The sequence below is a fragment of the Ochotona curzoniae genome, unplaced genomic scaffold (assembly GCF_017591425.1).
Source record: "Ochotona curzoniae isolate NIBS_2020 unplaced genomic scaffold, NIBS_Ocur_1.0 contig_66, whole genome shotgun sequence".
Classification (NCBI taxonomy): domain Eukaryota; kingdom Metazoa; phylum Chordata; class Mammalia; order Lagomorpha; family Ochotonidae; genus Ochotona; species Ochotona curzoniae.
The window spans coordinates 69364-623627 of NW_024466512.1; the positions used below are offsets into that span (position 1 = coordinate 69364).

The window sequence follows — 554264 nt, forward strand, 5'->3', positions numbered from 1 at the left end:
GGCGTGATCACGAGGAGACAAGTGGCTCATATCTCTGTGGGCATGGGGAAAAGTCTCTCTGATGACTTCTCCACTCCCAACCAGGCTGCTTGGTGGTCCCATAATTTACTGACAATTGACAAAGGGGGTGTATGAGCCCCTGGAGGGTTCTTTCCCCCGTGGCTCCCCTGACAGATGACGCCGGCTATAAGATGTCTCCCTTACCCCGCCACCTGGGGCCCCTGGAGGTTACGCACCCTGCGTCTTCCTCAGCTCCTGCACCAGGAAGCCAGCTTCCTTCTGGATCCGGTCCTCATTGCGCTGTTTCCCCATTCCGTAGTCCCGGAGGGTGGTCAGGGAGAACCGCCTGGTGTCCTTCCAGGTGGGTCCATTGTTGAAGATAATCCCTAAGGAGGGGCCAGCTCTCAGGAGGGGCCAGACGTAAGGGGAGGGGTAATCCTCAGGTGGGAGGAGCAGAACATAAGGGGAGAGGCCAGCAGGAGCGGGGGCAGACATAAGGGGAAGGGCCATCCTCAGGAGGAAGGGGCAAAGAAAGGGGGCTGCTCAAGAGGAAGAATGAGCCCTAAGGAAGCTCACACACACCTAGGACTGGGAGGCACTGACCAGTCTGATCTCTCTCTCTTTCACACATACATACACACACACACACATACACACACCCAAGACTGTGGGGCACTGACCAATCTACACACACACATACACACCCCTGAGACTGTGGGGCACTGACCAGTCTGATCTCTCTTTCACACATACACACACACACACACACACACACACCTGGAACTGTGGGTACTGACCACAGTCTCCTCACACACGTTCTAAGGCTCTCATCTTGCCCATTCCATAGACAGGTCAGTCAGGGTCGCGTATGTCAGAGGAGCTTGCCTTTGGAGATCCCAAGCACAGGGACCATGCAGTGCTCTTCAGCTAACCTGGGTGCAGATAAGCGCCGTACTGCTGCTCCACTGAGACCAAGGGTTCGACCAGGGTCATGTGCACCCTGTCAGGTTGCCCAGTGCCCGGGATGCACACTCACCCATGTCCTTGTGCTCTGTGAAGGCCGGGATTTCGCCGCGCCCCGAGAACTCATTCTTGTGGTTCAGCAGCACCTCCTTCACCGCCTTGTAGCCATGCAGGACCACCACTCGCCTTGAGCCCAGGTACACAGTGAACACTGGCCCATAGCGCTCAGCCAGCTGTGAGGGCCAGCGTGAATGGGGTGAGCCAGTGCAAATCAAGGAGCCCACCCTGCCCTGGTCCACCTTGGGAGCACCCACCACCTCCCATGGAGGACCCTGAGGAGAAGCCATCTCCTCCCAGCCCAGAATGGGACCTCTGCTGGTATCCACAACCCAGCTGCCCACCTGGACACATCAGCGCAGTCCCAGAGGTCACATAGGCACTGCTGATACTGTCATCCCATGGTCTGGGCCCCCAGCTAAAGTCTCAGACCCCAGGGCTGCAACTGACCTGGAGTCGGGGTCCCACCACTGTATGCCATGTGGCTGCCACTGGATGCCATGGCCAGTCCTGAGCAGGGAATTCTCTGCCTTCCCTTACCAGCCCACTGAGGGCTGAGGCCTGCTCAGAGCCTGCTCACTGTGCTGACAGTCACATGGCAGTTGAGTTAGGGGTTATTCTGGCACAAGCAGGCTGGCCTAACTCTTGGCTTTTAAGGCTGTCCTCTGGCCCCACACAAGCTGACATCCTGTTGAGCACACTGGTCACGGACGTACTGTGCTGCTTGAATTATGTTGCCCATAGCAATGTATGAGCCACACCAGCCTGCCTGAGGGTGCTCCAATGACTAGGCCTGGGCAGAGACTCCAGGGCCTGCCCAGGCCAATGCCCATCCTGTATGCTTGGCACCCAAGCTGTACTGTCAGCTAATCTGTCTTAGCCCTGGAGGATGTGTCAATCCAGTAGTTCAAGACCAATTAGTACTAAGTTACAGCAGCTTACTGGACTGTGAATGTCCATCAGACCTTTGCTTCATGATCCCCAAAGTGAACCATGTTGCTTACCCTGCCGAGGGACTTGGGAATGTCCTTCAGATCCAACTGCAGGAGATTCCCAATGATGGGGAGTGGGAAAGGCCCTGGGGGCAGGTTCCAGCTGCTGTGGATCTGCTTCCAGACAGAGACAAGCAGGAGGACAACCACCCACCCCAACAGGGCGATGGTGACGCCAAGAACAGCCATGCTGCCTTGGGGCCTGCTGCCGGCTGGGCAGGCAACCTGTGCCAGGCGGAGTCTTTATAAAGCCCGGCTGAGAAGGAGGGTGCCCTACCAACCAATAGCACCGTCCCTCCCCTTGGCCCAAGGCCCTGGCTTATTAGCAGCTCGCCACTGTTTCAAAGGTCGAGTCCTGCCATGGTGGCTCCTTGGAGGGTGCACATCTAGTTACCCAAAGGGGATGAAGTGGAGCTCTTTCGACACCCCAGTGCCTGGGAGCGCTGCACTATCCCATAGGCCAGCACACAGGGTGGGGTATGTCCTCCCCCAACTCCAGCTGGACAAGTATGTATTTCTGGGAGATTGATGCTGGCACGCGGGTGGCGGACATCCTCACCTCTGATCCCAGCTGGGCAAGTGGGTATGCTGGGAGATTTATGCCGGCACGTGGGTGGAGTGCGTCCTCACCTCTGACCCCAGCAGGACAAGTGTGTATTGCTGGGAGATTTATGCCAGCCAAACAGGGTAGACAAGTGGGTATTTCTGGGAGATTTATGCCAGTGCACAGGGTGGGGAATGACTTGCCTTCTGACCCTGGCTGGACAAGTATGTATTTATGGTAGATTTATGTAAGGCAACACAGGCAGGGTTCCAGGACTGGCCTCTCAGTTTCAGGAAGCCCCAGCCACTCAGCCAGACAAACAAGCAGGCAGAGCCTCCAGGTTCTATTCCACTTGTTCAGGTACATGCAGGGGAAAAGCAAAAAAGAGTCAGTGATTTTGAGATAGTCATTCTGATATTAAAAGACTGAGTTTTTCTTTGTAGACAGTGAGAAGATACTTTGTAATAATTGTGTCATCTGAAAAGAGTTACGTTAGAGTTTTTAATGGATTTGTTCTACTTGGAAAATTACATTTGAAGGAATCTGTTTTTTATTTAATTTTTTAATCTTTTTTTTAAGTTTATCATACAATTCTGTATAGTCTGGGATTCCCCTCCCCCCATTTTCTGCTCCCCAACTGATATTTCCCATAATCTCACAACATTTTTTTAACCTTTTTAAAAATTCTTTATTTTATGACACAGTTTAATAGGCATTGGGATTTCCCCTCCCCTACTGCTGCACACTTCCCAGGACTGCAGAAACACTCAGGCCACAGTCATCCTGTCTTTCAATAGATGCCTTTCGAAAGGCAGAATCACAGACACAGATCTTCCATTGTTTTCACTCCCTGGGACTGGACCCAGGCCGAAGCCAGGAACCTCAAACTCCACCTGAGCCTCCTGTGTGAGCAGCAGCGACACCAGTGTTTAGACCATCGTCCACTGCTTTCCCAGATGCATTGGCAGGAGGCCGGACTAGAGATGGGAGAAGTGGGAGTTGAACCTGCCCTGTGATATGCCAGTGCTGTAGGCAACAGCGTACCCGCCACATCAACACCCCTGTGAGGGGACTTGGTGGCTTACTGTGTGCTGTCTCTCCTGACCCAGCAAGCACAGAGCCCACCCTCTGCTGGTATTGCTCACCTGCAGTCACTGCTTCTTGGGATGATGCTCTCATACCCATTCTCATGTATGGGTTGTACCCAGATATTCATGCAACTGTTTTTATTACTGGAATGAAGAGATTATTTTATTGTATTCTAACTGGTAATATGGGGAAGAGCTTAATTTTCCTTTTGTTATACAGTTGAAAGTGTGATGAAAAATGAAGGCAATTAAAATCACTTACACCCAACCAGATCATTTGTGGGTTAGGGTCACGCCCTGCTATTCTTTATGTAAGCAGAGGAGCCACCCTGCACCCTACACTCCCATCTTGTTTATGCTGAGTGACATTGGTAACAAGGATAAGTCACTATTCTGCACTCAAAGTGTGGCCATGCCCCTGCTGGCATGGCTGCCTCGCCCACCCTGCTCAGACTGTTGGGGGCTCACATGCAGGGCAGCTGTCTGGGCCCTGCACCTGTTTTTTTCTCAGGCCAAGTGGGACAAACACCCATCAAGACCCACATATTTCCCTGCTGGCTCCCCTCTTCCCAGTGCCAAATGGGGCAGAGTCGGTCTCATTAGCGAGATTCAGATATTGGTTGGCTTTGGTGCTGTGGAAGGAGGAGCGGGCCCTGGCTCCCATGCTGTACCTGTGCTGCTGACCTGAGCAGAGCGTGCATGTCCAGCCAGGGAGGACGCACTTCCCAGAGCTGCAGAAACAAGCCAGTTATTCAATCAGGGTTGTCTGGGTAACACTGATGAACCCAACCAGCATGAACTCCTCAGTACACAGGTGTGTGCCTGCACCAGCCCAGTACAGGAAGTTGTGTCTTTTGAAAATAGTGAAGTTTCTGTAAACTATTTCAGAACAGGGCTTCTTTTTTGCCCTGAACTTGTAGTTGACTTTCGAACAAAGTTTGATGAAAGGTTGACCAGTGGAATGTGGTGTGTCTGCATGGTGGGTGCCTACAAGAGCTTCCAGGGGAACCACAGTGGGACATATTATTTTCCAGTTAATAGCACTATGCAGAGGCAAAGTGCTGCTTTTTTTTTTTTTTTGGCCCCACCCCCCAAAGTGCTGCTTTTATTGAGATGATTCTTTGATTTTCTCTGGTCTACTAGAACGTCTCACATGGAGGTGCTCAGAGCTCCCACTGCAAGCTTCTTGCCCATGGGGTGATGTCCTAAAGCTGAGAGGCTCCACTAACAGAATGTTAACACTTCACAACTGCAAGGGAAATTGGCCCATACTTTTTGGTGTGAGAGTTGTGCACTCTGACAGAGCTTTGCAACAAGGGTCTCTGTGGATGCACTAATAACGAACTTGATCAGCCAACAGACCTTGGAAAGATGTTCTCAACCTGAAGCAAGGAGAGTTTTGCAGATTTGGCAGTGGGAAAGGCCCTAGATTATAAACTCAACTGGAGTTGGTTGTTCACAAACATCCGAGAAGAGTCACTGATAGAAGAGCCAACATCTCTAGGAAACACCTAAAAGGGCATCTTGGACCCTCTCTGTGGGTCATACTGCAACCATGAGGGTTCAGAGCTGTGACATACAAAGAAGTGGCACAGGCATACTGGGACCTGGCTAACAGCGCAGCTGCTCGGAAGGCTCCTGGACATTGTCTGCTGTTTGATTTGGTGAAACAGTTGAGAATTATGAAACCAGGGACTTTTCAGACAGCATGTAGTGTCGAGCACTACCAAGTTACAAACGACGGCCTTGGAAGAAGCCAGGAATGCTTTCCAATCTAAACAGAAGCAGAGGTCACGCCACACGGGCGTCCCAAGGACAGGGTCATCTGGCATGGGAACAAAGCTTTTAACATCAAAAGCATGTCCTCTGGCTTCCAGCTGTCAATGCCATCTGTGTGAGCCAGAACCCTGTGTCCCCACCAACAGTTTCAGTCCCCTGGGTTCCACGTGAGCTGTGCTGATGGCCTCCAGGAGAGCTGAGGATGGCCCCCTGGGGATGGCGGGGCACCCACCAGAGGATGCCAGAGCAGACAAGAAAGGGAAAAATGCAGCAACTGCTTCTCTTTGATACGCAGAAGAGATTGTGTGAATGGTGAGTGGGATGCTCCAATGAGCCCAAACAGCCCCTGGAGCAGCCTCATCTCTCCCCTGCCACGCCTGCACACAGCTCGAGATGTGGTCTGCTTTGCACTTTTTATGGTGTTTACCTCTCTGAGTTCTGGAATTTTAAAGTGATTTCATAACACCAACACCCACTGTTATGAGTACAAGATGTACCCACACTGTGTGATAACCGAAGCTCCCCGACTTCATGGTCTCGCAGGCAGACAGGCATCAACCTCACTTGTCCACTGCTCCGAGTGTTGCTGGGGACATTTTGCACTCGGCTCTGGCTGTCTGTGAGTCACTGGTGCTATGTTCTCTGCCGAATGACGGAACGCGTTCACTACTCGCCAGCAGTGACTGTTGAGAGCCTCTCCAACCTCAGTGGTCTCCCAACTCCTGCCCATCTCATGGGGTTAGGTGTTCAATTGTGGTCTCACTTTACATTTCCTGTTGATGAACTGAGGATCCCCCTCTCCTCCTGATCGCACTCACGTGCACTGTGTTTCTCTCGCCAATTCAGGTTTTCTGCTCCTCCCCCAGTCACTGTCGCCAGCAGAGCTCACAGGCCTGTACTCTCAGAATCACCATGCAGTTTCACAACCCGAGGATCAGGGTCGCCTGTCCTTGCTATTTTAGGGTTTTAAAAATAACCAAACACGCAATATTCCATTTAAGTTCAGCATTTGTAGGAGTTTGAGAAGGCCCAGCTGTACCGCCAGCAAGGGTAGCAGACGCTCAGGATGGCTGCCTACTCAAAATGTTCACATTTTGAATTCGTGTCTGGTGCCTGTGCACGGGAAGGCACAGAAGTTTTCCTCTGGATGTGGGGTTTCTGGGGGCCACGTGCCAGTTTCCAGCACCTCCTACTCAGGTCTTGGGCCCCTACAGGCCGCCCCCAGACCCCAGGGCTTCATGCTGTCAGTTGCCAGCCACATGCCTCTCAGGCAGAGCAGAGCGCAGCCCAGCCAGTGACTTCACCAGGCTTGTGGCTCTTTGTTCTTCCCAGTACTAAGACACAGATCAATTTCTTCAAAACTTCTCTTGGAATTTGTTTGGAATTAAAGTTCCTGTAAATTAAGTTTGTGTGTTATCTCATCCTGTCCAGGCATGAGCTCTTCTCTGTTGAAGTAATTTATTTTCAATGAAGTTTACAGTTTTCAGCATAAAAACTGTACACATTTGTGTTGGAATCATTCTTGGGTATTTTGAAGGTTTTATAAGATTTGTTCATTAATTTCTTTTAAAGTCACTTACAGAGAAAGGGAGGGAAGGATTGAGAAAAAGAATCTCCACTTCCGTTTCACTCCCCAGATGGCTGCCACAGCCAGGGCTGGGTCAGGTAAGGCCAGGGGCCAGGAGATCCACCCAGGTCTCCCATGTGAGTGCAGGGGCCCAAGGCCTTGGACCATCTTCTGCTGCTTTTCTGGGCCATCACTGGGAACTGGATGGGAAATGGAGCAGCCAGGACAACCCAGAGCCTTGTGCGAGGTTGGCATGACAGGTGCCAGCATCACCCACTGAGCCACAACAGAATCCCTTCCCGAACAACATTTTCTGACAGTTGCTGTCACTGAGAAAAAACCCAAACATTTTCTGTTGATCCAGAGACTATCTAAACTCTGATTTCTGTTCATTTCTTTTCTGTGTATTTGAGGTTTCTCTGTAGGCAATTTATTATTTGTGAATCATAAAAGTTTTGCCTTATCTTTCCTCATTCTTAGCCATATATATATATATATATATGTATATTTCACATATTTATTTGAAAGGCAGAGTTACACACAGAGAAAGAATCTTCCATCTGCTGGCTTACTCCCCAAGAGCTGCAACTGTTGGAGACTGGGCTAGACTGCCAGGAGCCAGGAGCTTGTGCCAGGTCAGCCCTGTGTGGACCCAAGCACCTGAGCTGCCCCCCACTATTAAGGAGTATTGTAGCCTAACGTCACGTATCCCAGAGCCTGCCCCTCCAGTGATTCTTCCACATCGTGTGAAATGGTGAGTGGGTGCTCCAATGAGCCCAGTGTGGAACAACCACACACTGCTCTTACTCATGTTTGGGGGGGGGGGGTACCAGCATTTCTCCTTCACAAACAATACCCTCAGCAGGGTTGTGCTCCAGACGGCCCTCCCACAGATCCACCTTTAACCTGTGATGTGGGGAGTGCCTGCCACAGGGTACTCTAACATACTACCCTATGGCAGCACTGGAAGACTTGTTCCCGGGAAGGGGCAGCCGGCCTTAGGGGCGGCTTTCTCTTGGGAGCTCTGGCTCCTGAATTCCCGTCCTTGATGTCACTGGCTCCGTGTCCTCCCACTGTCCTTCTCTGCTCCCAATGCCAGGAGTACTCAGACTCCACAGAAGGGTTTGATACCCGTTCTTTTCTAGCCTTTAGGGGACTGTGCAAGGTTGGATGATGAACCTGCTCAAAAGTCGGACAGGATTCCTTTTGAAACTGTGTTTGCCTGTGCGAGCAGGATGTCAGCCAGCACTGCAGCACAACAGGAAGGTCCCACGTGGCATCCAGCTTCCTTTTTTCCCTCTCTACTCTGGGCTATGTGTGGACAGAAGTGAGTGTGCGATTCTCCCTGACCCTGGCTCCTCGTGTCCACACACTGTGCAGGACCCGCATCTTCCTCTCAGCCCCACACATGTGCGCCTTGGTGTGGTGCCCAGACAAATGTGATCTTCCTGGGAACTCGTTCTCCCTGAGTTTTTAGAAATATGTTGACTCCAACAATCGTAAGCAACAAGAAACACAAACTACCCAACTCCACAGTCACTGGGTGGGGAAGCACAGATTAGGTGCACTACACTTATGTAACTGTCCAGTTAATACTTATGAAAGCAAGGCTGTTCAAATATTTTTCCTGCTTTTAAAAAATGTTGTTTACCTGTGTTACTGATGGGCAGAGGACTGTAAAATCACACACACTTCTCCAACAGGTTTATTAGCTTTTCTTTTGTATGTTTGCAGACTTTTTCATTGGGTGATTGAAGTCAGCACGCCTGGTGACACCCTCTTTTGCCTGAAGTTCCGACAGTTCCTCTGGCTTCCTGGATCCAAAGTACACACGGTAACGTATGACCCAGAAAGGTCACAGGCCCCAGGGGATGCTGGGTTAGAGAGAACTAATCTGGAACAAGACTGCTCACCTCACGGGATGCTGTTGCCCAACCAGCAGTGGTAGCTGTCTCTCAATCTCCCCCCGGCCCTGCCGTGACCCACGTCAACTCTCAAAGGTGAGGCAAGAAACACCTGGCCTGTGTCCTCAGCCTCTGCAGACACCAGTACTCCCCACGGTGCCTAGATCACCAGCCCAGGCCAGGAAGGCACTCTCGTTCTTCTCATGCTAAAAAGCATGGAAACGTGTTGGGAGAAACACAGACCCGAAAGGACTTTTAACAAGTGTTAACAGCAATGAATTGAGGACAATGGCTATGAGCAAGAGCTCTAATTGAAGAACAAACCTCTTCAAACAGAGAGATCACTCTGTATTAAATCAATCATTTCAGTAACGTTAGAGAGTGAAGGGAACAAAAACTTCGCCTATGAAGTAACACAGTAAACCGGCTAGAGAGAGTGTAAGAGGCAGTGCTGCCATCATTCAGTCACGGGGGGAGGGGTTAATGAGCAACTCTTTCTGTGAGAAGACACCTGCAGAACAGAGCAAGCCCACAGTCACTTCACTGTGTGAGGGATATGGTGCCTGAGGACAAGCCCATGGTCACACTTCCTGTGAGAGGGGATGGTGCCTGAGGACAGGCCCATGGTCATGCTTTCCGTGGAGTACACCTAGACATTCAGTATTGTCCTCAAAGATTTTCTTCCCAGATCCCCAAGTCCTGTGCAAAGTCACCTCTACTGCCTCTACCCAGCTGACCAGAGCCCACTTAACCCTAACCCTAACCTTAACCCTACCCCAACATTGCCTGTAGCATCATTGACCTGCTAAGGGCTATGGATGGTGCAGACCTAGCCAGGATCTGGACACGAGTCCAACTACCTCAACCTCAGCCTCCCTCAGTGAGGATTTACAATTTCTACCCAGAGCCAAATGGCCACTGCCCAGCTCCCCACCCTGCCCTGCTCTCCAGCCTGCCCGACTCTCCACCCTGCCCTGCTCTCCCACCCTGCCTGGCTTGCTTCACCTCCCTGCCTGGCTCCCCCACCCTGCCTGCCTCCCTCCCCCTTTCCCAGCACCCCACCCTGCCCAGCTCCCCCACTCTGCCCATCTTCCCACCCTGCCCGGATCCCTGCCTTGACTCTCGACTCTGCCCAGCTCCCTGACTCTGTCCGGCTCCCCGACTCTGTCCGGCACCCCAACTTTATTCTCTGTGGCATGCAGCTGCTCTCTCCTGCTTCCCAGACCTTAGTGATTGGCCTCCCAGCTCAGGTGGCCCATCACTGGTTCTGGGAGTTTCTATAGCACACCCAGGCCCACATCCAAGTCCTGGATTCGGCACTAGAGGTGTTGAGACTAGCTGCATCCAGTTAGGAGGGCTCTAGGGGCTGGATCCAGGCTCTCAGGAGGAGACCTAAATTGGTCTAGATCAGCTCTGACTGCTGTGATCTTCCGTAGACTGAGCCAGGAGGTTTTTTGTGATGTGCAAATAATTTGCACACTACACAAATCACTCTTAGCATGTGGAAGGAAGTCATTGCTTTACATTTCCACCAGGTCTGGGACATCTGAACTCAAGGCAGTCAAGGGCCTACGTGTTCTAATCCAGGAGAGTCATAGGGTTCTCAGCCCAGAGGCAGAACTGGCTGTGTCCACAGCCCCAGCCACAACTAGGCACCACCAAGGGAACATAAAAGCACCGGTGCCTGGCCCCTGCCAAGGTTCTCTGAGTGACGCCATGGGCGTACAGGCCCTGAAGCACCACTCCCCGACACAGCAGCCACAACCAGCTAACACAGGTATCCCTCCAGGCCATACCAGGGGGGCAGCAGCCAAAGAAGGACAGCGGCCAAGCCCACCAGCATTGGAGTACATTCCTTAACAGGAGCCGTCTAACTTTCTGACTCTTTGGAAAGTTGCTTTCGTGTGAGCAGGCAGAAGGTACCAGGTCTGTCGGCCCTACCCTTGGTCTCAGGGTGAAGGTGGCATCCCCCAGGGCCTCTTACTTTAACACCAAACCCAAAACTATTTTAACCCTAACTCTAAACTTAACTCATAACCCTAACCAAACCCCAACCCTTACCCAGACCTTAGCCCTAATCCTACCCCTGATCTCAGGGTGAAGGCGAATTCCCCCGGGTTAGGGTTATTGTTATGGTTGGGGTTAGGGTTTGGATTAAGCGTTAGGGTCAAGTTTAGGGTTAGGTTTACATTAAGGTTGGTGTTTATATGGGCTAGGGTTTGGGCTAGACTTGGCATTAGAGTTAGGGTTTACATGGGTTAGACTTACATTAAGATAAGGTTTCTATTGGTTGCGATCTCTGCAAACCTGCACTGAAGTGGCATTGTCTGCGTCTCCTTCCTGGTTGTCAGCTTCTGCATTTCAGGCATCTTAATGGGTATTACCTTTATTTCCAGGCGCCTAGTGACCCTGAGTCCCCACTGTTGTCATCTTTGAAGAACTGTACACTCAGATCTTATTCCCATTCTCAGCTGGGTTATATGTTTTCTCCTGGCTGAGTTTTCAGAGTTTTCTGCATTTTGAGCACTATTTCCTTATCGGATTTGTTGTTCTTGTAACTGGAGTGCAGGATTTAGGAAAGAGAGCACTTGAATGGGGGGCAGGCTAAGCGGTCTGAATGCAAACTCTCTTGAGCTTGCCTTCAGAGAATGTTCTAGGCAAGGGCATCTTGCAACATCCCACAGAGCCACTTGCAGCTGCAAAAAACAGTTTGAGCCCATTCTTCCCTAACAAGGCTAAGTTCTCATGATGATACTACAATCTGTCCAGGAGAAGAAATAGCTACCACATACATGTTCTTACTCTGGTAAAACATGTACGTTCATGCTCTGATAAAACACACATGTTCTTACTCTGATGAGACACACCTGTTAATGCTCTGATAAAATACGTTCATACTCCAATGAAACACTCAACGATCATGCTTTGATGAAGCACACATGTTCATGATCTGCTTAAAGCATGTACATACATGATTGGGTACGTCTGTGAAATCTGGTCACAAAATGGAGTCACTCTGCATAAATTGCTAACCTACTCTTCAAGCGTTGTACAAAATGCTTCGCCAGTTTCCTGCTTTTTGGGCCAAATCACAAGGAGTAACATGCCTGGCCAGCAACCCTCAGTTCTAGGAATCAATATGATTTATTCACCCATTGTTCCCATGGCAGCCTCTTGTGGCTGCCAAAGCCCACCCATTGTCTACCCATTGTTCCTATGGCGGCCTCCTGTGGCTGCCCAACTCACCTGGTTCCCATAGCTGTGTAACTCACTCTTTCTGTAAAAACCCATCTAACTCTCACCTCAGAGTCACTCTCTGAAGGAAAGCAGAGCTGACCCCAGCCAGCTGGTCTGTTTATCTTCCTCCTCAGTAAACTTTGCTGCTTTGCAGAGTTGTCTGGGCTACACTTCTTGGGGAGAGGCTCAGGTTGGATGCAACAAGTCAAGGTTTTTGGCTCCTGGTGTGTATTCCCTGTGTCTCTGAGAAAGCAGTGGTGGTTCCTTTTTTCTCTGGTCAGAATTTGAGTTCCTTCAGCTGAATGATTTTTATCTTTGAAAACAATTTGATTCATGACACAGATGTTTAAAAGCAGCTTCCATCAGAAATTATTAAAAGGCAGACAATGTTCCCTCCCTCTCCTGCTCCTACTTACCTTACAAACGGGAAGGAAGGAGCTGGCGTCATGCATGCAAGTTAAACTTCCACCTGCAGCAACAGCATTCCACATGGGTGCCAGTTCTAGCCCCACAGCTCAACCTCCAATGCAGATCTCTGTCAATTCACCCGAAAAAAGAAAGGAAATGAGCTTTATGTTTGGTCCTTGCACCCACGTGAGAGACCCAGAAGAATCGCCTGGTTTCAGCCTAGCCTTGCTAGGTACATTATAATCACTTGGGCAGTAAACAAGAGAATAAAAGAGTTTCTGCCATTCAAATAACATAAAACAAATTATGGGGAAAAACACAAAGGAAAACAAGACCTCTGAGTATACAACCGTTGTCAAAGTGTAGACAATGAATGGGCACTTGAGGTCACATTGTACACAGTGAGTATATACCTGGAGTTACAGTGTAGACAGTGAGTGTGCACCTGGAGTTACAGTGTAGACAGTGAGTGTGCACCTGGGTTACGGTGTAGACAATGAGTGTGCACCTGGGTTCACAGTGCAGACAGAGTATGCCCCTGGAGTTGCAGTGTAGACAGTAAGTGTGCACCTGGGGTTACAGTGTAGACAGTGAATGCAAGATCATGGAGGAGTTAGAGACCGCAGGTGACAGACAAACGCTAAGTAAGAAACCACACCTGAGTGAGATCAGCAGTGAATGAGAGAGCACAGGTTAGTAACAGACTACAGATGACTAAGGAACCATAGGTGAGTGAGGAACCACAGGTGAGTGAGGTACCTCTGGTGAACAAGGATCATGGGTAATGGAGTTTAATTCATGTTCCCACTGAGTCAGCCTGCAGAGGTCTCACACAAATGTCGCCCCAAAGCAAATCCTGACCGTGGTTATACCTCAGCCTTTTCCTTCCCCTGCCTGGCGTCCTGGAAGCATTTGCAGGCCCCAAGCCTTTGTCTTAGGAGCAGGCTGAGGCTGTGGTGGGCTGGTTGGTGAACCTACACCTGAGCAGTGACCTGCAGGAGCAGGGCTGAGGCCTCTGGGCTTCTCTGCTAGTCACCCAGCTCCCACTCTGCCCTCTCCTTAGTTGTAGCTGTGTCCTGGCCATGTGGCCAATACTCCCCTTGCCCATCATGCCTTGCCTGATCCTTTGAGGGTCTGACAGCTGCACAAAATGAGATCCTTAGCAGTGAACTCCCCACGGTCTCCCCTACATGGGCCTCGCCTGACTCCCATGGGTCTCACTTGGCACTAGGAAGCTGGTGTGTATACTGGCATTGGGCCAACCCTGGCTCCCTGCCCTATATAATTGCAACACAACAAGAACCTGTCCTCTGTGCACTTGCCTTTAGACAGGCTCCACCACCCCACCCCAGGGAGACATCTAAGTTGTCCCCAGTGACACTGACCTCACGACTTCACAGTGTGTTGAGCCATCTCAACAAAAGGCTGTGCCCCTGGAGTTGCACCCCATGGCCAGGCCCCTTCTTAACCCTGGGCCACCTCTGGGTGCCAGGCAGCATGCACATGGCCATAGAGCAGCCTGCCTGGTGCAGTGAGGAGCTGGGGATGATTAGAGCGTTCTCAAGTGCCTGTCACACACTGTGCATTGTGGACCCTCTACCCGCTGAGGGTTTTCCAAGTCTCCTTGTCAGCGTGAATCTCTTAGTCCCTGGAACAGCAGACAGTCCAGCACTTATCACAGCATGAACAAAACCCAAATAGCAGGTGTCAGAAGAGATTCAGGACCCTGGAGCAGAGGACAGAAGCTGGGTCACACCCCTGAGGTCTGGCAGCCCTGCCCCAGCCACAACTCCTTCTCCAGCTCCAACTTCTGCCCCAATCCAGTCCTGTCAGAGCCCAGCACGAGCCCCTATACCAGTCCCTGCCCTAACCACGTCCCAACCCCTGCCATAGCCTGGCCCCAACCCCTGCCCCAGCTCTGCCCCAGCCTAACCCTGCTTCAGCCCCAACCCTTGCCCTAGCCCCTATCACAGCCCTGCCACAGCCCTGCCCCAACCCCTGCCCCAACCTAACCCTCTCAGAGCCCTGCCCCAGCCTGGCCCCAACCCATGCCCCAGCCTAACCCTATCAGAGCCCTGCCACAGCCCAGCCCCAACCCCTGCCCCAGCTCTGCCCCAACCTATCCCTGCCCCTGCCCCAGCCCAGCCCCATCCCGGCCCCAGCCCTGCCCAGCCACCCAACCCCTCCTAGTTCCCTGTTACTGAACCCAGTGTCACCCCCACTCCCTGCTGAGGTGCACCGCATGAAGTGAAGGGGCACAGTGGAAACAGCAAACCCTACCCTGCCCCAGCCAGGACATGCCAGGCACCCAGGCAGTGACCGGCACCCGTTTATATCCAGGAAGGCATCTAGGCATCATTGGAGAGGAGCTTGGGGCTTCACACTGGGAGGGGCTCCAAGGTTACCTCAGCTTGGCCAGTCTACCTGCAGTGCTTTGACTTCAGATCTGTTAGGCAGGGCAGCCCTGGAGGGCCAAGCACTGACCAGGGGTACCTGCAGCCTTTTATGGGACCAAGCAGATGACATATCTGGGTCCAGGAGAGGCAAGGCAGATATCAGCCTGCCTCTATGGGCTCAGCAGGAGCAAATGACCAAGCAAAGGGAGCGCTGGGAGATGCCAGTACCTGCATGTATGCAGTCAGCATGTATGTGTGTATGTGGTCAACATGGGTGTATGTGTGGTCGGTGTGTATATGTGTAAATGTGGTCAGCCTCTGTATGTGGTCAGCCTCTGTGTGTGTTCAACCTGTGTGTGCATATGTAGTCAGCATGTATGTGTGTGCGTGAATGTGATCACCATGTGTCCTGGGCATGTGGCCAGACAAGGCCTTCCTGCCTTGTCTGCAATAGATGGGTTGCAGATCTGAGATGTTTCCTGGTCTTGGCAGTGGGCAGTGTGGTGTCAGGGCCTAGCAGGACACCATGTGCTGTGTTATGTGTTTATGGTCAGTGTGTGTGTGTATAAATGTGGTCTGTGTGTGTGTGTCTGCGGTCAACCTGTTTGTGTGTGTGTGTGGTTAGCCTGTGTGTGTTATTAGGTATGTATGTATGTGGTCAGCATGTGTGTGAGTGGTCAGCCTGTTTCTGTGTGTATGTGGTCACCATGTGTTATGTGTGTGTGTGAGTGGTCAGCATGTGTGTTTGTGGTCAGTGTGTGTGTGTATGGTTAGCCTGTTTCTGTGTGTACGTGGTCACCATGTGTTATGTGTGTGTGTGAGTGGTCAGCATGTGTGTTTGTGGTCAGTGTGTGTGTATGTGGTCAGCCTGTTTGTGTGTGTTTATGCGTGAATATTGTCACCATGCATTATATGTGTGTATGGTTAGTCTGTTTCTGTGTGTGTGCTCAGTGTGTGTGCATGCACATGGTCAGCGTGCTTCTGTCTTCTCTTACAGCAAAGTTGAAGAGCACAACATGGCACTCTTGACTGCAGGCCCTGCAGTGTGCCTGCTTCCCCAGGGCAGGTACCCCGGGCCCTTCAGTCAACACCTCCATTCTCCCACCCAGCTCTCCCTGTCTCTACAAGTAACCATCTCTGAACACCACATGACACTGAGCCGGCTTTGTCTCTCCAGCTAGCTTTATTTCATTTGAGTCCTCCAGTTTCCTGCCTACGATCTACTTCCTGCCTTGTCTGCGATGGATGGGTTGCAGATCTGAGATGTTTCCTGGTCTTGGCAGTGGGCAGTGTGGTGTCAGGGCCTAGCAGGACACCAGCAGGTTGCTGGAGAGACAAGAAGATCATCCTGACCACAGTGGGCACCTTGGTAACTTCTCTGTAGCCTCCTGGCTTCCCAGCATCCACGATGCTTTCACACGCATGCCCAGCAGGAAGCTGTCCAAGTGCTGACACAGCAGGATGATCCTTACTCAGCTGGTGAAGCCCAGCAGGAAGGTCCCTTGGTTCTGGACACCCAGGCCCGGGCACTCCTGATAGCAGGGACAAAGCCAAGATACTAAAGCACTCATTGTCCACTTAGCTAGAGCTGGAGGAGCAGCACCCTGAAACCACACAAAAATGACAAGGGCCCCAGCAGGACACCCCAAGGGAAGAGGGCCATGCTGGGAGCAGAAGTGGGGTCACTGGAGGTTTGGCCCCAGCGCCAGGAAGTGAACATGGGACTGGGGTTGAGCTCTGTACCACTGCTAGTCCAAGAACTCAGCACTGCATGCTTCCCCGAGCACTACTGTGCATGATGTCCTCAAGACCGACAACCCAGTGGCCTCTGGACACAGCCAGGAGACCCTCCTAAGGTCTCACAGGGAAACAGAGCCAGGAGGGCATCTCTGGGTCCCAGCACCCTGAGCACGTCCTCAGTACGGGGACCCACCAATCACACGATGTGCAGGTGTAAGTAAGTGCACACGTAGACATGCTGGCCTAGAGTAACAGAGGCAGACGAACACCTGCTGCCATAGACCTGGGGGAGGCAGCTGGAGGCCCAGCCAGTGTGGGGTCTGACGGACTCTGTGACAGGCAAGGGCTGGCTTAGCAGTCACTGACGGGAGGCCCAGCATGATCTGAGAGTTGAAGGGATCTTCCCTGGATGCCCAGCCCAGGGTAATGCTCCTCCCTGCGCCATGAGCTCTAGGCTATTGGGGCCACTCCACTCCATGCCCATTGTGTCTGGGAGCCTCATCTGGTTGTCTTCCCTGCCCCTCATCCTGTGCCTGGGGTCCAGCTCCCCCACAGGGCTCACCCTCACTGCCTAGGCAGGATCCATGGGAGACCCAGGGCAGTCTTCAGCAGGTGGTCATGCTAAGATAACTACAAAGGGTGGGTTAGAAGGTGCTGTCCCTGGACAAGCCTGAGGTGACAGACCCCAGGTGAGGGCACCCCCCCCCCGGCAAGGCAGCCCTGGATAGGCCTGAGGTAACAGACCCCAGGTGAGGGCACCCCCCAGGCAGCCCTAGACAGGCCTGTGGTGACAGACCCCAGGTGAGGGACTCCCCAGCAAGGCAGCCCTGGACAGGTCTGAGGTGACAGACCCCAGATGAGGGCACCCACCCACCCCCAGCAAAGCAGCCCCTGAATAAGCCTGACAGCTTGGATGGAAGAACAGAGCCAGAAAAGATGCAGAAAACCCAGGGATGGGCAGATCAGAGGTGAGCTTTTCCTAATGGGAACCAGGGGTGGGCAGGGAGGGTGCTGGGTACAACACAGCTGAGGTCCAGGCCTTGGTCCCTCAGGGCCACCGGCCAGCACACGATGAACTGTGGCAATAACACCAACAGAGGGTGCATGGGAGATGGGGCCTAGGGTACCCCAGCAGGGGTGTGGATAGCTGAAGAGGGGCCAGAGGGTCTGATGAGGTCAGGTGAGCTCCTGGGTTTTAGCCCAACTCCAGTGAGGCTACAACGCCCAGCCTCTAGGTCTACCCATCCTGGGGCAGCCCCAGTCAGCTACGGATCACCCTGAGTACCCCACCATTTCTGAAGAGACACACCAAAAACCCTGAAAATCCAGGTCTGGCTTCTGGTTGCTGAGCGAAGTGTGCAAGGACATGAGAGGCACAGGGTGGGCCTGACGAGCCAACAGTGCTACTGCAGCTCCTCTCAGCCACCCCAGGGAACAGCCGAGGACTCAGGGCCCCTGCCGGATGGGAGTTACTCTGTGACACAAGAGAAGGGGTCCTCTGGTCTTTAAATGTAGGCACTGGCCAAGGCACAGCCATGAGCATAGGAGCAGTAGAGCAGGAACAGGGCCACGGAGCCCAGGGCACACAGGTGCAGTCCCAGGTCCAGGACCACGGGGCTTAGCCCAGCCCCCCACCCCAGCTCTTCCTCCAGGCCCCCAGCTCCGACGTCCTCAAGGACTCCCTCCAAGGCCTGCAGCTCCGACATGCCAGCACCTGCAGAATTCACATGAGAATCTTCTAGAACAGCCAGACTGCTGGCCCCGGCAGCCCCCACCCATAGCTTCCCAGGGTGTGCAGGGACAGGGCTCAGCTCCTATGGGAACGGTGGAGCCCTCAGCACACACAGCACAAAGAACAGGACACCCAGAGCCCGGCCTCCCGCCAGGCAGGCCTGGGTGTAGGGACGAGCCTCAGGCTACCTAATCCAGCAGAGCAGGATTCAGGCCACAGTAGCCAGCACCAACAGGAGGGCAGTGACCAGAGGACCCACACAGCCAGGAGTGGCCACAGAGGCCTCCCTAGCCCCAGCCATGCCCACCTACCCCTGCAGGCTGCTCTGCGTACAAGAAGAGGACAACAGGAGGCAGCTGAGAGCTGGGCAAGCAGCCTCTGGCAGATCCCAGACAGGGGAGGGGCTGGAGAGACACAGTGGGGGGCGGGGTCTCTGTGGCCCTGGGGTGTCAGGCATTGTGAGTAGTGGACAAGGTTGGGCAGAAGGGGAAGCAGGTGGGCTCCAATGGTGATGTGACCCTGAGATGGGCTAATAGGGTTAGGGTCACCTCTTTTATAACGAATTTACAAAATGCTTGCTTCTGCCCAAAAGGTTCTTCCAGCAAAACTGAAGTGCCTTCCCACCCTTCTGAGTTTCCAGTTCTCCATGAGAATGGAAAGAAGTTACGAGTCACACCTTTGCAGTGGCGTTTTGTTTGCTCTGAGCAAGCTGGACAGGATTACAACTGTCGCCTACTGATGGGCTTCGTCCCTGCCCTCTTGCTAATTGTCAGCCAGTGCTTGGCTCACCAGGATTTCCTGGGTCTTTCCTCCACTAGAGCCCTGATGCTGCACAGCAAGTTTTCATCTTTAAGATTTTTGATAAATCTTGCTTTGCACACTGAAATTGTCCACATTTTTCTTTCCTGTAAGACAAGACTCAAGGTCGTTTTCCTTTTTTGTGTTGAATTCCCCTCAACTGTTTTGGCGCCATGACCAGACTGAATTCCAACGTGACTCGGATCCAGTTCAAATTCAACTCCAGCCTCAAAATCTTGTCGGATTGTGAGCAAGCAGACTACTCTTGCTTCTGCTTTTTGGAGACCCCCGTGTTCCTGCCAGCCAGTTAGACATGGTTAACCAGCTGCCAGTCTCAGGACAGGCTGGCAGTCCCCTGGGGCTCTCAGCTCCAGGAATGTGGGTCCTCTTTGCATTCAGGTCCCTTTTGCAGGGCAGGCCTATCACAGGACTTGGAAAGGTCTAGAATTTTGAAATTCAAGCCAGGACTACACCCTGGCATTTTTCCAAGGGCTCCTTACTGAACCCTGTATTCTGTTCTTTCCTCAGAGATTAATTTGTCAGCGAGACTGGGGCGAAGTCAAGAGCTCTGCTGAATCCTTAATCTGCCCGGACCCTGACCCTCCATCTCGTCTCTGCCTCTCACTCTTAACTGCTCCCTTTGCATTGTCAAAATCTTCTCTATTCCTGGCCTCACTGCCTGGCATTTGTTAAATGCATTTTTAGCTCTGAAATAACTCATCCTCAGACAGGCAGCCTCTCCCTCTAATTCCTCAGGAATCAAGATCCCCATATGTCCTAGACTCACAGAAACAGGGGAGACATTTTAATCCCCCACTGTGCTTCCTCATCTCTTCACCCACCTAGCCATGGCCGAAGCACTAGCCAGGACTAGCCTCCTATTCCCAAACTCTAGCTCAAAATGTCTTAGCTAAGCCTGTTGCCAGGGTGGGTCTTGGTTGGAATCAGGCTCATTGTCAACTCACAGGCTCCAGCTGTTTTCCTTCACGGGCAGAGAGATGATGATGAGGTTGATGAGCACATTTGCCCAGGCAGAGGCCCATGCTGCTGGGAAAGGGAACAGATCATTCCCTGAACATGCTTTTCTGATGACTCTATGTCCCATGTTACAAGCTTGGAAGGCTGAAAGACCATGGATGATATGTGCTAATCCCACCCTTATCTTCCTTCCCTCCCTGTGGGCAGGGAACCTACAGGGAGCAAGAATTTCAAGAGACAGCTCCAACTCCAGGATGGTTCTGTTCTCCTCCTGTCACTCCAGCTGAGAAACAGACTGTTGAAGCAGGCCTTCTGGGCTGCAACACTAGACACAAAGATTCTTCTGACCCCCAGAGCTTACAGAGAGATGCCTGACCTTTTCCTGCACATTTGAGGACGGAGAGAATGAGCCTGACTGAGCTTTCGATGCATAGCTCAACTGGACTCTCTTGGCTGCTGTGCCAGCCCAATCTCCATGCAGACCAGCCAACAGCATCTGTAATCCACCTTGGCCCTTCTCTGTCCTGTCTTGTTAGCCAAGGGTGCCCTTGGCTTCACCTGCAGACACTGTCAGGAGTATCTGTCAGGAGATGGGAGTTCATTCCGTGTCTCTCCCTCTTCATTAATGTACAGAACAGAAGGGAGTGCCTCTGCCTGCAGATAGCCAGCCTTGTTCCCCACCTAAGCTATAGAGAGCCCAGGATCCATGAACCCTCCCTGGCCTGGGAGGAATTTTCTCCCTTCTTTGCAGGTTATACTAGATTTTTCCTTTCACTCTGGACTACAGGAATACATGATTCTCTGCCTCTTTGTCTCATCATGTAGCTCAGTCACAAATAATAGATTCATATGCTACTGTAACTGACTTAGGTAATGAGAACATTTGTATGTCTTCAGAGGTTTTGTCCATTGTTCTGTTGATGTTGTTTCCTGAAAGACGTTGGATTTATCTGCCTGTTCTTTTTAAAAAATACACACACACATATATATGTTATTGGAAAATCAATATACAGAGAAGAGGAGAGACAGACAGCAAGATCTTCTAACTGCTGATTCACTCCCCAAGTGTCCACAACAGCCCTAGCTGAGCCACTCCGAAATCAGGAAGCAGGAGCCTCTTCCAGATGTCCCACGCAGGTGCAGAGATCCAAGATTTTGGGCCGTCCTCGACTGCTTTCCCAGGCCACAAGGAGGGAGCTGAATGGGAAACAGAACTACCAGGATATGAAATGATTCCCAATGAAATCGCAGCATGTGCAAAGCAAGGACTTTAGCCACTAGGTCACCATGCTGGGCCATATCTGCCTGTTCTTAATGATTGCCTCAACTCTGATCTGGTCTGGCCCACAGGGTTTGTTACAATGCTTAGTTAAATTCATTTTATTTTGAACGAATAATTTGAACCTCTGATGTTTCTTCAAGTTCCAAAGCTAGTCTCCTGACTTTGGGACTTGCAGTTGGACCCTTAGAACTCTCTAAGAACAAAGCTCAACATCAGCTGAGTTCATTTCAATCACGCCAAGGACATTGTAAGGTTGTAAAATTACACAAAATTTATGTTCTTCCAATGTACTGTGCTCTGCCTAGAGCTGTTTCATAGAACAGAGAAGAATTTTGTATATGCAAGTTCGTATGTTGTTCTACCAAAATGAGTCAGTGCAGATTGGTTCAGAAAGTTCTGTTAACCCAAGTATCTGTCACTTCACCTGCTTACATGGATCTTGGATACATTTTCAAAGTTGCTAACACATGTACCAATGCCTGTGCTTGCTGGTCAGGAGATGTTCTATTACTGTTCTAGGTTGTGGGATAATTTCATGTACTAACTCTTACTCAGTTCTTATTTTTATTTTGGAAACTGACCGGGGACATTGTTTTTGATCCTTTGAGATCATCTTTGTGTTCCCTTGTCTCATTAAGCTTTCATTGCTTAAAAACAGCTGAGTTTATTTAAATATGTACTTCTTTAATGGGCATCTGAGTGGTCACTTTATATGAGTGAGGAAGTCTTGTCTGTACTGTGTCACGATGTTTACTGATACTGTTAACCAGACATCTTAAGCCCTCTTGGCATCCTTGACAAGAATTTTAAAACTCAAAATTTTCAAATACTTTGATATTTTCCAGCTGGGTTCCTTCTGGAGACATCTAAGAATATATCTCTGATCTTAGAGACAGCAACTAATTGTGCTATTTGTATTACATTACAGCTACTGTCAAGATGAGAAGTTACACTAAATTCTGAGTTGTAATATTACAAAACGCTGCTGACACAAATGTACAAAAGTTATTAGTTACAATTGCTATCTCAATGAAAAAAGGTCCAGCGGGCTTAAAGGCACAAGTGTTTTAAAATCCTGTCAGTGGCTTCTAAAATACTGTGTGGAGTAACAGGTGTCTCTATACTGTGTGGAGTAACAGTTGCTTCCATACAGGTGCCTCTATACTGTGTGGAGTAACAGGTGCCTCTATACTGTGTGGAGTAACAGGTGCCTCTATACTGTGTGGAGTAACAGGTGTCTCCATACTGTGTGGAGTAAACAGGTGCCTCTATACTGTGTGGAGTAACAGGTGTCTCTATACTGTGTGGAGTAACAGGTGCCTCCATACAGGTGCCTCTATACTGTGTGGAGTAACAGGTGTCTCCATATTGTGTGGTGTAACAGGTGCCTCTATCCCGTGCGGAGTAACAGGTGTCTCTATGCTGCACAGAGTAACAGATGCCTCTTGGTTAATAAGTTTTATAATTCTAACCACCAATGCTTCATCTTCCAGATCCCAAGGACTTGCTGTGGTTTTTATTGTATTCAGCACTTTGGGATAGCTGAAGCTTAAGTTTAACAGCTAAAGATTAACAGTTAACTACAGGTTCCAACTGAGAAAGTACAGTTAATTCAGGTTACTAGGAGCAGAATACAATTCTAAATGACTGGTAATTTAGAAAAACACTCAACAATTTTTTCTAAGATTTATTTATTTTTATTGGAAAGTCAGATATACAGAGGGGAGAAGAGACAGAAAGGAAGATCTTCCATCTGCTGATTCACTACCCAAGCAGCCACAATGGATGGAGCTGAACCGATCCAAAGCAGGAGCCAGAGGCTTCCTCCAGGTCTCCCATGCAGGGGCAGGGTCCTAAGGTTTAGGCCGTCCTCAAGTGCTCTCCCAGGCCACAAGCAGGGAGCTGGATGGGAAGCAGGGCCCTTGGGATATGAACCGATGCCCATATGGATTCTCGGTGTGCAACGCAAGAACTTTAGCCACTAGGCTACCGTGCCAGGCCCAACATTTAAGGATTTTTAAGGAACGATTACTGAAACTGCTTTATTTTCTATCATTCAATGTATATTATGTGTTACGTGTGTTTATGTTTGTGTAACAAAAGTTATAAAAAGCCCTAATTTTCGGCTTTAAGGTGTATTCCATTAGATCCTAACTCTGGAATAACAGATGCTATTTTTTTGTTTGTTTTTATTAATTACATTGCATTATGTGACACAGTTTTATAGGCACTGGGATTCCCCCAACCCCTCCCCGTACCCTCCCCCCGTGGTGGATTCCTCCACCTTGTTGCTGTATTACATTTCAAATTCAGTTGAGATTCTTTCATTGCAAGCATCTACAAAGCATAGAGTCCAGCATCTTATTGTCCAGATAAGTTCAACGGTTTCTTGGGAAGACCATCTCTGGTCTGAAGGCAGAGCTGGCAGAATATCATCCCAATCAATTTAAAGCCACACCATAACATCAACAATAATTTACAACATTATGGAATTAGTTGACATGGTATTGAGTAACCAACATGTTAAAAGAGAGAAAAAAAATGAGTGCAAGTTCTGAACCACATCCTATGACTTCTACATTGACATTTCAATTTTAGTTTATACACAGAACCGGCTGCTATACACATTTAAATGGCTGTAGGGTACTATTCAGCTGTCTCATGACTATTTTCATTTTAGTATTTAGCAGTTTATAGTGTTGAAGCATAATTCTGCTGAACTTGGCAGATTTTAGGATGGTCTAAACTGGGCTATAACTCTAACAAGGCATATGTCAACAATTGAGGAGCAGAACAGTTTTAGGAGGAGTGTGCAGAGAAATCTTCAATACCCTAGTGAGGAGTAACTAATCTTTGTGTCCCAACCAGTGAGTTATAAGTGCATCCCCATTGCCCGTTTCCTGTCTGGTTCTACGCTTTCCTTGCTGTTCTCTGTCTATTTATTCTAGTTTTTTTATTGTTGTTTATTTGTTTGTTTGTTAGTTTGTTTTGAGGGATTTCTGAAGCGACCCTGATGGTCATTGCAAGAGAGGGTGGAGATCCAAAGTTGGAACTAAGTCAAGACCAGAGAAAGCTTCTCTCCCTAGTCCCAAAGGAAGTTTACTGTTCTGTTTCTGTGGACCGCTCAGTGCTCCTGGTTGTCGTTCCGATGACCTTGGATCCTGCAAGGCAGGATTTGGGCTTCTTCCATCCCATGTGGGAGATCAAAACGGGGTGGATGACCTCAGAGTTCTCGGCCTCCGAAGGCACACCAGTTCCCTGTTGTCTCTTTGGCAGTTGGGACATAGTCCTCGGAGCTCGTACTGATAGTCTTTGGTGAGGATCTAGGAATCTTCAGGGTTGGGATACAAGATGCTATTTTTTTAAAAGATTTATTTATTTTAATTGGAAAGACAGATGTAGAGAGAGGAGAGACAGAGAAAGATCTTCTGTCCACTAGTTCACTCCCCAAGTAGCCCAAGCCATGTTGATCTGAAGCAAGGAACCAGGAGCTTCCTTTGTGTCTCCCACATGGGTGCAAGGTCCCAAGGCTCTGGGCCACCCTCTGCCACTTTCCCAGGCCACAAGCAGAGAGCTGGATGGGAAATGGAACAGCCAGGATTCAAACCAGCACCCATAGGGATCCTGGTGTTTGTAAGGTGAGGATTTAGCCACTGAACCACCATTAAAGCCCCAGAACAGGTGATTTTAAAAGACAGGTTCCTGGCCCAATCTGTCCTGGACATTGTAGGATAAAGCTCTAGAGACTTGCAGTGGGACCTGAGGGCACCCTCTTAAAGGTGGTCTTTGTCACAGAGAACAGGAGAAGATCTGACAGTGAGCAGAGGCTAAGAGGGGGTGTGCACCCCTGGTGATGGCTCAGCCCAGTGAGACTGCTGGGACCTCCCAAGCAGTGGACACTTCACCATAAGTTTTCAAAAAGGACCCCAGGGCCATGTTGTGTCTGCCATGGGGATCATGGGAGACTTGACTGCCTTGAAAGCTAAGAACATGGGGTCAGCCAGTTCCCATGTATCTCCCATATGAAACTAAGGCAGCCCAAGGCCTTCTCATGGGTTCTGGTGACACATCAGATATGCACCCAGGAGCCCCAATGGTTCTCAAAGAGAAAAGGAAGTCTATAAATTTCCTTCTAGACACAGGAGAGCAATTTTCTTTTCAAAAATATTTTTAATTTCTTTTTAAAAATTTTTTATTTTATGATACAATATCATAGGTTCTGGGATTTCTCTTACCCCCTCCCCAAATTCCCTCTCTGCCACTGATTTCTCCTATATTATTATAATAGTATAGTCCTTCATAAATAGTCATAAGTCCATCATTCTGCTATTAAGTGTTTTCTGACATTGTGGTTATAGACAATGGCAGAGAGTCCAGCATCCTATGGTCAAGATATATTTAACAGCTTCATTGGGAGTCCATCTTCGATTTGAAAGTAGAGATGCATATTGCATTGTATCTTCACATCTGGATATGATGGTATCTATTACACAATTACTATAGTTTCCTTTAAATGAAGAGCCACTAAACGAAATCAAAAACAGAAAGAAATTTTAAAAATTTACAACACCATGAAGCTAAATAACACACTCTGAGTCATTACTTTCTGCTGGGCGATCTGAAAATGTTTGACTCAAGTTACCAAAGTGGCCAGGTGGATTACTTTAATGAGGAAGATGAGGAAAATGTGATTTTAACATTGGTTCCAGTTGATTCTGAATGTAAAGAACATCCGGAGGAATCAAATGTTTCTTCAACTGCAGATATTGAACCTGCAGATTTGAATTCTACAAACACCATGCAAAACAACCAAGTTCACCTTTCACAAACAAATTAACAAACCAGTGCATGTTCAAAACTTCAGTACAAAACACAGATTCTTCCCCTGCCAGCCATTTTGCCCCCAATTACTGATGTGTCTCGAAACACTTTGAGGAAATGGTGCCAGGCACTTCATTTGATGGCCAGAAGATAGAAGTGTATCTGAGGCTCCAGAGACATGCGCATCCCGACCAAAAGCACAATGTTCCTGGAACACCACGAGAAGCCAAATTGAAGGCATGTTCGAAGAAATGTAGAGCAAAGACCATTGGAACACAGCCCAAGGAAAGCTTTGCTATGAACAAGGGAGAGGAAGAGAGTAACGTAGTTGAAGTGCTGACTTCAGCTCGGGAGACCATGTTGGCATCTTGGGCCAGAATTGCTGCTAGAGCCAGTCAGCCCAAGGCTCTGAATTTCTGTGACATTCCTACTTCAGTTGTAGCCTTTTTGCAGGAAGCTTCTGGTTTCCGGTGGTGTGTGGTGCATGGCCGACTTCTCCCTGCAGATGTACCTGGCTGGGTTCTCCTGCAGTTCCGTGCAGGTCAGGTCTGGATGCCTGACACTCTTACTGTTACCAGCCTGCAATTTCCCAACTCCAGGAATAGAAGACAACATGATATGCCCTGACTGTACTAAGAGGAATAAGAAATTGATGAGAAGATTGATGACAGTGGAGAAGAAGATTAAATGCATTGTAAGAAAACAGAATATGCTTATGCTACCCCAAAATATGCCACCTTAAGTAGGTTCCAGCATGATTTTTACCTTAGGGTACTTGAGAAGAAGGAGGTACAAGGAAAGTTCCCTCACTTCCCGCCGTTAAAAAAAAAACAAAGCAAAACAAAAAACAAAACAAAAAACCCACTTTTTCAACAATAAGTGGTATTTAAGTTAATGAAAGTCCTACCTCAACCTGTACCAGGAAGGAGAAGTTGTGGAGTCCACTGCGTGCATCTCAGTAATTCTGACCATTCTCGATGTTTCCTGATGCTTCTTGTACAGGCTTATTAAAACTTTAGTCATGTTGAAAAAAAAATCCATACTACTGAATGACCAATGTGTTGCTGTAAAAATGAAAAAGAAAACAAAAATCTTTCTTGGAGAAAATGATGCACTATATGACTTATGCATCAGTGAAGAGTGATAAGAAAAAGAAAGTATTTTAAAGAAATGAAAATTAAAACAAAAATATCAAGACCCATGAGATGCAATAAAGGTAGTATTGAAATGGTTATCGTTTATATTTTGCATGAACTTTACCTTATATCAGAGAAAACATATGCTATTTGTCCTTTTGGAGTTGACTTATTTCACTGAGCATAATGGTCCATTTGGTAGAATTTCATTCTTTTTAATGGCTAAGTAGGATTCCATGGAGTAGATGTACCACAATTTCTTTATCTAATCCTCTTTTGACAAACATCTGGATTTTTTCCATGACTTTGCTATTGTAGATTGTCCTGCTGTAAATATAGGATTCCAGATCTCTTTCTCTTATGCAGATCTCACTTCCTTTGGATATATTCCCAGCAATGGAATAGCTGGGTCAAGTATGGATCAAATATGGCAGGTCAATTTTCAGTTCTCTTAGCATGTTCCACACTGATTTCCATAGTGGTTGTTCTAGCCTACACACCCACCAGCAATGAAGCAGAGTACCTTTCTCCCCACATCCACCCCATCAGGTATTGTCAGTGGAGTTCTAAATGTAAGCCATTCTCACTGGAGTTAGGTGGAACCACAATATGGTTTTCGTCTGTATTTCCCTGATGACTAGGGAGCCTGAGAATTTTTCATACATCTATTAGCCTTTTGAATATTTTCTTTTGAAAAATGTCCATTTCCAATAAGATGCTGGACTCTATGCTTTGTAGATACTTGCAAAGAAAGGATCTCAACTGAATTTAAACTGTAGTAATGCAACAAGAATCCACCATGGGTGGGGGCGGGTTTTGGGGAGGGAAGGGGGGAATCCCAGAGCCTATAAAACTGTGTCACATAATGAAATGTAATCAATAAAAATAAATTTTAAAAAAATGTTTAAAAAAATGTCCATTTCTTCGCAGGGTTGCTTGTTTTGCCATCATTGAGTTTCTGAAGTTCTTAGTCCCCCACTGATTGCATAGTGTGCGAGGATTTTTCTCCCATTCTGTTGATTGCTTCATTTTGTTGATCATTTCCTTTGCTGTACAGAGCCCTTTAGTTTGATGTAATCACATTTGTTTATTTTGGCTTTGACTACCTGTGCTTTTTGTGTCTTTTCTAAGAAGTCTTTCCCCATTCCTATATCAAGAAGAGTGCTTCCTGTGCTTTCCTTTAATAGTTTTATGGTTTCTAGATGCAGAATTAGGACCTTGATTCCCTTAGAGCTGATTTTTGTTCAAGGTGACAAGTGGGGGTATTTCCTCTTACCTCTGCAAACTGCTATCCAGTTGTCCCCACAGCATTTGTTGAAGAGACCAGGCTTTTTCCCTGGATTGTTTTCTTGTCAAAGATTAGTTGGCTATGGACACAGCGTGGTGGCCTAGCAGCTAAAGTCCTCACCTTGAACACGCCGGGATCCCACATGGGCGCTGGTTCTAGTCCCGGCAGCTCCATTTCCCATCCAGCTCCCTGCTTGTGGCCTGGGAAGGCAATCGAGTATGGCCCAGAGCCTTGGGACCCTGCACCAGCATGGGAGACCTGGAGGAGCTCCTGGCTCCTGTCTTCATTTCGGCTCAGCACCAGCCATTGCAGTCACTTGGGGAGGGAATCATCGGGCGGAAGATGTTCCTCTCTGTCTCTCCTCCTCTCTGCAAAAATCTGACTTTGCAATAAAAATAAATACATCTTAAAAAAAAAAAAAGGACCTTGCCCCTGAGAAGCAGATCCAGAAGAAGCTGTAGTCTCCTGGCATCGGATCAGCACAGCTCCAGCAGTTACAGCCACTTGGGGAGTGAATCAATGGACGAAAGGTCTTCCACTCTGTCTCTCCTGCTCTCTGTGTATCTGACTTTCAAATAAAAATAAATAAATTTTTTTTAAAAATCCAAAGTGTTTGAGATTCCTCCCTGCTATTTTAAAGGGGACTGTACTTACAATTTCTTTCTCAGCCATGGAGTTGTTTATACCATTGATTTGTGTTCATTAATTTTGTAACTGCTGCCCTGCCAAAGTGTCTCATAAGATTCAATAGTCTCTTGATTGAGTATTTTGCTTCTTCTATGTAGAGAATCATGTTATCTGCAGACAGGGATAAATTCATTTCCTCATTTCCTATTTGTCTTCCTTTAACTTGTTTTTCTTGCCTAATAGGTCTGGCAAGGAGTTCCAATACTATATTAAATAGCAGTGATGAAAGTGGACATCCTTGTCTAGTTCCAGATCTTAATGGAAGATTTATTTATTTTTATTGGAAAGGCATATTTACAGCTGCTCTCCCAGGCCATAAGCAGGGAGCTGGATGAGACATGGAGTAGCTGGAACATGAACAGGCACCCAAATGGGATCCTGGAACCAGGAGCTTTCTTTGTGTCTCCCACACGAGTGCAGGGTCCCAAGGCTCTGGACCATCCTCTACCACTTTCCCAGGCCACAAGCAGAGGGCTAGATGGGAAATGGAACAGCCAGGATTCAAACCAGCACCCATAGGGATCCTGGTGTTTGTAAGGTGAGGATTTAGCCATTGAGTCATCACACAATTTTTTGTTCTTGGCTCTAACTTTGGCCCCCTTTCCTTTCATACAGTGACCACAAGAGTGTCTCAGGGGCCCCAAATAGCTCAGGTAAGACCACTGCTCTTAGGGGGGACCCCAGAGTGGAGCAGGCGCACAGGAGGAGGCTTGTATCCCAACCTTAGAGACTCCCGGATTCGCACCAAGGACTAACAGTACGGGTACCAAGGACCACATCCCAATTGCCAAAGAGACAACAGGGAACTGGTGTGCCTTCGGAGGCCGAGAACTCTGAGGTCATCCACCCCGTTTTGATCTCCCACATGGGATGGAAGAAGCCCAAATCCTGCCTTGCAGGATCCAAGGTCATCGGAACGACAACCAGGAGCACTGAGCGGTCCACAGAAACAGAACAGTAAACTTCCTTTGGGACTAGGGAGAGAAGCTTTCTCTGGTCTTGACTTAGTTCCAACTTTGGATCTCCACCCTCTCTTGCAATGACCATCAGGGTCGCTTCAGAAATCCCTCAAAACAAACTAACAAACAAACAAATAAACAACAATAAAAAAACTAGAATAAATAGACAGAGAACAGCAAGGAAAGCGTAGAACCAGACAGGAAACGGGCAATGGGGATGCACTTATAACTCACTGGTTGGGACACAAAGATTAGTTACTCCTCACTAGGGTATTGAAGATTTCTCTGCACACTCCTCCTAAAACTGTTCTGCTCCTCAATTGTTGACATATGCCTTGTTAGAGTTATAGCCCAGTTTAGACCATCCTAAAATCTGCCAAGTTCAGCAGAATTATGCTTCAACACTATAAACTGCTAAATACTAAAATGAAAATAGTCATGAGACAGCTGAATAGTACCCTACAGCCATTTAAATGTGTATAGCAGCCGGTTCTGTGTATAAACTAATAATTGAAATGTCAATGAAATAGTCACAGGATGTGGTTCAGAACTTGCATTTTTTAACGTATTGGTTACTCAATACCATGTCAACTAATTCCATAATGTTGTAAATTATTGTTGATGTTATGGTGTGGCTTTAAATTGATTGGGATGATATTCTGCCAGCTCTGCTTTCAGACCAGAGATGGTCTCCCAAGAAACTGTTGAATTTACCTGGACAATAAGATGCTGGACTCTATGCTTTGTAGATGCTTGCAATGAAAGAATCTTGACTGAATTTGAAATGTAATACAGCAACAAGGTGGAGGAATCCACCACGGGGGGAGGGTACGGGGAGGGGTTGGGGGATCCCCAGAGCCTATGAAACTGTGTCACATAATGCAATGTAATTAATTTAAAAAATGTATATACTAAAACAAACAAACAAACAAACAAACAAACAAAAAACGACCACTGCGCTTGTCTGCCACCCTCTGATCCAGAAGTTTGGAACAACAGGGATAAGCTAGCCAGGCTGTAACTGCTCAGCTGGCATTGGCCAGGCTGCCTACAGGGTCTGTTTACCAATCCCCCACCACCTCCTTTTTTTCTAAACTTCACAAGGATGGGACACCCTCACTACTATGACTCAGAGTTCACATCTTTTTGTGAAAAATTACTGGGTTTCTCCACTCATCATTGGGCCATAGATGCTGTTAAAATTACAGACCTATGTGATTGCTTGTCATTGCCCTGAAGTATGGAAGGCCCCATTTTCTAAATTGCCAGAACTATTGGGTTATTATAAATCACAGCTAACCTGAATCTGTGGCCATCTTGCATGTGTAACAAAGCGCTAGAGACATATGCTTTGTTTCTAGGGTAAATGTTTCTGGAACTCGGGTTTGTGACACTTCGGCAAAGTATAATTGTGTAAAAATCCCTTACCTATTTCCCACTTGGATTCAAAAACTGCTTTAGCATCTTAGAAATCCAGTTTCATGTGTTCGTATTCTTGATTGAGTTCAATTGCTTCAAAAACTTGAGCCTTAACTTAAAAACTGGTTAGAATTAGTCCATGGATTAAATTAAGAGGCTCAGGTCTAACTTTAACAGAAGTTTAAACCTACAAACTCAAGTATTCAACCCTGGTTTCCAGCTGGACCCATGAACTCTAAACTGGGAGAAACTGCAACTGCCTTCTGCTTTGTTATCTAGAACTAAACATGAGAAGCCTTCAAGTTCCAGGGTCACTCCAGACAACTCTTCTGAAGAAACACGTATTCACATCAGCCTTTGGCAGTATCCCAACAATGCCTCCTTTGAGTGTGGAGCAGCCCAAGTGGTCTTTGCCCCAATAACCCCAAGAGCACATTTAGGGTCCATCCTTCCAGGGGGGATGTGACCCTGAGATGGGCTAATAGGGTTAGGGTCACCTCTTTTATAACGAATTTACAAAATGCTTGCTTCTGCCCAAAAGGTTCTTCCAGCAAAACTGAAGTGCCTTCCCACCCTTCTGAGTTTCCAGTTCTCCATGAGAATGGAAAGAAGTTACGAGTCACACCTTTGCAGTGGCGTTTTGTTTGCTCTGAGCAAGCTGGACAGGATTACAACTGTCGCCTACTGATGGGCTTCGTCCCTGCCCTCTTGCTAATTGTCAGCCAGTGCTTGGCTCACCAGGATTTCCTGGGTCTTTCCTCCACTAGAGCCCTGATGCTGCACAGCAAGTTTTCATCTTTAAGATTTTTGATAAATCTTGCTTTGCACACTGAAATTGTCCACATGAACATGTTTCATGCGAGAGACCAACTGAAGCTGCATTCTTCTTCTCACATGAAATTCTCCCACAGCAGTGGCTAGGGGTGGGGGGGGGGATATAGGTTGAAGAGTGGGTGGGAAGACACAGGCCCAGGCAGCACACGGGAGAGCCGAGGTAGAGGCGCCATTGCACAGGACTCAGGCAAGGCTTTCATCATGCCAAGTGCCCCCAGCACTTGCCCCTCAGTTCTTCCTTACCCAGAGCCACAGTGTCCTAGGGGCCACAGAACCAAAGTGCCCCTCCCTGGTGGACACAAGGAGGCAGCAGTACTGTCCGTGGTCCTGAACTCCTGCCTTGGCGTAAGGCTTCTAAGGGACACCAAGTAACAAAAGCATCATCCCTCTCTTTCCCAGGGCTCTGTGTGACCTTGAACCAGGGTCGCCGACATGATCCCTGATCGTGGGTCTCTGCAGGGAAAGGAATTCACAGAGCCAATTGTGGAGGGGCCTATTCTCCACCTGAAGGCGATGACTGCAGATTTTCGTCCAGCTCACAGTATGGCGGTGGCCACCATCACAGAGCCCCAAAGTCAGTGGCCCCACAAGACAACCCAAGTTGTCTGCCATGAGCCCCCCACATCAGGTGGCTCCCAGGAAACTAGAGAAGAAGCAACTTTGTGCCCCACCCCCAACAATCCTACCTGAGGTAAGTCACTGTCAGCCATGCCTGCCCTCTGGGTGCCTCACAGCCAAACACAGAGCAACACATACGCCCACTGCGTGAGAAGATTCTCCAAACATGAGACAGATGGACAGTAGATGAAGACAGACACTAATTGATAGATAGATCATAGATAATAGACTAAATATAGATGATAGATAATAGATGACAGGTAGATAATAGATGGATAATAGATCATAGATGATAGATGGATAGATAGATACAGGTGATCAACTACACATAGATTTAGGTAGGTGATAGATAACAGCACAGATGGTTGTCATCTATAGTTATTATAGATAACTAGATGTCAGATAGATAGACACAGATGATAGGTTGACTATACATAGATGTATAGATACATGATAGGTGAGAGATACCACACATGGCAGATAGAGACAGAATCCCTGACAGTGGGATGAACTTGGAGGACATAAGTGAAATTAGCCACACAGGAAAACAAGCACAGTGTGATGTGCCTTACAGACTCTTAACAATAAACAAATAACTAAAGTCGCTTGAGGAGGAGTGGGTGTGGTATTGGTCAGCACCTTGGAGGCCAGGCTAGGCATGGCAGCCCTTCACCCACACTATAGAATGGGTGAGCTGCCCTCTGTCCCTGGTGGGTTCCCTCCAACTGCCGAGAAAAAGGATCCCGTGGCTGCTCTCCCCTCTCCCCAGCCCCAGCCACCCGCTCATGTTGGCGCAGCTGATGGATGGAGCTTAGGGAGCTCGGGGCTCCAGGGCTGTGCTGAGGGCAGACCCTCACAGGGGCCAGAACTGGTCAGTAGAACAGAGCTCAGGGTCTGAGGGCCCAGGTAATTGCCTTTGGGACTCCTGAGGCACCAGGGTGTCCGTCTGCACCTGTCCTGCCCCTGAGGACCTGGGCAAGTCTCCATTGCCCAGCTCCGGCCAGCCAAACTGTCAGGCACCACAAGGGAGACAGTCCAGTCCCTGGGGCAGCTGCTGTTGCCTAAATCAGCTTCAGTCTCTGCAAGTGCTTTTCAGAGGGAACCGAGCAAGAACCAGCAGTCAGAGTGTGCAGCAATGCGTCCAGTCAAGACCCTGACCAGGCTAGGACTGGGGACCCCGCCGCCTGACCCCACATCCAGCTAAGCCAGCTCTGCCCGCAGGAGGGGAGAGGCATCTGCCACTGCCTCTGGCACCAAGGGTTCTGTGAGGAGGGGACCTCCAGGCCTGCTCCTCAGAGCAGCACCTCCAAGACTTGCCTGACAGCCATAGAGTCCTGCCCCACACCTTCCCCCACCTCCTGAGCTGTGGGCAGCAGCCCCTGACCTGGGAGGTGTGGCTTCAGACAGCCCCGAACCTAGTGCAGTCCTCACTTTCCCCACACCTTGCTGGGTGAATAGCCTGATTGGGAGCTGCCTTCCAGCCTTAACAAGGCCTAAAAGAAGCTGCTGGGTCCCCAGGCCCTTCCCAGGTTTGGAAGCAAAGTCAGAGCAGAGCTTAGAGCTGGACAAGGACTCAAATCCAAACCCATGGCCTGAAAACTTTGCAGGTGACATAGGTAACAGCTGAGGAGTGTCAGTCAGTGTGTCTGCATACACCTGTTTGTCTGTGCCCAACTATGCCTGTCTGTGTGCACCTGTGTCTGCATACATCTGTATGAACCTGTGCCCACCCGTGTGTCTCTACATGTACCTGTGTGCCTACATGCACTTGTATGACTTTGTACCCATCTGTGTGCCTGCATGTGCCTCTGTGAACCTGTGTGTACCTGTGTGTGTCTGCATGCACCTATGTGCCTACATGCACCTGTATGAACCTGTGCCCACCTATGCGTGCCTGTGTGCACCTGCATGAACCTGTATGTATCTGTGCAAACCTGTGCCTACCTCTATGTCTCTACATGTACCTGTGTGCACCTGTGTGTGTCTGTGTGAACCTGCGCCCACTTGTGTGTGTCTACATGCACCTGAGTGCCTACATGCACCTGTATGATTCTGTGCCCACCTGTGTGTGTGTCTGTATAAACCTGTGCCCACCTGTGCGTGCCTGCATGTGCCTGTGTGTATCTGTGTGTGTCTGTATGTCTACATGCACCTGTATGAACCTGTGCCCACCTGTGTGTGCCTGTGTGCACCTGTGTGAACCTGTGTATACCTGCCCCCACACCCACTGCACGGACCCCAGCATGCCTACATGCACCTGTGTATGCCTGTGTACACATGTGTGTCTGTGTGCACCTGTGTCCAGCTGTGTGTGTCTACATGCACCTGTGTATATCTTTGTGCATCTGTGTGTATGTGTACCCTTGTGAGCCTTTGTGTGTACCTGTGTGAATCTGTGCCTACTTGTGTCTGTGTGTGTCTATGTGAACCTGTGTGTCTACATGCACCTGTGTATGTCTCTGTGTGTCTCTGTGCGAACCTGTGTCCACCTGTGTGTGCCTATGTGCATCTGTGTGTGCCTGTGCCCACCTGGGAGTGCCTTGTGTTTACCTGTTTTTACATATGTAAATCTGTCTTGTGTTCCTATGCATACCTGTATGAATTGTGTGTCTCTGCTCAGCTGTGTGTGGAGCTGCTCATGTACCTGTGTACCTGTGTACTTACCTGTAGATGGATCTGGACTGTGTCTGCCTGTCTACTTATCTGTAGATGGGTCTGGACTGTGTGTGCCTGCTCTCACCCTTGCCTGCAGCTGCCTACCTGGGTCTCTTGGGCTGGTGTCACACGCAGAGCAGCTATGGGTGTCACACATGACCTGTTTCAAGCTATGCTTATCCAGCTTCTGAGGCAGTGTCCAGTCTGTGAGGCTGGAATCTTGGTGTGCGTTCTGGGCGGGGCATGCGTGTGCAGGGGCTGGACTGCACAAGGAGCCCGTCTACTTGGCAGTATGCTGTGTCATGTGCAGGTGCATCCAGGCACGGGGGTGGGGCTGTCTGTCAAAGAATCAGATGCCCTGAGGGACGAGGCAGTGACCCTGTACTGTGTTAGGCTGGAAAGCATGTGTGCTCCATGTTGTATGTTGCAGGTTACATGTTGCTTTTCTGAGTCCCAGCACCTGTGGCCCCTGTGGCCCCTGTGACAGCACAGCACAGATGCCTTGCTGGTCATTCCCATGGCCCCCGTGTGTCTGTAGGACAAGGGCTCTGGCCTGCTGTAAACCCAGCCTTGGCCTTGCTGCCTACTCTGCCCCCGGAGAAAACGTGGGCCCAGCCCCATAGTTGCCTCCGGGGCAGAACTGAGCAGGCCAGGGTTGCCACGAGGGGCGGGGGGCAGATGGGCTTAGCTCGAGGCAGAGTATGAGGACAGTGGCATCAGGAGTATGCAGGTCTGACCCCACAGCCAGAACCCAGGGTTAGCTATGGCTCCTCTCCCTTTCTCTCTACCAAGCACAGGATCAGGGCCAGCGGCTGTGTGTACCCCTGTCCCTAGGGCTCACCTGCTTGTCATATCTGCTCCCAGCAGGGGGCCAGGCCTGGAGACAGCTGGAGGGTCTGGCCAAGGGGAGGTGGGACATGAGCCCAGCCCTTGTGCTAGTGCCTGGAGCCTTGGAACTCAGAGCTCTGCCCAGCAGATGCCAAGCATCTCGCTGTGTGGCAGTGCCATAAAGGGCCTCAGACCACCCAGAGCTGAGAGTGAGTGGGAACTGAGGCTGCAGCCCCTTCCCTAGGACCCCACCTAGGGGCCTTTGGGTGGGCCAGAGAGCCACATGAGAGCCCAGTCTGTGCAGGCTCAGCTCTGAAACCTCAGGGCAGCCCAGATCCCTGGCATTGAGGGGGATGCCCAAGGGCCCATAGGCAGCTGCAGAGAGCTGGACACTGCTTCTGGGCAGCTCGACAACTGCCCCTGCTGAGAATGCACCAGAGGCAGGCAGGAAAGTGAGTCTGTAGTCAGCCAGGCCACCCTCCCTGTCCATGTCCCCACAGGTGTCGGGGTACACATTGAGGTTCTCAGTTGCAGGGAAGCAGACAGAACCCCAGTGGCATTCCTTTCAGCAAGGCCACCTGCTTCCCGTCACCTGGGTCACTTAAAGTCCTGTGACCCCATGACCCCTTGCTGACCCAGGTCTCCCTCCTTGCCAGCCAGCCAGATCACTCTCATTTCTCTGATGCCCTCACCCACCCACTCCTGGCCCGAGGTGACCTGAGCTGTGGCCTCTGCCAGGGTTGGGGTCAGACTGTGCCTGGGGTCCCACACTCTGGCCCTCAGCACCATTTGCAAGTCCCCAGGGCCAGGTCAAGCCCCTCATGACCATCAGAATTCATCTATTTCATCAGCAGGCTAACCTGTGGGGCCCAGGACTGAGATTGGGGTTAGGGTTGGAGTTAGGATTAGGATTACTTTTAGGATTGGCATGGGGGTTAGGGTTAGGGTTGGTTAGGGTAAGAATTAAGATTAGGATTACAGAAGCATTGGTATGAATGGTAGGGGTGTTAGGGTTAGGGTTAAGTGTGGGTTTAAGGTCATGTTCCTCTTCTTCAATCTCTTTGGAGCTAGGGGTTAGGGTTACATTCCTCTTATTTAGTCTTCTCTTGGGAGTAGAGTGAAGATCATGTGAAGTTCCTTCCTCCCACACCTAACTCCCCTCTCCTGCCCACCCTCAGGTGTGTGGATGCCATGCTGCCCTGGGGTAACCACTCAGAGGTGACTGAGTTCATCCTGGTTGGCTTCCCAGGCTCCCTGGGGCTCCGCGCATGCCTGCTGGCACTGTTCCTGCTGGCCTACACGTTGACTGTCACGGAGAATCTGGTCATTATCGCAGTGGTGCGTGCCAGCCCAGCACTGCACAAGCCCATGTACGTATTCCTCAGCCAGCTGTCCTTCCTGGAGGTGTGGTATGTCTCTGTCACCGTGCCCAAGATGCTGCTCAGCCTGGCCGCACCGCGCTTCTGTCGTATCTCCTTCACAGGTTGCATGGCACAGCTCTACTTCTTCCTGGCGCTGGCCTGCACTGAGTGCGCGCTGCTGGGCGTCATGGCCTACGACCGCTACGTGGCCATATGCAGCCCCCTGCGCTATGCCACTGTCATGAGCCCTGGCCTCTGCGGCCTCCTGGCCGCTGGCTCCTGGGTCTCAGGCTTCAGCATCTCCCTGGGAAAGGTGTTCTTCATCTCTCGCCTGGGCTTCTGCGGCCCCAACCGTGTCAACCACTTCTTCTGCGACGTCTCCCCATTGCTTAACCTCGCCTGCTCCGACATGACTGCCGCGGAGCTCGTCGACTTTCTCTTGGCGCTGCTCATCCTGCTAGGTCCGCTGCTGCTGACTGCATCCTCCTATGCTGCCATCGTAGCCACTGTGCTGCGCATCCGGTCCACTGCCGGTCGGCACAAGGCCTTCTCCACCTGTGCTGCGCACCTGGCAGTGGTGGTCATCTTCTACTCAGCCTCCCTCTTCATCTACGCCCGGCCACGAGCCATCTCCTCCTTGGATGGCAACAAGCTGGTGTCTGTGGTGTACACGGTGCTCACACCCCTGCTCAACCCCATCATCTACTGCCTGCGAAACCGGGAGGTCAAGCAGGCTCTGCGCAAGGTGGTGGGGAGGGTGACCCAGGTCCTGAGCACCTCCCCCTAGGTCTCCCCTATCCTCCCACCCTGTCCAGCAGCTGAAGGAGCCAGCAGTTGGCAGTGCCACCTATAGCCCCGTGCTGGCCCTTGAGCCCAGGCGAGTACAATCAGAAGTGCAGTCAGAAGTCTTGGGATGGGTGGGGAGTGTGAACCCAGCGCTGGGCTAGCTCACAGGACCCCTTGGAGCTGGCCATTCCCACATGATGGGGCTAAAGGGGCCCCAAGCTCTACGGGGTGCACAGATGCTCTGCCCCCACAGCTGGGCTGACTGGACCCTGAGAAATGTCTCCTCCAGCCTGGGCTGGAGTCTCCAGAGCAGGGGAAGAGCAGGCACAGGGAGCTCAGGCTCCCTAGTCACAGTAGACAGGCTCAGGCTGTGGAGCTGGCTCTGTGCTGGCCAATGGCCTACCCAGAGCACAGATGCCACAGTAGGGATCAGGAACGACAGACACGCCAGCTGCATGACGAATGGAGATCTTGGGTAACCTGAGGGTCTATAGTGCACCCTGTCCACAGGAGAGACGTGAACCGGAGTGGAGCAGAGAGCAAGCGCCAAATCCTCATGGTGTCCCACACAGGGCCAATTCCAGCAAGAATAGAGGGAGAGACAGAACTGAGGGGCTGCACACTGGACAGGACTTGGCCACTGAGGATCCCACTCTCATCAGCCACAGGCAGCCTCACCGTGCAGACAGGACTGTCTCTGAGACAAACCAATCACCATGGCCTCACTTATCTCCAGTCAAGCCTCGGCATCCGTCAGCCAAGGCTACTAGGCTCCAGACCCTGGCAGGGACAGAGGAAGCTGGGAAGAGCTTTGAACACAGCTACTACAACCTGAGGGCAGTGTCAGTGACCATGTCACACCACGGGGTCGGAAGGGGCGTCTGGTGCCCACCTAGCTCCTTCTGACACACACCCCAGAGAGGTACCAACGCAGGAGACTTGGCTCTGGGCTTCAGCCTGGTCCGACATCTGGAGAATGAGCCGATGGATTATCTTTCTATCTTTCTCTCCCTCTGTGCCTTTTGAGCAAATGATAATAAATGAACACAGAAAAGATTTTTGTGGTTTCAGCAGGGACCCTGAGTATGTACTTCACAGTAAATCAAGAAGTAAGGCCATCTGAGCACTTAACCCTGGTGGGAATGGACTGGTCACCGGGTCAGGCCCAGAGGTCTGGGCTTGCATGGAGTCTGGGATGCATGGACTGACCCACCCCAGGCAAGATGCCTCTGCAGACAATGTGGATGTTTAGCCAAAGTGGGTCCCCAGCCAATCCACCCAACCTGAGTCCAGAGTCCAGACCTCACCATGTGGGTGGGAGCCACAGGGCAGATCCAGGAACCTCCCCCATGCAGGTCACCCTTGCCTAGACCCCCTCCTATTGCTGGGTGAGGTCTGCAGCTTCCATCCCTTGGGGTGGCCCTGCTAGGGGACCCTTTTCTGTCCTCATAGGCTGCAGGAGCAATCCCAGATGGGCCAAGGGGCCTGGGTGGTGGTGGTCATCCAATCAGCGCCTTCCTCACTTGATCCTTTAGAAGTTGACAGTGGGGCCTGGCACCAAGGCCTAGCAGCTAAAGTCCTCACCTTGAACGTGCCAGAATCCAATATGGGCGCCAGTTCTAACCCCAGCAGCTCCACTTCCCATCCAGTTCCCTGCTCGTGGCCTGGGAAAGCAGTAGAGGATGGCCCAAAGCCTTGAGACCCTGCACCAGCATGGGAGACCTGGAGGAGATCCTGACTCCTGGCTTTTGATCAGTGCAGCACCAACCTTTGCAGTCACTTGGGGAGTGAATCATCGGGCGGAAGATGTTCCTCTCTGTCTCTCCTCCTCTCTGTAAAAATCTGACTTCACAATAAAAATAAATAAATCATTGTTTTTTTTTTTTAAAAAAAAAAGGAGTTGATGGTGAACTCTGATGCTCCCTGGCCTGGAAGGAGGCAGCAGAAAGCAGGCCACTTGATGTGCTCAGGAACCAGGAAGTGGGCCATCCTCCCTGAAGAGCAGAGCCAGGCAGGAGTTTCAGAATGTTTTGAGGAGGTGAGGATTCTTTAGGGTCTTGGAGATGGGGAGACCACTCAGCAGGTGCTAACAGGAGGTAATGCCAGAAATGGAGACGAAAGGGGTGGGAGTTCCAGAATGTTCCAAGGAAGTGGGACAGAGAGAGCTGAGAAGGGCAAATGAATCCCAGGAGGGAGCCACCAGCCCCACGCCAGGCCCTGCCCTAATGCTGAACCTGACCCAGATCTTGGCCCTAACCCTGCAGTCCATGTCTACTGGGCAAGGAGGAGCCAGGAGATACACACTGCCTTGTTAGATCCACGGTGAAGTGATAAACTTCTAGTAGGATCAGAAGAAATGAAATAAAATGTAAGCTGCAAGCACCGAGAATGAGAAAGGCAGAGTCACTGCAGATCTTAAAATGATAGATCATGGGAGCAACCTCATGCCGATGAATTAACACATGCTGGGAGATGCAGACCTCAAAAACTTAAGAAAACTTGACCTAAATAACCCGATGTCCACTTTTTAAAGATTTATATTACGAAACTCCTTTTTTAAAGGTTCATTGACTTGAAATTAAGAGTTGTACAGAAAGGAAGTGACAGAGAGAAATTCCCCATCACCCGTTCACTCCCCAAATGATCACAACAGCCGGGGCTCAGCTCCTTCCAGTCCCCACATGGGTGCAAGGACCCAAGCACTGGCACCTTGCATGGCTTTCACAGGCACATTAGCAAGGAGTTGGATGGGAACTGGGGCATCAGAGACTGCATTGCCCATATGGGACACCAGCACTGCAGACAGCAGCTTTATGCACTATGCCACAACACCACCCTCCTACATCTATTACATTTACAAATACTTTCTCATAAAATAGTACTTCAGAAGAAATGGCTTGGGCCCGGCACAGTAGCCTAGTAGCTAAAGTCCTCACTATCAATGTGCCAGGATCCCATATGGTCACCAGTTTGTATTCTGACTGCCCTACTTCCCTTCCAACTCCCTGCTTGTGTCCTGGGAAAGCAGTAGAGAATAGCCCAAAACCTTGGGACTCTGCACCCACATGGGAGACCTGGAAGAATCTCCTGGCTCCTGACTTCAGATCGGCTCACCTCCAGCCATTGCAGCCACTGGGGAGTGAATGAACAGATGGAGGATCTTTCTCTCTGTCTCTCCTCTCTGTAGATCTCACTTTCCAATAAAAACAAATAAATCTTAAAATTAAAAAAAGAAATATTTTTCTGGCAAATTATAAAAATATTTGATTAAAATTAATTTGTTACTCTTCAGCAAAATGAAGACTTGTGCTGTAAAGTCACCTTTACCTTGGTTAGAAGTTACAAGCTCATGTATGGCTGAGACTTTTCATGAATACAGATGCAAATTTTCTAAGGTTTTAAACCTTTACACAAAACGCCATACAGCACGACCCAAGTGTAGCATGTACCAGGACATAAGCTTTGCTGCCCATTTGGACGTCAGGGTTAGCTCACCCACAAACACAGCATCTTAGCTGAGAGCCCGGTGCCTCCCTGAGGAAGCACTCAGCCACAGAAAGCCCATGCCATCCCCTGACCCCTGTCTTAGGCCAGCGTGCGACTCCTGTCACCAACAGAATGCCCCAAGTGACACAGGAGCCCCAGAGGAGCCTGGTGAGGGCTGCGCAAAGGCAGGCCCAGCTGCAAACACCCTGGCCTTCTGTGCAGGTCATGCCATCTGAGCCACTTGCCTGGCTGCACAAACTCACAACAGCTACGTGAGGGAGCCAGGCCAGACCATTATGTGAGAAGTGGAAAATGGCCATCATTTATGCATGCAAGCACAGAGGCTGTCCTGCAGTCCCCTGAGCAAAGCACCCAGCAGTTCCTCCAGGGACAACCAGAGCTCTGCTCCCCCTCCAGGGTCCGGTGCCTGAGGTATGCCCTTTAAAGCACTCTTACATGGTACGAGTGATTCAATATGCATGTTTTAATTTTTTACATTTAAAAGGACTGTTTTTGTAATCCCATAGTAAGCCAAGGCTGAAGTGTAGGACTGATCTCTCCAGGGCCTTGGAGGCCAGGAGGCCCCCTTCCTGCAGGCTGCTGGCTCCACCTGTTGGAGACACAGCAGAAATGACCGAGGTTCCCTCCGCCCATGCCCCAGGGCCCACAGCCCTTGTGCCTGGACCTGGCACACAGGGCCACCACGCAGCCTGCAGCTTCTCTTCTGCAGGCCTTCAGAGAACGAGGGCAGCCCCGCAAGGGCCCTGGAGTCAGGTACTGAGGAACAATCCCCTAGGTACCTGCTGCCCACTTTGCTCTCACTACCCGTGGGAGCTGCTGGCAGGGAGGCCTTGTACAAGCACAAGTACAGATGAGGTGCAAAGGGGCCAGTGGCCTGAGGTTACCCCAGAGCTCTCCCGGTGCTAATACATGGAAGCCATTCCCATAATTGCTCATCTAAAAGGGTTTTCAGTCTCACACCCTGACTGGCCTGCATAGTGTAACAAATCACACGCTTACTGGCATTTGTCTCATTGTCCCTGAGGGTCGGGTCTTGGTGGGGCTGTGGAGTCCCTGGGTCAGAGCCTCCAGACTGTGAGCTCCTGTGAGGCTCACCTTGGGCAGGGGAGATCCGCTCCTGACCCCCTCAGGCTCTGCCAAAATTCACCTGCAGACATGAGCCTCCCTCTCACCCTGTCTGGTGTGCCCACACTTGGCAGCCCAGTTGCGGAGGGCACCCCCGCACTGACCACTCTGGGAGCAGGTATCATGGGGCACGCATACCTGGGCAGCCATGCATGTGAGAGATTATCTGATCTGTGATGGAACAAGCTGATTGGGGCCAGCAGAGAGAAGTGGCCCCAGGTGATGGCCAAGACTTAGTCCACCATAGAGGTGGTTCCTCAAGAAACTGCTGTCCTGGGCCCGGCGACATGGCCTAGCAGCTAAAGTCCTCCCTTGAACGTGCTGGGGTCCCATATGGGCACCGGTTCTAACCCCAGCAGCTCCACTTCCCATCCAGCTCCCTGCTTGTGGCCTGGGAAGCTGTCGAGGACGGTCCAAAGCCTTGGGACACTGCACCCATGTGGAAAACCTGGAGGAAGTTCCTGGCTCCTGGCTCCTGGCTCCTGGCTCCAGATCAGCACAGCACCGGCCATTGCGTTCACTTGGCGAGTGAATCACTGGACGGAAGATCTTCCTCGCTGTCTCTCCTCCTCTCTGTATAACTGACTTTGTAATAAAAATTAAAAATCTTAAAAATAAATAAATGGCTGTCCCATAGGCAGCCCCACAGTAGACACTGCCTGGCCACTCCTGCTGCCTCAATACTAACCTCAAAGTCTTAGCATTGGCTCATCTCATCATTGCTCTCAAATGGAGCAGGCAGGATCAACAAAGATTACTGCCAGTGACTCTGCTAATTTCTGCAAAGGAGACCTTCCAAGATGCCCTTGAAGCAATGCCTGAGGAGTCTCTGGTGTAAAGATGAGTGTGTGAGAGACAGGAGTCTCTGGTGTGAAGGTAAGTGTGAGTGTGTGAGAGATGGGAGTGTCTGGTGTAGAGGTGAGAGTGAGTGTGTGAAAGTGGCTGCCGCTATGCCGCCGCTTGGGAGGGTGAATTATTCCAGAGATAATTGCTCTGCTGAAATTAATTGACTCCTCCAAGACTGGCTCTGGCGGGGGGGGGGGCGAGGGGGTGTCTTTGAGGTCATTGTTAATTGGAACCCAGTGGAGCATCCGTGGTGGCCCTGGGCTGATCCCTGCCTAACGAGCTTCCAGAGGGTCCCTAGCAGCCACTGTATCTTCCTCAGCATCCTGCCTTCTTGTTAGCAGCACCCCAGAGAAGGCCACCCTAGGGAAGGCTGCCCCAGGTCTCCTGGCTCCCCAAACTTCCCCCTCCAAAAGTTAACATAGTTGATTGGGCACCAGGAGGTTTGGACTCATCCCCAGAGTCTCAGAGACCACAAAAGTATTCCTCACTGAGCCCCGGGCCCCCTGGGAGCTGCATGCCAAGCACCAGGACAGGCAAGGTAGGGCAAGGGACTGGGGTGTGCACCCCCAGGGCTGCTGTGAGTGCAGGGCAGGGCCCAGGAACAGCAAAGGAGAGAGGAAATAGGGATCCCACTCCTGAGCTCCTTGCAGGGCAGACCAGAGAGGCCGTGGGCTGAACAGCAGGGAGGCACAGGAAGTGGGCCCAGAGATAGCGGCAGGAACCTGTGTCCAACAGGAAGCAGGTGACCTGCAGCGGGGGTTACTGCAACAACTGCCCCGATCTGGGTGACATGTCTTGATGTCCACTGCAAACTGCTGCCTCCCACAGAGATGACCATGTTCAGGGGACACATGTGTCAGTTTGCACACCAGGGACAGATAAACCCGTAACACCCCACACACAGACGTAGCCACCCACAGAGATGCCTAGTATGAGTGGGCCACAGGCAGGACATGGCTTATCCGTGAAAGACAAACTGGGCAGAGCCGCAAGCGTGGCCAGCATAGTGGGAATGTGCTCCATGTGGAAGAGATCTCCCCACTGCCTGTGCAAACCAAATATGCAAGTAGGATGGATTCCTAGCCTGCACCCTTTCCCCAGCTAGGCAAAGTGCACCCTGGGAACCGAACATGTCCACCCCACAGTTAGTTAGACTAGCAGGGGTTGCAGCTCCCCTGGACAGTGACTGCCAGGTCACACCATGTTCCTTCGGCAGGCAGACTGGCAAGTGGAGGAATCAAGGCTACAAGGGAGCCATATCCAGCCTCAGATGAGCACCCCACCCCACCTGGATTGTCCTGGGGACAATCCTCTGTGTCCCTGCTGTCACAGCTGTGAGATAGCAGGAAGGGTCTGCAGGAGGTCCACAAGGCCTCCTTCAGCTTCCCACCCCAGCTGGGCAAATCGAAGCCCTGCCTACACAGACCCCTGCCCCCTGATCCTACAGCACCAGGTTGAGAGGAGCCTCATGTAGAGTTCAAACAGGGAACCCTCCAGGCTGTCCAGAGTAAACCCAGGGAGAGACAGGCCCACACCTGCTGGACAGGAAGTGCAGCCACCTGGAGATGCTTTCCACACAGACGCAAAGGCTGGGAACTGGGCAGAGGCCCTGTTCCCCCAGGGTCCCTGGAAGCTGCTACAATAGGGGAAAAGGCCTGCACCCAGGGAGAGGCCCAGGACCTCATCACCTGAAAGAGCACCTCCCTACTCAGGGGGTTCCCAGGAAAGACCACCGCATGTCAGCACTGCCCATTGCCCTCTGTCTCCTGGCTTGGATCCCAGCTCCACCTTGGACCCCACTACCCTCCCATGCCCACCCGGAAGCCTCAACGGTGCCCCCAGCACTTGGTTGGAGGAGGGATGCAGGCTCCAGGTTTAGCCTGATACAGCCCTCACTGTGGCAGCCACCTGGAGAGTGACCCTGTGAGTGGCTATCATCCACACTACCGCGAGGTTTCCTAGACAGAAAGGAGCTTCTGGAAGCCACAAGGGATGGCCTAGCACACAAGAAGGAGACTCAGAGCAGAGAATTCCACCTCTGCAGACCCCGTAGGGGAAGGAGGCAGAGGAATCAGGGCCTCTCAGGAATCCTGAGCCCCTTCCACAGGGGCCATGAGTCTCTGCAGAGTGCTGGAGCTTGGGCACAATGGGCCCTCGAGGTCCTACGTTTGGGGAGTAGACTTGGCTGGAAGCCACTGAGGAAAGAGCAGGTGCAGAGTTCCTGAGAGACCCTGAAGCTGCCCCAGAGCTTGGAGCCCATGGGTGCAAAGGGTTGTACCGAGGGGGAGGCAGAGCCTGGGACTGAGGAAGCAAAACCTCCTGGTGTGCCTGACAAGTCTTCAGACTGCCAGAACCCAGCTCTACCCAGGGCGACAGGTGGGGACCACTCCCCACCATCTATAACCCTGGGGGTTGTACCCTAGCAGAAGGCTCAACCTCCTCTCCCTTTCTTTCTGTCCTTCCTGGCCACAGAGAGCACCATGAAGGAACCCAGGAGTCTTATGTCATTGCCCTAAGATCACTAACAACACAGGTCTTTGCAGGCTCTGTGTGTGCTGGGTATGCACCTAGGGTATGCGTGTTGTCTGTGGGTGTGCACCTGGCTGTGCTTTATTGCACCAGGAAGATATGCACTTGGGTGTGTGTTGCTGTGAGTGTGTCTAGATGTATTCCTACATGTATGGGTGTGTGTCCATGTGTGCACCTGGCTGTGTTGTGTTGCACCAAGAGGATAGGCACCTGGACGTGTTAGTGTGAATGTGTCTGGATGCGCACCTAGTGTGTGAGCAAGCAGCTACTATGTGTTGGAGTGGACTCATGCTGGACTCAAGGGAAGTCATGCTGGGGTTCACAGCCCTGAGGCCTCTCAGATAGTCACTCTAAGCACTCATTAGCTGGAGAGGTGTTGCCTTCATGGCCAGTGGACAGCTCAGTCCTGAGCATTCTAGCAGTGCTATGAGTGAGTTTCCTGGCTACTCAGGCATCTGCCCTTAGGACTGCTGCTGGGACTGCAGACTGCTGGGCCCCTGGGTGGTCTGACTCGAGACCCGGCCAACCACGGCATGCGAGTCTCTGCTGTGAGATTCCTGGGCAGCAGGGCCATGAGCAACACCAGTGACACCACAGTGGCTGAGTTTGTGCTGCTGGGATTCCCAGAGCTGTGCCATCTACAAGGGCTGCTGCTCAGCTGCTTCCTCATCATTTACCTGGTGACTGTCCTACAGAACCTGGTGGTTGTGGGCACCGTGCATGCCAGCCGGCAACTGCACACGCCCATGTACTTCTTCTTGGCCAACCTCTCAGTGCTGGAGACTCTCTACACCTCAGTCACCATCCCCAAGCTGCTGGCTATCCTGGCTGAGGCCAGGACCATCTCCTTCTCAGGTTGCCTCACGCAGCTCTTCCTCTTCCTCTCCCTTGGCTCTGCGGAGTGCTTTCTCCTGGCTACCATGGCCTGTGACCGCTACTTGGCCATCTGCCATCCACTGCGTTACCAAGCCATCATGGACCTGCAGCTCTGCCTGGCCCTGGCCCTCACTGCCTGGCTTGGTGGCTTTCTGGCCTCCTTCCCATCCGTGGTGCTCATTGCCCGCCTCAGGTTCTGCGGTCCCAATGTCCTCAACCACTTCTGTGACATCTCGCCTCTGCTGCAGCTCGCCTGCTCTGACATCACCACCCTTGAAACACTGGACTTCGTGGCGGCCCTAGCAGTGCTCGCAAGCTCCCTGCTGGTAACCGCCTTCTCCTATGCCCGCATCCTGGCTGCTGTGCTGAGAGTGCCGGGAGGTACTGGTCGGCAAAAGGCGTTCTCCACTTGTGCCTCACACCTGGTGGTGGTGGCAATCTTCTACACCACCACCATCTTCATGTATGCCCGGCCTCGTGCTGTCAGCTCCTTCGACTTCAACAAGCTGGTGTCTGTAGTTTATTCTGCTGTGACACCCCTGCTTAACCCCCTCATCTACTGCCTACGGAACCGTGACATCAGGGAGGCCCTGGCCAAACTGCTCAGGGCCCCCAGCTCCTCCTGAGCACATAGCTGTGGGAGAAAGACCCCCAAGCCCTCCTGTCCATACACCTCATGCTGTCAACCACAGAGATGGTCAGCAAATTCTTCTAGAATCAGAACTACAAGAGTGCAAGTACCATGAGCAAGTGCCATGGAGACAGGATAATCAGAGACCAAGAGACCGAAATTGGACTTTCAGCAGTTCCCGGGTCAGCATCAAGCAGGGCAGAGCTCCTAGCTCCCAGACCTGCCCAGTTCAAGTCAGCACCAAGCAGGCGATAGCTGGTTCTAGCCCTGCCCAGCTCAGGCCAGCACCGAGCAAGTAACAGCTCCTGGCTCCAGACCTGCCCAGCTCAGGTGAGCACCGAGCAGGGGACAGCCCCTGGCTCCAGACCTGCCCAGCTAGGTCAGCACCAAGTAGGGGACAGCTCCTGGCTCCAGACCTGCCCAGCTCAGGTGAGCACCAAGAGGGGACAGCTCCTGGCTCCCAAACCTGCCCAGCTCAGGTCAGCACCGAGCAAGGGACAGCCCCTGGCTCCAGACCTGCCCAGCTAGGTCAGCACCAAGTAGGGGACAGCTCCTGGCTCCAGCTCTGCCCAGCTCAGGTCAGCACAGAGCAGGAGACTGCTCCTGGCTCCAGACTAGCCTCACCCAGGCAGCCAGACTGGAGCTCAGAGGAAGGCTACTGTTCATAGTAACTCCCTCTACACAAGACCAGATAGAGGCCCTGCAGGCCCAGGCAGCATCTGATACGAGTGCCACTCCTTCCAGAACCTGAAATATCCAAGGAACAGATGACATTTCTGTGCCTCATGCTGAGCTCAGGAATCCAAGCACTGCCCTTCTTGTTAACTCTTGTTGATCAGCATGAGTTTGGCTCTCCCATGATTTCTGAGTTTTTCCAAACTCAAAGCCCCCTAGTGTGACGGGTTTGGATATGTGTCCTTGACAGATGCAGTATGCGACAATGCTAAAGTGATGTGAAAGGCAAATGTCTTTTTACTACCTCACCTTATACATTTTGAGACTATGCTATTGAGGACATCAAGCTTAGGATAATCTTATTGTCTTGGTAAATTTAAACTCATGATTAACAAGTATTTTCTTGGGCCCAGCACAGTAGCCAAGCAAGCAGCTAAGTTCCTTGCTTTGCACAAGCCAAGATCCCATATGGATGACGGTTTTAGTCTCAGCGGCCCCATTTCCCATCAAGCTCCCTATTTGTGGCCTGGGAAAGCAGTTGAGGATAACCAAAACCTTTGGAACCCTGCACCCACATTGGAAACCTGGAAGAGGCTCCGGCCTCCTGGCTTCGGATCGGCACAGCTCAGGCCATTGTGGCCACCTGGGGAGTGAATCATTGAATTGAAGATCTTCCTCTCTGTATATCTGACTTTTCAATAAAAATAAATCTTGTTAAAGTGTTTTCTTGTCTCACATGGCATGTTCTTCCTTCACATCTGTGGTCCACTTTGAGGCCATGTCAGCTTCCTTCCAGCTTCTGTTCCCACTCGGTTCTTGTCATGCACCTTCTGATAGGAGGTTTGTGGTGCTGCAGCAGCAGCCCAGGACACTGTCCCTCTCTGTGCAGGGACCTGTCAGCCTAGAGTCTCGCCTTTTGTGGACGACTTGGAAGCTTTGGGTCTTCACAGTCAAGCTTAGGAAGTCTTGGCTGCTCCCCCTCAGCAGTGCCAGGACCCCTAGATACACACCAGCCTCTTCCTCCTCCCATCTCCCCTTTTTGGCACACTTCACACTCACTGTCCCCTGCTTCCCAGCCCCCAGCCCTCAGCGCCTTTTTCTGCCTTTTCTTTGTAATCATCTTGTTATTAACTCTCCATCGAGCCTCATGGCCAATCTGTGCCACATGTGGGTTCTCAAGCCCTCATGGCTCTAGCAATCTGCCAGAGTCACTCGCAGCCTCAGGGAGACTGGTCAGCTGGCTCTGGTCAGGGATGCAGATGGACCCAGGAGATGGCCCAACACCACACCCTCCACAAGGTGCACAGGGGCCTTGTTCTCCCTGGTTCTGTGGGTCATCAGTGACCAATTCCAGCTCCAGCCTCTGTCACCTGCTGGAGTGGGCTGAGCTAGAAGTCCCAACCCTACAATGCTGCTGTGGTCCTTGCTGGCACCAGCCATTTGCGAACCTGGCTGCCAGTCCTCTCATTTGCAGAGACGCAAAGGGCTTCATGGGTGCCCTATCAGCACCAAGTACCTGTTTCCCAGGGTCACAGCACCCCATTGTGGCTAAAGGAAGTCATTGACTCATTACCGATACTACCCAGCAAAAGTGCAGGTGGTTAGCTGCACCTGCAACTGCAGGTTTGCACCACCCGGTGCCTGCCTCCCATGTCAGATTCCCGGAGGTTCCACTTTCAGCTGGGCTCCTTAATGCAACTGGAAAGACAGCAAAGGATGGCCCAAGTGCTGGGGCCCCTGCACTCCTGTGAGAGACCCACATGCAGTTCTGGGCTCCTGGCTCCAAACTGACCCAGCCATGACTGTTACGGCCATTTAGGAAGTGAAACTCAGGATGGGAGATCTCTGCCTCCCCCTGACACATTGCCTTTCAAACAAATAAGTGGAAAGAAAAAAAAAAAGATGGAACTGGCACCACAGCATAATAGATTAAGCTGGCTGCAGTGCTGAACCCCACATGGGTGCTGATTCATGTCCCAGCTACTCCACTTCTGCCCTCTCTGCCATTGCAAGGAAAAATAGTGGAAGATTGTTGTGGGCTAAGGCGTTGATTAGCACTCGTTAAGCTGAGCACTACAGGAAATGGGCTTGTGGCTAAAAGCACCTGGTCTAATGGGACTCATTGGCATCCTATCGTTTGGTTAAAGGGCTTGGGGGAAAGAGTATATAAGGAGTAATACAGGGAGGTTTCAGGGAGACTTCCACCATCACTGGTCTCCTGTGGTGCCTCATCCCCAGACCCTCTCCATGTCCATGTTACTGGCTCTGTTGGCCGGAGCAGAAGATGGCCCAAAGCCTTGGGATCCTGTATCCACCAGGACCCTGGAGCAAGCTCCTGCCTTCTGGCTTTGGACCAAGCCAGTTCTGGCCATTGTGGCCATTTGGGGAGTAAAGTAGCAGATGGAAGATCTTTCCTTGTCTCTCTTCTCTGTAACTCTGCCTTTCAACTAAGAATAAATACAACTTTAAAAAAGGAAGAGGGAGAGAAGAGAAGAGAAGAGAAGAGAAGAGAAGAGAAGAGAAGAGAAGAGAAGAGAAGAGAAGAGAAGAGAAGAGAAGGTGCCTTTAAAGATTGTGTTCAGTTCTTTAATGGAATTCCACCGTGCCTGTGGCCTCCTGGGAAGAGGAGCCCACCCTGCCTCACCTCTGTATTTGTGCCCTGTGGTGACTCTGTGCTCTGCACTCAGGCCATGTGAAGCTGGAAGTCAGCTGGTGGCTGCCACAGGGCACATGTGCTGTGCTGTTCTCTGCTGCCTCCTGTTTGGGCAGAAATGACACCACTGGACTACAGGGGCAGAGCTTGGTAGGGCCTAGACATCCATCCTCCACCCCCAAGCTGCTAACTGTCCAAAACAGCCAGGTGGAAATGAAGGGAGATGCAGGGCAGCATGGTGGTACTGTGGGAGAGAAGGCCACATCTTGCAACACCGGCATCCCATGTGAGTACTGATTCCATCCCTGGCTGCTCCACTTCTAATTCGGGTCCCTGCTAATGTGCCTGAGAAGGCAGCAGAAGACGACCCAAGTGCTTGGTTTCTGCATCCACGCGGGCGACCCAGATGGAGCTCCAGGCTGGCCTGGCCCAGCCAAGCTGTTGCAGCCATTCAGAGAGTGAACCAGCAGATGGTAGATCTCTCCTCTCTCTCTCTTTCTCTCTCTCTCTCTCACTATTCATTTCAAGTAAATAAATATTTTTAAGAGGGGGCACACAAAGCATCTTGCTCTGTGGTTCTGGCAGATCGCTGCCAGCCTCTCCCAGCTGAGCATGAGGCCACTGGGACATGGCTTTCTGTCTCTAGTACGCTTCTATGGCAGTTTCTTTGTGTCTCCCCAGAAACAAGCAGTGGTTCTCCATCTTCCTCCTGGGAAAATCATGTTCTCCCTGCCCACTGCAGGTCTGGGGGACTTCACAGGGATGACATACCGAAGTGTGGGGGACACAGAGATCTGTTGAAGTGCCACGGCCATAAGCACTCTTGTCCACATCCACATCCACACAAAGGACAATCCCGACACCTTCCTCAGCCACCCGGATGTCCTGCAGCTCACCTGTCCTCTACACAGTCCAGGTGCCCAGGGAGTCTCCTCCTTGACTTCATGCATGCCCTCTCTCCTTGACTTCATGGCTTCACCCTTCTTTTTTCCGTTTATTTAGCAACGATCCCTCCATTAATTTCCAGGCACCGTTTTAGTTTCTCTTCTTATGATTTTGATTTGTTTACTGTTTTAGAAAGGTAGACACAAACTAAGACCTCCAACCCACTGGCTCACTTCCCTGTGTTGCAACAATCAGAACTGGGCTGGTGCAGAAGCCAGGAGCCAGAAGTCCACTGGGTCTCCCAGCAGGTGCAGGGGCCTGAGCGCAGGGCCTTCCTGCACTGCCTCCCAAGGTATGAACAAAGCCGGGCTTGAGTAGAGCCAGCTGGGCAATGAAGCCAGGTGTGAGCAGAGCTGGGTGGGCAGTAGAGCTGGGTGTGAGTGGACCTGGGTGGGCAGTGAGGACAGGTATGAGTGGATCCAGGTGGGAAGTGGGGCCAGGTGGCTAGTAAAGCTGGATGGGCAGTGGAGCCGGGTGGGCAGCAGAGCTGGGCAGGCAATGGAGCTGGGTGTGAGTGGAACCTGGTGGTCAGTGGAGTCAGGTTGTGCCCCCTGTAAGGTGGACCCCCTCCCCTTGCAGCCCCACTCCAGATTGAAGCTAACAATCTAAACCCTGCATGATGAAGGACCATAAAAACCAGCCAAAAAGCCCCAAATCGCAGACCCAGAGAGGGGGTTGTCCCAAACCCATGGGAGAGAAATGCCAGCCTCACAGAGGTGGCCTCAGTGCTACCTGCAGATGGAGATGGTGGGGGATGCAGGAGACTCGGGGCACTGGTGTGGGGCAATGGGAAGGTGGGGAAGGGTCACCAGGAGGAGGGAGGCCACTGGAGTGCCCGGGATTGGGGACAGGGTGGGGCTGGGAAGATGGCGAGGAAGGGGCGGGAAACGAGGGGCTGCGCCTCCTGCACGCTGGCCTCTCTCCTCCCTCTGCGTCTCCCGTGGCTGCGCGTTCATTCCGCCCGCCCCATCCTAGGGCGGAGGCCTAGCGCAAAGCCCCGGCCACCGGCTCAGCGCTCCGCTTACCGCCTGGCCCCTGGAGCCACCGCGGCGGGTAAGGCCCGGGTTGTGGGATCTGGGCGGGCGGCGGGGAGTGGGGGCACGTGCAATCCGCATGGAGAGACGCAGTGGCCGTGTGGATCGCCGCGTCCTGAGCCCGACCAAACCACGGAGAGAGGAGTGTGGGGCGGGAAGAAGAGACCACCCCAGGGGCTGGCCTACACTGCAAGGAACCCACGGTGTTCCCAGCCAGGGCCTCTGCGCACCAGTGTGGCCTGAACTCAGCTCTGGCCCCGCGCCCAACGCGCGCCGCCCTGGCGTCTGCCCACAGGCTCCGAACCAGAGAGCCGGGCACTCGGCCCCTTCTCCAGACAGAGCGCATTCCCCGGACACCGGTGCCGACTACGACTGCCGCCTCTAGAACTCTCGTGTGTGAAGCCCAGGTGCTGGGCCCCTGCCCCGACCCAGCACCCCCTCTCCAGGATTAAAGTCCCGGATTCTGGGGGGTTAAAATCCCCTCCCCCCCCCCCCAGGCCTCCCTCTGGCTGTCCTTACCCTACAAGAGTTCAGGCTCCATGTACCCTAATCTGAGCCCCCTCTCGGCTCCGCTCCATTCCACTGGAGCTGAAGTCCCTGCCTGCTCTCCCCGCAGGTTTCACTGCCCCAGGATGAACTGGACGGCTGCGACCTGCTGGGCCCTGCTACTGGCCGCGGCGTTCCTGTGTGACAGCGGCGCGGCCAAGGGCGGCCGGGGCGGGGCGCGGGGCAGCGCCCGGGGAGGGCTACGCGGGAGTGCGCGCGGGGCCTCGAGGGTGCGCGTGCGGCCAGCGCCGCGATACGGCTCCTCCCTGCGCGTGGCGGCGGCGGGGGCGGCGGCCGGGGCTGCGGCTGGAGCGGCCGCCGGTTTGGCCACGGGCCCTGGCTGGAGGCGCGTGGCGGGGCCCGGGGACCGCGGTCCCTATGATGAGAACACAGCACCCGATGGCAATGGAACCGGCGTCTACAGCTACTGGACCTGGACTTCTGGCACTGGGCCCTCCCACGACTCGCACCTCTGCCTGCTGCTTGGGGTAACCCTTGCCCTGAGGCTGCAGGGGCCCTAGGTTCAGATCCACCCCAGCCCAAGCATCCCGCAGGCCCTTGGGTCCACCAGAGGCCCAGAGCGCTGAGCACCTAATCCCTCCACTCCCCACAGCCTTAAGAGTCCAAAGGACTGGTTGCCCACCCTCTTGCCCAAAACCATCCCAAACCACCTCCTGCACCCACCCTGGGCCAATGGCCTCCCAGATCCAAGATGTTAGGGCCCAGCAAGTGACTAAGGATCTGTCCTGAGCCGATTCCCAGAAGCCCCTGTCCCCTGGACCACCCTGAGCAGAGAGGGTAGACTATGCGCCAGCCACTGGGCAAAGGCTACCTCCCACCAGGCCGGTGTTCCTGAGGCCTGGGGCCCAGCCGGAGCTCAGGAGGAAGTGAGACAGGGAGAGGGCTCCTAGGAGTGGACCCGTCAGAGGCTGCCCAATAACTGGAACTCAGGACTGGTCAGAGGGAACCCACACCCAGGTAAGCCAGTCTGCCCCCCTGTTCTGGTCTCCCCAGCCCAGCCTGCTCTCTGCCAGGCGTGGTTGGGCCCCAGGAGCACCTTCTCTAAGGCCACTTCCCCTGGGCAAACTCGCCTATGTTTGGGCAGCCACTGCCAACCCAAAGAGCCTCCCTGGGCACAGCTCAGGCCTGAGGCTCTGAAGTTTCCAGTGCAGCCCCTTCCTGAGGGCCAAGGACCAGCCACTGGACAAATGGATAGCCACGGTCACCAGCAGGCCCACGGAGGCACGTGCACCTGAGTGGCACAGGCTGAGCTCCCTCCACTGCCAGCAGATGCTGACCATTCAGGGATGCACTGAGCCAGGCCCAACACCCCGCACAGCTTCCCAGACTCTGACAAGGAGGGCCTTCACGTTCAGCTCCTGTCCCTCAGCAGGTCAAGCCACACCCCCAACCTGCATCTCCTCTGGTGCTGAGGCTCCTCCTGGACCAAGGTAAAGGATCCTTTGGAGTCAAATTCGATGGCAACATCTGCCCTGCAGCAACTCGACCACATCCTCGAGTACAGGACACAGAGCTACAGGACACAGCTCCCTGAGGCCCTCGACCAGCCCCCGGGCAGAAGGAGGAAACAGCCAGGTGGGGAGGGGGCTGTTTCTAAGACCCCCTTCTTCACTTAAACCTTCCCAGAAGATAGGCCCCAGCGAGTTCTGTCAGAAGGTTCCAGGTGTATTGGCAACACTGTTCATCAGAGCTGGGTCTGCACCAACCTGAATCTAACTCCTGGCATGAGAGGGCCCCTCGCTTCCCCCCACTGCCAATGACCTCAGAACAGGCTGGAGGTGGCCGCAGGGGACAGCCAAGAAGCAGGCAGCTGCTGGGCAGATGAGGCCAAAGCCCCAGCATCACCTCTTTGGTCGCCCTGAGCCCGTTCTGCCCCCTACCTGGCATGCAGGTGAGTGGGCTCCAGGGATCCCATACTGAAAGGCACAACCCTGTCCACTAGACCAGGGTCCCCATCCTACAAGCCACAAGGTGCTTGCAGGCCTGCAGCCTCTTGCTGCCCATGCTCCTCCCCTCTGCAGAATGCAGAGGGCAGCGGCCCTTGGGTCCACACATCAGAGGCTATCTGCTGTGTACACTTTAATGAACCTTACGTATGAAATAAATGCTATGCTGGCCAAAGAACTGACCGCTGCAGACCCCGTCCCCCCCATCACAACTGTGCAGGGAGCAGCAACCCAGGCATTCACCTTGCTCCCACCAGCCCGCCCCTCAGGAGCAGCACAAGTGGCGACAGTCAACAGGCAGGGCCTCCGGCAGTGTCACAGCTCTGCCTGAGTGGGGGCTTGGCCACACAGGACGTCACGGTCCAGCATCACGGGGCCAAGCAGGCCACTGCGGAAGGTCTGGAGGAAGTGGCGGGCTGCTGCAGGATAGTCAGGCTGGATGACATTCAAATTACCTGGCCACAGAGGAAGGGCAGTGAGCAGGACCCTGGAGGACAGCCTCAGCCCCCACCCAGGAGGGACACAGGAAGGCCAGGTGAGCATGCGACCTCAGCCCCCACCAAGGGCTGCTACTCTCAAGCCACCCACTCACCCCTAACCCTCCCTCCCCACCCAGCACCAGGGGTCCACACCTGTGCCTGTGAGCATCTTCACCTTCCGTGTCTTTCCCAGCTTCACCGCCACGTGCTTTAGCAGCTGCTCAATGTCACAGCAGGCGCTGCCCAGGCCATAATGTTGCACATACCTGCCAGGCCAAGGACCTCACCTGTCACGCCTGTCCCAGCACTCGAGAGGGATGGCCAGGCGAGGGGTGCTGAGGCAGATGCCCCAGCCGAAAGCCCATGCTATCCACACCCAGATGTGCAGCTGCAGGAACCAGCCGCAGGCCAAGACTGTTTCCTAGTAACCTAATTGTTTTTGAACAAAGCCCCCAAATGCCACAGCAATGAAGGGATGCAGGATCCAACCAAAGCTGGACAGGCCTGGGGCCAGCACTGCTAGCTCACCCCAGGAGCTGGTGCACGTTGAGGGTGTGAAGGAGAAAGTCGGCCATGGTCTCCTCCCCGACCAAGTGGTCCAGCAGGGTTCCTGGGGCATAGATGAACGTGAGACACGGCCCCCCTAAAGACTCTAACACTCCCAAGAAAGGCCATGCAGAGGTGGAACCCAGCGCTGTCTTTCTGCCCTCTCAAGTCCCATGCCTGTCTTACCATGCGGTCTCAACCCCTGCCCATCTGTCATTAGGACTCCAGCTGCTCTCACATCCAAGGCCACTGACTCTGAGCAGTGTCCACGTTGAGCAGGGCAGAAAGGGTCACTCTGGCTGGCTGGGTACCTGTGCCAGCATGGGCAGGTGGGGCTCTGCATGGGCCCCCAGACCCAGCTCACCACACAGAGCCAGCTTCAAACCCGTCTCCACACTCGCAATCCGAGGAGCCAGCACCCCAGGGGTATCCAGCAGAAACACCGGTGGCCGCTCACACACCTGTGCAGGGGAGGGAGGGAAGGGCTGGCCAGCAGCAGGGGTGGGCAGTCGGCAGCAGCAGGGGTGGGTGCCCAGGAGCCCACCTGAATTCTGGACGTCACAGCTCTGGTGATTCCTGGCTCACCACCCACCCTGGTGGCCTTCCCTGCAGGGCAGAAAGGGCTGTGGGCATGGCCAGATTCACCAACTCAGAAGCCCTAAGCGGGCATCAGCAAGTTCAGACCCAGGGCTTTGCCAGCAGCAACCCCACACACCAGACTACAACTTCCCAAGTGGACAGAAGCCCCAGAATCCCCCTGGGGCTGGAAGCACCAGCACTGAAAGGCAGGCCCACAGCCCCACCTCCCCCCAGCCCCTCAAACCTCTGTATGGGTCACAGCAGGCCTGGCAGCTGCCTGGGGCAGACCCAGCTCAGAACCCAGCACACTACCTTTCCTGAGGTGCTGCCTCCGAAGGGAGTTGATGAGGGAGGATTTGCCCACATTGGGAATTCCGACCACCATGACACAGTAGTCCAGATTCTGCAAAGTCCACAAAACTCAGTCACTGTCTCCAGCCACACCTACAGGGCCACAAGGCCTCTGCCTGCCCCCAGCCACACCCACAGAGCCACAAGGCCTTGGCCACACTCATAGGGCCACGTCCAGGGGGCCACAAAGCCTCAGTCACTCCGCACCAGGCCGTGGAGCTCGGCCCTTCCCAGTGAAGGAGCCAAGGGCAGAGGCTCATGCCTGCAGCACACATGGGAAGGGCCGAGCCTGAGATCGCACCTACATCCTCCCAGAGCCCCTGGCCCCACACCCACCTCTTCTCGGTGGTAGCGGCAGCTGTTCCTGATCAACTCCGAGACCATCGGGATGATCTGCAGGACAAACACATACGGAGCCATCCCCACTGACCACTTCTTGTCCCTTCAACACAAAGGTCCCATCCTGTCTCCCCCTCACCTCATCAGGTAACAGACACAGTCACCTTCACACACCATGTCTCTCGTGTGAAATACATCCTTGACCTGCATTCCTCAGGCGCACACAGGTGTCCCAATCACAGAGGCCAGCCAAGCCGTAACAGGCCAGGACACACATGTGCTGCTCCTGTTGCCCATAGGGGCCAGTAGGGCCGTGCCCAGGGTAGTCTGGCCCCTTGGCCATCTTCCACCACACATGCAGCCGTGAGCACCCACGGAGCAGTCTATTACCAAGCACCAAGGCTGTGAACGCTCCTATCTAGCAAGGACTCCACAGCCTGGTCCTCAGCTAGAGGAGAGGACCCCTGGAGACCTCACCACCCCCAGGATCCCCGGACACAGCTTCTCGTACAGCCTTGGCAACACTGCGCTCAGCAGCAGAGCCAAGGACTCACCTGCTGGACATTCTGGTCCTTCACACAATTGGTGAACACAACGTGCCTCAGGCCTTCTCCCTCCTCCAACAGCTGTGTAATTTTCTGAAACAGAGGGGAAGCTGCTGGATCACTGTGGATGAGGCAACAAGGCCACAACCGAGGACCTAGGTTGGAAGGGATGCTTGGCAGCAAGGGCTGGACCCACGGGAGGGCAGGAAGAATCGGAGGCCATCAGCACCCACGCGGGAAGCCAGGCTGCAGGATCTCCCTCATCTGACCACCTCTCAGCTAGCTCCACTCCAGCCATGGAATGACCCAGCACAACACAACACAGAAACCCATACAGAAATGGATAGTGGAGTATCTGTGCCCTGTGCTATTACTGGCATGAATGACCACTACAATTCAATCAGGGCTATAGTGTTGTCATCACTAGTACGTGGGAAGCCTAACATGCAGATCATTGTTGTAGCTGTGACATCACTAATATGGATGGCAGTGTTGTAGCTGTGACATCACTAACATGGATAGCAGTGTTGTAGTTATGTCACCGCTAACATGTATAGACAGACATTCAAGTATAAGACTGTATGGTCAATTATTGGCTGGGAAACAAGATTCTTTCATGCACAAAAGTTCATCACTAAGCTTGTTTCTTTCCCCATGAGGATCCAGACTAACACAGAGACCAGCTGTGGGTAGCAGAGCCTGGCCCAAGCCGCTGCTCCATCCACAGCTCAGAAGTCTCAGCCACATTAGTCCCTCCATGCAGCTATGGAGATCAGCATTTAGTGTGCAGCTGGCATCACTTCTAACACAACTGGGCCGGTGACCCGTGTGCACCAAGCCTAATGCCAGCTGCTCCACTTTCCACCCACCTCCAGGACCTGACCTGTGGCTGGCTGTGCTTGGGGCTCTGGGACCTCCACACAGCATGGGACTTAGTAACAAGGAGGGCTTCCACGCCAAGGACCCTGACACCTGCTCTGCCCCCCACAGCAGCTCCAGTGCAGCAGGTGATCCCAGGGCTGGGACCCGTTCAGTGGCTGGAGTCCCAGGCCCAGCTTCCTGTCACCAGCAGCAGGGCCGGGGCCACCCAGCAAGTGTGGACAATGGGACCACCATGGTCACCCATCTCTCACATTACACTCATGCAGATGAACTTAAGGGACATGAACTTGAGAAACTGGAGTCAGTTTCTCAGCAGAGTGGCCCTGTTAGGGGCCACCAGCGGCCACACCATGGACATAGTGCCTATTACATGGCCCCACCAAGGCCAATATCAGACTCTGGCTGGAAAGCCTGATTCCTGTCCATGGTATGAGTCCAAGCTGGATGCCCCACAGGGCAAAGGACCAGCGCAAAGCCTAAAAGACTTTACCTGCCGCTCCGTCAGATCTGCCAAGTCCATCTTGTTGAGGACCAGCAGGTGAGGCTTAAGCCCAAGCGTCTCCTGGAACACGGAATTGTGGCTTGCAAATGGGATGTGTCCAAGTTAAGACAAATGTCCTTCAAAGCATGAGCACCCTGTGCCTCTGTCTGCCAGTCAGAAGCCAAGTGTCAGCGCCCAGGCAGGCTCCAGTGTCAGCCCATCCCCAGTGCCAGTGTGGTGGCCATCACAGTCTCCCAAGCAAGACAAGGGTACAGAGAATGGCTTTGGATCTACCCAGACATAACCAGCCTCAGAGCCACCTGACCCAGGACACCTGCAGCCCCCACCCCCTCACCAGGCAGACAGGGGCTTGTCAGAAGGCCACGCCCAGGGGCCCCTTGTGTCACATCCCAGCGGTGCAGCTGACCACAGGAGAGGGTCGCTGTGCGGTCCCAGCACACCGTACCCGATACTGGCACGTGACAGCACACTTTATCAGGCAGGCACACACTGCCAAGAACACCTCTGCCCAGCACGCCTGGCGAACCCCACCGTCCACCGCTCCCAGGGTGCAGGGATCCCCCAAGGGATGCCTGGGTGACTGAGTTGCCCACTCCTGACCAATTTTCCTGCTGATACACCCCAGGGGGCAGCGGTCCTGGCCACCCACCCCAGGGATCTGGACTGGGCGCCTGGCTTCAGCCTGGCTCAGCAGACAAAATCCAACACACACACACTCAAACGTGTAGCTGGACCCCACACCAGGACTGCGCACAGGGCCCCAACGTGCTTCACCGCCAACAGCCCAGGCTGACCGCAGACCCCGAGAGGATATCCGAGCATCGCGGACCTCGACAATGCAGTCCACCTGCTTCAGGCTGCTCTGCATCTTCTTCAAGCCTGGAAGACACAAGGCCGGCCGAGAACTAGACAAGGCGGGAGCAGCTGAGAGAGGCCAGGCGGTGCCCACTCCCCGGCGGGGGCGGGGCCAGGCTGTGCCCACTCCCGGGCGGGGGCGGGGCCAGGCCATGCCCACTCCCCGGCGGGGGCGGGGCCAGGCCGTGCCCACTCCTGGCCGGGGGCGGGGCCTGGCCGTGCCCACTCCTGGCCGGGGGCGGGGCCAGGCCGTGCCCACTCCCCGGTTCGGGAAGCTGCAGCCGGCGACTCACGAGCAGGTCGGGCAGCCCATGGACACGGCGCCGCTCCGTCCTCCCGCAGGGTCGAAGGCTGGGGTGGAAGCACAGCGCAGCCGAAACCTCACCCTTGGCCATGTGGCCGGGGAACCAGCGCGCCACGTCCTGGCCGCGCGGGGCAGCGCCCTCCCGCCATGCGGCCCGGACGGCGGTCAGCGCGCACGAAGTCCACCTCATGACGCCGGTCCGGACGCGCCCCTACCGGAAGCTACGGGCTCTGCGGCGAAATGCGCGCATGCGCACGCCAGTTCTTCCGGCGTGGGCGGGGCCGCGACACTGCGCAGGCGCCGTCCGCCGACGTGCGCTCTGGGAAATGTGGCTAAACCCTTGACTTTGGGCTTTTTCAGACGTTTATAAAGATGGTGTAACGTCTGGCGCTCAGTGGACGCCCACAGCGCGCACGGAGGGCCCTGGGGACGGCGGCAAGGACGACGCGGAACACGACGGTCATTTCAGCTGCTTTATGTGCGGGCGGCGGGGCTAGAGCCGGGGCCAGGGGCGCGGCGCCTGCGGCTCCCACAGCCCCGCCAGGCGCTCGGCCTCGCGCCAGCCGGACAGCAGGGCTCCGTGCGTGGTCGAGTAGAACGTGCGGTGCGTGGCCTCTCCCGCAAACAGGAGCTGCAGCTGTGGAGGAAGGCAGGGTCACACAGCCGCCTCTCGGGGAGAGCAGCAGGCTGCCCACGGGGGACCCCCGAGGGGGTCGGCCCTGCATCTGCAGCTCTGACGTGCTCACACGTTTCCAAGTTAAGGGCGAATGAACCAATGTTCAAAAGGCGGCAGCTCCCAGGCCCCGGAACCCCGGCCCATCTCCTACCTGGGGCTTGGGGCCCTCCGCGGGCAGCGGCTGGGCCAGCAGGTCGATGTCCCGGCCAGTGCTGCCCACAGCCACGTAGCTGTAGGAGCCGCGGCTGTAGGGGGCACTGTGCCAGCGCGACCGCAGCACACTCCTGGGTGCGGGCAGCTGCGGGTTCCCTGCAGCGCAGAGAGACCAGGTCGGCCTGCAGCCACCCACAGTGGGGTGGAACAGGAAAGCCTGGACCCTGTGGGCCCTGTGGTTCCCACACTGACTTCGGCGTGGGAGGGTGCTCCAAGAACAAGTTCCTGGCACCCTAACCTGCTGCCTGTAGCCCGCCCTCCTCCCAGCACCCCCTGCCCCCAGCAGCAGGCCGCAGCTCCCACATCAGTAGCCAAGACTGAAGGTCAGGGGGCCTGGTGTGATGGACACTCCCTGCCCCGAGCCTGACTAGGCCTGGACCCCACGGGCAGAGCCAACACCCACACTGGTGCCCTGCCCTTCACACACCTGTCACCTTGCGGAGCACACTGGTCAGGGACAAGAGCACTTCATCATCTGACAGTGTCTCCATGAACTCCGACTCAAGCCCCGCAATGAACCCACACAGGACGTGGGCAGACCTGCATGGACAGAAGGCTGAGATCTGAGCGTCAGCCAGGCAGCACTCACATCCTAAAGACCCCAGTGTTGATCCAGTGCTCTCAGACCCAGCAGGGACCCCAGCACAGGCTCTAAACTGTCAGGACATACTGGTGCCACTGCCTGCCCTGGCATGTGCCACCCAGCCCCGGAAGCAGGAGCTCTGTCCGGTCCTCCCTGAGCAGAGTCCAGGTAGTGAGACAAGCTGCCTGCAGGGAGCAGCCTTTCACTGCATAGTGCTTCCACAGAATTTTAGGTTGCAAAGTTGCAAATGGCCCCCAAGCCTTGGATCACTGTCAAAATTATGGGTGTTGAAGGACCCCCCCAAAAGAAAAACCCAGACCGCCAAATGCTCAAAGGACCCCAAATCTCATGTTCTCTGCAGACTGAGAATTACGCAGGAAGCAAACTTCCTATTGAGATTGCTGGCTGCATTGCTAGCTAAATGTAATTGGAGGGGTGTGAGGCGTCTTCATCTTCCTTTTTTTAGTGATTGTGGCCTGAACATATGAATACAAAGTTCTGTTAGATTCCTTTTCTAGTTGGATCTGTTTGTTCAACGTTACTGGTTCCTGTAACTCATGTTCACTTATCCCGTTGCCCAAGACCTGTTGATTGTTCTCCAAATCCCTTGTGATCTATTGTTAGAGTAGCTCATGTGCTATTGTTAACTAGTAACTTTCATCTGCCTGTTTGCCCTGCAAAAATCATGGTACAAGTTGCCTAGTATAACTCAATAAAGTGTGCACTGGTTCATCCCCTGTGTCTCAAATTCTTCTCGGTGGGGTCGTCCAGGTCCCCACTAGAGGGACCCCCAAGATGTGAGCATTTTAGAAAACACAACCTGGCCCTGAACAGTATCAGCAGTGACCAACAGGAACACCAGTCCGTGACCATCATCTGTCTGAGACTGCACGGCGGGAAGCTAAGTGACCGTATCACAAGCGGGCAAATGGCTCAGTGTAGCAGCACACGCACAGACCCAGGTGGCCAAGGACCCCCCTTCCTTGGAGGCATCCAGAGGGTCCTGGGACCACAGATACCAAGAGCCACTGCCCAAGCCATGGCCAGCACCCCACAGTGACACCCAGGGCTTCCCACGTCCTAAGCAATACAGCACATCCTGCACTGCCAAACCTGGGACAGGCGGCCAGCCCTGCTGCCCCTCCCCACCACAGGCCACTCCCTCTCTCTGCAGTCACATCACCTGCCTCCTGCCCACCTGAGCCTACAAGTCATGAGCTGAGTGGGCATGGCAGGTGGGGACCCCTCCTTTCCCTCTCAGAATTCTGTCCCTCCTTCTTAGTGATGGACAGCCCGGGCAGGGCACCCCCACTGGGTCCCCAGAGGAGACCCCTGCCCACATGGATTCTATCTGTGCCTATAGCCAGCATCTCACAGGCTCCTGAGACCCCCACCCAGTCAAAACCATGCAGCCACCCCAGATGGCAGGACACAACGTACCCGCAGGGAGGCAGCACGATAAAACCAATGAGCTTCCTGACCCAGGTGTCGGGCTGAACGGGGCGGGCGTCTTGCAGGGGTGAGCTGTCCTCCCACACCAGCTGGATGTACTGACAGCCTGGCTCCCAGAATGGCTCCTCAAACTCCAGGAAGATCTTGTTGTTGGTCCCAAATCCCAGTTTCTGAATGGCCTCTACCTTCTCAGCAGGCAGTGGTGGCTCGAAGAAGCTGTCCATCTGCTCCTTTAGGAAACCTGGAATTCCAGCCGGGATCTGCTCAGCTGCCACCATGCCAGCAGCTCCAGCAAGGTCAGGGATATGGGCCAGCCACACCACAGGAAACCCAGAGTGAACAAGGTCACATGGGCCTGCCATGGCCTGGAAGATCCAGAGGTAATGGGCAGTGAGGCCTACCCAGGGGCACGGTGATGATGACATGGTGGGCAGGCAAGCGGTCCCCATCCTCGCACTCCACCAGGACAGGGAAGGTCTCGCCAGGAAACGCCGCTGCCTCAAAGGCCCCGTTCCAGTGCACAGTCTTCACAGGCTTGTTGAAGACCAGCGTGTCCTTGGGCAGGGAGGCCGCCAGGTGATCCGTGAGTCCTTGGTAGCCCCTAGGAGACGCCAGGCCCACCTTTCCCAGCCCCCGAAAGGTGAGACAGGGAGGCCCAAGGGCTGGGGTGCAGGGAGTAGGTTTGGGGGGCTTAGAGGAAAACACAGCTTCCCAGGTGAGAGTCAGGGTTAAAATCAGTGCCAGGGTTCAGGGCCCACACTAGCACCAGGACTCCTAAGAACGGGGAGCCCTCAGCCAGTGCAATGAGGAGGAAGTGGGCACAGTTCTGTTGCTTTTCCTGTCTCATTCGAATTAAAACAACTTTCCAAGTAGCCAAATGGGGGTGGTTTAGACCCTGTCCACCCCCTCCACTTCCAGCACCCATGGGGGGACCCAAACACCACACTGGGGAGAAGAGGGGAGTGCAGGGGCGGGGCACTTACCCCGAAAAGGTGCAGTCCAGGCCAGGCAGCACTGTGTACTCCCCAAAGGGCGCAAGGGCCACCAAGTCCATGCTGTGGGTGCCACTCACACAGCACTCCAGGTTGAAGAAGGTGTTCAGGATGGCCAGCTTCAGCTGCCGGCTGCCCTCATCCTCTGTCCAGCCGGCTGCCAACTGGCCAATCTCCTGCTTGAGGAACTCGCCAACGCTGGCCACGGGGGGCCTGGCTGAGTGCAGGAACTCCCGCGTCTGGTCCACGAGGCCATAAAAAAGGCTGGCCATCTCTGCTACCAGCTCCAAGCTCACGCTGGTCCCTGAGTCGGTGTAGCACACGGAGGGCAGTCCCACGTGGCCCCCTGTCTCCAGCAGCTGGTTCTCTTCCGACAGCTCCTTCTCCCCCAGGAGCCCATACTTGGCAGCCAGCTGGAAGACAGGGTTGCCCTGCGAGGGGCCATGGATCCAGTGTGCGCCCACTTCCACCACACCACCTGGGAGGGAACAAAAGATATCACCTGGAGAGCCCTCCTTCCTCAGGCTGCCAGAAGCAGTGCAGAGGACTGTTCTCTGGGTATCCCTGGTTTGTAAGGTGCCTGAAGATCCCAGGTTGAGGGGCTGGAGCCACTGTGTAGGACTAGGCAGGTGTACCCCACTCCCTGTGAGCAGCAGTTTCTGCGAATCACGAGGGCAAGACGGCGCATTCACTCCAGGAACAGGGAAATCTGGCCGGTGAGGCCTGGGCACAGGCTAGGGGTTCGGGCCGGGCCGTTTGGGTTCGGAATGGGTTGGGGGGAGGGAGGACTCAGGAAGACGGTTACCGAAGCTGCGCTCGGAGCGGATGCGGCCCCCGGCCCGGGCCGTAGCCTCCAGGACCCGAAGATGCGGGGTGGCGGGGTGGCGGCAGAGCCTCTGGGCCGCGCCCAGCCCCGCGATGCCAGCGCCCACCACCAGCACTCGCGGCCCGCGCGGGCCCTCCGTGCTGCCGCCCCTCGAGTCCATGTCGCCGCCGCTCCTAGGCCCGGGGTCCACGGAGGAGGCCGCAGGCGGGCCGAGGCTGGGCCGGGGCGGGGAGAGACGGAGCCGGAGGCGGCCGCGGCGCGCGGTGGACCGGCGCCGAGGGGCAGGGCCGGGGGAGGGCGCGCCACGAAGACTGACGCGGGTCGCGCTCGCTTGCCGCGCGCTGCACCTGCCGAGGGCTGGTCCCTAGGAGCGGCCCCCAGGGGGTCGTGGAAGCCGGGACCCAGTTGGCGCAGGTGGGCAGGGAGGCCTTCCGACCAGCAGTCCCCGCCCGAGCCCCACCTCCTGGGCTGTAGGAGGGGTCACTGCTGCAGAGACTGGGAAGAGACTGAGTTCGAGGAGGATCTTGCCCAGAATCCCGAGGGCCGGGCTCCGGACTGTAGCGGCATTCTCTGCACTGCGCCGCGGCCCATGGGACTGGGAAGCGCCCGGGCTAACGGGCTCCCCTGCATCCCCGCCCCGGGACACTGTGGCCCCGGGCCACCCACACGACTTCCGGGATGTTGGGGGCACCGCCCACTCCGCGCCCGAGCGCTCTCGCGGTGCCGCAGGGTCTCGCGACGCTGGCCAGTGGGCGGAGCGGGCCCTGAGTGGCGGTCGCGCCAGGCGGAGTGAGTCGTCCCCAGAGTGCCATGGCTGCAGCTCGTGTGCTCCTGCTCCCTGTCCGCCGCCTGCTGCACGTCCCAACCCGCAGCCCAACACTGCGCACCTATGCCTCGGGTGAGTGCATCAGGGGTGCGCGGGATCGGACACCCTAAGGCTGGGCCTGCTACTGTCACCTGACCATGGCCCACCCTCCCCCCACATGACCCCGACCTGCGCCCCACCTGCTCCTGAGCCTGTCCCACACCCCAGACTGATTGTGCCCCCTAAACCCACCCCAGTACCTGTAGGAGCCCCTCCCAGCTCTCTTGAGTTTTCTGGGCCGTGCGATAGTCCCTACCTGGTTCTTGGCTTGTACCTGTGCCAAGTGCCAAGGCCTCTGGCCAGCTGGAGGCTGCCTGGTTAGTTGGTTGTGCAACTCCGTGTGTCCACGTGGTTGTGGGGGAGTGCAGCTCCCGTGGCTTTCCTAGGGACACCAAGTGGAGCAGCAGGGAATGGGGCCGGGACCCACCCAGGACCACTCCATGACCCCTCTGCTTCTCCCCCCAGGTACTGGGTTTAACTTCATCCTTGTGGATAAGAGGGGTCGTGGCGGCAGCGTGGGGCTAATCCAGCTGAACCGCCCCAAGGCACTGAATGCCCTCTGCAATGACCTCATCAAGGAACTCAACCAGGCGCTGAAGACCTTCCAGGAGGACCCAGCCGTGGGCGCCATCGTGCTCACGGGTGGGGACAAGGCATTCGCAGGTGATCAGGGTGGGGGTGGCCCCAGGGAGGGTGCACACCCCTGGAGCTCAGTGAGGTGCCCACACAGCAGGCCCTGGTTCTACTGCGGACCAGGTCTACTGGCCTAGATGCCTTCTGAGCTCTTGTACCCACCCCAGCTGGGGCCGACATCAAGGAGATGCAGAACCACACCTTCCAGGACTGCTACTCCAGCAACTTCCTGAACCACTGGGATGAGCTCACTCAGGTCAAGAAGCCAATCATTGCAGCTGTCAACGGTTATGCTGTGAGTGGGAACTGTGCTGGGCGCTCACCTCAGAGGGGCCAAGAGTCGGGGGGGCTGGTGGGGAGGGGGCCCACCTGGCTCCCCTAGTGCCCTTTCTGGGTTGCGTCTTCCTCTGTTAGAGCTCGGGTGCCAGGGCTGAAGCCAGGTGTCTGCTTGCAGCTGGGTGGGGGCTGTGAGCTGGCCATGATGTGTGATATCATCTACGCTGGCGAGAAAGCGCAGTTTGGACAACCAGAGATCCTGCTGGGCACCATTCCAGGTGAGTGCCAGGTGCCCCAACCAGTGGCCCCAGATCTGGTCACTGCCTAAGGCCAGGGCAGGCGCCAGGGAGTTGAACATGGCCTGAGGCCGTGTGCTCAGTGGGGCACACAGAGCTGGGGCTCACCCCCAACAGCTCTCACACCCATGTGCTTGGTCCCAATAGGGAACAAGGTAACTGCCAGTTCCACAGCCTCTGCCCCACATGACTCTCATTCCGACCACTCCTGCCTCCCTGGGAATTTGCCAAGGAGTATCACCTTCTGTCCATGAGGGCCACCAGGCGGGCCGGGAGAGAGATGGTGCCCTCCGTGGCCTATGGGTTAGGCCATGCAGGTCTTGGGCTTGGGAGAGCTGGCTCTATCCTGGCTGATCCCAGAGCCAGTGGTAGCCAGCAGCCTCTCTCCACACAGGTGCAGGGGGCACCCAGAGGCTCACCCGTGCTGTGGGGAAGTCACTAGCCATGGAAATGGTCCTCACTGGTGACCGGATCTCAGCCCAGGAGGCCCATCAGGCAGGTACGGCCGGGAGTCTCTGGCTACCGTGAGTCTGACAACTTTGAAACATTGGGGAGCTGGCTTGGCGACAGAGGGAACCATAGCACAAGAGTGCCAGGACCCCAACCCCTACTCCAGGATGGTCGGGGGACCCTACAGCTATAACCCCAACTCTAGCACAGGTAGAGGGAATCCCAGGAATATGACCCCAGAGCAGGCAGAGGACCCCAGGACCCCAACACCTACTCCAGCACAAGCAAGGAAACCCCAGCATCCTAACCACATAGCATGCAGAGGGGTGCCCGTCAGTCACCAGGATGGCCCAGCCTGCCTGTCATAGTGCAGTGACCGACCGCAAGCTCAGTTGCCATGCTCGTGAGCCCATGTTGTGCTCCAGGTCTCGTGAGCAAGGTTTTCCCTGTTGACACACTGGTGGAGGAGGCCATCCGGTGCGCGGAGAAGATTGCCGGCAACTCCAAGATCATCACAGCCATAGCCAAAGAGTCGGTGAATGCAGGTGAGATGGTCACTCCTCAGGAAGCTCACTGCAGGGATGGTGGACTAGGCTGGGGCAGACCCATCTCCAGGTTTTCCAGCTCTCTCTGCTAGCAATGTGGCTATGACCTCGGTGTTCAGCATGGGGCAGTGGCTTGTCCATCCTGTTGGAGATGGCCCCAAGGGGCAGCTACAGGGAGGCCTCCCAGCCCCAGGCACTTTGCCACTGAGTTGCCCGAGGAGGCCTGGGCTGGGGGCCCAACCCAATGAGGCTATGACCCTGGCCCTCCTTTCCAGCCTTCGAGATGACGCTGACGGAGGGAAACAAGCTGGAGAAGAAGCTGTTCTACTCCACATTTGCCACTGTGAGTGCCCACCCCCTGCATCACATACACGGGTGTCTCCCCATCACCCACACAGGGGTGCTGGGTGTGGGTCAGGTGTCATCCCAGTTCCTCCCCACCGTGAGGGAGCCTGCTGCCCTTGGCTAGGTTACTCCACAGGCTGCTGGGGAGCCTTCCACTGGAGATGCTGGGACTGGAGGTCCGGTTACAGGCACATCACATGCTGCCTTGTAAGCCCCTCGGGCAAGGCTGCCTCTCCCCACGGGCGGCTCCTCGCATTGCCCACCTCACTCTTCCGCCAGTCACAGCTCCGGGGCTTAGGAAAGAGAAGTGAAGGATGGTTTGGGTTCCCAGAGAAGAAATGAGGTGTGTGTGTCACAAGCTCAGCTCAGCTGTGCTCTCTCTTCCCTGCAGGATGACCGTAAGGAAGGTATGGCTGCCTTTGTGGAGAAGAGAAAGGCCAGCTTCAGGGACAAGTGAGGCGGCCTGAGCCTGCAGCGCACGTGTGGCCCTGGGCTGCCTGTCCAGCGCCCAGCTGTCCAGTGCGTTTCTAGCACCTACTTGGACCACAACCTCTGTGCCCACACCAGCAGGCTCTTATAATGCTGCTGACTGCTCCCGGAGGTGCACTCGTTTGCTGCATTATCCTGGGGAGGGAGCAGAAGCTGGGTCACGGCCACCTTCGTCCACTGACCACGTGCACTGCCAATTAAACTGACTCCTGCTGATGCCGTCCCCTCCACCATCTGGAGTTGAGTCTTGGTCACTTGGCCACACAGCTGTGTGGTTAGTACCCACGTGCCGGCTCATGGCCCTGGAGACTTTGCAAGCACATACACATACACACATATGCTCGCACCCACCCCACACAGTCGCTATGCAGACACATCCACACATGAACATGCAACTTGCAGGAATCCCCCATGCACACCATCACATGGAGCCCCATGAGAGGGATGGGCAACTATTCAAAGGCCCCTGTGTGAGCAGGCATTTGTTCAGCCCAAACCCCGGGCTTGTGGCCTCCAGGGCCCAGGAAAGCTTGAAGCCACAAGTATGGCCCAGGTGTCTCATGCCAGCCTCAGGCCCCTCACAGCCAGGCGTCCCATGCCGGGCTCGGGCCCCTCATAGCCAAGCAGTGTTCCTGCCACACACTTGGCAGCTTACAGCTGCAAAGAGTTCTGCCATGTTGCACCTTCATGCTGGACGGACAGGCAGCAATCCTAGGTGTTTAGGCCCTCGGGGTTTGCAGAATAGACAACGGCACCAGGCACTGTGCGAAGGGGACTCAGTTGGGGGCATGAGCACAGGAAGGCTGGCATGTGAAAATGCTCGGAGCCTGTTGGACCTGGGGGCAAGGCAAGGGTGAGGTTGGCCACTGTTTGTGATGGATGCTCAACTGTGTGGCCTGTTCCACAGTAGGGACATGACAAGAGCCCCTACTGGGAAGGAGACAGGCCCCCCCCCCCCAAGCATGTCCACCTTCCCCCAGCGTCACTCTGGCTGTCCCAGGGAGCACTAGTTCCTGTTCCCTGGAACTGTGTCTTCAGGTCAGAGTCCGAATTACCACTCCTGGTGCTGTTCAGTGCAGTGAACCGGACGACCCGGCCAGGGCAGCAGCTCCTCTGCAGGGGACAGTCCCTCCCAGTCTGAAGGTCAGGGATGGCCGTTGGAGCAGAGGTCCATTCCCCCACAAGGTGACTGCTGAGTCACATCACCTGCAAAGCAGCACCTGGAATCTGGCCCAGTCCATCCCAGTGCACAGTCCCCAAGCAGCTGCTCACCTAGTTGCAAAAGTGACCACTGGGCCCCCAGCTGGCTGCCAAGAGCTGATGTCTCTCAGGCTCCATTCACACTGAGTTAGGGGCTCACATGGTCAACATTACCTCCTGTCAGCCTCAGTTGAGGGGCAGAGAACTCAAGGCCGCGTGCTGGGTCCAGAGACCAGGCACTTGGCTTGTGTCCCTCAGAGTGGCCTTCGGTCCTCCCTATCCTCACCCCTCCATGCCTTCCAGGAGCACCCGGGGCTCACGGGGGAGTTGCCCTGCACCCCGGCGTCTCCCGCCCTTCCCGATGCAAAGACTGGGCACTGGCCCCTACACCGGGGTCAGAGGTCAGGACTGCTCTCCGAGGAGGGGCACTCAAAGGGAGTGGCTTGCAGAGGGGTCCCGAGCGCTATACCGGCGAACCCCGGAACCTGGGGCGGGCAGGCCGGAAGTCAGCTTGCCGCTCCGGGGCCGGGGGTCGCCAGGCCACGCCTCTCACTACAAACCCCGCCCCTCCCAAGCAATGCCCCACTCATCCGGGCCTACCAGGCCACGCCTCTCCGTCACAGCAAGCCGCGCTCCTGCTCGTCATGCCCCTCCCTGTCATGCCGCGCTTCTCCTCTTCGCGCATGCCTCGCCCCTCCCGTCACGGCAGGCCCCGCCCCGCTCCCTGCTGCAGCCATGGTGGCCCTCAAGGGCGTCCCTGCGCTGCTGTCCCCGGAGCTGCTGTACGCCCTGGCGCGGATGGGACACGGGGACGAGATCGGTGAGCGCGGGGCGGAGCCCCAGGGTATCAAGGGTTGGGAGAGGGCCGAGGCCACCGCAGCCCCGTCTGGCAGAGGCTGTGTCCAGGAACCCCGACCCCTCCTCAGCCTGGAGTTGAGGGAGTCAAGTCTAAGCTTACCCTCCTCCAACAGTCTGCATCTGTATTTTCCCGGGCCCCTGGCGCCCCAAGCCAGCCCCCACCACACCTTCCTGTCCTCCCTGCCATGGACCTGCAATCTCCCACCTCCCAGAGCCCTGGGGTGAGGTTGGCCAACACTCCTGACCCCTGAGTAACCCAGGTCTGCACCCACTGACTGCTAGGAAGGTCCAGGAGGAGCACCATCTCAGAGGGGGCAGTGCTGACCCTAGGGTGACAAGGGATAGGTTCCCCTTTGCAAGGTGTGCTTTGCTGAGCCCAAGGTGACCAGTAGGGCAGGGTGGGCAGCACTGACGCTGTCCACTGTTCAGTCCTGGCAGACGTCAACTTCCCCACCTCGTCCATCTGCCAGCATGGGCCTGTGGAGATCCGCGCAGACGGTGAGAGGCCTGGAGGGTGTGGGGAGCTGACCCGCCTCCCACGGCCTAGGGATTGGGGTGGGCGGCAGTCCTCCACCTGGCCTGGACCCCGTCCACCAGAGGCGGGGCCCTAGCACAGGCTCCGTCCCTAGGCCTGCGTGCTCCGCAGCTCCTGGAGGCCGTGATGAAGCTGCTGCCACTGGACAGCTACGTCTCCAGCCCGGTAAGGCTCCTTGCCCATGCTTCTCCTCTGCCAGAGCCCTCCTGAGGCCCTGTGTCTTCAGAGGATCCTGCAGAGGGCCAGGGGTCTAGACCTGACCCCTACCCCCACCCTCCCAGGCTGCCGTCATGGAGCTGGTGCCCAGCGACAGGGAGAGAGGCCTGGAGACCCCAGTGTGGGCCGAGTACGAGGCCATCCTGTCCAGGGCCGGCTGCACGGTAAGAGAGGGCTGGGGTGCCCCTGTGTCTCCTGGCATTTCAGCCCACAGGGAGTGAAGAACCCGGGGCGGGGGGAACCCCAGGCCATTCCACCCAGCCCTCGAGAGACATGCACCAGGGACCACAGCCTGCCCCACCACGGCCATGTGCATCCTCAGGAGATGCACTGGACAGGATCCTGGCCCATCTGCTGGAGACTACCCTAGGACAGCCAAGAGCAGAGGGCTGCCTGACTAACCCTGCCCAGGTCCCCTCCCACTCTGGCTGGGTTGCATGTCACGGCCTGCACCCCTACCCAGACAGAGCACCTGCCCATTCCCCTGGGATGACAGGAGGGCTTGCCCAGCAGCAGACCATCAAACATAACAGGTGCCCCGTCCACTACAGACCCCATGCCGGGACGGCAAGAGGCCCTGTCCCTACTGCCTGCCCCAACCTTATGTCAGCAGTTATGTCCTCAGGGCCCAGTCCTGGAGGGAAAGCAATGAGAAGCCCAAGGGGCCAAGCCTTCAACTGGCTCTGCCCCTGATGAGCCATGACGGTTTCTGTGCTGTTGCCTTCTAGAAATCCCTGGCGAAGATTGAGAGATTTGAGTTTTATGAGCGAGCTAAAAAGGCTTTTGCCGTGGTGGCTACAGGGTGAGTTCCAGCTGGGTCCAGCTGATTCAGCCAAGCTCAGCCTGGGTCCCTTCCACAGCTGAGCAAGAAGGAAGGAGGGCCTTGGGTGGTCAGGGGCCCCAGGCGACTGGTCCCCAGGTCTGTGTCCTAGTGGAGCTGGGAATAGACGGGCCAGGCTACTGTGTGCTCAGCCTTCCCACCCCCCTTGCAGGGAGACAGCCCTCTACGGAAACCTCATCCTCACAAAGGGAGTGCTGGCCCTAGACTCCCTGTGCTAGGCCTCGCAGGATACCTGTACCTCGGTGACACCACTCCCCTCCGCACCCCTCACCGGCAGCAACCAAGGGCCTGGACAGGACGGAGGGAGCAGGGCCTCTGGACTCCCTGTACTAGGCTTCCCAAGACACCTGTACTTCGGCGACACCGACCCCCCCCCGCCACCGGCAGCAGCCAAGGGCCTGGCCAAGACGGAGGGGGCGGGGCCTCTGGGGAATCTTGCTGAACAGGATGGTCCACCCCATGTGTGACAACAATGGAAACACTTGAGCCATGGGGCCTTCCCCTCTGGGCTTGAGCAGCAGTTCCTTCTCATGCAGGTACCTTGGGGTGGGGTGGCCCCCCAGAGCGAGGCTACCACCAGCTTGAGTGACTCCCAGTGGGCAGCTCTTCAGGAAACAGGCCCCACAGGGGCAGGCAGGAGGGCAGGAGCAGGTGGGGCTCCTTGTCCGGGCTGCACCCTCAGCCATAGCAGGGCCTGGCCCACACACTGGAAAGGGCCCCACTCCTAAGGAGGACTGCCATTTGAGCACCTTGATGAAGTCAAATGGGCCCTGACTGCTATCTACTGGGAGCCCACCTGGCCTCAGGTGCCCTCAGCAGATGGCTGTGAGTTCAGGGAGACATATCCCAGGATCCTTTCTCTGTGTCCCCGGGTGTCCTGGCAGCTCATGGATACAGGGAGTGGGGTGACAGGCCACAGCTGAAATGACCAGTGCTCCCTCAGTGCCCGGTCCAGTGGCCCCGACGCCTTGGTATGGGTCACAAACACCCACTCTTGGGCCATAAGGTGCTGCACAAAATTCCTGTGGAGCACACTGCTGGAGATTGTGCCAGGACAGTCAAGAGCAGGGGCCAGCCTGCATAACCCTGCCCAGATCCCTACCCACTCCTTAGCTGGGAGCTGCATATCACAGCCCACACTCCTGCCCATTCCCCTAGGTGAAGGTGCAAGCTGCTTGTGGAGCTTACGGCATCTGTACCCAGAGTCAGGCCACCCGGGTTCCACCCCAGCTCTAGCTCCAGCCTCCTCCCTGGGGGGCAGCAGTGACAGCTCAGGTGACTAAGGGGATCTGGGGGCCTGTCATCTGTCAGCTGGGATGCTGTTTACCCACACCCAGGCTCTCACTCAGCCAGCACCATGCACCTGCTGCTTCCCTGGTGTGGCCTCCAACACATGGCATTCTGCCCTCAGTAGCATTGCTGTGGTTGGAGGCTTTGAACCGAGGCAGTAAAGCTGCCACGCATGGCTCATCCCAGCCCAGAGTTAGGGCTGTCATTTCCTGTAAGATGGGGACCCAAGTGGCACGAGCCTGGCCACTGGGGTCATGCTGCCAGCTTTCCCTGTTAGATGCCCCTGGGAGTCATCTCAAGCTTTCAAGGGCCATGAAAGTTACTTGCCCAGTGCCTGCAGTGCCAGTGTTTCCTGGGAAGGTCGGGAATTTGACCACAGGCCCCTCAGCAAAGCGTGTCCCCTCTCAGAGTGGACCACACTCCTGTCTCGGTCCCCCCATACATGATGCAGATGTATTGGCACTGTCCACGTTGGCCTCGCCACACTCCCCCTGCACCATCTTCTGGATAACAGTTTCTCACACAGGTGAAAGGGAGCCCGGCTTCTGGGCTTGGTCTTTGCTTATGTCCTCCGGCGTTAGCCTGGTGGGGTGCTGGTCCCAACGCTGAGCCAGCATCCCAGGTGGTCCTCCAGCATTAGCCTGGGGGGCGCTGGCCACAGCACTGAGACCAGCATTCCAGATGGTCAGTGGCAGCAAGCAGCTTACCATGGGCCCATGGGTCTGCCCCTTAGCTTCCTTTTTTCTTTTTAAAGGTTTATTTATTTATTCAAATGGAATACACATCCCCAGCTGTCTGGGCCAGGGACTCCATCTTGGTCACCTAGGTGACAGGGCCCAAGTACCTGGCTCATCTTCCGCTGTCTTCTCAGGTGCACTGAAAGGGAGCTAGATCATAAGCAGAGAAGCTGAAACTTAAACACACTCCAACCAGCTGCTGCACCTGCACACCGGCACCACCTTGGTTCTCCTCTGTGTGTGTGGCTGTGCCCATTCCTGCAGGCACCGGGGCCCTGGAAGCTCCCATGCCAGCCCAAGACTCTTTGGGCCAACTCAGTGTCTAGGTTTCCCCCACCAGCCTCCCAATCCAGCTGTTCTCAGGGGATGGCAGGGCAGGGCCTGAGGTCACCACTGGACCTTAGCCAGCTCACTTTTCTGCCAGTGGGAAAAAGTGGCACAGAAAGTCCCACCTGTTGAGGCTCCTGTCACTGGCTTCAGCCACGGCCCTCAACCCAATGCACATCCTGGTCGGGGGAGGGCAGTGGGCCATTCCGACCAGGGCCAGCTAACCCCTATATGGCCCTGAATACAGCCAGCACTCCCTCGCACAGAGCAGGAGACTCAATGCCATCGCAGGGCTTCGGCCTCTGCCGGTGTTTATTTTACAACTGAGGCAGGGGGAGGTCAGCAGCCTCCTGGGGAAACTGGGGGAGGGTGGCTCCAGAGCCTACACTCCATGGTAGATGTGGTCCCGGTCCTCCTCTGGCCCCTGCAGCACCTGGCGACGTGGCAAGATCTGGGATCGGGGTCCTGCCCTACCCTGGCCCTCAGGCTGGGGGTGGTACAGCTCGTCCAGGTCAGGCTCTGGTCCCCACCTGGGGTTCCGGAAACGGCTCAGGATGTCCTTGGCATCTGCCTGGGTGCTAGCACCTAAGGATAGGATGGGGAGGTGTGCCTCAGTTTCCCTCCTTCTGAGAGGCCTGTCTGTCCAACCCGACCCTGCATGGTCTGGCCCCTGCCAGAGGGACAGGACACACCCTGACCTGGCAGCTCTTCCTTGGCAGCGACGGGCTTCAGCCCTAGGATGGGCAACAGCAGCAGCAGCTGGCCATCCTTCTCTGGAGGGTCCACAGCTCGGGCTCCCCAGGCCCTGCCAACATAGCCAGGTCAGCTCCACATAAGGGTAGAGCTGGATGGTGGGCCCCAAAGGACTTCCTGTGGGGCTGAGGGTGGCACTGTGACCAGGCACCCAAGCAGAAGGTACTCGAGCAATGGGTACAGTTGTGGGGGGCACTTACTTCTCTGTGTCCTGCTCAGGGACTCCTTTTTTGCCCTTTGTCTTGACGAGGACCTGGAAGAGTGAGTGCCAGGTGTGGGCTGGCCTTGGTCCACAGGCCTGGGGCCCACCCCACCTCCATGTTGGGTGAGCTGACTCAGCATTGCCCACAGGTCAGGATCTAGCCTGGGACAGGAGGCAGTGAAGCAGGACCCAGGCCAGCGTACCCTGCCTGCTCCCAGGTGTACAGGCTGGCCCAGCCTGCCACTGTCAGCACAGCTTAGCCTCCAAGCTCAGGATTCGCACACCAGTCCCAGGTACCCCACACCCACGTGCCCCCACTTCTCTCCTGGGCCAGGCTGGGAGTCCAGAGGGAAGGGGGCCTAACATCCCCTATGGGGGTCACAGCCAGGGCATGGCTGGGACAGAAGGGGCCCACACATACCTGGGGTGCTGGGGCTGCACCTGCCTCACAGAGCAGCAGGAACACTAGGCAGGTAGCTGCAAGGAGCCTGAAGATAAGCAGGGGGGTAAGGCCAGGGATAGATCACTGCTGCCCCTCTGTTAGTGGCATTGAGGACCCCAAGAGCCCACAGGTTGGGAGGTAGGTGAGATGGCCCAGGCCTACAACCCCACCTATGGCCACTGCTCCCACTCAGGGCAGACCCCTGCAGCAGGGCAAGGTGTGTAATATGTGTAGTGTGTGTTCTAGGTATGCTGTGTTATGTGTATGTTGTGTGGTTAGTGTGTGGTATGTAGGCTGCGTAGTATGTGCAGTCTGTGGCGTGTAGTAAGGTTGGGGAGTATGTAGTGTATATGACCTGTAGTGTACTGTGTATGTGTTGTGTGTAGCATGTACTGTGGGGTGAGGCTGTGGCCCTGCCAGGCCCCCACAGACCTTTGTTCTTTTCCTGGCTGACTCAGGCACTGATAGGCCAGCGTGGCCCTGACCTGTGGAGTTAGGCCACCCGCCTCTCCCCAGGACCCCAGAGGGAATCGGTTCTGCAAACAGGAGACTCTGAAACTCCTGGACCCCATCCCCCAGTGTACAGATTTGGGGTCTGGCAGGAGCCCCAGCCTCTCCCTGAACCCCCCACAAGAGCTCCTGGCTGGTGTTCCCAGGGCAGCCACTGCTGCCCACAGCCTGGCAATGGGCTGCCCACAGCCTGGCAATGGCAGGCAGTGGCTGCTGGCTGATCCTGATGAGAGCCGGGAGGAAGTGTGCCTGCCATTGAGTCCTTCCCCGCTCCCCACCCAAGTTCCAGAACAAGTCCCCCCTCCCCACCCCAAGTCCTGAGCTGAGGCTCCAGAACCTGCCTGCCCAGGGGCTGCATGCTCCCAGGGCTGGAAGGGGACAGGGGAAGGGTGTCACCTCTTCATGGCAGGGTCTCTTCTCAAGGGTACTCTGGAAACCGCAGCCTCCTCTGGGACTTGGGGTGTCTGGCCCTGCTTCTCCACAAGCCACTCAGGGTTTTATTGTCCCCATATGGGCGTGCCTAGGCAGGGGGCAGGGACCCTGTCCTGCACTGCCCAGTTGCCTGCGTCAGCTGCCCAGCCCTTCTGCAGCTGGTGCTGAGCCAGTCAGCGCAGCTGCCCCGAGGGACCTAGCCCACTGTTCCCTACCTGGCTGCCATGACGTGCCAGGCCACCAGCTCCTCACTGCCACCTGTTCCACCCACTCCCACACCTGCTGCACTTCTCTCCCTCTTAGATATATAATGTGTAACTTTTTTACAAGAAGGCTAAGCTATCTCCATGTGCAGATGACATAGTCTTACATGAGAAATTCTAAGGACTCCAATTGGAAATTACTGGAAGTAATAAGTGGTTTTAGAAGAAAACTAGGTTAATATACAAAAACCACCATGTTTCTGTGGTGTTAGCAGAGCAGTTTAAGGTGAAATTAGGGGGCTCAGTGTGGTAGCCTGGTGGCTAAAGTCCTCACTTTGAACGCGCCAAGATCCCATATGGGCTCCAGTTCTAGTCCCAGCAGCCCCACTTTCCATCAGGCTCCCTGCTTGCCAGGCCCATTGCCATTGCCTTTTTAAAAACTTCTCCACTGGGCCTGGCAGGGTAGTCCAGTGGCTAAAGTCCTCGCCTTGCATGTGCCAGGATCCCAAATGGGCACCGGTTCTAATCCTGGCAATCCAGCTCCCTGCTTGTAGCCTGGGAAAACAGAGGAGGACAGCCCAAAGCCTTGGGACCCTGCACCTGTGTGGGAGACCTGGAAGAGGCTCCTGTCTCCTGTCTTTGGATCGATTGAGCTCGGTCATTGAGGCCACTTGGGGAGTGAATCAGAGGACAGAAGAACTTCCTCTTTGTCTCTCTTCCTCTCTGTATATCTAACTTTCCAACAAAATCTAAAAAAATTTTTTTAATCACTTCTTCACTTACTTCCATTGTATTTGAAAATCAGAAAGAGGCCATCTGTCGGCCAGATCACTCCCTGATGAAGCACCACTTTGGCCACGGGCACTCCATCCAGGTGCCCTTCGTGGGGTAGGAACCCCAGGCCATGAACCGCCACTGCCAGGAAGTACCTATGGTTCCTGACTGGACTTAACGCCTGTGCTTGCAAAGCAGGAGGCTGGCACAGTGGGCATGCTTTAGGGGGCCAATGCTTCACCCCACTGCCGATGGAGTATGGGTCTGGGGAAGCAGTGGGGCTACTGCCTGGAAACCCGAATCTCCCGGCTCTGTATCCTCTAGTCTCTGCTGATACTGATCCTGTAGGCAGCAGGAGATGGCTCTAGACTGAGCCCAGGCTGCCGGCATCAGCCTGGCCCAGCCCTGCAGTGCAGGCCTGCTCTGTGACCTCACACTGCAGCTGATAACCCCCCTTACCCAGTCATCTGGCAGAAACGAGGGTCATGTCCACTCCTGGCCACCCAGTGGAAACAAGGGCCACATCCTCTCTGGCGCTGTGGTGCAGCAGGAAAAAGCACTGCCTGTGACACTGGCATCCCACATGGCCACTGCTTGTGTCCCAGCTACTCCACTTCTAACCCAGCTCTCTGCTGCTGACCTGAGAAAGCAGTGGAGGGGACAGGGGGAGCCCTACACTGGCGCAACCCTGATTACTGCAGCCCTCTTGGGAGTGAACCAGAGGATGGAAGATCTCTCTTTCACATTAAAAAAAAAATCTTTATTTCCAAAGACGAATAGTACAGTGGACAAAAACAGCACAAACCACCAGCAAACATGGAGGTTCTGCACTCTCCTGTGAATGGAGAGTGAGGCAGAGGGTCCACAGCAAGAAGGGTTTTTACTGTAGATTCAAAGGGCAGTGATTCACAGCCTAGTCTGGCCCTGGAGTGTCTGGCTCACAGGCTGAACCCTGGGGACATAGTTCTGGGAGCACCCAAAACAGGTGGACAGTTAGGGAGCCACCCTGGGGGAAGGGACTGATCAGGGTCCTGACTTGGACTGTCCAAAGGGTAGAGAACAAAGACAATGGCAGAAGGGTTGAGAACATCCCCCCGCCCCTTGTGCCTGAGACCTCGGGCCTGGGCTGGGGTGATCAGTACCAGGGGTGCAAATGTGCAGGTTGAGAGAGGGCCAAGGGAGGGTGGTGCCAGTGTGCAGGTCAGGGGAGGGCCAGGGGTGCGAGAGCGCAGGTCGGAGGAGGGCTGGAGTTTTGGTACCCAGATCTGATCCCCTGCAGAAAAATGGGGAAGGACTTAGGGCCCCGCAGAAGCTGCCAAGGCCCCTCCTCCAGTCTGCGTCACCATGGCAACCACAGCCTCGGTCTCACGGCTCTAACCCTCTCCCCCTACCCGTCGCGAAGCCTCTGGAACCGCATCCTGAACACCCACAGCCGCATCTTCGTCCTGTCCTCCAGCGCGCCCTCCAGCAGCTGCCGCCTGTGAGCCATTTCCATGTTTCTGCTTGCGGGGAACGGGCCTGAGGGTGTGCGGGGCTGTGAGGAGTATGTGTGCAAGGGGGTGTGGTGTGCGTGCAGGGTGGAAGACAGCGTGTACCAGGTGTGTTGCCGGCGAGGGAGGAGTGCATGTGTAAGAATGTGTGCAAGGAGGCTGTGCTGAGTGCGTGTGCCAGGTACAGGGGTTGCGGGAGCGGTGCGAGTGCGGGAGTGACATACGGAGACACGCAGCCGCCCGCAACTGTTCTGGGGCCAGGTCGCGCCCTCCTCCCTCGGGCTCTCTGCCGCCGCGGAAGTGGGGTGTCCCCTGTCTCCCGGGACGTCCGAGACCCTGGGAGGCCTGCGGCCGCCTAGATGTCCAGGAGGTGCAGCCGGCGCAGAGCCGGAGGCCGAGGCCCGCCTGGTGCCCGAGGCCCCTCCTTGCGCGCGGACTCCGCCCCTGCAGATCTGAGCGAGCCAGTGGGCGCGCGCTTCCGCGGCAGCTGGTAGGGGGCCGCGCTAGCCCGGGAAGGGCGCGGCCAGCGCGATATAGGTGGCAGTGTCCTGGGGTGAGAAGGAGCGTTAGCCCAGATTCCCTGCCCGGACTCCTCCGCGGTCACCACAGCGGCTGCGCTCCGCGACCTCCTGTACCCGGACCTCGGACCGACACCCCAATCCAGCGTCCCTCGGCCGGGCGGTGACCACCACCCGCCTGCACTGTGAGGGTGGAAGGTCCCTCCTAGGGCGCGGTGACGCACGTTCCCGCACCCGGCACGCACTGCCCCGCGTGACGCAAGCTCTGGCCCCGCCGTCCCTCAACAGTCTGAGCCGGGGGATGCGCCTCAACCCTGCTCCCAGCGCAGGACTGGTCAGGGTGAGGGCAGACGGGGTGGAAGGCAGAGACTGCCTGCACTCGCCGAAACTCTGCTCCAGCCCCTGCATCCTCTCCAGCCTTGCCCTGCAGGTGGAGCCGCGGGCCTGGGAGTTGGGGTCGTGCGGAGGCTGCGGAGCCCCATCCATGTCTATGTCCCCTCCGTCTCCTTCCCAACTCCCGTCTTTGTACCCCGTCCCTGGTTTTGTGTCACCCTCAGGGCTGCTCACTTGCTGGTGCCCGGCTGCCTGCAGAAGTTCCTCTCCAACTGGACTCCAGGGTCCAGGCCTGAGGAGGGGATTATCTCATGCTCTTGTTTGGGCCAGAACGGCACTGGGATCTCCAAACCAGCAAGAGCCAGTGCCAGCATGCCCTGTGAGGACGCTAGCACCTCCCCGGGCCCTCCAGGTGCCAGGGGCCCTATCCCACCCTCCTTGGGCCCTTGACTGGACTTCCATCCCCTCTTTCTGAGGCTGTTTCTGACTGAAAGGTGAGGGTGGGAGAGGAAACCTGGCCACTGGTTCACTGCCCATCAGTCACAACAACCAGGCTGGGACAGGCCATATAGGGACCAGCCTCAGGACCGTCCATGTGGACAGTGGCTAGTACCAGGGGCATAGCGGGGGGCACGCAGTCAGGTGGGCTCAGGGTCCCCCACAGGCCACAGCAGCAGTCTCATGTCGATAGCAACAGGGTCATCCCAGGGCTCACTTCCTCTCCCTGCCCGACAGCAGAGGGAAGCCTGACCACCTCCATCTCTACACTAGGTATGGCAGTGGGAGCCAAGGGGACGGTGAGGACAAGAGGGCAGTGAGACCAGGGGAGGACAGTGAGGTTGGGGGGACAGTGAGGCTGAGGGGATGGTGAGGACAAGAGGACAGTGAGGTTGAGGGGACAGTGAGATCAAGGGGAGGACAGTGAGGTTGAGGGGATGGGTGAGGCTGATGGGACACCAAGAGTTGAGGGAGCCGAGTTGTTGACTGTAGTACCAACATTCCACGTGGACTCCACATTGAGTCCTGGTGGCTTCCTTTCCAATCCAGCTCCCTGGCAATACTTCTTGGGAGTCACAGGTGATGGCCAGAACACATGGGCTCCAGGTCCACATGGGAAACCCAGAGGCTCCAGGCTCCTGGCTACCTGGCCATGCTGGCAGTTACAGCTATCTGGGAAGTGCTCTGTGTGTGTATATACATTTAAACTCTGCCTTTAAAAAATAAACATTTTTTAAAATAGCCTGCAAATATTGAATCTTACCAAGTCCTTTCTTAGCTCCTATTGGAATTGGTCGAAGGTTTTGTTCTTCCTCTGCACATGGTTTAAAGACCTATGGGGGAGGGCCGCTCCTTGTCCCTCCTGGACCTGCACCCGGATCCCCACACAGGCATTGTGGGTAGATCGGACCTGCAGCTGCTTCTGCCCTAACACTGGTGGGTGACATCAAGGGGTCTCAGGGTTCTGAGCTGGCTTGTTTGCAGGACATGCGTGGTGGGTGGGATCCCATGAGTCATCGTGTTTATAGGACCTGTGAGGCAGGTGGGATCCTGTGTGTCCTGCCCAGGGCCTCCCAGGCTTCCCTTCATCTGGCCCAGCTCCAGAGTCAGCAAGGGTGTGCACTGCAGTTAGTGGGAGCTTCTGCACCCCCAGTCAGGGGCCAGGTAGAGCCCAGCTTCATTATGAATGACTCCCAGGCAGGTAGTTAACCTATGATCCCCATCATCCTTAGAGGGCCTAATCTGCACCCCTGCCCCCATGCACACTGCCGCCAGATGGGCAGGTGCAGTAGTTACCCTTCGCAGGTTCATGGGCTTCACCTCTCTGCACTGCTGCAGCTCTAAGGGACAGGACTGGGCTAGACAGGCCCACCGTGCCCTGAAGGCTTTTCTCTGCTGGAGGCACAGGAAGCCAGGACCAGCCTGGGTCCGGTTGTGAAGCCAGTTGGCCTGGTGTCCCCTGGTGCCTGCAGGCAGTGACCCTCTGTCTCTGGGCAGGACGAGAAGCACCATCCACCATGGTGAAGCTTGGCTGCAGCTTCTCCGGGAAGCCTGGCAAGGACCCTGTGACCCAGGATGGGGCTGCCTCAGACAGCGCTCCTCTCATCAGCCCTTTGGACGTAAGCCAGCTGCAGCCGCCCTTCTTGGACCAGGTGAGGGCACAGGCCACTGTGGCCAGCTCCAGCTCCCCTGGGTAGGAGCCATCCAGCCCCTGGACCCTGGAGTCACTCACTGGAGGGGAAGCTGCTGCAGGGACACCCCACATCCTGTGATGAGAACAGAACCCCCAGCATGGCAGCACCCCCCCACCCCAGGTGTGGCTACTGGGGTCTTACTGGCCACTAAGCCATCCTGGCACAACCAGCATCCACATTACTGTCCTAACCAACTGACCAGGCCATAAGCATCTCTTCTCAAAGGTGGTTATCAAGACGCACACTGAATACCAGCTGTCCCCGGACCAGGCCAAGACATTTCCAGACCTGGAGGGCCAGAAGCTGGCCTGCAGCCATCCGGATGATGGACGCAAGGTAACCATAGTGGCCAGTGAGTGTCCAGCCTTCAGGGGGTGCCAGGCAGTGGGCCACCCTCCCAACACTGGTTGACTGTGAGTGGCACCCCTGTAGGCTGGAAGGCAAGGACTATGGGGAGGGCATCCCTATGGGGGAGGGGCAGTGCCACACCTAGGGGCACTCCCAGGGGTCACTGCTGAGCTATGGGCCCTCAAGTCTCCCTAGCCTGCCAGAGCACAGGAAGGGCCCTGGGCTGATGCCCTGCCCCGATGCTGAGCCCGGCTCTGCTCAGCTGCCCACCGCGAGGATGATCGCCTTCGCCATGGCACTGCTGGGTTGCGTGCTCATCATGTACAAGGCCATCTGGTATGACCAGTTCACCTGTCCCGACGGCTTCCTGCTTCGGGTAGGTGGGCAGCTGTGGGGATCTGCAGGGGTTCTGTTGCCCCTAAGGTTGCATTTTAGGGGCTGAACAAGGGCTACCTTGGTGAGGGTGGGGTCCATTGTGCAATTGGGGATGCTACCTCCTGGGCATGGGGCTCACTCACCCCTGCCTTCTTTTGACTTCTGTGGCTCCCTAAGAACTCCAGAGCCTGTAGCTGCCTAGTCCACATGCCCTGGGCAGGGGTCTGTCCTCTCTGCTGACCCCAAGGCCCAGACTTCCCATATAGACAAAGGCAGGTCCATGGTGATGGTGTGTCTCTGTGTCCTGTCCCACACGGAGTCTTTCCTGCAGCACAAGATCTGCACGCCACTGACCCTGGAGATGTACTATGCAGAGATGGACCCTGCACGCCATCGCAGCGTCCTGGCAGCCATTGGCGCATACCCACTGAGCCGCAGGCATGGCACAGAGGTGCCGCTGCCCTGGGCTGAGAACCCGCGGGTTCCCAAGGAGCAGCGCAAGGCACCCACCACGGTGGTGGCAGTTGTAGCCACAAATCCCCCCAGGAAGATCTCGGCCAAGGGCGAAGAGGAGTTGTCGATGAAGGAGCCCCCTGGCAGTGTGCTGCCCTCGCAGTGATGCCTCAGTGATTGGCGCTGCCTGGCAGGTACTTGTGGCACACGCCCCTAATGCTACAGTCCAGTCCCTTGCCTATCTCTGGCAGAGACCTCCAGCCCCAATCTGGGTCCTCCATGAGGGCCACAGTTGACACCTCAGGAATGTGGCGGTGGGTGCAGAGGCCACAGTGGGAAGGGGCAGAGTGCAGGTGAGGGGCGGAGAGCACAGGTGTGGAGGGCAGGAAGCAATGGGCCATTGCAGCTTCACGGCCCCTCCCTCTCTTCACAGCACCATGCTCCTGTGCTCCACACATCACTCCACGCCTGTGTTGGTGCTCCCTGGTTCCCCTCTGCCCCCACGGTTCCCCTGCTGAAGCCTGGCCTCTGTGGGCCTCTGTCTCCATGGCTTTTCTGTGAATAAAGACTGTGTTCATCTGGCTGTTCCTCTCTGCTGAGCATCCTCTCTGAGGCAGCTCCCGGTGGGTGGGGGGGCTGGGCTACCTGGAAGCAGGGGATGGGGCCCCCAGCCCAGCTGCCATCACTTGGTGCTGGGCCTAGGACCTCCTCCTGGGTTAGGGCAGCTCCTATCCCATTCCTGCTGTCCATGGTATGACTGATGAACAGAGTGAGCTCTTGGGCCCAGACTATCCACCTGGGAGGATAGTGCCCACTGGGCCTTGGACCTGGGCTTTGCCAGGGGATGGGCTGGTGTCTCCTGCCCTACATGGCAGTGAAAACAGGGCTCAGTGTTAAGGCATGGGAGTCCCCTCCCAGGAGGGAAGCCATCCAGAGCATGGGCCTACTGTCCTTTCCTCCATGTGGGCCAATCCCTGGGGTCCTGGAAGATGGGACTCTAGGGGTATGAGGCTGGCCTGCTGAGGAAACAGGCAAATGGGAAGGCTAGCCATGCAAGGACTGGAGGCAGGGGTGCATGGCCACACAGCACACGAGTTTCAAGAAAAATGGCACTCCCTCCTCACCATGTTGTTGTAGATGCCAGAGGTTGCAGGGTCACACCAGTTGGTTCATCCATCTCTGTCTCGTCCAGGACCTAGCACTCCGCCCATCATCCACCTATGGCCTGTTAGGTCTAAGGGGTCTCCCCCTGCTCAGGATGACCACTCCCCAGGGTGCCATGGGTCTCCCAGTGAGAGGTGGCAGACACCCGGGCAAGAGGTGGGAAGGAGTAGGCTCAGCGGTGCCTACACTGAGGGTGGCCACCAGCAGGAAGGGCAGGTTCTGGACCTTGAGGATGCAGCACACACCTGCACCCGGCAGGAGGAGCGGGACAATGGCAAGTGCAGAGCTGGGCTAGGTACTCCTAGGGCAGCTCAGGTCACCAGGGTTGTCCTGCTGGCACCAGCTTGGGCCCTAACCAGCCCTGGGTGTCAGGGAGGAGGTCCTCTTGCAGCAAGTGCTGGACAAAGAGCCGCAGCTCCCAGGAAGCGTGACTATGCCTCGGGCCTCCCCCTCCCTTCATCCAACCTGGCCACCCCGACAACACAGAGGTGTCCCTCCCTCACAGAGGCCCATTTCCTGTCACATCAAGGAGTCCAGTCCAACTGTTGGCTCACGTGGCTGGTGGCCCATGGCCCCTCAGTCAGTGTTTGGCTTTGAAGGGGCACAGCCCTCTCGGCTCCACTCACCTCCTTGGTGAGACCAAGGAACAAGGCCCTCAAATCCAAAAGGTTCCTCAGCCTCCTCCAGGCCTCACCACATTCCAGCTGACCCAGTAACCTGGGACCCGGATGGTTAGCATGTGCTGGCCTCTCTGCCTGTGCATGCGGGTGCAGTGAGGGCACTGGGGGACTCGGGTGGGGCCTCCCCACCCACACTGGACTCCAGATCCCCGGACTGGGAGCCCAGGCTAGCTTGCACTCATGGTTAGGGGTATTCACGAAGCTGACCCCAGCCCTGCCTCACACCTCATTTATTCTCATGTATTTGAAAGGCAGAGGAGAGATCTTCCGTCCACTGGCTTACTCCCTAAGTGCCCACAAAGTCGGAGCTGAGCCAGGCATCCAGCGCAGCATCCCTGGATAAGCAGGGCCCGCCACCTCCCAGGGGCACTGGAAGGAAGCCGACTGGCACCAGCTGAACCCAGGGACGAGCCAGCACCCCAGGCACTCTGGGGTGAGCCAGCACCCCAGGCACAGCTGAACCCACTGTCCACATGCCCAGACTTCCCTGACTCTGACGTGTGCAGAGCCCTCCCTGCCTCTGGATCACTTCCATGATCGGGGCCAGGCTGAGGCCAGGAGCTCTGTCCAGGTCTCACATGGGTGCAAAGGGTCCCAGGCACCACGGCTGTTCTGCTGTTTCCAGGTGTGCAAAATTTACTTCACGTGTTTGGAACAGACATCTGGCTGCTGCTGCGGCGGCTCAGCCTGAGCAGGGCCCAGGAGCAGCCCCCACACCATGTGTCCCTTCCACGGAGCTGCTCTCATCTCTTGGTGCGGCTGAACCCTCGAGATGCACCTTGTCCGAAGCAGATGGTAGGGGGCACCCTGTGAATGAAGAGCTCCTGTCAGATCCTCCTGGGCCCTCCCCACCTGGGACAAGCAGTGCATGGCCACTTAGGGGAGGCTGCCTGCAGCTCCACCTCCTGGAACCCCTCCCTGCTGCTGGCACCCCAAGTTCCTCATCCTGCGTGGGTTTTACCCCAGAAAGAACCCTTCCTCAGCACAAGCCCAGTGAGTGCCCACAGATGCCCAGGCTGTGCCCACAGGGGACTATGACAAGTGGCCATGTTTCTTTGGTGGGAAGAAGACCCCCCCAGGTCCCTGAAGGACCCAGACTCTCCTGGGAGTCACTGGCAGTGCCCCCCTCTCAACAGGTGATCCAGAAAGACACAGCCCTAGGCTCAGAGCTGCACCACCCACGCCCACCCACACAGGGGTCACATACACACAGGGTCACACACACACTTGGGGTCATACCCCCTCAGGACTCACCCTGCAGGCACAGGGCACTGACCTGCGGCGGAAGACCCTTCTGTCACTGGAGGTGGTTGTGGGTGCTGTTGCGGGTGAGCCAACTTCCATGGGGTCCCCTTCAGGCTGCCTGTCACCCCCCAGGGCTCCTGCACTGGCCCCTGATGTGGCTGGGCTACGGAGAGCAGAGTGACCAGCAGTCCCACCACCGGGAATAAGCATTCTAGCAGAGCCTGCCTCCCCTCACAGGCACTTTGTGATCACTCTTCAGCAAGGTGCGTGCCCATGGCTGTGTCCTGCACCCGCACTTTGTCTGCTAGAATGGCTAGGTCTGCCATGCCACATGGGCAACACCTACTCACAGCACCACAAGTCCCATCTTAGGGAGGATGGCATCCCACATGGGCACCAGTTCAAATCCTGGCTGCTCCACTTCCTATTCAGCTCCCTGCTTGTGGCCAGGGAAAGCAGTGGAGGATGGCCCAAAGCCATGGGACCGTGCAGCAGGGTGGAAGACCTGGAAGAAGCTCCTGGCTCCTGGCTTTGGGGAGGCCCAGCCCCAACCATTATGGCCATCTAGAGAGTAAACTCTTTCAAACAAATAAACACATTTTAACCTAAAATTCAAAAAACCCTGAAGGCATGGACTGGTTCCAGACTAACCCTGGGTACCCCCTCCTCAAGGCAGCAGATGCCACCTTTTCCTTCCCACACCTGCCCCCAGGGTAGGAGCCAAGGACCCTAGAGACACAGGGAGGTGACAGCTCAGCGGCTCCCTGCTGCCTCCGCGCAGAGCCAGGCCAAGGGTCCTCAGCCACACCCAGACAGTCTCAGGTTTGCTAGGCTGTCTCCACCCTTTCAGCCCAGCCCACGTTGACCGACCCAGGCACTGCTGCCAGCCCAGCCCCTCACCTACCCTCGGCTTTTCTTTGCTTTGTCAAACCGGAAATCTGCAGGGTACAGATGACATCTCACCAAGTGATCCTTTCGGTCCTTGCTGGTCCTGAACTTCTCAGTACAGCCCTCCACCAGGCACTGGTACTGCAAGGGAGGCCATCGCTGCAGCCTGACCCCGGCGACCCTGGCACCCCATCAGCTCCCCTCACCGCCCCTGGCATCCACCACTGTCTGCCTTGTCCTGTCCTACCGCAGTCACCCACCATGTCCTGCCTCTCCGACAGGACCTGGAAGAGCGAATCATGCCACTCCTGCACGTGGGCGTCCAGCAGGTGTCCGGACGGGAAGGCTCGCTGGCAGAGGGCACACATGTGCCGGTGCCGTGTGTGGTAGTGATGTTCGTAGTACTCCAGTGTGTCAAACACCTGGCAGCAGCCCGCCACCTGACAGGTGAATTCAGGCACCCTGGAGGACAGGACAGTGGCCAGATGACACATGAGCCAGACCAGAGGCTACTCGCCACACGGAGGTCGGGCTGGGCCTCTCACCTGGGCCTGTCCGGCACTTCTGCCACCTGCATGAGCACGTCCTGGAGGTACAGGTGCCTCTGTACGTCCCCATCCTGCGGGCGAGACGAGGCGAGGAGTGGGCAAGGCTCCAGCAAACGGAGGTGGGGGCTCGAAGAACCAGTGTTCCCGTGTGCCCCTCCCAGCCCATGCTCCGCCGCTCCGCACCACCCGGCGCCCCGCTCCGCACCACCAGGAGCACCACCCCGCACACTCGGCGCCCCGCTCCGCGCGCACCTCGAAAAACTCGTGCTCCCGCGGGAGGCGCACCTGGCGCGCCGCAAAACCGAAGGGTTCGGCTGCCGCCGCGGGGTCCCGTTCCACCGGCAGCGGCTCGGCTGCCCCGGGCCCGCCGGCTAAGCGGGCCTGCAGCGCGGACGGCAGGCGCATCGCCACAGGCGCCCGCCGGCCACCGTCCGCCCCTACACGTCAGCGGACGTGACGGTGCGCGCTTCCGGCGGCGGAGAGTGCAGTTTGGCGCCCGGTTGTGCGGCCCGGCGGTGAGTCCCCGGGATGGGGCGGGCTGGCCTTGGGGTCCGGCGGGACGCTGGCCTTGGGGTCCGGCGGGGCGCTGGCCTTGGGGTCCGGCGGGACGCTGGCCGTGGGATCCGGCGGGTTGGCTTTGGGATCCAGCCGGATGCTGGCCTCGGGGTCCGCCAGGGACTCTGGCTCCCGCTGGAGCGGCCCTGGGGTGAGGATGCCGGGCAGCAATTGTCCGCGCGAGGCTCGTGGCCCCACGCCGCCCGGCGCGCTGAGATTGGGGTGGGAGTGTGGCGCGAAGCGTTGGATGCAAGATTTGTGTGTCCGGCTCCGGCGCGTCCCCTGAACAGCTGAGCTGTGCCCTGCTCCCCTCAGGCATTGGCAGATGCCCGCGGAGGGCGAGTCGAGGGTGGACAGGAGCTCGGGGCTCCTGCAGGGGAAACCACTGGGCGCTCTGGCTTCCGCCGGGGCTCCACGCTGCAGGGATGACCTCACGCTCCGCGGGAGCTGCCCAACCCTGGCCTGTCCCAAGGGTGGTCCGGTCAGGGTCAGCTCCAGTGTTGGGTGGCCACTGTTCACCCGATGAGGTAGCAGAGGTCTGTCCACAATGCACAGGCTCACTGGACTGGTCTGTGCTGAAGCGGGTAGCCCGATGACACTGCAACATGATCCTGCTGCTGCTTTTGTATTTGCAAGTGAGAGTGGCACAATTCCTGTGTCTGTCCCACACATCTGCCGTGGCCCTGCTGGCCTCGTGCATACTGGTGCCAGGCCCCAGGCAGGAGGATGGCAATGCTGCTCCCTGAGTGCTTTGGGGGAGCTGGGCCTGCCGCTCTGATGTTGTGAGCAGCAGCTGAACCTGCTGCCTATGACATGGCCCCTCATGGAGTGTGTGTGGGGGGTGGCAAGTCAGAGCCTAGGAGAACTTGGTGGAAGATGATGACTTGGAAAACTCAGACATAAGTGGTTTTGCCTGCAATTTCCAGTGGGATTCTGAGTCAAAGTCCCATATCAGGGCCCTTCGCCTGTGTTGAATGGTGTCGTGGGGTCTGGCAACTGTGCCCCCAGTGGGCATGCCAGGGTGTCATAGCAATGGGAGCAGGGTCAGCTGCTGCCTGGTTGTGTATTTCAGAGAAAAAGACAGGAGAAATCTTTGCCTGGCTGGCTCCACATATGCCTGTGACAGTGGCTAGGACTGGGCCAGACAGTGCCACGAGCTGCTCCTGGGTCTCCCACAAGTACAGTGGCCTGGGACTTGAACCATCCTCTGCTGCTTCCATGCTCTAAGCAGGAAGCTGGAAGGAAAGTGGAGCAGCTGCAACTTGAACTAGCGCCCGTATGGGATGCCAGCTCCACAGTTGGTTACTGGACCTGCTATATCATGATGCTGGTCCCGATCTGGTTGTGTCTTGACCCCTGAGGCGGCTAATGAACAGGGAGGCGAAGCTGAAATGGACACCCGTCTCCCCCACTGACAGATAGATGTAGGGGTGATGGGAACCTGCACCTTCCTGAGCCTCCTTGCATTTAGCTGGAGCTAGGACATAGCACGTGAAGGGGCAGCATCAACAAGAGCCTCACTCACAGGACAGGCGCAGAGCCTCTGGGGACAAGCTCTGGGAACATGCTCTCCACTAGCTGGGGGCAGCAGCTAAGCAGCTCCTTGGTGGCCCTGGTCCACGTGTAGGAGTGGGGCCACTGCTATGGCATGGTGGGTTGAGCCCCAGCTGTCCTGTGCCAAGCACAGGTTCAAGTCCACCCAGCTCCCATTGCAGTCCCCTGCTGAAACCCCTGAGAAGGGAAAGGTCCAGCAGTGCCAGCCACATGAGCCCTGATGTCACGTGTGGACATGGCTGTGGAGGCTTCTCTCACCCTGCACTGTTGGTGCTTGTAGACGCCCCGCAGTGACGCTGGGCGTGAGCACGGGAGCCATGAGTGAGTTTCGGATTCACCATGACGTCAACGAACTGCTTAGCTTGCTCCGTGTGCGTGGGGGCGACGGGGCGGAGGTCTACATGGACCTGCTACAGAAGAACAGGACTCCCTACGTGTCCACGACAGTGTCTGCTCACAGCGCCAAGGTGAGCACGCGGCCGGGCAGGGCTGGGCAAGGTACACAAGGGAACACTTGGAGTGATGGACGGATGGGCAGGGCATGTGAGGGGACGTTTAGGTGGTGATGGACAGCCAGGGCAGGCAGGACACACAGTTGGACATTGATACAGTGATGGGTGGGGCCCCGTGGGAGCTCTGGGGTCAGTGCTGAGGGTCGCTGATCAGGGAGTGAAGCCCCATGGGTCTCTGACCTTCCACAGGTGTGGCTATGTGGGTCTGTCTGTTTTCTTTCTGAGACAGAATGATTTGCATTAATTGTGTGTTTTGTTTCTGAGTCTGATTCTTGGAGCTTTTAGATTAACTGCTGCCATTATGTTTTTTACATTTGTGCTTTTCAGGTTAAAATCGCGGAGTTTTCTCGTACTCCAGAAGACTTTTTAAAGAAATATGATGAACTGAAATCCAAAAATGCAAGGAACCTGGATCCTCTGGTGTACTTGCTGTCAAAACTGACAGAGGACAGAGAGGTGGGCGCTCCTCTGACCCTGAAGGGGGGACCTGTTGGGAAGCACTGTCCAGGAGCCAAGGCTGAGCGGCTCGTGCCCCGCGTCAGGAGCTTGGGAGGTCATTGACCTACAGTCACCTCTGCCGGGGCGGGTGAGGGGGCAGGCTTGGGTGAAGACCAAGCAGGCAGCCAGGATGGTGAATTCCTGGTCCATAGCCATGACTGGACACATGGACCGCCAGGGGCTGTTGCAGGCTCTGCTTGACAGAGTCCAGGGCTGACGTCCCTTGGGGACACGGTTTGTGTGCTCTCAGACCCTGCAGTATCTACAGCAGAACGCAAAGGACAGGGGTGAGCTGGCTGCTAGCAGCACTACCAGCTTCAGCGTCCCAGCCTCGGCCTCCAAGATGTCCCTGCAGGAGCTGGAGGAGCTCAGGAAGCAGCTGGGCAGTGTAGCCACAGGCACCACCTTGCAGCAGGTACCACCCGGGTGGGCACTTGTGTGGTGGTCAGCAGTTGAGGCGGGGATGGCACTTTGACGTAGCAGCTTAGTTGCCGCTTGCGGTCCTGGCATCCCACGTGGTCCCGGCTTGGGGCTCCATTGCTTCACTTCTGCAAGTGCACCTGGGAGGGCAGTGGACAATGACCCAAGTGCCTGGCCCCGCCCTGGCCATTGCAGTTATTTAGAAGTGAAGAAGTGGATGGCACATAGGTTGATTTCTCTTCATCTCTATCCTTGTCTCTCCATGGTTCTTCTGCCTTTCAAATAAATCTTGAAAAATAAAATAATTAAAACCTAGACTTAGGCGTGCAGAGGTGCAGTGCTGAGCCCTGCCTGGGCTCCAGGTGACTGCCAACCTTCTGGGTAGCAACTGGCTGGCAGGACCCTGTTGGACACCCTGTCATATTCTCAGAAGTATGTGGGTCTACTTCCCAGCCTGGCTCATGGCGATCAGCGGCCCATGGATGGGCTAATGATCAGTACCTGCCAGCACTTAGGAGACCTAGATGGAGGTCCTGGCCCAGTTCCACCTGTCAAAGGTGTTTGATAACAGACAAGCCTATGAGAGTGGCTTCTGGGTCTGCTTCTCAGGAGCTTGACAGACATGGGAGGTGGGTCTGCTTCCCTGCTTCCTGGGGCCTTGGGGTCACCTGAGCCAGCCGGGTGCTGTGCTCCCCGTGTGACCCTGGTTTTCTAGGTCTCCCTCCTGGGTCTGAGTTTGTATCCACCCCGGTCTCAGGTTGGCCGTCTCGGGTGTCTTCTCATGTTCTTGCCTGTTGACTCTGAAGTCCTCTCAGCATGACAGGACACAGCCTGGGCTTCAGGGCTGACCCCTTGGTACTGGAGGATGTGGGGGGAGACCCAGGTCCAGCACTCAGCACATGGTTAACCTCCTTTCTTGCCAGGCTCATGGTACCCTCTCCACAGGATGCGGGAGCTGGCAGATCGCCTTCAGAAACAGGGCTTATGCTCTTCATAGTGCTGCTCCTGTTACTGGTGCCATGGCTTCTGTGGGTCCCCATACAATGCCAAGGCCCCCAGACAGTCTGGGACGGCAGACCTGTGCTGCAGGCGTCCCGTGCCAGAGCCTCCTGTGTGTGTCAGATGAGCAGTGTCGGCCTGGTGCCTCTGCCCTGAAGTGGCCTTTCTGTTTGTGTTTGGAAATGTCTTGTTAGTCCTTCGAGCTTACCAGAAAGATGCTTCGTGACAAGCAGAACAAGAGGAATCTGGGCCAGCCCCTCCCTGTCTTCCCGGCCTGGGTGTATGAGAGGCCAGCGCTGGCTGGGGACTTCCTCATTGGCTCTGGGCTGAGTACGGATGTGGCATTGCCCATAGGTAAGTCCGTGTTTGTGTCTGGCTCCTGGGGTCCTCACAACACATGCATGTATGTGATGACCACATAGTGGCCTGCCTGTGTGTGCTGGTCAGGTGGTGTCCTTCAGGGCTTGCAGCAGTTGAGCACTGGGGGTGCTTTCGGAGTCCTGGGCACCTGTCCCAGGCTGCTCCACCGGCTTCTCATCCCCGTGTGTTTCCTGGAGTGAACCTATGGGCTCCATGTTGATGCTCTGCAGTGCTGGCTCACGGCAGTTCTGCCCTACCTGTCACCGTCAGTGCTGAAATGCAGCGGGGCTCACAGAACTTGGCCCTGCAGCCTCTGGCACTGTCCTGAACACAGATGTGCATCCTCCCTGCCACTGTATCACTTTCTCACCCCCACAGGGCTGTGCTGGGACCCCTGAGCCCTGACAGCCCAGCACTGTGAGCTGCAGAGACCTTGCCCTTGCACTCTGTCCCTGTGCACCCTCAGCTCAGCCCAAGGTTCCCCTCTCTGTCGTCTAGGATGGCAGTGGTGCTGTCCTGTGTGCAGGACTGCACGGCTAAGGGGGACGATGGAGACATGAGCAGTGCCTAGACTGAGGCTGCCTCAAGAACCCCACACCCTGCAGGACCCTGGGGAGTCACCAAGGGGGCTTCACAACCAGAGGCCATTCTCTGTGAGCCAGCCAGCACCATAGCTGGTCCCAGCTGCCCTCACAGGGCTCTTCCTTCCCCTAGGGAAGTCCTACAGTGCCTCCCAAGCTCCCAGGCTGGGACTTTCTCTGAGTGTGTTTAAGGATTTTATTTATGTGAAAGGCAGGGCAAGAGAGAGAAGTTATCCATCCACGGGGCCATTTGCACCATGGCTAGGGCTAGGCCCATCCAAAGACTGCATTTCTCACGGGCGTGCCCCTCCCAAGGACCTGGGCTGTCTGTACCATGGATAGGGCTAGACCCATCCAAAGACAACGTCTCCCACATGGGTGCCCATCCCAAGGACTTTAAAAAAGTTCAGTTCTCAAAAGTTTGGGCTGGTGTCGCCTTGCGGAGAGGGCCTGTGAACACAGCTGACATCAGGGCTCTGCTGCTCGCCTCTTGCCCTCTACCTACCATAGCTATGCACTTGGGGTGTGAGGAATACGTGGCAGAATGTGAGGCATCTGCTTGCCTGAGGAGAAGCCCGAGTGTGGGTGAGGCCCTGGCCCTGTGTCGATGCCCTGTGGGATCCACAGGCTCAGCTGCAGCCAGTGGGAGCCCTGAACCCCACAGTATCTGTCCTCAGGTGCGCTGCCCCTGGCTGCCCAGGAGGCAGCTGTGGTGGAGGACTTGCTGTATGTGCTGGTGGGCGTGGATGGCCGGTATATCACTGCCCAGCCTCTGGCTGGGAGGCAGACTCGCACTTTCCTTGTGGACCCCAACCTTGACCTGTCCATCCGTGAGTTGGTGAACAGGATCCTTCCAGTGGCTGCCAGCTACTCCACCGTGACCAGGTAGGGTGCTGTCTTGGCCAGCCCCTCTGCTGTGTGCCAGGGACCCTTTGCCTGCTGCCCTGGGCGGGACACTGGGTGCTTCCCCATAGGTTCATCGAGGAGAAGTCTTCCTTCGAGTATGGCCAGGTGAACCATGCGCTGGCAGCCGCCATGCGCACCCTGGTCAAGGAGTACCTGATCCTGGTCACGCAGCTGGAGCAGTTGCACAGACAGGGCCTGCTGTCGCTGCAGAAGCTCTGGTTCTACATCCAGCCAGCCATGCGCACCGTGGACATCCTGGCCTCTCTCGGTACACCGTCCTAGGCCAGCATGCTTGAGGGAGGCCTAGGCTAGGGCCAGCGCTGGGCTCACTCTCTAGAGCTGCCACAGCTCTGGAAGGGCTCCGTGGGGAGGAGTACCTGTCAGCGGAATGGGTAGGGCCACGCTGGATGGAGAGTGGCTCACTGAGCTTCCTTCCTCCTGCAGCCACCTCAGTGGACAAAGGCGAGTGCCTCGGGGGCGCAACACTAAGCCTGCTCCACGACAGGACAGTCAACTACACAGGAGACAGCCAGGCCCAGGAGCTCTGCCTGTACCTGACCAAGGCGGCCAGTGTGCCCTACTTTGAGGTTCTGGAGAAGTGGATCTATCGGGGCATCATCCATGACCCATACAGGTTGGGCCCGTCCTGTGGAGGGTCACTGCTCGGTGGGCTTGTTGCTCTGGACAGCTCCCCACATGCACTGTGCCTTGCGCTTAGCCCAGGAATACGGTGCAGTTGGCTTTCAGTGGGTGGTTGAGGATCAGGGTCCTGGGCTTCCTCCTGTGAGACTGTGTCCCCTGGCCCACAGGCTTCCGTGTGCCTCAGGCACCACAGCACCCTCTTTAGGGTGACTGCTGATAAGTGGGACATATTTATGTTGAGCTCATTGTCCCAGTGGGAGTGCTCTTGGTGCCTCTGTTCACTGTGGGAGTAAAGGTGGGTCAGTTTCTGTGAGGCTCGATGCACCCCTACATCCCCAGTCAGATATCCGGTTGTGTGGGCCCATTGCAATGGTTCAATTAGCTAATCCTCCACCTGCAAGTGCCAGCATCCCATGTGGGCACCAGTTCGTGCCCTGGCTGCTCCAATTCTCATCTAGATCCCCACTGTGGCCTGGGGAAGCAGCAGAGGTCGGCCCAAAGCCTTGGGACTCTGCACCCCTGGGAGACCAGTTGAGGCTCCTGGTTTTAGGTTGGCTCAGTTTTGACCTTTGTGACCGTTTGGGAAGTGAACCAGTAGATGGAAGATCTTTCTCTGGCTCTCCTCTCCGTAAAATCTGCCTTTCCAATAAAAACAGATAAATCTTTGAACTGAGGTGGGTAGGTTTTTTTTCTTTTAAAGCACTTGTTTATGTGAAATTAACAATGGAGTTGGGAGAGGTTTCTCGTGTCCACTGGTTCACTCGCTAAACAGGCTGGCTGGGGCTGGTCCAGTGCTCCATCCGAGTCTCCCAGGCATGTTGACTGGGAGCTGGGCTGGGAGAGGAGGCTGAGGCAGTGTTCCCACATCAGCACCAGCTGTCACGCTCACACTGCCACATGCCTCGCAGTGAGTTCATGGTGGAGGAGCACGAGCTGCGCAAGGAGAAGATCCAGGAGGACTACAATGACCGCTACTGGGACCAGCGCTACACTGTTGTGCCCCAGCAGATCCCGTCCTTCTTGCAGAAGATGGCTGGCAAGATCCTCAGCACAGGTGCCACACCCTCCCTGGGGGCTCCACCTGCCCACCCAGGTCTGCTGTGGTGGCCTTACCCTCCCTTTCTGCTTTCAGGGAAGTACCTGAATGTGGTCCGAGAGTGTGGCCATGATGTCACGTGCCCTGTGGCCCAGGAGATCCTCTACACACTGAAGGAGCGGGCATATGTGGAGCAGATTGAGAAGGCCTTCAGCTATGCCAGCAGGGTACTCCTGGACTTCCTGATGCAGGAGCAGGAGCTGCTGGCCCACCTGAGGTACAGGGTCCTGGCCTACTTCCTGGCCCAAGTCTTGGTGGCCCCATCTCAGCCCCCAGCAAGCTGTGTGCTATCCTGGTGGCAGGTCCATCAAGCGCTACTTCCTGATGGACCAGGGGGACTTCTTCGTGCACTTCATGGACCTCACTGAGGAAGAGCTGAGGAAACCTGTGGAAGACATCACGCCCACACGGCTGGAGGCCCTACTGGAGCTGGCGCTGCGCATGAGCACGGCCAATACCGACCCCTTCAAGGATGACCTCAAGGTGGGCATGGACTGCCGCCGTGCTGCAGAGTTCCACATGCTGCTCAGGGGCAGGTCGGGTGGCTGGACACTTGGTGTCCTTTGGTATGTGCACTCTGCTGTGTGCGAGCCTCAGGTCCTGTCAGGTACCACCTGACAGGTGTGTGCTCCTGGCCTGCTCCTTACCATGACACATCCCAGCTGCTCATCTCCCTCTGTGCCCAAGTCAGCCTCATGATCTCCCTCGTGTGTTCCCGGTCCTGTCTGTTTCCAGACAGTGTGTGTTCATGTCTACGTTGCCCATGTCACTCACTGCTTTCCCATTTGCCCTTGCCTGTCCTGATGTCCTGACAGTGTCTCCTGTCTGCATGTCCCTGTCCTGGTGTCATATCTGCAGGCTTCCTGACCCTGCTCACCACATCATGTATCTGCAGGTAGTGTGTCTATTAGTCGTGGGCCTTCCATAGCCTCCCTGTGAGCCATTGGTGGCTGGGTTCTTCAGGTTCACGTTGTAAAGGTTTTGTGGTGTTTCATCAGTTATTATTTCTCTAGCCTGTAGTGTTTGGAGAAGAGATTTCACAATTATGTAGAATTCATTTTATAGAATTGATTGATTCATTTAAAAGGCAGAGTAAGAGAGGGAGAGGCATCTTCCACCTACTGCTTCACTTCCTAGATGTGAACAAGAGCCTGAACTGCATACACCAAAGCCCTGGAGGAGTGGGAGGGCTTGCAGTAGAACATGTGCCGGAACAACATCTGGTAGTGGGTCAGTGCAGCATTGTCCACTGTGGGGGGAGCAGCTGCCACACTCAACCTACCAACTGGTGTGACCAGTACAGACAGCTCACATGTCCCCTGGGTCACACACTGAGGTCACACAACCACTGTGCCAGAGTCTCGGACACTCTCCAACTCTCCAGTGTTGAGCATTCTTTTTTTTTTTTTTTTTTTTTATTGCAAAGGCGGATATATAGAGAGGAGAGACAGAGAGGAAGGTCTTCTGTCCGATGATTCACTCCGCAAGTGAGCGCAATGGCCGATGCTATGCCGGTCTGAAGCCAGGAGCCTCTTCCGGGTCTCCCATGAGGGTGCAGGGTCCCAAAGCTTTGGGCCGTCCTCGACTGCTTTCCCAGGCCACAGGCAGGGAGCTGGATGGGAAGTGGGGCTGCCAGGATTAGAACCGGCGCCCATATGGGATCCCAGGCATTCAAGGAGAGGACCTTAGCCACTGCGCCACCGTGCCAGGCCCCAGTGTTGAGCATTCTTTAAGATTGTCCAGTACCACTGCCTGCTCTAGGAGCCTGCGTTTCTGGCTCAACTCTATCTTGCTGGTCTTCTAGGGTGCTTTGTGCATTGGGTACTTTCGTTTTCCGTATTGTCGCTCTTTGGAGCCATCTGCAGAATGTCCCCTGTGTCTCTGGTGGTCTCCCCATGGCTAACATCTGTGTGGTCATTACTGAGTGCAGGATGCCATCATTGTCCTGCACCTGTGCTCACTGGCGCACAGGTGTCCGGCTGTGGGGGCTGAGGTTTTTTTCACTGCGTTGTGTTCACTCAGTGTCTGAGCTTTGCTTGGATTGCAAGCATGCCAGCACACGTGGGTCAGAGGGACATGCAGGTCAGAAGCATGCATGGGTCTGAGCCAAGCCAGGTCTAGCTCTCATGCTGCGACTACTATAGGTCTGGCCTCTGAAGGGTCGGTGCCACCTTTTGTTTCCCTCAGATCGACCTAATGCCTCATGACCTGGTCACCCAGCTGCTCCGGGTGCTGGCGATCGAGACCAGGCAAGAGAAGGCCATGGCCCACGTGGACCCCACTGAGCTCACCCTTAGTGGGCTCGAGGCTTTCTCCTTTGACTACATCGTCAAGTGGCCACTGTCGCTCATCATCAGCAGGTGAGGGCCAGCCACGGGACCTGAAGATGCTTGTATGGTGGCCAGGTTGCAGCACAGGCCCCGTCTGTCTCCCCAGGAAGGCACTGACTCGCTACCAGATGCTGTTCCGGCACATGTTCTACTGCAAGCACGTGGAGCGTCAGCTCTGCAACGTGTGGATCAGCAACAAGACCGCCAAGCAGCACGCGTTGACCTCAGCCCGCTGGTAAGCCCCCTGGCCGCCCCACTGGGGCTTCCATGTGGGGGCAGCCCCCACAAGGAGCATGCTGACCTGGTGTGGCAGCCTACAACTGCACTGTTCCCTGCCTTTGCGTACGCCCATGTGGCCATGTGCCACGGCACCAGGGAAATCTGGGGATCATGCACACTGGAGGTGTGCCCTACGTGTGGCCTACAAGTGTCCATGGCCAGCCTGGCGGGTGCCGTCCTGCAGGCGTCAGGCCTGCTGCTGTCAGGTGTGCCTAGACTGGAAGCACATCTGGGCATCCGTAGGCAGGAGCAGCTGCTGACCCCAGTGCGTGCCCAGGTTCGCCAGTGCCTTCACGCTGCGCCAGCGCATGCTCAACTTCGTGCAGAATATCCAGTACTACATGATGTTCGAGGTCATGGAGCCCACCTGGCACGTTCTGGAGAAGAACCTGAAATCTGTGAGTTGGCAGTGGGCCTAGCATGACCAGGGCTGGGGCGTCCATTGTCTCCCAGCCTAGTCCTGTGGTCTGCCAAGTACCAGGGAGAGGGAGAGGCACAGAGGTGGAGGAGGGCATGGGAAAAAGGCAGAGAGGACGTGGAATGGGGGGAGGGAGGCACTGAGAAGGGTGGCTAGAGCCCGGGGAACAGGCCCAGCCCTCCATCCACAGGCCTGCAACATTGATGACGTCCTGGGCCACCACACAAGCTTCCTGGACACGTGCCTGAAGGACTGCATGCTGACCAACCCCGAGCTACTGAAGGTCTTCTCCAAGCTCATGTCGGTGTGCGTCATGTTCACCAACTGTATGCAGGTGTGCCGGCTGTCCCCTTGCTGCCCTTCCTCTGCCCAGGAGGGCTTCCTGGGCCTACCTGGCCATCCCCAGTGTTGTCCTGGGCCTGGTCAGAGCACAGTGATGACTCCCTCAGCATTTTGGGGCCCTCATCACAGCAGTTGCCCAAAGACAGGGTCAAGTGGCAGGGGTAACTTGGGCTCTTGTAGGGGTGGGGTGCGGGTGCTGGAACCCCCCAGGCCCAGAGCCTGGCGGGACCCCAGAAGCCATGAGTTTGGGGAAGTTGTTTCCTACAGAGTCCATGGCTGTGCTGATGAGCACCATCCCCAAACCCCAGAAGTTCACACAGAGCCTGAAACTGGACAGCGAGCTGGGCCGGCTTACGCTGGAGCATGGCACCATGCTGGGGCCGCCCACAGAAGCCGAGCGGGCCGAGGAACGCAGCCGGAAGGAGTCTGCCAGGAGGGTACGTACCCTCAGCTATCCTCAATCCTGTCCCCGTGGCCATGCTGGGGTCAGCGTCATGGTTTTTATCTCCTCCTCCCTCTGACAGCAGGAAGGATGAGGGACAAGGTCACAGTATGGGTGAAGGTGTGGCCATGCTCATTAGCAGGGATCAGCAGGTGTAGATGGGCATGGTGGGCTCAGAGTCTGGCAGGAAAGACTTGCCCTGCGGTGCTACACGGCTCAGGTGGGGTTCCCGCGGTGGCTTGTCCCAGTGCCCTGGTCTCAGGGAGTTTGTGTCTCATGAGGTCATCTGGACAATCCGTTCAGAAGAAAGGCAGTGGGGTGCAGGGTGCAGGCCATTCTGTCATGTGGAAGTCACGTGTGCGACCCAGCTGTGCTCCCGGGCTGCAGTGGTTGGGTCCCTGCTGCTGCGTCAGACAAGAACAGCGTTTGCCCTTCCTGACTCCGTTCTCGCCCAGCCTCAGCTATTGGGACCATCTAGGGAGTAAACCAGCAGTGGCAGAAGCCCGTGTGTTTCAAATAAGGGGAAGTATCGTGGAAAGAAGAAGGAAACAAAGGCCAGGCCTGGGGCAGGCGCTGTGACCTAGCAGGAGAGGCTGTGGTGTTGGTATCCTATGCGTGCCAGTTCAGGTCCCTTCTGCTCCACTTCCCCTTCAACTGTCTGCCTGTGGTCTGGGAATACAGCAGAGAATGGCCCAAGTGCTTGGTCCCTGTGTAGCCCGGAGGGAGACCTGGAAGGGGCCTGCTCCTTGTGAGGAGTTGTGGGGACAGTGCTCACTGCGCCCACATTGAACCCCCAATGAGGCGGCTAGGGGTACTCAACACCAGTGGGCTGAGATCAGCACATGCTGCTTGGAAGCCTTGTTGCAGAGCTGGCATGGGCCTGTTCCAGCCCTGACCATGACAGTCAACCAGCGGGTGAAAGCTCTTTCTCCCTCATTCTGCCTTTCAAATACATAAGTCTTTAAAAGCAACAACAAAAACAGACTCTTCAGGGAGCTGTGGTGGCACAGGGTGTGTGCTTACCTGCTCTTCTGTGTGTCCCAGCACCTGACTGAGCACATGGACACACCTCAGCTGGCCTCTGGCTTCGAGGCTGCTATCAGCAGCTTTGACAAGAACTTCTCTGCTCACCTGCTGGACCTGCTGGCCCGACTGAGCATCTATAGCACTAGCGACTGTGAGCACGGCATGGCCAGTGTCATCTCCAGGTAGGTGGGGTAGAGACCAGACTGGGCAGGCTGCTGTCCCTGGAGGGCGATTGGAGCCCCCCCCCCCCCCCCCACCGTAACTGGGCTGGGAGCATGGATGCTGCTGAGCAGCTGGGAAGGGCCAGCTCTGTTACTTCCAAGAGCACAGTCCTGGCTGCTCCACTTCCACTCCTGCTCCCTGCCAGTGCACCTAGGAAGATAGCCGGTGACAGCCCACGTGCCAGAGCCCCTGCACCCTCATGGGAGACCCTCATGGTCTCTTGGCCTGGCCTAGCTGCTGGTCATTCGGAATGTCAACCAGAGGATGGATAGATTGCATTTTGTGTGTCTGCCTTTGGAACTAAGTGAGGGCCGCGTCACTGTGCAAATGGCCAACGGCACACCTTGTCAGAATGGTGACCAGTGTGGCCTCCTTAAGCAGTCTAAGGGCGGCCCTCTCCCTCTCACAGGCTGGACTTCAACGGCTTCTACGCGGAGCGCCTGGAGCGCCTGTCTGCAGAGAGGAGCCAGAGGGCAGCACCACCTGTGCCTGGCCCCCGAGGACCCTCAGCAGCAGTGCCCAGGGTGGCGGTCACTGCACAGTGAGCCTCAGCCCAGGAAGGAAGTCCACGGGCCAGCAGGTGCCATTGGCCTGCCCATGTGGATGTATTGCAACAGCCATCAGCACTGGGCTCTCTGTTTTCTCCAGCTGCCCTGCTCTGAATAAAGACTCACACTGCTGTGTCCACATAAAGACTCACACACCTGGCTCTGCAGGACTCTGATGCGGCCAGCTTCCCATCTACACCCAGATCTTCAACTGGGGTTCCTTGGCTGCTCAGTCACTCCAATACTCCTCTACTTCTCAGTTCCCTAATCCTGTGGTAGCCACACCACCAGCCATGGCAACACCCCTTCCTGTACCACTTGCAAAACCCAGCCCAACCCCCACCTGGTGGCCTCTTGGGTGGGGCTGGGCTGTCTGTGTAGTCCTGGGTCTGTAGACCTGGAGTAAACAGGTTTCTACATGGTGTTGTGCAGAGGGGTATGAGCAGAGGGGGACCTCAGCCAGGAGGTGCTGGAATGAGTGACCCCCCGCCAAGGAACCAGTAGAACAGCTCCTCCAGCCAGAGGCGTCCCCTCTCCAGCTGAAGTCTGCATGGTCCCTGCTGTGTGCCTTCAGACCACAGGGCCATCCTAGCCACCCCCCCGACATCACCCTTTGAAGTGCTTTCCAACCTGACCCCAGGAAGTTCTCCCTGTTTGCCTGTCTCCCCAGTGAGGTGTGACCTCAGGAGGCATGGGGAGTCTATCTGGCCATTCTGTGTCCACTTCTGCAGGTGTCACTGAACTGCCCTGGACCTGAAAAGTCCCATATGGCCATGGGGGGTGGGTTATGGGCCAGTGTGGACAGGTGGGGCAGGGGACTGTGGATAAAGGGGTGTGGATCTGCACCTGTAGGCAGCATTACTGTGGGTGCCGTGAGTTCTGGTCCCTCAATGGGGGGTGGGAGGTGGAAGCAAGGTGGAGGGCTCAGCTGGCCCTGTAGAACCCCCAAAGCAGGGCTGGGGACAGCCCCAAGGAGCAGCCTAGGCAGCCTCCTGCTGGCCCAGACCTTACTGCGGGAAGAGCAGGATACAGGATGTAGCTGAAAGCTTCCTTGAGTGCTGGATGTGAGTGGGCCCAGGAGACCAGACTGCTGGGAGCCATTGGGGAGATAGTCAAGGCTGCCAGGTTGGGCAAGTCAGGTGTGCACCACCCTGGCCCAGTTCCTGTGCCCTTCCATGAGAAGGGCCTATTGGCTGGGGAAGGCAGGGGCGGGGCCAGGGAGTCCAGGGGCTGGGCCTGAACCAAGGAGCCAGAGTGCTAGGAGGAGCCCTCAGACCTGATACTGGACCATGTGTGGCTGGGGGCCTTGGTTGCTCCCCTGGCTGTGCCTACAGGGTGAGTGGGTGTCGGGGGGAGGCGGGTCACCTGGCCTCCCACACCTCCTGCAACAGCGACAAAGCAGGCAGTGGCCAGCTGGGACTGGCTGACTACACAGGGTACAGCCAGCTGTTCTGGAGGGCTATGCATCCTGCTGGGCCCGGGTGGGGATTGGGGGAAGAAAAGGGAGCATGAGAGTGTCTGCCGTGTGGGGACCTGTGCCAGAGCCCCTGGCCCAGCTTGCCTTCTGAGAAGGGTGGAGATGAATAGCAGTTCTCACACTTGATGCACACAGCCCCCCGACTCTGGGAGGGGGAAGGGAGGGAGGGTCTCCTGACCGCCTGGACCCAGGCTGCAGCTGCAGGTCTGTTGTTGGATACGGGGTTTGCAGTGCTTGGTGAGGTGAGAACATGGGTGGGGGCAGGAGTGGCTCTGCCCAGTTCCTGCTTGGATGCAATCCTGTGGTCACACAGAGGAGAGGTACTGGGTGGGGGCATCAGTGCAGGGGCCACGTGCCTCTGACCACCTCTCCTTCAGCCACGGCCCTGGCTGCACCCCGGCTCCCCACACAGCCTTACCAGGTGGTGTGGCCCCAGCGCCTGCCAGGATCTCGTGCCCGCCGAGCCCTTCCTTCCAACTCAGTAAGTTTCCGTTGGCCCCCTGTGACTGCCTACCACCACGTCCCCACTGTGATATGGCATCTCGGCTCCTTCTTGGTAACGGTGGGCGTTGGGGTTCAGCAGGTATTGGAGGCTGTGAGCGGGAGGGCACTCCCACCCTGAGGTTCTTCAAGAGGGTGCCGACCCTGTACCTGCCAGCTCCCTCAGGGTGGGTGTCTGGGGAGGGACAGCCAGACACAGAGGCTGCTTTGGCATCACCCCACTTGGAGGTTTAGCAGGCCTCAGCTAGGACCCAAGCATCAGGCCAGCTCAGGGGTCCTCTGCGGCAGGCCGGGAGGAGCTCTGGCCAAGGGCCAAGGGTTGATGACTTCCCCCAGGCTGAGCTGTGACCCAGGCTGGGTGGCCTGGTTGAGTCTACTCACCACGCCCTGTTTCTGGCCCAGGGTCAGTACCCAGAGGATGTGAGCTACGTGCTGCAGGCCAGGGGCCTCAGCTTCACACTGCACCTTCGCAAGAATAGGTGAGCAGGGCTCCAGCCCACCTGCCCAACCCGTCCACTCTGGCCCAGGTGCTCAGTGGTACCTGCTCCTCCAGGGACTTACTGAGCCCAGGTTACACAGAGACCTACACAGGCGCTGATGGTGTGGAGGTGACAGAGCAGCTCCAGCAGGTACAGCCAGGCAGCCCCTTTGCCGTGGCGGCAGGGCACAGGGTGGGTTTGAGACTTGTGCCCTCCCTCCAGGACCACTGCCTCTACCAGGGCCATGTGGAGGGTCAGCCAGTCTCAGCTGCCAGCCTCAGTACCTGCAACGGCCTCAGGTGGGCCCTGTGGGGCCTGGGAGTTGAGGGGATTAAGTGGGGAGAAGGGCTGGAGGCTGGGCCTAGGGAAGCGTCTTCCTTGGACAGTCAGGGTACTCAGGCTGCCTGCCCTGACCCTAGTAGCCAGAAGCACTCTCCTGGCCTCCACACAGGGGTTTTTTCCGGGTTGGCTCTGCTGTGCACCTGATCGAGCCCTTGGATGGAGCTGAGGACGGGCGGCATGCCCTGTACCTAGCCGAGCACCTGCTGCCCACAACTGGAACTTGCGGGGTCAGCAACAGCAGCCTGGATAGCCTACAGGGGCCCCGGGTCTCAGCAGCCTTTAGACCCAGGGTGAGCAGCTCCCTGGGGGCCTCTCTCTGGACAGCCCTGCCTGAGGGGAAGGGGGTTGGGGGCAGGCTTCCAGCAAAGTGCTGGCCAAGGACTCACTGGCTTCTCCTTGCTGTGGCCCAGAACTGGCCGCTGGCCCGGGAGACCCGCTACGTGGAGCTCTACGTGGTCACAGATACTGCAGAGGTATGAGGCTCCTGACCAGGAAGGCCGGGACCTCCCGAATAGGCAGGTCTCTGTGGTCTTGTTCCCCAGCACACCAGCCATGGGTCTTTTGTCCTCAGTTCCGAAAGTGGGGGAGCAGAAAGGCCGTGCAGAAGCGGGTGCTGGAAGCAGTGAACCATGTGGACCAGGTGGGGCACCTATGAGCAGGGCTGATTTAGGGGCACAGTGTGAGGACCCTGTGCCATATCTGGTTATTCCCAGACATACCTCATGGCCCTGCCACCCTTCGGTACCCCCAGCTGTACCAGGCGCTGAACATGCGAGTAGTGCTGGTCGGCCTGGAGATGTGGGATCGCCTGGACGCCTTCCATGTCAGCCCCGAGGCCGAACGCACACTAGATGCCCTCCTGGGCTGGCGAGCGCACCACCTGCTGGGAAAGCAGCCTCACGACAATGTGCAGCTCATCACGTGAGTGGACAGGGACAGGAGGGGATGGGGCTGGGAGCATGGACAGGGCACCTTGTGGCTGTCCATTCCAGGGGCGTGGACTTCAGCGGGACCACCGTGGGGCTGGCCAAGGTGTCAGCCATGTGTTCCCGGAGCTCGGGGGCTGTGAATCAGGTAAGGGGAGGCCCCAGGTGGCCCGGGGCAGTGGGTATATCCTAGAACCCAGGTCCTTGTGCCAGGTACTCACAGCCCCTCCCCCTGCAGGATCACAGCCCAAACCCGCTGGGTGTGGCATCTACCATGGCTCATGAGCTGGGTCACAACCTGGGCATGGACCACGATGAGAATGTACAGGGCTGTCACTGCCCAGCACCCAGTGGGACCGGTGGCTGTATCATGGCCTCCAGCATCAGGTGCGTCCCTGAGTTTGTGGGCAGGGTGGACAAGGAGGGAGCTCAGATGCCAGCCCCTGAGGGGACTGTGCCCCTCCCTGCAGTTCCAGGTTTCCACGGATGTTCAGCGGCTGCAGCCGTACCCATCTGGAGACCTTCCTGGATGGGCCCCAGACGGACTGTCTGGCCAATGTTCCCGACCCCCGCCGGCTGGTGGGTGGCCCCACATGTGGGAACCACTTTGTGGAACCAGGGGAGCAGTGTGACTGTGGCCCCGCACAGGTATGCCCCAACCCCAGGGAGTGGGAGAAGCAAGGAACCAGGCCTCTTCTCTCAGGCCTGGGGGCAGCTGCTCAAGTCTCCTCCCAGGCCTGCAGGAACCCCTGCTGCAATGCCACCACCTGCCAATTGGCTGAAGGAGCCGTCTGTGCCCATGGTGCCTGCTGCCATGCCTGCCAGGTCAGTGAAGGACCCTGTGCTGGTCTCTACCGGCCAGTGGGTGAGTGGGTGGGTAGATGGACTAAGACTGTGAGTGGGGCCAGGACGCTGGGTTCCCCCCACCGCTGGGCAGGTGCGACCAGCTGGTGAGCTCTGCCGCCCAGCCAAAGATGCCTGTGACCTGGAAGAGCTTTGTGATGGCCAGGAGCACGAGTGTCCAGAGGATTCATTCCGGGAAAATGGCACGCCCTGTCCAGAGGGCTTCTGCTACAAGGGGACCTGCCCCTCATTAACCCAGCGCTGTCAGGAGCTATGGGGGCCAGGTAAGGAGGGCCCAGCTGCTGCCTGTGGGACCCAGAGCCAACATCTTGGTGTGGCCAGGGCTGACTTGCTCCTGGCCCTGCAGGTGCACGGGTGGCCATGAACACCTGCTTCACCTACAGCATCTCCCCCAGCTGCCAGGGTAGCATCCCAATCGGCTTGGGCAGGTGAGTGCAGCAGGATCCAAGGACCTGCCCATGGAGCTCCCAGCCCCTGCAGCCAGCTCTGGGGGCGGGGGAGTGGTTGGCAGGGTACTGCCCTAGCTCTAGGACCCACAGGTGCTGCCCTCATTGCAGGGCTGACAGGTGTGGCATCCTGTTCTGCGAGGGGGGTCTGGAGCCCCCACTGCGCAGGTACTGCACCATTACATCCAGTGTGGCCACCTGCCAGGCCCTGTTCACGGACAGCAACATGGCCTTTGAGGCTGTGCCCTCTGGCACCAAATGTGGCCCCAGCCAGGTGAGCAGTGTCTGGCCACTTGGGTGGCCAAGGCAGAGCTGGGGTGGTGTGCAGGGTTGGGGTTGGGAGTGGGACCTGGGCCTCCAGCTGTGCTGACCACCCTCTGCCCCACTGGCAGGTCTGCTGGGATGGACGCTGCCAGGGTCTCGATGTCTATAGATCCAGGAACTGTTCTGCCAAGTGCCATGGCCACGGGGTACGCTGGCCTGCCCAGGCTATCCTGCCCACAGGGTCTCCACAGAGCCTCTCCCCAAGGCCAGCCTGGGGATTCCAGGGGAGGCAGGAGGGGCAGGCCCCTGGGGGCCTTGAGCCTGAGTCTGAGCGCTCCCAGGTCTGCAACCACAAGAGGGAATGCCACTGTCTGGCAGGCTGGGCCCCACCCTACTGTGCAGAGCGGCTGGCTCCTGGGCCTGTAGGTAGGCACCCTTGGGCCTGGGGTGGGGATGAGGCCCCTCAAGGCCAGCCTAGCCCTGGCTACCCCCACCTGCTGTTTCCTCCACCCCACCACCAAGGGGCTGGGACTTCCACAGTCAGCCAAGTATCCAGCCTGGCTAGCCAAACCTGTGTCTTACAGCCCCCAGTAGGCTCCCGTTCGGCGGCCTGGTGGCTGTGGTGGTCCTGGCAGTTGTGCTGGTCGCCGTGGCAGCTGCTATCATCTACCGCAAGGCTCAGAGTTGTGGCCATGGGAGGTGGGGCCTGCCCTGCACATGCCTTGCCTCCCCACACAGGCAGCCCTGGGCCCTTGCGGGCATCAGGGTGTGGTTGGGGGACACTGATGGTCCTGTCCCTCCCCAGGAGCCCAGCATCCAAGGCCTCCATGGGGATGCCCAACCCACTCTTCCGCCTGGGGGGTGAGGCCTTGGCCCCTACCCCGCACCTTCCAGCCTCTCCCAACCTCCCCAGCCGACTGCCTAGCCCCTCATCTTCCACTGGAACCCCAGCAAAGACAACTATCTCCTATGAGGTGAAAGGGGCTCAGTGAGGACCATCCCCAGCCCCCCACCTTTGAGGCCACATTCACCAGGACGGGGACTTGGATGTCCCAGGACACGGGTGTCACACAGTTCAGGGTGTCTCAGGCTGGGGTGTCATGGGATGGGTTGTCACGGGACATGGGTGTCACTCAATGGGACCAGGGGATCCCCAGTGTGGGTGCGCTCTGGGAATCCTTCCTGCTGGGAGGTACAGAAGTGGAGTGGAGCTGGAGGCCACAAAGCCCTGGGGTCGGGGAGCCTGTCCCTGTCTGCCTCCAACCCCTGGGGTCATGGCTGCCCAGCTGACTCCTCTCCCGCCCTCAGCTCAGACCTGCTCCACCCGCCAAGCCCCTTGTGAAGCCCAGGCAGGTGAGCACATGGGAGTGGTGGGGTGGGGGGCAAGCAGTGCTGATCTCACTCTACTTCCTGTGGGCTGTGGCCATCCCTGACCTGCTAATACTTCACACCAGCACTCCCAGGGGAGGTATTGCACACTGTCCGTGTGTCAGGCAGTAGGGGGCTGGAGGGCTGCACTCAAGGGTCCTCAGCAGCAGCAGCAGGACTCGGCCCAGCCGCATGCTGGCCTTTTGGGGGGTCCCCTAGGGAATGTGGCTTGGCTTGTCCCACACACAGGTCAGGGACCTCATGGTATTGACCCACACAGGTCATCAAGCCAAGCTCTGCACCCCCAGTGCCCCCGGCCAAGCCCAGGCCTGGAGCTGCTGACCCAGCCGTGACCCAGGTGAGCTGGGGCGGGGCTGTGTCCCTGTGTCCTCCTGTGTCCTGCATGGGGCTGCCCTCTGCACAAGGGGTCAGATTATCCATCACAAAGCAACACAGAGCCACCCTGAGGTATTCGGGCGCACCCTCTGTCACTTGGTGAGTACGGGCCCAGCTGGGCAGTCATCCACACACGGCCCACCTGTGCACAGTCAACCTGCGCACACAGTCCACCTGGGTTAGGGCCCACAGCCTAGTCAGGCACAGAGTCAACCATACAAGGCCCACCTGGAAGCTTGAGGATGACCCGAGATTGCCCTCCCCTCAACCTCAGGGCATGCTGGCTGCCTTGATCAATTGTTCACCTTCAGTTACCATAGCCCTTACACATTTTCTGTCTTGCTCCAAGAGGACTGCTGGCCTGCCAGTTGCCCCAAAGCCGCCTGGGCAGAGGTGGTGAGGAAGAGCCCACAAGAGTCACACGCCATGTATCTCAACCCTCAGCTCAGCCGCCCACAGGACATCAGGGCTGAGGACCCAGCCCCCACCCAGCTGAGCCCCGGGCATCCCTCTGAAGGGTGGTATGCCACAGCTTGGGGAGGATGTCCATGGCTTGGGTCCAGTTCTGTCCAGCTCTCCTGAACCTCGGGTGAGGGCCCAGCAGGGCTGGGCACCTGCATACCTTGGCTTGAATTGCCCTTCTGGGCCAGTTTCCTGCTGATGGCCCAGAAGACAGCCTGACACCCAAGGGCCTGGGCCCCTGCATACACATGGAAAACCTGGATGGAGCCTGGTCCAGCTCTGGCAATTGCGGCCATCTGAGGAGTGAGCCAGCAGACAGAAGACTCTCTCTTGTCTCTGCTTTTACAGAAACAACTAAAGATGAGAATATGTTAAATCACAGGGCAGATTTAATTAAAATGCTCATTTTATCAACAAATTATTGCTTGGTGTTGGGGTGTTATGGTTCTGGGAGGGTTCTGGTCCCATTCCCCTTGTGGGAACACCAGCCCAATCCTGAGCCCAAGGACAGGCACCCTTGGGACCCAACACCAGCTGGTACACACCTGGGAAGTGGATGTAGAGGGGTGCTTTCTGCCCACTCTGTCAACCTCTGCCCCACCTCCTCCCTGCCCAGTTTCACCCATCTGATAGCACCCCTGCCTGCCCCTCCTCCCCACCTCTGCAAAAGGCCAGCTGGGCCCCCAGGGTTCCCCTCAATAGCTCAGCCCTGCTCAGTTCCATGGTGGCCTGGTGCTGGCTGTGACGTCCCCGTGGGCACCTGACCCTGAGCTGTTTGCTTCAGAAACAGGAAGTGGGGGCATTGTGGCTACAGAGGAGTGGCCATGAGAGGAGAGAGCTGTGGCCCTGAGGTCCCCACAGCTGCCTGTGACCTAGAGGCCAGCCCGGGCAGGGCCTGCCTCTGCCCTTGAGACACTGCTTGGGACCCCATGTATGGGATCCCGGCCCCTTAGAAGACTCAAGAACTTGTGACCCTGCCACCCTGTTGGATGAGCTGGGCAGAGCCTTGGGCCCCAGCAGCTGGGCTACTCCTGGGCACCAGCAGGGAGGAGGGCGCAGCTCGTCAGACTCCGCCCCTCCTCCCCTGGCCCTAGACCTTGGCTGAGTCTGTATCCAGTATAGCCAGGTCTGGGCTGGGGTCCCCGTGTGGCGGGGGCTGGGCTGGGCTGGGCTGGTTCCTCAGGTGTTGGTGTCTAGTCAGCCCTGCTGCTCTTAAGCTCTAGTTCCAGCAGGGGGCACTGCCCAGGCTGCCTAGGTGCTCCCAGTTTGAGCCAGGCACTAGACTCCAGGCTGTGGGGCCAGTCTGCTTTGTGCAACTCCCAGCTGGTTGGGGAGCAGGTGGGCTTTGGACCCAGGAGCATGTGGGTGGGGAAGAACCGCTGACCAGGGTTGTAAAGCCAGCTGTAGCATGGGCACCCGTAGCATGGGCACCCATAGCCTGTCTCCACCCCCAGACTGCACAATGGCATCTGGTGGGGAGCAGCAGGCGGGGGAGAGTGTCTGTAGGCCAGGTTGTACTTGGTCAGTACAACCCCCACATGGCCAGCCTGGTAACTGTGTCCTTTCTGGGATGCAGCTGGGCGAGCGCATGTGAAATGGCAGGACCCCAGAATGGGGTGGGAATCTCTACTTTTTAAAATAAAGTATTTTATTTAATTTTTTTTTAATTTTTAAGAAAAACACATTTTTAATTTGAAACAGAGGGGGTAGGTGGGAGACAGCAAGGCAGTGCCCGTGAAGGCTGCTGACATTGCAGGCGTTGGCTTTGTCCCCATGTCACAACCCTGGTCCCCCAGCTCCTTCTCTGCAGTGTGCAGGGCAAGACAGACTTTTGCCAGATTGTAGGGTAGGTGGGGGAAGAAACCAAGTGGTGACTGCAGGTCAGAGATCAGACTGGCAGGGTGGGTTAGTGTGCTAATCCTCCAGCTGCAGCATTGGCACCCTATATGGGCGCCAATCTGAGTCCAACTTTGGATTCAACTCCCTGCTATGGCCTGGGAAAGCAACGGAGGGTTAGGTTGATGGTTTAAGTGCTTGGGCCCCTGTAGCCATGTGGGAGCATGGGAAGAAGCTCCTGGGAATGGAGCCAGCAGGACTGGCCACCAAGGAGACAGGACTGTTGTCCTGGAGGTCAGGGCCTCACATTCTGGAACTGCCCAGGCTGTGCAGGGTCTGGAAGCTGTACTGTTGGGGACCTGGCCTGGACCCACTCAGGTACAGATGGTTGAAGGCTCACCCCACTACTTCATGGTAGGTTGACTCATCTGCCTGGGTGCACCCTGAGGGGCAGGGTTTCTGGGCTCCTGGGTGCAAACTGCTGTCCCCACTTCTCTGCCTTTCAAACACACAAGACAAGGAATTCTTTCAAAACTTGAAACTGTGGAAAGAAAATCAGAAGCTCAAAAGTAGCTTCCTAGAGATCACATGTGGGACAGGGCAGTCACACAGGATGGAGCACCCAGCAGCTGGGCCTCTGTGCCCACCCCTGGCTGAGGTACTTGGGGCTTTCCAGGAGGTGCAGGATCCTGGGCTGAGGTGGGGGGCTCATGTCAGCTCTGCAGGTAGCATCTTGCACAGGTGTGTGGTGTGCGTGAGCCTGGGTCCAGGCTCCCTGCAGGCCAGGTGGGACCCCCAGGTTGGCATTTCCCTGTGGAGGGGCTGGGAGTGGCGCCTGAATGGCCTTGGAACTCCCCATGGCTGCATTCCAATAGCAGAGGCTGAGGGGATTATCTCTGGGGGAGGCCCAGGGTGTCCTTGGGGCCTGACCCTGTGCGAGCAGGCGTCTCCCAGGACCCAGGGTAGTTACACCAAAGGCACTGCTGCCCCCAACACCTGCCAAGGCCTGGGACTGCCCTGGGCATCTTGGGCTGAACCCCTGTCCACCAGCCTGTGGGAACCCTTCCAAGTCCCAGGTACAGTAAAAGCTGGGGTGCAGACTAGAATGCAGGGCTTGGATGTAGAGTTGGGGAACAGGGTTTGGGTGCAGAACTGGAGTACAGGGCTAAATCAGGCACAATCCTTGGACCCCAGAAAGACCCAACCTCACAAGGCAGAAACATGGTCTGTGGGGGATGCAGGAGCTCATGTCACCCTCTGGGCTCTGTAGCCAGGCTGTGGGCTGAACCTGGTCGGGTTCCAGGGCAGCTGCAAGGAGGAAGGCTGGATGGAGGAGGTGGCCCCTGGGCCTGAAGGCCACTCCCTATCACACTGGCCTGCTATGCTATCAGGGCCCCTGCTCTCTGCCTGCTGAGTAGAGGTCCAGCCCAGGCTGCCGGCAATCCTGGCCGAGACCCCAGGGACGGCAGGAACGATGGGGTGAGGCTGGCACCTGCAGTGCCCTGCCCCTTACCTACACTTTGGCCAGGAGCTATGCTAGGGAGGTGGGGGCTGCTCCTCAGGGGTCTTGATGCTTTGGCTCCTGAGTGGAGAGGGGATCCCCCAGACCCTCATTCCCTCCCCTCACAGAACCTTTAAGACAAGGACTCGGGGAGACCCCAGGTTCTGAGGGCCACAGCCAGGCTGGGACCAGTGCCACCACTGCTCAGTCTACACCCTCAGCCCTTGCTCCAGCCCCCTGGCCTCAGCACTGAGATGCTGACCACGTCAGCCCCAAGGCAAATCTTAGCTTTGTGGTATGACAGGAAGCTGAGGGAAAGCTTGGGCATCCTCAGAGTGTAGCACCCCCACCCTGATTCTCACTGTCATTGCCCACCACCTGTGGTGCTGGCATCCCACATGGCATCAGTTCAAGCCCGAGTTGCTCCACTTCTGATCAGCTCCATCCCTGCTGATGGCCTGGGAGGGCAGCAGAGGATGGCCCAAGTGCTTGGGGCCCTGCATCCACACTCCTGCCTTTGGTCTGCTCCACCTCTGACTGTGTGGCCATCTGGAGAGGGAACCAGCAAATGAGGCCCTCTCCCTTCCTTGTCTCTCTTTCCTAGAGCCCAAGGTCAAGGCAACCCCCTCCCTCAGCCTGGGATGGACAGCTCAGGGGAAGGGCCAGTGCCCTGTCAGTCATCCTGGCCTCTCTAACTTCCATGTTTGGAAAAGTGGGGGCTCACTCCAAGCCCCCCAGGACCCTTCATCATAGATGGAGGAAAGGGAGATGCCTGTGTGCTGAACTCTTGAGGCCTCCCCTCTCCATCTCCAGGACAGGGACCAGGTCCCACCCCTACCTCACACTGGGGGAGCCCCTGCCCTCAGTCCCATGTCCCTGTAGCTGCTTGGGGAGCTGGGTGGGGGTGACTCACAGGGGCTGAGGAGACTGTAGCTCACATGACTTCCCTAGGCACCTCCCCACATTGGGGGACCTTGCCTTGTCCGCCCAGAAGAGGCAGGGACACGCAGACAAAGGGCCATGCATGTGTGGACACAGCCCAGCTGGCCTGGGGAAGCGGAAGGAGGAGGCAGTGTTTGTGGGTGGACAGTGCCTCCTAGCAGCTCAGCTCAGGGATGGAGGGGCACAGGGTACCTGCTGAGGAGCCCAGGGACACCCCCTCCTGCTCCTGCGCAGAGGTCAGGCCCTTGCCCACACAGACCCCAGCAGTCTCACAGTAGAGCCAGGGGAGGTTGCAGGGGCAGTGCGGGTAGGAGCCCTCTTACTGGATACTTACTGGGCTAAGATGTCTCTGGCTCCAGGGACCCCACAGAACAGAGCCCATTCTCAATGCCCACAGAACACAGTGAGACAAGGGGTGCATGATGGCCTGCTTGCCTGTGTCCATCTGGGAGGAAGGGGTGCCTGCTGGGCCAGAGCCTGGGCCCAGGAGGGCCTCCAGGGAGGGGTGGGCGGGCGTGAGGTCTGCAGCTGCAGAGCTGGGCTGCTGGGTCCTGATCTCCCCCGTGTGCTGGGGCTGGCCGTGACGCAGGCGGGAACTTGGTACAGATAAGCGAGGCGAGGACTGCCTGTTCCCAGGCCAGCAGCCCCTGCCTCCGCCCGCATGTGCGGCCTTGGCTCAGAGCAGGTCTTTGTGCCCCAATCTTGAGGTGTGGGGGTGGGACGGGGTCCTCAGCATGGAGCCACCCTCCGACTCCACGTGACAGTCACAGGCCAAGGTCCCGTTGGCCCATAAAAGGAGAGTGGGGCTGGCAGCGGCAGGACCCATGGTGCAGAGTGCGGCTCACCCGCCAGACTCAGGTAAGTGGGCCCTCCACCCCAGGACGGACCCCAACTTGGCCAGAACCCCAGAGGAGCTGCGAGGTGCCGTCTTCCTATGCACATACTTCTTTGAGCATCTGGTCCGAAGAGGTATAGTGCATGGGAAAGCGGGGCCTCGCTCCAGCAGCAGCCAGCACCGTCTGTGCCCACCGGTCTGGTCCAGGGGGCCTGCAGGGAAAGGGTCTGTTAAGGGTCGGGGTGTCTCTTCAGGAGGTGCCGGCTGGAGGCAGGGACTCCCGCCCGCCCACAGGACCTGTACATCGCCTGAAGATGGCAGTGGCAACTTGGACCTCTGTTCCACAATAAACACTTCAGACTCAGAGCCCTGCTGTGCGTGTCTTTGTTGTCAGGGGTGTGGGGGGATATGGTGGCATGAGGCTGTGGGGATCTCGTCCTGGGGTCCCTCCTCGCCCACCTGTTTGATTCTCAGCAGATGACACCAGAAGTGGGGACTTCCAGGTGGGAGGGGCTTGACCCCAAAATCCCTGCCCCCAAGTCCTGGTCTCCCCAGAAGGGCCGGGCCTGCATGCTGCATAGGCGCTGGTCTCTACAGCCTGGAGGCCCCACTGGACCTCCCATCAGCCCTGAGACCCCGTAACCGCCCCCAAGCTACCTGGGTGACCCAGGGCTCTCCAAGAGTGTGTATGTCTTGCCCAGGCTGCCAGCACCTTGTCCCATTGGAGGTGGACCAAGTCCAAGGGTTCCAATGGGTGGAGTTCCTGCTCCAGGCTGAGGGCATGTGCCCCAGGCCAGGGGAGAGCCTTGGGGAGCGGGTTCATGGGTGCAGGACACCCCCGAGGGGGCCCGGCTCTGTCCAGGGGTAGGGGCTGCCGAGAAAGCCCACCTGTTGGGTGCGCCCTTGGGGGTGGAGCCTGGGGCCTGCTCCAGTTCTGACCGGTTCCCTGGGGGAGGTGTCCGCAGCCCCTCCCCCAGCGACTTCCTGTTTTGGTCTCTGCTGCAGCTTCTCCCTCCCCCAGCGGCTGTTTGGACTAAGATCCAAGGACGTGTCTCCGCTGCCCTCCTGAGAAGCTCTGTGACCTGAGGGGACCAGGCACACGGGCTGCAGAGGCTACCCTGGGCACCTAGACAAAGGATGGCAACTGTGTGGCTGCGTTAGGTCCTGAGAGGCTGTGTTTTCTTTTGAGGGGTTGGGGACGGCTCAGGGTTGACCCAGAAGACACCCTCACAGTCATGAAGGCCATTTGATTCCCGATGGGTACCCAGCCACTTTCTAGGACTTGGGCATCACTTGGGGTGTGGGCTGCTGCAGGGGGAGGGGAGCAGCCCTGGCGGTCCAGCAAGCTGAACACCATTCTCCTCCTGGCCTTGCCCCCACGAGCTCACTTGGGGGGGCCATGTTATGACCCTAAGGCTAGAGCCTCCTCCCACAGATCTGGGGCTGGGCAGGAGCACCCCAAGGCACTGCAGCCACACACCAGCACCCAGATAGGGGTGGGGGCAGAGCAGGGGTGCAGTGCTTGGTGATTCTGAAGCCAGGATTTTCCTTGTGAGAAAACAGCTGAGACACACAACTGTGCCAGCCCGCCTCCTGGGCCGCCCGCCTTACCACCTCACTCTTGCCCTTAGCCCTGACCCCATCCTCAGCCCTGCCCCCTGACCCTGTCCTCAGAGGTGTCTGTTTTGCCCATGATTCTGGAGTTAGGTCACACAGGACCTGACATTCCATTCCCTGGCCCCAGGGTACTCCCAGGTGGCTAGTACACAGGGAGGGCACGCAGCAACCCCTAGCCGCCGAGCACGGAGGAATAGCCTGTACTGGTGCGTGCTCGGCTTGGGCCCCTGCTGGAGGCTGAGGTCAAGGTCTGGGCTGGACCTTGTCACTGGAGGAGACTAGGTACATAGGAGGGAGTCAGCACCTGCTGGATGCAAGAGACCACATGGCCACCCTCTCCCTTGTTGCTCGGTGGGAAGGGCAAGCAATGTCCTGGCAACCACGTGCCCAGCTTGATGGACAGGTTGGTCACAGAGGAGTCTGCCGGGGGATGTCTCCCCAGGTGGGGCCAGGAGACCTCCAGCCCCCTCCAGGTCAGAGGGGTGGGTCTGGAAAGGAAACGTTCCTCTGGGCCAGTGGGCTCCCCGTGGGCAGGGGGAAAGGGCCTGGCTGCTCCGGGGGAGGGGCAGCAGAAGCGGAGTGAGCTCCTTCACAGGCCCCCAGAGTCCTGCCAAGGGAAGGTCACACCTCACTGGGCAGGGCGGGGCTGGCACAGGATAGGGGATGACCAAAGTGGATTAGGGTGCTCAGCAAGGGCCGATCTGGATGACCTCTGGGGCAGCGTGGCCCAGCCCCACTTGCAGGAATATCTGCAAAATACCCAGTGTGTGAGAAGTCTCCTTCTTTTGTAAAGAGTTATTTTTATTGGAAAATCAGATATACAGAAAGTAAGATCTTCTGTCGGATGGTTCACTACCCAAGTGGTTGCAACAGCCAGAGCTGAGTTAATGCAAAATCAGGAGCCAGGAGCCTCTTCTGGCTTTCCTATGTGGGTGTGGGATTCCAAGGCTTTGGGCCGTCCTCGACTGCTTTCCCAGGCCACACATAGGGAGCTGGATTGGAGGCTGGGCCACCGGGACTAGAACTGGCGTCCATATGGGATCCTGGCATGTGTAAGGCAAGGACTTCAGCCACTGGGCTACAGCGCCAGGCTTGACAAGTCTTATTCAAGGCAGAATAGCCCAGAATAGCCCCCCCCCCCCCCCGCCCAGGTGGGGCACAGGTGCTGCAGGCCAGAGATCAGCGAGACCAGACAGCCAATCCCCAGACCTGCTGAGTGGCCGGAAGGGCCCCATCAGCACCAATCGAGGGCCCATTGTTATGCTAGGAGCCCCGTGGCCAGACGCGGTGGCCGGCCTGCCTGGAGCCTCCCCCGACCCCGGAAAGAACCCCCAGTGTGTCAGAGCAGCTTCAAGTTTCCCCCTCCAGCCCGGTCGTGGCAAAGGTAGGACTCCCAGGAGGCTGACCCCGCCTAATCCCCGGCCAGAGGGGCTGGGGCCGCGGACCGCTCCCCCGCCCGCCACCTTGGACTGGCTTTGGGGCCCCACCCCGCGGGTACGCGCGCCGAGCACCGGTCCAAGTGCAAACAGTCGGCTTTATTGAACATACCCAAGTCGGGGGTTTGGGAGCAGGGGGACAGCCGGGGAGGCGGCTCAGGGGCGAGGGTCATTCAGGACGCCCCTCTCGGCGGCAGCGCTTCCCAAAATGAAGCCCACCGCCAGGGACACGGTCTGGTCGAAGGAGCCACGCAGCTCCTCCACGTGCTGGTTGAGGGCCAGCAGCTGGTCGCGCAGCGGGCCCAGGATGGCCACGATGTCGCCCAGGTGCCCCAGGGTCTGCAGTAGCATGGCATTCAGCGACGGCGGCGTGGCCCGCGGGGGCGTGCGGGGCTGGGGGCTGGCGGGAGGCGCGTCTCGGTCCTCTTGGGCAGCGAGGTCCGGCGGCGGCGGCGACTCAGGACCTCGGGGAAGCGCGCGGTCGGTGGTGAAGGCCGGCGGGGAGTCGGGCGCGCGGGCGGCGTCTGCGGACGACCTCGGCGGGACCGGGCTGAACCTGAGCGTCCACGCGGGGCCCGCTTCTTGGTCGTGGGCGGACGGCTGCGGCGTGGCGCCTGCCAAGAGCGGGGGTAAGCGGGTCGTGGTGGAGGCCCCCCAGCTCGCCCGGGGTCCCCGTCCTTTTCCGACCCTCGCACCTCGCCTACCTGGCTCTTCCGGGGTCGGCACACTCGTGGGCGAGGGCGCGGCGGGGGCCGCGTGGCGGCTGTGCTGGGGGCGCCCGGGCCCTGAGGGCCGGCGGCGGACGCGCCTGCGTCCGTTGTCGCCCAGTAGCGCCATGAGCTCGCGAATCTGCGGGTCGAAGGGCCCGGACGGCTGGCCCTGCGCGTCGCGGAGCTTGTCCTTGAGGAACTTGTAGCGACGACGGCATTGCGCGGGCGTGCGCCTCACGTGCTGCCGGGCAAGTGCGGCTGACACGCGGCGGTAGGTGGGCAGCGCCTGGCGCCGGTCCAGGAGCAATGCACGCCACACGGCCGGCTGCAGCAGCGTCCCCAGCAGCAGCTCCGTCTCCCGCGCGCTCCAGGGCGTGCGCTTAGCCGAGCCGGGGGACACCGGCGACCCGGGCTCGGCCAGCGTGTCTGGCGAGGCGGGCCGACGGGGCGGGGTCTGCGGGACGTCCAGGGCCGGCCGCGGCTCGGGCTCGGGGCTGGCGGGCGACGGCGGCGCGGCGGGCGCCAGAGGCGGCGGCCGCCGGGGCCGGAGCAGCATCCCGGGGCCGACAGGGGCACGCGGCGAGCGGAGACAGGCGGGCGCCGGCCGGGCCGCCCACGCGCTCTGACGCCCCTGCGCACCGGCCGCCTCCGCCGGGGGTCTACGCGACCCTCCCCTCGCCCCTGCGCCCCGCCCCGCCCCGCCTCCGGGCCCGCCCAGCGCGCAGGGGCCCCGTCTTCTTCCCAGGCCCCCCACTGCCTACAGCGAAGCCCTGCGCAGGGCCCAGTCCGACTTGACTCTCCCTCGGGCCATCTCGTCCTTAAGCAAGTGTGGTGCACTTTGACCTTCCCCTGGGGTCCACACCCGCCAGACTTGGCTGTGTCACACCCCATCCAGCACACGTGGAAGGTGTGTTGAGCCCACCAGCCTGGTGTCTTCGGGCCAACTAGATGTGGTGACACACACCTACAGACACCTGTGCCCTGTGCAAGTGTGCTCCACACTGTACCCCCAGTCAGCTGTGCCCCCTGTGCCCTGTATAAGTGTGCTCCACACTGTACCCCCAGTCACCTGTGCCCCAGTTCATCTGAACTCCACATCTGCACGTACTGCAGTGGTGTGCTAGAAAGGGTTTATTAGGACCTGGACTGCATCGTGAGGGCCAAGGAAGCCGTGCTGAAGCAGAAAGCCTGGCCCTCTGGTGTGCAGGGAATGGGAAGAAGGCAGTTGCTTTTTATAGCTTCAGAACTGGCTAGTGCTGCCTGTGAGTCACTGACCGCAGAGCTGGGTGCTGGACAGCAGATGCCCTGTGCGGTGAGTGCACCCCAGGGTCCTATTCCCTCATGTTCCTGTGGGGCCTGGACACCTGTCCCTCCTGTTCCTATGGGGCCTAGACAGCTGCTGTCAGCGTTCAGTGCTTTGCCCCCGCTGTCTGCAGCATCACTGTCGCTGTCACTGAGGGGAAGCCTTACAGGACAGAGTGGACCTTGCTGTGGACAAGCCAGGGCAGGTACAAGCACAGGAAGGGGCTCACGGGGCTCCACCCGTGCCCTGTGCTGTCCTGGCCCTGGACTCCAGTGTCGTACAGACTAAGAACCTCCCGGAAGGTCTGACACCCCTGAGGCTGTGACGTGAGTCCTGGTGTGGAGACTGCGAGTGCAGGAATGGCGTGGGTGTGGGAGCCTGTGGGTGGTGGCTGCTTGCCCACGAGGGTGGCTGGAGAAATGGAGCTGGGGGCTTGCTGACTTCTCCTGGGGAGCTGAGCTGGGTTTGGAATTCTGCCAGAGACGCTCGGCCCTTCCTGGCTTTGCCCATGGGGAGAAGCCAGTCCTCGGCTACTGGAATGTGGCCTTCATGCGCCGCAACTTGTCCTGGATCTTCCGGGAGTGCTTCTCACTGGACACTTCGTGGAAGTTGGCCTGGCTGTCTGCGGCCAAGATGGCCACGTCGACTCCGCTGAACCGGGCAATCCTGAGCCTGAGGTGTGACTGCAACTTGGGGTCAGGGCTGAAGGTGTAGGGATTCTCCTGGAAGGCCTGCACCTGGCTCACCACCTTAGCTATGTTTCTTCATGGGAGAGAGAAGGCGTTAGTGCCGGACCCCCGTGCACCCCTGCCCCAGCTGGACACAGAAGCCTGTGGCAGGTGAGGTGCAGTGTAAGGCAACAGGCAGCGCCTGACTTTGCTGCCTGCAGTGGGAGTCGGCCATTTCCTCCCCTTTGCCAGCAGCGGCTTCTCATGGTTGTAATAGTGAATGCAAGTTCACGACAAAGAGCAGGTGGAGCTTCTGGGCCTTGTCTACCCAGCAAGATCACCCCCCAACCGGCCGGCCCTGGCCACTGGAGTGGGGCAGGAGGGGCGAGGACTCTGGGACTGCTGAGCCCCGCTCACCTGAGCTTACTCCACCTGTGGGCCCCGTTGGTCATGGTGAAGCCGCCTGTCTCCAGCTGCTGGACGTGCATGGCCAGGAGGCGGACAGAGGGTAGGGTGGGCTGAGCCCGGAAGCGCCGCCCTTCCATGAGACACAGGCTGTCACTCTTGAGAAAGACCTAAGGCCAAGGTGGGGCCCGGTCAGTGCCGAGGCCAGCCCAGGGCGCAGGCAGGGCCAAGATGGGGCCCAGTAAGTGCCAAGGCCAGCCCAGGGCACAGCCAGGGCCAGCAAACCCCATGACCCAATGGGCCCGCATTGGGCACAGCCAGGGCTGCCATGAGACAGGCCATACTGTCAGGGCCGAGATGCATAATGGAACCTGTACCTCCACGGCCTTCAGCTCCTCCATGACTTCAGCCATCTTTGCAGGGAGAATCCTCCAGGCCTGAAACAAGAGCCCAGATGAGACAGCTGTGGTCCCGCAGGTGCCCAGCCCTCAGCCCACCTGTACCAAGACACACAGGGGACTGCCTCACGGCTGGGTGCTCCAGCCCGTCCAGGATCTGCATGGCTGTGGCGAAGTTCCTCTGCTCGTAGCAAGCCTTGGCGACCAGCAGGAACCTGGACAGTAGGTTTACCTGCAGCTGCGAGGAGAGAAAGGCCTGATAGAGACAGCTGAGACCCTGCCAGGCAGCACCAAGGGGCGCCCACCCCGTGGGCACAGGCTGGGTGGGCGTAAGAAAATGAGAGCAGGAGGGAGAACTGGACCAGGCACATGGCGGAAGCCAAGTCAGGCTGTGCAGAGGGCAGGGCTGCTGCCAGTCTGGGCTGCAGTACCCGGGAAGCCAGGCCCCGGTCCACGGTGGTGTCTGTCACAGGCTGCAGCCAGACCTTCATGGGACCCTTCGGATCCTGCTGTTTCCTCTGTGCCTCTTCAGCTGGCAGCGGGGAATTTAATATGGACAGTACAAGCTGCTCCTTAGGTTAGGAGCTCGCTTCCAAAGTCTTCTGGAAGGCTCTGGAGGTTTTGGAGGGCTCCTGGGAGGTAGTACTTTTGCTGGAGGTCACTGTGGCAGAGTTCCCTCTTTGACCTTGGCCTCTGCTCCTGTGACCCCAGCACTGTCCAGGGGTCATGTTCCACACTGCCTCCCCACTGTGGTCGGGGCCTGGTGTGGGGTGGCCAACATCCCTAGCTGGCCACACACTGCTTTAAAGCATCGCAATCAGTCAGCTTCTTGTGAGCTAGCGGTCCTCGTGCTGGCTGCATTTACTCCTGAGTGGACTGGGCCATCCTGGGTCTCCCACCCCCTGTGTGAGGGGCAGTAAGCTGTGCCCCTGCACCTGGATGCTGCTTGCCCAGGCCTCTGCTCTAGCTGGGCAAGCGCCCACCTTGGCTGTGTGGCTGGTGGTGACCTCGGCAGCCACCCAGGTGCTGACATCGTCGGCATGGCGCAGGAGCTGGAGCAGGTACGGGTCCTGAATGTAGCTGGGCAGGAACAAGCTGCAGGCTTTGGCTGACAGAGACTCCGCGGAGCTGGCCCTGGAGGGACAGGCCGTGCCTAGGCAGGGCGCCGGGGCAAGTGCTGCACCCTGGAGTCCGGGAGGCTCTGTTATCTGGCCAGGGTTATCTGGCCGAGGGCTCCATGTGAACCTTACCCCATGGACCCCAGGGCGTGGGGGCATACTCACTTGGGGACGGCCGTATTTTTGTCCACAACGCCCAGGGCCCGAGAGTTGAGGAAGTGAACGGGGTGGCACTTTTGGAACAGCTCCTATCCAAGAACGAAGGAGACGCTTGGGCCCCACCCCTAGGGGATGCTGGGGGCAGCGGGGTCTTAGGGATGTTGCTTCTCCCAGTCCCGTCCCAGGCTCTGGGACTGATCCTGTGTCAGCTCCCACCTGCTGCAGTAGTGTGAGCTGAGTAGACAGCTGCCGGGTGCTGTACTCTGTCAGGAAGGAGGGTCCCTTCTCACTGGCTTTGGCGTAGGGGCCATAGAAGTCCTCGCAGAAGCAGGGCTTGGGCAGGGCAGCAGCAATGCTGTACGGGCGGTTCTTGTGCAGCGGCAGCACCAGCCCAGGGCCCCGGGCCAGCTTCCAGGGAAAGGCCTGCGGGGAGCCGGGCTGCGCTTGTCCCACCCCATCCACCCAGCTGGCCAGCCCTTAGTTGAGTGGCCTTGCTGCCCTGGCCATTTTGCATGACACTACCTAGACCCAGGGCAGAGGTGGCTCTATCTCCCAGGTCTCCAGGCTGTGGTCAGGAAGGGTCAGCGAATTGTGGGGTGTGCCTGCCCATAGTGTGGGGCAGGGAATGTGGAGTACATGTGAGCCTACATGCAGAGCATGTCATGGGTCACGTGCGTACACACATGTGTTATGTGCACAGTATGCACTGTGTCACACATCCACACAGTATGTCATGTATGCATGTGTGTGGACATGTGTGCATAGCTGTGTAATGTGTCATGGGTGTATATTGCAAACATGTGCTATGTGCATAGCTATGCAGTGTGTCATGTATGCACACACATGCTGTGTGCATAGCTGTGCAATGTGTCATGGGTGCACACACATGCTGTGAACATAGATGTACGGGTGTCATGTGTACACACGTGTGCCTACCTATGTAATGTCATGTGTGTGCACACGTGTGTGTTTTCAGTGTGCCTGAGGAGCATGTGTGTCATACATGTTTGTGTGTATGTGCATGACAGTGTCTGTTGGGGCTGTCCTATACATGTGCAAATGTGTCTTGTGTGTACATACTCCATGTCATGGAGGTTGGGCATAGGGAACCCTGTCCACCTGTCCTGGGAGGTACTTCCTGGGAGGGCCCCTACCTTCCGGGCGATGCCATCCTCCGAGAATCTCTTACAGAGGGCGTTGAAGGGTCCACTGTCCTCCTCAGCCTCCTTTGGGTCCTCCAGGTCAGTGCCTCGAGGAGTACCCTCAGCCCGTCGGCCTGTGCCCACCTCCAGGAGGTCCAGCAGCTGCTCAGCAGAGCCGTCCAGGGGCAGGATCTAGGTGGGAGCAGGGGGCTTGTGACAGCCCTGGTCATGGGCATGGCCTGGGTGGGGGCTGGGCGGCGCAGTCACCTTGGAGGAGAGGAAGTCCTGGAGTTGCTGGCGCAGCTCAGTGTTGCGGGTGAAGTCCACGGCGTAGCAGTCTTCCAGCCAGGCCTGCAGGATGCATAGGCTGCGCCTGTACACCTTGGTCAGTGTGGAGCTGGGGTCCTGCTGGGCCCTGGAGGCAGACAGGGTAGGGCTGAGCTGGGGTGAGTCTTCCTAGATGAAGGAGGTAGGGATGAGGAAAGTCTTGAGGGTATTGGGCCTGAGTATGAACATGTAGGGTGAGGGGGGGACGGTCATCAGAACTAGGACACTCCTATGTCCCAGTATCCTGCCGACCCAGCCAGCGAGGCCCCAGAAAACAGAATTGCTGGGCTGCATGCTTGTCTCACCCAGGCCTGCGTTGAAACTCCCTGTATCCCCATGTGTGTCACACTTGCCTGTCACACCTGCATCACACACCTGTCCCACTCACCTGCGTCCCTCCCCTGTCTACCCCACCTGTTATTACTTGTTACCCTCAGCTGCATCACACTTTGTTCTTTCCTGTGTCAGCCCTGCCAGGACATCCCACAATCTTTTACCCTGTCCCTCGGGGCCAGGCAAGCCAGGGTGCGGGTACCTGGATGAGGTGCTGCTGATGCGGTCCAGCAGGAAGTGCAAGAAGTCACGGGGTGTGCAGAAGTAACGGAAGGTGTAGAGGAACTGTTGCACGTAGCCCTCCAGGAAGGCATTGCTGGGGTGGGCGATAGCGCTGTGAGTGGGAGTGGCCACAGCCCTGCCCTGCCCTATCTGGCTCTTGGTTGGAGTTGGGGAGGTGTGAGGGTGGAGCCTGGGCTTGCCTTCTTGTGCCGCAGGTCCCTTTGTTAGGAGAGTCAGGGGAAGAGAACCATAGAGAAGTGGGGTGAAACGGAGTAGAGGGGTGGATCAGGATTTTGTGGGACTGCGTAAGGCCCCAGAGGCTTACTGGCCCTCCCTGTCCAAGACCCTGGGAGACACCAGTAGACAGGAGGGTCCTGAGGGGCAGGGTCTAGGCAGGGAGTTCTGGATGCAGGTTCAGGTGTACAATATGGCCAGTTAACCCCAGGCCTGCAGCTTCCCTCTACCTGCCCTGCTCCGTCCGGCCCCCTCAGCCCACAGGACCCTACACTGGTGGTGGCTCTCATCGGGGATCTCAGTCCCTTCTTGCCCCTGACTGCATCCCTCCTCTTTGCTCTCCAAAGGCTCCACCCGGGGGGTGGAGAGTACCTGGAATACAGGTAGGCCATGAGCCCAAGGGGTGTGCCGGCCTGCAGGACACGGGCTGCTTTCTGCCGGCCGCTGCCTGGCTGCTTGTTGACATTGTAGAAGATAAGGGAAGAGGACTCGTCTAGGGGGCTGAAGTCCAATGAGTCTCCTGAGGCAGCTGTGATGTTCACAATGGCAGGCAGGGCACAGGGCTCTAGGCCCCAGCGCTCCGCGTACAGGACCTGGGCAGGGCAGCAGTCGGGGAGGAGGGATGGCAGCAGTCAGTGTGAGGGAGGGCAGTAGACAGGGTGGGGGAGGGCTGTGGTCAGGGAGGGGGAAGCAGTGGTCAGTGTGAGGGAAGACTGCAGTCAGCATGAGAGAGGACTATGGTCAGTATGAGGAGGGCAGTGGTCAGCACATCCAGGACACACAGGCCCGGGGGGAGGGCAGTGGTCAGGGGGAGGGCAGCCCCAGCCCCACTTGCCTGCAGATACTTCTGGACCAGACCCAGGAGCTGCAAGCGGGCTCTCATCTCTTCTAGTTGCCCCTTTAATCTGACTAGCATGGTCTTCACTTCAGAGCCTGCATGGAAAGCTGGTTGGCACAGAGCTGGGGGGTACCAAGCTCAGGGTGCATGTAAGGGGGTGCCCCCCAGCTCAGTGTGCATGTAAGGGGGTGCAGTGCATGGGTGCACTGAACTCAGTGTGTGTGTAGGGGTGCCCCCCAGCTCAGTGTGCATGTAAGGAGGTGCCTGGGAGGCACCGAGCTCAGTGTGCATGTAGGGGATGCCTGGGGGCACCCAGCCCGCACCCCAGCTGCTACCTCGACTACGCTTCTCCTTCTGCAGTAGCTTCTGGTAGAACTTGAGTGTTTTGTTGTAGTTCCTTCTCTCCATCATGAGCTGCTGGCCGAGCTCCTGCAGAGGAAGCACAGGTGAACTTGGGGTGGCTGTGCCCCATGCAAGTCAGGGCAGCACTTGCTGACTCTCCATGTCCCTGAAGCTGGGAAATGCCAGCATGTAGGGACTCAGCCATGAGGACTCCTCACCAGGTCCACTCTGAAAGGAGTCCTGTCTGCCACACCCAGGCCAGCATCCACAGGCCGTGGTCTCTTTGTGTCTCCTGAGGCCTGGCCTCACCTGAGGACCAGTCCACCCGCCGGAGAGTTCTCTGCACATCCAGGCTAACGCTGGCCAATGGGGCTCCCTGGCCTGGGGGGTCACCTGCAGGCAGAGGCACCTTAGCTGAGCTCCAGCAGCAAGGCTCTGAGTCAGGCCCTGGGCGGCCAGGTAGTGCTCAGGTGTTTGGGGCAGACCCTGCTGGAGTCATGGACCATCCTAAAGTATGTCCAAGTTACATGAAGCTGGCCATAACATGTGGTCAAGACATACACATGAGCCCTGAAAGTCTGCTCTATGCGTGTGAGAGCAGACACAGGAAGGCACAGGTGTGAGAGCAGGCACAGGCGTGAGCTGACACAGATGTGGGTAAAGGCACAGGTGTGAGAGCAGACAGGTGTGGGTGAAGGCAAAGGTATGAGGGAAGGCTCAGTTCTGAGAAGGCCACTGCTTGGAGCCTGGTTGTGGTTGGAAGGCAGCATAAGGGATCCTGGGGTGGAGGCCGCTGCCTCCAATGCAGGTTGAGGCGCCCTGTCCTCCCTTGAGTGTCAGGATGGCCCCTCCCCCTCAGCCTGCCTGTGTTTATTCAAGTGCTCAGGCAAAGACGTGGAAGCTTCGATCTGAGCTGGGCTTTTCCTGAAATGGATGGTAGGCCACAGGATTGGTGGGCGCAGGAACCTGCCAGCCTCTGCACCAGTGTGGCCTGTGTGTGCTGTCACTCTTGGCCTGCAGGTCCCTGTCCAGTGTCCACTTGGATGTTTTATCCCACCCTCATGCAGAGGGTGCTCCAAGTACTGGAGTCCCCTCTCCTTGTTAATGTCCAGGACAGCTGTGGGGGGCCCTGTCGGCCCCTCTGCCGAGCCCAGCACAGCTGATCCTGGGCCAGCTCCCTACATGGGCATCTCTGAGGAGATGGGGCCTCCATCTGTCCATTTACTTTCTCCTGGAGTGGGTCAGGTACACTGTGGGAGGTCACGGGGTGGAGCACTGTTGGTTTAGAACATTCCATCCCCCAGGGAGACTGAAGCCTCCAGGCTCCTGTAGCCCCGTGCCCACAGGTGTCTCCATCCCCTGGGCTGGGAGCTAGGGCTCCATCAGCTGCATGTTCTGCGTTCCCTGCGGCAACGCCAGAGGCCCTACTTTCTCATCCCAAAGCTGCACAGGTCTCTGGTCGCAAGGGCTCCTTAACCCACCCTAGGAGCTGGCACCAGGGGCCTAAGCTCATCCAGAAGGGCAGAGCCGACCTTCCCTCGGGGCACAGCGCCTACTGCCACCCAGCATGGCCCACATACTCACTGGATTCTGGGCCTCCAGCTCTGCTGAACCACCGGTCTTCTGTCTCAGCAGGTCCTTCACATAGCTGTGCACATCTGTACCGAAGCAGTCGGCCTCGTAGAAGGCGCTGGACCAGCCGGGGCTGCAGCTGCGACACTCAGCTGGGCCTGGGGCTACTGCTGGGCTGCTGTCCTGGGGTCTGGCCAGTCTGGCCACCGTGTCCAATCCCGAGGCCCCGCTGGCTGGCTCAGGCTCTGGGCCCTGCTGCTTGTCTGTGTTGGCCTTGGGTGGGGATTCTCTGGTTCCTTTTGTTGCCTTCTGAGGCCGGAAGCCCACCTCCAAGTTGCCCCGGGATAGTGTGTCCGTATCCACGCTGGCCAGTGTGGGTGCTGGGCATGGGGCTCCGCTGACCCATCCCTCGCTCGGCTTCTCTGTGCCTTGGGAGAGGCAGGGGGCGTGGATGGTGGTGGCCACTCTTCATTACCATTGTGGGAGTGCCCCGGCCTTGCCTGCTCCCCTGGGATCCCATTTTTTCAGCATCAATGCAATCTTTCCTGGGTCACACCCAAGTCTGCAGGTATCCTGAGCTCTGTGGGCAGATGCAGCTCAGGCTTGGCCTCAGACCTCCCTTGACCTGGGGGCTGGCTTAGTGATAACTGAGGAAAACTGGCTTCTGAAGAATGGTGTGTCCAGGGCGACCCATACACTGTCCCCCAGCTGTGGGGTGAAGGCAGGGGGCTTCTGTCGGCTGCCCAGAGCCCTCTAGTGTAGCACGTTGTGGGTACTTCCCCTCATAGGGCAAAGCCAACTGGGCCCCTTGCATGGCTGCTGAGCTCACCTGACCCGTGCAGCGAGGGCCTTTCGATGGACAGTGAGCAGCCTCTGGCTGGGCACTGGGACTGTGAGCCTGGCGCCTCGGACATACTGTCAAGATTGGGGGTGGGGGCTCAGCAGTTCTCTCTGCCCTGCCCCTGCTCTGCTTTGCCTCCTGCCCAGCTCCACCCCTTTGCACAGCAGGGTAAGGGGTTGCGTGCTCCTAATGGGCTGGAGCCAGTGCTGCTGGGTCAGAGGTCACCCCACCCTTCGGTCCGCACCCCAGTGGAGGGCACTCACCCCGTGGGGGGAGATGCCCGCCCGTTCACCACCTGGAACAGACTCTTCAGCAGCCGCTCCTCCCAGGACAGGTCGCAGAACTTCTCAGACACAGCCCCACAGAAGGTGGCGAAGGTGAGGTCCCTCAGGGCGTAGATGTACTCGCCTGGTGTGGGGGCGCAAGTGAAGGGGCCTGTGCTCATACCCTGCCCATGCCCCCCACCCAGGGCCACCGGCCGCACCCATGATGAGCGCCTCCAGCCCGTTGTCCAGGTAGCCGTCGCAGGCAAACTCTTCCTGGATGAGGCGCGTGGCCTCCTGCAGGGAGGGGCAGGCTGTCCTGGGCAGGCAAGGGGCTTCCCCACCTGGTGGGCAGGACCTGACCACAGGGCCCCTGGGGCTGTCCATCGTGGCCTGGGCCCTTGCGGCTGGACGGATGGCCTCAGGCTCTGGGTCAGCAGGGGCTGTGTCCTGGGGTGGCTGGGAAGGGAGCTGTGAAGAGGGGGCTCCAGGTAGGCCCTGCCCCTTTGTTGTGGCAGGGGCTGGAGGATGGCACCCTCCCTGGGTGAGACTGGACAGCCCCAATGCCCCAGGGGAGTCTGTGGCTGCCCCCTGTGGCTGCAGGCTGGGCTCTGGTAGGTCTGAGGTCTTCAGGCTGGGGGTCTCTAAGAGGGCCTGGGTCTCTGGCCACGCTTCATCCGCCTGGGGCTTCTCGGCAAGCTGGTCCCTGTGGAGACAGGGAGCTGCTCCGGAGGGGCTCCTGAGCTCCGGGTCGCCCCTGGAGCCAACGCTGATACTCACCTGGCCTCACCTGGGTCCTGTGCTAGGACGACTGGCTGGAAGCTCGTGGCCTTGGAAGGGAGGGCCTCTGGCAGCCCGGACACCCCTGCACAGCAGCAGGGCTGAGCGGGCACTGCCTGCAGCCCTGCATTGCTGCTGACTGGCAGGAAGCCTGTGGGCAGCAGGGGGATTCCTACAGCCCACCGTCCCCATACCATGCACCTGGCAAACCTCTGCAGGCTGCTGGGGGGTAGGGCTCTGCTCAGGGACACAGGGCAGGGGAGGTGCAGAAAAGCCTGGGCCTAAGTGAGGCCGTGAGGGCTGGGCAGGTGAGCTGAGCCCGGGCCATGTGGGCAACACGTGTCGAATGTGTCCTCACAGCTGGGCCATTGGGGCAGGGGGCTGTTTGGGGGCCCCACCTGGGCTGGGCTGGGGAGAGGCAGCCACAGGAGCCACATGAGGTCTCTGCAGACTGACGGTCTCTTCCTGCTGAGGCACCTACACCGAGGTCGGAGGTCAGGAGGATGCCCTTGGTGCCCGGCACCTTTCACCTTTACATACTGGCTGGTGATGACCCCGTCTCCCCTCCCCAGGAGTAGGGCTCATGGGGAGGATCCTGGGGCACCCTTCAAGACCACCTGGTGGGCAAGGAGACACGGGAGGGTCCTGCCCCTGAACTCCCCTAAGTCCCTGAGTCATATGTGAGGGGCATGGGCTCCTCCCACAGGGCCCTGCTGGGCACTTCACCTTGCAGGTGGACGCCCTCAGGTGTGCTAAGATCTTCCTGCCGTCCATGCCTCGCTGAAGGAGGAAGCTGCCACACACCTGGGAGCAACAAGCCGCTGGGTGAGCTCTGTACCAGGCCATGCCTTCCCCACAGCCCCAAGTGGGCCGTGAGCAGGGCCTGGGCTTCAGTCCAGGGAGATCCTGCTCCCAGGTGCAGCTGCAGGGGGACCCAACCTTCAAGTGCTGGAGTGCTGGGAGACTCCGCCCCCAGGTGCAGGAAGACCCCATCTCCAGGTGCTGGGAGACCACGTCCCCAAGAGCTCCAGCCCGGGTGTCTTGAATGAAATCCTACACTGGGGCTGAGGTTGTGGCCTCCCTGCCTGCCTGAGTGGCAGGCTGGCGCTAGGTAGGGTTTGCCAGCCTGTGGGATACACAGACAACCACACTTGACTCATGCTTGCACCCCCACAGCAGAGGCCCCTGGTGAGGAGCCTGTGGGTTACCCCAGCAGGCCGTGCTTCCTGCCCCAGTGAGTGGGTGTCCACAAGAAGAAGCTGGCTGATACTGGCTGAAGCCTCTGTCTGCCTCGCTGACCACACTGCTCTGGAGTGGGCCATGAGTGAACTCTCGGTACACAGTGGCCTTCCAGGTGGGCACCCACAGATGAGCTGAGAATTTCCTGTCTGTCCTGGGCACAGCTGAGGGCAGCCTCTGCCCTCCTTGTCAGAGCCTTGGCTGCAGCTCTCAAGGGGACCAGTGCAGCGGAGTGGAGCGAGGCAGCCATGGATATGGTGGCCAGCACGATGGGCACCAGAGCATACTCCCCAGTTCTTGGCGAAGAGGGATAGGGATGCACTTCCTGTAGCCTTGGTCCCTGGGAATGCTGCTCCCCTCTGATTCCAGATGTCATCTCACCTGAGCTGGGGATACAGTGGGTGGAATGGGCCTGGTCTCAAGGTGATCCGAGAAGGCTGGAGGGTTGGGATGCAGAGGGGAGAGGTTGGGCAGCAGCCAGCGCCTGGCTCAGGACAGCCCCCACCAGTGCCCTGGCTGGCTGAGCACCCTAAGGGACACGGGGTCCCTGGGAGGCATGTGGCGGGGGCACTGCCATGAGGACTAGGCTGACTGCCGTAGATACCCATGTGCCCAGCACAGGCCCCAGCTGCTCCGGAAGTGCTGGTACCTTGATGACTTCAGCTGTAGATGGCCGCTCTTGGGCGCAGCGCTTGGCCATGTCCAGGAGGAGGGTCTTGAGTCTGCGTGGCAACGCCAGCTTGCGGTCTCGGGGAACACCAAACTTGGCGGCAGTCCACAGGATGGCAGCTACACAGTATACAGAGGCCTGGGAGGGTGGGAAGGGCGGCCAGTGTGACCCAGGCTGTCAAAGGGGCAACAAGGAGCAGGCCCCAAGAGTGGTCACCTCCCCTGGGGCTAGGGAGTGCCACCCAGACCTCAGCCCAGGACCAGACCTGGAGTTTACCCAGCAGTCGGCGCCTCCTTGGGGGAGTGGGGAATCCCATGTCAACACTGCTTAGCATGTCTGATGGCTCAGGGAGTCAGATGAACCCAGCCCCGCCTCACCTGTTCTGACCTGCAGCCGTGTGTCTAATACCACCTGACCCACGGGGGGCAGAGGCTGCTTCCTAATCAGCCCTGGTCAGTTCCCGGGGGTCAGCTGGTCCTGAGAGGATGCCACAGGACTTTGCCCTCAGGGTAAGAGTGAACCAAGGCCCAGCACTGGAGGCCACTCCCTCCCTGTTCCCCGCATAGCTAGGCTGTGCAGTACATGGCCAGGGGAGTGAGAGAGGTGTATGGAGCTGGGGAAGGCCCCACTACGCTGTTGTTTGCTAGCTGTGGCTTGCCAGCTGCCAGTCCTTGGCAGCCTCTGCCTGACAATATGGCTTCCTGTCTCAGGTCACCTGGACATCAAGTGACATCCATGTTCGCCTGAGTCAGCCTGGGGCTCCTGCAGTGAGCCACGTGGTCTGGTTGGACCTGATGTCCACCTCTGGATGGTACGTCATGCTCTCCACTCAGCCCTCCAGCTTGAGGCTTCCCCCGGGATCTCTGCCCAGCTGCCGCTGTTGGACGCATGTTGAGTGCCTGTGGGAATCCTTGGGAACGGCCACACTGTTGAGCCAGGCCATGAGAGTAGACGTCATTGCTGGTTTTTTTTTCTTGGAGATTTATCTATTTTTGTTTGAAAGACAGAGTTACCCACTCTTTCTCCTTCGGTCTCTCTCACCCTCTTTCTCCTTTCCAACTAATTTATAATTAATGCAAAAAAAAAAAGGCATTTGTGAGAACTCGACAGCTACATATTAACAAAATATGTATGTGAAAAGCAAAAAAACTTTCCAGAGTTGAGAAAAATTGTGCACCAAACGAAAAAGCAGCACATGTGAAGGTCCCTCTGGCCACGATGCCAGGGACACAATGAGGGCCTGGCGCAGCAACTCGGCAGGCTCATCTCTTTGCAAATGCCAGCATCCACATAGTTTCTAGTTTGTGTCTCAGCTGCTCCATTTCCCATCCAGCTCCCTGTTTATGGCCTGGGAAGGCAGCAGAGGATGGCCCACAGCTTTGGGACCCTGCACCCATATGGGAGATCTGGAAGAGGCTTCTCCTGGCTTTAGACGGGCTCAGCTCTGGCTGTTGCGGCCATTTGAGAAATGAATCAGCAGGTAGAAGATCTTTCTCTCTGTTTCTCCTTCTCTCTAAATATGCCATTCCAATAAAAACGAATAAATCTTTAAAAAATTACAAATTACTTTTCCGAAAGTAAAACAGTAGAGCTATTCCATTTCGTATTGGGTGAGCTGTTAGCCGTCTGCTTTTCTTTTGTGTATTTTGCCTTGAATGTCGTTCACATAGCTGAGAGGCACGAGTGCCCACGTGGGCTTGGTCAGTGTTGGTCTAAGACTTGGCCCATTTCAGCTGAGTGGGTAGCAGCTTGGGACACTGCAGCACGAGAGCAAGTGGGGCAGAGAGCTCTTCAGGCCCAGTGTCCACAGAAACTACTGCTGCGCTGGGCTCAAGCCAAGAGCCGGCGCTCCTCTTGGGTCTCCCGCTTGGGCGCAGGGACTCAAGGACTCAGGTCACAGGCTGCTGTGCCCCAGGTGCCCCAGCCAGGAGCTGGCTCTGCAGCAGGACTTCGACATGAGACGTGGGGTGATCTGGGGTGCCGACCCTGCCTCCCCGACAGCACCAGCTCCTCTACCTGTTGTTCTGCTATTACTAGTTTATCTCTGTCCTTATGACAAGCTGAAAAATAGACCAATTACATCCAGTGATAACCGGTCAGGTTGGCTCGACCCTCCTGCCCTAAGGAGGAACCAGGTCCTGGGGGACTGGGCCCCATGAAAAATGGAGCCAATTTCTGAGAAGCTAAACTGTAACTCTAACTAGAATTGCTCATCTTGGCTCTAACTGCTCATTGTAGCCTCTGTTTCCTTGCTTGCTTGCAGCACAAAGGCCACCAGAATGTGGTCTTTTTTCTTTAAAAGCTTTATGCCCTGACAGCCCGGGTGCTCTCCTCCTTTAGACCTGCTCTGAGGGGACAGTTGCCAGCTGGCTAATGAAGACTCCCCAAATTCTAAACTGCCTTTGGTGGCGTTTCATGCAGTGCACCCCATAATGTCCTTACCTGATTAGGTGGCATGTCCCTGGGCCCTGAATGGATGGCATGTACCCTGGGCAAATGAGTTGCACATACCCCTGGTGCCAGCTGGACAGCATGTCTCCTGGGTGATGACTGGGTGGCACGTCCTCTGGGTTCTCACTTGGCATCAACATCCCTCGGGTGCTGACTGGGCATCAGTGTCCCCCGGGTGCTGATGGGGCATCACGTCCCCCAGGTTCTCCTGGGATGGCATGTCCCCTGAGTTCTAACAAGTGGCTCATCGGGCCTCACTGGCTGATGCTGACATGGGGTTCCCATAATCCTGCCAACTTCTATTCCAACTCCTATCAACCATTCCAAGAGGGAGCTGGTCTCCACTGTAGTTCTGAGGTCATCATGTGGCAGTCTCATCCTCACTCTCCACTGTGACACTTTGTGCACCTGCTCCAGGGCTGTGGTCATCACGGAGTGTGGGACTCCCACTGGAGGGGTGTCTCCATCGGTTCTGGCAGCCCCCTCCCCCAGGTTCTACTGCTGTGACTAAAGGGAGCTTCATGGAGACTGTTCACGGCTTGCACATCCCCGAACCTTGCCGTTCTCTGCCTTTGAAAGCTTCTGCCAGCTTGCTTTGCTTTTTCTCTTTTTGGTTTCTCTGGTCTTGTTCTCAAGTCCTGTGAGTCACTTGAGCATTCTCCAGTGTTCATTTTGATTTGTCTGTTATTTTTGAGTTTCTCTTTGTATACTGTGTCATTTTTAGTACCTGTGGTGGGAACTCTCGGTGTGCAGGTGTGCACCCTCCCCAGCTTGTCGGGAGGGTAAGAGCATCCCCTCCCAGGACCACTGCCTCCCCCTCTCAGGACACAGACTCCATTGGCTGCATCACTCTCCCTCGGCCAGAGGAGGCAGTGCTCCTACTGACAGCTTCCAGAACTTTCTTTTGCCATCATCTCTTCACAGAATTATCTTTGGCTGTTCTTGGTGGACACCATGATCGTCTCAGCCATATGTCTCCTGCATAGATGCCGCTTCCAACTTGGCCACGTGTTCCCTACAGACACCACTCCCCTCCCGGCCACATGTCTCCTACATGGGCACTTCTCCCCTCCCAGCCACATGTCCCCTACGCGGGCACTGCTCCCCTCCCGGCCACATGTCCCCTACGCGGGCACTGCTCCCCTCCCGGCCACATGTCCCCTACGCGGGCACTGCTCCCCTCCGGGCCACATGTCCCCTACGCGGGCACTGCTCCCCTTCCGGCCACATGTCCCCTACGCGGGCACTGCTCCCCTCCCGGCCACATGTCCCCTACGCGGGCACTGCTCCCCTCCCAGCCACATGTCCCCTACGTGGGCACTGCTCCCCTCCCGGCCACATGTCCCCTACGCGGGCACTGCTCCCTTTTAAGACATGTGTCCCCTACATGGGCACTGCTCCCTTTTAAGATATGTGTCCCCTACATGGATGCTGCTTCTCTCTCAGGCTTGGATGTTGGCCAGCTGTGTGTGTCATCCTGGGTGAATTTCATGATCCACCTGGCTGACTCCCACAGCCTCTGGTACCCATATGTTCACAGGTTTTCCTGAGGCTAGGCAGCTCCCACGAGCTTTCTTCGCACACTCTCCCTCCCTGCCCTCCCTACTGGACTCCAGTGTTCTGGGCCTGCCTCTCCCACGGCCTGTCCAGCCATGCATCCCTGCCTTCTGCCTTGCACTGTCCTGGCACCTACTCTCTGTCTCCTTCGTCCTGGGTCTTTGGAAACGCTCAGCTCAGCATTCACATGATTTCTCTTCCCTTCCTTGTAGAAACGTGGTTTCTGTGACAGGAATTTCCATGTATGCATCAATGCCCAGAGTGCTGGTGGCACACACCACCTTGTGGCCTCCTGGAAGTGTGGCCACAAGGCAGCTTCCTGACCAGCTGCCAGGGAACCACACCACATTCTCGCCCTCACTCCTACCTCGCACTCCTACCCTGTACTCCTAGCTGCACTCCTTGTCTAAGTCCTCCTAGTTCCTGCCTGGAGCAGTGGCTGAATCTGGCTCTCCTGTAGTGCTCTGCTCCTCTGGAGGAAGGTGGCTGCAGACCCTGCGTTTGCTCCAGCACATCTGGGGTGGAGTCCTTGGCTCCTGCTCAGCCTACATGGTCGCAGGCAGTGGACCGTGAGCCCTGCAGGGTTGGCTGGGGCCCAGCCTCTGTCCTGGCAGAGCCTGGGCAGTGGCTATGGCCTTTTCTAGCTGTGTGTCTTGTCACTGTATCTTCCGCAGGGTGCCCTTCCGGGGGCTTACCGCCCCATCTTCTCAGCTGAGCTGAGTGTGAGGTGGGCCAGGAGGGCAGAGACACATGTCCTGGGGCAGGTCTGAATGGCATGCAAATCTAGGGTCGAGCCACATTCCTGAGTGTCCACCCCAGCCTGGCAGCTCCCATAGGCCCTTGCAACATAGAACAAGGCCGTGGGGGTCCAGGTACAAGGCTGTGGGTGGCCCAGGGCCTATCTGACAAAGCCAAGGGCGGCCTCTCACCTTCTCGGTCACCAGCTTCTCCTCAGCCACCTCAGGAGCCAGGAAGAAGGAATTGCAGGGGCCTGGAAGACAGAAGTGGGGGTGCCTTCCTCAGTACCTTTGCCAGGCCCGAGCTCACCCCCAGGGTCACCTTGCATACATACCATCGTCAGGGGGCGGCCCCAAGAGCACAGACCCATCCTTGGCCACGAGCACAGAGTCCAGACACAGGTAGGCTGCGGGGTGGGGCAGGGGAGGTGGCATCACACACTGCTCAGGCCCTTGGCCTCCTAGGATTGAATGTGTGTGGGTGCAGCCCTGGCCCTGTGAGTGGGCAGACTTGAGGCTGGGGGCTGCCCCTCCCCCGTCATGCAGACATCATGGAGCTGGACATGGACGGGGTGGGTGGGGGTTGTGCAGTCCCCAGAGGGGATTCTGGGGAGGCTGGGGGATATAGCCCCCTGTCCCTGGCAGGCCCCGAGTCCTAGCCAAGAGCAGCTTGCGCTCAGCGCGCGGGGCCTGAAGGACGTGTTTTTGTCCTGCCCTGGGAGCCGATCCGCAGGGCCCTGTGCACCTGCCTTGCCCCCTCATCCCACCAGCAGCACCGCCTTGCTGGATTCAGGGCGGAGGTCCTGGGCCCTAAGATCCTTCCTCACCCCATGCCAGCTGGATCACCTGGGGGCTCCGCGTGTGTCTGTAGGGCGTGCAGGCAGGTAAGGCACAGGGCCCACAGCTCGTACTCCCTGAAGGGCCGGCCCAGCTTAGATAGGAGGTCCTGCAGGGACAGGCACTGGGGGAGGAAAGAGACAGGGCCTTCCTGTGGGCTGGCCAGGTGACACCCACCTCTGTACTCCAGCACACGCCTGAGCAGGGGCTGGGCAGGGGAGGGTGAGGAAGTTCTAGGGGTGATGGTCACCTTCCACTTTGGGAATGACTGAGCCCTGCTCACCCAGCCCCCTCTGCAGGAAAGTCCCCATCAAGGCCCCAAAGGGCCAGCACTGGTGGCATCTCCAAGACCCCTCCCAAGGCCCCTTGTACACAGGTAGCAGGAGATCCTGTGCCCCATGCAGGGCTGGTTTGCGGGTCACAGCCATTTCTGGGGAAGGTGGCCCTAATGGTGAAGGCAGCAGATGGGCCTGCTGCACTGGCTCTTGGCCATCCACTTTGGGGTGGGCTGGAGGAGGCCCTGGACCCCTGAGGTGGCCAGTTGGGCATGCCCTCAGCTGGACAGAGGTTGTGGTGGAAGAGTGGCAGGGCAGGCAGGAGTGAAGGGGGAGGCAGTGTTCAGCTGGTCGGGGGGAATCACCCACCTGCTCCATGGACACTGCTCCAGGCATCCCCTGTTGCTCTCCAGCAGTCCCAGTGTTGTGGCCTGCTCCCTTCGTGTCCTCAGCACACCTGGACCTCAGCCCAACCTCCTGCAAAGTCTTCAAGGGGCTACTCCGCGGCAGGCGGGGGGCAGGGGGCTCAGGGCTCACAGGCAGGAGCCAGGGGGATGTGTGTGCACGTCTCAGGTGGCGCCTCTTGATGGGGTCCCCATCCAGCTCTTGCAGGTGGCTTCTGGGGTCCTGGGAGAGGCTGGCCAGCTCCTCCTGGCTGTGTCTCTCCCCATTCTGCACAGCCAGTGGCCCTGGCTGGGGGCATGGGGGCTGTGGCAGGCCCTCGGGAGCAGGCAGGGTGTCCAAATCAGCACCCAGGTCCCCGGGAGGCTGCCTGGGCCCCAGGGCTCTTGGCACAGGTGTTCCTCCCTTGGTGCTGTCACATATGTCTGTGTACAAAGCAGACCTGGTCACTGCTGAGATCTCCAGCCCAGGACGGTGCTCCCCTGGCACTCTGTCCCACCCCTGCTCAACCCAGTGATCTTTTGGGGCGCACAGGCAGGGAGGGGCTGAGAGCATGCACAGACGTAGCTTACCCTGTGAGGCCCCAAAGGACTCAATGGAGAGCTCGCGTCTCCCAACGGCCGACAAACTCCGGCACAGGTGGCCGGAGGACGCCGGCCGTGTCTTCTCCCGGCACAGCGTGATGACACTCTGCAGACACGTGTGGCTCAGGCAGGGTCCCACCTACCCACACATGCCCTGAGACAACCTTTCAGAGCTCACCTCCAGGCAGGGCCTGGCCGCTGGGTCCTCGGCCAGCATCCGGTTCAGCAGCACCTCCAGGTCTGCGCTTAGCTGGTGCTCCAGCCCCGGCTCCACCACGAACTCCAGGGCGGCCTTTAGCGTGGCCCCCAGAGAGAAGATATGTGCCTGCACAGTGCAGCCCTGAGTTGTGGAGGTCTTGCCAAGGCAGGCCAACCTCCCCCTCCTGCCCTGTGTGAGGCTCCAGCACCCAGGTCCATGAGGCAGGGGAAGGGCAGGAAGAAATCCCCACTCCTGCCTCCTGCATATCCGCTTTTGGTCTTGCTGTGGGGCCATGCCAGGTCACATGACTGGGGTACACTAAACACTGATGTGGGGTGTAGGCGGGACTGGCAGCTGCCCACAGGGATGCTTTAGTCCAACAGAACAAAAATGCCTTGCAGAGTAGGGGTCTTGGCTGTGTACCCCAGTGTGGGGGTGCCAGCGCAGACTCAGCAAGCTCACTCGGAGAGTTGAGTTTCCATCCTTCCCAGCTCTAGCACTTAGCGTCTTGGGTGCATGGGGTCACTGCTTCGGGTCAGAGCCCAGCACTGCCTGACAGAGAGCTGGTGCTCAGAGGTTGTGCTGCCTGCTGCCATGGCACAGCCGCAGGCTGGGCCTGAGGTCACACACCTGTCATGGAGGTGAGAGTCACTCCCTGAGGGAGACCCCCCTCAAGGTCACACATGTGGAGATCTGAAACTGCCCTCTGCCAACTCCTTGAGGAACTTGCTGCCAACAGCTGGGTGTCTTTAAGACAGGGCACATGATGAATCCACATCCCAGCCACACGAGACCATGGACTTGCCTCCCAGCCACATGAGACCACGGAATCTTCCAGTTACATATGAGACCATGGGACCTGCCTCCCAGCCACATAAGACCACGGGACATTTGACACATATGAGACCATGGGACCTGCCTCGTAGCCATGTGAGACTATGGGACATTCTAGCCACATATGAAACCATGTGACCTGCCTCCTAGCCACGTGAGACCATGGGACCTTCCAGCCATGTATGAGACCATGGGACTTCTCAGCCATATTCAAGACCCTCCCAGCCATGGCTTCTGCCCCCAGCTGCTCATCTACTTGCCCTGGGAGCCCCAGCCCCACTCACCTCAAAGGTGTTCCCTGTGACGTCGAACTCGGGGGGCACGAAGGCACCCTCAGGGTCATCTTGGGCAGAACAGAAAAAGTGGCATTGGGTCACGCACACGAGGCAGAGGAAGGACCCCAGCCCCCTGCCCCCTTTGGCACTCACCACTGAGTGGCTCCATGAAACACACATTCCCACTGGTGTTGAAGGCCAGGCTGTCAGGCGTGATGCAGAGCGTGTGGAAGAGGGCAGCATGGGCCACACTGCGCAGGGCCAGGCTGCACTCCAAGCACACAGCCCATGCCTCCTGCTCGCTCAGGCCACGGTCCCGCAGTGACAGGATGTCAGCCAATGACACGTTTTCCTGCGAGAGAGCAGGTTCAGCCATGGAGAGCTCCATGCTGTGGGTGGGGATTGGGATCAGACTAAGCCCCTTCCTGTGCTGGACATAGGGGAACACCAAGGGATGGAGACACAGCCATGGAGTACAGTGTCACCTCAAGACATACACATGGGACACCACAGATGTTGGCTCCGTGCAGTTGGCACAGAGGACTCAGTCACATGGGGTTCCTTGCACATGGCCAGGCTGCCCAGGCCTGCCCCAAGCTCATGTCTGAACCCATGAGGGCTCCCTGCTCTGCTGTGATGGCAATGGTTGCTACCAATGTCATGGGTGCACACGTTACACACACCACCACCATCACAGTCAAGACACACATAAAATTACATCACCCTGCATGTATGCACACACTGACATGTTAACAGTCCATGTTACACACATGTGCAATCACACTCAGATCTGCCCACACTCACTTGTATGCACATAATAGCCACCTACACAGACATAACGTCTGTGCCATGTGAGGCCTTGTGCTGGCAGGGACTTGGCTGTGGGGGTTGGGGAGAGCAGAGTCCCCTGGACTCACAGGCTGCTTGGGAGACCTGGGATGAACTGTGCCTAGAGCTGGCCCCTTGGTCCATGGCTAATACATGAAAGAGTCAGCCAGCATGCAAATGCACACACAGACACATGGACATGCATGTCCATGCACACAGCACACAATACATGCACACAGAGATGTGCGTGCATAAACAGATGCACTCAGACACACACGTGCTCACACAGACATGCACAGACACTCATACATGTGCATGCACACACACAGTGACAGGGCCAGCTCCAGTGTGTAGCTGAGCCTTGGGTCTGTCCCTGCCCTGCGACTTGGGCACATCCGTGTCCATTCCATTCCTTCATGGAGTCCTGGGTGTGCTTAGTTATGTCACTTTTCCAGGCCCTTCCATCAGCTTTTGTGTCAGCCCCTGTACTAGATGGTGCTTCTGGTCTGTGTTCTGTTGAGGAGAACCCAAAGCCCCCTCGGCCTGGTCAGGAAGGTGTGCGGGCACTGTACACAACGTGCATGAGCACCTACACACACATAAGGCAACACACACACACATGCACAATACGTACAGGGCACTACACACAACACACATGTACACCACACGGATGCATAGTAACACATGGATGCACAAACAACACACACAATGTGTACAGAGCACTACACAACACACATGTACATGCACACATGGATGACAACACACACGCACAATGTTAAGAGCACTACACAACACACACGCACAATGTTACAGAGCACTACACAACACACACGCACACGGATGACACACACGCACAATGTTACAGAGCACTACACAACACACATGCACACGGATGACACACACGCACAATGTTACAGAGCACTACACAACACACACGCACATGCACATGGATGACACACGCACAATGTTACAGAGCACTACACAACACACATGCACACGGATGACACACACGCACAATGTTACAGAGCACTACACAACACACACGCACATGCACACGGATGACACACGCACAATGTTAACAGAGCACTACACAACACACACGCACAATGTTACAGAGCACTACACAACACACACGCACAATGTTACAGAGCACTACACAACACACACGCACATGCACACGGATGACACACCCACAATGTTACAGAGCACTACACAACACACATGCACACGGATGACACACACGCACAATGTTACAGAGCACTACACAACACACGCACATGCACACACGGATGCACAGACAACACACACACATGCAGATGCTCGATGTGTCAGGGCAGTACTTGTGCACAGTGTGGCACTCGGGCACTTGCAGGCACATGCTCTGTGGGCAATAGTCTACAGACCCCATGGCTCATGTTTCAGGAGAACCGGAACTCAGGAACCGGGCCTGAGTCAGCACCATGGTCCTGCTGGCTGCTGCCCACGCCAGCCACCTGCTTGCCCAGCTGGCTGCAGGCGGAGGTGCCCAGAGCCAGGAGCCAGGAGCCCCTCTCAGTGCCTGGCAGGTGGGGTCTGCAGCCTCTGGCTGCTGTTTGAAGAGTTCAGCAGGGCCAGCAATGACCCATGGGTGGTCCTTCTCAGGCTAGCCCCTACTCAGGACAGCCATCTCAGCCCCTCACACCCCAGCAGCGGGACTCAGCTCACACAGGGCAGCAAGGGGAACAGTGGAGGAAGGGAGCAGCCTTGGTTGCAGGTCAGGTGCAGGACTGAGGGCATGGGTAGCATTCACTGGGCACCTCCCGCACGGGGTCCAGGGACCCCACAGTGGTCCTTGTGGGCAGGTGCTGTGTAGGTGTCCAGTGGCCAGTCCCTGAAGGGGTCCTGGAAGAGCACCGAGGGTTTGCATGGAGACGATGTGTGGGGGAAATGAGGTGATTTTGACCCCAGGGAAGCCCTTGGGGGCCCCCACAGCACCCATGAACCTCCCTCTGTTCCCTCCAGGGAAGCTCTTGGGGCGCCACGGCACCCAGGACTCCCCTCTGTCCTGCCCTCCCAGGGAAGTCCTTGGGGTCCCACAGCACCCAGGGCCCTCCCTCTGTCCCCCAGGGAAGCTCTTGGGGTCCCACGCACCCAGGACCCTCCCTCTGTCCCCCAGGGAAGCCCTTGGGGCCCCAACAGCACCCAGGACCTTCCCTCTGTCCCTCACCAGTGCCCAGCAAGGAACTGCCTGGGCTGTGGGGGACCTCAGGTGGGGGCCATGCTCCTTGCAGACCAGGTAGGGTGGTTCCCAGTCAGGATGGTCAGCTCTAGGTAGACCAGTTCCAGGGTCCCTGAGGGCAGGATGAGCTTCCCAGTCAGGCTCTGACCTGGGGGCCCTCTGCCTGCTGGACATTTGGAACTGTGGCTCCGCCCAGGCTCTAGGCCCCCTGCAGTGCCAAACTTGGCTCAGGCTGTGGAAGCTGCTAGGTGAGGGGTCATGGCCTTAACTTCCGGGCATCCCTGTCACCAAAGGGCCTCCTGACGGGCAGCTCCTGCCCAGACCTGGTGGATCTGCCTGAGCCCACCCCCTTGGGAGGGCCACCTCCTCCAGGGAGCCTGCTGGGTTCAGCCATGGGAGAGCTGCCCCCCATCTACTGTGTCCTGGGGGTCCTTGGCCCACACTAACCAGGTAGTACCAGCTGGACCCACACCCAGGGTGAAGCTGTCATAGCATGGTCTCAGCATCTTCTTTGTCACTGTCCCCTACGCCACTGCTACAGGCGTTGTCCCCAGAGGTGGGGCAGAGCTGCTGGGCAAGGGTCAGGTGACACTTTTGTCCTGACCAGGCCCAGGGGCAGCTGCTGCCCGCTCTGGACAGGGCAGGTCCTGCCCAGGTCCCTGTGGCCTTGATCACCTTGGGCCCCTCTTGGGCATCACTGGGCACTGGGTCCCGCACGATCCCATGCCAGTATCCAAGGCCCCCAGGTGTTGAGTGCTGCTCCTGGAGCAGGTGAGGGGGGTGGCCCCGTACAAGTGCAGCTGCCCCACCCTCCGGTGGGAAGCCCCACCATCCCTGCTGCGCACAGTGAGGGGTGTTGGGGAACGGGCCGTGGGTGTGCTGGACAGGTCTTCCGCTGGGTGAGAGTGTGTGGGTGGCAGCCAGGGCTGGGGTGGGGGCTGCCTCTGCGGGGATCTGGGGCGAATCTCCCAGGGGGTGCCCTTTCTTCTCCGTCTAAGCCAGGAGATGGACTCAGGCCAAGGTGTGCTGGCCTCCACATCAGTCAACAAATCCAGGCCACTGTGTGGGCGCGGTGGGCCTCCCGAGAGGAGCTGTTTTCCCAGCTGCCCCCTCCCCAGAGCAGTGCCTTAGCTGGCAGACAACACCTGGCTCTGAGGTACCTGGCTGCCCCGCCACCCTAGTCCAGGGTCTGCCCAGGCCCCCGCCCCAGGGGAAAGTGCAGGACGCAACCCCTGACGGGCCCTGGACCTCCGCCTGGCCACCCTGCCGGTAGTGGACACAGGATGGCTTCAGGGTTCTGCAGACAGTCCGCAGCCAGGGGCCACAGGCTTGACCCCGGGTCCTCGGCCTGCAGAGCGCCAAGGCGAGGAGCTGGGGCAGCCCAAGCCCAGCGCTAGAGGAGCGAGCGCTCTCGCGACGGCGGCCTGGCTCAGCACCAGAGGGCTTCCCGGTGCCAGGGAAGGGGCTGGGCTCCGGGGCTCCCCGCTCCCGCCCCCCAGCCCAGGCAGGAAGCAGCCCGCGGCCCCTCCCCCAGCTCATGACCCGGGCCCCTCGCGAAGCGGTGGCCAGTGACCTCTGCCGCCCACTTGTCCCCTAAAGGGCACCAGCGGGAGCCTCGCAACAGCCAAGTTCCCGCAGCGACGCCGGCCCCGCAGGACTGTCCCGCGCGCGCCTGGGGCCCGGCCCCCTGCGACGAAAGCGTGTAGGGTGCGGGGAGCCAAAACCCCTACCACCAGGCCGGCCCGGAGGAAGGGGGCCGGTAGCCGCGCACCCAGCCCGGCGCCTCGCCGGAGCGCCCTGTGAGCACCCCTCCGGGGCCCTGGGGGCTCACCTCGTCCTCGGGCAGAGTGGGCAGCGGTTCGAAATCGTAGAAGTCTAGGTCCTTGTCCTCCTCGCAAACGCCAGCGGCGGGGTCCATGGCCAGCATCCTGCAGACCGCAGCTCCGCCCGCGTTCGCCTCCGTGTCCGCGCCAGGCCTGGCTCCCGCCCCGGCTCCGCCGCACGCCCCGGCTCCGTGCGCCCCGACTCTGCGCGCCCGGCCACCATGGCAACGCCCCCCGCGGCCCGCCCCCTCCAGGCCGCCCCGCCCGCGCCTGCCGCAGTGTCGCCGAGCGAGGACGCCTGGGGCGGCGCCCACCCTGGCAAGGCTCGCGGGGGGTGGAGGCCGCGGAGGGCTAGAGGGGCTGGGAACCGCGCAGCCCCGGGCTGGGGCTAACCCTCGCCGGAATCTTGGCGCCAGGAGGTGCATATCCGAAACTCGGCCCCCGCCCCCATTTAGTGCTGTCCTGCTGCCAAGGTGAGCGTCGCCCCGGCTGGGGCCTTGTGTAGGGCAGCCCCACCCCCCAGCACAGCCGCTATCGGGAGTGTGGGGGGTGTGCCTCCTCCTCAGGATGGAGCCAAGTCTGGGCTCCCCCAGGAGAGGAGGGCGCCCATGTGGCTGACCCTGTGCTTCATCTTATGCCCAGGCACACGCTAGGCGCTTAATGAAAGCTTGCCAGAACGAGGCAGGGCTTGTTGCAGGTTCTGCTAAGGCTGAGGTTGCTCTGCTGTCCTGTGCCTGGCAGGGTGGGAGGGGCACTTGGGCCAGGGAGAAGCCCTGCTCCCCGCGCCCCCCACCCCAAGTCGCTGACCTGGGGACCACCGTCACCGGGGCGGCTAACCAGGGGGCGTCCGTACTCCAGCGACGGCTCACTCACGCTGGCATGACCTGTAAGCTTGGCTTTGCTAGGTTCAGACATGGTCACGCCACACGGAGTGCCCAGCCTGGGAGAGCCACATGGAGTGCCCAGCCTGGGGAGAGCCACATGGAGTGCCCAGCCTGGGGAGAGCCACATGGAATGCCCAGCCTGGCCCAGCTCCTATCATTGCCACCTTCTGGGAAGTGAACCAGTGGATGGAAGATCTCTCTCTTCCTAATTCTGCCTTTCAAATAAACAAAATAAATCTTGTATTTTCCTTTTTAAATTTTAATATTATTTACACGGTTGAGAGAGGGTGGAGGTTCAGCTACGGAGAGAGATGGGGACATGGGTTTTTTGTTTGTTTGTTTATTTTTTCCTCTCTCTCTTTTTTTTTTCTCCTGTGTCCTAAGGGAGGAGGGGGGAGGGACTGCTCTTTGTTGCCAAAATATCAATGCCAGTGGATGGGGATGGTCATTTGATGCGGGAAAGAGTGTTCCGAGAGTGTTAACTTGGGTAGTTTTGATACTTCTGGGTTGTTAGCTTCACTGCTTAAGGTTTTGAGAAAGGTCTTTCCAAGGTCTGCTGGTTGGCTAAGTCCACCTTAGTGCATCCACAGACCCAGGGACACGCTGCAAAGCTTGGAAGGGAGAATTGTCCAACCTGTTCTGCTTTCCATCATCTGACAAGCCAAGGTGTATTGGCCATCATGTCCCCCACGTGCATCTGGACATGCTGTCCACCACACAGGCATTGGCCATTGAGGATGCCCAGTCCTGACACACACTCCACGGTCAGAGCACGCACCTTAGGATTTTGCTTGTGGCCAGGATCTGAGTCTTCCGGTCCAGTCAGTTGGTCCCCCAAGAAGCCTCACCTGGGGTGACCCCAGATTGACTTCTGCATGTGTCAGCCAGAGCAAGATCAGACTGCCCCCTGCACCAGCCAATGCACATACTGGTGGATGCAAGTTGCCTGGTCAGTTCTGCCCCAGCCCCATCTCTATGCCAATGCTAGGTGCTGTGGCCCAGTGCAGCCTGGCCTCTACTCCAGCCTGTCTCCTGTGCATGTCAGTAAGTGCTACGCACTGGCCCAGCCAGGCATGCCTCCAGTCCTCGCTTTTGTGTGCACTGACCGGAGGTTGCCAATCTTACTTGTCTCAGCCAGCTCTCCCACATGGGTTCCTCGGCCTGACCCAGATATGCCCTCCAGTTCATCTTTTTTTTTTTTTTTTAAGATTTATTTATGTTTATTGGAAAGGCAGATTTACAGAGAGAAGAAACAGAGAGAAAGATCTTCCATCTGCTGTTTTTTTTTTGGGGGGGGGCGGGTATTGGAAAGGCAGATATACAGAGGAGGAGAGACAGAGAGAAAGATCTTGCATCCAATGATTCACTCCCCAAGCAGCCACAATGGCCAGTACTGTGCCGATCTGAAGCTAGGAGCCAAGAGCTTCTTCCGGGTCTCCCATCGCATGCAGGATCCCAAAGCTTTGGGCTACCCTTGACTGCTTTCCCAGGCCATAAGCAGGGAGCTGGACAGGAAGTGGAGCCGCTGGGATTAGAACCAGCATCCATATTGGATCCTGGTGCATTCAAGATGAGGACTTTAACTGCTATGCTATCGCACCGGGCCCCATCTGCTGGCTTACTCCCTAAATGACTGCAATGGCCAGAGCCGAGTTGATCCAAAGCCAGGATCCAGGTACCAGGAGAGTTTTCTCGGTCTCCTACAAGGGTGCAAGGTCCCAAGGACTTGGGTCATATTCTGCTGTTTTCTCAGGTCCCAAGCAGGCAGCTGGATGGGAAGCAGACCAGCCGAGATACAAACTGGTGCTTACATAGGATCCCAGCTCTATGAGCCGCAGTGCCCCCTCTGAAGCACCCCTTCTCAGCTCCCTCGCCCAGCTGCAAGTGCAGCGGCCCAGTCCACAGAAGACCCAAGAAGTCATCCCTCACTAGTTAAACATGCCCTCAGCCACTGCTCCCCCAACACGGCCACAGCCCCCTGTGCTGTATGCCTGGGGCCAGAGCGATGTATCCTGCCCAGTGTTCCCTGCCTACAGCTGTGTGGTGAGCTGTGTTTTCCACATAGCTTAAAAGATAGAATAGGCAACTCTGCTGGCACACTGGTATAGGTGACAGTTTGCATGAACCTGGCCCACAATGCCTGCCAGGCCCTGGCTGCTTTTCTCCCAGCAGTGGAATATTTGCCTAGGGACAAGGTAACCTGGGCCGTTGCCTATAGCAGAGGACAAATCAACAAGGCTGGTTATTATTCTCCACTTTGTTTTGCTAATGGCTGTCTACATAAGTCAGTGTTCACGACTAAACTCATTCTGAATTCATGGACTGAACTCCCCTGCGGTGTGTTACCACTGCCCAGCATGTGTGTCTCCCACATTTATCTCTCATTTGCTGCTCACTTCCTAAAGGCCACAATAATGCAGAGCCAGATAGGGATCAGAAGCCTGATTCCACTTGGCCTCCATTGCTTAGGGTCACAGCTGCTGGAGGGGTCACAACTGCTGGAGGGGAAGGGGCTGCCCTAACATTGGAGAGTCCACTGCAATCCCCATGGAGGACCCAGCTGCAGGAGCCTGTGGAGGAGCCATGGCTTCAGGGCGGGCTTTCTCAGCACTCCTGGACCCACAGGCAGACGAGCGCGGAGCCAGTGAGGCATCTCCCAGAGGAATCGGTGCTGACTGCCAGTGTCCAGGCACAAGTGCTCTCTCCGCCCCATGTGTGTCCTTGCGTGCAGCTGCTGCAGAGCTAGTGGGCACAGTAACTCCTGGCATGGTTTAGCCACCAGGACAGAGGCTGGTCAGAATGGGCACCTTGCATGCTTACACACACCCACAAACATGGCACGCAGAGGCAGCCCACACACATGTACACACACCCACAAACATGGCATGCAGAGGCACAGCCCACACACACATGTATACACCCACCCACAAACATGGCACGCAGAGGCACAGCCCACACACATGTACACACACTCACAAACATGGCACGCAGAGGCAGCCCACACACATGTACACACACTCCAGCACACCCAAGTGCACACTGATGTGCCCGGCTGTACGTGCACATCACACACACGGAAGAAAAAGACAAAAGCTGGCTTGCAGTGGCAGGTGAAGAGACTGGCTGACTGTGCCGCCTCCTGGTTCTGCGGGTTCTGGGCTGCGGGCTCCTAGATGTGGCCACAGCAAGTGTTCTGATGCTCCACAGTACGTCGTGTGCAGATGGACACGTCATGACATGGTCCTGTCTGGGCTGGCACAGCATGGGACATTAACCACATGGGCTGTGGGCAATCTGGCAGGTCAGGAAGGGCCATGTGGCCAGCACTTTGGCCCTGTCCCATTCTAACTCAGTGCCATGCTCCCAGTAGCTGCAGGGGTTAGTAGGTGAGAGGCACACACAACCAGCCTCACACAACAGAGTGCAAAATTCTGTATTTTTGTGGGGAGGGTTTGTGTCTACAGCGAGCACACAGTGTGGCCCCAGGGCCCAGCCTGCACTGGCCATGGAAGCTGCAGGTGGGCAGGCCACATGGGAACATGGACTGAGGCCTGGGGATGGCCACCTGCCCAGCTGACTGACCCAGGTGAGGCATGAGGCGCCTGGCGGGTGGAGCGAGTGAGTTACAACCTCATTGGCGGAGGCAGGGTTCTGAGTCCCTTGGCCGGGCAGAAGCCACCCACCCTGGAGGTGCCAGAAGCCTCACATGCTGTCCCCTGCCCCGAAGACAGAGCTCATGGGAAATGCCATCCAGGTGGACACAGACACAGCGTCTGCAGGGTGGACAGCTGGAACTCAGTTGGAAAACGCATGACAGTGTCACTAGGGTGCAGGCATGCACGCACACAACTGCACACATGTACTTGTGTGTGGACACATGGGTGTGTGGCACCCACTGGGTGTGCAGCTGTAGTCTGTAGTGCCTGTGTACGCACACCCTTGTGAACAGTGTGAGCCCCAATGTGCTGTGTGTACACCAAACCAGCTCAGTACAGCCAGAGAGGAAGCAAAGAGGCGCCGGGCTGGGCTCTGTCTGGGAGCTGGGCGCCCTGGGCAGACAGCAGTGCTAACGTGCAGCCTGCAAGTCCCATACCCTGGCAGCTGTCCCCAGTACCACTGTCCCCAGGGTGCTGCATATCTGGGCATTTCCAGGGTGACTGGACCCTTCCTTTCCAGGGCCTTCCAGAGCAAGGCCTGGCTCCCAAGTGCCTGTGTGGGCGAGGTTACCTGGTAACAGGTAGGCCGCTGCAGGCCCGGTGTTTGGGCGGCCCTGGGCGGGGAGCATTGCCTGTGAGCAGCGGGTGCCTCTGGCCCTGAGTGGGCAGGGTCCAGGGTCTGCAGGGCCGTGAGATGCTGCTTGCCAGGCTACACGGTCGTCTCATTCCTCCAGGGCCCCGTCCGGATGTTGCCTGTTCCGTCGGTGCCGTAGGGCAGTGGGGTGCGGGTGTCACCCTTGAGTGGCCCGTTCTGCCCTGGGCTTCCGAGGGGCAGGGACTGTGTCCGGTGCAACAGCTCCAGGGACCCAGGCCGCAGCGCGCACCCGTAGAGCCCAGGGCTGGTCTCGCCGTCTTCGGCCTGGCCGACCACCGCGAAGGGGTCGGCCTGGGCACAGCAAGGCAGCGCGTGCGGCACGCTGGGGCCGTCCAGGGAGCTGGGGGCGCTGTCCGAGTGGGAGCTGCGGGGGCTGCCGTCCAGGCTGGACCGGAGGTGGTAGGCGTACTCGTGCCCGCCGAAGTAGGGAGCCTCGGGGCCGGCTCGCAGGCAGCGGTGCAGGTGCGCGCCGTGCGCGAAGGTAGGCTCCTCACAGGGCTCCGCCTCAGCCAGCTGCTCGCAGTGCATGGCGGCGCAACAGGGCGTGGCCGGCGACAGGCAGCTGGCGCGGCCCTGCGCAGCCTGCAGGTTGGTCACCTTGCAGTGGCCGGTGAAGGCCCGCGGCTGGCCGGGTCGCGGGGAATCCTGTAGGCAGGCGGCGGGCCCAAGTGCGTCCCCGTTGGCGTCGAGCGTGGGACACTGGCCGAGTGGGCCGTGCGCCGGGCGGCAGGACCACCAGCATCGCCACACGTCCTCGCGCTTGGCGCAGTGGTGGATGAGCACGAAGAGACCGAGCGTCACACAGAAGGCGCCGTAGAGGCAGCTGAAGACCATGTCCAGGAAGGGGCCCTGGGACACGGCCAGCGCCCCAAAGGCCCACGTGGCATCGAAGAGCAGCAGCGTAAAGGCCGTGGCCCGCAGCTGGGCCTTGAACGAGTGCTCGTTCTGCAGCCGCGAGGGCGCCGGGGCCTCGCAGGCAGGCGGCGTGGCAGGCGCCCCGCGGCCCGGGCCTGCCTCGGGCATCGCCAGGCGTTGCCGCTCCTCCGTGCATCCGCGGAGCTCGTACCTGCGCTCCGGATGGCGCCGCAGCTGTACATAGGTGCCCAGGAAGTACACGCAGGTGACCAGGGTGATGCAGGCGGTAGGTCCGTAGAAGGCGCCCAGGCTGGGCTCCCAGGCCATCCAGCAGCTGTGGGGAGAGTTGGTCAGAGTGTGCCTGACCTCGGGTGAGGTTATTCCAAGTTGGTGAATTTTGCGGCAGGAACAGGGGTGGCCAGGCATGTGCACTGGGCAGGTGGGACGGGAGAGGGGTCAAGCACAGGGCTGGGCAGAGGCTCGGGGACTGGAGAGGTGGAGTGCCAGGCTGTGTCCACCTCAGCTGAAGTCCACGTGCTCAGCCCTTCCCTGTGTGTCTGGGGGCTGAGGAGTGAGACCAGAGGGGCTCTGCACACCCCGAGAGGGACCAGGAAGGCAGCAGGGCCCCTTCCCCCGCCCCCTCCCCTAGGGTGGGGACTCTTGTGGCCAGGGTCCAGGGCAGCGGCCTGCACAGTGGTGGTACTCACTAGGCCACATCCGCATCCTCCGTCCCGTAATTGCCGATGTTGGTGGCCGCCGTGACCCCGCAGATGATGAATGGGACCCCCCCACTGAGGAGGTAAAACCTGTAAGGACCAGTCAGGGGCTCACTCCCTGGGGACAGAGGCGGCCAGGAGCGGCTGGGTGCCCCAGGCCTGGCCCTGCAGTGGGGAGCTGGAGGGGGTGGGGAGGTCCAGGCAGGTACTGGCCTCTGTCATCCCCGTCGGAAGTGGTGGCCTTGGGAAAGACCAACAAGCAGGAATCCCATCCCCAGGTAGCCCAGCCTGTGGGACTGAGCATGGGGTCCCTCAGGATGGGCAGTGTGTGGCAGGACCAGCCCAGGGGTCTTGCTGCCCTGGCAGGTGAGAGGGGCCTGGTCTTCTGGAATTCCAGATAGGAAGGCCCCCTGGGAGCCCGTGGTTGCCATCTCTCTCCAGCACCTGACCTGCCCGTGAGGTCCTTCAGGTTGGGCCCACAGGTGGCATGGGGTCAGGACAGTGGTGTGGGAGGGGATGTGAGTAAGCACTGGCCAGTGAGCTGCCTGGACCCCAGCATCTCACCCATACCCAAAGCACCAGCTCTGGTCCTGGCTGTTCCACTTCCTGCCCAGCTCCCTGCAGATAGATGGGCACACAGTGAGCATGCCCAATGCCAGGCTCCTGCACCCAGGTGGGAGTCCTGGTGGAACTCCTGGCTTCAGCCCTGAGTACCACAGCCAACTGGTGGGTGAGCAGGCGGACAGAACACCTCTGCCTCTCCCCCACTCTCCCCACTGTTCTTTTAAATTAAAATAATGTTTTTTTTCAACTAAGAAATCTTCATATTCCCTGAAGAATTCCCGTACCTGCATCGGTGATAACCAGGGTGTTCAGAAAGTTCTAGGAAAATGGAGCATAAGACTAGTGTGTTTCAATGCAGGCCTTACCTCCAGCTGACATGCAGAGGGCCTTAGTCAACAGATAAATTCATGGAAGATTGTAGTACACAAAATCCGATTCAAAATGGATAGGGGTGTGGTGTGTGCTCTGTGTGGTGTGTGTTCTATGTGGTGTGTGCTCTGTGTGGTGTATGTTCTGTGTGCTCTGTGTGGTATGTGTGTTCTATGTGGTGTGTGCTCTGTGTGGTGTATGTTCTGTGTGCTCTGTGTGGTATGTGTGTTCTATGTGGTGTGTGCTCTGTGTGGTGTATGTTCTGTGTGCTCTGTGTGGTATGTGTGTTCTATGTGGTGTGTGCTCTGTGTGGTGTATGTTCTGTGTGCTCTGTGTGGTGTGTGTGTTCTATGTGGTGTGTGCTCTGTGTGGTGTGTGTGCTCTGTGTGGTGTGTGCTCTGTGTGGTGTGTGTGCTCTGTGTGGTGTGTGTTCTATGTGGTGTGTGTGTTCTGTGTGGTGTGTGTGTTCTATGTGGTGTGTGTGTTCTGTGTGGTGTGTGCTCTGTGTTCTATGTGTGCTCTGTGTGGTGTGTGTTCTGTGTGATGTGTGTTCTGTGCTCTGTGTGGTGTGTGTGCTCTGTCTGGTGTGTGTGCTCTGTGTGTTCTGTGTGCTCTGTGTGGTGTGTGTTCTGTGTGGTGTGTGTTCTGTGCTCTGTGTGGTGTGTGTGTTCTATGTGGTGTGTGTTCTGTGTGGTGTGTGCTCTGTGTGGTGTATGTTCTGTGTGCTCTGTGTGGTGTGTGTGTTCTATGTGGTGTGTGTGCTCTGTGTGGTGTGTGTGCTCTGTGTGGTGTGTGTTCTATGTGGTGTGTGTTCTGTGTGGTGTGTACTCTGTGTGGTGTGCTCTGTGGTGTGTGTGTTCTGTGTGGTGTGTGTGCTCTGTGTGGTGTGTGTTCTGTGTGGTGTGTTCTGTGTGGTGTGTGTGCTCTGTGTGGTGTGTGTTCTATGTGGTGTGTGCTCTGTGTGGTGTGTGTTCTCTGTGTGGTGTGTTCTGTGTGGTGTGTGTGCTCTGTGTGGTGTGTGTTCTGTGCTCTGTGTGGTGTGTGCTCTGTGTGGTGTGTGTGCTCTGTGTGGTGTGTGTGTTCTGTGTGGTGTGTGTGCTCTGTGTGGTGTGTGCTCTGTGTGGTGTGTGTGCTCTGTGTGGTGTGTGTTCTCTGTGTGGTGTGTGTTCTGTGTGGTGTGTGCTCTGTGTTGTGTACGTTCAGTGTGGTATCTGTGTTCTGTGTCCCATGTGTCATGTTTTCCGAGTGTTGTGTGTTTGTGTTTGATGACTTTAGTCCCATTGGGCAGATTGTATTGAAGCTGGAATGGCATGTGCCGCCATGGTCACTGCACAACTCAGGAGTTTGAAAGCAGGCAGGGCCTTGGGCCACATCATTTCTAAGGGCTGAAGGGCAGACAGGTGTGGAGGAGCCGGGCTGAGATGTAGGTCAGGGTGAAGGGTGGGAGGTGCTGGGAAAGCCCTGTCTGCTTGCCCCTCTGGCCCCTCGTGCTCATGGTGTCGAGCCAGAAGTTGCAGGACCTGGCCCCCCATCCCTCAGGCCCAGATGGCTTCTCCTGAACAGCCAGGGAGCAACTGGGTGCTGCTGGTGCCACGTTCTGTGCCTTGGGACATGGGAGAGGCCAGCCGGGAGCTCAGGGAGTCAGTGCTCTTCCCTGGAAGTCAAGCCCTTAAAGCACCAGAGGACAGGCATCCAGGGGTGTCCTGGGCATCAGGGTGTTCAGGGTGTCCGGGCTGTCTCGAGGTGTCCAAGTGTGTCTGGGGGGTGTGCAGGGGTGTCTGGGCATGCCTGAGCGGTCCAGGGGTGTCCGGGGTTGTCCAAGCGTGCCCAGGGGTGTTAGGTCTATGTCCAGCGATGTCTGATGGTGTCTGAATGTGCCTAGGTATGTTTAGGGGTGTCTGGAAGTGCCTGCGGATATCTGGGGGTGTCTTAGTGTGTTCACGTGTGTCCATGTGTGTCTGGGGGTTTGCAGGGGTGTCTGGAATGTTCAGGGGTGTCTGGGAGTGTCTGAGTGTGTTCAGGTGTGTTCAGGGGTGTCTGGGGGTGTCCAGGCAGACAGGCACAAGGCAACAAAATAACAACATCATGATCCCTCAGAGCACTCAGCCATCAGCTAGTGCCTGGTGGTCTCTCGAGTGCTGGTCAGTGAGGCCACCACATGGAGGGAGCAGCCCCTGGCCAGTGTGGCCATCCTTCTCAGTGACCTTGCTGGGAAGTCCACAGAGAGAAGCAGGAAGACTCCTGGGCTCCGCCTGTCTCTTCAGAGCCAGGAGGCACCTGATTGGTCACAGGAGAGGAGATGGTCTCAGAGAGATTTTCAGACCCAGGGGACCCTGCAGGAGACGCAAGCCCCAGGACCGGGGGCAGCAGAGACCCCCAGGCAGGTGGGCAGAGGAATCAGCTTTGTTCAGGGAGGCACTGCAGCTGCATGGGGCAGCCTTTGCATTCAGGGCCAGAGGGAGTCAGGCCAGAGTTGGGGGCCGCAGCCTCCATTTGCCAGCCACCCTGTGAGAGCTGCAGGCAGACTGTCTCCCACCAGCACCCGGCCCCAGGCCAGGGCAGTGCCAGGTTGGGGTGGCCCTACTGGGGACAGCAAATGGCAGTAGGTGTGAAGGGTCTGCTGTAATCAGCTGAGGCATTCCTGGTGGTCAAGTGCCAATTGCTCCTTGGAGCCCATGTTTCTCACATACACGAGTCAGGTCCAGTCCACGAGGTACCCCTCTCTCTGGCATCCCCTCCCCCAGGTGCCCTTGCATCCTGACCCTGGGTGTGGGCAGCTCACCACAAGGTGCGTCCAAGCACAACCACATTCCTACCTGGTTTAGGGTGAATCCCCTCAAGAGAGGCAGAGAGTTCCGTGGGGGCAGCACGAGGGGGAAAGCCACCTGCCCATCATCCACCATCCCCTTGGAAACAGCATAGCTTCCCCTTGGAAGCCCCAATACACCCAGAGAAGCCAGAGCCAGAACCCCACCCACCAGGAGCTCCTACACAATCAAACCCTGCCTGCCATGGTTCCTCCCATCAAGTCCCGCCCACCAGAGCTCCGCCCCACCCACCCAGAGCCCCACCCACCCAGAGCTCCTCCCACCGAGCCCCACCCACCCAGAGCTCCTCCCACCGAGCCCCGCCCCAGGATAGTGCTGGGCAGACAGGGTCCTCAGGGGTTGAGACCCTGTGCAGTTGGCGAAGACCCAAGGTGGGAAGGGACGTGGGTGAGAGCCTGATACCTGAGCAGGGGCTGCTTGGCATCCGGCCGCTCTGCACCAGAGCACGGTGGGGCTTTCCTGGTCACCTGCTTGTAGATATTCCTAGCGGTCACCAGGATCCACAGCGAGCTGGACAGTGTGGAGTAGTGCAGTGCTATGCCCACCTGGGAGGGGACAGTGGTCAGCCATGCCCCACCGTTGGGCTGCTCAGCCCCTTCTGCCCCCTCCAAGAGACCACAAATAAGGGCCTGGACGCACAGGGAGACCCTGGGCGGCCTGGCCCTGTTTCTCCGCTGAGGATGCCCTGGGGCCCACAGCCTCACCCAGGCGTCTGCCAGCAAGAGGAGGGCAGAGGCAGAGGCAGGGCGCCCCAACACCAATGGACACATGGACATGGACAGGAACTGGATCCCACCATACCCCCAGAGCTCCCTGCCAAGCGGGTTCTGACCCCCCGCTGCCTCTGAGCCCCAGCTGGGTCTCTTCTGGGGGGAGGTGAAAGGTTACCATGATGAGGGGCAGGAGGCCCCAGGCTGAGCAAATGCCAGGAGCACCAAGGGGTGCCCCATGTGCCCAGGTGGGACCTCAGCACGGGGTGGGAGTGGAGGAGGAAGACAAGGAGGAGAGGCAGACCGAGCACACCAGGGGTCTCCTGGACCCAGGCCTATGTGGGTGCAGGGTTACTGTGCAACACCGCTGGCCACCGCCTGTCTGGTGGTGATGTCACTCTGTTGCCATAACAACCGTCACCCTCCACAGCCATCAGCACTGGACGGCTCTGTCTGGCCCTGGGAGCCTGCCCTGACAGGCGGCGTGGACGTTTGTCCAAGCTGGGACCTCACTGGGAGCCTTGGACCCTCCCCCACTCTGACCAGGCCAGCCGGGCTGGTAGCACTCACCGCCTGGCACAGGACTGGGTACTTGGTGCGGTTGATGCCGCCGGCAAACACGGTGAAGGTCAGGGCTGCCTGGAGGCAGAAGTTGAGGAGTGCGTGCCGGCCCTTGCGGCTGATGCGGATGGCACTGGGGAGCGACCGCAGGTCAGGAGAGGCCCTCTCCTGCAGGGCTGCAGCTGGCCCAGCAGGGGGGCAGGAAGGGAGTGGGGGCTCAGTGCCCACACTCAGGCCAAGACACGGGCTGTGGCTGTGGCCATGGCCGGGACTGACGGCCGTGGATTCCCAACCATGCCTGCGGCTCAGGTGCTGCCCCATGCTTGACCCCCTCATGTCTCCCACCTGTTCCTAGGTGCTGCTAGCACCCTGGGGTCACCCCACCCAGCACAGAGGGGGCCGAGAGGCAAGCTCAGACCATGGTGCAGGGCTGGGACAAGTACCCAGCTGGAGGGGTGCCCAGGGAGGGGATTGGGAGCCCTGCTCACCTCTGGTGCACGACGTAGGTGAGCACGGAGGCACACAGGCACAGCAGCATGACTGCGGTGCAGGCGTACACCACAGGGTGCAGGAAGTCCCCTGGGTACTGGGGTAGGGAGAGCACGCTCTTCAAATCCTGCAGGGGGTGGAAACCCTGTGAATGGCACCCCCACCCCCACGGCAGACCCATCCCCCAGGGCAGCTCCAGTCCTGGTGACCTTCTGGGTCCTGGAAAGGCTGGAGGCTGAGGAGGATCTGGCCTGGGGGGCGCTTGGACCTGGCCTGGCCAGCCCAGGGGGCACTCAGAGCCAGCCCGGCCAGCCCAGGGGGCACTCAGAGCCAGCCCGGCCAGCCCAAGGGGCACTCAGAGCCAGCCTGGCCAGCCTGGCAGTGGGCGCTCAGACCTGGCCTTGCGAGCCTGGGGGGTGGTGTTGGGGAGGGGTGTTCAGAACTGACCCACTCAGCTTGGCCAACCGGAGTGTCTTTAGCCACCGCAAGCCCACTCAGACACCCCACACCCACAGGCTCTGCAGACCAGGCCCCCAACCCATTCAGGCACCCATGGGTTCTGCACCCATGGGCCCTGGGTTCTGCTACCCCAAGGCGCAGTACAGGGTCAAAGTTGGGTTCCTGGGTGGGCGTGTCTCCGAGCGAAGCCACCGTGGGGGAAGGCTGGGTCCTTCTCTTCTCCCACCGTAACTAATGGCCAAATATGTCTGGGAGGCAGTGGGCTGGCTCTGGTTTGGGGTCTTTGCCACCCTCTTTGGGGCTACCCTGGCCTCTAAGGGTGTTGGGGAGTGAGCTGGGGAATGGGAGTGTGTCTCTCAAGCAAAATGGGAGAAAGCCCCCAAACCATGAGGCTAAGAGGGTCTCAGGCCAGAAAGTCTGGAAGTGGCGCGGATTCCTGACTGTGCTATGGTCACACCCCTGCCGGCCTGGGCTGGTGCCCTGCTGCCCGCTGTGTCCACCCCTCAGGGGCAGAGGTGTAACGCTGCGCCTGGGATGGCCTTCGCTTTGGTGCAGTGATGCCAGAGATGGGAGCCTTGACACCCAGCAGCCAACACGCCCCCGGCGTCCCCTGGGAGTCCACGTTGGCCTAGCTGCTGCAGTGCTGAGAGCGTGTGCCTGACCTGTGGCGTGCCAGCTTCCCCTCTCTCATTGCTCTCGGTTCAGCTGAATTTGTCATTTTCAGGGTGTTCTACCAACCACCAGCCTGGCCGCTGAGAAACATGGGAAGAAAGAGAAGTCGGGCAGAAAGAGCGGCCTCGCCTCACTCAAGGCTGACCCCGGCTCCCAGGGGCGTGCGAGCGACACCTTGGCCAGGGCAAGGGGGCCTGTGGGGATTTCTGGGTCTTCCGCCTGGTGTCCCTGGTTTTGCCGTTTTTCCTCCTGGTTCTAGGGTAATGGAGAGGCTCTCACCAGTGTCTACCTTCCAGGGAGATGAGTGTCGGGTTGCCAACATTGTTGAAATGCCAAGGTGGAATGCGAAGCGTTTATGTGGTCAGAGCACAGGCGACCTTAGGGGCGCTGGCTGAGTCTGTGGTCTCCCTCACGGAGGGGGTGTGATCCGGAGAACCAGACTGACATGTCCAGGTGTCCCCTCTGGACCAGCGGTTCACAATGCAAGTTCTCGAGTGAAGGGAATGGGTGGGATGACCGACCAATCAGCTGTGTAGAAGCTTCCAGCAATATAGAGCATGAGTGAAGGGAGAGGCAGGAAGTCAAGGACATGAAGCAGCTATGTGGTGGCGTCGGTCAGTGGGTGGTCTCTGCACCTGGCGGGCGGCGAAGTGGATGCAGGGAGTGGCCGCTGGGCCACAGCAGGCGGTGAGATGGACACAAGGAGTGGATGTATGAAGAGGTCGCAGGCCCTGGGTCTGACACGAGCAGAAGCCCCGCTCGCTGCCTCCCCATTGGCAGTCCTAGAGATCCATGACACATTCAGCCAAAAGGAGAAACACAAGAGTGGCAGAGTCCACATGCAATAGCTGCCTGTCTACACCGCAGCATCCCACACTGCCCTGTCCACACCACAGGATCCTACACTGCCCTGTCCACACCGCAGGATCCTACACTGCCCTGTCCACACCACAGCATCCCACACTATACTGTCTACACAACAGGATCCCACACTGCCCTGTCCACACCGCAGGATCCCACACTGCCCTGTCCACACCACAGGATCCTACACTGCCCTGTCCACACCGCAGCATCCCACACTGCCCTGTCCACACCGCAGCATCCCACACTGCCCTGTCCACACCGCAGGATCCTACACTGCCCTGTCCACACCGCAGCATCCCACACTGCCCTGTCCACACCACAGGATCCCACACTATACTGTCTACACCACAGGATCCCACACTGCCCTGTCCACACCACAGGATCCCTTGCTGCCCTGTCCACACCACAGGATCCCACACTGCCCTGTCCACACCACAGGATCCCTTGCTGCCCTGTCCACACCACAGGATCCCACACTGCCCTGTCCACACCGCAGGATCCCACACTGCCCTGTCCACACCACAGGATCCCTTGCTGCCCTGTCCACACCACATGATCCCACACTATACTGTCTACACCACAGGATCCTACACTGCCCTGTCCACACCACAGGTTCCCACACTGCCCTGTCCACACCACAGGATCCCTTGCTGCCCTGTCCACACCACAGGATCCCACACTATACTGTCTACACAACAGGATCCCACACTGCCCTGTCCACACCGCAGCATCCCACACTGCCCTGTCCACACCACAGGATCCCACACTGCCCTGTCCACACCACAGGATCCTACACTGCCCTGTCCACACCACAGCATCCCACACTGCCCTGTCCACACCACAGGATTATACACTGCACTGTCTACACTGCAGGATCCCACACTGCCCCGTCCACACCGCAGGATCCCACACTGCCCCGTCCATACCACAGGATCCCACACTGCACTAGCCACACCACAGGATCCCACACTGCCCTGTCCACACCGCAGCATCCCACACTGCCCTGTCCACACCACAGGATTACACACTGCACTGTCTACACTGCAGGATCCCACACTGCCCTGTCCACACCACAGGATTACACACTGCACTGTCTACACTGCAGGATCCCACACTGCTCTGTCCACACCGCAGGATCCCACACTGCGCTGTCTACACCACAGGATCCCACACTGCACTGTCCACACCACAGGATCTCACTCTGCCCTGTCCACACCACAGTATTACACACTGCACTGTCTACACCACAGGATCCCACACTGCACTGTCCATACCGAGGATCCCACACTGCGTTGTCCACACTGTAAGATCCCACACTATGCTGTCTACACCACCCAAACTCACACTGCACTGTCCACCCTGTAAGATCCCACACTGCCCTGTCTACGCTGCTGGATTCCACACCACAGGATCTCACTCTGCACTGTCCACACCGCAGGATCCCACACTGCCCTGTGCACTGCAGGATCCACAGGGCCTTTTCCATCGCACACATTGTCCCATGATGTGAGGAACACATAACTAGATTATTGTGGGGAGCTGATTATCCCTTATCTGGAGGAATGAAACCCGAGTCTATAGGTGAGGAGACATGTAGAAATGGTCTACTGTGAGGAGAGAATGCCTGAAGGCTTAACGTGCAGACACCACACCTGCATGAAAAGCAGGCACCTAGGAGGTCAGTGCTGTGGTGTAGCTGGTAAAGTTGCTGTCTGTGGGGCCGGCACAGGGACACTCTAGGAACAGGGCTACCGTGAAGGGCAGGGCCACTGCGAGGGGCAGGGACACTCCAGGGACAGGAGCACTGTGAGGGGACATGAGAGCGAGTGCTCAAAGGCTCAGCATTCTACCTGCTTGCGCAGGTGCTGTCCTGAGAGGTGGCCCTCATGTCGGGGCCTGGGACTTGGGTGGGCAGCTGCAGGCAGGTGCCCACAGACAGGCAGCAGCTGAATGGGCCGGGTCAGGAGGGTCAAGGTGGCCACAGCCTTCTGTCCTTCCGTCCCTGGGTCCTAGGGTCTACATGTATGCAGGTGATGTATTTCTGCATGGACACTCCAGGGACAGGGATACTCCAGGAACCCCTGGAGTGCATCTTGAGACCCCTCCCCAGGCCAGCTAGTTCAGCTTTCAATCCAAGATTCTGAGAACATGAGCTGTGGCTTGCCCCCACCTGGCAATGCCCTGGGAAGGCGCTGCCCCCACCACCCAACCCCCATTGACACCGTGCATTTCGTGTTTGTCCCAGGTCTGAGGCTGAAAACACAAGAGAGGTTATTCAGGAAACAGGTGTCTGATTCTGGGAGCCAGGGGGCCCCAGGCCCAGCCACTGGGTGGTCAGCGTGTGCGTCCCCTTGTGGGGATTCTGGACAGAATGTGCTGGCTGGCCTTGGGCTGGGAGCCGCGAGAAGGGGTGACGAATCCAGCCAAACACATCTCGTGAGTTTGGATGTTTGGAATCAAACAATAAGTTGAGTCGGAGACCCCGACAGAGCCCTCCTTGTGAGGCGGGTACTCATCCCAGCCCGACCACGGACGCCCTACACTGTCCTCCAGGGCCATCAGCATTCTCTGCACGTGCCCAGTCCGTGGCCGCCTGTCAGCTGTGCCCGACCAGCACACACACTGCATTATTCACACAGCCGCCGGCTTCCCTGCAGCCACGGGCTGGCGCTCACAGGAGCCTTGGGGAGGCTGCTGTGGGTCCTGCTGTGGGGTCCTGCTGGAGCAGACGGCGCCCTGCGTGGAGTCTTCCTCTGTTCCCCCTCCCCAAGCTCCCCACTTTGTGATGGGAGGGGCTGCTAGGCCCGACATGGTGTCCACGTGGCAGTGTGATGTGAGCCCACGGGGAGCTTGTCACCTCTGCTGATGAAGCGATCCGACACTGCCAGCGGCCGCAGCTCATGCCAGCCAGTAGGAACCAGCCCTTGCGGCCCCGCCCCCAGCTGGGACACCAAGGCCTCTGCCCCAAGCAGCTGCCCCTAGCTGGCCTGGCCTAGTTCCTGGCCAGGTACTTACCATGGGCACTGGGAGTTACGGTGTGGGCACCGGTGGAGCTGGGGTCACTGCTCGGGGGTCACGTGGTGCCCTTCTCCCTGCCAGCCGCCATGGCCACCCAGAAGGTCAAAGTCCCACACAGCGACCCTGGGCTCCGGCTTCCCCAGGAGGTGCCCAGGGTGGCTGTGCCAGGGCCAGCACGGCTCCTGAGGCTCACTCATCTGCAAAGACAGCGCATGGTCAGTGCGTGGCACCGGGGTCTTGCCTGCCCTGCTCCTTGCTCCTGCCGCAGCCCAGCCCACCAGGGCCACAGGTAGCAGCCGCCCGCCGTCCTCCCACCCGGAGCTTGCCTCCCTCTCAGTCTCTCAGCTGCTAGCCTGTGCCAGCTGCCAGCTCAGGGCCCTGGGGGCCTGGGGATCTGAGGTACCACGGTGCCTTCCAGCAGACACTGCCCTTGGGGATGGCACGGCCCGGAGGACCCAGCGAGCTGGCCACCCCGAGGCAGCAGTGCCCACGGAGCCACACGTACGATCCGTGTTTCCCACTGAGACCCGAGTGCCTTGAGCCAACCTCTCCAGGTTCAGCAGGCCGGTGGGCGGAACCTTCCGCTGCGGCTGCGGTCGGGCCTCCGGGCTGGCGACTCCCCGCGCCGGGACCGCTGCGTCCCCGGCTGCTTGGCGCTGGCGACCGGGCTGAAAGTTACTCGGAGCCCGCTGTCTGGGCGGCAGGAATCGCCCAGCCCTGCGCTAGCGCTGCTGCAGCAGCGCGGCCCTGCCGAGTGGACACTGCGGCCAGCGGCGGCCCCTGGCACGTCCGGCTGCCTCCCACCCTCGGCTCGCGGCTCTCCCCGGGGCGAAGCGGCCCAACTTCTCACCTATTCCGGCAGAAGCGGCTGGAGAGGCGCGGGCGCGAGCGAGGGCAGCGATCAACAGATTGCAGGGCTGCGGCCGGCGCCCGCAGCGCCGCTCTCCGCGCGGGCTTGGCCGGCGGCTTCCGGCCCCGGAGCCGGGGCGCGCCCGCCTTCCGAGGCGACAGCCGGGGACGCAGCCGGGCCGGGAAGCAGGCGCCGTAACCATGGGGACTGGGGGCGGCGCGGACGGCGACTCCCCGCCGCAGCAATGGTTCTTCCCGGCCGCGCGGCCGGCCGCCCGCCCGTCACACCGCAGCGCCGATTTAAAGAGACACCCGGCCCGCGGCGGCCGCGCCCCGCGAACGCGCCCCCCGGCAGGCGCGCCGCCCGCCCGCCGCGCGCCCGAGGGAGAGCCCGGCTGCCGGGGGGCGCGGAGGGAAGCGGACCCTGGCGGGTGCGCATGGACCTGTGCCGGAGCCACTCGGAGCCGCGGCCCAGCGTGAGTCAGCAGGGCAGGCCCCGCCAGCGCGGGAGAGACCCCGACGCGCCCCCCGCGCCCCCGCCCCGAGAGCCGCTGGCGGGGCGGACTCTGGGTCTCCCCGAAGCTCCGCTCCCGTCGAGGCGCGGCTGATGGACGTCGCCCGTCGGGAGGGGCCGCTGGCCTCGCCTGGCCTCGCCTCAGCGTGCTGGTCCCGTTGGGTCCCCAGGTCGGGGCTTCACCCGCGAGCTGGTGAGGACGCAGAGGCAGGCAGAGCGGATGCGGCGCCACAGCCTGCGCCCCACCTCCTCCTCCCTGGGGTGGCTCTGATGGGCCTGGCAGGTGGTGCCGTTGCTGGGTGAGTCCCCGTGTATGCACAGGGAGAGTGCCTCGGCCCCGGCCCACTCAGAGCCGGTGGGAGGTGTCTGCTTCCGACCCTGGGCGCGGTTCTTGGTGTCCCCGTGGGGTCCTATGCTGGGCGCGAACAGAGCAGCACTCCCGCAGGATGGAAGACTGAGGCACCCAGTCAGGTGCCCTGCGGGGCTCCAGCCCTACTGTTTGTGCAGCTCTCAGGGAGCCCACGGAGGCCCGTGTGAACCCCAGCTGTTGGCCGCTGTGTGCACTCGGGATGGTGTGGCAGCGATGGCAGCTGAGGCTCAAGTCTGACATGGTGGCCTCTCTCCTTGGAGCGAAGAGGGTGTCGCCCCTGGTTGGTGAAGACTCAGGGTGCACTATGCCCCAAGATGCAGGGGTCTGGGCCTTTTCTCTGCATTTCATACACAAGGCTATGCGTCCTGTGTCACAGCTGCCTGTGTACCTGGGAGCACCAAGGGGAGAGTCCTTGCTGGACCCCAGCAGCCCAAGCTAAGACGCCCTGTGCCCTCCCTGTGCCCTCCCTGTGGCTGACCGGCTCCCAAGAGGAGAACATGAGGGGGATGACCAGTACCACGTCAGTACCATGGTCAGTGCCATCGTCAGGACCGTGGCCAGGCCCTCAGCTGGGCTCTTGGCCAAGACCATGGAGGCAATACAAACCACATGCTCATGGTGCCCTCCAAGGCCCCCAGTGCATGGGTCCTCGCCCATGGCTCTCCCAGGCCTCGCTGCTGGGTCGCCTCTCATGGCTCTTCTCCCTGCTGCCCTTCCGCATGTGCCATGGACACTACAAGTTCAAGTTCATGTACTTTCTGTGTGTCCTGAAGCTTTGTTCTTGGCTTGATTTGTTCTGATCATCTGGGACAGAGAACTCCCGCCGACGTGTGGGGGTGTGGCCTCCCCCAACCTGGAGGTTGAGGAGGAGGGTTCCTCAGAGAAAGCTTTCCCCCAAGAACCTGTCAGCCATGCTGCGTACTGGAGCTGCCCCCGAAGTAGCTAAGTTCCTAGGCAGGGGTGGGTGTAGACTCAATGGACCCCTTGCCATGTGGGTGGGTCACCCAGTGGTCAGGCTGAAAGACAAACGCCCCAGGCACGGCTGCCAGCTGGGCTCTATACTTAGAGAAGGGGGCACCTGGCTGCTGAACGCAATGCCTGGTAGCTGGATCTCTGGCGTGGGCACTCAAGGGCCGCAGACTCGCAGGCTGTTTGTGGGGGCCAGAACATTACTGGGATAACGCTGCTTCGTGTTGGGGTTGGACGTGCAGCTTGGAGACCTCAGTGTGGGGGAGGAAGCCTTGGCTCCTGGACGCTTTGAGGGGCCAAGCTGGCAGAGCAGGTGGCCGTCCATGGGGGTCACATGCTTGGCCCAGTAGGGCACAGCCCCATGTGCTCAGTCGCCCTGTGCCAGCGACGTTTTCACGAAGCCAAATGGAAAGTGGCTCTCTGGTTGCCATGACAACAACCAAGTCCCCAGCGGTGCTGGTGGGAACTGTGCAGGCCATTCCTGCAGAGATAAGGTCCACTTGGTCATGCCCACCTGGAGACAATTTTGAGAACTGAGGAGCAAACCCCACTAACTTCAGCATCCTTGTTGCTGCTGCTTCCTCTGAGAGAACTGTTTCCTCTCACCCCTCCCTTCATCCAATCCCTTACACCCCTCACGCTCACCCCTCCCTTCATAGCCCTGCCCTCAACCCATCTCCATTCTGCTTCCTCTCACTGCACCCCACCCCCTTCCCCTCTCATCCCTCCTTTCACATCCCAGCCTCTCTCACCCCTTCCCTACTCCATCCCTCTCATTGCTCCACCCACATCCCATCCCCCACACCCTTCCAACCACCCCAACCCCCACTCCTCCACCCACACTCTAACTCTCACACAGAAGCCCTTATGGGACCGAGTGCTCTTCTCAGGGCAGGGCTCCTCTTTGGGGAGTGGGGTGATTCTAGAAGGTCCCTCTCAGCTCTACCCACAGGGTTCCAATCGGGTCACCCCTGGGGACATTGCAGCCCTTGCTCCCCCACCCTTCTTCCTATGTCTGATTGGCCACCGTGCAGCAGGCTGATCGAAAGGGCCTGGTGGTCAGGGACCTGGTGCTGCTAGGCCCCGTGCATGGCCAGGATACCTACTGCCCGTGGCCTCTGGCCTGGCTCCTGTCAAGGCTTCTGGAAATGGAGCCAGAGCAATTTTACCAAATTAGATGTGGTTGAGAGTGATTTGTGCCGCCTGACAGTTTTGTTGATTATTTATTCGTGAATTCTGTTCCTGAGTCAGTGTTTTTTCTGGTATTAGAATCTTGGCAACCCAGTGCTGGCTTCCTGATTCTTTGTATCTTGTACGTTTCTTCCTCTTCTTTCAAATGTCTTTGGGCCTAAAAATAATCTCTTTATTTTTGAATTTCTAATATTTCCAGCCAGCTCTTCCAGGAGTTGAAGCAACCTAGAGAACTGACAGGCAGAGTGGGCTGTGGTCACGGGGCCGAGGCTGTGCACCACAGTGAGGAAAAGCAGCTCGTTGTGAGTGTGCGCTAGAGTGGTTGTGTAGGATAGCGTGAGTGTGCGACAGTGTGTGCACAGTGAATATGTGCAGATTGTGAGTGTGTGCAGTGTATAGCAGTGTGAGTGTGCACCACGAGTGTGTGCAGTGAATGCAGGTTGTGAGTGTGCAGTGTGCACAGTGTGTGTTTGCATAGTGTGTGCACAGGGTGTGGGTGTGTAAGAAAGTGTGCACATACATCACGAGCGTGTGTGCACAGTGAGCATGTGTGTACAACAGGGTGTCCATGTGCAGAGTGTGTGAACACAGTGTGTCATGTAGTTGTGCACGTGTGTGCACTGGGAATGTGTGCCCAAGGGCAGGTGTGCAGCACAGTGAGGAAAATCAACATGTGAGTGTGTGTAGGGTGTAGAAGCAGAGGTGGACGTGTGTTCGTGGTCTGGGTTTGAGTGTACCTGCGTGCATGCATTTGTGTGGGAGAGAGTGCACACATCTGGAAGGCACGTGCATGTGTGTATATGTCAATGTCAACATGTGTGTCTCCGTGTATCTCCGTGCACAGGTATTTGTGTGCATATGCCAAGCAGTCTAAAGCTGTGTCAATCACTCCTGGGAAGTCAAGAGGTGGCTTGTGTGCCTGATCTGGCAGCCCAGCTTTGCCATCAGCACTTAGGGCCACGAGCAGGAAACGGGTGCTCAGCATTCCTAGTAGGGACTGCTTTGAGACCTGCCCAGCTTCATCTCGATCACCTGGCAGCTGCTGCTTCTCCATTCGCAGAAAGAAGCAGCAACTCCTGACCTGCAATGGCCACTGCCTGCTACTTCAATCCAGAAAGCAGGTCGTGGGCCCGGCGCGGTGGCGCAAGTGGTTAAGGTCCTAGCCTTGCACGCCCGGGATCCCATATGGGCGCCAGTTCTATCTCGGCAGCCCCGCTTCCATTCCAGCGCCCTGCCTGTGGCCCGGGGAAAGCAGTAGAGGACGGCCCAAGGCTTTGGGACCCTGCACCCACATGGGAGACCCGGAAGAGGCTCCTGGCTTCGGATCGGCATAGCATCGGCCGTTGTGCTCACTTAGGGAGTGAATCATCGGACGGAAGATCTTCCTCTCTGTCTCTCCTCTCTGTATATCCGCCTTTCCAATAAAAAAATAATAAAAATAAATCTTAAAAAAAAAAAAGAAAGCAGGTTGTACAACTGAATTCATCCTGTTGTGGCAAGGGGAGGCAAGGACACCAGGGTATTCTCAATCAAGGGGAGATATCAGTTGTCAGTAGGGCCAACAGGCCTGGCAACTACTGGGTGGCTGCCCAGAAGAACACTGACCACAGGCACAGTGACCCCAGCAACACACTGACCTCAGGGGCACAGTGACCCCAGGAGCACACTGACCCCAGGAGCACACTGACCCTACGCACACACTGACCCCAGGAGCACAGTGACCCTATGCATACACTGACCCCAGGGGCACACTGACCGCGGGGGCACACTGACCCCAGGAGCACACTGACCCCAGGAGTACACTGACCCCAGGAGGACACTGACCCCAGGAGCACACTGACTGCAGGGGCACACTGACCCCAGGAGCACACTGGCCCCAGGGTACACTGACCCCAGGAGCACACTGGCCCCAGGGTACACTGACCCCAGGAGCACACTGACCCCAGGGGCACACTGACCCCAGGGGCACAGTGACCCCAGGAGGACACTCACCCCAGGGTACACTCACCCCAGGAGTACACTGACCCCAGGGGCACAGTGACCCCAGGGGCACCCTGATCCAGGAGCACACACTGACCCCAGGAGCACACACTGAGCCCGGGACTGTACTCATCTCTTTACTTGGTGGGAGTTATTCTCTGGGATAACCCCTCTGGGAGCACACTGACCCCTGGATTACTTTGAACCCTCACCATGGACTACTCTCTGGTGGCTTTTGAAGCCTCTGCCCCCAGCTGGTCCTTCTTCCTAATTCCCCTGGCTCCACTTTGCTGAGGGCCGCACTGCCAGCTCCCTGCTGTTGTCTTTACATCAAATGTCATCCAGAATGTTAGTCTGTGAGGTGCAAACTCTGTCTGGAAAGGTTCTCCCAGAATACCCGGAGCCCCACCTGCTGCAGGCCCCGCTGCCAGCCTCCGGGAACCGCCCCCGTTTGGGCGCTGCCTCAGGGTGGCAGTGGCTGAGCTGTGCCAAGTGTGCCTCAGTGGGGCAAGCTCCCAAAACACCAGGTTTACCCTACCAACAGAAGACATGCTTATCCCACTGAGCATGCATCCTTCCTGGGTGCTGACCCTGTGCCTCGTGCATTTCAGGGCCGGCAAGTGTCCTATGCCCTCCCAGCTCTCATGCAGGGCTTACAGCACCGGTGGAACTGGGCTTCCTTCTAGTTGGGCCAGGTTTCTCCAGAGATAGCTTGGTTCTGGCCATGACCTGGGTGGACTTGGAGCCCTGGTCTTCTCCGTGTGACCAGACGCTGTCCCCCATCTGCCTAGACATCTGAGAGTTCGGAGGGCCTGCCTCCCCTGCCCAGTGACCAGTGCAGTCCGCCGGTCCTGGAGCCTGGACCCATGGCCACAGTTCCACGTGGCTGCAGAGGTGAGAGCTGCGTGCAACTACTGCCTCACACTGGCCGGACCTCTGAGATGTGTGTACAGCCACGTGGACTGTGGGCTGGACTGGGAACTTTGCCCCATGCATTGGGGTAGGCTGTGTTTCCCACAGCCAAGGCAGCGGCGGACAGGTGTCTTCACAGGTGCACAGCTTCCCTTTAAGCAGGAGGCTTTGCTTTGCTCTAGGCTTTCAGAGGCTCATGGCTGAGGCAGGGTGGCCCTTGGTGGTGGGTAGCAGAAGGCGAGGGCCCTGGTCCCTGCGCCTGCTCAGCACTTCCCCCAGGCGCTGGAGACCCCTCCAAGCTCCCCATGATCCTCCAGGAGGAAGAGGAGCAAGGCTGCTCCTCCTGCTGTCCCAGGGAGGATCTCAGGCCTTCCTGTGCCAGGGAAGGCTGTGGCTGAGCCAGTGCCATCCCCAGGCCCCACACTTCTCCACCTGAGGTGCCCCTCAGAGCCCTCACTCCTGGGCAGGTCCTGGTTGTGGGGGTGCTGCTGGCCCTGTGGGGACCTGGGGCCTCTCCTGGAGAGCGACCCTGCCTCTCCAGCGACAGCAACGCCCCTCCCTGGGCCCCTCAGAGCTGGGGATGAGGGAGGCCCAGGCAGAGCAGGTAGGGGGAGGGGAAACCAGGTTGTGGTCTTCGGCCCTGGACAGGTGGGAGATGGGTGAGGTCGCCCTGCTGACACCGGGCTGAGAGGAGGAGACCACCAACTTGCCCTTGAATGACTAAAGCAGGCAACCCAAGTGGGCAATGCATGGTCCTGGCCGAGGGATCTGGCCATGTGGCCTGGGCACTCCGGTACCTGCTCCTGGGCAAAGCAGCGTTGGTCTGGTCTCTGCTCACGCTGGAAGCCCCAAGGCGGCAGCAGTGATGGGTGAAAGGCTGACCTAGCAGCACTGTGGGTACCAGCTGGGCAGCTTTATCAAGCGGGACCGGCAGGCGGAGAGAGGGCCGTCAATTAAATCAGCCACCTGCCTGGCCCTGCTGGCTGCTGCGGGATCTGGCCTCAAAGGCGCCCAGCGCGGGCTTGCACGCCATCCCGGCTTCAAACCTTCAAACGCGGATAGTGGAGAGCTCAGGCTCCTGCATGGGCCGGCTTGGGGACAGGCCCGGCTTTGAACACGCTTCGATGCTGCCTACAGAGGGCCGGGCATGTCCACGCAGCCCGTGGAGCTGCTGCCTTTTAAAGCTTATTTTTAACTGGAACATCCAGCCCAGGCCTGGGGCGGGGCTGGGGGCTGGCCTGTCCCCAGAGAGGCATCTGAGATCCAAATAAGAAAGATGTTTTTAGATCTGTCCCCAGAGCTGCCCTGGTGTGCACCCATGGCTTACCCGCACACCCACATAACAAGCAGATGCCTCAGGCCCAGGCTTCTGTTGGTGGAGTGGACACTGCTTGGCTGACCATGGTGCCCAAGGCCCTCAGGGGTTCATCCTGGCCTCTGGTCCCTGAAGCCAGGCAGGCCCGGGCCCCACCTTCCTGCAATGGTAGTCAGTCAGCCCACCGGCCCCCGCCCCTGTGTGCCAGATCCAGGGCAGGGTGTGCTGATGGTGGGAGAGGAGTGGCCAGGAAGAAGCCTGAGGTGCCCTGCTCAGGGCCAGCCCTGCGACAACCCCTGCCACAGCCAGCTACCAGCGATGGGAACCCAGCCTGCCGGCCCCCAATGAAGTCCATGTAATTTGGCCCAAGCCTGGTCAGCCCAGGGTGTTGTCCAGGCCAGCTGTACCCTCATCCCTGGAGGTGTCCCCAGGAGCTGCTCCTGGAGGGTGGGTTGTCCGACCCAGCCAGGTGGCAGCTGCGTGGTGACAAGAAGGGGGTGGGAGTCAGAGTATAGGAGCAGCCATGGATACCCCAAGCAACTTTGAGACTTCAGAGCCACCCGAACCCTCCTACAGAGACCTCCCACCCTGGAGTCTCCCACCCTGGAGTCCTCTCACCCTGGAGTCCTCTCACCCTGGAGTCCTCACACCCTGGAGTCCTCACATCACAGAGCCCTCCCACCCTGGAGCCCTCGCACCCTGGAGCCCTCACACCCTGGAGCCCTCACATCACAGAGCCCTCCCACCCTGAGTCTCCCACCCTGGAGCCCTCACATCACAGAGCCCTCCCACCCTGAGTCTCCCACCCTGGAGCCCTCGCACCCTGGAGCCCTCACACCCTGGAGCCCTCACATCACAGAGCCCTCCCACCCTGGAGTCTCCCACCCTGGAGCCCTCACATCACAGAGCCCTCTCACCCTGGAGTCTCCCACCCTGGAGCCCTCGCACCCTGGAGCCCTCACACCCTGGAGCCCTCACATCACAGAGCCCTCCCACCCTGAGTCTCCCACCCTGGAGCCCTCACATCACAGAGCCCTCCCATCCTGGAGTCTCCCACCCTGGAGTCTCCCACCCCAGGAAGGGAAGACAGAAGTGAACACAGCCCTGCAGAGGCATAAACCCCCAAATCCCAGCAACCTGACAGCTGCCATGTGGAAGCCACACATCAGTGCAGGCCAGCGACCAGGGGTGAAATGAGTGGAAATGGTCCCTGATGCGCTGGCTGGACTGCCCAGCAGCCCTGGTGCTGCTCATCACAACTCAAGGGACGAAGCCAGAGCTGGGCAACCTGCAGTGGACTCTTCAAAGGGCACATCTGGAGTCTGGGAGCCCCTGCCAGACCATGTGACTCCTGTGCTCTGAGCCGTGAGCTCTGCTTGGAGCCAGGGGGACATTTGCTGGCCCTGCTGGGCTCCGGCCTCACCTAGCAAACACCCAGCAACACACAGTGTCCACGTACACACCACAGGCCCATGCCACACAGCAACACACTCATGCTGCACACTACACACAGGAACACACTCATGTTACATACTGCAAGATGCTCATGCTGCATACTGCACACTCATGCGACATGCCACACACAGGAACACGCTCATGCTACATGCCACATGCTCATGCCACAGGCACAGCTATGACCACAGCCACATGCCCATGCTACAGGCACATGCTCACACTACACACTCATACCTGATCACACCTAACATACATGCCACAGGCACGTTCTGTCTGCTCACAACATGCATACATACCTAGGAGCACACCCAGCCTGGGGGGGTCAGGCTGACCTGGGTGGACACCCCAGCAAGTTCCTTAGCCCATCGTGGGGACACAGGGACAAAGGCCAACCTGTGGCCACTGAGAGCTTCACCAGGCCAACTTCCTGTGTTCCCCACAAAAGCTGTGAAGAGCTGAGGGGAGCTCCCTGTCACCCTGAGCCCCAGGGCAGGTGGGAGGAATGAGAGAGGGCAGGTTAAGGTCAGCAGGCAGGATGGGTCTGCACCACTCAGCCAGTGTCTGGTCCTGTCTTCATTCAGTCTCCTTAGAGGGCACAAGGTCACCCCATGTCAAAGCAGCAGGGACCCTGGTCCGTCCACTTCCATCAGACAGGAAGTCACAGGGTTAGTAAATAGCAGACCACAAGGCTGATGACTGAGTATTCATCCTCCATTCCCCAGTGGTGAGGAGCGGGGCTGGTCCCCCTCCCCTTCCTGTGTTTTCCACTTGGTCCTACAGAGGGGCTCCCCCTCAGGAGTGTGGCTGTTCCCGGGGTCACCTTGGTGACACCTCAAGGGGCCCTCGCCCCAGCCTCTGGTGTAACTCACAGATGCCAAAGACTGACGTCGCATGGCACACGTCAGGACCCTGTTGTACAGCGGGTGAAGCTGCAGCTGGCGGTGCTGTCATCCCAAATGGGAGCCTGTGTTCCGGTCCGGCAGCAGAGGACGGCCCACATGCCTGGACCCTGCACGTGGGGTGCAGCCGGGCCTAGCCCTGCGGTTGCAGCCACCTGGGGAGAGAATTGACAGATGGAAGATTTCTCTCTTATTCAGTCTCTAAATGCAAATGAAAATCAATTAAAATGTGTGAAGGCAAATACTTGCTTTGGTAACTTGAGACGCGGAGATGGAGGAAGTGGCTGTAAAACGCCCTGTGCGTGGCCTGTGCATGTTGGAATCAGGTGTGAGCTCTGTTCTGGGGAGAAGGCCGTAGTGACTGGGAGATGCACGGCGGTCCAGGCCCCCAGGCCCTGCACGTGTGGGAGCGAAAGCTCCCCTCTCGGCTTCTCCCGACAGAGAGGTCGGTGGGTGGTCCCCATCCTGACAAAGGCTCAATGTCCCAGTCAGATGGAACTTGCCCCACCCAAGAAGGAGTGCAGGATGTGCAGAGGGCACGGGCATTGGCCTGCTGTAGACATGGGGGTGCTGGGACGTGGGGTATCCAGGTGCCAGGTTCTTGGCTTTGCAGAGTGGGACACACTGCCCCCCTGTGGCTCCCTGGGCAATTGCAGGATTCCACCAGGGCCACCCCAGGAGGAGCAGTCAGGCTGCTCTCCTGAAAGTATTAGGATCCCGCTCACCTCTGGGCCTCACTGTGTGGGCCTGGTCCCCAGGGAAGAACCCTTTGTCCCCGCTGATGATGTCACAGCTGTCTTGCTTCCCTGGTCTGGGAGACGGCTGTGCACAGCTGCCCGTGATGCTGCTGGCTGGCATGGCACAGCAGGACCAGCATGAGTGGGTCTCTGTCTGGCTGCTGACCCAGAGCTCCAAGCCCCCTAGGATTTCCTCAGGGGCAGGAACCTTTTCTGCATGGTGCTGGTCCCAGGAGCCCCAGTTTGGAGCTCTCGGCTCTGCCCCAGCCCTGGGGGTGGGGGGAAAGTGGCCGAGAGGCAGCTGCCTGGTGAAGCCTCTGACTGTGGGTTTGGAGGGCGTGCAGGTGCCAACCACATCCCATCCCATGGGACAGACATACCTGCCCGTGGGTGCTCTGTGCTTCGACAGCCTGCTGCTCACGTCTGTGGGAGGGCAGAAGTCCTCACAATCACACCTATGCATGCCAGCCAGCGTCTCAAAAGCTCCCCAAGCCGTCACAGCAGGTCACTGGCCCTGGACCTGGAGCCCAGGGTCGGTGGTCCAGCAGGATCCGGACAGGTGGCCAGTCTAGAGGGGCTTGGGCTTCAGTCCTGCAGTGCCTGGGAAAACCCAGTGTTTCTGGGGCAAAACTGCACGGGGTACAGGATTGCTATCTCCCCATGTGCCTGGATGTTTGCCTGTTATATCACACAGCGTCCCATGACGCACACATGCCTTCCCGTGAATCTGTGTTCTGGCGTACACTGTCCTGTGACACATGCAGGTCATATTGTAGCCCAATTCTGAGTCTGGACACACATACATGTAATTTGTACTGAAATGCTCCCCTCTTGTCTGCTCTTGGCTGGGTGAGGCCGTTGACCTCGCACTCCATGCCCTGGTGCTTCTCACATTCAGGTGCCGTCCGCCCAGCATGCAGCCAAGGCAGGGCGCCCCCTCACTCCCTGACCAACAGGCTCATCAGTAGAGATACGAGGCTGCCACAGGCTTCATACCAGGCAGTCTGCTTCCTCCTCATGGCAGGGCATAGAGGACTGAGCTGTCCTGAAGACAGGACCAGGGCTCCCACCCTGGAGGGCATGGGAGGGCGTTGTTATGCTTCTCGGCACAAAGCAGCTGCTCAGGTGCCAGTCCTTGTAGCCATCTCTCCACCTTCAGGCAAGAGCAGTGCCTCCCCTTTAGCAACACTTCCTTCCCTGGGACCTCTGCTGGGAGGGAAGGCCTGGGTCCTGGGGCTGCCCCTCTGCCAAAGGTGCTTCCCGGCAAGTCTGTTCTAGGGGCTGGCCTGCTCCCCCAGTCCCTGCCAGTACATCTGGAATTCCTCCTCCACCGCCTGCCCTTCACTCCCTCTCCTTGGCTGGCACCCTGGCTGCCCGCCCCTCCCGGGTCCCGAGTGGGCCAGCAGCCGCAGCACTGCCTCACCTGCCCCAGCGGCGTCCTTGCTTGCCCTGGCCTGCCGGCTCCTCAGTAGCAACCCAGGACCCTCAGGACTCGGTCCTCGGAGGGCGGCCCCGGCAGCTGTGGCTCGGCCGCGCCCCAGCGCCCCGGCACTCCGCCGGACTTGGCTGAGCCAGTGTGGCCAAGCCGCCCACCGTAGCCGGCGTCTCTTGGTTGCTAGGCAACCGCCGCAGGTCCGCGGCCGCTACAAACTGACCTGGGCAACAGACAGAGCCGGCGCCATGGACCTGGCTATCACGAAGGAGCTGGCCCACGCGGACAGCCAGCAGGGTGAGACCCTAGGACTCATTCTCACTGTCCCTGGGGGCATCCTGGGCCCCGTGAGCCCCCGGGGAGGACGAGGCCTCCACCAAAGAGGCCCCAGCACCCACGGTCTCATGACCTCGGCCTCGGGGGAGGCTCCAGCCAGTTTGATCTCTGGAGGTCCACCAGCTTCTTCTGGAGGTCCACCGGCTCTCACCCTGCCTGTTCCACAGACACAGCCTCACTCAGAAGAGCCTATGAACTGATCAAGTCCGCCAACCGCGGCAAGTCCGAGTTTGACCCCTCAGAAAGCTTCAGCCCTGACTTGTTTGTTCTGTGTGCTGAGCAGGCCCTCAAGGTAGCTCCTTCAAGGGTCCTGGTGGGCTGGCAGGGGGCATGATGGCTGGGGTACAGGTGGGGGTCAGGGCCTGGCACAAGTTGGGGCAGGGGGCTGGCACAGTGAGGGATGAGAGGCTGGGGCACAGATGGGGAGCAGGGACTGGGGTACAGGTGGGGGCAGGGGCCTGGCACAGGTGAAGGATGAGAGGTTGGGGCACAGGTGGGGGCAGGGGCCTGGCAAGGCGGGGGGCGGGGTTTGGGGTGCAGGTGGGGAGCAGGGGCTGGGGTACAGGTGGGGGGCAGGGGCCTGGCACAGGTGGGGAGCAGGGGCCTGGCACAGGTGGGGCAGACAGACAGTGATGTTGGCTTTCTCCTGGTGGCGGTGGGGTCTCTGCAGATGGGGCAGCCGGAGATGAGTGAGGACTGTATTCAGATGTACTTCAGGGTGAAAGGGCCGGTCACCCAGTTCCTCGGCCGAGCGCACCTATGCAGGGCCCAGCTGTGCGCCCCCAAGTCCTCTGACAACCTGGTGAGCACGGCTTCTGCATCTTGGCAACCATCTCACACCCCCATCGCCTTGCAGTGCGGCCTTGGACTGCAGGGCAATGGGCAGGGCCGTAAGGGGCAGGGGTGCGGGGCTGTGCTCCTGTGCCGGGCGGCTGAGATGGCCCTGGGAGGTCTGCTGAGGTCATGGTGTTCCAGTGGAAGTTCCCTCTACACTGTTTTAGGAGGAGTTTGAGAACTGCGTGACTCAGTACATGAAGGCTATAAACTTCGCAAAAGGAGAGCCACGGTAGGCGTGATCCTGCCCGCTGGTTGGTTCCACAGGCCGCTCCGGGGCTCAGGCGCGATGTGGACAGCTGGGGTCTCTGCCCGTTTCCCAGCTGCTGCCCAGACTGTGTGCTGCAGTTCTCCTGGGGCTCGGAGCTCTGGGTACCCAGAGCGTGGTTTGGGGACTTGCAGGTGTGTTAGGAGGCTGTCTTCCTCACGCACCCCCCTTCTGACTGTCCCCAGGGCCGCCTCAGCTGAGTGTCTTGGGTTTGGGAGTTCCTGAGTGGGGAGGAGGGCCGCCTGAGCCAGGCCTGCTGCTCCAGGGAGGTGGTTCCAGCAACCCAGTTGAGGCTTCCTTCCCCAGTGTTGAGGCCGCAAGCTGTGGATGTGGCTGGCACTGGGGGCACAGTGTGTTCACACGGGCAGCGTTTGGGGATCTGGGTGTCCCCCAGATGGCCGGCCCTGGCGCCAATGACCCAGGCAGAGTGGCCCTGGCCACAGCAGTTCCCTCCTGGAAAAGCTGGAGGAAGTACAAGGCCAGGCCTGTGCGCTGGGTGCCGAGCGGATACCCTGGAGGAGCCGGCGTCTGCTGCCGGAGACGCCAACCTCTCCCCTCCTGGACACCGAAAGAGCAGAGTGTCTGTGCCCACAGCAAACGCACCTGGTGGGGCCTTGCCCCACTCCACAGGCCCCACGGGGCACATGGCATTTGTGCCCAGAATGTGTTGGATCCCTGTGAGGTCACTGACTGAGGTCAGCAGTTGCAGAAAGCTCCCTTGACCCCTCCCTTGTTGTCGCTGCCCTGGCCAGCCGTTGTGCCCGCTGCCCAGGTCAGTTGGTCAGGCCCCACTGAGCTGGAGCTGCTCGGGTGGCTGCTGCCACCTGCCGGAGCTGCTTGGAAATGCGGCTATCTTGGGTTGCAGGTACTACTTCCTGGTGTTCAACGCCTCTGTCCTCTACTGGCGAATGGTGAGGCCGTTCCTGAAGCCCGGCTTCCGCCACCACGTGATCCCCAGCCTCTTCCAGATTGTGCACGTGCTAAATCAGACTGACGAGGAAGATAAGGACTGGCGCGCGGAGCTCATGCTGTGAGTGGAGGGGCTGGTCCTTGGGGACCCCACCCTGGCCCCCATTGGCACTGGCTGGCCTTTAACAAGCTTGCTGTTTACTAACGTCTCCTGTGCGATTGGCATGCCGAGGGCTCCCTCCCCTGTGTCTGGGGTGGCCTGGCTCTCTCAGTTCCCGCTGGCCCTTCCTGGGAAAGCCCAGACCCAGGAGGCGCATAAGCCGCTGCCCGCAGGACATCATCCTGAAGTGATGGGGCCCACAGCTGCAAGGCCTGCTGGGAACCTGGCCACCATGTGCCAGGGCAGCCAGCAGTGTCCTGCTCAGCCCGGCCATCCGTGTCCAGGGAGCTCCTCGAGTGTTACCTGGAGGCTGGCAGGAAGGAGGAGGCAGCCAAGTTCTGCTGCTCGGCCGCACCGTTCATCAAAGCACACGTGCCCCAGCGGTACCGACATCTGTACTCCATGATGGTGAGCCTTGCACCGCGGAGACAGCCCGGCAGACAGCTGCTCCGGGGCAACCACGGGTTCAGAAGTCCAAGTGAAAGCGGGCTTGTAGGCCTGACAGGGAGGCGTGTGAACAAAGTGAAGGAATGCAGCTTACTTTCTCTAAACAGGCATGGCAAAGATCTTGCTCTGTTACTCCTAAAATGTTCTTGTAGTGGCTCTGAGTTTTCCATCAATTCAAGATTTGTAACTGTACAAGTAATGACAAACATGGCCACCAAAAGCATTCCTCACTTAACACCTTTTATTTGTAGTGGACCAGCTTCATTTAATGTAAAAGTTCACGAAAACCTGTGGGAGGAATGTGTGCAGAACGGCACGGACATGCAGCTGCCTGCCTTCCTGTTTGTACCCAGATGGCTTCGTGGCCTCGCGACAGCTGCGTTAGAGCGATGGACATATCATGCATCCCTGTGTCTGGCAGGTGCGGCACGAATTAATGGATGATCTACAGTTACAGGAAGAAAAGAAAAATTCCATCAGCCTGTCCATCTCTTACAACATTAGCATGCTGAAAGCGTAAGTGACTGGGGTTGGTGGGCAAGTCAGAAGACTCAGTCCCTCTGGAGGGAGGCCTGGCACAGCAAGTGAGTAGGAGAGACCTTGGCGGTGCCCTGAGGAGTGGGCCAGGCGAGATGGTCGGAGGAGACCCCGGGCTGCTGCACTGCCCTCCCAGCAGACGTGGTGGGGTGAGGCCAGAGAGCCCCAACCACACGGGGAAGCTTCACAGCCAGGAAAGGTGGGAGAGGCATCAGCTGTGTCCCGGCCGGGTGGGACACAGCACACAGGATTTCAGATATGTCTGTGAGATGGAGCAAAACCAGGGTGACTTGTGGGCAAGCTCCTGGTGGGAGGTTGGGAGCAGGGAGGGAGTGTCCCACAGAGCAGTGAGGGCTCCTTGTGCAAGTTTGGTGTGAAGGGGCCGTGAGGACTTGAGGTAATGGTAGGTACTAACTAGGATGGCAGTGACCATGGTGGACTCGAGGCTGAGGGGGTGAAGGGTGAGGGGACGAGGTCAGAGTCTGAGGTGAGGGGTCAGAGTGGGAAGTGAGAGGTGAGAGGTCAGAGTTGGAGGTGAGAGGTGAGGGGTCAGAGTGGGAGGTGAGAGGTTGGAGTAGGAGGTGAGGGGTCAGAGTGGGAGGTGAGGTGAGGGGTCAGAGTGGGAGGGGAAGGGTGAGGGGTCAGAGTGGGGGGAGAGAGGGGAGGGGTCAGGGTGAGAGGTGGGAGGTGAGAGGTCAGAGTGGGAGGTGAGGGATGAGGGGCCAGATTGATAGGTGAGGGGTCAGAGTGAGAGGTGAGAGGTGAGGGGTCAGAGTGTTGGAAGTGAAGGGAATTTCCTGTGAGAGTCATGTGACTTTAGATGCCCTGAGCAGCAGAGGGTCTGGCTTGGCCAGTGGAATGTGTAAACACCTGTGTGCTGTTTCTGGTGGGGCTGGAAGCTTCCGGTGAGTCAGGGAAGCGGTGCAGCAATGTCATGGGAGGTGGCGTTGTTATGACCCTTTCCGTGGGAAACATCAGTGTGGAGTCGTAGAATTTTTCTTGGAATAATCTTAGTGAACGTGACAGGATGTTTGGATTCATCCTAGAAAACTGAATAAAAATGAGTTACCAGAAGACGCGAGCAGAATCCTGAAGACGGCCCATAAGCATCTGGGTTTCTACAACCACCAACGCTTTCCTTCCATCAGAGATGAAAAGTGAGTGTGTGTCTCCATCTACATCCTCCTCTTTCACTGTGTGCCCACTGGGACGGGGGGCAAGTGGGCAGAGCGCCGCCTGCACCAGGGCCGCTCTGCTTCTCCCAGGCACTTATGTCCTGAGGTTTGCTCAGCCACTCAGGTCATGTGGGCCCAACAGCATCTCAGAACACCAGGAGCAGTACAGGGCGCTCCCCCCTCCACCGAGCCAAGCCTTTGTTGCACGTCCCAGGCCCTCGTTTCTGTCTGGTGCTAGCAGTGGTCTGCCGGGGGACTGGAGCAGGTGCCTGAGCTGCGGGCTCATCTTCCCGAGAACCTGATGTTCGGGTCCTCAGTGATTTCCTTAGGAACTCCATGCACTCTCCACAGTCTGTACTTGATTGATTGACTTACTTACTTATTCATTTTGAAAGGAAGATTAAGGAAGTGGGGTGGGTCTCTCATCCTGTCCTGCACTCCCCACAAAGGCCGCACTCCCAAGCATGACAGGCGTGCTCAGTGCTAGCAGTGTTCCTTTTCAAAGCTCATGTGGCCTCTGAGCTTCTTTTTTTTTTTACCTTGCATTGTTTTAATGTACATGTCTACATACAGATCGTCAGTGGACAAGAGTGGACTGGTGGGCGTGTGCATTGTTGGCATTGTGTCGGTGTTGTGTGCCTGCTCCAAGGATGGAGGGCCGGGCTTCGCAGTGGGAGCGCTGGGTCTGGGAGTGGGAACGCTGGGATCCGGGGCAGAAGACCCGAGTTCCAGAATGGGAATGCTTGGTTCTGCAGCGGGAGAGTTGGGCTCTGTGGTGGGAACCTCCTGCTGTGAGGCCTGCAGACACAGATGCTTTGTGCCCCAGCTGCTGGGTGGCCATGCCATTAGCCCGATGCCTCTCCCAAAGCGGCCTGACATAAACACCTGTGGGAGGATGGGGGGTTGCATGCGATGGGGGCTCAGCTCTGGGATTACCTGCACGCCTGCCTCCTGGTGGAGTGAGGGGAATCACTCCAGATGCCCCACTGCTTCATCTCATGCAGCTCGGACCTGCCAGTAACAAAATCTCCCTCATTGCTCTGGTTCTTGTGTCCATGTCTTCTGCTGCTGGCTGAGCTGGATGCTCGTCAGGCAGGTGCTGACATGTCCCCATCACTCACCCAAGTGGGGTGCTTTGTCTCTGCTGATCCAGGATGCTCCTGCTCTTTGAATTGGCTCGTCTCTCCTTGACCTTGAAGTGCGAGGAGATCTCTGCTGACTGCCTCTCAGACCTGAAGAAAATGGACAGCCAAGTAAGGGTCAGTGACTGCTGCTGACCAGAGGCATGGCAGGCACCCCGTGTGCGTGTCCGGGACGGGTGTACCACAGTGACGGAAGGGCCAGCAGGTGGGGGAGCTTGGGCACGGCGGGCACCCCGTGTGCTTGTCCGGGTGTACCACAGTGACGGAAGGGCCAGCAGGTGGGGGAGCTTGGGCACGGCGGGCACCCCGTGTGTGTGTCCGGGTGTACCACAGTGACGGAAGGGCCAGCAGGTGGGGGAGCTTGGGCACGGCGGGCACCCCGTGTGCGTGTCCGGGGCGGGTGTACCACAGTGACGGAAGGGCCAGCAGGTGGGGGAGCTTGGGCACGGCGGGCACCCCGTGTGCGTGTCCGGGTGTAATACTGTAAGGGTTAATTGTACAGGTGACTGTACTCCTGGAAGTCTGGAATCTCCAAAGAGACACCTGCATCTTGTTATGAGCAAAGCTCCTGTTTCCTAAAAGACCAGGAGGCAGGACATAGGAATAATCGTGGAGTTTTTGGATTTAGGGCAAGACAGCTGCCTCCGAGGCCTGCTGCTTCATTACTGTCTGCGTTGAAGTGATATGATTGGGACCCCCAAGCCTATATGTTGTAAATTCCTGTCACATGCTTTCTGTTTTGTGGTAGGAGTGGGCTGGTCTACACTGCATGCATCCTGAGTGTGCTGGGCAGTGGGCTGATCTACACTGCATGCATCCTGAGTGTGCTGGGCAGTGGGCTGGTCTACACTGCATGCATCCTCAGCCTGCGGTGGATTCTGAGCTCTGGGTTTCTACGCAGAATTTTCTACGCAGGGTTCTAAGTGAAACCTGTTTGCTGAACTTGGGGGAGGAAGTATCTGAAATTGGCTTCGTTATTGAAAAGCTCAAGGTTGTGTTCGGTAGGGAGTCGCCTTGCTGCTGTTACAGTGTGCACATCAGGCTAGCTGGTGTGGAACCGTCTGCGTTTGTTTACCCCCCTGCTGTTGGGAGTCACTTTACTGCTGTTGCAGTGTGCACAGACAGGCTGGCTGGTGTGGAACCGTCTGGGTTTATCTGTCACCCCTGTAGTCGTGTAGCTTGCTTGCTGGGTTTCTGAGTAGCACCCACCACATCTTGAAACGCTCTGTGACGCAAATGAATGCTTGCGCTCCTTCTGCCTGCAGGACCCTGGGAAGCTGATAGAAATCGAGTGTCTGGAGTGCGAACTGGAAGCTTTGAAGCTGGAAAGCAGATTCAAAGTCTACACCCGGGCGGCTGTTGAGGTGAGGCTTGGCAGCGTCGTGCGGGGTGCTGGAGTGGGTGCTAAGGATGTCCTCTGGACCTGTGCTGGACCCGCCCCTGCGCAGGACAGGTCATGCCGGGAGGGAGGTGGGAGAGCTCCCTCCCCCATCGCAGTGCTGCCTAGACCTGGCTCACATGGACCCCGGAGCGGCATCCCTCACAGCCGCTCATGGGCCAGGAGCTGTGGGCGCGCCAGGCCCTGCATGGTGGGAGACAGGCCCTGGGGAATGAGGCAGGCGAGGAGAGTGTGAGTGGGCATGATAAAGAAGACCCCTGTGCTGGGGGGCGCGGAGCCCCATGTGGGTGAGAACTCATCTGTCCTGGGCAGTGCCAGGTCAACTGGGGCAGGTCATTGGGCACTGTCACTGACTCAGGGATGCCATCTGACACATGGGATTGGAGTACCCAGGCCTCAATGCGGCCCATGGTCTCAGGTCAGCACCAGCTGGACCAGGCCATGCCTTGCACACCCTTCAGAACCATCTGCTGCCTGCTCCATAGGCCCAGCTGAACATCGTGAAGAGACTGGATGTGCTGCTGCAGCGTGCGGTCCGCCTGGGGGACGCACGTGTTGTCCACGTGGTGTGCGCCACCCTGTGGGATGCCTGCCTGCCCCTGCTGCAGCACAACTTGCGGCACCACCTGCGGAAGCCTCTGGGCAGCATTGCAGAGGTCCTGGAGAAGGTGGACAGGTGGCTGTGCCCGCAGGCGGGGCCCCGGGCAGGGTGGGAGCAAAGTGGGCAGGGCTCCAGGGAAGGCGGATGGAGCTGCTGGGCTGAGGCCTTGGCCCTTCCCGGGGTGCCCGTGGGCTGAGGCCTTGGCCCTCCCCGGGGTGCCCGTGGGCTGACACTGTCCTTGAGGGTGACTTTCTTGGCCTGCAAGGGGCCACCAGTGGGCCTGTTGCATGAACCCCTCCTGCTGTGGCAGTTGGTGGAGAACGTCTTTTCACTTGCTGGTGGTGTTTGCTTGGGGTCTCCTGGTGAGGGACCCTGTGCCCCACGCCTGGCTTGGCACTGCCAGCGGCCATGTGGGCTCACACTGCAGTTCCTGGAAGAACTGGCATTTCCCATGGGCGGTGGCTCACGGACCCTCTTTGTTCTCTCGTCACATGACCCTCAGCCGGGCGCGGTTCTTATGTCAGTGATTTTTCCTTTAGATGTTTCCACTTTTTCCAGGTTCTGTTCTCTGCTGGAAGGCCATGTCCTTTTCTCGCTGACACTGGAGGAGGTGCTTGGGCACCCTGACCTTGTAGTGTCTGTCCAGCACCCAGCCCATCCGTGTCAGCCGTCCCCTTGTGTTTCTAGTGATTTTTGTCAGGTGCATCCTGATGACATTCTGAATTGCATTTTGCTTTCTTTCAGAAAGGGGTTTGTTTTCACTCAGTTTGTGCCTCAGTTGTAGTTAGCGTTTTTGGAGCTGTGTGGGGTCATGTCTTGGGTGATGCTGGGCCCGCCCTCCTGGCATAAGGCTTTGCTGTTGGGCTCTCTCAGGGTAGGGCTGCTCTGGGGCTTAGACCCCTGTGACTCTGGTGTCCCAGATCTTGGCGAGCCACTGGCCAGGCTCCTCCCCTCTGGCTGAGCTGACCAGCAACACCCCTGGCATAGGGAGAGCCGGCTTGCCCCTGCCCCTCCCAGCCGAGCCTGGACTCAGCAGTGCTCATTGCTGGCTCTGCGATCCTGGGGGACTGGGGAACCCTCCACTCAGGCTTGCTATGGCCTGATATGGCCACCTCAGGGACACCACCTGTCCACAGCCTCATGACCCTACTGCGCTGCCAAGTGCACATGGAGCTGGCATACATCGAGGAGGATGAGGACCGGCTGGAGCCCGCCATGCAGCATCTGCAGAAGGCCATGGGCCTCGACAGCTTGGGCCTCTACCAGGACAGGCTCCAGATGGCTGCAAACCGGCTGCGCCTGTGTACCATGCTGTACCAGTGCCCAGAGCGTGCAGAGGACAAGGCCATCCTGGCCATCGAGCAGGTACCACATGGGGAGAAAGGAGGGGACTTCCCAGTACCCACCCTACCCTGGGCATGTCCCTGGAGCTCCAGGGCTCTCTGCTGGCTGCAGGCTCCAAGGAGCCACCACTCACTGGTGGCCCCTTGCAGGCCAAGAAAGTCACCCTCAAGGACAGTGTCAGGAAGCAGCGAGCCCTCCTGGTGAACGCGGGGTTGGCCTTGGCGCCCGACACCTTCCAGATTGTGCTGGACAGTGAGAATGAGGCTAAAGGTGAGCTCCAGCTTGGCTCAGCTCTGGGGCTGCTCAGGCATGCCCTACCTCTCCCCTCCCCACCCCTGTACTGCACATGTGGGGCCCCTGGCTTTCCGGGAAGCTTGAGGCACCACAGCGGGCACCTTGGCTGCCAACACGCCACTTCAAGCCTCCCAGGAGCCAGGGGAGGGATGACCTCTCCTTGCACTGCCATGTCCCTCAGCACCTGAGCAGACACAAGGTCAGGCATGGGGTGAGCTGAGGGGTTATCAGCCAGTACCACCCAGGGGATGACCAGCACTGCCCAGGGATGACCAGCACGGCCCAGGGATGACCAGCACGGCCCAGGGATGGCCAGCACTGCCCGGGGGATGACCAGCACGGCCCAGGGATGGCCAGCACTGCCCAGGGATGGCCAGCATTGCCTGGAGGATGGCCAGTACTGCCCGGGGCATGGCCAGCATGGCCCAGGGATGGCCAGCACTGCCCAGGAACGGTCAGTACTGCCCAGGGGACAGCCAGCACACTTGGGGGATAGCCAGAACAGCCTGGGACGGCCAGCATTATGCAGCAGCCCTCAGGGACTCATGGGCTTTGGCCTGGGCTGCTGTCGGTCTCACAGAGGCTTACCTGCTCACACTAAGCTAAGGTCGCATCCCTGTGGGGTTGATCCTGTTCTCAGTGTCCACTGGAAAGAACAGAGGCCGGTTCACCTACCTGTTCGCGAAGGCACGGCACCACATGATCAGTGTGGACAAGGCGGCGGGACACCTGCGGCGCCTGGGGCATGAAAATGACAAAGAGAGGTGAGTTACAGAGAGGCCCAGCCCAGTGCAGCCCAGTCGGGGGTTGTCCCAGTCGGGAGTCTGGGAGCTGGAGATCCCTGAGGCCCAGATCTCCATGCTGGGAGACACTTCCCTTCTTGGGTGGGAAGACATGCCGGACACCTGGAGTGGGAGGTGATGATGTGCACGTGGGTAAAGGGCAAAGGGCAGCCTCATGCTGGGCATATGGTGTGAGGGTCACCTCACCAGCCAAGTGACACATGCCCAGGCCCCTGGGTGTGGCCTCAGCTGCTATCCTGATGGCCAAGGGTTGGGGTGATGTCCATGAAGAGCTGTGGTTGCCCGGAGACCCCACTCAAGCAGGTCACTACCAGAAACACATGGCCCCGCCCTCTGGTTCCCCTAGGCAGCGTCCCAGCACAAGTGCTGTTTGTGGGTTCTGCCCCTCGGGGTTTGGGCTCCCAGGGTCTGGGCATCAGGGAGTGTGATCTTTGGGGTTGTCCACGTCCTACTCATGCGGGAGACTAGGGCTGTCCATGACACAGAGACCAGAACAGGCCCCTAAGAGTTTCCCAGCACCTGCCAGGTGGTGTTGGGGCATAGCCCCTGACCTGGTACAGTGCCTGCCTGGTACATCTGCCCGCCTGGGGCATGGCTGCCACCTGGGCCTGGGCGTGGCTGCCATGGGGGCTTCTCCCCATACCCTGGGCCTGGGGCATGGCTGCTACCTGGGCCTGGGCGTGGCTGCCTTAGGGTGCTCCCCAGCCTGTGCCTTCTGGCTGGCTGACTGACCCTTTCCCATGGGTCCTGTGAGCAGGATAGAGATCTGGATGGAGCTCTCCAAGGTTGCCCGAAAGCAGGGAGTGTGGGATGTCTGTCGGGCAGCGAGCCGCTTCTGTCTGCTCTATGACAACATCAAGGCGAGGAGACCACTGAGGGTGCGAAAAGGTGAGCACCATGCAGGGTCCAGGGTGAGTGCCACCTGTGGTCTTAGGTGAGTGGCACATGGGGTCCAGGGTGAGTGCCACATGGGGTCCAGGGTGAGTGCCACATGGGGTCCAGGGTGAGTGCCACGTGTGGTCTTAGGTGAGTGCCACATGGGGTCCAGGGTGAGTGCCATGTGGGGTCCAGGGTGAGTGCCACGTGGGGTCCAGGGTGAGTGCCACGTGTGGTCTTAGGTGAGTGCCACATGGGGTCCAGGGTGAGTGCCACATGGGGTCCAGGGTGAGTGCCACGTGTGGTCTTAGGTGAGTGCCACATGGGGTCCAGGGTGAGTGCCATGTGGGGTCCAGGATGAGTGCCACGTGGGGTCCAGGGTGAGTGCCACATGGGGTCCAGGGTGAGTGCCACGTGTGGTCTTAGGTGAGTGCCACATGGGGTCCAGGGTGAGTGCCACCTGGGATCCAGGGTGAGTGCCACCTGGGGTCCAGGGTGAGTGCCACTGGGGTCCAAGGTGAGTGCCACGCAGGTCACCCCCAGCCGTCATGGGTGCTCCTATATCTGGGGCCTCGGCAACCTGGATGAGCCTCCATGTGAGGCCTCTCTGATGCCGTGGAGTCAGCCAGCCACAGCTGAGGGATGCTGGGTTAGCGCGTCTGTGAGAACACACACTGTGCGCAGTGCAGTAATTGCAGTGCTGTTTCCAGGGTGGTTGAGTACTTGGTGAATTGTACGTTCTATGGGTCATTGCATTGTGGTCCTCCGGGGTGGTGGAGTGCCTGGGGAATTGCAGTGTGGTCCTCTAGGGTGGTCGAGTGCCTGGGGAATTGTATACCCTATGCCTATTTGTATCAGGGACTTGGATACTCGCCTGTTCTGCCCTATTTTCTGCTGACCTTGAGTGACTGCCCGCAACTCCGGTCATCACCGCCATTCTTGCTTCTGGGCAGCTGTGTGTCTGGCCATGAGCTGGCTGTCCCTGGTCTATGGAGGGTCAGCAGGGAGGCCAGAGCTGGTGTGGGAGCCTGCAGGCTCAGGGCAGACACTGTGGTGTGACCAGACTCACTGCCTCGGGGCAGGTGTGTGCTGGGCTGCCTGCCAGAGCAGGGTCCTAGAACTGAGCCAGAACCCCAAGCCCAGGAGGACTTAGACCCTGGACAGTCAGGAGGAGGCAGCAGATGGAAGAGGTGTTGGAGGGGTCAGGAGGGGGAGAGACAGAGTTCTCTTGGGCCCAGAAAGTTTGCCAGCCTCCCCACAGCACCTGCAGGCTTGAGCTGTAGATGCTGTCCCTGGGAGCTCCCCAGAGACCCCTGTTCCCACATGGTCTGGCCTGCCCAGAGCGCAAGTTGGCTATGAGCCAGGTGGGCTAGGCGCCCAGTGCTGTACTTCCTGCAAACAGTGGCTCTGCTCCCCCAGGAAAGAAGAAGAAAGGTGGGGAGGGGCCCACTCAGGACTCCAGGGCTGTACCAGAGGCTTCCCTACAGCAGCAGCTGCTGCCCGACCTGCTGAGGGGGTTTGCGGAGGTGGGATTCATCAACGCCGAGGTACGTGCCACATCCAGGCCAGTGCTGTCCACCAGGCCCCCTTGCCCATTTTCATACCACAGCAGACACACGTGACCATGGCACCCCACACTTCGCACCTTCGTGTGCCAGGGAAGCTTTCCTGGAGGACCAGAGTCCACGGCCATACTTGTGGGTGTGGGTTCATGGATTGTGAGCAGTGACTGCTGTTCCCAGTGTCACAGCCCTTGAAAGGGGCGGGTACTTGCTAAAAGGGCCAGGGCTGCGCCTCACTGTCCAGGCCCTGTCCACAGAGGCCCAGACTGTGGCTGGCTGGATCCAAACCCTGCCAGGGCTCCTGGGCTGACCCCCTGACCCAGGCCTGGGTGGCGGTCTTCAGGGCCATTCTTGAGTAAATTCATTTGGGCTTCCTGGGCTGAGTGATGCTCTAGATTACCGAGGCTGTGAGCACCAGACCTGTGCTGTGGGCTCAGGGCGTGGGGCTGATTGTGGAGCTGGCACAGTGAACCCAGGGCATGGCTGAGGGATTGGGCAGCTCAGACTGGTAGTGCACACTCTACCCTCTGCAGCACTCAAATTCACGGAAAGGGGCTACCCAGTGTCCCCCACATGCCCCTATACCCACAGCCTCTGTGCTGGGTTCCTTGCATCTACCCAGCCCCTGACACACTCTGCTGTGTCCCCAACCTGTCCCCATGCCCTCTGTGCTGTCCCCACTCTGTCTCCAGCTGTCCCCACCCTGTCCCCATGCCCTCTGTACTGTCCCCACCCTGTTCTCCATGCCCTCTGTGCTGTCCCCACCCTGTCCTCCATACCCTCTGTGCTGTGTCCCTACCCTGTCCTCCATACCCTCTGCTGTCCCCACCCTGTCCTCCATACCCTCTGTGCTGTCCCCACCCTGTCCTCCATGCCCTCTGCTGTGTCCCTACCCTGTCCTCCATACCCTCTGTGCTGTCCCTACCCTGTCCTCCATACCCTCTGCTGTCCCCACCCTGTCCTCCATACCCTCTGTGCTGTCCCTACCCTGTCCTCCATGCCCTCTGCTGTGTCCCTACCCTGTCCTCCATACCCTCTGTGTTGTCCCCACCCTGTCCTCCATACCCTCTGCTGTCCCCACCCTGTCCTCCATACCCTCTGTGCTGTCCCTACCCTGTCCTCCATGCCCTCTGCTATGTCCCCACCCTGTCCTCCATACCCTCTGTGCTGTCCCTACCCTGTCCTCCATGCCCTCTGTGCTGTCCCCACCCTGTCCTCCATACCCTCTGCTGTCCCCACCCTGTCCTCCATGCCCTCTGTGCTGTCCCTACCCTGTCCTCCATGCCCTCTGCTGTGTCCCCACCCTGTCCTCCATACCCTCTGTATTGTCCCCACCCTGTCCTCCATGCCCTCTGTGCTGTCCCCACCCTGTCCTCCATACCCTCTGCTGTCCCCACCCTGTCCTCCATACCCTCTGCTGTCCCTACCCTGCCCTCCATACCCTCTGCTGTCCCCACCCTGTCCTCCATACCCTCTGTGCTGTCCCTACCCTGTCCTCCATGCCCTCTGCTGTGTCCCTACACTGTCCCCCATGCCCTCTGCTGTGTCCCCCACTCTGTCCCCATGCTCTATGCTGTGTGCCCCATCTCACATATCCCCCCACTACCCTCTCTTGTTGCCCCCTGCTGCTCAGGCCACTGTCCACTTGCTGCGGTCAGAAGGTGTGGAGCTGAATGACCCACCTGTTCCTCCTGAGGATTTGAGCCAACACCCGGCTGGCTATGTGCCAGAGGCCCCAGAGACAAGCACAGAATGGATCACGTATAGGTCAGCTATGCTGGTGACTGTGGGTGTCACTGTGGGGCCACGGGCCCAGGGTCTTCTGGGTAGACTGCCTGGGGACCAGTGTGATGGGTGGAAGCCATGATGGCCCATCAGCCTCTGGCAGGCCCAGCGGGAGACCAGACAGGGTCTGCAAACCAGAGGTCCTGGACTGAATGGGCAAAACACCTGGCTCTTAGAGGGTGCATGTTCCCTGCCCTTCCAAGCCGGCTGTGAGGCTGGCTGACCTTGTCCATGCCCAGGGCAGTGCCTAAGCGAGGAAGACTGAGGTGCAGGCAGCACGGAGAGGAGGCAAGAAGGTGAAGGGGAAGTTACAGAGGTGGACAGGCCAGCCCAGGCCAAGCCTTGACAGTTGTGCTCAGCGTGGATGATCCCAGAATGAGGGAAGGCTAGCAAGGAGCAGCTGCAAGGGTCCAGGTGGGAGTGAGACCAAGGGGGCAAGCTTGGCCCGAATTGGGCAAGCTGTGCCAGACAGTGCCAGGTGGCAGTGGAGGTGGGGTGGGGGCAGAACGCAGGGCCCTCCAGGTCTCTCTGTGCACTCCCACCCTGCAGGCCCCAGCAGCTGCATCTGAAAGTTACCCCACCCTCTGTGAGGCTGCAGGGGACCAGCTTGGGGTCGCCTCAGATCTCCCTGGTGTGTGCTCTTCAGGACCTGGATAGAAAGCCTGTCGCAGTACGCCATGAGCAACTGGCTGCGCTCGGCAGAAATCGGCCAGGAGATAGGAGAAGCTTGGATTGTGCAGAATGCCATGGTCTACGTCCTGAACCACAACCGCCACCTCATCGAGGCAGGGCGACAGAAGGAGCTGGTGGAGGCCCTGTACCACCTGCTGAACATCGTCAGGGACACAGGCCACAACGGGTGGGTGTGCACCATCACTCCCATGCTGAAGCCAGAAATGTGGGTAATGAGGGGGTCGGGATTTCTGTAGTGGCAGAGGGCTGAGGTGGTATGGACAAGCAGGGGGGTGGGGTGCAGGGTGGTTTGGGGGGAGGGTGGGTGAGAGGGAAGGGAAGGGTCGGGGTGCATCAGCGGTGCTCACCCTGTGGCAGGCCCCTAGGACCTGGACCAATGGCTCCCTCCTCATGGCATGGCTGCCCAACTGGGAGCAGCCCTGGGGCCACTTTCAGCTGTTTTCCATGTTGTCACCCCATGATGTTTCCAGTGAGAAATGTGGAAGATTCAGTGCAAACCCTGGGGACTCGTGACTGGCTGTTGACAGCTGCCCCTCATGGCCACCGGCACAGCAGGCACGGTGTCACCTAGGCAGTGGGCATGGTGTCAGCTGGACAGTGGGCACAGTGTCACCTGGGCAGTGGGCACGTTGCGACCTGGGCAGTGGGCAGGGTGTCGCCTGGGCTGTGGGTCTGGTGTCACCTGGGCAGTGGGCACGTTGTGACCTGGGCAGTGGGTACAGTGTCACCTGGGCAGAGGGCATGGTGTCACCTGGACAGTGGGCACAGTGTCACCTGGGCAGTGGGCACGTTGTGACCTGGGCAGTGGGCAGGGTGTCACCTGGGCAGAGGGCAGGGTGTCACCTGGGCAGAGGGCATGGTGTCACCTGGGCCATGGGCACGTTGTGACCTGGGCAGTGGGTATAGTGTCACCTGGGCAGAGGGCATGGTGTCACCTGGGCAGTGGGCACGTTGTGACCTGGGCAGTGGGCACGTTGTGACCTGGGCAGAGGGCATGGTGTCACCTGGACAGAGGGCATGGTGTCACCTGGACAGAGGGCATGGTGTCACCTGGGCTGTGGGCATGGTCTCACCTGGGCTGTGGGCAGGGTGTCACCTGGGCTGTGGGCACAGTGTCACCTGGGCTGTGGGTACTACCCATCTTCCCACAGCCAAGACCAAGAGCAGTTCCTCTCATGGTGGGGAGATAGGGACAGCTTGCTCCGGCAGCTCACTGTGCATGGGTCGTCCCAGCTGAGCTGGCATTGTGTGTGGCACTCTTGTTGCAGGGATGTGCAGACCTTGGCTGTGCTGTGCAGTGCCTTGGCACGAGGCCTTATCATCAGTTGGATCCCAACCCAGACACCAGAGAAGTCCAAGAAGCTGGGGCGGCCCATCATGCAGCATACCACGCTGGACTCGGGAGCCACCAATGATATCAGGACAGCAGTGGAGGTGCAGCCGGGGGTGGGAGGAGAGACACCAGGGGCCTGAGCCTGGAATGTGGGGCCTGGGTAGTGTGAGGCTTGTCGGGGTGGAGCTGTGAGCCAGGGGTGAGGCCTGCTAAGGTGTGGAGGGTGTGAGCCGGGGTGTGAGGGTAGGGAGGGAGTAGGGGGGAGTAAGGGGGTGAGGGTAGGGAGGGTGTAGGGGGGAGTAGGGGGTGAGGGTAAGGAGGGGAAGGGGGGAGTAGGGGAGTGAGGGTAGGGAGAGTGTAGGGGATGAGCCGGGGGGTGAGGGTAGGGAGGGTGTAGGGGGGAGTAGGGGGTGAGGGTAGGGAGGGTGTAGGGGGGAGTAGGGGTGTGAGGGTAGGGAGGGAGTAGGGGGGAGTAAGGGGGTGAGGGTAGGGAGGGTGTAGGGGGGAGTAGGGGTGTGAGGGTAAGGAGGGGAAGGGGGGAGTAGGGGAGTGAGGGTAGGGAGGGTGTAGGGGGGAGTAGGGGTGTGAGGGTAGGGAGGGTGTAGGGGATGAGCCAGGGGGTGAGGGTAGGGAGGGTGTAGGGGGTGAGCCGGGGGGTGAGGGTAGGGAGGGTGTAGGGGGGAGTAGGGGGTGCAGGTAGGGAGGGTGTAGGGGGGAGTAGGGGTGTGAGGGTAGGGAGGGTGTAGGGGGGAGTAGGGGTGTGAGGGTAAGGAGGGGAAGGGGGGAGTAGGGGAGTGAGGGTAGGGAGGGTGTAGGGGGGAGTAGGGGAGTGAGGGTAGGGAGGGTGTAGGGGGGAGTAGGGGGGTGAGGGTAGGGAGGGTGTAGGGGGGAGTAGGGGGGTGAGGGTAGGGAGGGTGTAGGGGCGAGCCGGGGGGTGAGGGTAAGGAGGGGGAGGGGGGAGTAGGGGAGTGAGGGTAAGGAGGGGGAGGGGGGAGTAGGGGAGTGAGGGTAAGGAGGGTGTAGGGGGGAGTAGGGGGGTGAGGGTAGGGAGGGTGTAGGGGGGAGTAGGGGGGTGAGGGTAGGGAGGGTGTAGGGGCGAGCCGGGGGGTGAGGCCTGCCAGTGTCGGGGCGTGAGCTGGGGTGTGAGTCCTAAGGGTGACTCGGGTAGCAGTGTGACCATCCTCTTAGAAAAGCACCTGACCCAGCATGTGGTCAGATGAGGCTGGCGTGCCCCCACACTGAGTTCTGGGTGACTGGGCATGTAATGGTTAGGGAGAATTTCTGGTGCTGTCCAGAGCTCTGAGCACCCTCACCCTTTGTAACTGAGCAGTCAGCCAAAGCCTGAGAGTGAGTTGTTGGGACCATCAGAGCTCAGCAGGGCAGGTGGTATTAGTGGGCCCAGTGGGCTCAGCAGGGCCAGGCCCTGGGCTGGCAGAAGCGGGTGAGGCTGAACAAAAGGACGGTGCTACTGTGGACGCCCCAGCATCAGAGGCTTGGCCTTTAGGCTGTGTCCGTCACTTGCAGACCCACAGGTGCCGTTGGGGGAGCTGGGGGCACTGCACCGAGGTGCAGAGAAAGGGGTAGAGAGGCAAGGGCAGGGGGCTGGTCATGGAGTGAGCACCTCCTGGGGCCAGGCCATGGGGATGCTGAAGTGTGGAGTGAGAAGTGCATCCTGTCAGTCCTGTCTTGTCTATCTCAGGTCTGCGAGTTTGCCCTGAACCTCATGGATGGGAGTGGCTCTGAGGAGGTGGTGTGCATGAGCACACGGCAGCAGTTGGTGGCCACCTGGGTGAAGGCCAAGCAGCTACAGCAGCAGCAGATAGGGCCACGGCTGGGCCCTGAAGGGCAGGTGCGCCTGTGTCCTGTCCCTGGGGCCACTGGGCGCTAGCTACACACCGTGTGTCACAGCATCTTTAGGCCCACGTTCTGGGTAACTGGGTTGGTTGCCCTTGGGACACAGGGCAGGAGGCTGAGGCACAGAAGCCCTGCTGGACTGCTGTCTGGACCCTCTGTAGCTGGTCCTCCTAGGCAGGGTGCAGGGCCTTTGAGCTTGAAGACCGAGGACTGGGGAGGGGCGGACCCAGGCCCCTGACCTTGACTGCTGTGACGTGACCGGTCAGTGATCAGGAAGCCCCAGGAGCCTGGCTGAGGATGGGGACAGGGCCTGGGCCAGGTCGAGAGATTTTGCTGAAAGCCAAGGAAGGTGGGGCTCAGGGTGGGTCCTGGCAGAAACTGCCAGTCCAGCTGCCACCTGTGTCCATGGGCTCCTGAGGTCATGGCCTCTGGATGACCCAAGGTAACATGGTCGTGGTGCCACACAGCCTGACCATAGCACCCCCAGGGTCGGCCAGTTCTCGCTGCAGAGCCAGCATGCCATGAGGCCCCCTCAGGGCCCCCTTGCAGCCCCATGAGGCCCCCTCAGGGCCCCCTCGCAGCCCCAGGAACTGCAGCTACTCATCCTCTCCCACAGAGCATGCCCGAGGATGTCAACGCCGTGACCAGAGTGCTCGTGGCCTTAGAAATGTACTCATGCAATGGGCAGGGCCTCCTGGACTTCAGTGTGCCTCCCCTGGCCCAGGTAAGCACCCCAGACCTCACCGTCCCTCCCTGGCCCATGTAGGTGTCAGCTGCAAAGAGGCCCTGACCCCAAGACAAGGAGAGCAGGGTCAGAGTCCTCCCTGAGGTCTCCCCAGTGGATGCTGTCTGAGCTTGACCTCAGTTTCATGTCTGGAACCTCCATCCTAGATGCCCTGATGTGGCAGCTTTGCCCCAGGAGACAGCCTGAGGGGGTCTGGTCATCCCCTGCCATTGGTGCTGTATCCCGGGGGCCTCACAGTGCTGGGTCCTAAACGTGTGGGCCACCTGGGCACCTGACACGTCTTCCCTCCACCTCCTGGAAGGTGGTGAAGATGGCTTCCGAGTGCAACTGGTTGGACCCCCTGGTAGAGCTGCAGGCTCTGACCCGGCTAGCCCACTTCGCCTTTGCAGCCCATGACCACGAGGCCGCCATGGCCTGTGCCCACAGGGCCATGGAGATGGGCATCAAGTACCTGCGGATGCTTGGTCCGTAAGTAGCCCTGTGGCAGGTCCTTGTCATGCCCCTGCGGTGTAGACCTGTGGTGTCCTCACATGTCCTCATGTGTCCCTGTGGTGTAGATGCAGTGTCCTTGCAGCGTAGACCTGTGGTGTCCTTGTGGGGCAGATGTGTCATCATGGTATCCGCACCATGCAGACCATGGCCCAAGCTCCTCACGGTGTAGACTCGTCCTGAGCAGAAGTGGGGTGGGGAGGGCAAGGCCCAACTTCTGAGCACCTGCTGACCATCAGGGTCGAGGCCCGGCTTATGGCAGAGATGCTGAGCACCGCGGCAGGCATCCAGGGCAGGAGCATCATGGAGAACCTGAAGGGCAGGAAGCAAGTGCGGCTGGTGGCGGCCAAGGCCTTCATGGAGAGTGCCAGGTGCCTAGCAACTGGACAAAGGGGCTGAGGGCGGGTCAGAAGCCTAGGGCACTGAGCAGTGGGAATGGGGCATGCACCCCAGGGCGACTTTGCCTCCTCTGAGTGTCCAGAAGCTATGGGGCCGAGCAGGTGCTGCCCTGAGAGCTGTGGTCTGCACCCACCCAGCCCAGCATGTTTGCAGGTTTGGGAGCATTGCAGGCAACAGTGCCCTGGTGATGCTGGCCGCGCGGCAGTACTGGAATGCCTGGCTGCCTTTCCTGTCCTCAGCAGTCAGCAGGAAGAAGGCCAAGGGTGCCATCCAGCGGATCATCAACCTCATCAACAAGACGGAAGCCAAACCGCAGGTGCCTGGTTGAGGGACGGGACTGATGGGCCAGGTGCCAAGGACACCCAGACCCCGTGGAACTGTCCGGCTGAGCGCAAAGCTGGCCTGGACCTGCCCATACTCCTTGTCCTCCTAGAGGTCCCTTTCAGAGCCACACACTGTGTTGAACCCCTGACCCTGTGGCCTGAGGTTTGTGGCTCCTGGTGCAAATCAAGGTTGAGGGTAGCGCCTGTGCCTGGGGTCTCCCCTCCACCCGGGTACCCGCAGGGCCCCGTCCTGCTGCTGGGCTTCGGGGCTTTGAGGCTTCCTTTGTTGTGGGTTAGCCTAGTTAAAGGCTTGTCAGCTTTGTCAATGTTTTTGTAGAAGCAGCTTGCAGGCTGCGAAGTTTCTATTGTTTCTCCGTGCTGTCCTCTCCTGCTGCTCTGCTGTTGGCTTGCTCTTTTCCTAATTTCCCAAGATGTGCAGTTAGACTTTGCATTTGAGATCCGTGTTCCCCGTCAGCCTGGGCATCTGAGGCCGTGTGTGAGGCCATATGTGAGGATGTGTTCTCTCACGTGCTCCTCTTCCCCGCTGGTCTGGAGCCAACACTCAGCTTCACTGACAAGACCGAGGGCCATGGCTCTGTGGTGCAGTGTGTGCACTGGTGTGTGTTACGTAGGCATGAATTTGCGTGCGTGGTGAGTGCATGTGTTAAGTGCTGTGTCTGCATGGTGATGCATATATGCTTGTACGTGTGTATGTCTTGATGTGTAAATTTTGGTGTGTGTGTGGTGTTGCATGTTGTATAATAATGTCTTTGTGCTGTGTGGTATATTTGTATGTCTTTGTGCTGTTGTGTTTATTTGTGGGGGTGAATGTGTTTTTGTGTAATAAATGTGGGTTTTGTCTGTGTGCAGTTGGTATACTATGTGGTAATGTCTGTGGCATTGTGTGTGGTAGTAGGTGTGTGCGCATGCGGTGTGTGTCCTAGCCCGGCATTGGACTCCCTCCAGGATGAGGGGACCATGACCTGCTGGTGAGAGGCCTGGTGGGTGTGGGGGTGTGCCCACACACACTCGGTGCCTACACACACTCGGTAGGTGTGCCCCAGGGTGACCAGGGATTGCATTTCCCTAATCCAGGAGAAGGGCAAGACGCTGCTGCTGCACCAGTGGCCAACGGCGGACTTCCAGGTGGCGGGGACCCCAGAGGGCAGCTTCCTCCCAGGTGAGTGGCAGACTTAGACCCAGGGGAGCAGGGAGAGCAGGGGACAGGGCCCATCTGAACTTTGGGGCCTTTCAAGGGCAGCATCTCCTGTGAAGCCTCCCTGGTGTGGTCCTCACCACAGGATGCCCACTGCACGTTCCAGGATGGCATAAGCTGTGCTTGCATGTGGGAATTCTGTACCCAGGCCACATGTGTCTGGTCCATATCACTCTTCTGCCTCATGATGGCTGCTGCTGATTGGCTAAAGAGAATCGGTGGACTTTTCTATTCTGCTAAGAAGCACAGAAACGGAGTCTAGGGACATAACACATGCATACATGCGTGAACACAGTAAGAAATTACACACATGCTCAGGACATAGAGACATGCATGACCATGCTAAGGTCACACACTCAGCATACACACAGCATACATGACCACGCTAAGGCATTACACACACTCAGCACACATATACATGACCATGCTAAGGCATTACACACTCAGCAAGCACACATATATACATGACCACAGTAAGACATCACACACACTCAGGATGCACACAAACATGCATGACCACACACATCACACGGACACACCAGGAACATACCACACGTAGTGGACATGTTCAGACACCCAGAGCTGTGACTTGTCCCAGTGATGTGAGACTGAGAGTGAGCCTCAGCATGGTACGATGCTGCCCCACAAGGCTCTCCTGCTTGGAGCTGGTCACTCAGACTTGCCACGGCACTAGCCATGTGCCCCGAGGCCTGCCTCCCACGCCTGCACACGACTCTACCTCTGGAAGCCCTTGGTGCTGACAGGGCGCGCAGCACAGGCTGGTGGGAGACCAGGGCTGCTGCTTATGCACCAGAGAGCAAGCCGGGAGCAGCAAGCCATCCTCACGCTGCCCTTACCTGAGGCACTGATGTGGTGGGGGTCCTGGTGGGCCAGCATCTGGATGACAGCTGTGTGCTGGGACCCCTCTGAGTCCCGGCTCCTCCCTCCATCCCAGCCGCTGAGGATGACCTCTCGCTCCGTGTGGCCCTCTATGGCCTGCTCTTCCACTGCCATGCAGACCAGGATGACTGGGAGGGTGGCCTCAAGGTGCTGGACGAGGCTGTGCAGCTGCTGCCACGGACAGCCCACCGCCTGTGAGTGCCCAGCTGTGCCCACCCAGTGCTCTCTGTCTGCACGCCTCCAGGCTCCCTGCACTGCCCCAGCCAGCCAGCCCCTGCCCTGGGCGGGCCCTGCCTCCTTCTCCCTTCCCTAGGCTGGGCTCAGGGGCTGCCAGGTGGCCAAGGCTCTGTCTGAGCCTGGCACTGACTGCCCTGTCTCTCCTCCAGCCTGATTTTCAAGCACATGGTCATTGTCAAGGCCAAGCTCGGCCAGAACTTCATGATGGAAATGCAGAAATTCAAAGATGAAAGTGAAGACTACTTGGCACACATGTGGCACCGCTTGGCCCAGAACTCCAAGAGCATGCACAGCCAGCTCACCTGCTACCAGAATGCTGTCCAGGCGCTGCAGGTGGCCGGCTGGGCCAGGGAGGAAGGGGTGCTCTGTGGGGCCAAATAGGGGTCTTGGGAAGTCACCACAGTGGCCAACTGTGGTGATGCCATGGAGCTGGCGTAATGGATATTGGGCCCCAGTGCAGGAGGGAGATGGGATGGAGTGGTAGGCAGGCATTGGCTGGGCCAGGGTAGGTCCTCCTGTGTGGAAAGAGGCAAGGGGTGGCATAAGCCAGCACCTTCTCTGCTTGCTGGGATCCATGCTCAGTGCCCTCGCCATCACCCCACTTTCTTACCTGCTCAATTCTAGAAGCCTGAGAGTGAGTGGCAGAAGGTGGACTACATCGTGGAGTTCAGCGAGTGGCTTTACAGCAGACATTTCCCCGTGGAGGACGCTGTGCTCCACCTGCGCTGGGCCATTAACATGCTGCTGGCCATGAAGCCAACTGGGGATGTCCCCATGCGAGAGCCAGAGCCGGGGCTGGATGGTAAGCAGGGTCGGGCTGGACGGTGAGCAGAGGTGGGCTGCATGGTGAGCAGGGCCTGGCTGAATGGTGAGCAAGGCCAGGCTGGAGGGTGAACCAAGTTGCCCCAGCTGCCTCCTTCAAATCTTGGCCCTTGGTCCTAAGGCAACCCCTTCTATCTGTCCTTCCAGGAATCAGGCATCTCCTAGTCAGTGGCCAAGGGTTCCATGCTCAGGACTTCAGGGTCTGCTGCCTGTCAGGGCCCGTTCATGGCAGCCCTGGAGGCAGCCCAGTGTCCCAGGAACCTACAGGCTATAGCTGCTTTTAGGTTCCTGGGGGGACAGAGCCCCCTGGGGGCAGGGGTTCCTCTGGGGTAGGCCCATATCTGTGAACTGTAAGTCTAGTTGACTGGTGGGATCCCCGGGGTCTCAAAGAGGGGTTCAGGTCATGGTGGGGACTGTGTGCAGGAAGAGGAAGCTGGGCCCAGTGGAGGCTGCCAGGCAGACCTGAGGACTAGAGGGGGCAGGGCGTGAGCCCCAGGGGCCTTGATGGGGGAGTGGTTCCAACCCTGGGGGATCAGGGTGAGTCCCAGGGCGGTTGCCCAGACACGGTTGCATGCGGTCTCCTGGTGCCCTGGGCTGGGTTGGGAGTACACCCCATTCCCAGGACCCCAGCTCAGGGTCCTGCACTGAGGGGCAGGTCTGGGATGTGACATAAGCACCCCCTTTGCGTGCCAGGCCACCTGGAAGAGGACTTTCCTCAGGGCCATAATGGGAGGGCCTGGGGGTGGCTGGCGGGCCAGAGGCAGTGGGCAGGGCGTCACAGTCATAACCATGGCATGGGGCCCATTGGCAGGGCCATGCTCATCCACCCAGGTGGCCCCAGAAAACCCAGTGGTCGAGGACTTGGAGACGGCGTCCTTGGAAAAGCTGCGGCATGTGAGGCAGCTGGAGATGCTGGCCCGCACCCATATCCTGCTGGCCCTGATGGTGTCCCCCGGCTCTGCTGACCACAGGGATGCCTGCCTCATGGCCTATACCTTCCTCAGGCATGTCTGGCAGGTGAGCCCCAACTTCTGCTTCCCCAGCCAAGGTGTGGTCATTCTGATTGTTTGCTTTGGGAAATTGCTGTTGGTGCTGAGTGTCTACTGATGGGAAGGCAGCCAGCCAGAGACTATCCGTCTGCTAGTTCATTGCAGGGTCAGGAACTCCACCCTGGCCTCTCAGTGGATGGCAGGACCCCCACACTCGGGCTGTCATGGCCGCCGCCCCAGCCATGCTTCAACAGGGCACTGGAGCCCAGCACTCTGCTGTGGGTTGCTGGATCCCATGTGGTAGACACCCCCACAGTCATTTCACAAAAATCAGAATTTTCCAAATACTGTCAAAGATGACACAGATGAGACACAAACCCATATTTCATCCCCACTGAAGTGTTCACGCCGGCACTGCATCCCCAGAGGCAGGAAACTGGTGAGGACTCCTGCCTCCACCAGATGCCTGGTGGCTTCCAGTCCACCTCCCACCTCAGGAGGCAGCAGTCGACGGCTGGAGCTCCCATGTCCTGGTGTGGCCTCCAGGCTATGCATGTGTGTGGAGAGTGAGCTGGAACACAGGAGCTAAATAGATAAATAGATAAATAATTTAGAATTTAAAAAGTCGAACTAATGCAATCCCTCTGTGGATGGCTGCACTCACGCTGAAATCCTGGGAGCCACCAGGCCATACCTCCTCCTCCCTGAACCTCCAGGCCCACTGGACATTTCACACACACAGAGGCCACTGCACACACAGGACTCTGCACACACAGGACACTACACACAGATGACACTGCACACTGCACACAGGACACTGCAGACAGGACACTGTACACTGCACAGAAAACACTGCACACACACAGCACACTGCACAGATACAGGACACTGCACACACAGAGGACACTGTACACTGCACACACACAGGACACTGCAGACAGGACACTGTACACTGCACATACAGAGGATACTACACACACAGGACACTGCACACACACATAGGATACTGCAGACAGGACATTTACACTGCACATACAGAGGACACTGCACACATAGGACACTACACACACAGGACACTGCACACACACATAGGACACTGCAGACAGGACATTTACACTGCACATACAGAGGACACTGCACAGATACAGGACATTGCACACACAGAGGACACTACACACACAGGACACTGCACACTGCACACCGCACACAGGACACTGCAGACAGGACACCGCACACAGGACACTGCAGACAGGACACTGCACACACAGGACACTGCACACAGATGACACTGCACACTGCACACAGGACATTTATACTGCACACACACAACACACTGCACAGATACAGGACATTGCACACACACAGGACACTGCACACCGCACACAGGACACTGCAGACAGGACACCGCACACAGGACACTGCACACACAGGACACTACACACACAGGACACTGCACACTGCACACCGCACACAGGACTCTGTACACTGCACACACACAGGACACTGCACACTGCACACCGCACACAGGACTCTGTACACTGCACACACACAGGACACTGCACACACAGGACACTTCACACACAGGACACTGCAGACGGGACACTGTATACTGCACAGAGGACACTGCACACACACAGAGGACACCACACTGCACATACACACAGGGATTGTGGTTCTTACTGCTATTGCGTCAGTACTCGGGAGCACCTGCAGCCCAGGCAAGGTGGAGACCAGGTGCCTTTTTTCTTTCTTTTTGTAACAGCTGGGACTTGAACCAGCACATGTTGCTTTAGGTTTTTAAAGGTTTATTTTATTTTTATTGGAAAGTCAGATGTACAGAGAGGAGGAGAGACAGAGAGGAAGATCTTTCATCCACTGGTTCACTCCCCAAGTGGCTACAATGGCTGGAGCTGCACCAGTCTGAAGCCAGGAACCCAGAGCCTCTTCTGGCTATCCCATGTGGATGCAGAAGCCCAAGGTTCTGGGCCGTCCTCGACTGCTTTCCCAGGTCACAGGCAGGGAGCTGGATGGGAAGTGGGGCCGCCAGGATTAGAACCAGTTTCCATATGGGATTCCAGTGCATGCAAGACAAGGATTTAGCTACTAGGCTACCACATTGGACTGTGGCCAGGTGTTCTGGCCAGCAGAGCCAGTCACATGGACACGGAGAGGGTCTGGGGATGAAGCACCGACAGGAGACCAGTGATGGTGGAAGTCTCCCTGAAGTCTCCTTTTATTACTCCTTTTGTACTCTTTCCCCCCAAGCCCTTTAACCAAACAATAGGATGCCAGTGAGTCCCATTAGACCAGGTGCTTTTAGCTGCAAGCGCATTTCCTGTAGGTGCTCAGCTTAACGAGTGCTAATCAACGCCTTAGCCCACAACAACCAGGTGCCTTTAATGTGGCAAATTTGGGTTTCTTTTTCCCCAGGTTTCCCTGTCAACGGCAGGAAAACTCATCTCAGAAACCCGGGTGGTGGCCGTGACCAGCTCCCATGTGCTGCCGTCAAAGAAGGAGAAGGAAGAGGAGAAGGGCAGGAGTGGGAAGCAGGTGGGAGCCCGAGGGTCGTCTGTGTCAGCCAGCCTGGGTCCTGCAGCACCGGGGACGCTTGATGCTAGCACACAGGCTCACATCTGCTCTGGGGGTGGGTGAGCTCATGGCCTGCTGAGCATGAGCTGACCTTATGTGGTCCTGGGCCTAGAATCCCATGCAGTTGCATATGAGCCAATGTTTCACCCCGGGTGCTGACGTGGACTGAGGCTGGGCCACTGGGGAGGTGTTTTTATGTACACGCCGCACTCGCCTTGACAGCCCCAGGTCCCGGCTCCCAGCAGACAGCCGGAAGAGCTGCCTAGCAGCATTGAGGAGTGGGCCTCTTACTCATGTCCAGAGGAGCTGTTGGCGGTATTCAGACAGGACAAGAGCGACTTCACCATCAACTCCTTTACTATCCAGAAGCCAGTGAGTGGACAGGCTGGCCTTGTCCCCCTTGACCCCCTTGTCCCCCTTGACCCCCCTTGACCCCTTGACAGCTCCTGCAGGTTCTGAGCCCCAACCTGAAGGAGGTGGCATCAGCGGATGACTGATGAGGGTGGTGGGAGCAGCCGTGATGGGAGCTGGCTGCTTGCCTCTCCTGGGTGTGGTGACCCCTGGCTCCTACGCAGTCCCCTGCATACCAGGGACTGTCCTTGTCTTCCTTGGCACTCCCTGGGACCTTGTGCCTGGTCTGATGGCTGTGCCTGCTGCACCAGAGTCGCATGCCAGTGAAGGTGGCAGAATGCAGTTGGCATGCCCAGCAAAGTCACCAGCCCCTCTTTCTTCTCTCAGGGTTCCATACGTGCCCTCCCCCTGCTTGCTGTCCAGGCCCCTGTGGCCATCAGACACCTGCGTTCTCGTGAGCGTGGGGCTCAGTGCTCACTAACCTGGCCATTGGGCTTGGAGGGCCCTTGCCTGCAGTGCCAGTGGCCACATCGGAACTTCACTTCCTACCTTGCCTGCTGGCGTCTTGGGGGATGTGAGGATCTGCTCCACTGTAGTAAGCCAGAGAGAGGGGAGGGAGAGAGGAAGGGAGAGATACTCCTTCCCTGATTCACTTTCCACAATGGTACAAGAGCCAGCCTGGGCCAGAGCCAGGTGCCAGGAGCTCTGCTCAGCTCCCCGGTAGGTGTCAGGGATCAGGCGCTTGGACTGTCTGTGCCACAGTCCCAAGTATGTTAGCAGGTACTCGATGGGCAGCAGAACAGCTAGGATGTGATGCGGGGTGCCAGGGTCAGGATCTGAGGCAAGGTGCCTGTGTTGCAGGCAGCGTGTAACCCACTTCTCACCAGGTGGCCAGGGCAGTTTGCCAGCGAGGTAGAGGCTGGGCGCAGCTGCCTCTGGGGAGGGTTCTGGCTGCATTCGCCACATGGAAGCATCCCTTCTGTGACGTCTCTCACGGGCATTTGCATTTAGCATGAATTCCCAGATGTGCTGGGGTAAACTTGTTCTAGCATCTTCACAGCTGCAGGGATGCAAGGGTCACTTCTGCTTCTCTCCCTCCCTCCCTCCCTCTCTCTCCCTCTCTCCCTCCCTCCCTCCCTCTCTCTCTCTCCCTCCCATTCTCTCCCTCCTTCCCTCCCACTCTCCCTCCCTCCCATTCTCTCCCTCCTTCCCTCCCACTCTCTCCCTCTCTCCCTCTCTTTCCCTCTCTCTCCCTCCCTCCCATTCTCTCTCTCTCTTTCTCTCCCTCTCTCTCCTCACCTCACTCTCTCCCTCTCTACCTCCCACTCTTCCTCTCTCTTCCTCCTTCCCCCTCTCCCTCTCTCCTCTCTCTCTCTCCCTCCATCCCTCCTTTTCTCTATCCTTTCCTCTCTCCCTCTCTCTTTCTCCCTCTCTCCCTCTCTCTCTTTTCCTCTCTGCCTCCCTCCTTTCCCATCACTCCTTCCCTCCCTCCTCTACCTCCCTCTCAGCTTCATCAGTTTTCAGCTTTATTAATGTTATTGTATTCTAAGAACCCATGTTTTGCATGCCACCCAGAAGTCCTGCCCAGCCTGGATGCAGTGCCCCAGTTGCCCTTAGCTCCCAGGTGTGAAGGTGGGGCCTGGATGGCCTGACTCGCGTCTGCTGGGCACTTGGGTGCCCATCTGCCCTCTTGGCATGGCACCTGGGCTCACGTCTTGGGATCTTCACCATCTGCAGACCCAACTAGCAGTTGCTGCTGTGTCGTTCTCTGACTCTTAGAAGCCGAGTCTGAAGTGTCCATCAGCTGCCGTGATCCCTGCTGTCTACCCTAGCTCTGTGTGTTGGGCGCGGAAGTGGTTAGTGCTTTTTGCGAATGTGTGAGGCATGGGACTGGTCATGTGTGTTAGATGTGGGAGTGATCTCACCATGCGGACACAGCACCTGCTGTGTGTCCCTGTGACCACTGCTCACCATGGCACCTGCTGTGTGTCCACGTTGAATGCAGTGCTGACCACAATGCTGACATAGCACCTGCCACGTGTGTTCATGCAGACGTACAGTTTGTATTTCCTGGACCACCTGGTCAAGGCCCTTCGGGAGATGCATCTGCTTCAGCTCACCGTCCCTGTGCTGCAGCTGGCCGTGCTCATTGCCAATGCTGTGGTAGACAGCAAGAGTCTCGCAGACCTCTACCATCTGCGGTCAGTGCCCCTGACACCCCGGACAGGAGCCAGTGGACGGCAGTGTGGTGGGGGGTGTCGTCCATGAGTGTTAGCATGCACTCGTGCAGGATGAATTGAGCAGTCACAGGAGACCAAGTCAGTGCTTGGATCCTAAAGGCAAGCTGGAGGCAGCATGTCCTCAGCACCCTCCCCGACAGGACTGGAGAGGCGGTGGGGTTCACCAGGCACCTGCTGCATCCCAGCTTCCTCCTGCCTGGCGCTGGGAAGGACCAGGCAGTGCTCCACCCACAGAGCCCAGGAAGTTGTAACTGACAGAGAACCCCGGGGAACTGAATGGATTATTCTCCCTGAAGGGTGATCCGGCTCAGCTCCAGCTTTCCTGATTCTGTCTCCCCTGTCCTGGCTACGCCTTGATTCACCCTGTCTCCAACGCTATGGCCACATATCTGCTCTCTGTCCTTGCAGGCTTGCCCATGTCTGTTCTGCCCTGAGGCTGAAGGATGCAGCCGCCTTCCATGAGGAGATGGTGGGCCAGGCGTATATCGGTGATGCTGAGCAGGCCAGGTGTGTGGGAGCCATACAGCGGTCAGTCTAGATCAACAGACATTGCATCCAGGCCCTAATTCATGGTCCCAACCACCAAGAAGTCCCAGGCCCCTAGTTGGTCACCAAGGCTGGACAGCAGGGGATCCCTTAGCCCAGTGCCAGCGGGATACTGCCTTGGAGAGATCCAGAACTGGTGGGTACCAGCTGTTCAGCTAGCTGGCTGTAGGCCCCAGAGGCAGGCCACACCCCAGGTGTCCAGCTGTTCAGCTAGCTGGCTGTAGGCCCGAGGAACAGGTCCATACCCTAGGTGTCCAGTTACAGAAGAGGTTACAGGGACAAGCCCACATTCTCGGGCACAATGGGCTGTGGAGAGAAAGGCTGCAGGTAGAGCTCACAGGCAAAAGATAGGAACTGCTGCAAGGTCACAATGCACTTCTGCCACGTGCTGCACACATGTTGCTACATGATCGCATTGTAATGTGTGTGCTGTGTGTTGCATGCACATGTTACCGAATGATTGTTGTGACATGTATGTTCAGCACTGTGCATGTATTGCTGTATGCAGTGCTCATTTCTGCAGTGTGCACTGTCTGTGTCCTTCCTGCTCACTGCTGCGGTGTGCACTGTCTGTGTCCTTCCTGCTCACTCCTGCAGTGTGTACTGTTTAGCCCTTCATGTGTCTCTAGGTTTTGAGTAAGTGATGTGTTGTTCATGACAATTATGAAATGACTGAATTCCAGACAATGGCGAAGGTCACTCTGTCTCTATGGGATTTCATTCATTGACCTTTGGTGATTGAAAGCTTCAGTGCGTGTGGGTGCAGAGATACCCTCCCTCTGCTCTTTCATGCCCCAGACTGCACTCTCAGGACTCCTTCAGGCTGTGCCAGGAGCCTGGCACTCCACTCCCTCCTGGAGCAGGTACCCCAAAACTTGCCTCCCTGGTGCCCTACAACAGGTTGCTGGAGTTGGGATCACTACCAGTGGGGTCACCTTTGACAGGGAGAGGATGGTGTCTCAGGGAGCATCTTACCTGTCACCATGGGGCCCATGGGGTGGTGACTCCTGCTGGTGTCTTCAGCAGGATGTGTGGAGCTGTTGCCTATGTACCTGCCCCCCTCAGCAGCAGTCTTGGCTGCAGGTGGCAGCACCCTCAGTTTTAGGAACCAAAGCTTCTTTTCCCAGCTCCTAGCTGAGCACTGTGCACCAAAGAGGTCTCCAGGAATGAGTTTCGTAAGTGGAGTTGGGATGGCTGTGGTGCAATTCCTGCCCTCCTGCTCCCATTTGGTCCTGGGTTTCCTCTGAGGTCGTGTTCCATGGCTGGGCTATTGAGGCACATGGGGGCAGCTGCAGGAGTCCCTGACAGAAGGTATGGTGGGGCCAGATGAGGTGGTGGGGATGATGCTGGACCAAGGAGAGGGGTCACTGGGGGCAGTGTGCCAGCAGTGTGCCAGAGTGATCAAGCAGCTGATCACAGGCATCACCAGGGAAGGCTGGTGAACACACATGAGGACAGTGTGGGCAGTGCAGACATGAGAACAGGATGGACAGTGCACATACAGGGGACAGGGTGGACAGTGTATACACAGGGACGGGGTGGACACTGCACACACAGGGACAGCATGGACAGTGTACACAGGGGACAGGGTGGACAGAAATTGTGCCTAGCTCTGTGGCTCTTGGTGACCTTCCCTGACCCCCATGCTGATCTGTGCTTTAGCTGCAGGAAAGAAATTGCGCTAAAGAAAGAGAAGAACAAGGAGCCTGTTTTGGAGGAGAACATGCCCACCCTGCAAGAGCAGACAGCCCCCACCACCCCCACGGCCTCCACCACCGAGGCCAGGGTGCTTGTGGCTCAGGACAAGGTGACCCACGCTGTTTGTGAGGCGTAGATTGCTTCCCCTCAGCCTGGCTTTGGGAAGACACAGGGTGGAGCCCCTAGATGAACACCAAGACCACGGTGTACATGAGGTGGATTGGCAGCCCTGCTAGGGGTCAGGCTGGGGTACTGTGGAGACCTGGAGCAGGGAGCCAGAAGGGCATCTAGGTCCTAGCTCCCTCATCTCACATGGCTTACCTCTGTGTGTGCCTGTGAGGGGAATAACCGCCCCAATTGCTGTGCCCACCACCCAGGACACTGGGGTGGGGCAGCACCTGACAGACCCGACATGGGTAGCTGAGGACCACCTGTCCATACTGCCCAGGAGTCGCCTCTACCTAAAGGGAGGGGGACAGGGACAGTGGCAGGCAATGAGGCATTAGGGTTCTAGGGGACAGGCTGGGAGGCCACGGGATTCCTAGGAGGGCTGTGAGGCTGCATGTCTTATAGATCCTGAAGGTGCATGGCGAGCACAGGCGGGGCCTGGATGGGCTGTGCTTCCCCCAGCTGTGGATGATGAAGGCTGAAGTCCTGCTGGAGATGGCCCTGCTGCAGCCTGCACGGCTGCTCCTGTCCGAGGCTCACCTGGCTCTGCAGGTGCGGAGCCCCAGACCCTGGTGTCCCTGGCAACGCAAGCTGAGAGGCTTCTGTCAGGGAGCTGGGCCTTCTGGAAAGTGCTTTGATTCCTGGCAGCCCATTCCATGTGGCCTGGGTCCCCACTGCCACCCTGCCTGCTGTCCTGTCCCACTGCTCCCCCGGGCCCCGCACCTCTCACTTCTCTGATGGTGCATGTGGGGTGAGAATGCAGAGCCTGTTTAGCCCAGATGGCAAACTCACCAGGGGCTGCCAGGTCCATGGTCCATGTGACTGGTCAGGCTGTCCTTCCCCCTCCCAGTGTCCACTGGGGGCCTCAGAGGGTGTGAGATTAGCCTGGCCCCCAGGCATGGGAGGCCTGCTCTCTGCCAGCTCCTAGGCAGCTGTGAGTGCCAGTGTGTGCCGCCTTCCTGGCCTAGCCACCTGTGTCAACTCCGATACCAGGAGAACTGAGACACTACATCTGGAGACGTCTCTTGAGGGTGGCCTCACAGGCAAAGTTGCCAGAAGGTGGCTGGGCTCCACCACCAGTGTTCATGACAGACATGAAGCCAGCTGTGTCCCCTGTGGTTGACTTGCGCTCCTCGGTACGGAAAGGCTCTGCTGGCTGTGTCCAGGCACCAGCCCCACTGAAGCCACCTGACAGCCCTATGTCCACTCCCATGCACGTTCTATCCTTCCCAGTTCCCGCGTGTTCATGGTTCCCTGTCCCCTGTATGCACTGTCCACCCTGTCCCCTGTGTGCACTGTCCACCCTGTCCCCTGTGTGCACTGTCCACCTGTCCCCTGTGTATACACTGTCCACCCTGTCCCTGTGTGTGCAGTGTCCACCCTGTCCCCTGTGTGCAGTGTCCACCCTGTCCCCTGTGTGCAGTGTCCACCTTGTCCTGTGTGTGCACTGTCCACTCTACCCCCTGCATGCACATCCACTTCTCTCCATCCTCTAGGAGCTTGGCGACCCTTGTGCAGAAGCCACATGCCTGTTCCTCCTGGCACGCTTAGCCAGCATGGAGCAGAACCATGGGCAAGCCAGCAGGATGCTTGAGAGGGCTCAACAGCTGGGTGGTGATGAGGAGTTCTGGTACCAGTCCACCTTGGCCCTGGCAGACACTGTCCTGTCTTCGGCGGATGGCAGAAGAAAAACCCACATGAGAAACCCGTCGGGCATGGTGGGCACTGCTCTGCAGGGGCTGTGGGACTGCATCCTTTGGCCATTGTGTGCTATGGTGATGTTCTGATTGTGCCACCCTCAGGTTTGCCACCTGTTTGAAAAACTCATTGACACCATCAACACACTCAAGTCAGAGAGACCCAACCGGATGCCTCTCCTGGAGTTCATGACCATTGACCTGGAAGCCAGGTAGCTTAGCACTGGAGACGTCACAGTGTGCTCCTGCCACTGAGGGTGCTAGGTCGCATCCTCACCTGTGGCAGTCAAGAGAGCCACGGGCTGGCCACGCACCCACCCATGCAGCTCAGGGAGCCACGGGCTGGCCACGCACCCACCCCTGTGCAGCTCAGGGAGCCACGGGCTGGCCCCGCACCCACCCCCATGCAGCTCAGGGAGCCATGGGCTGGCCACACACCCATCCCATGCAGCTCAGGGAGCCATGGGCTGGCCATGCACCCACCCCTGTGCAGCTCAGGGAGCCACGGGCTGGCCACGCACCCACCCCTGTGCAGCTCAGGGAGCCACGGGCTGGCCCCGCACCCATCCCATGCAGCTCATGAAGCCACGGGCTGGCCACACCCATGCAGCTCAGGGATCACGGGCTGGCCACACACCTACCCTGTCAGCTCAGAGCCACATGATCAGACTGTACCCACTCTACATATAGAAGATTCCAGATGCTTCCTATGCTCCCTTCAGACTGCTTCTGAGAGAACTTCCATCCATGGGTCAGTCTTGTTGCTTGGGAAAGTGACTTTGGCCTTGGGAAGAGCTCAGAATGTTTGAGGGCTCTTGCCATGAGGGTCCACTAGAGGTACCTTCCATGCTCTGGCAACAGCAGTCACATTGCCAAGGTTTGGGCTCCTCTGTCCATGACCCAGTGGCTCTGTCTACGGCCTGGGTGGCTCTGTTCGTGGCCCAGGCAGCTCTGTCCACAGCTCAGCTCCCTTGTCCATGGCCTGGGCTCCTCTGTCCATGGTTCAGGTGGTTCTGTCCATGGCCTGGGCGGCTCTGTCCATGGCTCAGGAAGTTCTGTTCACAGCTTGGCTCCCCTGTCTACAGCCTGGACGGCTCTGTCCATGGCCCAGGTGGCTCTGTCCATGTCCTGGAAACACCCAGCCTGCATGTTGGCTCCACCTGCATCTATACCTCACACAGCTGCTCCTCCCCAGTGGGTGCTCAGGAGAGCACTTGTAGACCTGACTGTGGCAGCCAGGCTGGGCCAGGGTGTAGCTTTAGTCACTGCCTTCACTGCATGAGGTCATGGGGTGGGACTGGGGCGTGGAATGTCTGCTGCCTCCGCCCGGCATCCCTAGCAGGCCCTGAATGCCAGCCCTCTGGCAGGTGTGTAAGCCTCCAGATCCAGGATGTCCTGGAAGCAGTGGACAGGGAGCCTCCCGGGGTCTTGGTCCTGCTGAACGAGATGGAGCACCGCCTGCAGGACCTGGAGGAGCGCTTCCTCAGCTGCGGCTACAAGGAGAAGGGAGTGGAGATCAGGCTGGAGCGAGCACGCGTGAAGAGGTGTGACACACTGCAGGGCTACTCGGGGCCATGTGCACAGGGCTGAGGCGTCCTACTCCATCCTGGCACCTTTTCTAGAAACCCCTGTGAGAGTCACCAGGTCTGTCATGTCCAGTTAGACTCCAGGTGTTCCCAGTCCCCTGGGCCTCGTGAGCCATGCGGGGCAGTGATGTAGGTGACCTGTGCTTTGCCCCAAGGCTGTGTGCTGAGAGGGAGGAGGATGAGCAGCGGAAGACGGAGTACCACCTGGCCGCCTTCCACCTGGTGCAGAGGGCCGTGGCAGAGGAGGAGGAAATGTTCCACACTGTCCAGGGTCTACTGTCGCTGCAGGAGGTAAGTGTGCAGCCCTGAGCCTATGTACAGAGCTGTGCTCCCCTCACAGTACTCACACCTCACAGTGCTCCCCTCACAGTGCTCCCCTCACAGTGCTTACACCTCACAATGCTCACACCTCACAGTGCTCCCCTCACAGTGCTCCCCTCACAGTGTTCACACCTCACAGTGCTCACACCTCACAGTGCTCACACCTCACAGTGCTCCCCTCACAGTGCTCACACCTCACAGTGCTCCCCTCACAGTGCTCACACCTCACAGTGCTCCCCTCACAGTGCTCACACCTCACAGTGCTCACACCTCACAGTGCTCACACCTCACAGTGTTCACACCTCACAGTGCTCACACCTCACAGTGCTCCCCTCACAGTGCTCACACCTCACAGTGCTCACACCTCACAGTGCTCCCCTCACAGTGTTCACACCTCACAGTGCTCACACCTCACAGTGCTCACACCTCACAGTGCTCCCCTCACAGTGCTCCCCTCACAGTGTTCACACCTCACAGTGCTCCCCTTACAGCGCTCACACCTCACAGTGCTCCCCTCACAGTGCTCCCCTCACAGTGCTCACACCTCACAGTGCTCCCCTCACAGTGCTCACACCTCACAGTGCTCCCCTCACAGTGCTCCCCTCACAGTGCTCACACCTCACAGTGCTCCCCTCACAGTGCTCACACCTCACAGTGCTCACACCTCACAGTGCTCCCCTCACAGTGCTCACTCCTCACAGTGCTCCCCTCACAGTGCTCACACCTCACAGTGCTCACACCTCACAGTGCTCCCCTCACAGTGCTCCCCTCACAGTGCTCCCCTCACAGTGCTCACACCTCACAGTGCTCCCCTCACAGTGCTCCCCTCACAGTGCTCACACCTCACAGTGCTCACACCTCACAGTGCTCCCCTCTCACAGTGCTTACACCTCACAGTGCTCTCCTCACAATGCTCACACCTCACAGTGCTCCCCTCACAGTGCTCACACCTCACAGTGTTCACACCTCACAATGCTCCCCTCACAGTGCTCCCCTCACAGTGCTCCCCTCACAGTGCTCCCCTCACAGTGTTCACACCTCACAGTGCTCACACCTCACAGTGCTCACATCTGCCCCATCATATGTCACAGAACCATGTTTTGTTTCCAGTCCTGTTGTGGCCATGGAACGGCTCTGCTCACATTGCTCTCTCTATTGGTCGCCTGAAGTTGGACCCTGCTCTGGACAGGGACCTTGTTGCTGCTGGGCAGTGACCCTACCATCAGCAGGCACTACTGCAGGGGAGGCTCAGGGCAGGCCCAGCAGAAGAGCTATGCCAAGAAGATACCCAGGAGACCTCAGGATGGGACCCCATAAGGACCAGAGCTGTCTGTCAGTCGGAGGCCACTCCCTCAAAAGGACTGTGCGGCAGGGGTGGGGGCTGGGGGAGCTCAGTGGGCAGAGCCCTCATTGAGGGCCACTGCCTGGGGACCTAGGGAGTCCCAGTCCCCCTTCCACAGCAGGCTGTAGGAAGCCTTTGAAACATCAGGGACTGGGATAGCTCCAAATTTGACCAAAATAAGCATGAGAAGCTCAGAGAACTTGAGCATAGGCCCCATGGAGAGGGTGAGGCACGCTGGGCTCAGGCGCCAGAGTGAGGATTGGCAAGGCGAAGGTCGTGGCCAGATCCTGTGGCCTGTGCATGAGGTGACAGCGCATGGGAGCCTGGAGCGACCACAGACATGGCAGAAGAGAAAGAGCCACTGGGTCAGTTACAGAAGGAGGGAAGATGGCGCAGTTGCCATGAGGAGTGGAGAAATGGGACAGAAGGCTTGTGCTTCAGGGTGGGACTCACCGGAGCTCTGCCGTGTGAACCTGTCGGGGGCAGCGCAGGGTGCATGGTCTCTGTGGTAGGACCCCTCCTGGAGGGCATGTTAGGGTCCGAGCCAACAGTCACACACTCAGCTGATGCTGTATTCCTAGAAATTGTGTTGTGAGGAGGAAAAATGTGTTGGCAGAAGCTTGAATGCTTGGACCAGGGAGGGAGTGAGAGGGAGGCGCAGAGGCTCCCTGGGGCCTGCACAGCCTTCCGGGACAGCCAGGGGTAGTGGAGTCGAGGCAGAGCAGGCCAGACCCACAATGACGGGACCGTGTGGGCAGCCTGACCTGCTACCCTGGGGAGCTGGAGAGCCAGCCATCCTGGGTGTGGACATTACTGAACCTCTGGTCGGACGATCAGAGAGCTGGCCCTGGCAGGGGACCCTGACCTCCAGCCGGGCCCCATGGGGTCAAACCAATATACCCACCCAGGTGGGAGACCTGAGCTGGGCTTGTTGGTATCAACCACCACCTTCAGGCACACACAAAAGCTGTGGCTGGGCTGCCTGCCTGGCAGTGCTTGACCAGTGCCCAGCAGTGAATGTCTGGCCAGGGTTTGGACCACATTAGGCTGGGCCATGACACTACCAGCATGTGAGAAACTAGGTCTGGGAGCAGATTCTCTGAGGGATTGTGGGCTCACCCCTGCGGGGCTGTCACACCAACTGATTTGCTCACGAGCTGAGGTGGTGACAGGCTGAGCTAGGCATGACCATGGAACTCTCCAGCACTCACGAGAACTGGGTTGGGAACAGTCCAGGCTGGTCCAGGCTGCAGCACCTTCAGTCACATCCAAGAATCTGGGGTTGGGAGTGGGCTTAGTAAGGACATTTTGGGCACCACTCTGATACACTGCAGCTCCCATCAGTGAGCATGAGAGCCAGTATTGAGGGCAGGCCTGGCTGGAAGGCGGTGGCACCTGTAAACATGAGTGTAGGTTGGGTAGTGGGGTCAGTCAGACCGAACTAGGCTCCACTACCCATTGATGTGTGTGAGAGTCAAATGGGATGCAGGGTGGACTGGACCAGTTTGCTGGACATACCGGCATGCGTAGGAACTCGGACTAGCCAGGCCTGGTGGGGTTATTGGTCTTATTCCTGCTGGTGTGTATAATGGCTGAGTGTGTGGTGGGCAGGTTTAGGCTGGGCTGCAGCACCCACTGGTTTGTGTATGAGGTGGGGCTGAGGACAGAACTGTAATCACCAGTGAGTGTAGGAGGGTGTGGATGATGGACTGAGTTGGACCTCGGGACGAGGAGGCTGTGATAGTGGGCGAGCATGCCAGGCCGAGCCCGTACCTGTCAGTTGCAGAATGTCAACACACCACTGATGAGGAGGCTGGCAAGCCTCAAGCTCCGCCTGGTGGAGGTGTCACTGGACATGCTGCAGCTCACCTGGGAGAAGGCACTGGAAAGGCAGCTGGAGCAGGGCTCACTGGACAAGCTCCTGGCCGACTACCTGCACTGTGACGGCGACTATACCTGCATCGACCTGGTGAGGCAGCCCGGCCAGCCCTGGGGCCTTGGTGGCCATCAGTCTCTGAGGACCCTGTGGTAACCTGTCCAGCCACGCCAGAGAGCTCCCTCAGGAACGGTGAATTGTGTTGGGAAGAACAGGTTGAGCGTGTGATTGGTTTAGAAGCAAACAACCATCCATGTCACACCTTAGGGTTCACTAAGTGCGAGTGAAGTTAGCATAAATGAGCAGATGTGTCCCCACACTGAGCTGGCTTGTCAGTGGGCTCCAGGTGCAAGCTCACAGAGTGGGCGCTGCCCGTGGCTTGTCCACACTACAGTCCCACACGTGGGGCCACGGAACGGGCACTGCCCATGTCCTGTCCACACCCAGTCTTACACGAGGGGCCTAGGAGCAGGCACTGCCCGTGGGCTGTCCACACCCAGTCCCACACGTGGGGCCTAGGAGCAGGCACTGCCTGTGGGCTGTCCACACCCAGTCCCACACGTGGGGCCATGGGGCAGGCATGTGTGCAGCGCAGAGGCCCCTGCTCCCTCGCAGTTTTGGTAGGGAATGGATGCTATCACCGGGTGCGGTCATAACCTGTGTCCCGACAGCAATGGATCCTGCTGAAGCGGACCCTGGCACACACAGCACTGGTACAGCTAGAGAGTGCACTGCCGCTGTGCGTGGGCTGCGGGGACATCCGCTCACAGCTCCTGGGCCTGGCCGGGAGGGCCCTGCACCTGCTGGCTGTGCAGGCAGACCCCATGCATCCCACCTGCTACTGGGAGGAGGCCTTGCAGGTGGGTGTTCTGTTTTCCAGACTCTCCCGTTAGCAGGCCCTGCCCAGCCCCCAGCATAAGGCATGAAACAAGAGGGGGACCCCAAAGGCAGTGGGCCCACAGGGGCTCGCTGGGGCCACAGCTGCGAGTACCACCAGGGCTGTCGACATGGGGCTGGGAGCAGACCATGCAGGGACTCCTCGGGTGCCACATGCTGCCCATGTGGGACCCGCCCATGGCCCCTGGACTCTGTGTGTACTACACAGGTCAGTGCTAAACTGAGCAGCCCGCGCTCTCTGGCGCCAGAAGTGATGGGCGAAGTGACTGGAGACTCAAACAGGGACCTGCCAGCTTTCCGAACCGGTGCTGAGGAGCCCAGCCGGAGAGGCGAGACACTGAAGGTACGGCTCTCCCGCACAGCCCTGGGGCCCCCACCCAGCCCCGGTCTGACCACAGCCCACTGCCCACAGCGGAGGCTGGCGCTGGCCCAGCGGCTCCGGGCCCAAGCATCTGAGCTACTGCTGCAGTGTCTGCAGGCTGCCCTGGGCAGTGGCCTCCTGGATGTGGCAGCCACGGCCGGCCTGGAGATGGTGGAGTGTGTCGGCACACTGGACCCTGTGTCCGCCTGCCAGTTCCTGGCGCTGTCTCAGGTACGACCCACCTGGCAGACATGGCTCCACTAGGGGTCATCTTGCCCCAGTCCCTGCTGGTCTCATCCCACATCAGCCTGCTGGCGCATGCAGGCTCAGCAAGGGGAAGGCTGGGCAGGCAGCTGGCCGGCCAGGGGTGGGTCCAGCCACTCTCGCTTCCTGGGGTCGCTTCCAGAGCTGCTCCGCCTCAGAGACCATGCGGGACATCCTGCTGACAGCTGTGGCCAGCACCAGCAGCTCCCAGCTGGCAGCCCTGCTTCAACTGCACCACCAGCTGAGACAGGCTGACGGGGCCTCTGCCAACCTGCTGGCCAGTGTGGAGCAGAGGCTGGCAGCTGTCGCCAAGGTACACAGGGGCGCCATGGACTCCAGCCTTGCCCTGTCCTGCTGCTGGGGCTCCCCAGGCGCTTGGCCAGCAAAGCCATGAGGTTGCTGCGGGCAGTGGCTTCTGTCTCTTCCTTCTATGTGGGAATTCCTGTGGCCGCAGGTGCACCGGTCACACGGGGGAGCAGCACCGCACGTGGCCCGAGCCGCAGTGGGCAGAATGCAGCTGCAGCCAAACCTCACTCCCCAGGGCCTCCCTGGGGGATCGGACCTGGGATCCTTTCATCCACTTGGGCTTGGGCAGGGCTGCTCCTGAGGGGTCGAGGGGCTGTGCTTTGTAGGACCCTGGCAAACATCCTTGCCTCTCCTTCCCCTCTCCATGGCGGCCACATAAGTCCTTGTTGGCAACAAAAGGCACACAAACGGGCCCAGTAACCCTCTGTGCCCCAGCCCTGTGTCCAGGTCAGGCATGCACAGGGTGTGTGTGCATGTGAGCCGGGATTGTGCAATGTATGTGTGTGTATGTGGGTCAGAGCGTGTGCTGTGGAGACTCGGGACACCGTGCAGACAGCCAGGTTGGCACTGAGGTTTTGTGCGGTGCCCTGGATGCCCCTTGTGGCGACCCTACCGCCCCCCATAGGCCTGGCAGAACCTCTGTGTCACTGAGCAGCATTTCGGCCTCTTGAGCGAGATCCCATCCACCTTCCGGCTGCTGTTCTTGCATCTCTCCCGGGATAGGTGAGAGGCGGCAGGCAGCCAGCGGCAGCCAAGGGCGGCCTGGGACACCCTCACCTGCCCCACCATACACCTGGGGTTGTCCTCGCTCCTGTTGAAAGGGGCTGGGCCAGTCCCACGGGGACCTCCTGGCACCTGCCTCCCGGAAGGCGGCCAGGACCCGAGGAGCAGAGGTTGGACGCTGCCCTGTCAGCAACAGGCCCCTGGCAGCAACCGCAGAGCCTGCCCTCCACCAAGCAGCGCAGCCTGGGCGCCCTGGCGCCGGCGCAATCTGGCCCTCGCCCACAGGTCGCGTCTTTACGGGGCTGTCTACGAGAGGCCCAAGGCCCTTCCCGCTGCCAAGGGGAAAGCTGCACAAGTGGGCGGTGAGCGGCCAAGACCCTGTGGTGTGTGGGCTGTCCTCTGGTGGGGACACAGCTACTCTCTGCCTCTGGGGTGGGGGAGCCACGTGGGTGAGGCATCCCACCTCCCCAACGCAGCACAGCTCACTCCTAGGTAGTGCTCCGGCCCTTGCTGGTGCACCCCCAAAGCTGCGCCCCTCAGCCGCCCCCCAGCCACGCTCGGCCCTGTCCCCCCCACAGCCTTGCCCCCCTCAACCACACACCCCCAGCTGTGCTCAGCCCTGCACTCCTCAGGCCACTGCAAGGTGATGAGGGTGGCCGTGAGCCCCGCCACCCTCTCCGAGCTCCTGGCCAGAGCCCGGCACTTCCATGAACAGAGCCAGGCGCTCAGTGTAGATTCGGCCCTGAGAGCCCACCTGGTGAGCCCAGCAACGGACTGGCGGACTGGCGGAGGGCTTTGCGGGCCTGGGCTCAGCCCCTGCCTGCGGGGCCGGGGCTGCCTGATCCTGTTCACCGCAGGACCCCGTGCACACTGAAGACAGCCGGTGCACTGCGGCGCAGCTGGACACAGTGCTGAGGCCCATGGAGGAGTACCTGAGGCCCCTGCTGCCCCTGCTCAGCAGCCTCGAGCTCAGGTGCAGGGCTGTGGGAGCAGCAGTGGGCTGGGGCGGGACCGGGGTCTGTGTGCTGGGCGCTGCTCACCAGGCTGGCTCCTTCCAGGCTCCAGCCACCTGTGGCGGTGCCGGACTCAGGGAGGCTGAAAGGCAAGGACAGGGACAGGAAGATGTCGACGCTGCAGAGTGAGTGGCCGGGTAGGACTCCAAGCAGGGGGCAGCCCCTTGTGGTTGTCATAGCGTGGGCTGGCTCTGGGCAGGTGCCTGCGTGGGGGCTCTGGGCGCAGTGGGTGCAGTGCCCCCTCTGGCCCCAGCTCAGCCCGAGGCCGCGGAGCACCTGGTCCTGCTGGTGGACAGGCCGCTGCTGCAGCTGCCCCTGGAAGGCCTGCCAGCCCTGCGGGACGCAGCTGTGACCTCCGTGTCGCGGGACCTCTCACTGCACGTGCTGAGCAACCGCCTCCGCCTGGACGAGGCAGGTAAGAGCAGCCCTCCGTGCAGCGTCCCTGCATCTGGAAATCAGAGAGAGGAAGAGAGAATGTCCCATCCTCTGGATCACCCCAGATAGTCCCAATGGCTGTGGCTGGGCCAGGCTGAGGCTGGAAGGCAGGCGCTTCCTCTGAGTGTCCATGGGCACAGGGGCTGAGCACTTGGGCCAGCCTCTGTTGCTTTCCCAGGTGCAGGGCAGGGCCTGGGTGGGGATTGGCACTAGAACCCCAGTGTCTGCTTCTAAGTGGTGCAGGTTGGATGCTGTAGCACGTTCCTGAGGGCGTGAGTGTGCCCAGGCACTGCTGGGTGATGCCAACTCCACAGTTCACTCTGTAGAGGACAGTGAGAAGCAGGAGGAAGCTGGGGGGCCTAGCTGAGGGGGGCCTAGCTGGGGGGCCTAGCTGAGGACCTGTGATCAGGAGAGAACAGGCCCACCAACCACGAGGTGCCCCAAGGGCAGGCAGCCTTTGCCTTCCCCTAGCCCAGTTCTCGGGACAAGGGAAGGTGCTGGTCCACGAGGGGTTCCTTCTGGAGGCTTCTCTGGCCCCATGGACCCACCAGGAAGGGACCAGAGGGCCACTGGAGCAAGTCAGAGGAGCAGCTCAGGACAAAGGGAGAAACTTGGAGTCGAGAACTACAGGCGCAGGTGGTGGCCGTGCCAGGCCCCGGCCTTGGCAATCCAGGCCCTGAGACCTCCCATCTGCTGAAGGCAGAATTGGGAAGCCACCAGAAGCAGTAGCAGCAGTGGGGACAGGACACCAAGGCTGCTTTGAAGGCAGCGTGCTCTGAGCATGGCCGGCAGGTGGGCAGCCCTAGGGGCTGAGCCCTCAGGGTTCTGGCAGCTGCCCCTGCCAACTTTTCAGTGGAGATGTGTCGCATGAAACCATGTACCGCTGTGATAACAAGCTCTTTTCTTTGTCTCCAGTGGAAGCAGGCGTGAAGAGAGAAGGCAAGAGCAAAGATTTCAGAAAGAAAACCTCCTCTAAGAAGGGCACAAAGGTGGGTGTCCTGTGCTGCGGGCCCAGACTGGCTGGGCACGGACCTGCAGTGGCCCTGTCTGCTGTTACAGGCCAGTGTACACCGGGTCCTGCCCCCAGAATGCATCGCGGTCGACTCGGACACCTTCCAGTGTATCCTTTGTTGGGCCTGGGCATGGGGGCACCTCCAGCTTGAGTGCCCAGCTTTCCTTGACCAGGCCTCAGACGTGGTGGATCCCTACGAGGAAGCCCAGGGCGTAGGTGGGCATTCTGCACAAGGGGCTGGGGACTACGGGCAGGACGGGAGGAGGTGTGGGCAGCAGCCCCCTCCCACCCCCACACGCCTTTCTGCTCTTGGTTTCCCCAGAAGCCCTAAGCCCTGTATCCGTGACCCGGGAAATCCTGGAGAGGTTCCAAGACTCACTGACAGCCAAGTGGACAGGACACCTGGGCAGGAAGCAATTCCCCAGGTGCAGCCCCCAGGGGCTGTCCCCGCCCCTCGGCTGGCACAGCCCTAGGCAGCCTGGGGGCTGGTAGCAGCACAGGTCCAGCGGTGGCAGAGGCATGGCTGCTCCACACAGGGCCCTCCCAGGTGGGGGAGGTGGGGCTGCTGGCATGGCCTACTCGTCCAGTCCATCCCTGCTGCTGCCCCCTAGTGAGGCCCTGGCCATGGGTCCAGGGACCGGTCACTTCTGCCTGAAGCCTCAGCCACCAGTCTGAGCCGTGCCCTCTCCACAGCCAGGCTGAGTGGGAGCAGGTGCTGGGCAGCTGCGGAGGCTTCCTGTTCTATGGGATGGAGTGCTTCCTGTCACACCTGTCTGTAGAGAGGCTGGTGGCCATGAACCTGCAGGGTGAGGGCCTGCGTGCAGGGGAGAGGGCGCTCCCCCCCAGGGCTGGGGTGCAGGGGGGAGGGCGCTCCCCCCCAGGGCTGGGGTGCAGGGGGGAGGGTGGATCCCTGCTGCCTCAGGGCTGGGGTGCAGGGGAGAGGGTATCCCCCCCAGGGCTGGGGCACAGGGGAGAGGGCGCTCCCCCCCAGGGCTGGGGTGCAGGGGGGAGGGCGCCCCCTGCCGCCTCAGGGCTGGGCTGCAGGGGCAGGGGGCACACTGAGGCTAGGCAGAGCCCTGACAAGGCTCAGAGAGTAGCCTTGGCAGGGCTGCAGGCATGGGGGTGGGCAGAGCTAGCCCCCTGGATGGCAATGCTTCACCTCCTGGGGACAAGGGGGGCACTTTCCCTCTGCCCAGCCCACCACAGCCAGCGCACTCCTGCACCTGCTGCTGGCAGAGCCAAGCCTCCAGCTGTGGACAGGTGAGCATGCCCAGCACTAGGCACCTGCGTGTGCTGACCTGGCCCTTGTGCCTACAGGGTGCCAGGTAATGGTCTTGCTGGACCTGACCCAGTCCTCAGACAGCCTGCGGCGCCACACGGAGGCCTCGGAGAACAAGAGGTGCCTGTGACGGGCAGTGCCCTTCCCTACTGCGCTGGGCCTGGGAGAGGGTCCCTGCTGCGGGGGGGCCCATGGCGCCAGCTGCCACTTCCTGCCAAGGGAGAGGTGCCCACGGGCGCCCCGGCTGTGGGTGCTGAGCAGGGTGCCCCTGGGCTGGGCTTGGGAGAGGGTCCCTGCTGCTGGGGGCCCACGGCGCCAGCTGCCACTTCCTGCCAAGGGAGAGGTGCCCATGGGCACCCCGGCTGTGGGTGCTGAGCAGGCTGCCCCTGGGCTGGGTTGTGCCAGGCCCCGGCGCAGCCCACGAATCTGGGCTCTCCGCAGCGCGGCACAGCTGTCCCTGGAGGAGCCCGTGGAAACGGCCATCCTCCTGAGCCTGGTGGGCGTCAAGAGCATCCTGGCCAACCAGTGGCCGACCTCGCTGCAGGACAACGCGCTGCGGGCCAGGGCTCTGTGGGAAGGTGTGTGCCCGGCCCACCGCAACCACGGGCCTGCCCTTCTGGCCCCGCCCCGCCCACCCTCCTGGCCCCGCCCCCGCCAACTCCGGCCCCGCCCTGCCCGGTCCTGCAGTCGCTCCACCCCAACCATGGCCCCGCCCCACCCACCCCGCCCCTTGGTGCTGGCCCCGCCCCACCAGCCCTGGCTCCGTCCCTGGCCCCGCCCCTTGGTGCTGGCCCCGCCCACCAGCCCTGGCCCCGCCCCCTCTCCCAGGCCTGCTGGCCGGCAAGCCGCTGGGGAAGACGGTGCGTCTGCTGCAGGAGGCGGCCAGCAGCCCGAGGCCGAGCCCAGGTGAGCGGCAGGCGAGGGCCGCGGGCGTCTGCGGGGGTCTCGCCGACCCCGCGGGGGCGGGGCCACGTCACAGCTGCCGCCCTCCCCGCAGACGAAGCCCCCCGCACCTCCCGGGACAGGCTGATGTTCCTCTGGCCGCAGCAGCCCGGCGCTGTGCTGCTCCCCACCGCCCTCAACCTGGTCCTGTACGGGCTGCCGCACCAGGTCATCTGGTGACGGCCCCGCCCCGCCCTGGCCCCGCCCCGCCCTGGCCACGCCCCCAGCCCGGCTGCCGACCCCAGCCCAGCTGCCGACCCCAGCCCGGCTGCCGACCCCAGGCCTCTCTCCTGAGGAGCTGTGGGGGAGACGGGAGCTGTGACAGACCAACCCTCCCCCTGCCTCTCCCTCTACCCCTACTCCCCCCTCCCCTAGCCCTAATCCCTAGCCTCCCACAGCCCCCTGTGGCCCCCAGCTCCCTGCAGGATGGGGTGGGGGGCTGGACGAATAAAGCCGTGTCCACCCATGCTGCCTGCTGCTGGACCTGCCTCCTGCAGTCGGTGCTCGGGCGAGCAGGGCGTCCAGGCCAGCCCGGGCGTCCACCTTGCGCCCGCGTCCACCCTGCCCGCATCCACCCCGCGCCCTTGTCCACCCACGTCCACCCCGCCCACATTCACCCCGCCCGCGTCCATCCTGCGCCCGCATCCACCCGCCCGCCGAGGGGAGCCCCAGGTGGTCAGGTCCAGCTGGCGCGCGCCCAAGCCCCGCCTGAGACGTGGGCGCCGTGGACGCCTGCCCACGGATCACGGACTCACCCCGCCTGAGTTATGTCCTGGCGCACCGCGCTGGCCTTGTCCATTAGCCCCGCGCGGGCGGATTTACGTGGCGGGCAGCTCGGGGCCGCTGGGATTTATGGCCCCCCAGGATTTATGGGGAAGGCCCCCCGGGAGGAAGGACCCCGCAGCCCCCTGTGGTCAGGGATGGGGGTCGGCGCCAAACCCCCCGCACCAGCGCTCTTCAAAAATGCTGCTTCCCAGCGTCTCAAAGATGCCTGTTAAGAAAGGCTTTACACTTTTCTCGTCGAAAATTTAGAAAATGCCAGAGAACTCCGTATAAAAAGGGGGCAAGGCCACAGCGGGGGCGGGTCCCGGACTGGGCGGCTGTCCACCCGGTGGGGTCGTCCTCTCCGGGAGATGTTTGGATGCATGTTCCTGGCGAGGCACAAAGCCAGCAACGCCTGGGAGGGTCCTGGGTCCCTTGCTCAGCAGGAGCCCCCCAGGCTGCCCTCTGTCTGCAACGCAGTCAGTCAGAACCGGCCAGCAGCCTTGAACCTGAACAAGCTGGCAGACAAAGGCGAGGCCCCCAGGCGGGATTGGCAGGGTCAGGCAGAGGGATCCCTCTGCTGGAATGGAAAGGGAGGGCCTGCTCCCCAGTCCCACCCCCCCACGGGACCAGCTCCCCAGTCCCCCCCCCCACGGGACCAGCTCCCCAGTCCCCTCCCCCCCACCCCAGGGACCAGCTCCCCAGTCCCCTCCCCCCCAGGGACCAGCTCCCCAGTCCCCTCCCCCCCACCCCAGGGACCAGCTCCCCAGTCCCTCCCCCCCACCCCAGGGACCAGCTCCCCAGTCCCCCCCCCCCACGGGACCAGCTCCCCAGTCCCCTACCCCCCCAGGGACCAGCTCCCCAGTCCCCCCCCACACGGGACCAGCTCCCCAGTCCCCTCCCCCCCACCCCAGGGACCAGCTCCCCAGTCCCCTCCCCCCACGGGACCAGCTCCCCAGTCCCCTCCCCCCACGGGACCAGCTCCCCAGTCCCCTACCCCCCCCGCCATGGGACCAGCTCCCCAGTCCCCTCCCCCCCACCCCAGGGACCAGCTCCCCAGTCCCCTCCCCACGGGACCAGCTCCCCAGTCCCCTCCCCCCCCCAGGGACCAGCTCCCCAGTCCCCTCCCCCCCCAGGGACCAGCTCCCCAGTCCCCTCCCCCCCCAGGGACCAGCTCCCCAGTCCCCCCCCCCCCCAGGGACCAGCTCCCCAGTCCCCTCCCCCCCCAGGGACCAGCTCCCCAGTCCCCCCCCCCCGCCACGGGACCAGCTCCCCAGTCCCCTCCCCCCCAGGGACCAGCTCCCCAGTCCCCCCCCACCAGCTCCCCAGTCCCCTACCCCCCCAGGGACCAGCTCCCCAGTCCCCCCCCCCGCCACGGGACCAGCTCCCCAGTCCCCTCCCCCCCAGGGACCAGCTCCCCAGTCCCCCCCCCCTCCCCCCCCACCCCAGGGACCAGCTCCCCAGTCCCCTCCCCCCCACCCCAGGGACCAGCTCCCCAGTCCCCTCCCCCCCCAGGGACCAGCTCCCCAGTCCCCCCCCCCCACGGGACCAGCTCCCCAGTCCCCCCCCCCCGCCACGGGACCAGCTCCCCAGTCCCCTCCCCCCCAGGGACCAGCTCCCCAGTCCCCCCCACCAGCTCCCCAGTCCCCCACCCCAGGGACCAGCTCCCCAGTCCCCTCCCCCCCACCCCAGGGACCAGCTCCCCAGTCCCCTCCCCCCCCAGGGACCAGCTCCCCAGTCCCCCCCCCCACGGGACCAGCTCCCCAGTCCCCTCCCCCCAGGGACCAGCTCCCCAGTCCCCCCCCACCAGCTCCCCAGTCCCCTACCCCCCCAGGGACCAGCTCCCCAGTCCCCTCCCCCCCACCCCAGGGACCAGCTCCCCAGTCCCCTCCCCCTCCCTAGGCCTCTCCCTCTTCCAGGACCACCCGTCCAGGCCTCAACCTCCTCCTCCAAAGCCGAGCCGGGGTGAATTGGTGAGACTCTTGTGTACCAGTTTCTATGAAGCTGCCTCATCCAACACGATCTTTAATGGTTTAATTTCTGTGTTAAATCATTAAAATCCTATTTTCAATGGCTGTGAACGATTGTTCTAATGATCTGCCGGAGGAGCCCGTATTTCTCCACCTTGCAGGAATGATCAAAGACGTCGCTGCTGTCCTGGTGCGCACCGGGACGAGGACGTACGTTCAATTAACGCTTCCCCGCGCCACGCCTGCCCACGATGATGGAGAGAGAAGCAGCCGGGTTAATTGTCCCATTTCCAACGGAGGAATCAATTTACAGCGCGTCTTCGCCTTCGTGAAAAACGGCCGCCAGGACTCCTGGGGAGGACGGTCCGTGGCCACTCCCTGCAGCCCCCCAGGACCCCTGGCCCCCCCAGAACTCCACCCACCCCCGCACTCCCCCTCCTCCACACCCCCTGCGCGCTGCTGGCTGGCTGGGAGCCGGCCTGCTCAGGGTGACTCGGGGGACAGGCTCTGCCTGGTACTGGCCAACCCAGCCTGCTGCTGGGACATTGTCCTGGCGGCCGTGAGCCGGGGGCTCTCCGCGCTCCAGGAGTGCCAGAGCCGAGCCCAGCCAGCCCTGGGGGAGGTTGGAGGGGCTTGGGGGCCACCTAGCCCGAGCCCAGAAAGCACCCTCTTTGGTGGCGGCACCGTCCCCCTGGGAACTTCAGCCCAGACCCACAGAGGGAGCCAGCTGGGTGGCCCTGGCTACAGTGGTTCTCTGAGCGTGCCCTATTCCCACCCCTCAAATTAGGCCCCAAGGGGGGGAAGAGAGCAGGGGTGGCTCTGCCTAGGCTGTACACCCCCTCTTGGTGGCAGCACTGTAGGTAGGCCCACCCATTGGCCATACCGGACCCCAACACTTAGCCAGGCTGCCCTGGCGTCCACTGGCGGGCTCTCCTGGCAGCCAAGTCCCCGCCAGCGGCCCAGCTTCGTCCTTCCTTGCTGCTGGAATGGGTTCTGAGGGCCAGAGCTCGGCAGCCCCGTCTAGGGCGAGACAGAAACCCACGCGCCGACAGCCGGAAGCGCCCAGGGCTCTGTCCGCCCGGCGCCGCGAGAGGGCAGCAGCCGGCCTTCGGGCCTCCAGGGCGGATCCTGAGCCCAGGCCGGGTGGGGCCCCGCCTGGTTTGCTAAGAGGCCGCCCCGGGGAGCCCTGGTAGGACCGAGCGGGCTGGCGCCGGAGCCAGGGAGCGCACGGCCGCGTCGGGGACCTCCCCGGGCGCCGCGGGGCGGAGCGCTGGGCTCGTGACGGCCACTGAGCCGCCCGTCCACGCGCTGCCCGCGGCGCTCCCGGGGCTACCGGCGGCCGTGGCCCAGAAGCGAGGGGACACGTGCGGGGCCACACGGAGCTCCCCGCCGAACCGCGCGCCGCACACGGGCTGCGGGAGCCAGCGCACCCGCATGGGACCTGGATGAAGCAACAGGGGAAGCACCTGCGAGGCTGTGAGCGGGCCTCATCCCCCCACTCCATGAGGAACCCGCGTGTAAAACAGGCACGAGCCAGAGGCGTCCGCGTCCCGGGACGTTCCCGAAGCGAGGGGCAGGCCCGGGAAAGCGGGAACGGATGGTCCCCGGGACCCTGGGCCCACGCAGGTACCCTGGGAAGCTCCTGGCTCCTGCGAGGGAACGCGGAGGGCAGGCGCTACCCCCTGGCACTCGGCTTTTCAGACAAGGAATTCCGGGAACCCGCCTCGGCTCCGCCCCGCTCCCGGCCGAGGAATCCCCTTGCGAGGGCGGCGGCGCCAGGAGCAGCACTCCAAGCAGGACCGCCTACCCGCCGGGACACTCTCTCCTCCCCACGGCCAAGACCATGACGGTCTGTGCGGGGACAGCCGCCAGTCAGAAGCCTGGGAAGGCTGGCCAAGCCCAGAGCACAGGCCTCACGACCCAAGCCAGCGCCCCAAGGCCGAAGCAAGGATGGGAGCCCAGGGCGGGTCTGCGGCCTGGAGGAGGGAACCCAAAGCGCTAACTCCAGAGGTCCCCCTGCGCGGCCAGCACCCACCCTGGTTGCTGCTCCCTTAGACACCAAGCCGACCCACAGATGCCACATGGCAGGGCAATGGCCTGGTCATCCTGACCCTGCCCCTCTTTCCAGGACCCCAGCAGAGCTAAAAAGCAGCCAGATGAAGACCCCAGTCCAGGGTCAGTTGGTCCAGCTGACCATCGCATCATGGATGGCACTTCTCCTAGCCCCCCTTTGGGCAGGTTTGTGGACAGGAAGTGGCGAGTCCTAGGGGAACAAGGGTCTGTTGATGGGGCCAGCCAGGTGGGGGATGGCTGCCCCCCTTCCCACAGCTCCCCCAGGGCTCCAGGCCTTGCCCAACCGAGGGCCCCTGCTTGTCTTCACTCCTGCTCAGAGCTGGGAAAACAGCATCACAGCACCAGCGAGGCTGCGACCAGACCAAGCAGGGGGCTGCGGATGGACACTTCCTGGCAGGGGAGCCAAGGTGGCTGAGATCACAGGGAGCCCAGGCTCTGTGGACAGGAGGGCAGGTGATCCCTGGGGAGGTGAGCCCTGGGGGGGGGGGCTGAGGAGCCCTTCCCCAGTCCCCCTCAGAAGGCAGCCAGCAACCTTGGGGCTCCTTGACTGCAACCAGTCCTCGTGTGAGCAGACCACAGACCGGGCGGTGGAAGATGGGAAGGTGCTGTTGGGGATGTGGTTGTAGGCGGTGGGAGAGCGCACGAACCTCCCCCTCCCCCCAGCTCTGGGTGCGCCCTGAGCAGGCTGGGGCCTAGGAGGCTCAGAGGGGTCACTGGCATGGCCCGGGAGAGAGCATCTACATCCCCGGGGTCTGTCCCTTGGACGGTCCGCGAGGCCAGCGCCCTCCCCCACTCCCTGGGACCACCGCCCCCTCCCTGTAGGCGCTCATGGCCTGGGTTCCAGTGCTCACCGCTTGCCCCAGCACCTTCAAGGTGAGCTGGGGGCGCGCGGAGGCCAGACTCGCCCGACGCCCTGGCATGCTTCTGTCCACGGGCTCCTTTCGATGTCAGGGGTCGCTACTCTCCTCGTTTCCCGTGGCCTCGTCCCCGCAGCCGCGTTTGCTCCAAGGCTGGGAGGGGGCATTCGCGAACCTCTGCCCCCTTGGCCCAGGAGGGGCCTCTCTGGGAGCGCTGCGAGGGCAGGGGGGACCCGTGGCTAGCGTGCTGGGGGGTGGGGGGTGGGAGGGAGTCGGGGGCAGGCCCATCCGGCCGCAGCAGGGTGCGCCCGATAAGTCGGGACCCCCGGAGAACGTACTCGACGCCCGCGGCCGCCACAAGGCAGAACCAGCCCACCGGACTCCGCAGCTCCCGCATTCGCCCGGGGCCCTGACCCTCCCTCCTAGGGGCCGCGCCACAGCCCGACATGGGACTCCACGCGTCCCAGTAGCAGCCTAGGGAAACCAGAGCCGTGGACGGAGTCCAGAGACCCGTGAACCCTAAGCGCGGAGCCCGAGCTGCAGTCCAGCCGGCCTGTGCTGCCAGTCTGTCCCCGCCTGTCCCCCAGCCCGCTCCGGAGCCCGAGTCCTCCCCGAGTTCCTTCCCGGGTCTGGACGGATCCCCGTTCCCTTCCGGGCAGTCGGACGCCAGCTGAGCCTGGGGGCATCTCAGGTTGGATTCGAGGGGATCCGCTGCCCGGCTGAGGGCTGGCGGGGCAGCTGAGCCCAATCGGAAGCCTTGCTGCGGGCCGGAGAAGGAAGCTGGGTCCACGGAATCCCTGTGCGCGCCCGCGGGTTGCCCCGTCTTGAGCCCGGACCTCACGCGCCTGGTACGGTCTTCAGGACAGCCTCCTTCCTGCGCGGGAAGCCGTGGCGGGGGTGACCACTGCTCTCCCGCCCAGGAGCCTTTCCATGCGGAGCCCCGGCGAAGCGACGCTGCGCGGCTCACTGCACAAAACGAATACGGGCCCCAGGGGGGTGCGACCCTCGCGGCCGCTGGGCCCTCGCCTGGAGCGGTCAGCGCCGCCTCCGGGAGCCGCTGGGAAGCTCTGGCGGCCGGGGCCAGAGCGGGAGTCGTTGCGGGCGAACTCCGCTCAGCCCCAGAGCCGCACGGTGCGCATCGCCCGGTCCTGGGCCTCCAGGTGGGCAGTAGCGCAGACCGCACCCGAGCTGTTCCGTTGCTTGAAGCTACGCAGGAGGGCGAAGGCGCAGCTCCGCGAGTCCCCGCAACGACTCCACCCGAGGCCCGGCTCCGCATGCTGCCTTTGCTGGCCTGCGACTCGCCCGGCCGGTGGGAAGCCACCGGCGGGGAGGGAGGGTCCGTCCCTGCACGAAGGAACAGTGCGTGTGGCGAAGCCCCAACTCTGGCCGTTCGGCTCTCGGCCCCCTCCGCCACTCCTCGGCCGGGGCCCACCAGGCCAACGATCGTAGCCATCGTTCGCTCCCTCCTGCACGCAGCGGGAGCCTGCAAGGGTGGAGCAGCGGCGGGGCGGGACGGGGCGGGGCGCAGACGGCACCTGCCGACTCCCCGTGTCCTGGGAGCGAGGAGCGGGCCGGTGCATCCTCACATCTACATTCTTCCGGGAGGTAAAATATGTTCTCGTATTTTTTCCTGATTTCCCATTAAAACCTTTGCCTAACTAAACTCCCATCCAACGGGATTTATTTCGTCCCCGGGGAGATAAATCAGGGGGCAGATTTACAGCCCGGAAGGCACCTGCCGCGCTAATGGGCCCTTCATGGAGTGAGCGGCCGGCGGGGGCGCGCGGCCGGCGGGGCGCTGGCCAATGGCCGAGCCGCGGGCGCCCGCAGCCAATCAGCGCGCCCGCCGCGCCGGGGCCCCGCGGTTATCAGCGCGCCCGTCCCGCGCGGCGCCGCTCCGACCCGGCCCGGAGCCGCCCGCCCGCGCCCGCCGCCCGCCGCCGCCCCCAGCCTGCGCCGCGGCCGCCCGCAAGCCCGTCGGCCCTCCGCGCTCGGGGCCGTCGGCGCCCGCGCCCGCCTGGGCTGCGCGCAAACTTCCCGGGCCGGCGGGCGGCGGCGGCGGGGCCCGAATGGGCGCCCGGGCCGGCGGCGGCGGCGCCCATGGACGCTAACCGCCCGGGCGCGTTCGTGCTGAGCAGCGCTCCCCTGGCCGCGCTGCACAACATGGCCGAGATGAAGACGTCGTTGTTTCCGTACGCGCTGCAGGGGCCCGCCGGCTTCAAAGCACCCGCGCTGGGCGGCCTGGGCGCACAGCTGCCGCTCGGCACCCCGCACGGCATCAGCGACATCTTGGGCCGCCCCGTGGGCGCGGCGGGCGGCGGCCTCCTGGGAGGCCTGCCTCGCCTCAACGGGCTGGCTTCGTCGGCCAGCGTCTACTTCGGTCCCGCGGCCGCCGTGGCGCGCGGCTACCCCAAGCCGCTGGCCGAGCTGCCCGGGCGCCCGCCCATCTTCTGGCCCGGCGTGGTGCAGGGTTCGCCCTGGAGGGACCCGCGGCTGGCCGGCCCCGGTAAGTGGCCGCGCGGGGCTGCGGGCGGGGCGGGCGCGGCGCTGCCGGGCGCTCACCGGCCTCCTCCGCAGCCCCGGACAAGGACGGGAAGAAGAAGCACTCGCGGCCGACCTTCTCCGGGCAGCAGATCTTCGCGCTGGAGAAGACATTCGAGCAGACCAAATACCTGGCGGGCCCCGAGCGCGCGCGCCTCGCCTACTCCCTGGGCATGACCGAGAGCCAGGTGAAGGTGAGCACGGCCGGCGCGGCGAGGGGCGGCCGGCGGGGCTCGGGAGGCGCCACCTGACCGAGCCCGGCGCCCCCAGGTGTGGTTCCAGAACCGACGGACCAAGTGGCGCAAGCGGCACGCGGCGGAGATGGCCTCGGCCAAGAAGCAGCGGGACTCGGACGCCGAGAAGCTGCAAGCGGGCGGCTCGGACGCGGAGGACGACGACGAGTACAACCGGCCGCTGGACCCCGACTCGGACGCCGAGAAGATCACGCGGCTGCTCAGGAAGCACAAGGCCTCGAACTTGGCGTTGGTCAGCCCGTGCCCGGGGGACGCTGTGTGAGGGCGGAGTGCGTGCACCGCCCCTGCTTCCTCGAAGCGAGTCCGGGCGCCCCGCGCGCGGGCGGCATCTCTTTGTGGAATCAATAAATTATTGCACATGCCCCCGGCGGAGCCGTGCCTCCCGAGGCTGCCCCACGTGTTTCTTCCGAATCCGACCCGGGGCCGCGCGGGGAGGGGGTGCGCAGGACCGCAAGCACGCCGCCGGCGGGGAGACGGAGCGGGCCGCGCCGCTGCAGGTACGGCGCCCCTTGCCTTCCACTCGGCTCTCCCGGGAGGTGCCCAACCTCGGGGGTCCTGCGAGGCAGGGTGGCCACGCACCCCGCGGTGCCCCGTCTGTCCCAGGAGCGGGGGGGGGGGGGTAACAGGTGCCTGTTTTCTTCCGCCCCCGGCTCCCGCAGGGCGGCCTGGGCTCCCTGTATGCGGGCTTGGTGGGCAACGTCGGCAGAGGCGAGCCCGACCAGAGCCCGGGCCGAGCGCGCGGGGCGCTGACCTGGCCAGGCTTCCTTAGGTGAGAAGCCGCTGTGGTCCCCCCCACACTCCCCGGAGCCGTTCTTGAAAAACGCGCAGAGGAAACGAAAGGGCCCAGTGCTGCGGTGGGGTTTTCTGCTCGGGGAATTAGGCGCACCCCGCAGGAAGCCCGCTCGGCACCTCCAAGGGGGCGCGCAAGAGACAACACAGGCCCAGGCAGCAGGCTTCAACAGGGTCAATTTTATTGCTTAGGAGCCGAGGCCTTCGGGACGGCCCCGCGGACTGCGCGGCGTGGACAGAGCGGCCGGACACGCGAGTCGCCGGCAGCGGTAGTGAGCCCACGAGCAGACGCAGCGACGCCCCCGCGGAGGGCGCGGTAGTGTTCTGAAGTTAAACCAGCAGGGTGCACGCGTGTCCCCGCCCGGCGGCGTGCGCAGGTGCACAGCGTGCGGCCCAGGCTGTCGGTGCCTCCCGCGCGGTGGCAGGACTAGCTCGCCACCACGGACGACGCGGTGCAGAGCCCGCACTCACGCTGCCGACAGTCAGCCTAGGGTTGGGTAAGGTTTATAAATTATTTAAAAAGTTTATATCATATATTTATATATAAAACCGGAAGCAGCTGCGGTGAGTCAGGCGCCACGGAACGCGGGAGCGGAGCAGAGCGCGGCCGCCCCGCGCATCCCGGGAATGGAAACTGCAACCTAAGCCGCGGGCTCTTCTTGCCGCCGCCGCAGGGCTGTGACTTTTCCCCGCACGTTCCCACGCCGCGTCTCCGGGCGGACCAGGCGGTGAGGTATGTGAGGCTTCCGGGTCCGGAGCTGAAGCGCGTCGGGCGGGGCGGGCCGCTACGAGGTCGGGGTCTGCTCGCCTGCGCCCCGCCTCCCTGTCGGAGAGGGCCGGCTCGTGACAGGCGCCCGCGCACCAGGCAAAGCTGTGGAAAGGTGCGCTAGGGAAGGAGGCATATTTACCACCACGTCACTGCACCACACAACACCTGTGCACACGGGCGTGAGGTTTACCTGCCCCGGGCGCCATGCGGAAGGCCAGGAACACGGGCTGCAGGGGCAGAGAGAGGCGGTCAGCACGGCCGCCCGCGCGCACCCCGCACCCCTCCCCAGGGGGAGCCTTGCCCAGCCAGATGGTTTTTCATTTTATTCCCCTTAACCGTGGATTTCTCAGCTGGGACTGGCACTTTAGCCTTCCCGTCCACCGCCCGCGTTTTGGAATTTCAGAAAGGCAAGCTGGGCTGTTGTGGGGCCCTGGGGAGGAGGTGTGCTGCCCGGCGCCCGCCCCGCCCCACGCGGTGCCCGCCCCGCCCCACGCGGTGCCCGCCCCGCCCCACGCGGTGCCCGCCCCGCCCCACGCGGTGCCCGCCCCGCCCCACGCGGTGCCCGCCCCGGCCCGGTGCCCTAGTCACCTTGTGATCCCCCATGCAGACGTTGGGCCCGATGTGGTCGTAGGTGACCACCTTCTCCTCACTCTCCGACTGGGAAAAGCAAACAGAGAGGGGCCTTTGTGTGGGGGCTGCTCGGTGTGCAGCACAGGGTGTGTGTGTGTGGACAGCTCAGAGGGGGTGGCTGTGTGTGTGTGTGTACAGCTCAAGGGTGCGGTGTGTGTGTACAGCTCAGGGGGTGGTTGTGTGTGTACAGCCCAGGGGTACAGGGTGTGGTTGTGTGTGTACAGCTCAGGGGTGCGGTGTGTGTGTATGTGTGTATAGCTCAGGGGGTTGGCTGTGTGTGTACAGCTCAGGGGCTGGTTGTGCGTGTGTGTACAGCTCAGAGTGGTGTGTGTGCGTGCGCGCATGGGTGCAAAGGTGTCCCTGGTCCCCAGCGTGTGTGTACCAGGCCTCCTGTCAAACACACAGCACTACTGTGACTTGGGGCACTCTCGGGGCTCCTAGCATGAAGTGGCTCAGGCCCGAGTCCCACTCATGGCATCGCAACTGTGACAGGGGCTACTCTCCTAGGAATGTGGTGTTCACGACTGTGGCGTGCTGAGGTGTGCTGCAAGAGGGGCTGCACCTGACAACCCTCCCTCAGCTTCCTTTCCTTTGCTCTCGGTCTTCAAGCACCTGCACCTCACCCACCCAGGCCACCCAGCTCCGCCCAGCTCCCAGCAGGCACCTCACCCACCCAGGCCACCTAGCTCCACCCAGCTCCCAGCAGGCACCTCACCCACCCAGCTCCACTCAGCTCCCAGCAGGCACCTCACCCACCCAGCTCCACCCAGCTCCCAGCAGGCTCCTCACCCACCCAGCTCCACTCAGCTCCCAGCAGGCACCTCACCCACCCAGCTCCACCCAGCTCCACCCAGCTCCCAGCAGGAACCTCACCCACCCAGCACCACCAGCTCCTGGCTACCAGCTGCCCCCCCCCCCCCATGGCCTGGAAGCCAGGTAGTCGACATCTTCCATGGAAGCGAGTGCAGGACGGGGCAGGTTCCCTGTAGCCTAGAGGATCAAGTCCTGTGAGGCAGCCGCCTTGAGGCTGGCCCCGGCCCACCCGCTCCATGGGCTCCTGTGCTGCCTTGGGAGCCGACTGCAGGCAGCACTTGAGATAATTCTTCTCTCTGTCTGGGTCTGTGAGAAGCTTCCAGCCACGACATGGTGTCGATGCCCCTGGCTTCCCTGGATTGCGGCTTGCCGTCTGCTCAATTTCCATTCAGTGCTAAGCCCATGGCCCGACATTGTGCTGGGGATGTGGGCCAGCGAGGACTGCCCATGCCCAGCTACCTGCCTGGCAGGGGCTGCCCACAACAGGCCACTCTGTCTGGCAGGAGTTGCTGGATGTGGAGACAGAGACTGCAGACCCGCAGGGTTCTCTCGTGTCATCAAGGGCAACGTAGTAGAGGCCAGTGCCCAGCTGGGCTTGGCTGGAACTCTGTGACCCCGCTCCCCATTGTTTCAGGCCCAGAGCCAGTGCAGGGCTCGGGGAGTCCCCTGACCCTGGGCCATGGCTGGGCAAGGTGGGAGGACAGGCTTTGGTCACCACACTGGGCAGGGACAGTGGAGTCCAGGCTTACACAGCCCCAGCTGCCCCTGTGGACAGGCCCTGGCTGCAGCCTGCCCAGGATCCCCTGAATCCTCGCCTTTCTGCTTAAAATGTGGATCTGAAAAGCCCTGGAACCGTGTAGCCTACAGACGTTTCTTTCCTATCAGTGCCCTCATCCCAAAACGTGGCCCTGAGGGTTCCACTCTAAGTAAGCCACGGTAGGGCTGGGACACAGACGCACACCCTGCCAGGTGGCAGGTAGCTGCTCAAGCCTGTGGCTCCCTGCCCACTTCCATGGGAGACTGGGAGAAGCTCCCAGCACCTGGCTTCAGTCCAGCCTGCTGCTCTGGGTGTTTGGGGAGTAAACCCAAAGACATTGAGATCAAGATGAAGGAACCACATGGGCATTTCCAGTGTGCCTCACACAGTGCTCACACCTGCCAAGATGTGCTCATTGATTTGTTTGAAGGACAGAATGGCGACAAGAGCCAGGACTTGGCCAGGTGGGAGCCAGCAGCCTGGAGCTCCAACCTGCTCTCCCAGATGGCTGCAGGAACCCAAGGGCTTGGAGCATCTTCTGCCTCCCAGGTGTACAAGTGGAAACTTGACCCAAAGTAGAGCAGCCGGAACCAAAACAGGTAGTCCAGTAAGGGGTGCCAGTGTTGGGAAGCCATGGCTTAACCTGCTGCATCCAGAAGCAGCCCCCATGCTCTTGACAAAGAGCACACCTCACTGGGGACCTCGCAGTGTCACCACTTGACACCTGTAACTCAGCAAGACCCGGAAGCTGACTCAGCAGATGCTGGGGTCTTGGACTCCGAGCTGAGTCAGCATTGAGTCCAGCTGCTCTTGGATGGGGCCAGGGTCCCGCAGCCCAGGGCCCATGCTCTGCCCTCCTCCCCGGGGTCCCTGTGGCGCTCACTCACCCTCAGCACGAGGTCCTTGGCAGATGGGGACATGAGGATGCGGTCGCACCATGCGGGGCACCTGGTGTTCATGTACTGCTCGCCTTGGGTGCAGTCCTCACTGTATGGGTAGCTGGGGACAGAGAGGTGAAACGTGAGGGTGCTGGGCTGGCGACGCCTCCCCACCTCCATCCTGGAGGAAAGGGTATAGATGGAAGTTTCCAGAAGACTCACCCTCGAGTCCCAGAATACTGCCTGCAGTGGGGGGCAGAATCCCCATTAGTCTGTGCCACTGGGATCTACACAGGATTGGGGTGCCACTGCTGGCTGGTAGCAGCCACACCCCTCCCCTCTGATGCCCAGCCCCAGCTCACCTCCCTGTGGGTTCTGTACCTAGGACACATCCCTCTCCCACTGAAGGCGTCCTGCAGCTGGTCCCTAACCTGCTTGCCAAACCCCCACACAGTGAGACAGGGTAGAGCTGGTGGTCATCCCTGCTCCGGCGCTCACAGTGGTCAAACTGTCTAAAACTGTGTGTGAGCACACACGTGGTACTGAAAGAAGCTGGGAGTGGGGGGTGCTAGCCAGGCTCAGCGCCCCTGGCAGCTGCCCTCCCGAGCTGGGAGTGGGGTGTGTGGGTGCTGCCCCCTGCCCAAATTCCTGCCAGCCAGGCTTAGCACCCCTGGGAGCCACCCACCCCAGCTACACTCAGTCGGCTTCCTGGGGACTCACTTGATGCCAAGGAGGTGTCAGCCAGACTGGACGGCAGGGCCTCCCCTACATAGCCAGCAGGTGTCCTGGTCACCCCTCCCCCCAGTGTAAATGCGCTGCCGGATGCTGTCTGTCTGTCCTGATTAATGCATGAGCACGAGGACTTATCTGAGCGGACCTGGCGGGCGGGGCTCCCGCTGCGGCTCAGGGACAATGGTGTCCTTAAGGAAGTGGTGATAAAAGGAACAATCGCCCACCTGTGCTCTCCCCCGCCTGCCCCAGGATGTGGGCAGCGGTCCCTTTGCTTGTTTCGGAGGTGTGGGCAGGCGGGAGATGGCGCAGCTGTGTGCACAGCAGGCACAAAGGCCCCGTGTGGGTCCCCAGCAGACCAGGTTTTGTGGCCAAGCCCTGGAGCTGCGATCCTGGCCCTCACCTCGGCCTTTGGGGACGGAGTAAATTCCTCCTCAACCCTCGTCAAAGCTTAGTTCCCAGGACCTGTGTGAGTGGCCACGTCACCTGGGGAGGCCTCAAGTCTCAGGAAACAGGTATCAAACAGACTCACTGCTACTGGAACCCCACAAAGGGAAATAAACCTAAAAGCAAAGAAATCACCAACCCAGAGATGTGTGATCTCCTTAGAAGCCAATGGCAGCAACTGTGCTGTGCCAGCTCTGCCTCACCTGGGCTCTGGAGATGGTCTGTGCCCAGGCCACCCAGAAATTTGGCAGATCTGGCCTCTGGGCCCTCAGAAGCAGCAAGGAGCCAAGTGCCCTGGGGCTGCTCAGAATTCAGCTCCTCTGTCCCCACTCCACATCCTACCATGTGCTGGGAGCTGAGTTCCAACCCTGCTCCTGCCCAGGTGTGGGTGGCCAGCTCGCCCACTGCCCGTGTGACCCACACAAAGTCCCTCTGAGAGGGCCTGGGGCTCATGATGTGTTCAGACCTTACCCCGTTTCTCAAGGCCAAGGTCCCAATATGGTGTATGAAGACCCAGTGGGGGCTCCTAGCCCCTGCCTCTTCAGCTTGGAACTTGTCTCTGCGCCTGGGACTCTCTGCCCTGCTGGCCCTGGACCCAAAGTGTGTGTCTAGGGGCGAGTAGGGCACACTGCAGCCTGTATCTGCCTGACCTCAGTTACAGTCCAGGAAAGGAGCGTCTGGCCCAGAGCATGTATTGGGGTGTGACCTGTCACTCATGTCGGGATCTACCGCATATGTCCCACCCCAACGCCCCGGCCTCCATGTGGGCCATCAGGGTACCAAGTGGAGCATTCCCCGGGGGGCTGGCAGGAGGAAGGACCACATGGACTGGACCCAGGGGTGAGGGGCGACCTCCACAAGAGTGGACACAGGATGGTCAGTGGTCACCCAGCTCCCAGCCCTCCCAGCGCTTCGCCTTGATGTTGGAAGCTGCCAATAGTGGAGACAGCAGGACAGCTAATGGCCACAGAAAGGGTTGGGGTAGAGCTTGCACACACATATGGAGTGAACACACATGTGGGGTATGCGCTCCCACTCGCACAGACACACAGAGCAGAGGGGAGGGATGGAGACGACTCTGGGCAGCCACACTCTTACCTGGGAGGAAATGAGATGTCCAGCTCATGCAGCCTGTCCTTAAAGACGGACAACTCCTTGTCAAACTCCAGGAGCTGAAGAGAGAAGAGTTGCCTGAGGGCAGGCAGCTTCCTGGGGACTTGCCCTGCCCTTGGGTACTCCTGCACTGGCGGGGGGCATGGAGGAAGCTGTGTGGGCCCCAGTGTGCATGCAGGCAGAGGGGCCAGTGCAGGACAAGCCCCGTGTGGGTTTCATACCCAGAGGCCTGTGTGCTGTGGGTGCTCTCCTCCCAGCTGCCCCGGGAGCCTGAGGGCAGGAGAGCTCAGTGCTCCCCACCCAGCAGGAGCTCTGGCTTCACTGGAGGGAGGGGCTTACTTCTTGCTTCTGGAACCCTCTGGGGCAACTAAAACCCTTGAAGTGGAGACTTCAGACAGCACACCTAAGTGCACTGACACGTGCAGACACGCACACAGACCTGCAGAGCTCAGAAGTCAGACCCAACAGGCTCCGCGGGCTCGTGTTGCTGAGCCTGGCAAGGCAGAGCAGGTCTCACACTGGGCAGGCCACTGGCTCCTCTCAGCATGGACGGGTCTGTGTAGTCAAGGCGACCCGTGCTGCGGGACTCCTCTGCCTCCTCTAAGGACTGGCTGGACCTTGGGGGGACCACTGGGCACCAGATGGAGCCCATCCAGAAACACATCCAAAGCTTGTCGGTCAGAGCCCCAGGCCTCCCACTGTGCCCATGGCCACCTGAGAGCTTCTCAGGACACAGGAAGCCCCCCCATCCAGTGACCACCTGCACTGAGCTGCAGGCTCCAGGCTGTCACCCACCAGGGCCCAGTCCCAGCCCTTCTTCCCTGGAAGCACCCTGCTGGTCAGCTTTGCCGCTGTTGTGTCCGCCTGTCTGACCACATCTGTGACAGAGTATATGGGAGAGCACTCCCATCACAAAGCTTTCCCTTGACCTCGAGCTATCTGACATACAGAGGATGCGGTGGCTGCCTCGTGTTGACTCCTTCCATTCAGGGCCAGGAGACCAGCTAACTGGGCACTGCCCGCTGGCCCAGCCAAAAACCACTGGTATGATGGGAATTCTACCTCCAGAGCCCTGGCAATTGTTGAGGGGTCCCTTCCTCCTTCTCTCCCCTTGAGCCCTTTGCACTTTGCCAGGGCTTGTGCCTGCAGCCCTAATCTGATCTCTGCCGCCATTCAGGGAGACAACAGCTAGAGGACATGCAGCAGGTTGGAGCGGGCAGCAGCCGCAGGGGATGGCTCAGGCATCTAGTGGCCACCATGTACAAAGGATAGTGCAGACCATGGTGGCCACTTCTGGGAAGCCTAGCAAAGCCTGGCATGTGGCAGAGTCCGCTCTGGTGCCCAGACTCCAGATACCGAGCTCTTACCAAGTGGTCCTGTCCCAAGGAAACAGCACACCTGCCCACCTCTGTTGTGGCCTCAGCCTCTACACTGTGGGGCAATGGGCATGCCAGGCAGCACAGAAGCCAGGAGGTTGGGCACATAGGGCCTCCTCAAGTGAGGATCTAGTGTCATCACTCGGCTCACAGGTGTCTGCAAATCCTGGAGGGTATGGGAGCACTGCACAGCACCCACCCCGGTGCAGGCTTAGGTGATCCACTTGCCCGAGCGCCCAGCACGTTGTTCAAGGTGCAACCATGGGGGTTGTAGAAGGGCAGGACCACTTATATTAGATTCCACGTGCATCCTCACCGCACTCTCCTGGAACACACTCACACTCTCCTGGAACACACTCACACTCTCCTGGAGTACACTCTCACTCTCCTGGAGTATACTCATACTCTCCTGGAGTACACTCACAGCCAGTACTCTCCTGGAGTACACTCACACTCCCACTCTCCTGGAGCATACTCACACTCTCCTGGAGTATACTCATACTCTCCTGGAGTACACTCGCACTCAGCACTCTCCTGGAGTACACTCCCACTCTCCTGGAGTACACTCGCACTCAGCACTCTCCTGGAGTACACTCCCACTCTCCTGGAGCACACTCACACTCCCACTCTCCTGGAGTACACTCACAGCCAGTACTCTCCTGGAGCACACTCCCACTCTCCTGGAGTACACTCGCACTCAGCACTCTCCTGGCGTACACTCACACTCTCCTGGAGTACACCCATACTCCCACTCTCCTGGAGTACACTCACACCCAACACTCTCCTGCACACTCACACTCAGCACTCTCCTGGAGCACACTCACACTCAGCACTCTCCTGGAGTACACTCACACTCCCACTTAGCTGGAGTACACTCCCACTCTCCTGGAGTACACTCTCCTGGAGCACACTCAGCATTCTCCTGGAGCACACTCCCACTCTCCTGGAGTACACTCACAGCCAGCACTCTCCTGGAGTACACTCACACTCTCCTGGAGTACACCCACACTCCCACTCTCCTGGAGTACACCCATACTCCCACGCTCCTGGAGTACACTCGCACTCTTCTGGAGTACACTCACACTCAGCACTCTCCTGGAGCACACTCACACTCTCCTGGAGTACACTCACAGCCAGTACTCTCCTGGAGCACACTCACACTCAGCACTCTCCTGGAGTACACCCACACTCCCACTCTCCTGGAGTACACGCACACTCAGCACTCTCCTGGAGCACACTCACACTCCCACTCTCCTGGAGTACACTCACAGCCAGTACTCTCCTGGAGCACACTCCCACTCTCCTGGAGTACACTCGCACTCAGCACTCCCCTGGAGCACTCTCCTGGAGTACACTCACACTCCCACTCTCCTGGAGTACACTCACAGCCAGTACTCTCCTGGAGTACACTCCCACTCTCCTGGAGTACACTCGCACTCAGCACTCTCCTGGAGCACACTCCCACTCTCCTGGAGTACACTCGCACTCAGCACTCCCCTGGAGCACTCTCCTGGAGTACACTCACACTCCCACTCTCCTGGAGCACTCTCCTGGAGCACACTCCCATTCTCCTGCACACTCACACACAGATGCTCTGAACACTGACTTGACCATGAAGGTACAACCAGACTCATCTTGCTCTCCTGGACTTTATGTCCCCTTGGCTGGCAATGTTAGTGCAACAGAAACAGCCAAATGGAAAAAGCCTTGTCTGTGGTGGTGACTTGCCTTGCTTGGGCCTGTTGGGCCCCCAACCTATGTGAGTAGTTTGAGGCTGCCCAGGTGCTGGGCCTGCCTTTCTGGAGGACAGAATGGGGTAAGGCCTGGCAGCATTGCCAGATGTGAGATGAGACACTGCCTTAAGTTTCTCTGAATTTGTCATTTCTATCTCAGTGACCTGATAAGCAATCTCCCAAGTATCTGAACGTTCCTGCTGATTGCACGGGGCATGCGACAGTGAGGAAGCAGCCGCAGATCTGGCACAGCCATGGAGTGGCCTCCGTTACCGCAGAGATATTGGCTGGCAAATTGATGTGCTTGCAGCCACACGGCGCTCCGCACAGAAGACAGCTCTGTCCTACAGGCCGCTTACCATGTGAGGGCCCGCCCTGCCCCACGACCGCCGAGGGAAATTTAATCTCTGCAAATCCTCGCCAGGGCGCTTGGTCCTACAGCCCTGACAGCCGCACTTACAATTAATTATACAATGGCGATGGGGATATCGACTAAACAAAGCCATAAATCATAGAAAAAGTCAATGGGCACGGACACACTCAATCATGTCCTGGCCAATGATTACTACTCTTAAAATACAATAATTATTTTCAGGAGCCAGCTTGAATTAAATTCCTGTCAGTTGGGTACAAGAGCGGAGGCTGATGAAGGGCTGGGATCCTGGGTGAGGCGGACCAGCCGCATCCATCCTGCAGTGGTGGTGTGCATCGGCGGGCATGGGCACGTCTGCCTGTAGCCTGAAGAAATGATGGTGGACACACATCTGGCCATCGGCCAGGTCCTCGTGGTTGTGACTGCTCGGCATGCCAGTGCCCAGTGCCCCCACCTCTGTGGAATCTAAGATGCCTTCCAAGGCAACACTATTGGGGGTGCAGTCTCTCTTGGCGGGACACACACAAGGGCCCTGACCTCTACCTTACCCACTGCAGGCTATGCTTTTTCTGATATATAGATTTCTGCCAACTGCCAGTGTCCGGCATCCCAGAGCGGTATGTGGGGGAGGACTTCTCAGCTCCTCACAGAGGGTCTACTCCAGGAACCAATTCTCCCAGCTGCTTCCAGGTCATGTGTGCTAACAGCTCTGGGCCACACTGCTGGGCTCTGACCCTCCTTGCTCTTCCACAATACTCTTGATCCCATCAGTGCCTCATGCCAATCCCCAGGCCTCTCCTCTGGCGGATTCTCTGCTTTCTTCATGTCTTGCTTGAGGTCCCTGGTGACACCCCACCACACACACTCTGGCTCAGCATGGGCTAGTAGCCCCGCCCTCTAACCTTCTCAGGTGGTCCTACAGCCCCGGGTACTCTGGGCACTTCCCCTCATCTCCACCCTGCACAAGCAACAGGCTGCCACTATGTTGCACAGAGAATGAGCAGCACAGGCCCCAGCTCGAGCTGACAGGAGCTGGCTGTGCAGGACAGACTAGCTGCAGCAGGACAGGGTGTTTGGGTTCTCCTGCAGAGCAGGAAGACAGGAAGCAGGTTGGGACTTCCAAAGCCCGAGGGACACATGGTAGGGCAAGATAATGACCAGGCTGGCCTCCAGAAGGGCTGGGGAAGGGCAGCAGACCAGGCCTGACACCATAGGAGGAGGAGTGGACAGTTCCTGAAGCTGGGTCCCAGGGAGCAGGTAGCACGCAGGGACAGAGGCAGGAACCTGGAAAGAGGAGAGGATTCAGGGCTGGGATGTAGTGACATAGTTGGCCTGAGGGACACAGTGAGCAGAGCACTGTGCAGCACACCAGCCCTGGGACAGTTAAAAATTGGCCTTGACCCTGCCAGGGAACCTGCAGGTCTTGTTGCACGAGGCTCTCACAATTAGGAAGGAGAATAAAGGCCTAGACACAAAGCAGTGATGTGGCAAGGGGGCACAGGACATATCTGTGTGAGCACACAGGGTCAGAGTAGGGCTGGGTGAGCACACATAGGGTCAGGGTCAGGGTCAGGGCAGGGCCGTGTGAGCACACAGGGTCAGGGTCAGGGTGAGGGCAGGGCTGTGTGAGCACACAGGGTCAGGGTCAGGGTGAGGGCAGGGCTGTATGAGCACACACTGGGTCAGGGTCAGGGCAGGGCCGTGTGAGCACACAGGGTCAGGGTCAGGGCCAGGGCAGGGCCGTGTGAGCACATACTGGGTCAGAGTCAGGGCAGGGCCGTGTGAGCACACAGGGTCAGGGTCAGGGTCAGGGTGAGGGCTCTGAGCACACAGGGTCAGGGTCAGGGCAGGGCCGTGTGAGCACACACTGGGTCAAGGTCAGGGTGAGGGCAGGGCCATGTGAGTACACAGGGTCAGGGTCAGGGTCAGGGTCAGGGTGAGGGATCTGTGAGCACACACTGGGTCAGGGTCAGGGCAGGGTTGTATAAGCACACGCAGCGTCAGGGTCAGGGTCAGGGCAGGGCCGTGTGAGCACACACTGGGTCAGGGTCAGGGTGAGGGCTCTGTGAGCACACAGGGTCAGGGTCAGGGTGAGGGCAGGGCTGTATGAGCACACAGGGTCAGGGTCAGGGCAGGGCCATGTGAGCACACAGGGTCAGGGTCAGGGCCAGGGCAGGGCCGTGTGAGCACATACTGGGTCAGAGTCAGGGCAGGGCCGTGTGAGCACACAGGGTCAGGGTCAGGGCAGGGCCGTGTGAGCACACACTGGGTCAGGGTCAGGGCAGGGCTCTGTGAGCACACACTGGGTCAGGGTCAGGGTCAGGGTCAGGGTCAGGGCAGGGCCATGTGAGCACACAGGGTCAGGGTCAGGGCAGGGTTGTATAAGCACACGCAGCGTCAGGGTCAGGGTCAGGGTGAGGGCTCTGTGAGCACACACTGGATCAGGGTCAGGGTGAGGGCTCTGTGAGCACACAGGGTCAGGGTCAGGGTGAGGGCAGGGTGAGGGCTCTGAGCACACAGGGTCAGGGTCAGGGCAAGGCTGTATGAGCACACAGGGTCAGGGCAGGGCCGTGTGAGCACACAGGGTCAGGGTCAGGGCAGGGCCGTGTGAGCACACAGGGTCAGGGTCAGGGTGAGGGCAGGGCTGTGTGAGCACACAGGGTCAGGGTCAGGGTGAGGGCAGGGCTGTATGAGCACACACTGGGTCAGGGTCAGGGCAGGGCCGTGTGAGCACACAGGGTCAGGGTCAGGGCCAGGGCAGGGCCGTGTGAGCACATACTGGGTCAGAGTCAGGGCAGGGCCGTGTGAGCACACAGGGTCAGGGTCAGGGTCAGGGTGAGGGCTCTGAGCACACAGGGTCAGGGTCAGGGCAGGGCCGTGTGAGCACACACTGGGTCAGGGTCAGGGTGAGGGCAGGGCCATGTGAGTACACAGGGTCAGGGTCAGGGTCAGGGTCAGGTGAGGGATCTGTGAGCACACACTGGGTCAGGGTCAGGGCAGGGTTGTATAAGCACACGCAGCGTCAGGGTCAGGGTCAGGGCAGGGCCGTGTGAGCACACACTGGGTCAGGGTCAGGGTGAGGGCTCTGTGAGCACACAGGGTCAGGGTCAGGGTGAGGGCAGGGCTGTATGAGCACACAGGGTCAGGGTCAGGGCAGGGCCATGTGAGCACACAGGGTCAGGGTCAGGGCAGGGCCATGTGAGCACACAGGGTCAGGGTCAGGGCCAGGGCAGGGCCGTGTGAGCACACAGGGTCAGGGTCAGGGTCAGGGTGAGGGCTCTGAGCACACAGGGTCAGGGTCAGGGCAGGGCCGTGTGAGCACACACTGGGTCAAGGTCAGGGTGAGGGCAGGGCCATGTGAGTACACAGGGTCAGGGTCAGGGTCAGGGCAGGGCCATGGGAGCACACAGGGTCAGGGTCAGGGTCAGGGTGAGGGATCTGTGAGCACACGCTGGGTCAGGGTCAGGGCAGGGTTGTATAAGCACACGCAGCGTCAGGGTCAGGGTCAGGGTGAGGGCTCTGTGAGCACACACTGGATCAGGGTCAGGGTGAGGGCTCTGTGAGCACACAGGGTCAGGGTCAGGGTGAGGGCAGGGTGAGGGCTCTGAGCACACAGGGTCAGGGTCAGGGCAAGGCTGTATGAGCACACAGGGTCAGGGCAGGGCCGTGTGAGCACACAGGGTCAGGGTCAGGGCAGGGCCGTGTGAGCACACAGGGTCATTATTTGCAGTGCCTGTGCTCTTTCTCAGCACTTCCCCCACTTCTAACCCAGGCACAGCCTCCTGGGTCTGGCAGTAGCCCTGCTGCTGTGGCCGTCTGGCATGGCTGCCGCGTATCTGAGTGGCTCAGGATTGGCATTTGATCTCCGGAATCTCCGGCTGGTGTGAGTGTTCCTCCCTGTGCAAGACCAGGCACATGTCCATCTGCCCTGGTCACTATTACCAGGTGTGCTGCTCTGACTTCAAGTAGATGAAACAAGTGAGCGTTGACACACAAAGAAGTAGAAGTTGGTTCCTGCAGCAGGGCTTCTTTGGGAGAGCCTGGTGTTTGGCTGAATGATTTGAGCCATGTATTTCCCAGAGACAGTCTGATTTGTCCTGGTAGTCCTGTCTGCACAGCATGTACCCCACCATGTACACAATTCACTGACATGCACACACCACACACTCATACACACTCAGCTGTGCACACCACACTCACATACACTCAACTGTACACTGCACACTCACCTGTGGACACTGCACTCATGTCCACTCGCCTGCGCACATCACACTCATCCATGTACACAGTTCACTGACATGCTCACTGCACACTTGTGCATCACTCACTCATCTGCACACGCATGTACTCAGTAGTACCACAGGCTGAAAACACACACACATCTCACACTCCTACCAGCCACGTGCATGTGTGGCTCCTTATTCAGAATGAAGCCCCCAGCCCGTAAGTCCAACCAAGGGCTGGAAATTGAGGCCTTCTGTACATACACCACCTGCGAGGGTGTCAGAGTCTGCTAGCAGAGACAAGGGCAGGGACGCAGCAACCCCACCCCATGGGCCAGCCCAGGACACTCACTGCCGTGCCGTTGTTGTCCCGAAACACCTCCTGGTTGACATAGTCGAACAGCTTCTTCTCCAGCTGCAGCATGACCTGCAACAAGAGCCTTGTGTTGGGCAGTGCCCAGCTGCCTGGTCCTGACCTGCGCGGCTACCCATCTATGTCCTGCAGTACTCACCTTCCGGTCATTGTCCGACTCACGGAATATCAGCTTCACCACTTCATTGGTGTCGGCAGCCCGCACTGTCTGCATTGTGGCCTTGGTGCACAGTGTCTGCGGGTAGACACCAAGGAGAAGTTAAGGGTCCTGACCACAGGCCTGACCCCTGCCAGCTGATCAGCAAGCTCTGCAATGGAGGGCACAGCCACAAGGCATTGTAGGCTGCAACCCAGAGCCCCACCTGCCCCTGCCCAACATGGGCCTACAAGTGCTGGACACGGAATACACTGACCACTACAGCTGCAGAAGAGGGCCCTGCCTGTCCCCGGGCCTGTCTGGGTAGTCACGTTGGCAGTGCAGGATGAGAACGTAAACCCGTGGGGGCAGGTGCAGTGTTATAGATGTCCACAATATGGGCACCAAGCCCAGGCCCCCACGGGTGGGCAGGAAGGAAGGGCAGTAAGATGCAGGGCCCTGTCTAGGACATGGGGGTGCTATGTGCATCTACAGGAACAGGGAGCATTGGGTGGCAGAGGTGGGGCCACCTTGAGGTTGGTACTCAGGCATCCCAGGGCAGCCTATGGAGCACATAGCAGAGGGCAGGGCAGGCTGGCGGGCAGCCATGCCGCTCCATGAGCTGCTTCTAGCCCATTCAGAGTTGTTTAGAAACTTCTTGCCTCAAGCTCAGGGCCATACAGGTGAGGACTGGTGGGTCACTGGGTCTACTAGCTGGCAGAAGCAGATCCGAGGAGCCACAAGCCACCCAGGCACCCCAGAGACTATGCAGCTGAGGTGGTCACAAGGCAAGAGCCTGTGTATCCCAGCTACACGAGGCTGGAGTGGTGGGCGGTAAGGCTGATCTGATGCTAGACGCCAGTGCCGGGGGCTGGCTGAGCGCCATGTACAACTCACAAGGTTTTAGGGGAACTGGACTTTACACCTAGACTTAAAAAAAAAAATCAGGATTCACTTTTAAAAGAACATTTGAACAAAAGTGATTTTGAAGCTTTAAAGATCTCACCCCTGCAGGAGCCTCCAGAGCCCCTGGCCCAAGGGCAGCCTGGGCTAGAGCCTGCTGTGGTTGGCTGCAGGACAGCTGGTCGGCACTGTCCCAGGCCATTGGCATTCCATACACAGGCCGCCTAAGCAGGTCGTGCCCTCTGGAGTGGCTTCCGCCCTCTGTGTCACAGAAAGCAGGATTAGAACAGGCACCCAAACACCAGCCGAAGCGGTGGGGCCGAGGTCCTGCCCCATCCAGATGCTAATGTGCCTGAAGGGCTTAAGCTCCTTGCAGTGAATGGGAGAGGCCAGGGAGGCAGACGGCCATTGTCGCACCCAGGACGCCGCTCAGAAAATTCATGGTTGTGGCTCCCAAAGGCATCTGCTGGGACCTTACAAAACAAAACTGCAAACCTGACTGTCTGGAGGTAGGGCCCCCGTAGCCTGCGGAGCAAGGGGGGGGCTCCTGAAGCTCCTCCCACCCAGCGTGCCCACTCAAGCAGAAAAAGCCAGGGTTCCATCTGGGTCTGGCCAGCTCAGCTCCAGCAGAAGGGAGCTTTCTCTTCTGAGGGGGAAACAGCTCCAAAGGATGATTCTGAAAAGCCACCACGATCAACAAGGGTGGCCCTGGCACCTCCTCCCTGGTGCTCAGTGTGGGGAGCCACAGGATCCCTGGGTGGGACAGCGACCAAAGTCCCAAGCTAGCATCCATAGGGCCAAGTAGCAGCAGACAGTGTGGTACCTGACACACAATCACATGGTGTGGTACCTGACACATGCACACACGGTGTGGTACATGACACATGTACACATGGTGTGGTACCTGACACACGCACACACGGTGTGGTACCTGACACACGCACACACACAGTGTGGTACCTGACACATCACACACGGTGTGGTACCTGGCACATGCACACATGGTGTGGTACCTGACACACAATCACACGGCGTGGTACCTGACACATCACACACGGTGTGGTACCTGACACACAATCACACGGTGTGGAACCTGACACACAATCACACAGTGTGGTACCTGACACATGCACACACGGTGTGGTACCTGACACATGCACACACATGGTGTGGTACCTGACACACGCACACACATGGTGTGGTACCTGACACACGCACACACGGTGTGGTACCTGACACACGCACACATAGTGTGGTACATGACACATGCACACACGGTGTGGTACCTGACACACAATCACATGGTGTGGTACCTGACACATCACACACGGTGTGGTACCTGGCACATGCACACACAGTGTGGTACCTGACACATGCACACACGGTGTGGTACCTGACACACGCACACATGGTGTGGTACCTGACACATGCACACACGGTGTGGTACATGACACACAACCACAATCACAGATGACATGGTATGTTTCACACAGTGTGGCGCTGCGGTGTCCGGTACAAAGTCCAGAACCTGAATGCTTCAGTCAGGATGCAGACCCCTTGGGGAGCTCCTGACCTACCTGTGGCCTAGGTATACCTGTTGGAGCCAGCAGCCCCTGGGCCAGGGGCCAGCAGAGGGCATGCACGGGCCCAGGACAGGGCAAGGTGGACAAGGCTGCTCTGCACAGAGGGCTCAGACGATGGCTGCCGTGGAGCTGAGCCCTGTGAGGGCCGGAGGGTTCCTGTTCCAGGAAGCTGTGGGCAGCATCCCTCCACCTCCTTCCATCTTCTCAAGGACCAGGGACATCTACTGCTGCCACTGCGAGGGGCACTGGCCTGTGGCCTTCAGGGGGCTGACACTGCCACGCTGCACATGACCCAAGGGCCTGCTGTGCGGAGGGGCTGCTGTCCTCTACCCAGCTGCCCACTGTTCACTCAGAACAGGCCATTGAGACCCTGTCAGCTGGGGTTTCCACCAGCTGGACCTGTACCCAGGACACCCCAGGGTCCAGGTGGGGCCAGGTTGTGTAGGTGCCATGCTTCACCAGCAGGAGGCAAAGAACCCACCTTCCTGCCTTCAGATGCCTTGGGGGCAGTGTGATCTGGGCCACGCTGGGAAGCAGCTTCTCACAGACGTGCAGCAAGCCAAGGGAACAAGCTTAATGGTCCATTGGGTCTGCTTTGTAACTGAAGTTCTACATCAATCCACATGGAGTTGTGCAGCAGTCACGGGGTCCATGCAAAAGGGTAGTAGTGAGGGGACCAGTGCAGCAGGCTGACCCCAATGCTCCACCCTGGGTCCCCACTGGGTGGTTCCCTTACTCCCTGGGCCAATGATTTCCAGCAGGGGATCTTGCTCCTTCTCCCCAGGCAGCTCTGCGCAGGATTCTTCTGAGGAGTCTGGGCAGTCCAGCTGTCTGCTTTGGACATACCCTGCTGGCAGTGCCAGGCAGACCCTGGGGCCCTGACACCTACTACCTACTACTGCAGTTCAGATCAGCTGGCTCTGGTGGACACACGCAAGATGGGAGTCAGCCAGCGCATCTAGCTCCCGGCTTGTTGAGCCACACCAGGGGCTGGCACAGCAGCCTCAGCTGGGTCTGCAGCCACGCCTCTGGATGTGCCAGCCTCATCTGCACCCGGGACTGTGACTGGGGTCTTGTGCTCACAGCAGCTGGGGGCCAGGTGCCAGCCAGCTCCACAGCCTGTAGGATGTGAGGATGTGACCTGAGGACATGCAGTTCATGACCCTTTCCAATTCCCTCAAGGCGAGCAGAGTCAGTTCTGGGACCCCTCTCAGGTAACCAGGGACTGGCATCTGCCATGGCTGCCAACAGGGTGGTGACAGGCAGCAGGTGTGGTGCAGGCAGGCCATGTGGAGACGGGTGTGCCGGGTACCACTGTCACTCGGCATCACCACGGCCAGCTGAGTGCCCAGCTGCCAGTTGCCGCTGCGCCAGGCATGAAGCACGCCTTCCAATGAGGCAGCGGAGTGGAGCTGGAGCAGCAGCAGCAGCCACCAGGGCTTATCGTGTGTTTTAATTACAGTTCCAGCAGCCCGGCCTGACCCATGCTCTGCAAGCGGGCATGTAGCGCTCATTTGCACCGGCAGCATGGGGCAGTGCCCCCTTCACAGTGGCCAGGCTCAAGCACCTGGGGCTGAGGGATGGACAATCTCCATCTTGAATCTGTGGTGGTCCTGGCTCCTGTCACTGGGCACTCACTGTCATAGACATGGATCTTACAAACTTCTGATGGGTCTTGTCCACAAGCCGCCAGGCACTCCCCAAGAGGCTCAGCCTCCCTCCTGTTTGCCATAAGGGAGGGTTTGACTTTGTAGCAGGGCCTGTGGGAAAGAGCTCACTGGCCAGCCCGAGGTGGTCACTGCCGCCTCTGGGTAGGTGCTTTAGCCTGGACCCTTGGCTGGCCCAGCCAGTGCAGCTTTGCAGGACGACCTTCTCGACCCTGCCTCCCCATGCTACCACTTACAAACATGGCTGCATGCCAGGCACTCCCCTGTGTGCTGTGCTCTGGGGCAGTGCATACTGGGATCTAGAAACGCGTAAATGGCCGCCAGCTGCAAGCAGCGTCCTGGGCCAACAGGCGCAGATGGCACACCAGTGGGGGACTCTGACCCTGGAGGGGGGAGAAGCCTTCCTTGGTGGCATCATGTGGCCTCCTCTTAGTGGCTCTGCAGGCAGAAGCAGGGCCCACGGGGGACATGAGTGCAGTCCTCGTGACTTTCCCTCATATAGCCACTCTTTTCCCCATGGCCCCGGAGGGGCCTCCCTGACACGCGCCCCTCCTCTTGCCTGGCAAAACCCAGGTACAGCCCTCTCATGGAATCCACCCAGCTGGCTACATGCAGGGCCTGCTGGGTTGAGACTGAAAGGCCTGGGTGCTGGACCCCACCCTGGCACAGTGGAGCACAGAGGCAAAGCCTGGGGCTGACGGAAGGGGCCCACACGGCTGTCCTCGGTACAGGTCCAGCCATGCACCACGGGGATCCTCCTGGCGGGCACCCAGTCAGAGGGCCTGGGTTTATCCTGGCTGTTTGCTGCTGGCAGACATGCTGGGAGGTAGCAGTGTGGGCTGAGAACTTGGGGAAGACCTGGCTGGAGCCCCTGCACATATGGGCGGAGCGAACCAGGATATAGGATGGAACAGGAGATTCTCTTGCAAGTAAAATAAATACATAAGCTTTTTTTTCTTTTTTCTTTCTTTAACTGGAATCAAGTTTGAAATCTGGCTCCTTGACTGAGGCAGCCCCGAAGACCTCCGGCCCTGGAGAAACACAGGCAGGTCCTGAGCCCAGGAGGGTGGAGCAGGGCTGCCCTGGCCTTGTGTAGGGTGAGGAGTCTGCGTGCGGTGGACAGTGAGGACCTGAATGGCAGGAGCAGGACCAAGCCCCGATTCAGGGGCCCAGCCTGAGCAATGGAAACTGCAGTTCTGCCCCATATGCTCACCCATACCCATGTCCACTGGCCTGGCCATTCCCCAGCAGGGTGTCCACGGTCTGTACCCAGGGACCAGCGGACTGCCTCAGGGGTTCCGCATTTCACAGTGACAGCACCAGGGGCAGAGGCAGGATCCCTCTTGGAGACATGGTGCCCCCTTCCTGTGGCAGCTCCCAGAGTCTTGGGGTTGGTGGGTGGAGTGAGCCCAGCTCAGCACTGGAGCAGGAATCCAGCTCTGGGGGAACCAAAGCCTGGGTCCCGGGGCCCCCACCCCACTGCCATACATAGGTCAAGTTGGGCTCTGGCTTTTCCCCCTTCCCAGGCCGAGGCCCTAGTCTGCAGACCCTGGGCGGAGGCCCTGTGTCCTCACCTTCCTGGTGGACTTACTGCCCTCTGGCCGACTCGCTGCAGCCAGTTTCAGGCATCTGCGTGCAGCGAGGCAGGTCTGGGCAGGTGCCACAGCTTAATTACACAGAGTGGGGACGTCAGTGGCATCGTGCTCATCTCCGTCAGAAGCACACTTGCTTGTCAGCAGAGGTAATTTTCCATGGAGGATGGAAGATTAATGAGGGAAGGAGCGGGCACTGGGAATGCTGACGGGAGGCTGCACTGTGCTGCTGGCGTGGGCCACACAGGTGTAGGTGTGATGGAAAGAGCTCTCTGCACCTGCTGTGTCTTGGGGAGCCGAGCACCCGCAGAACTGGAGATGGGGACAGGGTGGCCAAGGTGGGCGGGAAGGCAAGCACCCTGGACCTGCTAGCAGCCAACTAGGCTGCAGGACTCACACTGCAGGACTGGCCTCCACCCTGGGTCTGGGGCCTTGATCTTACTCAGGACATCCTGGGGTCACCCAATTTAATGCCCAGCCCGTAGCATGGTGCTGCACCATGAGAAGCCTGGAGAGCCCCTGTGCAAAGGTCTTTATCCAAAGAGAACAGAAAATAGCTATGATCTATCATCAGTAATAATGAGGCTTGCTGACAAGACACCCACCCTGAGAGTAGACAATGGCACTGCACCCTCACAAGGCACACTGCACCCTCACACAGCAACCGCACCCTCACACAGTGTCACTGTACCCTCACGCAACACACTGCACCCTCACACAGCACACTACACCCTCACACAGTGACACTGCACCCTCACACAGCACACCGCACCCTCACACAGTGTCACTGTACCCTCCCCCAGAAAAGGCTTGCACACAGCTGGAACAATCCTTAATGACTCTGTGTCTAGTCCTCACATATGTGGGGAAGCAGTGGCCGCAGATGGAACCCTGACCCCAACATCTCTCACGGCTCTGCAGGTGGCCTGATCACCTACTCCCCTCTTGTTGGGTCACCTGACCCCATTTGGCCTGCTCTGATGGCCATGATGCCAGTGTACTGAAAACATGGGAAAATTAAACAAAAAATCTGCATTCATTTTGGTGCTGGGGCACCCGTCACTGCATTCACCTGTAACACCCAACCCTGTCACTTCAGAGTGTGATACAGCGACTTAGACACAGCTGTGGGCAGGCACTCAGCACCTACCTCCACCACAGACTTGGAATCCAGCCGGAAGTTGAAATCACCAAAGACGAAGTAGGCAACTTTCTCAAATCGCTGGTCAACAATTCTGGCAGGAGGGAAGGAGAAGTCATAGGCTGCACATGGGGTCAGGAATGCCAACGACAGCCCCAATCCTGCGCCCATGCATGAGGTCAGGAATGGCATTAACAGCCCTGGGCCTGCACTTACTTATGGGGTCAGGAACCCTATTGACAGCCCCCGATCCTGCACCCATACATATGGGAAACCATGCATGGAACCTCTGCCTCTCTAGGGCTCAATCTGGAGCCCCCCATGGTCACAACCCATCTTAGCATGGGTACACATGAGCCAAGGGGCAGGTGGTTCCCCCTATGGTCACAACCCATCTTAGCATGGGCACATATGAACCAAGGGGCAGGTGGTTGCCCCCATGGCCCCAGCACATCCAGGCAGAAACATGAACTCAAGGGTTGGGGCCATGACTTCTTGCCATGTTCATAGCACATCACAGCATGGACATGTGAGCCTGAGGGGAGGGGCCATGTCTCCCCTCCACCTCAAGATCACAGCACATCGCATTATGGACAACTGTGAGCCTGCAAGCAAGGGCTGGCAGCAGCCTTGATAGAAAAAGGGCAGGGCAGAAGTGCTTGTATGGGAAAGAATTCCTGAGACTCAGGGTGGATGCTGAGGGAGGTCTGAGAGCAAGTCTTGGAGCCTTTTATTCACTAGATGCAAAATGTTATTTCTAGCCACTAGCCCGAAGGTGGCCAAGTGTGCACAAGAATGTGCAATTACATTGCCAGTTATGGACTGCCTGGCTCACAGACCTAAATGCTCACCAGCACATCCACAGGGACTGTCACTGACCAGCACACTCACCAGCACGCCCACAGGGACTGTCACTGACTACCACATCCTCGGGGATCCCACAGTTTAATCAAAGAGAAAAATGCAAGTGACAAAGTTCTCAGGAGGTGTACCTGCACTGCTCATTGGCATGTCACCAGTCCTCTTTGTCCTCAGTTGTCCATTAGGTCCATGAGAGGATCTCATAGATCCTTCCTTCCTCTGCCTGGTCACCAGAATGTCTCTGACCTGCCCAGCTGGTGTTTGCACTTTCATGGAGCTTGGGTAGGGCCCAGGGGTATCATAGATTCTGAGTTTGGGATGGTACTGGCTACTCAGTCACCCCAGGTTGTTCCCCCGGACTCTTTTTTTTTTTTTTTGAGGAACAGAGAGTTGCCCCCTCTGGCTATCATACACATGGTCTGTGACTGGCCGTGGTCCCCCTGCCCTGCTCTGGAGGCTTCCTGATCAGTGCAGGAGGAGCGGCTATGTCTTCTTAACTCAGCCAAGTCCTGGCTCCTTTCGTTCTTCTCTCGCATGCCTGTTTCCTGGAGACCATTCCCACAGCCTGGGTTCTGTCCTTGGCCCTGGCCCCATCCTTTTTTTTTCAGCATCAACAGGAAAACATTTGGGATTCTGAAAGAAGTCACAGTGATGGCCGCTCCTGCACCGGGCAGGGGTTGCCAACCACACGTCACTCAGGAACTTCTACTTTAGCAGGCAGAAGTGTCAGCCCATCACAGATCCTTCAATTCCTGGTGCTTCACCCCCTAAGTAAACTACAAAACAGGGTCATGCCAGAGGCCCATGCTCACCCTTTCCCCAGGGCACTGGCCTTCAGAGCTCTGCTGCTTTCTGGCATCTTCCTATCTACCCTGAAGGGCTCTAATTAACGCTCAAAAATTATTAGAAGTGTTGCACTGGCAGGTTCACTCCCCATTCCAGTCTCCCACCTGAGTGGCTGGGGCCAAGCACCTGAGCCATAAGCTGCTGTCCTGACCACCACACCAGATGCCCAGCCCAACATGCTCTCCACAGGGCATGTGGCCTCGACTACTCATACTGCCTCATGCACAGCCATCCTGTATCTTCTTGCCAAATCCCAAAAGGTGTCCCGTTTTCCTTTACATGAGCAATTGCTTTCTACTTAAACTTTAAGTGGGAATGAAGGAACATTGGCCATGTCATTCATTTGCTCTAAAATGCAATCTCCCCGTGGAAAGTGCGTCCTGCTTCCTGCCACCACTCTGCGGGCCCCAGGTCCCACGTGGCAGAGGGACAGCAAGAAGCTGGTGCAACAATCCCTCTCCCCTGCTCCCGGGTGTCTGAGACCCTCAAAGCTTGCTTGCTCCTGGGCTCAGCACGCAGGTGCCTGGCCTGCTGCCCACATCTTGTCCCTGTTGGGCTCCCCAGATGCTCATCCACCATGGCTAGCTGAGAGACCCAGTGGGGCGGGCACCAGTGAGCCATGCGTCCTGTTCCCTCCCTGTGGAGAGGCACCCCACTGGCAAGAGCTGGGGACTGGATGAGTTCAGGTGGGAGAGGTCGTGCCTAGCCCAGGCCTGTCCCCCACGGCTCTCTGAGGCACCCAGGCCTGGCAGGCAGTGACACATAGCACAGCTCCCTCTGTTCAGGGGGACAGCTCGCATCTCTTCCTGAACATCCAAACCATGGGACCCCAATGTCCAATGCTGCTAACTGAAGTGACATCCAGGGCCAGGGTAGTCCCATCTCGGCCAGGGCATTTGCAGGTGAGAACCCAGGGCCCCCATGTTGCCCTGCCCACAGCCACAGGCCGCCGGCTGCCAAGTCTGTGTTTCAGGACGGCATCTGAGGATCCTCCATGAACGCAGGCTCCAGCCAGGAGGCCCGAAGCCAGCAGAACTGACTGCATGGTTGGTCGCTGGGTGTCACTTCACCTAGCTCCTGGAATGCCAGCGCCCACATTAAGGAACGCTCCTGTGAATGAGCACTTGCAGGTGGAGTGCAGAGGCCTGAGCTGTAGGAAGCCCCAGCGTGCTCACAGGAGCAGATGCCCCCACTCCAGCCTCTGGCCCACAGGCATTGGGCGTGGCTGGAGCCCTCCACGGCATCTCACCATGCTCTGATATAATAGTGTGAGCCAATTAATAACCACCAGCACTCGGAAGGTCGCGCAGCAAGCAGTAAGATGAAGCGGCTGTCAGCACCGAGGCAATTGCCTGAGTGCCCAGGCCTGGGCCTCACAGCACTCACTTTTCATCTCAGTATAGTGCTATTTGGGCCAGAAAAGAGCAGCGTTGTTTTAAAATTAATTACCTTGTCAGTGGCTATTATGATTAAAAAGTAGGCCCACTTCAATATCATGTGCCTAATTCAAAAGGAAAATGACAAAAAGAGCCATAAAAATCAATTTTTTAGGCTCCAAAGACAGTGTCTTTCTGCCCTGGTGGGGGCTGTGCTTCCCAGAAGCCAGCAGGAGTAGGCCTGCACAGGGTGCCCGTAGCTCCAGCAGGCACTCTCTCCCCTCACCATGAGTGGGCGCTGCATAGTGAGCAGCTGGCCTCAGCCCATTCCACCTGCTCCTGGGAAGCACTAAGGGCCAACGCTGACCATGTAGAAATACCAAAGCCACTTGGAATGTTCCATTCATTAGTCACTTCAAAGCTTCTCCTCAAGCGATGGAGGAGCTTGGAAAACTCCTGTCAGGATACAGTCCCTGCAGGTGAACGCAAGAATCACGATAGGGAGCAGTCCAGACCAGGCCAGGACATGGCGCTTACCAGCATACATTTGGTGCAGGTTGGGGGTGGACCCAGCTGGGCCAGTTCACATCACCTGCTAGCGAACCCTAGCACCAGAATAGTGGTTTGGTTGCAACACATATCAGTATGTGTGAGGGCTAGGACTGCTGCCAGCTGAGCTGCGCTAGGCTGTAACCCCCATTGGCATGAGCTGGAATTGGGGGTGGGTTGGATGGGCCAGGCCAGGCTACAGCACCTACTGGCAAATACCGAGGTGAGGCAGGCCATGCCAGATCAGGCCGTGGCGCCCAACCAACACATACGAGACCCAAGGTGGAGGGGACAAAGCCAGTAGTGGGGCTGTGTGGGGCTCTCCTGTTGAATCACCATTCCCACTGGAGAGTGTGAGTTGGGATGGGGGCAGACCAGACCGGGCAGAGCTACAACACCTGTTGGTCTCATGTGAGCTGGACCAGGGAAAAAGCCAGGTTCAGTTGACTGTTCCTACTGGTACAAGCGTCAGAGTGGGTGTGGGTTGGTTGGGCTCTGCCACAGCATCAGATGGCAGATGCTGGCACAGAGGGCTAATTCTGTTAAGCCAAACTGCAGAACCACCTGAAAAGTGCATGATCTGGGAGTGGGCCCATAGGGAAACAGTGGGCACCTTCCTCTTGGATTGCCACTCTGTCTGGTGAGCAAGAGAACCAGGACTGGGGAAGGCGTGGCTAGACAGAGCGGCACCTGTCAGCATGTGTGTGGGCTGAATAGGGGGGCTGGTTGGGTTGAACTAGGCTTTAATTCCTATTGGCATGTATGAAAGCTGAATGGGATGTGGGACAGACTGGACCAGTCTGCTGTATATACTGGCAAGCATGGGAACCAGGGAAGAGGCAGGCCTGGTGGGGGTTATTGTAGGTCGCTCCAACTAGGCTGCAGCTCCCACTGGTTTGTGTGAGGACCTAGTGTGTGGTGAGCAGGATTAGGTTGGGTTCCAGCACCCACTGGTTTATGTAGAAGACAGGGCTGGAGGCAGAACTGACCCAGCAATTGCAACCACCAGCTTATGCATAGGCTGGAGTTACGGACTGTGCCTGATTCTGTGCTGGCAAGCACACACAAGAATCTGGTCTGGGATCACCTCAGACAAAGTTTCTTTGGGGACACCCCCAGTCGAACTGCTGAACTCAATGAAGAGAATTGCAGGTTCCATGGTTTGGCCGTGGAGTGCACGTGTCAAAGCTGAGCCTCTTCAGTGGCTCAGATGGAGCAGTGGACAGCATATCCAGGTGCACATGGAGGATATGACAGTACACCAGAGCCCACATAGGACACGTGGCACCACAACAGAGGATGAGGACAGAACAAATCGATCAACTACCCCAGCCATGTGTTGACAGTGAAAATCTGGGCAAGTGGAAACGTTAAGGTGGACGATGTCAGCCAGTGGATTCTGAAGAGATTTCATCGTGCTTGGAATGATGCGATTGGCAGCAATTGAGAACAGCTAAACTACTGAAACCACTTGAGCATTGCCCTGAGAGCATGCCCCACATGCAATGGTTGGGAGGCTGGGTGTGGCTTCTCCCTTTGTATCTCTCCTTCCCCCAGATACAGAAAGGAAAAAAGAGAATGTGGAAACAATGGCCTTACCCACTTTCCTGCAGTCCTTGACCCTTTGAGCCCTAATCAATTATGTAAAGATCATAAAAAAAAAAAAAAAGCTTTTCTCACAGGTAGACTCGAGTCCCTGGGAACAAACACCCCAGACCATGGCTGTGAGTCACGGTGGATTCTTGCAGCTTACTGATGAGGCCCATAGCGCCTGCAGGCGGTGTATGTGTATGTGTGGTGTATGGGGTGTGTGTGTGGTGCGTCGGGGGTCTGGGCTCGCCCTATGGACTCCCCAGCCCCTGGAGCCTTAGTACCACTGGCTCGCGTCAGGCACACTCACAGTGGTGATGAACACAGTGCCAACCCAATGGGGAGCGAGTGCTTCTGCTGGGCCCCCTGCAGCACTGTGGGAGACCCTTGGCCCAACCCTTCCCCACAGACGCACCTCCAGTACACACCAAAGCTGTATTCCTCTCCCTTCCCACAGGCACCAGGGCATACAGGTGCCAATGAATTTCCTGCAGTGGACAGGCTGGCTCATTCCCTGCCCACAGGGACTCAGGACCTCCAGGCTAAACCTTAAACCTCCCAGGGACCAGCCAGGGTTGGCTTGACAGCAGCCTTAGCACACTGAACCCCAACCAAAAAGTTCCCTCTCTCCTCAGCCTCTGCCATGAGGAAACTGCTGCTCTTGCTCAGAATGACATAAGCTGACCACAGCCTGAACTCTGTGGTCCTCACAGAGTGCCTGGGGGCCTTGCTGGGGCTGAATGGATTCCAGCCCAGCACATGGACTGCTGGAACCCAGGTCCCAGGATCCCTGTCCTGGGAAGGAGTAGGGGGAGGGACACACATACTGGCTCCTTCAGTCAGGAGACCCCAGTGCGGTGCTCGCTCACACAACCCCACAGAGGGCAGCTGCTGCCAGCCAGGAGAAAGGGGTAGGGAGTCCTCACCAGAGCTGCCCAGGCTGCTCGGATCCTGGACTTGCACCTGCAGAACTAGAAATGATTGTGTGCTGACCAGGCACCAAGTACCAAAACCACAGCTGGACACAGGTGCGGCCATTCCCCAAGCTGGATGCAGACATATGTCCTGCCTTGCCCCAGGCCAGCCATATCAGGGGAAGACCAGAGAACAGCTGTCCTTTGCCCAGCCAGATGCTGGCAGCTCAGTCTCCCACTCAGCTGCTGGCCACATGTGACAGCCCAGTGTTTTCCACTCCTTTGGGGGATACTTGCATTCCATGCCCGAGCTTTCCTGCAGTCTCCTGCCTGGGAGCCAGCATAGAGCTCACCAGCCATGGCTGCTCTGAGCACAATGCCATATACAAACCTCACTCCATGGTAACCCTCCCTCTCCTGGGCCACCTCCTTTGCCATGCTCGTTAGCAGACAGCAGCCACCAGGGCCTTCCTAAGGCTGGTCAGTGTGGATGGGGGCAAGGAGTATGGGTGTGGGCATGCTGTTTTACCAGTAAAGAGTCTCATCAAGATGGCAGGGAGGCCTGGGCCAGCACTGCACATGGCAGCTGTGTGAGGTCACAGAGCAGGGCTGCAGTGGGATAAGCACACACAGGCTCAAAGCTGTCAGAAGACTTGCACACACATGTCCATGTGTGTAGGACACACACAAATGCAGGGCCACATGTGTGTGCAGCAGGAGGGACTGGGAGAGCGGAAAGGAGAAGAGTCCTTCAGGTGGCAGGAGGCAGGCAGGTGCACACACACCTGCTCCTCCTGGCTGCTGGTGCCTGTGAGCGGTAGCTATCTCTGAAACATCCTTCATCCATCACCAGGACACTTGCATAAAAAACCCATTCTTGATGTCTGAGTGGGACCTGACACGCCCTCACAAGTTCCTAAGGAGGCTGAGGAGGTGCCGGCAATGAGGAGGAGGGGGTGCAGGCTGAGTCGGCCAGGACAGCGGAGGCCGCTGTGGCTCCAGGAGTTTTTGGCCTGCCATGGAGCATGATGGACCCTCAAGGACTGTGGGTGCCATGGCCAACAGCACTGCCAGGCAGCCCACGGGGGTGAGAACCGGAGGGGAGCGAAGGTCTCTGCACAGGGCGGGCTGTGCCAGCAGCCAAGCGGCTGTACTGCTGGCTGAAGCGCAGGAATGGCCTGCACCAAGACATTTAGCTGCGAGGGTCTTTGAGCCGCTGACAGCTGACTGATGACCGGGCACAGCCCACAAAAGGAAGCTGGGTGGCGGCCGGCATCACACGGTCTCTCCCTGGGAAACTAATTGCTCCCAATTGTTTGGGGGGACATTATTTTTCTGGCAATCATTTCCTTTGAATGCCTAAAATGAGCATGAAGCAACTCTTTTGACTGGACATAAAAGTTAAATGTCCCAATGTTGATCAAATTAACTTCAGCACTGTGACAATGGACTGCATTTGTGAGAAAATAATGGGGGACAGAGGCGTGCTTTATGCCCAGATTTCACACTCGTGATGTAAAAACGTCTCCTTGGAGCCGCCCAGCTGCTGGTGCAGAATCTGAGTGCAAGCCTTGCTCGGGAAGCTTCCAGCGGGCTCTGGCTTGGTTCCCCCAGGGGGGTCCTGAGGGACTGAGGTTGTGCCCAGGGCAGGAGCCTGCCCCCACCTGGTTCAGGTAGAACAACTGCGGATGAGGCCCTGGAGTCCAGAGATAGCCACTCCTAGGGGTTTGTCTTCCTTTCTGAGCACTCAGCACTTGATTCAAAGTAACAAGACAGTGCAGGGTGCACACAGATATAAGGCAGTCTGTTTGTGGCAAGAAAGTCAGACGGATCCAGCAGGTGAGCTTAAATACTGAAAACAGCATCACCTACTGATGCCTCCAACGTCTCCACCTATCTCAAGCAGGAGTGGGGTTGTTCCTCCTGAGCAGGGCACATTGTGGGTACAGAGCCCTGCACCTGCTTGGAGCCCCCAGCACACACACAGTGAGTGCCGTTTTGTCAGGCGCTCCCAAAGCATTAACAAAAACAGTTTGCCTTTTTGCAGTCTCAACTTTTTCATCCTGGGATCAACTTTGCAGACGCCTCTCAGCTCTCATAGGGTCCTTGGCAGGCTCCAGTGGTAGGGAGTGGAGGAGGGCGGGACTGCTAGGCTGCCCTGCCCTCACTCCGAGCCGCATGCTCCTACAGTGGACAGGAAGGTCAACCAGGAAAGGGCAGGTCTCTCCCCCCACCCTGCTCTAGCAGCCTCCTTGCTGTCCCCTTGCACCTCAGCAGAGCTGACAAACAACCCTCTTGCAGTTCCCAGTGCCCTGTGAATGCGGCGCCGTTGGTGGCAGCGTCCATTCAGAGGGCCAGCGCGGCATTGTCCTTCTCGAACAGCCCGGCAGAATGCAGTCTGCTGGTGGCTGCCAAAAGGTTAGCAGCGCCGATGAAAGGGCAGCCCATTATGCACCCTCGACAGAGCTTGCCTTTGTGTGTGCCGGCCCGCGCCGGAGGTCCGGATCTGCGGCCGGCTGAGCTGCGGAAGTCCTCGTGGGAATGCGGGCGCAGGGCCACATCCAGATCCCCAGCGCTGTGGTGCGGGACCAAGGCACATTCTAATATCACAGCCACCGAGACCCAAGGGCCCTCCAGGTACTCTGGGGGCCTGTGCTATCATGCAGGACTCCAAAACTTGGCACCCAAAGAACTGACCATCCTGTGGATGGGGCCTGGTCCAGAAGGGCAGAGGCAGGGTTTTCTGTGAGTGTGATGGTCAGTTGGGTGCCACTCTGAGGGCAGCCAACACGGGGCTGTAGGGGCCTCTGGGCAAAGGGGCAGCCACAACAGGTTGGGCAAAATGCAGGACACAGGAGGCAGAAGTAAGGGGACCCCGGGACAAGGATAGCCAGTGCCACCTTACCAGGAAAGGCCCTAAGTCCACAGTCACCTCAGGACAGCACTCCTGGCCACGGAGCACCTAGCCAAGCACAGAGCCAAGGCCACATCCCGGCACGGGGCAGTGAGGCTCTGTACCCACACCCCGGCACGGGGCAGTGAGGCTCTGTACCCACACCCCTGGCACGGGGCAGTGAGGCTCTGTACCCACACCCCTGGCACGGGGAAGTGAGGCTCTGTACCTACATCCCGGCACGGGGCAGTGAGGCTCTGTACCCACACCCCTGGCACGGGGCAGTGAGGCTCTGTACCCACATCCCTGGCATGGGGAAGTGAGGCTCTGTACCCACACCCCTGGCACGGGGCAGTGAGGCTCTGTACCCACATCCCTGGCACGGGGCAGTGAGACTAGGTACCCACACCCCTGGCACGGGGCAGTGAGGCTCTGTACCCACACCCCTGGCACGGGGAAGTGAGGCTCTGTACCTACATCCCGGCACGGGGCAGTGAGGCTCTGTACCCACACCCCGGCACGGGGCAGTGAGGCTCTGTACCCACACCCCTGGCACGGGGCAGTGAGGCTCTGTACCCACACCCCTGGCACGGGGAAGTGAGGCTCTGTACCTACATCCCGGCACGGGGCAGTGAGGCTCTGTACCCACACCCCTGGCACGGGGCAGTGAGGCTCTGTACCCACATCCCTGGCATGGGGCAGTGAAGCTCTGTACCCACACCCCTGGCACAGGGCAGTGAAGCTCTGTACCCACATCCCTGGCACGGGGCAGTGAGACTAGGTACCCACACCCCTGGCACGGGGCAGTGAGGCTCTGTACCCACACCCCTGGCACGGGGAAGTGAGGCTCTGTACCTACATCCCGGCACGGGGCAGTGAGGCTCTGTACCCACACCCCTGGCACGGGGCAGTGAGGCTCTGTACCCACATCCCTGGCATGGGGCAGTGAAGCTCTGTACCCACACCCCTGGCACAGGGCAGTGAAGCTCTGTACCCACATCCCTGGCACGGGGCAGTGAGACTAGGTACCCACACCCCTGGCACGGGGCAGTGAGGCTCTGTACCCACACCCCTGGCACGGGGAAGTGAGGCTCTGTACCTACATCCCTGCACGGGGCAGTGAGGCTCTGTACCCACACCCCTGGCACAGGGCAGTGAGACTAGGTACCCACATCCCTGGCACAGGGCAGTGAGGCTCTGTACCCACACCCCGGCACGGGGCAGTGAGGCTCTGTACCCACACCCCTGCACGGGGAAGTGAGACTAGGTACCCACACCTCTGGCTCCCCTGTGTGCAGGTGGCAGGTCCTCAGGCTTTGGCTCTTTTTTTGGAGGGGAGATGTATGGCCGCAGCGGGGACACTGAGGACGAGCTGATCCAGTGGGCAGGGTGTTCCCCAAGGACCAGAAGCCCCTGCATTGGCTCCTATAGAGGCTGAGCAGTGAACACAAGCCTGGGAGAGGGCATGGGGCAGTGAGGAAGGCGCCTTGGAGATTCCCACCCCGCCAGGGCTCAGCTAACATGCCCAGGGGTAGCAGAGGATGGCTCAAGAACTCCAGGCCCTGTTACATGGGGGAGACCCAGAGGCAGAGCTCCTGGCTTTGTCCTGGCTTTGCCTGGCTGTCACAGGCATCTGGGGAGTGAACCAGTAGGTAGAACATCTCTCCCATCTCTTTCTCTACCTTTCAAGTAAGAATAAAAACAGGCTCCAGCAAGGTTCCCTTACTTCCTGTTCCCATGGGGTCCCCTGTATACTACCTGATGCTAGCTACTCCATGGGGGTCACCCTGGCTCCATCCCCGGACTCTCTGGTGCTGTGGCTCTTCATGGAACAGCTTCAGCCTTAGAGAGCAGACACACATGGCAGGGCAGGTACGTGTGAAAGGGGACACCAGCCAGCAGTTGGAACCCAGTCTGTCTCCAAGCCACGTCACACATGCATGTTCACTGACATGGACTCACGTGCGCGTGCGTACACACTGCTTAGAGGCACTGCTCCCAGCAGCCTCACCTACCTGTCGTACACATTCACTCTTGTGTACACACGCATGCATGTGCACTCACACACACAAGGGGTTATGAGGACGGGCCTGCACGCTCCCAGGCAGTTGCAATGCCTTAGCCCCACTTGAGCCTGGATCACCTGGCCAGGGGCTCTTCCATTCCATTCTCACAGCTGGCGATGTGCAGACCCTGGAGGTCCCCTCAAGTGTCAGAGCTCTCTGTGCCCCACCCCAGCGACTCCTCTCTGGGTGGAGTCCCCACAGCCCAATCACGGCCTCTGACTGCATGGCCCAAGTGCTTCCAGCAGAGCCAACTGAAGCATCCTGCCAGTTGTGTGCCAGTTCTCCTGTCACTGGGGCAGGAGACACTGGCCATTCACTGGAGTACTCCAGGGGTGAGAGGTCATGGGAGATGCCAGACATGGGGGGTGTGGTCAGGAGAGCTACATCCCCACCCCTCCTCCCCAGGAAACAGCCTGGCTGGCGGGACAGGATGGAGGAGTGGAGGAACGGGCTGGGGAGGAGCTATTTTCTTATCCTCCTCATACATCACCCAGGAACATGGCCTCAGGGGTGGCACCCACCTGTCCAGCACATAGCCCAGTGCCTTGTGCCGGATGCCTGAGTACACGGATGGGCTCGTTTCCCAGGCAACCAGGTTGGATGCGTCGTGGAAAAGATGGATGTTCACCAAATCGAAGGCGCTACAAATAAGAGAGGGAAGGACTCAGTCACCAAGAGCTGGAGCCAGTGTGGACAGTTAAATCTCTCCCAGGGACATGTCCCCCCACCTGCCCCGTGAGGCCCAGGCGGGCCTAGAGCACATCTACAAGCAGCAGCAGCAGGACGCCATGGCCTCCCAGTCGGGGGAACGGGGCCCAGACAGGGGCGGGGCCTCAGCTGTGGGTAGGGGCACAGGGAAGGGCATACACCCCAAGGACGGATGTGGTGGAGCCCAGGTGGACCCATCACGTGAGGTGTCGGCAAAGCTGGACCTGTGGGACACTTACACCCCATGTGCCCTGGGTCGACCGTGCCATGTGTACTCTCTCACTGTCCTGGGGTGTCCCCCAGTCAGGGGCAAAGGGCAGCAGTGCTGGCAACAACCTCCCAGGCACCTGACTTGTCCCCAAGTCACCTTCCCTAACTGCCGGGGGTTTTGTCTAGAGCAAGGACAGGCTGTACGGGAAGAAGCTCCAGCCTGCAGCAGCATGGTGGACCTGAGCCCGCTGGGCCATCACAGACAGCAGCCAGCGCTGTGGCATGGCAGCTGAAACCCTTGCCATGTGTCTGGCTGCTCTGGTTTAGTTTCCTGCTAAACCTGGGAGAGCAGTGACATGGCCCAAGAAGAGTTAGAGAACATTCTGGAAACTGCCTACAAATGGGGACATACCAGTCAGCGAGGCACCACCTTGTCCGGATGAAGCCCTTTCGTGACCATTTACACTGAAACACAAGCAGATGCAGTGTCAGCTGCATGATGGCAGACAAGAGGCCTGCTGCAGGACAGACAGCCCTTGCTGGCGCCTGGGCCGTCAGGGAGGACCAGGGCTTGTGGCCAATAGGCTCTTCACTCCATGTGGCACACAGCCTTGATGCCTCCCACTCCCAGGAGCAGCCAGGCAGCAGGGGATTGGGAGGGCCGGCAGACACTCAAAGCGAGGGTCCACCATCTCCACAGGACTTGGCTGTGTCAGGCACTGAACAAACCCCACCTGGTCACTCACTGGGCAACTGTGCCCAGGTGGCCCAGACATCCCCTCCCACAGGGCTGCAAGGAGATGCTTGGATGAAATGTCCCTCAAGGAAGCCTCCCACATTGCTGACTGTCCAGGACGCACAGCCACCCTGCACCATGCTCTGACAGCCCACGGCTCCGTGTTGGCTTCGCAGGCAGCTGCTGTGCACAGCTGTCCTCCCAGAGCAAGCGGCGCCCCTGCCTGGACACCTGTGCTCACACCCAAGGCCGCCACCAAGTGGCTGAGTCACATCATCCTCCACATCGTTCACCAGGGAGAAATGAGGGCCAGGAGCAGCAGTGCCCTACAGAAGTACCAGAGCCAGGCCTCCGCTTCCTAATTCCTCGTGCTCCCTCTCTGGAATGCCCGGATGCAGTGTGCCTCAGAATCTGCACACACAATGCCAGCGGGAGCTGCAGGGGTCACCTTTCCTTGTGGCTTCCCTACCAAATGACCAATCTGAAATACGCACACACGTCAGTGTACACACCCTGCTGTAAGACACATTCCCGCATGTGTACAAACACCATATAGTACCCACCCACACAGGTGCGCATTCACGCATGTGTGCACACACACACGGTGGGAAGTGCCTACCCTGTGCCTCCAGTGCACAGGGAAGGCAAACAAGGGGCCACAGACCCACAGGTCCTAGATGGAAAGATGTCCGTGGTCTGGGCCCTGTAATGTTGGTCGAGGACACGTGGGTCTGGACTGCTCTGGGTCCTGGAACTTTCTGGCCCTGAGTGTCTTTGAAGCCCACCCCTGGCTCCAGGCTGCTTGCTGGCATACAGCTGTCACCTGGAGACACTGAGTACGCCGACGGCCAGGAGGCAGCCTCGCCTTCCCCTCACGGCACGCTCTCCCTGCCCAGGCCTGATAATGGGTCCCTTCAGTGGGCAGATGGATGGCGTGCACAGGCAGCTTCATCTCCTCAAAGGCAGCATAAATCGCAGGAGCAAGGGGAGGCCGCGGGGAGGTGACCAGCACACGGCCCTTGCCACACAAGGCCTGCTTCGCGCATTAGTGGAATGAATCCATCTTTCATACACGCCTGCGGCAGGGCCCGTGATCTATGATAACAACCAATTTCTCACCACGGGCACAGGGAAAAAATCACTCGTCCTGATCGACTACACAAATCTGCTTTTTAAAAATGGCTTCCCATTATCCGGAGTGTTGCTCCCGCAGGTGTCATCTGCAATCCGCACAGAGTCGAGTGCAGCCATCCATCAGCAGTGTCTGTGAGTCCTGCGCAGCAGCGCCTGTGTTGGCACTCGGCTTCTTGCCGTGGCCAGTGGACTCAGCTCTCCTACAAGTGGCAGCACCCAGCCCCGGGGGATGGGCTTAGCTGGAGCAGGGGTCTGCACAGAGGCACAGGGCAGAGCTGGGAGAACGTCTCTGGACCCCTTCCTTCACACAGCCTGTCCCCCTACTGGGAAGTCTGTGCACTCAAATGGGCCACAGAGCAGGGGGATACCACAGCCTACAGGTTAAAGTGGATTTTCTCCTGTTAACATCATGGGGGTAGGGGAAACAGGCGCCCCAGTGCTCCCCGCATGGGCAGCCCCCAGCAGCAAGTGGGGTCAGCTCCGGGCAGCTGTGTATGGCAACTTGTCAACCTTCTAGTCCTCAGGCCAGGACCCCCAAAGATGTGCCAAGGCTTTTTCCATCTGCTAAGTTTGCTTTTCCAAAAAGGCAACAAGCACAAGGCTGACATCTAGGCCCAACTGTGCCGAGGGCAGGGAGGACCAGAGCCCAGGCCCAGCTGTGCTGAGTCCAGGGAGGATCAGAGCCCAGGCCCAGCTGTGCCGAGGGCAGGGAGGATCAGAGCCCAGGCCCAGCTGCACTGAGTCCAGGGAGGATCAGAGCCCAGGCCCAGCTGTGCCGAGTCCAGGGAGGATCAGAGCCCAGGCCCAGCTGTGCCGAGTCCAGGGAGGATCAGAGCCCAGGCCCAGCTGCACTGAGTCCAGGGAGGATCAGAGCCCAGGCCCAGCTGTGCCGAGGGCAGGGAGGACCAGAGCCCAGGCCCAGCTGTGCTGAGTCCAGGGAGGATCAGAGCCCAGGCCCAGCTGTGCCGAGTCCAGGGAGGATCAGAGCCCAGGCCCAGCTGTGCCGAGGGCAGGGAGGACCAGAGCCCAGGCCCAGCTGTGCCGAGGGCAGGGAGGACCAGAGCCCAGGCCCAGCTGTGCCGAGGGCAGGGAGGACCAGAGCCCAGGCTCACCTGTGCTGAGTCCAGGGAGGACCAGAGCCCAGACCCAGCTGTGCTGAGTCCAGGGAGGATTGGAGCCCAGGCCCAGCTGTGCCGAGTCCAGGGAGGATCGGAGCCTGGGCTTCAGCCTCCTTTCCTGGTTGAGGGCCAGCAGAGGATTGAGCCCTGGACACAGCACACACCACATCCCAAGTGAAGCCCAGCATGCACCACACTTGGCTGTGCTCTCTGCACCATGCTGGCCTGTAAGGATGGAAAGCCACTGCCCCAGAGAAGCCAGGTAAGATTGGCAGCATCGAGTGTCACGAACGGAGGCCCCACTGGCCATAGCTCCTAACTGCAGTTTGAGTAAGGGGACAGGGTACGAGGAGGCAGGGCTTTTCCTGAGGCTCATGGCTCTAGGCTGGGCACCCCAGCCATCCTTCCAGGCTGATTCACCAGCCCCTAAGGACCAAGTGTTCCTTCAGGGCCCATTAGCTAGGTCAGACAGGACATGACAAGCAACAGGAAGTGGGCTGAGGGGAAGGCAGGCAGGGCTCACGGTTTCCAGCCCTGTTGCTGTGTGGACAATCGCACCTTGGTAAGAGAGCGTACTGTCTTGGCTTCCAGGGGCCCAGTGCTCAGGGTTGGCTGTGAATGCTTAGGGCAGAGTGGAGTGGGGGGAGCAATGCCGTGGGGTCGGGGCCCTAACAAGACCAAGACTGCAGAACCTCTTCCTGGGATCGGTCCAGGTCTGCCCTGCCCCCCACACTTCCCATGGATTCTGTTCTCTGTCTCCTGCCAATCGGACAGCACCAGTTCAAGAGGTTCTGGGTCGACATGCCAATGGCACCTGTGCCCCAAAGGGCCTGTGGCTTCTCAGAGAGCAGCACCATCTCCCTGTGCTCCCTGTTGAGGGACACCTGGGCTGGTGACTTCCAGTGACGGTGCTCATGGCTGCCATGGTCTTCTCCAACCCCGGGTACGGGGAGCTGAGTGCTGCCGAACAGGCCTGCCCTGACACAGTGGCCTCGCCGGGGACGATGGATGAGCAAGGTGAGCCAGGGCTGACAAGGCGGCCCCATCTCTCACTGCAGCTGCAGGTCATAAAGCAAGTTAATAAAGTGTGACCTTGTACAAGTCAGCCTGGTGGCGGCTCAGCCCTACCCGTGGCAAGAGCCGCACAGCTGTCCTCCTGGGCTGAGGCAGGGGCCCTAATGCTGTCTCCTTTACCATGGCAAGGGTGAGACGGCTGCGGGGGCAGTGCATGGCTGTGCCATGACACAGGAGATGGCACAGGGTAAGAGGAGGTCCACAGCTGGCAGAACCGCAGTGTAACCCCGCATCTGGGTGACTAAGCACATAGAACAAACCAGACCAGCAGAGCAGATGCAGCACGTCAGAACGCCGAGCGGCATGCACCGCAGGCCTCGTGGGTCTCCTTGTTGCTGGGCGCTTGCCGAGAGGTGCGTTTCCTAGGTCCTGTGTTTCACATGGACCTGGGAAGGGCCTTGCGTCATCATATGATGTAGTCTGTCATGTACCACTGCTGCTGGCCACTGCGCAGCTTCTCCTGCCAGCCAGATTGCCCCCCGGAGCACAGCAGGCAAACTGGGTGGGTTCACCGTGAGGCTCCGTCTCAGGTGGGCTTTCACTGGACACGACGGTCAGGGGACGCAGGCTCCTCCACCTGGCCTTGGACACCCTGCTCCTGGGCTGCAGGAAGAGCTCCCCATCCACTCCGTGGCCTGGAGGGGCTGAGCTCTGCTCCCCGCGGGCTGCCACCCACCTCCGGGAAGTAGTCCTGTGGGAACTTCTCCTTCTCCAGCATGGACGTGCTCTCCAGTGTGTCTGAGTAGATCTCCTTGCCGTTCACCTTCTTATACTTCTTAGCTGCAGAACATCAGGTGACAAGGAGGGTGATTCGACCTGCCCCATCATGGCCACTCCTTGTTGGGGCCCACCCAGTGCAGCCCTGGGAGCATCAGGACCCCAACGGGGGAGGCACAGGGCTGGCCCTGAGCCAGCTGCCCCTGGCAGGTTTGGGGCTCATAAATCCTCACTCTCCAACGCCCCTGCCCCAGAACTTGTTGTCCATTCCATCGCCCTCCCCCACCTACAGATTTGTGGGAGCCAATGGCATCTTCTACGAAGAAGCAAGGTGCTGATGGGGCCGTGGAATTACGTTCACTCAGACTCCTGTGAACCAACTTAGCCCCATTCACCTCCTCTGCCAGCCAGCCAATGTCCCGGGGACTCTGGAGAGGGGGTCTGCAGGATGTGCTCTGGCGGCCACTGGCCACTGCACAGTGCCTCAGACGAAGCTCAGTGTCTCTTCAGGCTCCTGCTAGCCAGGCCGGGGGTGGGGTGTCTGTGGACAGCACACAGTCTCCAGGGCAGCCCAGGGCTGGGCCTGGCACTTACAGCCCCGGGACTCCAAGCTCCACTGCTCCTAGTGGGGTGATATCGGGGCCCTGTGGCCAGCTCAGCCTAGTTAGGGGAAGCTCATCCACCCCGAGGGGAGAGCAGGGCAAAGGCGGAAGTAGCGTGGGGTGAAGTCCTAGGCCATACTGCTCACAGCCATGATGTGGGATGGCAGATGGCGGATGGGGGTGGCTGGGAGCCTGGCAGCTGCGGGGCATCAGGGTGGACATCGGGGGGTGGGAGTCAGCAAGTGGGGTGACATGGACTCAGAATTGTGTGCTGTGTACTGACTGTACCCTATCTCCTGGTCCCACTGCCCAACTTGGAAACAGCGGGAGTTGTGGGGGAAGGGTCTCCCCTGTGCTTTGTCCTCCAGCTGTCCTCACTCAGGGGAATAGACAGTCAGCACAGCTGAGTTGAGCACCCCTTGGCAGCTCCCCTTTACTGCTAGCCAGCCTCTTAGGGCACCAGGAGGCCAGAGCAGGTCCCAGTCCTCAGGCCTAACCCTGAAGGCCCATTTCTATCTTCGCTTACTTGAATACATTTTAACTTCTTAAAGAACATTGAGCAATGCGCTGTTTAATGTGCAAGTACTGTGGGTTTTCTAGTCCTCTTCACTTACCAATGACTGGCTTAAGCCCTGGGCTCCATGAGCACAGTCCCCTCTGCCCAAGGGCCAGATCTTGCCTGTCTGCCAATGTTCCCGTGAGCTCGTGGGACACACATGCCTCCCCATGTGGGAGGCGTTCTCCCACCCAGACAACCTGTTTGTTCCCTGCACGTCCCCGGGCAGCAGGGCAGGTGGGAAGCCCCTCTCCCAGCTGGAAACCTGCACCTGCTGTGAAGAGAGCACTCCACTACCTTGAGCCTGTCTGTCCCCCAAGGCAGCACAGGAAAGAAACCGGCATGGATGTACAGAACCAGGTGGAGTTACGTGCCTGAGGTGCTCCCCTTGCAGCAGGCTGGGTGGCCCAGGCCTGCGCCCTCTCTTTAGCAGAGACCCAAGTGCCCCCTCCAGCTCTGTGGGGCACACATCCTCTGCTCACAGCTGACATGAGCGTAGACAAACACCTCTGTGCTGACCACCCTCAGGGCCAAGGCAGAGGCCAGCCCTGTGCCGGCTGCAGTGCTGGGAAGAGCGGACAAGGAGGCAGGGGGCGAGGGGAAGCCCGGAGCCAGTCAGGGTCTCCACTTCACAGACACCAGAAATCCACGTTTTCCTGCAAGTGATCCTCAGCCCAGGCCCCACTGACCAGCCCTGTGGGGACAGAGGCACCTTGGCCAGGATGCCGACAGGCCCCTGATGTGCACTCAAGTCTCACCTTTGAAGTCAAACTGGTAGATGTTCTTCAGGGACTCATGAAGGAAGTAGAAGCTTCCCAGGGCCTGTGGGCAACAAGAGGAGTTGGATGAGAATAAACACTGCCAGGGAGCAGGGCTGCTCCTTGAAAGTGGACAGGAAGTGTCCGCCCTGCTGGGCCACTCCCAACCCACTGGTGCACAGCACCTCCCCAGTGGGCGGCCAAGGCCGCAGGCCTGTGAGGGCCCACCTTGGACACCCCACGTTGTTAACAACCCTTTGCTAGGAGACCTGGGCTGGACAAGGTCAAAGCCTGGAGCTTCATCCGGGTCTCCCACATGACTGTAAGGGACAAGGCAGTTGGGCCATCTTCCACCGCTTTCTCAGGCTATTAGTAGGAACTGGGTAGGAAACTGAGCAGCCAGGACACGAACTGGTGACCCCATGGGTCTCCAGCACCACAGGTGGTGGCTTAAACAGCCAGACCACAATGTGGCTCCTAGTTTGATTCGTGATAATTTTATTCTTTATTTAGAAGTGTCCTGGGAATTTTCTATGCTTTTAAGTTTAATTACAGTATTGTCAGTGAAAATACTTGGTATGATTTTAATGCTCAAATTTACAAGATTTCAGGCTGGGGTCTGTCTAGGAATTATCTGCCAGCTAAGTCACCTGCATCCAAGTGCCTGGGTTTGATGTGGATCCCCAGCTCGATTCCAGCTTCTGACTAACGCAGATCCTAAGATGACTCAAAAGATAGCTCGGGGACCTAGCACAGTAGTCTAGCAGCTAAAGTCCTTGCCTTGAACACACCATGATTCCAACTGGGTGCCAGTTTGTGTTGCAGCAGCCCTGCTTCCCATCCAGCTCCCTGCTTATGGCCTGGAAAAGCAGTCAAGGACAGCCTAAAGCCTTGGGACCCCGCAACCACGTGGGGGACCTGGAAGAGCTCCTGGCTCCTGGCTTCAAATCAGCTCAGCTTTGGCCGTTGTGGCCACTTGGGGAGTGAATCATCAGATGAAGATCTTCCTCTCTGTCTCTCCTCCTCTCTTTATATCTGACTTTCCAACAAAAATAAAATTTAGAAAAATCTTTATATAACAAGATAGCTCAAATAAATGGGTTCCTGCCAACCCACATGGGAAACAAAACTGGGTTCTCAATTCCTGGGTTTGTCTTTCCAGCCCTAGGCATAGACAACATTTGGGGGATAGACCACAAGATGGAACCTATTTTGGCCTCTCAATTTTTTTTTAAACTTAAAAATTAAAGTATAGGAGCCCCGCATTTGGCTCAACGGCTAAATCCTTTGCATGCTTCAGGATCCCATATGGGTACTGGTTCACGTCCTGGATGCTCCACTTCCCATCCAGCTTCCTGCTTGTGGTCTTGGAAAGCAGTGGAGGATGACCTAAAGCCTTGGGACCCTGCACCCATGTGGGAGACCCGGAGGAAGCTCTTGGCTCCTGGCCTTTGGATAGGCTAAGCTCCGGCCATTGCAGCCACTTGGGGAGTAAATCAGCAGATGAAAGATCTTTGTCTTTCCTTCTCTCTGGAAATCTGCCTTTCCAATAAAAATAAATCTTTAAATACACAAATAAATAAAACTTAATGCATAGGAAAAAAAAAAACAACCCTTTGCTATGCACACTCGGTGGGATATGTCCTAAGGCTGCACCATGCCTGGGGGCCTGAGATCCATGTAGGGTCGAGGGGAGGCTCCACTTGTCAGGATCAGCGAGTTGAGAAACAGGGTTGTACAGGCATCTCTGGGAGGGAGCCCAGGACCTCGAGGTGTCGGACTTGGGCTCAAGTTTTGTTCCCTTCACCATGTGCCCACCTCCAGCCACCCCAGCTGCCCATGCCATGCTCAGAGGACTCCGCTCGGAGTCTCCACACCAACAACCAGGCTCCTTTGCTCGGTGCCCAGGGCCAGCTGGAACACACTTGCTCCTGAATCCCAGGAAAGGGCAGGAACATGCTGGCCCATCCCAGACACCCAGAGTGGGCCTCCTCCGAGAGCAGTCCCTGGAGTGTCTGGAGTGCTCTCACCTAGAAACAAGAAGTCATGCCCTTTCACCTCTGGCTTCAGTGCGGACAGGCCCAAGTGCCTACCAACACACAGAGGGCTGGGCCTGTCGGGGCATGGTGGTAAAAACATGTCCAAAGGGATGGAGTGCAGGCTGGGGCTGCAGCTCTCACGGCAGCACCAGCAGGCAGGATGCTGCATCCTGGGGCCCTGCCCAGTCACATGCCATGCCGGCCGCGGCATTCAAATTCCTTCATTTGCCAAAACAGAGCAGAGCAGAGGTCAGGAAGAGGACATCAGCTACAGGCAGCCCACATGGCTGGCACATCCCGGGCTCCCATCAGTGTGCAGTGAGCTCCACTCCCCAGGCATGGCTCCCTCTGAGTCAAAGACACACTGTGATCAAGTGTAACCGAACGTCCACTTGTTGAGTCTCATGAAATCCCAGAACTTTCCAAAGCTTACAAGTCAGTGGGAAATGAACTGCCTATGCAGGCTCCACTGTTTTGCTCCTGGCCCAGCCAGGAAACCATGGCCAGCCCTAATGGGCATGGAATGTTTGCGGTGCCCTGTCCATTACGAGGTACCCATGGGCAGGTCAGCAGGTGTGGGTCACATGTGAGAATCCTGACTTCCTGTCTCATCAGGTTGGAACAGTTACACATTTGCACATTTAGAAACCTGTCCAGGGCCCGGCATGGTGGCCCAGTGGTTAAGGTCCTCGCTTTGCAAGCCTGGGATCCCATATGGGCGCCGGTTCTAATCCCGACAGCCCCGCTTCCAATCCAGCTCCCTGCTTGTGGCCCGAGAAAGCAGTCGAGGACGGCCCAAAGCTTTGGGACCCTGCACCCACATGGGAGACCCGGAAGAGGCTCCTGGCTTCGGATTGGCATAGCATCAGCCGTTGCGCTCACTTGGGGAGTGAATCATCAGACGGAAGATCTTCCTCTCTGTCTCTCCTCTCTGTATATCCGCCTTTCAATAAAAATAAATCTTTTAAAAAAACATAAGAAAATAATAATAATAAAAAAAAGAAGCCTGTCCAGAGTGCTTACCTCTGTTAGAGAATGCAGTGTGGCCACTGCCACTTCTGCCACACCTGCAGGTCCAGCAAGAGGCTGGAGCCCAAGTGCCAGGGCAGGTCCAGCGAGCAGCTAGAATCTGAGTGCCACGGCTTGCTGCACTTGGGGGAGTTCTGGGGAACACCGGGGTCCCAGCCCCCTGTTGATCTGGAACCCAGCAGGACTGGCTGGCAGGGGTCCCCAGTGGGACTTCTGACAAACAGCAGGCCAAGCCGAGTGAAGCGCTCACCACAAGTGGCTCAGGATACCTAGGCCTGCACAAAGTGAAGCATTTGCAAAGCACATGTCACAATCTAGGGACTGACTGAGCACAGGAGCTCCCAGCTTCCAGGAAGGGACAGGTGCCAGCACGTGGGACAGCCATACGGTAGCTGCTGCCTGCATGATGAGCCAAGGCAGAGACCTACCAGGAGGGAACACCTCATCACTGGCTAGGCAAACCAGACAGGGACAGTGATTTCCATCTCCACTCCTTGGTCAGCAGCCAGAGCTCACCTGGATGGGATGCCTGCACATGTCCCCTGCCTGCTCCCTGGTCAGCAGCCAGAGCCCACACCAGCACCTGGACCCATACCTACACCCAGCAAAGCACCTGGAAGTAGGACACTTACAGGCCCTATACCTATACTTCTCACTGTGACCCAGGGTGGGGAGATGACAGACCCCTCACCTTTGGTCACAGTGCCTGGCAGGTGGACTGCTGGGGTCCAGCAGCGTCATTGGCTGCTGTGCTTTTCTATGAGGGGGGAAGAAGAGAGTGCTTCTTCAGCTGCCTGCAGAAGCTGAGACGTATAGCACTGACACATTTTTACAGAGCATTCTCCATGGCCATCCTATTTTACAATCAAAACGAACCAATCAATATTCAAGAGGAAAAACTTGCCAAGATATGCTGACAAACAGGTCTTAGAGTTTGGGAGCAGGTAGACAGCTTGAGTGGTTTGGCACCCTGGGCTGGTATCTTCATTCAAACAATAACCTCTTTTTTTTTTTTTAAAGAAAACTATTTATCTATTTTATTTTAAAGTCAGAAATCTCTTTTTTTTTCTTTACTGTGGCTTTTAAAATTTTTTAAATATTTTGACAATCTTTACATAGTTAATTAGGGTAAAAAGGTTCAGGGGATACAGGAAAGTGGGTAAGACTATTATTTTTTCCATATTGTTTCCTTCATGTTTAAAGGGGAGTATTAAGGGACAAGGCCCACCCAATATCCCACCCTCCCCAGGTCCTGGATGTAGGGCATGCTCTGAGGTTCTTGCTCAAGTGGATTTGATATTTCAACAGTTATGAATCGCTGCCAATCTTGCCACTCCAAGCACTATGAGGTCCTTGAAGAATCCACTGATTGACATAGTGTATCATAGAGTCTCTGTTAGCCCCGTATTTCGCTGCCAAGATATAGCTGAGATGGTTGGTTGATCTGTTCTGTCTTCTCTCTTTTCTTGGTTAGGGTTCTGAGTCCAGCATTTTGCTTGGGGAGATCTCCAAAGAAACTTTGTCTGAGGTGCTCTCAAAACACATTCTTGTATGTGCTAGCAAGTACCGGGCCCGGCACAGTCCATCGCCCTGATCAGCTGGTGGTTGCAATTGCTGGGTTGGTTCTGTTTTCACTCCCGACTTCCACTGGAACCAATGGATGTTGCAGTCCAGCCTGGTTCTGCCCAGCACATACTTGGCCCTCGCATAAACCAGTGGGAGCTGCAGCCTAGTTAGAGCGACTCGCAATAACCCCCACCAGGCCTGCCCTCTACCCTGGTTTGCCAGTATGTGTAGCAGACGTCCTGTCTGTCCCACACCCCATTCCACCCCAGCTGCTGTCCTAATTTTATGCCCTCCCATGGAAGTGGTAACCCAAGAGGGAGGAGCCCACTATTTCCCTCCCAGGTCTCTCCCATTCCCAGATTATGCACTCTCCAGATGGTTCTGTGGTTTGACTTGACAGAATTAGCCCCCCAGTGCCAGCTTCTGCCAGCTGATGCTGTGGCTAAGCCCAAACAACCCTCACCCACTCTAATTTTGTTTGCACCAGTAGGAATAATCAGCCCAACCTGCCTTTTCCCTGATGTAGTCCACATGAGGCGTACAGGTGTTGTAGCCCTGCCTAGTCTGGTCTGCCCCCATCCCAGCCCACGCTCTCCAGCAGAGGTAGCTGTCCAGCAAAGGAACGCTCCCTTATTCCCCTGCTGGCTCTGCCCCCTTCCTTCCTTATTCTCACGCTTGCTGGTTGGCGCTGCGGTCCCTTCCGGTACAGGCAACCTCACCTTGTCATTTTGTATCGTGCACTAGTCTTTGTTGCGACTGAACCTGGCTCGACCCACACTATTCTAGTGCTTGGATCTGCCAGTGGATGACGTGGACAGATTAAGCCTGGTCTTCCCCCAACCCCTGCCAATTGTATGCCAGTGGGTAACTTTCCATGGCCTGTTCTGGGATGTTTCCTATCATGTTTCTTGCGCTCACCTGCTAGGTCTGTGTCCTGCCAGAGGAGTTGCCCAGGCTCCTCCATCAGAACCTCTCCCAATGCCAGGTTTCATGCTTACCAGTGGGTCCATGAGCCAGCCCTACTCAGTCCACCTTCTGTCATAGCAGGAACAGTGGCTTTTCCTGATGGCCTTCAACCCAAACTGGTTCTTGCTGTTGGATGTTTCAGCCCAGCCATGGTTTGTCCATGCCCACATATGGCTCACACATGGCTCAGTAGGGGTTTAAGACCTTGCCTAGTCCATCGCACATCTATCCCGGTCCTCCAGGACACCAGAGGGTGTTGGGGTCTGGCCCGACTCGGTGCATCCAATCCCAGTCCACACTTGTGCCAAGGGAGACTACAACTGTTTCCCAATCAGAACGCAGCCCCCATTCCAGGTCACACGCCCTTTGGTGGGAACCTCAACCCAGCTAGGGTTGTCCCCTTAGCTCCCCAACCGGGCCTGTTCCCAGCCATAGGTCACATGCATGCCAGTAGTTGCTCTGACTCAGCTTGGCATAGCCCCTCACCTGTCCCGACCTCTGCCTTAGACACTGTGGCTTAGCGTTCCTGGCTCACGCAGACCAGTAGGTGCAAGAGCCTAGCTCGGCATGAACTGTGCTCCCTCCTGGTCTTTAGTTTTGCTTGTGGGCTAAGGTTTGTTCAGTCCTGCCTGATCTACCCTGTTCCATTTCCAATTGACACATTTGCCAGCTGTTGGAGCTACTTTGCCTAGCTTGTCCGACCTCCAGGTCTGGACCACATGTTCACCAGGGGGAGCTATGTAAAGTCAGAAATCTCACGCCCCCAATATACTTCTCCAATGTTGGCAAGGGCAGAGTTAACAGCTCCATTCAGGGGCCCCGCAGGGCTCCCCTGGCATGCACCTGGGTGCCCATGAGCAAGGGCTGAGCCTCTCCTGAGCAGTTTCAACCACCAGCACTTTGTCCCACGGTTGCAGTGCAGCCTGCTCACTCCTTTGTGGCTTCCTTGCCGCATCTTGTTAGTCACTTCCCTACTGGGCTCCAGGGGTGTTTCTCATCTCAGGGTTCCCTGCAGTGGGACCTTTCTTGGGTGGGGCCCGGGGTGACAGGCTCCCCCCCCATGCCCCCACGCCCCTCCCTGCCCCTCAGCCCCGGGAGCCTGTCTGGCTCCTCTTATTTTGGTGTCTCAAGAAGTCTTGGTGTTCGTTCATGTGACAGCCTGTTTTGTTTCTGTTCAAAATTGTCACTTTGGCCCTTTCACCCTAGGTGAGTCCCCCCTGCCCCGCACTTCTTGCTGGAAGCAGGGATGTGAGCTGCAGGGCCAGGCTAGCAGGGTTCACCTTAGGGTTGCTTTGCTCAGTCCCCAGGTGCTTTGGATGATGGGGTTTGTTCCTCTGTCCTCCCCACCCCTTCCCTCTTGCACTGGCTGCTCGCACTACGGTTCTGGCTGCCTGCTGGGCAGGATGTATGCATGTGCCAAGGGGGTTGTGGGGCCCATCGCAGGAGGGCGAGAGGATAGGGATACCCACAGCAGCTGACAGTGACAGAGGCCCAGGGCAACTGGAAGGAGTTGCCATTTTCAGGGGCAGAAGAGGCTGAGGGAGTAGGACTCAAGGGAAACAAGAAATTCCAGACAGCCGCATTGTGGTGCTGACTGCTGGACATGCAGGAGCGGGCGGCAGCACACGGGCGGCTGGTCTCTAACCTGCAGTTCAGGGACAACACCGGGGGTATTAACTCACCATAAAGCCTGCTACTGGGAACTGTGACAACAGAGCAGAGAGGGGAGGCCAGGGGGCCATGTTCTGGGCAGTGAGCTGACAGTCAGGCCACAGGTGCAGAGTGCAGCTGACCAAGGGGAGGGAGTGACAGCCACCCATAGCATGTGCCCGGCTCAGGCAGGGAACAGCACCGGAGCAGCCTTGCACCTGCCTGCAGCCCAGGCAGTCAGAGCTGTCGCAGTCCCCAGTCTTGTTTCTTTGCTTACTACTCCCATGGAATCAACATTAGTCACATTTCTAACAGGCCTTGTCCCCACCCCCGTTGCTCAGCAGCAGAGGACGCCTGCCTGCCCCTCCTGCCCAGGGTCCAGGAGCCACTCCCTGCTCTGGAGTCTACCCACACAGTGTCCAGGTGGCACCATGGCACACTCCAGACGCCTGCTCGTCTCATCTCTTGCATCCCGACGGGCAGAAGTCATGAGGCTTGGCTCACACTGGGCTCAGCAACTCCCAGTCTAAGCACAGGTGCAGGTATTCCCCCAAGGTATGGGCCTCAGCCCTGTGCCCCATGCTTGGCAGCTCTCCTGACCCGCAGAATGTCCTGGAATGCCTGGCTGGAGTAACATCACATCACCATCATGATCATCGTATGACAGACAACCACAAATGAAGTGGAGCCTGAGCAGAGCTTTGTAGGAGGACCCGTGGTGGCAATGCGCCACCCCCCGCCCCAGCATGGGGCCTCTCTCCTGAGAAGTGCTCCAGCTGTTGCACGCACTCAGCACCAGTCCACACTCAGGGCAGCTCAGTGTGGCCCTCAGCAGCTGACCACTGGTTTGAGAGGCACGCACACATCCATTGTGCCTGAATCCAGCAGTGACATGGAAGCTAACTGAATTGGCTGTGCATAGTGTTCATCAACTCACAAAGCTAATGACATTGTGCCCCTACACTAAAGTGTATTTGATTAAGCATGCACCAGGGAGGCCGGTATGTTGGACATGGTGCCAAACCCTCTCATGGCTCCTGCTTGTAGAAGCCCCTGTTAGGCAGCCTGGGACAGGCCAGGGCAGGGCACATGACAGCAAGGAGCCAGGGGTGCTCTCAGCAGCCCCTGAGCTGTTCCCACGGGATCTGTCACTCCACCAGGGCAGGGCACATGTTGGCAGTCACCACACACAGGGGCTTATGGGTCTCAGCTGACAGGCGGCACTGCGTATGCATGCGCCACCTCCCATTTCACACCATGCCAGACTGCACATGCACGGCCCTGGAGGGCAGTTCACAGGGCGGCAGAAGAGGCGCCTGCTCTTCAGGGCATGTTCACACACTCACATCTCCTGAGGGTTTGTGTGCTGGGGGCTTGACCCCTGGAGGAGGTGGGGGCTCCTCAGATCACTGAGGTGCTGCTCTCAGAAGGAATAAACTACATGGCAAGGCCCTACCTACAGTGCCTCCTGCCAGGTCTGTGGTCACCTGGGCTGTCCCCAGAGCTAATACCACGTACTGCCCTGCCCCCTTTCCATACAGAATCAGGCTTCAGGCATTCTGTTCCAGTACCAAAGATGGACTTGCACATACTCAGGCAGTTCACCACACTCAGCACTTTGGGCACATGGTGTCTCAGGAATGGCAGTGCCTTTGCTACCAAACCAGAGTTGGGCGGAAGCTGGCTCTCAGCCAGGCCTGAGAGGCAGGCCCTCAGAGTTGGCTCTGCATGTGCACGGTGGGGCGCACAGGACCTGCTACACACAGCTGTGGACAAGGGACGTTGGGACACTGGCCCCGCCGGACAATGGGCAGTGGGTCTGGCCAGGCCTGGTCAGGGGTTGGCGAAGGAGTCCAGCTGTCTGCACAGGGCAGAGTGGCTCAGGAAGCACAGAGAGAGAAGGCCAGCTGTCCCCCATCCTGTCCTCCCTATCCTTCCAGTTCCCAAGGGCATGGGCTGTCTCTGCGCACTGCTGGCAGGAGGAGAGTGCCCAGGGGAACCTGGACTCCACAGCACCACCCCTCCTCACCCCACAGCCACCAGCACTCACATCCCCCTCACCCCACGGCCACCTGCTCTCATCCCAGTGTGCACCCTGGTCCCTCCTTGAGAAGCCCAGCACAGCTCCATCCTGAATACTTCCTGAGCTGATGCCAAGACACAAGTCCTGGTGTGTGCTTCATGGGGAAGAGGGCGGGGGCAGGAGAAGATTCCACAATCCACGAGAACTGACATGGGCATTGCTCGCCTGGCTGTTCCAGAAGACACCAGCCCATGTGAGGCTTTGGGTCCCCTGCAGGAACTCAGCCCTTTCTCAGTCACCATCGCCAGCCACTGCTGCCTCACAGGGGACTCAGGTGCAACTGAATGCTGGTTTTCCATAATACATAGTTTGAAAACTAAAAGTTTTGATAATGAGCAAAAAAAATTTCTTAAAAAATAGTTATGAAATGTATTGAGTTTTATTTGTGTCTTATTGATTACAAAAATAAATTAGTAAACTTTAATGTCAAATTATGTGTCGAGTTTGCAGTGTAATTAAAAAGGCCTAGACTTGTACCTTTTGTCTTCTGAAAATCATTAGCTCTCCAATTACACTTCCTCCTCACAACTGTCCTAGAGCGGCAGGGGCCGTGCGTCACGGGCACGTTCGTTAAGACACAGCTGACACGGCACACAAATGCCCCTGCCACTAGGCAGGCAAGGGACACACCAAACGCCACCCTTTTGGCACTTACTGATTTAAAGTCACAGTGAACTGCGGAATAGCCATCCGCTTGTATCCACCTCATTTAAGCCCAGCCCTGAAGGCCCAGAGTGGGCCCCTTCCTCCCCAAGCCTTGTGCCCAGGCTTGCTGTTGGGTGTGGCTGGCCGTGTGAGGCCCTAAGCATGCCTTTGTCACATCAAGTGCTGTGGGTACTGACGGACGTGGCTCCTGGCCCTGCACACCACTCCCAAGCTCGCGCTCTCATCCCTCTGCCCCTCACTATTCCTGCCTTTCCTGCTTGAACTTTGGATGTCACCCAACATGGCTTCCTGTCCACCAGGTTCCACCTCTGATGAGGACACTGGCAAGGTGACTGCGCTCTGAGAGGCCATGCTGAACCTCAGCCCCCTCCCGGCTCCCACCTCTGCCAGAAAAGGCTGTCAGCGCTTAGACCTACTGCGCTTACACGCACAGCAGCTTTGCTGTTAAAGCTCATTTTATGTGAAAGGGACAGAGGGAGAAAGACACTCTCCCAAATGCCACAACAACCAGCACTGGGATGCAGACACTGCAAGCCCTAGAATTCAATCGCAGTCTCCATCTGAAGGGCAGGTGCCTCAGTACACAGTGCCATGGCTGCTGTCCCCCATCACATTGTGCCATGTCTGCTGCCCCCCTGAGCACACAGTGCCACGCTGCTGCCCCCCCCGAGTACACAGTGCCAAGGCGGCTGCCCCCTGCCCCGAGCACATTGTGTCATGCCTGCTGCCCCCTTGAGCACACAGTGCCACGCTGCTGCCTCCCCTGAGTACACAGTGCCACGGCTGCTGCCCCCCCGAGTACACAGTGCCAAGGCGGCTGCCCCCTTGAGCACACAGTGCCACGGCTGCTGCCCCCCTGAGCACACAGTGCCACAGCTGCTGCCCCCCTGAGCACACAGTGCCACAGCTGCTGCCCCCCATCACATTGTGCCATGCCTGCTGCCCCCCGAGCACACAGTGCCATGGCTGCTACCTCCCCTGAGCACACAGTGCCACGGCTGCTGCCAACCATCACATTGTGCCATGCCTGCTGCCCCCTCCCCTGAGCACACAGTGCCACAGCTGCTGTCCCCTGAGCACACAGTGCCACGGTGGCTGCCCCCTCCCCTGAGCACATTGTGCCATGCCTGCTGCCCCCCTGAGCACACAGTGCCACGGCTGCTGCCCCCCTGAGTACACAGTGCCAAGGCGGCTGCCCCCTTGAGCACACAGTGCCACGGCTGCTACCCCCCTGAGCACACAGTGACACAGCTGCTGCCCCCATCACATTGTGCCATGCCTGCTGCCCCCCGAGCACACAGTGCCACAGTGGCTGCCCCCTCCCCTGAGCACATTGTGCCATGCCTGCTGCCCCCCTGAGCACACCGTGCCACGGCTGCCACCTCCCATCACATTGTGCCATGCCTGCTGCCCCCTCCCCTGAGCACACAGTGCCACGCCTGCTGCCCCCTCCCCTGAGCACACAGTGCCACGCCTGCTGTCCCCTCCCCTGAGCACACAGTGCCACTGCGGCTGCCCCCTCCCCCGAGCACATTGTGTCACGCCTGCTGCGCCCCCGAGTACACAGTGCCATGGCGGCTGCCCCCCTGAGCACACAGTGCCACAGCTGTTGCCCCCTCCCCTGAGCACACAGTGCCACGGCTGCTGCCCCCTCCCCTGAGCACACAGTGCCACGATGGCTGCTGCCCCTTCTCCCAAGCACATTGTGTCATAGCTGCTGCCCCCACCAAGCATACTGGCAGGAAGCTGGGCCAGGAGTAGGCCTGGGCCTTGACCCTAAGCACTGCTCCAAGGAGTCCAAGTGTTCCCACCCCCACAGCAGCTTCCTTTGTCCACTGTTTCTGTCAGTATAGGGATTCCGTGTTTAGATTTACAATCCTCTGCATGCTCATGCTGCAGTACCACAGGCTAAGCCAGTGCCTGCAATACCAGCATCCCATAGGGTGACAGATTCGAATCCTGGCTGCTCCATTTCCCATCTAGCTCCATGCTAATGTCCTGGGAAAATGGCAGAAAAAGGCCTGAGTCCTTGGACCCCTGGGCCCATGTGGAGGCCCTGATGAGAGTCCTGGCTCCTGGCTGCTGGGGCCATTTGGGGAGTGAAGCTGCAGATGGAAGACATTTTCTCTCTTTCCTTGCTTTCTGTCAGGTCCCGTCATCCCCTGCTGGACCACACATATTTTACGTCTCCCACCTTCCACGCCATTCCTTCCCATCTCCAGGCTTCCTCTAGCTTCGCTGTCTTCATCTCTGTGGCCTCCAGCCTGACTCTCAGGCAAAGGCACAGCACCCCATCACATTTGTGCCATGCCTGCTGCCCCCTCAGAGATGTGTGCCTCCCTCAGAGAGCAGCCTCCTGTCACCCCATCTCCCTGCACAGGGGACCCAGCACAGGGTCAGCTAAGAGGAGCCCAGGGCACTGCAGCTTTCTACATCCTGAGGACTCGGGCACCAAGACATCAGGGTTGTTGCAGCTCACGTTTGAGGAAGTTTCCTCCTCACAACTGCCAGTGGTCACTGCAAGTCACTGTGGCCACCCTGGCTGAGCCCGCCTGTCCCCCCACGTCCCTTCCTGAGCACAAGTTGAGAGGTGGCTGAGAATCCAGGTATACGGCCAGCACACCAAGCTGCCTGGCACCTGCCTGAGACTCCATCTCCCATTTGTGACGCAGAAAAGGGAGCAGTGGGGGTGTCCCTCACGGGGCCCACGGGAAAGCACTGCGGGAGGTGCCACCTGGAGCCCATTCCTGCCAAAGGAGACACAGAATGTGGCCTGGAGTCTGTCCTGGGTGGGTCTCAAAGACATGGACACAGTGGGCAGGGCCATGCCGGGACCCACGGGCTTCCTGCTCCCACAGCAGAGCCGTCAGTCTCTGGTCCCTGAGGCTGAGTGCCTCTGCGGGCCCAGGAGAGGCATCCCACCAAGAGCCCCTGGCTGGCCCTGCACCCCCCGCCCCAGCGGCAGTGGCCTGTCACCAACCTAAGAGAGACCCCTCCCTTCCTCCTGAGGCCAAATCACAGAGAACCTTGACGGGAAAAGGTAACCAAAGAAAGCTGCCTCCCGCTAATGGCCTGGCCATCAATCAGACCCCCGACAGAACCCAGGGAAAGGACGAGTGTACGACCAGCACCCTGCCCGTCACCTGCTCCCTGCTCTGACATGGCTGTCGGACCACATGACTATCATTCTCATTGAAAAAAAAAAAAAAGACACTGCCAGGAAAATTCTACAGGACATACAGAGAGGGAGACGCTGGGTGAGGAGAAGGAAGAGGAAGCGTCGTGGTGGCCGTATTTGGGAGGAGCACCATGCCCGGGGACAGGGTGGTTGAGACACGGGGCAGGCTGCAACTGCAGGGTCTTTTCAGGCTGGGTAGAGGACCAGGAAGAGGGCTCGAAGGGACTACTGACCACACTCTAGAGCACCCACCAGGAGGCACGGGGTGGGCAGCAGAGCAGGGATGAGAAGGCGGGAGTTGGGTGGGCAGTGCCAACTAGGGGCTCCAGTAGTGCCAGGGCAGGAAGTTGAGCATGGAAATGGCAGGTCCCCTGGGCAGAGCTCAGCACAAAGCACAGTGCTCCAAGTATGTGTGTGTGGCACAAAGCACACACAGTTACACGGGGCCACAGCAGCAGGGCAACTACACAGGGAAGGCCACATGCAGAAGGAACTAGAAGGCAGAATGGTAGCGGGGAGAGACAACATGGCAGGACAAAGGCATCCCAGGAATCAGATAGACAATTTGAGCACAGAAGGGTTGGGTTGGCCTCACAGTCTGTGCCGTCAGAAGCCCATGCAGGCTGAGCAGCAAGCTCCTTAGCTGTCCCACAGCATTGAAAGGCACCAAGCCAACGACGTATTAACAGTGTCTTGTAAGTCCATCAGAGAAGCCAGCTTTCCAGCAAGAGCTGACCACACTTTAACAGACTACGACCCCAGGGGGCTATGTGACACAGCTTAGTCTTTCTCTGTGTCCACAGCTCCCCTGATGTAAACCAGGACTCAGGACAGCTAAATTCATAGGACGCCTGGTTGGTACAACATGTTATGGAACAGCTGTCTGCAATAGTGGCGCATGTGAGAACATGTGTGCGCAAACACAGCAGTGTGAGAATGTGCAGGTCTGGTGTGCGTGTGTGTGAACACGGCAGTGTGAGAACATGGAAATGTGACAGCACATCATGAGAACACAGCAGTGTGAGAATGTGCAGGTCTGAGTGTGTGTGTGTGTGTGAGAGCATGTAGGCGTGACAGCATATGTGTGGGAGTGCACATGTGGGAACATGACAGTGTGAGGACGTGATGGTACTTCAGGAAGGCCACAAAATCAACAGCCCTCAGCATGCTGGTGACGGCAAGCTATAACAGCTGTTCACAAATCAGTGCATGTCCCGGACCCTAACCCTAACCCCGACCCTGCTGAAGACGAGATGACAGCAGCCCCGGACCCCGACCCTGCTGAAGGCAGAGACGACATGCCCCGGACCCCGGCCCTGCTGAAGACGGAGACAGCAGCCCCGGCAGCCAGCCCGACACTCGGTGCAGCCCTGCACTGAGCTTGAGAATATCGGCATTCTTTCATTCCCCAGATCCTGTTTTAATTAAATCTCTAACCACTGTCTAAAACACAGCCATTATGGATAGTGATCAAGAATTTCACCGCTCCCCACTGGGCTACCAAATCACCTACCTCAGTTCTTATGACCTAACCCCAGGAAAGTGGCATAGTTGGCGGTCAGCAGACGTGATGTGCGTCAACTGGCCCAGGGCCAGTTGTCAGGGTGCCTGCTTCAGGATGGGCTTGGTCCTGCAACTGCCACCTTGGCAGCACCCGGACAGTGGCAGGGTGATGGCGCAGAAGAGCGGAGACTCAGCCTGGAGAATCAGGGCCCCTGACTCCTGTCACAGGAACCACACACCCCTTACTTTAGCATTTACCTTTGAAATTAATTTATTTAAGATTTATTAATTTTTATTGGAAAGGCAGACACACAGAGAGAAGGAGAGAGAAAGATCTTCCATCCACTGGCTCACTCCCCAAGTGGCCACAACAGCTGGAGCTGAGCTAATCCAAAGCAAGGAGCCAGGGGCTTCTTCTGGGTCTCTCATGAGGGTGCAGGGTTCCAGGGCTTTGGGCCGTCCTCTACTACTTTCCCAGGCCACAGGAAGGGAGTTGAATGGGAAGCCAGGACATGAACTGGTGCCCATATGGGATCATGGTGTGTGTAAGGTGAGGACTTTTGCTACTGGGCCTTTACCTTTGGAATTTAGAAAAAGCAAAAAACACATCCTGAGGCCAGCTTGATGGGGGAGGGGGGAGGGACGCCCACCTGAGGAGGCACAGCACGTGGGGCCTAGGCCAGCTTGGTGGGGGAGGTGGGGGGAAGGGGGAGGGACGCCCACCTGAGGAGGCACAGCACGTGGGGCCTAGGCCAGCTTGGTGGGGGAGGTGGGGGGACGGGGGAGGGACGCCCACCTGAGGAGGCACAGCACGTGGGGCCTAGGCCAGCTTGGTGGGTGATGGGGGAGGGATGCCCATCTGAGGAAGGCGCAGCATGCGGCAGCCTAGGCCCCTAAGCCACAGGGCCTACAGACAGCAGGATATCCTCAAACTGAAACACCTGCGCTTGCTGTCAGCTAGCAATCAGGAAAAACACCACAGGCTTGTGAACACTAGGCCTGAGCAGCTGTACCCCAGCATGCGCCCCGGGCACTCAAGAAGGTCAGCGCTGTGCAGGCCGCGGAGCAGGGACTCGCTGGGGAGCTGGCGCATGGCAGTGAATGAATAACCTGGAAATGCTCCCAAACCCCATTATTTCCCCTTCTTCAAGAGCCCGAGATTCATGTCCCCGCATGCCGCCAGTTCATTACCGACAAGCGCCATCCCTCTTCGGCTCTCGCCAGGCAGCGCGAGGCCCCTCGAGGACCCTTTAATGTTTAATTCCCCGTCATCCGCTCCACTGAACAGCTTAATCTCTGCTTGTATGATCAATACTATATCAGTGTAAATTAAAATGACAATTTTAAAGTAATTAAGCCTGTTAATGCTCGATTCAAATGTCATTATTTGCACAAGGGATTGAGGAGAAATTACCCAGCGTCCGGGGGACAGCCGACGGCCTGTGCCTCAGCCTGGCCATGCTGCTGGGGCCTCCTTGGCGGGATTCGCTTCTGCCTCGCCTGCCAACATGTCTACACAATTTCTAAAGAGGGTAACGCAATTTGATAAATTTAATTCCAGCTGCAAACTCAATTATTGTGATAATAGAGGAAAACTGGGAGAAGACTCTAAACAAGGCCCACAGTTTTAAAAATACACTTAACTCCAGAACGAGACACAACAGTTATGGCTTGATTAGACTTGTGCCCTATCGTTTAAAAACCCTTTAAACAATTACAACGGCTAGAAGGACAGCCCACATTAAACAACCTGACTACAACACACCCTGGCAGCAGCCTCTGGGCCACATCACGGCATCTGGTCGACCAGCAACAGTCCCATCCAACACTCTGGATCCTTCAAGAGAGAAAACACAACGGCCGGCCTGGAGGAGACCCGCCATCCAGCCTGGCCGCCGCAGAGGGTGGGGGCCGTTAATCAAAGGAAGTGGACGGGAAGCAATCATGTTTACCCTCCTACAACCGGAGCACACACAGCCCGGCTGCCCCCACTTCTCCAGACACTTGATCCCAGCTCACTTACAAATGGGGGGCCCGCACAGCACACGCTGGGGACGACTCTCAGGCACAGCTGCCATGGCTGCACTCCATCCGTCATGTCAGCACTAGAACCTGACAGCCAAGCATTAATTTCACGAGGAGCCAAGTGTGACTGCTGTGCATGAATGACTCCCGGATGCTGCGTGGCTGGTCTTCCCGCGCACCCCGGGGCTTCCTGCACGTCTGCTCCTGGGGCTGCCGCAGGAGGAGCAGCCCTGTCACGGCCACGGAGCTGCCTGCCTCGTCACGGCAATCCAGCTGTTCCAGAACTCACGTCTGCTTCAATTGCTGAAATGTCACATTTTCTGTGGAGCATGGAGGGCTGGCACCCCCTTACCACGTCACCCATGTGGCCAGAAGTACCCAGTATTTCCTGTACCGCACAGCCCCTCCTCACTGCAGAATGATAGTTCAAGTAGCTCTGCAGAATACGCACAAGGAGCAGTCATTTTCTCAGTTCCTAAGTGAGAAACTGGACAGAATGCAAAACACACACTGGCAGTCAGGAGGTGAGGAGGGCAGCCAACCAGAGCCAGAGGTAGATCTGGGAGACCAGGGTGAGACGGGGACACGCCCCTCCGAGGGTGAGGCGGGCACACGCCCCTCCGAGGGTGAGGCGGGGACACGCCCCCTCACGAGGGTGAGGCGGGGACACGCCCTCTCAGCAGGTGTGATGGGACCATGCCCCTTACTAGGTGTGACAGGAGCATGGCCCCTCATACAGGAAAAGAACACACAGTGAGAGAAATTCCCAAATTGACAAGACACATAAAGTTGAAGGAAAAAATGGAGTAAATTTGCTTTCGGGAAGGGTATTTTATGCCTGTGATTTCCTAGGGTCCCACAGGTCAAGCAGCCCCCAAAGCTAACTTTTGAGTGGCTGTTCCCTACAAGACCAGAGCAGCCCTGCACCAGCTACGCAGCTGTGGCCATAGTTCCTGGGTGTGTCCCTCAGGGACTGGGCCTGCAGTCCCACAAGTGGACACTTTGACCAGGGGTGGTGGCCCCTGACTGCTGAGCTCCTCTCTGCAAAGGTGATGAGACTAATGGAACCAACTATGTTTACATAGACCCCAGGGATGGCAGCCACAAGTCATCTCCCCTTCACACACACACACAGTCTGATGACAAAATAGGAAACAGTACAATCCCACTGAGAGCAAGCTGAACGTACACGAGCCCCAAACAATAGAGGCAGTCACGGTCCCGACCCTGGAACTGGCATGGGACAGCTGAGGACACACAGAGCAAACCCATCCTCTGTAGCAGCCCAGTCTGGGCAGGACCCTGTAAGGGACAATGGTCAACAAAATGAATCCATGTTCCCAGTGTCAATGACACAAGCTCTTGGAGAGCAGAGGTCGCAGGGACGTGGTCATCATTGTCCTGACCAAACCCTGCACCCAGATGCGCAGCCCGGCCTCAGAATGGAACCCGAGACGGTTGTCAAGGAGTAAAGGCCAAGTCCGCGCAACGTTCTTGTGCAGGTCACTAGAGCTTGGTGCTCAGCTTGGGGGCCCACAGGAGCCTAGGAAAAGACACCACCTCCCCCACAGGCACGTGACCCCTGACCCCTGCCGGGAAGTGCAAAGTCCGCTGGGAAGTGGCAGTGGTATAGAGCATTTGGCAGGCAGCCTGCGTCGAGGCAAGTCACAGGCAGAGGGACCCTCGGTGTGCCTGCAGTCTGCAGCTGCGGCCTTTAGCTGTCCTTGGAGGTAGAAGGACAACACAGCCACAGCCTGCAGCTGTGAGGCAGACACCAGTTCTCTAGGTCCCTGGGGGTTCCCACCAAAGCCAGCAGGAATCACCAGTGAGGGCAGGAGCAGTGTGCATGGTGGCACTAAGGGAAACATGGCCGAGGCCACAGGATGAGAGCAAGCCGCTGAACTGTGACTCAACCGTGGAGACGTCACGTTCACTGCCTCAGTGATTTTCTGTCAAAAAATGCTAACAAGCTGGAAACTCCATAAGAGCGTTGCCATCTCTCAGCCTGTCCCCAATACATTTCCTGCATGTTTCCTGGGCTGTGGTGACACAGCCTCCGCCATGCCTGCCTGCCATTGACAGATCGGCCAACCCCGGCGCCTAGCTCAGCTTCTGCCAGAGCCCAAAGAGAGAGGGCAGGGAGATGGCATGGAGTCCTAGGAGGTGCCCGAGAAGGCAGGGACAGCACGCAGGACTGCCCCACCCAACATGCCCTCCTGCCCACAGTGCCTCCTGACAGGAACTGGGCAGCCTGTGAGGAGGAAGTGAAGCTACTGGAAATGTGGACCTGACCCAGCAGAGTCTGGGGCGAAACGGATGTGTGGTATGAGGCAGGTCTAGCCTGTGCTGGAGCCTGTGGAGGGGAGATACGGGTTTGGCCACCAAGGCCATCACTACCACACACACAGTCGTTGGCCCAGGTCCAGGAGCTGACCAGAGTGCCGACCACAACGTGTGGAAGCTCGGGGCACGGGGACACCTGCGGCTGAAAATCAGCAGGCAGGAGGTGGAAGTGCACAATTTGGCAGCCTACGGAAGCGGCTTCCCCACATGACTCAAATCCAGGGACCACAAACCGGGACACAGACCTGCCTGCCCAGCACACTCTTCAAAGCTGCTGACTGGGCATGAAGTCATATTTAAAACCAACAAAGCCATACTCATCCTACAGAGTGAGTTTTCAACTTTGTACCAATAGAACCTGTGTACGTTTCCTGTGCTGGGATGCCAATCCCTCATCATGGCACACCGAGTTGGGCTGCACAGGAAGTATTTTCTTTTGCAAGCAAACCATCCAGTGCTGACCCCTCGTCAGCCTTTAGCCACACGACCATATGCAAACCATAGTCACACAACTACACAGATTTACAATACATCATCACATGAGTCTGAGCTGGCCAGCCCTGCTTCCACCCAGCCTGGTGACTCAGCAAACGTGACCACTCCCCTTCACTCCCTGTTAACCCTGCAGCTCCTCACCCTCGATCTACAAGATCATATGTGCTTTGTCTGCATGGTTAAGAATATCCTACACACAAGATCACAGAAACCCTGTTCTGTCTGCTCTGACGGTCAGCTCACTTGCTGGTAGCACCGGGTGCTTTGTCTTTAGAGCAAGTGGGACTCGGTGTGTCACCCACCAGCTGCAGGTGGCAGTGCTGGTGGCTCTGTACGGAGCTGCTCCCACTCTATGTGCAGAATGGACTTGTTTCCAGCACCCAGGAGGGAATGGCTGGGTCATTCGGATGTATGTATTTCAACGTTTAAAGAGTTGTGTTGTTGAGTGGCTGTAGCATGGGGGTCCGGTTCCCCCCGTGTTCCCAACACCCGGCAGTTTGCAGCTCAGCTGTTAGTGGAACAGTGTGACAGTGGGTAACGTTGCAGCGAGGCTGGGGCTCTGTCATGTGCTGGTCTGACATCGCTGAACCTTAGCGAGACTATTCAGATGGAATAGAAACTGTGTCGCTTGCTCTATCATAATTAAGCTGTAAGAACTCTGTACATATAATACTCCAAGTAAAATGTTCTTTGTTGGATATGGTTTGAAAAAAATCCTTTTCTGTGTTTATTTTTTGTGAAGCTCTTTGAAAGAACAAATGCTTTTATTTTGATGAAGTTTAATAAGTGATAAGTTTCTTTTTGTAACAGTTCATGCTTTTCTGTTCCATTTTATTTATGTATTATTATTTAAATTTTCTTTTTGATGATGTTTACATAGTTGGTCAGAGTGGGAAGGGTCAAGAATCAGGGATAGTAGGTGAGACCATTGTTTACACATTTTCTTTTTCTTCTTTCTGTATCTGGGGAGGGGATACAAGAAGAGGAACCATGCCCAGCCTCCCACCCTCACCTCCCCCCAGTACCAAGGGATAGGGAACAGCCATTCGGTATCATCTCAGGGGCTCCATTGAGGAGCATTTTCTGGGCTTCTGCTCAAGTGGTTTCAATAGTTCTGAGATGCTGTTGATACGCTGCTCCAAGGCTGAGGAAATCCTTCCAAGGTCTGTTGGCTGACATAGTCCACCTCCAATTCTCCATTTACTCAGAAGTTTGCTGTCAAGCTTCAAGCTTCACTGGGGTAGTTGATCAATCTGTTCTTCCCTCCCTTCTCTGCAAATCAGTGGGTGCTGTGGGCCAGCCCAGCCCTGCCCATCATATGCTCAGCCTTCATGCATACCAGTGGGAACTGCAGCCCAGTATGAGTGACCCCCAACAACCCCCACTGGTCTTGCCCCCATCTCTGGTTCCTGTGCATGCCAGCATGTGCCCTGGACTGTTCCAGTCTGCCCTACATCCCATTCAGATTTCGTATACCTCATTGGGCACTGAAGGCTAATTCACCCCAACCAACTCCACCCTCCAGCCCACACTCATGTCAGTAGGTGCTACCACCTGTCCAGCCAGGCCCATCCCCAGTCCTGGTTTTCATGCTCACCAGTGGAAGTTGCAGCCCATCAGAGATGTGCCCACAGTCTTCCCACTGGACCCACCCCCTGCCCCACATCTTGTACTCTCCAGGTGGTCCTGTAGTCTAGCCCAGCATGACTTGCCTCCATTCCCAGCACTTGCTGCAGCAAAGCCCAACCTGCCTGCCCTTATTCTGAATCATGCCTGCACCATAATTGGTTAGCCCAGCCTGGCTGTCGCCCAATCTAGTTCACATGTAGGTCAACAGGTATTATAGCCCTGCCCAGTCTAGTCTGCCTCCAGTTCCAGCTCTCCTGCTCACACCAGGAGCGGTGGCCCAGCAGGGGAGCCCCCACTACTCCTACAGGGCTTGCACACCTCCCTCTCCTCACCCCCAGGTCTCATGTGTGCTGATGGGTGCTGTGATCCAGTCTGGCATGGCCAGCCTTACCTAGGCATTTGCCAGCAGGTACTATATCCTGGCCCAGCCTGGTCAGTCCCCATTCAGGCTCATGCTGCCGGGTGCTGCTGCCCAACCCAGCATAGTCAGCCCCAAGTTATGGCCCTAATGTGAACTGGCTGGTGTTGCAGCCTGACCCAGCCTGTCCTACACCCCAATCTGGTTCTCAGATCTGCCAGTGGGTATTGTGAATTGGCCCAGCCTGGTCCACCCTGAGACCTGAGCCACACATATGCCTGTGGGTGCTATAACCTGGCCTGGTCTAGGCTGCTCCTTGCCTTGGCTCTTGCATTTACCTGTATGAACTGTGCCCCGACACAGGAGTTCCTGAAACTCCTCTATCAGGTCTCCTCCCAGTGGCAAATGTCGCACACACTGGTGGGTCCTTGGCCCAGGCTGACTTAGTCCACCGCCTGTCCTGGCAGGAACAGTGGTCCTAACCAACTGGCCCACACCCAATCCGGTTGTTACTATTGGGTGTTAAGCCCAGGCACACCTGGTCGACACCCTGCTCTGTCCCATGTTAACCCCCCTCCTTTTTTTTTTTTTTTTTTTTTGTAATCTATTTGAGAGGAAAGAGAGGGAGAGAAAAGAGAGGAGACAGAGAGAACAAGAAGTACCCACTAGTTTACTCCCCAAATGCCCAAACAGCCAGGGTTAGGGCAGCCTGAGGCAAGAGCCAGGACACTCCCCATGTGGTATCAGGGGCCTGCCTGTCTGAGGTCTCATTGCTTCCCAGAGTGCACACTGGCAGGAAGGTGAAATGGGAAGCAGGGCTGACTCAAGGCCAGGGACAAGGATACGAAACACAGATGTCTCAACTGGCATCCCCACCACACCAGCATCTTTGTTTGAGTCACTAAGGTTTTCTCCTAGGAGACCTTGCAGGGGGGTTTATCCACTCCAAGTTTATTTTTTAGATCGCCCTGGCATGTGGTCTCTGCATCAAGACCAGAAAGCGTTTTCTTCCTGTCGAGTTGCCTGATGTCTCTCTCAGCAGCCAATGCCGGGTCAGTTTCTATGACGGCTTATCAACTTTTATGGAAACACCACACCGGCTTGAATAATGTGGATGGACAATTGGTCTGAAGCAGACAAGCCCTCCGTGATTCCATACAGACTTCAGAAGTACCCATAGATTTCCATCCTCTCATAAGGTTCAACCAATCAGACTTGGACAATCAGCATCTCACTAATTTTTTTTTTTTTAAGAAAGTGATAAGGCTTATTTAGAAGATGAGAACTGAAGACACATGTGGGCATGGTCAGGGAGAGTGGGCTAGGAAGGGCAAAGGGCAAAGGAGAGAGTGCCACCTCCTGTCTTTGGAGTGCATTGTGGGAAGACGAGGGTCAAATGGCACCTTAAGGCTGCCAAGTCTTCCTCCATCTCTCCACTTGACTTCACCGAGCAAGATTCTATAGATCAAGATGGCACAGCTTCCAGTTTACAGGAGGTCTTGTGTATCTTTGACCCTACGCCTAAATATTGCACATTTTCTGACACTACTAGAAATAGTAGTTACTTAAATCTCAGCTTCTAAACGCATCAATGATAAGCTGACAGCTACTACAAACCATTAGCTACATGACAACACATTAGGTATGCGAACAAACCCATTCTGACTGCTCCCAGTCGGCTCTGGGGGCCACCCTCATCTTCCTCCCAGCTGGCACGGGGGGGGGCACCCTCATCTTCCTCCCAGTCAGCTCTGGGGGTCACCCTCATCTTCCTCCCAGCCGGCACGGGGGGCCACCCTCATCTTCCTCCCAGCCGGCACGGGGGGGGCCACCCTCATCTTCCTCCCAGCCGGCACGGCGGGGGGGGGACACCCTCATCTTCCTCCCAGCCGGCACGGGGGGCCACCCCACCAGGGTTTGGTTCACCTTCCTATTAGCGTTCATACAGCCAGCCTGCTTGCTGGTTTGAGTTGAGAGAGAAAAACCACAAAATAAAACTGAATCAAATCGGATCACTAGTTCTGGTCCTTTCCGTCTACTTACCTCAAACACGGACAAATGGGCATTTGCAGCAGAAGCAGCCCGCCTGTCCCTAACACGTCTGCTGCCTCCAACCCTGCTCCCACACCTGCAGGGACCAGATCAAGAGGAATGCCAACTGCCCGCCCCGGTGAGCAGAGGACAGAGAGGGCTCCAGCCTCCTTCCTCACTGCGCTGTGAGAGATGGCCCCGGCCTGACCATCGCAAGTGCTTCTTGGGTTCACAGCTGCCCCCAGGCTGTGCCGTGGCCTCTGCTGACTGACTACATGGGGGAGTTCCTCACCATGAGCACTTCTGTTTTCACATGTTCATGAGACACAAGGCTTATTATGGAAAATAATAGCTCCTGTCCACTTCGGTCTTCCATTTCCCAGAAACAATTTCTTTTTTAAAAAAAATCTCTGTATCTTCAATATTTCTATAGCCACTTCTCGATTTCCCAGTCTCCAATATCAACTAGTGATTTTTCCGTGGGCGACAATGGGGTCTCACCTCCCCTTGTATTCACAGTCACACACACTCGAGCATTAACCCCAACCTTCTTGGTGCATGCCACTCTACCTCTAAAATGCTCTGCACAGCAAAACCACACATCATGTCTCCTCCTGCCAGCCAGCCGCTGCTGCCCACTTCCATCAGCTCAGTTCTGACACCGGGAGGGCCTTGGCGCTGGGGACCAGGCCCCAGTGCAGCTCGATGGCTTGCAAGCCAGCTGAAGCCCTGCTGAGGGATCCACAGACCCTGGCTCAGCGACAAGATGGCCAACACAGAGGTCTGAACTCCCTGCAAACCCTCACACCTCCTGGTCCAGCATCATTGTTCTGATAGTGCCAATGGCATTATTGTTCCTTCAGATTGTATGCATCTGAAATATAACTTCCAAGAAAGAATTATTTGAAAACCAGAGTTAGAGAGGCCAGAGAGAAAGAGCTCTTCTGGCCACTGGTCACTCTCCAAGCAGGTGTGTCCTCCAGCTCTCTCAGGTGGCCAGGTGTTCAGCTGCAGGTTCCCAGGCAGAGGCTGTGGTTCCACCCCTGCGCTCAGTGCAGGGTCTGAGACACGACCCTGTCCTTCCCTGCTGGCTCCAGCTCCCCAGGGATTCCAGCCGAGAATGTCTATTTGCCAGGCTTGGAGGACCTATGCAACCTCAACATGGCCTGTGACAGCAGGACAGGGCACATTTCCCCAAGCTTTCCAAGATGACTTTGTAATCACACAAAAAACCACACAGCAGCGAGTGTCCGGCACAGAGAGCAAGACACTACCCAGACAGAAGCGAGCACACACTGAGCGCCCTGGGAGGCAGCAGTGACAGCTCTAGTGGCTGAGCGCTGGCCGTCTGTCTCAAATACCTAGCCCATCTAGCCCCAGCAATGGCAGGCACTTGGGGGCAGAGGGAGCTCTCAGGCTCTGCCTGGCTTAGTCCCTCTGATAAAATGAAAATCAAGCCAACATCCCAGAAGCACCCCATCACACCCTCCACTTTCTGTGTTTTCCCACAAACTCCTGGCACCCCCACCTTCTGGCAGGGAGCCCCAAGGCACAGGTGGGGTTTGCAGCAGCCTTTGAGAGGGCAACACAGAGTGCAGCTGCTCTTCACGCTTCTGCAGAAGCAGAGACCCCGACTTGCACAGCACAAACCATTCCAAAATGCCGTGTACCTGGACGACGCCCCAGGACACTGAGCTGAGCCACAGACCCTGCACCCCAGGCTGGCGCCCCAGAGTGCTGTGATGTGCCCACAGACCCTGCACCCCAGGACACTGAGCTGAGCCACAGACCCTGCACCCCAGGACACTGAGCTGAGCCCATAGACCCTGCACACCAGGACACTGAGCTGAGCCACAGACCCTGCACACCAGGACGGCGCTCCAGGACACTGAGCTGAACCCGTTGAGTAAATGTGTCCCCAGGCTTGCCCTCAACCAGGAAACACCTTTCCTCTCTAGAAGGCCTGGCCCCAATGACAAAATTCACGTTGTGTCAACTGTTTCTCCACCTGTCTGATAGCCCGGCATCAGCTCATCAGTTCGAGGGAAATAAAAAAGTCAAGCCTAAATGTATAAAAAATTATGATAGAAGTCCTAAATACAGGGAGGAGTGGAGGCTTATTGAGTCAAAAATCAATCAATCAATGAGGGAGTGGATTAGGAGCTCCTCAGGAGCTTCACAGAAATAATTTTCCCAAACACTGGGATTTCACCACGGGAGGCCAAATTCCAACACTTTTAGGAAGTAAATAATGAAAAATCAATTCAAAGCAAAAACAGAGCCTGGGCTGGCACCTGACGCCGACACATTTACTGCGGAGGCCGTCCCTCGGCTGACCTGAAAACATCCTCAGTGTTTATTTACTTTCCACACCTTCTCGAGATCAATATTTTTAATTTGGATCCGAGTTATTATTTTTCACATTGCAGCAGCGAGGAGCGGAGCGAAGTGGCTCATATTTCAGTGCTAAAAAGATCAATACGACGGCTTCACCTCCACCGCCGCGGTGCCGCCGCCCACGCACAGTGCCTGGTCCCTCGGGGCTGCGGTGCCAAGCCGGGAGCAGGTCATTACCGTCAGCACCGCCGACAGCCCGTGATTTAGCTAAGCAGCGAGGGCCTGGTGCCCTCGGAAAACCAATCTTGCTCCTCTCACTTCATCAGGCCTGTCTCGGGGGCCGCGAGGGGCTGCCAGGGCACTGTGGGAGTGGGTGTCAGCCCTGGATCGCCAGCCCACCCTCTTCCTCAGCCACACTGTCCCCTCCCTTACAGCTTTAGAGCCGCTGTTAGGCACGAGAGGGTGGGGAGGCCGGAGTCAGGAGCTCAGCTTGCCCGGGGTTAGCTCTGCCAGGCTGGGCAAGGAACCTTGCCTGGGGGCAGGGGTGGGCACGAGGACAATCCAGTGAAGCACCACTGGGGGAGGAATTTGAGGATGACTGAGTGAACAGCACCACTGGGCACAGCCGTGGATGCCATGTGCACGTGCAGCAGCTGCCTGGTGGGAGAGTGCAGGGAGGGGGCCCTTTATGTAGAAGGGGCTTCTGGAGTCCTGACCCCCGTGCAAGGACTCACCTAGCTGCTCACGCCCCATGGACCACAGACCCTGGCACACATGGCATCATGACGGTGGCAAAGGACAGAGACTCGGGTCTGTCCTTTCCGGCAGGCCTCAGTCCAAGCGAGGCAGAGCCGGCATTTCTGACGCACAGGCTATGCCAGGACCCCAGTGAAGCTGCTCCACTGGGCTCTGCTGTGGGACCGGAGGCCCAAAGCCATGGCTCCCTCCGGGCAGGCACAGGCCAGTCCCTCACTCACTCCCTACAGGGCCCAGAGCTGTTCCAGAACCAAGGTCACCAGCAGCCTGCATCCAGATGCTGCCCAGAGCAGTCATCCCCCACCCCTCCCCACAAGTGCCTGAAGCCCCTGGGCAGCTGGTTCCCAGCAGGTTCTGTGTGGGTCAGTCTGGGTGGTGAGTCCATCTATTTCCTGCCCTCAGTGCGTCTGTTAAGAGCCAGGGCTTCACCTGCAGGGTCAGGTTGGAGGCTGTGGCACCAGGCCCACCCAGGTACCTTCTGACCAGTCTAACTTGCCTGACCAACACCTCAGTCACCTCGGGTGGCCCACATGCTTGTGAGGCTGTGTCCACCCAACCACAGGCTCGGGCAGCCGTGGCTCCGAGCTGAATCCTGGTGGGTGGCTCAGCCCTGGCCCTGGGCCTTGGTCCCACAGCCCCCAGAGCCCTGTACGATGGTCCAGACCACTGTGTGTGAGCCCAGCTTACCCTTGGGGCCTCCCCCTGTGCGCAACACAGCCCCACGCTCCTGCAGGAGCTGCAGCCAAGCCTTTGCTCTAACAATGTTCACTCTTGCAATGAAATTACACCAAGATAAATCTGCAGTCACTCCCTCGCCAAGCGCCGCTCCCCAGCGGCTTTCCGTCGATAGCCTGGCTTTTCAGGCGCTAAGTGATGCGTTTTCTAAGACCCTCGCGCAGCTGGGGAAATTGGACACAGATTTCTGCGCTGCTGGAGGCCCGATCGATGCACAGGAGACGGCCTGTGCTGCCGGCGGCTAGGGCTGCCGTGGCATGCCCCACGTGCTGCCACAGGTGGGCAGTGTCCAGAGGTGGGCAGCGATTCCCAGGGCTGCGCTAAGGTGACACCTCGCCAGCGGGATCAAGCTCCCAGACGTAACATGAGCCCCTCCCAGAGGACCCTGGCCTGAGCCTGGACCATCCCAGCACTCGGAGCCCAAAGTCCTCTCTGGCTCACCGAGGAACTGACAGAGCCCCCTCATGCCCACAGGCATCACACAGCTGAGTCACAGCAACTAGATTCTCTGGAAAACTTCCATGTCACGGTGTGTGCCAGGGTACCAACATGTGGTCCTCTCACAGGGATGCCCCCTAGGCCATGCTACTGGACAGACTGCCCTCACAGGGTGGCTCCATGGTTGAAGGCCGAGCAGGACCACAGGACAGGGTCAGCTGGCCATAGGATGATGGCAGAGAAGTGGGGCTGGCCTGGGACGGTGGCTGGGAGAGGGCAGAGGCCCTGTTAGGTAGAGGTAAGGGGTCACAGGAGTGACCTGCTTCACTGTGCTCTGTCGTTCCCAAACGCCCATGCAGAGCAGGAACCCTGGGGACAGTGCATCGTCCGGATGCCAGCATCTGCCCGGAGCTGCTGAGGGTCTGCCACCGCCTCCCCCCATGGCAGGCTGCAGGGGGCTTTGCCTTGGGCCAACTGTCCCCCATGGCCAGGCTGTGGGGGGCTCCACCCGGGGCCAACTGTCCCCCATGGCCAGGCTGTGGGGAGGTCCATCCCGGTCAACTATCCCCCATGGCCAGGCTGTGGGGGGGGTCCATCCTGGGTCAACTGTCCCCCATGGCCAGGCTGTGGGGGGCTCTGGCCCAGGCCCATTGCCCTGGCTTTCCCAGGGCACATATGGTCTCTTCCCAGTGGGAGGGCTGAGGCCATCACATTCTGCCCCGCCCCCCGCATTCATTGGCCCCTGACACCCAAGCCACTGTGGGATGGAGTGTGCATTTGGGATGTGGCAGAAAACCCATTGAGCAGAAGGAAAGTGGTGTGCTCACCTCCACCCCTGCTTGGGCAGGACAGGGTCATGTCCTCCAGGGTGACCAGCGAGACTGGCAGGCCGGCTAGGGAGCCTGGCAGTCAGGCCTGCTTCCCAAGCCTGCACAACAAGCCCGTGGCAATGCCAGCACCACACATAAGCCTCGTGTGAGCCAGCAATTTGGTGATTTCTTCCTTTTTCTTTTACTTTTTCTTCCTTCCTTTTTTTAAGTACAAGAGAAAAAAAAATGCTTTTTGAACATCTTCCACGGAGAGGACTCTGGGTGCAGGACGTGGCGCTGGCGCCACCTGCTGGTGTGGCTGCCCACCACAGGTCACCTTCCTAGGCCCCAGGCCCAGGGCTGTTCTGCCAGCCTGCCTCAGGGCCTATGGCCTTCTGGGAAGAGGCCACTATTTTCTGATTCCTATTAACACCTGTGACAGCATTTATGTACGAGATAAATTCATTTCAATTTCCTTTTTCAATTAATGGCCTATTATTTGAACCAGACTCAGCTAAAAATATTGCTTCCACACCATCAATCTTGGAAACAGTAAATGGTCTTTGAGCAGACAGCCAAGGGCACCCATTAGGGCGGCTGTGGAGGGGATGACATTGCTACCCACTGCAACCCAGCTCTGCCAGTACCCCTGGGCACCACCCAGAGGACACTCAAAGGACCCACCCTTTCCTGGCAGCAAAATGAGCACGCAAGCAGCTGGGACAGTGTGCAGGGGCAGTGTCCAGGCAGTGGCTTAGGGCTCAGGCCCAGCACGAGCATCCCCTTCTCTTCTCGGCCCTGGGGTCACCTCTCCCCAGCTGCCAGTGGCCCTTGGTATCTCCCACAGGGCCTGGGTTCAGGAGACGGGTACAGCATCCAGTCACCAGGCAGAGAAAGCTGCAGAGCCTGAGCCTTTGGCAGAGGAAGTGTCTCCCCAAGGCCCCTGCTGCCAGCCCTGCCCTGGCCTCGCTCTGGGCCTGGGCATCTGTGCATTCCGACCCGGTGAGGCCACCCTGGGCATCCACAGCCTCACAGGCTCCCCTTGACCTCCCTCTATAGCCCGAGCTGCCACTGCCGGGCAGGCTGCCCACCACCTTCCCTGCCTGGCCCCAGGCACCTGGTGGCAGCTGACGTGCACGCAGATTCCTACCGTGAAATGCTCCTGTGAGCGGTAGTTCTCGTCCAGGTAGACTCGGGCTCTGTTGTACTCCTTCATGGCGTCACTGGACAGTAGCTCCCTACAAGGCAAGCAGGCTCTATGAGCAGGCGGGTCAAGGCTCAGCGCCGAGCTAGGACCCAGGCCACGGCCTGTGCTCAGTGCCAGGCGTGGGCCCCAGGCTGCAGACAGCTAGAGTCCCAGGCCTCCGGCCAGGGAGGCCCTTGGTGCAGGGCCACATGCCCAGAGGTGTGCCTGCAAAGTCTGCTCCCATCAGAGAAGACAGGCCCAAGGGTGGCTGCCTGGGCCAAGCTTGTCCTTCAGCAGTGGCCAGGCTGGGGGTGGAGTGAGACTTTTCAGACTCCAGGAAAGGTTGGCGCTTCGTCTGCTACCTTCTCTGGGCCTTGTCCTAAAGTGGGGGGAGCCTCTCCGGGGTGACCTCCTCAGCTCTGCCATGGCCACTACACAGGGACACACAGGATTCTGCATGCGGGAGGGGCCAGGCACAGGCGACACACCGGCCAACAGGACCGGTAGGCAGATGGCGAGGCACAGACATGAAGCAACACACGCTGGCCACAGCTACGCCATGCCCCCTGCCCTGGCATGTGCACGGGACCCCTCACTATGTGAAGCAGCAGCTGCGGCGAGCGACGGTCATGGGAGCCAGGTGGACGCTGCCACGTTACGGGAGCAAGCCAGCTCCTGGGGGCCTGAGACAAGCAGGAGGGAACACAGACATAAGGACAGTGTAGGCACCAAAAGGACAAAGCGGGAAGAAAGATGACACGTGGGGAAACGACAGACAAATTTCCTCAGAATTTGATTGAAACAATAAACTCATGGGCTGCAGGGAGAGAAAATCAAGCTGAAGGGCGAGGTAATCAATTGCCGGAAGCAGTACCAAAGCTGGCCTTGGCGCCGGGGAGAAAGCTGCATTATACACAGGGAGATGAAGCCGGGCACGAGGCGCACAACGCTGTGCAGGGGCGGTGAGACGAGTCCTCGGGCTGAGCAAACATCCAGCAGCTGGGGCTGGGCCCACAGAAGCACCTTTCAAAGCCAAGACAAAGGCCTTCTCAGACCCACAGTGCTGAGATAACCGGCACCAGCTGACATGTGCCCGCAGCCACGCCCAGAACGTTCCCGGGGCTGCCGGGCATCTCGGGGAGCCTCCAGCACCTCAGCATCTTGCAGACAAACATGCAGCTGGCAGCAGCAGGAGGTACTGCAGGCCCCGGGAGCTGCGGCCACCACGGCTGCTCATGGACCTCCGGAGGCCTGCGGGCCTGCGCTGCTGCCTCAGCGGGCCACGCTACAAGATGTACGCCTCCGCCTCATCCTGTGTTGGCACCACGCACACCCACAGCTTCAACGAGGATCCTCTGCCTTCCTCTCGCAGGCCTGGGGCCAATGCAACTGAAACCCTTTGTCACCCACAGTGCAGGGTGCAGAGGCCCCTCAGGCGACAGACTCCACCTTCTGGTATTGTCTCAGCAGCTGCGCACACTCCCACTTCTCACAGCACAACAGGGCTCGACACCTTCACTGCAGATTCCTAATAGCTGTGGGGTTTGTCCAACACATGCACCCCAAACATGTGACACAGGGACCAGGAACATGGACCCTCACTGCATCACAGCACACTCCTAATCCCGCATAGGTAGCACAACCCGCAAAGGGACCCAAGTCTCGTGGTGCTGCTGCAGAGCTCAGCTCTGCCCCCAGGGCAGGATGACCCATCCCCAGGCAGAAGGGGTCTTGGGATAGGGGGCTCGCTTCATGTTTACTCAGGCAGCCTCCACACTTCAGCCAAGGAAGCATTTCCCACTTCCACCTGCATCAGGCATGCCTGTGTCCTGGTAATTACTTAGTGGTGGACCACGTGTCCCTGAACGAGGCCAGCTGATGCCAACACACTCATGTCCAGGGCCACTTGGCCCAGACTGCGTAGGGTCAACTGAGAAGGAAGATACAGGCTCCAGGCCAGCCCAGCCAGCCTCCACCACAGCACAGCTCAGTCCCCAACAAAGGAGAGGACAAGGCCTCGCCCTGTGCCAGCTGTAGATGGCGCCACCGTCAGTGGGGACTGCTGAGCCCCAGGTGGCACAGCCTCTTTGTCATGTCCAACTCCTGTTACAGATGGAGCTGAGGGATGGGAGAGAGGTGGCCACCAGGGGCCAAGGATAACACCTGGGCCACACATGCAGGACCAGCTCCCACCTGGCTGGGCCCCATGCCAAGCTCAAGTCCACTTTTGCTGTGGTAGATGAGAAGGTAGAACAGTGCCTGGAGGGCACCAGGGCAGCCTGGGGCCCTCAGAAGCTAGGAGAGCCAGGGAGCAGGATGGAGACCAAGCAGACGGCGCCCCACGTGCAGACCTACAACCTGTAACTGGAGCTCTGCTCTGCTTCTGTTGTACTTTCAATCTCCCCTTTTAGCCTTGCCCCCCGGACCTGGACAGCACAGGGGTGGATTAGTTCACAGAGCCAAGTGCAGGCATGTCCGCCCCCAGTGAGTGGCTCCTCCTTGGGAGCCTACAGACAGGGCCACATGCAGCAGCCGGCACCTGACCCTGTGGGTTGTGAGTCCAGCACCAGGGCCACCATCCCCAGGCTCAAGCACAGCTGTGCCATGGCCACAGGAATCAGGCAGCCATGGCCTGGGGCCATCCTGTGGAAACCACTGGGTGAAGATGGAACCACACCCTACCGCATACCCTCCTCAGCGCCCACCCTTGCCCCAAAGACTCACTTGACGAACTTGTCCACATGGGACATGGAGGCTTCGTAGTTCTTCCCTCCAAACTCCTGGCAGTGCAGGGCCATGAAGTGGGGCCTGTGGGTGTGTACGACCTGTGGGGGAAAGCACATAGGGTCAGGGATAGAGCCAACACCATGGCCCTCAGCACAACCAGCTGGCAAGCAGGCTGGCCACACACCAAGCCAGCCACAAGTGGCATAGCACAGACCAGGCCAGCCACAGATCAGGCCAGCCAGAGGCCAGGCCAGTCACAGGTAGGCCAGCCACAGATTAGGCCAGCCAAAGGCCAGGCCAGTCACAGGCTGGGCAAGCCACAGGCCAGGCCAGCCACAGGCAGGCTGGCCACAGACCAGGCCAGCCAGAGGCCAGGCCAGTCACAGGCAGGCCAGCCACAGACCAGGCCAACTGAAGGCCAGGTGGGCCACAGGCCAGATAAGCTGAGGGCCGGGCCACAGACCAGGCCAATCATAGGCCAGGCCAGGCACAGGCAGGCCAGCCACAGACCAGGCAAGCCTCAGGCTGGGCTAGCCACAGTCTGAGTTAGCTCCAAGCCAGGCCAGCCAGATCTGTGTCTCTGCTCCAGAGCCAGCCACACCATGGTTACCCTCCGTTTGCCTTTGCACTGAATCCTAGACCCATGCATCGTTGTAAACCAGTCCAGTCTTCTTCAGTAGCCCAATGTGTGCTTTTCAACGACCAGAAGAGGACACAGGAACCGCAGAGTAGCTAGAAAAGCTACTCCAAACACAAGCAAGTCAGACAAGCCCTCAGAAGAATGGCTGACACTAGCAGCCAGGTGAACTCAGGTGTGGACGTCTGCTGTTCACTTGGGCACGCATGTATCCAGGCCCATGCAGGAAAGTAACAGCTGCTCTCGTGTGTTCCTGCATGCTGGAATGCATTTCATCAGGCGCATGTGTGAGTACATGCACACTTTTAGCACACCTGGAAATCCTGAGGTGTTGGCACTGTTCAAGGGGTCCTCAGGTATGCCAGTGTCCTGTCCCTGCAGTGACTTGCCCAGTCAGTCACCGAGAAGCAGCCTGGCAGCTAAGCCTTGGGCCAGTGTCATGGCCAGTGGCCCACCTACTAGAGGCCTTGCCCCACACTCCAGTGTCACCCAGAACATAGTGGGCCCACCCCTGCCCCAGGCAGGCACTAGGTTGCTTGTCTCCTGACAACAGATTGTCACCACAAGCACAGAGGCACGGGGACTGCCACCAGCTTCTGGCTTCCATTACGACAGAGCTTTCCCTGGAGAGCAGAAGTGACTGCGCAACCAGACACACACGTGCAGGGCACTGTCCTCTGGCCTGGGCTGTGTGCAGTGAGGCTTCCTTGGCCATCACAGCGGCATCCTGTCCAGGGCCCCAAGCACAGGCAGCACCCTGGCCAGGTACTAGGGTCTCATGATTCACCATGTGTCCACACGCCCACTGTGCATATGCATACACTGCAAGCTGTGCACACACACTATGCACATTGCACAACACACTGCACACACTGCACATGTTGTATGTATACACACACTGCACAGACACTATTCACAGTGCACACACTGCACAGACATACACTGGGCACACACTGCATATACTATGAATAGACACACACTGGGCACACACTGAACACACTGCACAGACACACCAGACACACTGAACACACTGCACAGACACACCAGACACACTAGACACACACCAGACACACTGGACACACTGCACAGACACACACCAGACACACTGAACACACTACACAGACACACACTGGGCACACACTGAACACACTGCACAGACACACACCAGACACACTAGACACACACCAGACACACTGGACACACTGCACAGACACACACCAGACACACTGGACACACTGCATATACTATGAATAGACACACACTGGGCACACACTGAACACACTGCACAGACACACACTGGGCACACACTGAACACACTGCACAGACACACCAGACACACTGAACACACTGCACAGACACACACCAGACACACTAGACACACACCAGACACACTGGACACACTGCACAGACACACACTGGGCACACACTGAACACACCGCACAGACACACACTGGGCAAACACTGAACACACTGCACAGACACACACCAGACACACTAGACACACACCAGACACACTGGACACACTGCACAGACACACACCAGACACACTGAACACACTGCACAGACACACACCAGACACACTAGACACACACCAGACACACACCAGACACACACCAGACACACTGAACACACTGCACAGACACACACCAGACACACTGGACACACTGCACAGACACACTGGACACACTGAACACACTGCACAGACACACTAGACACACACCAGATACACTGAACACACTGCACAGACACACACTGGGCACACACTGAACACACTACACAGACACACACCAGACACACTGAACACACTGCACAGACACACACCAGACACACTGAACACACTGCACAGACACACACTGGGCACACACTGAACACACTGCACAGACACACCAGACACACTGAACACACTGCACAGACACACACCAGACACACTAGACACACACTAGACACACACTAGACACACTGGACACACTGCACAGACACACACCAGACACACTAGACACACACCAGACACACTGAACACACTACACAGACACACACTGGGCACACACTGAACACACTGCACAGACACACCAGACACACTGAACACACTGCACAGACACACACCAGACACACTAGACACACACCAGACACACTAGACACACACCAGACACACTGGACACACTGCACAGACACACACCAGACACAGTGAACACACTGCACAGACACACACTGGGCACACACTGAACACACTGCACAGACACACACCAGACACACTAGACACACACCAGACACACTGGACACACTGCACAGACACACACCAGACACACTAGACACACACCAGACACACTGAACACACTGCACAGACACACACTGGGCACACACTGAACACACTACACAGACACACACCAGACACACTGAACACACTGCACAGACACACACCAGACACACTGCACACACTGCACAGACACACACCAGACACACTAGACACACACCAGACACACTAGACACACACGAGACACACTGGACACACTGCACAGACACACACCAGACACACTGAACACACTGCACAGACACACACTGGGCACACACTGAACACACTGCACAGACACACACTGGGCACACACTGAACACACTACACAGACACACACCAGACACACTGAACACACTGCACAGACACACACCAGACACACTAGACACACACCAGACACACTAGACACACACCAGACACACTGGACACACTGCACAGACACACACCAGACACAGTGAACACACTGCACAGACACACACTGGGCACACACTGAACACACTGCACAGACACACACCAGACACACTAGACACACACCAGACGCACTGGACACACTGCACAGACACACACCAGACACACTAGACACACACCAGACACACTGAACACACTGCACAGACACACACTGGGCACACACTGAACACACTACACAGACACACACCAGACACACTGAACACACTGCACAGACACACACCAGACACACTGCACACACTGCACAGACACACACCAGACACACTAGACACACACCAGACACACTAGACACACACGAGACACACTGGACACACTGCACAGACACACACCAGACACACTGAACACACTGCACAGACACACACTGGGCACACACTAGACACACTGCACAGACACACACTGGGCACACACTGAACACACTACACAGACACACACCAGACACACTGAACACACTGCACAGACACACACCAGACACACTAGACACACACCAGACACACTAGACACACACAAGACACACTGGACACACTGCACAGACACACACCAGACACACTGAACACACTGCACAGACACACACTGGGCACACACTGAACACACTGCACAGACACACACCAGACACACTAGACACACACCAGACACACTGGACACACTGCACAGACACACTAGACACACTAGACACACTAGACACACACCAGACACACTGGACACACTGCACAGACACACACCAGACACACTGCACAGATACACACTGGGCACACACTGAACACACTGCACAGACACACACTGAACACACTGAACACACTGCACAGACACACACTGGGCACACACTGAACACACTGCACAGACACACACCAGACACACTAGACACACACCAGACACACTGAACACACTGCACAGACACACACCAGACACACTAGACACACACGAGACACACTGGACACACTGCACAGACACACACCAGACACACTAGACACACACCAGACACACTGGACACACACCAGACACACTGGACACACTGCACAGACACACACTGGGCACACACTGAACACACTGCACAGACACACACCAGACACACTGAACACACTGCATAGACACACACTGGGCACACACTGAACACACTACACAGACACACCAGACACACTGAACACACTGCACAGACACACACCAGACACACTAGACACACACCAGACACACAGACACACACCAGACACACTGGACACACTGCACAGACACACACCAGACACACTGAACACACTGCACAGACACACACTGGGCACACACTGAACACACTGCACAGACACACACCAGACACACTGAACACACTGCACAGACACACCAGACACACTGAACACACTGCACAGACACACACCAGACACACTAGACACACTGCACAGACACACACTGGGCACGCATTGAACACACTGTGAATAAACACACACCGGGCACACACTGAACACACTGCACAGACACACCAGACACACTGAACACACTGCACAGACACACACCAGACACACTGAACACACTGCACAGACACACACTGGACATGCATTGAACACACTGTGAATAAACACACACCGGGCACACACTGCAAACAGAGTGCACATACACTGTACATATGCACAAAGTGCACACACACATACTGCATGCACACATATCAGAACTCACCCAGGAACTCAGCACAGTACAAAGCATTGAGAACATTTCTGATATGGGAGGATCACATCATGACATCGTAGAGGTAAAGCCCAATGATGCTGTCCTCAGGCTATGTCCCAGGTGCAACTAATGACTGCATACTGCACAGTGCAAAGGTCTAGAGGAGGGCTACTGAGTGCACAGAGGGCTGATGCATGCACAGGGCACAGGGCAGGACTGCTGTGTGCACAGGCAGAGCTGCTGAGTGCACAGGGAGGGCTGCTGTGTGCACAGGGCTCAGGAGAGGGCTGCTGCATGCACAGGGCACAGGAGAGGGCTCGGGTGTATACAGGGAGGGCTGCTGTGTGTACAGGGGAGGGCTACCGTGTGCACAGAGGATAGCGGCTGTGTGCACAGGAAGGGCTGCTGTGTGCACAGGGAGGGATGCTGAGTGCTCAGAGAGGACAGCTGAGTGCACAGGGAGGGCTGCTGAGTGCACAGGGAGGGCTGCTGAGTGCACAGGGAGGGCTGCTGTGTGCACAGGGAGGGGTGCTGAGTACACAGGGAGGGCTGCTGCTGTGTGCACAGGGGACGGCTGCTGAGTGCACAAGGAGGGCTGCTGTGTGCACAGGGGACGGCTGCTGAGTGCACAGGAAGGGCTGCTGAGTGCACAAGGAGGGCTGCTGTGTGCACAGGGAGGGCTGCTGTGTGCACAGGGAGGGGTGCTGAGTGCACAGGAAGGGCTGCTGTGTGCACAGGGAGGGCTGCTGCTGTGTGCACAGGGGACGGCTGCTGAGTGCACAGGGAGGGCTGCTGAGTGCACAGGGAGGGCTGCTGTGTGCACAGGGAGGGGTGCTGAGTACACAGGGAGGGCTGCTGCTGTGTGCACAGGGACGGCTGCTGAGTGCACAAGGAGGGCTGCTGTGTGCACAGGGACGGCTGCTGAGTGCACAGGGAGGGCTGCTGAGTGCACAGGAGGGCTGCTGTGTGCACAGGGAGGGGTGCTGTGTGCACAGGGAGGGGTGCTGAGTGCACAGGGAGGGCTGCTGTGTGCACAGGGAGGGCTGCTGCTGTGTGCACAGGGGAGGGCTGCTGAGTGCACAGGGAGGGCTGCTAAGTACACAGGGAGGGCTGCTGTGTGCACAGAAGACGGCTGCTGAGTGCACAGGGAGGGCTGCTGAGTGCACAGGGAGGGCTGCTGTGTGCACAGGGAGGGCTGCTGAGTGCACAGGGAGGGCTGCTGCTGTGTGCACAGGGGATGGCTGCTGAGTGCACAGGGAGGGCTGCTGAGTGCACAAGGAGGGTTGCTGAGTGCACAGGGAGGGCTGATGCATGCACAGGGGAGGGCTGCTGTGTGCACAGGGGACGGCTGCTGAGTGCACAAGGAAGGCTGCTGAGTGCACAGGGAGGGCTGCTGAGTGCACAGGGAGGGCTGCTGTGTGCACAGGGGACGGCTGCTGAGTGCACAGGGAGGGCTGCTGAGTGCACAGGGAGGGCTGCTGAGTGCACAGGGAGGGCTGATGCGTGCACAGGGAGGGCTGCTGAGTGCACAAGGAGCGCTGCTGTGTGCACAGGGAGGGATGCTGAGTGCACAGGGGACGGCTGCTGAGTGCACAGGGAGGGCTGCTGTGTGCACAGGGGACGGCTGCTGAGTGCACAGGGAGGGCTGCTGAGTGCACAGGGAGGGCTGCTGAGTGCACAAGGAGGGTTGCTGCTGTGTGCACAGGGAGGGCTGCTGAGTGCACAGGGGACAGCTGCTGAGTGCACAGCGAGGGCTGCTGAGTGCACAGGGAGGGCTGCTGTGTGCACAGGGAGGGCTGGTGCTTGCACAGGGAGGGCTGCTGTGTGCACAGGGAGGGCTGCTGAGTGCACAGGGAGGGCTGCTGAGTGCACAGGGAGGGCTGCTGAGTGCACAGGGAGGGCTGCTGTGTGCACAGGGGACGGCTGCTGAGTACACAGGGGAGGGCTGCTGAGTGCACAGGGAGGGCTGCTGAGTGCACAGGGGACGGCTGCTGAGTGCACAGGGAGGACTGCTGCATCCTCAGGGCACAGGAAGGGCTACTGCACATACAAGCGAGGGCTGCCACATGCACAGGGCTCAGGGGAGGGCTGGTGCTTGCACAGGGAGGGTTGCTAAGTGCTCAGGGCACAGGGGAGGGCTGCTGAGTGCACAGGGAACAGGGGGGGCTGGTGCGTGCATACCTTGCTTTTCTGTTATCTTCCTTCAGGTCTGACATGGTTTCCTTTCTAAAGCTCGCTTCCCTCAATTGCTTGGCTTTCATCATTTCTGTTGATGTCTCTTCAATTTTGCTGAGCTTTGCTCAGTGCTCATTTTGCCATTCAGTCCATCTGAAAACTACTTGTTTTTAGACACTGCACTCAAGTGTGTGCTTTCGTAGCTGATAAAATGTCCACTCTGCTTCCAGGCAGCTACACCAGAAAGCAGGCAAATCCACTGAGAATGGGCAGATCTGGGACGAGAAGATGGAACTGGGACGAATGCCACTACTTGGGACACCACTCTCAGAAGTCAGAAACGGAGGGGCCTAGGCCAGAGGGTATGGATCAGGGTAACAGTAAGCTCCACACACTCAGCTGTGCTGGATCAGCAGCAGGCAGCAGGGGGCGCTGTGGGCCAGGGATAAGAGTGCTGAACAGCTGCAGTGGTCATCTAAGGGCCTGCCTGCACTATAAGAGAGGCACCACAGGGCAGAGAACCGAGCTCAGACAGAATGAACCCGCACAAACTCCAGCCCCCAATGAGGGGGCGTGAGCCAATGGGGGCTGGCAGCCCTAGCAAAGCAGTCACCGAGCAGGACAAGGAGCCCAGCAAATGGGGGAGACCCAGCAAGGGATATCCATGCCAGAAAAAGATAAGACAGTGGCAATGGCACAGGCAGAGCAACACACAGAGAGAAACAAGAGACAAAGACACAGAGACAGAAAGAGAAAGAAGAAAGAGTAGGAAAAATATAAGATGAGCTAAGAAGGAAGAGCAGCTGCATTACCAGTCCTGGAGAGAGAGAGAGAGAAGAGCAACAGATGCCAGATGGGACTGCACTCCACATAGAGCCACGGAGAGCCTCACAGAGTCTCACAGAGTCACAGAGAGCCATGGAAAGTGCCAGAGAGCCACAGAGAGACTCGCAGAGCCTCACAGAGCCACAGAGAGCCTCAAAGAGCCACACAGAGCTACAGAGAGCCTCAAAGAGCCACACAGAGCTACGGAGAGCCTCACAGAACCACGCAGAGCCACACAGAGCCACGGAGAGCCTCACAGAGCCACACAGAACCACGAAGAGCCTCACAGAGACACAGAGAGCCACATAGAGCAACGGAGAGCCACAGATGGTTCTCAGTGGAAACACAGACCCACTCAGTGTCCTGACATCATGGCGGCTTCAGAGCCACACCCCCAGCATCCCATGCCCACTGAGAAGGGCCATGTGCCAAGCTGAAGACAGCTTAGGAAACCCTGAGCCAGAACCCACAGAGACTGTTTGGTGACTCCACCAGCTAGACAAGAAGCCCAAAGTCATATGCATAATTATATCACATGAGATTGCTGACAGAAAATTCCAGAAAATGCACATTCAGTAGCAAACAATGTGGCTGTTGGTGACTGAAAGCAGCCAAGATAGCCCAAGAGCCAGCCAAAGATGACCAGGTGGGGACTGTACTGGCCCACCTCATGAAGGGCTGCTGAGCTTACTCCCTACTGCCCGTGGGAAGGAGTCCAGAGCCCAGAAAAGACGCATGAGGCCCAGGCCTGGAACTGCACAGAGACCAGCTTAGCAACAAAGTGGGTCGCCCATCAATTTGTCCTGGCTTCTTACATTAGCATGAGAAGTGTGACTGCAATGACCCTCACGGTCTGCCTGGGAACCAAGCTGACATCCAGGACCCTGGCCAAGCCTAGTCCCCCAGGAAAGCAGAGTGCACAGTGCACACTGGACAGACAGCACTGCTTGGAAATCATCTCCAGGAGTGCCTGTAAATACTCCCAACGGAAAGCACCCCTGTGCACACAAGATACCACAGGGCAAGTGAGAGGGAAATGGGGCACCTGGCAGTCTTAACCCTAACTGTGCACACAAGCTGCCACAGGGCAACTGGGAGGGAGATGGGGTACCTGGCAGCCTTAACCCTAACCCTAACCCCAGCTAGGGTCCTGAGGCAGGATATGCCAGCAGCTACCCAGCACAGCCCAACAGGGACACCTGCCCTGTGATGCTCTCTTGGGACAAGCATCAGGAGTTGCTACTCTGGGGGATGCCCCTTTTCTGGGCACAGATTATGGCCCCCACAGACACACACTGACCTCCAGGACATGGAGCAGTGAGAGGCCATGAGGCTGGGCGAGGTGTTGAGCAGGAATTGCCCCAGGGTCACGCAGCCAAATGATCTGCTCTCATAACCTACTCGCTGTATGTTGGCACATGATGGCAGCACTTCCTGTCGCCCCTGGCTCCTGAACGTCACAGTTCTCCTCTCCCCAGGGGGAGAATGAGCCCAGGGCAGCACCAGGGCTATCTTTCCGGCATGTTCTGTGGTTCCTGCTGTACCACACCTGGCCCTGCTGTGTCTGCCTCTCTGGGGGCTTGACGATCTGGCAGGCACCCAGTCCTTGGCACATATGCAAACAGCCCTGCACATGTCCCCACTCCTGGCAGAGGCCGGGCACAGCAGGTATCAAGAAGACACATGTGCAGCAGGTGCCAGCCTTGGCACTCAGCCCTGCCCTGGAACCAGGTGCTTTGCTGCATGAAGACCCCAGACAGAGGTCTACAGCAGCATACGCTGTCCTAGCTGGGCACACTGCTGCCCTCATGCCTGGTGGGAACACAGGAGCCACGGCTCACCCACAAGGCAGGGATTGCAGCCACACTGCCTGCTGTCTTGGGATGATGGGGAAAGTCACCACCCAAAGCAGAGGTCCTCTGGGCCAGAAATCTACAGAACAAAAGAGCTGCTTCTGGCCTGCAGGGGCAGCCAAGTAAGGGCACCTCCTGACACCTCCTTGCTCAGGGGCTCCCCCAGGAGGCCCCAGAAAGGCACAGCACAAGGTGCCCCACCACCACACAGCCAAACAGTGGGGACTGCCAGGCCACATACCCGTCCCCACACCGGCACAGCCAAACGGTGTTAAAAATAGCAGCAGCTAGGCCCTGCGAGGCTTCCTCTAGAGATGTTCATCCTAGTGACCTAAAAAGGACTAACACCCTGCAGGCCAAGCCCACGGGAGCTGGCAGCCAGGGCTGGAGCCCGCAAGGATCGGGCCACTGGGAACACCCAGAGCTGCCAGAACCCTCCAGGGCTGGCAGGACCTCGGGCACATGGTCACAGGGGCCAGGCCGTCTGCGCACCAGTGCCCCGTCCCCTTCCCCCCCCCCCCCCAGTGCAGCCTCTGCAGAGCTCCTGGCAGTGCCACAGCCACTTGTGAGCGAGAGGCCAGGCAACCATGTTGTTCCGTGCAGCTTTGAGGGCATCTGCCCAGCTGCTGGCCAGCAACCACCCGAGCCCACAGCTAGCAAGTCAGGTCTGAAGCACAGTGGACAGCCAGCAGAATGGCAGTCATCCACAAGAAAATGTGGGATGTACCTCCTCACCCCAGGGTGGCACGACCGAGGCCCACCACCTCCCCACCCAATCACGGGGCCAGGGGGGCCTCTGGTCTGCTGACTGACTTGCAATTCTTGACTGCTGACCAACTCACTGCCCACCTGCCTGGCCCTCCCGTCTGCCAACTGACCACCTGCCTGGCTGGTCCTCCCTCAGCCAGCCTTGCTGCAGCACAAGGGTTATAATTGGGAATATAACCATTGATGCACCTGGGCCACCGCATCTTTGGGTCCCTCTTGGAGGCTTCCACTGAGTGGGGCTGGTCAGGCTGCCTGAGAAGCCCCTTCTGATGCCGAGTGCTCACCCATGACCCAGAGCCTGCCCAGCAGCTGTCTTCCCAGATGGCAGCTTCTCCAACATGCACACTGCCAAGGGCTGCCACAGCAAATGGAAGCTGGCAGTTCCTGTCCCTCTCACACAGACCCATGTGCCCTGCCCCACAGCCACTGGGGACTCCCAACTCTGACTGCTGTCCTCCTCCTCACACATTCACTCAGCCCACCACTATGACAAGGCTGGGCCTCTTGCTGGGCAGAGAGTGTGGTGGGGCACTAGTCAGGACCCCTGTGGTACAGGGTGCTGGACCTGCCCCATCCACAGGGACTCCTCACAGGTTGGGCCTGGAGGTGGCAGGCACTCCCTGCCTCCAGGTCTACCAGGAGAGCACCAGGGATCAATGGCCGTGCGCCCTCACAGGCCTCAGTCCACAGACACTGGCTTCTCCTGGTTCTGGAAGACACCTGGCTGTGGTGTGCCTGCTCTAAGCCAGTCCTCTTGGCACAGCCTCTTCCACCAAGGGCCCTCAGCTCAGCCAATCACACCGAGAGCCTTCCTTGAGTGCTCGTGGGGGAGACCCACTCACCCCATGCTGCTCTTGTCCCTCGCCAAGCCGACACCACCACCAGGCAGACCCCAGCAACAGGAGGCCCGTGAGTAGCTGAGCACGAGCAGTCAGCATCTCACCTGGGGAGTGGGCCAGCAGTCATTCCCTCTATCCCTCTGCTTTCCTAGAAATGCATTTATCTCTTTTTAAAAGGGTTTTTTTTTTTTTTTTGGAAAGGCAGATTTACAGAGATCCTCCATCTGCTCATTTACTATCCAACTAGATGCAATGGCCGGAGCTGAGCCAATCTGAAGCCAGAAGCCAGGAGCTTCTTTCGGGTCTCCCACGTGGGTGCAAAGTCCCAAGGATTTGGGCCGTCCTCTACTGCTCTCCCAGGCCACAAGCAGGGAGCTGGATGGGAAGTAGAGCTGCCAGGACATGAACTGATGCCCCCTACAGAATCCCAGAGCTTGCAAGGTGAGGATTTTAGCCACTGAGCCATCACACTGAGCAGTCACACCTGGCCAGTAACTTTATCTTAAAAAGGAAACAATGCAGGATGGGACAGGGGGTAGCAAACCAATGTTCCATCTGCAGTGCCAGCATCCCATATGGATGCCGGCTCATGTCCCGTCTGCTCCACTTCCCATCCAGATCCTGCTTACACCCTGGGAAAGTAGAGGATGGGTTGAATCTTTGGGCCCCTGCCAAGGGGATCCGGAAGAGGCTCCTCACTCCTGGCTTTGGATTGGCTCCGTTCCAAATGTAGCAGCCACTTGGGGAGTGAGCCAGCAGACACAGACTTTTCCCTCTGTCTCTCCTTCTCTCTGTAAATCTGCCTTTCCGATAAAAATAAAACACACTGAAAAAAACAATCAACACAGGAGGAAAGGACACACCTGCTGCCTGCTATAAGGTTATTTAACAACTGCAGGGAGTGGTCGTTGAGTGACAACGCAGGCCATGGGGACAAGTGACCAGGCATGGTGGCCTTCACACGGACAGCACATGCATTCCAGACGGGAGCACTGAGTTGAGTCCTCCGCTCTGCTTCCCCTCTTGCTCCTGGCACCCACATCGGGGACTCAGGTGTGGCTTTGGGCTGCTGGCTTCAGCCTGCACAGCCACTGGGCCAGTGAGCCAACGGATCCCAGCTCTCTGGCACTGTCCCTTCCTCTCTGCTGGAGATTCATGTTTCGGATGAATAACACTGATCTTGCAGCCAGCTCTCTCCTGCGAATGGCCCCAACAGGCCCTGCAAAGAGTCCAGCTGGCAGATGAAGCCGTCTGCAAGTGGCTGCCACTCCATGGAGACACAGGAGCAGCACATATGGCTGGGACTGGGCTCAGGAGCAGGGATGACTGGCACCCATGTGATCATGGCTGAGGCATGTCTTGCTGAACGCCTAACAGGCCAAACCCTGTCTGGGGTGTGGCTGGGCAGGAGAGGCAGAGAGGCGCCACCCGGGGACAGGCACTCAAGGGCTCTGAGGTGGACAAACCGCAGCATCTCACTCGGCATAGACCAGGAAACCCCGGGACAGCACACCTGCCGCCCCAGTCCCTGCTCCTCAGAGTAAGCCCTAGACCAGGGACACCCCTGACCTTGGCCAAAGCACAGAACTAAGGGTAACAGGGTCTGTCCCTCGATCAGGGAACCTTGGGCTGGCCTGGAGTCCCACTGGCAGAGCTCGCCATGCCGGCCTCCTACCCAGCTCTGCCCAGACCCAGGGACTGGCTGCTGGGCTAACCCCTCCCCTCCGTAGCACAGGGTCAGGACTGACGTCAGAGGACACAGTGACAGAGGAAGGATGACAGGAGATCCTTGAGACTGTTTCCCAACGTTGGGGGCAGGGCTGTGGGGCCGACTCAGGCATGGGCATCTGGTAGGGTCTCACAGGCCAGAGGAAGGGATGTGCAGAATGTCACATGGGCCAGCATGTGCCAAGGTTGTGGAGATGGCTGACTGCAGGGAGAAGACGCCACAAGCCTGTCAAGGTCACCTGGAGGAGCCAGCTCAGTAGAGACTCAGTCAGGAACAGTAGCAGATGAAGGAGGCCAGGAGGGGCTGCCCAGAGTCACTGCTGGGTCACAGGCCTCCCCCGCTGCACCAGGCACACAATCCAGCCACATGTGTGGGCCGAGTGGGGGAGGATTGGCTTCGAGGCCCAGGGACACAGAAGCCATGCTGCCCCTGGGACCCAACCAGCAGGAAACAAAGGCCCAGGCTCAAGTCTGGAGCAGTGCCAAGGGAGACGCACAGGCAGCTGCAGAGAGGGGGCAAACACAAAGGCACAGGATGTGTGACCACCTCAGCGCCCAGGGCAACCCTGCCTGGGAAGCCCAGCCCCTCTTTCCCACTGGGTCCCCAGCTGGTGCTGCCTCAAGGCCAGGATGTTGCAAAGCTGTCCATGTACTGCCAGCCTCCAGTGGCCCTGTCAGTTGACACAGGGCAGGGCAGGGCCTCAGGTGGACCCGCCCGCAGCAGCCTCTGGGCAATGTGAGTGCTCCCTTGTCTGCGCCTCTGTCTTCTCTGTTAAACCACACATGATGAAGAATTAACGTAGAGAAAGCATTCAATCGGAAGCTGGGCAAAGGGTTACAGAAAGTTTCAGGAGAGACGGAGAAAGCTCTCATCTGCTGGCTCACCCCCAGAAGGCCCCCAACTAGATGGGCCACATGGGCACAGGCACCCAAGTCCGTGGCCATCACTGATGCCTCCCCTGTGCAGTCACAGGAGCAGTGATCTGCAGCCAGGTCTCACACCAGGCACACAGAATAGGGTGTCCCAACCGAGTCTTATCTGCTGTGCCCACAGGCTGAGGGAGCGGATAGCTGGCCTTGTAAACGCTCCCCACAGGCTGAAGGAACAGACAGTGGGCTGTGTACATGCTCCCCACAGGCCGGGGACTGAGCCGTGTAGACGTTCCTCACGGGCCGAGAGAGTGGACAGTGGGTCGTGTACACGCTCCTCACAGTCGAGGGAGTGGACAGTGGGTCATGTACACGCTCCTCACAGCCGAGGGAGTGGACAGTGGGTCGTGTACACGCTCCTCACAGCCGAGGGAGTGGACAGTGGGTCGTCTACATGCTCTCTCAGGCTGAGGGGAGTGGACAGGGGCCGTGTAGACACTCCTCACAAGCCAAGGGAGTGGACACTGTTCTTGGACTCAGGAAGCGGATGTTTCTTGGGAGGCGCAGGGAGGCTGACTCCAGGTACTTGTTCTGGATTCACACTCACACAGCTCCCCCAGCAGCAGGCTCATTCACACCAGGCATCAGGCATGTTGGTGTAGAGGTGCTCATCATAGTCATAGGGCCTAGAGGATACCCAGTGATAACAGTGTATGTCACATCTCTGACACAGGAACTTCTGACACACGGAAGAGCAAATTATGCTTCAAGTAACCAAAATAACACCCCGAAAGCAGAACCCAGGGATAGGCATGTCAGGGGCTACACAGGAAGCTGCCTCTGACTCTGGCTCATGGTCAACCCCAGCTCCTGGGAATATGCCCAGCAAGCAGCAGGAATGGCTGCTCCATCCTGTGCTGCAGACATCATACCAACTAAGGCTCTAGACAGGAAATAGTGAGGGACTTGGTGCTGGCAGAGGGGTTGCTGGTCAGGTGGCCCCCAGGCAGGATGCCTCCGCCTTGGCCCCTGGGTGAGCTTGCTGCAGCCTGGGGGACTCAAGGACTAAGAGGGATGTGGACACTGACTGGACACCAGCCAGATCAGTGAGCAGAAAGCAGGCCAGCTGGGAGCCTCTGACAGTGTGGTTGCTCTTGAAGCACTGAACTCCTTTAGTGCACAAATAGGTGACCTCACGAAACCCTCAGTATCTGCTCATTCTCTGTGTGGGACAGCCAGGGTCAGTCCTGGTCATCCTGGCATGATCTGAATCTTCCCAGCAGCCAGGAGCCCATCAATTCAAGCAGCTCACTTGTGAAGTACTTGCTCAGAGCTTGGGAAGGCCCAAGGCCACTCACGCACCCAGATCCACACACAGCAGAGACAAGGGGCAGATGGGCCTGTGTGACCCACCTCCCACAGCCATATCCACAGTGCCATGGCTGTCGCCAGAGCAGGGAGTGGCAGCATCCTGCTCATCCAAGCCCTCAGAACACCACTCAGCATGTATCTGCCACAACCATCGTGGGACAGACGGAGAGCTCAGGACCCCACAGCCAAGGCAGGGGTCCCAAGAGCTACACCCAAGGGCAGCACCTTTGTCAGCAGAGGGAACGGCTCCTGCTACTGGCACCACCATGCGAGCAAAGGACGAAGGATGGCCAGGGCTGGCTGACTACTGCTTTACCGGCTCTTGAAGCAGATGCATGCCCCTGTGGTTCCTTCCCTGGTCACCCCAAGAAAGGGCTCCCTTATCCACCTTGCCCTGAGCCACAGCGGGCAGATGCTCCAGAAGATAGTGGTGTCTGCCCTGTCCAGCCAGATCCATGGTCGGTCGTGATTTGGACACCACGGTCCCATCTGAGTGAGTAGGTAAATGAACCAATGACTGAGGGTTAAGGCCTGGTCCCCCACACCTACTGTGGGGTCAGTAACATGACAACTACACAGCACGTGACACAGGACACGTGCAGAGACCCAGTCTCATGTCCTTCAGGTCAAACATCTGACACGAGAGCATCCCCTGGGCACCTCTCACATCAGGCTGTGTAGACACTGCCATGCCCCTCACGCATCCAGTGCACCAGGCAGCACAGGCCTTGCTGCTCCCAGCTGAGGTGTGCAGGAGCTCGACCACACACAGTGTACTAGAAGGGGATACAACCATGCGCAAGGCCCAGACAGGCGACAGGGCTGGTTACACCAGCCAGCATCAGGTCTCTCCAAGAAGGCCGTCCACCTGCTCTCGGTGCCCTGAGGAGAAGCCCAGGATGACAGCTGACAGTGGGGCAGCTAGGACAGGATCATGGCTAAGGTGGGTGCAGTCTGTCCTGGCCCTGCCCGATGAGCCTGGTACCCTGGCACGTCACAGGACACATGAGACAACCACAGGCCCACCTACAAAGGCTGAGAGGGGCAGGAAGAACCAGCTGGAACATGGGCCCTGGGACAAAGGCCTGCCCCACGCTGCAGCCCAAGGTTCCTAGGTAACCGCTTGAGGTGGTACAGAGGCTCCTGTACAAAGTGACCAAGCTGCAGGAGGGCCGTCACCCCACATCCCGCTCTCACATAGCAGTGTGCTGGCCAGCAGTACCCTGCTCTGTGTTTGCCCCACCACCACCAGCACTGCAGCCCACTTGGTTGTGCTGACCTCTGCCCTCTCCTGCTCCCTTGCACCGGACAAGGAACCACCCCTTCACAGCCCTGAGACGCTGGTTCACAACTAAGAGCCGCTGCCCCCTCAGTGGCCACAGCCACCCAACTCTCCCCAACCTGACATGGAGTGCTACAGCCTGTACCCTCCAATAACGTAACCACAAGCTGACCTGAGCCTCCCTCCTTGGATACCAACAAGTTCCACAGCAGGCTGGTGCAGTGGGCCAGAGAACACCACATGTGAAAGGCCAGCCGGCTGAGTCCCCCACGAGCCCTTCCACATCCCACACAGGCCACAGTAGCCTACCACATGGGCCCTGGGAGCCCACTTGTTTGTTAGTGTCTGGGGTGTCAGGGAGGGTGGGACCTGGCCCATGCTCAGAAGGAAAGAAGATGGGGACCCCTGGGACATGGCAGCAGTGGCGTGGATTCTCTGGTGTGGCAGGGGTTGCCCCAGGCCTGGAGTTGGGGCCCAGCCTACATGTACACACTTCACCCCCATCTGTGGGGGCTACTGACCCTCTGTGTGAGCCAGGGCCAAGTCACTGGCATGGCACCAGCTTGGGCTGCCCTCATACACCCAGCAGGAGCTCACACTGCAGAGCTGTACTGCTCGCCCAGAGTGGGAAGCACAGACCAAAGCCACCTGCACACACTTGGGCGGGGGGCCCAGTCCTCGCCAAGCTTCAGGGATCCTACCTTGGGGCCTGAGTCCTCCTGACATGGGTCAGCATTGGACACCAGGGGCTGTCCCTCGGCAGAGGCCCATCATACTCCTCAGGCACGGCAGGTCAAGACCTAGAACCCAGGCCCAGAGCTCCTTGGAACTCAGGAGGGTGACACAGGCTCATGCCACAATGGCCAAATGGCTGCAGCTAGACCAAACCAGCCCAGACCCAGGAGCCAGGCACCTCCTCCAGTCCCCCACGTGCTCTCCACTGCCTTCCTCAGTGCATCGGCAGGAAGTTGGCTGGAAGCAGAGCAGCCAGGCCTCCAGCTGGTGATGCAACACGAAATGCTGCAGTGCAACCCACTGCACCACGAGCCAGACAGGAAATTCCTCCTTTTCAAAAACAAAACAAGAGACTGGCATTACGACTAACAGGTTAAGCTGCCACCTTCAGTGCCAGTATCCCATGTGGACAACGGTTTGAGTCCCAGCTGTTCCACTTCCAACTCAACTCCCTGCCTGGGAAGGCCACAGTGGACAGACACTGCAGAGCACCCTGTGGACGGGTGCTAGCCCCAGTCAGATGTGCACTTGCAGGCTCCAGGCCTCACTGACCTGGAATGACAGCTTGGTCAGGGCCTCCTAGGTCCCAGCCCTCACTGAAGCAGGTCCTCCTGTGGCCGCCAGCATGGCTAGCCCTTGGCTTCGGGAGGGGAAGGCCCTGCACGCCCTCTCCCACTTACTATTGCAGGTGGCATGCCTGTGGGGGTGAGGGGAAGGAGGTAGGGAGAAAAGCCTGGCCTGTGCTTCCCCAAGGGGCTCACCAGCCTCCACAGAGTAAAGTCGCAGCTGGAGCCCCAGTCACAAATAAAATAACCAGGAACACGGTCACTGGTTTTCAGGAGAATCAAAAGGCAAGCAGGAGACCCAGGCTGGATCCTAACCCCACTGGGAAGGTAGGTGGGGCCGGCTGTGCTCCCACACACCCCACTCATCACCCTCACCAGGAGGCCACACAATGGGGTGACACAGGCCCCTCTTGGGGCCAGCCAGGCCACCTGTCCTCCCCTAAACCCTGCCAAGCCATCAGGCCTTCCGCTGTGGTGCTGCCTCAGCATGGCTCCTCACGCAGTTCACCCATCTTCAGCTGGATGCATCCAGATGCCCAAAGTTACATCTCCAGCATCTGAGACAGAGATGGCCACCCAGGTACCCCAAACACTCACCTGCAGGAGTCTGATAACCCACCTGGCACCTGGTCCTGCCAGAGCCATGCCCCCCACGCAGCTGAGCTATCCGTCCCCACACCTCACGTCACACCCAAGGGCCCTCAGAGAGGAAAGAGAGCAGGCTCCACCTGCTGCCCACGGCCCTGCGCCTGGGCCTGGGAGGGGGACAGTGGCTCAGAAAGTGAGGCCCTTGTCAGAAAGTGACAGCAGCCACACACCTGCTGTCAGGACAGGACACTGCTCACGAGGGCCAGCACGGAGTGGGCTCACCCACATGCTGGGACATCTCCAACAGTTCTCACCTGATAGAATTCCCGAAGCCAGTTCTTCTGCAGGTTTTCTGGCTGTGAATTAAGAAGAGGAGAGACGGTCAGACCACTGCCTAGGCTTGAGCAACCAATGTCCCCGAGAAGCCCCTGGGGTCCCACTCCTACACACTGGGGCTCTGGCCTCCCACCTTCCCTCCCTCTGCCTGAACAGCAGGGTCGGCACCCCACACATCTGACACCCAGGAGACCCAACCCCCACAAAACAGGGCCACCTGTGATGAGCGGACCCTGCCAGTTGGAGCAACGTGAGGCTGGGCCACCATGGACTCCTCGACATCCCATCTACCCCGCCCACAAATGTCTACAGCAGCCACGGGCGGAAACTGGCCCAATGCCCATCTGAGGAACCAGTGGACATAGCATACATGTGTGCAGGGCTTGCCTCTGCTGTCCACCCCCCACCCCACCCACCAGACTGTGTCCACACCCTGACTGTGTCGGGGGAGGAGGCAGGAGCAGTCCGGGCACTTGGGTCAGGAGACAGCCCTTGGCTGAGGCGCACACCAGGACCTGGGTGGCCCTGCTCTGGAGAATTCGGGCAGTCCTGTCAGCTTCCTGGAGTCCTAATCAGCATCACCTCCAGCATCATCCAGTCCCCTCCCCGAACATGCTGCAGCAAGAGCCTCATCACAGCCACAAAGGCCAGGGACAGTGCAGCCCATGGCAAGTGTCCCAAAGTCAATGGCAAACCCCACTGACCAGAGCCTGGCCAGCAGGATGCAGGCGCACACATGCCTCCTAAGTCACCTTCTGCCCACATACATTGTGGAAGCACCACTGTAGGTACCTGCTGAGTGCATAGACAGACCAAGACCTCTCTCTCCCACCATCACCACCTCCTCCTCCCTCTCTCTGCCCACACTCTCCCCCATCACCCCTCTCCTCTTCTCTCTCTCTGCCCACACTCTCCCCTATCACCTCTCTCCTCCTCCATCCCTCTCTTGGCCCACACTTCCCTCCATTACCCTCTCCTCCTCCCCCTCTCTACACTGTGTGTAACACACAGGCATGTGGCCTACACCTGCAGGCAAGATGAATGCGAAGACATGTGTGACAGAATACACATCAAATGGGGCCCAACTGCCACCACACCTTCTGCTGAGAGCCACTCACCCCTTCTGGACCCGCCTTGCAGGCCATGAACACTGGGGGCCCAGCCCATCACTTTGAGGCCATGCCCACTGGGGGGCGCAGCTCATCACCCTAAGGACAAAAATGAAACCAATGGAGTGCTTCCCAGAGCAGCTCTGGACAAGTCCCCCTGAGCCACAGCCATTCAGGCCAAAACAGGACACATGTCTGGCCTGGTTCAGCCCCAACCAAGACCTGTGCCGCTCAGGCTGGCTCATGCAGCTGCAGAATGATGGAGACAGTCCACGCTGCAGGGAACGTGAAAAGGGACCACTTTCTAGGATTTGATGCTTGGAGCAGCTCTGCACACAAGGACAGAGTGTGAGAGCGTCTCCAAGAGGGAAGGCCGACTTCTGCACGGGATGAGTCCTGGGAGCACAGTGCAGTCTGGGCTTGCCCACCAGCCCCAGTGTCCTCCCTGCGGGGTGAGCACCATGGTGAGACTAAGCCTGCACGGATCTAGAGGGTGCAGGGAGAGGCCCTGTGGGGCTGCCCAACCACCTTTGCCCCTGCATGGCAGGGGACAGCCCCTGCCCCCAATCCCATGCTCCGGGCTGCACTGGTGAGTCCACGAGGCTCTGTGACAACACAATTGGATCTTCAGTCACCAGTGGTGAGCAGAGGTCTTTTAAGCACAGTTCTCCACCACAGCAAACAAGACTCCAATTACCAAACACAATGTGGATGAATCCTAGAGGAGTCGGCACACAATACGCACGCCCACACGTTGTCTACAAGCACAGCCCAGGACTGAGTTATTGCAGCTACAAGGCCTCAATGCCTGGGACCCCACAGAGCCCAGTATCAGCTCTGGAAGGACACTGCAAAATCGGGGGAGATAAGCCCAGCCTGGGAGACCAAGAGCCATGATGGGCAGTGAGGTGCAAAGTCGGTACAGGCTAGGGAACCCACCTGGCATTCGCAGGAAGAGCCGGGGAGTCTAAGAGCAGTGAGTTCTCGGCCCGCAGTGGGGCACAAACAGGAAACAACAGAGGGCTCTTCCAGGGGTTACGCCTGGAAGAGCTGCCTCTCCCACTTGACCCAAGTGGGGACACTCAAGAGACACAGGCCGGACATGGCTTCCAAGAGGCCAAGATGTCCTCATAGGCTGCAGACCCCACCCAGCAGAAGGAAGGGGTTATAGCCACAGGAATGCAGCCGTGGCGCCTCTGCCCACAGCAACCATGGACGGTTCAGGAGCCCACCCAGCCCCCTGCCAGATGGACAGAACACCTCAGGACACGGGCCCGCCTGACCCAGCACCTGCTCCCCTGCATGCCACCCACAGATCAGCAGGCAGCTCCAAGGAGAGAAACTGCAGTGCTGCAAGCAACAGTGCATGTCGTGGGGCAGTGGGGCACAGGGGGCAGCACCCATGGGAACCTCACGGAGCTGTGGCTTGTCAGTAAAGGCCCCCATGGGAACATGGCTGGTGGACATGGGACAGGACCCACAGACAGATCATGAGACAGCCCTTGCTTGGTGCCTCAGATGTGTAGGGTGGAGTGGACATGGGACAGGACACGGCCTGGGTGCTCCCCTTGGTGGCACAGGGAGGAGGCGGAAAGCAGCGGTGGGACAGTCTCCAAAGGCCAGGATGTAGTCGTGAAAGGTGTGATGGACATGTACCGGGCCACTGGAGGAGGAGCTGCACAAACAGTAGTAGAAACACTTGAGTTTCCAACATGAAGGACACAAATGCAGAGCAGGAGGCCCAGAGATGACATGGGGCAGAGTGAGAAGAGTCCACATGTGGCATGGCACGGCACTGCAGACCAAAGATCTAGAAGGAGGAAATCGAGGGAGCGAGGAAAGGGAACAGCCCTCAGCTACACCCAAGGACACAGGCACAGGAAGCATCTGAAGAACCGGGCCTGGAGCACCAGGAAATGCCACGTGGAAGAACTTCCTTCAGAACAACTCGGACATATAAGCAGAATAAAATATTGCTCAAAGAAAGAGGGATGTGAAGTGTGCATCACAAAAACACCTACACAGTCAGGAAAGGTTAACAATGAGCCAACAAACAGGAGAACCCAGGGCAGGCAACGCAGGAGAAAGACAGCCAACAGTGAGGGTTCATCCACGGTGAACACAGCTCAGTACTGTCTGTGAGGGACACAGAGATAGAGACGGACGTGCTTAGTTAATAGAGTCCTCACAGAAACTGCACGTACTGACATAACATACAGTCCACAGGAGCTACAGGGACCTCCCCCCACCACACACACAGTCCTCTCAGGAAATACAGGGACCTCCTACAATCACACACACACACAGTCCTCTCAGGTAATACAGGGACCACACACACACACACAAACACACACACACACACACACACAGTCCTCTCAGGAAATACAGGGACCTCACACACACATACACACACACACACACACACAGTCCTCTCAGGAAATACAGGGACCTCCTACACTCACACACACACACAGTCCTCTCAGGAAATACAGGGACCTCCTACACTTACACACACACACACTCACACACACACACACACAGTCCTCTCAGGAAATACAGGGACCTCCTACACTCACACACACACACAGTCCTCTCAGGTAATACAGGGACCTCCCACACACACACACAAACACACACAAACACACACACAGTCCTCTCAGGAAATACAGGGACCTCCCACACACACACACAAACACACACAAACACACACACAGTCCTCTCAGGAAATACAGGGACCTCCCATACACTCACACACACACACACACAAACACACACACACACACACAGTCCTCTCAGGAAATACAGGGACCTCCTACACTCACACACACACACACACACAGTCCTCTCAGGAAATACAGGGACCTCCTACACTCACACACACACACAGTCCTCTCAGGAAATACAGGGACCTCCCCCCCACACACACAAACACACACAAACACACACACAGTCCTCTCAGGAAATACAGGGACCTCCCACACACAAACAGAGTCCTCTCAGGAAATACAGGGACCTCACACACACACACACAAACACACACACACACACAGTCCTCTCAGGAAATACAGGGACCTCCTACACTCACACACACACACACACACACACACACACACACACAGTCCTCTCAGGAAATACAGGGACCTCCCATACACACACACAAACACAGTCCTCTCAGGAAATAACAGGGACCTCACACACACACACACACACACACACACACACACACAGTCCTCTCAGGAAATACAGGGACCTCCCCCACACACACACAAACACACACACACACAGTCCTCTCAGGAAATACAGGGACCTCCTACACTCACACACACACACACACACACAGTCCTCTCAGGTAATACAGGGACCTCCTACACTCACACACACACACACACACACACACACAGTCCTCTCAGGTAATACAGGGACCTCCCCCCCCCCCACACACACACAGTCCTCTCAGGAAATACAGGGACCTCACACACACTCACACACACACACACACACACACACAGTCCTCTCAGGAAATACAGGGACCTCACACACACACACACACACACACACACACACACAGTCCTCTCAGGAAATACAGGGACCTCACACACACACACACACACACGGTCCTTGTGGAGACACAGGAACTACAGGGACCTCCTACACACACAGTCCTCACAGGAGTTCATATTCTCCAAAAAGTCAAGGAAAACGCATAGGAATGTGACGGGACAAAGCAGCAGAAGCCCAGGAGGTGGGATTGGGGACAGGAGCTCAAGCAAGCCTAGCTCGGAGCTGAGTTGGTCCATGGGCAGCTGGCACACCACGGGCTCCCCTCACAGGTGGCAATACAGTAGCCAGGTGCCAAGCTGTGCCTCTGGTTTTGGGCTGACAGGACCAAAGCAGATACTCCAGGGAAACAGGAGGGAAATAAACCTGCCAAGTCACCTGGGAGAAAAGGTGGGAGGAGGTTGGGGGGAGCAGACACTAGCAGGAACATGGCAGAGATGAGCCTCCAGAAAGTGGAGGTGAGCCTGCTGGTCCCACCACTGGGTGAGAGCAGACAGAAGGCAGAAGTCTGATGCCAGCAACACCTCTGCCCCAGGCCCTGCCCCACAACTTCCCCAAGAGCCTCAGGGCCGGGGCCAGGATCCCCCTCTCAGGGCCCCCATGTCTGGTCCTCCCCTAAGCCTCCAGGACCTGCAGTGTCCAGCTGGGGGCACCACCTGCACAGCCAGGGACCATGAAGAGGGGCAGGGAGTGAGGGCAGATCTGGGCCCCCATTACAAGGGCCTGTGAGATAGGACACAGGCCAGCTTGGGCGGCCCCAGAGAGCAGTGGCTAGCCAAACACCAGCCGCTCCACATGGAAGCTGTGTGGGCTCCTGCCCTGGCGTCAGGCTCCAGAGGGCTCAGCCACACCCAGGACCCACACTTATCCCTGCGGAAAACCGTTTCTTCCGCGGGAAAGGAAACCTTCCTTGTCTGCGGGGCCACGGACGCACTGTAGCCAAGAATAGATCAGTGACAGGAAGGTGCTAGGCCTCCACCCTCACTGCACCAAGGCTGCAGGTCCTGAGAGGGGACCCCACCGCTTCAGCTCCAAAGAGATGGTGCTTGGCTGCTACAGACCATGTCACCCACTTGACAAAGCAGCCTCTTCCCCTACGACGTGTCCCCCCACACACCGGACACAGCAAGCTGGCCTCTGAGAGACCTCTGAAATATCCACACGTGAGCAGCACGGTCTCTCTTAGGACAAAACGGACTGAGACCTCTGGGCCCACACCCGTTCCCCAACACTTATCGGGGACACCATAAGGCAAGGACAAGAACCACGAGAGCACGGAGAAGTGTTAGACCACAGACCCGCAAAACCGTCAGAACAAAGGCTGAGACCTAGGACCTGGACACCTCCAGGGTGTCCCCACTCTGCAGCCCCAGTGCTGGGCCCCACCGTTGCAGGGCCAACTGGGCCAGGCTGTGTCTGCCGTGAGCTGCTCCATAGGCTGTGGATTCCCTACGGGCCCTACTCCCTGGACCTTTCTCCCTGGGTTTCCTTTCTCCCCCCTGGGGCCCTTCTCCCCCTGGGGCCCTCCCCCCTCCCCTGGGGCCCTCTCCCTGGGCTTGAAGCTTTGGCAGTTTACATGCTGTTGTCTTCACATGAATTCTTTGTGGTTTTTTGTTTTTTTTTTTTTTTTAAGATTTACTTATTTTTTTTTGGAAAGTCAGCTATACAGAGAGGAGAGACAGAGAGGAAGATCGTCCATCCGCTGATGCATCCCTCAAGTGGCCATAACAGCCAGAGCTGAGCTAATCTGAAGCCAGGAGCTTCTTTCAGGTCTCCCATGTGGGTACAGGGTCTCAAGGCTTTGGGCCGTCCTCCACTGCTTTCCCAGGCCACAAGCAGGGAGCTAGGTGGGAAGTGGGGCCACAGGACTATGCCTGGCACCTATAACCGATCCCAGCTCATGCAAGGGGAGGACTTCAAGTGCTAGGCTACTATACAGGGGCTCATGCTTCATTTTTAAGATGTATTTATATGCACACCAAAGCACCTACCAAGAAGCTGAGTCACAGCCCACAGAGCAGCTCCATCCTGAGATGCATGAAGTCCGCGAGGCCACATCACAGCCCACAGCACAGTTCCATCCCGAGAGAGACATACAGCATCCCTGCGACGTCACAGCTCACACACTAAGAGAGGCACTGAGTGACCATGTCACAGGCAACAGCGCGGCTCCATCCTGAGATAGGCACACAGCATCCCCATGACCATGTCATAGCCCACACCCTGAGAGAGGCATGGAGTCCATGTGGTCATGTCACAGCCCACAGTGTGGCTCCACCCTGAGACACATGACATCCCTGTGGCCAGGATGAAGACAACAAGGGAATACAGGATGGCTAAGTCTTGACACTCTACATAAAAAGACAGATACTAAAAGTTAACGGGAAATTTATGTCACCGGCATGGTTCATCCAGAGAAGGAGAAGCCTGGCAAAGAAACCCAGAGGCAGGGGCTAGCTGCTGGCCCCATGTGGATACTCCAACTCTGGATCTTACACATTTTCCTGTCTAATCCACACATCCATCACACTCACTCCTGCAATGCCGGGAAGTGGGCCGTCATCTCCAGTCTTGAGCAACAACAGCACTGACCGTCCCCATGGTCAGGCACAAGCTGAGGAAGGTAGACAGACCTCTGTGAGGACTCATGTGGGGTACCAAGTGCCAGGGGCACCAGTCTCCCCTGGGGGGCAGGGAGGGCAGGCAGCCTGTTGTGGCCACTATGCCACACTTAGTGGAGACACGAGGCCCTTGTTGCCTTCCTTGGAGCACACGGGAGGAGTGCTCTGCAGGTTGCATGGGGCAGGACACACTGCACCACATTCAGCAGGGTTCCCATAGTCACCCCATGGCTCTAGGAGGTGAGCCTGCCCCTCTATTACCGAGGGAAAGCCCTAGGGACCTGACACTGGGGAGGGCTGCAGGGAAGGGGCAAACACATGCAGTCAGGGACAACACTGTCCTGTGACAGGCGTGAGAGCAGCTGAGGTCACAGAGTGATCAAGACAAAGCCACCTGCGGCTCACTGTCCTACATGGCACCCTGGGCACAGAGCCACCAGTGGGTGACTGTCCCACACCCTGAGCACAGAGCCACCTGCGGCTCGCTGTCCCACACCCAGAGCACAGAGCCACCTGCGGCTCACTGTCCCACACCCAGAGCACAGAGCCACCTGCGGCTCACTGCCCCACACCCAGAACCCAGAGCCACCTGCAGCTTGCTGTCCCACACCCAAAACCAGAGCCACCTGCGGCTCACTGTCCCACATCCAAAACCAGAGCCACCTGCGGCTCACTGTCCCACACCCTGAGCACAGAGCACAGAGCCACCTGCGGCTCACTGTCCCATACCACACCCACAGTACAAAAGGTCAGCATGGGCCAAGGCTGCAGAGTACATTAGGCACAGGGCAGGCCGAGCACAGCCAGTCCATGACCTTGGCCTGGCCAACTAGTTTTTTTTTTAATTACGTTGCATTATGTGATACAGCTTTTTAGGTACTGAAATTCCCCCTTCTCCTCCCCTAATCCTCCCCCCATGGTGGATTCCTCCACCTTGTCCAACTAGCTTCTTCCATGAACAGTCTGCACCCTGCCTACAAGCGCAGAGCCCACATCCTTGTGCAGCAGGTCCCTGTGCTCAGGGCCACCCTTCAGGAGCAAGGGGCACAGCCAACATGTGTCACACCACAAATCCCACCACTTGAGAGAAAGCCTACTTTCCCTAAAAGTTCATCAGTCACACTCCTTTGTCCAGAAGAAACAAGCTGGGCCAGCACAGGGACCAGGGTGAAGCAGCGGGCTCCTGGCCCAGCTGCAGCTATTGGGAAAGAGCAGATGAAGCTAGTTCCCTCCTTCTCACTTTCCCCTTGCCCCATTTTCCTTTCATATTAATAAAGCCTTAAAGAAAGGTTGACTCAGGCCCGGCCGCGTGGCCTAGCGGCTAAAGTTCTGCCTTGAACGCACCAGGATCCCATATGGGCACCTGTTCTAATACCGGGGACCCCACTTCCCATCTAGCTCCCTGCTTGTGGCCTGGGAAAGCAGTCGAGGATGGCCCAAAGCCTTGGATCCTGCACCTGCACGGGAGACCTGAAAGAGCTCTTGGCTCTTGCCTTTTATTGGGTCAGCTCTGGCCGTTGCGGCCGCTTGGCGGGGAACCATTGGAAGGAAGATCTTCTCTGTGCCTTCTCGTCTCTGTATAGCTGCCTTTCCAATAAAAATCAATACATCTTTTTTTTAAAGATTTATTTTTATTACAAAGTCAGCTATATAAAGAGGAGGAGAGATAGAGAGGAAGATCTTCCGTTCGATGAATCACTCCCCAAGTGAGCGCAACGGCCGGTGCTGTCCGATCCGAAGCCAGGAGCCAGGAACTTCCTCCAGGTCTCCCGCGTGGGTGCACGGTCCGAGGGCCTTGGGCCGTCCTTGACTGCTTTCCCAGGCCACAAGCAGAGAGCTGGATGGGACGTAGGGCCCCTGGTATTAGAACTGGCGACCCCATATGGGATTCCAGCATGTTCAAGACGAGGACTTTAGTTGCTAGGCCACCGCACGCCGGGCCCCAAAAATAAATAAATCTTAAAAAAAAAAAAAAAAAAAGAAGAAGAAGAAGAAAGGTTGATTCTTCCCAAAACTTTGAGCACAGCACAGCCAGTGCCAGTCAGGAGTCTCTGTGTGGACAGAGCCCACCGTGGGGCAGACCAACAGGAGGCAGGGATGGAGGGAAGGGCCCCTCAGTCACTGGGGCAGCTTCAGACAGCCACAGTGGCCCTAGAGACCAGCAAATCCAGGCAGGGTCAGGAGCCACAAACACCCCCAAGTCCCCTGTCCAGCAGACAGACTGGGACAAATCAAAAAAAAGACTAAGATCTTCCATGTCCAGAAGGACTCAGGCCTAGAAACTGGGCCCCACGGAGTCAGCCCCACTAAACCCTCCCACCTCTCCTCTGCTACTCGGTGGCTGCCCCACCGCGCCCAGCCCTCAGCAGTCATGCCCCCAGCCATGGGAGAGACACAACCACAGGGCTATGGACATGCGGGCCAGGGTCAAACCCACCAGTATGTGGGGACACAGCGCTCAGCCTCCCCGGTCTTACAGGCACTGGTCCACCCAACCCTTCGCTGGGCAAGCCAGGAGCCCACATGCACCTTAGCAGCCTGGCCCAAGACCCACTTCCACCCAGAGGATGGGGACAACTGTACCTGTACTCAGGGAGACGGGTTCCTCCTCCCCCAAGTACCTGGTCCTTCTGGCCCCCATAATCCAACCTGACAGTTTCCTGAGGCCCAGCTGCCTGGGAGCCACCAATAAGGCTTAGGGCAGCAATGGCCACACAGGCACTTGTGCAGACAGGCACAGACAGGTACCCTACAGGAGGGACAGAAGGAGGCCCAAGACACTGCCAGAGGTGGGAAGGAAGCATTGAGGACGAAAAGGTCCGAACCCCGGGGGCAGCCCCGCTCACCTGGCAGCAGGCTCAGCACTTGAGCTCAGTGGCCCACCTCTCCCAACATCCCCTGCCCTCTGGCCCAAGACACACTCAGGCTCGAACACACACAGAACCTGCCTTGGGTCCAGGTCACACTGCTCCAAGTCATCACCCACGTTTCCAAAGCCAAGCAAGCACTGGGCACAGGCTCAGAGCCCCAAATCCAGCTCAGGGGGAAGTACCTGCACAGCCACCACCAGGATGCAGCACACAGGGGGGTGAGGCTGGGGTGGGAGATGAGCTGCCGGGCCCAGGCAGGAGTCATTCATGCCTGGAGCTTCCCACATGCCAGTCAGCCAGAGGCCCTCAGGGCCCTGCTGAGCAGCTGGGGCAGGAGGGGGCACGAGGAACGAGGACACAGCTCTGCCAGAGGGCCGAGCAACTGGGCATCAGACTTGAAGGTCAGATTCTCCTGGGAGAATGAACTTCTCAAAGGTCAGAATGGGGCTTGCCAACAGGTGTGTGGTAGGGCAGTGTCCAGACACCATGCTGACCACAGCAGGACATATCTTCAAGCAAGGGTCTACTGCCACTCTCATGGCACAGGGACACATTGCTGGGAGCTCACAGGGGCTTACCACCTCCAGCCACACAGGTCCCACCTTGCTTTCCAAAGTCTGTAAGTCTGAGGCTGTGGATGTACTGTGTGCATGGCAGTGAGGGGCATACATGAGTGTGCGAGTGGCACGTGCGCCCACATAGGTGTGTGGGTATGAACTCCAATGTGTACACTGAGCAAGCAACTGTGCTCAGATGTGCTCATATTGCATACCCAGGCTCCTCCACAGAGGAGGACTCTCGCACTCTCCCACAGGTGCAGAAAGAGAAACCCACTTACAGATGGCAGGAATGCAAACACAAACAGGGGGTGTCCCCCTCCCTGACCCACCACCCCACTCCCCTGACCCACTATCTCCCTCCCCTGACCCATCGTCCCCCTCCCCTGAGCCCACCATCCCCTGACCCACCGTCCTCTCCCCTGACCCACTGTCCCCCTCCCCTGAGCCCATCGTCCCCCCCCCCCGAGCCCACCGTCCCCCTCCCTGAGCTCACTGCCCACTGCCACCTCCCTCTGAGCCTGCCTCCACCTTGGCCTTGCCTGGTCCTCTCAAGGCCTACATCAGGCCCAAAGCATCCCCTCCTGCACACGGGTTAGTCTGCCTGGACCCTTGCAGGATGACCTCAGGTTTGTCAGCAGTGCCCCTGTGATGTTCAGCGCCAGCACAGGGAGGCTCCTAACAGCACTGTGAAGTGTTTCCCACCCACCAATCCCCCCCAGTTGTGTCCACCCCTCAGGTCCAACACTCAGAAGGGCCGATGAGCCCTTGATAGTGGGGTAGGTAGCTGAAGAACAGGAAGTGAATGCGATGGCAGATGTGACGTCTCCCTCCTGACAGCACAGCCTGGGACCCCCTTGCAGGCTGCCCAGACGTCCACAGCTCTGTCTCCTGCTCCCACGCTAAGCAGCCCTGGCCACATGGCAAGGGCCAAAGGAGGACACAGGCAGCAAAGGCCATGCTGCCCACAACTGCTGCCCTACCTCTGGCACTGTGTCCATCTCTTCTACTTGGTCACCCACACATGGCCTGCAAGGGTCCATGATGGGAAGAAGACATGGTTCTTTTTAGATACCTCTGCTAGGATGGGACAAACAGCCATACTCACAGTCACACAGTCACACAGCCACAGCCACACTCACAGTCACACATAGCCATACAGCCACAGCCATACTCAGCCACACTCACACATAGCCACACAAACACAGCCATACTCAGTCACACTCATAGCCACACAGCCACACACTCAGTCACACAGCAACACAGCCACATAGCCACAGTCATACAGCTACAGCCACTCACAGCCACAGCTACACTCACAGCCTCACTCACAGCTACACAGCCACACTCACACTTACAACTACAGTCACAGCCACACTCACAGCCACAGCCATACAGCCACACTCACACACAGCCATACAATCACACTCACAGTCACACAGCCACACTCAGTCACACAGCCACAGCCACACTGATACCACCAGTCACGCAGCCACATACACTGTCACATCACACAGCCACAGCACCACACATACAGCTACTACACAACCACACGGCTGCTGAGACATAACTCTAGGATGTGTAGGCTGTCAGCTCCCCTGGTCCCCTAAGGGCTCCTGCTGCCCCGAAGGCCTACTCCCCAGAGGCCTTTCGCTGGGTCCCTCCCTGCCCAGGCCACCTGACCCTGAACCCTTGCTGACATACCTGCTCCTACCCATGCCACAGAGCTGCCTGTACCAAAGCTTGACACCTGGCAGATGACACTTACTGTCAAGGGAAATGGGCTCCCACGGGGGCAGTACCACTATCTCTGACACTTCAATTTAGAATCCTGCTTTGTGTCTCTCCGTGCAAGTCCAGTACGGAGCCTAATGTGCAATTCCAAGTGACAGCAAGCACATCCCAACTAGAGCAGCCCAGGAGAGCAAGCTGTCCGCAGGCTGCCCTCGGCCCACGGTAGGACGGTAGGACGAGTCCACAGGTAGGCATAGGAGGGGGAGACTAAGTCCTGCAGGTGGCAGATGTGACCCTGGGGGAAGGAGGCAGCTGCTGAGTACACTGGGCCAGAAGGGAGGAGTAGGGGAGCCTGCCCACATGAGCCACTGCAGCAGGCCGCCCTCAGCCCGGGAAGCCATCCGAGGGCCCACTTGAGGCACTGCAGCAGAGGGGCAGCCATGCCAGATGGACAGCAGTTCAAGGCCACACTCCCCCTCCAGCACCTAGACTCTGCCCATGAACACAGGACACATACTCAGCCAGGGGTGACCACACCCAGGCCCAGGCGGGACCTGGCCTGCCATGGCCACATCCGTGCACCTCTTCCAGAGGGCCTCTGCATCTCAGCTCACAAATCACTCTACAGCCACAGCCTATTCTGTCTCTCCATGGCTGTGATCCCACAGGGAGCAGAAAGGAGCAACCTGGAGAGGCATCCATGAGCACTCAGCTGGCACCACACCCCTCCGTCCACCAAAACCTCGAATGCAAACAAAGTAATGCCAGCAGCCCACAGGAGCGCAGTCTATCCCACTGCAAAGCTGGACCAAGCCCAGGTAGCTGTTGCCCGGGGTCAGGCCGTGACCCTCCAGAGTCCAGCTTGCTGTGGACCCGAGTCAGGCCATGACCTCCCACCATCTCACTGTGGACCTAGGTTCTGCTGGGAAATGTCTAGGAGACTCAGACAGCCACACCCCATCAATGACCCTGACCTCGCACCTGCATCGTGGTTGCCATAGCTAAAGCTCATGAGCCTCTTTTCAGAACAGAGAGGTCTCTGCCCATTTCGTCCTACAGGGACCTGGTCAAACCCATCCCCACATCCTACCCACCCTCCGTGGGCTCCACAAAGTCTGAGGAGCCCAGGAGTTCAGGCCAGAATGTGGGTGGCACCACAGAGCCTAGCTCTCAGCACATGTGACACACATGGTGCCTAGGGCATTTCTGGGCAGCAGCAGGCGGCACACAACACACTGGGTTCAGGGCAGTTATCTGGAAACTTGGTGGGGTGTGGGTGCACGTGGGGGAAGGGCTTGTACACCCCATGGGCTCTGAGGGCATGCCCCAGGCAGCAGGGCGTGACAGCCTCCGCTCTTCAGAAGCAGCAAGGCCTGAGTGTATAGGAAACACTGGCTGTGTGAGGAACCGTCCCTGTGTGTATCACAAGCACTAGAAGGTTCCCAGCCACGTTCCACTGGTGGACAGCTTGAACGCAACAGCCGCCGGAGGGCCAGCTCAGCCCAAGGCCGGGAGCTGCCCCAACAAACAGCCTCCCTGCCCCGAGCCCACCAGAATGGCCGACACAGCTCACAGCTCACCCTCTCTGCTCCCCACAGGAGGCAGTGCCCTGGTCACACCCTGCCCACTTTCCACCCACTGAAGGGTTTGCCTGCATGTGGAGAGGCGCAGAGGGGGCTGGCGGGATGAGGATGAAGCCACAGCAGGGAGTCTGTGGTGTCCCCAGGCAGGATAAGACCCAAGGACCAAGAGAGTCTGAGTTCCATTTTTGAGCCATAGCAAACGCACCTGTCCTGAGGGCTCTGCATCCCAGGCAGAGAAGGGCTGGTGCTCCTGCCCATGGCAGCTCTGCAAAGGGGCAGGCATGGCTGACAGGCTGCTCAGAGCCGTGCCGCACGCCTCCGCACCCATGGAAACACTGCTCACAGAATTCCAAATAAACCAGTTCCACGAGGACAGCCCAAGAGTCAACACACCCCACACTGTGGCCGGCGGAGGGGTGGAGCTGGCTCTTCCCTCTCACAGCTGACACTGAGTATGGTCAGATTGGCCCAGACGCCCCTTCTGTTCTTTAGCCAGCCTGACAGGGGTGCTCTGGGGCCTGCAACAGGTGGGCCACACACCAGGATGGCACTGGACACACACCCCGCCCCAGTGGGCCTGGACCCCCGACCTCTGCCAGGGCTGCAGTCAGCCATGTCCCAGCCCCACATGAGCAGGAAAGCTGCAGATTGAGGCCACAGCTCCCACCCAGAGAAATGGTTTCAGGCTCTGCAGATGCGCCACCCGTTACAGTGCACACCTGTCCCACCAAGCCACTCATGGCCCCGGACAACCCGGCACTAAGAGTTCCCAAATCCGGAAGGACATGACAGAAGCACCTGTCTGCCCATCATCCCTCGGTGAACACAGCCAGCGTGTCATCACGCCTCAACAAAACCCCAAGTCTCTAAGAGGCTGCCTGAAGAACAAGCTCAGGGCCCGGCACGGCAGCCTAGTGGGTAAATCCTCGCCTTGTATGCTCCGGGATCCCACATTGGCACCAGTTCATGTCCCAGCTGCGCCACTTCCCTTCCAGCTCCCTACTGGTGGCCTGGGAAAGCAGTAGAGGAAGCCTTGGGAACCTGCACCCACATGGGAGATCCAGAAGTAGCTTCTGGCTTAGGATCAGCTCAGTTCCAGCCATTGCAGCCACTTGGGGAGTGAACCAGCCAATGGAAGATCTTTGTCTCTCTTTCTGTTTGTAAAATGCGCCTTTCCAATTAAAAAAAAAAAAAATCGGCACAAGCTCAGCAGCTCCCTTGCACCCTGGCCCACACACGCCGACGGCCCAGTCCCTGACAGGGTTGCTCTGGTCCATGCTTCACCCTACTCAGCCTCTAGTCCTGTCATCACCAAGGGCCAGTACTGGGCTCATCCAACTACATCCCAGCATTCCTATATGAGCAATGGGACAGGGCAGTCAAGCCCCAGGGTCCCTGGGAAGCCACCTGGCGAGAGTAGCTGGCATGAGAAGCACACGATGGACTGGCCCCACCCACAGAGCTCCACACAGGTTCCACACGGGGCTAGGCTCAGGATCCCGAGCACAGCACACCCTGGCAGGCCCTCAAGCTGAGCCCAAAGCCAGTAGGAAGGATGGTGGATCCAGCAGTCTCTGCTCTCTCACGCAAACTGCTGCCCCTCTCTCCATCCCTCCCCAGCCCAGGAAAGGCACCCACCTCCCACTGCACAGGGCCCAGGATGGCACTCAGTTGGCAGCACACATCATACAATTTGGGAATCTGGCGGGAAAGAGTGTCTTCCTCCCTCAAGACCACCTGTGGAATGCTCAAACACTGCCTACCAACTGACAGCCCCTGAGCCAAGCAGAAGGAGTGCTTCTCAGTGCCCGCCCCAACTCCTGCCGCCTCCAAGTGCTCAGCTGGTGCCCAGCTATACAGTGGCTTACTGAACTAGTAAGCTGGCTAGCAACAAGCGAATTTAGTAAGACTAGCCTGTGTGACATGTCCGGGCACTGGTTCGAGCCTCTGCTGATGGCCCTAGAAAAGCAGTGGGGGACGCCCAAGTGCACGGTTCCGCTTGCAGATGGAAGCAGGGGGTCCGAGTTCAAGCCCTGGCCTCCCACCCCCCAGTCCAGCTCCCTGTTCACACACACTTTGTGGGCAGCAATGACTGATCAAGTGTCTGGGTCCCTGGACAGAGTTCTGGGCTCCTGGCTTCATCCTGATCAAGCCCAACAACTGCAGACACCTGGGGAGTTAACCAGCTCTGTCTGTCTGCAAATAAGAATAACTGACTTGAAAAGAAGCACACCACCTCACTCATCACCAATGTATAAACTCCCTTGGTGTTGGTAAATACTCCAGTTCTGATTAACTAAGCTCAAATATTTCATGGAAATTTTTAATTCACTTGAACTGGAATACAAAGTTTCTTTAAAGGCAACTTAATACTTGTGTTGGTCTCAGAGTTAACAATGAGGCAAGGAGCAACTTCTGAAACCACAAACTTGACCATCAGCTCCTGGGACAGAGACCATCAATACCCACATAGCGGGGAGTTGGGGCGGGGACAGGGCTGGGCAAAGGCAGAGCAGGAACTGGGCTGGGCCAGGGCAGGGCAGGGTGGAGCTGGGGCTGGGATGGGGTGGAGTAGGGCTGGGCTGGGCTGGGCTGGGCTGGGCTGGAACAGGACAGACAAAACCCATTGGGCACCAGGAAGCAGAGCTAATGGATCTGTCAGTCAAGGTGCTTTGCCAGATGTAATCACCAGCACTATCACAGGATCATTCAAGGAGGTGGGGGGGGGGGATAATTCATGCACAGTGTCTCCAGTCTTTTCTGGGTAAACTCTATACTTACCAGAAATCAAATAATAAATGTAGTTGAATACTAAAACCTGAGTTGGCCTCAGGCCAAGATCAGCTCAGGTTGTCCCATGTCCGTCCTCTGCATAGACATGGAACTTCCAACAGCAACAGGGATCACCTGCTGGTCTAGGTGCTGGCGTAATCCAGAGCACAGGGCGGGGCTCCCAGGGAGGAGCCAGAGGCTGCAGGTGCAAACGTGCCTGGGACAGCCAGGGAGGCCTGCTGTGGGCCCAGGCAGCTCCCACTGCCACCAAAGCTACACAGCAACTCTGTGCAGGGAGCACACACCACACTGCCACGGTGTGCCCACTTCTCGGTGCCCCGTGCCTCAGGACAAGCTGGCAAGGGCTCACCTAACCCTGTGTACCACGCCAAGAAAGAACCGGTTTCAAAGGATCTGAACACAAGTGAGCAAACTGGATTGATTGGGCAGGTCTCCCTGGAGGATCCAGGACAAGGGTCTGCTCAGCCCCTCCTGCTGTCACGTGGGGGACTGCTATGGGGGACCCCTGCCTAGTGCTGCTCAGGACTTGCTCCTGGGCCTGAAATGAAGACCCCACTGATGTCAGAGGCCCAGCAGGGCCAACAGCCACTCAGGTGTACCCAGGGGCTCCATAACTCTGGGCCAGAGGCAAAATTGCGCGTGGGGTAGCAGAGGCTGTTTTCAGTGGGTACAAGCAGGAGCAGGACCACACAGCACACCTGAGAAGCCTGGACGGACACTGGCACACCTGAGAGGCCCGGGTGGACACCACGTCAGAGAGGCCACAATCTCATACGGAGGTAGCAGGTCCGTCAGCCAAAATGTGCTGAGGCGGGCATGAGGCGTGGCTGCGCAGCTATAGCGTGGAAACTGCATCTCGTATCAGAGTCCCCACTACTCCTCTTCTGATCTGACTCCTGCTAATGCCCCTGGGAGGGCAGCAGAGGATGATTCAAGTGCTTGGGCCCCTGCACCCTTGGCAGACCCAGACGGAGCTCCCCACTCCTGACTGGCCTAGCCCAGCCCTAGCTACTGCAGGCAACTGGAGAGTGAACCAGTGAATGGAAGATCTGTCTATCTCTTCCTCCATCATTCTACTTTCCAAATAAAAAGCCAAGAGGATATAGAAGCAGCCCAGCAGGGAGTGGCTGACCAATACCTAGATGGGTCCAGTCACCACTGATGGGTACTCACAAACTCACTGCAACCACAGCACTGTCCAGTCCAACCCCAAGAGGCACAGCTGCGGGTTCCTTCCTGAACTGCGACTTTCCTTCCCCTCAGCTTTGGCCACAGCCACCAGCAGTGGGGTTAGCATGGTGGGCTGGAGCCACCCAGGGAACAGAGAGTGTCATCAGCAGACGTGGCTCTGATGAATGCCAACCACAGACACCCACAGCTGCCGGGGTCAAGCCGAATCCAAGTCTCTTCCTCCTACCTCCTCTGGACTCACTTCCAGGGGACACCCTCATACACCCTGCTTCAAAAGCAGCATGGAGAAAAGAACGTTTGATTTCAAAGTGATTCAGAAGATTAAGATCTATTCAAACAAAAGGACATTTTGTTACTTTTCCCTCCCTCCATTCACTCAATAAAATGGAAACTGTTGCCATCTCTGCCAGGGTGACATTCAAGGGAGGAGACCTGGAGGCCCTGAGGCCGAGCAGACCCCAGGAAGGGCGGTAGGCACACGTGCCATTCAGGGGTTTGGGTGCCAGGGATGAGAGCAGGAAGGAGGGGGTGTCAGCCTCTGGCCACAAGGACAGGTCCCTGGGGGAGCTGCAGGCCCATGCTGGTCTGACCACCTTCCTCGGGTCTCAAGCTGCTTGCACCCACAAGAGGCCAATGCCAGTCTCCCATCCCTCCCCTGGCACCCTCTCTGCCTGCAGGCACATGGTACTTCCTCTCTCTCCCTCACCACACTAGTCCGGCGACCTCAACAGCCCACCCTGCAGGCAAGGCTGCCCTGACCCTGTCTACACTAAGAGCCCAGCACACCCAACGGCCATTCCTTAGCAGGCCTCTCTGGAAACTTCCCCCAGCCAGGGACAGCAGACCAGTGGGCAGAGGGGTAAGCACAAGTGGGTCAGGCTAAGGGGAGGCTGAAGGGCACAGACATGGGCGCCGGCCCCAGACAAGGCCTAGGGGTGCTGCGAGGAAGGATGCTCCTCCAGAACACAGCAGCAACAGGCAACCTGCCTGGGAGCCATGGAGAAACAGCTGTCGTGGACACATCATAGGCCAGGCTGTGGGGACACAAGACAAGGTTTATTGGACAGAAGCCCAGGGTGGGACAACTGATCACACATCCAAGAGCCAGTCCAGGGACCAAAGAGCCAGCCACACACTGGCCAGGGTTGTTCAGGCATTTCAGCAGTGAGCTACTGGGAAGCCAAAGCTCGCCCTGCCATGCAGGTCACTGAGGGGCACTCCAGCCATGCAGATGCTGGGTATGAGGGTCAGGCTGTGGTGTCTGATAGAAGCCGTGCCCCAGGCAGCCTCTGGGGCAAGCTCGGGAGGCAGCAAGGAGGGCCAGGCAGGCAGCTGCCGCCTCCTGCAGGGGACACCGGCCAGCATCTCGTAAGCCTACGGTCAGGGTACACTTGACGACCACCAGCTCTGACCTCACAGCTGCAGCATCTAGCACTCTGTGGCAGATGTGCCTCCCTGGAGGAGGGTCTGTGGACGTCCTGGGCTTCAGCCACCAACCCAGCCCCAGGGGCTGTGTGTGGAGGCTCGTGGCAGCAAAGGTCAGGGGCAGGCACAGCCCTTCTGCACCAGGAGCCTCCTTGCAGCCACCCTGTAAGGGCTCTGAGCTACCTATCCTGCCGGAGACACAGACTTAAGGGAAGGGGAGGGCCGGATAGGGCAGGCCAGGCAGGCCCCAAGCTCTAGACAGCTACATCTGGGACATGCCCCTTAGGTCCCCAAAAAGGGTACCATACAAGCCACCAGCCATGGCAGGGAGCAGCTGCATGCTGAGGTCAAGCCCATCTCTTGGGAAAAGCACCTGGAAGACCCTCGTGTGGCCAGGAGCAGGACCACCCCAGCAGCACAGGACAGGGACAGGGCAGTGGGAATGAAAGCAGATATCATGGCAGGAAGCTTCTGGCCCCTAGACGCCCCCAGAGCCGCTGGAAACTGCACCCAGGCTGAGCTCACAGGGAGGGTGGCCACTGAGTGCAACGCTCAGCTGAGGATACCACAGGCATGGCCAGCCAACCCCTGTCTGAAAATGTCCCATCCCATTCTCCTTTCCTGGCCTGGAACACCTTATTGGGTAGCACAGGCCCCAGGGGGGCAGCGGGCCCAGCACCACAAGAAGGCATCGGTGGGGACCAACTCATGCCAGCCTTGAGCTTCTCCCAGCACCAACCAGACACCAAGCCCACCTCAGAGGAAAAACTGCCCCAGGCCTCAAAAAGCCACTGTGCCCTGGGGACCGGGCACCACCCCAGGGGGCCATGTTGGGTTGTGCTTCTGAGAGTGGGTGGGAGGTGCAGTGTTGCTAGAACAGGACAATGGGGGGTAAAGGCCAGGCCTGTGGGTGTCTGGGTGTGGACACCAGAAACACCTCACAAGATGGCTCTGCAAGGGTCGGAACCAAAGACCTGAAGCTGTACCATCAGGGACAAAGAGACTCAAATCAGGTGTGGAGGGAGATGCCACCACCAGACAGGACCCAGGGGACAGCACGTGACATGGGCACAGTCTGCACAGAGCAGCTGAACAGGGGTGATTGACAGAGGAGGCTCAAGGCCTGCACTGAAAGCTGAGAAACATCACAGGGCGAAGGAGGAGGAAGACAGCAGGTATCGTGACACACCAGCTTCCCGCCTGCTTCCTTGTGGACACTGACAAACTGACCCTGAAATGAGCACAGAAGTGGGGAAGGCCCAGTCCTGAGAGGAGACCCCTCCAGGCCCGCGGCCCACACCAACACACAGGCCAGCGGTGCAGAACAGGGTGTCAGACAGCAGCCTCATTGTCACGGTTGATTTATTGCCAACAAGAGGGTAAAGCCAGGTCAAGGGGGAGGGAAGAAGTCCTTACAACGGCCGTGGAGGCCTCGCAGCGCCCCATGCAAAGGAGGGGGAGCCCCTCTGTGTCAGACCCCCTGGGGCGACCTCCATGACCTGAGCTTGGTTCTGATGCACTTCCCGGGCACAAGGCAACATCCAAACTTATACCGTCAGAAACCTTCACAACTCCACAGCAGCAAAATAACCCTGGCCATGGACTTTCTGCGTCCAAGCCCACAGGAGACATCCCATGCCCTGCTGATGGGAGACCACACAGCCATGTGGGTTAGTGGGACCAGCCTGGGCAGAGCCTGCAGCCAGCGCCTTCCCCCATTGGCCAACAGCTGCTGCCCCTGACGAGCAATCTACAATCTCCCATTAAGACCAGGGGATGCTGACGTGTCCAGGCCAGCAAGCTTGGGGACAAACAGGTCACTGGCCAGCCCATGCAACGCAGGGAATAAGTGGGCAAGAGTGGTCTGGAGGAGAAGCACCAAGTGGCTCTGGGAGTGGCTGGTCAGGATCGAGGCAGCGGCAGTGGGCTGTGGCCGAGCTGGTGAGGTGCCTGCAACCCCAGGGCCTCTGGGCAGCATGGAGCCACTGTGCAGCCAGAGGTTGCCAGGCTGGCAGCATCGTAAAGCAGCCTACAGCTCCAGGCCCCTCTGAAGGGCTGCGGACTGGCTGGGTGAGCCTGTACACACACCCAAATGGCAGGTGCATTAGCTGGTGTGAATCCCCCAGGAAAAGGCCAGGCAGTCCCCATCCTCCCCTCCATGCCCTGTGCTCCTGGCTCCAGGGCAGAAACAGCCCCAGGCAGGGCCTGCCCACCATAAGAGAGACCTGTGACACATCAGCCTCTGGAGCAGGGTGGGTACTCATTCTACAAAGATGTTGGAAGTTTCTTTTCATCCACAACCCAGATGCCTAATGCAGCACGAGCCACAGACACACCGAGGCCCCTCTGCCACCTGAGCTGTCCTGAGGCACACACTCTGAGACCCTGTGGGAGGTTGCGCCTCTCAGCTGTTTGCACCCTGTCGCACAGCACCACATGTGTCCCACATACATCATCTTTCTCCTCCGAACTGCCCAGGGAGCATTTCCAAGCAACATGGCCAGGAGGCAGGCCAAGCCTCGGCATCCCGAGTCTGCTTTCCACAGCCCAGAGCTGGGCCCCACCGCCTGCCCCACGGTCACAGGCATGGCCCCACAGCCCGGAACCCCACAGCCCCCCTTCTCTCTTTCTGGGTAAGCGCTTATCAGTAGCTACAGAAACACACGGCTTGGTCAGCCCTACCGCCTGCCGACAAGGCTGACCGGATTCGAGGCTCCTCCTGGGGGCCTGGCCATGGTGCCCGGTGCTTCACGGCCCTTCCATAGGCTAGAGGCCCAGCTCCTTGGCCTCACTGCCCATGCAGCAACAGAACAGGCCCAGGCACACTTAAGGGCAGCTGTCTCAGCCCACAGCCACCTGCTGTTCATCGCCCTCCCAGTGGCCACCCAAACCACACAGCCTCCCCGGCAGACTCAGCTCCCTGCCACCTGGGGGCCACGAATTCATTGCTTCCTGCACCTGCACTCAGGGATCAACACCTGGCACCTTCCATAGGCTGGAAGCCTCAGCCCAGCCAAGGTCCTGCCCTCAGGAATGCCCAGCCATCCAGGATGCTCCTCCCATGTGGCCCTCAGGCCCACCAATTTAGATGCTGCTTCCAAGCCCTGCTGGTCATCTCTGTTGCTCCCGGGGGTCCACGCAGCCTCCACCTCCTGCCTGGACGGTGCCCACACACAAACTGTGACGGCAACACTGAGCAGCCTGTTGTGGCAAAACAGGAAGTTACAACAGATCTGAGACTCGGCAACGGTGCTAGCACAGGAAACCAGTGCACGTCCCCAGGACGCCATGTGCTGTATGGAGGGAGGCGTTGGGACAGTTCAGGTCCCTCTGAAAGAGATGAACCCATGTCACGCACAACCGGGGGCTGGACGGAGCCAGCATGTCCACACACCCACCCCACGAAGCTGTCCTCTCAAGAGAATCCCGCGGATCCCCAAGGGCAGCTGCTTCCGACAAGTGTGTCAGTTGACAGCCACTCAGGAGTCCGGTGCAGAAGGGGTGGGGCTGAGCTGGGGAGAGGGTGACTCCACCTGGCTCATCCTCCTGACTGAGACAGGCCAAGAACCCCTGAGCATGGGACAACCACAGTCACAGCCAGTGATCACCACGCCAGCTGCAAATGGCTCCCACCCAGGCACCTACAGGTCCCTTCCTAGCATGGGGCCCACTCTCAGCCAAGGACATACCCCTCAGCTCCTCCAAGCCTTGGCACCTACACGCTCTCTGGGTCCCACTGTCAAACTAACACTGTAAGATCCGAAGGGCTCACGGGCTGCTGCTGACCCTGAATACTCCAATGCACTGTCACTAACCCCAGGCTGAGTCTAAGGACTCGAATGCATTGCTACCAACGGGTCAAGCCTGAGAAGCACAACAGCCCACGCGGGCATCGGTTCTGGTCCCAGCTGCTCCACTTCCCCATCCAGCTTTCTGCTAATGGCCGGGGAAAGCAGCAGAGGATGGCCCAAGTGCTGGGCCCCTGCACCCATATGGGGGACCTGCAAGAAGCTCCAGGCTCCTAGCTTCAGACTGGCCCAGCTCCAGCCATTCCAGCCCTTTGGAGAGTGAACTAGCAGGTGTAAGACACTCTCTCTCTCTCAATCCTTCTCTGTGTAACTCCTCCTTTCAAATAAAAATAAAATAAATCCACCAACAAAAATAATAAACAGTGACCCTACTAGCTCTAAGTCCACTCACCACGGCACTCCCACCACAACAGACACTAACCCCCTGGCTGACGTGGCCTGAAGGTGGAGTAGGAGTCAGGCATGACCTGCAGCCCTGACACTGGCACACCGGCACACTGGCACACTCCCCCTCACATGCTCCAGGACACACACATGCACCTTCTCCAGCTGGGCCCCCAGAAATAATGCCCTTACCCACATGGGCCTCTGGGGGTTTGGCAATGTCCAGAGGCCCCCTCCTGACAGCCACAGGTCGCACACCACCAGTCACCTGTCTTCAAAGACATCAGCACGGCCAAGTGCTCAGTGTGTGGGATGCCCGAGTTCAGCAGTGCAGAGTAAAGCCACAGGAAGGCATCCTGGCAACAGACGTTCAGGGCGGCTGGCACAGCCACGTGCCATGGCAGCCCTGAGGGTTCCCGGGGCAGCATATACCTATTTAGCATGGACACCTACATCCACGCACACAGACGCCACCATTCACTGCGACCCCATAGGACATCAGATGGGTTGGCAAGAACCAACTGTGTATGTGCAGGCATGGACAGCACAAGACAATCAGAACACCCAGATTCCTGGAAGGAATGCAGCCTGACACAGAAACTGTACTGTGTGATTCTGTGACCTGGAGTTGCTGGCGAAAGGGGGAGCCTGCAGACTGAAAGCTGTGAGAGGGGCTGGAGGGCGGGGCTGGGGCAGGCAGGTCTCAGAACTCAGCCAGAAGCAGGCGAAGTGTCTCACAGCTCAACTGGGGCCAGACTCGAGGCTGTCAGGATGGGGAAGGGAGAATGGGGGAGTGGAAAAGGGGGAGAACAGGGGGTCTCAGAGCTCAGTGGGGTCGGGGGAGGATGGGGGTAGCATCTCAGAGCTCAGCTGGGGCCAGGGGGAGCATCTCAGAGCTCAGTGGGGCTGCACAGCATGACTGTGGGAGAGTCCAGCTCTGCCTCACAGATCCGCTCACTGCAGCCCTGCCCACTCCAACAGTGTCCTGACAGGCACCCTTGAGACGTCAGCAGAGTCGCACTCATGCCAGCAAGGGGCTGTGCGAGCAGAGGGCTACCCTGGCCTACCTGCCTGATTAACCACACCTGCCAGACTCTACCTTAATCCTCACAGAGGCATCGGCAGCCCAAACCAAGCGACCCTGCTCACCATGCCCCCAGCTACACAGCACCCGCCAACACTCGCCCACAAATCCAATGAAGGACACCATGGCCCCCAGCCCATGGAGCTGGTCAGCAGCAGCATGGGGGACTCGGTACAATGGGCGTTCCAAGCACAGACACCCTGTAACTCCAGTTCAGAGCCGGCAGGTGGAGCTTCGGGGTGCCACTCCAAGGACAAGGGAAATTCCACCTGGCCACAGGGACTGCTTACGTGGGGTCAGAAGGGAGGGATTCAGGGCCCACCAAGGCAGCAGGCACAGGGGGGTGAGGGAGCCCAGGCGAATGCAGAGGTGGGGGATGCAGAGGGGAGCAAGAATGGCCTCGCTGCAAAGGACCAGGCTCCTCCCACAGCAATACAGGTGCTAAACCAGGCAGTGACCACTGGCCACTCAACTGGAGAGCTCTGGCCACCCGACCAATCAGCCGACCAGCCAGCCTGCATGTGGCTCTCAGTCCCTGGAGACACAGGAAGACAGAGCTGCAAGCCCCAGGCTCAGTTCACTCCTGTGAGAACATCTGTGGCTCCCACTGGCACCTGACCCCTGCCTGGTGTAGAGTCCAGCAGCTGTATCTCTGCCCTACTTCACCTCCTTCCCTGAGGTGCCCACACAGGCAGCCGACTCCTGTAGGTACACATGCCCATTCTGTCAGCTTCCTCAGCAGAGGAAAAAACAGACCCAGACACCATGGCCCCTGAGCTGGAGGGACCCGGGTCCCCACCCTGTGCGCAGGCCACCCACAGGTAAACCACTGCACAGGACTACCCAAACCAGGTACTATCCAGATCCCCGCCATAGGGTTCCAGACGGCCATCCCCACCTCCAAGGGTTCTTCCGTAAGGAGCCCCCAGACCTGCCTCAGCGCACACCACTGCCCCCCACCGACCCCAGTCTGAATCTGCCTCTATCTCCCAGGGCCGGCTAGAGGGACAGGGCGCCTCCTAAACTCTTGTCCTGTGGCTGAGGAGCCTGGGCAGTCACAGCAAGTGGCAACACTCCAGGAGCAGCTCGGCTCCGTGCACAGAGCAGCCACTCTCAGAGCCCATAGATCCCATGTCCCCCAGCCCACAGCCCTGTGCAGACTGGGGACACAATACTGCCGTCTCTGCCCTCACAGCAGAGCCGGAGTCCAGGCCTGGGAGCTCAGCTCAGCCCTCCCAGGAAAGTTGCTCTGGCCACATACTAGGTCCCATTTGCTGTCCAGCCAGGAGGGCAAGCTGGGTCCACAGCAGCCTGCTCTGCCAAGCGACAGTACCAGCAAGGTGGTAGTCTCAGGGCCCTCTGTCCAGGTCCTGCAGTGCAGGCGATTCCCAGCTACCTGAAGCAGACCTCTAAGCTCCTTCCACCGCACCCCCCCACACAACTTGACTTTGGGACACACTTGTCTTCTCTCTGCCTCTCCTCTAAGCACTACTCTCCCCCACCCCTGGCCCCAGTCACTCTTCTAAGGCACAATTATATCAGAAGGGCACAGCCAGCAACACCTCAAGCGTGCACAGAGCTGCTCCAGGGCAAGGGCATGGGGGGGGGGGCAAAACCACAGCATGGAAGGAGTGGCCAGGCCACGTGGCGGTGTGGGTGGCAGTGACGACAGGCAGGAGGGAATTGCCACACCATGCGGCAGGTGAGAGTGGCTACACCATGGGGTGTGTGGCAGGGGAGCAGTCCATTCGTAGTCCACTGTCAACCCTGCCGTCCTCCCCAGGAGCCCAGCGGTTCCCTGTGTACAGGCCAACCCAGGCACCCTCCCTCTGCAGACACTGCCTGCCTCAGCTTCCCTCACCCATCCAGTACAGGCCCGAGGACAGGAGGCTCTCAAGGGGCACTCTGCAGGAAGGCAGGCCAGGGCCTGGGTTTCTGCCTCTGCCCAGCCAGACTCAGCTCAGGCCTCTTCCTGTGAGCTGGCCATGGCCAAGCGATGAGGACATCAGGAGCAGGGAGGGGACACGCAGGCCCCACCATCTACAAGGTGAGAGTCTGGAAAGCTTCCCCATGTGCCAACATTCTCCGAGGATCATGCGACAGTCAGCCTCCATGTGCTTTCTGCAGACTGGGAAGTGCCTGCCTACCTAGCTAAAAGGATACCACGGGCACAGGTCCTGCAGCTCAAGGCTGGGCAGGGGCAACACCAACCTCACAGCAGGTGCAGGTGGGAAAGAAGCAGGGGCAGCTCAGGGACGAGGACCACTAGGTTAGCTAGAAAATTCCAATACCAAGGACAGGCAGGCACGGTGCCCATCTGTGTTAGAAATGGCTCCATGGCATGAAAGAGAGGCCTTGGAGCCGCTGCCCATCGTTCCCCACAGAGAAGCCCCATCCGTCTCCAGTCTAGCAGAGACCCAAATCTGGCCAGCTAGATGCAGGCCACAGCCATGTGACCCAGAGCCCTCAGCTGAGCCTGGAGCAGTGCCCTCTGAGTGCCCGTAGGAAAGGCCTCCTCAGGAGAAGGTAGCCAAGAGCCTGGGTGTGCATAGCAGCCAGAGCCCACCCTCTCACAAGGTGGGAACCCAGAGGGAAAGACAGACCTGAGTGCAGGATCAGCACAGCGGGGGCCCAGCACAGCAGCCATATACACCACTGCCATGTGACTACCCTGCCCCGGCCAAGAGCACACCCAAAAGATGGAGGAGGCTCCAGCACCCAAGGACTGGCACGTGACTGCTCACAGCAGCCAGACATGGAGATGATGGAATGCTGTTGGCATGAGCAGACAGAGTGCAGGGCACCCACAGATAGGCACAAAGCCTGGCACAGGTGACAATGTGCAATGACCCGGAGGTATCACATCCAGTGGGGGCAGTCAGCCCCAGGGATGGAACAGCAGCTTTGGCTGACAGGCCGGGGGTCTGTTGACCAAACAGAGGCAGGTTTGTTTCTAAAGTGATAAAATGTACTGGAACTGGCCAGGCTGATAATCACACCCTGAGCTGTATGTCCCGGTAAAGGTGATGCCACATACAACATCCACAGCTAAGAGACCCATGGCCATGGGGCTGCAACAGGGGAGCAAGGACAGCCTGCAGGGGACTGTGGTGGATAACAGGGGCTCACAGAGGATCATGGGGGACCATAGGGGATCATAGGGGATACAGGGGACCACAGAGGATCACAGGGGATCATGGCGGATCATGGGGGACCATAGGGGATCACAGGGGACCATAAGGGACCACAGGGGGTCACAGGAGACCATGGGGGCTCACAGGGGATCTTGGGGGACCATAGGGGATCACAGGGGACCATAGGTGACCATAGGGGATCATGGGGGACCATAGAGGATCATGGGGGACCATAGGGGATCACAGGGGACCATAGGGGACCATGGAGATCATGGGGGACCATGGGGGGGGTCACAGGGGACCATAGGGGATCACAGGGGATCATGGGAACCATAGGGGATCATGGGGATCACAGGGGATCATAGGGGATCATGGGGGACCATAGGGGATCATGGGGGACCATTAGAGGATCATGGGGGACCATAGGGGATCACAGGGGACCATAAGGGGTCACAGGGGACCATAGGGGGTCATGGGGGACCACAGGGGATCACAGGGGACCACAGGGGACCATAGGGGATCATGGGGGTCACAAGGGACCATAGGGGGTCATGGAGAACTATAGGGGTCACGGGGGACCATAGAGGATCATGGGGGACCACAGGGGATCACAGGGGATCACAGGGGACCACAGGGGGTCACGGGGGACCACAGGGGGTCACAGGAGACCATGGGGGCTCACAGGGGATCATGGGGGACCATAGGGGATCACAGGGGACCATAAGGGGTCACAGGGGACCATAGGGGGTCATGGGGGACCACAGGGGATCACAGGGGACCACAGGGGGTCACAGGAGACCATAGGGAGTCGTGGGGGACCATAAGGGGTCACAGGGGATAATAGGAGATTACAGGGCACCATAGGAGATCACCGTGGACCACAGGGGACCATAGGGAACCATACTACAAGGACAGACAGACCCTGACAGCACAAGGACACTGGGTAGGACCATGAGCAGAGACCTGGGCGGGGCTCATGAGGGGATACTTCCCTCCACTGAGTACAGGAGTGCGGGTGTCAGGACACACAGCAGCTCTGGGCACTGCAGAATGTCCAAGTAGGAAGGACCACAGCCCCCATCACAGAGGGGAGCCAGGCAGAGATGAGAGAGGGGCAATCCAGTGCCCACACTGCCGCCCAGCAGCCCTCTTCTTGACAGCTCTGACTCACTGCCCATGGCTCCCAGGCCGGGGGCGGGACAGGGCTGCTCAGGAGCCTCATCCATGGCAAACGGCTCCAGACAGACACGCTGATGCTCACGGGAGCCTCTGCCCACAGCCTGACCCTGAGAAGCTGTGGTCCACTCTGGATCATGGCCAGTAGGGATCACCCCTTCTCTCCACTTCTGGCCAAAGCCAAAGGAACCACACCAGACCACCTCACTGCTTGTGGGGCCAGTGGCCCACATCAGAGGGCCAGCTCAAGCCCCGGCTGCTCTCCTTCTGATCTAGCTCTGTGCTAATGCGCCTGGGAACCCCCAGGAAACAACCCAACCTGGGCCTGAGACCCATGACGGAGACCCGAGTCCAATTCCTGGCTCCTGGCTTCAGCCTGGCCCTGCCCCAGACACTGTGGCCACTGGGGAGGGGACCAGCACATAAAGAGCTGTCTCTACCTCTGCCTTCCATGCAGGAAGACCAGGTGTATGGCTGGTAAGCGCCAGCACAGCACATGCTTAGAGTCAACGGTGGCCACTCAGACCCAGCGCACACCAAGAGTGAATGGCGGCCACCTGGCCCTGAGAGCCATCAGGCTTGCCACCCCAAAAAGGGCCACAGCCACAACCAGTCACCCTCAGGCCCCGTGGGAGGTCAGGGGACCTCAGAGGGCGGGCAGAGGGTCCCTCAGGCCCCATGGGAGGTCAGGGGTCCTCAGAGGGCGGACAGAGGCTGTCAGAGCTGAACTGTGAAAACTACAGTGCACTAGGCCGCCTTCTGCTCTCGCCCAGGCCTCAGCTACCACCATTCCGCCCTGGGTGCCACAGCGCCTCCATTCAGCCACCCTGACAGGCAGATCATGGCCCCAATGCTGAGGCTGCCGGGAAGCCACCTGGGTGTGGGGCCCCACAGCTGAAGTGGGGCAGGGGCGGGTAAGTGACAGGCTACCCCAGGCCACAAGAACTAAAGACCCTAGGAGTAACAGTGGGCAGTGACGCAGCCCTTCGGTCACGAGCCCCCTCGCAGTCACCATGGTCTGGACACACACAACGCCCAGTCCTCACAGCCTGAGACTAGAGCTCAAGGAACGGGCTGCCAGGGGAAAAAGTGAGTTCCGTGACCCATCATGAGCCACTGTGACATCCCGGAGCACGACACAGCACTGGACGTGAGTCAAGGCCACCAGAGAGACGGCCTGGCAACGTGCATCTGCCACCCAGGTCAAGACGCCCACCACGCTAATGTTCCTGACATTTCTGAGGCGCCCGGGCCCCAGCTAGCAGGTCTGCGCCTCTGAGCAAAGCCACGTTTGAGTGACGTACTCTGGGAGGCCCAGAATAGAACGCTAAATATACAGACACACACCCAGGCCGGCCCCTGGGGAGGGAGCCCCTGGCCGTCGTCCACAGCACAGCCTGGACAGGGGGATCTGCGCAGGCAGGCAGCCAGCACACGTGCCTGCGAGCCCCAGGAACGAACCAAACAGCGCCAGCCCCACCAGGGAGGGCCACACCTGGTGTCTAGACCTCAGCCGTTCCATCCCAGGCACGCACTGTCTTCACCTGAGAGGCGAGTCACAGCCCCCCACCCCGGGGTGCCACCCTCTTCTCACACTGGGAGCTGTGGTGTACTCCTGGTCGGCAGTGCAAGCACCACAGCAGGACAACTAGGTCAGCCTGAGTCTCCCTCCCAAGAGCCCCGGGGTGTCCAGGTCGGGGCTCCCTGGCAGGAGTGGGGACCAGGCTGGCATGGCCCCAGAAAGCCAAGTGCCACAGGCAGCCTGCACCACCCTCCTGGACGCCCTGCTTCTTCAATCTATTACCAACAGGAGTCTTCCTGGTGCCCAGACTTGGAAACTAAGATACTAACTTACAAGGCAGAATGAGGCCCTGTCCCGTCAGGGACAGCAGGGACTGCCCAGGCCAGGCAGCCAGGGAGACCAGGGGAGCCAGGGGACCAGGGGTGGAGGCCAGGGAGCCAGGGGGCTGGGAGGCCATGGAACCAGGGGGCCAGGCAGGCCAGGGCACCAGGACCAGGGTGGAGGGCCGAGGGGCCAAGGAGCCAGGGGAGCCAGGGAGACTAGGGGGCCAAGATGATCGGGGGCGGGGGGCCAAGATGATCGGGGGCTAGGACCAGAGGTGGGGGGCCAGAATCAGGGAACCAAGGAGACCAGGGGGCTGGGACCAGGGGTGGGGGGCCAGGACAGGAGGCCAAGGTGATCAGGCGGCCAGGACCAGGGGGTAGGGGGCCGGGACCAGGGGGCTGGGACCAGGGGTGCGGTCCCAGGGACCAGGGTCTAGCAGGGGGCGGGTTCAGGGGCAGGAGGCTGGGCAGGGGCAGGGCCGAAGCGCCGAGGCTGGGACTCGCGGGTCAGCCTTCGGGGCCGGGGGCTGCGTGCGCGGCTGCGAGCGGGGCGGCACTTACGTCGTCGAAGAGCGAGCCCACGTTGGCGGTGACCAGCAGCACCGCGGCGCCCGGCGCGGCCGCCTTCCCCGCCATGGTGCCGGCGCTGGGCTGGGCTCGGGGCCGCCGGGGTCTCGACGCGGCCGCGGGCGTCAGCTGCGCCGGGCGGCGGCCCCGGGGCGCATCGCGGGGGCAGGCGGCTCGGGCCGGGCCTGGCCGGGGCTCCGGCCCCGCGCTCGCTCCCTCCCGCGCTCGCTCGCTCGCGGCTCCGCGGCCCCGCGCCCGCTCGTCGCCGCCGCGCCTCACAGCGGCCCGCGCGCGGCCATTAGAGCCGCCGCGAAAGTTCCCGCAGCGCCGACTCGGCCGCGGCCAGGCCCGCCCCGGAGCCGCGGGCGGGGGGCGGGGCCGGGGCGGGGCCGGGGCGGGGCGCGGCGCGGGCGGGCCGAAGGGCTGAGTGAGCCTGACGGGGTGGGATCGCGGGCGGGGCGGCACGGGGGGCGGGGCAGGGGCGGGGCGAGGCGAAGACCTGCGCGAGCCTGAGGGGCTGGGGGCGGGGGCGGGGCGGGGCGGGATGTGGTGGGCGTGGCCTGCCCTGATGGGCGGGGCCTGCTCTGGGCCAAGGCTCCTTGGCCCCGCTGTCAGTCAAGCCGGCCGCGTCCCGCCCCCGCGCCGCCAGTGCGCAGACTCCACCCTCCGCCCTCAGATGACGTCCCAGCTCGGCTCCGACCGCGCCCCTTAAAGAGGCCGCGTCCTCGTGATCGTGAACCGATAGTCTTGCTGAAGTGAGTCCGCGCAGACTTCTGGACCCTCCGTCCTGGTCTTGCTGCGGACAGCAACCCTGGGCCCCGGGAAGGACCGGCCGCCGCGGCCTGGGGAGCGCAAGGCCCAGGGTCGTGCTCCCCTGACTTCCCCGGGGACACACTGCGTGGGATTGTGCAACTTCCCCCATGTCCACGCAGTTCCTGAGGCTTGACTCGACTTACAGGAACAGAGGTTGTTGCAGTCGAGAAACAAGTTGGAAAGAAGCCGTGGGAAAGGCACGGACGTGTGGTGCCACCCTGGGGTGCCCACACCCCTCCTGGGAGCGCCTGGGCTGCAGTCCCAGCTCAGCAGGTGCACACCCTGTGTGTGTGCAGACCCGGGTGGCGCCCTGCATGCATGGTAACCCCAGCGAGTCCTGGCTCCAGGCTTTCCTCACCCAGGAAGCAAGACAGGAACTGGGACGTCTCTTGCTCTTCCTTTCAAATAAAATGAATATACATAATCATTAAAGCACACACACACTCCCCTTAGGGCTACTTGAATGGCCAGGCAGGCTGGGGCCATTGAAGCTGGACTCAGATGGTGAGGCCCACAGCGGACATTGCTGGAGCAGCAGGAGCAGACCCTAGCGAGGCCAGAGAGGGGGTAGTAAGACCCAGTGGGCCTGGGGACCAGGTACCAGAGCACAGGTCGTGGGCCCCAAATGACCATGGCCGCCCAGTCGGGAATCAAGCCCATGTGTCCCAGGAAGCACAGGCCAAGCTCTGTCTCCAATAGTGACAGGTCTCCGGACACAAAGGCACTCCGTGTGCGGCTTGGCTCCCACGGACCCAAGGGACTTTCTTTCCCTTCAGGGAGCAGAGCCCCAACGCCTGCATGCAGCATCCATGTGAGGCTGCAGCCACGGGCCGTACACAGCACCCACACCCACAGGCACAGACAACCCACAGACAGACAGACAACCCACAGGCACAGACAAGCCACTGACACACCCACAGTCAGACACAGACACACCCACAATCAGACACAGACACACCCCCAGACACACCCACAGACATAGACAAGCCACTGACACACCCACGGCCACAGTCAGACACAGATACACCCACAGACACAGACAACCCACAGACATAGACAAGCCACAGACACACCCACACTCACAGACACACCCACAGTCAGACACAGACACACCCACAGACATAGACAAGCCACAGACACAGACACACCCACACTCACAGACACACCCACAGACACACACTCACAGACACACCCACAGACACACAGACAAGCCACAGACACACCCACACTCACAGACACACCCACAGTCAGACAAGACACACCCACAGACATAGACAAGCCACAGACACACCCACACTCACAGACACACCCAGTCAGACACAGACACACCCACACTCATACAGACACAGCCATGCCACAGACATGCCTACACGCACACCATGGCATGCCAGGTTCCAGACTACCTGCCTGAACACATGTGCCCGCCCCCATCTCTCAACACCTACACCCCCTGGATTTGGGACCTGCGATCCCCCGCAGGTGGACAGATCAGCTTCCTGCTGTGCAGGACAGGGTGCCTGGCCCTTCCCAGAGCCCCCCACTAAGCACTCTCACTGAGCCCCTTAGCTCCAGCCCCTCCCGCTGTCCTCTCAGCCCTCTGCAAAATCAATCACAGATCCCACAGTGCCATCTGCAAGGCCCTATCCCCAGCTGGCCGTCCAAGACGGCACACTGGGACTTGCTGCTCAGCGCCTGCTCTTGCGTAGTCCTGGGTCCCTCCTTCGCCTCCCCCCCCATATCTCTTTGGCACGTGCCATGCCTGTGCCTGGCCTTTGCTGGGCCAATGCCTTGGTGAAACCTCCCGCTGCCGGCCCACGGTGTGCTCAACCAGTCCCCCTCTCATCTGCCCCACACTGGAGCAAATCGCACAGAGCATGCCTGGCAGTACCCACTCTGAAACTTACCATGTCCACCACAGCACCTGGGCTGGGGCTTGCTGCTCTCAGGGCAGGAGCCATGCTGCCTACCTGAGGTGGGACCCTGCAGGAGGGGTGAGCGCTCCTTCCTACGTCTTTCCTGCCAGCTCCCTCTCACCTGTGCCCAAATGCTGCTAATGATGAGTTGGAAGACTGGCTTCAGGCGAGGCAGGACCCAGCCGGTCTGGGAAGCAGAATTCTGGGTTTTCTCCCTGAAGTTGAGAGTCTTGGGCTCCCAGGAGGGAAATTGGGCCCATACCAGAACAGGACACTTGGCATAAACCTTTTGGGGGGAAGGGATGGGGCTCATTGGGCACCTGGAGGAGGAGGGGTTGGGTACGGGGCTCACTGGCACTTGGCACCAGAACTGGGCTCTCACTTCGTTGGGGGCACCTCCAGCTCCCCTAGGGAAGGCTGGGGCCCACACCTGTTGTTGATCTGCGTGCTCCATTCACATCACAGGCACTGCACCCTCTCACCTGTACCACAGTTTCAGAAGGGGTGTCTGAGGGGTCCGCCCTGGGGCATAGCGAGCTGCACGGCCGCCTCCCCTGATGCCAGCACCTGGCCACTTGACTTCCGATGCTGCTCCCTGCCAGTGCACGTGGGCAGGCAGTAGAGGGTGACCCACACACCTGGGCCCCTGTCCCCACATGGCAGACCCAATGGAGCTTCATACTGACCCAGCCTGGGCTGTTGTTGTGGAGTAACCAGTAGATGAAGTGTGTGTGCATGTCCGTGACTCTTTCAAATAAATTTCATAAAGGAAAGGAGGGAGGGAACTGAAGGTGCTTGACTAAGATGCTTGCCAGCCCCTCCCCCATGAGCCAGGACTCCCACAGCCACACTGCCACATGAATGTGTTGTCCATCCATTCGGCCATTCTCTGTGACCCCAAGGGTGAGGTGGGAGCAGGCAGAAGACCCTCCCGCGAGATCAGCACACATGTTGCTGGTTCTGCTTGTCACGTGTCTTTTCTCTTTGGATTTCTAAACAAGAATGGCAGAGGCGAGTTGGCTCACTCCCTGAAAGGTGACGACAGCCAGGGCTGGGTCAGACCAAAGCCAAGAGCTTCCTCCAGGTCTCACACACGCATGGCAGGACCTAAGCATTGGGCCATCTTCGGTGCCTTTTGAGGCGCACTAGCAGCGAGCTGGGTGGAAAGAGGAGCATTCAGATAAAGGATGCTGCCCTGGACACAGCACGATAGCTTCATAGCTAAATCCACACCTTGTGTGTGCCGGGATCCATACAGATGTTGGTTTGTATCCTAGCTGTTCTGCTTCCCATCTAGCTCCCTCCTTGTGGCCTGGGAAAGCAGGCCAAAGCCCTGGGACCCTGTACCATATGGGAGACCCAGAAGAAGCTTCTGGCTCCTGGCTTTGGATTCAGCTCAGTTCTGGCCATTGCGGCCATTTGGGAAATGAACCAGCAGATGGAAGATATTTCTCTTTATTCTCTTTCTCTCTCCTCTCTGGATATCTGCCTTTCCAATAAGAATACATCTTTAAAAAAAAAAAATGCTCCCACCACACCAGCTGTTCCTCACAGGAGTTGGGAAACTTGGAAGGGAATGGGTATGACATGCAGATGTCTGGCCCCGAACTTCTCACCATGAACCAAGCAGCCCTCTCCCGACTGGCTGTGGCAATGTTTCTTCCCCGTGAGTAGACCTTGCCAGAATCAACATGGCACAGTAGCACAAGCCATGACTCACACCATCAGACGGCTGCACCAAGCCTAGCTAACATGTTCTGTTTTCAGGAGACATCTCCAAGCATGGAGCTTAGGAATGCAAGGTATTTGAAGGACATACATAGAAGGTGTGGAAGAGTCGACACAGAGGCTCTCAGAGGGAAACACAGCTTTCAACCCTCTGTCGGGCAGGAGGGAGGAGCTAACGCAGCCCCGCACCAAGGTGAGAGGAGAGGGGGAGATCAGCGAACAAGCAACGCCAGAGAGAAACCTTGTGCTCGCTAGTGTGGAAGCGGGTAAGATGACCAACCAGGTCAGAGCAAAGGGATGAGGGAATAGAGACAGACTGACAGAATGCCAGACGAGCCCACCCCACCCCCACAAGACACTCCCCACACGTTGAGCTAGGAGCAAGTCAACAAGCAGGCAAGAGGGACAAAGTCCTTGAAAGACACCAACTGCCACAATTCACTAAAGAACCACCTAGATAGCAGCTGGGGCAAGCCCAGGTCACAGGTGCTTCCACAGAATGGAGGTGGATTTCCTGTCACCCTGCCAGACAACACAGAAAAGTAACTTTGTATCCTAATGTCCCCAAGAACACAAGTGCAACAATTTTTACAGAGTTACACTGTATCTGATCAACATAAGAAGGGTAACATTTCATGCTGGGTTTTTCATTCAAGAAATACAAGATAGGATTAACACACTTCATTAACACACTTCATTAATAAAATCAGTGTTATTCATTGCGATAGACTGAGCAGAAAGGCAATATAATCAGATCCATAAAGACAGAAAAGGCATTTGGAAAAATTCTGCAGCCTTTTAATGATTCCACAAAAAAACAAAAGCAAGAGAGAGGGCACATCCTAGAGCTGATAGAAAGCACCTGTGTGGAACTGACAGTTGGCAGCTCAGCCAGGGCTGAGCCAGGATGGTCCTGCAGGGCAAGAGGCAAGCACATCTGCCATCCCCTGCAGGCCCCAGAGGAGGAGAGAAAAATGGAGCGGCCTCTGTTTGCAGGCAGCACCATGGGCTATTCAATCAACGAATTAACAAGGTCATGGATGTAAATCAGTATCCAAAAACACCAACACTGGAAACAGATGCTGGAGAACAACACAGAAATAAAAACATCTATAGATCTGGCGTGAGATGCACCAGACAGACCCGGCACAGTGGCACAGTGCAAAAAATCGCCGCCCACAATGCTGGCCCTGTATGAGCACCAGTGTGATGCTGGCTGTTCCACTTCCCATCCAGCTCCCTGCTGAGTCAAGCAGCGGAGGAGGGCCCAGGTGATAGAACGCAGCACCCACGAAGGATACCCAGTGTAGCTCCTGCTTTGGACCCGTCCCACTTTGATTGTTATGGCCACTGAGAATGAACCTGCGATAGGGAAGGTTCTGTGTGTCTCCCTCTCTCTGTAACTCAGATTTGCAAGTAAATTTTAAAGAAATCTTTTAAAAATCAATTAAGAAAAGTAGAAGCCGCTGCCAGTGCTAGCAGGAAGATCAGGAGCATGACACGGGGCTCAGGCATCAGCCTTGCCCGTGGCTGGTCGGTGTCCGCTAGGGTCGAGACAGCTGCGGGAGTAGATAGGGCTTGCAGTCTCCTGATGAAAGGCAAATTGCCTAGAAAGAATGGAGGAGTGGAGGAGGGGCTGGCAGGGCGGGCGGGGAGGGGAGCCTGGAGACCACAGGGCCCCCCCCCCCCCGGCAAAGGGAGGGCCCGGGAGAGCAGAGACGGGCAGGAGAGGCAGTGGCTGCCATGAGTCCAGCCACAAACAGTGGCAGCAGGCATAGGTGTCACGGTGCCTGACAGCTCCTCAACCCCTCACGACATTCTGGGTGTGCAGGGGTTCCCACCTGAGTGCACCTGCTGGCATCTGAGTACCTGCTCCTTGGGTCTCTCTGGGGAGATGGCCTCCTTCCCCACATCCACTGGTGGTGACCGAGATCCTGTCCACACTGACCGTGACTGGTCATAATCCACACTAGGTTGCAGTCCACACTGACCGTGACTGGGTCCTCGTCCACACTGACCATGACTGGGTCCCATTCACACTGACTGTGAGAGGGTCCTGTCCACTCTGTGCCCACACTTGTGCCATGCAGGTCAAGCCACCATGCCTCAGCAGCTCTGAGTCCCAGTTTGTCTGCTTCAGATCCAGTTCCCACCTGATGTACCTGGGGAAGCAGCAAAAGACCCAGAGCCACCGGGCGAGGGACCCGCATGGAGCCTCCCCAGAGCCACGGGCCCCAAGGGACCCGCATGGAGCCTCCCCAGAGCCACGGGCCCCAAGGGACCCGCATGGAGCCTCCCCAGAGCCATGGGCCCCGAGGGACCCGCATGGAGCCTCCCCAGAGCCATGGGCCCCGAGGGACCTGCATGGAGCTGCGGCTCTTGGCTTCACCTGCTCTGACCCTGCTGTCTCAGACATCTGGGAAATGAGCCAGCAGAGATCTCCCTCTCTCTCTCTCTGCAAAGAAATGCAGAATCGATCCTGAGCATTTGAACCTTTGTGTTTTCCTGGCGGTGAGACTGTCCTCCACCACACATTCAAATTGGCTGTTCGATTTATGAACAGTCTGTTCATCCACATCTGTCCGACATGTCTCTATGTCATGACTTAGAGATGTTCTCCTGCACATCCCAGGCAGGCACTTGGATTAACAGGTTTCCAACGAAGATTTTTAATGCTGTTTAAAGCTAAATTAAGAGATGTCTGCGAATGGAAAGGCTGTGATGGATTTTTTTTCCAACCCACAAATAAATTTAATTGAACTGTTTATTTTTTGAAATATGAGTCAAGTAAAATATTTTCTCTACAACATGTACTGTCATAATTTTCAGATGATGTGCCCCAAGTCATTAGCCATTTCTAGCACTTCTCTAAAAATAAACCCAAAAGCCCCTGCAGGGTCGGGGGCTGCGCTGAGTGCCGGGAGCCAGCACCTGCACACTGCTGCATGCAGGCCTTGTCCTGCTGGCCAGCGCATGCAGGCACACATGTGGTCACTGAGTCTCCTCAGAGTCTGGGACTCATTGCCTCAACTGAGCCCCAGGATGCTCCATCCTGTGCCCACCAGGGCAAGGGCAGCAGGGGTGCACATCACAGCTCTCATGGGGCTGTGCAGGACCGAAGGCCAGCCCCGCCACGCCCCCAGAAATGGAACAGGCAACACATTGACGGAGCAGTCCATAGCGAGGCGGTGGCTGTGTGCAGGACAGTATGGCAGGGGCTAGAAAGGGACAGCTAGAGAGGGTGGGCCGGGAAAGACCATGGCCTGATTCCAGCTGGCCGGTCCTGGGCCCAGCCCTGCGGTCTCTTTACTCTGGGTCACGACTGGGTCCCATCCACATTGACCATGACCGTACAACATGGCCAAACAACATGCTGAGGCCAGCCTGTCTCTGCCCCCATAGAGGACTAAGACCATCCAAGTACGAGGCCCTACAAGTGGGCAGCACCCAGACCAAGGTTTTGAGGTCTTCTCTGCGACCAGTGTTGGGGGCATGGCAGGGCAGTGCCAGCCCACAGAGGAGTTATATGCCTGTCTGGGGCCGGGAGCATGGCTGTGATGGGCCAGAAATAGAAACCCTGTTGGCCTGGAACAGGGCTTGAAAGAGTAGCTCAGCTCACAGAAGAGCCTTGTCCGTGTCACCCTGGGGTGCCATGCTGTAGCAGTAGGTCGCTGGGGAAGGGGGTATCACTGCAGAGCGTCTGCCCAGCTTGGGCCTGGAACAGCCCTGGAGTCACTGAGGGGCAGTGACCAGCTGAGCTGTGCAGGGCAAAGGGAAGGGGCTGCCTGGGCCTGGATGGCAGCCATCCCCCGGGGGACTCTGGTCTGAACAAGCTCATTCTATACCAAGGAGGGCCGTGGACTCAACTTGGGCCAGCAGGCAGGGGAACAGTGGCCAGGGTCAAACAGAGCAAGGTAGGCAGGATGGAGGAAGGCCAGCACTGGGCTAGGACCCATTGCCTGTCCACCCAGGGTCCCATCAGCTACTGACCAGCCTCCCAAGGGTGGCCAGCAAGGAGCCACCCACCTGCCCTGGCCCCACTAACCCATACTTGTGCAGGAAGCAGGCTACAACCCTTCTGGGCACCACTGGGGCACAGTGCCTGGGCTGAGGGGACACGACCTCTACAGCTACCCCTGGCCTAGCACATGGTCCTTCCCCACTTCCTGGCAGGTCAGATCCAACACCCTCTTGTGTCCTTCCCTGCTCCCAGCAGCCCTGGTTGCTGTGGACATGCAGATTGAGGGATGGCCTGGCAGGATCTGTACATGGCCAATCCACAGCTGAGGAGCAGTGAGAGGGACGCGGGCAGCCAGGCCTTCCATGACCCCAGGCCTCCTGAACTGCCAGCCATGGCCCAGCACACTGGACGCGGCCATTTACAGGGTCCAGAGCACCCTCCTCTCCCCTGTGGCTCTTGGCTGTCTCTGGAGCAACCCCTGTGTCTGGGGGTGTCACTGGGGCCTAGGACTGTGCAGAGGCACCCTGGGAGGAAGACGGAACGTGGCCCCCCCAGCTGTACTGAGCGTGTGGTGCCCGGTGTGCTCGGCCTTTGGCGACACACAAGTTCTGCTCAGTTCGGTGCAAGGCCCTAGAGTGGGCATTGGTCACTATACCTGCAGAGCTGCAGGCTGTTCTCCTGAGGCCCAATGCCCCTTTCAGCACTGCCCAATGGATTTTGGAAGGGAGAACTGTGCTCTGAGAACAGTGTACTCCGGGAAGCGATCTGGGGGCTGAGGTGGGGTGACGGTGCTCCTCAGGCTGGCCTGATCGCAGGTTGGTGGGGAACTCAGCCGCTCTTTCTTTTCCTCCTACAACCCCCGAGAGAGGGGGCAGGCCACTTCCTGCCATTTCCACAGTGGGTCAGGGATGGAACAGGCCAGCCATGCTGGCGGTGTGAAGTGATGGGGCTCCAGGGGCAGCTGGAGGGTGGGAGGCCCCTGGGTGTTGGCCTGACATGGTCCCCATCTGCATTCAGTAGCTGGGGCACAGTGGGCTGGAGGAGAGGTGGGGACCTGGTGCCTGGGACAGGGAGCCGCCAGCATGGCTTCTGCCATGTTTCATCAGTGAGCTGGTCCGCATGAGGCAGAGCATGTTTGTAGGGAAAATTTGCTGTTCACTTAGCTCTCAGAGCAGAAGCAGCACAAGCTCAGGTTATATACAAGAGAGGGATGCTTCCGGCCCCAGCTCCTAACCAGGGAAGGAAAGCCAGAGGCCCTGCTGGGCTATTTTAGGAACAGACTTATAAAGTAAAAGCAGCTGTGACATGAAGAATTCCAGGAACATTTCCATTTCCTGGAGGGATGGAACAGGCCAGCCAGGCCAGGCAGCTGCTCCCACGGAGCCAGGGGCCCAGGCTCTGCCCACTCTGCCTTCGTACAACGGGTGCCGGCTGCTGCCGTGGCCAGCTGCTGCAGCCAGGGGACCAGGGACTGGGCAGGAGCCCACACAGGCTGCCCTGCCCCTGCCTCTGATCCAAGGGCCTACCGTGGTCTTGGGCCAAGTTCCAGGAGCAGCAGTGGGGAGAAGCACCAGATCCAGGCAGAGCCAGCTGACCCAGCTTCGCCTGGATCCTAGTGGGAACCACTGTGCACCCTGCATAGCGCTCAGCCCTGGTGGAGGGGCCCGGCTGCCAAAGCACCCTGCCATGAGCTCTGGGTGGGGCTGGGTCCCTCAGTCCCCTGGGAGGTTGGAGGGTCTGCTCTGCCCACTTCCTGGGCAACCACCACATTGAGCCCACAGGCTGAGTCAGGCCTAGCAGCCATGGCCACACAGTGCCCACAGGGATTTCAGGGGCCACCTCCTCAATCTGGAGTGGATGTCACCAGACCCTGCCCCATCACCTCCCGCAGGGTTCCTGGCCCACCCAGCACAAGTGGAGCTGGCCACTGAGGGCTCTGCTGGCCACTCAGTCCACCTGCCCATTGCCTTATTCTGCATGCGGTGGGTGGCTCTGAGGTTCCCTGGCCCAGCTTCTGGAAGGTCTGTGCCAGTGAGGAGCTCCCGCACATCAGGGCGTTGCCAGCCACCCCTGTCCCCTGAGAGGGAGTGTCCCCAGTGTCCCGGGGGCCCAGCGGAAGCCTGGGCCCTGGCACAGCAAGTGAGGCCCACTGCTCCTCCTCAGCCTCCTGGAAACTCAAACACATTCAGTGATAAACGCAGACAACAGGCGGACGTGGGGAGGCAGGGCGCCAGCACAGGCCACTCCAGGGAGGTGGCACCAGCCTCAGACGGACATGGAGAGGCAGGGCGCCAGCACAGGCCACTCCAGGGAGGTGGCACCAGCCTCAGACGGACATGGAGAGGCAGGGCACCAGCACAGGCCACCCCAGGGAGGTGGCTCCAGCCTCCGGCAGGCGGTTTCCCAGCTGCACAGTCCTGGCCACCTGGTGTTGGGGGTCATGTCCCTGAGCTGTGAGTCAGGGGTCTCCTGGGCATGCTACCGATGGCTCAGGTGTCCTTGCCCAGTTCCTGCCCAGGGAGGGACTCAGCCCTCAGTGTCTAGTGGGCTATTGCTCCCCTGCAGCCACAAGAGCTCCACAAGGCATGGTACCCAACCCTGACCCCAGATGCTACTGCAGGACAGGCTTGTAGTCCCTGCCAGACAGCCAGCAAACCCTGCAGAAGGAAGCAGAGGGGTAGGGAAGGGAGGCCAGAAAGGGTACTCCAATGTCCCCCCGTGGGAGCCAGCTGGATGAGCCCCAGGCCCCACATGGCTTTATCCTCTGCAAACTCAGCCAGGCCGGGCCCAAACAGAGGGTATTGTGGATCTGCCCAGCTCTCAGACCCTCACCACAGCCACAGCGGCCGGCCCCAGTTGGGCCACATGGCACCGCTATGTTCATGGCAGCACTGTGCCAGGCTCCCCCAGGAGCCACCGCTCCAAGAACGGCTTGTCCTCCGTGGCCATGTTGGGCCAGCCACACCTGGGGGACACCTCGGATCTGGTTGGCACCAGTCACAGCAAAGCCTCCCTTCCAGGGACAGAGCAGAGTGCTGGGAACCAATGTCCTGTTTTCCTGGGCTTCCTGGACCAGCCCTGCAGGTGGGGCCACCTGGCATCCCGCTCTGGTTTCTGGACACCACAGCTATGGACTTCAGCACTTACCCTCCCTCCACCCTTTGCGCTCATTTCTTGGCTGTCATTTGAAAGGCAGAGCGGGAGGGAGAGACCTTTGTCCGCTGATTCATAGCTCAAATGGTCCCAATCAGCCCGGGCTGGGCCAGGCAGGAGCCAGGAGCCTGGAGCTCCGTCCGGGTCTCCCTGGGTGGCAGGGGCCTCAGTACTGGGTCATCTGCTGCTTCCCTGGCTTTGCAGGCGATGTTGAGGCTGCTGCACCCCAGTGCTGGCCCCTGAGTTCTCCAAGTTTGATCAAGGCCTTGAATGTGCAGGGGCGGGGCTTTGGCAGTCCCACAGCCCTGCCCTTGCAAGGGGCTGTGAGAGGGGTTGCCCAGGAGGCAGCCAGAGCCAGCCCAACGGAGGAGTGGCGCTTCTGGCTATTTTTAGCACTCTCCGAGCCAGCCTGTGACTCGCTGAGGCCCCGGTCAGGGTGAGAAAGTCACCATGGCTCAGATGCTCCCAGTAGCCAAGCCTGACAGTGAGGCCCTGGAGGGGCAGGCGGGGGTGGGGGCGGCAGGCTGGTACAGAGCCCTCGGAGGGCCTTGGGTCTTGGAGCCTGGGACAGCCTGGCCGGATCCGCCCGCCCCGCTCACCCGGCACAGCTCCCTCCTGGCTCACAGCCGGCTCCTCCCACCGCGCAAGCATGGAAAATCTGATGTCAGAATTCCAGTGAAGGCGAAGAATGTGGTATGACCTTCACCTCCAGGGGAGGGGCCTTGCTCAAGGCCCAAGGGGGAGGGCTTGGGTCCCCCAGGCACCCTAGGCGCTGCCTTCTCCCACCCTGGCCCCCAACACAGCTTGGAGCTGGCTCCCTGACCCCATGGCTGGCCCCAGGGTTGCTGCAGGCTGGCCAGCTTGTCCCGGGGCTTACCTAGCAGCCAGGAGGCCTGGGAGACACGTCCCCAGCGGTATCCAGGAGCCCTTCACGATGAGGGTTGGGAGCCAGGAGAGAGCTGTGTGCACACACCTGAGCATGGTGCTCGTGTTGAATGCTCACAGTGCCCTCTGAGACTGCATGCATGTGCAAACATGCTCACTGCTTCTTTCATAAATGTGCACTGCACATGTGTGTGTGAGTGTGAGCTTCACTCCCCTGGTCACAAGCCACAGCTTCCTCAGCCTCTTCCGGTCACATGGAAACCCAGAGCAGTGGCCCCTGAGTTCCTTCCTGACCTCAGCAAGGGTGTGGATGGGCCGTGCTGACCAGCGTCCTGTGCACCGTGGCCCTCGGCGTAGGAGACCATGTGCAGCTGCAGCCAGTCTCAGGACCTAGCACTGGGGCTGAGGCCCGGACAGAACAGGAAACCCTCCTTTGCGGGGAACAAGTTCACACTGACCACCCACGAACCTGTGCTCATCAGCTTTTGGGAACCCCGGGTGGCTCTGGACACAGAAGCAGAGCAGCTGCTGGCCCAGCCCCCGCCCTGCCTGTGGGCTGCGCAAGACCACCTGCCTTGTAAGGTGTGGGGTGTCCCGCTGTCTCAGGCAGGAGTGGCACTCCATGCTCGGAGACAGAGCTCCTGTTGCCAGCGGTGACTCGGGCCCCTCTGCTGGGTCTTTCTGACTCCAAGCTTAGCCTGCAGGAAGCAGGGAAGACAGATGCTTAAGAGACCACTTTGTCTCCTGAGGGCGTCACCTACCTCAGGTGCCTCCAGCCTGCTCAGAAACCTGGCTTCCATTTCTAAGGTCTGTGCCTGGACAAGCCCCTGACTGCAGGCTTCCCGCTCAGGCACCCCTGGAGACAGACCAAGCCCCACACCCCCAACACCTGTGCCAAGAGAGACTGGGGACGGACCGTGAGCACCTGGCAGGAGCTGTGGCCGCTGCGGCAATGGCTGAGTCCTCTCCTGGTGCCCAGCGAGAAGCCCAGGACTCCTGTCCCAGGCAGGCCAAGCAGAGGTCGTCCAGGAGCCGTGAGCGTGGACACCATTGCTGTCTGAGACAGGGTTGGGAAACAGGTTCTCCAAGTAGGCATGTGCACCGGGCATGACTGTTGCTGTGCCAGGACACAAACTAGCCCCACATGGTCTACGCATCCTCTCCTTGCCCCGCATGGAGCTGCTGCCTCATACGTACACCACACACATATTCCCATACCTGGGAACTGCCGTATACCTGGGAGTCTACCAGCCCCGGGCACCTCACGAACTTGCACCTTGGTCCCTCTGATTAGATGGGACATCTTTGGGGACAGCGGGGCCCATCCACATGTGAGCATAGCACAAGAGGAACTGAACCCACCTGTGGGAGCAGAAAAGAGCAGGGGGGATAAGAATGGAGCCAGGGTGGGCATTCAGAGCCTCAGAAAGTCCAGCTGGACACTCACGGAGGCTCAGCGTGCGGTGTCACTAGCACCTGTCAGAACTCGTGACACGTATACGGGCACCACACCCCACAAGCCCTCCCCGATCCCAGTGAGCTGTGCCTGCGGACACCCCTCCAGGGACACTGCTGCAGGGCCAGGTGCACACCCGCTGCTCCTGGGGCCAGCCTGAGCTGGACACCCTCTGGCACTGCTGACTTGAAGGAGGTCGCCCTGCAAGCACAGAGGTCAAAAATCACCTGTGCCAAGCCTGGAGGGCGTCAGGTTCCTCCTGGAGGCAAACTGGTGGTTTAGCTGAATGCCATCACTTAATAGTGTCTGACTCAAGCAGCTAAAGGTCAGAGACCAACCACACAGGCATGGACAAAGGGCTAAGCATTTCGAAGGGGGAACAGGCATCATACCATAGCAGGCTGATGCTCTGCCTGCGCGGCTGGCACCCCTTTTGGTACCAGCTCATGTCCCAGCTGCCTTGCTTCCAATCCAGCTCCTTGATTATGGTCTGGGAAGGCAGCAGAGGACGCCCACGCCCTTGGGCCCCTGCACCCACACGGGAGACCTAGAAGGAAGCTCCTGTTTCCTGGCTCCATCCTGGCCAAGCTGTGGCCACTGCAAACATTTAAATGGGACTGAACCAACAGATGGAATTGCTCTCTCTCCTCCCTGTAATTCTGCTTTTCAAGTAAAAATAAAGTAAATTTTTAAAACTGAAAAGAATAAAACACCCAATTGCTCGCCTTTAGGGGCAAACAGCAAGCAAGAAAGAAACCCATGGTAATGAACCCAAAAAGAAAGAAAGTACAATAGTGACGGCAGGCAGGAGGCGGGACCCTGCAGACCCTACGGCAGTGTCACCACATAAACACGGAACCTGGCGGGCAGAGGCGAGACCCTGCAGACCCTACGCAGTGTCACTACATAAACACGGAACCTGGCGGGCAGAGGCAAGACCCCGCAGACCCTACGCAGTGTCACTACATAAACACGGAACCTGGCGGGCAGGTGGCATGCGCTGAGGTGCGTCTTGGCGAGCTGGTGCCCCAGCTCAGAACTCGCCTGAGCTGCTCTCATGTTCCCAGACCTCCTCTCCTGTCCTGGGTGAGTGGACACAGTCACACGCAGTGGCCCTGCTGTCCCCAGCGTGGAGGGGATGTTTGTGCCTGGCACAGGACCCCTCTGGGAAAAGTGCCCCCACAGACCACAGTCACTTCCTCTCTGCTGGGAGGCAAATGTGCAGGCACCCCCTATCAAGAATCCAGGAGCCAGGATGGGGGCTGGTTTCCACGCAAGCTGACATGGACTGCTTTTACCATGAACTTGAAAGGATTTCCATTAGTATTCATAACAAACCCTAAACTCAAAAGACACAGGATTGGTTGGTGGGGAGCTGGGCCCAGCCAACACAGACCATGATGCCCCACGGCCGGCCTCCACTTGGACAACATCTGGGCCAGATGGTATGCAGCTGCTTGACCCCTGCCCCTGACAGTTCCTGGCTCTCAGACCCAGGGCCTGACAGCTGTAAACCTGCACTGCCACTGAGCCGTTCTCTGCTATCTCCCGAAGCCTGCCAGAATCCCAAGCCTACTTCTCTCAGGACTCCACTGCGGCATCGGCCTGGCCAAGCCCATGTACCTGTGACTCAGGCTGCTCCCAGGGGATGGAGGGTCAACACTGGTTCCCACCCAGAACAGAGTAGGGCACAGCCTGGGTGTTAGAACCCCATTCTTACTTCTTCCCCCCGTGACAGCAAGGAAATAGAGCTGTCCTTGTCTGGCCAAGTTCATGGCTGTGAGCAGCCAAGCATGTCCCGGGCCCAGGCAGCCCCTGATCACACTCACCAAGGCCTCTCTCACCTCCCCAGGCTTCCTTGTTTGAATTCTCAGCTCGGCTCAATGGACAATGAGAATGACCACGCGTGAAAAGCAAGGTGAGCTCCCCAGCTCCGTAGCTCAGCCCAGCAGTTTAAGGGGTTCTGGAGGCCTGGCAGGGGGGAGCAGGTGTGAGTCTAAGGGGTCCCGAGGGCTCCCAGGTGTCAGGAAGGAAGGGCTGTCATTGTCCGGGAGGTGAGCTCTGTCCCAGGCAGGTGCATTGGGCTGACAGAAGTGCCCTCAATGCAGGCACACAGAAGAGGGCTGTTGCCTGGCCAGGTACGTGTGGAGGAGAGTGTAACCCCAGAGGACTCAGAGGTTTGGGGGTCCTGCATCCCCTAGGACCACCCACCTCAGCCACAAGAAAGAGATGTAGAGATAGCGCAGGCTCCAGGGCGCAGGGCCAGTGGCAGCAGCTAGGCCCTGCCAAGTGCCCTCCTTCCAGGGTCTCCATGGGGCTTCCTCCAGGACATGTTCTAATATCGTTACCAAATTGAGATATGGGCCACCTTGTTACAGTCAGAACACCTTGCCCTGGATGAGCTCTGGACGAGCACCCTTGAGCTATGCCAGGATGGTCCCTGTCGCCTGCTCTCCCTAAACTTGGGGACTAGGCCACGGCAGAGAAGGGGGTGTGGCTATAGGGAGTCGAGCCCCCATGCAGCTCAGGTGGCAGGTCACCCTCTGAGTGTTGGCTGGCTCTCCTATTCTGGGGTGACCGAGGGGACAGCGGCACCCGGAAACTGACTGGAGGCACTGGGATGACCGTGGCCACTAGCCCTCCCTTGAACCCTAACGGGGACCCTTCCTGGTCCACGGGGCTTATGGAAGTCTCAGGTCAGGCTGCTCTCAGGCAGTGTTCCCCACACGGCCTGGAACTCGGGGCCAGTGCCATGGCATAGGTGCCGCATCCTATATATTTCCTGTTTTGCATCCCGGCTGTTCCATCCAGCTCCCTGCTAATGCAGCTGGGAACACAGCCGAGGATGATGATTCTGGAAGAAGCTCCTGGCTTCCGGCTTTGGCCTGGCCCAGCCCTGGCCTTCACAGCCATCTGGGGAGTGAGCCTGGGTGCTGATGATGGCTCTCTCTATGTTGCTGTCTTCCTCTGTGTAACTCTACCTTGCAAATAAATAAGCCTTTAGAGAGACCAGGGAGCCTGGCTGTGGGGACGGTGGAGTTGTTGAGGGCCTCCAAGGCAGCCTGTGTGACCTCTATTTTTCCCGCACCCTTGCCACAGGCACGGCCCCTCCTGAGTCCTGCAGGGACCTTGGCGGAGCCTGTTGGGCAAGGGTTCCCAGCTGAGGGCCAGCCATTTTCTGGTCCAGGGCTGCCCACAGAGGGAGCTGGCCTGTACATTCTGTGGCTCCTGCCTTGCCCTCCACTGGGTTCCATCCTCCAAAGACACTATTCATCTACCTACTGCCCCTGCCCCACCCCAATTCCTGAGTGCCAAGGCTGACTGCAGGAGGCTGAGTCCCTGGTTCCACACAAGCGTCTATAGATACAGCATCAACAGCCCCCAATGTCCACAGCCCCCAGTGTCCACAGCCCCCAGTGTCCACAGCCCCCAGTGTCCACAGCCCCAGCATCCGCAGCTCAGTGTCCATAGCCCCAGTGTGCACTGCTAAGGGTACCTTATGGGAGGCATGTGACCCTATGCTTCCCCTACCATCCCCTCTCCCAGGCACCAAGAATCCTGGGTCTGGGAGGCCCTAGGGGACAGAATCGACCCTGACCTGCTACAGGACATGACTCTACGGACAGAAGCAGCCTGGCGGAAGGTGCAGTCCTCCCAGCATTGGCTGAATCCCAGCAGGGACATCAGGATGACTGTCACTCAAGCCCCTGTGGCCTGAACTGACCACTCCCTGCTCAGGTCTGCTCAGGCTTTGTGGGCAGTCTCAGAGGCAGAACCACCGACCCAGGACTCCACGTCCCCCTTGGCACCTGGGGGAACAGGTGTCCTGGGACCTGAGTGGTTTGCTGCTTGCGGCACACACAGGGCAGTGTCTGAATGTTGCTCACTGTGGGCCATGCTGGGGCTGTGTCGGCACCAAGGCCAGTGCCCAGGCCAGGCCTGCTGGATGGGAAGTCAGAGGCTGAGCATCCCGGGCCAGTGGGTCCTGGGGGTTGAAGAACCCTGGCCTCTGAGCCCCTCTCTGCTGCCCCTTCTGAAGTCCAGGGAGCAGGTGGCAAGCTTAGGGACAGGCGCCACTTTCTGGAAACTTCTGGGTTGGAGTACAGGACAGGGGACACGCGTGGGGTCGCATCTTGTGGCAACACGCGCGCCCTCCCCACCCCACCACGTGACGCTGGGCAGCCGGTCGTCAAAGCCTCCAGTCCGCTCTGAACAACCGACCTTCGCAAGGCGTCAGCCAAGAGATAAACCTAAAAAAAGATTTCCTTCGCGGTTGACTCATCCTGGCCCAAATATCGTGGGAAATTTCCATGACTGCTCAGGTCCGACGCGCCGCGCGGCCGGGGACCGCCGGAGCAGAAAGCAGGACACGGGGAGGAGGCGCGGGAGCCCAGAGCGCCATGCGCGGGCGCGCGCTCTGGGGACGGCGCGGGCGGGCGCGCGCTCTGGGGACGGCACGGGCACGCAGAGCCGGCCCTTGGCGCCAGGGGCAGGGAGCGCCGCGCAAAGCCCCAGGTTCTGGACCGGCGGGCAGGGAACACCCAAAACACAGTCAGGTGCATGTTCCTGTGGGGTGTCCCCGCAGCCGCCAGGCACGCGGTGCAGAGGGGTGTCCTGGGCCCTAAGCCATTGCCAGGAGGCGCTATGGGAAGCCCTTCTCACCTGGGAGAGATGCCTAGAAGTGGGGGACCTTCAAGGCACCTTGGGCGTTTGGTCTCTTCGTGGCACTTGGCGGACCACTTGGGCCCCACCTCGCCCAGTAGAACCTGGGGCTTAATTTCAGCAAGGGTGTCAGCGGCCACTCACCAGGGCCACGGACCGTTGGAGATGGTTTGCCGACCAGATGCGTGGAGAACTTCTGGCAGAAACAGGCTGGTGTTGTGTGTGTTTGTAACATGAACTTCCCACATGAGCACCAGTTTAAGCTCCGGCTGCTCCACTCGTATCCAGCTCCCTGTCGACGGTCCGAGTGCTTGGGCTCCGGCACCCACAGGTGAGACCTGGGTGGAACTCCTGGCTTCACTCAGCACAGCTGCACTTGAGAGCACGTCAGCAGCTGAGAGGCCTCTTTCCCGTCTCACCCTCTCTCTGCCTCTTTCTGAATCACTCTCCTTCCAAATCATCTTAAAAACAAAAACCAGAATATCTTGGAATATAAACTGAGCTTGAACCTTAAGAAAGAGCCAGATCTGGGCCTGGTGCAATAGTTTAGTGACTAAATCCTTGCCTTGTACACCCAGGATCCCATATAGGCATGTCCTGGTTGCCCTGCTTCCCATCCAGCTCCCTGCCTGTGGCCTGGAAAACAGTCGAGGACGGTCCAAAGCCTTGGGATCCTGCTCCTGTGGGGGAGACCCAGAGGAGGGGCCTGGTTCCTGGCTTCGGATCGGCTTGGCTCTGGCCATTGCTACCACTTGGGAAGTGAACCAGTAGCTGAGTGTTTCTGTTTTTCCTTTTCTATGCATATCTGCCTTTTCAATAAAAATAAAATCTTCGAAAAAGAGAGAGCGAGCCAGGTTTGTATTTTGTTCTACGAGCAGCACACTGAGCTTAGAGCTTGCAAAGAGCATGTGGCCACCAGCCGCCGGCACCATAGGCCCTGCAGGCCTTGGGCGCTGCAGAACGCCCCCTGAGGCCCATGCTGTCCTGAGGCCCCTGGTCCTCCACTGCGTGCCCCTGATTGGCCCTCCCTGGGCTCCACAGAAGTGAACCTGCTCAGTCCCACACGTGTGCATCCTGGCGTGTCCCTCCAGCTCTGCGGGTGCTGGCCACACTGTGTGCACCCTCTCCTGCTGAGGGCATGTGCTTAGGGCCGTGGGGGTCCTAGCTGTGCCAGCCCCAGGCCCTCTGGTTCCTGTTTGGGATGTCTGGTTCAGCTGCTGGAGGTGGTGCCCCTGTCGTGTTCATGTTCCCAGCACCTGTCCTCTGCTGTGGGGAGAGGCCGTCCTCGTCCATGCTGGTGGCATTGCCTCATGGTTTTTAATTCGTGTTTCTCTTATGGTTGGTGGTTCAGGTCCAGCCCTGGCTCAGCAGCCCAGAATAGATCTGATGGACCCAGGTTCAGCCCCGAAAGCTTTGGAAGCAGGAAACTGGGTCACCCCCTCCTGCACTCTGGGGACATAATTGAAGGCTGTTGCTCCAGCAGCACCTCCACTGCCTTCAAAGTGGCACGGAAGCGCTCCTGTCCTCCCTGAGGTCATCAGCAATGTCCCCAGGCAGCAGCCGAGGTGCCTGGAAGCTGAGAGGCCTCAGCACCTCCAGCCCCAGGACCCAGAGCCCCCTGGGTGAAGCTGCATGGACCCCCATGGCTGCTATGCCGTGGCTGCTCTGAAGCCTGAGGTGGGAGGTGTGCGGTACACCACTGATGCCCACAGACCCCTCTGAGGTCCCTCCCAGGTTGCCCTCAGTCGCCCGCTGCGCTGTCTGGGTAGACACCCCTCCCTGGACACGGGCCAGTCACCTGACCGTTGGGAGTGCACAGGTGGCAGGTCATCCACGTTGGTGCCCGCTGTGTCTGCACAGCAGAGGCCAATCCAACCCTGCCTGTCGGAACACTTTCAGTCGGCCTCCCACCAGCCTGTAGGAGGTGCCCTGGGGTCAGGCTGGGGCTGTTCCTTCTGTGTCCCCAGCTCTGCCTCTGGTGGTCCTGAGGGTGCAGGAGTCGTGCAGCCAGCCCTGGCCTCTAGGGGCCTCAGCCTGGGCTTGGGCATGGCCGCTTGTCGCTGCTGCCAGCTGCAGGCTCGCTGACCCCAGGTGATCTGGTTCAGAGTGGAGCCATCATCACAAAGCATGATCTTGTCCCCCCGGGGCTGCGGCCTCGCATTGGTCTCCATGCCCCAGTTCTGTTCTGGGTGCGTCTGAAGGGAAGAGTTTAAAATAGGCTGTGCAGGAGCCGTGGAGAGCTGTGCCCCAGTTCCTGGTGGAGAGGCCTCCTGGAAGGGGAACATGTGCCCCTGGGTCAGCTGCGGTGGACGAGGATGCCCAGGGTCTTTGGGACCATACCTGGGACTTGCTGGTGGTGATGGGCTCACCCATGAGGAAGCCCTGGGTAGCATGGCTGGCTCCCAACTCTGGCTGGCCTAGTCTCGGCCACTCATCATGGAAGTGAACCAGGACAGAGGAGCCTACTGCAGCCATGGACTGCAGAAAGTTCCCTGCCCCTTGCCACCTGACATGCCAACAGCCCATAGTAGCCGTTTGCCTGTCTGATGTATAGAAACTTTCAATCCCATAACAGTAGTTTTAAAGATATATATTTTTTAAATTGGAAAGTTAGGTATACGGAGAGGAGATACAGAAAGATCCTCCATCTGCTGGTTCACTCCCCAAGTGGCTGCAGTACTGGAGCTGAGCCAATCCGAAGCCAGGAGCCCAGAACCTCTTCCAGGTCTCCCACATGGGTACAGGGTCCCAAGGCTTTGAGCCGTCCTCGACTGCTTTCCCAGGCCACAAGCAGGGAGCTGGATGGGAAGCGGAGCAGCCAGGACACCAACCGGTGCCCATATGGGATCCCAGGACACACAAAGCAAGGACTTTAGTTAGCAGGTTACTGCACAGGGCCCATAATAGTAGTTTTAACTAAAAAGCACCTATTGAGCTTTTAGGGTCTCTGATAAAACTGGATGCAACTGGCTGCTGCCAGTCTTATCTCTGAACCTACACAGACACTGAAGGGAGTCCAGGTTCAACAGGACATGAAATGACCAGCTATGACATGGTACGTGTGTGAAGGTGTGGCTGGTGGAGGCGGGGCCTGTGATGGCAGGTCCATGGCATGGCTCATGGAGGCGTGGCCTTGGGCGGGGCCTGCAGAGGCATGGCCTATGAGGGCGGGGCCCTGGGGCGTGGCCATCAGAGGTGTGGCTGCAGAGGCGGGGTCTGTGCAGGCATGGTTGTGGGGGCGTGACCTGTGGAGGCGTGACCTGTGGGGGCGTGGGTGTGGCGGTGTGGTCATGGAGCTGGGGCCTGTGCGGGCGTGGTAGTAGGGGCGTGACCCGTGAAGGCGTGGCTGTGGGCGTGGTCGTGGAGGTGTGGTCATGGAGGTGGGGCCTGTGCAGGCGTGGTAGTAGGGGCATGACCTGTGGAGGCGTGGCTGTGGGCGTGGTCGTGGAGGTGTGGTCATGGGGTGGGGCCTTGCAGGCGTGGTCGTGGGGCGTGGCCTGTGGAGGCGTGGCTGGGGCGTGGTTATAGAGGTGGGACCTGTGGGAGCGGGACCTGTGGAGGCGTGACCTGTGGGGGCGTGGGTGTGGCGGTGTGGTCATGGAGCTGGGGCCTGTGCGGGCGTGGTCCTAGGGGCGTGACCTGTGCGGGCGTGGCTGTGGGCGTGGTCGTGGAGGTGGGGCCGGTGGAGGTGGGGCCTGTGGGGGTGTGGTTATGGGTGGGGCCTGTGGGGCGTGGCCTGTGGAGGTGTGTCCTGCTCACCACACTCCTGGATCCCCTCTCCCTTTCTAAAGTCAGATGGGTCTGCACTGTGACCCGGAATCCTTCTGCCTTGGTCCTGTGATCATACTAATGATGAGAATGACAATAATAATGCTGTTTTCTTTCCTGGAAGGTAAATCCAGCAGTGTCTCTCTGACTCTCAGATCAATACTTCTGGAAGCTGGTACACAACTGGAGGTGTTGCGCCTGCTCCTGTCTGACTCTGGGACGGCCACAGAACACAGCTGCGCACCATGCAGGAGGCTTCTCCAAAGAGCCCAGTGGGGAGATGTGGGTGCTCAGCATGCAGCCCAGGACAGATTGGCAGGCCTGCCACCTACCTGCCCCACCTGCCCTTCCACACCCTGGGGCCCAAGAGGGTGCTGCCACGTCCCTTTCCACCCTGGTTTCCCATCCTGACACTCGCCAAGTTGTTGTTCATGACGGACAGGGCCGGGGTAGAGTGGGGGCGTCCAGCAGGATCCAGGACACCAGCATGTGACAGCCCAGGGTGCAGGGTGAATGCTCTGCTGCCCAGGAGTGCAGCCTGCACCTGCCTGGAGGCTGTTGGCTGCTGGTTGCAGCCTTAGGAAGGGTCTCATGGAGGCTCCAGGATGTGAGGAAGCCCCTGGGGTAGTCGAGGGGCACGCTGGCCGGGTCTGGTCCCTCATGCCCCCGCCTCAGCCATATCACAGCCGGTCCCCAAGCTCCAGGCTCAGATCCAGTTCTCCCTGCATCACATCCAAGCTCTGCTCACCTCTGCACCTGCCGACTCCATTCTACATCCACCCACCGGCCGGGTCACTTCCTGGGCCCATTCAGCCTCCCAGACTTGCTGCTCTATAGGCATGGCACATTCCAGGGTGTGCCCTGGACCCTGCAGGAGGACAAGGAGCCCAAGAGGCTGGGATGAGGCTATTACCTGGGGCAGTGAACCCTGGGTGCTTGCCTTTGCCACTCCCAGGTAACCTCTCACGCTTGCTGCAGGTGCAGGCCCTGGGGTCAGGGAGCTCTCCAGAGAGTCTGTGTGTACTGTAACTTCTGGCAGCTTCCCTGAAAGCAGCACTGTGGCCCCTAGGCAGGCAGTCCATGGCCCAGGTGCCCCACACAGAGCCCTTGGGGAGCTGGGACCCCAGCCTGTGTGGGCCTCTCTTCTGGTGCCTGTGCCCTGGGCTGACGTCCTGGACCAGCACCCTAGGCTCAGGAGATGTGAAGCTTGGGTTGGGCTGGCCCCCTCTGCACAGCCCCATTAGGGAGCCTGTCCCACCACTGTGCCTCACCAGGGGGTGAGAATGGGAGAGGCAGGAGGAGGCCCATGGGGTGTGTTCGGGGGAATGTAGTGTGGCCTGCGGAGACAAGGGCTGGGCAAGGGGGCAGGAAGGACAAGTGACAGAGCTGGCCCAGGCCCCAGGAGGGGATCGGCTGGAGGCCCTGGTCCTGGCGCCTCCCCAGCAGGCTGGTGCTGGCTGCTGCTCTGACTCACGGCGGGGCGGGGTTCTGGCTCTGGGAGCACCCGCACCTTGAGCCAGGCGTGACACATGCAAAGGCTGTACTGCCGAATGCTAATACCGTGAGATGCCAGGTCCCCGCCCGCAGCTCGGAGGCTGACAGGCTGAAAAGCACAGCACCCTCCACGGGACTGCGTGAGTGGACTAAGGTCAGGCCTGGGCTCCAGACACCCTGTCCCTTCCTACCACAGCCCCTCCTGGGCCTGGGTCTCCAGACACAGCTGCATGAGAGGAGGGCTTCATGTGGCTATTACTAACCCCGTCCCCTGGAGAGGAGAATCCTGTGCCAGACTCTGAGATGGCAGGAAGCCCAGGGCTGTCCATGCATAATGAGATGTACCGGCCTTGGTGATTGTGGGAGAGGAGCAGAGAGCCCTGGCTGTCAGGTGTCCAGCTGTGCTGGGTGGGCAGGCAGGAGGCGCATGAAGGCACACGCTGTACACGCCTACACATGCACACACACGGACACTTTGCGCACTTTTGCTCACACACACCAATGAAAACCCTCTCGGTGTGTGAGGAAGTTCTCCATCAAAGAAGCCAGGAGTTTACGGCCATACCACCCTGAACGTGCCTGATCTTGTCTTATAAAGAAGCCAGAAAACAAGGTGTCGCCAAGAAGTTGGCTGCAAACAGAGCACACCTGCAGGCCCCACCCTGCAGTGTCCAGCGCTCAGAGCTGACACGGCCATGGCAGAGGGCACCCGGCCCCACCCTGCAGTGTCCAGCGCTCAGAGCTGACACGGCCATGGCAGAGGGCACCCGGCCTCACCCTGCAGTGTCCAGCGCTCAGAGCTGACACGGCCATGGCAGAGGGCACCCGGCCCCACCTGCAGTGTCCAGTGCTCAGAGCTGACATGGCCATGGTAGAGGGCACCTGGCCCCACCCTGCAGTGTCCAGCGCTCAGAGCTGATGCAGCCATGGCAGAGGGCACCCAGCCCCACCCTGCAGTGTCCAGCGCTCAGAGCTGATGCGGCCATGGCAGAGGGCACCCGGCCCCACCTGCAGTGTCCAGCGCTCAGAGCTGACACGGCCATGGCAGAGGGTACCTGGCCCCACCCTGCAGTGTCCAGCTCCCACAGCTGACACGGCCACACCAGATGTCTCAAGTACATCTCAAACATTACAGCACCTTGGAAATGAGGCAAACATGGCATTGCTGAGTAATTGCAATTCACTATGAGACAGATTAAATGCACCCAAAGCAATTCTTCACAAACAACAAACCAGCTGATCAGTATTTGGGATACCCCAGTGGCAACCAAGGAGAACCCCCGGTGCGTGCTCTCCAGGGAGGGTGCACTCCCAAAACAGCCTTTGCCATAGGGGAGGGGTCTGTTGGAGCCAGCGTTAGGAGGCCCATTACAGCACAATTGCCACAGGTCCACTGCAGAATGACATGCAGGACACCAGGGGCCTCTCCAGGCAAGGGCCAGCTGTCCCAGCGATGTCCACGTCCTGTATCCTCACAGTCCTGAGCCAGTTCCCTGCCACTGGGCCCTGCAGAGCCCCACCCCTGTGCCAGGGCCACCTGACTTCCCCTCCTGGGTTGCCAGCCTTGTGGCTTGGGCCTAGACACCTGTGCCACCCCAGGACCGTGCCCTGCTGGCTGCCTCCTTGCAAGTCAGGTCTTGCTGGACAGCTCTCCTGGCCCGGGCCCCACTGTGCCAGCCCTGGACGAATGCTGTGTGTGTGACCACTGGCACAGGCTCCACTGTGCCAACCCTGGATGAATGCTGTGTGTGTGTGTCACTGGCCTGAGCCCCACTGTGCCAGTCCTGCACGGGTGTTCTGTGTGTGTGCCCACTGGCCCAGGCCCTACTGTGCCAACCCTGGATGAATGCTGTGTGTGTGCCCATTGGCTTCAGCCTGAACTCCACTGTGCCAGCCCTGGACAAGTGCTGTGTGTGTGCCCACTGCCCGCTGGCCTGAACCCCACTATGCCAGCCCTGGACGGGTGCTGTGTGTGTGTGTGCCCGCTGGCCTGAACCCCACTGTGCCAGCCCTGGACAAGTGTTGTGTGTGTGTGTGCCCACTGGTCCGGGCCCTACTGTGCCAGCCCTGGATGAGTGCTCTGTTTGTGTGTGTGTGCCCACTCCTGCCTGGGGCCTGCCTTGCCAGTGGCAGCAGTGGCCAGGATTCAGCCTGTGCCCGAGGCCATGCCCGCCCAGCCACGAGGAGTCCTGTAAGGCTGGGTCCTGGGGGCTGCGGTTTCCTCTGCCTCACACATTTCCCAAGTACTGATAAATGTTTATTTTACAGGAAAACAAACAGTGAAGGAGCCCATTGAGCTTGTCTGAGCCCAGAAAGAAAGAGGCTGGGACTGGGCCTGAGTCAGAGGCAGAAGAGGGTGTGTGTGCACGTGTGTGTGTGTAGGCAGAGGAGGGGTGTGTGTACGTGTGTGTGTAGACAGGGGAGGGGTGTGTGCACGTGTGTGTGTGTAGGCAGAGGAGGGGTGTGTGTGCACGTGTGTGTGTGTAGGCAGAGGAGGGGTGTGTGTGTACACGTGTGTGTGTAGGCAGAGGAGGGGTGTGTGTACGTGTGTGTGTGTAGGCAGGGGAGGGGTGTGTGTGTACGTGTGTGTGTGTAGGCAGAGGAGGGGTGTGTGTGTACGTGTGTGTGTGTAGGCAGGGGAGAGGTGTGTGTGTACGTGTGTGTGTGTGTGGGCAGAGGAGGGGTGTGTACATGTGTGTGTACTGTGTGCGTGTACATGTGTGTGTACTGTGGTGTGTATGTGTGTGTGGCTCAGCCCCAGGTTGCTGCTTGTCCACGTCGTCTTCATCCCCATTGATGCCCTCACCTTCTGCCCTCCTTGCTGAACCCCAGCCTGGGCAGGGAGCACCCCTGCTCCCCTGCTGGCTGCTCAGCTCACAGCTGCGTTCCCATGGGGTGCCGACCCCGGGCGGCAGCCTTGCTGCAGTTCACCCTCTCCCAGGCTTCCCTCCTGCTCCTGGGAGTCGCCCCCTGGAGCGCTGTCCCCTGCCAGCTGGGGCTGCCTGTGACAGAGCAGCTGTTTGCCCAGTGTAGTCTCTCCCTGGCCAGGAGCCCAGCAAGGAGCTCGCCCTGTCTGCTGTCCCCTGCCCCAAGCTGTCCCTCCTGATCTGCAAGTTTCCAGCCATGCTCTGTAAGGCTGGACTGGGCTGCTCTCCTGCCAGCTCCCTGGACTAGGAGGCCTTACCCACGCACGGCCAGGCCTGTTGCAGGCTCCTGGGCTCCTGGGCTCCTGGGCTTTGCCAGTTAATCGCAGGTGTGTTTTCAGAGCAGAATCTAGGGCACCAAGAGTGCAGCCTGCAGGGGGCGCCCTGCACCCTAGCACCAAGGGCCAGCAGAGCGCGCTGAGGCGTGGACCGTGTGGGGCCCATTCCAGGGCTGCCCCCAGCCTGCCCCCAGACCTCTTTACAGCAACGTCACAGGGGAATGAAACCTGAAGTCCTTCCTCCCACCACCTCAAACACCTCCTTCACACATGGTCAGGCCAGACAGAACACCCCCACCCCTTGCTGAGCCCTGGCACTCACGCTGGGTGGAGGGGAGGCCAGCGCTGACCCCCAGCTCCCAGCCAGCCAGCCAGCAAGTGGTGACAAGGGCCTGGGGTGAATTCCAAGGCCTGGCCTGCAGGGGCGGGGCTGACTCCCTGGCAGCACATCCTGGAAGCTTCCGGGTGGGGCAGGCCACACCGGAATCTGAGCCTGACAAGGACGCCAGATGGGCGCGCTCAGAGCTGGGCCGGCCGCTTCCTTTCCCACTGCCCGGGCCAACGGGCGCTCCGCCCCACAGCAGGGACCTCAGCAGCTGTCTCCCACAGGCCTGGGCCAGGGGCTCCTTGTCCTGCGTGGGTCCCTAGGTGCCCAGGAAGCCCAGGGCCCAACTCTACCTCCAGGCCTCTGAGCACCCCACCCCATGTCTGCTTGCTCACATGTGAGACACCCCTACACTGGGTCACAGAGCTAATCCTGCTCAGCCTCAGCAGTGTTCAGGGAGCAGGACAAACAGATGGAAGGCCTCCTGGAAGCCTGCAGAGGGCAGCCTGGCCGAGGGTGGTCCATAGAAGCCTGTGGTGGGTGAGCCCTTGGCACACACCTTGGCCTGAGAACAGGACTTGGGCTCCTGAGTCAGGGGGGGAGGTGGGCACACAACACGGGGCAAGTTCCCAGGCCTCCAGGCCCAAGGGTGGCCAGGGGTCCCGTAGCTGCTGGACGTTCCACTGATGCCCTGGCAGGCATGGGAGGTGCCCTGCAGGGGGCCATGCCCCCAGCTGCCCTCTCCTCACCGGTGGGGCCTGGAGCTCAGCAGCGCCCTCCTCCGGTTTCTGCTTGTACTGGATCTCCTTTCCTCTCACTGGCCGTGGTGCGGGACAGCCTGAGTCGAGGCTGGACAGCCAGCTGGTTAGGGCCTCTCTGCCAGAGCAGGGCCCCCTCTCACTGCTGGTCCTCCCCTGAGCACATGCCTAGCCCCCGACCCTGTCTGGTGCTGCCTGGCCTGGATGGGGCCTCTGAGACAGTCCCCGTTTGGGACTGTGGGGCTCTGGGGTGCACCCTTGAATTTAGAACCCGCCCAGTGGGTTCTCAACACTCCCCCGAGAGGTGGTGTCTTGCTTTGCTACGCTGCTCCTAGGAGCTCACTGACCCCATTGTCCTCCACTGGAGAAGGTGCCAGATGGGGCCAAGCAGGACTCCACTGGACAGTTGCACCCACACCACTGTGGCCATGGGCTGCCAGCCCCAGGCCCAGGAGCTCTCAGACCCTCTGGGAGGCAATTAAATAGAGTGAAACCTCAGGAAGCAGGGAGAGCAATGGGTGAAGTAGGGAAGGAGAGAGAGGGGTCCTGGGAGAGGGGAGGATAGGAGGGGCAAAGCCGTTAGCTGGGGATGGCAGGAAGACAGAGCTGGGCCGATCTGAGACAGGCCCAGGGACCTGCATCGCCCTGGCTGCTGGGAGGCCCCGAGGACACCCACGGCCTGAAGGGTTTGGGTCAGGTGCATTGGGCCCTGACAGCCACCATCCCTCCCAGCTGGGGCCTCTCCCATGAGCAGGTGGACAGGCCCTGCTCACTTGACAGAGCTGTCGCTGGGGATCGTCCAGCCAGACAAGCCAGGCAGGGACGAGCAGTGCACGCTGCCTGGGCTGCTCCATCCAGCTCTGCCCTCAAGTGTCCTACCACAGGCTCACCCAACCTGGTCAGGCTAGCACTCCCAGCCAGGGGCTCCCACCCCACTCCAGTGCTGGCCATCCTGTTGGTCGCCCTGAGCCGGATCGGTGTTGCTCCCAACCGCACAGGAGGGAGGTCTGGGGCAGCGGTGCCACTGCAGGAGGGAGTGGAGGCCGTCAGAGCTGCAAGAATCATTTGCAGTCACGCCCATGGCTGTGAGGGATGGTGCGGAAGGACCAGCCACCACAGGAGATGACACCCCTGCCTCGAGTCCAGCATGTGGGCGGAGCTGCAGAAAGAGGGAGGACAGCAGATGGCATGGCCATGGGAAATGCAGCACAGAGGGAACACACAGACCACACCACAGCACACACACACCACAGCACACACCACAGCACACACAGACCACAGCACACACAGACCACACCACAGCACACACACACCACAGCACAGCACACACAGACCACACACCACAGCACACACACCACAGCACACACACACCACAGCACACATGGCACATACCACAGCACACACAGACCACACTACAGCACACACCACAGCACACATACCACAGCACACACGGCACACAGCACAGCACAGCACACACACACGCACAGCACAGCACACATCACAGCACACACACACCACAGTACATACAGACCACAGAACACACAGCACACACCACAGCTCACACAGACCACACCACAGCACAGCACAGACAGCACACACCACAGCACACACACACCACAGCACACACACCACAGCACACACGACACACACCACAGCAACACAGACCACACCACAGCACAGCACATACCACAGCACAGCATCTGTTCTTGTTCAGTGCCCACCCCTGGTCAATGCCACCCCCATCAGCACCTGTCCCTGCTCAGCACTCGTGCCATGGTCAGTGCCTGTTGGAGTCATGCAGGAAGGAGAACCGCCCCACCTCCCCCACCAGCACAGGTGCCAGCATGCAGGCCAGGGGCTGCTCTGGCCTGGTAAGGCTGACGGTGGGGCCAGGCAGGCGGCCTGGCTGCTCTGTCTTGTAGGAGGGCCCCTGCAGGCAGTGGCTCCAGGGCAGGGCTGTGGAATTAGGGCAGTGAATGCAGCTCCAGGGACCAGCAGCTGCTCCTGCATGGAGGTGGCGCCCTCTGCTGGCAGAGTGGACATGGGGCTCAGGCCAGCTGCTTCTCCAGCGGCTCCCAGGACTCAGGGCAAGAATGGAGCCACGTGCCCTGATCCAGAGCCCTCACTGGTGGGAGACGCAGCCAGAGTGCCCGGGATCTGTCACGGGTGCCCAGTGCTCCCCATTGCCTGTCTAGTTCCTGCACCCCAGCCACTGCCCGCTGCATGTGCCCTGGGAAGGTGGAGGCATGAGAGTAAGGAGAGGTGCTGGTCCCACCCTCAGGGTGATGTGGCTCAGGTGAGCCTTCATGACAGCTTCAGTGGCTGCATCTGCACCCTGGACACTGCCAGCAGCTCCCGCTGGGAAGTGGGGGGCTCCTTCCCGCGTCTCAGTGGTCTTACCCTCCTGTCCTAGGCACCGGGCCCCAGTCCTACCTGCTGCTTTCCAAGGATGTAGAAAGACACCAAGGGGGATCTGGGCAGGCAAGAGCTGAGAGCTGGGCCCACCAGCCCACTGAGGCCACCAGCCCCACTGAGGCCACCAGCCCCACTGAGACCACCAGTCCTCTGAGGCCACCAGCTCACCTAGGCCACCAGCTCACCTAGGCCACCAGCCTGCCCCGTGGCCACCAGACCGCCCCATGGCCACCAGCCCCTAGGCCACCAGCCCCACCGAGACCACCAGCTCACCTAGGCCACCAGCTCACCTAGGCCACCAGCCTGCCCCGTGGCCACCAGACCGCCCCATGGCCACCAGCCCCTAGGCCACCAGCCTCACCTAGGCCACCAGCCCCACCCACCTACCCACCCACCCTGCGGGCCGCCAGCCCGCACCACAACAGCATCTCCAGTCCTCACAGTGAAGCTCAGCAGGAACCAGCAATGTAAGGAAATGAAAGCGTTCAGAACCCTGGGTGCGGGAGCTGTTCTCTGGAAGCCAGACCCTACAGGACCCCATGTGCCCTTGCCTGGGGCAGCCGCTCTGGGTACAATGTGGAAGAACCAGCAGGGGTGTGTGTGCAGAACAGGAGGCAGGGTTGCGTGTGTGTGTGTGTGTGCGCGTGCAGGAGGCATGGTTGTGTGCACGTGGGTGACGTGAAATAGGTGCTAGACTATAGCTGGACCATGGCCATGTAGTTCTGCACAATGATCAGCAGAGGGCACACTTTCAACAGTGATCTGCAGAATGCCCCCAGGAGGAACAGGCCTGTGAGCTGAACAGCATGGCCAGGGTGCTGGGCAGCGTGGCCTGGGAGCTGGGCAGCGTGGCCTGTGAGCTGGGCAGCGTGGCCTGTGAGCTGGGCAGCGTGGCCTGGGAGCTGGGCAACGTGGCCTGGGAGCTGGGCAGTGTGGCCGGAGTGCTGGGCAGCGTGGCCTGTGAGCTGGGCAGCGTGGCCTGGGAGCTGGGCAGTGTGGCCTGGGAGCTGGGCAGTGTGGCCTGGGAGCTGGGCAGTGTGGCCTGGGAGCTGGGCAACGTGGCCTGGGAGCTGGGCAGTGTGGCCGGAGTGCTGGGCAGCGTGGCCTGTGAGCTGGGCAGCGTGGCATGGGAGCTGGGCAGTGTGGCCGGAGTGCTGGGCAGCGTGGCCTGTGAGCTGGGCAGCGTGGCATGGGAGCTGGGCAGTGTGGCCTGGGAGCTGGGCAACGTGGCCTGGGAGCTGGGCAGTGTGGCCGGAGTGCTGGGCAGCGTGGCCTGTGAGCTGGGCAGCGAGGCATGGGAGCTGGGCAGTGTGGCCGGAGTGCTGGGCAGCGTGGCCTGTGAGCTGGGCAGCGTGGCATGGGAGCTGGGCAGTGTGGCCAGGATGCTGGGCAGTGTGCTTGGCTGCTGGGCAGCGTGGCCTGGGTGCTTCTGGGGTGGACATGGACCCACACCGCTGAGCTTTGCTGGCCACTCCCAGGCCACTTCTGGGGCTCAGGCAGCTATGGCCGCCACAGCCAGGTCCAGAGGCTTGGCCTCTGCACCTGCACTCCTCATTCTCAAGAGGAGACAGGCATTCAGAGTTTCTCTTTCTTGTTTTTAAAGGAGGCTCTTCCGGGTCCCCCACAGGGTGCAGGAGTCTGCTGCTCTCCCAGGCATGTTGGGGGCGGATGAGGAGTGGAGCAGCTTGGGCCTCCATGTCAGCGGTCAGCACTGTGGCTGGGCACACTGAGTGCCACCCCGCTGAGTAACGTTGGCTCAGCACACACACCTGCACAAGGAAACGGATCTTCCTGGGAGAGCCCAACCTGGCTGTTGGCTCCGGCTCCACGGGGCTGGGGACAGGCTGCCCAGTGCTGCCCTCCCGGCCCAGCAGGATCAGCTCCCACAGGGCTGGCCGGGCACTCCTGCCAAAGGTAGCCCTGGGGAGGGGTCATCTGAGGAGCTGAGGTGACAGCTGGCAGCAGGGGTGCGGCCATGCAGCCGAGACAGTAGCAGGCTGCTCCAGGAAGATCACACACCCCCCCACAGTCACACGGGCTCATGCAACACAGTGCTCCCACCCATGCATGGGGGGACCCACCCTCTGCAGCCCAGGGAGGGCTGGCTGTGTGGTCCTGATCTGTCTGAGCTCTGTCACTGCCATGTTCACGGAGCCTCTGCCACCGCCACCTGGCTGGTTTCAAGCTTGTGCCTGGGAGCCAGTCAGGCCCCAGCCCCCCAGCCCCACAGCCCCCCAGAGCTCCTCCAGCCCTGCCCTGCGGTTCCCGGCCCTACCCCCACGACCCAGAGCAGGGCTGGGGTTAGGGATAAATCCCAGGCTGGGGGAGGGGACAGGCTGGTTGCAGCCCTGGCAGACCCTGCTCCGAACGAAGCCTCTGACAAGCAGGAAAAGGAAGTTGGGCTCGGGTGGGGCTCTGCGCCTTCCTGCCGCTGGGGTAGCAATGGTTCCAGACGCTTCTTCAGCTCCTTGGGCACAGCGAGCAGATGGCGCCCCCACCCCAGGCCAAGAATGGGTGCCCTATAGCTCCTCCCAGTGTCCACAGGGGCTGGGCAGGCGAAAGCGGAAGGCAGCTGGGCCTGGGGCAGGCTGGCCATAGCCTTGGCACCAGCTGACTGCCTGCTGCCAGCAGGGCTGCTTCCTAAAGCATAGGACCCAGCCTACAGGAGGGGGGCAGCGTCGGGTCAGGCACCTGTCCCTGCTGGCCCAGTCGGGCTGAAAGTGACCAACACAGATGGCCCAGCCCTGGCTCCCTCCCCAAGCCAGCTCCACAGCAGAGCAGGACAGCGGGTCGTGTGCAGTCTGGAGGAGGGAGGGGTCGTGCAGCACAGTTCAAGACTGTGGCCAGCAGCTGAAGCCCTGGAGGCCAGGTCAGCACCAGCCCCCAGAGCAGACGGCTGGGGCGGGCCGGCTCCGAGCAGACAGCACCCAGGAGAGACAGGCCCCAGGTCTGGCTGCCCCGAGCCCTGCCCTGCACGTCTCCACCCTGTGGTCACCTTAGGACCGGGGAAACCAACCAGGCTGTAGGCAGTGAGCCCTGCAGGATCCCCTTTGTGGGGGCCCCGTGTGGATAAACGGGGGTGAAGACTGGCAGCAAGTCGTGCCCAGCAGCCCGCCTATGTGGAGCTGCAGCTGGGCACAGTGCCCAAGGAAGAGCAGAATGCAGGCAGAAATGCCAGGCTCCTGGCCAGCCTGAGGGGACACCGGCCACCGCTCCCGGGAGCCGCTGTGTAGAGGCCCCTTCGGGACGGGGCTGGTGTCGCCAGGACCCCGCCTGCACGTCAGTCGGGGAGTGTCCGGTGCTTGGCCTGGGGACTGACCTGCCTCCTCTGGGTGTGTGAGCACAAGCTCCACCCAGACATGAGCTGCCAGACACAGCCGCCAGGACCGCGGCAGATGTGTGGCCGCACCTGACTGCCCTGGACAGAACCCTGGGGGATCTCTCGCCAGGGCTCACGTGGCAGGACCAGAGGGGAGGGAAGGGCTTGAAGACCCACCCCGAGCAGATGAGGCCCCTTCCCAGGAAGCCGCTGCCAGTGACCAGCCGAGAAATGTACTAGGCCCTGGGCCCCTCCTCCTAATGACCCCTCCCCCCTGCTACCCACAGGCCCCTCCCTCCTGACCCCTGACCCTGTCACCCACAGGCCCCTCCCTCCTGACCCCTGACCCTGTCACCCACAGACCCTGGATTCCTACCCCCACAGGCCCTACTCCCCCCACCCTGTCACCCACAAGCCCCTCCCTCCTGACCCCTGACCCTGTCACCCACAGGCCCCTCCCTCCTGACCCTGTCACCCACAAGCCCCTCCCTCCTGACCCTGTCACCCACAAGCCCCTCCCTCCTGACCCTGTCACCCACAAGCCCCTCCCTCCTGACCCTGTCACCCACAGGCCCCTCCCCCTGACCACGTCACCCACAGGCCCCTTCCTCCTGACCCCTGACCCTGACCCCCACAGGCCCTGAGTCCAGCCTCCTCATGGCTGCACTTTTTACTCTTCTACATCAGAGCAAAGAAAGCCAGGGTCACTTCCGTTTTCTCTGTCTGGTCTTTAAAGTGACAAACTGGAGGGCACTATGCTGTCAGGAAGAGGCCCCACCTTGCGCAGCGTGCTGCTAGGCTCCTGCAGTAGCATCTCAGGCACAGGGGCCTGACTCCGTGGCCATGGGGAGCAGGGTAGTGGCCCCCAGTTCTCAATGGCGGCGAGCTACCCGAGGGCCTGGGAAGGGGGTCCCAAACATGCAGCTTGATTTTCTGAAGCCTGAGGGGAGGCCCAGGCAGAGCATCCGGCCTCGCCCAGGGGCACGCTCCATGGCTGGGCACAGCCGCTTGCGGGGTAACTGGACATGCTGGGGTGGCTGCCCTGAGCCTGTCAGGGTGCTGTAGCAGCTTCCCCCACTGGAGGAAGGGGCCTTCAGACAAGTCTCTGCCCTGTCCACCCAGGCTGCTGCCCAGGGGTGAGCCAGGACTCAACCGAGCAGTCGCATTCCTCATCGCCAGCGCTGACCTGGGGGAAAGAGAACGGAGGTTGCAGTGGGTTCAGCTGGGGTACAGTTCCACACCACACTGGGGTCCTCCGAGGTGCTTCCTTCAGGCTGTGGGGGTGGTGGCGGAACCCCAGGTCCTGAAGGGCACAAGGTTCAGCAGTGGGAGTGCCCAGGGCAGGCGCTTGGCACACACGTGGTGTCGGTGCATAGGGCCCGATGCGATATCCTCCGGCGCCCCTCAGCATCTGTGCCTGAAGACAGAGAGGTGGCGCAGGCTCCAGGACACGGCACAGCCCACAGATGGCCACCATGAGGGGACAAATGGCCCCATGTACAGCCCCCTGGCGGGAGGGGGCAGACACAGCAGAGCCTTCAAGCGCTGGGAGACCAGGTGACCAGGCTGCAGAGAGCATGAGCTGGGTGAGGATGAGATATGTCCACAGTGCCCAGGAGCAGGCAATGGTCAGGGACACCACCGGGAGCCTGGGGGACAGGGCATCGCAGGAAATGGATGCCAGAAGGTTCCCTGGATCACAGGTGCCAGGAGGTGCTGGGGCTGGGCTCCGGAACCTGGTCCCTTGCCTGGCCTAAGTCCATGGGTCCTGAGGGCAGCAGGTTCCGGCACACAGGGCCTGAGCTGCCCGACGCTGGCACAGCTGACAGGGTCAGATCTCCTGCCCAGGGCTGCTCAGTGGGACCGCCGGACCCGGACAGCGACCTAGTGAGCGTGGGGTTCTTGTGCAGGTCACAGGCCTGGCTATGGGTGTGTTGCTTGACCCCCAGATCCCGAGGGGCCCTGGCAACCAGATGCTGGAAAGGGCACCAGTCAGGCCTCATGGGGGAGCGTGGGGTCCTCCTGGCATGTCAGTGCACAGCCCCACCTTCTGCCCTGTTGCATGTGCCCTGTCCACATGTGTGTGCCCATCTCTGCTCTGCCATGTGAACACATGGCCCCAACTGCGGTCCCATCACTGTGCCCCTAACTCTACACGTGTGTGCCCTCTAAACCCGACCCCAGCAGCTCAGCAGACCCTATTTGCAAGGACCCAGTGTCCCAGCCACCGTCAAGCTCATCTCTGCTAGCACAATCACTCAGATGTGTTTCCCAGTGCATGCCTGTCACACTGTAAGGACTCCACAGCCCCCGGGCCTCAGGCTCCTAAGGTGTTCGAGGGGTAGGGGCCACCCCCATGGAGCGCAGTGCTTGTCTCTGGAGCCTGAAGTGGGGAGTCCAGTAGTTGGGAACCCTCTCAGGTCCCCCCCAGGGCTGAGGCAGGTCAGGACAAGCAGTCCCTGGGGGCAGCTGGGGAGGCAGGCACCCCAGAGCTGTCCCTCCCAGAAGTGAGTCCCAAGACCCAGAAGTGGATGAAAACCGCCCAGGCCCCTTGCTTGGGGGTGGGGATGGGTGAGGAGGTGAGGGCAGACAGGGGCAGCGTCATGGCAGAGCACAGGACGATGCCTCCTGCAGTGCTAGCATCTCCTGTGGGCACCAGTTCAAGTCCCATTCCAGCTCTCTGGCAATGGCCTGGGAAAAGCACTGAAGAAGCATGGGCCCCTGCACCCACGTGGGAGACCTGGCTGAAGCCCCTGGCACTGGCCCACCCAGGGCCAGCCCCTGTGACCACCGGAGGAGCGAGACATCGAATGGAAGATCTTTCTTTCCCTCACTGTGTAACTCCACTTCATTCATAAATAAATAAACAGTAAAGCAACATGCCCAGCAGTGTCCCACGTGCCTGCCTTCCCCGAAGAGAAGTGCAGACCACAGTGGGCGAGAGCCGTGTGCCTTGACGCTGGCCCTGCATCCTCGGAGACCTGCCGGCTGGGGGGCCACCCAGCCTGGAGCTCCAGACCTCAGAGCTGCCCTTTCCACCTCACGATCCCTCCTCAGCCCCGGAAGCCAGCAGCTCACATCCTCCAGGGAGCTGCCTGGGGCCCATGAGGGTGCAGGATGGCCACTCCCCAGGGGGCTCGGCACCTGCACTGCTAAGAGTCGACATGGGGAGGAAGGACGGTAGGAGGCCCTGACACCTGCACAAGGGAGTTTTCCAAAGGAGCAATCCCTGAGTGCTTCTGTTTCCAGTCCAGCAACACAGCGTAGCCAGGAGAGCAAGCAGTCCCCAAGGGCCACAGTGAGCAGCCAGGTGGCTGGCCACAGAAGCAATGCAGCACCCAGTTCTGTCAGTGACCAAGGCCGACAAGCAACCAAGAAGCAGTAGCTAACCCAGGAGCTGCGGGCAGCAGCGGCCAAGCCAGGGCCAGGGGGCAGCGGCCAAGCCAGGGCCCGGGATCAGCCAGCCAGGCCAGGGCCTGGGGGCAGCGACCAGGCCAGGACCTGGGGGCAGTGACCAGGCCTGGGCCTTCGGGCCCCGTGGAAGACCTGTGGCTGAGCCAGCCTACACCAGCCAACGAGCTGTTGTGGGGATGGTGTGAGCAGGAGACAGTTAATGCATCTATGGCCTGTAGGAGAGCAAGGTGGTGGCTGCCTGCAGAGAGCCGGCCTGAGGACGCCAGCTCAGGGCAGGCCTAGCAGCGGCTCCTGCCCACCTGACGTGCTCCACCCAGTCCACCAGACGCCCAACCTGCAGGCAGCCAGGGTCTTCCCATGTGGGGGAGGGGGCACCACAGTGCAACTGGGTGAATGTGACAGAGAATGGGCTGGCACAGCCCTGGCTCCAAGCCCATGAGCCTCTGGCCACCAGGAGCAGAGGGGCGCTGAGCCCACAGGGGCCACAGTCTGACCACAACCCTGAGATGTGGGCTCAGTCTCCTCGTCTGGAGCTCCCCACTCCTCCCTGCCTTGGGTAGTGAGACCAAGAGAATGGGCTGCCCTGGGGGACATCAGGGAAGCTGGACGCACGGCTGGGAACCATAGCTTGGGGTAGTGGAGGAAGGAGGAGCCCCAGGGAGGAGCGAGGAGCCAGCGCCACCTGCGCACTCTCCAGCAGCCCATGCTCCCTCCAGGCAGTCTTCCTGGATCCCAGGTGGAAGGCTTCCATCAGCCACTGTCCTCCTGGGTTCCCTCCCCTCGTGCGGCCTTGGGCATGGGTGGCACCTTTAGTCCTCAGCACCTGGGCAAGGGCCCTGGGATCTGCCCTCTCTCTAGCTGCCAGACAGCACAGGGTCTAGTCAGGACTTCGGGGTTGGGGGCACAGCAGGGCCCTGGTGCTCCACTCACCACCTGGGGGAGCTGCATTGCTCCTGGTGCTGTCAGGGTGGGGGGGGCAGAGATGGATAGACAGGACCTGTACTGGAGGGAGCTGGGCCAGGACCAGTGTGGACCCAGACCGTTCTGCCCCTGCTGGCCCTGGACCAGTGTGGACCCGGGCCGTTCTGCCCCGCCGGCCTAGGACCAGTGTGGACCCAGACCGTTCTGCCCCTGCCGGCCCAGGACCAGTATGGACCCAGGCCGTTCTGCCCCTGCTGGCCCTGGCCTCCCACCTGCCAGTAGCCAAGTGGCACCACAGGAAGCCAGAGGGGCTCGTCCACACTCAGGGACCCCAGGATCCTGGCATGCATAGCACCTGCTGTAGCCCTCCTGGGAGCTGGGGATCAAGGACCTTCAGAGAGTAAGCACCTCAGTGGACTGGGTGCCCTGACCACCTTGGTGGGTGCCATGTCCAGTGAGTGCTGCTTCCTGGGGTGGCCCCTGCTGCCTGTGCCCAGACTGTTGCCTCAGGATCAGTGTGGTGTCCGCAGGGAACCCCGCTCAGCTGGGCCTTGGGTCATCCACCTGCCAGCAATCCTGCCTTGTGTGGGCACCACCCACCTGCGGGGGCCAGGGGCCACCTCCCCTCCCCACGTGGTCCCTGGGACCCAGGATGGCAGGCCCCCAGGAATCCCCAAACTGATCGCTCCAGGGAACCCATCCCAGCCAGAGCTGTCTGGTCAGCTTCTTCATTCCTCAGGAAACAAATCCCAAAGCTAGCTAGAATCAGCCACTCCAGCACCCCCACCAGGGCCATGTCTGTGTGGGACGCCGCCCCACAGTCAAGCCACGGCCTGCCCGTCTGGCATAGCTCTGTGCAGGCAAACCTGTCTGGTGAGATTCCTCCCCCACTTCCGGATAAACGTGGCCAGCCCAGCCTGGGGCCACAAGGCCACCAAGCCTGGAGACTCAGCAGCCCTAAACCCCAAGCCACAGTGTGAGGCCTGAGCCCCATGTCAAGTAGGAGGGGTGGCAGCTGGGCACACAACAGCCTGAGGGCCGGCCCAGCCAGGCCATGGCCGGAGACCCCAAAACCTCTCTAAGCACCCCCACCCCAGACAGCTGCAACCAGTCCTGAGCAAACGGCCTGTGCTGGGCACTCAGGCCCAGGGCAATCCTCCCTGCTTCTTCTTCTCTCCTGGGACCCCCTCCCCCGGACCTCTCCAGCCAAACACCAGCCAGCCCAGCCCGAGCCTGAAGCAGGAAGCTGCAGCCGGGCCGCAAGGTCACCAGAGGTCACCATGGCCAAGGCAGGTGACAAGCTGGGGGTGGACGAGCAGCCCAGCACAGAGGCGCCCCCTGCCCCACGGCCCCAACCACCTTCCTGGGGGAGGCTTGGACACCGGGCAGCTGAGCACCTGCATAAGTGGCTGCAAACCACTGGGGACAAAGCCACTGCCATGGTCCAGATCGGCCACACTCACCTGGCCTGGGGTGCCTGGGCTACGTCTCAAACTGGGTCAGCAGCTCCCGTATTTCAGGGGCCATGTGCTGCCCGGCCGCGTTGGCAGCCTCAGCGATGGCTTTCCGGTACATCCCCTTCTTCTTCCGGTTGAACCTCAGTTTGAAGAACTCGGAGAAGGGGGAGAGCTTGGAGACAGACAGGAGGGACGTTGTCGGAGACCCGAACCACGAGACCTTGGCTTCGCGCCAGAAGGGCTCTCCGTCTGCCTTCCGGCCAAGGCTGAGGTCCAGGACCCGTGCTGGCCACCAAGGGAAGCCGTGGATCTTGCCCCACACGATGTCCCCCACGGCCACCGTCCTCCCGTCGTCTGTGACGCACTTGGACACGCTCTGTGTGTGCAGCCTCACTGTCAGCGGTGGGACTGTGGGGTGGGTGGCCCCGTCACCCGACGAGATGTCCCCGGGGTCGGCCGAGGTTCCCTCTGAGCTGGACGACTTGGCCTCATCCAGGCTGTCGCCGCTGCAGTCCGTGGTGCCCGGCGGGCAGCCAACCAGGAAGGCCAGCCCCCCAGGGCGCCGGTCGTTGTGGGGGCGGCCCTGGCAATCCTCCTCTTCACCTGAGCTGACTGGTGACGGCGAGGGTGACAGGGAGGACAAGGTCCCCAGCCCGGGACCGGGGCCAGAGCAGTCCCCAGAGGCCCCCAGTGCCTCTACCAGCTCTGCTCGGTATAGCGGCCCACACGTGCCCGTCCCCTGGCGGGGCCTCAGCCGGATCTTGGGGGGTGGCAGGGCTGGGCTGGGCCGGGTCAACTTCAGCTTGGGGAGAGAAGCCAGGGGTCTGTCGGGTGGTCCATCCTTGTCGCCACCACCACCGTCCCGGGGTACCCATGGCGGGCAGAAGGGCTCCAGGGAGCCATGCACACGCGAGGGGATTTTGACGACCTCACCCTTGCCCTGGGGTGTGCTGTAGGAGATCCTGATGACAGGGCTGCGGGGGACCTGCCCTGCGGGGGTCCCGGGCCCCTCACGTCGCTCCCTCTTGCTCCTCCTCAGGGCCTGTGGCTCCTCGGGGTCCAGCCTCCTGCGGGCACGGGGGGCTGCCGGGGGGCTGGCACTGGCCTGCGGGGGGCTCACGGTGCTCTTGCACTTGCCACAGAGGACCTGGCGCGGCCGCAATCGTATGGTGCTGAGGATGAGCCTGCCGGGGTCCCGGGCACGAGACAGCCGCCGCCGCGTGCGCTTGATGCTTCGGGGTGGGGGCTGTGGCACCCACTGCTGGTAGGAGCTCCGTAGCCACAGCGGGTGAGGGAACGGGGCGCCCTCAAAGTATGGCAGGGGCAGGGGTGGCTCAGGGCTAGCGGTCGCCGGGTGAGGCGGGGGTTTGGTACCTGGCTGTAGCCCCTGGCAGGGCCCCTCCTCAGGGGCCTGGTCATGGCAAAGGCTGGCAGGGGGCTTGTCGGCCAAAGGTGGAGGGGTCCACGAGGGCAGGCCGAAGAGCCCAGACCTGGTGGGGGGAGATGGAAAGGGACAGTGAGGGTGGGAAGTGACCCAGCCCACCCCCCCCGCCCCAGCCTAGAGAGACATCCAGGACCTAGAGCAGGGGCTGGTCCTGGGTACAGCCTCACACCTGGCCCACCTGGCCAGGGGCCAACCATGGGGGGCTTCGTATGAGCTGACCAGCTGCAGGGCCACAGACCTGGCACAGCCACACCTCCTTCCTGGGGCTGCCGCCCCGCCCTGGCCATGCCCACCGCTCACCAGGAGTGTGGAGATACACAGCAGAGCAGTCACCCCAGCACTGGGCACTGCCAGGGCCAATAACAGTGGCCAGGCCACTGAGACCGTGCCTTCAGTTGTGGCTCCGACACCCTATGGCCATGTCCCTGGAAGAGGGGCAGACCACGGGGGCTTCTGCCCCAAGCCCAGAGGGTCCTGGTGAGGCAGGGATGTCCCTTGGGCATGGAGACAGGTCCGCACGCCACTGCCCTGGGAGAACCCTAGCACTCTGCTTGGTCCTGGGTCACATGTGGAACATGGTGTTGTGGGCCGGGGTCAAAGCTGCCGCCTGCAATGCGGGCATCCAACATGGGTGCTGGTTTAAGTCCTGGCTGCTCCACCTGGATCCCGCTCCCTGCTAACGGCCTTGGAGGGCAGTGTAGGACAGTCCGAGTGCTTGGGTCCCTGCGCCCACGTGGCACAGCTGGAGGAAGCTCCCGGTCTTGGGGTTGGCCTAGGCTGGCCCTGCTTGTTGCAGCCATTTGAGTAGCAAGCCAACAGATGGGAAGATCTCTGTTTCTCCCCTTCTCTGTCACCCTACCTTTCAAATAAATAAATTCTTTAAGACATGAAACAAAACCACGGAACACATGACGCCACCTACGGCTGCCCAGGAGGCCCTGGCCATGCCTGGCCCCAGCAGAAGAGGCCCCAGTGGCCCAAGGAGCTGCTGTCACGAGTCAGCGTGAGCCGGCCAGGGCTTACCCTGCTCTTGGGGACCCACGGCAGCCCAGCTCAAGGAGCTCCCAGGGCAGGACGAGCCACCCAGGGGGTTGCAGTGGGGGCCAGGCCCTGAGCAGCACAGCAGGAGCAAGGCTCAACTTCTCCATATCCTCAGGTCCCGGCCTGGCTACCATCCCGGGCAGCCCAGTTTCCCTGATTCACAGCCTGAGGGCTATTGGTCCATGGTGGCAGCCACCTGTCCCCTGCCCTACTCCACATCTACCCTAGGCCCCCTTCCCACCCTCTGCTGCCCAGAAGGGGATAAGGCAGCAGTTCCTGGAACATGGGGCAGCCTGGGGTGCAGGACCACCATCCCTTTTATCAGCCACGAGGGTGCATGTGCCGTGCACCAGACGTCTACCCTTGCACTCGGGGGACCCCAGGCCTCCCCAGCATAGTGGGCAGAGGCTGCCGGCCAGTCCTCCCCGAACCGCCTTCACCACCTGGCAGGCAGGCCCCTGACATGGCCCTCGCTCAGGTGCCATCCCTTGTAGCTATCCGGTCCAACCCCGCAGCCAGCGCCCTGTGGGCCAGCCTATGCAGCAGCAGGCAGCCCTGTCCCCCCTGGTCACTGTGGCTTCCCTGTGGCCTGGCAGGCCTGATCCTTCTTGTATCTGGGTCCAGGGTTTGGCTGGCCAGGGGAGCTCAGGCAATTTGCAACTGGGCAAGGTGGGGGGTCCTGGATCCACAGCTCTCAGGCCACCCCTCTGCAGGGCAACCCCAGTGAGGAACCACAAAACTAGGCCCTCCTACATCTCTGTCCTGAGGCATGGCAGCCTGCCACCCCCAGGGTCCAGGGTCACAGCCACCAATGCCGCAGCCCCTGTAAGGAGGCCAGCAGGAGGCAGTGTGGACAGTGGTGGGCACTGTGACAGTGGTGGGCAGTGTGGACAGAGGGGGCAGTGTGGGCATGGGAGGCAGCATGGACAGAGGGGAGCAGTGTGGACAATGGTGGGCAGCATGCCTGACTCAGCCCATGAGTCCGCACAACCCTGGCCACGCCATCGCACTGTGGCACAGGGGCAGTGTGGCTGCTGCCGCCAGGTACTCGGCCTAGGGCCCGGGGCCCTTTCAGACGGTGGGGGGTGAGGCAGGAGCCCCCTGCTCCCAACACTGGCCTCACGCTGACCCTGCCACCTGTACTCCGGCATCGGGGACCACACACTGTCTGCCCAGCTATTAGGGAGAGCTGGGGGCTGCCAAAGCCACAGCAGCTCGGTGACCTGTGACCTGCGTGCAACTTCACCACTCCTCCCCGTCTGTCGGCACCTGCAGCCATGGCAGCTGGGGCACCAAGAAAAAATGGCCTCCAGGGAGGGCAGGTGGGCACCTGGACCTGGTAACAGCCTGGTTGCTGGGCAAGTGCCCGTCCCGTCCTGCCCACGTCAGGGCTGTAGCATGAGCATCGTGGGCAGACACCAGGGGCCACGCCCAGTGGGCAGCAGGATGAGCACATGCCTGATGGAGGGGAGAGGGCAGGTGCAGGGCAGACCCTCCACGAGGACCTGGGTGTCTGCAGAGCCGGCTGTGGCTCTCTGGGCAGCTCTAGTTACAGCGGAACATGGCTATGACCGGACAGAGGCCAGAGTCCTGCACCTGCCAGGGACCCAAGCAGGCCTGCAGCTTTCCACCACGCAGGGGAGGGGTGTGGCCCTGCACACCAGCTTGGTGTGGCCTCTGCAGACTCCGGCCACAGGGAGCTCGGGAAACAGGCCGTCAGCTTAGGAGCCTGCTCTGCAGCCACCTGAGGAAGGCAGGGTCTGCAGGAAGAGCCCCCCTCCAGCAGACACTCCAGAACAGCCCAGCCTGGCAAGGCCCACAGGAGGCCATATGTTATATCACATGACTTGTGCATAAATGGCTTCTGGCACTGGGGAGGGAGGACGGCAGGGCAACTCATTGCCGGCCAGCACCTTAGACCTCAGGGCTGGGGCGGAAAGTTGGGTGTCAGAGAGGGAAAGGGCGCTCATCCACCAGTCTGCCGCAATTCAGGGTGAGAGGCAGCGTGGCCCACCGCCCCCAAAGATCTCTGCTGTCTCACTCCAGGCGCTGGGCCTGGGGCACGGCGGGGTGGGGTGGGGTATCCTTTGCTGAGGGAGTCCCTGCGGGTGCACAGATGCGGCGCGCCTGCGGAGCCGGTTCCCGCAACTTGGGTCTGTGCTGCAACGCTGGGCTTCTGGGGGAGCCGACTTCGCCAGCCCCACGCCAGCCAGGGCAAGTCCCCTGAGCACCTGCCCTGCGCTCGGGGGGCTCCTGCGGGAGCCGCGGGCTCCACCGTGCCTCCGAACAAAGAGAGCGGGTCCGGGTGCGAACGCGCAGTTAGGGGTCCCGACCCCACGCCCCCCAGCCCCCGGACGGTCCCCGCCGCTCTCCCGCCTGGAAAAGTCGCGGCGACTTCGGGAGCCACTCGGCGCCGGGCGGGCGGCCGTCCCCGCGCGCCCCGAGCCCCGGCCCGGCGGAAACCGAAAGCGGGCGGCGCCGCCCCGCCCCGCGCCGGTCCCGGTCTCGGGCGGGCGGGCGGGGCGCCCCGAGGGCGAGGGGTCCCGGTCCGCGCCCCGCTCACTTTTTGGTGCAGTCCAGCAGGACCCCGGCGAAACTGCGCCCGCCGCAGCTCGCCGTGACCAGCAGCGCCCCGTTGACGACCTGCTCCACGCGCGCCGGCAGCCGGCAGCCGGCCCGCGGCTCCATGTCCCGCTCCGCCGCGGCCAGCGCGTGACGCCGCCCGCCGTGACGTCACGGGGCGCGCGGCCCCTGTCCGGCCTGGCCGCCGGTGTCCTGCCCCGCGCCGCGCAGGCCCGGCCGCCACGGGCCCCGCGCGGAGCCGTCCCCGGGCGCGCGCAGGACGCGGAGGTGGCGCCCTGCGCGGGGGCGCACGCGGCCTCCCGGCGGAAGCCCCAGGTGCCCTTTGCGCATCCGACCCGTGCCCGGCCCCTGCCTCGCACCGGCACCCTGGGGCCCCCTGCCCGCCCGGGTGGGGCCTCACGCACCCGCAGCCCCAGGTCGTGTGGAGGCTGGGATTCCCGCAGACGCCGGGCCCCTCCTCGCCGGCCGCCCGGACTCCCCCCCCACAGCTGGGCAGAGTGGACCTCAGGAGCAGGAGTGCCCGGCCCTGGGCGGCCGCTGCCCACTCAAACCGCACGGGGACCTGTGCGTGCCCTCCATGGGTACCGGGCCCTCGTGGTGAATCTACTGCCGAGTGGAGGCCGCGTGGACCTAGCGTTTGGGGACGAGTTCGGGGGGAGCAGAGCTTGGGGTCGGCTAGAGGTGTGGGCGCCCACAGGAGCAGCTCTTCGGGGCTAGGGGGTGCAGGGCAGCCTGCACCCTGCTGCGGCTGTAGGAGCTGGCTGGGGCCCCCTGGGGCTCCTCCTCCCGCGCCACCTTCAGGCTCCTGGACGATGCTGTTTACCATCTCCATCCAGGTGCGGGTGCCCAGGTGCTGACCCTGTGTGTGCGGCAGAGCTGGGCCTGGTGGGTCCGGCTGGGCCTGTCCGCCAGCTGCCTGGCCCCAGGGAGGGGCCTGTTGGGAAAGCAGACTCCAGCCCTGAAGGGACTAGGTACAAATCCTGGCTCTGAAGCACACTGCCCCGACAGGCTCCACCGCTGCACCAGAGGCCCAGCACCACCAGTCAGCAGGGCCAGCGTGCGGGCAGAGGAGATGGCCGAGTCCGAACCCTCACCCCCTCACTGGGGCTGTCAGGGAGACCAGCACTGGGAGGTGGGGGGAGGGGCTGCAGGAGGAGACCATGCCTGCAGCCTGTCAGCTCCTCCTGGCCCTGGCCTCTGCCCGTCCTCCCGGACGCCCTGCGACCCCATCACCATCAGCTGCACAGCAGCTCACCATCTGTCCACGCTGTCCCTGGTCAGCGCCTCTCAGACGAGGGTTTGCAGGCCTCCCCTGGGGAGATGCTATAGTCACGGCTGCCTGGCCGACGGACACACCCCAGGCCCCCCCACACACCCGGGCCTCATACACGCACACACACACAGACATAACACACACACCCAGGCCTCATACATACAGACATAACACACACACACACAGACATAACACACACACCCGGGCCTCATACACACAGACATAACACACACAGACATAACACACACACCCAGGCCTCATACACGCACACACACACAGACATAACACACACACCCAGGCCTCATACATACAGACATAACACACACACACACAGACATAACACACACACCCGGGCCTCATACACACAGACATAACACACACAGACATAACACACACACCCAGGCCTCATACACGCACACACACACACAGACATAACACACACACCCGGGCCTCATACATACACGCACATACACACACACAGACATAACACACACACCCAGGCCTCATACACGCACACACACACACACAGACATAACACACACACCCAGGCCTCATACATACAGACATAACACACACACCTGGGCCTCATACATACAGACATAACACACAGACATAACACACACACCCAGGCCTCATACACGCACACACACACAGACATAACACACACACCCAGGCCTCATACATACAGACATAACACACACACCTGGGCCTCATACATACAGACATAACACACAGACATAACACACACACCCAGGCCTCATACATACAGACATAACACACACACCTGGGCCTCATACATACAGACATAACACACAGACATAACACACACACCCAGGCCTCATACATACAGACATAACACACACACCTGGGCCTCATACATACAGACATAACACACAGACATAACACACACACCCAGGCCTCATACACGCACACACACACAGACATAACACACACACCCGGGCCTCATACATACAGACATAACACACACACACCCGGGCCTCATACACGCACACACACACACACACAGACATAACACACACACCCGGGCCTCATACACACACACACACACACACAGACATAACACACACACCCAGGCCTCATACACACAGGCATAACACACAGACATAACACACACACCCGGGCCTCATACACGCACACACACACACACACAGACATAACACACACACCCGGGCCTCATACATACAGACACACACACACAGACATAACACACACACCCGGGCCTCATACATACAGACACACACACACACATACTCCCAGGTCTCATACACACACACACACATATCCCCGGGCCTCACACACACACTTGGGCCTCATACATACACACACACATACCCGGGCTTCACACACACACACACATACCCTTGGGCCTCACACACGTGTGTACACATACATACGTGCACACACATGGGCTTCACACACACCAGGGCCTCAAGCCTCACACACACACACACGCACCAGGGCCTCAAGCCTCACACACGCACACACCCCCCCTTAGACCTCACACACACACGCGCACACACATGCACACACACGCACACACACAGTGTCACTTCCACTCATACCATCCACTTGCCAGGTGGGACCAGAGTGGGAACAGGTCATTGCCAGGCAGGGACCAGCCCTGGGCGCTGCCATGACTGAGAGCAGTGGCCGACTCTGGGAGCATGGCTCAAGCTAGAGCTCAGTGTGCCTGGGCAACGGCGGCCACGCCCCAGGACAGATGGAGAGGCTGAGCAGGGCCCGGGCATGTGCCTCAAGTATAGCCGGTCCCCCGGGGGTGGGGACGGGTCCCCAGGCCGCTGTATGGGAAGCACTGGAGCCTTGGGTCACATGTGTGAGCCTTGGGAACATGGAACGAGGGGCTGGCCTCGTGATGTGGGGGTGCTACCAGTGATGCCAGCGTGCCACCATGGCCATCACATGGATGTTGGTTCAAGTCCAGGCCGCCCCACGTCAAGTCCTGCTCCCTGTGGATGTGCCTGGGAAAGCAGTGGGCAGTGGCCCAAGTGCTTGTGCCCCTGTGCCCATGTGAGGGACTGGCCCCTGTTGCAGCCATCTGTCAAGTGAACCGGAAGATGGGAGAGCTCTCTGCCTCCCCCACCCGCTGCGGATTTCCAACCAGCCAATTTTAAAGCAAAGACTGGGAAGTTGGCATCATTATAAGCATCTAGCAGCAGGAGGCCAGCAGTGACTCCACGCTGGACATCTAATGACCCGGGTGAGACAGCACACACACTGGACATGTTCCTGTCCAAGGAAGGGAGGGCACATGGGCCAGGCTGAGCTGGCGGCAGCAACACGCAACAGAGCAGGGCCCTCAGCCTGGGGAGTGAGGGGGTGCCCAGAGTGGTGGCAAGCAGGTGACTGGTGTCCCACACCTGAAGGACTGGGAGCTGTGGCTGCAGGGCTGTGTGGTCACCGGCAGGTGCTGGCCCTCACACATTGGTCACCTGGAGCAGCAGAGAGCAATGGAGCTGAAGCCATGGCGGCCCATGCACAGTGTGCAGGTTCATTTAATGCAGTTCTGACTGCACAGCCTTGGGAGGGGAGGGAGCGGGTTCCAACAAACAGGCAGTAAGTCCAAGAGTCACCACAAATCACATGCCTCGCTCCACCACCCAGCGCTTGTCTGGGGCCATGTCAGCACAGTCACGCTGGCCACTAGTATCTGTATCCGTTTCCTGATTCTCCATACTTCATGTTAAAAAATACATTTTGAGGCTGTGAAGCTGCAGGGGGCAGGGAAAGGCTTCCCAGGAATGAGGTGAGCCGGTGGTCTTTATCCAAGGTGGAGCCCAGCTTCAGCTTCAGCACCTCGTCCTGCAGCTTCCGTGCCTGCGGAAGAGGGGAACGTCAGGGAGACCACACAGGCACCCACGGGCCTTAAGTGTGCTGAGGCACACCTAACTGCCCCCAAAGGAGTTCCTGACCCTGCTCATAAATCTGTGACACCTGCTGACTGTACCTGTGTGTGACACCTGCTAATTGTACCTGTGTGTGTCTGTGTCACCTGCTGACTGTATCTGTGTGTGTGTCACCTGCTGACCCCTGCTGGCTGTGTGTGTGTGTGTGTGTGAGAGAGAGAGAGAGATCCCTGCTGGCTGTACCTCTGTGTGTGTGACTCCTGCTGACTACCTGTGTGTGTCTGTGACCCCTGCTGGCTGTACCTGTGCCTGTGTGTGTGTGACTCCTGCTGACTGTACCTGTGTGTGTGTCACCTGCTGACCCCCTGCTGGCTGTACGTGTGTGTGTGAGAGAGAGACCCCTGCTGGCTGTACCTCTGTGTGTGTGACTCCTGCTGACTCTGTGTGTGTGACTCCTGATGACTCTACCTGTGTGTGTCTGTGACACCTGCTGGCTGTACCTGTGCTTGTGTGTATGTGACTCCTGCTGGCTGTACCTGTGTCTGTGTGACACCTGCTGGCTGTACCTGTGTGTGTGTCACCTCTGACTGCACCTGTGTGAGATCCTGCTCCCACCACGGCTGTGCTCCGACCACGGCCATGCTCCAACCACGGCCGTGCTCCCACCACGGCTGTGCTCCCACCATGGCTGTACTCCTGCCCCGGTAGGATGGCTGATAACTGGTAGGTTTCCTTCCTCAGATGTCTGGGGGATTTACCATGAACCCACTGGGGGTCTCTCTGCTCTCTGCAGGTTGAGTGTAGACCTCGTTTCCCCAGTGGACGCAGGTGCATGTCTGATGCAGCCAAGTGGCTCTGTGCTGTGTGTCTGTCAGAGGCTGTCTTTGAAGGGGTCCATCGTCCCACCCAAGTGATCCCATCCATGGGCACAGAACTGCCTGTGACCCGAACTGCCTTTGGGGCCCCAGCATGGGGCATGGCTGAGACACGGGTGCCCTGGAGCCCACGAGGCCAGGCTGTGGTGGCCATGGACAAGACCATGCCCCTAGATAAAAGAGTCAGAATCCAGGCTTCAGGGAAGTGGGGAGAGGAAAGAGCCCCAGAAGACTGAGTGAGGGTCTGCATGGAGGCCCTGCCTTCTCTGCTCCCCCTGGGCTCCTAGAGGGGGCAACAGTGTGAATGGAGCCCATGACAGGCTGGGGGTGGGGTGGGGGGAGGGACGGCAGGTTCCCCTGGCTCCATCAGCCTGCCTTGGCAGCTTGGACAGGGGGAGGGACGGCAGGCTCTCCCGGCTCTGTGAGCGTGCTGTTGGCTCTGGATGCTGAACTGCTACCCAGCGGAGATGGACTAGATACGTCTGGGGACTGGGAAGGGGGCAGTGGCCACCTTCACCCCACACGGGCTGACCCCTGCGGCAAGGCCCCACTCTCAGCACACATGTGCCGTCCAGGATGCTGTAGGCAAGGGCAGGCACTGAGCACCATGGCCGCCTGCACAGACACCAGCTGCCCTGAGCTGAGGAGAGGGTCACCATCAGACGCCCTGGGAGGCAGGAACCACAGGGCTCCTGGGAGTGCCGCCCTCACGGCTGGCAAGGGGGGACAGGTCCATGCTACCCATAACCAGGGCCTGGGAAGCCAGGGTGCCCTCTGAGAGCACAACCCCAGCCAGAGCATCTTCTTACCACTGATTAGCAGCAACTCAGCCCTGCCCGCGTCCTGGGACACACCACTCCTGTGCCGTCAAAGACGCACACCCATGGTGTCCAGCAGAGGGCGCCAAGGGGCAGAGTCGCTGATTGTGCCTCACCACACAGGTCCTCCGCCCCCTCTGCTCACGCTCTGACTGTGCCATGCCGCCCAGGCCCTCCGCCAGCTCTGCTCATGCTCTGCCCACGCACCTGCAGTGTGTGCTGCTTGATCCTGGCTTCCAGGTCCCTCCCTCGGAAGGCGCTGAGGAGGAAACGACACCATGGCCCATCACTGCCTGGTACCCCCCTGGTACCCCACTGCCCCTGAGGACACGGGTTTCCATTTCTCCATCCTAATCCTCTTGAGGGTCCCGGCCTCTGGGCACCCCCAGCACCAGCTGCTCCCACCCTCTCCGCATGAATGTGGAAGCGGCTGACCCAGCTGTACCTGCAGCTCATGTTCGACGCAGCGCCGTTGGAGGAAGAACAGGGGCACCCGGTCACCCCTGGCCTTAAGTGTGGCCTGGATCTGTGCTCCCAAGGCTCGTGCTTCTGTTGGCACTGCACTGTGGGCTGCCCCACACTGCCTCGGGGGCACAGAGCACCTTGGCGGGCTCCTTGAGGTCCCCGCCCCTGGACCACAGGATCTGTGGTTTCGTTTGAGTTTCAGGATAACAGGAAGATACACCCTTTCTTAGTCCCAAGTCGGGGCACACACAGCTGGCCTCAGGTCTCCACCTGGGAAACGGGGGGCTGGAGGCCATATTGGACAGCTAGTCGGAGAAGGCTGGGTCCCTGTAGCATGCACGAGAGGAGTCCAAATGACTTCCCCGTGGCTTCATGGGGGCCACAATCCAACCCCCATGGCCTTTCAGATTTCCCAGAATGCTGCACGCTTTGGTGGGGAGCAAACCCTCCAGAAATTCAACATGGCACTGGCCGGGCAGCCCTGTGCCACAGAGACCTTCCCACAAATCCTCAGGTTACATGGGACTTTGTGACACTCTGGCAACAGAGTGGGGATGGGCAGGTGGGCAGGCAGGTGGGGCCCAGAGGAGCTTGTGGAATTCCCGGTGACAGACTCCAAGGGACCCAGTCACCAACCTGGGCCCCTCGGCTGCCTGTGGTGCCCGCACTTTTCCTTGTCGCAGCCTCCCGAGTGGATTCAGTGTCCTCCCGTAATCGACTAGATCTGAAGCCGGGGGGATCTTGGACGGGACCTAGGAGAACACAGTGCACTCTCAGGAGCCTCTTCAGCGAGCAGGCCTCAGCGTTGGCTGCGCGGGGGTTGGCCGCCGGGTGCTCCTTACAGCCGCCAGGGCACCCCCGGCCGCCCCGGCCACCTCCGCCCCCGGCCGCCCCGGCCACCTCCGCCCCCGGCTGCCCCCGGCCGCCCCCGGCCGCCCTGGCCACCTCCGCCCCCCACTGGGGTTGGACACGTGGTGACACCTGTTTGACCGAGCATGGGCAGGCAGAGAGAGGGAGCCCTGGGGAGGGCTCAGAGCTGATGCCCCCACAGACTGGAACAGGATACATGTAGCACACACACAGGGCACAGAGGGCACACACTCCTCACACCATGTTGTGACTCTGCTGCACTAAAGTACCAACTTGATCCTTGAGCCCAGACCACTGCCCATCCATTCCTAGGACCCCGATGTGGCCCTGTGGGGGTCCCCTGCCCCCGTCACTGTCCTCCAAGCAACTGCACCTGCACTGTTTCAGTTCCCAGTGCAGGAGTCCGCCTACCCCTTTCCCTGGTGATCGCACTCAGCATCCCCCAAGCCCTGCTCAAGTCCCCATGGTCATCTGATTGGCCCGCTCACTCTGACCGTGTCCCTCACATGTTGTGGCAATGGCCATCCCACTCCCAGGAGTGGTGACCAGGCCAGTGAGCTGTAGACGGGCATTCCCCAAACGCCCGCATCACATGTGACCAGGTGTGTCACTGCCAAGTTGTCCTTCTGCTCCATTTTCCTGCTGCCCACCTCTTGGCTCTGGCTCTTACAGTGACCACCACAGGCGGCGTGGGGCAGTTTCCTGGACACAGTCCCTCTTCATAGCAGCACTGCTCGCTGCTGCCTCCAGCGGCTGAATAGGAAACAGGACTGACCTCTCTGACATTATGGGTCAGAGGGGCCTCCCTCACTTGCCGGATTCCGGCCTGGGCCTATGCCCAGTCTACATGTGTGTAAAACTCTGCTCACTGTGTACACATGTGTGGTGTACTCGCTGTGTGTACACATGTGTGCTCACTGTGTACATGTGTGAGCTCACTCTGTATATGTGTGTGTATGCTGTGTGGTGTGTGCACTGTGTGTACATGTGTGCTCACTGTGTACATGTGTGAGCTCACTGTGTACATGTGTGTGCACGCTGTGTGGTGTGCGCACTGTGTGTACATGTGTGCTCACTGTGTACATGTGTGTGCTCACTGTGCACATGTGCGTGCGTGCATGCTGTGTGTTGTACTCACTCTGTGTACACATGTGTACTCACTGCATACATGTGTGCTCACTGTGTACATGTGCACTCACTGCACACGTATGTGCGTATATGCTGTGTGGTGTACTCACTGTGTGCACGTGTGTACATGTGTGTGGTATACGCACTGTACATGTGTGTACTCACTGTGTGTACATGTGTGCCTGTATGTACTCACTGTGTATACATGCGTGTTTACTCAGTGTGCACATGTGTATCTGTTTACACACTGTATGCACATGCATGTGGTATACCTACTGTGTGCACGTGTGTGTGTATGTGCTGGGGATGGTCAGAAGTTGACGCAGACTCCCGTGGCGTGTGGCCTTGGGTGACCCCAGCAACCCTGCCCCTGGGGCCTGGGCCAAGGCCCTGCCTGTCTGCTCTCCAGCCAGCTGGACACCTAGAAAGTACTGGACACCAGGGGGAGGAGACTGCGGGAGAAGCAGTCACTCCACACTGTCCCCTCTGACACTCCCGACACCACAGAGCTCAAGCTGCTGCCTGGGGCTGGGGCCGGGGGCTCCTCAGGAGTGATTCCAGCAGAAGGAAGACCACGGGGTGGCCCCAGCCGGTTGCTGCTCCTTCTGAGTCAGACACTCAACTTGTCCTTAAAAATCTTAAACGTCCCTATTTGGAAGCCAGTCCACTCAGCCACATCTCGCACAAGCACGGAAAGGGAGAATACTCGCCCCGCCCAGCACCGCTTTCCTTGAGCTTCAGGCCTCTCACTCTGACCCTCACCCCTGGTGCCCTCACCTGACCCCCACAGTCCAGCAGCAAGATCCTCACTGCAGCTGTCCTGATGGTCTCTGAGCTGTGATGTCCCTGAGACCATGGCAGCTGTGACCACGCAGGCCCCTTGCATCGAGTCAGAGCCCCCTTGTGTCCCTGTACCCTACTGCAGGGAGTTGTTGCAGGCAGGCCCCCAGGGCCTGTGGGTCCCCCAGCCTGCAGGTCACCGTTCTCAGCTTGGCACCTGCAAATTCTGGGTCTCACTCCAGGAACACAAGATCACACCTTGCAGGCAGGCAGGCAGGCATGGTCTCACAGGTCGGCGGTTTATGCCTTCCTCACTTGCTGCCTGGCATGACTTGTCCCTGTCCAGTGATGTTCAGAGCCAACCTGCAGCCGTGCTGTGCACGCTGGTTACGAACATTCTCAAAGATGCTCCTCTGTCCTGTCTGGCTAAAGGACTCGGGCCTCCTGTGTGTCTGAGGGGGTTCAGGCCTGGGAGGGACCACTGCTCGCCTCTGTGCTGCTGCTGTCCCATGCTGAGACAGGCGTCCCGGGTGCTCACTGACTGTATGGACCAATAACACATCTGTCCCCTCCCCCACCAAGCCAGCAGCTGGGGCAGCAGAGTGCCACTGGTGTGTTCAGCTCCACAGCGTGGACGTCCGTGGGGCCGTGGCCGGTGGTTTGGCTGATGGCAAAGACAGTGTTTGCATCTGCTGGCTAATGGCGCCTAGGCTCTGTCTCTGGTCTGAATGTGTTCTTAAGCTTCTCTAACTGTGCAAGTGTTTTTATTCCTCAAAGTGATGAAATACATTTTCAAAAATTTTTAAGTACTTGGGGAAAATTGGAAAGGAGGTGGCAACAAAAGGAACAGTCTCAGGGGGCTGGTTCGAGTCCTGGCAGCTCCACTTTCAATCCAGCTCCTGCCCATGTCCTGGGAAAGCTGCAGAGGGTGGCCAAGTGCCTTGGCTCCGGCAAGCCGCACACAGCCAGTGCTCCCAGTGCTGGGCAGATAGGACCCGTGCTGGGGTGGGGCAGCCCCCTCTTGCTCTACACCCTCGTCCTGTGCCTGAGTGGGTGAAGAGCCCCAAATGGCTCAGGGGAATAGCAAAGGGGCAGCACTCGGGGCCCTATGGCACCCAGCCCGGGTGCCCCGCCGTGCCCTTAGAAACATACTTCGTGCCACAGCTCCGCTTCCCTCCTGCCTCTTACAGCACCCAGTTCTCAAACTAAAGCTGCAACCCAGGCCTGGCAGGCAGCCCTGCAAGCTGAGGCCCCAGACACAGCAGCCACGCACAGCAGCTGCCTGCTCCGCGGAGCTGCCCCAGCCGGGTGTGGCACCCCACCTCCTGCTGCCCATCCCCCCCGATGTCCTACCAGGCTCCTCTGTGAGGCCAGCAGCTGGCTGACCCTGTCACGTGGCAGCACCCGGGCACGCGCTCTCCACTCCTGCAGCACCTTCTTGTCTCTGGGAGGACATGGGGGCGGGGTCAGGAGATCAGAGAGGCTGACCCGGGGGGAAGCACGAGCCCTCCAGCCCCAGAACCAGCTTTAGGGTCTCCCACCGACTGCCCACCCTGGCCTCTTTTTGGCTCCACCAGCCCAGGTGCCTGGCACTGCCTACTCTGCCTGGCCTCTGCCCACTGGCCACGCCATGCCTGTCAGTGCTACCCTGGGACTGGACATGCCATGGCCACCCCCAGACATGCCCTGGAGTGCAGGTGTCAGTGGCCTCGGCGCCACCTCTCTCACCTGTGCGTGACTGTGACCCTGCCCCAGTGAGCCCACGGGGCTCTGGTGTCTGCCACCTTGGGTGTCAGGACATAGCATCCTGCTTACCAGTCAGGCCCAAGGGGTCACCCCAAGGCAGGGCAGGCTCCCTGTGGCACACAGGGAGGGCCCTGGTGCTCTTGGCATCTGACAGCTGTCTGTCAGCCTGTTTTGGGTTCTGGGAAGACGTGCATGGTATCCGGGCTGCCTGGATAGACAGGTGCTGGCTGGGAGCCTCTGTTACACCTCAGCACACCTGTGTCCCACCCGCCGTGGATGGGGCAGGGCCCATGCAAACAGGCCTCTGCTAAGTGCCACATGCCGAGATGGCTTTCCTGGGGTAATCTACTCTGAGGCCATGTCACCAGCTGCAGAGGCCTGCAGGGGCTGCCAGTGACCCAGCTAACACCCATCTTGTCCTGCCCACAGTTTGCGTCTCTTGCTGACCCATGAGAGAACAGAAGCCCCTCCATGCCCCCAGAGGGACTGCTCAGGAGGGGAGGGGGTGGGAAGCCCCAGGACCCTACAGCGGCCTGGTGGAGCCATCCCACGCCCAGGACACATCCAGAAAGGAGAGAAGTAGCCAGGCACACTGGGGGTGGTAGTGACTGTAGCCAGGCCTCCCCATGCTCACTGCACCTAGCCCCAGCTGCCCACTCCAGGTGAAGGGCAGCCATGCTAACCAGCTCCTGGCTCCAGCTGGGTGGACAGTGGGCAGACGCTAAAGATGCTGAGTAATGCCGGGAACCCAGGCAGGTCCCCAGCAACACCAGAACGGACGTCACCCCTTAACCCATTCTTCCAAATCAGCCTTCTCAGACAGCCTTGGGGGTCAGGGGGCAACCAGGCAGGAGCGGTGACAAGGCCAGGGCAGAGGGTGGACCCTTGGGGGCTGCAAGGCAGAGTGTTAGATCTTGATAACAGGAAATGTGGCCTACCTTGCACGCTGCTGCTCCAGCAGGACCTGCCGCTCCCGCAGCTCTGCCAGGGCTACCGCCCGGCTCACTTCCCTCCGCTGGCCTCCCACCTCTGCCCGGCGTGGTGGCACCAGGCCCGGCAGGGTGCTCCTGAGGGCGGGTGCCTTCCTCGGGACATCACACAAGGCTCTTGGCTGTGTGTTCTCTGGGATCCTGTGACAACCATACGGGGGGAGGCCCTGGGGTGCTGGGGTCCAGCCACGCTGACCCCAGCAAAGGGCGGAAGGCTGCAGCCGGCACTGCACCACAGGCGGCAGCGTGTTTCCGCGGGCTGGAGGCTCCTGGGGAGATCCCACACACTCAGAGGGGAGGGATACCCTCCCTCTGACACGATGCAGTTCTCTCTATGAGAGGAGCTGACACGAGGGCCAGCCACGTACAGGACGGGCCTGCTCAACATGACCGCAGGAGGTGCGCATGGCTGTTGCCGTGCAGCCCCAGCTCCGTCACAGCCTGCCTGGCTCAAGGCCTCCAAGCGGCAGGCCACACCCTGGCAGGGTTGTCCAGGTGGCTATGCCCCCTCAGGGTGGGGCCCATGGCTCAGCAGTACATGGTTCCAGGCCAGTGTCCCCGCTCCTGACCCTCAGACGCGTCATCAAGGACGATGTTTGACCCTTTCCCGGCGTCTCTGCTCAGGAATGGCCCTTGGCTGGGCAAGGGGCAGGTGGCGCAGGGAAGAGGACCCTGCCCCTGGCCAGGGGCCTGGAGCACCACCTGCTTCCCGGCCACAGGACCATTCCTGCATCGAGGGGCCCGTGGCTGAGTGAGCCAGGCCTGGCCTCTGGCAACTGCTCAGTGCCATGAGCTGCTGGGCAGATGGCTGGGGCCGCAGGGGGCTCCGAGGGGCTGCCCCAGGCTGGCAGGGTGCAAGGTTCCCTAGCACAGGATGAAGACTCAGGCTGTGCTCTCCTGCCCCAACACGAGCCCGCCACAGCCACGTGCACTGCTGTCACTCATGGCTGCACAGTGACTGGGGGAAGGGCAGAGCCCAGGGCAGTCCCCGTGTGATGGTGGAGACAGAGGGCAGGAGGCAGGTCCTGGGGTCATCTACAGTGCTGGGATCTGCAGGCCAGTCATGGACCTGGGCAGCACACACTTGCACACTGCATGCTGGTCGCCTGTCCCACCAGCTTGCAACGTGCCCTCAGGGTGGGGCCAACACAGGGCGCATCCATCAAGGCTGACATATATGTCACACATGTGTGTCTAACAGGCACAGCACAAATGGCCATGCTGATGTATACACGCACACATGTATACACATACATACTACACATACACACATCATGCATACAACACACATATACATACATACCACACAATCATACATACAACACACATACACACCACACACATCATACATACAACACACATACACATACATACCACACACATCATACATACAACACACATACACATACACACCACACACATCATACATACAACACACATACACATACATACCACACATACATCATGCATACAACACACACATACACACCACACACATCATACATACAACACACATACACATACATACCACACATACATCATGCATACAACACACATACACATACACACCACACACATCATACATACAACACACATACACATACATACCACACACATCATACATACAACACACATACACATACATACCACACACATCATACATACAACACACATACACATACATACCATGCTGGGGTCCGTGTGATGGGTGTGGAAGACAGGAAGGTGTAGAGTATCGTTCCTTTGCAGGCAGGGCCCGGCGGATGTCTCTACGACCACCTGAATGCAGCTCCGCCTCCCTTTGCATGGACACCGGACGACCCCGCTGAGAATTCTGTAATCTATTTAGGCATTGTCTGCCTCTGCGGAGTTAATGTTTACTACCAATGTGAACTTGGAAGTTGATGTTGCTGACACCATTTTAGCAAAAGGGCCTTTCATTATTGCTGCCCCCATTGATCATATACTAATCAAGGGTGTTCCGTCCCCAGGTGTAGTGGGAATCTATTCTTTCCCTCCTTCTTTGATCTTTAGGTCCTTCTTTCTGTGATGCCTTTCCTCCCTTAACTGATTCAAGATTAAGTTGTAGAATGAGGATTGTAGTGGGAATGTGTTACTGATTGATATGCACCATCTATTGAGAACTTCCTGACCACAGGGTCAGGATGGATAGCATCCTGCTTTAAGGTGAAACAAACGGCAGAATTGTCCTTAGAAACACCCACTTGACCATGACGTAAAAAGTCTGAGCCAGAGTTTGACTCATTCTGTATAAATAAAGCAATAGCTTCTGTGCATTGTCCACAATGGTCTTGGAATTGTAGTGGTCCATCTCTCTTCTTTCTACGCCTATTTCACGCACCCTTCTCAAGCTCCGAACTCAGCTGGAGCTGGACTCCAGCAATATCACACACATACACATTAATACTACACACACACCACACACATACACGTGCACACACCACGACTGGAGCTGTTCTCTCAGCACCTCTCCTCTGCTGAGCCTGCTGCAGGGCCCCTTTCCTGGGTATCCCCACCCTGGAAGCTGTGCTGCACACCCAGGGCAGCAGGGTCGTGGAGGGGAGGGACACAGTGCAGACTTGCGGTTGGGAAGGGTCCCGAGCAGCCCCCCTCCACAGGCCTGGGGGGCCCCGCCACACAGCCTTACCTGGTCTTGGGCTGGGCCTGGCCCTCCGTCTTGCTGTCCAGCACGGCCTGGACGTGTGGGGGCAGCTGTAGGGACAGCAGCTGGTGGGCGAGCACGTCTGCTCCCTGGCACCCCACAATCTCCTGCCTCACCTTCCAGAAGCGCCGGAGCTCTGCCTCACTGGGCACGTGCGGGGCCGAGTCTGGCCTGTTGAGTAGGTCGAGCTCTAGCTTCTCCACGGTGGGGAAGATGGTTGCCCCTGGGCCCTGCAGCAAGATGGTGTGGTGTCCTGGCAAGTCCCACGTGGGGCCCGCAGGCTCCTTGGGCTGAGCCGCTATCTCAGGTGAACTTTCTAGAAAGAAAGGCTGCATTAGTGGCCACTTTAGGGGGTGTGTGGGGTTAGTGTGTCAACAGCAGGCCCCAGGCCTGAGTTGATGTCCTTGCTGAGGGAGGCCTTGGAGGAGGAGCACCCTGTCCCGTATAGAAGCTCACGCAGGACCTGTGTGGCACCTACTGCTGCTGCCCACCTTGCGGGGGAGAGTCCATCTCCCAAGTTGCCCCTGTCTGACGGTAATCCCACAGGTACGCCTTGTCTGCCCACTACCACCCTCAGAGCCCCAATCTCTGTCTCAGCCACCTGCCATTTGGAGCTCCACCCCAACTCCCTCTACTGGGAGAAAGCTGGGGTGCAGCCGGGTCTGCTTTCCCTCACACGCAACTGCAGGCCAGAGCTCAGGGCTGGCAGGAGTGGGCGCGAGTGGGCAAGCATGGGGCAGGCATGCTTAGTAACCCACCCCATCATCTTCCTTCACGAGTTCCAAGCACCCGGGAGCAGCAGGAGCTACTTCCTGTGAGAGGTGTGGTCACTCCCAGCCCCTCGGTCCAGCAGCTTCACCACGAGTTAATGATCTGCCGAACTGGCCGACCGTGTAGTAACCTGCCTGCCTTTAAGAGGCATGCGGTGAGGGGCTGCCTGACCTAAGGGAGGACATCTTTGTTTTGAGTTTCAGGTGGAAATGTCCAATCAGGGTGGGGCTGTGCTGAAGATGCGCTCACGGTGCCAGAGGCCCCAGTTCAAGTCCCGACTGCTCCACTTCCAGCCCAGCTTCCCGTTAGTGCGCCTGGGAAAGCAGAAGGTAGCTCCCATGTTGGGCCCCTGCACACACCTGGGAGACCTGGATGGAGGGCAGTGTAGACTTCTGGCTTTAGCCTGGAGTAGCTCTGGGGGCCCACCCAGCACCCTGGGACCTCTGTCCCTTGACAGACACAAGAATCACCACATGTGACCACACGAAGCCCAGAGCAGACACAGGAACATGGACAGTGTGTCTCACCCTACACTCTGTCCACCGTGGGCTCACCCCGCACTCTGCCCGCGTGGGCTCACCCCGCGCTCTGCCCGCCGTGGGCTCACCCCGCACTCTGCCCGTGTGGGCTCACCCCGCGCTCTGCCCGCCGTGGGCTCACCCCGCGCTCTGCCCGCCGTGGGCTCACCCCGCACTCTGCCCGTGTGGGCTCACCCCGCGCTCTGCCCGCCGTGGGCTCACCCCGCACTCTGCCCGCGTGGGCTCACCCCGCACTCTGCCCGGGTGGGCTCACCCTGCACTCTGCCCGCTGTGGGCTCACCCCGCACTCTGCCCGCCGTGGGCTCACCCTGCACTCTGCCCGCTGTGGGCTCACTCAGCACTCTGCCCGCTGTGGGCTCACTCAGCACTCTGCCCGTGTGGGCTCACCCGCACTCTGCCCGCATGGGCTCACCCGCACTCTGCCCGCGTGGGCTCACCCTGCACTCTGCCCGCTGTGGGCTCAGGGCTTCTGGGCCAACTAGACAGCATGAGCGCAGTGGTAAAGACAGGCAGGGCAGCCTGTTGGCTCAAGTGGGATGCCTGGGTCTGAGCCTGGGTCTGCTTTTAGTTCTAGCTTTCTGCTAGAACGGAAGGGATGGCAGTCGTTGGGCCTCTGTACCCACACATAAGTCCTGGCAGAGGCCCTGGCTCCTTGTTGCAGCCTGGCTCAGCCCCAGCCATTGCAGTACCTCAAGAGTGAATCAACACAGCTTTCTTTCTGCCTCCCAAAGAAAATGGACAAATCAATTTTTCAGAAGGACTAAGGAGCTACCAGGCTTCCTGCAGCACATGGACCGGATCTGTGTGTTCCACCAGACCCCTGTGGGCAGTGGACACTGGCCCCCAAGCTCCCATGTCTCAGAGCTGTTATCGGGGACCCCTCCTGGGACACGCCGAGCACCCTGGGGCCACACACGGCAGGGTGGGGAGATGCCCCACTCATCCCATCTGAGCCCTTCTTATTTCTAAACAGGCTACTGCTTTTTAAATTCTCACCACTAACTGATGTCTGTGGTTCGCTCTCCAACTGCCTACAGTAGCCAGGGCTGGACCATGCCAGAGCCCAGAGCCTGGAACTCCATGTGCATGTAGGGACCCAACGACCAGACCCCATCTGGGCCTCCCATGTGGCCGGCAGGGCCCTAGCACTGGCATGGCAGGCCTGTGTCCCGAGCACAGCGTAACCGCTGGCCTGTCGCCCACACACCTGTCTGCTTCAGAGATCAGGCCGTTCCGTTCTGCGGACGCCACTTCTCCCAGCATAGCGAAGGTTCCTGTGCCGCTCCTCCCTTTGCCCTCCGAGGCCCCGAGGACAGCAAGCACACAGGCCACCTGGTGCCTCTGTGAAGGGCACTGAAGCCGGGGCAGAGGCCACCCCAGGCCTCTAGGGAGGAGATGTTCCTCCCCACTTCTGCCCTGAGCCTCTCTCCTGGAAGGCTGTGCCTGGCCTCAACCCCGAGCAGCCGCGCCTGAAGCCAGTTTCCGCTGTTTCGGTTACTGCACACAAACCTCGGAGACCTGAGGTGGGCACAGTTGAGCCCATGGCACTGGGGCGACGTCCATGGGAGATCCACCCCAGACAGCCAAGTGCAGCGGAGTGTCTACACCTATCCTCAGGCCGCACTGGGCCTGCAGTTAGGACACGTGAGCTCTTCCCAGCCCCACGGCCAGAAGCCTGGGTTCAACTCCCACTTCCTGCATGTGCCTATGTGCCCTGCCAGACGGACGACCCGCATGGAGCTTCTGGGCCTGGCTCAGCAAGGCTGCAGGTGCTGTGGCCAGGTGAGAGGTGACAGTGGAGAGGAGGCCTCTCTGGTTCTGACAGTCCAAGAAGTACACAAGAGGAGAGCCGGACGCTCTGTGGCTTCAGGCGGCCATGGTCCAGACTCGTCCCACCAACCTCGGGACACCGCCTCGTGGGGGCAGGAGTGCTCCGTGGCGCAGATCCGCAGAAAGCTCAGGATGGCCACCAGCCCCTTCTGCACGATGAGCTGAGGAGGGAACTCGAGCGGGCAATGCCTCAGGTTCAGTGCCTTCAGTGTCACCACGTTCCCTGCAACAGAGAGGGGCAGCTGTCTGGACAGCCAGTCCTGCTCCATGGAGCACAGCACAAAGGGACACGGGCATGGCACCCAGGCTGACCAGTAGAGACACAACTGGGACGGCACCCGGGCCGACCAGCAGAGACACAGCTGGGACGGCACCCAGGCTGATCAATATAGGCCAACGTGGGGTCAGCTGGGACGGCACCCAGGCCGACCAGCATAGATACAGCTGGGATGGCACCCAGGCAGACCAGCAGAGACACAGCTGGGACGGCACCCAGGCTGAGCCCAAGCCAACATGGGAACAGCAGAGTCTGCAGCACCATGGACCTGCTCTCGGACACACAGGCCTGCACTAGCACCCAGAGGACAGTGTGCACTGGCTCCTAGACCTGAAAATGGTGGGAACTGAAATGGAAAACACAGGGGCGGGCTCCACAGGGCTGGGACCCCGCCTGACCCCACGGCCTGGGACCCCGCCTGACCCCACGGCCTGTGACCCCGCCTGACCCCACGGCCTGCGCAGCCCCCACGGCCTGTGACCCCGCCTGACCCCACGGCCTGTGCAGCCCCCACTGCCTGGGACCCCGCCTGACCCCACGGCCGCGTTGTGCAGGGTCACTGCTCAGCTCATGTCCACGTATAAGGGGAAGGGCAGTACATTTGTTAACATGGGAAGTTAAACATTCATTCCCCCATCGTCACTGGGAGGTCACAGAGCATCCCCTCTCCTGGTGAGCCCAGCAGCCACGTAAGAGACCCACATTATTCATGCCCACGATTGTCACATTACCTGGACAAACTGCATATATTAAAACCACACCATGACGCCACAGCAATGCCAGGAATAAAAAGGCTGGCAACAGCAAATGCTAGTTGGGACCTGGGCACCTGGCACCTGCGCTCTTGGTGCTGTGGACGGCACCCTACCAGGAGCCAGCACTCTGACGGGCCAGCTTCCTGTTCAGCATGTCCACAGGAGTCCCTCCGTCCTCACTCCTGGACATCCACAAGAAACCTCGCACACGGCAGCTGAACACAGCACGTCAGAGGGGGCCTCACTGGTGTGGACTGTGCACGCAGCCCAAGTTTTTCAGGAACAGAAGACCAAAGAAGAGTGGGCAGTCCTTGCAGGAAGTGCCACAGCATGGTCACGCCTGCCTGCCTACCATAAGGCACCATTTGGCCATGTGAAAGAGGAGCTGGGCTTCACAGGACACGGGCAGTTAGACGGTAAAAGGACAGACAGGCCCTGTCACGCGGACATGGGCCAGGAGCAGCCATGCTCCCGGGGACAAGGAGGGTGGGATTCCGTCAGTGACCCTGGGTCAGCCTCCAACCCAGGCGTTGCCCCCACCAAGGGCCTGGCGTAAAACAGAACGCAAAACTGACAGGGAGAAGAGAGGCCGGCAATCCACAGTCCCCATGGAAGTTCCCAACACGCTTCTCAGGGTGCCAACAGCACAGCAGGCGGGCATGCTGGACTGCAGAAAGGAGAGGGAACCTGTCTGATCCCCACATCACAGTGGGGCGAGGGCTTGGGGTAGGCTGGCAAGCTGGCCCACCACACCGCTGCCCCCAGGCTGGGTGCCCCGCCATGTGACTGCTGCCACGCTGGGTGCCCCGCCATGCGACTGCTGCCATGCTGGGTGACATGCCTCACTCCTGCTCCCCTTCACACATGCAGCTGCTCCGTCCCTGTGCTCTGTAGCACCTGCTGGGGCCTTGGCAGCCCTATCACCCCGACATGTGTAGGACCTTGGGGCCCCAGAACAGAACAGAAAGGGATTCATGTGCCACTCATCCTGCCCGTGTCACATCGCCAGCTCCAGGACTGGGTCTGTGACCTGGAGAGACAGTGTTTAAACGCCTCTTTCCCAAGTGAGTGTCTCGCAGTTTCGGCACTCACCCAGTTCCGCAGGGAGCGCTTTGATGGGGTTGTTCTCTAAGAGCAGAGTTCGCAGGTGCCTTCAAGACAAAGCAGGAGAATCATGGAAGAGCTGGAACAGAGGGTTCCAAAGGACCCCAAGCCCCTTCTCTGGCTCTTCCAGGGGCGTGCCGTGGGCAGGCGGGCTCCAAAGAACCCCAAGCCCCTTCTCCGGTTCTTCTGGGGGTGTACCATGGGCAGGCAGGCTCTGAGCCTGAGATCTGGGTGTCATCATCTGACGTGGGGTCCCCAGTTCTGAGCCCTAGGCTCTGCATCCCTGGCCTTGCTCCATCTCCTATCACTGGCACCCCCAGGCCCCACACTGACAGCCACAAATGTCCCCAGACACGGCCAAGGGCATCCCAGGGCTCTGGGCATCCGGGGACGGCAGGTGCCTGACCCCAGCCCCTAAGGTTCACTTGAGCCCCAAAGGAAATGAGGAAATGGAGCATCCAGAACGTGCTGGGGTAGAGGCAGGTAGGGCTGAGGTGGTCATTCCATTCTCTGTCACAAACAAGTGTTCCTGTGGCCATCTAACCAATGCAAACAGGTTGGCTCAGGGTGCAGCACGGACAAACGAACACGCCAGCACTCCATCGGGGAGCCGGACTCCTGCCTGAAGGGGCGGACTGTCCTCCTGTCTGGACACTGGACAGCCTTATCCAGGTGGCCAACTCTCCTGAGCCCCAGCGGTTGGCACAGCCCACATTCTTCCCTCATGCTGATGCCCACCCCAACCACAGCCGCAGTCACAGCACGGGGTCGGGCTCCCTGCCTCTTGGCTGCCTGTGGCAACACTGTGCATCCCGAGTGGGCACGCACTTCAAGCCTTGTGGGGTAGCCGTGCATCCCACCTGTGAGCTCCGATCCCAGAGGGCAGCGCCTTGATCCTGTTGTACCGGAGGTCTAACCAGGTGAGGTTGGGCAGCAGCTGGAAGAAGTCCTTGGGGATGGCACACAAGGCATTCCTCTGCAGGTGTAGTTGCTTCAACAGGAAGACATGACCAGAGTCCATCAACACACGGGCCTCAGACCCCAGACATGCAAAGCAGCAGCCATCACAGTGCGTATCCCTGGCAGGTGATACTTCTCCTTCTGGGACCCCATGCTAAGCCAGACTGCAGCAGGAGGGCCAGCGGCTAAGCAGGACTGGAAGGGTGGTGGCACCAGGATGCGGCTGCTGATAACTGACACACCATGTGCACATTGTTGGGGCCTAGGAGGCACTGCAGCTACAGATGTGACCCCCAAAAGTGCAGAGATCTGAGGGGTGCCTCACCTGACAGCCCCTCAAAGCCCACAGCACTGCTCTCCCACAGCCCTGGTGCCCTGGCCCTGCCTGACCAGCCAGTGGTGCCCCCTTACCTGAAGGCTGGGAACCCCCTTACCTGGTCACTGGGGACCCCCTTACCTGGAGGCTGGGGACCCCCTTACCTGAAGGCTGAGGACCCCCTTACCTGGAGGTTGAGGACCCCCTTACCTGGAGGTTGAGGACCCCTTACCTGAAGGCTGGGGATCCCCTTACCTGGAGGCTGGGGACCCTGAGCAGTTCCCCCAGATGGCGCAGGCCGCTCTGACTCAAGTCTAAGACTGATGAAGAGCAGGACAGGGCCCCCTGGCGGGCATCCTGGGGGAGGGGGCCAGGCAGGCCCTCAGCTGGAGCCATGTTGTCCTCGGGGCCCTCAGTGGTGGCCAAGGGGGCTCCGTGAGAAGGGCTGCCCTCCACCGAGCTTCCTTCGGGGGCCACGGTGCATCCTTGGTCTGCGGCCACCTGGAGACACAGGACAGGCTGGGTTGGCATGGTGACCATATGAGGTGTCAGCCCCCAGGACCCAATAGCAACTTTCAGCACAACTGGACCACAGGAGGCTCTGCCAGGCCCAGGCCCCAGGCCCCGCCTACACCTCCTGGATGTCACCAGCAGGCAGGGCAGGGGCCAGGGCGAGCCTGCCGTGCCCGGCGGGCCTCTGCAACCCAGGCTGGCATCCCTGAGACAGGGTCCCGCCTGCAGGCCCCAGGGGACAGCAGGAGTTCAGTGCTGTGGTACGGGGAGCCTGCCTCCTGCTGGCCGCTGCTGGTCTCCAGGCGCTCCCCAAGCAACCCCGACACAGGGTGAATGGCACACATGCACTTGGTGTGTGTTACGGTGCACGTGTTTCCCGCACACATGTGGTGCATGTGTGGGCACAGTGTGGTGTGTGCACCACACATGTTACATGACTGCGATGAGTACACGTGCGGTGCGTGTACGTGAGTTAGACACACACCGTGTGGTGAATGAGCCCGAGTGTGGCCTGTGTGTGCACCTTATAGGTACACGTGTTGTGTGTGCATGCCTTACAGGCATATCCATACATCGTGTGTGTGCGCACACATTACAGGTTAAACACGTGCATGTTGTGTGGTACACGAACCAGGGGTGGTGCATGTATGTTAGAAGTGTCCTGTGTGGGTGTTACATGTGCCCGGAGTACGAGCCGCGTGGTGCACGTAGCTGTTACAGGTATGTGTGTGTTACATGTGTGGAGTGTGAGCTGTGTGTGGTGTGTGCAGCCCGCCCACCTGCGTGCTGAGCTCTGCAGCTCACCGAGGTCTGTCCGGGCACAGTTCAGGGTTCGGGGCCTTCAGGAGCCACGGGAGCCCGGCCTCTGTGACGCCGTGGGCTGCTGCGCGCTTGCGTTCCACGGGGACTCCAGGCCCCACCACTCCAAGTGCCTCGCACCTGACTCCGGGCGAGGTCTCGGCTTCCCTTCTGTCGTCGCCCGCCCAGAGCCCGAGGACCCCCGCGCTCTGGAGACCCCTTTAGCCTCCCGTCGCTGCTCCCAGGCCCGGGTCTGCGCCGCCCCACCTGCGCCCACAGCTCACAGGCGCAGCGGCTGTGCAGTTGCCAGGGAGACGCCGCCCTACGGGGCCCCGCAGGCGCCAAGTGTCTGGGGCGCGCAGGTCCGCTCGCCCTCAGCTGTCCTGTAGGTGACCCTCTCCCCGCGTCCCCTCAGCGGTCCCGCGGGCACTGTGGCCAGCTCAGGGTGTCCTGGAGGGAGCTCTAAGGGCCTAGTTAGCCCCACGGACTCTCAGATGCCGCTGTGTCCCTGTGGCACATGGCAGAGGGCACTGAGCAGCCAAGCAAGGATCCACTACAAAACCCATGGAGGAGTTACAGAGTCTGTTTTTCGTTTTGTTTAAGATTTTTCCTTTGAGATAGATGGTAAACTTGCCTCTGCTGGTTCACTGCCCCAAGACTTACAGCAGCCAAGGCTGGTAGGGTGGACACCACGGGCCAGGGATGCAACCCTGTCTTCCACATGGGCAGGAAGTTCACCACCTGAGTGGCCACTGCCACCCTCCAGCGTGGGCACAGGCAGGAAATTGGGGCCGGAGCCAGGGCCAGGCATAATATAGTCTAGCATGATATAGTTTAATGTGATGTCACCTGTAGTATAATAGAGTGTGATATAGTCTAACGTCATATGGTATAGTATATAATAGTGTGGTGTGATATAGTCTAAAATAGCATACGTAATATAACATGATGTAGCATGATTTAGTAAGTATACTGTGAGAGAGCAGAGTGTAATATAGTATGACACGGCATAACAGTATAGCAGGATATGGTATAATAATAAAATACAGTATAGTAAAATATCCGACAGTATAGCATGACCTAATGCATGTAAAGCATAATAGTGTAACATAGTATAGCATGCTATAGTGTAGTGTGATATAATATGTATAGTGTGGTTCAACATGACGCAGTACAGTGTGATATGGTACAGCAAGGTATAATATAGCACGATAGAGTATAACATGTATAATGCACTATAGTGTGATATAGCATGATACAATGCTTACACAATGCAGTGCAGTGCAGCAGAGCGTGCTCACACAATGCAGTGCAGTGCAGTAGAGCGTGCTCACACAATGCAGTAGAGCGTGCTCACACAATGCAGTGCAGTGCAGTAGAGCGTGCTCACACAATGCAGTGCAGTAGAGCGTGCTCACACAATGCAGTTCAGTGCAGTAGAGAGTGCTCACACAATGCAGTGCAGTGCAGTAGAGCGTGCTCACACAATGCAGTGCAGTGCAGTAGAGCGTGTTCACACAATGCAGTGCAGTGCAGTAGAGCGTGCTCACACAGTGCAGTGCAGTGCAGTAGAGCGTGTTCACACAATGCAGTGCAGTGCAGTAGAGCGTGCTCACACAATGCAGTTCAGTGCAGTAGAGCGTGCTCACACAATGCAGTGCAGTGCAGTAGAGCGTGCTCACACAATGCAGTTCAGTGCAGTAGAGAGTGCTCACACAATGCAGTGCAGTGCAGTAGAGCGTGCTCACACAATGCAGTGCAGTGCAGTAGAGCGTGTTCACACAATGCAGTGCAGTGCAGTAGAGCGTGCTCACACAATGCAGTGCAGTGCAGTAGAGAGTGCTCACACAATGCAGTGCAGTGCAGTAGAGCGTGCTCACACAATGCAGTGCAGTGCAGTAGAGCGTGTTCACACAATGCAGTGCAGTGCAGTAGAGCGTGCTCACACAATGCAGTGCAGTGCAGCAGAGCGTGCTCACACAATGCAGTGCAGTGCAGTGCAGTAGAGCGTGCTCACACAATGCAGTGCAGTGCAGTAGAGCATGCTCACACAATGCGGTGCAGTGCAGCAGAGCGTGCTCACACAATGCAGTGCAGTGCAGCAGAGCGTGCTCACACAGTGCAGTGCAGTGCAGAGCATGCTCACACAATGCAGTGCAGTGCAGCAGAGCGTGCTCACACAGTGCAGTGCAGTGCAGAGCGTGCTCACACAGTGCAGTGCAGTGCAGAGCGTGCTCACACAATGCAGTGCAGTGCAGTAGAGCGTGCTCACACAATGCAGTGCAGTGCAGCAGAGCGTGCTCACACAATGCAGTGCAGTGCAGCAGAGCGTGCTCACACAATGCAGTGCAGTGCAGTAGAGCGTGCTGTATGCAATACAGCATCATGTGATATAACAAAGTATAATGTGCTGCAACATGATACAGTATAGTGTGACATAGTCATATATTATGTGACAGCATAAGATAGCATGATATAGTATGCCAATACAGTGTCGTATAGTGTGATATAGTATAGTGTGCATTTATAATGGAGCATAACAGTATGGTATAGCATGAGACAGTCTAGCAGTATAGTGTGATACAGTGTAATAGTGCAGTGTTGTAATGCATGATACAGTATCATGTATGATACAGTCATGTGATATGACATAGTCTAACATTATCGAGCGATACAGTGCAGTAGTGCAGTGTGGTAATGCATGATACAGTAGCATGTATGATACAGTCATGTGTTATGACATAGTCTAACATTATCGAGCGATACAGTGCAGTAGTGCAGTGTGGTAATGCATGATACAGTATCATGTATGATACAGTCATGTGATATGACATAGTCTAACAGTATCGAGTGATACAGTGCAGTAGTGCAGTGTGGCAGAGCGTGAGGAGCATACATAGTACAGCACAATAAAAGACAGTGTGACATAGTGTAGGATGATCTAGTCTAACATCGTACAGTGGGATGTAAGAATACAGTGTGTACAGTGTGACACAGTTGAACGTAAATAGGATCGTATAGCTTAACATACCATGATAGAATGATCATATCATGATACTGTCTGGTATAGCACAGTATGATACAGTGTGACAGCATAGTGCAGCATGGTATAATGCTGCAGGACACGGGATAATGTCATATAGCATGATATAGTCTGACGTGAGTAGGATATAGCATGACAGTGCAGTATGCACCTTGTGATACGGTATCGTGTGATATAGGAGAGCGTAAGGCGATGCGTCGTGATAAAGTACAGTGTGACACTGCAGTGCAGTCTGAAGTAACTCAGCGTGATACAGTGCAGTGTCACATAGTGTGATACGCTGTAGCAGTACAATGTGTAGTGATATAATATGGCATGATACAGTGTAATGTAGTTTAGCATGATATTGGGCAGCAGTACAATGGCGTGTGGTGGTGATAAAACATAATGCAGCATACTTACCCTCAACAAAGATATCGGGATGACAGCAGGGATAGGACTCAGGCCTGGTCACAGCTGTTGGTGAAGCATTAGCTGCATGGCCCCAGGGCAACCCACAGCGGGTGCAGACCATGCTGCCCCACCTGTCCTTCTCTTGGCATGTCTCACGAACGCAAGCCTGCACTCTGTCGTCTTTCCTGTAGGCTGCATTTGAGAAGTGGAATGAAATCGAGGTCCACTATGGCTGGCTGGTGTCAGTGTTCCATTGCCTCATTGTTGTGTGGGGAACTGTGGGGAAGCCCTCTGCTGGGGGCAGTGCTCTCACCGTGTGCAGTTGAGGATGCTTGCCAAGTAACGATGTTGGGGTTATTCCTGTAGGTGTCTGAGTTGGCACAAACTTGGTTTTACTTGTGCCAATTCCTGGGAGTGGAATGGCTGAGTTGTGCACTGGGCTCCTGCCTCAGTCTACAGGATACTGACTTCGTCCAAGTGGCCAGTGCCCCTGATGCTCTTGTCCATGCAGGGGGAGTTGAAGCTCTGCCCCACACAGCGCTTGATGTCATTTTGCTCCTGCTGAGCAGTTGGGCAGTGCATGGTGGCATCTTGCTGGGGTTGGATTTTTGATGGGTAGTGCTGGTGCCCTGACCGTGTGTGACCACCTGGAGGTCTTCTTGGATGAGATGCCAACCCGAGCCTTTGGCCTCCTTGTAACCTGTGGGTGATTGCCCCTGGGTCCCTGCCTGTTACCTGGTGGGCATGGCTCACAGCTCACCTGCCATAACCAAGGCAAAGCTTTCAGGCTAGGTGCTAGCTTTGTACTCACTGAGCCATCCCCACTTGTCTACCTGCTCAAGACCTGAGGCTCAGCTTGTAGCCATGTATGAGGGGCGTGACCTGGTTGGAGGGTCCGGAGAGACAGGCATGCTTGCTAGCCACTTGCAGTGTCATTGTTGGGTGGGAAAACCATCGGGACTGCCCTTCTACATTGCCCCTTGTCTAACACTGTTTAGGATTGTAAGTTCCCCCAGTACATGGACTTCCGTCACCAGTTTGTCTCCGGTGGTTCTTGTGGCCGAAGAACGCTGTCTCCTCTCCCCTCGTGACCTTGGCGGCTTGCTACTCAGGTAAATCCTGAGAATAACTCGGTCCTGGGGGTCCTGGGTATGCTGTGGGTAGACCCCATTCCAGAAGCACTGGTGTAACCTTTGCTGGGGTCTGTGCTCAATGGAGTCTCTCAAAGCTTCCAACCTTTTCACTTTGATGAAGTACAGTCTATGAGATCTCTGTGGCTCATTGTCTCCATGTCCCCTTTGGTAGCCTCTGGTGGAGTCCAGCCACAGGGAGTGTTTCTGTATCTTCTTCAGGAGTTTATAGAGTTGGCTTCTGCACACAGGGGAGAGAGGCAGAGACACAGGGAGCTGAACAGGTGCCAGGCTCCCAGCCCCCAGGGACATCCATGGCTCAGCAGGTGCAGGAACCATGGCTCAGCATACACAGGGCTCCCATCTCCCATAGAGATGATCACGGTGGCTTAGCAGGTGCAGGGCTCCTGGGCTTTGTCAGGAATGGCCGTGGCTCAGCAGGTGCACCAGCTGTGAATGGCATCTCCAGATGGGAAGAACAGACTCTGTTTCTGCAGCTTTCTATGTGTAAGAGGGAGAGGTAAGCCACGCTCAGTGACCATCTCCCACTGGCCAAGTTCCACTGAGGTCCAGGCCCAGTGCACGTGCGTGGTGGTCTGCACCAGGAGACGAATGTGCAGCTCTCCAGGTGCTGGATGAGGACAGGGTCAGACAGATCCCCAACCTCATCTCTTTGAACCTCCAGGTTCCTCCATGGGCTTTGAGGCTGCCACTTGCCACGGGGTCCTATCACCCAGCTGACCCCTGACCAGTGCCCCCTGCCAGGTGCCTGGGTCCATGCACACCATGGCACACCATGGCACACCTGGCCTCTGGGACCCCATCCCTGCCTGCTCCTGCACGTGGAGAGGTGGGTCGGCCACCTCTGAGCATAAAGACCCCAGTTTGTTTTGTGCCTGTCCACCTGGGACCACATGACTCACCTGGGTCTGGAGGAGACAATGGTGTTGGAGCTGGCATCAAGGGAGTCCGGGGACCCTTTGTCCTCAGTCCCCCTCCATGTGTGCCCAAACAGCTCTCTCTGAACCACAAGGTGCTGCCCTTCCTCTTGCAGGCTCCTCCCGCCCCACAGGTGGAGGCTAAATTACCGGCCAACCTGTGCCAGGGCCCAGGGGCGGCTGCACAGCTATATAATTGGTTAAGTAGGGAGATGCTCCTCGTGCAGGTGGTCAACAGGCCTGCAAGACACAGGCTGTGAGAACATGGACCCCAGGGGCGTGTCTGACGTGGCTTGGTGGTGCTGTCAAGGCTTGAACAGGCGCCGTCCCTGCCCGACTCGGTGTCCAGCTGGAGATTGCCAGCATTGGCTACAGGTGCAGCTGCTGTCTGCTGTTTATGGGAGGATAGAGGCACATTGGGGGAAGCTCTGCCGATCAGGAAACCTGCTCCAGGAAGAGGGTGGGCGAGCTCAGGCATGGGACTCATGAGGCTGCCTGGCCACTGCAGTGGAGACCGGGAGAGGCCCCTGGCCAAATGCTCCCCTCGGGGAAGCCCTGCTGATTCCAGAGCTTTGTGGGAGCTGCCAGTGGCTGACACGATTGGCCGACTCCCAGAATTCCACAGTTGGGAGGCAGGGGAGCGGCTGGCATCCCCAGGCCACTGGAGTGCTCCCGACTGCTGGCAGTGATGGGGAGGGAGTGAAGACTCCCTCTGGGAAGAGCTCTGCTGGGTTGGAAGCCTAGAGTGCATTTCCCATCCCAAGGTGCAGAGGCCACAGTTGGCAGGGAGGGACAATCCACACGCAGGGCCACGCAAAACCAGAGCAGCAGTGCCATGTTCCTCCTCACACATTTAGCACCTTCTCCTCATTAGCGGAGCACTTGGTATGCACTTGCGTCTTGCAACATGAGGTGTGACAGCAGAACCAGCGTGAACTTGCTCTTCTCTTCCAGTTTCAGATCGGCCCTGGCTGCGTATCCTGGGAAGCTGCACCTTGTTGCTTCCGCGCTGGGTTGGTGCTGCCAGTTCCTCCTGTGGCAGCATCATGCTGTTGCCGGCCTCTCCCGTTGGCCAGCGTTTCAGCCATCAGTGCGGCTACTACATTACAGAGGATCAGCTCCGAGGGATTGAAACAGCTACAGGCAATCTGTGGGTTCCTCGTGGACGAGGGAGGGATAGCTGTGTCCTGGGGGTCGGAGCCAATGGATTGGGCTTTCCTCACCCTGCTCGGAACAGACCAGAACTGAGGACTCAGGAATTCAGCGGTGAGGACATCATTTCGGACCAGGGTGCTGGGGCTCCAGCCCCACTTCTGTCTCAGCGCCAGCTCCCGTGAGAGGCAGCAGCCGAGAGCTCTGGTGCTTAAACTCCTGCTTTCAGCAGCTGGAAGGCCTGCGGGGCTCCCGGCTAGCCTGGTCCAGTCCCGGCCACTGCAGGTGTCTGGGAAGTAAACTGGGGGGGGGGGGGTGGCGCGGAGATGGGGACTCTTCCACTGTTTCTGCGTTTTAAGTAAACAGCATTTTAACATATGAATTAGACTTTGGCTGACTACTGTCACTAAATCCAGCAATGCAAGGCGGGATGCAGAGGCCAGCCCTCCACCAGGCACCTGATGGAAAAGGGGGCTGGTTTGCACCCTGGGGGTTGCGGGGTGGCAAATGGCTTCCATGCATGAGGACGGCTGGGTGTGGGGGACCCGACAGTGGACCTTGTCCCCCCAGCTGTCAGCACACAGGACTGCACGGGGAAAGGGTCTCTGTCAAGCCACACCCCTGGATTTGTGCAAAGCTGAGAGGACTCCAGTGGAGAGGGGCATGGGCTGGGGCAAGGACAAGCCAGGGCCAGTCTGGATGGCCAAGCCTGCCCGAGCTGGGGTCTCTGGGGACCTCCCTGGGCCAGTCCTGCCACCGTGAGCTTTAGGTCTGGCCTCCCAGGCTGTATGAGGACAGATGGCTGCAGCCTTTGGCCACCACCTTTATGGTGGTTTGTCGTGCCACCCTGGGCACCGGATTGACAGGGAGTTGTGTGGGTGGAGTGCTCAGTCCCCCAGTCCACGTGCAGCTGAGTGTCCACCCTGTCATCACATCCGTTGTCAAACGGAGCCCTGGGACCCTCCCAACAGCAGCACCCTGGGCTCCAGGCACGATGGACTGCGTCCGCCAGCGTCTGGCTGGGGTGCCCAGGTGGAATGAGTAAAACACAGCAGCTGACCTCCGCAAGCCACCTCCCACCCTGTGTCCAAGGCAGGTGGGCAGGTGGCTTGGGTTCTGCGTCCCTGAGGGACCCGGGTTCCAGTTCCCCCGCCTGACAGCTTTGTTGCCACAAAGAGCACTGGAAATCGCGCGGCCGGAGAGGGCAAGTCCTAGGGGCCATGCGCTGACCTTTGCCTGCCCGGGGTGGGGCAGCAACAGCAAGAGCATCCCGCTTCTCGCGGAAGGAAACAACATAAGCCCGGGACAGCGGTGCGGGCGCGGCTGCAGGGGTAAGCTCGCCCAGTAAGTGCCCAGGCCTCTGTCGGATACGGTAAGGCCGGAGGCCCCGGAAGACCTGCGTTCACCAGCCCGGCTGCGCGGGAGCCTCCCGGGGGAGCCGGGCGCGCCGGTCCACGTGGGACACCGGCGGGCTGGGCGCACGGCCTCGGCGCCGCCCGGGTCTGCGAGCACGCGCCGGCGTGAGCGCGCGTTCGCGGCCCCGCCCCACGCGGGCAGCAGCCACGGCACGGGCCCGCGCGCCCTGACCCGACCGTCCGCCGCGGCCATCGCCACCCCGGCTGCCTCGCGGGGCGCCCACCGCAGACCCCCGAGGGGGCGGCGCGTCTCACCCGGGCGGCGCGGCTGCGGAAGCAGAGAGGACCCCCAGGACTCCGCTGGCCGCTGCGCTCAGGGCCGCGGCGCTCCCGTGCCCGGCCTCCCCGGCGCACCGACGTAGCCGAGCGGACCCTCCGCCGCCCCGGCGCCCGGGCCCGCGGCCCCCCGGCCCGGGCTCGGTGCAGGCCCCGCCCCGGCCCCGCCCCGGCCCGCCTCCACGCGCTCGCCCGGGCCGCGCCCGCCGGGCCGCCCGCGAGCTCCGAGCGCCCGGCTGGCTGGGCGCGCGGCGGCGCTGCCGGCCCTTCGGCTCCCGCGCCCGGCCCCGGCGTCGGCCATGCTCCCGAGCCCGGCCGCGGCGCGCCCCCCGGCCCCGTGATGAGGAGCGGCGCCGAGCGCAGAGGCAGCAGCGCCGCGGCGCCCCCCGGCTCGCCGCCCGCCGGCCGCGCGCGCCCCCTCGGCGCCGACGCGCCCCTCGCCCAGCCGCCGCCCGCCGCCGGCCCGCCCAGGGCCCGGGACGCCGGCGATGGCCGCGCGCAGCCGCGCCCCCTGTTCTCGTGGAGCAAGTGGAAGAAGAGGATGGGCTCGTCCATGTCGGCGGCCACGGCGCGCAGGCCGGTGTTTGACGACAAGGAGGACGGTGAGCCGGGGCTGGCCCCTGGGCGCGCCGGGCCCCCGGGGCCCCTCCACCCGTGGCGCGGAGCTGGCGGGCCGAGGCGCGAAGCCACCCGCGCTGCGGGGGCTCGGTGTTTCTATTTCCTAGCGCTCGCCCGCCCCGGGGCGTGCGAGTTGTGAAGTGGGACTCGGGTTCCACAGGTGGCGCGGGGGCGAGAGGCAGGGAGATGGATGGGTCTGGGCTCTGGGCCGCCCTGGAGGCGGGTGCGGCGTGAGGTCCCCAGGTGAAGGCTCTGGGGTGTGTCTGGGGGTGCCTCCGGGATGGTGCCGCCTAGGGTGCTGTCACAGGCGCGGGCAGACGCGCCGGGCTTCTTTCTGCAGGCCTTGCCTGTTCACATCTTAGACAGTGGACATTCGCCTTTCCCGTTGGTGGGCGTCTACCCAAGTGGGCTGGGTCTTTTTCTGTCAGGCCCCAGCTTTGTGTTTTTAGTAAATCACTTTAGCATCGCAACAGTGACAGGTGACCTCAGCCCCTGCTGGTGTCCGTGGGGCTACGGCCAGCAGTCCTCAGGGCGCTGCGGCAGCTGGGACCCTGCATACCATGCTGGGGTGTGACACTTGCATCACGCGTGTAACACACCACACGAGTAACACAGGAGTGGGAGTGAAGGAGGCACGCAGGGGCAGACTGGATCTGTGAGGTCAGCTGTGGGTGCTGGTTGCTCCCGTGTCCCGGTGCCTAGTCCGGGATGGCAGACGCCGGACCACGCGGTGCAGGGTGGCTGTGCGTGTGAAGGTGCGTGCTCCACCGTGGCCTGGGTCCCAGCTCAGGGAGCCTTCCAGGAAGGGGCGTGGCCCGGATTCTCCCTCCCGGTCTCTCCTGAGGCCCGGCACAAGGAGGTGGCGGTGCCATGCTGGGCACTGCATGGTTACTATGGCAACAACAGACCATCTGATGACTCTTTTAGATTAAAAACCTAATTACTGTTTTGCCTGTGGTTTCCGGGCAGTGAGAGGGCAGCTTAACAAAGCGCCAGGTAAATCTCCACCCTGAGCCGTGCTGTGCATTCCTTGGGACACTGTCCTTACGTAGCAGGCGTGGGGCAGGGGCACACGACAGGGCCACACACTCCTTTTCCCTTCCTCTGTGAGGAAGTCCACAGGAGGCAGGAGCTGGTTCGGGGCTTGTGGAGCTGGGCGGGGCTGGGCAGGACCCTCTGCTCCCACCTGCTGTGGTCCCGAGAGGCATGCCCAGCACCGTCCACTGAGTGCTAGCCTCTCCCAAGGGCTGTGGCCCCCATATGGGGTCGCACCTGGCTTGGGTGGGGGGGTGAGGTTTTGTGGGAGCCCTCTGCAGTGGGAGTTAGGCTTTGAGAACCCAAGGTTCTAATTTCAGGGGTGAGGAGTGGGTCTGCTTAGAAGAGAGGGTGTGGGGCTCAGTGAGCGCCTGTGCCTGGGTGCCTTCGAGGAATGCATGGCCCTTCCCTGTGGAAGCTCAGCTTCCGCTTCTTTGCCGTTTGACCCTGCTGGGCACCACGGCAGCTCTGTCAAGCATGCAAGTCGTGGTGTCTTGCCATGGAGCGTTTTCCTGTTGGCTGAATTGGCCACCCTCATTCCTAACTGGGCCTGTGTGTGACACTCGATGGACGCTGGCCCCTGCCCCAGGAACTACAGTTGATGCAGAGTAGTGGGGAGCGGTGGACTCAGGCACCAGCTGGGTGTCTGTCCCCCACAAGGTGGACCTTCCCTACCTCCTGGTGATGGACGCGAAGGTTTCTGCATTTGTCTCCGAGCTGCTGGTGCGGATGTGTCTGCACCTGGCGTTCTTGCACAGGCTGCACCTTGGGACTGGTGCTGGCCAGGCGGAGGACTCCTTGGGAGATGTGCAGAGTACAAAGCAGCCCCTGCCCCATGCACTGGGTGTGCAGTGGTGTCCACCCACGCCGGGGCACCAGACGTGGGGCCGTTGGGTTCAGTGAATGGAGTCGTTAGCAGGGGTAGGCCGCTGGGCTCGCTTTCTGAGTCCTCACTCCTGTGTGCCCTGGAAAAGATGGCATGGGTGCTGTGCCATTTCTTCGGCTACAAACGAGATTAGAGCCATTTTGCACAGTTGCTTTTTGCGTTTTCCCACTCCCTCCATCCTGGCCGTCATTTCCCTCCCCTCTCACTCCCCTCTTCACATGTAAGGCGTACTCTTTCACAGCCTCTCACTGGTTTGCCATTTAGCCTTTGTCGCTGCGGCTTAGTTGTTGGTGCAGTTGTGTGTGATTTCTGTGTGGTCAGCTTCATCCACACCTGCCTGGGGAGTCCTCCTGGAGCAGTGGGCACGTACTCCCTCTCGGTGGTCTGTGGGTCTGCTTTGTACCTGAAACATGGCAGTCCTTTGGCCACAGCATGTGACTGATCCTGGCTGAGCATGGTGTGGGCATTTGAGTTTGAGCCCCATCTCGGTTGCAGTTAATGCTATCAGCCCCCGACGGCAGGCCAGTGTCCCCACTCTGTGTCTGGACTCCTCCTGGCTCATGGCTCCCAGCCACTTCTGAGGCCTTTTGTGTGGCCCTGGCCTCTCCCATGATGGCCCAGACCTGCTGTTTCCTCGTGCCGCCACCCAGAGCACATAGAGCTGAGTGACGGTGCCCCGTTTGAGGGACGCATCAGGAGTGCGCTTGAATTTCAATCGATGCCTTTGTCCTTGCTGCCTGACCTGGGGGAGGGTGCCGAGGGTGGAGGTGGGATTGCTTCGTGCCCCTCCCCGTCCACATGGGGACTGTGGTGGCCGTAGTTGCCCAGGACCTGCGCCAGCTGGTGGATACTGGTTGCAGCAATGACCCCGGGAGTCTGGGAGCCTGGGAGCCTGGGATCTGTGTGTATGAGAGTTGAGGGGGCGTGTAATCCCAGCCCACCCTACAGCTTTGCTCTCATGCTTCCTGGACCTGCAGGTTCCAGGCGGGCACCTGCATCCCAGGTGGGCCTTCAGGCAGCCATGGAGCTGGACACAGCATCTCCCGCCCCCGCCCGACAAGGCGGCTTTGGGACGGACTTGCGACCAACTGTGGGACTTTTTTATGTAACAAATGTCAGCTCCGCGTGTCTACCCATCTGGTTGTGCATTTTACAATGCTAAAAATAAACTGGCTTTTCTTTTAAAAATTTAACCACCCAGCTTTCTGGTTGAGAAGTAAATGGAAAAAGGCATGAGAGGCAGTTTTTGCTGGGCACAGTTCTTCTCGGAGCAAACAAGGAACTCCAGGGCAGTCAGAGGCGGCCAAGCCTTGAAAGGTTGTCAGGACAGCTCTGACCAGCTCCTCACACAGGAACAGCTCCCAGGTCGGCAGAGGCCTGGGACTCTGCAATTCAGACCCTGCTGGTCCTGGGATACTGTTTGAACAGCAGGGATCCAGTGGTGGACAGTGGGGCCTGTGGTTAAACACGGCCAAGATCCCAGCCACCCCAAGGGACTGCCCCCTCCCCAGCCTAGATGAGCCCAAGCCAGCTGCTCCTGGCTGGGCCCGTGGGAAGCCCTTCCTTGCTGTCTGACCCACCTGGCACTTGTTTCAAAGTTGCCAGTGAGTAGCCAGAACTGAGACACTGTAGCCTGTGGTGTGTCCTCTGCTTTGCTCTGTCTCAGGCAGCTGTGTCACCAGGGTTAGTGTGCTGTTCTGGACATTGTGCCTGCACCTGCTCCTGGAAGTTACACCCAGCTTTGTCTGACTCCAGTGCAGATATGGGGATGCCAGTGGACAAGGGTGGCTGAGTCCTTCTGTTGTAGAACTGTGGGTAGGACTGGCCTGTCCTGTCCCGGCTGTGGCCCACCCAGCCCCACTGTGGTTCACCTTGCCCTGCCCCACTGTGGTCTGCCCTGCCTGGCCATTGTCTGTCCTGCCCTGCCCCATTGTGGTCCACCTTGCCTCACTGTGGCCCACCTTGCCCTGCCCCGCCAAGCTCCGCCCTGCCCTGAGCTGCAGTGCCCCACCCTGCCCCACCTGTGGTCCACTTTGCCCTGATGTTGCCTTGTCCCATCCTCCCTAGAAAGCTCATGGCTGAGTGTAGGCCACTGCTGAAATGCGTGTCCCACTGCTGCTCTTGGGGACAGTCAAGTGCAAGGGCCTGGGCTGGTCCTCCTGGCCCCTGCCTGCCTGGTGCCCATGCCTGGAGCCCCCTGGACACACCTCCTGCCAGGATGACCACCGGCCTAGATGTGACCCCTGGATGGTCACAAGCCCAGCCACCCCTTTCCCAAACACAGCCTGGCCCAGCCTGCTGGACAATCATGGTTGTGGTCTGGGACAAATTGGGAGAATTATTGTAATTAATACAATCAAGGTTATTTTTAAAAAGCTGTTTCATCCAGAAACAACTTAACTGTGGACTTGAATTTGTTATTTTAAAAGCCAAAGCAAGCACAGAGATCTCAGATGTCTGCCCTGGCCCCCTCGTGCCTTGTCTCCCTGGCCACCCCGGGAGTCTTGACCCATCTTTGCTGGCTGCTGCACATGTGGAAACCCAGCATGCTATTGGTTAAGTTCTGGAGCCAAGGAGGCAGCGTGGGGGGAGCTGGTGTTGCCTCCAGCTTATTAAAAATAGGAGCCCCGCACTTTCCCCAGCTCCGGTGCGGGCCCCTCAGCTCAGAGCACGTGGGGATAGCTGTGATGGCAGTGAGGCTCACGCCTCCCAGTGGAGGAGGCTGTGCTTGGGGCCCACTGTGCCTCGCGTGGGTGCCATAGCAAGGCTGGCGATTCCTGGTACTTGTGTCTACTCTAGGCTTGGAGTCAGTGCCAGGGGTCCATAGCTGGGGAGGGGCCTGGCCCCCTGTGCTGAGGTGGCTGCTGGGAGGGGCAGTGCTCAGTCATGGGGTCCTGTAGGGGGAAGGGTGCAGGGTGGCTGTGGGTGAATCGCACTGTGCAAGGTGTGGGGTGGCCCTGGGGGCATCGCATGTGTGCAGGGTGTGGGGTGGCCCTGGGGGCATCGCATGTGTGCAGGGTGTGGGGTGGCCATGGGGGCATCGCATGTGTGCAGGGTGTCGGGTGGCCATGGGGGCATCACATGTGTGTAGGGTAGCCATGGGGGCATCACATGTGTGTGGGGTGGCCCTGGGGGCATCGCACGTGTGCAGGGTGTGGGGTGGCCCTGGGGGCATCGCATGTGTGTGGGGTGGCCATGGGGGCATCACATGTGTGTGGGGTGGCCATGGGGGCATCGCATGTGTACAGGGTGTGGGGTGCCTGTGGAGGCATCGCACGTGTGCAGGGTGTGGGGTGGCTGTGGGGGTACCGTATGTGTGCAGGGTGTGAGGTGGCTGTGGGGTCAGTCCTGGGTGGATGCCATGCCTGGTCTTGGTCTCAGTGACCGGGGCCAGCAAAGCAGGTGGAGCCTGGGAGTGCCCCGGTCTGGCTGTTGCTGCCCCGGCATGGTGATGAATGGTGTCCCCTTTCCCTCACACGGTGCCCTGGTGTGATGATGAATTTCCTGCGCCCCCGTGACAACCGTTTCCCTGTGGTGCAGTTGTTATGTAAGGGGAGAAACCGCTCCCAGTCGCCCTGCCTGGAGCTTCTCTTGCTGGGGCACGAGGTCCGTGGTCTGACACTTGAAGGTTTTTCTCATGAAGTTCCCATGGACATGCAGAGTTACAGGAAGATGAGGAGGCGTCCACACTCCGACGACCACCCCAAATCCCTGGCTTGTCCTGCGGCATTGGTCCTGTGATTGGTGTTCATGTGCCATTGGCTTCCTCAGGGTTCCTGCACTCCTCCTCTTCCCCGGCACCCACTCCTGGGCAGGTGCTGAGCTGACCCCAAGGAGCCTGGGCTGTGGAAGTCTCCTTGTTAGGATTTGCCCACCCCATGTGGCACCGCGGGGAGGAAGCTGCGTGTGTAACCCACGTATGGGTTCAGGCTCCTGTCCCCGTGGATTGTGTCTGCCTAGAATCCTGTGGAATGACCTTGTCCTTGCTCAGTTGCCGTGGACTCCTGGCTGTGTGTGGTACTTAGCACTGTGACACTTGGCTGGTTCCTGACACTTCAGCTACTTGGGATGCCGCTGTGTGGCTTCAGGCACATGTGCACTCCTGGTCCACTGAGAAGCTTTCCTGGGTTTTCTTCCCTAGGAGCCCCTTTGCCGGGGTGGACGAAGGTGACAGTATGCTGTTAGGATTAAGGACCCTGGCTCCCGGGGAAGGCAGGCCTGAGACTCCCAGCCTGGCATCACTTGCCCTGGGTTGCAGGACCCATGGACAGGTTATGTCATCTGGGAGCTGCCCTGGGTACTCTTCCAAAGACACTACCCCTGGATCCCCACCCGCCTCAGGCATGGCTAATGTGTGGCCAGTACGTGTGAAATAGACATGCTCTCCAGGGCCCCGTGTGAGCACAGAGACACTAGTGTTGTCCCAGCATGGCTGGCCAAACCCTGGCCCCGCTCCTGGGAGTAACTGCTGCCCAGCCCTGCCTGGAGGATCTGCGCTGACTGCCCGTCCTCAGGTGTCCTCAAGTGTTAGCCATTGCCCACCTGCCCACTGTCACATCTAGCCCTCCCCATATGCAGCCTCACTGTGCTGCTGACCCCCAGGCTGTCTCCTCAGGCTCTTGGTCCTTGTGGGGAGGACTGGCACTGAAGAGCTGTCCCAGGGCTGGACACTAGGGGGAGGGGTGCAGCTCAGCGGGGATGGCCATGCCAGGGCTGGGCGCTGTGGGGAGTGTGGGTGGCATAAGCATGGCCCTCCAAGGGTTGAGCCTGAAGCTAGGCTTCTGTGTGAAGGGGGACTAGGGAGGCATTCTGTGCCCTCTGCCTGTGCCCTGCTCTGGCCTGGGCGTTGCCCTGTGTCTCCACCCTCTCCTGGTGGCGGTCCATGGTTCCTAGCCTTACTCTTCTTGGACTTGGGCAGATACTTTGTTTATCTGAAAGGCAGACTTAGAAGATGGAGAGGTCTTCCATCCAGATGGCTGCAAATCAGGCTGGACCAGGTCCAAGGCAGGAGCCAGATGCCCTCTCTGGCCTCCCATGTGGATGCAGGAGCCCAGCACATGGGGCAACCTCTGCTGCTTTCCCAGGCACATTAGCATGGAGCTGGATGGGAAGTGGAGCAGCCTGAACTCACACTGGTACCCATATGGAATGCTGGGGCCAGTTCTACGTTGAGACCTCCCTCTGCCTGTTGCATCTCCTTGTTGAGCTCGCCCCTGGCTCCCTGGCCGCTCTTCCCGCTGGCCACTCGCAGTTTCCAGCATCCTCGCTGTCCTCTGCCGGACCCCTCCAAGGCCACTTCCAGGTGCGGTGCAGAGCTGGCCTCCTCCGCACACCTCTTGTGAGCCAGGCGCTCTGCGTGTGTGGGGACGCTCTGAGTGACAGGCAATGGTGATTGTTGGCGGTCATGTTGGCGGTCCATGGGGCTCAGCTGCTCCTTGCTACAATGGCCGGGACCGGCAGGGCCTCGTTGGCTCCCAGCTGGCTGCCGTGGCTCTGTCCATCCTGTGTGGCTCTGGCTACTGTCCTGTTGTCACAGGGTGGAGCTGGGAGGCCTCTCCACATGGGTGGCTTGGCAGCGGGGCAGCACAAGGGCTGGCTGTGGTGGGTGATGTGTGGGGGCTGCAGGCGTGGCTGTGTAACTAAGAGGTGGGGGCTCCACAGGGAAGAGCAGCGTGGGCTAGACGCCAGACAAGGCCTGTGCCCACCTGCCCAGAGCCAACAGGGCCTGAGCCCCCTAGAGCCAGGCAGGGCCTGTGCCCCCCTAGAGCCAGGCAGGGCCTGTGCTCCTTCCCCTCCCTTCCCCTTCCAAATCAGCCTGAGCCCAACCCTGAGTGTCTGCAGTGGACCTCTGTGCAGGAATCTCATGAAACTGCTCACCAAATGAACTCAAATTCCTTTTAATTAAAGACCTCGATTCTCCAGAGGACGGGCACTCACTCCTCAGCAGAGCAGCGTAATTGGAAGGAGCCTGAAGTGGCTGTGATTACACCTGCTGTCCAGTGGCAGCTTCTCAGGCGAGTGCAGCTCTGACACAGCTCCTTCCTGTGCCGGGGAGCTCCACGGCACGGGAGGTCCTGTTGCAGGGTAGAGTAGGGCCACACGCCGGGCTTCCCTGCACACGGACATACACACACACACCCCAACCCCCAGGGACACACAGATCACACAGCTACACACACAAAACCACTTGCAGGCCATGGGCAGGTGTCCTCGGCAAGACTGACCTGAACGTCTGTGCTGGGGAAACCTTGGGGTGGGACAGGTGTGTTCACTCAGGAGCTACCCGCAGCTTTGCCCTGTGGTGCCTTGCTGCTCATCGGCTTGAGCCAACGTGGATGTGGAGAGAGACATGCCCGAGTGCTCGCGGGAGGTGGTGGCCCCGAGCAGAGAGGGCCAGGGGCCTGGGGCAGGGTGGGGTGTCAGCGGTGCCTCGGCGGTGGCAGCTCATGGTGGGTCTTGGAGTCTTCATTGTCCACAATGGCCTTGGCAATCTTAGGACTTCTACAGGTCACACTGAGTTTGAGCGGCACGTCCGTTTCTGTTGAAATAAGGATGCGGGAAGCATGTCGGTCACTTCTGGGGACACTGGCTCAGGGTGGCGTACTTGCTTGCTCTCCTGGTTTCTAAGTGCCTCTGTTCTTGGTGGCAGGTGTTGGGACGTGGGTCCAAATGTCTTGTACCAGATCTGTCCCAGTGGTTGCTTGTCTGTGCCGATCGGAAGAAGCATTGTTCCACTGTGGAAATGCAGCATGTCCCAAAACTCAGTTTACATCACCAGTTCTCTCGTTTTGGGGCTGTGACCTGGAGCTGACAAATGAACCCAGTGCTGTGGCTGCTCCTGCCTTTGGAGACACCCCCACCCCCCACAAACCTGGGGCAGGAGCATGCCTGCAGCCACTGGAGCTGGCTATCCGCTGTTCTTTGGGGGGCCTGGGGCAGAGGAGAGCCTGTCGATTTGGGGGGAGCTTGGTGGTTTGTTCTTCCTTATGGCCGTCTGTGCCAGCCTCTCTTGGCCTCCTTGCCCGCTCCCCACTAGGGGTTCTTCAGAGATTGGGGGGTCTGGGGGTGGGGGGCTGCCTGTGTCCTGGAGCCAGGGGTCCTTAGATTCCCCGGCCCTTGCCCTACCCTGGTCTTTCCCCTCCTCCTCTTTGCCATTTGGATGGGTGTTGGATCTCAGTTTTGCTTGGCATTTTGGGCACATGCTGGCTTACGGCTGCCGACCTGCTTGTGGATGTGGCCCTGGCCAACCTGGGTCTGCCCTTGGTCATCCATACCTGACTGACCTCTGGCAAGTACAGTGGGCATAGTGGCCCCGGTGGATCTGCATCCTTTCATTGTTGCAGGGGTGGGCGCTCCTGTGGTTTTCTGGGGACGTCTAGGGTTTCTGTGATGCTGTGGCTCAGACCACGACGGCTGGCCTGGGGTGCCCTGGCCATGGCTTAGGCCATGATGGCTGGCCTGGGGTGCCCTGGCCATGGCTCAGGCCATGATGGCTGGCCTGGGGTGCCCTGGCCATGGCTTAGGCCATGATGGCTGGCCTGGGGTGCCCTGGCCATGGCTTAGCCCATGATGGCTGGCCTGGGGTGCCCTGGTCTGTGGCTCTGGCCCGTGGCTCAGGCCACGACAGCTGGCCTGGGGTGCCTTCCTGGCTTTCCTCAGCCTCACGCTATGGTTTCAGGTGTTGCTGTGTTTGTCATGGACTTGGTATTCCCTGCTCACTCCTAGCTTTCTGGTGACTCTTGGGGCTGCCCCGCCATGGTCTCTGTGGATGAAGCCAGTGTCAGTTCTCCCTGTGTGACTGTCGGGGACCCGCAGCATGAGCTGAGCGGAGCCCCTCCCGGAGTGCCGCCCGCGCTGGCAGCCGCCTGCTGCCTTCCGTCTCCCTTCTCTGCGTGCTGGTATTGTTTGCCCTCATTAACGGCTGCTGGAACTTGCCTCGCGCTTCCCCGTTATTTGTGGTGGTGGTAAGATTTCCTCTTTCATTCTGGCACTGATTGATTAGGGGATATTACACCAGCCTGGCACTCCGCAGTTGGTTTTCCGGGTTGCTGAGTCCTCTTGGCTGCGTTCCACGGGTGATTGAGCATCTGTGTTCACTGGGCTACACCGGGCTTGGAAGTCTCTCGCTCCCAAGTGTGAGCTGGAAATCTGCAGTCAGGACGAGTTGGGGCCTTCAGAGGGCACGGGGCAGGGGCCTGGCCCTTTAAAAGTCTTTATTTTGTATTTGGAAGGTAGAATGACCCAGACATGGGGACATGGAGAGAGTGAGCAGGTCCACCTGTGGACTCACTCCCCAGGGGGAGGCAGCAGTCAGGGCTGGGCTGGGCTGCAGCCGGGAGCCTGCTCCAGATCCCCCTGTGGGTGCAGGGGCCCAGGCACTTGGGGCTTCCTCAGAGCATCAGCTGGGAGCTGGATGGGAAGTGGAGCCACCCATTTGGGTACTGGGGCTCCTCCTGTCTGTCTCAGCAGCCACACCCAGCCCAAGTGACCACACCCAGCCCGAGTGTCCCACACCTAGCTTGAGTACACACACACCTAGCCCATGTACACACACACCCAGCCTGTGTGACCCACACCCAACCCGAGTGACCCACGTCTAGTTGAGTACACACACTCCCAGCCAATGAACACACACAAGCCTGTGTGACCAACCACCAGCCTGTGTGACCCACACCCAGCCATGCACTTGCACACAGAACCTACATGTGTGCCTCTCATTCACTTCCCCATGAGTTGCAGATTCATGCTCCTTCCGGGGATCGCCATATACCTTGGCTGAGATGACCATGTGCCATCCAAGGTTTGGTGTACTTCCCTGCCATTCATACTAGGGTTACTGCATGGGGTGGCTGATGAGCTGTGCCCTGGGAGCAGGGTCTTGGCACCTTACCCAGTGCAGCCACTTGGCCTGTCCCTCCTCAAATCTGGAGGAGTGGCCTGGTGGCTGTGGTGTTAAGCTGACCCCTGGTGGCTGTGGTGTTGAGCTGATCCCTCTGGTGGCTGTGGTGTTGAGCTGATCCCCCTGGTGTCTGTGGTGTTGAGTTGATCCCTCTGGTGGCTGTGGTGTTGAGTTGATCCCTCTGGTGTCTGTGGTGTTGAGCTGATCCCTCTGGTGGCTGTGGTGTTGAGTTGATCCCTCTGGTGTCTGTGGTGTTGAGTTGATCCCTCTGGTGTCTGTGGTGTTAAGCTGACCCCTGGTGGCTGTGGTGTTGAGCTGATCCCCCTGGTGTCTGTGGTGTTAAGCTGACCCCTGGTGGCTGTGGTGTTGAGCTGATCCCCCTGGTGTCTGTGGTGTTGAGCTGACCCCTGGTGTCTGTGGTGTTGAGTTGATTCCCCTGGTGGCTGTGGTGTTGAGCTGATCCTTCTGGTGTCTGTGGTGTAGAGCTGACCCCTGGTGTCTGTGGTGTAGAGCTGACCCCTGGTGTCTGTGGTGTAGAGCTGACCCCTGGTGTCTGTGGTGTAGAGCTGACCCCTGGTGTCTGTGGTGTAGAGCTGACCCCTGGTGTCTGTGGTGTTGAGCTGACCCCTGGTGTCTGTGGTGTTGAGCTGACCCCTGGTGTCTGTGGTGTTGAGCTGATTCCCCTGGTGTCTGTGGTGTTGAGCTGATTCCCCTGGTGTCTGTGGTGTAGAGCTGACCCCTGGTGGCTGTGGTGTTGAGCTGACCCCTGGTGTCTGTGGTGTTGAGCTGACCCCTGGTGTCTGTGGTGTAGAGCTGACCCCTGGTGGCTGTGGTGTTGAGCTGACCCCTGGTGTCTGTGGTGTTGAGCTGACCCCTGGTGTCTGTGGTGTTGAGCTGATCCCTCTGGTGTTGAGTTGATCATCCTGATCCTCCCTCTGCATTAATGCATTTTACTGTTGTTTTTCTCCAGTGGGGACTACAGTGGCTCTAGCACATTACTGCCTTTTGCAAAGCTGTGGTCCTTGGTTACTCTAATCAGCACCAATAATGAATAGCACCTAGCGCACTGCCTGCATCAGCCCCTGGGGATGAGGATTCAGAGCAGGTCAGCCCGAGTGGCCTGTCTGGTGGTGCAGTGGGCTCAGCTCCAGCATCCCATATCAGAGCAGTGGTTGGGGTCCTGGCTGCCCTCCCTGGATGCCCACCTCCCTGCTGGTAAAGCTGGGCAGGCAGCAAAGGGTGGCCCAGGTCAGGGTTCCTCCCCTCCATGTGGGAGACCCAAATGGAGCTCCAGGTAACTGGCTCTCAGCTGGCCCAGCATATGGAGGATTTATTTGCTCTGGTTTTCTCTCTTTCACTCCCTGGGAAAAAGAAGAAAAAAATGTCTTCAGTATGACTTGGAGTAAAAGCGTAGATGTTTTGTTGCTTTCCCATCATTCATGTTCCATAAGAGGGAAGTTGCACACTGCCTCTCTGGGCGTTTGTTCACAACTCCAGCTGGACGGAGAACGAGTCACCTCTGACCTCCTGGCCTCGTCCCAGCGTGGTTCTCTGCCTTTAGCTTTTGCAGGCCATGTTGCTGTGCTCAGTGCTCCCTGTGGGCAGCACCCTGGAGGCATGGCCACTCATTCCGTCTTCACCTACTGTCCTGTGGAACTGCATCTGGTGGAGGCCAGCATCATCTAAAGACACCACAGGCCCAGGGATGTTGGACCTGCTGCCACCATGGCTGGAGCCAGCAGCAACAGGACAGTCCCTCTACCTCCTTGCATGGGAGGGCCCTTTGCCAGTAGTAACAGGATAGTTCTTGGGGACACTGTGGTGACCCTGGCTCAGCTCCCACCATCGGCGTTATGTCCTCTGGAGCAGGATGTCCTGTGAGAAGGCCCGTCACTCCTGGGGATGCTGCCACCTCAGCCTTTCCCTGGGGACTACATGACCATCTGTGCTGACCTCTGGATGGCTGAGCTTGTATCTGCCAAGGGGGCACTGGATGGCAGGTGCTGGGCGCTCCCAGTCCTGGATGCCAAGACACGTGCGTTTGCATGGGCCAGGCTTGTTCTGTGGTGGGAGCAGAGTCTGTAGGATGGGTGCTTCCACTGGACTTGGTGGAGGGTCACCCCTCCCAGCTGCGCAGCCTGTGAAGTCCTGTCTGTGTTACGTTGGCCGCAGATCTGCCGATCTCCACATGGTGGCTTTTTGTCAAGTCTACACGTTTCATCAGAGAGCAGCAGCCAGAAGTGAAGCCAGCAGGGATCCTGTAGTAGCTCGCCTGTGCTGGGTACCTCTCACCCTGCCTGGCGTGGGCTGAGGCACTGTGTGGCCTGCGCCTGCTTCCCATACTGTTGGGCTGGCCTGTATCTGCAGCTCTGGGACCTGGTAGAATGGTGTGGGTCTGACTGTGGTCGCTATCAACAGCCTGTGCTAGTGCAGGACCCGTGCCTGCCCTGACCACTTTTCCCAAGTGTCCCCTCCCACTCCCGCCAGCAGCATTCAGCAGAGCAGGGTCTCCGAGTGGGTGAGGTGGACAATGGCCCAGCTGGCAGATTCTACCCTGGCAGGGAGTGTCTGTCAGATGAAACACAGAAACCTTGTTCAGGATGCGTTTGCCTCTGTGTGGTGTATACACAGCACACACAGGCCCCACCACATGGAGACCCACAGGTGAGCAGGTGCAGAGCCATGCACAGGCTGTGGGCCTGTGGGTGGCCCGCAGGCCATCTGCAGACCCTCAGGTGTGGGGGTGGGCCTGTGGGTGGCCCGCAAGCCGTCTGGGTGTAAGGACACCCATGCGCCACCCAGGCTATAAGCAGACGCAGGAGCTGACACTGTTACCATAGCAACATCCTGAGCTGCTTTCCCAGTTGTGTGGGACGTGGGGCGCTGCCAGGTCACTGCTGTGACTCCAGGACTGTGGAGCCTCGAGTGAGGTGGCACTGGTGGGGGCTGGGTGTCTGAGATGGGGGACTGCAGGGTCCTTGTGTCCCCAGAGTGCAGCCTGTTCCCTGCTAACCTTAATGTTCTGGAGAAGGGTGGCCGGGAGTCTCTTGTCCTGCCTGTCCCTTGCCTCTGTCCAAAGCTGTCTCTAGCAGGGCCTCCCCAGGGTGCAGCTGTGACCGGGTCAGAGCTTTGCTCAGCTGAGACCAAGGGCCGGGCCTCATGTCCAGACTGGGTCCATGGGCCCTGGCTTACTGCAGCACTGGTGCAGACCCCAAGGGAACTGGGCAGGCTGGGTGTGTCCTGACTGCGGAGGGGGCGGGAGGGAGATGCTGCCGGGCTGTGGAGGCCTTGCCTGGGAGTGCCTGCCCTGTTTCCAGGGTGGTCAGTCCAGCAGGCCTGCAGGCTGTGCCCTGGGGCAGAGGCCATGACAGTCCCTTCTGTCCACTGCTGGTATCCAGCACAGCCCATTGTTACAGGACAGGGGCCTGGGGCTGTGAGCTGGTGAGTGACCAGCCTGCTGTGCCTGGGGTGAGCAGCAGTGACAGACAAGTGATGCTCCCAGCATGCCTGCCCTACCCCTGGCAGTCCTGACTCCTCACCTATTCTGAGCCCCCAGGGAGGGACCTTCTGGCCAGGAAAGTCCCCCTCTCCCCTCCTTGCTGGGCTCGTAGGCCTCAGTGGCTGGGCATCTATGTGCTGCACAGCGTGTGAGGTGGGAACCCTGGCCTACAGGGCCAGAGGAGGGAACCCTGCCCCATCCAATTCCCAGGCCTTGAACCTCCTGTGAGGGGGCTTGCTCTGGGCACCTTCCTGGGGTCTGTAGGGACCTGGCTGGAGGGTCAGGCCTGCTGCTTGTCCTTAGCAGGGGTTGGCGGGCACAGGTACAGTGAGTCCAGCTGCCAGGACCCTGTGCCTCTTACACAGTGGCCCCATACACTCTTGGGAAGCCTTGGGGTGGGGGTGTCCCCATGTTGGCCCCAGGTGGGGCTCCCTGTCTCTCTCCTCTTGCCCCCCACCCTCGCCCTCATGACTTTGCTGCTGCTCAGGGCCGCAGGTCTGGGCTGTCTTCCTGCAAGGACCAAGGCTGAGGGATGTGGGAGGCCTTGGCCTGGCTTCATGGGGCCCAGCCCCTTGGCCTGGCCACAGTGACCCTGGGCCTCCTGGGGAGTGTCCCATGCCTGCCCTAGGCACCAGGTGTCTAGGCTGTGGGGTTAGGGCCAAGGCCTTGCAGCACGGTCTGGGGAAGCCGTGGCCGGGGAGCAGCAGGAAGAGGGGTGTCCTTTCCTTGTTGGGCTGGGCCTGGGCACCTGCCCCCTGTGCTGTACCAGGCTCCAGGTACTCCTGCCACCCACTCTGGTATCCACTCTGGCCACTGTGGCGACTCCTGGCCATGTCTGCTCCCCTCCCCTTGGGCCCTGGGGAGCTGTGCTGTGGCTGGCCAGGAGGCCGCATTGATCGAGCTGATGGATGAGGGTGGAGAAGTGCTGGCTCCCAGCACCAGGTGGTTCTGGGCAAGATGGGGCGGGGTCACAGAGTCTGGGAAGCCAGCACTGACCATGGCTATTCCCGAGCCTTCTGGGTGAGACAGGATGGAGTCACAGTGGCTGCTTGGCACGGTTCACTGGCAGTGACACTGGAGGAGGGAGGGAGCAAGATGCTGCCTGGGCGCACTCCTGGGCAGCAGGAGGCAGGACCCTTCTGGAACCCCAGGAGCACAGCAGCTCAGCTGGGACATGACCTATTCTGGGCTGGGAAGGGGCTGTCCTTGAGCCATGGGTCCCTGACCTGCTGCTTGGATATGGGGGTGGCAAAGGCAACAGCTGGGTCCTCATGGGTGGTGGCCATTACCTGGGTGTGACTTGGAGTCCAAGGTCGGAGAAAAGCAGATCCCCTGCCCTCCCAGACTTGGCCTCTGGGTCCTGAGATGTCCTGAGCACTGGCCGGGGCCTTTGGCTAGGGCTGGGCATCCAGCAAGGGGCACAGGACCCGCCTTTCTCTGCTGCTGGTGTGTGTGTGTGTGTGGAGGGGTCCTCAGCTTCCCATATGTGAAGTGGGTACAGCCTCAGCTGTGGCCCCACAGGTAGCCACAGTGGCACCTGCTGCCTGTAGGCCATGGGGAGCTGGCTGGGGTGCCGAGTGTCCCTAAGGTGTCTGTGTGGCCTGGCCACAGGGTTTTCCTCTTTCCAAGAACATTCAGAGCTTGGAGGGAGGGGTCATATGACAGCAGGAAACGGTGGTTAGCATGTGAGGCCCCAAGATACCCCCTCTCCAGTGAGACCCCTTCCCAGTGTGGACCAGGGGCTGGGCCTAACCCCTGCCTCGGTAACCCTGTAGAAGCTGGTGCCTGGGCGGTGGGCAGCTGTCCTCCCACCAGGTTCACCCCTGGGCAGAGCTCCCCCCACTCTGGGTTGGGGGAGGTAGCCATTGTTTGTGACAATGGAGGTGACTCAGCCTCTATTTTTGGGAGCGCTAACCCAGCTCCCCGGAACGGTGGAGCACTGCGGGCAGAAGTGTGTGCTGTCTGGCATTGCCCACCAGTCCTGACTGAGCTCTGCCATGGCTGTGTCTGATGTCCGTCTTTCAAGTGACTGAGTCTTTCAGAAAGGGGTCACCAGGTACCAGAGCAGCAGCTGCTGTCTCGGCCGGCCGACTCGGCCGACAGGTGTGAGGCGTGGTGGGGTGGCAGCTGCTGTCCCGGCTGAGCTTTGGGCCTCTCCCTGGGCTGCCGTTCCCAGTGAAGGCATCCAGGCTGGCACGAGGAGGACCAGGCTGCGGCCGGTCACCCAGGGAGGACCTGGCTGGGCTCGTGGAGCATCTGGGCCCACTGACCGACCCACTTCCCCAGCCTGGCCCGGGTGGACAGTGGCTCTGCACATGGAGCTTTCTGCAGAGGTGAAGCCTTGATACCCAGAGTTGAGATCACTGTATCTAGGAGAGGGCTGCCTGGCCGTGCCATTCACAGCCAGGGCCAGTGTCTCTCCAATGGAGGCTGCACTGTGAGAAGGGGCCGGGCAGGGGTGCAGTGTGTTCCTATATGCTGCGTCACAGTGGGCGGCACTCCCATAGCTGCCTGGTCCCAGTCACTGGGCCCCAGGTCCTCAGGTCCCCAGGTTTCCAGGCCCTGGCTTCTGCCCTGATCAGAAACCCCCACGGAGGCCCTGTAGAGCCCAGTGCCCACCCCTCCTGGCACCTGTCCTCCAGGGAGGAGGAAGACCCCCAACTCGGCCCTCCATTTTCCATTTGGCCCTGCCTCCGCTGGGTTTGGGAAGGTTGGCCGTGGCTGTGGCAGTTCTGGCTTGGCCCCCAAGGACCACTTGGCTCTACCGTTGGGTATCAGAGCTGGGAGAGGGTCCCTGTCAGCAGTTTCCATTCTCACCATTCGCTTGTTGGGACGAGAGCCAGCATCCCTGAGCAGCTAGAAATGGCATCTGGGTCTTGGTTGGGCACTGGGTAGGGTGGATGGGTATGGAAGGCCCTAGCCCCAACCTGGAACGTGGCCTGGGAGTCCAGTGTGCCGATGCTGTCCCTGGCAGGGCAGGACCCCCTGGCCCTGACTGGGGCTGAGTCAGGACAGGCCTGTGAGCTGCCAGGTGTCCTGTGGCTGCAGCCCGGACGTCAGGCCGCAGCAGCTGCTCCCTGGGCCCCACTGGCTGTGTTTGCAGCCATCCCTCGTCCCTCAGGGACTGTATCTGCTCTGGCTTCTAGGGGATTTGGCCAAGGCGAAGTTGGCAAAACCTGGCTCAGAGTATGGCTCTCCCATCCCACCTGCATCTCCCCTGAGCCGCTTCCCTGTGGCCATGCCAGGTGCCACCTCCTGTGGAGGCCACCTGTCCTCTGGTGGAGGCTGAAGCCAGGGAGGGTGCACCCTTCCTGGGAAGCCGAGGCTGCTATGAGCAGGCAAGGTCCCAGGCAGTAGCACCCTGGCCGTGCGCCCCGGGTTGGTTCCATGATGGCACCCCACATGTGGAGGGGGGGAGCTGGTGTGAAATGTCATTCTGACCTGTGTTTATTCCCTGCCTTTGCCCCTCGGAGAGCACATGCTTTTCTTTAGTTGGGTGACCCTCTGGGCTGCTGAGTGAGGGACGTTGAGCCCCTTGCTTCAGCTGGCCACAGCTTGTTGGGATGAGGGGAACATCCCTGGGTGGGACCTTGGTGATTAGGACAGATGTCCCTGAAACGGACTGTGAGAAAGTTGCAGAAATTCTGCTTTGCACAGACCCTGGCCCACTCCCAAGCTGCAGGTGCCTCTCTGCCTGCTGGACGCCTAGGCCTGTCCAGTGTGCACACGGCTTCCTAGGCACCTGGCCACCTTTAGGGTTCTTGGTGGATAGGGTGGCTGCCAGTGCAGGCTGTGGGTGCCTGGGCTGAGTCCAGAGGTCTGGCATTCTGGGGCTGTCTGCTCCCTCCCTGTCTCAGCGTGTGTCCTGAGGCATCCTCCTCCAGGGTGAGGGACCTGGGGCAGGCTGCTGGGGGGCCACAGGGAGGGGTCGCCTGGGGCAGGCTGCTGGGGTGCTGCAGGGAGGGGTGGCCCAGGGCAGGCTGCTGGGGTGCCACAGGGAGGGGTTGCCTGGGGCAGGCTGCTGGGGTGTCACAGGGAGAGGTGGCCCAGGGGCAGGCTCTGGGGTGCCACAGGGAGGGGTCACAGGCACAGGCCTCCTGGCCTTACCAGCCTCTGCTTCTCTCTGCAGTGAACTTTGACCACTTCCAGATCCTTCGTGCCATTGGGAAGGGCAGCTTTGGCAAGGTAAGGCCCCTGCTCCAGGGAGCATGGGGGGCTTGTCAGCTCAGATGGGCTGTTGGCCGAGGCCCTGCCATCCTGCCGCTCCAACTCCAGGCTCTGCTCTCCAGGGAGGGGTGCTGGCTGGGAGCTGGCTGGGAGGGTCTGGTTTGGGGCAGGAGAGGGTGGCCATTGGGTGCAGGGGGCAGTGCCATTCCTCCCGCAGGCAGCCCCTGCCCCCAGCTCATGGAGCCCTTTCCAGGGATGCACCTGTACTGGCCTGTGTGCAGCCTGGGCCTGAGGGCGCCTGCCCTCTGCACCCACCCAGCACTCTAGTTTATGTATGTCTCCCCCTTGAGCTCCTGTGCAGACCCAGCCAAGGCTGTAAGTAAACCCGAGCTGGGGCCGGGTGCACGCACGCGTCAAGGCAGCTGGGAGGAAAGGTGGCACCCGAGCTGAGCAAGCCCGGGACTGGGGTGTGGCGTTTCCTGCACCTCCGTCACACACATCAGACTTACTGCACCGGTGGTGAGGCTTCCGTGAAGCTTCCTGGGGCTGTGTGTACTGACAGCCTTGTGTCCCAGCTCTAGAATCTTCCAATGCCCAAAGCCTTGTTGCCTCCTTCACAGAAGCCAAGCCTGCGCTCCTGGGAGCTGAGTAGGCCTGTGGTTGCCATCCCACGTAATCTGGCCATGGCAGGTGACCCTGGCTGGGGGGAGTGACACCCATCCTGGGACTTGAGGAGGAGGGCTGTGCTGTACATGTCAAGTGCTTGTGAGGTCCAGGCTGCTCCGTGTCCCCACAGGGGAAGAGGCCAGCCCAGGACTGCTGTGTGTCCCTGCAGGGGCAGAGGCCACCCCAGGCCACTCCGTGTCCCCGCAGGGGCAGAGGCCAGCCCAGGCTGCTCGTGTCCCCGCAGGGGCAGAGGCCCTCCTGACTGCCCTTACCTGCCTCCTGACTGCCCTCTGAGCAGAAGACAGCCATTGTTGCCATGGCAATACACAGCCCAGCTTGGCCCACTGGCCATGTTTCTGTGCCACACAGGCTGGGCCTGGGTGTCCCACGTCCATCGTGGGATGTGGCCGCTAGGAGCTCGGAGCTCTGAGCACAGATGCATTGTTGGTCAGCCTGGGGTGGGGCTGCTGGACCCAGCCCTGCCTGCAGTGCTTCCTTGTGGGATTCTCCCCTCAGGGTGCTGGTGTTGGCAGCCCCATTGAAAAGTGGCCTGCACGCCTCAGTGGGCCGGTGTGTCCACTCGTATCTAGCAGCATGCAGCCTGGACATGCCAGCAGGGTGATATATATATTGGGGTGACGTAATGTCCATTGCTGTGTGGCTGCTCTGTCGTGCATCTGGCTACTCCCCCAGGGACATAGAGGCCCTGGGCCCTGGACTTGGAGACCTCACCTGCAAGCTTTGAGTGTAGAGAGGGTGACCAATGGCCCTGCACACCTGAGCACTGTGGAGGCCTGGGCAAAGGGACAAGCTGGCAGTGGCCTCTAGAATTCTGTGGTGGCCAGCAGTGTCTCTAAAGTCTGCGAGTGCTGGGCTGGCCTTCTCTGGCTGCCCAGGACTGGTGCCTTCATGCCAGCATCACGTGCTCTGGCTTCAGCCCCATGCTCGTCCCTCTGTGGCCAGCGAGCTGCCCACGGCCGACCTACCATGCCCTCTCCCACCTCTCAGGCCACAGGGAGTCCTCATGCCTGCGTGTGTGTACCCAGCCTGTGCAGGACCACATGCTGGCCCTGGGGGTCACAGGAGGATAGCAGCAGCCAATCTGGAGCCCTCCCCCATCCCCCTCTCTGGGGCTGCTGGCCACTCCAGCTGTGCCCACTCAGCCTCCCACCCACAGCATCCAGCTGACCTTTCTGCAGTAAAGTCGGGCTCACCAGCCATGGCTGGAAGTGGGATACTGGTGCCCACGATCAGCCCTGGGGACAGTGGAGGAGGATGAGGTGGCCTGTGGAGATGGCGGCAGAGGCCTACTCCGGGCAACAGGTCAGGGCCCAGCCTGCTGCCATGGACACTGATTTGCGTATGCTGTGCCTGGGCTCTGGGCTCCTTAGCCAAAACCCCAGGAGCATGGCTGGCCGGGACAGCTGTCCCCATTGCTGCCACCGCAGTAGCAAAGAAGTGTGGCCTGGTGGCCTCGCCTGTGGATCGTGGTGGCTGCCATGTGCCTGCACTAAGTGGGTTAGAACTCCACGTGCACCATGGTTGCCAGCTGCCTGGCTAAGTCTGAAAATAGATACCTCCCATGTGAGAGCCCAGGCCAGGAGCTCACACCTCTCTGCTCTGGCGGCTGCCCTGACCAGCAGAGGTGGCCACAACAGTCAATGGTGGTCAGTGTGTAGCCTGGCTGGGGAGTGGCACTTGTTCCTGGCAGAGCCAGGATTGGGCCCACCGAGGTTCTCAGCAGAGCTGGTGCAGGCAAGTGCAGGCCATCACGGCCCTGGGAGGCCCTGACGCCCTCCACACTGAGCTGAGGCGAGGCCTGCTGTTCCTCATGCCGTCCATTTGTGGGGTCTGGGCTGAGTCTCCTGCTGTGACTGTGTGGCGTCCGTGCAGGTCACTCTGCTTCTGGCCATGACCCGGTGCTCCAGCCGTCCGGGTGGAGGTGCTTGTTTTGTGGAAGCCACAGTGCAGTGGCTGTGGGTCACACCATTCATGCAAGTCACAGTGAGCATCCTGCTGACTGCCATGCCAGGATGGGGGCAGCCTGTGCCCCTGGGAGCAGTCCAGGCACACCGTGTTCCCCCTGCTCACACTACCCCCAACCATGACCCCTGGGCCCAGGCACGTGAGGGCTGGAGGTTGGGGCAGGGTGGGGAAGCCCAGAGTTGCCTCCCCCGTGCCCAGCAGCGGAGTGGGGGCCAGCTCCTTTCTTCCAAGGAAGCCCCAGAGAGCAGTGGGTCATGTGAGGGGCCCGGAGGGGCAGAAATGGCCCTCATATGAGGCAGGGCCATGGCTGTAGGGCCTTGGGATCTCCTTGGGGGTGGATGGGCCCTGCCCCACCAGGCCAGCCAGAGTGCAGCTTCCAGCACCTTCCATGCCAGCTGCCGTACTTAGGGTGGAGGAGTCTGTTCTTTCCGTTGGGCACCCTCTACTCCACGTACCCAGCAGCGCTGCTAAGGCCAAAGGGTATCTGCTCCTGAGAGAGGTGATGTTCAGAGTCCATGGTCCTGCACTTGATCACAGCCGAAAGACTGAGAAGTGACGAGTCCATGGTCCTGACCAGCCACTTCCTCCTGTTGCAATGCCCATGAGGTGCTCCCCTCACCTGCGTGTCTCCCATGACCCTCATAACCATGAACTGAGCAAGCACTGCGCTCCGTCCTGGGACGTGGCTGTCCCACAGCAGAGAGGCACCAGGGCCCCCCAGCAGGCACCAAGGCTGGTGGCCCTGGAGATGGGGGTGGTAAAGAGACCCTCAAGATCTTCATCAGGAGGCGGAGCCCATGTGGAACTCCCCAAGGCTGTCTCATGACCCAACATGGAGGTCTGACCTCAGAGGGCGCCAGGTGGAGGCCCAGAATGGCACCATTGTATGTGTTGTGTTCTTGCCCCATTGGGCGTCTGTTCCCACGACCAGCAAAGGCTCTGCTGGCCATTCACCAGGGATCCCAGTGGCAGACATTCTCCCAAAGCTTATGGAGCCACATCTCAGCCCCAGAGGACAGAGGTGGCCTGCGGATGTTGCTGAGCGACACCTGGGCCTGCTGGGGCCCAGCCAGGGGTGCAGGGGGCAGAGCTGAGTGGCAGGCTGCTTGGACCCCTCTGCCAGGAGGCAGTGCCCTATCTGGCACTGTGGGAAGTAACTGCGGCTGTGGACGTGGCTGTTGTTGCTGGGGAAGAGGGCTGTGCAGGGGTCAGCTGAGCCCAGAGAGTTCTCTACTGGTTCTCAGGGGCAGTATCCGGCCAGTGAGCACTTGGCTTTCAAGAAGCCTTGCTCGGAGCCCTGGATACAGCTGCATTTTTTCCTGGTGGAGAGAAATTTGTTGGCAACCCAGAAGGCTGGTGGCACCTGTAGGCCTGGAGCTTCCAGGGCCCCAGCCAGGCTGAGCCTTCCAGGGGGCTAAGGTGGTGCCCAAGCTATGGACTTCCCCGCCCTTGGCCAGGTCTGCCTGTCCCTCCAGGGCCTGACCACCTGCACTCGATTGGAACTTCCCAGGGGCGTTCTTCCACTCCACAGCTGTCCTCTGGGGTCTAGGAAAGGGCAGGTGACCGGGAGGTGACGACAGCTGCGGGGGGCACCCTTGCAGCTGTGTCTCAGTGAGGCCCAGGGCCCTGGGCAGCAGAGTCTGCGGGCGGGGCTGAGCGGGCCGCACTGCCGGCAGGTGTGCATCGTGCAGAAGCGGGACACGGAGAAGATGTACGCCATGAAGTACATGAACAAGCAGCAGTGCATCGAGCGCGATGAGGTGCGCAACGTCTTCCGGGAGCTGCAGATCCTGCAGGAGGTGGAGCACGGCTTCCTGGTGAACCTGTGGTGAGCAGTGCCCCCACGCATGCACAAGCCATGCACACGCTCCCCCAAGCATACACACCTCATGTGCATGCCTTGCACACACTCCCCCATGCATACACACCTCATGTTCCCCCATGCATACACACACCATCCTCCCACACATACACACATATACACATCACCCTGCTTCCGAGGGCGGTCCCGGGGGTTGAGGGCTCATCTGGGTTAGCAGCTTTTCTTCCCTCCCTGCAGTGACCACCCCTCCCACCCTGGCAGCCTGCTGGGGGTGTCGGCTGCCGTTCAGAGCCATGCAGGGCAGGGCCACCCCAGCAATGCCTGCAGGTGGAGAGCCCTGTTCCTGTGGGCTGCTCACAGGCAGCCGGCATCCTGGGTCCTCACGACCCTGCGCAGGCCCCCGTCCACACCTCCCTGCAGGCTGTGTGCCACCGAGGGCGTGCTCCTGTGGGCTGCTCAGAGGGAGCTGGCATCCTGGGTCCTCACGACCCTGCCCAGGCCCCGTCCACACCTCCCTGCAGGCTGCGTGCTCCCGAGGGCGTGACACTGGCTCAGTTCTGCCCACGCGGAGACCGAGAAGTCGCAGGATCTTTGCTGTGAGAAGGGCTGGCTGATGAGCAGAATTCCCTCCAGCCACTCACAGAGGGAACGGCTTTTTTTTAAGTTTTTTATTTAAAGATTTATTTATTTATTTTGAAAGAGAAAACATCTTCCACCCACTGGTTTACTCCCCAAATGGCTGCAACAGTCAGAGCAGAGCTGATCAAGAGCCAGGGGCCTCTAACGGTCTCCCACGCGGGTGCAGGGTCCAAGGACTTGGGCCTTCCTCCACTTCTCTCAGGCCATAAGCAAGGACCTGGATGGGAAGTGGAACAACTGGGATGTGAACCAGTGCCCCTGTGGGATGCCAGTGCTTGTAGGCAGAGGATTAGCCAGTTGAGCCATGATGCTGGTTTAAAGTGTTTGATGTCATCTCCCCCATCATCGTCCTCAATGACATCATCACTGCCAGCGTCTGCATCGTGTTCCTGTCAGTGCTGCCACCATGGCCCACCTGGCACTGTGGCTGTGGTCATCATGGGGCAGCCCCTCACCGTGCCTCTGTTCTTCCTCATGTCTGACTTACGTTAGAGGACACGGGGCAGCTGAAGCACCCAGGGGTGAACTCTGCCTGCTGTCCACCTCAGTTGTGGCTGTCTGGTCCCCAGGCGGGTCACTTTCAGGACAGCCTGCTCCATTGTCTCCATGGTCTCAGGTCACGGCAGTGGGTTGGTGCCCTGCAGGGTGGCTCCTGCCCTGTGGCTGCCATGCTCCCCCCTGCCTGGGGATGGCAGGGGCCCACCAGGGCCTGTCTTGGCGCTCGCAGGTACTCCTTCCAGGATGAGGAGGACATGTTCATGGTGGTGGATCTGCTGCTGGGTGGGGACCTGCGCTACCATCTGCAGCAGAATGTGCAGTTCTCCGAGGACACCGTGCGGCTGTACGTGTGTGAGATGGCACTGGCCCTCGACTACCTGCGCAGCCAGCGTATCATCCACAGGTGCGTGTGCGCCAGACAGGCAGGCCGCTGCCCAGGCCAGCCAGGGCTTTGGCCGGAGTCGGGTCTGGCTCATCCGCCTTGCACCTGCCCAAGGACCTGCCGCTGGCTGGCTCTCATGCTGACCGGTGTCCCTGGTTCCGCCTGGGGCAGACCACATCCAGCAGCCCTCACTGAGCCCGGGAGGCTCACGAGGACGGAACTCAGCCCTGACTATGGCCTCCTGGCTTCCCACTCCGTCCTGGGGACTCATACTTCGTTCGTGCTGGTTTCAAGCAGATGAGAGGAGGCAAATGGGGGCTGGAACCTATAGCCCCAGCCTGTCTTACGTAAGACCGTGTCAAACCTGAGTGCTGGGGACTGCCTGCCCACCACGGCACAGCTCCCACCCGTGCTCGGCCCCTGTGTGCTGGGGAGACTGGCTGGGCACCCACCAAGGCCCACGTGGTGCCCTGAAGGTCAGTTCTGCCCAGTCCTGGGGCTTGGGCAGAGTAAGGTCTGCAGTACCTACTCAGCTCAGAGGGTGGGGTGCTGGGGTTAGACTGAGAGGCTGGCTGTGCCCAGTGCCTCGGAGGTGGCTCCTGCCCTGTCCAGGGGTGCTTGGTCCCAATGTCAGCAGGGCCCTGGGCCGTGGGTTGGGGAGCACCTTGGGAGTCCCCAGCTCCACCAGGGCCTGCAGGAGCCACCTCTCCCCGCTTTGTTCAGGGACGTCAAGCCTGACAACATCCTGTTGGACGAGCAAGGTGAGGGGTGGGGACACTGGAGGGAGGTGGACGGGCTGGGCCGGTGGAGGAGGGCCGTCCCTGAGCCCCTGTGCTAACCCCGCAGGACACGCCCACCTGACTGACTTCAACATTGCCACCATTGTCAAGGATGGGGAGAGGGCAACTGCACTGGCTGGCACAAAGCCTTACATGGGTGAGCTTACAGCTGCCCAGACCCCTGCCCAGCCGCCCATGGTTGCTCAGGCCCCGCCCATGGCTTCTCAAGCCCCACCCATGGCTGCTGAGGCCCCGCCCACGGTTGCTCAGGCCCCACCCATGGTTGCTCAGGCCCCGCCCATGGCTACCCAAGCCCCACCCACAGCTGCCCAGGCCCCGCCCATGGCTGCTCAGGCCTCATCCCCTCCCTCCCGTTTGATGACCTGTCCATGCCCTTGCCCCGGTGTTCCTTTGAGGTGGGGAAGTGCCCGAGGGTGGCTCTGTGGGTAGCCTGGTGTCCACCAGGAGGGTGAGGGGCCCTGGGCCAGGTTTGGGGGTGCCGTGCCCCAACAGGCTGCTGTTCCCCTTGGCCAGCTCCGGAGATCTTCTATTCCTTTGTCAACGGCGGAACAGGATACTCGTTTGAGGTGGACTGGTGGTCGGTGGGAGTGATGGCCTACGAGCTGCTACGGGGATGGGTAGGGTCCACCTTCAACCACAGGCTGTGTCCATGGGGAGGAGGCCCCGCCCACGGGGTCTCCCTCTGGGTACAGACCCCCTGGGCCACCAGCTCTGTGTCTAGTGGGACAGTCTTGGGCGCTGCCCTCACTGTATCCACCAGCTCCTCCCGTGCTCAGCACCGCACCCTCCCTGGGGTGGGAGGAGGGCTTGTCCCTGTGCCTGGGGCAGGCAGTGGCCTGCATAGCTGTCTGCCCGCCCGCACACAGAGACCCTATGACATCCACTCGAGTAACGCCGTGGAGTCCCTGGTGCAGCTGTTTGGCACGGCGAGCGTGCAGTATGCGCCCTCCTGGTCCAAGGGGACAGTGGCCCTGCTGCGCAAGGTGAGCCTCACCCACCTGCCCCAGCACCTGCAGCATGGGCATTGGTCATCAGCCCATATCATAGGTCCCTGGGCCAGGCCCCTGCGGGCTGACAGCTGGACAGGTGCAGGCCTTGCTGGGCTCTGGGCTCCCCTGACCTTGCTGTGCCCACTGTAAGAGGCCTGGGCACTTCCTGGGGTGAGGCTCCATGTGGGAGCCCAGGCTTGCCTGCTGGTAGACCCATGTTGCTGCTGGCCATGGTCAGGCCCCTCCGCAGCTGGCAGAGCTACCACTCCAAGCCACGCTTTGCCACTGTGGCTGCTACCGTCTGAGGGGCTCCCCCTGAGCCTGGGAAGGGAGCTGTCAGATGGGCCTTGGCTGCCACCTGCTGGTGGAGTGCACAGCGCCCCTCTGCTGGCCTTGGCCTCGGGCTAGCCACTGACCAGCGCTTCCTGCAGCTCCTGACCGTGAACCCTGAGCACCGGCTTGCCAGCCTCCAGGACATGCAGGCGGCGCCGGCCTTGGCTGATGTGCTGTGGGATGAGCTGAGCGAGAAGAAGGTGGAGCCGGGCTTTGTGCCCAACGTAAGCCTCGTGGGACCCCGCGGGCCCTGGGTGGGGTGGGGAGCTGCGGTCGGCTCAGTGCCCTGTGCCCCCGCAGAAAGGCCGCCTGCACTGCGACCCCACCTTTGAGCTGGAGGAGATGATTCTGGAGTCCCGGCCCCTGCACAAGAAGAAGAAGCGGCTGGCCAAGAGCAAATCCCGGGACAGCAGCCGGGACAGCTCCCAGTCGGTGAGACAGGGGTCCTGTGCCCGGCCCCCTCCTGCCCGCTGGGTTGTTGGGTCCCTGCGCATGTGGCCCCTCTGGCTCTCTGGGGCTCCCTGCACACGGCCCCCTCCCGCATACTGGGTCCCTGCGTGTGCAGCCCCCTCCCGCTCGCTCAAGTGCAGGCTGGGAACCCGTGGGAGGGCTGTGAGGTGCCCCCTGCCCCGGTGCCCTGTGAAGAGTGCTTTAGCACCAGGTGTGTCAGTGCTTAGGTTCCTTAGTGCCCAGGCACATGTATGGCTAGGGACACAGGTACGGCAGTGGCTGGACGTGTTACTGCACGTGCCCCTGGCTGTGGGAAGAGTTAGGGTTAGGGTTGGGTGGCTGGGACAGCAGGGTGTGCTGTGGCAGACAAGCCTGGTCTACGGTCAAGCCTGGCCCACGGTCAAGCCTGGTCCACGGTGCCGGCAGAGCTGAGCCCTGGGAGGGCTCGGGCAGGGGGATGCAGCAGGGCTGCTTCTGGCTCCTGGCAGTGGCCTGAGCCACCATCGCTGTGTCTGCACTCTGCCTCCAGGGTCCCAGGGCCGCCTGCCTCTCCTGAGGCAATGATGGCTCTTGGCGTGGGGAAGACCTCTCCCAGCAGCGGGTCCCTCGTGGGGTTGGGGGCTCCAGGCGGGCGTTCGGCCATCCTTGTCCCCTGCCCTCCCCGTCTGAGTTCTTGGTGTCCTTGTGACCTTGACAGCATCCCCCCTCGGGTTCCGCATTTGGAATTTCTCAGCTGCTCTCCATTCTCTTCCTTCCTCTGTTGTGCACTTTGTGCGTGAGTGGCGCCTTTTCAAACTGCTTCCTGGTTCTTGGGCGGGGTGGGGCAAGCCAGAAGCTCCATCCAGGCCCCTGCCCTGAGTGCTGGGGCCCCCACGCTCAGGCCCCTCTTGCTGCCTCCTGACCACCAAGAAGGAAATGTGTAGGGAGCCGAGCTGCTGAGCCCTATGCCTGCTGCTTTCCGCCTCCTCCTCCGTGGGGAACGCCCAGGCCACGTCCCGTGCCCACTCCACCCTACACATCTGAGGCGCCAACCAAGGGCTGTCTCATGATCTGTCTGTGGGTCCTGTCCCACGTCCACCAGCCATGTTCCCACGGGGGCCTTTACTGACAAGCCACAGCTCCGTGAGGTTCCCATGGGTGCTGCCCCCTGTGCCCCACGACATGCACTGTTGCTCGCAGCACTGCAGTTTCTCTCCTTGGAGCCGCCTGCTGATCTGTGGGTGGCATGCAGGGGAGCAGGTGCTGGGTCAGGCGGGCCCGTGTCCTGAGGTGTTCTGTCCATCTGGCAGGGGGCTGGGTGGGCTCCTGAACCGTCCATGGTCGCTGCAGGGGCAGGTGCCGTGTTCTCCCGGGGTCCATGTTTCCCTGTGGCTGTGACCCCACCTTTCTGCTGGAGGGATACGTGCGCCAGCCCACAGTGATGTCATGGTTTCTTGGGGACCCCTCCTGCTTCAGTGCTCATGGAGTGACCCCGGCAAGGCTGTGATCAGTCAGACAGGTGTCCCCTACCCCAGCATTGGCGAGTCTCCTCTGGAGAGGAAATTCTTCATGTGCCAGGCAGCGAGGTGGCAGGTTTCCCATGGGGGGTGTGCAGATGCCAGCCATGGGTGGGCCAGGGGCTCCACAGAACCTGCCAGTCCGTGGAGAGACAGCCACCCTCGCTGGACCAGGAGCCAGGCTCCCACACTGGCGCCACCTCCTTCCTGGACAAGGCCACCTGGGAGCTGAACCTGGGGCTTCAGCGACTGGCTGTGGGGGAGGGGAGCCGTGGGCGGCAGGCCCGGCTGGCAGCTGCCAAGGACTCAGCTGTGCCCCTCCCGTCCGCAGGAGAATGACTATCTCCAGGACTGCCTGGACGCCATCCAGCAAGACTTTGTGATCTTCAACAGGGAAAAGTGAGTGTGGGGGCTGGAATGCTCATGTCAGGACCCCATGCCCACAGCTGCCTGCCCAGTGCCGGGCTCAGGTGCTGGGGGACAGAGGGACAGATGAGACAGGCCACGTGGAACCCATGTCTGCCCTCCCTTCTTCAGGAGCCTCTCTCTGCTTCACCTAGGAGGGCCTGGGGCGGGGCTGTGGCTGTGGCCCCCATCCTGTCAACACATGGGACCTGCACGGTCCAGGGCTCTTTCTGGCTGGATATAGGCTGAGCCATGCCGGCTGCTGGCCCCCAGCTCCCAGGCCCTGCCCCTGTCCACTCAGTCCCGCTCAGTGCCCAGCGTGTGCTGGAGTGGGGAGGCTGGGACCCCCGTCCTCGAGCTGCAAGGGGAGGCCATGGCATGCACAGCCCCCATCTCTCTCCCAGGCTGAAGAGGAGCCAGGACCTGATGAACGAGCCGGCCCCTGTCCCTGAGCCAGAGTCCGGGGCGGACAGCGAGGCGGAGCGCTCTGCCCTGCCCATGTGCTCTCTGTGCCCCTCGGGCGGGAGCAGCTAGGCCCCAGGGCCAACTCGCCACAGGCTGGAGACCCGGCGCCGTCGTGGGAGGCCCAGCACTGCGTTCCTCAATGGGGCCCTGGCCATATTTCACACCCAGGGTGCATGGCGATAGCAAGCCGTGGCTACAGCTGCCAGGAGCTGAGTGCCCAGGCAGGGCAGGCGGGGGCCAGGGAGGCCAGTGCCACCTGGCTCAGTCACCTGCAGTGTCCTCTCTCCTCCCCCTGCTGTGGCCCCTCTGCCCGCTAGCTGGCAGGTCATGGATGCCCAGGGCAAGGACTGTGTGCCTGGTAACCTGGGCTCTCCCAGGCCCAGCTGGACGTGACCCTTGGCACTGGGCCCCACCACCGGCACGTTCACTGCCTGAGGCTGTGGGCCATCCCCCCCGGCAGGGACAGAGGTGGAGGGGCACAGGGTGTGTTTCCTGTTGAACTGACTCGCGGCAGTTTGTAGTCCCCACCGCCGCTGAGAATTACAGCTGAGCAGCATCGTGTCAGCGCCCGTGTGCTGTGTCCCACCTGGCCGCCAGGCGCGCTCTCAGTCTCTGCTGGGGGAGTTCAGGGCCGTGCCCACAGCGGGCAAACTTCAGCACCTGAGCCCATGCCCTGCCCACCTCAGCCGGGACCCAGGTGACTGGGGAACCCGGAGGAGATGTGGCTGTGCCCAGAACGGAGCCTTCACCAGGGAGACGTGGAGGAAGTTCCTGGCTTCGGATCACCATGCTGACTGGAGGCCTAGGCCTCGGGCACAAGGAGGGGCATCAACTTGGGGGCTCAGGTGTGTGCTGCCCTCTGGCCAGTGGGCCTGGGCACAGGGACTCTGCCATCTGCAGTGCAGAACTGGCAGCTAAGGCCAGGGAACTCCTTGGCAGTTTGTTTCTGGAAGCTTTTGGTTCCTTCCAGCTGACTCCACAGCCCCTCACACCTGTAGGGTGTGGGGGCCCTTCCTCCCTCTGACCCCGAGGCCCACTCCCCAGCAGTCAGCAGGGACATGGGGGGAAGTCAGGGCCCCACACACAGCAGTCTCCAAGCAGACACCTTTAATGTCCCCGCCTCACCTGGGCACAACACCCTGAGGACCATGTGACAACTAAGCTACAAGCGTTCTCACCCCCAGGGACTTCTCACGGAGGGGGCACGGGCTGGGGAACTGGTTTCTGTGGAATCCCTGAACTCACAGCCCTGTCCTGGGCAGGCAGGGGCCCCGGGCTTCCGCCTCCCTGCACGGGGGCGGCTAGGGCGGCAGTGGTGGGCGCAGGAAGGCAGCCTGCACCTGCAGGCTCCCAAGCCGGAGCTCCACTCCTCGGCTGCCTCCCTGCTGATGGCGAAGCACCTGGTGGTACCCAGGGCCACCCCTGCCTGGGCCACCTTGCACTGGCAGTGAAATTGGTCCCTGTTCTCCAGGAACAGACTGGAGGTCCCCAGGGGTGCACCTGTGGGGGAGGAGCAGGCGGGAGCAGCACCTTGAAGGTTCTAGGAGGGACAAACTAACAGGGCAGGGGCGGGTACTGGCCCTCTGGGAAAGCATGTGGTCTCCAGGTCTAGGAGAGAGAGGTGATATTGGAGCGGCCACCAGGAGGTGCCATGATCTTCTGCGCTGTGCGCCTGGCGATGTGGTCGTCCGCCTGTGAGCCTGCCAGGGGAGCGGGGGTGGGTGTGGGCTGGCTGTCCAGGAACCCAGGACTTCAGCGACCCCCATGCTGGCGCATCCAGGAGGTTGCTCCCTGAGGTTGCCAGGCCCTGTCACCCGAGGTGTACAGCAAAGTGCCCACAGGCCCCTGTGGTCTGTGGAGTAGCCAGGTCTAGGCTGAACCCATGGGGATGAGATGCAGCAGCCTGGTCCCAGAGCTGGGGGCCAGCAGGGACCACCCTCCCCTCCAGGCACACCTTGGCAGCTGCTGTTTGCAATGAGAGCTGGGGAGTGTGTGGTGTGTGGTGTGTGGGAGACTGAGGCAGGCTAGAACCTTGACTGGTACCTGCCCCCCAGAGGCTGTAGGCACCTCCTCCTGGGTGTCCCCCAGGCGGCCAGGGCTGCCCCTAGATGTCCCTCAGCCTCTGGGCCTCCCCCAGCGCGACTCACCCGACAGGCTGAATCCTGACTGGTGCAGATTGCGCACGGGCGGCACTGAGATCTTGCCAGGGCAGGACACACGGGCCTGGGTGCCACCCCCCAGCTTGGCAGGCACTGGACCCTCATGCACTGGCCCATCGTACAGGCCTCTGGGGATGCCGTGGATCTCCGCGAGCTGTGGGCCGGGGTTGGTGTGAGGTCCAGCCTGCCCGTCCGCCCCCATCCTCCCTCACGTGCACCTGGGGCTGGGGCCACATCACCCCCTGAAGGAGGGCGAGGGCTGCTCTCTGCCACAGCCCCCCGAGACTCCCCAAGGGCAGGCACAGCAGGCTGGGCAGCCAGCCCCTCCCCATCTGAGGCCTGATGCTGAGCCAGGATGGAGGCAGGGGCCGTGTGGGAAGGTGCACACTCGTGTTCATGCGTGCACCATCCTGCCAGCCTGTGACAACCGCCCCCTCCCAGGTGGCAGGAACACTGCATGTGTCCGCAGCTGACGGGGTGCCAGGGTCCCGGCCTGCGGGAGGCCCCCTCGTCGTTGCCCTGCAGCAGCCCGACCCATGGGCACTCACCCTGTTGCGTGCCTTTATCCTCTTGTAGACAAAGTCTGGGAAGGGCTTGCGGGGGACGAAGCGCCCGGCACCCGGCGTGACGGATAGGACCCCGTCTTCCAGCACCACGCGGCCCTGGCTCACCACCACCACGGGGGCTCCCCGGCACTCCAGCCCCTCCAACACATTGTACTCCACGTTCTAGGGGACAGGCCAGGCGCCCTCAATGCCATGCTGGGGAGCCAGCCCCTCTGCCTGCCAGCCACTCCTGGGGCCACGAGGGAGCAGCTGCTAAACTTCTCCTCCCGTGGGCCAACCCTGCCTGTCTCTACATCTCAGGGTCTCCCCGCACGTACCAGGTTGTGGGTCTTGGCTGAGATGACCCTCGTGACCTTGGGGTTCCAGATGACCAGATCCGCGTCCGAGCCCACGGCCACGCGCCCTTTCCGGGGGTACAGATTGAAGACCTTGGCGGCGTTTGTGCTGGTCACGGCCACAAACTCATTCTCATCCATTTTACCCGAGGCCTGGGGAACAGGAGGGCAGACTGGCTGTGGTGCTGGGGTCTTGTTCGGGGTTGCCACCCCCACCACTCCCGCACTCACCACGCACGCTTCCCAGACCACCGACAGGCGCTCCTCGACGCCATTGGTGCCCTCGGGAATCAGGGAGAAGTTGTCCTTGCCTACAGCCTTCTGGGCCGTGGTGAAGGTGCAGTGGGCACTGCCTGTCACCTGCAGGTCCCCACTGAAAACACGGCAAGGTGAGAGGAGTCAAGGGCACCCTCCACTGGCTCCCACCCACCTGCCGGGCAGTACAGCCAGGAACTGGCCATGGCAGGAGGGGGTTCTTGGGGCATGGATAGGATGTGAGCAGTGGGGCCAGGGGCCGCTCTGACAGGTCCTCTGGCGATCCAGCTCTGGGGATCCAGGGGCCCAGGGCCACTCACCTGGACAGCAAGGAGGCAAGGTGGGCTGCAGTGGTGGGGTCTGGGCTGATGGGTGGTGATGTAACAAAAGCCGCGGCCTTCGCCCAGTTCTTGCTCCAGTAGTGTGAGCCGTCAGTGCCCAGGCTGGCAGTGATGGGCTCCCCAAACACAACCACGCCTGCCATAGGTTAGGCCATGAGTGCCTGGTGAGTACCCCACCAGGCCCCCATCCTGGATGTTCATGGTTAGTCTGGGCAGAGGGTACTGCGGCAGGGGCAGTGGGTGCTTGGACCCAAGACCCCGAGGCAGCTGGGCCATGCACAGCCATGATCTACTCCTGGCCTACCCCCTGACCTGCCCCAGACCCGAGGGCCTGACTGTGGAGCTCAGGCTGCATGCTGAGGCAGCTCCTGCCAGGGACAGGGGACCATGCCCCATGAGCCAGGTGGGGGGCAGGGGTACGATTCCAGCCCTGCAGACCCAGCTCACCACTACCCAACCCGGCATGACCTCACAGTCCCCTATCCTGTGCGCCAGGTGGGTCCTTACCCCGTCACCCATGCCGGGGCCACAAAGCCTCTGTGGGACCAGAACCAGTGGCTCCTGGGAGGCTGGGAGGGGGACAGGAACATGGGAGATGGGCGACCCAGACCCTTCATGCAGACACGGTCTCGTTTTCCCACTGCTGAGTCACAGGGCCCCACGGCCTGGGTCCTGCTGACCACAGCCGCAAACGTCCCCACAGCCATGGGGGGCCCTTGGGGACAGACACACTCAACTGGGCTCTGTCCTGGTGCCTGGGGTGGGGGAAGCGGCGGCGGCTGCTCTGGAGGCCTGGGTCTAGCCCCTCCCTGTAGGCCCTCGGGGCAGCTGCGTCTTCCCTGGGCCAGCCTCGGCTTCCTTCCGGACTGGACACTGACCCCTGCGCTTGGCCTGGGCGATGACGTCGGCTGCACCCTTGCCCATGACCTTCGTGACGTACAGGGGGCAGTTGGCCTGCTTGGCGATGGTGATGGCACGAAACACGGCCTCGGTCTCTACCTGGGGACACAGCGGGGCTCAGGCCACATGAGAGCCTGGGCAGGGCAAGCAGGGGAATCCCTCAGGGACCCATGAGGGTACCCCTGTGGGGCGAGGCCTCAGCCTGGGGCCCGATTTCCGGATCTGGGCTGATTCCCACAGTCCCCAGGGCCCACCCCGGCCATCCCAAGTGAAGGTGAGCGTGACAAGCAGTGAGAAGGTCTGGGGAGCTGCCGGCACGTGGTCTTGGGGCCCGTGGGTGCTTACCTCCTCTGGGTGGCTGAGCACGTGGGCCTCTGGGCCGGTGATGCCAAGTGCCAGCAGCCGCTTCTGCTCCTGGACAGGCCAGAGCCACCAGGGGGTGGGGGGTGAGGATGGGACACAGGGTGTGGGGCCCATGGGCCACTCAGACCATGCAGCCCCGCAGAATGGGCGTCAGGACAGCTGGCCAGTCCCCAGTGCAGTATAGGGGCGCCCCAGGCCCTTGCCTGTGCTGCCTGGGCTGTGCAAGGAGGATGAGGCTGTTTGCTGCCAGGGGGAGGTCTCCCCAGGAAACTGTGGCCCCTGTGGCTTAGACTGGGGGACAGGACACCTCCTCCTCCTCTAGGAAGGCCTGAGCCATGACACCAGGGCTCCTGCTCCCACCCTGGCCAGGCCGCGTGGCCTTGGACTCCGGGCAACCATTTAGCCTAGCACACTTGGTGTTCCCTCCCTCAAGGTGTTGTGGAACTAACTGATCATTCAGCTCTGAGCACCTGCAGGTCGCCCACCCCGTCCCTGCCCTCACCTCCTCCACGATGTCCCCGTTCTCAGCGTGCACCTGTGCCAAGGCACCCAGGTCCCTGATGATGCTAAAGATCTCATACATCTGAGGAGACAGGACAGCCAGTCAGCCACAGCCTGGGACTTCCAGCCGTGCCCACTGCCTGCGCCTGCCATACCTGCCCATCTGTGCACTGGCACCTATCCTTGTATGCCATGAATACCAGGAAGGAGTTCACACCTGTGGGAGGAGTGGGCGGAGTCACTCAGGGAGCCCTGTCCTGCCATGGTGCTCTGCTGCACCAGCTCCCCGACCCTGCAAGGGTCAGCTGAAGCCCGGGCTCTGGGAACTGCATTCCTCCAGCTCTGGGTCCTGTGCTGGCTGCTGGCCCAGTGCACCCCCACGTCTCCGCTGCATCTGCTGTCTGCAGAAGCAGGGTCAGTGCCAGCAGCTTGCTGTCAGCACCTGGGGTGCCCTGCCTGCAGGGTTCATGGCGCCTGCCAAAGGGGCGTAGGGACTGGCGAGCATGGGGGGCAAGCCTTGAGCTAAGTGAGTCCAGCAGCCCCGGGCAGGGGAGGGCACTGGGGTGAGGCCATGGCTAGAGCCACGGGAAGTGGCCTTGAGCCCTGGTCTACCCTTCAGGGCTTCAGAGGGCATCTCTGGGGCTGGCAGAGCCCATGAGCCTCCAGGCCCAGTTATGTGGACATGCCATGCCCTCCGCACCCTCCCCTGGCTCAAAGGCAGACGACAGTCACGGCTCAGGGACTACCCGTGGCCCACCCTTGTCCCCGCACAGGCCCGCGGCTCACCCTTGTCCCTGACCAGGGCCTCCAGCTCGTCTCTGGTGCTCTCATGCCAGCGAGTGATGTCCACATGCAGGGAGTAGTCACAGCAGGCCATGCTGTCTGCCCGCTCCCGCCACTGTTCATAAGCAGCCAGCAGGCTCACGCCCACGTCGGGGAACACGTGGTCCACTGTGGGGGCAGCTGGTCAGCTGGCCCCTAGCACCAACCCCCCACCGCCTCCTTCCTCCCCCAAGAGGTGGGAAATGGGGAGGGACAGAAAAAGTACAGCCTGGGCTCAGGCCACCTCATTTCTGGAAAGCTGGCACCCCAAGCAGTGTGAAGCAGTAGGGAGCACATGCAGCTCCAGCCCCAGTGAGGAGCCGGGCGCTGTCCACAGTGCTGACCAGTATGTGCTTCCCCACCACACGCCCCCCATCACCTCCACCATCTCTGTACCCCAGGGGCAGACAGTGGGTGCACGGGCAGGCTGACCCATCCCAGTGGTGGCTCACTGCTCAGAGCTGTCCACCCACAGCAGCACTCGTGGTCCACACCCAGCTGGTGGACGGGCGCCAACACTCACAGACCATGGTGGTGCCTCCGGCAAGGGCCGCTTTGGTGCCCTGACAGAAGTCATCAGCCGGGGACATGCCCAGGACGGGCACCTGCAGGCGCGTGTGGACATCAATCCCTCCGGGAAGCACCAGAAGGCCGTGGGCATCGATGGTCTTAACACCCCCGGGGACGATGAGATGTTCTCCGATTTGTCTGAAAGCACCAGGATGGGGAGTCTGGGTTGTGCCCTCCAACTGGGGCCAGGCCAGCCGGCATGGAACTGCTCTAGGCTCCCTGGGCACTCCTGCTGAGGGGCTGGTGGCTGGGTGGCTTGGCTGTTGGCAGTGGAGAGGCTGGCTGCACTGGCCAAGCACTTTGCCCATGCCTGGTCCCGCTCTGTGCTTAGCACTGTGGACACCCGACAGGGTCTCGGGACCCAATTCTTGGGGGCTCTACCACTGCTCGGGGACCAGGGTCCTGGAGCAGCTGGCACCGAGGGCCCATGCGCCACAGCAAGACTCACTTTATGAGCCCGTCTTCTGCGTACACGTCGGCGTAGAAGGACTGGTCATCATTCACGATCTTGCCCCCTCTGATCAGCAGCCGGTCACTCTGCCAGGAGCAGAACCAGTCAGCGCTGCCCTGCCTCCGGTGACGGAGACCCAGCTGTCTGCCCAGACCTGCAACCCCACACCCACATGGCAGAGGGTGCTGCCGCTGGGAACCCCACATGGGCCCCACAGCCACGTCCTGGCCACAGAGCAGCCTGGGCTCAGGACCACATCTACTGCCACACTGCCACCCGGCAAAGGCTCTCTGGTTGCCACTCCCACTGCCGCCAAGGGGGCCTGGCACTGACTGATGGGCATCAGCTGGCTCACGCACATGTGGCTGCTGCTTCACAGAGAACAACTTGCTCCTAGTGGAGGCAGCAATGGGGGCCAACTGCAGCTGGAGGTGGGGGCACTGTCTGGGGGAAGGGAGGGCTGGGTCCGGGACCACTGCACAGAGTGGTGGGGAGGAGTGAGAACTGCAGAGGGTGGGGCGACAGGGGCCTGCTGTACAGGCTGAGCTGGGCGGCCACTCCACAGGCCCCAGGAGGGACCAGGAGCGAAACCCAAAGGGGACAGAGAAACAGAGCAGCATGGGGCACACCAGCAAACCCTGGACGCCCCCCCACACCGGCTGCCAGCCCTGGGCATCCCCACCCCCAGCGGCCAGCCCTGGGCTCCCCCATCCCCCCCGCGGCCAGCCCTGGGCGCCCCCACAACCAATGGCCAGCCCTGGGCGCCCCCATCCCCCGCGGCCAGCCCTGGGCGCCTCCACAGCCCACGGCCAGCCCTGGGCGCCCCCACAGCCCATGGCCAGCCCTGGCTCGCAGCTCCTCCCTCACCACCAGTCTCACATCAAGAGAACCCAAGTGAGCAACAGGCCCACGGGGACCTCCCATGGCCTCGGAGGCCATGACATCATCCATCAGACAGGTACACACAATCTACAGAATCAGCAGGCCCCAGCACAGTCCACGGAGAGCCCCTACCCAGGGTGACCTGCAGCCAGGACCAGTCCGGGCCACATGAAATCCAGCTCCAGCGCTCCAAGGAGACCAGAGATGGCTGTGAGCCCCAGAGCTGCCTGGGCCTGCACTCACGCCAGGCTGTGTAGTGGCAGCGAGGGCCACGCAGCTGAACATGCCCTGGCTGCTGACCCCAACCCAAGGGCCTGCCTGACCCCCCGTGTCCTGCAGCTGCTCACTGCCCACCTGCTCCCAGCTCAGCACTGGCCGGCAGCCAGGCACTCTGCCTGCCTCTTGCTCCCACCCCCTAGCTGCCTACCTCCTCCAACACTCAGGTCCTGGCACTTCCTGGGGGTCAGAGCCGCTAGGAGCCCAGGGGCTGGGAGGTGCACGCACCCCACTGACCCTCGCTCCAACTCACTGGGACCGAGTCCCAGGCTGACAACTGGACCCACTGGCTGGACCGAGGACAGTGCGGGGTGGGGAGGGCAGGAGGCCCACGCAAGGGCAGAGGAGGGTTCAGGGAGCAGTGAACTAAGGTGAAAGCCCAGGAGGCTGCCCAGCACCACGCTAAGCCCAAGCTCGCACCAGGCTGGCCCTAGGCACTCGGTTCACCTGGCTTGCCTCGCCCTCCCTCCTTCCTCCGCTGTGGGGTGGGGGCGTGTGTGCGGTGGTGGGGCGGTGGGAGGGAGTTGAGATGGGCTTTGTTCCCACGCCGCCCTGGTCAGCCTGCCGTTCAGTCCTCTGGGGCTAGGAATCATCTCCCGGCTAAGGCCGGGCTGTGAGTGGGTGACCAGCAGTGACTCACCCGTCCTCCCTCACGGCCCCTGAACCCCGGCTTGGTGGCTGGAGGAGGGGAGGTGGGGCGGAGGTCCCGGGCCCTGTGCGGGTGGCTAAAGGCCTTTCTCTCGGACAAAGAGCTCCAGCTGCGAAGTTGCCCCCACCCCCACCCTGCACTGCCAAGACGGCAGCACCTCGGAGCGATGCGGTCCCGGGGAGGAAGGCGCCCCGCGTCACGGAGCTGGCGCTCGCCGTCCGGCCTTGGGAGCGCAGAAGTCCCGGCGCTCAGCGGGCTCGGTCCCGGGCTCTCCGCTCCGTGACGCGGCCTGCAGCCCCGGGCGCACGCAGGCGCCTGGAGCGTCCAGCAGGGTCGCGGCCCCGCTCCCGCACCGGGCTCACCGTGGTCCGGGGGACGCTTTTCCTGCCCTGGAAGGCCATGGTGCTCCTGGGCCCGCTCCGGCGGGCAATGCGCAGAGCCGAGCGTGCGCGTGGGTCGCGGGGCGTCTGAGCGCGAGCGCGCGGGGCGCGCAGCTCCGGGGCCCCGCCTGCTGCCGGCCCCGCCCCGGGCCCCGCCCCGGTCCGCTCCCCGAGACCCCCGCAGCTCGGACTCCCCCGGGCCGATCCAGGCTCCTGGCGCGTGCGCGTCGGAGCCGCCAGCCCCTTCTGCCCCATCCCTGCTGAGGGCGCGCCGCTCGCCTGCCCCCGTGATTCCGCTGCAGCGGCGCCAGCCTTGGAAGCTGCCACTGCGGCCCGCTCCTGGGGCTCGGAGCCCGTGGAGTGTGTCTGGGGAGGTCTGGGGGAGGAACCCGGGCCAGCTGGGGGCAGGTGGCGGGGGAGGCCTGGCCCGAGCCCCAGATCAGCAGCCTGGGTCCCGCGACTACTGCCTGCTGAGACCAAGCTGAGGGCTGCACCCCAGGACTTGGGGGACCTGGGGCCTCCGCTCTCCCTATCCCCAGCTGAGTGGAGGAAGGAGCTGGCCACACGGCGGGTGCTGAACGCTGCCCATCTCCCTCTTGCTCCCGTAGGCTCCACCATCCTCATGGGTGGGAGGAATGACGAGGTGGGGAGGCCTGGAGACCACCCTCGCAGACTGCTTCTGGCTCCTGCGGCATCTGGAGGTGAGGCGGGGGCTTCTGCACCCAGAAGTCCGGGTCTTCTTCACTCACCTGTGTGGGCCACCTGGCAACCCCCAACCTTATGGGAGGAATTCTTCCCTCGTGTGACGACTCATTGGAGTTGCCTCCACATTCACATCTGATAACCGGTGCTGCCAGGGGAGGGCTCCGTCCCCATCGGGTGAGACCTGGGGGCCCCGGCCCTCTGAGTAGGGGGCCAAGACATACAGTGCCTGATGTTGCCCATGGTTTCAGCTCTAACAGCACCTCTGGGTGTGGTCTGATCATCTGAGATTCAAAACGATTTTTATTAAAACTGTACAGTTATTCACAAATGTGTAAAAATCCCCTGGTATGTATCATAGGAACCACAATACAAAAATAAGTGTAAAATCTGTGGCTGGGCACCACACAAGCCCATCTGGGCCTGGGCAGCATGCCCAGGGCTCCAGAGTGGGAGGGGCCAGCCGGCAGGTCACTGCGAGAAACAGCCCGAGGGGTGTTTGCATAAATTGACAATAAAGCTTCTTTAAAAATACACAGGTAGCAAATATATAACTCGATACATATGTTTCAATGTGATTTTCCTGAGCCTGAACCCAAGTCCACAGCACATAGCCCCCCTTGGTTCAGGGAGGGTGAACTCCACCCTCACCCCCAGGTGCACCCCCTTCCTGGCTCAGGGGCCACGTAAGGCACTCGGGGCCCGAAGGCGGCAGCTTCCGGTCGGCAGCGTGCACTGGAGTGGATGGCGCGAGGTGCCAACCTGGCCCAAACGCCGCCGCTGTGTTGTGTGTGTGGTGTGAACTGCTGTCGCCTGGGGTCACTCCTCAGGGCCTCCTCTTGCCTCTTGGGTGAGGAGCAGCAGAGGCCAGAGGGCCCAGTAACTCTGGGAATGCAGTCCAGCCCACGAGTTTGGGAAGCAAACAGGGAGATCTGGGATTTGGGAAGTGCACCTTATTTTTCACCTTTGCCTTGGCCAGCCTCCTGCTGGGGGTGGGGAGGGGACTGGACAAAGGTGCAGCTCTGAAGCGCCCTGCCTCGCGTGGCTAAGGTGGCGCTTGTGACACAGGAAGGAAGCTGTGTCTCCCAGGGACACCGCGTGAGCATGGGGCGCTGTTACAGGTTCCCCTTGCTGCAGCCTGCCTGTGGATGCAGGCGCTACTGCTTAGCACCTGGCCTGAGGGAGACTGCCCCGGTGCAGGGCCCCAAGGGGCTGAACCAACGTGGTGGGGCAGCCGAGGGCCCCAGGAGCCGGCCAGGCAGGTGCACACATCGGCCACCACAGGAGCTCCCCTGAGCTTGCCAGGCGGCAGGGGTGTGTGTGAGTGACCCCTCAGACAGCCCTGGGCAGCTCCTAAGAGGCGAAACACACAGTGGAATCTCACCCAAGTTCTCTGGCCCCAAGCCTGGCCGGGCAGGGCCTTGTGGAGGTCAGGAACTGTGGCTCCAATTCCTGGCTGAAACCTGCACCCACCACCCGCTGACCAACAGGTGCACCTGCCTGACCTGAGGAACTGCCCTGTTCTGTCCACCTGGGGCAGCCTAGCCCTGCCACTGCCATCTGCACCTGCTGAGCCCTGCTCCCCGCCATCACAGAGAGCTGTGCTGCCAGCCAGGTCCCCCCTCCCACCACTGCCCTCCTTTGCCACACTGTGCGCCCTACCCTCCCTTCCGCTGCCCTCCTTAGCCATGACTGGGTGCCATGTGCACACTGGCCACACCTCACTATCCTGTTCATTTCCAGGAGCCTCAAAAGAGCTGAAATCCATGCAGTTTGAACAAGCACACACGTGAGCACGTGTGTGTGGCACTGTGAGTGATACTTCAGACCAGCGAGAGTGTGACGTGAGCAGGATGTCTCCGACCAGCGGGGCCTCCTGGCCGCAGCCCCGGCCGCAGGCAGCAATGCCAGCCACGTGGGGGCTGCTGTCGTCTGGGGACCACGTTCTCTCTGAAAAAGAGGGGCAATGGATGTGTGTCCCATTCATAGGCAGACGAGAGCCACATCCACAGAGCGCAGTGCCACCCGCACACGCATCCTGGGTCCCCACCTCACGGGGCTGCCCCTGCCCGGGAGGCGCATGGTCCTTGGGGAGAAGGTGCTCACAGGCTGTGCTGAGCCTGCACACGCGCCCTTGGCCTGCTTGCCTGGTTTTCATTTCTCATTGTCCTCGAAGTGGGAAGGAGCAGCTGCGTGGCCTCCTAGCAATGGGGGCGGGGACCAGATTTCTAGGGCAGGGGGCAGTGCAGGTGGGTGGGGCCAGAACTCGGGGAGGGCACAGGCTGCGGAAGATTTTGAGTTGTGTGTGTGTGTGTGTGAAGATTTATTCATTTTTTAGTTGGAAAGGCAGGTTTACAGTGAGGAGAGACAGAAAATCTTCTGTCTGCTGGTGTGCACACAGCTGTCTGGCCGCTGCAGAGCCCAGACCACAGCCAAGGGGGACATGAGGGCCTGGCTCCAGCCTGGCCTGGGGGGCCACAGAGCCGTGCCATGGACTGTCGGCATGCTTGGTTCTGCACACACGAGTGTGAGCCCTGCAGCCTGTGACAGCTGCGCCTGTAGAGCAAGCATGCCCCTGGCTTTACTCACCGTCCTCACATGGCACTGTGGCACACTGGGCATCACAGGCCGAGGCTGGGGACAGTGGGGAATGCTGCGCATCCTGGGCAGCAAGCATAATGTAGTGACCACACACACACACAGTGACCAGTCTGCAGTGACCACACAGTCAGTGCACACGCAGTCTGCAGTGACCACACACTGCAGTGACCACACACACAGTGACCACACACACAGCGCACACGCAGTCTGCAGTGACCACACACACAGTGACCACACAGTCTGCAGTGACCACACACTCAGTGCACACGCAGAGTCTGCAGTGACCACACACTGCAGTGACCACACACACCGTGACCACACACAGCGCACACGCAGTCTGCAGTGACCACACACTCAGTGACCACACACAGCGCACACACAGTCTGCAGTGACCACACACTCAGTGACCACACACAGCACACACGCAGTCTGCAGTGACCACACACACAGTGACCACGCAGTCTGCAGTGACCACACACTCAATGACCACACACACACTGCAGTGACCACACACACAGTGACCACACACACAGCGCACGCACACACACACACATACACACACACACACACAGTGACCACACACACAGCGCACACATGCTGCAGTGACCATAGTGGGACACTCATACACATATACCAAGCTTACAAGCTGACACATAAACAGACCTGTAATCCACTACCTCCACATGTGCCCACTTGGACATGACGACACACCAAGGTGCACACACACACACACACACACACACACACACACACACACTCCCAGCCATGGCCAGCCCCGTGTGCACACGCTCTGTGGTGGCTGCCTGTGTCTGGTTCACAGGAGGAGCCCAGCTCTCCCCCGCCCTGTCCTCCCTGAAGATGACACCTTATGAATGGGTTCACAGAACCCATTATTGCTGCAGCTGACGTGGCTGCCGGGACAGCTGGCCCCCGGCCGTCAGCCTGGCTGAAAAGAATACATTAGACAGAGGGACAGTGACGGGGGAGGGGCGGCCCTCAGTGCTCAGCCACGGCGTGGCTTCTAGCTGAGATGTACTTTCCTGCTGGCAGTCACAGGCACAGAAAGGTGCTGAATGAAATGCAGCCAGAATGTTCTAGACAACCAGGTGTGCCTCTAAAGTGGACACCAGTGTTGGTAAGGCCCAAGAGCAGCTCCTGCACCAGCCAGTGCCCTGGGGACTTCCCAAGAACATTCTGGAAGCAGCACTCAGAAACGCTGAGCCCTGGAACAGACCCAAGCTTCGACAGGGCAGGTTCTTAGCGAGAGGCATGTGGCATGCACGGGGTGTGCTGGGGGCTTCCCAACAGGGCGATGTCAAGGCCAGCTAGTTCATCCCTGGCTTCCACTTCAATGGAGACAGACGGCCAGCAGCAGCCACAGCTCTCAGAAATACCTGGTCACCTTAGCACCCAGCTCCACCCAGGGCAGGGGTAAGCCAGCGGGCGTGCAGAGGTGATGTGTGCTGTGGGAACTGGACCTGTGGACGTCACACACAGGAAGGGAGTAAATGACCCCGGCGACACGTGTGGGTGAGGGCCAGCGGGTAACAGCCCCGGAATCAGGAGAAGCAACGTGTGTTTTCAGAAAGCCTGACAGCACCTTGTGAGGAGGAGAGGACCCCTGGTGAGAGGAGGGACCCTAGGAGAGAGGAAGGGGGCCAGAGTGAGGTGGAGGGGGCCGGGGGTGAGCCGCAGGCCCCCGGGCTGCACAGGTGCAGACTGGTGAGGGCCAGCGATGGCCGCTTTGCCCTGGCCTTGGACCGGCCTCGCCTGTGTGCTGACTAGACACCACTCGTGCGGAACAGGTCCTGGAGCCAGGAAAGCCTCCGTGACCTGACACAGCCCTGGCAGGAGCGGGCACACAGGACACATGTGTGGATGCATGTATGGGCCCGTGTCCAAAGAGCTCCCCTTTATTCCCTTGCAAACCCAGGACAAAGAAAGCGCCCCAGGTTCTGACAGTCCCTCCCTGCTCTCTCATCAGGCTGGGCCATGGCATGGCAGGCACCAGCACACATGAGCAGGCGAGGGACGGCACTCATTTGCCTGTGTAATGGCAGGCCATAAATCCAAGGGTGCTGACGGCATTTTCTGCCCTGCTCACCCCCAGACCCTCAGCTGGAGGACAGAGGTCCCTGGAGACCCAGGCCGCCCCTCCCCCGGGCTGCTGCCTGCTCGGCTGCAGGGGGCTGCAGGGGGCTGCAGGGGGCCGGGGAGCTGGAGTGGAGTCCGGCCAGCCAGAGTAGAGCTCTTTGGCAGGCCACATGGTGCCCGCACAGATGCCCCTGTGAAGGTCTTCGACATGTTGTATGCCCCACACAGAGGAGCTGAGTCCTCAGTGTTCTAGACAGACAGGGAGAGCTGCGACTGCGTCCAGCACCGTGGCCCTTGTGCCAGTCAGGAGGACAGCAGCCACTGAGAAATGCACAGGACAGTTTACAAACTGCCCAACCTCTGCCGCCCAGGAGGCAGCGCTGGCGCGGGGAGGGCAGAGATGCAGGGACACTGTGAGCAGGCATCTTTGCCTCGTCATCTGATGGAAGCCTGGGGCTGCTGCTCGTGGGGACACCGCAAAACGCGAGTGACCCCAGGTTGGGGGGTGCGGTCTGAGCGCCCTGGTCAGAGAACAGCCCAGAGCAAACACAATGCATGGTCCAGCGCCCAGCCTGGGGCCTTCAGACCATGGCACCTCAGTTACGGGGGTACCCCCCAACTGCTGCGGGGACAGGGAGGGGCCCCTGGAGTACTACAGCACGCACCGCGGCATGGCACTGTGGGCCGTGCTTGCACAGGAGATGGCAGGCCTGATCCACCCAGACAAACGTGACCAAATGTCCACGTGGCAGCCAGGGTAGGCATGCGTGCAGCACCTCTGCTCCAGATTGCTCAGTCCGGGAGGCAGCGTACATGTCCTCACGCACCAGGGGAAGTGGCTGTTGGATGGCACCACACACACACAGGCCGACAGTCATGCTGCACGCACACAAACAAGAGTCTGTTCAGTTTCAGAGTGTAGAAGGAGAAAGACTAAGGCCCTGGGAACGATGGCACTGAGCACCCACAGAAAAATCACCCACTCCTCACACACGGCCCCAGCTCCGTCACACACTCAGCTCCCACACTCCTCACACACGGACCCACCCCAGTCAGTCACACACTCAGCTCACACACAGACCCAGCCCAGCCAGTCACACGCTTCTCACATACTACTCACACACAGACCCAGCCCAGTCAGTCACACACTCAACTCACACACAAACCCACCCCAGTCAGTCACACGCTCAGCTCCCACACTCCTCACACACAGACCCAGACCAGTCAGTCACACGCTTCTCACATACTACTCACACACAGACCCAGCCCAGCCAGTCACACACTCAGCTCACACACGGACCCACCCCAGTCAGTCACACACTCAGCTCACACACTCCTCACACACAGACCCAGACCAGTCAATCACACACTCAGCTCACACACAGACCCAACCCAGCCAGTCACACGCTTCTCACATACTACTCACACACAGACCCAGCCCAGCCAGTCACACGCTTCTCACATACTACTCACACACAGACCCAGCCCAGTCAGTCACACACTCAGCTCCCACACTCCTCACACACAGACCCAGCCCAGTCAGTCACACGCTCAGCTCACACACTCCTCACACACAGACCCAGACCAGTCAGTCACACGCTCAGCTCACACACAGACCCAGACCAGTCAGTCACACGCTTCTCACATACTACTCACACACAGACCCAGCCCAGTCAGTCACACGCTCAGCTCACACACTCCTCACACACAGACCCAGACCAGTCAGTCACACGCTCAGCTCACACACAGACCCAGACCAGTCAGTCACACGCTTCTCACATACTACTCACACACAGACCCAGCCCAGTCAGTCACACGCTCAGCTCACACACTCCTCACACACGGACTCAGACCAGTCATGCATGCAGAGCATTGAGCTTCACACAATTCTCCCGCACCGCTGCCTATGTCTCATGATGTCTAGGTCATTCTAGGCCTCCCCTCCAAGGGGTTCAGGGCTACACATTCCTTTTTTGTGGTAGCCTGCCTTAACTATAGAATTCTTATGCAAGGAGTTGTCCCTGAGGACGTACACCAGGACTGGGAGGCATGCCAATGGCCCCACTAGGAGGCAGGGTAGCAGCTTCCTGCTCGCCTGCCACAGCAGAGGTGGCTCTGGATCGCACATGGCCCTGCTGGGACAGATGCTCTGACAGTCCTGGGGACCTAGCCCTCTGCCTGCTGTGCTGGCCACCCTCCATGGGATGTTCAATCCCCGCAACAAACACACCAGGCATGAGAAACCAACCCTACAAAGAACATTCCACAGCAGACCATTGCCCTGCCCTCATCTTATCCCCTGCTGAGGGTCCGACCAGAGTGACAGACACAAAGAGCAGGTGGACACACGGAGCACGTGGACACGGGGACATTCTCACAGAGATGACACACGGAGCACGTGGACATGGGGACATTCTCACAGAGATGACACATGGAGCACGTGGACACAGGGACATTCTCACAGATGACACACGGAGCACGTGGACACAGGGACATTCACACAGATGACACACGGAGCACGTGGACACGGGGACATTCACACAGATGACACATGGAACACGTGGACATGGGGACATTCTCACAGAGATGACACACGGAGCACGTGGACACGGGGACATTCACACAGATGACACACGGAGCACGTGGACACGGGGACATTCACACAGATGACACACGGAGCACGTGGACACGGGGACATTCACAGAGATGACACACGGAGCACGTGGACACGGGGACATTCACACAGAGATGACACACGGAGCACGTGGACACGGGGACATTCACACAGAGATGACACATGGAGCACATGGACACAGGGACATTCACACAGATGACACACAGAGCACGTGGACACAGGGACATTCACACAGATGACACACGGAGCACGTGGACACGGGGACATTCACACAGAGATGACACACGGAGCACGTGGACACGGGGACATTCACACAGATGACACACGGAGCACGTGGACACAGGGACATTCAGAGATGACACACGGAGCACGTGGACACAGGGACATTCAGAGATGACACACGGAGCACGTGGACACAGGGACATTCAGAGATGACACACGGAGCACGTGGACACGGGGACATTCACACAGATGACACACGGAGCACGTGGACACGGGGACATTCACACAGATGACACACGGAGCACGTGGACACAGGGACATTCAGAGATGACACACGGAGCATGTGGACATGGGGACATTAACACAGATGACACATGGAGCACGTGGACACGGGGACATTCTCACAGAGATGGCACACGGAGCACGTGGACACGGGGACATTCACACAGAGATGACACACGGAGCAGGTGGACACATGCTGTAGCTTAATAGTGGATGTGGAGCAGGTTGCACTGCCGGATCCAGGCGGAGGAGATATGACGAGGGCTACCCAGTAACAATGAGAGCTGCCCACAGACATTTTGAAGGATGCTAAGGAGTCGCTCCCTTTGCTGTAATTGTGGAGGGGCTTGCTCTGTGTCCCCATGGTGCCCATGTACCCCACACCCTCAGGCAGTACTGAGGCTGAGTTCATGCACTGCCAGCACAGGTGACCTCATGGACAGTGAACTTGTCTGCTGTCTGCCACTCCCAGGACGTCTGTAACCTCCATGGTGCCCAGGGCCCACTCTGTAGCAGGGGCACCTTGAGGATACCTCAGAGGGCTACTCTTCCCTTAGCAGCCATGAGCATGCACGCCAGTCCCACACTGTGCCCTCTAACAGACAAGGGACAAGGTCCCTAGGGCTCCAGGAATCTCTACTCTGCCCTTCCTCAGGTGTGGCACCTGGCTGGGGTCAGGACGCTCTCCTGTGCCCAGGAGCCCAAAGTGTCCATTAAGGGAACCCGCACTGCCTTCACACAGCATGTGCAGGGCAGGATGAGGGCGAGCTGTGAGTTCTCGAGGAGCAGGAAGTGCCCACTGTGTCAGGACTTGGGGCGACTCACCCCGTGAGGCAGGGGCTGGAGTTAGGCAAGTGGAAGCTGTCGAAAGCAGCCAATCCTGGGGTAGAGGCGAGGCCACCCCTTGAAGCTCAGGTGAGTGATCCCAGGGACACTCATGGGGCACTGGACACCCAGAGTCTGAGCTGAGGCCCAGCATGGGTCGGCAGGTGGTGCCATGGGTGTGCTGACACAGCCACGGGCAGCCTCCCTCCACCTGCCCTGATTAGGCAGCCACAGCTCCTGTGCATGCGTCAGATGGGGCGGCATCTGACAGAGCAGAAGCAGCAGGCCTGGGTGGGATACCACCCTGGGGTCACCAAGCAAGGAGGCTGGGAGGCGGCGTCCCCTTACCCAGAACTGCGTGGACCGGCTCCTTCGTATGGCTGTAGAGCTGCAGAGGTGCAGTCCTCTTGGCTGGGTGCTGCCCCTCTCAGGAAGGGCCATTGGCCACCTGCTGCCTGTTGCCTGCCAAGGGTCTCTGGGGCCCGCACGGTTTCCGGGGCCGCCCTGTGACATCCGCTGAGGGCAGACTTTTTTGGGGCTGGGGGCGGGGACAGCCTGTCTCAACCTGTGGCCATGCTCCCTGCTGCTTGCTTCCTGCTGCAGGCCCACCCTCTGGGCCCACCCTGCTCCAGCCCAGCGTCCAGGGTGGGAGGAGGTGAGGAAAGCAGAGTGGGTCTGGCTCTAGCCTGACCGTGGTGATGCTGACGTGATGGGACAAGAGGGGTATGCAGCCCACCTGTCACTTGGTGCCTGGGACCCCAGCAGGTGCCTCACAGAGTCATCATGTAACCACAGGGTCACAGGGAGGTCTCAGGGGTCCCCGGAGCAGGGTTTTCTCTGAGGGCACAGCCTTCATCTTGCCACCAAGGGGGAGCCCATGCTGTCTGGGACACGGGTAGCAGTTACCGCGTGCATCAAGAGGGCAGGGCCGGCCAGCGCTCAGGCAGGGAGAGCCACTCCCCCAAGTGCAGGAGGGGGGCTGCCTGCCCAGAGGGGCACCCGGGAGCTCAGCAGCAGAGACCCAGCCTCTTCCAGGAAAGCTCCGGTGCACCCAATGAGTCCTGGTTCCAGCTCATTCCAAGGGGACAGCCCTCGGCACTGCTCCAGGCACTGTGACCACCGTGATGCAGGTGCACAGAGATCAAATCCTCTTGGGACGGCAGGGTCTAGAGGCAAGGTTGTGCTCCACGGCCAGTGGCCTCTGCTCTCTGATGCCATTGTGGACAGGGCGGCTGGCTCTTCTGCAGGCTGTGGGGAGAGACCAGGAGGATGGAGGTTAGGAGGATGTAGCCGGCGGGGCTGGGACAGTAGCAGTGGGGAACGAGCCTGCCATGACTCCTGCCCGTGAGAGCTGGGACCATGATGTGCCACGCCCATCCCGGGTGCTCCTGACTGGAGGAAACCCATGACAGCTTGTGCAGCAAGGCTTTTGGCCACGGCGAAGTCTCGATTCCAGCCTGGCCTGGCACAGCTCTCATGGTGGGGACTAACTGGGCCAGGCCCTCCCAGCAGGCCTGGCTCCCCAGCAGCCCTGGGGTGCCTCTGGGAGGCTTGTTGGGGGCAGGCCTGGTTGGGTAGGGTCCCTCTACAACTCTGCCCATGAACTACTCACCGCCTCGGGGCACCAGGACGAGCTAGGACCAGAGAATGAAAGCTAGGGAGAAAAATAAGAACAAAAATAGAAACTGAAAGGGCGGGGAGGGAGGAAGAACGGAAGGAAAGAGAGAGAAAAAAGAGTTTGTCGTCTTTCTGGCAAGAATCCTGCGTGCTGACAGACAGGGCAGGTGAGGGGCGTGGCCTGAGTCTGTGGGCAGGGTTAGCATCCACAGCCTCAGGACCTGCCGGCTGTGAAAATACAACAAAACCGGGGGCAGGTCCTGGGAGTACTAAGTGGAGATGACAAGAGACAGGCGGGAGGTGGGGCGCAGGCAGACCTAGCTGCACATAGCAGAGCTCGTGGGGAGGGTGTGGCTGCCGCCAAGAAGGGCTGGGCACGAGGGCGGGGAAGGGGGAATGGCCAGCTGCACGAGAAGGGCTGTCCTCTCTAGAACAAGATCACAGATGCGTGCCACACTGGACTCCCCGGGAAGCCAGAGTCCTCCAGCTCCTTTGGGGCCCGTGGGGGCTGCCCCCTTGCTGCCCGAGCAGAGAGCCTGTGGCCCCAGACATCACTGAGCTAGGTCCAACCCATGAAGGAGCTGGCCCTGAAGTGGGCTGGACCCCACAGGACTCGGGGTCCTCTCTGGCTCCTGGCCTGGGGAGTGTGGACTTGGACAGTCCTCCCAGGCCAGGGGGCCCTGGCGTTCTAGGTTCCACTGAGCACCTGTTTCACAGGGGCATCACAGGGGCCGCACTGAGGCCAGCTCCCAGGGCCCCAGTCAAGCTGCCTTGGGGAGCTGGCCCGGCAACTTTGGTGCACGGCCTGGCCGCTGAGGCAGTGCGAGACGTCAACCAGGCAGCAGGAGCCGGGCGGCGGGGAAGGGCTGCGCCCTTGGGCCCCTGGTCCTGGGTCCTTGCTGTGGCCACACCGACACCCACTCCTGCTCGGCCACGTGCCAAGTGAGTTATCCCATCTCTGCAAGTGCCTTGCCAGCCCGCAAGAGTTTACCTTTTCCTCCAGCTCTTTTATCTGCCTCTTCTGAGTTTCTATTCTTTCTTCTAACTCTTTGATTCTCTGCAATGTTAAAAGGAGAAAAATGTGCGATGTGTTCAGAAGATCTGAGCAACCAAGTGGGAAAAAACTCCACATTTTTCCTGGCTACGAGACCCTCAGAGCTTCCAGCAGCTCCTGAACAGGATGAGTACATGGGACCGCCAGGGGCTCCCCAAAGCCAAAGTCCCCTGGCCTGGGTCACACCCAAGCCTGAGCACAGCGCTTCCAAAGGGAGCAGGGCCACCAGTGGCCATCCTTACCCTCACTGCCCAGGGGACTGACACGGAAAGGGACTACTGGAGCCTGGCCTTGCCAGGCCCTGTCAACAGTACTCCATGCCTCAGCCCAGCTGAGCCTGCGTGGGGAGCCTTGTGCAAAGGAATTTCTTGGAATGCATCCGCGAGGCTGTTCCAGGCCTGCAAGAAGAGCAAGGGAGGCCACTCCCAGGCCAGCCGGATGAGCAAGCATGCAGCAGGGCTGGCTTCACCCCACTGCACTGGGACTGGCCCAGGCGGAGGTCCCTGAGTACTCTTGAGGCCCAGAGAAGGTCAGGGCTGTCACGCTGCCCAGGCAGTGCCCTTGGGTGTGGCCCCTGGGTGGCTCTCCCATGGGCACTTGGCCTGGCTCACAGGGTACCCCCATGCCCCCACACCTGCTGTGCCAGCTGCAGCAGCTCCATGCGCTCCCGCAGGATCTGTGCGTCCCGCTCACGCAGCTCACTCATGACCTGGCGCTTCCACTGCTCCACGGCCACCTTGAGCTTCTCACACTCCTCCTCGGTCAGCAGCGCGGCCACCTTGGCTCCTGCCTCCTGCTGCAGGGCGTCATACAGCATGGCTTCCAGCTCCAGGATGCGCTGGGGGCCGAGCAGAGGCATGCTGGAACTCCTCCTCCACGGGGCGGTGCTCCCGCAGGCAGGTGCCAGGGCCAGGCAGTGAGGGCGGGCCGCAGGCAGGTGCCAGGGCCAGGCAGTGAGGGCGGGCCACAACCAAGCCTCCGGGGCTCCTCTGATCTCTGGTAGAACCACAGACTCTCCCACCACAGAAAAGTCCTCCCGGAAGCCCACCAGGTCAGGGCTCCTGCTGGATACGGAGCCTGCAGGACAGCGGACGCCTGGGGCAGACGGGCAGGGCCCAGGCCAGGACTGGCTGGGGTGGGGCAGGAGGTGCCCCTTCACTGTTCTGGGGGGCACTGTGGGTGGGCGGCAGCCAAAGCACGGGCCTTTGTAATGGCAGCCGTGTACCCGTTGGGTCTGGAGGACAGACAGCGTCTCCGGGACCTGTCACCTTGGAGAGTAGCCAGCTGTCTGCCTCGGGGGACAGGGGACGGGGGTCTTTACTCCAGCCAAGGCAGACTGGAGACCCCCTTATGCAGGCAGAAATGGGACCAAATGGAAACAAAACAAAATAAAAGCCCCTTTGGCCACACGTCCATCTTATTGTTCCTAACAGGCGTGCAACAAACTGTCCCCAGCTGCCACAACCCTCCCGCGCGCAGGCGTCAGCTGTCACTGGCAGAAAAGCAGCCCTGAGTGCTGAGGAGGCTCTGCTGTCCCCAAACCGCCAGCTGCGACTCAGCATGACAATGGTGCCAGAAGGCAACCACGTCAGCACCTGCTCTGCAGCAGGGACCTCTGCACACCCTCACAGCACCCACAGCACCCTCTCACTCACCCCTCACCCTCACTCTCACCGTCACACTCACCCTCTCTCTCACTCATTCCTCACACTCACCCTCACTCTCAATCACCCCTCACCCACACTCACCCTCACTCTCACCCTCTCTCACACTAATTCCTCACACTCACCCTCACTCTCACTCATTCCTCACACTCACCCTCATTCTCCCCTCATACTCACCCTCACTCACTCACCCCTCACACTCACTCTCAATCACCCCTCACCCTCACTCTCATTCACCCCTCCATCCTCGCAGCACCCTCACCCTCATTCACCCCTCACCCTCACTCACCCCTCACCCTCACTCACCCCTCACCCTCACTCACCCCTCACTCTCACTCATCCCTCACCCTCACACTTACCCTTCACACTCACTCACCCCTCACACTCACCCCTCCATCCTCACTCACCCCTCACATTCACCCTTACTCTCACTCACCCCTCACACTCACCCCTCACACTCACTCACCCCTCCACCCTCACTCACCCTGCCACACTCACTCACTCCTCCACAGCTCTTATCTTCACACACAGACCCAAAACACCACCTAGGCAGAGCCTACACACGATCACACAGGAAGTGACCCTCACAGCACTGCAAAGGAAGGGGACCCTGTGAGAGACCACACTGTACTTGTGTCTCGTGAGTTGCTGTGTTGGTTCCCAGTGGCCTTTGACTATGCTGGGCAGCTGAGGTCCTGACCCCCTGCAGTGCACGCCACCATACAGGTGACATATGTGTCCTCTGGAAAGCTGAGATGGTTCTCATGGGTGCTTCTGGAAGCAATAGGGGCCCCAGATTGCCAGCCATGCTTAGGCCCATGTGCTCTGCACCTACAGGAACATGTAGGCAGTGGGCAGCGGGGTACAGCCAGGGCCTCTTTTCCCACTTGGTTCTGAGCCCATGTTTCACCCTGCCACTCACAGCACAACCAGTCTGCCCTCCGGGCCACTCTGGCTGTGGTGTTTCTGGACATGACCACGTCCGCCAGAGCAAAAGAAGCAGGGACCCAGGACACGGTGTCAACTTCTCTCCATACTCACTCCACCTCCTCACTCAGGATGCCAGCAAGACTGGAGCCAGACTAGGGTGGGAGAATGCTGAAACGATCAGTCCTAACGCCTGCAAGCCCTCAGTGCCGTAAGCATTCCAGCATTCTCCTCAGCGTCCACACCGGCAGCCAAACCGAAGCCCCGGGTACATGTGGCAGACTGTGTGCCTGAACAGACGGAGCGCTCTGAGTGGCCACGGGCACACACAGAACGGGAGCAGGCCGAGCTGGGCACATTGCAACACAGGTGACACAGAGGCCCATCCAGATGCGCCCCTCACACCTTTCACCTTCCCCACCAGCAGGGGCACAGAGCATGCGAGGTGTCACCCTGTGCATGCCCACCTTCTGAGCAAGCCCAAGAACCGTCCTGCAGACACACTCATTTGCACACAGGACGTCAGAACTGAACAGTCCGCTGCAGGCCCAGGGAATGACCAGTGATTGGACATGGCCCAGGGGCCACTGTCTGGGACAAGGGAGGCATACGTGTCCCATCAAGTTTTGCTCACTCGGTGGTGGGGTGTCCGCCTCACTGTCAGGCAGGTGAAGAGGCCAGTGGGCAGCGCTGTGGGCAGCCATGGCTGTGGAGGCCCCAAGCACGCACAGTGGTGTAGCCCAGCAGCCCTGGATGACACCGGCGCTCTCCAAGGGCCTGGCAGGGCCTGTGCGCCCCTCGCATCTGCATCGCGACTCTTCTGACAGGAGCGTTTAGAAAGCAGGAAGTGTAGCATAAAATGGCCCAATCCTGCCGAATGTTGAAAGCATACACTAGCTTATCCTGAGGGAGGCCAGGGGAGAGCGGCCAGAAGCCCAGGCTTCCTGGGGCTGGACCTGACGTGAACTGCTCCTTTGTCCAATTTTCTGTGCTGTGAATCAGAGTTCTATGTGCACTGTTTCCATTCAGGAGGGAACAGTAAGAAAGGACAGGCGGATCTCTTCCTTCTCCCGCCCCTCTCTTCAGGATGGCTTTGGAATTCCTCCCCTCCCCCTGCTTGCCAGGCACCTCAGGTGCACACTCCCTGCCTGCCTAGTCAGAGGAGAGGCTGTCCCACGTGTGCTGTGGCCAGGTTTCCAGCCTGGGGTTGGGGACGGCTTCCCACCAGAGGAAGAGCTGGGGGCACAGCATCGGCCAGGGCGGTGTGGGGGCCTCTGGTCTCCACACTGCCCCAGGGTTGTGGGCACCCAGAGACAGTGGTGAGGACAGCAGCGAAGAAAGCCGCATCCGCATACCATAGTGACTGTGATGACAAAACTGGAGGATCGCTGAAGGCCAGCCCAGTGCCACTGCCCGCTCCACGCCCTTCCTGCACCCAGACTGAGCTGGGCTCAGCCCCATTAACCTGCAAAGCCCCTCCTGGTCACACTGGCTTCCACGCTGACCCCAGATGTATTGTAGTTGAGCCCTGCTCCTCCACCTGAGGGGTTGGCACCTCTGTGTGAGGGAGAGGCATCAATGTGTGCTGTAGGCACGCGGCAGACAGCGGAGCCAGACTCCTGCTTTTGCTCTCAGGGACTGGGCTTGTCGGATCCGAGTCTTCCGCCTGGCTGCTCAGACCAGGGCCTACCACACAGAAAGGACTACCATGCTCAGGTTCCCATTACAACATTGTCAAGGTCACCACCATTGTAACCACCACCATCATGACATCACCACATCACCACCATCACCACCATCACCATCACCACCATCACCACCACATCACCATCATCGCCACCATCACCATCACCACCACCACCACCACCATCACCACCACCACCACCACCATCACCATCATCACCATCATCATCATCACCATCACCACCATCACCACCATCACCATCACCACCATCACCACCACATCACCATCATCGCCACCATCACCATCACCACCACCACCACCACCATCACCATCACCACCACCACCATCACCACCACCATCACCACCATCACCCACCATCACCACCACCATCACCATCCACCATCACATCATCACCACCATCACTACCATCACCACCCACCATCACACCATCACCACCACCACCACCATCACCACCACCACCATCACATCACCACCATCATTACCACCACCACCATCACCACCACCACCACCATCACCACCACCACCATCACCACCACCACCACCATCACCACCACCACCATTACCATGACATCACCATCATTACCATGACATCACCACATCATCACCAGTCTTTATCACTACCATCACCATCATCACCATCACTATCACATCACCATCACCACCATCATCATTGTGACCACTGCCTTCACTCTGAGAGCCCCCAGCCTGGAGCAGGTCCTAACAATGAGTCTTTTCAGCTCAGCCAACCTGTGTTGAGTAGCTCAGGTCAGGCAGATCAGTGGGGGAGCCAGGGCCCTGACTGGGCTGGGTGCCCCCTTGACTGTCCTAGTGGTGACATTTGCCCACTAACAGGCCAGAGCCCTCCTGTTTGGCAGAGTTTCCTGCAGGGGATGCATGTGTCTGCTTGGCCAGTCCAGGGGATTGAAGGAGATGGGGGTGGGGACTCAGGGACACCTGCCAGCTCCCAACAGCAGAACCTGCCTTCAACCTGGTCTGCAAGCTAGAAATGAATATGCCATGGCATTCAAGTCGCAGAAGACACAGCAGAGAGGACCACAGCCTCCGCTCCCACGGCCTCCACTTGCATGGAAGACACGGCAGAGGGGACCACGGCCTCCGGTTCTGGTCCTCCCAGGTCACGCAGGGGACAAGACCACTCTGGGGAGCCAGGGTCTGCTGACAGTCCAAGCTAGCAAGACAGAGCCTTAGGAGGAGTGCACCCAGCACACACAAGTTTGCAGCATCCTGTTGAGGGTCACGTGGTCACTGTCACGTCCTGTGTCACATGGGCAATGCCCCTTGCTCTCACCCAGGCACAGCAGGGGGTGCCCTGTCCCAGGAGGCAGAGCCTGGCTGGTCTCCTAAGCTCCAGGGGCAGCAGGAGCAGCAGCCCACCAGACTTCCAGGGGGCCGGCCACGACACACTCTGTACAGGGCACGTTTGCCCTCCTACAAACCCGGGAGTGTGTGTCAGCATCTATGCCAGAGAGCACTGGGCTGCAGCTGCACCTGCTTCCACCTGCACCACTGGTCACTTGTCGTAAGCTGCCCTTCAGAACCCAGCCTTGGGAGGAGAGCAAGGCATGCATCCTGCAAGGTGACACTGACGAACAGGTGTGGCTCACTGCCACAAAGCCAGGCGGGGCGGGGCGGGAGTGCACGGCTCAGGTAACACTTGCTACACTCCGTCTGCTCCCGCCGCCTCCGGTTAATTCACAAATGTGATTTCTAACATCTCCCTCCGCATGTCTGTGCACACCTTACACTGCAACATTTACTGAGGGGCAAGCACATGCTCCCAGGACCCACCCCGTGGGCTGAGGGGTCTCATGGGGGCAAAGCAGAGGTTGTCCCCAGGCTGACCTCTGAGACTCAACCCACACAGACATCTTGGACATTCTGCTGGGCCTGACAGTTTCGCCTGCCTTTGCCCCAGCCTGCCCACTCAGAGCCCCGCAGTCTCCCCTACCTTGTGGGCTTGGTCCAACGACTGCTTCCTGTAGTCCAGCTCCTCATCCAGGTAACCCTTCTGTTTGCTAAACAGCTCCTGGATGAGAGGACGGTGTGTGTCGGCCTCTGGCACCTGAACCAGCAGTGCTGTGCACACCACAGGGCCTCGGGGGACGCCCGCCCACCTTCTCCTGCTCCAGGTCCACCATCTTCCGCTGCAGTGCCATCTCCGTCTCCTCGATCTGCTGGAGCCACTGGGCAACATAGAAGGCTGGTGCCACCAGGTGCCCCCCAGGGCCCTCCTGTTCCCTGGGCATGGCTTTGGGGAGGAGCTGGGCAGGGCACTGCCAGGGTCAGGGTGCGGCTGGCATGGTGAGCTCATCCTGGCCACCGCCCATGTTTCCATGAGCAGAGTCTGGCCGGGGGGGGCAGAAACCACTGTTCCCCTCGTGGCTGGGGCACCGCTCACCCAGGAGGCGGGGCCCCTAGGAGGGAGTTGGTGAGTCAAGCAGTGAATATTAAAGGCTTTCTGACTCTCACTCCATGTAAGGAAACCGAGGCGGAGTCGCAGTCTGGGCAGGTCTGGCTGACTCTTGGAATGGACGCACAGTACACGCCTAATGCTCCTGTGCCAGGTCACCTGTGGCACTGGGGACTCGGGCCCCACTGCCCACTGCCCCTCCCAGGGAGGGGGTCGTCTCTGAACTGAGCACACAGCCTGCTGCTCGGGGCTTGCGGCCACTTTACCTTTTCAGCCAAGGTCAGGACTGTCCTAGCTTGAATGACAACCACCTGCTCCTCGTTGGTCAGATTCTGCAATGGGAGAGAAACGCAGTAAGGGCAGAGGCTGCTGAACGGGCAGGGCAGCTGAATGATGGGTGCAAGGAAGTAGGAGGGGAAGAGGGAAGGGCCGTGCCCAGGGCCCTCGGATGGCAGCGCCCTCCCTCACCCCTAGACCTCCGGCTGTTCTGTTCCTTGCACCAGGGCAGCCTGGGAGCAGCTGGGCCTGTGCAAGAGCAGGTAGGTGGTTCTCCCTCCTGCTCCCGTCTCTCAAAGCCAGTCTTCTGTACATACAGCCATGCAGGGGTGGGGGCAGGGCCATGGGCAAAGGCGGTGTGCCAGGCTTGAAGCCAGGGGCCCGCCGAGTGCTATCCTTGTGACCCCTGTGTCTGCTTCAGGAGCCAACGGAGCATCCCTGGAGGATGCAGACACCTGACAGGTTGAACCCCTGGCCTGTTGGCATTGACCCTCGGGACAGCCCAGAGCAGAGACGGGAGCAGGGAGGGACCTGCCTGGGGCCGCTGCTGGCAAAGGCCCCAACCACCCCAGAACCCCCAAGTCAGGACAGGCTCACTCAGAAGACCTGGATGGCCCTGACTCCCCAGGGCAGCATCTCGGCCAGCTGGCTGGACTACAGAGGGTGCAAGACAGATGGCTGGTGCATGGAAGCGTGGATGGAGGAAGGGAAGGTGGAGGGAGGGCAGAGGGAGGGAGGATGGAGGGGGGATGCAGGGGGGATGGAGGGGGGAAGGTGGGCAGACAGAGCGACAGAAGGAATGTATCTTGGGGCAGAGGGGCCATTATCCTATTCCCTTGGTAACTGTCCCCCGAGGACTTTGCCACAGGAACTGGAGTTCTGCCTCCAGAGAGGCTTAGGGCTCATATAGGGGGTCAGCTCCTGTCCAAAGCCAAGGACATGGGAGCCCCTGGGAGGCTGGGGACACTGGGGAAGCCCCGCAGACAGCCAAGGACTGAAGGGGCCCAGAGCGCAAGCACAGGCCTGGGATACCAGGCTGACGCCCCATGTGGGCTCTGCAGAGGCCCGGATGGCTCCTCCCCAGTGTGGGACCTGCTGCCAGCAGAGGCTGGGCCACGGGAGGTGCTGGACTCGGGGGTCTCGGGTGAAGGTGGCACGAGGGGCATGCACGAGTCAGGAGAGCGACATACACTTACGGCGTTATCCCCCAGAATGTCCAGCTTCTTCATCAGCTCGGGGACCACGATGTCCTGGGAGGCCGGAGACAGCGGGGTAAGCCTCGGCCGGCAGGGGGAGGAGCAGGGGCGGGGGCGGGGCTTACCGGCACACCTTCGGCTTCACAGCACACCTGCAGCGGGCTCTTCCCGTCCACAAAGGGCGTGTGGTGGAGGGTGATGGCGGGCGACTTCCTCTCCCTCTCCTGAGACCGAGCAGAAGGTTGGGTGGGGGGCAGTGGCTCCCCTCCCATCCCATACCCCACCCTCCCTGGGGAGCTGTGCCAGGCCCAGGAGCACCAGCGGAGGGCTCCCAGAAGGTGGTGGCAGAAACCCCTGCCCCTGGAGATGCCCCATGTGCTCCCAGGCTCAGGTAGGCTGTGTGATTCTGGCTCCAGGACGTCCCAGTCGAGTGGTGCTGAGCAGACCCACCCACGAGTGGACCAACAACCCAGGGTCCTCAGGAAGAGCCACCCACAGCCCCTAGGGGACACAGCTGCTGGCCTTGCACAGGCGAGGGCCACATGCAGATCCCAGGACGCCAATGGGGGTGTTCGTCCCCTTGGGGCTTTGAAGGGCGCCTCCATCAGGACCCCGGGTGAACTGCACTCCACTAGGTGGAGGCATGGGTGCTGGGGCTGGGCTGGGGTGGCTGGCCAGCAGAGGTCACACTGTACGGTCCTTCCTCCTAGTCTTGCGGGTACACTACACTGCCCAGCCCACCTCACGGGCGGTACGCGAGCAGTGACGACTGCCCACCCTGGCCTCCCATCACCGTGGTGTCCTCACCCCCAGCCCTCCCTCAACAGAGCACAACCAGAAACACATGGACTGGGCAGATGGCGCCCACGCTGCCACCGAGGTGTGCCTCAGTGTGCATGCAGGCGGCTAGGACACGGAGGACATTCTCCAGAACTCAGGTTGAGCCCTGCCGTCCCTCAGGGAGACCTGACGGAGCTCGGGTGCTGGGTCCCTGCCGTCCCTCAGGGAGACCTGACGGAGCTCGGGTGCTGGGTCCCTGCCGTCCCTCAGGGAGACCTGACGGAGCTCGGGTGCTGGGTCCCTGCTGTCCCTCAGGGAGACCCAGAAGGAGCAACCATGTTCTCTTTGGCAGGATCCAGTCACAGGACAGCCATTTGTGGAGTCAACCAGCAGGTGGAAGGTTTCTCTTGCAAATAAGAAAATAGCTGAACAAAGTAGTCCCCTTTGAGAGGAGACCGAGCAAGACGTGGGCTAGTGTGGCAGGATGGTTCTGGATGGACAATGCCCCTCAGCCCTGGGCTCCCCTGCCTCCAGACACGCTCTGGGCTGGTGACTCGGTCTTGCGGTGGCCACAGAGCATGGCAGGCTGTCACTCAGCCTCCCTGCAGTTTGCACTGCTCTTGTCTTCCTTCCACGACACATCCCAGGGCTCCTACCTGCCCAGGTTGCTCCTGCTCCACTCTCACTGGCCAGCCCCGCCTGGGTGCCTGGGCTGTGTCTGGTCATGTGTGACCTGGACTTTGGGTGCCCCACTCAAAGGTTCACATGGCTCAGGGGGAGCCAGGCCAGGAACCCAAAGCAGCCCCCTAGTGGGCACAGCCATGGTATGTGGGGCCCCAGCCCCCACAGCCCCACAGTCCCCTACACCCCCCTACCTCCAGCTCCAGGACCCTGAACTCCAGTAGCTCATTCTGGTCTTTGGCGTCCTGGACCTCATGCTTTAGCCGAGCCTCCTCCACTTCCATGTGCTTGATCTGCGAGGCAGATGACACATAGATGAGATGGCTCACTGCTCTCCCTACAGGGGCTGAGGTCAGCTCCTACCTGCTGGACAGCTGCTGGTGCCCTGGGTGGACGTGAGGTCAGCCCATGGCCCACTGGACAGCTGCTGTACCCTGGGTAGACGTGAGGTCAGCCCATGGCCCACTGGACAGCTGCTGTGCCCTGGGTGGATGTGAGGTCAGCCCATGGCCTGCTGACAGCTGCTGGTGCCTGGGTGGACGTGAGGTCAGCCCATGGCCCACTGGACAGCTGCTGTGCCCTGGGTGGATGTGAGGTCAGCCCATGGCCCACTGGACAGCTGCTGTGCCCTGGGTGGATGTGAGGTCAGCCCATGGCCCACTGGACAGCTGCTGTGCCCTGGGTGGATGTGAGGTCAGCCCATGGCCTGCTGACAGCTGCTGGTGCCCGGGTGGATAGCTGTCGGCTGCACCCAGCCTGCACCTGGCCAATGCTCCACCCACAGTGCTAATGTTGTGTAGCTGAACTCCAGCAGTGGTTGGCAGGCCCAGTGAGGCTGCCGTGGTCACCTGGGACCAGGCAGTGGGCCTGGGTGTGGAGGAGTGATCTTGAGCCTGGCCAGCCATCAGAGCAGGATGGCCCCTGTGGCTCCCTGGCACTGCTGGAGCCAAGCTAGCTCTGAACCTGAGGGGCACTGCTCGCTGGAGGCCACTGTCCAGGCTTGGCCAATCAAAGCAAAGAGAACCAGTGGTGTCGTTGCCTGACACAGGGGGACCACGTCTTCTGAAGGCAGGGTGTCCAGAGCAGTGTCTTGGGGACACCCAGCTTCTCCAGCACGTAAAGTTGAATTTAGGAACCTTAGGTGACAGGCCAGCACTCAGGGGACTGCATGTGGGAGCACTGGCCCTGGCTCTTGGAGGACTGGCTCGGGTGGGCACTGGGCCTGCCACTGTGTGCTGCACTCAGCCTGCAGTGCAACAAGCATGGGCAATGGCTCTTGGGGGGCTGGCTCGGGTGGGCACTGGGCCTGCCACTGTGTGCTGCACTCAGCCTGCAGGGCAACAAGCATGGGCAATGGCTCTTGGGGGGCTGGCTCGGGTGGGCACTGGGCCTGCCACTGTGTGCTGCACACAGCCCACAGGGCCACAAGCTCGACCCTGTGCCTGGCAGAGCCCAGACCTGAGTGGAGGAGCACACTGGCATGCGTGGGCATCAGTGCAGGAGTGTGAGCAGGGACCCAGCAGCCCGTGGCAATTACAGGGCGGGGGGAGCGCTGAGCCATGCAACCTCCCCACACCCACTGGGCTACTGCTCCCTCCAGGCCAGGCCCAAGACCCTCAGACCTTAGGAGTCACCTGCAGCTAGTGCCCTGAGCTGTGAACTGCCTCTCGAGCACCGGCAGCATGGTGGGCTCCATCAAGAGGAGGACACGGCCTGGAAGGCCAGACCCCGCCCCCATCCATTCTGGCCTGGGGAGGCCCTTGGCCCCGGCAGATGCGAAGTTGGTAATGAGAACACCTGGCTGTGGGCTCTTTTCTGGTCCATCACCCGGCAGACACCCTTCCAGCCAGGCGAACCATGCTGGGGCAGGTTGTGTACTCCTGGAGCCCCTTGTCCACAGGCCAGCAGGGCTCGCAGCCAGACAGGGACGCAGGAGAGGCCTGCTCTGAGCACCTCAGGGTGCCCCCCCCCCCGAGCATCATGGGCCTTTATGGCAATGTGCAGGGGATTCTGGCAGCTTCCCAGGGCAATGCCCGCCCAGGGCCTTGTGCTACCTCATTCAGGGGACCCAGAGCACAGCAGAACAACGCATGTATGGGGATGCAGTTCCATCCGGCTCTGCTGGACCTGGGGCACAGGGCCCTGCGTCCTCACCAGGCGCCCTGCCCTGCAGGATGGGGAAGGACACAGCCAGCAGCCTGGGTGCCAATGGCCCTGGGGTGGCGGGCCAGGAACACTCCTGTCCCCTGATGGCATGCCCGTTCTTGGGATGGGACAGCAGGGACCAGTCCACCAGACCCTGGGTGCCTGCACGCCCTACGAGCATGGGGTGAACTGGGCACCTGCTTGCCAGAGGGGGGCTGGTTGGGTGCTTTCTCCTGGCTGAGCCGTACCTTTTCCACCAGCTCTTGATTCCTTCGATACAGTGCTTGCTTCTCTTCAATCCACTTCATGTCCTAGAGAAGGAAATTAAAACTCAGGAGGAGACAAAATGTCAGCCACGCCACTGCCACCGGACAGCCACTGGCACCCTTGGCGCCTGGCGCTGGAGGCCAGCCCTGGACACCTGTAGGTCCCACAGACAGCAGAAACCGTTTCCTTGGTGCAGGGAGATGGCGTGGAGCAGCCTCAAGAGCACCCCTTGGGGACACTGCCTCCTCAGACAACACCCCGGTGCAGGTGTCACAGGTACAGGGGACCCTGACCCTGTGGGAAGAGGTCACTTGGGGTGCAGCTCTGTCCACTTTACCCGCAGACCACAGCAGAAAGCAGCCGTGTGCCCCTTCCTGTTGCGGGCCATGTGTCACCTCACTGAGCGCACCCTGAGCCCCTGCTGCGAGGATGCCCAGTGCCCCTGGCCAGCATCCCCAGCCAGCACTCCCTGCCCACCCCACCAGGGGCATGCAGCCCCGCTGGGAGGAAGCTGGAGGGCACAGGCTGGGTTTCGGCTCCCTGTTCCAAGGCTGCCTGTACAGCCTGTGCCCAGCAGGAAGGGCTTGCTTCTGTCAGAGAAGGAAGCGGTCTCCACTTGCCCCACTCCGCCCCGCCCAGTCACCTAGCCACTTGCCGCAGCATGGGTGGCAGCTCCTGTGAGACCGGCCAGTGTGTTAGAGTTGAGGAATCTGAGGACCCACTGGGAGCCCGTGGGCCTGGGCATGGGGGTGAGGCACAGCCCCGTGTGGGTCAGGTACTCAGTCATGGGTGAGGCAGCACTGACCCCGGGGCTCGTCCCCTGGCCTGCGCGTGAGGATCCAGACAGGTAGCTGGGCCTGGAGAAGCATGTCCCTGCTCCCAGATTGGCTGCAACTTGCCCTGCTCTGCATGTCCGCAGCCCAGCTCACCCGGGCCTGCCGCCTTGGGGACAATAACCGCAAGGGATGTGAGGAGCCGTAGATCTAGAGGACGGGGACGACAGGGTCTGCATCTCGGATGCTCCCTTCCCCTGGGGAGGGGCTTCTGCAGCCAAAACCAGGCAGGAAGTTCTGTGGCTGGGCAGGAGCCACAGGGTCGCCGTCCCGGCCCTGACTCAGAGCCCAGAGAGGACTCGGAGGACTGCTGGGTCCTGCCATGAGAGGCCCTGTCCTGCCGTCCCGGGCTTCTTGCCTCACTCCAGGCTTGCTGTGGGACTCCTCAGGCACGGATGCCTTCAGCTTTGGACCCCCATTTGGTGGGACCCGCACAAGGTACAGTCCTAACATGCACAACCGCTGTCCACCTTGCCTGCAGGGGCCCACCCGGGACCTGTGGACACTCACCTGCCCCTGCTCAGCCAGTGCCTTCTCCAGGTCCTCCACCCGCGCCTGCAGGGGCCCACCCGGGACCTGTGGACGCTCACCTGCCCCTGCTCAGCCAGTGCCTTCTCCAGGTCCTCCACCTGTGCCTGCAGGGGCCCACCCGGGACCTGTGGACGCTCACCTGCCCCTGCTCAGCCAGTGCCTTCTCCAGGTCCTCCACCCGTGCCTGCGCCCTCTGCATGTCTGCCTGCAGCTGCTCGCGGGTCTGCAAGACGGAAGGGGACAAGGGTGTCGTCTCTCTTGGCTGGGTGGACAGGTGAACGGACAGACAGGTGGCACACAACAATGCGGGAAGACAAGATGGACAACCGGACAGACAGGCGGTGCACATGGCAGGGATAGCGCCTCGGTGGCCCTGGCCTGCATCTGACTGGGCTGAGAAGAGACTGCCCACTCCTAGGAAAATGGGAGTCAGGCTTCCTGAGTCCTGAGACCACCTGGCACACACGCCCTCAGCACTGGGCCGGGGAGAAGATGCCTCCAGCTGTTGCAGTGCCCAGGAGCCTGACTGGCGAGCACCCTGCCACGCACCCCATCCCAGCTGCCCAGGGGCCTGGTTGGCAAGCGCCCTGCCACGCATCCCATCCCAGCTGCTCAGGGGCCTAGCTGGCGAGTGCTGCTGGCTGCCCAAGGGCCTGGTCAGTGAGCGCCCTGTTCTGCAGCCTGGCCTGGCTGCCCGGGACCACTGGGCACTCAGGCACAGGTCACGTCTCTGAGCTCTTTCCACCTCCCCGCCCCGGTGGGTCTTGGCCACATTGTCCGGGGCCGCTGGCCAGCACAGCAGGACACAGCCTGCACTGGCAAGCACTTCACGGCAGGTACCTCCGTGGCATCCAAAAGGCAGCACAGGAACCGTGGGCAGAACACCAGGCAGCCAGGGTGGATGACCCGGGCAGGGTGCGCTGCCAATGCTGCCCTGTTCTGCAGCCTGGCCTGGCCCCTACTGCAGTCCCTCAGAGCAGGAGCCTCCTGCCCCATGGGTGACTGGGGGAGTGGGTTCCAGAGAAGTCCCAGACCCCACAGCTACTTGCTCAGGAAAGCCCCTGAGCTCCACAGAGAGAGGTCCCTACACAGCACGGCAGTCACAGCTGCACGCCAGCTTCCTCTGGGAAGAGGGCTTTAGGCTGAGAGCGCAAGAGTGCCCTTCACCACCCAGCGCCATCTCCAAAGCCTGGAGCCTGTGCAGCCCCCAGTGGCCAGCAGAGGGCGCCTACAGCCCCAGTGCTGGCCTCGGGATACCATTTTAGGGAAGCTGGGGTGATGCAGGCAGTGCTTGCGCAGTCCCAGTGCTGTCCCTCCCTGCTGAGGGCCCCAGCTGCCTTGCCTTTGGATCCTACAGGCCCTCAGAGGAACAAGCACGTGCCCAGCCAGGGCAGACCAAGTGCAGGCCCTGCAGAGGCTGCTTCCCAGTGGCTGTGGAAAGGAGGGGAGGGGAGGGGAGAGGAGGTCAGGGCAGAGGCAGGAAGGGGAAGAAAGGGGAGGGGAGGGCAGAAGAGAGGAGGGAAGGGGAGGGGAGAACCCTGCCCTGCTGGTAGTGGAGACCCCAGCTGGTGCCACGGCAGGTGGCAAGGGGACAGAGTAGAAGCCACTTAGACCTTAACTTCTCGCTCTGCATCCAGTGTCCCTCCGACCTGCTCCTGCAGCAACGCATACGCTCTCTGCAGTGCCTGGTACTCCATGGTCAGCTGCCGGAAGCGCAGCTCCGTCTCCTCCTTGGCCACGCCCTGTGGTGGCATCAGAAGAAAGCCAACATCAGCACCGCCCGCAGCCAACATGGCCCAGCTGTCCCCAGTGAGGCCCCAAAGAGTGGTGGCAGCCAGGGAACCCCATGGAGTCCGGTGGAAGGGTGCCTGGGACAGCCCTGAGTCTCTGCAATGGACAGCTAGGCCAGGCTCCCCCGAGACCCCTGCTACTCGGGCCGCCTGGGTCTGTGACCTTTGTCACTGACGGAGCCCATACGAGGCCTTGGTCTGTGCTGTGTCGCAGGAGGTGAACCGAGCTTCGTGGGAGGACTGACTCCGCCAGGGTCATGATCCTGCCGCCGTCCCAGCTGCCACCTCTGCAGGGGTACCTGCTGGCCCCACAGCCCTTGGGAATAGGGAGGGCCCGTGCCCAGTAGAGCTGGCGCCTAGAAGCCTGACCTGGCCCGGCACCCTGCAGCTCTGGGCACTGCCGTGAGACTCCACCTACCTCCTCCAGGTCGTCGTCCGGGGTGCACGGGGTCTGGTCCGTCCTGTCCGTGTGGTAAGAGATGGAGGAGCCATCCGACTCCAGTGACGCCTCTTCGTCATAGCCAAAGAAGGTCTCCACGACAATAGGCTTCGGGGCCAAGGGGCGGCGTCAGTGTGGGCCCGGCTGCCTCCTGCGGCTGCAGCACCCCATACCTGCCTCTGCCCCGAATGCCCACGCAGGGCCCTCCCCAAGAAGCTGCCAGCCGTGGCGGGACACACACAGGAAGGACACTGGGCACCTGCTGGTCTCAGCAGGGAACAAAGTAGGGCAGGGCCTCGCCCCAGTGGCCCCTCACCACTGCCTCCGACCCCTCAGGGCTGTGCCGGGGTCGCTGCCTCTTCTTAGCTCTTTGTCCTCTGCAGACCCGTCCTGGTGCCCACCCTGAACTGGTCCCTGGCTGCCTGCTACTCTGTCAGCCTTCCCTGAGGCCCCCACCCTGGGCTCCCCTATGGCTGCCCCCTGCAGATCCCCCCATAACCCCGCTTTCCTGGAGCCGAGCCAGGCCCCTCGAGGAACAGCTCTCCCTGAAGTCCCCACAGACATGTCTGCCATCAACTAGGGGGCAAGGAGGCCCAGAGGCCTGACTCTCCTGTCACTGCAGGTCAGCTGAGTCCCAACATCGCCTGTCCGTTCGTCCAGTCCGGTTGCCCCAGGCTCAGTCATGTCCTCACACCTGCTCTCTGCCTTTCTCTGCCTTGGCTTCCTCCATAGCAGCATCGCAGCGAGCGCCAAGGCCAAGGTTGAGCAAAACACCTGCGGAGAACCCCCCAGCGGCCCACAGGCCCAAAGTGCAGGGAAGCTGGGACTGGGGGCTCCTCCTCAGCTCCCAGTTTAAACCAGAGCTTTGTGGTATAGGTCCCCCCAGGCCTCCAGTTTCCTAGATACGCAGTTCAGCCACATGAGGCCCGTGTAGGGCCACGGCGAGGGCTGTGGCAGCGGCAGACTGGGCTGGGACATGGCTAGAGCCAGGACCCCAGGCAGGCATGGCCCACAGAAGGTCAAGAGTGTGGCCAACTACAGCATGGCTGTCAGCCAGCCATCCTTGGAGCTGTGTCCTGCAGGGCATCCCTTGTGCCTGTCACCTCTGGCTCCCCTGAGGATCCCCGGGCACAAGGCTGGTCTTGGAGCTCAGTGCTGGGGGGTGTCCCGCTTGGGTCCTGTCCCAGGAAGGAGTGAGTGACAGTGTCGCGGCTGTCCACTTCGGTGCCAAGGGCACCAGCCCTACCTTGGGGAGCTTCGCCATCTTCTTCCTCTGCTTCCGTAATCGCAGGAGTTTGTCACGTTCCTGCAAAGGCCAGTGGCGGAGGTTTCCCGAGTGCTGACCCCGGCAGCTGTGCACACAGCCTGCTGCTCTGGCAGTCAGAGGTCCGTGTCCACATGCTGTCCACAGCCCTGTGCCAGCTGGACATGTGGCCTGGCCCCAGGTGCCACCCAGACTGTGTGGGCAGCCTGTGCCCCCCAGGCCTGGTCAGGGGCCACGGGGTTGGTTCTGAGAGCAGGTACAACCTGCTCCTGTTGGGGCAGGGCACGGGAAAGGCCCACATAGACAAGGGAATTTCTAGAAGGACCTATGGCCCAGGTCCCTCCTGCTCTGCAGAAACAGTGCTCACCCCTACACGGAGAAGGACTGCTGCCACATGTTGCCACCCGGAGCCTGCCCCTAACTAGGGGATAACACTGCATTTGGGTGGCTCAAGAGGGTCTGTCCATATTGCCAAGGAGAGCCTCACAGTGGGGGGCATCCTGAACGGGCGGCCATCGGCCTCCCAGGGTCCAGGAGAACAATCACGTGGCGGGTACCATCTCCCTTGGGCAGCACAGACCTCCCCCTGCCCCCCCGGGCAGCACTGACCCTGGGCTGCGCCTTCCTCCCCTGTCGGGCCAGGCAGGGGACCACCTGAAAGGCTGCTATGGCCGCCTGGCAGCCTCAGCACGGGAGGAGCTGGGACGGCTGTGTTGGCCCAGGGCGGGCATGGACACTTACCAGCACGCTCTTCACGTAGCCAGCAGTCTCGAGGGTCTGGGAAGAAAAAGGCCCCATGAAACACCTCCCCAGACACCGCCCCCAGAGTGGCTACCAGCCTCCAGCCCTGGCTGCCACATCCTGACCCAATGTCCTGGAGTTCTCTGAACTTCTGGAGCACTTCTTGTCTGCTGGACAGCAGGGATCTGCTTGGCTGGTATTACGGACACCTGATATGGACGAGAGCTTGCCACCCCTCCACCTGGTTTTGCAGGAAACCTCTTCACTTAGAAGGGGGCCATGGCTTCCTGGCCACACTGCCAGTGATAGAGGGGACAGCACTGACACAGAACAAGGACAGCAGCCCTCCCAACATGGCCTCCTGTAGACTGCAAGTTCCGACAAGAAGCCGGAGGGGCCAGGTTGGGACAGCAGGTGGCAGGGGGTGTCCCTGCGGGCAGACTGGCAAACTGCTGGGGGCAGCCCAGGAACAGGCCAGGCTGCCGGAGGCCCCAAGCCGGTGCCTTGGGAGAGGGTGGGGCCTGAATCCACGCGAGTTTCCATAAGGACAGAAGGAGAGATTCTGACAGAGAGGGTGCCAGCCTGAGGAAGACAGAGGCGGAGGTTCAGGGAGGCAGTGGGTGCTGACAAGCCTCCAGGCGCTCCCTGGGGCCCAAGAGGGGAGCCTAGCCGGAGTGTCCCAAGGGAACGCTCCACAGGTTCCAGGAGTTTGGAAATGTGGCTTCTGGACTGGGGGAGCAAGACGTGGCTCTCTTGTGTCATAGGTCCTGTGTGTGTTGTGGGGGAGATGTGGCTGGGGGTCATGGGCTCTGTTTGTCGTGTGTATGTGTGTGTGTATTGGGAGGAGAATAGACATGGCTAAGGATCATGAGCCCCGCGTGCGTGCGCATGTATATGTGTGTGTAACAGACATGGCTGGGGTGTGGTTCCTATGGGAGAGCAGATACGGCCAAGGGTCATGGACCTTGTATATGTGTGGCGGGCAGCAGACATGGCCAGGGATCGTGAGCCCCGTATGCAGTGGTAAGTGACAGAAGTGCAGGAACTGACAGGCAGCCTAAGGACAAGCCGGGAGCAGAGGGTGGCGTGGCAAGGCAGCCCGGGTCACACTCCCTCAGCCGCAGGGGCTCCCACGGCCGAGCGCCCACGCCGGGAGCGCCCACCGCACCTTGGAGAGCTCGTCAATGAGGCTCTGCTGCTCGGCGAGCTGCACTTTGAGGAAGTCGATCTCTCTCTCATCCTGACTCTGGTCCAGGTCGTTCAGGGAGCTGGGCCTGCGGATGACGCCGGCTCGCTGCCTCTGCAACGCAGACATGGCACAGTGGGAGGACATGGGGTGCCCTTGCTCGGCCTGCCTGGCCTGGGCTGCTTACGGCACCCCTAGGGGCTGCCCAGGCCGACGGCCCCCGGGGACACAAGGCCTGGCCAATTGCAGCTGGCACGGTGGCCCTGACACGAGCAGAGCCGCCAGTCCTAGAGCGCGGCGATGGGGACCACAGCAGGCCAGGGCCAGCCTCAGGGCCAAGGCCAGCGCCCTGGCGGCCCTCACCATCTCTATGTTCTCCTGGGTGATGAACTTCAGCTTGTTCTCCACTCGCCGCAGGGTGTGCGACAGATCCTCGTTTTTCCGAGTCAGGCGCTTGTTTTTATCCAGCAGTGGCTTGTACTGACTCTCAGCTTCTCTCAGGCGCTTTAACTGAAAGGCAAGGGGGGTCACTGGTGACTGCTCTGAGTCACCAGCAGAGCAAGCGGGCCCTGGCGGACACCTGCTGTGCGAAGGAAGAAGTCCAGCTCGTGCCAGGTGGGCCCAGTTGGCTGCGGTCTTCTAGACACTCAGTGGTCAGGGGACAGGGGCCAGGTGGCTGGGCGCCACGTCCTGGGGTGGGTCCTATCCCCCCACAGATGAGGAGGAAGGAAAAGCACAAGCTCTCTGTTGCTACCAGCCCGCTGAGCCCAACTCCAGGAAACGTAGACGCCCCACACCTCTGGGCCCCAAGCACAATGGAAACGGCCCTTGCAGCTCCCTCAGCCCCAACAGCCTGCACAGCCCTCACAGCCCTCAGTCCTCACAGCCCTCAGCCCTCACAGCCCTCACAGCCCTCAGTCCTCACAGCCCTCAGCCCTCACAGCCCTAACAGCCCTCAGCCCTCATAGCCCTCACAGCCCTCACAGCCCTCAGCCCTCACAGCCCTCACAGCCCTCACAGCCCTCAGCCCTCACAGCCCTCAGCCCTCACAGCCCTCACAGCCCTCAGCCCTCAGCCCTCACAGCCCTCACAGCCCTCACAGCCTTCAGCCCTCTCAGCCCTCACAGCCCCCTCAGCCCTCACAGCCCTCACAGCCCTCAGCCCTCACAGCCCTCAGCCCTCACAGCCCTCACAGCCCTCAGCCCTCACAGCCCTCAGCCCTCACAGCCCTCAGCCCTCACAGCCCTCACAGCCCTCACAGCCCTCACAGCCCCCTCAGCCCTCACAGCCCTCACAGCCCTAACAGCTCTCAGCCCTCATAGCCCTCACAGCCCTCACAGCCCTCAGCCCTCACAGCCCTCACAGCCCTCACAGCCCCCTCAGCCCTCACAGCCCTCACAGCCCTCACAGCCCTCACAAACCTCAGCTCCCACAGCCCTCACAGCCTTCACAGCCCTCACAGCCCTCACAGCCCCCACAGCCCTCAGCCCTCAGTGTCCATGACCCCCACAGCGACCACCCCATTGCTCACCAGCTCGTTCCTCTCTTCCGACAGCAAGGCGTTGCGGTCCTCCAGCTTGCGGACGATCGCGCTCAGCTCAGCGATTTTAAGTTGGAAGCGCCGGGCATCCTTTTCATCCAACTGCTGTTCCTAAAACAAGAACCAACTGCAAACTACGGCTCCCAGGCCGGTGCCAGTCCCCAAGTCGCGCACCCATACATGCCTGCTCCCTGAGGCCCTGTGGCTGCTGGGTGGGCAAGGGGCATGTGGGGCAGTACCGAGCCCGGAGCACCCTGCATGGTGGGGCAAGGACAGTCGGAGGAGCAGAATGTGTGCAGATGTGGCGGGCAGGGACAGGCAAATGCAGGCACACGGGCAGACTGGGGCTGCCGGCTGCACCTGCACGGGCTCTGCACCCTCCTTGCTGGGCTGCGCCTCCCAGGAGAGCCTGGGTGGACATGCGGCACAGGTAAAGCTGCTCATACAGACTCAATGAAATGGGGGCACGCTCCCCCAGAGTCTCGGGGGCCACTGGATGCCACCCAGAGGGAACCCCACTTTTACCCAGGTCCAGACTCTACAGCAGGAGGGGCTGGGTAGCTTAGCTAAGCTGCTTACAAACATCACTCTCTGTGCTTGAGGTGCCACTGGCCTAGGGCGGCTCAGCTCAACCATGGACGGGTCTGGCCTCAAAGCAAGCCAGCAGGTGTCTCGGGGAGCACGGGGCACAACCCAAGTTCCTCATTCAACAGGTGCAGGAGAGGCTGGGGACCCGCCCCCCGGGATATCCCAGAACCTTAGAGGAGTGTGAGTGTGGCATCCCAGTCCTCGCCGCTGCGGGCGGCTGGGGAGGAACAGAGCACAGCTCTCACGAGAAGCAGGTGAGAGGACTGGCTACGCGGGGTGGAGGGAGCCAGCAGGCCGAGGCCTGTGCACGTGGAGACGGAGTGCCACACGTGGGAATGGGGTGCCCCCAGCAGCCTGCCTGGAGGGGGTCCTGGGCAGGGCACAGGCTGCGCTCAGCTCTGGACTCCTCGGAGCAGCCTCACTGTGGGGATGCTGGGCTGGCCGGGCGAGGCCTGGAGGTGCTTACGGGGCTTCCCGGGCGGTCTGAGGCGTCTCCTGCACCGCTTGCATGAGGAAGGTCCCGTCTGGGGCTGCCTGTGTGCCGCTCGGCCTCACGGACCTGCGACAGCCGCTCATCTAAAGCCTCCTTCTGCAGCTGCAGCCTCTGCGCGTGCCCGGCTTGCGCCCCTAACTCTCTCTCCAGCACGAAGACTGCTCTGTCTTTAAATTTTATCTCCTCCATCTACAAGGAGAACAGAACACAGTCACACACACACACACGCAGAGGTCGGACCCATTACCGCAGAAATGGGAGGAGCGGTGGCCCTGCCTACGTCCAGGCACAGAGCTCCCGCCTAGCCAAAGCCCCAAGCACCTGCGCCCAGCCAGGGTGCCCCGTGGAACCCCCACAGGGTCCCCAGCTGCCCTGATGGGACCCCCAGGTGTCCACGAGGGTTGGCATTGTGTGGCACAATTGAGGGAAGTGTTGAGCTCAACACAGGGACCCCGAGAGTCCCCCCACCCCAGACCCCACCTGATTGGGAGCCACAGCTGGGCAGACCAGGGCATTTATGGCATGACGCGGGACAGTGCGGGGCACCTCGTCCTCTTGCAGCCTCTCCCTGCCCTGAGGTGTGACCTTGTCTTCGCAAAACTGCATTTCCCCACTACCCTGGGGTACCAAGGCTTCAGTGGGGGGCAGTCTGTGCCCTGCTTGTCTGCCCATTCCTGGCCTCCTCACCTCCCCCAGATGTGGCGAGAAGCATTCCTGGGCAGCCAGCAGCCGCTGGGTCAGCTCCGCCTGAGGCACGTGCTTGGCAGGAGGTGGCACTGCAGGCAAGGGAGCCACGGAGTCTCGGGATGAGTATAACTGAGCCGATTTGAATAGCTCAGGCAGAGAGGGGTCCTGGGCTGGACGTAACACAAGAGACTTAACTGCTGAGTTCCCATTGGCCAGGGGCTGGGAAGTACTGGAAGCAGCAGCCAATGACTTAGAAAAGCAGAGACGAAGACAGCCAAGCCCGGGGAGTGGCATGGCACACTGACATACTGGGTGCCCTCCAAAACACCAGGAAACAAAGCACTGAGGCCTCGCACCCCGAACCCTGGCCCCTACGCTGAGCAGCAGCCACCTCAGCCGTCCAATGGGCCATGAGCAAGGGGTTGGCACACAGACACAGTGTCCGGGCCCTCTGCAGGCTCCGCATCCTGTCACTGAGGGGCCCTCAACAGGACCCTCCTGTCCGCCAGCTGGGCCCCGAGAGGAGGCGGGCTCTCCAGGGGACGGTCCTGTCTGTGAGCCGGGACCCCCTAGGGAAGGCAGACCAAGAAGTCCTCATCCAGGGCCTGGAGGACGCTTCTCCACCCCAGGCTGTCTCCGTTCCACCCACGGACTGGGGCCAGGCCGAGCCGGAGGCTGCCGCAGCCCCTTGTTTCACACAAGGCCGTGAAAATTGGAGGGCAGTGCCCATATCTCATGCCCCACCTGTCCCAGGCTGCCATTAGTGGCCAGCCCTCTCGGGTGGTCCCAGAGCTGAAACAGGGAGTCCTGGCACACCTGTCCTACCACGGCAGCCACCACTGCCCCCCGACAGTCATGGTGGCTTCCAAATGTCCACTCCTGGACAGATGAGAGTGGGACATGTGGGCAAAGATAAGGCCAGAGCCTACTGACTGCCTGCAGCATCTGCAGGAGAGGAAAGGCAGGGCGGTTGGGAAGAGGGAGGGGCAGGTGGCAGCGATGCTGCCATCACAGGTTCAGCCGCAGCCAAGGCCCAGGCTGTGACACGCCTTTAAGTTCCTATATGACACCCATGGAATACCACCCAATGACCTGACAGAGAGCAGAAACCGGCTGGGGTGGTGGGGGCGAGGAGCCCCCAGTGTCAGGCATGGAAGCAAGACCGGCTGTGAGCCTGCAGGACCGCCAGGCTGAGCGGACGGCTCCGCAGGTTCTACGTGCACAGCAGGGACAGGATCCGCGTTAGTGACTTGACACAGGACGAACACGTGCTGCTCACTGAATGAATCAACGCAATGTGTAAATTTAAAGAAAACAGCTTCCCTAAGAAGACTTTCCTAAGTGTCTAAGGAAGCGGTACACTCATATCAAATTCACTGAGGCAACAGAAAAATGAACTTTTAAAAATTGTATTTTATTTAATGGAAAGACAGATTTATAATGAGAAGGAGGAACAGAGAAAGATCTTCTGTCCACTGGTTCACTCCCCAAGTGGAGTTGGAGCTGAGGCTATCTGAAGCCAGGAGCCTCTTCCGGGTCTCCCATGTGGGTACAAGGTCCCAGGGATTGGGGCCGTCCTCTACTGCCTTCCCAGGCCACAAGCAGGGAGCTGGATGAGAAGTGGAGCAGCTGGGACATGAACAGTGGCCGCATGGAATCCTAGCAGATGCAAGGCAAGGAGGATTTAGCCACTAGGTTATCATGCCAGGCTCCAAAATCAGTTTTTTAGGCTAGCCAAATCTAAGCACCAAAAGTTGTCAAGGGGGCCCAGCACAGTAGCCTAGTGGCTAACGTCCTGACCTTACACATGCTGGGAGCCCATATGGTGCTGGTTCTAATCCTGACAGCCCCGCTTCCCATCCAACTCCCTGCTTGTGGCCTGGGAAAGCAGCTGAGGATGGCCCAAAGCCTTGGGACCCTGTACCTGCGTGGGAGACCCAGAGGCGGCTCCAGGCTCCTGGCTCTTGACTTTGGATCAGCTCAGCTCTGGCCATTGCAGCCACTTGGGGAGTGAATCAGCAGATGGAAGATCTTCCTCTCTGTCTCTCCTTCTTTCTATATATCTGACCTTCCAATGAAAAAATAAATCTTAAAAAAAGAAAGTTGTCAAGGAAATGTAAGAAAAGAGAAGATACTCCTGAATCCAGAAACCTAAGAAAAGGAAAACATAGAAAGACCTTTCGCAGTTCATTCCAGAGGTGCCAAGCTGATGATAAATTTGAGATCCAATTGTACGATTTACCTCCATCAATAAAATACGGAAGATCTCAACTTACGCAGAAAAAAAAAAATTTGTTTTAACTTTTGCCTCCATCCTCAGTAAAAGTGAAGAGAATTTCCTGGGTCCCATGAACGCAAGCACACAGGTCCGCTCCCTGCTGCCAGCCCCTAGGCAATGGGCCAGGCTGGGCATGGGTGCCTCACTCAGGGCCAGGCTGGGCATGGGTGCCTCACTCAGGGCCAGGCTGGGCATGGGACCCTCACTCAGAGCCAGGCTGGGCATGGGTGCCTCACTCAGGGCCAGGCTGGGCATGGGTGCCTCACTCAGGGCCAGGCTGGGCATGGGTGCCTCACTCAGGGCCAGGCTGGGCATGGGTGCCTCACTCAGGGCCAGGCTGGGCATGGGTGCCTCACTCAGGGCCAGGCTGGGCATGGGTCCCTCACTCAGGGCCAGGGTGGGCATGGGACCCTCACTCAGGGCCAGGCTGGGCGTGGGGGTGGGATCATGCCAGGCCTGACTGGGTCAGTCACTGCAGGAAGTCAGTAGACGACTGGGGCTCTGCACCTGCCCTCCTGTGAAGGATGCTGGACTGGGGAGACATGGCAAGAACTCACAGGTCCCCGCACTGAAGGCTGGTGCAGGAACACACTAGGACGCCCCCTCTGCTCCCGCCGAGGCCAGGTCGGGTCAATGCCTGGGCTGGGGGCAGCATGTCATCCAGGGTGGCCCCTGCAGGCTCCCTCTCCCCTGCGGGCCTTTCCCACAAAATGGTCAGACACCGGGTCCGATGGGTGCCCCGCTTCTGGGCCTGGGCACAGCCACTGTGCGGAGAGATTTCTAAGCTCACTGACCAAGGGCTGTCAGTGCAGGAACTGGGGGACACACCCCATCCTGTGCACACGGCAGGGCACCCTGAGCTAAGGTTTGACCACATGAGTTGTGGCTTCCTTGAGTTCCCCTACTATCAGGGGTTTCGGTGGGAGCTGCTGGCCTGGGCACCTCGAAAGGGCCTCCCTGTCTGGGCCTTGTGGGTTCTTGGCCCTTCACCCGAGGAAGTCTCCGCTGAAGGCAAAGGCACCCAAATGGAGCCCCTTCCAGCCCCTTCTTGGGGTTTGCCCAACTGCTGTGGGCTGCAGAGGGGGGACCACGGCACACAGCACATGCTCCCAGGGAATTTCCACCCACTGGTTCTCTTTCCAAATGACCGCACCAGCTTGGCGATGCCAGAGCCAGGAGCTTGGCACTCCATCTGGGTCTTCCACAAGAGCAGCAGAAGCCCTAGCCCTGGGCCCTCTGCTGTCTTCTCAGGAGCATGAGCAGGAAGCTGGAGGGGAAGCGGGTGGGCAGGACTGGAATGGGCCTCCTACAGGTGGAGATACCATAGATGAGTGCTGAGTGAAAGGGGCTGCACACTCCACCCCATCTGGAGATGGGGTGTGGGTGTGCCCCTCGGCCACCCCAGAGGCCCAGCACAGCCCTGGCACCACAACAGGTCCCCCGGCAGTGCCAGGGCTGGCAAGAGGTCGGAGATGGTGGTTCCTGCTGAGCTCACCCAGGGTCATGGGGTGGGGGCCTCTGGAGTCCCTAGGGTGTCTGCCAGGGTCGGGGTGGGGAGCAGACCTGTCCAGACATAGTACTCCTGTCCTGCTAGGTGCTGCCCTGTGCCCCCTCCACCAAGGCCACTGCAAGGCAGGGTCCCTCGCCTGGCACCTCCAGAAGCTCCATTTTCTGTTTGGAGCCAGCCTGCCTCTGGCAATGCATGAGGGTAACAGCAGGTGCACAGCAACATGAAGTCCGGCTAACAGTTTATCCTGGAACTTAGCCGACTGCCTTTAAAAGCAGTTCCTTAGCAGAGTCAGGCCACCAGCACCCTAACCTTTACCATCTGGTGCCTTCATTTCTTCCTTCTGCCTTTTTTGTACCAACTCCAGTTCCTCTTTGGGGACAGAACAAAATAGAGAGACAGGATAGCAAGACCCCATCAGAAGCACACTTTCCGTCTCCTGGGGTTAGCCTTGGGGGGCAAGGTCCCCACATCCCGAGATCCGCCTTCAGCGCTCCTAAGCGGAAAGAGAACAGCAGGGGGAGCGCTCCCCTCGCCCCTCCCGAGGGTGCCAAGAGGGCAGGCAGGGAGGGAGGGGCACAAAGCCCTGAGGAGCAGCCTTCCAGGGGCCGGTGCCAACACGGGTGGGCGTCAGGGAAGCTCTGACGATGTTAGCTGTGGAAGCTGAAAACACTGCCGGGCAATGAGCACGCAGGCCGCGGCTGCAGGGAGAGATCGGGACCCTGGGGTACAATGCCCAAGGAACAGGGTTTAGGAGATAGGAGACAGAGTGGGGGAAGCGGCGGCTGAAGGCCACATTGGGTCACAGTGGCACCTGACTGCCAAGGGCACTTGGGTCCCGCACAGGCTCCCGCACAGCATCCTGCCTTTGACTCAGCAGGCTTCAGGCTCCGGTGTGGCAGTGGGCACCAGACCAGCTATGAGACCAGAGGTGAGCAGCTTGCCCAGCCAAAGGCGGCAGGCAGGGAGAGTGGCGCCACCACCCGTGGCAGTCTCGCCAACCCTTGTTCCCCACGCGGTGAAGGGCATGCTTTGCATGAAACGCCCCTGCACTCTCACGACGTCTCCTGGAACTGCTCGCCTGACCCCTTGTTCCCCAGGAATCCACGAGAGGACAGGGGTCCCCCAAATCAGAGGGCAGGCACAGAAGGTCCCACGTGGGGCACAACAGGGCACAGTGGGCGGTTTTGGGGTACACAGCCAGGAGGAGCGGGCCCAGGATGGAGGCCTTTAGCAGAGTCTCTGGTCCAAGAGCCATGCTCCCAGTGGATGTTGTGCAGTGAGCTGTTACTACTCAGACACTCAGCTAGAACAGGGCAGAAGACCGACTTCTGGGGAGCCAGCAGGCACATGAGGACAATGCTGAGGACCAAGCAACAGCCTCCGACAAGCACCCCCATGGCCACTGGGGGCTGCCCTGCTCAGGCGCTAGGTGTTAGGCCAGATCCCTCTTCTAGCCCCTGGACCCACTATCCACCCCGCTCCCAGGCTCTGGGCCTCAGGAGGGGACCCCACCTTCTGTCTGGGGCCAAGGGGAAACACGAGGACCAGGGTGGCGGGAGTGCCCTGGCTGGGCTGGGAGGTGGCAGTGGCCCACTCCCTAGAGCTGCACTCCTGAGCCTGGACGTCCTGTCAGGCTGCCCATGCCTTCCTGAGCTGTCCTTCCCCAAAGCCAGGGGGGGAAGAGGCCGTGTGCCAGGAAAATCCAAAAACAGAAGTGGACCATGGCACAGCAGGCTAAGCCTCTAGCTGTGGCACTGACATCCCATATGGGCGCAAGCTCCAATTCGGATCCAGCTCCTTGCTAATAGACCTGGGGGAGCAACAGAAGATAGCCCAAGTGCTTGGGTCTCCACACCCGCATGGGAGACCTGGAAGAAGTTCAGGCTTCAGCTCAGTGCAGCTCTAGCCACTGTGGCCATTAGTGGAGTGAACCAGAGGACGGAAGATCTCTCTCTTCTCTCACTGTAGCTCTTTCAAAGAAGAATAAATCAATCTTTAAAATAAGGGGGTAGGGCAATGAGCCCCAGACGACCAGCTGTTAAAGCATCAGGTCAGTGGCCTCTGGGATCCAGAGGGGTGGCGACCACGGGGAGGCTGGGCGCCGCTGCTTCCCACCATGGCCCTTGGTGAGCGGAGGAGACCCCTTCCCCGGGCAGGACATTCTGACCACCCTAGGGCTCAGAGGCCACGCGAATCATGCAGCAAAAACCACCTGCCACTCCACTGCACCAGGGAGGGGCTCACGTCCTGAGAGACTGAGGCCAGAGGTGCTGCAGAGGGTGACCCAGCACCGGCTCAGGGGCATGGAGGGCTGTGCTAACCCTAGGTTAGGGAGGCCTGGGGTCCGGGGCTGTTTGCCATGGTGGTGGCATCTACCCCAGGTTGGACTAGACACCAGCTCCGCAGAGCAGCCAGAGGTAGACTGGGAACAAGAGGCCTGCGGGGTGGGGGCTGGGAAGGGCTGCTGAGCACAGCAGGGTGGCAAGACAGGTCACCACTGCCCACATGGGGCCGCGGTGCCAGGTGGATGCCGGCCTCCGAGGTAGAGCAGGACAAGTCCACCCTCCACAGCCTGGCGTGAACTGGCCAGCCCCCACAACCCCTGACGTTCCTGGGCCCTGGGACTGCCCAGCCTGCCACCAAAGTGGCCAACTTCTGCCCACAGTGACTGCAAAACCCTCTCCTGATGCCCACCTAAGGGTCAAATCCTTGAGGGGACAATGGGAACGCTGCTGCCCTGCGGGGCCGCGCTCCAGGCAGGGTCCAGGTGGGTGTGCGCACAGGCGTGAACCGTGCCTGTCCGCGCCACACGAGCCCACCCGCATCCGCGGCCACGTACCAGGCGGCGGATCTCGCGCTCACACTCCTTCTTGATGCGGCTGATCTCCTCCTGGTGCAGGTGGTACACGCTGCGGATCTCGGCGGCCTTGATCTTGTCAGCTTGGATGACCAGCGTCAGCGCCTCCTCCACCTGCTTCTTGGCCCCCTTGAGCTCGGAGATCTCCTGCTGCATCTTCACCTTCTCCACCTCGAAGCCCTTTTTGGCCTCCTCCTTGGCCTCGCACAGCAGCACGGTCTTGACCTTGTCGGGCGCGCCATCCCGCAGCGCGTGCAGCAGCGCCTGCAGCCGCTGGTTCTCGTTGTCCTTGATCTTGATCACGCGCAGCAGCTCGGCCTCATGCTGCCGCAGGAGGGCCTCGCGCACAGCCTGCAGCTCCTTCATCTTGTCCTCGTGCAGCTTGGCCTTGAGCTCCGTGAGCAGCACCGCGCTCTTGTGCTGCTCGTGCTCGCGCACCTGCCGCAGCTCCTGGTTCTTCTCCCGCTCCACCTTGCTCACCTGCAAGACAGCGAGACCGCAGCGCTCCTGAGACCCGCCGGCACCGGCCACGACCTGGTCCTGCTTCTGCAAACTTGGGAGCCTGCTTCCAGGCGAGTGCCCCCCTCGAGGTGCCGATGGAAGACAGAAGGCTTACCTGACCCCGCACAACCACGGGCTCCAGAGGTGGGAAGGGAGGGGAGCACACAGCATCCTTGGGGAAGCAGGCCAGGCAGGGAAAGCAGACAGGCTGATGGATGGCTGCCCCAGGGCACAGTGGGGGGCTCTCCCCTTGAACACAGCCCCACCCCTCCTCTGCTGCCCCCTGGCCCGCCCCAACCCCAGGAGCTGGGCAGGAAGGGCACCACGGTCTCATGCACCGTGGGTCTCCCATCCTCTTGACGGTGCTTGGTACACAATGCCGACACCCCATAGCGAGAGGTCAGCTTCTTGCCCTTGACAACCTGTCCCCTACTCACCTCTCTCCATACAGGATGGGCTCCATCCACTAGCCGCCAGAACCAGGCGGCCTCTCCCAGCGGACCTGGAGGAGGACTCACACTCCGTGGTGGTTGTGCCTCCCACAGGGCACCCTGTGCCTCCCTGCCCAGGGCTGAGGCCTCTCACCTCATCTCCCACCATCGCCCCATCCCTGCAGAGTGCACCCTGCAGGAAAGACCTCAGGAAGACCCCAACCCATCTCAGGTCCCGTGGAACCCTGGGGTCTCTGGCTCTCTGGGCAGGCCCAGCCACTCCTGCCTCTGGTTACTCTCCTGGCCTGGCAGCCCTGGGGGCTCCCCCTGTCACCTGGTCCCATTCCATCAGGCCCTGTGTGTCGCCCGGTCCCATCCCATCAGGCGCTGGCCCCTGCAGGGTTCCAGGGCACCGCCTGCAGGCATCCTCACCCTTGTAGAACTGGAGGCCTGCTGTGCTCCACCACCAGGCAAGTGTTCTGGCAGCTTTTTGGGTTGTGACCCTGGCTGTACTCCGGTCCTGACACCCACCCCCCTCCTTAGACTCCTGGGTCCTGGGGGCCCCAGTTACCCTGGAACATTCTGGGACTCAGGCTGAGGCCAGGGAGCCGGGGCTGCATCCCTCTGTGCCCAAGACCCTCCCCCTCCTCTGAAGCCAACTTCATGTTGTGAAATGGCAGCTGCTTGGTGGGTCTCCCCATGGGGTGTTGCGAGTAAGCCCCCAGCCATTCAAGACAAGGATTTAGGCACTAGGCTACTGTGCCAGACCCACACACTGTGCCTGCTGAGAAAAGGAATGAAATGAGTCAATACAGAGCAGAAGGAGCTGGCTGGGAGGGGGTGGTCTTGCAAAGCTGAGGACTGTGGCTGACCTCTGACCCTGAAATCCTCGGGCTCTGGCAGCCCCTGCTCTCTCTGCCAGCAAAGCCCCTGCTCTCTGAAGACCCAAGAAGAAACCAGGCCCCCAAATCCAAGAACGCCCAAAGCCTTGGCACCCTGCACCCATGTAGGAGAGCTGGAAGAAGTTCCAGGTTCCTGGCTTCAAATCCACTCAGCTCCGACCATTGCAGCCATTTGGGGAGTGAACCAGCAGTTGCAAGACCTGTCTCTCCTCTCTGTAACTCTTCCTTTCAAATAAAAATAAAATAAATCCGAAAGAAAAAGAGGAAGAAAGAAAGGAAGGAAGAAAAAAAAAAAAAGAAAAAGAAAAAAAAAGAGAAAGAAAGCCAGCCTGGTGCAGTAGCCTAGTAGTTAAATCCTCGCCCGCCATATGGGCACCTGTTCATGTCCCGCCTGCTCCACTTCCATCCAGCTCCCTGCTTGTGGCCTGGGAAAGCAGTCGAGGCCGGCCCAAAGTCCTGGGACCCTGCACCTGTGTGGGAGACCCGGAAGAGGCTCCTGGCTCCTGAGCCATTCAGCTCTGACTGGCACAGCCATTTGGGGAGTAAACTAGTAAATGAAAGTTTTTTGCCTTTCCTTCTCTCTGTAAATCTGCCTTTCCAATAAAAATACAGTATCTTTACAAATTAAAACGGAGACAAGATTCAGGGTGCGAGCGCTGGGGGGCGGAGCGGGCGTACCTTGCCCTTCTCCTGCTGCAGCTCGATCTGGATGTCCGTGAGCTTGGCACGCAGCTCCTCGTTGGCAGCCTGCAGCGCGGCCAGCGCCTCTCCTCTGTCGCTCCTCGTCCGGCCACTGGCACCCTTCTTGGACATGGTGAGGCTGGTGGCCAAAGGGACGTCCCAGGCAATGTGCTCCGACTGGGCCGGGTGTCCAGGCCAAGCTCGTGGCGGGTGTGGCCGCGGTGGTCGCTCTGCTACATCCTCTCATCTGCCTGTGGGGAAGCACACCTGGTGAGCTGACTGTCCTGGGCAAAGCTGCCGCCAGCGACAGCCCCACGCACGCAGGCCCGCACCACCCTACTCCCAGCACCTCAACACAGCGTCTCCTGCCCTCTGCACAGCGCCCCCCTAGTGGGGCACATTCTCTGCCCCAGGAACAGCCCTGGGGACAAGAGCTTTAAGCTCAGAATCATGCACAGGCGCAAGCCTTGGGCAGCTGGCAATGGAGGCCATGACAGACAGCTCCATGCAGGAGACGCCCTGAAGAACTGAGTGCAGCCCACACGCGGCCAAGTCAGGGCATGGGTTGCAGCTCATGCCCAGTGCAGCCACGGGGTCACAGCTCATGCCCAGCCCAGTCAGGGCACAGGGACACAGCCCATACCCACCTCACCCATGGGGACACAGCCCATGCCAGTCCAGCACCTGCACCTGCAGTGTGTGCTCCCCAAGCTGGCTTCAAGGCCATGCCAGTCCACCCCTGGCACCTGCAGTGTGTGCTCCCCAAGCTGGCTTCAAGGCAGCAGCTGCAGCCGCCCACTTGAGGCCAAGACTGCATGCCTGTCATGGTGGCACTGGGGAAGCCACTGAGCAGAAGGCATCAGAGCTCCATGCCCAGTACAGTACATCCTGAGGTGGCAGAACCACAGGCCAAGGCACAGCCCCCCTCCCAAGCCAGCAGTGCCAGCAAAAGGGCTGTTCTGAGGGCACACCAGGGTAGCTGTGTGTCCCTCTGGGCTGGCTGACCCCACAGGAGACCTTAGACATTCACGGGCCAGTGTGGTGATGACCGCTTGTCCTGCTGTGTACTGAGTGTCAAACATCTGGACCTAACGCCATCCTCGTCAGCAGACACCAGGTCAGGGGGAACCTCCATGCCCACACGCCCCCTGGGCACTCTCGGGGAGACCCAGCAGGCCCGATTGTGACAATAGGGCCGCTCGCAACTCAGGCCTTCCCTGGTCATTTGTCTGTGGAGCTGGCTAAACTTCAGCTTTCCTTTCCATAGGAACCCAGTGGGTGGCACGGGTTCTGGGAGGTCCCAAGACCTCTGTCCAGCCCCTTGCCCCAGGGCATGCAGGACATGGGCCCACGCTCTGGGCCATGGCTCCTGGGGGTCACGGACGAGGTGTGTGGGCCACAAGGATGTGGCAGGCTAGGCCAGCTAGCTGCAGCAGGGGCTAGCCACAGACACCATGGCCACAGCAGATGCTGGCCGCAGACACCCACAGCTGCAGACACCCACGGGCCAGACACCCACGGCCGCAGACACCCACAGCGGCAGACACCCACAGCCACGGCAGACACCCACAGCCACAGACACCCACGGCCGCAGACACCCACGGCCACGGCAGACACCCACAGCCACAGACACCCACGGCCGCAGTGGGAATGAGCACAGATTGACAAGGGGCTGCTCCCAGCATCCTCATGGACTCTAACAGTAGTCTTGAGTTTAGCTCCTCCCACTAACATGGTCATATGGGGTCTGCGTGTAGGTTTGAGGGACTCCAGGGTTACCTACCCCACCATCATCAAGAGCAGGTGACCACTCAGCTTAGCCCATGTAGACATGGGTCTGGGAGAGGCAGTCACTGTATGTACGGAGCTTCTGGGCTCAGGGCCGCTGACACCCCCCACCTCCGTAGGCATCTGTCCACCCCAGGCAGGGTCCACCTGCCTGGAGGTGCACAGCAGGAGGTGGTCCAGGTCCCAAAGGGCACCTCCCACCCTCAGGGCTCCAGGCGAGGTGGGCGCCAGCAGTGCAGGAATCTGCAAGTGGCCCAGGAAGGTCTGGTTGATCCCTGGAGTTTCTGGGGCTGTCCCGATCATCCAGGACTGTACCAACTGCCCAGGACTGTACCAACTGCCCAGGACTGTCCCGACCATCCAGGACTGTCCCGATCATCCAGGACCGTACCAACTGCCCAGGACTGTACCGACCGCCCAAGACTGTCCCGATCATCCAGGACCGTACCAACTGCCCAGGACTGTACCAACTGCCCAGGACTGTCCCGATCATCCAGGACTGTACCAACTGCCCAGGACTGTCCCGATCATCCAGGACTGTACCAACTGCCCAGGACTGTACCGACCGCCCAGGACTGTACTGACCATCCAATACTGTACCGTCCATCCAATACCGTACTGACTGTCCAGGACTGTACTAACTGCCCAGGACTGACTGTACTAGGCGTCCAACAGTGTATTCAGTGTCCAATATGGTACCCACCGTCCAGCTCTGTACTCACCGTCCAGTACCACAGCACTGCCAGAACATATCTGCTGGCACATCTGGACATCTGTCCTGAAGGAAACCCTGGTTCACTCAGCCTATGGCCGTGGCAACATTCTAGAACTTCCATGGGCTCCACTCTGCTCTTACAGCCCCTAGCGCTAGATGGGCTGGAGAACGCTAGTGACTTGAGGGCCATCAGGTCCCCAGCCTGGAGCCCTCCTGGGTACCCACAAAGTGATGGGCACACAGCATGCTCTGTTCCCATGTGCCTCTTATGCTTGATCAGAGACCATCACAAGATGCTTTGCTACAAACACACCGCAGCAGATCCTCAGCATCAGAAGGAACAGGCCACCTCCAGGGGACTTGTGCTTCCCACTCATCCAAACACAGGCCTCAGGGGGAATATGGGGGTTCCCCTTACCAGACAGCTACTTCCACTGGAGAGCGTGGGCTGGGATGGGGACAGATCAGACTGAGTAGGGATACAAAACCTGTGTGCCTCATGTGGACTAGATCAGGGAAAAGCCAGGCTGGGCTAATTATTCCTACTGGTGCAAGCATAAATTAGAGTGGGTGAGGGTTGTTCGGGCTTAGCTGCAGCATCAGCTGGCAGAAGCTGGCACTGGGGGCTGATACTGTCAAGTCAAACCACAGAACCACCTGGGGAGTGCATAAACTGGGAGTGAGAGAGACCTGGGAGGGAAACAGTGGGCTCCTCCCTCTTGGGTTACCACTCCCACGGGAGGGCACGAAAACTAGGACAGGGGCTGGGGTGGCTAGACAGCGAGGCACTCAGCAGCATCCGTGAGGGCTGGATAGTTAAGCTGGTTAGATAGAACTAAGCTTCAGTACCCTTTGACATGTACGAGAGCCAAATGGGATGTGGGACAGACTGGACTAGTCTGCTGCACATACTGGCAAACCAGGGCAGGGGCGGGTCTGATGGGGGTTATTGTGGGTCACCCTGACTAGGCTGCAGCTCCCACTGGTTTATGTGAGGGCTGAGTGTGTGCTGGGCAGAACCAGCCTGGACTGTAACACCAACTGGTTCCAGTGGAAGCCGGGGCTGAAAACAGAACCAACCCAGCAATTGCAACCACCAGCTGATTGGGACGATGGACTGTGCCGGGCCCTGTGCTTGCTGGAACACACAAGAATCTGGTCTGGGAACACCTCAAAGTTTCTTTGGGGATCTCCCCAATCGAAATGGAAGACTCAGAACCATAACCAAGAAAAGACAGAAGACAGAACAAGCCAATCAACCACCTCAGCTATATATTGGCAGCGAAATGCTGGGCAAATGGAGACTCTAAGATGGACTATGTCAATCAGTGGATTCTTCAATGACCTCATCGTGCCTGGAGTGGCGAGACTGGCAGCGATTCATAACTGGTGAACTATCAAAACCACTTGAGCAAGTATCTCAGAGCATGCTCCACATGCGGGACCTGGGGTGGGTGGGAGACTGAATGGGGCTTTTCCCTCAGTATCCGCCTTTACCTCAGATACATGAAGGAAACAACATGGAAATAATAGTCTTACCCACTTCCCTGTAGCCCTTGAACCTTTTCACCCCAATTAACTATGTAAAGATTGTCAAAAATATAATTTTTAAAAAACAAGGGCCTCTTCCTCGTCATGCTGTGAAGACAAACTGAGGCCACTCGGCAGCCCTGCCCACACAGCGCTGCGGGCACACCCTACTCTGAACCCGCTCCAGGGCTGAGAGCTGCAGGAAATACCCTCGGCTCCTCCCTGAGCTCCTGGTTGTGAAGCAGGGAGCCGTGTCTCCCAGGAACGAGTCCCCAGGGTCACGGCCAGCACGCCCAGCCACGGCCTCCTGGCCACCTCTGGATAAGGACCCTCCCCTCCTACAGCAGCTCCCAGCCCGGCCAACAGCGGATGCTCTGAGCAGCTGGGGAAACCAAGGCACAGGAGATGAAGGCTCAGCAAGGCCACTCCCTTCCAGCAAATGCTGGGGTCCTTGAAGGAGCTGTGAGGCAGAGTCCTGTCCAGAGGGCAGGTGGGCTCAGCACCCAGCCCTAAACGCGACCCACACTGCAGAAGGAAAGCAAACTCAAGCCACCATCCCTGCTGGGCTGGGCACCTGCCATTCTGATTCTCACCAGAGCCAGCTCGGAGCAGTGCCACACTGCCCTGAGCAAGCCCCACCCCTGGCTGCAAAACAACACACCACATAACTCTGGCACTGACAGTGGGCACAGTCTTGGCATGCACCTGGACGGGCATGGATGGAAACAGGCTGCTCCCTTCCCCAGGTGACACATCAGCCCACTGAGACAGGAGCTCAAATGGGCCCACGGGGCAGCGGCAGACAGGGAAGGCGAGCGTCCCACCCGGCTCCCAGTGCTCCTCACCGGCTCTGCCCGATGCGGGAATCTTCCCAGCTCCTTCCCAGCGCAGCTCCTGCAGCTCCTTGTCCTATGACTCAGCACAGCCTGGCTGCTCTCTTCAGATGAAATTAGCCAGGCTGCGGCCGGCTGCATCCGGGGGAGGAACCATTTCCCCAGCTGCTGGCTCAGTGCTCCCAGCTCCTCGGCAAGACCTGCCTGCCCAGGACGGCCGTGTTCCCAGCTCAGGCCAGCAGATTCGGCACAGCAGGCTCTTCTGGGCATGGATGCCTGCCTCTGCCGCTGATGCGATCCTACAGCTAATCCCGCCTCTGCCCTGGTCAGCCTGAGCTCACGTGAACGGGGAACAGAGGCACCCTGGGCGACTGCTTGCCTGTGGTCAGGGACTCGCCCTCAGGATGTCCCGGGGGTGTGTCCCCAGCACTGGACAGGCACCTCGCCCGCAAAGCACATGTCCCCGACTTGGCTCTCCATGGCACAGCTGAGGACACGGGGTCTCTCCCATGGCCTGGGGCAGCTTATCCTAACCGGTGAACATTTCTTCCTGCCAGCACTGGGAACGACAGTGCAGACACGGCCCTCTGCACGGGCTAGGCTGTGAGGGGCTCACCCCGCTGAACTCACACCAGCCTCCCCTCGGTGAAGGTGGCTCACGTGCCGGCCCCTTGGAAAAGGCAGAGGCACTCAGGGTCAGCTGGTGGGATGCCATCAGAGAGGTGGTGACAATGCCTGAGCTGACTCTTCTCCCACCCAACCCCGAGGGGCAGCGTGTGAGCCGGAGCCCAAGGGCTGTGGGGAGGTGACCCAGGAGGGGCATGCATAACTGATGCTCCTGGCCATCGTGTGAAATGCCAGTCACTTAGCCACAAACGTCTGCATTCCCCATTCCCCTGACTCAGGCTAGTCCACCTCTCGCTCTTTCCACTCCCCAGGGCACAGGAGACACCAGCCCATGTCACAGGCACACGTGTGTGGGCAGAGCCTGTGCCACCACAGTGTATCCCCAACACACCAACACTGGCTGTTCCTCCCAATAATGGTCCTGCTTATGGCACAGGGCAGAGGCCCCCAAAGGAACCCTGTGGGCAAAATGATTCCCCCTCAGGCCAGCATGGACACCGCAGCCGAAGGCCCTGCAAACAGAATCCCTTTCCCTGGCAGGTGAGGGGCTCCAGGTATGTGAGGAAGCACAGGGCAGGGACTGCGGCCCTCGGAGGACCCTTCACGTTGGGGTGCTCGTTGTAGCCCCAGAGCAGGCCTGCAAGGCCCACCTAATCCCCACCCCAAAAGCCACGAGGCACCAGCCCATGAGGTCGTCCAACAAGAGAGCATGATTGTGTCTGAGAGCTCAGCTGCCCCACAGCTCCATGTAATGGGTGTGCCCGGGCACATCTGTGGAAGGTCACCCACTGAGTATACGTCCATCATCTCCCTCCCGAGCGTCTGGGAGCTGCTCTCCACACCCCAAAGCACAGCTTCCCTCAGGTGCTGTTCACCCCACACCTGTGCCTGCCCCACCTGTGCTTGCACTCAGGTGACGGCACGGCCACCCCAGCAGCTGTTCCTAGAACCCTGGGGACCCCATGCTTCAGAAATTCACTGCTTGGCCTGTCTGTATTTCCACCCAGAGACGCTAAACAAGGACAATACCAGATGAGGACAACTTCGTGCCAAAGGCACCACTTGACTGGGATGATAAATGAGGCCCTGAAGACCCTGATCCCACACCCACGCCTGCCAACTTGGCTGTCACAACGGCCCAAGGGGCATCACTGCCAAGGCACACAGAATGCTGACTGCCGGGTGCTCCAAGACACGAGCCTGTCCCTAGGTCGGCCAACAGCAGAAGGACATGGGGCCAGGGCCTTGATACTGCAGGCGCCTGTCTGGCCCTAGGACAGGGGCCCAGCTGTGGGCACTCTTGGCCACCCCCTGCCTTGTGCGTACCAGCTTGTGCCAGGAGCACACTGCTGTTATGTTCTGTGCTAACAGGCAAACCAAACCACTGCATTCACACTGGGCAGCAAGGCCAGGAGGCTGTCCTGGCCATGGTCCCTTCATGGGACAGCACAGGGCACAGCTGCCTTCCTGCCACAGCTGAGCAAAGCAGAGAATGATGGACGCGGGGCAAGGAGAGGAATGGTGCAGCAGCATCATGTCCCCACCTGGTCTGGGTCTGGCGCCCATCCCACGCTGCACCAAGGCAGTCACAGGTGGGCAGGAACATCCTGCCAGGTGCCCCTCATCCAAAGTGTCCCTTGTTGCAAAGTATCCCTCTGCCGGGTGAGGCTGCAGCTGCTCTGCAGGGGCCTGGCATGGGCATCTGCACGGGAGTCAAGGCCTCAGGGCCCAGCTGGCATGCAGGGCAGGAGCCAGGACTTCCTGGTCCCCTCTCGCTTCCCAAGAGGCTCCCTTGGAGTCCAGTACCCAGTGACCATAAAACGCTGCCTCCCCTCCAGCTCCCTCTCCAGCCCTCAGTCCTGCTCCCCAGGGTCCTGTGTGAAACACGGTCCCTAAAGTGAGGCTTCATGTCTGGTTGGCTGGGTGAGGTTGAGCTCTGGCAGGACCTGGGTATAGACTGCTGGCACCTGCAAGCTGGAGATGGCAGCCCTGGAGGGAGCCCAGAACCCTGGACACCCAGATCAGTCAGCTCGGCTGGGCATTCCTGGCATCACAGAGGTAGACTGGGATGTGGAGCAGGTGGAGGTGGGGGCCGAGAGATCCACTTGACTCCCGAGGTCCACTGCTAAAGTTTAAGCAGGAGACAAGAGGCCCTATGTGCCCCAGCCAACTGTGAAGGCAGAGATGTCGCGTGTGGCCTCTGCTGGTCTGTGTTGTCAATTTAGGCGTGTATCCACCTATTCCATGGGCCTGAGGACCAAGTGTGGGTCTGACGCATCCCTCAGCCCTTTACACACCCTGCTGAATGTCAGACACCTGCAGCCCCAGGACGGCTGGGTGCCAACAGCCTGGGGACTTGGTGGCTGCAAGGTATTGGGGGTGAGCACCCACTGCCAGTGACCTCCGTTGCCCCCTGCAGCCCCAGGATGGCTGGGTGCCGACAAGCCTGGGGACTTGGTGGCTGCAAGCTACCGGGGGCGAACACCCACTGCCAGTCGCCCCAACTGCCCTGCAGGCTCCAGTCTGGCTGTGCAGCCTTTATAACCCCAGGCTGCGGCAGCCAGATGCTGCTCTCTGCCAAGAGCCTGCAGAGTGCCACTGCTAGGTTCCTGGAGCTTTCAAAGGCCCGTTTGTTCTTCCCAGGTTTTTAATGGGCTCGTTCTCCACTGCCACGGTGGGGGGAGACAGGGGCCACAGCAGCCTCCAGGCACCGAAGGACGCTGAAGGATAGCTGCCATGCTTCTGACAACGGGGCCCAGGCCGGCGGCAAGGCATTCACTTGGGAAGGCACTAGGGTTTCCTGGGAAACAGAGAAGAGAAACCCTGGGCAGCCACGGCTGGACCACAGTGGCAACAGCCGGGAGAGGAGAGGAGTGAGGAATGAGCTGCTTGGCCCGCACGCGCTTGGCCGCCCCTGCCTCTCAGCTGCCCAGCAGAAGCGGGGTCCGTGGGGTGAGCAGTGAGGCAGGCTGTAGCCACACCTTTCCAAGAGCAGCTGACCAGCAGGGGCAGTGCAGGTAGAGACTGGCCAGGAGGGTGGAACCAACCACACTTGACATAAAGCTTTACCCAGGAATGAGCCGCGTGCAGAGGACAGGGGAGACGAGGTCGGGGGTGTTCTTCCTCAGGACACCAAGACAAGATGCACAGGGAGAAGGGGTCCTCAGGGCCCCCACGGGGCGAAGGCTGCTGGCAGAACTGTGGCTCCCACGCATCTGATGGCACAGGGGCACAAGCTCTGCCAGGAGAGGGGAAGCAGGGCACGGCCAGGACCAAGCCTCGAGGCTCGCTCTGCAGGGACCCGCTGACCATGTCCCCAAGTTCAGGGAGCAAGAAGGCGCAGCGGGAGCAGGTGTGAATTAATACAGAGGCCGCCCTGCAGCCGGCTTCAGCTCTGATCCCCGCCCGCTCTGGCTGCATCTTCGCCTCCTCTTTGTGCCGAGCATTCACAGAAATGACGCTGTTCGAATTCACACACTTGCTCTCAGCACAAGCTGCCCTGTGCACGTCAGAGGCCAGCGAGTCAGGCCTGTATGCCCTGCAGGCCACGTCACGGAGGGTCAGAAGGGCTGAGGCCGGAGCTGCTTTCCTGAAGGCCGGATGCATGGGAAGCCAGGATCTACCTCCCACTAAGCCCGACCTTTGGAATTCCCGCTCTGGCTCGGGGAGAAATGAAAGCAAAGGCACAGATCCCAGACATCTGCCCGCCATGAGCCCAGAGGGTCTTTCAGGGTTGGTGGGCATGCAGGACCCTCTCCTTCCCAGTTCCTCGAGGCTGGGGGAGAGGTCCTGGGACCAGGCCTGACTGCCCCTGGCCCAGCCAGTCCTGCAGCCCTAGGAACAGCCTTGTAAGTGCTGTCCATGATGCTGCCACTCTCAACTCCTTCCCCTGGGCTGGCCTGCTCATCACCTCTCGGTCTCATGGGTCCGCATTCCAATTACTGTGGCCCATGAATCCTGCCCTCATCTGCAGTATCACCTGCCAGGACAGGGCCACTGGTGGACTGCCATGGAGGCCGGGGTCTGGAATCAGCCTGCCCGCAACCCGCCACCCCTGCCGAGCAGGTGTGCTCACAGCTCCTCTGCCCTGCCTCCACTGGCCTCACCCCAGCCTCCTCCTGGACCTTGTGGACTCGCAGTAGGAAACAGGTATGGACAGCAACCAAAGCCGCTTCTGAGCAGATCCACACAGGCAGTGACCGGAAGTCTTCACCCACACGCAGGACACATGACCCACACGTGCACTCCTAACCTTCCTAGTAAACAGGAGGAATTGGAAGACAGCAGGGAGCCCAGGTGTGTGCAAGCCATGCCTGCCAACACAGAGCCTTCAGCAAGCAGAGTTCACCCTCACCAGAATCCATGGGGACCACAGGGGGACTTCACCAAACCATAGCTCGCTCTCACTCCAAGGGGACCACGGAGACACCTCACCAAGCACAGTACACCCCCACTCCATGGGAACCACGGGGGGACCTCACCAAATCACAGTTCACCCCCACTCCATGGGGATCACGGGGGGACCTCACCAAGCTCAGTTCACCCCCACTCCATGGGGACCACGGGGACACCTCACCAAGCTCAGTTCACCCTCACTCCATGGGGATCACGGGGACACCTCACCAAGCACAGTTCACCCTCACTCCATGGGGATCACGGGGACACCTCACCAAGCTCAGTTCACCCTCACTCCATGGGGATCACAGGGACAGCTCACCAAGCACAGTTCACCCTCACTCCATGGGGATCACGGGGACACCTCACCAAGCTCAGTTCACCCTCACTCCATGGGGACCACGGGGGCACCTCACCAAGCACAGTTCACCCCCACTCCATGGGGACCACAGGGACACCTCACCAAGCACAGTTCACCCTCACTCCATGGGGACCACAGGGACACCTCACCAAGCTCAGTTCACCCTCACTCCATGGGGATCACGGGGACACCTCACCAAGCTCAGTTCACCCTCATTCCATGGGGACCACGGGGGGACCTCACCAAACCACAGCTCGCTCTCACTCCATGGGGACCACGGGGACACCTCACCAAACCACAGCTCGCTCTCACTCCATGGGGACCACGGGGACACCTCACCAAGCACAGTTCACCCTCACTCCATGGGGACCACGGGGGACCTCACCAAGCCACAGTTCACTGTCCTCAGCATCCATGGGGACCATGGGGGACACCTCACACCTGGCCTTCTCCAGGTTCACAGAGAAAAGCCATGGTCCACTTGGGCCATTCCAAAAATGGACCTGACCCACGACCTCCACCTTGCCGTCTCACATAAGGGTGCCCTGCCTTCTTCACCCTTCCATGGAAGCAAAATGGAGGAGTTTTCCTAGTAGCTTGGAGAGATCAGCCCTAACAAATGTCCTACCCATAGCCCCAAATTGCAGGGGCCAGCCGGAAAGCAGACAACCAGACCACAGTGAACAGGGCTGGGCAGTGCCCCATGCATGCTTGCTCTGTGCCCCACGCGTGGAGCATTAGTGATGCTCTGGGGGCATAGGAAGCAGGAGCCCATGCATGAAGCTGCTTCCAGAAGAATCCCACAAGGCACCCGAGTGCTGTGCCAGCCATGTTGTGTGCCCAGCTCCATGCAGGAGAGAGGGAAGAGTGGGGCCAGGCACAACAGCCTAGCTAGCTCACAGCTGGGGCTTGGACGGCAGCTGGGCTGCAGGCAGCCCCGGTCCTCCAGTTGCCCACCAGGGGCATCAAGCCCCTCCCTGGAGAAGGCTGAGTCTGGCCTAGGGCTGAGGGAAAGCCCAAGCAGACACAACAGGACCAGGCCTGAGCAGCTATGACATCCGGGAACCAGGCCAGTGAGGAGAACCAGGCCACAGGGGCACAAGCTTTCATAAACACCAATCACAATTCTCTCCACTTCAAACCAGACTTGCTCTCAGAGCAGCTGAGGTAAAGTTAGTACAACACAGGATCCCACGTGCCCCGTGTCCCCATGACTGGCACTAAAAAGGTGCAGCCATGAAACAGTCCTCACCAGAACCACAGGAAACGATACGGAAAACTTGGATTTAAAAAAGAGAGAGAGCATCATTGAAAATAGAAGCCACAGGGGCAGCTGTGAGAGCAGGCTGGAGAGAGCAGAGGGGGATGTATTAGCAGCAAGCAGAGGGACAAAACCCAGGCGGGACACAGCAGCCAGGGGATGGACAAAAGATGCCTCTGTAGGAAGTGAGCGGGGACTCTGACCAGCAGAGCGAGATTCGAGCCCGAGATGCAATGTGTCCAATCTCCAATCTGAGTCTGTGACAGAGAAACTTCCAAGCCACAAAGCTCCCACAGGGCACGCTCTGGTCCACTGCCACCCAGGCCACGGGGACCACGCTCTGGTCCACTGCCACCCAGGCCACGGGGACCACGCTCTGGTCCACTGCCACCCAGGCCATGGGGACCACGCTCTGGTCCACTGCTACCCAGGCCACGGGGACCACGCTCTGATCCATTGGCACCAAGGCCATGGAGCCACGCTCTGATCCACTGCCACTAAGGCCGCAGGGACCACGCTCTTGTCCACTGCCATCAAGGCTGCGGGGACCACGCTCTGGTCCACTGCCACCAAGGCCATGGGGACCATGCTCAGGTTCACTACTTGCTGACATGCTGACGGGTGGTACAAGCTCTCTGTTTTTGTAGGGGTGGAGAACCTGGCCACATGCATGGCTCCCATCAGCCCCCTTGATCTACACGTCCTGCCTGTAAGAACCCATAATGCACCAGGCTCTTCTAGCAGAACCATCCCCACAGCCTAGGACTCAGAACACCTGATGCCCATGGATGGAGGACCAAGCAGCATGGGAAGGCATGGTGGAAAGCTGTGGTCCGAGACTCAGCCAGGATGGGCACTGGGGATGGTGAGCAGTGCAGGACTGGGGAGGCCCTGCACATGCACAGTGAGTGCTGTGAGCACCGATGCTCATGGCTGTGACACAGGAAATGGCCTTGCCTCAGCAGGCCCAGCCCCTCACTACCTGGCCAGCTCGACTGCCACTCCGACCAGGGTCCAGCAAAAAGCCAACACCTCAGACTGAAGTAACCTTAAACCTGACCGGGACTACTCCCAGGAACCTGACCAGGGCTGCCTGGGGGTGTGCGGGAAGGATGCTGCGGAGAAGCCTGGAGGAGGAAGGCCGCCAGGCCTGGCCAGCAGACAGGAGCAGTGCTGGGAATGGTGGCTGACACCTGTCAGGAAGGCAGAGCCCAGGCCCTGCTTCACCCCTGTCCGGGGACAGCGGCGTGGTGTAACTAACATGACCCTGTGTCACCCGCTGTCCATGAGCTCAGTGTCGTACCTGAGGTCTGGAGCCATTTCAACCCTCCCCCAGGGACCAAGCCCCGTGAGCCGGAGCCACACAGGAGGGCACAGAGGTGGGCAAACAGCCTGGCACCTGGGGTCCCTCCCAAACTGCCACACCCTGCACCCCCAGTGCCCGCGCCCCAGCTGCTCGCAGGCACTGGGCAGACCCTGTGCTGGCCCCTGTGGGTACTGGGCACAGGGACAGCAGGGACGGGTCTTCCAGCCTGACCTCGCCCACTAGGTGGGCGGCTTGAGGACTGGCAGTCGGTCTCATCTCAGCATTGTTCTGGAGCGCCCAGCTTGCTCCCGTGTGCAATGGACACTGCACCTCCTTCACTGCTGCCACCCCCAAGTTCCATACTCCAGGAAGGGAGTGAGAAGCTGGACCCCACCCAGTGGCCCAGGCAGCCCAGAGCCTAGCAGGCACGGTGGCAGGAGCCACATCTGGCCGGGCCTTCCTCCCAGGGAAAACCCTAGAGGGAGCCTTGCCTCCTTGCCCCGGGATCACAGGGGACAAGCAGACCTCTTGCTGGGAGAGGGGACAAGTGGCAAATGACTCCTCCAGGCCACAAACCAGGGAGGCTGCAAGAGGCGGGCCGGGGCGGGTGGAGGGAGGGTGGGGACCTAGTTCAGTCTGCGCCCTCAGCAGGCCTGCTCCTCCTCTCCAACCCCAGGCCCAGGCAGAAGGCACGCAGAAGGCCTTGCCCCACGTCACCACGCCAGCTGCAGCCCCTCACGCCAGAAGCGGGGGTCCCCTCATCCCGTTTTCTGAATCTGCAGACAACACGCAGCACAGCCTTCACCCGACCGCGGAACCCGGGGCGACCCCCGCGGCCAAGGTCAAATGTTTTGTGCAGCTGTTTCTAGGAAGCTGCCCAGGCCAGCGCCTCCTTGGCAACCCGTATCTCTATTACACGCGATGACATCCCCTGGCCCGGTGACCCTTCCTGGAGGCAGGAATGCGTGAAATTTTAAAAACTGAACGCCAGAAAATTAAGAGGAGCCGAGCGGCTCGCTGCTTCCCAGAGGAGGCCTAGCCGAGACGCCGCAATGCCAGTCCCTGCACCTGCTCCCGCACCTGCGCGGCCGCACCCGCGCGTCTCCGCCCGCTCTAGGCCTGTACCAGGCGCAGGGCGGCGCGACAGCCTGGGGAACGCGCGCGGTGGAGACGCGCCCGCGCAGGTCGATGGAGAGGCCCCCGGGGACGCCGCCCAAGGGACCCCGTCGCCCTGGCGCGTGCGAGCGCAGGACCCCCGGCCCAGCGCGGGAAACGCCAGCCTGCCGCTGCTCACCAAGGCTCCTGCGGCTGCGGGCGGCTGCGGGAGGTGCGTCCGACGGCCCCGCTCGGCCATGGCGGTGGCGGCGCTGGAGGGGGACGCGCGTCCCGGCGGCGGTCCCCCCCACCACAAGGCCGGCCTCCTGCACGCCCCTCCCCCGTTTTCCTGGATGCTGGGCTCCTTCAGAGCGGGCTCCCTCTCTGGAAAGGAGCTGGCCACAGCGCTGACCACAGCCCGGCCGCGCCCCAGACCCGCAGGCGGTGAGCTCACTCACCTTGCGCGCTGCGTGGAGCCGCCGGAGCCGCTGCGCGGCCGCACGTGGGCGCGCTCCCGGTCCCCGGGCGCCCCGCCTGCTGGAGCTGCTTCCCACGCCCTGTGCGGGAGCGCAGGGCTGCTCGGGTTCAGAGCCGCGGAGGTGCCCGCCTGGGGTCCCGTGCCTGGCCAGCAAGGCGGAGCCAGGCACGCCGCCGGGGGCCCCGGGAGAGAGGGAGCCGGCCCGGGCGGCGGACCGTTTCATCCGAGCAGCGCAGAACCGCGCGGGGCGTGCACGCGCCCCTCCCCCATGCCCTGAGCTTGCGAATCAGCAGAGCCCCGAGTCCTAGGCGTGGACAGCGCATGTTACTTTCCCTAAAGAGTTCATGTATTGGAAAGGCGGAGTGAGACAGAGACCCGCTGGTTCACTCTTCCAATGGCCGCCACTGTAAGGTCTAGGTTAAGCAGGAGCCAGCAGCCAAGGTGCCCACGTGGGTAGCAGACCCCAGAGTACGCAACCCGCACTGCCGCCTGGGGGGGGGGCGCATTAGCATAGGGCGTGATCTGCAGGGTTAGTCCAGATGGGGGGTGTCTCAGCCACTTGGGATCCCTGTTAATGAGCCTGGGAAAGCAGCCGAGGACTGGCCAGGCAGAGCAGGATCAGGAGACCTTTCGCAGCGAAGAGGAGTGGCGCCCACCACGCCTCGGGCTCCGTCCACGGGGAAGAAGCACGCCCCCCTTCACTCTTCAGAGTGTGAAGTTTCAAGGTGGGAGACCACCATGACACAAGGAAGAGGAACCCGGGGGTGGTGGGGGGCGGAGAGTGCTGTGGGGGCAGCTGGGTCCCCTCCCGGGTGGAGGGGCCTGGTAGCCATCGCCCAGCCCAGGGGTCGCGTAGCTGGGGGATAGAGGGCCGCGTTGGTTCTCAGCCTGGGGCACCTGTTGCGATGTCATCGCCAGCCTGGAGTCCCGTGCCTGAGCTCACACTCCTGGTAAAGTGTGCAGCGACAGGTGTTTCCTTACCGCGTGCCGATGTGACTCGGGAAACAGGAATGGCACTGGGAGGATGAGGAGGGCAGTCAGGGGTGGAGACAGTGGAATAGGCTGGAAGACTGACAGCCATGCTCTCGCCCGCAGTCATTAGGGCCCGGGTGTGGCAGGCCTGGATGGTCTCGCTCTCCGCCACAGGTGTTAGGACCACCGTGCAAGTCCTCGGGTAGCCAACCATCACACTGTTGTGATGAAAGGTTTGAAGTGAAATGAGAGCTTTCTAGGGAAGAAGAAAAAGTACAGGAAACCGTAAACAGTATTTGAAAGCAGCCTGATGGAATGCCAGGAGATGGGAAGAGATGAAATATTCAAAATTAGAAACCCTAGCTCGCACTGTGGTGCGGCAACTCCCACTTCCAGGCACCACTCTGAGCCCACCCAGCGACTCCACTTTCTGTGCGGCTCCCTGACTGCGACCTGGGAAGGCGGCAGAGGACGGCCCAAGGCCTGGGACCCTGCACCCATGTGGGAGACCCAGAAGCTCCTGGCTCCTGGCTTTGGATCAGCTCAGCTCCGGCCTTTGTGGCCACTTAGGGAGTGAAGCAGAGGGCGGAAGACCTTTCTCTGTCTCTCCTCTCTAAATCTGCATTTCAAATAAAAAGTATTTTCAAAAAGATGAATCAGCAAACTCAGCACAGCTGTGGAGAAAATGAATGAACCATAAGTAGGGAGAGACTTTTCCAGATTCAAAGAGATGAGGAGCCAGCAGGGGGTTTGGAAATGCAGAGGATGAAGGGGGACCTGTTCATCCTTAAACAAGTGATGCAGAACACAAGCGGTGCCAGGGGCAGCATGCTGGGGTGACGGGGGCAGCGTGTGGGGGTGACGAGGGCAGTGTGTGGGGGTGACGGGGGCAGCGTGTGGGGGTGACGAGGGCAGTGTGTGGGGGTGACGGGGGCAGCATGTGGGGGTGACAGGTGACCCACAGGAGGGGGCAGTGTGGGGGTGACGGGGCAGTGTGTGGGGGTGACGGGGGCAGCGTGTGGGGGTGATGGGGCAGCGTGTGGGGTGACAGGGGCAGCGTGTGGGGACCTGGCAGTGCCACATGCCAAGCTGCTGCTGGAGACCCTTACATCTGAGTCCCCGGTGTAGTCCCAGCAACTCCACTTCTAATCCAGCTTCCTGCCAATACGTCTGAGAAGTGTCAGGTGGCAACCAGCCGTGACTGGGAGACACAGCTCCGGGTTCCAGCCTGGCCAAATTACAACCAGCGTGGGTGCTTGTGGGGTGAATAGCAATTGGGAGCTCATTCAGTCTCTCAGATAAGTAAATACATTTTTAAAAAGATAACAAGAACTAAATGGAGGGGGGCATGGTTCAACAGGTGCATCCTCCTCCCCCTGCAAGCACCAGCATCTCACCTGAGCACCAATTCTAGCCCAGCTGCTCCACAAGCACCAAAGATAGATTTACATCCTCTGCTGCTTTCCCAGGCCACAAGCAGGGAGCTGGGTGGGAAGTGGAGCAGCCAGGACACGGACCAGCGCTTACATGGGATCCTGTACAGGTAAGGCCATTGTGCCAGGCCCCAGCTCCCTGCTAATGACCTGCGACAGCAGTGGAGGATAGCCCAAGTCCTTGGGACCCATGTGGAAGACCCGGAAGAAGCTTCTGGCTTCGTATTGGCTCAGCTTCGGCCATTGCAGCCATTTGGGGACTGAGCCAATGGATGAAAGATCTTTCTGTCTCTCCTATCCATAAATCTCACTTCCCATTAATAACAAATCTTGGGCTCGGCACCATGCCTAGCGGCTAAAGTCCTCGCCTTGAACGCGCCGGGATCCCATATGGGCACCGGTTCTAATCCCGGCAGCTCCACTTCCCATCCAGCTCCCTGCTTGTGGTCTGGGAAAGCAGTCGAGGATGACCCAAAGCCTTGGGACCCTGCACCCACGTGGAAGACCTGGAAGAGGTTCCTGGTTCCTGGCTTCGAATCGGCACAGCACCAGCCGTTGCAGTCACTTGGGGAGTGAATCAATGCATGGAAGATCTTTCTCTCCGTCTCTTCTCCTCTCTGTATATCTGACTTTGTAATAAAATAAATAAATCTTAAAAAAAAAAAAACCACAAATCTTAAAGGAAAAAATCAATCAGAATACAGACTTCCTGTCCTGGAAGATCAAGAAAGCAGCAGCTCCCTTTTTTGGGTGAGATTTATTTGTTCGTGCGTATTTGCATGTATATTTGTACTAGGTATGTATGTGTATATTTGGACATCAGGGTTATGGAGAGAGAGAGAAAGAGAGAGAGATCTCTCACCTGCTGGCTCTCCCCAGATGGCTGCAACGCTGGAGCGTGGCCCAGGCCCAGCTGCCGAGGCCTCACTCTCCCTGTCTCTCCACCTTTCAAGTACACTTTCAGAAACTTTAAAAGAAAATTTTAAAAATCAAATTAAAACTTACTAGAAATTCTAATAACCAAAGTCAGAACTCCAGGGAACAGGCTCAGTAACAGGAAAGGATGACATAGAAGAGAGACCTTAAGATAGCACGGCTTGACCAACGGAGGACAGAGAGGGCAGGAGGGCGGGTGACACGGGGTGACCGACGGAGGACAGAGAGGGCAGGAGGGCGGGTGACACGGGGTGACCGACGGAGGACAGAGAGGGCAGGAGGGCGGGTGACACGGGGTGACCGACGGAGGACAGAGAGGGCAGGAGGGCGGGTGACACGGGGTGACCGACGGAGGACAGAGAGGGCAGGAGGGCGGGTGACACGGGGTGACCGACGGAGGACAGAGAGGGCAGGAGGGCGGGTGACACGGGGTGACCGATGGAGGACAGAGAGGGCAGGAGGGCGGGTGACACGGGGTGACCAACGGAGGACAGAGAGGGCAGGAGGGCGGGTGACACGGGGTGACCAACGGAGGACAGAGAGGGCAGGAGGGCAGATGGCACGGGTGATCAGTAGAGCACAGAGAGGGCAAGGAGTGGACAGCATGGGAGTGACCAACAGGGACACTGGAGAGGGGGCAGGGAACAGCAAGTAGTGACCACACGGGCATCCGAGATGCGCGAGCAGAGCAGCTGCCTGCTGAGCGTGTAGAAGCCGCCCGCCACCCCAGCCCACACTGGGCATGCTCTCAGCAGCGGACAGCATCAACTCCAGAGCAGAAGGCATCAAGAACTTAAGATGGTCACATGGCAGAGGGCTCGGTCAGCGTGAATTCTAAAGGAGTGTGCACATGACAACCTTACTCAAAATACACAAAACAAACTCTGACAGTGGCAGAAGGAAAAACAGAAAACTCCAGTCATCATGGGAGGAATACGCACTGTGATTACAGGAATGGCCACAGATGGGTAGCTGTTGTGCAGCGGACCAAGCCATGGCCCACAGCGCCACATCCCACCCGAGTGCTGGTTTGTATCAGGCTGCTCCACTTCCTACCCAGCTCCCTAACAATGAGCTTGGGAAAGTCATGAGGACGGCCCAAGCCCCGACATGGAGGATCTGGAAGAAGCCTCAGGCTCCTGGCTGCGACCTGGTTCAGCTCCAGTTTTGCAGCCATTTGGGGAATGAATGAGTGGATGGCAGAGCTCTCTCTGTCCATTGTTTTCTCTTAGTGTGTAACTGTGCATTTCAAACAAATAAAATAGATCTCTTTTTTAAGAATCATGATAGGCAGGGACATAAAGTGTAGTGTCTGTGGGCTCTGAACAGCTGCCTTAGCTGAATTAGGGGTACAGGTTCCAAGCCGAGCACGCTGCCTGCTCCGCTGACGGCCTGCCCAAGTCCAGGCAGAACTCCGACAAACCACACGCCAGGAACGTCTCCCAAAATGCACACAGAACCCATTTCCTAACTGCAGCACAGTTCAGTTAAAAATCAGTCCCAGGAAGACTAGGAAATAGCCACATGGCTGGAAATTAACAGACACATTTTGCTCAAAGAATAAATCACGGCCAAGGTCAGGAAGTGCTTGCGACCAAGCTGTGGTGAGTGCAGTGGACAGGACGCTGCATGGTGGCTTGTGCCTTGTGGTCCCTCACGAAAGCGCCCACCCCCTCCCAGCGTCAGGAGCCAAACAAGAGCCAAGCGCAGATGGAGTTGGGGGGCTTGAGGAGTAAGAGGCAGAATCTGGGGGGGAAGGAGACAGACGGCCAGACGCTGAGCCAGGAGGGGTTCTTCGAAAATCTCCATGCAACTCACTCACTGCATAAAAAGGGGCCCAAAATTTAAAAATAAGAGAAAGTTCTATACATTTCGTGCCAAAAGTTTGCAAATTAAGTTGAAACGGATACATTCCCAGAAATGGAACAAAATTAAGTCAGAAAATAAGTGGATTTTCAAAGACGTTGAATCAGCCATGGGAAATCTTTCCCAAACGCAGCCTCCAGCCCACCATGTGGCATTCATGGCACGATTTGGGGCTGAAGCAGTCTCAGCCAACCACAGGTAAGTGTGCACTCTGCCGAGTTGCAGCTGGTCTGTGGCCTCCTGGCACCACACCCCAGGCACCTGTCCTGGCCCCAGATGGGCGCTGGGGACAAGTCTGACCTCATCCTTTCCTGGAACAAAGTCAAACTCTTGGGGCTGGCCTGCAGCCTCACCTCCTACAGAGGCTCCACCTCCCATCCAGCTTCTGGGAAAACTGGAGAAGGCCCAAGGCCTTGGGAACCTGAACCTGCATGGGAGACTCAGAAGCTTCTGGCTCCTGCTTCAGCCTCAGGTAGCTCTGGCCATGGCAGCTACCTGGGGAGTGAAACCAGCATATGGAAGATCTGTCTCTCTGGGCAACTCTAACTTGCAAACATTCAAATTCAACAACGACAGCAAAATTGCACGCCTTTGCACTGATGAAGCTTCTTTCCTGGTGGGGAGGGCAGACTGGGAGGTGTCACCATGAGGTCAGCAGTGAATGCGCTTGGAAAATCAGGACAGCACAGAGGGAAGTACTGGAAAGTGTGTGTGTGTGGGGGGGGGTGAGGGCAGCCCCGGGAGGTGTGAGAGCAGAGGGCAGTCCCGGGAGGTGTGAGGGCAGAGGGCAGCAGGGGGAGGTGTGAGGGCAGAGGGCAGCAGGGGGAGGTGTGAGGGCAGAGGGCAGCCCCGGGAGGTGTGAGGGCAGAGGGCAGCCCCGGGAGGTGTGAGGGCAGAGGGCAGCAGGGGGAGGTGTGAGGGCAGAGGGCAGCCCCGGGAGGTGTGAGGGCAGAGGGCAGCAGGGGGAGGTGTGAGGGCAGAGGGCAGCAGGGGGAGGTGTGAGGGCAGAGGGCAGCCCCGGGAGGTGTGAGGGCAGAGGGCAGCAGGGGGAGGTGTGAGGGCAGAGGGCAGCAGGGGGAGGTGTGAGGGTAGAGGGCAGTCCCGGGAGGTGTGAGGGCAGAGGGCAGCAGGGGGAGGTGTGAGGGCAGAGGGCAGCCCCGGGAGATGTGAGGGCAGAGGGCAGCAGGGGGAGGTGTGAGGGCAGAGGGCAGCCCCGGGAGGTGTGAGGGCAGAGGGCAGCAGGGGGAGGTGTGAGGGCAGAGGGCAGCAGGGGGAGGTGTGAGGGCAGAGGGCAGCAGGGGGAGGTGTGAGGGCAGAGGGCAGCAGGGGGAGGTGTGAGGGCAGAGGGCAGTCCCGGGAGGTGTGAGGGCAGAGGGCAGCAGGGGGAGGTGTGAGGGCAGAGGGCAGTCCCGGGAGGTGTGAGGGCAGAGGGCAGTCCCGGGAGGTGTGAGGGCAGAGGGCAGCCCCGGGAGGTGTGAGGGCAGAGGGCAGCCCCGGGAGGTGTGAGGGCAGAGGGCAGCAGGGGGAGGTGTGAGGGCAGAGGGCAGTCCCGGGAGGTGTGAGGGCAGAGGGCAGCAGGGGGAGGTGTGAGGGCAGAGGGCAGTCCCGGGAGGTGTGAGGGCAGAGGGCAGCCCCGGGAGGTGTGAGGGCAGAGGGCAGCAGGGGGAGGTGTGAGGGGGTAGAGGGCAGCAGGGGGAGGTGTGAGGGCAGAGGGCAGCAGGGGAGGTGTGAGGGCAGAGGGCAGCAGGGGGAGGTGTGAGGGCAGAGGGCAGCAGGGGGAGGTGTGAGGGCAGAGGGCAGTCCCGGGAGGTGTGAGGGCAGAGGGCAGCCCCGGGAGGTGTGAGGGCAGAGGGCAGCAGGGGGAGGTGTGAGGGCAGAGGGCAGCCCCGGGAGGTGTGAGGGCAGAGGGCAGCAGGGGGAGGTGTGAGGGCAGAGGGCAGCAGGGGGAGGTGTGAGGGCAAAGGGCAGCAGGGGGAGGTGTGAGGGCAGAGGGCAGCCCCGGGAGGTGTGAGGGCAGAGGGCAGCAGGGGGAGGTGTGAGGGCAGAGGGCAGCCCCGGGACACATACAGTATCCTTGTCTGAGGGCCTGGACCCCAGTGTGCTTCCACTCAGGCTTCCTGCAGGTTCTGCTTGAATGTTTGGGTTTCTGTCTCCCACATGCATTAGCTGGATCGAAATCCAGATTCCAGCCTTTGGCCTGGTCTCTGCAGCTAATGCGTGTGAGTGTGTGTGAGCTAGTTATGTGAACACACATCAGTGAGCAGGGCAGGCATGAAGCGTAGCCTGGGGACTTGGCTCACCCCTCATGGCCCCTGGTTTAGGCCCTGGGTATGGAGCCCGTCTCTGCCCCATGCATGCCCACACAGGAGGCAGCAGGCTGCTGCCTGCCACCCTTGCACAAGCCCTGGGAGTTCCAGGCTTCCATCCCCAGCCTGGCTCAGCCCTGAGCACTGCCAGCATTGGTGGTATGACCCTGTACAGGGGAAATATTTCCCTGTCTCTCCCTCTCTCTGCCTTACAAATGTACTTTAAAAACAAATTTAAGGGCCTGGTACCATGGCCTAGCAGCTGAAGTCCTGGCCTTGAATGTGCCAGGATTCCATATGGGCACCGGTTCTGATTCCAGTGGCCCCACTTCCCATTTGGCTCCCTTCAGTGCTTGTAGCCTGGGAAGGCAGTCCAGGATGGCCCAAAGCCTTGGGACCCTGCAACTGCGTGGGAGACCCGAAAGAGGCTTCTGGCTCCTGGCTTCAGATTGGCTCAGCTCCAGCCATTGTGGCAACTTAGGGGGTGAACCATCAGATGGAAGATATTCCTCTCTGTCTCACCTCATCTCTGATTATCTGCCTTTCTAAAAAAAAAAATAATAATAATAAAATAAATCTAAAAAAAAATTTAACCACAAAGAAAGAGAAAGGTAGGCCACCGCAGTAGGCAAAGGGGCTTCGTGTTGAGACACGAGGGCAGAGGGTGACACTGAGGAGTGAGGACAGACACGGGACAGAGGGTGACACTGAGGAGTGAGGACAGACACGGGACAGAGGGTGACACTGAGGTGGAGTGAGGACAGACACGGGACAGAGGGTGACACTGAGGAGTGGGGACAGACACGGGACAGAGGGTGACACTGAGGTGGAGTGAGGACAGACACGGGGACAGAGGGTGACACTGAGGAGTGAGGACAGACACAGGACAGAGAGTGACACTGAGGTGGAGTGAGGACAGACACGGGGACAGAGGGTGACACTGAGGTGAAGTGAGGACAGACACGGGACAGAGGGTGACACTGAGGAGTGAGGACAGACACGGGACAGAGGGTGACACTGAGGAGTGAGGACAGACACGGGACAGAGGGTGACACTGAGGAGTGAGGACAGACACAGGACAGAGGGTGACACTGAGGAGTGAGGACAGACACGGGACAGAGGGTGACACTGAGGTGGAGTGAGGACAGACACGGGGGCAGAGGGTGACACTGAGGTGAAGTGAGGACAGACACGGGACAGAGGGTGACACTGAGGTGGAGTGAGGACAGACACTGGGACAGAGGGTGACACTGAGGGGTGAGGACAGACATGAGGACAGAGGGTGACACTGAGGAGTGAGGACAGACACAGGACAGAGGGTGACACTGAGGAGTGAGGACAGACACAGGACAGAGGGTGACACTGAGGTGAAGTGAGGACAGACACGGGACAGAGGGTGACACTGAGGAGTGGGGACAGACACGGGACAGAGGGTGACACTGAGGAGTGAGGACAGACACAGGACAGAGGGTGACACTGAGGAGTGAGGACAGACACGGGGACAGAGGGTGACACTGAGGTGGAGTGAGGACAGACATGAGGACAGAGGGTGACACTGAGGAGTGAGGACAGACACGGGGACAGAGGGTGACACTGAGGAGTGAGGACAGACACGGGGACAGAGGGTGACACTGAGGTGGAGTGAGGACAGACACAGGACAGAGGGTGACACTGAGGAGTGAGGACAGACACGGGACAGAGGGTGACACTGAGGTGGAGTGAGGACAGACACGGGACAGAGGGTGACACTGAGGAGTGAGGACAGACACGGGGACAGAGGGTGACACTGAGGTGGAGTGAGGACAGACACGGGACAGAGGGTGACACTGAGGTGGAGTGAGGACAGACACGGGACAGAGGGTGACACTGAGGAGTGAGGACAGACATGAGGACAGAGGGTGACACTGAGGAGTGAGGACAGACACGGGACAGAGGGTGACACTGAGGTGGAGTGAGGACAGACACGGGACAGAGGGTGACACTGAGGAGTGAGGACAGACATGAGGACAGAGGGTGACACTGAGGAGTGAGGACAGACACGGGGACAGAGGGTGACACTGAGGAGTGAGGACAGACATGAGGACAGAGGGTGACACTGAGGAGTGAGGACAGACACAGGACAGAGGGTGACACTGAGGAGTGAGGACAGACACGGGGACAGAGGGTGACAGTGAGGAGTGAGGACAGACACAGGACAGAGGGTGACACTGAGGTGAAGTGAGGACAGACACGGGACAGAGGGTGACACTGAGGTGGAGTGAGGACAGACACTGGGACAGAGGGTGACACTGAGGAGTGAGGACAGACACGGGGACAGAGGGTGACACTGAGGTGGAGTGAGGACAGACACGGGGCAGAGGGTGACACTGAGGAGTGAGGACAGACACGGGGACAGAGGGTGACACTGAGGTGGAGTGAGGACAGACACGGGACAGAGGGTGACACTGAGGTGGAGTGAGGACAGACACGGGGACAGAGGGTGACACTGAGGAGTGAGGACAGACATGAGGACAGAGGGTGACACTGAGGTGGAGTGAGGACAGACATGAGGACAGAGGATGACACTGAGGAGTGAGGACAGACACGGGGCAGAGGGTGACAGTGATGTGCAGCGGGGACAGCCATGGAGTTCGAATGCAGAGAGCACCTGCAGTCTCAGGGGTCCCAGCATCTCCAGGCACACAGCCCATGTGGGTATAACCCAGGGCCATGGGCCGTTCAGCCACTAAGGTCCCAGAAGCCCTTAGAGTCCAGGCAGGGCACTCATCCACGTTGCTCCAGGCAGGGGCACCATGCTGCCATTGTGGCTGTCCTGCAGGGATGGACTTAAGGCAAGGAGACTATAATAACAAGGGTGGACTCTGGATGAGGTCAATAGCTGAAGTTTATCAGTGGCATCAGATTTTATCAGGTCAATAGCTGACGTTTATCAGTGGCATCAGATTTTATCAGGTCAATAGCTGATGTGTATCAGTGGCATCAGATTTTATCAGGTCAATAGCTGATGTGTATCAGTGGCATCAGATTTTATCAGGTCAATAGCTGATGTGTATCAGTGGCATCAGATTTTATCAGGTCAATAGCTGATGTGTATCAGTGGCATCAGATTTTATACAAGGAGGGTCATATGGGATAAGGGAGGAGGGGTTGAGCTTCTCAGAGCTTATCAACAAAACCCATCAACTGTTTCTATACTCTTGTTTAGAACTCCTTTTGATTTGCATATTCTACAAAGTGTTGTCACTTACATGCTGTCCTCTCAACTGTTCTCATACAAATGATATCCAGTCAGTTATACAAAAGGTATCCATTGGCTTGTTATCATGCAATGTTATCTAATCATGTTATCTAATCAGTTGTAATCCTGTGCTCCCTGACCTTCTAGGGTCAAGATGTCCTCCTACAGCCATCACCTGTTGCCCTGGCCCTCCAGCATGGTGAAGCTGCTCACCAGCCCAGCATCCACTTGGGCCCACTGGCACTCTTGCTCCTCCTGCAGCTGCACCTGTGGTATAGGCCCCACTCAGCTTTAGGGGCATGGCTACCTGAGGCTCTTTCTGCAGCTGTCCACTCTCACCCTGAGCCCAGCCTGGACCACCCTGCAAGCCTGCCCAGACTCCTGAGAGGGCTAGGTGCAGGCAGCTTTCCCTTACATGGGAATGAGGAAGCAATGACCCACCGCTGGTGGCTCCAGACCCATGTCAGTGTCACCTGCGAGGGCCTCAGCACAGGAGCGCTGTGCCCCATTACACAGCAAGCTCCTGACCAGGCAGCAGCCTTGGCACTCTCGCGTGAGCCCAGGCACAGAGCGGCCTGTTCCACGCGAGCAGCCTGCACGTGAGCCCAGGCACGGAGCGGCCTGTTCCACGCGGGCAGCCTGTGTGTGTTGTCCCTGGTTCTCTGGATGCGTCTCGGAGCCCCTCCTGCTGTGAGCCATGGCTGCTGATGTTTCCCACTGAGAATGTTTGCCATCACCCCCTCCCAGGTCACCGAGAGACACCGAGCTCCCGCTGGCCACCCGCCCTCACCCTGAGCACCAGAGAAGGGGGCCAGGTCTCCACCAAGGTCGCAGGTCATGTCCTCACCAGGCCTCCCTGCCGCTCTGGAGTCCAGCGGGAAGCCAGACCAGGCAGCAGACAGGAGCAGAGCTCAGCAGCCGCAGTGGGGCCTGGGGACGTGGGACAAGCTGCAGCCTCGCTGACATCAGTGCTCACGCCCTTCCATCCTCTCCCATCCTGCAGGGTGAGCGGCCTCATTGCCACCTGCACCCCAAAGAGGGTGAGAAATGGGCATGGCCCCAGGAAGCCTCATCCATCCAGCGGGGGCCAATCAGAGCCGCGGGAGTCCCGAAAGTGACTTGGCATTAGGCTGGGGTCTCCTGTAAAGGCAGGACATGGCATGGCTGGGGGCCCTCAGGTACCCCGGGAAGGGGTGCTAGCGGCCAGCCGAGCAAGGGCCATGTCTCAGGGACCCCAGTGTGAGCCAGGACAGCTACGAGCCAACCCTGTGGTCTGCCCACTAGTCCCCTGCCCAAGGAAGGCCCAGCCTGGGCACCCAAGGGCGGAGTCCCTTGAAGGCTGAGAGCACCCAAGGACTGAGTACTGAAGGATCAAGGTCAAGACCCTGCCTGCAGTCCGGGTGGAGTTGAACCTCAGGCAGGACAGAAAGGGGGAGGGGTGGGCTGCTGAGGGATGGCTGTCTCCAGGAGGAGGGCGCGGGAACTCCACCTTTGTTCATGCCTGGCAGGGCTCCCCTGGACAGCATGGGTGTGACCCAGACCTGGCAGAGGACAGGGAACAGAGGCAGCTCACACTGGCAGGGAGTGTGGGGGAGGCAGACAGCAAAGGGGTGCTGCAGGAGGCAGCCCCAGGAGGAGCCGGGGCTAGCTGGCTCAGGATATCCTGGCGCCACTGCCCCCACCTGCCCCTGCTTCCCCAGTAGCCCACGGCTGTGGCCCGTCTACTCGGTGCTCCCTGGAGAAGCCCCTAAGCACCTGGCTGAGAGCTTGACCCCTGGGAGATCTTCACTGAGGGAGGGCGGGAGCTACAGGGCCTTTCTAGCTGGTCTTCCTTACGTGAGACCGAGCCCTTGCAGAGGGGGGGTGGGGGCGCTGGTTCCTGCTGAGCCCGTACTCCAGCTGCAGCCAGGGTCCCCCAGGCTCCTCACACAGCCATCACCTGGGCCGCCACACCTGTCTGTGCATCTCTTCCCCAAGCTAGACCTGCGCCTTTTTGGAGAAGTGGCACCTGGGGAGGCTGACCCTGGGCTCCAGGCCTCCCCCTTCCCTGTGCACCAGGCTTCTCCCAGTGCTGGGCACCAGGCCTCCCTGCCCCATCTCAGGAGCAGGGTGTGGAGAACTACAGCTGAGGACACAGAAAGGAAGCCTCAGGAGGAACAGCAGCCACCATGCCTCCCCTGGAGCTTGGACGTTGCTGCTTTGGAGGCACCACTGGACAGGCGTACTGTAGCTGTTAGCCTCACGGTTAAGATGAACACCGGAGGAGTAAAGTGGCCTGCCCGTCACACAGCTGGCGGGCAAAGCCCCTGCCTCTCAGTTGCAGCATCTCTCTGGTCCTTTCCTCCTGTCCCCTAAACCCCAGCTTCTTCTCCACTCCTGCCACCTTCTCCTAGGGCCCACTGGCACCACACATGTGGACTACACTCGGCGGGGGAGGCAGGGCCATGTGCTGGCTGTTGGTGTGTTGGTGCCCAGCCAGTTGTGATTCTGCTTGACCCCTGCTCCCCTGCCCAGAGCTGTTGCCTCTGGCCTGGGCTGACCAGCCCACAGCCCTTCAGCTCTCCCTGCCCGGCCACCATCAGTCTCAGGGTCACTTCCTGTCCTGGACATTTGTGACCCATGTAGCATAGGGCTCCTGAGACTGGCACAGATCTGGGGCACAGTGTGTGAGCTCACTGTTTACAGCTCTGAACACAGAATCCTGCTAGCTCCTAAAAATAGCCAGGGACAGAGCACAGTACAGGCATCACTGGAAACTGGTAGAAATGCCCATGCTGTCCTGTGAAGGGGGAAGGACAGGGTGACCCTGCAGCAGAGCATGTCCCAGGGGCTCCCATGAGCACACACCCCTGGACAGAGGCCACCTGACCCTTGTGCTTGGAGCCATGCCCCATGGGACCTGCAGGTGGCAGGGGTAAATTCTCTTTCCCTCCCTGGTGCATAGCTCCACCATTCATTGTGGCTGGAACCCTTTCCTTGAGTGACCTGCGGCTCTCTCCCAGGTGAAATCCCAACCCAGCAGAGACTCTGCCACATTCAGGGATGGATTTACTCTTGGGTCTGAGGGCAGTAGTGCCTGCTGGTCCTTGGCCAAGGGTATGGTCAACATTTGCAGTCAAGTACACAGTGGTACTGCCAGGTATACTGTGATGACCGACAGGTGCAGGGTGAGTGATGACTGACAGGTGCAGGGTGAGTGATGACCGACAGGTGTACGGTGAGTGATGACTGACAGGTGTACTGTGAGTGATGACTGACAGGTGTACTGTGAGTGATGACCGACAGGTGTACGGTGAGTGATGACCAACAGGTGTACTGTGAGTGATGACTGACAGGTGTACTGTGAGTGATGACCGACAGGTGCAGGGTGAGTGATGACTGACAGGTGTACTGTGAGTGATGACTGACAGGTGTACTGTGAGTGATGACTGACAGGTGTACTGTGAGTGATGACTGACAGGTGTACTGTGAGTGATGACCGACAGGTGTACTGTGAGTGATGACTGACAGGTGTACTGTGAGTGATGACCAACAGGTGTACTGTGAGTGATGACTGACAGGTGTACTGTGAGTGATGACTGACAGGTGTACTGTGAGTGATGACCGACAGGTGTACTGTGAGTGATGACCGACAGGTGCAGGGTGAGTGATGACCGACAGGTGTACTGTGAGTGATGACCGACAGGTGTACTGTGAGTGATGACTGACAGGTGTACTGTGAGTGATGACCAACAGGTGTACTGTGAGTGATGACCGACAGGTGCAGGGTGAGTGATGACCAACAGGTGTACTGTGAGTGATGACCGACAGGTGTACTGTGAGTGATGACCGACAGGTGTACTGTGAGTGATGACCGACAGGTGTACTGTGAGTGATGACCAACAGGTGTACTGTGAGTGATGACCGACAGGTGTACTGTGAGTGATGACCGACAGGTGTACTGTGAGTGATGACCGACAGGTGTACTGTGAGTGATGACTGACAGGTGTACTGTGAGTGATGACCGACAGGTGTACTGTGAGTGATGACTGACAGGTGCAGGGTGAGTGATGACCAACAGGTGTACTGTGAGTGATGACTGACAGGTGTACTGTGAGTGATGACCGACAGGTGTACTGTGAGTGATGACCAACAGGTGTACTGTGAGTGATGACCGACAGGTGCAGGGTGAGTGATGACCAACAGGTGTACTGTGAGTGATGACCGACAGGTGTACTGTGAGTGATGACCGACAGGTGTACTGTGAGTGATGACCGACAGGTGTACTGTGAGTGATGACCGACAGGTGTACTGTGAGTGATGACTGACAGGTGCAGGGTGAGTGATGACCGACAGGTGTACTGTGAGTGATGACCGACAGGTGTACTGTGAGTGATGACTGACAGGTGTACGGTGAGTGATGACTGACAGGTGCAGGGTGAGTGATGACTGACAGGTGCAGGGTGAGTGATGACCAACAGGTGCACTGTGAGTTACCTGTGTGTCACAATAACCTTTCATACCTGTGAATGTTGCTGCAGGCACAAGCATGGTGACCAGTGGCACATGGGAGAGACCAGAGTAGCAAGTCAAATAGAGCAGGTCTCTAACCTTTTTTTTTTTCCTATTTATGTCTTTAAAAAACGAATTTATCTATTTACTTGAAAGACAGAGATGGACAGAGATACTCTACCCATTAATTTATTTCCAGTATGCTCTCAACAAACTCCAAGGTTGGACCAGGCTGGAGGTTACCCATAAGGCAGACAGGAACACAACCTGCTGGCCATCACCACTGCTTCTCAGGTCACTCTGGCAGGGAGCCAGTGGGAGCTGCCAGGACCCAAGCAGGATGCATGGCTATGGGATGCAGATGGCTTCGTTCTGCCCTATCTCCCATGTCTGTTCTCCTTGGTTTCCCAACTCTGTCTTGGAGTTTCTCCAGGCTCACCCAAGACGGTGACCCTTACTCACCTGGAAGCTCACGTGGCAGGTTGGCAAGCTCCAGGGTCCTTATGGCTGTTGGAGTTGCTGGCAGCCGTGGAGGGTTCTGGAAGGGGAGGGAGAACCAGGTTGCAATAAAAGCCATGCACACTGAAGCATGTCTGGGCAACTGCGCATGGAGACCCTGATGGCCTGTCAGCACACCTCGCAGGCTGCAGGACACAGCCGACACGGAGCTGATGGGACAGCGTACCCTCCGGGCTGCAGGACGCAGCCAACACAGAGCTGGTGGGACACTTGCACATCCTAGGACAACACTGACAGGTCACAGTAACACAAAAGCAGAAGTGTGTAAGCACCCACTTGACAAACGGCAGGGGGCAGGGGAGACAGTGTGGGTTCAGGACAGGGTGGGTGGCCACTATGCTGCTTCTGCCTGCGACCTTGGCAGACCCGTGGCCATGCATGTGCTCACACTGCCTGGAGACTCCCGCCCAGTTCTGGCCTCTAGGAGCCTAGGAAGACTAAGCCTGAGGTCATGTTGAGGAGTTAGGCTGCATAGCAGGCAGTTAGGGCATTCATTTTTTCTCAAATACAAAGGGGGGTATTCTCCCCACCATGTCTTGGGTTCATCAGAACTCCCGAGACAAGTGCATATCTTATCAGGAACAGGCTTCCCCAAGAGACACAGGTGACATGAACATATCACTTCCCCACCTGCTGCTCTCCCGCCATTGCCAAGGCGGAGGGCTTCAGACTGGCCTCTTTATCATTAGAAAGGGACCAAGGAAGTTGGCCTTTTGTCCAGGCCAGGTACCATGGAAACCAGGAATTCCCTTTTGTTTATGGAGAAACATCTTGGAGGGGAACCTTTAAAAGCTGCTTTCCCCAGCATTAATATGGGTCTCTTCACTTTCTCTCCTGCCACTACCTCAGGGTTAAGGGTCTTTTCTATCTCAGAGCCTCCTTCTGTCACTAGGACAGGAGTCTCCTTTCTCAACTTTTCTGATAAGTCTTGCTTTAAAACTAAACTGTGTCCATACGAAAATTCTTTCCTGCGAGACAAGATTTGAGGTTGCTGCCATATTCGGGGTCAAAAACCCTACAACAAAAGCACCTTATAAAGGTTTACATAAACAGAATTTCTGGTCCCCCTGGTGTCTGGCTTTGGGGCAAAAGGCCAGACAGGTATCAGACACTGGACATTCCTGGCTAGGGCATACGAGTGAATACAACTTCCTTTGGTCCCCTTTTCAATGACCAGCAGACCAGCCTGAGGCTCTCCCACACCGTGGCCGGAGATAATGGCTGATGCTTCAGGTGGGGAATTGATATGCTATGTCGCCTTGTCCCTTGGAAGAATCTAAGACACAGTGGGGAAAACGCCATTTTGTCTTTGAGAAGAAAATAGTGACTTGAGGACCCAAAAGGCCCTGACTGCCCATTACACAGTGTAGTTCCTCTCTCACTAGCTGCCTACCACCCAGACTAACTCCTCGCACAATCTTACGAAAAGGTGCAGCCATTCCACTCTTCCTCTTGTACCCAAGAGGCGTGGGAGAGCAAGGCAGAAGCCAGGACACAAGCAGGGCAACTTTGTGACAGGTGCGGACTGTAAGCACTGACCATGTCCATCACAGAGGCAGGGACAAGCGGGCAAGCGCCAGGAGCAGGCAGAACCTGCCAGATGGGGAGACGCTGGCGACTCCATGGTCTCCGCTGACCCCGGCGTCCCGTGCACACGGAGCCGTCCACGGCTGCACGTCCTGCCCGCTGCGCCCTGACCGTCCCCGGGCTCTGGGTGCCCAAGAGCCCTGCCGGCTGCGGGGCTTTCTCCTGCTAGCAGCTACGCAGCACGCCACCCGCCGCACAGCGCCCGGGCCCGGGGCCCTCCTTGGCGTCCAGGAAGTCCCCCGGGAAGGACGCCCCACTTGTCCGGCGCGCGCCCCGACGCGCCCGCAGGCCCGGCTGGTCCAGGCCCCCCGCGCACGCGCCGCAGGCCGGCCCGCCCGCGCACGCGCCGCACGTGCCGCACGCGCCGCGGACCCCGCGCACGCGCAGGCCCAGGAGCGACGCCGGCGCGCCCGGCGTCCCGCCCCGCGCATCCAGTCCCGGCCGGGCTGCGGCCTCGGCTCATTGGCGCAGCCGCCGCTCGGGCCGCTCGGGCCGCTCGTCCGCTCTCTGCTCTCCTCCGTTCAGCCGCGGCCGCGGCCCGGACCGGTCCCGGCGCCATGTCTCAGAGCGGGGGGCCCGGGCTGCAGCAGGAGGAGAACCTTCAGGGTGAGGCCCGGGGTATGGGGCGGGCGAGGGGGCGCGGGCCGCAGAGGGTGCGGGCTTCCAGCGCGGAGCTGCCGCGGAGGCCGGGTCGCCGTGAGCCCGGCGCTTCCTGGGGCGGGAGGCGCGCACGGGTCGGACGGAGGAGCCCGTGAGGGCGGCGTGAGACGCCCGCCTCGCGCCCTGTGGCGCTGCCGGTGCCCCTGTGGGTGGTGGGTGTCTCGGCCAGGGTCCGCTTGTGGGTGTGGGTGCTCGGGGTCCGGGTGTGGGGTGGTGGGTGCTCGGGGTCCGGGTGTGAGTGGGTGGGTGTCCCGGCCAGGGTATGGGTCCGAGTGTGTGGGTGCTTGGGATCCGAGTGTGGGGTGGTGGGTGCTCGGGGTCCGAGTGTGGGGTGGTGGGTGCTCGGGGTCCGGGTGTGAGTGGGTGGGTGTCCCGGCCAGGGTCCGGGTGTGTGTGGGTGCTTGGGGTCCGCCTGTGGGTGGGTGGATGTCCCGGCCAGGGTCCGCCTGTGGGTGGGTGCCCCTGCCAGGGTCTTCCTGTTGTCCCGGCCAGGGTCGCCTGCGTGTGGGTGCTTGGGATCAGCCTGAGTGGGTTCCCTGGCCCCGTGACATCTCCACCCAGCAGGTGGTGGCCGTGCACCTCTGGGCTTTCCAAGCGGGTTCTGGAGAGGACTGGCTGCTGACCCATCACGGGTTTCTAACACCTTGTCAGATATAACACAAACATTTCCCTGGTTTATAAAGTGTATTTGAGCCAGCCCCGTAAATGAGGTAACCGGCGGGGTGGAGGAGGGCCCATCCAGGGTCAGCGGCCCGTCCTGGGGGCTCCGCCGATTGCTGAGTCAGAAGTTCGCTCTCCTGCTGTGCTTAGTCTATAAAAAGATGGTATTACCACGTGGAAACTGCTCTGCGGCTCCGCGGCTACGTGCAGCCGGGCACTCGCTGGCTGTCCAGCAGGGAGGAGGCCGCGTGGTCACGTGGCTGCTGACGGGGGAAACGTGAGCCGGAACGGCTGCCTCCTGTTTACCTCTGGCCCGGGGGTGGGACGGGTGTCCCCGCGGCCCGCGTGGAGGGAATTGCAGCCATGGCTGGGGTCTTCAGATTCCCAGCTCGCTTTGCAGGCAGTCACAGTGTAGTGAGACAGCCTGTCAGGGGAGGAACATTGGGGCGTCTAAAGTGGCAGTGGGATCCCTGGATCCTGGGTGAGGGGGCACTGGATTAGAGCCAGTAACCCAGCTAAGGAGGAGCTTGGAAATGTCAGACCAACCTCCCAAGACCACCTGTGGGAAGAAGCCGGTGTGTGACTTTGGGGGGCAGCCAGGCCAGCCCCACCCCTTGTCTCTAACGTTGCTCTGCCTGTCTCGGAGCAACCTCCTGCTCTGCTGCCAGCTGTGTGTTCCTGCTGCCAGCTGTGTCCCTGCGGTGCCCCTGTGTGGGGTTGCTCTCCCGGCCCACACGGGTGCGAGCTGGCTGTTGGCACTCACATGGCAGCAGGGAGCGGGAACCTGCAAGGTTAGAGCTGTGTTGACTGAAGCAGGAAGGTGTGGTGCCTGGAGAAGTGGGGGTGAAATGTGTTGTATAAAGAGGAACAAAGAAGTGGGTTTCCAGTCGTCAAGTGGGAGTTTGTGGTCTGGAAGCTCAGCCTGTTGCTGAGTGAGATACTGCTGAGGGGGTGGGCTGGGAGCGACCTGCCTTGGCTTGCTAGCACTGTACACTAAGAAAAAATGACTCAAGGCAGAAGGACAGACGGGTGAGGTCGTCCACCTGCTGGTTCACTCCCCAGCTAACCGTAACAGCCTGGTTGGCCAGGCCGAGGCCGGGAGCCTCACCGGGTCTCCCGCACAGGTAGCCGGCGCCTGGTTGTTGATCACGGCCTCCCAGCTGGCAGTAGAGGAGCCCGGACAAGACATAGACCCCCGACCCTGCCCGTCCTCTGGGTATGCACTTGGTGGCATTTAAGCACCTGCCCAGCTGCGTGGGCCTCACTGGGGGTCCTGCAGGGAGGGGGAGGAGAATGCTGTGTTTTCTTGGGGTTGTTGAAATGCGCTATAATCAGTTACTAAGAGACCTTCCACTCCATCTTTGCTTAAGCCAACCAATGCCGCTAATGAGTAATAGGAAGCAAGGAGATTAATGAATTCTGCGGTTTGCCAGGCAGGCCTCCTGCGGCTGAGGGTTAATCTTCAACCTCTGGCCCCAGTAGAGCCTTCCCTGAAAGCAGCTGTGGGCTGTTTCTTTGAGAGCTGCAGTGTGCCTGCTGCTGACTCCGCCCCCAGGCTCCTAAAAGCCAGGACAGGGCCAGAGCTCGACCCAGCCCTCAGAGGGTCAGGGGGACTGCTTCCTGCAGTGTGGCCACCGGGAAGCCCTCCCCTGGCTGTGAAGGTGCCCTTCCCAGCACTCGGGCGTGGCTGTGGGCGGCTCACAGGCAGCTGGTTCGGGTCTGCCTGCTCCTGAGCAGATGGCCTGCGCGCGTGGCCCCTGTGCACTCAGTGCGGCTCCTGGCCCAGCACTGGCCTTTGCGGCCATTTGGTGAGTGAGCCAGCGCATGAGCACTCTCCCTTTCACATCTCTGCGATTCCCGCAAATCCTTTTTTAAAAGATTTATTTTTATTGGAAAGGCAGATTTATAGAGAGCAGAGGCAGAAAGACCTGTCCGCTGGTTCACTCCCCAAGTGGCGGCAATGGCCAGAGCTGAGCCAGTCCATAGCCAGGAACCAGGAGCTCTTCCAGGTCTCTCACATGGCTGCAGGGTCCCAAGGCTTTGGGCCGTCCTTGACTGCTTTTCCAGGCCACAGGCAGGGAGCTGGATGAGAGTTGGAGCTTCCAGGACATGATCCCATATGGGATCCTGGCACTTGCAAGTTGAGGATTTAACCACTAGGCTATCGAGCCAGGCCGACATGAACCGTACAAGTTGATTAGGCCTTGAAGGTTACTCCTCATCCTTCTGAATGGGCTGGGTGGAGGGCATTGGGCTGCCTGCGCCAGGGGACAGTGCAGAAGGAAGCCCTCCTGGCACCCCACACTCCATTTGGTTGGTTGCCATGAGCTTGGCTTCCTGGCTGCAGAGCTGTGAGCCATGTGGATTCTTTGCTCCTGGGAACTGTTACTGAAAGCAGCCCAGTCCCACACGGAGGCTTCATTGCTCCCTTGTTGGAAACTTGCAGGTGCTTGTCCCTAGTCTCTGGCCCAGATCCCTGGCAGAACTGGAGGGGCCGGGCAAGCATTTGGTGTTTTTAGTTAGGATAGTGCTTGGGACACCCACTTCGGAATCCAGGTGCCAGGTTCGGGTTGCAGCACAGCCTCCCCTCCGGCTTCCAACTCTGGGCTGCCTGGTTCCTCTATCCGCCTGGCTTACAGCTGCTGTACCCTGGCAGTGTTGGCATGTGGAGAGTGAACCATCAGACTTGGCTGCTTTCTAAGTTCTGTTAGTCTTAGCACCTGACCGCACCTGAGGGTGGTGGCATCCCCTGGATGTGTGGTTGGCAAGGCAGATGTGGGCACAGTCTGGACACCCCAAGGTGGCCAGCGTCTGGTGAGGGCATTGCTACACAGCAGTGACCGTGAGCCCGTGTGTAGGACAAGACTCGACTGTGGGTCTGAAGACCAGAGCCCTGAAACCTTGTTTCTGTCAGCCTGCCTCCATTGGGCCATGGTGTAGTTCAGGGAAGTGGGGCCCAGTGAGGAAGGGCCCACCCAGGGCGGCGCCGGGCTGGTGCCTGGGTCAGAGCGCTGGGGAACTCTGCTTGGAGCCTAGGAATGCCTGCCTTGTTTGGAGGCCAGGGGTGCTGGCCCTCGTGTGGGTCAGCCGCCACGGGAAGATGAGAGGCAGGAGGCCTGGCAGCCTCCCCAGGCCTTTGTGATGTTTTGGCATGCCAGGTGGCACAGGGCCTGGCCTTGCTGCCTGTAAGGGGACGCCAGCGCCATGGGGCCTGGGCATAGCCTGGCACTGCGTGGTGGTGTGTGGCCTGGCTGCGTGAGCACAGGCCGCAGCTTGGGGTGATGCTTGTTGTCCTAAAATTAGATAGTCTCTATTTCTGGGAAGTAGGCTTTTTTTAAGTAATTGTCATATTTGAAAGGCAGGGTTCCAGAGAGTGGGAGGCAGGTCTCCCATTGTTGACCAGAGCCGGGCCAGCCTGAAGCCAGCAGGGCCTTCTGTTCCTTCCATGTAGGTGCATGGGCCATCCTCCTACTCCCTGGCTGGTTGGGAATGGAGCTGGTGCCCCATGGCATGCTGGCGTTGCTGGCTGGGGTCTGGCCAGCTGTTGTCCTGTGCCATCGTGTAGTGGGTGTGTGTTGCAATTGTGTTTGCTCGCTGTGGGAGCACTGCAGTGTAGACCGGCAGACCTGCGGCAGAGCCGGCTTGGGCCTCTGCTGGATTCTGCTGCGGTATGTTGTGTTAGCTCAGATGTGGCAGTGAGCTTCAGGTGGGTCTTCGATGGTGCAGTCGCTTGCAGCACTGACAAAGGCACAGGGAATACAGACTTCATGGGTCAGTGGAAGACACAGGTAGATGCAGAGTGAGGTTTGATGGTGAAGTTCACAGCATGCCCCGACAGCTCCCGTGACGCTGATTACATGGGTGTTGGCGCCCGTGTGACCTGTCCTCCCTGTGGCCTGTTGGAGCAGCTGTGGTGCAGTCAGCTGGCCCTGAGCCCCCTCAGCATTGGGTGCCTACACACCCTCTAGATGGCGACGGGCAGGGAGGGTGGGCTGCTTGCCGGCAGTGGTGCTGACAGCGGGACTTGGGGACTTGGGGCTGGGCCTTGGAAACGGCCTGTCTGCTGGGGGCAGTCACTGTCCCCTCCCAACAGTGCCTGCACGGGGAGGTGGGCCTGGGGCCTGGTTTGTGATCCTGGTGTGCGAGAGGTGCCTCCTTCCTTAAACGTGGTCAATGGTGTTTTCCAAAAGTTGAGGGTTCTGAAGATCCAGCAGGTGCCTGGGCTGTGCCCAGCAGGACGGCAAGGGCTGCCTGAGTCCACCTAGGGTTGGCAAGTGTGTGAAGCCTGTGCCCGGTGGGATGGCAGGGGCTGCTCGTGTCCAGAGGGGTCGGCAAGTGTGTGGGTCCTGCGCCCGGGGAACGCCAAGGGCTGCCTTGTCCACCCAGGATTGGCATGTGCATGCGGAGAGAGAGGGGCGTGCCAGTGTGAGTGCAGAAGTGGGTCTGGATGGGGTCACAGAGCTGTGGCCAGTGGACCTCGGGAGCAGAATGCTTGGCAGGGCACGTGTGGGCACCAGCAGCCACATGGGCTGATGTAGCACTGTGCTGCCCTCAGGCTCCTGGGTAGAGCTGCACTTCAGCAGTAATGGGAGCAGCGCCCCGGCCTCGGCCTCCATCTATAATGGCGACATGGAGAAGATTCTTCTGGACGCCCAGCGCGAGTCTGGACGGAGCAGCTCCAAGAGCTCTCACTGCGACAGGTCAGCATCTGTGGGCGGGTGGCATGCCCAGGCTGCACTCGGCCGTGGGCGCTGCCCTGGGGCTGTCTGTGGAGGGACCCAGTGGAGTGGAGAAGTGCGCAGTGTACAGTGGTTCCCCGGGCAGTCCTAGACAGGGGGGCATAGGGCCACCTTGTCCATGGACACAGCTCGACATGCTCAGGGCTGCGGGGGCTGTGGTTCTGAGTCTTGGTCTAGCCAGGGCCTCAGCAGGGCTGTGTAGCGGACTGTGGAGCTGGCGGTGGCAGCCACCTGCTTCTAGTGGGGCACCTGCCAGGTGACTTGTGTTTGCTGCTGAAGCCGAGAGACAAGATGGCCCTTGGGCTCCTGGGGTGTGCCCTGTGTCCTGGCCAGTGGTGACGTGGGCCCTTCTCGGGATGATGCTAACATGGAGTTGTCTTCCCACTGCTGGCATCCTGGCCCAGCCCACCTCGCTCGCAGACACCGCAGGACCCTACCAGAGTGTCGGAAACAGACACCCAGAGCCTCGGGGAGAAGAACAGCTCTCAGGTGGGCCTGGGGCAGGGCTGCACCCACACACCACATTCGCCCTGCTGTTGGTTGGGAAGCAGCTGGCCATGCCCTACCTGCCCTGCACCATCCCCATCCCAGATCATGCCAGGGCTGCTGGGTGCCTCCGGGTGTGGGCGCAGGTGGGTGCTGTCTGAAGGTGGGTGCTGACTCATCTGCTTTGGGTGTTTATTTTTTCTTAGTCCGAGGAGGATTATATTGAGAGAAGGAAAGAAGTTGAAAGCATCTTAAAGAAAAACTCGGACTGGATATGGGATTGGTCAAGTCGGCCAGAAAACGTCCCTCCCAAGTGAGTCTGTGGCTGCAGGCTGGGGCCCTGGGGAGGGGCACCCGCTGATGGCGCTTCCTCCGTGCCAGGGAGTTCCTGCTCAGGCACCCGCGGCGCACGGCCACCCTCAGCATGAGGAACACAAGTGCCATGCGGAAGGGGGGCATCTTCTCGGCCGAGTTCCTCAAGGTCTTCCTCCCGTCCCTGCTGCTGTCTCACCTTCTGGCCATCGGACTGGGGTAGGTGACTCCTCCTGGGCTGCCGGCATGGCAGGCCAGGGGCTCTTCCACAGCCGGCTTGCAGCTCTACAGGCCCACCTCTCCCAGCATAGAGGTCATGTCCACAGCCCTGCCACACACGTGGGCGTGGAGTCCGAGCAGGGCATCTGGGACATGCTGTGTGCTGCAGCCCGGCCTCCGGCCAGCACAGTGCCCTGTGTCAGGGTCTGCTCGCCTGTCCCTCGGCCATGCTTCCTGCGCTGAACAGAAAGCGTCAGGAGGCGGGGCGGATACACCTGTTTATTCTAAGACTTTCCGCTGAGGGACGCCCCCTCCTGCCACAGGGGGATGCTCGCTCCCTTCAGCTGCTGACGGGAACTTGAGTCCCCGGGCTCTTCCTGGCACGGATCTGGTTAGATGCAGACCCCGGCTTTGGCCGTTGCAGGGTACCTGGGGATGCGCCAGTAGATGGAAGATGCCCATGTGTATCTGCTTGTCGAGTAAAAGGTGGAAAACTTGGGCTGGAGTAGTGTGGCAGAGAAGGGAGGCAGGCACATGGCTGCTCCGTCCTGGGGTCACCCCCAGCCTGTCCTGGGCTGCTGCTGTTAGCTCCCTCTTGACATGTAACAGGATCCCACCGGGGCAAGGTGAAGGGCTCCTGGCAGCAACCCTTCCCTCAGATGCCGGCATAGACCGGGAGCTCTGGGATCTGTGTCCAGGTCAGAGCCCCACAACTCTGGGAGAGCTTCCATCTCGTGTGGGGTTCCTCCTGACACCTGAGGGCGGCAGCTCTGTCAGGCAGTGTGGAGCAGTACCTGCCTCCCTGCTTGGGCAGGTGGGCTGCTGCTGTTAGCTCCCTGTCTCCTGCTCGGTGTGTGCACTGCCGGATCCCCAAGCAAACAGGGTGTTTAGAAGGGCACAGGTGGGGCAGCCCTTCCGTGGGTGGTGGTGCCAGCAAGTGGCCCTTGCAGGCTGTGTGTCAGCACTGGAGGGTATAGGGCTTATATTAATGGTCCTGGTCTCCACAGGATCTACATTGGTCGGCGGCTGACCACATCCACCAGCACCTTCTGAGGAGCTGACCACGTGGCGTTGTGCGCGCTGTGGCATGGCCGACTTGACCCTGGCTGGGGCCCGGGCCGGCCTGGCCTCACTGCTGCTCCTTCACCGGGAGCTGGACAAGAGGCTGCACGGAGCAGGCCTGCGGGTGTCAGCCAGTGAGCATGCCGGGCTGGCCTGTGCCGCCGCTAACAGTTTGGTCACAAGTTTCCTTAGGACATTAGATAGAAGTGTCTAGTGTAAGATGTATCATAGTATTGAGAAGTCTATCTGAAATCTTAATCCCATTAACACTCACTTCCGAATCGGTCTTTGATGGGAAAATCACTACAGGAATGGTTTGAAATAGCACTGTGGCCTTACACTCAACATTGTTGTAGAAAGTGCGTTTAACTTAAGCGGGTTCAGGCTGACGACTGACGGCCGCTTAATTACGCTGATGGTCTAGGTCATGCTTAGAACCCGGAGACAGGGTGGGTGCAGCTGCCTCTGTGCCCTGCGGTGTGCCCACCAGCTGCCCGGGCGCATCTGCACACACATACTGCTGGACTTGGTCTTTCTCTGCTCATCTGTGTACTTGCAAAGCTTGGTTAAGCAAATGTGTGCTTTAGAGAGACTGGAAATAGGAAAAAATAAACCTTTGCCAAACCCCTCAGCGATGACTGTGTGTGCGTACAATTTTAAATCGAACATGCAGGCCTGCGGGATCATGTGAGGCTGCCTTTGGCCGCCCTGCTTGGCATGTGTGTCACGGTGGTACATACATGTTTCACCTTCCGGTTTTTAAAAATGAATACAGAACGGCCCAGAAGTGAGAGCCGACAGGCCATCTGCTGGGAGGGAGCAGTGTGGGATAGAATTCTTGTCCCTCCCTTTCACATGTGACAAACAGGGAGGTCTTTTGGGTGTGAGTTTACTCCCCAGGTGGCTGCAGCAGGCCCGAGTTGGGCTGGGAGTTGGGGCACCTTCTGGGTCTCTCATCGGGGTGCAGTGTCCAAACACCTGAGCTGGCCGCTGCTGCTTCCCAGGCTGGGAGCTGGATTATAAGTGGAGCTGCTAGGCCTCTACCTGTACGGATCGGAGAAGTGTGGGAGATGGAATGAAGGGTCTGCAGGATGGATTTTGGGGGCAGTAGTTGAGGCACTGTGTGGGAGGTCACAGGTGCTGGCTCCTGTGCTGGGGAGCTGGGGAAGGCGGGTACTCGGTCTGCCCCTGTGAAGGAACTAGCTGTGTCCTGCTCTGAAGAGCAGCCTGTATTCCAAGCTTGTGGAAAATGGAGAAAAGGGATTTTTGTGCCAAAACAAACCCAAGTATACAAGGGGTTTTGAGAACACTGAAGTGAGCTCATGGGTTGCATGTGGATTAACCTTTGTGCGCTGAGCTGCACCGCCCATGCGCAGGAGTTGGGCACTCAGGCCAGGCCTCCACGAGGTGGCAGGATCCCAGCTGCTTGACCCAGCATCTGCTACTTCCAGACAGGGCGGCGTGTGAGCCTTGGCATCTCCTTGTGGAATGTGGCCTGCCCCGTGCCCCGCTGTCCACACTGTAGGCTCCGCACTTGTTACAGCTCCTTAGATCGTGAACATGGAGGAGGGGGCCTCCACCAGCAGGACGGGCTCCGCCCAGAGCGGTTTACAGGGTCAAGTGGGATCTGCCACATGTGGCAGGTGGTCTGTTCTCTGCCTTAGGCTCTGAGAAGTTAATAAGTGCCACTCAAGGCCTCTGCTGGCATCGTGGCAGGCACCGCACACAGGGACCACATCAGCGGGTGGCCCAGTGCCCGAAGCCCAACAACAGGGTAGCACAGCTTGGGAAGGACACACGGTGGCTGGTTCGAGAGCCTGCTCCCTTCCCAGACCAGCTCCCTTTGAGTGTGTGCCTGGGGAGGAGCGGGCGCGGGTCACTCAGGGAGAGGGTGGCTTTGCTGGGCTGTTGCAGACATTTGAGGGTAACTGGATGGGATATCCTCACCTTTCAACCAAGCCAAGGTTAACAGGAAAGAGCAGGTCCATCAAGACTTGGAAACCGGAACTGGGGGAGCCTGGGGGTAGTCCCGGTAGAGCTGGTGTGGGCTCCCCTTGGCCTGTCACCACCAGCTCTAGTTGGAGAAGCAGCAAGGAGAACCTTCCATACTGCCCGAGTGAGGCTGCCGCCTTGTGGTTAGGGTGG

At 59.4% G+C, this 554264-nt stretch overlaps 26 protein-coding genes, 2 long non-coding RNA genes and 1 pseudogene across 58 annotated transcripts in view; 14 read left to right on the plus strand and 15 right to left on the minus strand.

Annotated features, from left to right (window-relative positions):
• The window catches only part of LOC121163927 (cytochrome P450 2E1), a 9053-nt gene extending 6816 nt beyond the window's left edge, over positions 1 to 2237 (minus strand). Inside the window, exons 1-3 of the mRNA XM_040991695.1 lie at positions 2025 to 2237; positions 1037 to 1196; positions 237 to 386 (exon numbers count right to left, since the gene is read on the minus strand). Coding sequence (XP_040847629.1) covers positions 237 to 386; positions 1037 to 1196; positions 2025 to 2201 — 487 coding nt within the window. The 5' untranslated portion in view covers positions 2202 to 2237. The remainder of the gene's footprint in view (positions 1 to 236; positions 387 to 1036; positions 1197 to 2024) is intronic.
• A 23852-nt stretch (positions 2238 to 26089) lies between these two features.
• Positions 26090 to 27028, plus strand: LOC121164339 (annotated as a pseudogene).
• A 10873-nt stretch (positions 27029 to 37901) lies between these two features.
• LOC121164340 (olfactory receptor 226-like) lies at positions 37902 to 38858 on the plus strand. Its single transcript, XM_040992470.1, has one exon. It carries the CDS (start codon positions 37902 to 37904, stop codon positions 38856 to 38858), a length of 957 nt encoding a protein of 318 aa, XP_040848404.1.
• An 8578-nt stretch (positions 38859 to 47436) lies between these two features.
• On the plus strand, positions 47437 to 50774 carry LOC121163928 (olfactory receptor 6-like; the record flags this gene model as incomplete). Its single annotated transcript, XM_040991696.1, has 2 exons — positions 47437 to 48341; positions 50753 to 50774. Coding segments are annotated over exons 1-2 (927 nt in total), but the record flags the coding sequence as incomplete, so codon positions are not given.
• A 3536-nt stretch (positions 50775 to 54310) lies between these two features.
• Positions 54311 to 54745, plus strand: SPRN (shadow of prion protein). Its single transcript, XM_040991697.1, has one exon. It carries the CDS (start codon positions 54311 to 54313, stop codon positions 54743 to 54745), a length of 435 nt encoding a protein of 144 aa, XP_040847631.1.
• Positions 54746 to 56311: 1566 nt separating this feature from the next.
• MTG1 (mitochondrial ribosome associated GTPase 1) lies at positions 56312 to 61929 on the minus strand. Its single transcript, XM_040991899.1, has 11 exons — positions 61655 to 61929; positions 61229 to 61293; positions 60403 to 60507; positions 59040 to 59123; positions 58483 to 58539; positions 58108 to 58198; positions 57761 to 57822; positions 57581 to 57677; positions 57199 to 57280; positions 56824 to 56936; positions 56312 to 56646 (listed from the first exon to the last, which is right to left on the minus strand). Exons 1-11 carry the CDS (start codon positions 61761 to 61763, stop codon positions 56507 to 56509), a joined length of 1005 nt encoding a protein of 334 aa, XP_040847833.1. The 5' UTR covers positions 61764 to 61929; the 3' UTR covers positions 56312 to 56506.
• Positions 61930 to 62032: 103 nt separating this feature from the next.
• Positions 62033 to 66920, minus strand: PAOX (polyamine oxidase). Of its 3 annotated transcripts, none has more exons than XM_040991897.1 (7): positions 66776 to 66920; positions 65481 to 65967; positions 64899 to 65098; positions 64486 to 64738; positions 62890 to 63002; positions 62401 to 62558; positions 62033 to 62210 (listed from the first exon to the last, which is right to left on the minus strand). In XM_040991897.1, exons 2-7 carry the CDS (start codon positions 65759 to 65761, stop codon positions 62067 to 62069), a joined length of 1149 nt encoding a protein of 382 aa, XP_040847831.1. In that variant the 5' UTR covers positions 65762 to 65967; positions 66776 to 66920; the 3' UTR covers positions 62033 to 62066. The 3 variants fall into 3 exon arrangements, with proteins under 3 accessions (XP_040847831.1, XP_040847830.1, XP_040847832.1); XM_040991896.1 differs by lacking the exon at positions 66776 to 66920 and adding an exon at positions 66295 to 66657; XM_040991898.1 differs by lacking the exons at positions 64899 to 65098; positions 65481 to 65967 and having other exon boundaries at positions 66295 to 66834.
• ECHS1 (enoyl-CoA hydratase, short chain 1) lies at positions 66861 to 70444 on the plus strand. The gene is made up of 8 exons (XM_040991900.1): positions 66861 to 67213; positions 67646 to 67843; positions 67981 to 68108; positions 68268 to 68367; positions 68780 to 68884; positions 69261 to 69380; positions 69656 to 69723; positions 70117 to 70444. Exons 1-8 carry the CDS (start codon positions 67126 to 67128, stop codon positions 70180 to 70182), a joined length of 873 nt encoding a protein of 290 aa, XP_040847834.1. The 5' UTR covers positions 66861 to 67125; the 3' UTR covers positions 70183 to 70444.
• A 1691-nt stretch (positions 70445 to 72135) lies between these two features.
• FUOM (fucose mutarotase) lies at positions 72136 to 74372 on the plus strand. Of its 2 annotated transcripts, XM_040991901.1 has the most exons (6): positions 72136 to 72234; positions 72702 to 72770; positions 72902 to 72972; positions 73089 to 73187; positions 73752 to 73825; positions 74016 to 74372. In XM_040991901.1, the coding sequence occupies exons 1-6, from the start codon at positions 72150 to 72152 to the stop codon at positions 74080 to 74082; spliced, it is 465 nt and encodes a 154-aa protein (XP_040847835.1). In that variant the 5' UTR covers positions 72136 to 72149; the 3' UTR covers positions 74083 to 74372. The 2 variants fall into 2 exon arrangements, with proteins under 2 accessions (XP_040847835.1, XP_040847836.1); XM_040991902.1 differs by lacking the exon at positions 72702 to 72770.
• Positions 74373 to 76600: 2228 nt separating this feature from the next.
• On the minus strand, positions 76601 to 77672 carry PRAP1 (proline rich acidic protein 1; the record flags this gene model as incomplete). The annotated part of the gene is made up of 4 exons (XM_040992471.1): positions 76601 to 76803; positions 76917 to 77023; positions 77172 to 77224; positions 77595 to 77672. Coding segments are annotated over 4 exons (441 nt in total), but the record flags the coding sequence as incomplete, so codon positions are not given.
• Positions 77673 to 82763: 5091 nt separating this feature from the next.
• Positions 82764 to 85953, plus strand: CALY (calcyon neuron specific vesicular protein). Its single transcript, XM_040991905.1, has 5 exons — positions 82764 to 84025; positions 84293 to 84403; positions 84678 to 84791; positions 85122 to 85437; positions 85677 to 85953. Exons 1-4 carry the CDS (start codon positions 83891 to 83893, stop codon positions 85407 to 85409), a joined length of 648 nt encoding a protein of 215 aa, XP_040847839.1. The 5' UTR covers positions 82764 to 83890; the 3' UTR covers positions 85410 to 85437; positions 85677 to 85953.
• Positions 85954 to 87534: 1581 nt separating this feature from the next.
• Positions 87535 to 90173, minus strand: ZNF511 (zinc finger protein 511). Of its 2 annotated transcripts, XM_040991903.1 has the most exons (6): positions 90021 to 90173; positions 89766 to 89839; positions 89481 to 89682; positions 89237 to 89361; positions 88364 to 88495; positions 87535 to 87894 (listed from the first exon to the last, which is right to left on the minus strand). In XM_040991903.1, exons 1-6 carry the CDS (start codon positions 90171 to 90173, stop codon positions 87831 to 87833), a joined length of 750 nt encoding a protein of 249 aa, XP_040847837.1. In that variant the 3' UTR covers positions 87535 to 87830. The 2 variants fall into 2 exon arrangements, with proteins under 2 accessions (XP_040847837.1, XP_040847838.1); XM_040991904.1 differs by lacking the exon at positions 88364 to 88495.
• Positions 90174 to 90245: 72 nt separating this feature from the next.
• Positions 90246 to 103635, plus strand: TUBGCP2 (tubulin gamma complex associated protein 2). Of its 2 annotated transcripts, XM_040991906.1 has the most exons (18): positions 90246 to 90283; positions 92158 to 92344; positions 92717 to 92845; positions 93138 to 93302; positions 94501 to 94660; positions 95925 to 96132; positions 96222 to 96421; positions 96598 to 96787; positions 97704 to 97849; positions 97928 to 98108; positions 98194 to 98374; positions 100079 to 100251; positions 100328 to 100456; positions 100778 to 100898; positions 101109 to 101252; positions 101569 to 101697; positions 102747 to 102910; positions 103360 to 103635. In XM_040991906.1, the coding sequence occupies exons 2-18, from the start codon at positions 92195 to 92197 to the stop codon at positions 103493 to 103495; spliced, it is 2706 nt and encodes a 901-aa protein (XP_040847840.1). In that variant the 5' UTR covers positions 90246 to 90283; positions 92158 to 92194; the 3' UTR covers positions 103496 to 103635. The 2 variants fall into 2 exon arrangements, with proteins under 2 accessions (XP_040847840.1, XP_040847841.1); XM_040991907.1 differs by lacking the exons at positions 102747 to 102910; positions 103360 to 103635 and having other exon boundaries at positions 101528 to 101643.
• Positions 103636 to 103734: 99 nt separating this feature from the next.
• On the plus strand, positions 103735 to 111441 carry ADAM8 (ADAM metallopeptidase domain 8). 5 transcript variants are annotated; one of them, XM_040991909.1, is made up of 23 exons: positions 103735 to 104833; positions 105353 to 105456; positions 105879 to 105955; positions 106030 to 106105; positions 106178 to 106254; positions 106407 to 106587; positions 106708 to 106770; positions 106869 to 106937; positions 107049 to 107218; positions 107290 to 107371; positions 107462 to 107610; positions 107694 to 107871; positions 107959 to 108048; positions 108161 to 108350; positions 108434 to 108515; positions 108645 to 108807; positions 108926 to 109003; positions 109139 to 109223; positions 109382 to 109496; positions 109603 to 109771; positions 110106 to 110150; positions 110446 to 110523; positions 110913 to 111441. In XM_040991909.1, exons 1-23 carry the CDS (start codon positions 104788 to 104790, stop codon positions 111141 to 111143), a joined length of 2598 nt encoding a protein of 865 aa, XP_040847843.1. In that variant the 5' UTR covers positions 103735 to 104787; the 3' UTR covers positions 111144 to 111441. The 5 variants fall into 5 exon arrangements, with proteins under 5 accessions (XP_040847843.1, XP_040847842.1, XP_040847845.1 ...); XM_040991908.1 differs by lacking the exon at positions 103735 to 104833 and having other exon boundaries at positions 104871 to 105456; positions 108233 to 108350; XM_040991910.1 differs by lacking the exon at positions 103735 to 104833 and having other exon boundaries at positions 104872 to 105456; positions 110911 to 111037.
• Positions 111442 to 119346: 7905 nt separating this feature from the next.
• Positions 119347 to 120456, minus strand: UTF1 (undifferentiated embryonic cell transcription factor 1). The gene is made up of 2 exons (XM_040992472.1): positions 119895 to 120456; positions 119347 to 119804 (listed from the first exon to the last, which is right to left on the minus strand). Exons 1-2 carry the CDS (start codon positions 120454 to 120456, stop codon positions 119347 to 119349), a joined length of 1020 nt encoding a protein of 339 aa, XP_040848406.1.
• Positions 120457 to 121733: 1277 nt separating this feature from the next.
• KNDC1 (kinase non-catalytic C-lobe domain containing 1) lies at positions 121734 to 145878 on the minus strand. The gene is given in 31 exon segments (XM_040992473.1): positions 121734 to 121965; positions 122289 to 122446; positions 122654 to 122713; positions 122790 to 122912; positions 123658 to 123808; positions 123958 to 124040; positions 124168 to 124374; positions 125106 to 125285; positions 125361 to 125508; positions 125956 to 126069; positions 126582 to 126802; positions 127045 to 127142; positions 127383 to 127476; positions 128974 to 129389; positions 129791 to 129876; positions 130066 to 130210; positions 130287 to 130409; positions 130617 to 130725; positions 130782 to 130996; positions 131244 to 131322; positions 131572 to 131649; positions 132734 to 132892; positions 137692 to 137753; positions 137835 to 137906; positions 138346 to 138460; positions 139149 to 139438; positions 139586 to 139703; positions 139776 to 139922; positions 140915 to 140973; positions 141059 to 141257; positions 145783 to 145878. Coding segments are annotated over 31 exon segments (4437 nt in total).
• Positions 145879 to 150884: 5006 nt separating this feature from the next.
• ADGRA1 (adhesion G protein-coupled receptor A1) lies at positions 150885 to 163194 on the minus strand. The gene is made up of 6 exons (XM_040991698.1): positions 163072 to 163194; positions 158061 to 158188; positions 157582 to 157705; positions 156704 to 156846; positions 152532 to 152630; positions 150885 to 152158 (listed from the first exon to the last, which is right to left on the minus strand). Exons 1-6 carry the CDS (start codon positions 163072 to 163074, stop codon positions 151024 to 151026), a joined length of 1632 nt encoding a protein of 543 aa, XP_040847632.1. The 5' UTR covers positions 163075 to 163194; the 3' UTR covers positions 150885 to 151023.
• Positions 163161 to 164531, plus strand: LOC121164345 (translation initiation factor IF-2-like). The gene is made up of 2 exons (XM_040992474.1): positions 163161 to 163220; positions 163629 to 164531. Exons 1-2 carry the CDS (start codon positions 163161 to 163163, stop codon positions 164529 to 164531), a joined length of 963 nt encoding a protein of 320 aa, XP_040848408.1.
• Positions 164532 to 175945: 11414 nt separating this feature from the next.
• CFAP46 (cilia and flagella associated protein 46) lies at positions 175946 to 221995 on the plus strand. Its single transcript, XM_040992475.1, has 59 exons — positions 175946 to 175994; positions 176201 to 176325; positions 176704 to 176835; positions 177035 to 177099; positions 178001 to 178165; positions 178489 to 178612; positions 179073 to 179167; positions 180235 to 180345; positions 181517 to 181616; positions 182771 to 182869; positions 183390 to 183580; positions 184642 to 184870; positions 184999 to 185119; positions 185784 to 185907; positions 186704 to 186834; positions 188242 to 188369; positions 190018 to 190151; positions 190816 to 191028; positions 192131 to 192296; positions 193895 to 194044; positions 194666 to 194773; positions 195096 to 195262; positions 195523 to 195654; positions 195836 to 195998; positions 197101 to 197185; positions 198177 to 198315; positions 198508 to 198691; positions 198983 to 199160; positions 199992 to 200197; positions 202600 to 202719; positions 202981 to 203130; positions 205162 to 205310; positions 205758 to 205856; positions 207558 to 207702; positions 208167 to 208313; positions 209258 to 209488; positions 209564 to 209670; positions 210826 to 211002; positions 211200 to 211341; positions 214452 to 214676; positions 215255 to 215443; positions 215689 to 215823; positions 215893 to 216072; positions 216248 to 216418; positions 217037 to 217134; positions 217420 to 217496; positions 217767 to 217891; positions 217992 to 218107; positions 218193 to 218272; positions 218401 to 218562; positions 219498 to 219571; positions 219642 to 219702; positions 219775 to 219810; positions 219917 to 220019; positions 220288 to 220400; positions 220912 to 220993; positions 221315 to 221451; positions 221702 to 221779; positions 221871 to 221995. Exons 1-59 carry the CDS (start codon positions 175946 to 175948, stop codon positions 221993 to 221995), a joined length of 7848 nt encoding a protein of 2615 aa, XP_040848409.1.
• Positions 221996 to 229577: 7582 nt separating this feature from the next.
• NKX6-2 (NK6 homeobox 2) lies at positions 229578 to 230534 on the plus strand. Its single transcript, XM_040991699.1, has 3 exons — positions 229578 to 229983; positions 230055 to 230212; positions 230289 to 230534. The coding sequence occupies exons 1-3, from the start codon at positions 229578 to 229580 to the stop codon at positions 230532 to 230534; spliced, it is 810 nt and encodes a 269-aa protein (XP_040847633.1).
• Positions 230535 to 231226: 692 nt separating this feature from the next.
• INPP5A (inositol polyphosphate-5-phosphatase A) lies at positions 231227 to 366433 on the minus strand. Of its 5 annotated transcripts, none has more exons than XM_040991916.1 (16): positions 366415 to 366433; positions 322508 to 322549; positions 303552 to 303652; positions 300792 to 300879; positions 271006 to 271069; positions 269049 to 269152; positions 264723 to 264775; positions 263914 to 264033; positions 252307 to 252391; positions 245415 to 245510; positions 245255 to 245329; positions 237183 to 237256; positions 234918 to 235029; positions 232419 to 232487; positions 231970 to 232057; positions 231227 to 231884 (listed from the first exon to the last, which is right to left on the minus strand). In XM_040991916.1, the coding sequence occupies exons 3-15, from the start codon at positions 303623 to 303625 to the stop codon at positions 231977 to 231979; spliced, it is 1095 nt and encodes a 364-aa protein (XP_040847850.1). In that variant the 5' UTR covers positions 303626 to 303652; positions 322508 to 322549; positions 366415 to 366433; the 3' UTR covers positions 231227 to 231884; positions 231970 to 231976. The 5 variants fall into 5 exon arrangements, with proteins under 5 accessions (XP_040847850.1, XP_040847847.1, XP_040847848.1 ...); XM_040991913.1 differs by lacking the exon at positions 366415 to 366433 and adding an exon at positions 353964 to 354314; XM_040991914.1 differs by lacking the exon at positions 366415 to 366433 and adding an exon at positions 353964 to 354074 and having other exon boundaries at positions 232021 to 232057.
• On the minus strand, positions 260799 to 261607 carry LOC121164048. Its single transcript, XR_005885002.1, has 2 exons — positions 261131 to 261607; positions 260799 to 261008 (listed from the first exon to the last, which is right to left on the minus strand). It is a non-coding gene; the product is annotated as an uncharacterized LOC121164048 (long non-coding RNA).
• Positions 317778 to 318238, minus strand: LOC121164047. The gene is made up of 2 exons (XR_005885001.1): positions 317929 to 318238; positions 317778 to 317898 (listed from the first exon to the last, which is right to left on the minus strand). It is a non-coding gene; the product is annotated as an uncharacterized LOC121164047 (long non-coding RNA).
• Positions 366434 to 388427: 21994 nt separating the features above from the next.
• PWWP2B (PWWP domain containing 2B) lies at positions 388428 to 398786 on the minus strand. Its single transcript, XM_040991918.1, has 3 exons — positions 398662 to 398786; positions 393620 to 395103; positions 388428 to 389007 (listed from the first exon to the last, which is right to left on the minus strand). The coding sequence occupies exons 1-2, from the start codon at positions 398784 to 398786 to the stop codon at positions 393639 to 393641; spliced, it is 1590 nt and encodes a 529-aa protein (XP_040847852.1). The 3' UTR covers positions 388428 to 389007; positions 393620 to 393638.
• Positions 398787 to 402636: 3850 nt separating this feature from the next.
• Positions 402637 to 429320, minus strand: LRRC27 (leucine rich repeat containing 27). The gene is made up of 11 exons (XM_040992477.1): positions 429084 to 429320; positions 420001 to 420246; positions 419330 to 419460; positions 418458 to 418516; positions 416404 to 416556; positions 413179 to 413509; positions 410460 to 410588; positions 409129 to 409219; positions 405634 to 405749; positions 404740 to 404791; positions 402637 to 402810 (listed from the first exon to the last, which is right to left on the minus strand). The coding sequence occupies exons 1-11, from the start codon at positions 429318 to 429320 to the stop codon at positions 402637 to 402639; spliced, it is 1719 nt and encodes a 572-aa protein (XP_040848411.1).
• A 331-nt stretch (positions 429321 to 429651) lies between these two features.
• STK32C (serine/threonine kinase 32C) lies at positions 429652 to 459723 on the plus strand. The gene is made up of 12 exons (XM_040991700.1): positions 429652 to 430005; positions 448470 to 448525; positions 452836 to 452987; positions 454348 to 454521; positions 455224 to 455261; positions 455347 to 455436; positions 455814 to 455917; positions 456167 to 456283; positions 456721 to 456846; positions 456923 to 457054; positions 458900 to 458967; positions 459378 to 459723. The coding sequence occupies exons 1-12, from the start codon at positions 429744 to 429746 to the stop codon at positions 459505 to 459507; spliced, it is 1449 nt and encodes a 482-aa protein (XP_040847634.1). The 5' UTR covers positions 429652 to 429743; the 3' UTR covers positions 459508 to 459723.
• Positions 459724 to 461046: 1323 nt separating this feature from the next.
• DPYSL4 (dihydropyrimidinase like 4) lies at positions 461047 to 468909 on the minus strand. Its single transcript, XM_040991702.1, has 14 exons — positions 468871 to 468909; positions 466699 to 466787; positions 466204 to 466388; positions 465645 to 465809; positions 465014 to 465075; positions 464860 to 464940; positions 464340 to 464408; positions 463973 to 464093; positions 463074 to 463230; positions 462730 to 462871; positions 462481 to 462651; positions 462146 to 462325; positions 461586 to 461751; positions 461047 to 461138 (listed from the first exon to the last, which is right to left on the minus strand). The coding sequence occupies exons 1-14, from the start codon at positions 468907 to 468909 to the stop codon at positions 461047 to 461049; spliced, it is 1719 nt and encodes a 572-aa protein (XP_040847636.1).
• A 10952-nt stretch (positions 468910 to 479861) lies between these two features.
• Positions 479862 to 512376, minus strand: JAKMIP3 (Janus kinase and microtubule interacting protein 3). 18 transcript variants are annotated; one of them, XM_040991709.1, is made up of 21 exons: positions 512242 to 512376; positions 509712 to 510209; positions 502371 to 502586; positions 501308 to 501418; positions 500140 to 500286; positions 499759 to 499890; positions 498591 to 498626; positions 497832 to 497891; positions 496565 to 496693; positions 495970 to 496098; positions 494496 to 494579; positions 492974 to 493036; positions 490775 to 490873; positions 489245 to 489343; positions 489120 to 489173; positions 487914 to 487979; positions 487352 to 487420; positions 487186 to 487263; positions 481555 to 481758; positions 480858 to 480923; positions 479862 to 479934 (listed from the first exon to the last, which is right to left on the minus strand). In XM_040991709.1, exons 1-21 carry the CDS (start codon positions 512374 to 512376, stop codon positions 479884 to 479886), a joined length of 2526 nt encoding a protein of 841 aa, XP_040847643.1. In that variant the 3' UTR covers positions 479862 to 479883. The 18 variants fall into 18 exon arrangements, with proteins under 18 accessions (XP_040847643.1, XP_040847642.1, XP_040847646.1 ...); XM_040991708.1 differs by having other exon boundaries at positions 489114 to 489173; positions 495976 to 496098; positions 501308 to 501421; XM_040991712.1 differs by having other exon boundaries at positions 481555 to 481716; positions 489114 to 489173; positions 501308 to 501421.
• Positions 512377 to 544433: 32057 nt separating this feature from the next.
• Positions 544434 to 552750, plus strand: BNIP3 (BCL2 interacting protein 3). The gene is made up of 6 exons (XM_040991919.1): positions 544434 to 544587; positions 549857 to 550001; positions 550445 to 550529; positions 550733 to 550839; positions 550908 to 551057; positions 552065 to 552750. Exons 1-6 carry the CDS (start codon positions 544539 to 544541, stop codon positions 552108 to 552110), a joined length of 582 nt encoding a protein of 193 aa, XP_040847853.1. The 5' UTR covers positions 544434 to 544538; the 3' UTR covers positions 552111 to 552750.
• The last annotated feature ends 1514 nt before the right edge of the window (positions 552751 to 554264 follow it).

Coding starts and splice junctions, on each gene's coding strand:
- LOC121164340 (XM_040992470.1), top strand. CDS start 37,902: ATGCTGCCCTGGGGTAACCACTCAGAGGTGACTGAGTTCATCCTGGTT.
- SPRN (XM_040991697.1), top strand. CDS start 54,311: ATGAACTGGACGGCTGCGACCTGCTGGGCCCTGCTACTGGCCGCGGCG.
- MTG1 (XM_040991899.1), bottom strand. CDS start 61,763: ATGAGGTGGACTTCGTGCGCGCTGACCGCCGTCCGGGCCGCATGGCGG. Junction 60,508..61,228: donor TCGAGGTCCGCGATGCTCGG/ATATCCTCTCGG, acceptor TAACTTGGACAC/ATCCCATTTGCAAGCCACAA. Junction 58,199..58,482: donor GCCGCTACCACCGAGAAGAG/GTGGGTGTGGGG, acceptor TGGACTTTGCAG/AATCTGGACTACTGTGTCAT.
- PAOX (XM_040991896.1), bottom strand. CDS start 66,475: ATGGACTCGAGGGGCGGCAGCACGGAGGGCCCGCGCGGGCCGCGAGTG. Junction 65,968..66,294: donor CCGCTCCGAGCGCAGCTTCG/GTAACCGTCTTC, acceptor GTTCCCTCCCAG/GTGGTGTGGTGGAAGTGGGC. Junction 64,739..64,898: donor CATCATCACCGTGCCCCTGG/GTAGGCCTCACT, acceptor CTGGAATTCCAG/GTTTCCTAAAGGAGCAGATG.
- ECHS1 (XM_040991900.1), top strand. CDS start 67,126: ATGGCTGCAGCTCGTGTGCTCCTGCTCCCTGTCCGCCGCCTGCTGCAC. Junction 67,214..67,645: donor ACTGCGCACCTATGCCTCGG/GTGAGTGCATCA, acceptor TTCTCCCCCCAG/GTACTGGGTTTAACTTCATC. Junction 69,381..69,655: donor CAAAGAGTCGGTGAATGCAG/GTGAGATGGTCA, acceptor CCTCCTTTCCAG/CCTTCGAGATGACGCTGACG.
- FUOM (XM_040991901.1), top strand. CDS start 72,150: ATGGTGGCCCTCAAGGGCGTCCCTGCGCTGCTGTCCCCGGAGCTGCTG. Junction 72,235..72,701: donor GGGACACGGGGACGAGATCG/GTGAGCGCGGGG, acceptor TCCACTGTTCAG/TCCTGGCAGACGTCAACTTC. Junction 72,973..73,088: donor ACAGCTACGTCTCCAGCCCG/GTAAGGCTCCTT, acceptor CCACCCTCCCAG/GCTGCCGTCATGGAGCTGGT.
- CALY (XM_040991905.1), top strand. CDS start 83,891: ATGGTGAAGCTTGGCTGCAGCTTCTCCGGGAAGCCTGGCAAGGACCCT. Junction 84,026..84,292: donor AGCCGCCCTTCTTGGACCAG/GTGAGGGCACAG, acceptor CTCTTCTCAAAG/GTGGTTATCAAGACGCACAC. Junction 84,792..85,121: donor CCGACGGCTTCCTGCTTCGG/GTAGGTGGGCAG, acceptor TCTTTCCTGCAG/CACAAGATCTGCACGCCACT.
- ZNF511 (XM_040991903.1), bottom strand. CDS start 90,173: ATGCGCCTGCCGTCCGCGCTGCAGGCCCGCTTAGCCGGCGGGCCCGGG. Junction 89,840..90,020: donor GGGAGCACGAGTTTTTCGAG/GTGCGCGCGGAG, acceptor TCTCGCCCGCAG/GATGGGGACGTACAGAGGCA. Junction 88,496..89,236: donor AAAGCAAAGAAAAGCCGAGG/GTAGGTGAGGGG, acceptor TGCTCTCCGTAG/CCCAGCCACATCAGGGGCCA.
- TUBGCP2 (XM_040991906.1), top strand. CDS start 92,195: ATGAGTGAGTTTCGGATTCACCATGACGTCAACGAACTGCTTAGCTTG. Junction 92,846..93,137: donor AACTGACAGAGGACAGAGAG/GTGGGCGCTCCT, acceptor GTGTGCTCTCAG/ACCCTGCAGTATCTACAGCA. Junction 101,253..101,568: donor TGTTCACCAACTGTATGCAG/GTGTGCCGGCTG, acceptor CCCAAACCCCAG/AAGTTCACACAGAGCCTGAA.
- ADAM8 (XM_040991908.1), top strand. CDS start 105,226: ATGGGTGGGGGCAGGAGTGGCTCTGCCCAGTTCCTGCTTGGATGCAAT. Junction 107,872..107,958: donor GTGACTGTGGCCCCGCACAG/GTATGCCCCAAC, acceptor GTCTCCTCCCAG/GCCTGCAGGAACCCCTGCTG. Junction 110,151..110,445: donor CCCTTGTGAAGCCCAGGCAG/GTGAGCACATGG, acceptor TGACCCACACAG/GTCATCAAGCCAAGCTCTGC.
- UTF1 (XM_040992472.1), bottom strand. CDS start 120,456: ATGCTGCTCCGGCCCCGGCGGCCGCCGCCTCTGGCGCCCGCCGCGCCG. Junction 119,805..119,894: donor GCCGACCCCGGAAGAGCCAG/GTAGGCGAGGTG, acceptor CGCTCTTGGCAG/GCGCCACGCCGCAGCCGTCC.
- ADGRA1 (XM_040991698.1), bottom strand. Junction 157,706..158,060: donor ACCTACGTCGTGCACCAGAG/GTGAGCAGGGCT, acceptor GTCGCTCCCCAG/TGCCATCCGCATCAGCCGCA. Junction 156,847..157,581: donor ACCCAGTCCTGTGCCAGGCG/GTGAGTGCTACC, acceptor GTCCCCTCCCAG/GTGGGCATAGCACTGCACTA.
- LOC121164345 (XM_040992474.1), top strand. CDS start 163,161: ATGGCCACCCAGAAGGTCAAAGTCCCACACAGCGACCCTGGGCTCCGG. Junction 163,221..163,628: donor GGCTCCGGCTTCCCCAGGAG/GTGCCCAGGGTG, acceptor CAACCTCTCCAG/GTTCAGCAGGCCGGTGGGCG.
- CFAP46 (XM_040992475.1), top strand. CDS start 175,946: ATGGACCTGGCTATCACGAAGGAGCTGGCCCACGCGGACAGCCAGCAG. Junction 178,613..179,072: donor GACATCTGTACTCCATGATG/GTGAGCCTTGCA, acceptor TGTGTCTGGCAG/GTGCGGCACGAATTAATGGA. Junction 216,073..216,247: donor AGTTCCTGGCGCTGTCTCAG/GTACGACCCACC, acceptor GGTCGCTTCCAG/AGCTGCTCCGCCTCAGAGAC.
- NKX6-2 (XM_040991699.1), top strand. CDS start 229,578: ATGGACGCTAACCGCCCGGGCGCGTTCGTGCTGAGCAGCGCTCCCCTG. Junction 229,984..230,054: donor CCCGCGGCTGGCCGGCCCCG/GTAAGTGGCCGC, acceptor CCTCCTCCGCAG/CCCCGGACAAGGACGGGAAG. Junction 230,213..230,288: donor TGACCGAGAGCCAGGTGAAG/GTGAGCACGGCC, acceptor CGGCGCCCCCAG/GTGTGGTTCCAGAACCGACG.
- INPP5A (XM_040991913.1), bottom strand. CDS start 354,038: ATGGCGGGGAAGGCGGCCGCGCCGGGCGCCGCGGTGCTGCTGGTCACC. Junction 245,511..252,306: donor ATTCCAAGTCTGTGGTGGAG/GTAGGTGCTGAG, acceptor GTCTACCCGCAG/ACACTGTGCACCAAGGCCAC. Junction 245,330..245,414: donor AGTCGGACAATGACCGGAAG/GTGAGTACTGCA, acceptor CTCTTGTTGCAG/GTCATGCTGCAGCTGGAGAA.
- PWWP2B (XM_040991918.1), bottom strand. CDS start 398,786: ATGGAGCCGCGGGCCGGCTGCCGGCTGCCGGCGCGCGTGGAGCAGGTC. Junction 395,104..398,661: donor CTGCTGGACTGCACCAAAAA/GTGAGCGGGGCG, acceptor TCCCCCCACCAG/GTCTGGGCTCTTCGGCCTGC.
- LRRC27 (XM_040992477.1), bottom strand. CDS start 429,320: ATGGCCGCGGCGGACGGTCGGGTCAGGGCGCGCGGGCCCGTGCCGTGG. Junction 416,557..418,457: donor AGCGCTCCCTGCGGAACTGG/GTGAGTGCCGAA, acceptor TCTCTGTTGCAG/GGAACGTGGTGACACTGAAG. Junction 409,220..410,459: donor CTGGAGCAGCAGCGTGCAAG/GTAGGCCACATT, acceptor ATGTCCTCCCAG/AGACAAGAAGGTGCTGCAGG.
- STK32C (XM_040991700.1), top strand. CDS start 429,744: ATGAGGAGCGGCGCCGAGCGCAGAGGCAGCAGCGCCGCGGCGCCCCCC. Junction 448,526..452,835: donor GGAAGGGCAGCTTTGGCAAG/GTAAGGCCCCTG, acceptor CACTGCCGGCAG/GTGTGCATCGTGCAGAAGCG. Junction 452,988..454,347: donor GGCTTCCTGGTGAACCTGTG/GTGAGCAGTGCC, acceptor TGGCGCTCGCAG/GTACTCCTTCCAGGATGAGG.
- DPYSL4 (XM_040991702.1), bottom strand. CDS start 468,909: ATGGCCTTCCAGGGCAGGAAAAGCGTCCCCCGGACCACG. Junction 465,810..466,203: donor CGGAGGCACCACCATGGTCT/GTGAGTGTTGGC, acceptor CTGCCCCCACAG/TGGACCACGTGTTCCCCGAC. Junction 464,941..465,013: donor GCCAGTGCACAGATGGGCAG/GTATGGCAGGCG, acceptor CTGTCTCCTCAG/ATGTATGAGATCTTTAGCAT.
- JAKMIP3 (XM_040991703.1), bottom strand. CDS start 512,376: ATGTCCAAGAAGGGTGCCAGTGGCCGGACGAGGAGCGACAGAGGAGAG. Junction 500,287..501,307: donor CGGAAGAGAGGAACGAGCTG/GTGAGCAATGGG, acceptor CTTGCCTTTCAG/TTAAAGCGCCTGAGAGAAGC. Junction 496,694..497,831: donor AGATGGCGAAGCTCCCCAAG/GTAGGGCTGGTG, acceptor TTGGCCCCGAAG/CCTATTGTCGTGGAGACCTT.
- BNIP3 (XM_040991919.1), top strand. CDS start 544,539: ATGTCTCAGAGCGGGGGGCCCGGGCTGCAGCAGGAGGAGAACCTTCAG. Junction 550,002..550,444: donor AAGAGCTCTCACTGCGACAG/GTCAGCATCTGT, acceptor ATCCTGGCCCAG/CCCACCTCGCTCGCAGACAC. Junction 550,840..550,907: donor CCAGAAAACGTCCCTCCCAA/GTGAGTCTGTGG, acceptor CCTCCGTGCCAG/GGAGTTCCTGCTCAGGCACC.